Source organism: Artibeus jamaicensis, unplaced genomic scaffold (assembly GCF_021234435.1).
Source record: "Artibeus jamaicensis isolate MK-2021 breed Jamaican fruit bat unplaced genomic scaffold, CSHL_Jam_final contig_444, whole genome shotgun sequence".
Lineage (NCBI taxonomy): Eukaryota > Metazoa > Chordata > Mammalia > Chiroptera > Phyllostomidae > Artibeus > Artibeus jamaicensis.
This window is the reverse complement of record NW_026521831.1, coordinates 7,569,499-8,089,791: the sequence shown is the minus strand read 5'-3', so window position 1 is coordinate 8,089,791 and position 520,293 is coordinate 7,569,499. Positions and strand designations below refer to the sequence as shown.

General features: G+C 48.5%; 10 protein-coding genes, 1 long non-coding RNA gene and 1 pseudogene across 19 annotated transcripts; 7 read left to right on the top strand and 5 right to left on the bottom strand.

Annotated features, from left to right (window-relative positions):
- Positions 1 to 55,062: 55,062 nt before the first annotated feature.
- On the bottom strand, positions 55,063 to 55,951 carry LOC119037923 (glucosamine-6-phosphate isomerase 1-like; annotated as a pseudogene).
- Positions 55,952 to 77,487: 21,536 nt separating this feature from the next.
- On the top strand, positions 77,488 to 239,779 carry UNC79 (unc-79 homolog, NALCN channel complex subunit). 3 transcript variants are annotated; one of them, XM_053665978.1, is made up of 50 exons: positions 77,488 to 77,560; positions 80,955 to 81,125; positions 89,985 to 90,077; positions 94,866 to 94,921; positions 95,591 to 95,720; positions 114,790 to 114,854; positions 117,868 to 117,956; positions 118,579 to 118,619; positions 120,006 to 120,034; positions 125,070 to 125,299; positions 126,937 to 127,108; positions 128,483 to 128,713; positions 135,919 to 136,109; positions 136,688 to 136,811; positions 138,999 to 139,139; positions 141,612 to 141,833; positions 143,716 to 143,943; positions 147,793 to 147,934; positions 150,862 to 150,941; positions 151,025 to 151,173; positions 154,864 to 155,021; positions 157,969 to 158,150; positions 159,892 to 160,093; positions 160,731 to 160,910; positions 162,536 to 162,601; positions 169,623 to 169,909; positions 172,191 to 172,373; positions 173,179 to 173,341; positions 175,806 to 175,955; positions 176,536 to 177,744; positions 181,316 to 181,423; positions 185,875 to 185,991; positions 188,742 to 188,825; positions 192,155 to 192,257; positions 195,089 to 195,229; positions 198,031 to 198,069; positions 203,235 to 203,347; positions 203,435 to 203,520; positions 204,356 to 204,529; positions 207,836 to 207,904; positions 210,836 to 210,946; positions 214,973 to 215,077; positions 221,247 to 221,324; positions 224,706 to 224,795; positions 226,767 to 226,942; positions 227,880 to 228,066; positions 229,510 to 229,707; positions 231,479 to 231,556; positions 237,710 to 237,751; positions 239,288 to 239,779. In XM_053665978.1, the coding sequence occupies exons 2-50, from the start codon at positions 81,038 to 81,040 to the stop codon at positions 239,486 to 239,488; spliced, it is 7,581 nt and encodes a 2,526-aa protein (XP_053521953.1). In that variant the 5' UTR covers positions 77,488 to 77,560; positions 80,955 to 81,037; the 3' UTR covers positions 239,489 to 239,779. The 3 variants fall into 3 exon arrangements, with proteins under 3 accessions (XP_053521953.1, XP_053521954.1, XP_053521955.1); XM_053665979.1 differs by lacking the exon at positions 162,536 to 162,601; XM_053665980.1 differs by lacking the exons at positions 77,488 to 77,560; positions 162,536 to 162,601; positions 175,806 to 175,955 and having other exon boundaries at positions 81,038 to 81,125.
- Positions 239,780 to 248,777: 8,998 nt separating this feature from the next.
- Positions 248,778 to 296,694, bottom strand: PRIMA1 (proline rich membrane anchor 1). The gene is made up of 5 exons (XM_037130414.2): positions 296,641 to 296,694; positions 295,852 to 295,975; positions 289,552 to 289,687; positions 259,355 to 259,484; positions 248,778 to 251,703 (listed from the first exon to the last, which is right to left on the bottom strand). The coding sequence occupies exons 2-5, from the start codon at positions 295,942 to 295,944 to the stop codon at positions 251,601 to 251,603; spliced, it is 462 nt and encodes a 153-aa protein (XP_036986309.2). The 5' UTR covers positions 295,945 to 295,975; positions 296,641 to 296,694; the 3' UTR covers positions 248,778 to 251,600.
- A 69,866-nt stretch (positions 296,695 to 366,560) lies between these two features.
- FAM181A (family with sequence similarity 181 member A) lies at positions 366,561 to 367,522 on the top strand. The gene has a single exon (XM_037130155.2). It carries the CDS (start codon positions 366,644 to 366,646, stop codon positions 367,520 to 367,522), a length of 879 nt encoding a protein of 292 aa, XP_036986050.2. The 5' UTR covers positions 366,561 to 366,643.
- Positions 367,523 to 371,089: 3,567 nt separating this feature from the next.
- On the bottom strand, positions 371,090 to 409,403 carry ASB2 (ankyrin repeat and SOCS box containing 2). Its single transcript, XM_053666026.1, has 10 exons — positions 409,313 to 409,403; positions 399,896 to 400,173; positions 392,420 to 392,518; positions 389,186 to 389,352; positions 388,209 to 388,364; positions 385,933 to 386,178; positions 382,889 to 383,060; positions 375,612 to 376,176; positions 374,336 to 374,489; positions 371,090 to 371,707 (listed from the first exon to the last, which is right to left on the bottom strand). The coding sequence occupies exons 2-10, from the start codon at positions 400,099 to 400,101 to the stop codon at positions 371,571 to 371,573; spliced, it is 1,902 nt and encodes a 633-aa protein (XP_053522001.1). The 5' UTR covers positions 400,102 to 400,173; positions 409,313 to 409,403; the 3' UTR covers positions 371,090 to 371,570.
- On the top strand, positions 391,079 to 417,727 carry LOC128627554 (uncharacterized). The gene is made up of 5 exons (XR_008391789.1): positions 391,079 to 391,310; positions 409,086 to 409,697; positions 411,352 to 411,515; positions 416,547 to 416,679; positions 417,377 to 417,727. It is a non-coding gene; the product is annotated as an uncharacterized LOC128627554 (long non-coding RNA).
- A 9,095-nt stretch (positions 417,728 to 426,822) lies between these two features.
- On the top strand, positions 426,823 to 435,945 carry CCDC197 (coiled-coil domain containing 197). The gene is made up of 7 exons (XM_053666091.1): positions 426,823 to 427,070; positions 428,286 to 428,368; positions 429,897 to 430,087; positions 431,498 to 431,608; positions 432,399 to 432,518; positions 432,739 to 432,855; positions 435,730 to 435,945. The coding sequence occupies exons 1-7, from the start codon at positions 426,883 to 426,885 to the stop codon at positions 435,874 to 435,876; spliced, it is 957 nt and encodes a 318-aa protein (XP_053522066.1). The 5' UTR covers positions 426,823 to 426,882; the 3' UTR covers positions 435,877 to 435,945.
- An 8,256-nt stretch (positions 435,946 to 444,201) lies between these two features.
- Positions 444,202 to 459,240, top strand: OTUB2 (OTU deubiquitinase, ubiquitin aldehyde binding 2). Its single transcript, XM_037130380.2, has 6 exons — positions 444,202 to 444,286; positions 450,641 to 450,736; positions 452,025 to 452,143; positions 454,781 to 454,865; positions 455,393 to 455,587; positions 456,103 to 459,240. The coding sequence occupies exons 1-6, from the start codon at positions 444,284 to 444,286 to the stop codon at positions 456,310 to 456,312; spliced, it is 708 nt and encodes a 235-aa protein (XP_036986275.2). The 5' UTR covers positions 444,202 to 444,283; the 3' UTR covers positions 456,313 to 459,240.
- A 1,899-nt stretch (positions 459,241 to 461,139) lies between these two features.
- Positions 461,140 to 477,562, bottom strand: DDX24 (DEAD-box helicase 24). Of its 4 annotated transcripts, none has more exons than XM_037130173.2 (9): positions 477,274 to 477,562; positions 475,320 to 476,036; positions 471,278 to 471,811; positions 470,101 to 470,254; positions 469,060 to 469,575; positions 467,091 to 467,166; positions 465,662 to 465,850; positions 463,340 to 463,469; positions 461,140 to 461,677 (listed from the first exon to the last, which is right to left on the bottom strand). In XM_037130173.2, exons 2-9 carry the CDS (start codon positions 476,029 to 476,031, stop codon positions 461,409 to 461,411), a joined length of 2,580 nt encoding a protein of 859 aa, XP_036986068.2. In that variant the 5' UTR covers positions 476,032 to 476,036; positions 477,274 to 477,562; the 3' UTR covers positions 461,140 to 461,408. The 4 variants fall into 4 exon arrangements, with proteins under 4 accessions (XP_036986068.2, XP_036986069.2, XP_036986071.2 ...); XM_037130174.2 differs by having other exon boundaries at positions 475,320 to 476,033; XM_037130176.2 differs by having other exon boundaries at positions 477,458 to 477,561.
- A 52-nt stretch (positions 477,563 to 477,614) lies between these two features.
- LOC119037868 (interferon alpha-inducible protein 27-like protein 2) lies at positions 477,615 to 492,210 on the top strand. 4 transcript variants are annotated; one of them, XM_053665976.1, is made up of 7 exons: positions 477,615 to 477,701; positions 480,433 to 481,119; positions 482,977 to 483,086; positions 483,916 to 484,059; positions 490,467 to 490,496; positions 491,365 to 491,526; positions 491,990 to 492,210. In XM_053665976.1, the coding sequence occupies exons 2-7, from the start codon at positions 481,091 to 481,093 to the stop codon at positions 492,187 to 492,189; spliced, it is 675 nt and encodes a 224-aa protein (XP_053521951.1). In that variant the 5' UTR covers positions 477,615 to 477,701; positions 480,433 to 481,090; the 3' UTR covers positions 492,190 to 492,210. The 4 variants fall into 4 exon arrangements, with proteins under 4 accessions (XP_053521951.1, XP_053521952.1, XP_053521949.1 ...); XM_053665977.1 differs by lacking the exon at positions 480,433 to 481,119 and adding an exon at positions 483,413 to 483,500 and having other exon boundaries at positions 477,621 to 477,701; XM_053665974.1 differs by lacking the exons at positions 477,615 to 477,701; positions 480,433 to 481,119 and adding an exon at positions 477,708 to 477,818.
- A 6,405-nt stretch (positions 492,211 to 498,615) lies between these two features.
- On the top strand, positions 498,616 to 506,129 carry LOC119037952 (interferon alpha-inducible protein 27-like protein 2B). Its single transcript, XM_037130343.2, has 7 exons — positions 498,616 to 498,671; positions 500,153 to 500,245; positions 501,039 to 501,183; positions 502,073 to 502,411; positions 504,364 to 504,393; positions 505,246 to 505,407; positions 505,909 to 506,129. The coding sequence occupies exons 1-7, from the start codon at positions 498,651 to 498,653 to the stop codon at positions 505,983 to 505,985; spliced, it is 867 nt and encodes a 288-aa protein (XP_036986238.2). The 5' UTR covers positions 498,616 to 498,650; the 3' UTR covers positions 505,986 to 506,129.
- Positions 506,130 to 511,219: 5,090 nt separating this feature from the next.
- Positions 511,220 to 513,095, bottom strand: LOC119037975 (interferon alpha-inducible protein 27-like protein 2). The gene is made up of 4 exons (XM_037130383.2): positions 512,910 to 513,095; positions 512,714 to 512,743; positions 512,010 to 512,171; positions 511,220 to 511,438 (listed from the first exon to the last, which is right to left on the bottom strand). The coding sequence occupies exons 1-4, from the start codon at positions 512,914 to 512,916 to the stop codon at positions 511,239 to 511,241; spliced, it is 399 nt and encodes a 132-aa protein (XP_036986278.2). The 5' UTR covers positions 512,917 to 513,095; the 3' UTR covers positions 511,220 to 511,238.
- Between the last annotated feature and the right edge of the window lie 7,198 nt (positions 513,096 to 520,293).

Sequence of the window (520,293 nt, the reverse complement as noted above, 5' to 3'; positions counted from 1 at the left end):
TGGAAACAGCACCACCATTGGTGGGGGGGGGGGGGGGGGAGGGGATCCGCATATAAATGGACTCTTGCAGTTCAATCCTGTATTGTGCCCTGGCTGGTGTGGCTCAGTGGATTGAGCAAAGGCTGAGAACCAAAGGGTCACTGGTTCAATTCCCAGTGAGGGCATAAGCCTGTGTTGCAGGCCAGGTCCCTGGTGGAGGCTGCATGAGAGGCAACCACACATTAATGTTTCTCTCCTCCTTTCTCTCTAAAAATAAATAAATAAAATCTTAAAAAAGAAAACCCTGTATTGTTCCAGGGTCAGTGTATTCAGCAGTAGTGAAGAGTATGGGTTCTAGAGAAAGTCTTCTGAAAATTTCAGAGAAGACCAATCCATCCCTGGTCTTTTAGTTTTTGGGACCCATGATAATTTCCCCACTTTTTTTCTTTAAATCTTAAATGAATTGGAAGTGAGTAAAAACAGTGGGTGGGGTTCTGTCCCTTGTAATAAAGAGTCCTGACTCAGTGTGGTGTTCCTCTCCCTGCTCCCTCCACCAGTGAGTGGCATTCCATCACTCGGTCACCTGAACTGGGAACCTGAGGCATTTTCTGCATTAACTGTGTATTCCACTTTCCATTACTCCAATCTGCTCCTTCCTTTTTATAACCACCCACCAAAGACCCTTCCCAGGCTCATCATTCTGGAAATATAATATGGAAGCTGGGTTTTTAAAATCACGAAGAAAAGGGAAATTTTAATTCTGCATATGCTTTGCATATGTGATACTGTTTTCAAGCATTTTTCTGAATCTCCTAGAGTTTAAAATGTGAAGAGGAATGAAAACATATGGTCAGCCCCAGGTGGTGTGTCTCAGTGGATTGAGTGCCAGCCTGGGAATCAAAGGGTCTCCAGTTTGATTCCCAGTCAGGGCACATGCTTGGGTTATGGTCCAGGTCCCCAGTAGGGGTGCATGAGAGGCAACCACACACTGATGTTTCTCTCCCTCTCTTTTTCCCTCCCTTCCCCTCTCTAAAAATAAATAAAATCTTTTAAAAACAACAACTCATGGTCAAAGTGCCCAGAGCAGTGACTGGTACTTGAAAAACATGAAAGACTTCCTCTGTGTACCAGGAGGAAAGAGACATTCTTATCACCAGAGACAGGAATCAGGGACAAAGGAAATCTATGTATACCATGAGATCTTGTTAAACTGACTCTTATTTTCCTATTCACTTCTCTGGCTCAAGCCCCTTTGTCTTGATACATTTTCACAATTTATTACTCTTTGTCCAGTTTAGAATATATGGATTTAACTCTAACTGCTTCTTTGGGTCTTCACTTTCCTGGGGTGGGGGGCAGGGTGGGCTCCCATTCCCAAGTAAAAGTCTGTATGCCTTTCTCTTGTTAATCTGTTTATGCTCATTTAATTTTCAGTCCCAGCCAGAAAACCTAAGAAGGTAAAGTTTTGCCTCCCCTACACATGGATTTAACTACATTTAAAATGTGTACTTCAGTTCATCAAAATACACGACGAGGAGCATGAAAAGACAAGCCATACAATAGACAAACATGCCTGAAATACATAAGACCAAGAAAAGGCTTAGATCCCAAATACATAAAGAATTCCTATAATTCAAGAAGAAAAAGAAAACCAGATGGAAAATGGTCGATACACTTGAACAAATGAGGGTATCCAAATAAGACAAATTCAAAGGTGCTCAACCATGTTAGGGTAAGAGCAATATAAATTAGAGCTGCAATAAGATAACATCACTGATTAATCAGATTGGGAAAAAAAGGAACTCCATCAATAAGGACATGGATTAACAGGAACTCTACGCTGCCGATGTGAGTTAAAAATAGGAAGAACCATGTGGAGCAGTAGTTTGGCATGACCTAGGAAAGATGAAAATTGTCTTGTCCTATGGCCCAGCAAATTTTACACACACACACACACACACACACACACACACACACCTATGTCCATATGCACCAGGTGACATGCATAAGAATGTTCATAGCAGCATTGATTCAAAGCTAATAACACACCAAAATATCCATCTACTGTAGCATGGACAAAAAATGTGGTATATTCATGCATTAAATGAACTTCAGCTATATAAAAAACATGGATGAATCTTACAAACATGATGTTAAGCCAAAGAAGCAAAACACAAAAGTAAGTATACAAGACAATTCCATGTATATTGTATTTTATCCTTTGGAAGATGTACTACTTTTTTACATTTTTCATAATGCTAAAATTTGTTGTTACAACTGATGACCTATTAGTACTGGGTCACAATTTAGTTAATAGTTTTTTTTCTTTCATAGTGAGACATCAAATAATGGCATCTTGAATTCTATAAAATACGAAACAAACAAAGGTAAACCACCTGGTCTATAGATATGTAAACCCTAAACTATGTAGAAAAGCAAGGATGAGTAATGGTGATACAATACCAAGTATTTAAAATGCTATGGAACTCCCTGGAAATCTGATCTGTGAAGGCACCAGCCAATCCTTAATCCTTTGAAAACTAGAGATGGAATATACCTCAATTTACTCAGCATCCTACTTCAAGGCACATTCTCATGGGTTGTCTTGGTCCCTCATCCATTTCCACCTTCCTCCTTTGTCATAATTCCTCACCTCTCCAATCAAGTGGTTTGGGTGGGATTGAGCCTGTGTTTCCTACTGTAGCTAGTTTTCTGATTTGATTGAGATTTTCAGCAAATGCTACTCACCTGGCTTTAGAGATGGGTTCAGGGGAGAAAAGCCCCATCAAGAACCAGGATGTGATGAAATGTTGGCTAGGACTTCTGGAAAAAGGACGTCTATCCCTGTACAGAAGATGCTGGAAGATTCTCCTCCTCCTCCACTGAATATGATTGAAAAAGAATTTAGCCTCAGGAGCTCTTGGCCACCACGTTGCTACCTAAGGGGGGCCTACCTTAGGTATAGGTAACTTGTACCCTAAGAAAAACCATGTCCCTGATGACGCCATTAGAAACACTGTTAGGCACAAAATTTTTAACTTCCAAAGTTGAAAGTCTTTTTGTAAGTAAGGTTTTATGGAGCCAAAAAGGAGAATGGTCTTGGGGCATGGAGTTAAATCACCAGCAACATGGCTAGGTGGAAAACACAGCAGGGCTGTCATCCCAGAGTTTCATAAGCATTTTTATACATCAAGTAGGGAGAAGCGGGAAGAAAGAGGTAGTCTCCAAAGAATTTACATGAGCTATGGGCAATGGGGATGGGGCAGGAGAAGCAGGGGCGGCTCTGGGATAGCAGAGCCCACCTTGAGAAATGTCCACTCCCATGGGGTGGATGGGGCAGCAGCCTGGAAACCTCACGGGTGAACAAGCAGAGGCTACTGGAGTTAGAATGCACCTGGCTAAAACAATCTGCAGAAATAGCCACCTGGAAATTAATCTGAAATTCCAACAGGCAAAACGGCAATGTGAGAAGTCTTTTGTTAGTTGGTCAGCATCTGTTAACAGACTAACAGTTCTGTCTCTTTTTCTCATTCTTTGGCCACTGTAATCTGGTATAGAACATTTCAGAATTTTAAAAATCAACACTTAATTAAGTGTCACTTGAAACCGGTCCTACCTCTGGCCTTTCCAATGACATGAGGTGATAAATTTCATTTGTCATTAGGTTTTCCTTAACACCCAACCAACTAATCTTAATTGACACATGTACTATCTCATTTAATCTTCATTTCAGAATTTGAAGAGAAATATTATTATACTTCATTTATCTGAGCCTCTACAACCAGTAAATGACAGTGCTGAGGTCTGATCTTTGATCTTTTTTGCTCTGACTGCCTATCCCTTTTCACTCCAGCATCAGAGAAATCCATTGAAGAATTTCTGTATATATAATAGTTCAAGAGAGGAACAGAAATGTCAACTTAGAAAAGGAAAGAATGGTGTAAGAAAATGAAAACCGTTCTCAGTTTTAATAATGAAGGGACCGAAATTCTACTACCCTGAGCTTTTTGGGATATTGATTTCAAGCTGTTGACTAAGAAACAAAAGATTCAGAAAGAAACTCTGACCCCTTTCCTGCCCAACAGATTCAGAGAGAGAAACCTGCTTCTGGAAGATCTTAGGGATACTGCCTTAGCCTAATTTGTATGAAGTGTGGTAAGCAAGAGCTTCAGGTAGGTGCCTGTTAGCTAGATACCCACTATGACCCATTTTTCTGAGTCACTAGCAAGGACATTCCTGCCTGGTGTGTTCCCCTTTTCCTCAACTACCTGTCAATTGCCCATTCTCACTTCTGAAATCTAAGACCCCATCGCGTTAGCCCCTCCTCCTTTTCTCCTTTGTCCAAAATGTCTATGTGCCCAGTATTGTCTCAATGTCTTGGGAATTTTCGCAGGTTTATCATATCTATGTGAATTCCCATGCGCCTGTAGTAAAAACTTTGATCTTCCCCTGTTAATCTATCTCTGTTAGTTTGGTTATTGGCCCAGCCAGAAGAATTGAAAAGGTGGGAGAAAAAGTATTATTTCTTAATCCCCACTATAATGTTTTGGTTTCAAATGACATAATTTTTTGATGGAAGAATCAAAAGAAAGTTTTGCACAAGAGTCAATTTAGAACACCAAGATTATATTTTAAACTGCCCAAAGACAATTCTTTCTCAGGATTCATTGTGAAAGTGGACGGCCGCTTTTCTTGGAGCTTATATCACTCTTGTGCATCCAATTAAAAAGTGTGTTACTGATGTTACCAGTCACATGACTCTGAATAAAACATTTCCCCACCCTGGCATCCCTTCTGCTCTTGCTTCTAGCTCATCTGAATTTCTATCTTTGAGGTCCTGAAGTTGTAAAGAGAGCCACAAACAGACCCAGAGAAAAGCACTGCTTTTCTCCAAGATCTTTGGTCCTTGAACAGCAATTAGAGTATGTTTTAGCAGAGGAGAGAATTCAAGGTGCTTGAGCCTGGGATAGTACAGTCTTAATACATTATATAATTGTTCAGAGCTCTAACACCAGTTCATTTAGAACACGAGCATTTGTAAGAACCAGATTAAAAATACTAAGTAGGCGAGTGTGCCTTTCTTTTTCATTGTATACAGAGAGCTCAGAAAACTTGATCTCCAGGCTGTAGCTCTAATTATGTCCTTTTACATAACTGCAGCAGGAAGGTTCCACATTGTAGGTCACTGAGAATATATTCAATGCAGGCCCACTAAGCCCTTTATTGAAAATTGCAGAGGTGTGAGTTAACAGAGCTAGTCTTTTGTGACTTGGAAAAGAAGGTTGTACCTGTAATTTGAGCAGTAAAAGTGCCACCTCCTCGGGTAGGGGTGGGCAGCTGGGAGCTTAATTGTGTTGTGGCTGAATTTGGAGTCAGATTTACCGACACTGTCAAAAGCAATTTAAAGGTTTTGTCACAGAGAAAGACCTAAATCACTTGACTCACATCAATGCCCTCCAGTAGAAACTTTTCCGAATAAGGATTAGTGTAGCTGGGCTTGTCTCTTATTGAGCTCTTTGTTAGTCTACGTCAGCATTTTTTTTTTAATTTAAAAAGTGGAGACCCTGGTCAGGTAACTCGGTTGGAGTATTGTCCTGATACGCCAAGGTTGCGGGTTCCGTCTCTGGTCAGGGCACATACAAGGATCAACCAACGAAGGCATAAATAAGTGGAACAACAAATCTCTCTCTCTCTGCAAAATCAATAAGTTAAAAATAAATAAATGAATAAACAAATAAACAAAAAATGAGGAAAAACCTGAGGGGGGGGGAAGGATCACTGATACAGTCTTTGTTCAGATTCTTTTAGTTTTAGGTGATAGGAATCCAGTCCCATTAGTTTAAGGCAAAAGTGTGATTTACATGATAAAGGAAATGGAGAGGCCCAGAGCCGAAGAGCAGGGTTTCAGGAACAGTGAGAGTCAGGAATTTGAACTTGGTCAGGATGTTACCTTTGCTGTTTATCTCTGCTTCTTCCGGTAGCTTGGCTTCAGTACTAACACGGTGGAAGGTCTTTCTCCATGGTAGGGAAAAAAAACCCACCATGCTTTCCAAGGTAGACCATCCATCGCATAAGAGTCTGAATTCCAGCCTGCTGGTGCCAAGCATAACAATGATGGCAAAGAGTTCTTTAGTTTGAAGGGGACCACCTGAAGCTGCCTTTGGTGGAATATTGGTTTTAAGCAGTTTGCTGAGATGAGATTCAGAAGGAACCTTCACCCCTCCCCCGCATTTACCTGCCTAAGGGATTCAGATGAAAAAAACCTGCTTCAGGAAGACAATCTTAGGACGCTGGTTTTAGCCTAATTTTAATTAAGTATAGTAAATAGGAGGGCTTCAGGAAGGGGCCTGGTAGCTAGATACTGTGTGTCCCATTGTTTCTGGGTTGCTTAGCAATCATTTTCCTGCCTTGTGTATTTCCGGATTTTCACTCTTCCTCAATACCAGTAAATCACCCATTCTCACTTCTGGAATCTAATATCCCAACCCACCCTTCTTTATCCCTAAGGATGCCTACTTTTAAATTTTTTATGCACATGCATTAAATTCCCCATGCACATGTGGATTTCTTCCTGTTAATCTGTGTCTGTTAATTTGATTATTAGCCCAGTAAGAAGAATTTAGAGGGTGGAGAAAAAGAATTAAATTTTTCTTTGGACACAATACCTTTCTGGTTTTCATTTCTAATTTAATACTGTTTAAATGCAATCCTTTCCAATTCTTGTGACTTGCTTGGTGACACAGGATATATTCTATTTTGGTAAATACTGTATTTGCACTTGGAAAAATGTATACTTTTTAAAAAATAATGTGTATTGAGTAGTGTTAAAAGTATTCTAGAAATTGTTAAAAGAGTGTTCTATAAATTACTTCAGTATGATGGTGGCGTTCAAGTGTTCCGTATTCTTATTGATTTTCTGTCTACTTGTTTATTAATTATTGAAGGAGGAGTTTTGATTTCTCCAACTATAATTTTACATTTGTCTATTTTCCTTCTTACTTTTCTCAGCTTTTCCTTCAATTAATTTGGAACTTTGTTATTAAGTCCAGGGACATTTAGGAATTGTTTGTCTTTTTATAAATCGATCCCTTAGTCATGCAATGTTTCTCTTTATCTGTGCTGATAACCCTTGCTCTGATGTTTGCTTTGCCTGATGGTAGAGCCACTCCTGCATTCTGTAATTGGTATTTGCACGGTATATCTTTTGCCTTCTTTCTTACTTTTAGTCTACCTATATTTTCATCTTTAAAGTGGGTTTCTTTTAGACAGTATATAGTTGGATATTTTTTAAAAACTCTAATATGATAACCTCTGCCTTTTATTACTTACAGTTCATGTAAATGATACAAATATACAATCATCAGCCATGTGGTCCAGGCTCAGATATGTTGGTAGAGATATAGCATTTGTCACCTAAAAGCCATTTCAAGATAACAAATTTTTTATTTCAGTTTTTCAGATATTCTACAGGAGATTCATTGACTATAGCAGTCTTTGTAAATTTCCCTTTCCTTTCTCCTTCTACTTTCCTTACACTTAGCACTCCTTTTCAACTCTTAGCACTCCTTTTCAACTGCGCCTCCTGTCCTTCTCCCTCTCCCCATTTCCTCCCAGATTCTGCATTGCAAGAGTTCAACAGAGCATTTCTGACACCCCTCTTCTCCCATCTTGGAGAGCAAGGGGGGAGAGACTGAGTAGGCAGAACTACAGTCATCTATGGTCCATAGAAAGAGAGAAATGTCTGGAAACAATTCTACATTAATATCTTTGTCCAGTCTCCTACGTTCCATCTTATGGCCACAAAGAGATGCCCAATATTTGAATGTGCCACCATGCATTCATTCCCTCTGTTCTTAATCCGGTATCTCCCGTGCTTATTTCGTAGGCTTCTACTGCGTATAATTCCTCTCAGCATTTAATTCTCCACTCTCTCCAGACTGTGTCTTTAGGAAGGAAAGGAAAAGAGAGTGCAAAGGTGTGAGCATTCACTCATTTACTCAACCAGTATTTGTTGGGTACTTATCTTGTGTGAGATGCTCCTTGGGGTGCTCAGGGGTGATCAAGTCAGGCAAGACTCCTGCTCTTGCAGTGCTCACCTCCTAGTAAAGGAGACACACAATTAGCAAACAAAATGTGAAAGTTCAGATCGTACTTGTAGGCCACAAAGGAAATAAAGCAGAACAATCAAAAGTAGGGTGAGGGCAGGTAGGACCTGAGGGGTCATGGTAGGATTCTAGAGAATCCAAGGCAAATATAATGTAAACCGTATGTATAATTTTAAATAAAAAAAAATTATTTATTTACTTTTAGAGAGAGAGGAAGGGAAGGAGAAAGAAAAAGAGAGAAACATCAATGTGTGGCTGCCTCTCATGTGGCACCCACTGGGGACCTGGCCCACAACCCAGGCATGTGCCCCTATTGAAAATAAAACCGGTGACCCCTTGGTTTGCAGGCTGCACTCAATCCACTGAGCTACACCAGCCAGGGCATAATTTTAAAGAACTTTCTTGTTGCTATGATAAAAAAAAACTAAGAAGAGATGGTATATTGCTGTTGTGTGTGTGTATATATACACACATATATATATACATTTTCCCCCTGGGATGGTAGTAGTTGGGAAGCCTAAGTAAAACCTTACTCACTTTGGCACGGGGGTGAGGAAGGACATTTTCTTGCCTGCCAGTTGACATATTCAGGATTTTCATTTTGAAGACAGATTAGTAATAGAAAAGAATTCAAGTTATTCACCTGGCTTCTCATGTTCATATACATAAAAAGACAACCAGGGGTTGTAAAACAGGTGAGCAAAATCAACAGAGCCCAAATGAATAAATAGAATTAACCCTAGAAGAAATAGAAATAGTTCAGAGAACAGAAGAGAATTTTTTTTTAAAAAGTTGAAACTAATATTCTTGGAAAAATTTGAGGTGACAATGTATCTAAAAAATATGAATAGATGGCTCTATGAAAAACCACAAATAATCAATGGGTTGGAAATAGAATTCTAAATGAAGAACTCAACAGAAGGGCTAGAGGAAAAAGTCAATGGGATCTTTTAGAATGTAGAATAAGGGGACATGAAGAAAAGCTGAAACACATAGATGACCTACGAAGAAGTGCCAATATTTATCCACTAGGAGTTTCAGACTGGGAATAGAGAAACTAGAGAGAAAGAAATGAATAATAGAAGATATCCCAGAGCTAAAGAAGGATCCAAGTCTTCAAGTTGAAAGGTCTTGCCCACTGTCAATCCTAATGCATGAAGACCCATATTCTACCATATCTTGAACAAACTTCACAAGTCCAAAGACAAACAGAAATTCCTAAAGGATTCCAAAAAGAAAAAGAAAATAGAGACTACATCAAAGGCTGAGAATCACATTGGCATCACACTTACCAGTTACACCAGAACACAAGGGAATACTGTTTGTCAAATTCCTGAGGGATGATGATTACAAGCCAGCAAATTTAGCATGTAAGTGGGGAGTGAAACAAGGTTTTCCTGACTTGGAAGGACTGAGGAAATTTATCACCCACAGACCATTTCTGAAAGAACTGCTTAATGCTGTACTACATCAAAATGAAATAGGAACCTAAGAAGATACCAGGTTGCAAAAACAGGGCAATCAAAGGAAATCCTAGAATGTTAGTTGCACAATAGTCCTAAAAAGGAAATACTATGAAGAAACTGGATTTCTTAAAGAGTAGATAAAGGTTTATTATAGTATTACCTTTTAAAATCACCATATGTTCCAGTTCTCCTCCAAGAGTTACAAGTCTGTGACATCACCTTCTCTACCAGGACCAAACACTCTATTTGATCATGCCATGAATATTTTTTATATCATCAACAGATACCTTTGACTTGGGGTGGTAAACACACAATCCAATATACAGATGTTGTACTGTAGAATGGTATGCCGAAAATCTATATAATTTGATTAACCAATGTCACCCCAATAAATTAAAAAGTATTAAAAAAAAAGAAAGTCTTGAATAAATTTTTAAAAACCCAGATGTTTGGTCTTGATTTTCAATGTTGGTGATTAATTTATAGTCAATGTGCGGGAGATTCAATTAACATTAGAAAACAGTATAAATATAATAAACCCTGCCAATAAAAATTCATGGCATGTTGAGAGTTATATGTGGAGAAGAAAGAAAAAGAGAAGTGTAGGGATAATGAGTGCTTCATCTTACCAAGCAGAAAATCAAGAGATGTTCTGTGTGGGATTGGGGGTGGACAGTTTGGGACAGGTGGGAAGCAGTTCGAGGGCTGTGGGAGTCAGACAGGAAGGGAGGTGCATCAGGGTTGCGTGGCAGGGTTGCGTGGCAGCGTTGCGAGGAAACGCAGGAACGTGTGAGTATTGGACTAAGCAGTGGACGCTAGCCAAAGGGGCGGGGCATAGCAGAGCGGAAGGGGAGGGGCCCCTGTGTTCCACGGCGCCTGCGCAATCCCGCCGCCAGCCCAGCTCTGTAACTCGTGCCCTCGTCTCCCCTGCCTCGTGCGTGCTGTACAGTTGACCTGCTCACCTTTGCCTCGCTTTGCTCCCACCTGATTGGTCATGCCCCGCCTGCTTGTTCTCTGCCTGCGTCGCCGCCGGGGCGGGACCCCACCCGGTCGCCTGCTGGTCCGCTCGGATCCCCGTCGTCGCCAGCAGCCCGCTTCGGCTCTGGTGAGTTGGAGCCCCGTCTCCCAGGGCGACGGTACAGGATGCGGCGGACAAGAGCGCGTGGCCGAGTTTGGGGGCATTCGGACGGGTTGGGCGCACCCGGGTCCTGGCTCACGTGGGCACCTACCACCTCTGGGCCGCAGTTGCAACAGTTGGAGGCGGCTGGGATTCGGCGCGGGGGGGGGGGGGGGGGGGCGGCGCAGGTGTGGTCAGGGTCACGGTGAGCGCGCCTCGGTTGAGCCTGAGTGGCGGGAAGCGAGGGCCTTGAGTTGACCTCGGAGGGGTTTGGGGCTGCACCCGACCTCGTGGGTCTTCCAGGTTGGCGCCAAGATGGAGGACAGAGTCGTTACTATAACGCAGGCTGTCTATCACCTTTGAACACATTCTCCATTGCCAAGACGTATCTTTTCACCTAAGGCGTTAAAAAGTCCTGGTCAGCATCTAGGTTCTAGCGTTCAAAGGTTGGAAGTGGGGAGCCATTAGAAGAAAAATGAATATTTTTCAAAACTTTTAACTTAGGTCATTAAGGAATGAGAATGGTGCTTTTTAGTTTTCATCAGGCCCCAGTTTCTAGGGCAACAGCCAGATTCCTCAAAACTAAAGCAGTTTTCCATTGGCAGTGAGTGATGGTCGAGGAAGACATACTCAATACTCAGTTCACAGCGCTTTTCATTTCTCCTCCAGGACGTGGCTGTTGGGCTCGTGGTCATCTTTATGACTTTCTTAACTCCTTATGGGTATGTGCTGGGCAACCTGAACCAGCTCAGAAGAGAGTAGATGGAAGACGATGAAGAGCAGCCGTTAACGCCCAACAAGATTTCAGAAAAGCTGCGGCTTCTTTGCATGAGTGAAAGTGTTAAGTTGGGTTGATGCAACCATCGTGGGTATTGACCATATGTTTATGGTAAATACTTCGCACTTTTTTATACTGGGCGTTATAATATAAAGTTGAGTTGTATAGGCATTTAAAAATGTTAAATAAAACATTTAACACCCATTCGTGCTTGGTATTGTGTGATCATAGTTTACTAAACATTGTAAAAGCTGATGAAAATTTATTGATGAAAAATATAATGAGAACTGCTGTGAAGGTCAGACTTATTGTGGGTAGTGCCATTGAGTATCATATTCTGGGAGTGAATGCGTGTGTCTGGTGACGTCCACTTGAAAAGATTAGATGAGTAGTAGTAAGGTAATACAAGTTTAGCTCAGTGATTCTAACTACCATTTGTGCATTCCATTGCTACTGCTGCTTAGAGGAATGAGATCCAGACTTCCCCTTGCACTGTGAGAAACAGTAACTTTTCATTAAATTTGCCCCTGTCCATTCCTGCATTTTAGGATTTAGTAAGTACCAGTATAATTTATTTGTGCCTAAGTCATATTTGAGGTTTGAAGAATCATACACATCTTCGTTTGAATTTTAGCTTACTATTCCAATTACGGTGTGACTGGGGACAGCACAGTTCAACTCTTGAGCCTTGTAGTCCTTAACTGTGTGCTGGGAACTTAAAATTACAGTCTTGAAGGGGTGTTCTGGGGGAGTAAAACATTGAACAAAGGTAAAACACCTCCCAGCATAGTGCCTGAACCAGAATAATCAGTAAGTAGAAGTTATTGTTCAGAGAATACATGTTTACTAATATTCATTCAACAGGCATTAGTATATTCCTGTGATGTGTCAGGTATTGTTCGAGGTCAGCAAACCAAAAATAGATTGCCGCTTCTGTAGTGCTTGCAGGATTTGCATTCGAATTACTTTAATATTCTTGTATTCAATTTCAAAATTTTTTACTGGTGTATTAGGGCTCTCCAGAGAAACTGAACCAGTGTAACCAGTGTAATGCACTCATGTATGTGTGCATGTGTGTGTGTAGAGAGGGAGGATGAGATAGATTGATCAATTTTAAGGAATTGGCTTAAAATTACGGAGGCTGGCAAGGCCAGAATCAGCAGGGTAGGCAGACAGGCTGGAGACTCAGGAAGGAAGTGCAGTTCGAGTCAGAAGTCAGTCTGCTGGCAGAACTGAACTCTCAGGGGAAGTCAGTATTTTTCTTAAGGCCTTCAACTGACTGGATGTGGCACACCCACATGATAGAGAGTAACCTGCATTACTCAGAGTCAATTGATTTCAATGTTAACCCTATACAAAAAAATCACAGATACATCTATGGTAGAACTGTATTTGACCAAATATCTGACTACCGAGACCTAGACAAGTAGGCCACAGAATTGACTATTACAATTGGGTAAAATAATTCTTCAGAAGGAAACGATGAAAAGGGTTTGTGATCCTCCTGAAATTTAAAGGTATGAGTACAACGGCTATTTGAAATCTTACTATTTTGTTAAGATCCACCTTCTCTGTTCACTGGTGACAGACCCACTCTTATGCCCTGTAAAGAACTCTGGCCCCTCAAGACACAGATTCTTACCTTCTGGTTTCATCAAGACCATGTTCTTGTTGCTGATTTTGAACATTTTTCTTCTCTGACTTTGAGGACTTTGTGCTTAAACTTCTGGTGCCTGCCTCTGCCTGCTCCAACTAATGACAAAAGACTGGTTTACCTTTGTCCTGGCTGGGGAAGAGTATTGAATTATGAGAGTGTCTTCCCTAGAACTTAAGCACTTGATTTTCTGAATCATTCATTAGGCACTCTATTGAATATTCTTATGGAAAAATGCTATGTGTCAGGAAGCAGTAGCTCAGTGTGGTAAATGAGCTGTGTTTCCCTATCTGTTAACTTAATTTTACGTACATAAAAGTGTCACATTCAAAGTAAAGTTGATTCTTGTTACATGGGGTAGTTCTGTTCTATAAAGTCACTGTGACTACTGAATTAGCGAATACTGAACCATCTTTCCTAGGAGAAATACAGGGTTAGCTTCCTGTGAGCTGCTGCTCACAAAATTTTTGTCAAGTTAGCAATACATAATCTTGTTTTATGTGTGTTTCTGTTTAAAGACACTTTAATATTTACTATTGAGTCATGATTGGTAAGCATTGTACTCATTGTCAAGAGTGCTGTAACTTGTGCTTAAACAAAGCTTAGTTAATATTCATATTTTCCATATAAGACACAGTCTCCTTGTGCTTAGGAACTCTAGACAGCACTTCAGCACTATGCATAGTAGTCAAATCACCAAGAAAAAGTACAGAAGTATATGTGACACTAAATAGGCCATGGAAGAGGAGACCATGTGTTTACAGAACGATGGCTGAAACAAGAAGGCAGAGCACCACCTTTCTGAACTCACCATTGGGGGATTTAAACTTTACCCCATGGTATGTCTGTCTTTAAATGATGTGAAAGTATTGTGTTGATTTTGGGATTGCAAATCAATTTTAGTGAGTAGGAGGTTTTGCAAATACGGGATCTGCAAATAATGAGGATCAAGTAGTGTTCTTAGAGGAGGTTTGCTCTCATTTGTGAAGGATTTTTGGAATTATTAGTGTGAAAATTTAAGAATATGCAGGGTATTCTTTTGGGAAGAGCTAAGTGTGGGGAAACCATTATCCCACAAGGATGAATTTTTGTGGAATAGAGTTTTACTTTGGGGAGTAAATGAAGTATACCTCATGGTTTAAAAATGAGATTGAAAGCTCTGGCTGGTGTGGCTCAGTTGGAGTGTTGTCCCTTACACTGAAAGGTCTTAGGTTCGATTCCTGGTGAGAGCACATACCTAGGTTGCTGGTTTGGTCCGCAGTTGGCATACCTACGAGAGGCAACTGATCAATTTTTCTCTCACGTAGATGTCTGTCTGTCTCTCCCCCCACTTCCCCACTGTCCCCTTATTCTCTCTCTGGAACAAATAAAGAGGATTAAAAAAAAAAGGAAGAATGAGATTGATAGGCCCTGGCCAGATAGATCAGTTGGTTAGAGCATCCTCCCCACATACCAAGGTTGTGGGTTTGATTCCCGGTCAGGGCACTTTGGAGCAACCAATGAATGGATAAACAAGTGGAGCAACAAATTGATGTCCTTCCCTCCCTCCTTCTCTAAAATCAATAATTAAAAAAATAAAATAAAAAACGAGGTTAATGAAGTCCTGGCCAGGTAGCTCAGTTGGTTAGAGTGTCAGCACAATTGCACCAAGGTTTGTGGCCTTGACCCCAATCAGGGTTCCTATAAGCAGGAATTTATGCAATGAATGCATAAATAAGTGGGATAACAAATTGACATTTTTATTGCTCCCTAAAACCAATGAATAAAGTGATATTGATTAATGATTTTCTTGGTAAAACTGATGAGGGAAATGGAAAGAAGAGATGCTAAAAAGGTATTTTGATAGTGATATCATTGGTAGATTAGAGCTTCCACTATTAATTTTTCAGATAAGTGTTAGACACCTCCCAGTTCAATACAAAATTCTGGCATCTGATAAACAGTTAACTCATTGGCATATAGATACACTGCTTGCCTTATCTCCACAGCCAACTTAAAATTCCTTGAGGAAAAATGAGGTAATAATTTTTTTAATCCTTAGGTGTAGCATATTAGATAAATTGAAATATTTACTTTTTGCCCTGGCCGGGCAGCTAAGTTGGGTAAAGCACTGTCCCAATACACCAAGGTTGCAGGTTTGACCCTGGTCTGGGCACATACAAGGATTGACCAATGAATGCATGAATAAGTGGGACGACAAATCAGTTTCTCTGTCTCAAAAATCAGTAAAATTGCCCTGACTGGCATGGCTCAGTTGGCTGGGTGTTGCACTGCGAGCGAAGGGCCACCGGTTTTGTTACCGGTCAGGACACATGCCTGGGTTGCCCATTTGGTCCTGGTCAAGGCGTCTACAGGCAGAAACTAACCGATGTTTGTCTCATATTGTTTTTCACTCTTTCTTTCTCCCTCCCTTCGCCTCTCTTTAAAAATGAATAATGTTTTAGAAAAAAATCAGTAACATTGAAAATGTTGAACAATACTTATTGATCAAAAGACTGAAATTGCTTCTTCATGTAAGCAAGTCTTTACTGATTGTATATTCTGTAGATGGGAGTCCAGATAGTTTTCTAATTTTCTCCTTATCTACAGGGGCAGGCAAATGTAGGTTTATAGTTGTGAGTATGGAAGACGGTTTATTCTTGTATCAATATTAATGATTAATTTTATTGTTACATGAACAACTGTACATCTGTTTCCCACCGCTGTATTGCCATTCTTTTCTCAGTGCACATATTCTGAGCTCTCCTGTTGAAATATATTAATTGAGTGATTAAACTGATGTGAAGACAAATAGGAGGTTGATCTCATGCCACTTTCCATCTTTTCTAGTAGTGGATTAAGTGCTGTGTTGGGGAAGATATTAGAAGAAATGGAATAATTTTAATCAGCAGTGTAAATGTAGAATTTATACTCAGCATGTCAATTTTTCCTTCATAACTTTGGCAAAGAAATTTATAAAAATTACAAATTCAGGTCTTTAGTCAAGGAGTTATAAATCACATGCAATATAGTTACAAGCATGATGAATGCAGTATTTAACTTGTAAGCATGATAAAAGCAATATCTGTGGCAAATATTCTTAAATTTTTTATAAGAAACATTTATAATTATGAAATATTCCACTCAAGAAGGATAAGGAGTGAGTTATTTTTTCAGTACAGGAAATGCATTTTTTTTTGTAAAGTTCCATTTATTTTTACAGTTCTGTTGCTACAGCAAGTTGCTGAATTTGGGTAAATCACAATTTTTGGAAGTCTGTTTCCTTTTCTGTAAAATGAACAGATTGACCTAGAGCAATGATTTTTAACTCTTTGCTTTATTCAAGTCAATATGTCATTGTTGAAAGATTTTGTGGCTTACCATGAAAGCAGGACATTTTGAAATTTTAATAGTAATCTGAGGGTAGTAAGAATGAAACTGTAAATCAAGTACTATTTAAATTGATGTGTAAACATTTACACACAATGTGATATGAGTGTAGGCCCATCAATGGGAAAATCACTTCTCAAATGTCACATGAGGTCCATCCAGAAAAAGTCCAGCTGTTGTTAATATAACAAGAATGGTTTGTGCAACATCAATAGAACCTGGCAGCCGAGGAGAGTGGACTGGCATGCACATGCGTGAACAATGACGACTTCACTGTACTAGTCGGTGGGGGCAGTAGACACCATTGAGTGAATATTTGTGTACATGTGTACATTCAAATGACTGAGCAAGTAGAGTAATAGATCTGCATCATATTTTGCATTAAGCTTGAATATTCCTCTGTGGAAAATATTCGGATGATTCAGGAGGCTTTTGGGGATGATGCAATGAGCGCAGCACAAACAAAGCTGTGGCACAAACCTTCAAAGATGGTCGAGAATCTGTTGACAGTGATCCACATTCTGGAAGGCCTGCAACAAGCAGAGCACTTGAGAATGTTGAACGTGTATGGGCTGCAGTCAACAAAGATTAGCTACTGGCAGTGCAAGAACTAGAAGCTGATCTGGGGATTCCAAAAAGTACTGTGTCTGAGATTTTTAAAAAAGATTTTATTTACTTATTTTTAGAGAGAGGGAAAGGGAGAGAGAAAGGGAGAGAAACATCAATGTATGGTTGCCTCTCATGCACCCCCCAACAAGGACATGGCTTGTGACCCAGGCATGTGCGCTGACTGGGAATCAAACCATCAACCCTTTGGTTTGTAGGCTGGTGCTCAATCCACTGAACCACACCAGCCAGTGCTGTATCTGAGATGTTGATGCAGGATCTTGGCATGAAACGTGTTGTGACAAAATTTGTTTCGCAGCTTCTGCTGCCAGAGCAGAAGGAACATTGAGCTGCTGTTGCTAATGACTTGATTCAAATTGCTACCAGTGAACCAGACTTCCTCAAGAAGGTCATAACCAGAGATGAATCATGGATCTATGGCTGTGATCTGAAAACGAAGGCCCAGTCATCCCAATGGAAGTCCGCTGGTTCTCCACACTTGAAGAAGTCATGGCAAAGTCGCAGCAAGCTCAAGACCATGTTAACTGTGTTTTTTGATTGGGAAGGTGGTGTCCATCCCAACAACGAGTATGCCTCTCCAGACCAAACAATGCATAAGAACTACCACCTCAATGCTCTTCACTGGTTGAGAGATGTGATATGACGAAAACGGGCACAGCTATGGGCAACTGGTGACTGGCAATTTCATGACATTGCGCCCGCTCATAAATTACATCTCATGCAGAGTTTTTTTTGTGTGTGAAATATCAAATCACCCAGGTGACTCATCCCCCCTTATGCCCAGATTTGGCATCTTGTGACTTCTGGCTTTTGCCAAAATTAAAATCAGGTTTGAAAGGGAAGAGATTTCAGACCGTCAATAAAATTCAGGAAGATATGACAGGGTAGCTGATGGTGATTCCAACAAAGGATTTTGCTCAGTGTTTTGAACAGTGGAAGAGATGTTGGGAGAACTGTGAGGTCCCAAGCTGCCTACTTTGAAGGGGACTGAGTCGTCATTATCCTGCCCACAATGTTTCTTGTATGTTCTTCAAGAAATACCTGTTTTTCATATTGCATGGCTTGATACTTTCTGGATGGACCTCATCATATACATGATGTCAGTCTTCACTCCTCTTAACTTATTACTCCATTGTTCTCACTGCACCTTTACCTAGAATCACTTAAACATCCACTCCATTCTCCTCCATCAGAACCCTGATTTTTCCCCCCTTTTCCCCCATTATATAGTCTTTTCACTTTATTCTCTTTCACTGTGTTCTATTGCCAATACCTTTAACTTCTTTGCCCTTTTATTTATCTTTCTGTTCACGTGCCCTACAAGATACAAACCCTGGGGCAGCCTTAGTCCCTTGATTTTGGCTCAGGCCAAGTGTTGGAGAGGGAGCCACAGAATCACTATTAGTCCTGTTAGACATTTACCTCCCAACTCCTAAGCCTGCAGTGCTTCTGGAAACTCCTTTCTCTTTCTCCTTTGCTTTTCATGGTAATGGCTATTTTAAATCTCATCCTGACTTATTCTGTTAGCCCTCTACTCAGCCTTAGCAGACTACCTCTCCTCCTACTTCATAGAAAAAGTTGAAACTAAACCTTAATTATTTCTCCAAATGTAACTGAATCCTACACATCTTTCTCCCAATTGCAGCGGGAAAAGAATTGCCATTCTAAGGCTGATTCCTGTGCCTGTGCTCTGGGTCCTACATCCTTCCTATCTATCCTTTGGGGCACAAAGCTGTAGCAATTGTCTAACTTTGATTTCTCTGTATTGATTCTATCTCATAATTTAAATATTCTCAGCCTCCATTCTTTAAAAATGAAAAAAAAAAAAAAGGAGCTCTTTCATCATCCTGTAACATAAGTATCCACACTTTCGGTAGCCTTCTCAACATTCTCTTCTATTTAGTTTCAACTAACTGAAAATTTATTTCTGCATTTATCGTTCTACTGATACTGCTATCCAAGGTCATCAGTGGCTTTGTCACTAAATCTAGTAGTTTTTACTCCTTACCATTTTGTGCTATTTGGCACTATTTACAGCAGACCCCCTTATCCATGGTTTTTCTTTCTGTGGTTTCAATGACCGTAGTCAACTGCTGTCTGAAAATATTAAATGGATAATTCTGGAAATAAACTATTCATAAGTTTCAAATTGCATGCTGTTGTGAGTGGAGTGATGAAATCTCTCTACTCTGTCCTTCCTGGGATATGAATCATCCCATTGTCCAGTAAATCCTCGCTGTCTATGCTGCCTGCTCTTAGTCATTAGTAGCCGTCTCTGTTACTAGATTAACTGTTGTATCACAGTGCTTGTACTCAGGTAACCCTTGCTCACAGAGGCATTTTTATCATCTTGCATTATCCCAAGAAAAAGGATGAGTACGGTGCAGTAAGATATTCTGAGAGAGCACATTCACATAAATTTTTTATAGTATACTATAATGGTTTTATTATATTGGTTATTGTCAATCTCTTGCTGTGCCTAATTAATAAATGAAACTTTATCATAGGTGTATATTTATATAAAAAAATATAGTGTATGTAGGGTTTGGTACTGTTGCTGGTTTCAAGCATCTACTGGGAGTCTTTGAACATGTTCTCTGTGGAGAAGCAAGGGCTCCTATACTCTCTTTTTAAAATGATCTATTCAGCCCTGGCTGAATAGTTCAGTTGGTTAGAACATTGTCCTATGTTGGGGGGCTCTGCCCACAGAGCCCCTCTGTCCACCACAGATGAGAGTTAAGTCCACCAAGACATAATCTGCTTGGGGAGGAAACATGGCCAATCTCTCAAAGGAGAAGGGCCTTGAGCCTGTTCCTCAGTGGGCTTTTATTGGGTTCAGTTTGCACAGGAACACAGGTAAAGCTCATCAGTCATTGTCAGGCAGTAAGGATCAAACAATATATAACATTCAAAGAACTGTGAGGGCTTATTCTTAGTCAGGGTCAGTCAGCTAAAGGGCCAGAAAACTTTGGGAAACAAACTCATTTTATGCTTGGACCCTTATCAGAAAATTAAGGGTAGCAGGTTTCACAGGATTTTACGCATTCTTTCTTAGGCCTGATGGCCCTGGGGGAACCGCCTGTTCCTGCCCAGGGCTGTACTGACATTGTTTCAGGCTTAAGTCAGGTGGGGGAAGTAAGGTAGCCAAGAGATTAAGAGACTTCTTGCAGACAGCATGAGGACTCAGGCTATGTCAAAGCTGAGGGGTGAGGGCCCATCACCCCCTCTTTCTATAGCCCCCCAAGTCCTTCCCTGATGTCCCCATTGTGACCATGGCTGTCTTAGATCATCCTTCCCCTGGCTAACCAGTCATCTGCCTGGGGCCAAGTAGGGTGAAATAATGGGAGCAGAGGTGGCGCCCCAGCTGGGAGGATAAACTTTGTCTCCTTAGTGGCTTATAGTCCCAAGATCCTTTACTCAGCTTTAGCCATGCCTAGTTACAGCTTCTGAAACCAGGCAGGACAGTTCCCAGCAGTCTCCAGATGCCAAGGTTGCAGGTTTGACCCCTGGTTAGGGCGCATACAAGAATCAACCAATGAATGCCTAGATCGGTTTCTCTCTCTTTTTCTGCATCCCTCCCATCCTCTCTTAAAATAAATAGATAGATAGATAGATAGATAGATAGATAGATAGATAAATGAATAATCTATTCGGGGGGGGGGTATCACACACTTCTGGTTCACCTCTGGCCAATTTGATTGTTCTTTCTTAATCTTACCTCTACCTTTTTGTTTAAAACTCTTCCTCTATTTTCATTCTTTTGGATGATTTCATTTACCATCTACTTGATTGCTCTCAAATCAGTCTTTGTGGCCTAGACCTCTCTCCTAAAATCCGGAAAGTTATGTGTTTTCCTACCATTTCCTTTTGATATTGCATCGATAGCTCAGATTAAAAGTATTCCAACCTAAAATCTTCTCCCCCTCGAATCTCTTCTTTGTCTTGTACACATTCATTTATTCAATATTTGAGTGCTTTCCTATATACTGCTGTTCTGTGCTAGATTACTAGATATACACATACACTGAGGAGTCAGATAAAATCATTGTCTTAGTGTAGAGAGTGACAGACGAGAAACTGAAATACATAATGGCAAATAGAATATGAAGAATAATCAGGGGACTTAAGTTAGGGGAGGAGAAGTCACTGAGGATATGTCTACTAGAATGATATTTAAGTTGAGACCTGAAAGGTAAATAGGTGAAAAATTGGGGAAGAAATGAAAATTTTAGACAGAAGGAGCATGTATGAGCCCCAGGGGTGGCCAAGATCTTCACGTTTTATAGAACTGGAGAAAGCTGAGACCATGACAATGGGGGTAGATGAGAGGCTATGATGAGAGGCCATCATAGATGGCCTTATAAACTATGTTGGACAGTTTTAAAATTTATTTATGTTTGTGTATTGATGAGAGAGAGAGTCAGAGAGTCAGAGAGACAGAGAGACAGAGACATGGATCTGCTGCCCCACCCATCTGTGCATTGATTGGTTGATTCTTATATGCACCTCTTACCTCTTAACTGTCCTCCTGCCCTGTAGTTATATTTTTATGTCTCCCACTGATACATGAATTTTCTGATTGCTTCCATCCTTTACATAGATATCTACTACTTCATTTATCCTTTACCTCTCCAGTTTTCATTTTGGCTTGGGAAATTTTTACTCCTTCCTATTCCTCTCTCAAGTCTCAGCTTTAATGTGTCCTTCTGGAAACTTGTCCAGTTTCCATGTTCCTACAGCATCCTCAGCTCACTGTTAAAATCGATGTAGTCTCTTCAAGAACCTGTATGTTTCTGGTTTACCTTTCTAGGTTGCAATTCTTCGAGGCCCCAACCCAAACCAAGGGAAGTCCACCCATCTTCCTGATTCCGCAGGCACCCCTTTGACTCTGGACCCCAATACCTATACCCCTAGCCCTGTGAGGCTGTCAAAAGCACTCCTCAGTCACTTCTTTCAAAATGGGCGAATGTAGGGCTTACTTCTTGTAATCACTGTATTCTGCCAATTTCTGACATGGTAAGGAAGTCTTCAGTGTACTATGAGTTCTTCAATACCTTTAAGCAGGTGTTTTTTTAATAATTTGTTGCACTTGTCTAGTTGCTCAACACACATATATGTCTGACCTACCTGTTCTGCTATTTCCAGAAGTGAGAGTTCCGGGAATGTTCTTTGCAGTCTGTAACTACGTGATCTAATTTTCCAGGTCTTGACATATTTATTAATCTGTTTTTAAAAACTATGGTTAAAATGAGAAGTTCTCTCTATATAAACACAATGGAGACTTCTAAAGAATCTAAATTCAGGTTTTTAAGAAACTTAATTGAATTATAACATACATAAAAAGATACAAGTCGTAAGTGTATGGCTCAGTGAATTTCACAGAGTTAGCACAGATATGTAACAGCACTCAGACCGAGAATCAGAGCACATCAAGATCCAAGAAGCCCTTCTGATGTCCCCTTCCGGTCATGCTCCCCCCAAAGGTACACCCTCTCCCAACTTCTAACAGCACAGGTTAGTTTTGCCTGTTTGAACTTTTTATTAATGGAATAGTACAGAATGTACTCTTACTTCTGTCTTCTTTAGCTCAATGTTATGTAGATGAAATCCATATTATAATTTAGATTTTACTTTAAGAGATTTACTGTAGCTTGGGGGAGATTAAATAAAGAAGGAGGACTTGGCACATATGTTCCACCTCCAGATAAATTTAGAGAAAAATCTATTGTTCCACAGCTCAGTGGATACAGTAGATGGGTGTTTTGGATGTAGGGAATTCCAGGATCACTTTCAATGTATACAAAGAATGGGAAAAGGGTCTGAGATAATCTTCAGTTGACTTTTGGGGGGAACTAAGCTGCTTAGCATGTCAACCCCTTTCCCTCATCCATTTCTGGCACTGACAAAAATATAGCTTTATTGAGATATAGTTCACATATCATACAATTTGCTGGGTTGGTTTTTGACTGAAGTTCTAAATGTGGTCACTGGGATTAAAGAGGCTGGGGTTTTCTCCAGGTAGACACTTGACTTCTAAAAGGGATGAAGGGCTTCTACAATATACCATTAAACCCTGCATGGAACATGTCCTGTCTCTCTTCTTCCTATACCAGAGTCAGGTCACAGTGGAAATTAAAAGCTTCAAGATTCTCAAGTACAAAAGTGATTGGACTACCAAGTTTCACCAAATACATGAGGAAAATCAGTATCATGAAAAAAAGTACCAAATTCAAGAGATAGAATTAATACTGATAAATCAGTTAATATAGCAAGATGGTTTTAAAACAAATATATTATCATAGATTTGAGAATGTTGTATACTTTACTATGAGATAGATCTTGGCCATTACAAGTATTATTAAAATGAACTTAATATCTGGGCTACATGACAATGATACCAAAGCACAAATTAGATGCAAGAACAAACTGACATTCTTTGAGAACATAGAGGGAAGGTCAAGGGATTAGAAATAGTGAGAGCAAGGGCACCTGGTTAAAGATTCATGAGTTCATTATTTGTCTAATAGGAACCTGAGATAGGACAGAGAAAATGGAATGGAGGAAATAAAGAAATGGAGAAAAGTTTCCCAGAACTTAAAAAGACAAAAGTCTTAACATTGGAACGATCCAGTAAGTGCAAGTAGAATAAATTATAAGAGCCTGCACCTAAATACATTATGGTGAAATCTGAGACGACAAACAATAAAGAAAAAAATTTTAAAAGCTTTCAGACAGACAAAAAAGGCTATAAAAATACCGTAATCATATTTCTTAATGTAACACAATCTTGAAGGCAAGAAAACAACACATTAGAAGATAGGAGGGGAAATTATTATTTTTTATTTTAGCAGACTAGAATACTATACTTAGATAACAAAACATTTAAGTGGGAGGGGAAAAATACAGATTTTTACTACACTTGATCTTAGCCAAAAGACAAAAAAAATACAGATTTTAGATGTGCAAGGAAGGCCTCAACCAGTTTTTCCTAATGTTAGCACCTTATGTAATCATGGGACACTCGTCAAAACTAACAAATGAACCATATGGGAAAACATAAATACACAATGATATCTTGCCAATGATATCTCAGACATGGGTATAATCTCCAAAAGATAAAAAGAACTTACACAACTCCACTCTAAGAAGACAAGCAACCTGATTAAAAAATGAGTAAAGGCCTTGAACAGACACTTCTCCAAGGAGGACATACAGAGGATCCAGAGACACATGAAAAGATGCTCAATATCGCTAGTTATCAGAGAGATGCAAATTAATACCACAATGAGATACCACTTTACACTGGTCAGAATGGCCATCATAAACACAGCAACAAACAACAAGTGTTGGAGAGGTTGTGGAGAGGTTGTGGAGAAAAGGGGACCCTAGTTCATTGTTGATGGGATTGCAGACTGGTACAACCACTATGGAAAACACTATGGAATTTTCTCAGAAAACTAAAAATGGATTTGCCTTTTGACCCAGCAATTCCACTGCTAGGATTATACCCTAAGAGCCCTGAAACACCAATCCAAAAGAATCTATGCACCCCAATGTTCATAGCAGCACAATTTACAATAGTCAGGTGCTGGAAGAAACCTAGGTGCCCACTGGTAAATGAATGATCAAAAAACTATGATACATTTACAGAATGGAATTCTACGCAGCAGAAAGAAAGAAGGAGCTCTTACCCTTTGTGACAGCATGGATGGAACTGGAAAGCATTATGCTGAGTGAAATAAGCCAGGTGGTGAAAGACAAATACCACATGATCTCACCTTTAACAGGAACCTAAATAACAAAACAATCAAACAAGCAAAATATAACCAAATACACTGAAATAGAGAACAGGCTGACAGTGTCCAGAGAGGAGAGGGGAGGGAATTTCAGGGGAAAAGGGGAAGAAGAGTTTACAGGACACATGTATAAAAGACACATGGACAAAAACTGGGGGGGAGGTGGAAATGAGAGGAAGGGGGAGGGCTGGGTGGGTGGGCTGGGATGGAATGGGAGTAAAAGACAGAAAACTGTACTTGAACAACAATTAAAATAAAAAAAACTAACAAATGAAAATTGGTACATTATTATTAACTAGACTCCAGACTTACTTGAGTTTCATCAGTGTGTTTTACTAGATTCTTTTCTGGTCTAGGATCCAGTCCAAGATACCACATTACATTTAGTTATATTTGTGTTTGATTCTTCATGGTAAACCCAAGATGCAGCAGCCCTGAGAGTGGAGACAGTTGGAAGAGATCTCTCTTGCTCTCACACTTCGTTCTCTCTCATTTTCTCTGGCTTTTTTCATGCACTCGCACCCATACACATATGGCCATACAAACGGTGATGAGAGTTTTCCCTTTCCAACTGTGGGGTCCCTAGAGGCCTGACGAGACAGAAAGTCCATTGACACTCAGCTGCAGCTGAGGCAGTAGAGTTTGTAAGATTCAAGAAAGGAGCAGGGTCAGCCTGGTTGTTTGCTGAGGATAGAGTAGGTATAGTGAGAGATGAGGTCTTACAAAGAACAAATGCAAGGGGAAGAGGGAAAATACTGGAGAGAAGACAAGAGTTGAGAATAAGAGTGATTACATAGGACACATTCTGAAGGTTCAATCAGTCAGGTGTTTCTTTATACTGTGTAATGTAAAGGGGAGAATTAACTCCAATGGGACATAATTTTCTATGCGTAGCATTCACACTTGCCTGCTTTGCATCTGAAATGTGGTTTCTGTTTCCTTATCGGAGTAGGAGCTGGGGTTGTGAGTGGGTAGGAGAGTAGGATAGAAATAATCTCTAATATAATTAATTTTTGATTCAATATAAAAAGAGCAGAACTTCAGGGTTCTTGTCTCCCAGCTCCAAATTGTCTTTTTCTCCTGTAACACTAGCCAACTTTATGCATTTGCTTTCTTACAGATTCCCCCTTCTGCCTTTCCCAGCTCTGACTTCTTTTGCCACATGTGAAAAGTCTGAATTTTTAGGAAGTTTATGAGGAATTTTTGGAAGCTGAAGAGAAGAAAGCAGGGAGAACTTTGGGGATATCTGTGAGATGGGGGATGATTGGTAGGGAGGAAGCTCCGCCTTTGGACAGAGTCCACTTTTTTGTATTTATTTTAAAATCAAAAGGTAAATCAATTAATTTATGATAAATACAGCTGTCAAAGTGACTGAGCAATGACATCCCTTGGCCACAGCATTCTCTACAGGCAAGTTATAAAAACATAAGCATGAAAATAAAAACAAGGGACATAATTATATGATTAGAATGCTTGCTGCCACCAAGCTAAGGCAATCTATATACTTACATAAAGGGATTCACTAAGACCACTTTAGGGTAGTTAACCTGGGAAGAACATGAAGAACAGATTAGAATGGAGTGAGATTAACAATGGGGAAACTAATAAGAAAAGAGTTTTAATGATTCAGATGTAAAATCAAGGAGAAATGAATTAGTGTTAATGACAAAAAATATAGAAAGGAAGAATTGAACTCAAGGACAACTCTGAAAGAGAAATGAGAGGACTTTCAGCCTGTGTTAGTCTGCTAATACTATAGAATACCATAGAATGGATGGCTTAAACAACAGAAATTTATTTCTCACAGTCCTGGAGCATGGGAAGTCCAAGATCAAGGTATGGACCAACTCAGTTCTCTGGTGATGGCTGTCTTTGTGGGGTGAAGATGGCCCCCTTCTCACTGTGTTCTCACATAGGTGCAGGGCAGGAGGACTCAAAGAAAGAGAGCTCTGGTCTCTCCTCCTGTTTTTGTAGGGACACTAATCTCATGAGATCCCCACCTTCATCGCCTCATCTGAAACTAGTTACCACCCAAAGGCCCCACCTGCCAATACCATCACACCAAGAGTGAGGGTTTTGTCTGACACAGGGCCTTTGGGGGGATACCGTTTGGTCCATAGCACAGCCTGAGTAGGTTTTATGGATGAGGCATAGTGGAGAAAAAGACAACAATGAGATTTCTGGGCAACAGTGAGAATGATGGCCTCATTATGAGAAAAACAATGAGGAAAAAGTGTTGGTTAGGGTAGGAAAATAGTGCATCATTTCTGAATGTTGGGTTTAAGGTGATTATGGGACATCCGGTTGTAAACATCTATCACACAGTTAAAAATATGAGCTGGAATCTTGGCAGACTCAGAGAAAAAATGAAAGAGTTCAGAACCTTCAACATGTACATTGTACTTGAAGCATGGGAATAAATCATATATCTGAAAGAGGGAGATTTAGAAAAAAGATAAAATTTCCAAGGCTGAATCTTTGAGAAACAACTCACATTTCGTGGAGTGGAATGCAGAAGATGAAGGAGGGGTCAAATGGAGGATTCATCGGATATTACCTGCCCGAGAGTGTATGTTCATGCATTGGGCCTCAACTCATAGTAATGACATGGCTGAGTTCAAAACAAGATACATATTAATCTGCAAGAGAAACGAACAGAAATGCACGTTTATGAGTAGGGTTGACGTCAGCCTGCTAGGCTCCGGGCTGGAAGCAGGCAATGATGTTTTGGATTTCTAGCTCCTGTAGGAGGTTAGAAATGGTGGTTAAAGCGTTCCAGGTACGACAGGAACCAGAACCACATTTTCTGTTAGAAGTCCGCTGCTTTCCTCCGCCTCGCACCCCCTCAGGACAAGCGTCTGAAGAAAACTGTTGGCTCCTGCCTGGGGCATACACAGAGCACACGAAGACTGGAGAGGAAGGAAGATAGTGGATACAGTCTTGAGACTTGGAGTGAATCAAATTGTCCAGTGACTTTGGGACTGGATTGGTGTTACCTCTGTTTAATAATCTTGCCCTGGCCAGATGACTCAGTTGGTTGGGATGTTGTGCTAAACACCAAAAGGTTGCGGGTTTGATCCCCAGTCAGGGCGCATACAGGAGGCAACCGATCCATGTTTCTCTCTCCCATTGATGTTTCTCTCTCTCTCTCCTCCCCACCTTCCTCTCTCTCTAAAATCAATAAACATATTCTTGGGTGAGGATATTTTTTAAAACTTATATTTAAAAACTTACATTATATTTAAAAGTTACATTATATTAAAAAAACTCCAACAATCTTACCTGCTAGTATATCTGCTAGTAAGTAGTTCAGGATTGGCTGTCCAAGGAATTAGACAGAAGCAAACCAATGAACCACAAATTGTTAAATAGGGAGAGTTGAACACAAGGGAAAAGAAGAGAGAAGAATAAGAACAAAAGTCTCATACAAGATACATCCAAACGAAGATTACACAAACGAATCTAGTGGCCAGAAACATGACCAAGGAAAAAGTTATGATTATGTGAATTCAATATAAATAAAATTATTTTTTCATGGAATAAGATGTCGAAGACCTTAAAAAAGTATGTTTAGGATTGAATGAAGGAATAAAATTCATAATGGAAAATATCCACTAAAATCAAGCATGTATGGAATGAGAACAGGTAGATATGAATAATGTTTTTAGCTATATGAAGGATTAAATATTTACATCATTAAAATGGGAAATTTAATAGTTGGGACACACACCTGGTTGGGACCAAAGAGAATTAGTGAATGTAAAGGTCATTCTGAGGAATTCACTCAGAATGCACCACGAGAGGACTATGAATAGGTAGTCAAGAGAGATGGATAGAGTGAGAGGTTATGAAACTTCCAATAGAAGTTCCAGGACAAGAAAAGGGAAGGGATAGCAGCAAAGAAATATTTAAGAGAAAATGGAAGACAGTTTTCCAGAATTAAAGTGCCACAACTACTTAATCCCAGACAAGATAAAATAAATCTAACGCAGACATATCATGGTGGGTCTTCAGACCCACGGGTCTGGGAAAAACAGATTATTTAATAAGAGCAATTAGAGTGAGAGCAAATTCTCTTTGTCAACAAAGGATTCCAGGAAACAATACAGGAGACAATGAAATGATATCTTCAAATGTTGAGGGGAAAATGAGTTTGAACTAGCATCTTCTACCCAGCTAAATTTACATGAGAGTGTGGGGCAAAGAAACACAGCAGCACATGAAAGTAAAGGAAATAACGAGTGATGTGGTTCAGTAAGAAAGAAAAGTGAAACCAGGAGAAAGTGATGGGAGAAAGAGATACGAGAAATGATTGTGAGCACAGAAAATGACAAAATATGCTGGTAAATTTACTTACCTATCGATCAAATGACTGAAGTTTTATTTTTAAAGGCAAACCAAAGCTTAAGACAATAACAAAATGGGGAATTCTGTTCAATTGCCAGGAGGATAGAAATACGGAATAGTTTGAGATTGTTAGAAAAATTTATAGTTAAGCAATTTATTTTCAAGTCTGTAAAAGTAATCTGCAAAACACTAGAAACACGATCTATAGCTTTCAACTGAGCAGTGGGAAAAAGGATTACAGAAATTTTTTTAATTGAAGTTAAGATGGGAGAAAGGGAGAAAAGTGTTGGCAAACAGCCTCATGTATATATAAAAAATTGATTCATGACAAAGTTGGCATGGGACTAGAAATTGTCAGGGAAGAATTTAATAACTGGCTTATTATGACATGTATCCACATAGGGAAAAATAGACCCTAACTCACAGTATACACAAAATTAATTTGTAGTAAACACTTAAATATGAAATGTTTAGAATGAAATAGAAGATAATCTTTACGACTTGGGGATAGGAAGAGTTTATTGAACAATACAAAGCATAAATTATAAAGAAAAACATTAAAAAATCTGGCTACATTTACATTATAAAACTTCTATTTAGTAAAGACTATAAACGAAGAGAAAAAAACGACGTTCTGGGATCAGATACCAGTTTTCGTCTGGGATAATTTTTCTTCAGCCTGAAGAATTTCATTTAGCATTTCTCACAGTGCAAATCTGCAAGTGTCAAAATCTCTTAGTTTTTTTTTTTGCCTGAAACTTTTTTATTTTGTCTTCATTCTGAAGGACGTTTTTGCTGGATGTAGCTACTGCACTGACAGCTTTTTCATTTTGGCACTTTAAAGATGTTGATTCACTATCTTCTCATCTCCATCATTTCTGATTAGAAGTCAGTGGAAAACAGAACCGGTATTTCTTTGTCTGGAATGTGTCATTTTTCTCTGGTTGTTTCCAAGGTTTCCTTTTCGTCTTTGGTTTTTGGCAGTTGGAACCTGATGTGCTCGGATGTGATTTTCATTGTATTTCTCCCGCTTAGAGGATTTTAGGGCCTCTTGAATCTGTAAATTTTATTTCGACAAGTTTGGAGTTTTTCAGCCATTATTTCTTTTTTGAATAGTTTTTAATATTTCAATTAGAGTTGACATACAATACTATATTAGCTTCAGGTGTACAGCATGGTGATTGGACATTTTTCTTCTATCTTTTTCTTCTGTCACTAATGTCGAACATATATGAGACCTTTTGCTCTTGACCCACAGTTATCAAGGCTCTTTTCATCTCATTCCAGTTTTCCCCTTCCGCTTTTCATATTGGATAATTTCCATGGATTTAAAATTAAGTTGACTATTTGATCTCTTTTCTGCCATTAGGCCCATGCAATGAATTTTTATTTTAAAACACTGTATTTTTATGTTCTAAGACTTCCACTTGGCTCCTTTAAAAAATACTCCCTATTTCTTCTGCTGGCATTCTTATCTTTTCACTCATTATGAACATATTTTATTTTATCTCAGTAGCAGAATTAAACTTAAAAATCCTTGTCTGCTTATTTCAACTTCTGGATCATCTCAAGGGCTTTTGTTTTGTTTTGTTTTTCTGTTGGTTGTCTTTTTCGTTAAGAATAGATCACGACTTTTTAAAATTGTGAATTGAATTCGAATTGCATTCTGGACATTGTGAATGAAATGCTGTGGAGACTGCAAATTTTATTTTCCTCTGAAAGGTGTAGGTATTTATGCTCCAACAGATAACTAATCTAATTCATCTTAAACTATAAGCTAGCTCTTGGGTGGCAGCTGACATCTGACTTAGCCCTATCATCCCTACCTGGGTTATGTGTACACAGCCCTGGGCATGTACGTTCAGTGGTCAGCTAGAGATTGGGACAGAGACACGTAACTTACATGTCCTTCTCTCTGGTCCTATCTGGTGATTTTCTTTCTCTTTCCAACGCATGATTATTCTCAACCATATGCTTTGCTACTTCAGACCACAAAGGCTGTAAATACATTAGTGGAGTTTTAGCCACCCTGTATTGCACTGACTAAACCCAGCCCTCAAGCTGAGAACCATAGAGAATGGAAAGTCATATTCTTGTGACGTTTGCTTCTTCCAAGCGTTTTCAGAATCTACCTGCTTTTCATTAGTCTCCAATTCCTTCAGGGTTTCTTCTTTTTTTTTTTTTTTTTTTTTTTTTGTATTTTATCCAGCGTTTGTAGTTTTTAATCTTTGAGCGGGTCTGTCCAGCTGTCATTTATTTGGCCATGCTGAACGTGGGTCCTGGAAAGGGTATAAGTTTGGAGATTTTCCAGAACATCATAGCATAGAACTTAAGAGAAGGGGGAGTTTCAAAAATGAATAGGGAGGTATTTGAAATGCTGGAATTAGTCACCAAGAGATAAGATAATTGTAACTGACTCTTAGGAAATTATCAGTGACTATAGAAAGAACAGGCTTCAGCAAGGAGTTGATAATAGGTGGGATGCTGAGGAAATGGAGGCAGGAGGTGGAGTCATGGAGACCAGTATGATCTCAGTATGAAGACAGGGCCAGCTTTTCCAGGTTGGAAAGTTGATTCATGGTTGTGAGCAGAGTGGAACAATGCATGGAAGGTGGATATTTAAAATGTTGGAAAGAGAGAAGATGGTTAATGGGAGCATCTATAGTTAAAGACATATATTAAGAAGAAAAGGGCATTTTGCTCGGCAGTGAGAATGGGCACTACTTTTGCAACAGAAGACGAGAAAGAAAGGTTCACACAGATAGGTGGAGACAAAGAAAAGAAAGGTGACTGAGTTCACATTTGTTTCTTTGAAGTAGAAATTAGGTCATGTGTTGCAACGCAGAAAACAGTCCGGGTTAGTGAATTAGTCCAATGGACATGTTAGAAGACTGAAGTTGTAAGAGCCTAAATTGCTAGTTAGGCTATCAAGTAAATGGATGATTTCAGACTTTGAAACAGTCAGGACTAACTGCAGTGGAATGGGTGCATTTGAGTGGCTGAACAGTAATGCCAACAGCACCAAACACCCATACGTCCAGAGACTGTTCTAAATTCTCATTTGTCATTTGAAGTGTACCAGCGATTGCTCAAGATTATTTATGTATACTCACTTAATCCTGACTTTGAGGTAGCTGTGCTATTACAGGCATTTTGCAGGTGAGGAAACAAAGACATAGAGAGTTACTTGCTCAAGGTCACACCAAGGCAGGGGTGGAATTCAAACCTAGGCCACCTAACTCCTGAGTCTATACCCCTGACAAAATACACTGTCACTGGGGCACTGGAGGTTGAATCGATAACAAATAGCAGCGTTAGTAAGCAGAACAAGGGAGAGTAGTTTTCCAACACACACTTTGTTACTTTGTTGCTGGGTTATTTAAGACATCACTTTTGGAAAAAATTAAGTTTAATTATTGTTTTCTTTATCAAAGCCTTAATTCTCCCAGAAATTTCTGCATCAATCATTGAGTTGCCTTTCCTTTTCTTTCTTTCTTTTTTAAATCCTCACCGGAGGATATATTTATTTTAGAGAGAGAGGAAGGGAGCAGGAGAGAAATACTCCAACCAACTGAGCCTCCTGGCCAGGGTGTTTTCTCTTAATCACACAAAATATTTGTCAGAAATTTCTATTATATTCCTATTCTCTCTCATAATGATTCTAACTTATTTGGCTCAAAATGAACTCTTCATCATCATTTTTTTACAAGTGTTTATCTTTGAAGAACGGCACTTCTTTGTGGGAATGAACAATGGTATAGAATGATCGATCAGCGATCAGCGAGACGGATCTGTCGAGAAGTGAGGTGACATTGTCCAGTCAAATTTTATGAGCAAATTTTATGATCTGGTATTTTATGAACATTTCGCCAACACCATGACGCTTAGCAACTGTGTGTACGGAAATGGGCGGAGCCATCCGTACACTTTTTGTGCTGTGCAGAAATGTGTCTTGTTTGTAGCTCACATAGGTTTTTCTTAATTGGCAAACACTTGTTTTGACTATTTTGTGCATATCACAAACAATTCAACATTCTTTCCCCTAAAATAAGGATGATTCTTTTTTTGTTGAGAGGAAAAAATATTGATCTAGTCACCAGCTGTCAGCGTTGAAAATAATTGGTTAACTTACAAGTTCTATGGCTTTTGCTAAGTCAACTTGCTTTGATCATTATTCCTCAGCTTTCACGAACTACTTAAATTGTTTCAATGAGAATGGTCATAACGACTGGCAATTGTGTGGTATTCTGATTTTAAAATCAGAAGAACTTTCGCATCCATTATACCATTTCATCTGCTCACTAACTCTTTAGGGGACAGGGCAGGTTTCATTGTTCCCATTTGACAGATGAAGGACTTAAGGCTCAGAGTGGTCCTAGAATGAGTATTTATTCATGTGGTAGAACTGAGTCTTGAATCTAGTTCTGACTCCAAGTCCAGGCTCAGGTCGTCTGCGCACTCCAGATGATTCTTTCAGTATCTTCCTATTAACGTGAAAGATACCCTTTTCCAACGCCTTCCTTTCTATCGGCTTTGTCTGCTTTCCCAACAGAGGGTCTCCCTGACATGCCAGTCTCCCTCCCGGCTGGTTGCTAGGGAGCCCATCTGGGTCCCTCCAGTCTCCAATCTTGTGTTTTCCTTTTCTGTGGCTCTTCCAGCTTTGCCATCCGAGGAAATCTCCTTTCTTAGCCCCAACTTCTGAAGTCTTCTCACAGCCCCCCGGCAGTGGGACCTCCCATCCTATCATCGGCAGGAGAGCCCATCAGCGAGGGGAGGCCGAGGGCGGGGAGCGCAGCACGCCGGGAAGCCATGCTCAGGGTTACTTCTGCATTTCCTTCCTCGCGGTCTTCAGGAGCATCCTCGCCGCCCTCCGGCCCCGGTTCCCTCCTGCCCGCCCCGGATCCACCCCCCCTCCTTCCTCCCGGAGGTGGAGACGAAGCGTGGGACGCACCTGTGCCCCTCTCCGGTCACCTCGTTGAGGCATCAGGGGCTGTTCGCGGAGCAGGATTTACAGGCCCGGAGAACGCCAATGGGAGATCCAAATGGTCGGGGACTCCGGCACTTTAAGAGGCTTTTCTCTGGGAAACACCCGTCCCCTCCGTGCGCCTTATGAATGGAAATACTCCTCCCCCGGTCGAGCCCATTTTCCCATTTCACCAGGAGCCGCAGCTTGCTCTCTCCTTTCGGTCTCCCCGCCCACAGCAACGCGGGCAGCTCCAGGAGGGGACGGACAGGAAGCCTTTGGCCGCCTATTAAATCCCACCCATTTCTCCGGGGGCGATTTCCTAACCTTCCGGGACCGAATTCTGCAATTTGATGTGCGTTTTGTCCGAATGGTAGCGACACGGGCCTAAGGGAGGGGGAAAGCGAGGGGGTGGGGGGTGGGGGGATGCGCTCTTTTCCTCGCAACATCGCTGGCGGAGCGAGGGAGCTCACACGACACAGATTTTGGGGCAAAGCCTTTCCATCTGGACAGCACCATGTCCACCAAAGCGGAGCAGTGTAAGTAGCAGCCGGCCCGGCGTTCCGGCCCGGCCTCCGGCTGGGAGCTATTGCAGTTGCGGCGTTTGCGGCTGCCGGGAGACCTTGGCAGCGTGCTGGTGCGGGGGTGGGGGCTGAGGTTGGGGCGGGTCGGGGGTGAGGGGTGGAAGAGAAGGTGGGGGAGGGTGGACGTTAATGGCAACGCGGCGCTGTCCCCGGTGCTGAAAAATACTGCGGTCTCCCTGGCGCTTGTGGTGGGGTTTTGCAAGACTTAAAGACCCTGCGAAATGAAATGAAAATAGGGTCACTGTGGGGGGAAAATAGAGGCCTCGTATGTTTCTGATAAACATTTCAGTGTCTCTTGTTGGAGTGGGGGAAGGGGGGGCAGCGGCAAATCAGGGGCGGGGAGCTGTCAGTGCAACCAAAGCCGGCCTGGCCTTCTGAGCATGCCCAGTGCTGGGTGCCGGAGCCATCGGGGAGTTTGTCTGCAGTTCCCACTTCGGGTTGGAGAAGCTGAAAGGGAGAGAAGGGGGCGGAGGGGGGCGGGGAGCCGGCATCCAGGCAGAATTCAGGATCCAGCGTGCGGATAATCAGTTGAGGAATATCAACAGTAACGCCAAAACTAAGCACAGCCATAGGTCGAAGCAGGAGTTGGTGCTTGCAAGAAAGTGAAAGGGACTCTGGGAAAATGATCTAACCCTTTGTAGGGCAGCTCCCGCAAACTATAACAGATAGCAGGAGGGTTTTGGTTGTCCCAATGATGACTGACTGTGGTTGGTTGGAAAGAACCTGCTAAGTAACTCCTTGGGGACAGAGGAAGTTTCCAACACGAGCCCCGAAGTCTCTTATTGCAGTGCGCATTAATAGGCCTTGGCTATGCAATTGGTAGGCTGATAAGTGTGAAACCTTTTCCTGAGTGCATTTGAGGGATTCAGAAACTTAAACTTCTGATTGTAAATAAAGGATGTTTTTTATTAAGCAATGTGTTTGAATTTTTAACGAATATGCCATCTCATTGATTCTTGTTTCTTTCAAAGTAGTACACAGTTATATGTTGATGATGTTGTCACTACTTCAAAGTCGTTATAATTCTTCTTTGGAATGGCTATTATAGGCATTCTGTGAGGCACCCAAAACAGCAGTCTCATGATTTGGGGGCAGTAGCTTGTATGTGATAAAATGTAGCCTGCCACGTACTCACCAGCTGGGTTAAACGAACTGAAGACTCGTGGAATCCCCAGACTGACGGTTCCATAGAGATCGACTCTGCACCCCTGCCCTCCAGTGTTGGTACCTCTTTTCAATGCTTTACTTCCTCATCTGTAAAACTGGAGTAATACTGCCGATGGGGTTCTTGTGATTATAAATGAGAGAATACACAAGAAAAGCTGAGTAGTGAGCCTACTACATACAAAGTCCCCAATGAATGATGGTTATGATACTGACAGTTATTTCCCGCTTAATAGTCCCTCTCTTCTAAGTAGTAGCTAGGAAGTTCTTCTGTAACTTTTTTTTTTCTTGTCTCCAAAAGTGAAATCTACACCTCAAAAGATAAAATTTGCTTCTGCAGAGCCTTTAAAAAAAATGGATGTGTTATGTTTTGAGTAATAACATACTTAGAATGAGTGTGGATCTTCCCACTTGAGAATATCACATCCTTGAAGGTTTTATTATAGTACAGTTGTTAAAAAAGCTATCACCTGTCATTTGCTTTTATAGTTATACATTATGTAAGTAATTTCAGGTTAAAGTCAGAGAGTATTACTGTCCTCTTGTATTTTCTCTTCCTTGTTAAGTTTTGAGATGCACTGGATGCTTTTTCTTGTCTCTTTCCTGGACAGTTAATGCCAAGAGAAGTAAAATCTACCTGTGGACTTGATTGTGTGATGCAAAGAGTTTGCAATTAAGTAGCTATTTTAGAATTGTTTGTAAGACAGATTTGCATCTGTAGGTGATAGGAAGGATACCATAAGAAGCTAGGCATGTAGATTGGAGTTTTGCATGTACTTCTGATTAACTGTGAGACATTGGGTGATTAATTTAACAATTTTGTGTCTCAGGGTTTTCATCTATGAAGTAAGGAATAGTAGAAGCATCTTTGTTCAGTCCTAAGGGTTTGGAGGGCAAAGATGGTAAATGGGAGTGGGCTGTAAAAAGGATAAGGATGCTTTGAGTATTACTAGGTGCCTTTATTTAGACAGAAGGGAAGTTAAAAATTTCTTTTTTTTTTCTTACATGTATGAACATGACTAGGTCAAGATTTCAGAGCACATTATAAACCTGAAAATAGAGAAAACACATAAAAGGCTACATACTTGATATTTATGAAGGGGAAACACTTTTTAATAAAGAAAAGTTGCAGATCTGCCTTGGACTCAGAAGAATATGGCTAAGGGGGAAGAAAAAGGGAAGGGAAGGCCATGAGATTTTTTTTTTTTTTCTACTGGATGTGAAGACCCTCAGGATGGGAGAGAATGAGAGAGTTCATTTCTCATCTGCATTCAGGAACATGCATAGTACCACTTGCCTGTGGACCAAAAGGGGAGAATTAGATTTAATATAATGTCAAAATATAATTTCTGTTACTCTTTTTCTTGAGGTCTCTTGAGGTAGGTTAAGGTTTCACTGGTGCAGGAAGTGGACATAGTTTGGTTGAAGTACTTGCATTTCAGCTCAAGCAGATTACGTGACTTGTGACTTATCTTTGAAATACAATGTATCACAGATATGTGAAAAATGATTTTATTCTTATGTAGTGGTATTTTCTTTTATGAAATAAGTAATAATAATGAAAGAGAGGCAGGCTTTAGCTAAGATATAGTTTGGAGACTGCTTTTACACACTTGGTGTGTTTCTTATGCTGTGTGCAGAACTGTGACAACAGATGGTGAACACTTCCTAGCAGTTTCTTACAAGAGTTAAATTTTTTTCCCCTCCAAGTGCTTCTTTTTCTTACAAAGTTCACTGTAGTGAAAATGTTTGTGTACCTGATATAGAATCTGGAATGATAAAAATAAAAATTTATTGTGCTTTTATTTGGAATTCTAAAGACGAGTCCGAGTCTCCTGCACCCCCTACCTCCAGCTTTCTCTGTTTTCTAAGAGTTAACATTGACTGAGCTGGAGTACTTTGGGTGTTCACTTTTAAAAGAAGCTTGCTTTTGATAACAGCAGAAGTTAAGAGCTGGATTTCCAGAATCAGACTGCTGCCTGGTTATGAATCCTGGTCCTGCTTTCTTACGATCTGCGTGAACTTGGACAAATTTACTCAACCTCTCTAAGCCTCAACTGCATTAATCTATAAAATGGGGATACTTACAATTGTGGGGATTAAATGAGGTGATCTATGAAAGTGCTTAGCACAGAACTCTGGCACATGAGGAGTTCATAAATGTTAACCATTATTATTATCATCATAACTCTTGTACTTGCTGCTACATTATAAATTATAAATGTGGATCTAGCCACCCCCCCAAAAAAGTATTATTTAAATGGGACTTTTGGACTATTTTTTATCTTTCCTCCTCAGCCATTAGCCCAGCCTATTCTGAGTGGGAGGGAATCGCTCTGCATGGCAAATCCTTGACTTGTTTTATCTAAACAAAACATTTCTAAGGCATGAACTGCCTATCCATCACCTTTTGTATTACAATGACAGTGGAACAGCCAGTAAACATAAATCAGTTATATAAGTATCCATCAAAATGTCAAATTTGTGTATTAGCCTGCTGATAATTTGTGCATAAGCTCAGAATAGCTAATGATAGAAATGTGAAATTATGCTATTTTAATGTATTTATCCTATTCAACATCTTTATCTCAGTACCTAGAAGCCTTTTTGATTACATCAAAAACAAACATTTTAAAGAGTACAGCTAATTAGCAATATGATTTGAAGTTGAACTGGCCCTTCTATATGTATTTAAGAACATGCTTGGAGAAATTGATAGAATGCTTACAATTTAAAAAAATGTGTTTTGTACATTTTATGGTGATACTACTAAAATAGAAAAGTACTTCTTTGATTAGCACTGCAACCTGTACTTGTTTAGAAATCTGCACAGCATTGCTAATTTCTTGTAGATGAAACTCTAGTTTTTTTCAAATATGCAAAAATTTGAGTATGGGTTATTACCGTGTTTGTGGTAGCGAAAAGAGCATGTGATTTTTCGCTCTTGTCTCACATGATTTCTCTGCATCATTGGACATGACTTGCTTTATTCCTCATTTAAACTCTATTTTCTTTCTCTTTTGGCTGTTTCTACTTAGAACTTTTTTAGGGCTACTTTCTCTTTGCCCTTTCTAAGCATGATTCTGTCATTGGACCTTTCTCTCTCTTTAAAAATCCCACAGAATTTTGTTCTCATTCACTCTCATGTCAGTTATGCTGTCCATGTGGATGACATCCAAATACAGTTTTCTACTCTGAGCGTGTTTGTTGAACTGTAAGCCACTATCTCTATTCAGGCATCCTCTAGGCAGCTCAAACCCAAACTCCTCGTGTTCCGCCCCAAATTTGTACTTCTTTTTACATCACTCATTTCAGCGAATGGCACTACCATCTGCCCATTAATCCTAGTAAGAAAACTGGGCGTCTTCTTAACTTCTACTCTCTATGATTAGTATTGAGCAAATCATCAAACCCTGTTGATTCCAGCTGATTTAACCTCTTGATCTTGTTACATCGTTGGACATTTTTTTTACAAATTCAATGTGTCATGTTCTTTTTTCCTGAAATGCTTTCTTTCTCCCGATAGCCTGCTTCTTTGCCTTTTTATTGTTCAATATTTAGCTTGAAAACTCTGTCTGATTGATTGCCCTGTGTGCCCCACTTGTGTGCTCACGCTGTATTGCAATGATTAGCTTTCTTGTTAGGTGCCCACATGTACTTTGTGTGTAGACTATATTATATTTGTGTTCCTCCAGTGTGCAAACGCTATTGACCAGTGTACAGTGTTTGCACAAGAACTGTTTTGTGAATACATACAAATGTTACTGGGTGAGGCAAAAGCCTTTTGTAAAGAAAGATTGCATAATCCAGCTTTTGGATATCATTAATTTGAAGATTACACATTTTCATCAGTGTGAAGTCCTGCATTCTGTACAATGTTTTATCCTTTCTTTTCTAGCTAATTCTTATATCTGTAATTGCTTTCTTTTTCTAATTGGATTGGCAGATATTTCCAACACAATGTTAAATATAGCATAGAGAGTGAGTATTCTTGTTTTTAATTTTAGTTGGGGAGGTTCTGGTATTTCACTATTAAGTAAGATATTCTTTTGGGCTGAGGTGTATACTGAGGAAATAACCATCAATTCTTATTTTATGGACTTAAAAAAAAAAAACCCTGAACGGTGTTGAACTTTGTCAAATTCATTTTCTGTATCTATGGAGAACATGTGATTTTCTTAACTTTATTTGTATTCTGGATTGATTGAATTATGTCATATTTTATTTAATAACTTTTGCATTGATATTATATGTTAGATTTGTTTTTTTCTTTGCAGGGGTGGTGTGGGGAGTAATTCTAGCCAGGATCTGGGACCAGTGCTGTATTTACTATGTAAGATGAGTCTGGAAGTTTTCTTACTTTTTCTGTGCTCTGGATTGACTAAAGTAACATGGAGGTTACCTGAGTTTTAAGAGTTTGTTAGGGTCCCCTTGGAAAACCCTCTGGCCTGGTGCTCTTTTGTAGTGGAACTCTTTAACTTCTTTCTCTATTTCCTCTATGATGAGCCTTGTTCTATTTAAACTTTGTGTTTCTACTGGGGTCAATTTTGGTAAGTTTGATTTCTCTGAAAAAATTACTCAGTTCATCTAAGTTTTGCACAGAATTATGCAAAAGTGTCTTTTAGAAATGAAGCATTTTCCTTTAATTTGATGTAACTCATCATATCTAATGTTGTGTATTTAGGACAGTTTATGCCCTTGCCCTCCTTTTTTCTTGCCTGAGTTAGCTAGTGGTTTGTCTGTTCTTGAGCTCTTTTCTAAGGAACTTGTTTTTGGATGTATTTATTAATTGTACTTTTTTTGCTTCAAAATTAATTTATGCATTTATTAGTATTTCTCCTTTTTTCCTGATTTCTTTGTTTTATTTTGGCGGTTATTTTCTAGCTTTTTGAGTTTGGTGTTAATTTATTTATTTTAATATTTTTGATATAGACATTTCATGCAATAGATTTAGCTGTAGCCTACAGATTCCTCATAATATTAGGCTTTTGTTATTGTTTTAAAGAAATTCTACGACTTAATTTGGTATTTTGCCTTTGACCAAAGACTTATTTACAAGTGTGTTCATAAAATTCATGTGGAAAAAATTTTGTTCTTTTCAAATTTGCTATTGATTTCTATTTTTATTGAATTATAGTCTGAGAATGATATTTGCATTATTCCTATTCTTTGGAACTTGGTGAAATTATCTTTGTGGACTGACATTTGGTCAGTTTTTGTGAATGTTCCATGTGCACTTGAAAAGAAGTTGTAATCTCCACTTTTGGGATTTGGGGTTTGATTGAGATCTATGAGATCTATAATTACGCTGTCTAGATCTTCTATACCTTCATTAACTTTTTGTCTGCTTGATTTTGGATTGTGAGGTATGTTAAAGTTTTTCTGTTATTGTGTTTCCGTCTGTGTATCCTTGTATTTTTTGTAGGTTGCTGTTTAATGAAAATTATTGCTATTATTGGTAGCAATAATACTAGTAGCTATAATGTCTTCATCGTGAATTGTAGCCTTAAGCATTATAAAGTGTTCTTTATATATTTTAATGCTTTTTGGTTTCAATTCCACCTTGTCAGATATCAAGTTCATGACTCCCTGTTTTCTTTTTGTGTTTGCCTTATATCCCTTCTCCATCCTTTTATTTTTAACTCTTTTGAATCTCTTTGTTTTAGGTGTGTCTTGTATTCTGCATAGTGTTGGATTTTGCTTTATTAGCCAATCTGAAAATCCTTTTCTTTCAATAGGTGAGTTAAGCACATTTACATCTATTGATATGATTAATATGTTTGGCCTCAATTTTATCATATTATTTCATTTTTGTGTCTACACTTTTTTTATTATGCAGTGGGTTTTATTTGCTTGTTTGTTCCGTTGGTTAACTTGATAGTTAATACCTTTATATACCATTAGTCTGTATTTTTGGACTTAACTGGTTTCTTATATTGAACAATATTGAAATTAGCTTATAACGTTTTCTCCCCTGCTCCTTCTATCTTAGTATCTGATCTAAAATACTATCCTTTTCTTCCCAATTAATATTTATTGGGCAATCATAGGCAATCATATTGATATGCACACCTATTTCCCCACCCCAATTTCTGACTATTATCCTATATTACAGTCTCTTCTTTGTAACTGTGGTATAGCTTTGTTCTGTAGGCATATTTACATTTAATGCTCACCACTAATTCCTGTATTACTGTCTCTCAGTTTCTTCAGGTGTTCGAATGTCCTTTTCTAGTAGATTCTTTAGGAAGGGCGCACAGGATCATTGTGCCCTGAGTTTGGCAAGTTTATATAATAGTTTTTTTGCAGCTTTGTACTTGGAGGTCAGTTGGGGTAGATATGAAGTGTGGAACTCATATTCCCCTTACTTGGGTGTTTTAAATTTGTTATACCCTTTTTCTGGGGGGTATTAAGAATTGTTGAGAATTGTTGAAAAGTGTAGTGACAATCTTGTTTTCTTTTCCTTATTAGTGACAGCCTTTTTGCCTGGTTGCCCAAATGATTTTTTATTTTCTTTCAAAGTAGTTTTAACTATAATATGACTCGGTGTTGGCCATGTTGAAATGATTATGGTATATCCTTTCAATATGTGATTTCAGGTTGTTTTTTTTTTTAAATTTTAAAAGAGTGTCCTAGGCCCTGACTGGTATAGCTCAGTGGATTGAGCACAGGCCTGTGAACCAAAGGGTCGCTAGTTTGATTCCCAGTCAGGGCACATGCCCGGGTTGTAGTAGGGGGCATGTGAGAGGCAACCACACATTGATGTTTCTCTTCCTCTTTCTCCCTCCCTTCCACTCTCTCTAAAAATAAATTAAAAAATCTTAAAAAAAATAAAATGAAACTTAAAAAAAAGTGTCCTAGAATTATAATTTTCATATCTATTTTGTTCAATTGTTTGGCATTCTCTGCAATCCCTATCATATATGTGATGTTTTCTTTTTTTGCTAATCATCTATGTTAGATAAGTTTCTACTGAATGTTTTTAAAATTCCTTTCTTCATTCCTTTTCAGTTTTTTTAGAGTCAACTGTACAATATACTTTTATTAGTCTATATGTAAGCTAGCTTTTCATGGTGATTTTGCATGTAAATAGAATATATTTAGCTCTTAATTTGAACTGTCAAATATAAATTAAAAATTGAAACTCTTCAGTTGAATATTCTCTCTCATAAATCCAAAGTTATTTATTTTTTATTTTATTATTTTTTAAGATTTTATTTATTTATCTTTAGAGGGGAAGGGAGGGAGAGACATATCAATGTATGGTTGCCTCTTGTGTGTCCCCTGCTGGGAACTGGCCTGCAACCCAGGCATGTGCCCTGACTGGGATTCGAAGCGTGGTTGTTTGGTTCCCAGGCGCGCACTCAATCCACTGAGCTACACCAGCCAGGGCTCAAAGTTATTTATTATAAGCAAGTACAAGCATCTGACTATGTCACTGTGTCTTTTAGTGTAGATATACCCAAGAACCTATGTATTGAAATACTCGTTATTTTGTCCTCTTTTTGTTTATGGTGGAAATGGTTATACATAAAAATATTCACCCACTTTGAAGGCACAGTTGAATGGATTTTGCTAAGTATATACAGGGGTGAGCAAAAGTAGGTTTACAGTTGTAATACAAATAAATAATATAGTAATTAATAAATAATACAAGAAAACACTGTTTCATGTACTCACAACTCCCTGTACCAATTGTGTAATGACCCTGCTTAATCAGTATAAAGAATAGTCCATGTACCCTAAAAAGATTCCCGTGTCCCTTTGCTCTTGATCCCCTTCTACTCCTGGTTCGAGTAGTTCATATCTGTGGAATCATTCAGTGCATAATCTTTCCAGTGTGACTTATTTTATTTAGCATAAAGTTTTTGAGATTCATTGATAGTGACTGTAATATTTTGTTCCTTTTTATTACTCTTTAGTATTTCATGGTATGTATATATTATTTGGATTGTTTCCAGGTTTTGGCCGTATAAATAATACTGCTAAAAGTATTTGCATACATGTTTTTATTTCTCTAGGAAGGATACCTAGGAGTAGAATTGCTTGACAGTATGTCAAATGAACATTTAATGTTACAAGATAATTGCCATGTTGTTTTTCATAGTGGCTGTAACGTTTTTTTATTCTGACCAGCATTGCAGGAGAGAGTTCTTGTTGCCCCAACTCCTCATCACAATTGGTGTCGACAGTCTTTTTAACTTTAGTCATTCTCATGGGTGTGTGGAGTGGTGTTTCATTGTGGTTTTAATTAGCATTTCTCTGAGGGCTAGTGATGTTGAGCATCATTTCACATGCCTATTGGCCATTTGTGTGTTTTCTTATGGGAAATGTCTGTTACAATATTTTGTTCATTTTTATTAGATTTTTTGGTCTTTTTATTGAGTTTTACTTAAGAGTTCTTTATATATTCTGAATACAAGTTCTTTGTATTGAAAAATTTTGCTTTTATTCTTTGGCTTACCTTTGGGTTTCCTTAGCTATGACTTTGAGAAGTAAAACTTTTAAGTTTTGAAATTAATTTTATCAATTTTTTTTATCATTTGTATTTTTGTTCTGTTTAAGCAGTCTTTGCCTAACATAATGATACAAAGATTTTCTCCAGCGTTTAATATCTAACATTTAGGGCTTTTAACATTTTTGAGCCAGTCTTTACGTGCTATGAGGTAAGGTTTGAAGTTCATTACCCCATATGCAATATGCAGGTGTTCCAGCATCATTTGTTGCAAAAACGATCTTACCTCCATTGAATTATGTTGATAGCTTTGTTAAAAATCAACAAACCATATATTTTTTGGTCTATTTCCAGATGTTATTTTGTTTGTTCATTTATGTATCTATCCTTATGTCAGTCTGTATTGCTCTAAGTTTATAGTAAGCCTTGAAATTAGGTGGTATAAATCCCCCAACATTTAAAAGTTGTTTTTAGCTGTTTTAGGTCTAGTGCTTTCTGTGCAGAGTTAAAAACCAACCTGTCTCTCTCTTTTAAAGAAGGTTATTTGGGTTTTGGCCTATAGGTTAGTTGAGGAGGATTATTATTTTAACAACATTGAATTTTCCAATCATTGGAATGATATATATGTCCACTTGTTTAGGTCTTGTTCAATTTCCATTGTAATTCTGTGTCACATTGTTCATTAAATTTATTCCTAAGCTTTTTTTTTAGAGTGGAGCTGTTTTCTAAATTTCATTTTTGTAATTATATGGTGTATAGAGAAATATGATTGATTTTTATGTGTCGATCTAATATTCTGTGCCCCTGCAATGTTTACCTAGTTAGCAGCTTTTGGGGGGAATTACTTAAGGTTTTCAACACGTACCATCATGCCATCTGTGAACATGGTTTTACATCTACCTTTCCAATCTTTTTATTTCTGTTTATTGCTATTGCACTGGCTACAACCTGTAGCCCTACACAAATGCAAGTTGTGTGAGCACACAGCCTTGCCTTGTTCTTAGTCTTGGGTAGGAAGCGTTGAGCCTGCCATAATATTAAATCAACCTTGCGTTCCTGAAATAAACCACATTTGGTCATAATATACATCCTTTTAAAATACTGCATTCCATGTTTGCTACTATTGTGTTAAGAAGTTTTGAATCTATGTTCATGATCGACATAGGTCTATAGTTTTTTTTCCCCCTTGGTATATCTTTGTCTGGTTTTGTAATTAGTCGAGTTGGTTGATACTATGAGTTTGGAAGTGTTATATTTGCTGAAAGTTTATAGAGGCAGAATTTTTTTTCCTTAAATTTTTGGTAAAATTCAACACTGAAGCTGTTGGGGTCTAAAGATGGTTGTTTGTGTGTGTGTAGTGGGGGAAGGTTTTAAATTTTAAATTAAACTTAGTTGCTACAGAACTATTCAAGTAATTTTTGTTGTTGTTGTTTTCATTTCTCTTGGTCAACTTTGTTATTTATATCTTTCAAGGAATTTGTCCATTTTGTCCATTTGACAAATTGGTCCATTGGTCCATTTATTGACGTAAAGTTGTTTGCAGTAATCCCTTATTCTTTTCTCTACACGTATGTAGAAACTTGTGATGTCCTTTTATTTCTGGTATTGGCAATTTACGAATCTCTTTTTTTCTTGACCTGTCTCTTTAGAGGTTTATCAGTTTTATTGATCTTCTCAAAGAACCAACATGTGGTTTTGATTATTTTTTCTATTGTTTTTTGCCCCCAGTTTCTCCCATCTAAGTACTAACCAGGCCCAACCCTGCTTAGCTTCCGAGATCAGACGAGATCGGGTGCATTCAGGGTGGTATGGCTGTAGGCTCCCCCACTTTCTATTTTATTGATTTCTACACTTATCTGCTGTACTGTTTCTTTTAGTTTGCTTTGGATTTAATTTGCTCTCTCTTCCTTTTTTTAAGATTCTTAGAGTGAAAGCTTACTTTATTGGTTTGAGATTTCTCTGCTTTGCTAATATAGGCACATAAAACTATAAATGCCCTTGTAAGCCCTACTGTGGCTGCACTCCACAAATTTTGACAGGTTGTATTTTCATTATTGCTTAGTCCAAAACATTTTGTAATTTATACTATGATTTTTTCTCTGATGCAAATTTTCTTTAGAACTGTGTTATTTAATGTACAAATATTGGGATTTTTCCTGGTTCTTATTTATTGTTATTGATTTCTAACAATACCATTTTTGTCAGAAAAAGTAATCTATAAGATTTCAGTTTTGTGACATGAAATGAGACTTGTTTTATGGATCAAAACATGGCCTATACCAGTAAACATTCCGTGTGCACTTGAAAAAAATGTGTATTCTGCAGTCGTTGGTCACATATTCAAATTTGCTGGGTCTTTGCTGCTTTTTGTCTAGTTTTCCTATCAATTGCTGATAAAAGCATCCTGCAGTCTCTACCATGATTATGGACTTGTCTTTTTTGCCTTTAAATCAGTCAGTTTTTGCTTTACATATTCTGAAGTTCTGTAATTGGATTCCTACTCATTTATGATTGTTTTCCAGTTGAAACATCTATTTTATCACTACGGGGTATCTTCTTTATCCTTGTTAGTAAGTTTTGTTTTGAAATCTACTTATCGGATACTACACAATGCTACTCCAGCCGACTTTTGCTTACTGTTTGAGTGGCATTTACAGGGGTGGGGAAAATGTAGGTTTACAGTTGTGAGTACATGAAACAAAGTTTATTCTTTATTATTCTGTATTAATTATTGTATTGTTTTCCATATGAACAATTGTAAACCTACTTTTGCCCCATCTTGTATTTGACATTCATTTCTTTCCAAACTTCTAAAATATCCTATTGGCTTCTTAGGTGTTGTCTTTTACATTTTTAAGTAAAGGTTATCCTAGCAATTACAATGTATACTCCTAATTTTTCATAGTTAACATATAACTAATTACATCCTTTTATTTAAAATACACAAATCTTGTAGTCTTATAGGCCTATATCTCTCTTCCTTTTATTGCTACATGCAATACATATAATATATATGCTATATGAGAATGCAATCCATGAAACAATGTTATGATTCTAATTTTAAAGTTATATGATTTTTTAAATTTTATTTATCTTTAGAGGGGAAGGGAAGGAGAGAAGAGGAGAAATATCAATGTATGGTTGCCTCTTGTGAGTCCCCTGCTGGGAACTGGCCTGCAACCCAGGCATGTGCCCTGACTGGGAATCGAACTGTGATCATGTGGTTCGCAGGCCCGCGCTCAATCCACTGAGCTACACCAGCCAGGGCAAAAGTTATATGATTTTAATTTTAAAGTTAATTTAAAAATTAAGAGGAAAAAGAAAACATAGTCTTTTGTATTTACAAAGAGATTTGCCCTTTTTGCTGCTCTTCATTCCTTCCTGAAAACCTGTGTTTCTGTCTTTAGCCTGAAAACTTCCTTTGGCTTTTATTGTAGTGCAGCTCTGTTTGTGACCAAATTTCTTGGATTTCTTTGTCTGAAAATGCCTTTACTTTTATTATTGGAGGATATTTTTGGTAAATACAGAATTCTGCTTTGACAGTTTTTTTTAGTACGTTAAAGATATTATTCTATCTGGCCTTCATGGTTTCAGAGGGGATTACAGCCATCAAACTGTACCATGTTTATAATATGTATGTAATATCTCTTTATGTAATATCTGTAATTTTTCTCTTTATGCTTTCAAGATACACTGTTTGTCTTTGGCTTTTATCCGTTGGAGTTTCACATGGGCTTCTATCCACATAGGTTGCTAGATGTCTGTTCTGTTAGGTGTTTGCTTATTTTGTGTGTGAAAATTTCTATTTTTATATATATCAAATCTGGGAAATCTTTGGTTACTTTTTTTTCACATACCTTTTTCTGCCCCATTTTTTTTTCCCTCTCCTTTTGGTTTTCCATTTACACATCCTGAATTTTACTGTTCGATGTTATGTAACAGGTCTCTGAGGCTCTGCTCGTTTTTCCCCCAATCCTTTTATTCCCTGTGTATTTTTCAACCTTGAATACCTTCTATTGATCTATTTTCAAGTTTATGTACTCTTTTCTCAGTCATATCCATTTGGCTAAGTCCATCCAGTGAACTTTTTTAATTCAGAAATTCATATTTTTCAGTTCTAGAATTTTCGTTCTGTTCTTTTAAAATCACTTTTATTTTTCTATTGGGACTTCTTATTTCTCTGATGAGAGTTTCATGCATCGAAAGCGTGTTTTGTCTTACTTCGCTGAGGAGAGTTGCACTGGTTGTATATACCTTACTGTTAGTTCCGACATCTGTTTCACTTCACGATCAAACTGGACTGATGTTCTCTTCTTCGGAGAATGTGTTTCATTTTCTTGGTTCTTTGTCGAATAATTTTGGATTGTATCCTGTATGTTATAAATATTAAGTTGTGGAGATTTTGGATTCTATTATTTCCCACTGATGAATAGTGTTTCCTTTTTTTTTCTAGGTCATTTTCTTGGCTTGACTTGAAGTGTGAACTCTCTTCCTGATGCAGTAACTCTGTACTCTGTTCAGATCCTTTGCCTTTAGCTGGGCTGCTTTGGGTCTGTTTTACATCCGTGTGGTTCAGGGACCAGCTGGGGAGCTGGGTACTCAGAGGCTGCAGGTCCCTTTCCCCCTTGTCCGGTTCCCCCATTTGCTTCAACATTCACTGTTTGCCAGTTTTCCTTTTCTGGTTCCCAGGCCAGAAAGACTGGGTTGTTCTGTCTGCCTTCACCACTATGTTTGCTGCGTGGACTGCCCCGGGCTGAACGCCCCTCCTCCATGGCAGCTGGAATTCCCTCTCAGAGTCTGTCGCTTCAGTCCATTCTCCTGTGCTCTCAGGCCTCCATTTTTTTCATCATATCCAAGCTTTGTAGTTATTTTCCGTGAAAGGAAGAGAAGCTGTCAGTGCAGGTTTCGTTTATCATAACCAGAAGCCTCTTTATTTCTTTTTAATTTTTAAGAATCCTTCCTTCCTCTCTTTCTCTAGAAAGAGGGAGAAGGAGGAGAGAAACACCAGTGTGCGAGAGAAACATCCATCAGCTCCCTCTCGAATGCCCCTCGATGGGGATCTAGCCCTTGCAACCCAGGCATGTGCCCTGACCAAGAATCGAACCTGTGACGCCTTGGTTTGCAGGAGGCTGCACAATCCACTGAGCCACACCAGGGCAGAATTCCTTCTTTCTGTGTTTTATTTTTCTTAAGCATTGTCCATTGTGTTTATTTATTCCTCTTTCTAGTGCTTGAGTCTTCATTTAAAAATATTTTCCTTATTTCTGATTCTCTAGAGTTCTTTCACCTTCCTTTTCAGAATCTCTCCTCTCTATTCACCTAATTTCAGTGTGCTTAATAACCTAGTTTCAGTCATTTTCTTAATTTCTTTTAGCTTATTTTAAAACAGGTTACAGTTTTTATCTGTGTAGTGCATGTCTCTGCTTCTTATTTTCTTATATATTCTTGTACTTTTAAAATTCTTGTTTATTCTATTACAGTTGTACCAATTTTCCCCCCTTTTCCCTCCTTTGTCCAGCTCGCTCCCTCCTTCCACAGTCATTACCCACACTGTTGTTCATTTCCATGGGCCATTCGTTCAGGTTCTTCGACTAATCCCTGCTCTTGTACTTTCTATGACTTCACTTTTATTTGGACTTTCTTTGTGTTTTGCATCTAATACCCTTACACTGTTCAATGGGAACTCTCTTCTCAGCAGTTGCGTCTGAACACAGGGCTTTCTCTCTCGAAGGAAGCCTTGGTTTGTTAGTGTTTAGAGGTGAGCATCTACTCCCTCACCTGCAGATCTTATCACATGAAGAACCTGCCCTGCTTTGACTTGTTTTCGGGTTGGGCCACCACAGTTTCCTGTGCTTACCTGTGGACCACATGAGAGTTCCCCTCTGCCGAGGGCCAGGATGCCCAAAGGCCCTCTTTTTGTTTCTTCCGGCAGGGATGCTGATATCACATGGGTGTGGAGCTGTCAGACCTTTGTCCCATCCTCTGGTAATTGGTTCATTGGGCTACTTTGTCACCTAGTTCTGTTGTAGATATTATCCGCCAGTCTTTGGGTTGTCATCTTCCTTGATTTATCTGTTTTTAGTCAAAAGGGTTTGGGTTGATTAAAAAACTAAGCTGCTGCCACTACCCTCTTCCAAGATCCCTCCTCTTTCAGCATCTTTAACCAGACTCTTTTTAAAACCCTGTTCTCTGGTAGTTAAGATTCATTTCTTGAATCAAATGGCTGCTGCCTGTGTAGCCAGCCTTGTGACTGTTCGCCCACTCTGTGTCTGTGTCCAGATGAAGTCACAGCAGCCCCTTTAGTCCTTTCTCTGTTTTCTGTTGCCACTAAGAGGAGATGGCCAACATTTGTAAGTACAGGGGAACGTTCAAATCGATGGCAGTTGTGTTTGTTTTCTTACAACACTGAGTGTGGGCTTGCTCTTCAATGTTTTGAAATTAAATCATACAGTGTTTACAGTCACTATTTATACATGCTCATTGGATGAAACGATAAAGAAAAGCATGAGAATGCTTAACAGAAAAGTTGGAAAATCTCTCTGGTGAGTGAGGGGGATGAACGGAGATAAGACACAGGAAATATTCTTTTTGTCTTGGTCGTGGGTGTAAGAGTATATACTTAATATTATTTTTGAAATGGCATATGTAATTTATGCCCTCTTTCATTTCATGAAGATAAGTAGATTCCCTGGAACTCAATTTGGATTCAGTCTCCTTGAGGGCTCCTTCTGGGACGTCATTGAGCAAGGTCAGGAGTGAGTCTAAGAAAAGCAGGGTTCACCACGGTCAGGGTTCTGGTGGATGTGGAGATTGAGGGCCAAGGACTGGGGTTACTCTGTATTTCCTGCTTAAGCTCAACATGGCCTACCCCTAGTTCTTAGAAATAGGTCAAAGTAGAGTTCTTTGGAAGTAAAATGAGCATCCTTAGCTGTTTCAAGAAACTGTGAAAGAAAGGAGGAACTTCATTGGCTTAGGAATGAATAAGAATGGGGGCACACTCACCCAGGCACTCTGCCTCCGGTAAAATCCCAGGATATCCAGTGTGGGCCCTTGGTGACAACAGCTTCCAACAGCTCTGATCTTGACTGATTGCCTTCTATACCTGACGCACAGTGGGGTCTTTCCTAGGAGAAACTGTTACAGAACAGAGGTCCAAGGGGGGGGCAATATTTGGCCCACCCAGGGATGCCAAAAACTGCTACAGAACAACGGGGGCCCCTCCCAAGGATGATATACTAATACCTACTGAGCTTGTGTGTCCACCGCCAGAGGAAAGACATCTCTCAATGCCAGAGGTTTGTGAAAAGGAAAGGAAAGGTTTATTTAAAGCTATACAGACTTAAAGTAGTGACCCAATGTCCCCATTAAAATATCGAAGTCCTTTAGGATAACCACAGATGCCCACAGCGCTTCCTTCCCCCCTGCCCTAATTCGGGGTACCGTATCTCAGGAAAAGAAGCACCCGTCTGTGTTTCAGGCTGCTGGCACTGTCAGCTGTGTCACCATCCAGGCAGGATCTCTAATTACTCCAAAGCCATGTGGCACCTTCTCATGGTCTACTGGCAAAGAGTTCTGTTACCCTTCTTCCAGGCAAAGTCTCTTCTGCTTCCCAGGCCACGCAGCCAAAGGGATTATCCCAAAGCCAAGTGGGCCTCTTTTACCAGAGCTGCAGGGGTCTGCACTCTGGCCAAAACTGCATGGTTCTTTCCTTTACATGGCTGCGAAGAGGGTAGGATCACCACTCTGGCAAAGCCGAGTGGCAGTTCTCTGCTAAAGCCGCATGGTGATTCTCTCTCACATGGCTGCGGGAGTCTCCATTCTGGCTGAAAGCATGTGGTTCTCTCTCCTCACATGGCTAAGAAGAGGTTCTCACTCTGCCAAAACCGCACGGCTCTCTCTTCACATGGCTGCGGGGGCCCCACTCTGCCAAAACTGCATGGTTCTCCCTTACTTGGGCAAGAGGATGTCTGCACTCCACCAAAACCATGTAGCTCTCTCTCCAATGGCTGCCGTGTCTGCGTTTAAATCCCTGCGCCAATCTTTCTCTGCAGTCTCATTTCTGACTCCTCCCACAATCGGTTACACCTGCCAGGACTCCCGTGTCCTCTCAGCTTTACTGGGCTGCCATAGTGAGTTTGGGCAGGTGTGGCCCCGTGGCGTGGAGCCAATCAACTCCAAACCCTCATGCAGGTGCTGTAACTCAGGAGACCTGCCCCCAGTTAATCCTGGGTAGAAGCCACTCCCTTCTCCCTGGCTCAAAGCATGGCCACAGCTATTTAACATATCTATGAAACCAGTTAGAGGTTATGGATATGTTAAATGACCATTCCAGAGGTTAGCTGCGAAACTGTTGCTATGCAAAACAGCTCTCAGTGGCCCTCCTCCATTTGTCCCTTCCCCAACTGACACCTGAGGGGGGGGCGGTGAGGACATCTTAATATTTCCTGGACATCTTGAGTTCTGGACCCCATTCCAAATCTTTTTTAGGGCCCGCCTCCTGACTACGCCCTGTTACAAAAGGATGCATGGGAAATAACTTTTTTGGAACCATGATTGTCTAAACACGTCCTTATATTTTATTTAGAGCTTGCCTGATTATAGATTTCTACTTTGAGGGTAATATTTTCCAGGGTTTTAAAGACATTGCTCCATTATTATCTTGCTTCCTCTGTTGCTTTTGAGAAGTCCAAAGCCGTTCTGATTCCTGGTCTTTCCTAAGTGATATAAATTGTTAAAAATCTGTAGTGCCCTGGCTGGGTGCCTCAGTTGGTTAGAGCATCACCCCATACAACAAAAGGTTGCAGGTTCGATTCCCAGTCAGAGCACATACCTAGTTGCAGGTTTGATCTTCATTTGGGGCATGTAAATGGGAGGCAACCAGTTGATATTTCTCTCTCTCCCTTCCTTTCTCTCTGAAGTCAATAAATATATCTCAGGTGAGGATAAAAAAAAACCTCTAGAAACATACAGAATCTTTTGTCTGTCATCCTTTTCTGACGTTTCACGATAATTGTGCCCTGTGGTGTGTCAATTTTTATTCCTTGTGGGAGACATGAAAAGTCTGCCATATTCTAAAATTTTCTTAACGACTTTGTTAATGATTTTAAACCCTTTGGTTCTGCTGTTGCCTTTTTCCGGAACTCCTTTTATTCTGAACCTGGACCTTCTAGATGGATCGTTTCTCTCTTATTTTGTTCCTTTGTTTTTTTGCTATACTTTGGGAAGAATTTAATCAACTGTATCTTGTAGCCCTTCTATTGATTATTTACCTCTAAGGTCGTATTTTTAATTTGCAAGGATTGTTTGTTTTATGCATTAAAAAAATCAGATTGAATAGAAAATATCACATTGTACAGAAGCCCACTGCTCTATTAGCTTAAAACAGAATGAAAGCACAGTCATGCGTACAAAAGTAAAGGCAAAATGCTGGTACCAAACATAGCAGTTAAGAGGCCTGAGCCAGGCCCTGAAAACCCTTCACCAGAATTGGAGGCAGCAGCAGCTTGAAATCGGCACAAACATAGGGAGGAGGAGGCTTAAAAGAGCAAAAGGAAGACAGAGCAGTAGATTCATTTCGCGAAGGATAAAGGGACAAAGGGTTATATTTCCTGATGTTCTGGAAACATCAGAGCGTGCCACATGAAACTGAGAAGGTTAGCAGGGCAGGGTATTTTAGGTGGGAAAGGCAACTGTAGAAGCATTTATATGTTGTCTTGGCACTTAGCTGCTAGGGACGCAGGAGACCGTGTCGCTCATGCGTTGTGACTAAACTCATAATTGAGCCGCTTGCTCCAGTCTCCTTGGCTGAACACCACCCTGAAATCGTGCCAGTGTCCACTGCCCCAGGGGTCCTTGTCCTCACTGATGAGTCTGTGATGGGGGAGCCACCGTGAGACCTGGGGACAAAAACACAGGGCTCTGGTGGGAAAAGGGCTTCCGCCTGCCTCTCAGTGCTGCAGGGTTCCTGAGGGAGAGGCGTTGGGGTTGCTTGGCCACTCCCGGCTCCCAGTTTATCAGAAAAGCCTTCTTTTGAGCCCCACTCTCCCAGATCCTCCCCTAAGGGGTCCTCTGAGTTCAACAAAAGGCCAACTGAGAGAAAGAAAAAAAAAGAAACTGAGGAAAGAAAGTAAGGGGCCATCTTCTCTCCATGCCACTTGTTACTGACCAGAGGGACTGCCCCCCTTATGCCAATTTTAGACATTGGGAGTTTGTTCATTAACCTGGATCAGTGACTCTCAGATAAGGGGCGGGCCTGCTCAAGAGGGGCTCCCAGGCCCCCCAACAAGGTTTTGTCCAGTGCAACATGCCCCTGTTCCCCCGAACTGAGAATCTGCACACAATGGTGGAAATTCCCGACGGGAGTGTGTTGTACATCATGTGAACAGTGTCAGAGGCAGAACAAGAAACTGAAAACCCCTAATCTGTGTGGAGCAGACCTCAAAATTACGGAGTGGGTTTTTTTTCCTGATTCAGAGTAAGTTACAAGTTATTTCTCCTGTAGCTAAATTCCATGACTAGGCTCCATGCTGCATAGACGAGAACAGTAAATTCACCCATTTATCTGGACTCATCATCAGGATTAAAGAAATATAATTCTGTCCTCCCAAAGACAATTTCCAGAAAGACCTGCCTGTCTCCTGAGGTACCTGAGACTAGCGTTAGCCAGGTAAAGCATGGCGCGCTTTCTTAGAAGACTGGCTTTGCTCTGCTTCTTTCTCTTTGATACTGTACCAGTGGTCCACTGACTTGTTATGAGCAAGCATTGAACCTTTGAAATACTCGATGGTCTTCACTTTCAGCTGCAGGGTGGCATCCTCATTGCCCGCCGACACGGCACACGGGGATGCTGCTGGAAGTCAGACGTGGTCCACACGTGGTTCACTCGCTTCTCGATGGCTTTGTACAGAGCAAACACCTTGTGAGCACCTGTGATGACAATCACCTCCTCTCCAGCATCCGTGATGGTGCCCACGCCCTCCCTGCTCCTGCCTAGGGCCGTGATGGGCACCTGGGCGAGGTCTCCATCAAAGCACCTAGCATTGGCCAGGATGGAGACCATGACCGGTAGCTTCACACGGATCCTGCACGCCAGGCTGGATGCTGGCTTGTTGAAGGCAGTGTGTCCGCTGGAGCCAAGGCCTCCAACAAATGCCTCAGTCCCATCTGCAGCCTTGATATTCTCCTCAAAGGCACCACACTCAGCCTGTAGGCCGGTTGCATTGCCATGCAGAACGGGGGTGTTTTTTGGTGCTTGTCAGTGTGCTGGAAGAACTTGTTTCACATAAAGGAGTGGTAACTCTCTGGGTGGTCCCTAGGAAGACCCATGTATTTGTCCATGTTGAAGGTTTTCATGTATTTGAAGGACAGGTCTCCATTCTTATAGCACTCAAGTTAGCTTCCTGTAGCAGTCAAGTGGGGTGCTCCTGGTGGGGAGCCCCAGAGCGATGTACTTGTCTGGTCTTAGGTTAAACTGGATCTCTCAGTTGCCGATGCCTTTGGCACCCGTGTGCTGGCCTGGGAACAGTGGTCCAGGATGATGAGCTTCATCTTGTCTCAGATGCCTCCCTCCAGCAGCGGCAGCAGCAATGGTGCTGGGTTTCTGGTTTTTTTTTTTTTTTTTTTTAAGTAGGACCTCAACATTCTTTCTTGGGTAGAGTATCTCATCTTTCTGTTATTAATAATGGTTTTTTAAAAAAGATTTCCTTTTCTATGTAGATTATTTTTCTCCAAGTTGATTTTCTGTTCCTTCTGGTCTGTCTTGCATGTCGGAGGCTTTCTCTCAATGGCTGGCCATTCTTTGCTATCTTTATGGTTAAGGGTTGGGACTAAGGAGCTGACCTGTGCACATTGGTGGCCATTGATTGGGAAGCCCCTGATATCGCTGTCTGTCTTCAGGTTTTTCATTTTTGACTAGTCAGGTTCACAGAAGGAGGGAGAAGGAAAGAGGCTTCCAGTCTCCGGGATGAAGGATAAGGGTCCGTCTGCGAGGCATTGGGTGAGCCAGGCACAGGTTGGCACAGCTCTGTATTCAGTATTCAGACTTTACGTACCCAGTAAATCCCATTGGTTCAGGTAGGTTACCCGGTCTGCACCTGTTTGGTTTCTTTCATTCCAGAGACCCTCTAGTGTGTGTTCTCTTTAGGCAACTCCAGACCCCCTGAGGTACAGAGAGGGGCTTTCTCAGGGATGTGAAGCAGTGAAGAGAATTTAGAAATCCATTTGCTGCTTAAACAGCTTTCAGTCAATCTCTCCTTTTTTTTTTTTTGGTTTCTTTCCTGCTCCACACATCTAGTCCACGCCTTTTGAGAATTCTGAGACACACATTGTTTTTTCTCCGCTTTCCTTACTGCTGGCCTGGGACTGACTCTCTCTGGTCTGCTCCTTTTCTATTGGCTTCCGAGCTTCCCAAATTATGTTGCCGTGTGTCTTCTTGCCTATTGTTCCTTTCTTATCTTTAATGATTCTTTTACCGCTAGTAGGTGGCATTTCAGGTGTGTATGATTTAGATGGTACCGTTTACTCTGTGGTCTTAACCCAGAAACTTTCTCCCTAGCATCTTCGCACTCTTTCTCTCTTAACTTGAATATGACCTTTTCTGAGGGGCCTTCCCAAACCACCCTATGTAAAGAGGGTATTCCCAATCCCCCTTTTCTAATTCTTTATTTTAGCTCCCTGCAATGTTCTTCATAGACCTTTAGAACAACTCTTTGGGCCTAGTGTTCATCTCTGGCACTTTGCCATTAGCATCATGAGATCAGGAGCCGTCACTGTGTCCCACAGGGTTGTATCCCCCGTACTGGGCACATAGTTGACCCTCCGTGAATATTTGTTGACTGAGTGAGGGAACAATTTATACGCAGACTGCATAGATTTTTGAAATTGGTAACAGTTTCCTTAACTTTTTCGTGCCTAAAAAAAGAAGGGTAGTGGAATAAAATAGCAACTACTCATAAGATTATTGTGAGTCTTACAAGAGTTACTTGGCTAAGTGCTGAGAATAGTGCCTGGTACATAGTCAATGCAAAAGAAATGTTATGATTTTAAAAAGAGTCTTGAAGAGTTATAATTTTATATGTCATCATTGTTTAGTTTGATCAAGTTAGAGAAAATGTTGTATGGTGGACTGAATTATTCTCGGGAATTGTGCAGAATGTTCTGAGTCACAGCACATCTGAATTTTAACTCTAGGTTGATCATGGATCTCTAGTTGGACTTTAGTGCCGTCATGGAATAGAATGTACTTCACCAGGAAAGTAGGATCCCAAGTATTTCCCAGAGTTTGTCCATGGAGCCAGACATTTAAATTTCAGGACCATGCTCTTTATCATTTATCTCCTTATTTAAGCACTACTGGGATATCTCCATCTTCTTAGGGAGTATAATTTATTCTCTATGCCATCATTTTCTTTTGAAATGAAGCCACATTGATTGAACAGATACTTGGTAATTTCTGTATGTCTTGTGTTTTGCAGTTAGATATGGAAACTTAAAGAATGATTCAGAGTCATCAACTTCTGTGTATCTCTGAAATGATTTAATTTCTACCAAAGAGCTCTTTCATTCCTCAAAAATCTGCAGTTATAGAGAGCTTAATAGAGTTTAGCAATGAGAGATTAAAACATTCTCTAGTTTTCATCTGTTAAATCCATATGTCTTGATTTATAAGTCCTTGACCCCCAACTTGGTTCTTGCAGTTTCAAATACTTTCTTGTCACATCAGGAAGAAAGAACAAACTTGTGAGTCTCTCTTCAAAAGGGACAGGAGGTACTGAGAATTTGGCCACTTAAACTCTTCAGTTTAAAAATCTTGAAGTGAGGAAGCTGTCCTGGATAATTTTAAAAACAAACTTATATCACCTAGCTTGATTGTATGAAAATAAAATACAGCTCCATATTCCATTTCAAATTATTACTAATACTCAACAAGCTCTCATGAAGAAAACTCACCGCTTTATCACTTCCTCCATCACACCATGAAATGAATCTGACTTTCACAGTTCCCAGTACAAGCTCTCCTGACCACTAATGCAATAGAAATAGGAACAGCAGTCTTCTCTTTTGACTTAAATAAATTGTTTCCCCTTTCATTATTGCAAGTGCTCCATCTCTGGCAAATGAAGTGTTTCCATGTTAAAGCTTTCTCCATCTGGCAAGTGATTAGGGATCACTATTCATGCATGAAAACAATGGGTGGTTTTAGGTATCTGTGTGTTTTTCAGTGTGTTAAAAATGTGTGGTGGGTTACAACTAGTTCAATTGTTTCTCTTTATAGGTGACATGTCAGAAGGTGGCTCTATTATTTGCCTCTTACGTGACGTTGGGCAAGTTACTTAACTTCCCTAACTAAGCCTTGGTTTTCTCATTGGTAATATGCGATTAGTACTAATGATACAACTATTATTTTTATGTTTACCGGCACAACATAAACACTCAGAATTTAGAATTATTACTGTTATTGGGACCCAGAGAATAAGGATTATGTCTTTTGTTATTGATTTTATTTGTATTTCAAAGTGCCTAGCGCATTAATGAGAGTTTGATCGACATCTGATAAACAAATGAGATCACTGATAAATTTCCCTTCACCTTTGTTGCTTAATTTTTGCTTTACGCGTAAAATTCCTTTAATTCCTGACACATTTCTGACAAGTTCACTACTCAAAAATGTAACTGAGCCCTGGCTGGTGTGGCTCAGTGGATTGAGCGCTGGCCTTCGAACCAAAAGGTCTCCAGTTCAATTCCTCATCAGGGCACGTGCCTGGTGGGCCAGGTCTGCACTTGGGGTTGCGCGAAAGGCATCTGATTGAGGTTTCTCTCACATCGATGTTTCTCTCCCTTTCTCCTTCCCTTCTCCTCTCTCTAAAAATAAATAAATAAAATCTTTTAAAAATGTAATTGAATAATGTATATGGAAGTGCTTTGAAAAATGTAAAGGCTAGACGATTGTAATTGATGATGGTGATGGTGATGATGGCAGCAGTGGAGTCACTTGCTGAAGAACCGGAATGTTCTTTGCTGACCTCTCCTATCTGCTGAAAATGTCAGGTAAAGTTTGCCACCTGGAACTAAAACCGACTAAAGAATATATGTGTAAGTATGTGAGTATTTAGAAGAAATAACAATGAAAATTTGTGATATCTGATGTTTTTCGCTTTTGAGGGGAGATTTGACTGGTTTGGCTCTCTAAATATGTGTATCCTTTCCCCTCACCCTTCATTTGGATCTTTATGAGGTTTTGCTTTCAGTGAAAGAGGATGACCGTCCTCAAAGAAGGGGGCTCCTCTTCGATCAAGGATTCCCCAAGAACTCTGGTTCCTCACCAGAACTCCCAAACAATGCGTGGTGGTGCTCATTGTTCTCCCTTCATCTCCAGTTCTGAATATCTTTATTATTAGCTGTATTTACTTTTGTATTTGTTAAAGTAGAACGGGATTTCAGTACCAAATGCGCTAGTAGATTGTGTGTGTGTAAGGGATTATCATTGATTTGGTTGATGCCAGATCTTTGCTGTGTTTATCTTACTCCACAGGTTATTCCATTTTCAGGGACAGAGTATTGGACTGGGGAAGGGAAAAGAGAAGGCTCTCACATGTAACTGCTAATAATAGTAGCAGTTACTATCTACTATCTGCCAGTCATTGTGCTGGGTAGTTTACACACGTAATATTTTAAACCCCCCATTTTATAGGTTAGGAAGTTGAGGCTCAGAGAAGTTCATTACTCAAGTTCTCATAGCTAGTATGTAGAAGAGCCTGAATTCCAATGACACTGGTCTCTTTTTCCATATGCTTTGAACTCTTGGTTCCTCCATCTTTCCATCTGTAAACTAGAATATATTTATGTGTGTGTGTGTGTGTGTGTGTGTGTGTGTGAAAAACTCCAGTTATTGGGGTTGGGGAGGAGTAGGGTGAGAAGACTCTTGTAGTAACTACAGAAAATTACAGATGTATAAGGAAATAAACGAGGAAAGTTAGGAGAATCTGGAACATGGGGGCAGACGTGAAACTGAAGATGCTACAGGCCCATGTTGCCTGTGCCCTTGTGGAAGAGCAAGTTGTAGTTGCGGCAGCAGGAGGGAATGAGGAAGGGGAGGGGCTCACGTGGAATTGGTGAAATGCCCCTCGCAAATCTTGTTTGGCTCCTGACATATAAAGGGATTTATTTGTTAATGTTATTGGGTGTGTAGCACTGTTGCAACTATGTTATAAATGTCTTTATTAGTCAGAGATTAAAGTAAAATATTTATAAGTGGAATGACCTGAATAACAGCATTTGCTGTAAATACTCAAGTAAAAAAATATTGTGGACAGGAATCGACAGTGACCAGTAAGGTTGAGTGTTGGGTACATGGGCTTCATTTTGCTTTTCTCTCTACTTCTATGTGTTTAAAATTCTCATAGTGAGAAGTTAATAAATAAAAAAAGCCGAACTCCTCTTCCCAGAAAAGCTCCATGTGAAAATAAAGGATAAACCAATGAGTACTTTTAAAAAAGCATCGGGCTGAAAGAATACAAGTAATTGAATATTAGGCTCAGTGGGTATTAGACAGGACTCCGAATTCTGGGCTTTTTCTGTAACATCTTCCAACCAGAGTTCCCTCAGCTTGAGCTCTTTAACCGTACTAGGAGTTCAAGATGTGTCCTCAAATGATGCAGTTAGTCTGGGCGCCTTCTGCCCACAGTGTTCTTTTCTGTGGTTCTCACCCAACAGAGGACGGCACAGCCTAACTTGTTCTGAGTAGAACAGGGCCAATTTTAACCGTGCTATGACCTGTATATTTTCTGCTTCTCCTAAAATTGTTTCCCAAAATATTCTTCTTGGGAGTGTGCCTTTCTGAATGGTGCTTCACTTTCCTTCTTCACCTAGAGGGACACAGCTCTAATCCTCAGTTGAGACTGACTCAGAGACTGAGGACTGTTTATATTCCTCTGTTCTGACTGTTCTCTAAGCTGGTCAGGGGCAACTGGGGCGCATAGCACCCTCTGACTACAAGGCCATGCCTGGTTCTTCATGCAGTTAGTCACTCAGAGGGGGGCTTTCTGTCTGCCCCTCTGACTCTTGGAATAGGTCTTCTTTGCTCTTTCTCCATCGTTTGGACACAGCCCATCCTCAGCCCCTCAGCTGGCTTTCAGCCAGACCAGCCCCACACCCCAGTGGAACTGGGGACTTTGGAAGAAAGTGATACATTAGTTCTTGTGATACAAATTGTTTTTCCTGTAAGTGATAGAAAAAGGAAGTACATAGTGTCATATCCAAGATCCAAAACTAATCCATGAAAGGAATATAAATTCTAAACTGCTTTGTTGTACGATAGATCATGTGACATGTGCATTCATTCATTCATCAAACATTTATTTATGATAAGGCACTCAGTAAATGCTGGATATACAAAAATAAAAGAGATAGTTTCTGACCTCGAGGATCTGATGGCCCAGTTGAGGAGACAGTGACTGAGTTAATAATTATAACCTATAGTGATAAGTGCCACACTAGAGGGAAGCCCTGTGGACTGTGAAAGTGCCAAGGAGATGCATCAATAGCAGAAGTGGTTACAGCCGAGCTTCGAAGGATTCTTAGGAGGTGGCCGGGCAGAGAGGTACAGATTGCATTCTTGTCAGGAGAATGCTGTGTGCACAACCACAGTAGGAGCATCGTAAGCTGGCGTTTCTGCAAGTCAGTGTGGTTCGAGTGTGGTACGTGTGGATAAGACAGACGATGAAGTTTGACAGATGAGCAGGGATCTGTTCATGCTGGACTGGATATGCTGAGGTAATTATTTGGATTTCAACCAGCAGGACATGAGGAAGATTTGTATTTTAGAAAGATCACTTTGGATGTCATGTTAAAAAAGTGTCAGAAGGGAATCAGTCCAGATATGACTGCAATAATCTAGGAAAAGGATTGTGCAGGCTTGAGTTAAGGTATAGATAAAGGAGAGAGTAGATTTTAGATATGATTTTCTAGATAGAACTACCTGGACCAAGAATTAGGATGTAAGAGACACTTTGAGAGACACGAAAATAGTGAATTAAGACAGATATGCTGGACTATTAAGAAGGATGTCTAATTCCTTATTGATCGTCTAATTAAGAGAAGAAATGAAAAAGGTACTGTGTGTAATTTTTACTTTAACCATTATGGTGAATATTTACAGCAGTCCAAGTTTATGAACTGCTCTTTACTTATGTCGGTCATTTCTCAGTGAAAGGTTAGGCTGAAGAGAGATGGGTGGTTTAAAATGGGCAATGACAGCAAATCCATAAAGCCGTGGGCTTTATGTAGTGGAAGAACATGCCTAAAAAATAGGATGAAATTAGAGTACATGCCTCAAATCTACTTGTAGTGACCAGCATTTAGTTACCAGCACTTGCAAAGAGTGCGGGGGGAAATATTATTTTAATTTCTCGTTTGGCCAAAATGAGAATGAGACAAATAAACAACAACCCCTGAAGTGCAGAAATATTAAATGACTTGCTCAAGGTCACACATGGCTGTAGGTGGGAACTCAGGCTGCATCCCAGGGCTCTCTGCAGGACATTGTGATAAACTCCAGGACATTGACCCAGCATTTGAGGGCCCTGGACATGAAAAGTAAAGTGAGTGATATATTTGAAGAAAAGAAACCAAGTAACTACTACAAATGATAATGAAGAAGCTGTACAAACATTTGGAATACATATGAAGCAAAATGATTATTTGGAGCTCTGTTGGAATGAGACATGGGAGAAAAGCAAGTCATGAAAGAGTTCTGCGTTATTTCCATGCGAAACAAGTTTTATTTGGAAATTACTTACTTGTGTAAATTATATTAGAATTTTAAATAATTTACTTAGAGAACATTGATAGGATAAAGGGTAGCTGACATTTAAATTTTCAATTCATTTTGACCATTGTGCATAGGTTGACCATCTGTTTTGCACCTAGCATTGTGACAAGTTCTAAGGGAGGTACAAATATTATACAAGACAATTCTGTCCTCAAAGACTTTACACAGTTGTTACAGATACTAGATCAGCAGACACAGGACTAATTTGGAGCCACACAGAACAGTTTATTATCAGGGATACATTTATGTCATGAAGTTGTCGAAGTTTTGGGGCAGATGATAAGTAGTCAGAAGGACAATAGTGATGGCGATTGGAGTCAATTAGTAGCTTTGTGGACGGCGTGATTCTTAAGATGGGCTTCGGGGATTAAAGGGAATTGGTCTTTCAAGAAAAAAATGTGGGACTACTGAGGCAAACAAGTTTCAGTTTGTGTTTTCTAAAGAAATAAACTGATTTAGTCCAATATTTCATCTATTTGCCACAGTGTTCATTAATGAAATATTGGAAACAACCTAAATGTCGAATAACAGAATAAGGGAAGAATTAATATTGCATGCTATATCATACAGTTAAATACTTTAACGCTAATAAAGATAATGCAAGAGCAACAAGCCTGGTGGAGAAGCCTGTCACAGAGCTAGACTGTCACTGGTTCTGCCACTTAGTAGCTTGTGTCATTGGGTAAGTCACTTGCTCTTTTTGAGTTTTGGTTTATTTATCTTTAAGTGGAAATTAAAATAACTACTTTGAAAAATTATTGTGAGGATTAAAAATGTCTATAGAGCACCTGATAAATAGTGGACATTTAACAAACATTATTATTCCTACATATTAGGAGTATGTGAAAGATGAAAGATTTCTACCATCCGAAGAGAAACCAGAGTATTATTAGTAGAATGTAAAGAGATACTGTCTTTCTGAAGGGAACTGTCTCAGTTCTTATCAAAACCTTTAAAATGAGTATTTCCTGTCTGACTCAGGAATTCCACAATTAAAATTTTATCCTAAGGAGATCACTAAAGATATATGCACATATTTAAAAGGATATTCTTTGCAACTTTGAATGGAATAGTGAAAAATAACCCCAGATTTCACAGATAGGTGATTGATGAAGTAAATTATGATTCATGCGCATAAAGGAAAATTATAAAACCATTACAATGACAATGTGCAAGTGTATTTCTGATATGGAAAGGGAGGAAAGCAGATTCTAATATATACAGTGAAATCCTATTTTTATAAATGTATATTTATGCAGAGAAAGTTTTCTAGAGAGCTAATACACCAGAATGTTAATTGTGATTGTCTCTGAAGAGCGGGCCTTTAGGTTTTTATTTTTCTTTGTGCTTATGTGAATTTTTTACTTTTATAGCAGTGAGCATAAATAATTAAATATTAAAATTAGGAATAATGTTGCTCTTAAAAATATTTACTGACATAGGAAAATGCTTAAGATTGAGAGAAAAAACGATTTTAAATTTCTGTATTATATGATACCAATTTTGTTAAAGTATTTTTGTATATGGCTCAAACGAATGACTAAATTTTGTGGCTTTTTCTCGCAAAATGTAGCAAAGCTTCGCTGCATGGTGGGGACAGGCTGCGCAGTGAACTAGCAGTGTGGAGAGGTCAGACTCGTCTGTGCCTGGACAAGAACTACCCCTTTCGCTGACGCCTCTTGTGTTTTCCTCATTATCATCACGGCTTTCACAATTGGTTTTCCTGGCTTTTTCTTGAAGAAACAAAGTTCAGCCGTGGCCTAAATCCAGTCTTCGCATCTCTCCTTCTTTTCCTTCACCCTTGCGAGGACCCAGTAAACTCAGCACCTGCTGGTCACTGGGCTGATGTCATGATGAACAAGACTTAGTTTTTGAGGACTACTGTCCATTTGGGAGAGAGAGTCAACAGTCACGTCAAGAAGTATATACTTAAAAAGTGTGCTAACTACTGTGACCAAAATAGAATAGGATATTTTAAACCAGAAAAGTGTGGGTGGAGGTCAGGGCATTGAGTTGGACAAGAAAGTGAGCAAAGGCCTCTGTGGGGAAGTGACATTTGAAGCCAGCCTTGAAGGATCAGTAGGAGTTACCCAGATACAGTGTGATGGGAAAAGCATTCTAGGAAGAAGGGCAAGTACATAGAGAGGTTTTCAGGTAAAAGAAAAAAACCCTGCCTTTTTTGTGTTTAAAAAAACTGGGGCAAGAGCCCCCGTGTCTGGCTCTGGTGGTATGACATGAGGTTTGAAGGTAGGGAGGAACGATGTTACAGATTTTGGATTTTATTGAGGGCAGTGAGCAACCACTGAAGGATTTACATGAAAATATATTTGTGTGTGCATGTGTGTATCTATGTATATATATATGATTTTATTGATTTAATTTTAGAGAGAGGGGAAGGGAGGGAGAAGAGAGAAACATTGATGTGTAAGAGAAACATCGATTGGTTGCCTCTCGCATGTACCCTGACCAGGGACCTGGCCCACAACCCAGGCATGTGCCTTGACTGTGAATTGAACCGGTGACCTCTTGTGTTGTGGGACAGTGCTCAACCCACTGAGCTACACCAGGCAGGGTGAAACTGTTAATATTTTTAAAAGATCCATTTGGCTTTTCTGAGGGGAAAGAACTGGAGAAAGGCAAGAGAGAACCAGGAAGATGAGCTCAGAGGCTTTGGCAGTCCATCAGGAGATGGCGGTGCCCGGGCACGACAGTGGAGGCGAAGCCTAGAAGGTGGTTTGGAGGTAGACTTCGTTGGGAGCATTGACAGGATTTAGCGACAGATTGGATTACCGGAGCAAGGGAGGAGGGCCAGGTACTGTCAAGGATGATTTTTAGAACGCTTGTCGGAGTGACTTGCTGAATTATATAGATGGTGGAGTAAGTTTTTTGGGGAGTGAGGGAAGGGATAGAAGTTCAGTGTCGAACGTGTTTCCTTGTGATATCTCTGAGATTTCCAGAGGAGAAACCGAACGGACGAGGCCTGTTACTCCTAGGTGCTGCACACCTGGGGCGGAGATGCATGTGTAAGAGCCGTTGGCACAGATGGCGCGAGGACCTGGTGGGTGGGTGGGATCGACTGTGGAGAGGATACGGAGACAAATGCAGAGTCCAGGGCGGAACCCGAAGAATCCCAACATTTAAATATCAAGTAATAGAGGAGATGGCAAAGCACGTGGAGAGGGATCGTCTAGGGATGTGGGAGGAAGATGAGGAGGGTGTGGTGTCTGGGATGCCAACGGGAGAGAGTTTCCAGGATCCTGGAAAAGTGTCCGTCGGGCTCAGCAACAAGGAGGCTCTAGAGCAGGGGCGTCACACTCATTTTCACCGGGGGCCCCATCAGCCTCACGGTTGCCTTCAAAGGGCCGAGTGGAATTTCAACTCCTTAACAGTTAAGGAGTAGTGACATTGATACAGCCCTAAAATTATTTTGGCCCTTCGAAGGCAACCTCGAGGCTGATGTGGCCCCTGCTCTAGGCGATGGTGGAAAGAGCAGATTTAGCGCAGGGGTGGAGGTGGAGGCCAGACTGGACCAGGTGGATGGCAGAGTTGGAAGTGAGGGAGAGAAGAGAGAGTACACTTAACGCTTGTAATCGTGCCTCTGAGTGCAGAGACCGATAGCTGGGGGGCACTTCAGGTTACACAGTAGGTTGTTTTGCTCTCCCTTTCACAAGCATCATTTGAATGCTTATCGAAATGTGTAGGAGAGACACCTGATGGATGTTTGGTAGGAAAAGGAGGGAAGGCAGTGCAGCAGGCTTTTGGTATTTAATATGTGTCGAGCATGTACTAGGTAGTATGCTAAGTGGTTGGTACAGTAAGTGACTTATTCATCATAACAGCCCCATGAAGTTGGTATGATTGTCCTGATTTTACAGATGAGGAAACTGGGGTTCAGGGGAGATGGAGCTGGAGTCTTAATCCAGAACTGTTTGATTTCAGAGCTCAGACTCTTAGCTCTTACTTGCAGTCTTACAGGATCTCTTCTGTGTACTTGCCACTTTGCTAGAGCTGCCATAACGAAGTACCACTGCCCGGGTGGCATAAACAGCAGAAATTAATTTTCTCACCGTCCTGGAGGCCAGAAGTCCAAGATCAAGGTGTTGGCAGGTTTGGCTCCTCCTGAAGCCTGTCTCCTTGGCTTGTTCATGGCCTTTTCTCTCTTCACATGCTTCCTTCCCTGGCATCTCCTCTGTGTCCAAATATCTTTTTTTGAAAAAACCAAGGACACCAGTCAGACTGTATTAGAGCGTCTCTAAGGGCCTCATTTTAACTTATTCCCTCCTTTAAAGGCCTCGTCTCCAATATAGTCACATTTTTGAGCTTGGAACTTCAATATGTGAATTTTGGGTGGGGGGCATTCAGTGCACAACAGACGGCTTCTGTTTTCTTCAAGCATCAGGAAAAGCGGTTTTGAAGAGTGTGCAGAGGGATGAGACGGGGACCACCTAAAGGTCAGCTGACAGGGGAGATGTCTTGTTTATGTCCATGCAGCCCAACTATCTGAGTTTCCGCAGCAATATTCAGGTGTAGGGTTGGAGTCAAACTGAGAACTCTGCCCTGTGACGAGGCTGCTCACATGGACTTAGTGACCAAGTGACCCTCTCTTCTGTGCGAAGCGGAAATGTCACTGAGTTTTAGTCACAGCCTCAGCACAGCTGCACATCACTGTGTGTCAGGGACCTTTCTGGCTGTTCTCAAATAGTTGCGTGGAAGTGAAATAAATCTATGATTTCGTTGCATCCGCCAGTGCAGAAATTAGCTCGATCCGTTTTCCAACTGGTTCTACAAATTGTCTTTCATGATTCTCACCACTATCTTTGTTCTCCTTTCTCACCCCCCTTCTTTCTTCTTTTTTCCTCATCTTCTCACATCAATTATTTACTGAGCACCTACTGGATGTCTGGCACTAGGAATAGAAAGAGTGGACAGTCTAGTGTGAGAGACAGAGATGTATGTACACAAAAAAACCTCCCAGTGATAAGTATTATTGTTAAAGTGATAATTCATTCGTTCACTTATCCCACAAATACATCGAGTGCCCACTAAGTACCAGGCATGGGATAGAGATATGAGTAAGAGATGTAGTTTTTACCTTCAATAAATGTATAACCTGGTATAGGACAATAAACAGGTAAGTAAACAGAAACAATACAATGTGACATTTGTGAAATATTAAAAGATCTCAAAGAAGGAGATGACTCTTATTTCGGTTTTCCCTTGCATGTCTGGGTACCCACTGAAAATAGATACCGCCGCATGTTAACCAACAGAACTATGAAAAGAACATTCATTTGTGTCACAGACATGCTCCGACTGCTTGCTCTCAGGGCGTAGGGACAGTTTTGTAGCTCTGGAATGACGAGCAAGCATCGAGTTGGAGGATCTACAGCTCTTCTCTTCCTCTGAGCTTATTGTCCACAACCCACCAACACCCTTTCTTAGGTGGTGGAATGATGAACGGTTTTCCTGGAATACTTGCGAGAAACCCACTGGATAGTAAAGGAAAAGTCCCAGTGACAGAACATGACTGTGATGCCGGGGAAGGCATATGCTGGCCTAGTGCGTTCTCTCAAATATCTGGGGCTTGAAACTGGGTGTTATTGTGGGGCTTCCCTATAATGTGATTTTATAAAAGGGGATGAGCAGCAGATCAGAAATGCTGAGAAGAAAATGGATTTTTGTAGAGTATGCAATTGAAACACTTTTAAGTATCCCTTATTTTTACCTTATCTCAGGAAAAAATTATTTCCAACCAGATACTTATGAGGCTAATTGAGATAGTAGATATAAACTTGTTGTCTTCTTCAGGGGTGATGTGCCATACACACTCCAGGTATTATTATCTGCAATCTAGACTTATTTCTGTGGAAAATACTAGTTATATTGCGGAAATGCGTAGGGAGTCAGAGAGAGAAAGGACACCTGATAAATGGTGTACGTGGGATTTAGAATCCGTGAACAACCTAATAACAGCGGCAAGTTGCCCATGTCATGCCACGGGCACCCACTCCCACATTTTGACTGCATGGCAGAGTCTTACTGTTGAGTGTGTCACAGTGTGAAGAGGACTGGATGGGCGTCAGGGCTTGTAAGCACTAATCTAGCTCTGCCACCGACCTAACGTGCCTCCTTTCCCCATCTTTAAAGTGAAATGGAAAAGGGCTCTAAGGTCCTCCCAGTTCTGATAGTCCATCGTTCTGTGATTCTATGTCCTTGCCTATCGAAAGCATCTTTGACGTTCTTTAAGTTGCTTAAGCCAGAATTTCAGTTAGAACGCGTCCAGTAGCCTGTTTCCGTGGGCTGTTGGGAACAGCACGGCCTTGCTTCTCCAGGACTTGACGTGTCTTCTGTTAACTGCTAACAGTGAGCCATTCCACCTGAAAGGCTCCTTGGGTAGCCTCAAAGATTGAAAGGACAAATGGACAGTGTTGAGAGCTCTATGGAAGAGGAGACCCGAGACACGTTGATCATCATGGCCCCTTGGGATTTGCCAAGAGGAATGACTAGAACTGGGCCATTCACTGCAGCCAGGTCAAGGGTCAGGTCAGGAATATGGACGATGCTGGTGACTCCAGGTAGGTCTAGGAGGGTGAATAAGCCCATTTGGTCCCTCCTGAATTTTAAAAAGATCTGGGCAGCCAAGATCAGAAAGCTTAGGAAGTCTCCTAATTTCTGAAATGTCTTGGAAGAAGAATGTCACATTCATTTTTTAATATTTTTATTACCGCCCAATCATTGTGTTCTCTTTTAATACTAAGTCAATCTATTCTTAATATTCTCTTAGTTGACACATTTGCTGAGCACGCTTTCATGATTGTTTACTAAGTTAAAAGCCTGGTTTCAACGGATGCCATTGTGCAATGGACTGCCTTTATCTTAGGGTTTGTAGAGTGTTATTGAAAGACCTTTGAGTTTTCTCCTTCAGCTTTAGTTATGTAATATTAAATATAATTCTCTCATGGCAGAGATTTATACCTATTATTTTGCTAAAAAGAAGCTAACGTGGGGGTGATTATAAAATGATTTGTGTACTGCCTTTCTTAGTGGTTAAAAAAGTAATTGGTGATTTGGGAAAAGGATATTAAACCAGATAACTAAAATAATCTTGTGTACTTAATACAGTTATAAAAAATCAAAGCTCTTTTGTAACTGTTTCTGTCATAGAATGCTAGTAAAAATTTACATATTTTCCTTAAAATACCGATTAAATTTCTGTATCTGATCATTAAAAAAATACTGTATACTTACTACATAGTACAAGATGATTCTCCTTTTTCTTCTCGTTCTTTTTTTTTTTTTTTTTTTTTTTTTTTTTGCTTCTATCTAGTTGCTTCCAAGATCCGGTACTTACAGGAATATCATAACCGGGTTCTCCACAACATTTACCCTGTACCTTCTGGAACAGATATTGCAAACACCCTGAAATACTTTTCTCAGACCTTGTTAAGGTAAGCTTTAAACTATCCTCTACTTTGAAAGAATTGTTAGGTAGGACTGTTGAATTGATTGGGATCTAAATTTTTATTGAACTGAAAGTTTTGAAGGGCCTCATGTTTCCTAGTGCTCTGCCGGAAGAGTCTGGACTCAGGTTCTCTGGGTGTATATAGCAGATCAGATCACAGGCCTAAGTGAAAAGAAAGATTAGGCTGCCTGGCTACTGCCTGCTTTCCTCAGTTGGATGTCTTATCAAGAGCTTTATACAGCGATAAAAGTTTTATGTCTGGCAGAAGCATAGAGTGGGGTTAAAAGGGGAACCTATATTGCTAAATAAGAATAGGAAGCACTTAGAGTCTTAAATAAAATCAGAATTATATAGCATTTTAGGTTTATCAGTAGTATTTTGTATTTCTTGAAGTAGACTGTATGCTACTAAGAATTATTTTTAATCCGTGAAACACTTCAAGTGTTCAACATGCTGTACAATTAATATGGAAATTCTCTGGAGGGCCAGGCAACAAAAACAAGTATCATCCGCCTTTGCTAGAAGGCACAGAACAGAGGGGCCTGTGGGCCTTCCGGCTCTCATTAGGAAAGCTGAGCAAAGGCGAACTTATTGTTTGGGAGGGAGCATCCAACAGTGAGAGGAACAGTTTCCGTTAAATTCTCAGGCTTAGCCTCTGCCATTGCCTTGGTTTTCTCACTCCAAATCCGATTTAGGAAACACATAAATTTGACTTGCTACTGTTGGTTTTTTTTTTTTTTTTTTTTTTAGTTTTATAAAAACAAAAGTTTTGTAAGACAGGAGTTAGGTGGGGAAAGAACACCAGTTCGGATGAGTGCATTTGCTCTGGGGCTCCCCGTGGTCTGAGGCTTTGCGAGGACGGACCGAACACTGCAGAAAGGAGCTTCCGGCAGTCAGGGCAGTCACGAGTCTGCTGCAGTCCTGCCGTCTCTTTGTTCTCATTCTTCAGAGTATCTTTTCTTCACAGAACCCTTCGTGTCCCTGTTCTGTATTACAGGGACTCTGTTTGTCAGGTTCACAGATTTCATACTTGAAGAGTGAGTTTAGGACCTTGTTGAGGGTATTTCCCTTCTTTTCAAATTGCAGTGGAATAATTAGCTCAGTTTTCATAGTAACAATCAGATAAGTTTATACACCAAGGCATCTAATTCTGTTCTCTTGAATTCTCCTTTTGTCTTTGAGGTCACTTTCCTCAAAGGCAAACACTTTCCCTTTATCGCAAATCCCATAAGTTGTGCAGTTGAGAGGCACTTTTCCGTAGGGAGCAAATTCTGAATTCTGTTTGCAAAGAAACTGACATCCTAGTTGGCACTTGGAAGCTTACTGCTTAGGTCATAGTCATTGTGCCAGAAAGTTCAGAAATTTAGGGTACTAGTGTTACGTTTACAAGACATGGAGCTCCCTTTTGCTTGAGCAGTGGGTCATTAGAATATGATCACAGGATAGTGTTTTGATGGTGAAACTGGTGTTAAGGTAGTTTTGTTCAGGTGGCTCTTGGAGAAGATCATGTGCAATTGAGCTGAGTCCATTTTAAAGGGATACATCCAGGGCTGCTACAAATGGTAATGCTAATATTGCATAATAACAGTAATTATATGTGTCAGACACTGTTTTAACCACTTTACATGTGTCATCGCATTTAATCCTTTATGATAATTCTACTAAGTAAGTGTGCTATTGTACCCATTTTACAAATAGTGAAACTAAAGTATAGGGTAGTTAAATTACTCAGAGGTAGTATCTAGTGAGTGCCAGAACCAGGATTTGACGCTAGTGCTCCTAATCCACCCCGCACCCTCTTAGCAATTATGCTGCTTCTCCTTAGTACTACTAGTTATCATAACGCGGGGACACTTCTGTTAGTGACAACTTGGTTTGGCTTTTGGGGATGCTGGCATCCATTATGTGTTCGTAGGGTAGTCTGGGTTGTCTTTGGGATTAAGGTAAGAAAGGAAGTGTTTAGTGCAGAGATTTACCATCTTTTTGGATGTTACATTGAGCTGTACTGGAGGTGATGTGGACAGTATTTCAGCTGCCAGATGTTTTAGCTGTATCTCCCTATGAAGCACTTCATTGTGGATAGCAAGTCAGAGCAGAGTTAACAGTGTGCTACACACACGCACACACACCCACACACGTGAAGTCTGAGAAAGGAAAGGACACGGGGGATGTCACCCGTGAGGTGTTGGGCTTCAGTACTTCCAGATTCAACTCTTGGGCCGAACCCAATGCGTTTTCTTTCTTCTTTTTTCCTACCTCTACTTAACAAACAAACAAACAAACAAACAAACTCATTTCTTGTTTACTGGAAACACAGAACTGACAGCTATTGTCCTATATAATGGACTAAGTTATGATCACTTTCAATGTTGGTATATACATCCGTAGCTATCATATTTATATTTCTTTATTTTATTCATGCTATTAGAAAGTTCAAGACAGTAAGATGGTATAGGTATTTGGTGTCCAAGATTATTGACAGTAAGATTTTTTACTTACAAACCAGATGGTTCTGTTTTGCATTTTATGTAATAAAAAAGTTTTTTAATTACAGTTTACACTTAATATTATTTTGTATTAGTTTCAGGTGTCCAGCATAGTGGTTAGACAGCCATAGCATTTTACATAATTTTTACATTCAGAAGCACTTCTTGCTTTCAAAATTGAGATTCTGGGAAGGAAAGGAGAACACAGAATAGAGGTTAATTTTCACGGAGTGACCCTCTGTCTTTCTATTTGGGTATTCTCAAAGATGTTAAAATTATATTATTTTGGTTAAAATATGCAACCTGAAGTACCAGTAGCTTCATCTGAGTAAGAATTGCAGGGTTAGTGTAACAGTCCTCTGGCATCCATGTGTGCATATAACTCTCACTGATTTCAGTAGAGTTGGGTATACATTTCCAAAGTAAGAGATTATCCTAGCAGTTTAACTTCAATTAATTAAATGCACAGGAGACGAGAGATTATATTTAGCATAATTGACTAGATCAGAAGATGCTTAGTGCAAGTGTGCCCACTTAGCTCATAATTAATAATTAGACTCATGTTAGAGTTCAGGGAGCTTCCCTAACAAAACTCTGGGTTAGTGGAAGGTGAGTCCTGTGAGTTCGCTAGCCCTTGTTGAATTGAACTGACTTTAGGTCAGATTTCATCTATTGCGGGAACCCTTCCAGAGCATTTACTTTATCCAGCAGTGACCTGGGGGTCTGGCTAAAATTTCATCTGAAGGCTGAGTTGTACTCATTTTAATTTAGGAGGAACCTCAGTGTAGGAATGGATACACAGTTTGCATACAGACGGTTCAGTTTTTTGTTTTTGCTTTTAGTATTAGAAGCAATTATGAAGATCATCTAGTCCGAGTCCCCCCTCACTGCTTCCAGAGGTGTCTGTCCATTTGTATTGGAAGCACTCTGGGCTGTGTTTTAAACATCTACGTTCTTCTTTAAGGATCTTGCCTTTTACCTGGCAGAACATTTAGAGGATTTCCAGTCTTTCTATGGCGAACATTCTTTGAGAACCTTCCCCCATGTCTCTCTTCTGCCACTCAGGCTGCTAGCATATGACATCTTTTTAAGAATCAAGTTTGGGGAAAGCTACTTGCTGCTAACTCCTTAGAGAAGTTTAATATGTTTTTATAAGGGGCTCTAGCCTCAATTCAGTCCTCTTAATTAATTATAATTTTAGGCCTTCAGGTTATTGATTTGAGGTACACAGAGTAGCTTCAGAGCATAGCATGATCAAGGACATTTGGTTTAGTGCGTAATAGCAAGTTCATTTAACGTATTAATTTTCTGTGCTATAAATACCTTGGGGCAACGTCTCATCTTCACCAGCACCCACAGAGATCTTCTCTCAATTTCTCCTGGTGTCGGAAGCAAACGCTTGATAAAGAGGATCTCAGGAGGGAGAAGGAAAGGTGAAAGGTTGCCCGCTGGGTCAAACTCTTCTGAGCAAGGCATTGTTAATTTTCGGTTTGGTTGGATGTACAGACTTCTGGGAATGAATTGCAAATGGGGAAGATGGTTTTATGGTTCCCAAGCTAGGCAGTTTGGTTGGGGAAATAAGTTGTTTTTTTTTCTAAATAAAATTCACACAACATCATAAAATCACAATACATTATACATTTATTCATGAGCCCTTCTTAAGTTTTTCCACAAATGAAAACATTGCCTTACATTGAAACATGAATGGTGATTTACAGCTGGTTTCATGGGTGACTCATCTTCAGCCATTTTTTTTCTCAGCCTTACCACTTGTTAAATCAAAAGGCAGTGAGGGAGAAGTCCTGTCATTTCAGTGCTGGCATTATTCCCTCCCTGCATGTGAAGAAGCTGTTGTGGCTGCCATCGGGGAACCCCCACGTGCAGGAAGGGAGACAATATCAAAGCAGAGTCTCCAAAGTTGGCCTACTAGTGTTTGTCAAATTGTATCATACTTTGGAGAAATGCTAGTGTATATTTGAAAATACAATATGCTATATTTCCCCTACCAAGGAAAAGTCGGACGAGAGCGCTGTACTTAAAGAATAGCATTGATATAAGATAAACAGAAAATTTGATTCTCAGTGCAAAATGTCTTTTCATATCGCTCCTTGAAGATCCACATCTTGTAAATTTGAGAAGATGCTGGTAGTAGGCTAATTCGGGGCTGACATTTGGGAAATAGTGTTTCTGATTTATATCCATCCAAAGACATTGTCAGTGGGATAGAATCCTACAGGATTAAAATAGTTTTTTGGTGATTGGGCTTCTCATCAACAATAACACTCAGAGGTGGTACTTTTAGGAGTAATTGAATTATATGAGCAGAGTATAAAGTTTGATGGAATATCTGATGGTATTTATGTTACAAGTGGGCAGGCAGGGGTCATTGGAATGTTGATATTATCCCATTGTAAAGTATAAGCTTACAAAGTTAAACACATCACACACAAAAAAGGTAAATTAAATCCCTTTCAAAGTTAAAAAAAACTTACACTAAATCTTAAGTTATTTATTACTAAGAAGTATTACATAACTATTCTGAAATTATTTTTATTATTATTAATTGTTTTTCCCTGGACTTTGGGTAACAGAAGACAAAGGAAATCGAGGTAAATTAGGCACATAGAAAATAAAAAGCATGTAGCCACTTTTCTTACATTGTAACATATTTTGCACTAAGAGTATAGAAAAGTAAATGTAAATTTGGAATAGTAAGCATGCTTGACACTAACCAATTCTTCACCCCACTGTAAAATTGTAAATGTAGTATCATTAACTAAGAACTTAGTAATGTTTGATACACATAGAATAAGTGTAAAACCAAGTTACTTTTATGTAATGAAACATTTATAAATTGTTATCTATTTTGATTAACATATAAAAGCACGTTGTAAGTGTAGCAGATATTATCATTATAATGTATAGCTGTTGTTTTTAATGATAAATAGTATAACCTCCTTTAAAAAACCTAAACATTTAGCTACAGAGTCATTTCTTCTGTTTTTAAAATAACAGCTTTTCTGCTTTATTGCTTTTACTAAAAGGTTTTTATTTAAAGAATGAAGGCTAAAAGAAAGCCAGTTTCTTTTAGAATTTATTTTTACTCCCATCAAACTTTTTTTAACTTTCTAAATTATCTTTCCTCTAGTTTTTAGTGAGTTTTGTTGAATAATAACGTAAGTAGCAGCAGTAATATATGAGATCTTATTGTATGATATGCAGCTACATGACAGATACTGCTTGCTTAGTCTTTAGAATTTTGAAGGTAACTATTTAATAAACCACTGTTTGTATTCATAAAATAAAACTTTTCCTCCCCAATATGCCAAATTAAAAAAAAAACACACATAAATAACCATTATCATTAGTTCACAAACATATGCTACGGCCATCTAATATATATTATTTTACAGCTTTTCCAATGTAGTTTAGCTAACATTTTAGAAATATGTATTATTTCTAAATTCATATGCCTGTTTAAACTTCATTATCTCAAATGATACTGACAGAATGTCATGAAACAGTATCATAATATACATATAGACATTATTTTGATGCAATAAACATGTGATTTTTAAGACTTTCTTAATAAACACACATGTTTATTCTTTGCTAAAACATGTTTCTGCAAGTGCCATACCTATATTTTGCAAGTTTTTATTTACCTGATTAAGACTCTGTTCCTGAAAACTTCCTTTGCTTTGAAAGCTCCTTTTAAATTAAAAATAAAAGCCCCAACTTGTTAGACAAACCTGTTGTTTTTCCTCCTGGGAAACTTCTCCTTCACCAGACTGATAAACTGTAAAACATGGGTTTGGCACTGAAACATGCATTTTTATATTTTTGCTCCTTACTAACCAGATAACACATGAGATGCAATGCAACTTCCACAAAAGAAACCTCACGTTACTGGTATCTGAGCACTTGGACTAGATTCGTAGATGCTCTCGGTGTGGCCATTGCATCTTATGTGGGGTGTATCTGGTGTTTTATTATTTGTTTTAGAGTGTCATTTCAATGTAATGTGCTGTTCTTTGTGTCTTTGTTGTCTCTTTTTTTTCTTTGTCCCCCCAACAGCATTTTGTCCCGCACAGGGAAGAAGGAAAACCAAGATGCCTCCAATTTGACAGTGCCCATGACCATGTGTCTTTTTCCTGTGCCATTCCCACTCACCCCATCTCTAAGACCGCAGGTCAGTTCCATCAACCCTACTGTTACTCGCTCCCTCCTTTACAGCGTCCTGCGAGATGCTCCCTCTGAACGCGGCCTGCAAAGTCGTGATGCTCACTTGTCAGACTACCCTTCTTTGGACTATCAAGGCCTCTACGTGACTTTGGTGACTCTCCTGGATCTAGTTCCTTTACTACAGCATGGCCAACACGGTGAGCATTTGATTGAAAACTTTGAAAATGTACACGTGTGTTTATGGAAGCCGGAGGCTATTGTTATTGGAATAAATTGCTTGAAAGGTCTTTGTGTGGCTAAAGCCTTTCTTACACTGACATTTAATTATGGTGTTTTCCATCCTAACATTGCGCTGTACTAGGGCCAGAGGGATGTTATCCAAGTGGGCCTGAATTAAGTGGAATGGGCTGGGGAGAGGAGGAGGATTATAAGAGATTTATCTCTTCTCCCCTGAACTGCGTATCATGCAGACTCTTGTTGAAATGATGTGGGAGCTAAGACTTCAAAAATTTCTCCGCTGACAGTGTAAGGGGTGGAGCTTGAAGAGCAATGTCAAATGCACTGACTCAATTTTGTGATTTTTGAGAGACAAATCACAAATTCTCTCTGGGATTCTTTTTTCCTGTTTTTAAACCCAGGAGATTAGATAAGAAGAAATCTCAAAAAAAAAAAAAAAAAAAGGAAAATGAGAAAGAAATCTCTAAGAATTGGTCCAAATTTAAGTAACAATCAATATTTAATCACAAAATGTTGGCCAAGTGGTACAGTGTCTGTCTGTGTGTTTGGTGTGCAGCGCAGGGTGTCAGTGGTGCTTTGGGACAGAAGCCTGAGAGCACGCTCCTGACCTCTTCCCCTTTCAATTGGGTGTCCTTGGTCAAGTTCATTACCTTATTTGCTTACCAAATTCTTCTGACCCATAAAAAGGAGTACAGTAGTATCTACTGCTTAACCATTCAATATTATATTTGGGTGAATCAAATGGAAAACCATACAGTACAAAAAGTAAATAAACTTTTTTTTTAAGAATCAGATGTACTTATGATAGTGAGTGCATATTTCAAATTTAATGACAAAACTTGTTAAACAATCAAGCTTTATAATTTCTAGTTAATAAGCTTTTTTAAGGAAGAAAAATGAGAGAATTGTAATGGAATTATATTGCCACAGTAGTAACAAGTGACAAAATGAACTTTTGAAATATCAGTTGTTTTGACGTGAAAACACGGAGAATGTGGTTGCTGGAAGGGTGATAACCAGACTTTCACTGTAGAGAAAGATTGGAATTTGGGAAATGGGTGGGTGATGGGAGTTTATTTTGCCTTTCGGTTATGATTAACTCTCCTGTGAGAATGCTTAATGGCTTATTTAGTAAGATGTGTTCTTAATGTAGAAAAAGAATATTTTAAATCTACTTTCATAAAAGTGATAAGATAATGGTTATTGAATTTGTTTTTGCTTACATTTACAATTCTATAGTATAGTGAATATAAAAAATGTAGAAATTTGTAAACTTGCTTATCATATAATTTTGTAGCTGTTGTAAGGACTAGTCATTTTTATTGTGATCCTACCCCAACTCAGAAGGTAAAGGAGATGACTCTGAACACAAGGCCACCAGCGTGGCGAGCTCGCTGGGTGGCTAACGTGTCAGAGCTTTTCCTTGGTGACTACGTGGCTGTTGTGTCCGTGGCGCCCAGTCCCGGGTGGGGCTGCTGTGGTGAGGCAGCTGTTCTTTATCTTCAAATCTCCTTGATTAAGAGAAAAGCATTCAGTGTGGTAACTCGCAACTCATTTCATTGCAATTACTGTGTAAATCATGACAATTTGGGGGGAACGATTTGTATTTTTGCCTTTATGCTACAGCTATTTTGTGACTTTTCACTGTTACCTGTATAGTGTGCTCTCGTTCAGTATAACAGAGCTTGGAAGATGGGGGGAAACTCCCTACCCATCCCTTAGAGGCTAAAGATAGTACTGCGTTCATTCCCTAAGGTGATCTGATTGCCGGAAGCCCTGAGGGAGCTTGGGCCGAGGAATTCTGGGTCCCAAGCCGGAACTTCTAAGTAAGAGTCACCGAATTTTTGACTAGCTATCTGGGTGACTTTTGTACACCAAGTTTGGGAGCCACCGCACTAGGGCTGGAGGCTGTGTCTGCTCAAGGGGCGGTGCCCTGTACCTGGAAGAGTCACATTTTTGTCTCAGTTCAGATAGTAACTCTTAGGAAATCTTAGACAATCAGTTCCTTTCTCCAGGCCTCAGGCCTTTTTCCATTCTTCTCAAATGAATAATGTTTCTAATGGGCTCTGGGCCTTTTTCTGTGCTAATGTAAGTAGGCTCAACTTCAGCCCAGCTGTCTTTTCATGCACAGCTTCAGTTAATTCTTAGTGAACCACCTGTGGATGTTTCGTTTCTTCATTTGGAATCGGAGATTGACGGTCCCTGGATCCCCAGTGTGCGATGTGGCTGCGTCCTCACTGTTGACAGCTGATTGCTTGTGAAATGGCATTTTAATTCTAATGAAAATCAGAAATAACATTAGGCAACAAAATAGCACTGGGAAGGTACCTCTGAGAAAGGAGGAAGTCTAATAATTTCCTTTACAATGAATATGAAAATGACCGAAGTCCCCATTGTTTAGTCTCCGCTGATGACCTATATATCGGGAGGTCCAGAAAATATCGAAAATGTACGTTCATGGCAATGGGTTTGGTCTACATGCATTCTAAAGTGAAAAGTTATGTTTTTTCAAATGTCCTCTATTTTTACTCACTGTGCAGGTAATAATAATAGTAACAATGTTAGTATTAATAAAATGGCTAATATTTGTGGAGCACACCTTATGTGCTATGTCAAACACTTTATATTTATCTAATTTAAACCTAACAATCCTTCTAATGAAGTGAGGTAGGTACTCTTTCTATCCCCATTTGAAAATGCTGATAGATTATTATTAGGCGGCATGTTCTTATGTGATAATTGATAACTAAATGCACAAGGTCGTGCGGCATCGGTTTACAGCTTCGTTCCTTTGGTGCGTGCCGAATCTGCCGTTGGTCTGGAAGATGCAGATTACCACGTTGCCCAAGACTCCAGATGTAGGAAGATTGTGGTTTGGTTGATGGAGCAGAAATAGCCTGGTTTTATTTCCAGTCCTGCCTGTGACTTTCTAAAACTTCCAGTGAGAAAATAACTTAACGTTCCTGTGCCACAGTTGTCTTGTGTAAAATGTAACGGAGGTAAGAACGCTGGAGGGATCTCAGGATTCTCAGTTATCATATGGAAAGTGCTTCTAATTTATGAAACTGAGGAGCAATATGAGTACCAAGTATTGTGAAAGGCTGATCTGTATTGAGGAAAAGCTCATATAATAATGGACATGTATATTTCCTAATGCAATCATTCACTGGCCATTTATTGAGCAAATGTTGTATATACTCAGTGTACTGAGCAGTAGGTTTCAGAATTCTTAATAGGAAGGAAGCAGTAGTTGCTTGCAACTTACATCGGTTCATAAAACTTAGAATGTACACTTAGTGTATTTTGTTAAATGGCAAAATATTCAGTGACTGATTCCTCAATTCTTTTTTGTAGATCTTGGACAGTCGATATTTTATACAACCACATGTTTGCTGCCCTTTCTCAGTGACGATATTCTGAGTACTTTGCCCTACACGATGATATCAACGTTAGCTACCTTCCCTCCATTTCTGCACAAGGATATTATTGAATATCTTAGCACATCTTTTCTACCAATGGCTATATGTAAGTTCAATCTTACCTAATAGATTATTTTGATATATTATACACACGGAAATTGCTTTTGCTCTTTGAGGCTGTAGATTTTCAGGATTGTAATGAGATCGCTTGCTTTGGATATATGCTATGATTTAAATTCAGTCATTTCAGCGTGAATATTAGGGTGAAAACCAAAAACATGGGAGATGATTAAACCTGAGAATTGTTTTATTCACATAGTTTGATCTCATGCAATAGGAAGAAAGAACATGCCGAGGCATGATCTACATTTCTTGTGTATGAATGATGGTATTTTTTGCCTCTTGAGGAAGAAAAGGTGGAGAGGGTGTTGCCTCAAAAGCAGAAATTGTTATGGCTTGCATTTGGAGGCAGTGAGGTGTGCTGAGAAGGGCAGTGGGTAGAATCAGGACATGCAGATTCTAGGCTCACCTCCAGCTGCAATCCATTGTGTGATGTTGCTCAACGGATCCTTCTGGGGAAACGGCCTGTCCAGAAGGATAGCAGCATCAGCTTCTCTCACCAGGGTGTCCTGACAATAAAGTGAATCAAAACTTACCAAACTACTTTGACAAAAGCTAAGGCTTGAGACTCAGGTGCAAGGTGCTGTTAGACATATGGCGCTGTTTTCAATTCTGTTTCACTTTTTTAGACTTAATTCTTCAGACTTTCTAGACATGAGAGCAAAGAGAAAAATCACCGAGATGTGGCTTTTCTGATCAAAATCTTCCAAACACATATTTTTATAGAAATGGATTATGAATGAGTATATGTTTCAGTGAATAATCTCAAAAGATTATGGGTTGAGGACTCCAGTAAATCTTGATTCAAACCATAGCTCTGCCACCAACTAACTGTGTGACCATAGGCAAGTTGACGAACCTTTCCTTTCTTACCTGTAAAAGATCAATAGAATAATGACAATAGTTGCTTCTTGGGATTGTGGTGGGAATTGAGATGATGGTTGCCCCAGAACACTGGTGAGGTTCTAGCACAATGCCTAGTGTTCAGTAAGTGTGAGTTCACTTCTCTGCGTCCCTCAACTCTTGTTCTGTAAAAATGCCTTTATTGGTCGCACCCCATTACTAGTGATTGTTTTTCACCATTTTAATGTTATGTACTTATGATCTTATTCAAATTGTTGCTCTATGAAGATATGTATCTTGAGCCACATTTATGTATTTTACAAACAAGTTTAGTTTTAGCTATGGAATTGTAGTTTTCATGTCTTTTAAGCAATGGGTCTGACTTCTGCCTAAATTATATAGTCTGACTTCTGCCAAATGCAATTCAAAAAAGTTAGCAGACCGATCATACCATTCAAGTGATAGAATATTTAACCATTGTCTTTTTTTGTTCTGTGTAACTTCACTGACAAGTTCTTGTTTATGGCTACCGCCATGGAATTGGATAACTATTTAAAAAAATGAATGTGTTAACTGTTAGACTTAAAAAAAAGAATAGCAGGTGAGTCTGCATCTTTGTAATAATTGATCCAATTCACTGTATTTCTAATTTTTAGAAATAAGTTAATAGTTTGGGGAGAGGCATTGAATATATCAGGCCTCCGAAGTTATACTGATCACACATTGTGACAGTTGCCAGTTTGTTTCTTCACTCTTGATTAACTTCTACTTAATTAGAAATGAGGACCCCCAACATGCCTTGTAGTCACATTGAAATTCTAACTTATTTGAATGTGTGAACTGTGGCAACTAAGGACAAAAGAGTAAATTGAGTTTACAACACAGGTGTGAATTTTGGTGTTTATTTGGGAGTAACTTGTTGTTCATTTACGGTATGAACAAGTCGTTAATGTCTCCGAGACTCCAATTTTATTGACTTTAAAGGAGGGGTTTGGAAGAAATCTTCCATCTCTAAGGTTATTTTCTGGCATTAATAATCTAGGTTAAATAACACTGACATTATTTCGTGTAAGAGACATATATCTCCTGCTAACCCAGTCGTTAATCTGGTTCATTTATTTTGTTGCTCTGGTTTTAGTCACTTGTTCTGACTGGTTTCTCTTCACCAATCCTGTGGTTCAATCGTAGCCAGCATTTGTCATCCTTAAATCTTATAAAAATAAAAATAAATTGTAGTACTGACCTTAAAGCCAAATATTATTAAAGGAATCAGGTGTTTCTTTTGTACTTGTTCCTTCACAAAGTAGGTACAAAGACACAGACCCAAAGATAGAGGGGTCAGCTTCTAGATTCATCCATCGTGTTAAAACGAATTGATGCGAGAATGTGTGTCTGTTGCTTGCATCCTTGTTGTTTTTACTTTTTGGAAGTTGTTTTAGTGTCAGAAAATTCTGACTGAAACGAGAGAGGAGCATCTAATTCCTTCCAGACTATTTTTATTTCGGAACAGAGATGTTAGGATGAAGGGTGTTGCAATTTTCTGAGTACTTGATAGAGTCTTTAAAACCAAACAGCTTTCATCTCTTTGGTATGGCGTTCACAAGGTCAAATGTAAAGCATGGACAGTTTTCCAGGTATTAAATGAGGGTGTCATTAAGGGCCTAGAAGATGATGCTCTGAGCTCTGAGTGGGTCTAATGAGCTATCACAGCTCTTTCAGTTTAAGAGCCGTGAATGTTATCAGTTGTGTCCTTCATGTCATTTTTCTCAATAAACCTAATGCCGTGCCTTTATTTTAAATAAGTCCTTTGGGGTGGCATGGAGCAAACTGCCAGTGATTTATAAAAATTTCCTTTGACATAACCTTTTCTTTTTAAATTCTTCCATAAATAAGATATACTTCTTTTTATCCCAACTTTGTGCAATAGGCTTTGTTTATAAAAAAATATATTAAGGAGTTACTAAGAATTGAAAAAGTCATTTGCATTTCACCATGGAAACCTCTCTTTTTCTGATAAAAAAATCTGTGGCTTCTGGACTGAGTTGAAATATGGATGTTGGAAAGATGGTACTTTGGCAGAGAAGAGAAGAAGCTGCTCCTAAATGAACATTAATTGGTGAAGGCTATGTTATTTCAAAGATAACAATAATGCTGCACAATTTTATCAGTGAAAGATGCTGCTAGTGTATCTTGTAGCCAGGACTGTGCAGCCTTATCCAGTTTCCTTTCCAAGTTAAATTTCTCCCAAGTCATTTAACCTCTGGAAAAGCAAAAGTTCATTCAGATCTTTGCGTTGACTTAAAAACAGTTGTCTGACTTGACTCACTGTTTGATTTCAGACCATTGGCCCTGGATCATTGTATGTTTTACTACCACGACAAAGGATGTGTAGTGTGTTATGTGATCTTCCAAAATCTAATAAACATATACCAAAAGAGACAGTCAAAAACCAGCACAAAAGCCCTGGCTGGGTAGCTTAGTTGGTGGGGTTGTCGTCCCAACACACCAAGGTTGCGGTTTGATTCTTGGTCACGGCTCATACAAAAAGCAACCAATGAATGTATAAATAAGTGGAACAAAAAATTGATGTTTCTCTTTCTGTCTCCCCTTCTCTTTCCCTCGTTCTCTAAAATTAATAAATTGAAAAAAACATACAAGCTACTGATGGTATTTAAACAGTCTTTTATATATAAAATCTGTTTTATTGGCAGATGATTGTTTCTTATAAAGTAGGCCTTAGTATACTCTCAGGGTTTATTGTTGGATCAGGGGGAATTGTTCTTTTTTTTAAAAAAGCAGTATTTTATTGATTATGTTATTACAGTTGTCCCATTTCCCCCCTTCATGCCCCTCCACCCTGTACACCCTCTCCCTCCCACATTCCCCCTCTTTAGTTCATGTCTGTGTGTCTTAAGTTCTTTGGCTTCTACATTTCTCACACTACTCTTGCCCTCCCCCTGTCTATTTTCTGCCTGCCATCTATGCTACTTATTCTCTGTACCATCTCCCCCCCTCCCCTGTTGCTAACTCTCCATGTGATCTCTATTTCTGTGGTTCTGTTCCTGTTCTAGTTATTTCCTTAGGTTTTTTTTTTTAGGCGTGGTTGTTAGTAATTGTGAGTTTGCTGTTGGGAATTGTTTTGAAATGAGATTCCAGAAGAGCCAAATTGTTGTCCTTTGAGTCCTGACAAATCTCCTAACCTCATCAAACTTCCGTTTCCTTGGCTGTAAAATTGTGAATAATCATAACCTCCCCTGTCTGCATCCCCTGTTTGTTGTCAAGACCATGAGACAATGTGTAGGAATGGCTTTTGAATATTGTATGTTACTCTAGCACATGAACGGACCAAATCCATAGTCAAAGGACAGACGTGTCAAGTTCCATGGTAACCAGTGTCAGTACCTGCTCAAATTCACATGCTGTTCTGAAATGTCGTCTTAAATACTGCTTGAGATAAGGGGCCATCCTCTGATGCTTGGGATTTTCTCCCCTAGAGTTTGTTCTACCATAACAGCAGTTGTGATAACAAGTTTTGATCTCATAGAGCCTCCAGCATGTTGGTGGGCTGTGCCGTGTCTGTGATTTTTATTAACCTACTAGTCTGTAAATATTTTAAAGCTGCATAGACTTCAGGGTCCTGGTGTCTTAGTCTTCCCATTATGTCGAACCGATACGCCCTTCTGAAGGCATCGCTATCTTACGCGCACTCCCTGTCTCAGGAAACACGGAGGCCACTCATCAAAACATGCCGGGCAGCCTGGCCACACCCAGGCAGTGGTTCCGCTGTACGGCAGAACTGGCACCGGAATGTGTTTCTTCTTCCCAGACGACTCTGTTACCTTCACCCCTTAAACAAGTGTAAGGCGAGTGGGGTTTATTTAAGTATTCCACTGCAGACCACTTCTTACCACTATCTCTCGTCTCTGTCAGTCCAGCAGCTTCTGAACTGGTCCCCCTGCTTCTATTCTTAGCCCTGTTAAGGCTGATCTCCACCAAAGTGAGAGCTGATCTCCAGACATGTAAATAGATCACATCACTTCCTGCATCAAAATTGTCTAGTATTTTGAGGAACAAGTATGAAAGACACAGGGATGAGGACTGGGGGGGGGGGATTGGAGGGAGGGGGGAGACGGGGCGGGGGGGGTGGGATGGGAGAAATAGATAAAAAAGTGTACTTGAAAAGTAACTAAATAAAATTTATTATAAAAAAAAACTGTCTAGTAGCTTATGGGTCACTCCTATAATCACATTCAGTGGCCGTCTGTGATCTGGCCCTGCCTCCCCTCCTGCTTCGTCACCAGCTCTTCTGCATTCAGTCTGCATGCATTGGCCTCTGTCCACTTTCATCAGGATGCCGGCTTTTGCTCTTGCTCCAGGCTCTTCCCTCTGTCTCAGAAGCCTTTCTCACAAGTGGTCGCATGGTTTGCTTCCTCACTGTCTTTAGTGACAGGTCAAGCAGCACATCTTCAAGATGCCCTTCCTTACCCTCTAGCTGAAATAAGTGCTTCCCTCACTTTCTGTCTGTTTCCATGCCTTGCTTTATATTTGTTCTTCGGTATTTGCGTAGAACATCGCGGTCCATAGAACTTTCTGCAATGATGGAAATGTTCTGTAAAATTCTCTGTTGCCCAATTCAGTGGCCACTAGCTGGCTACTGGTGGTAGTTGAGCACTTGAAATGTATCCAGTGAGACTGGTGAACTGAGTTTAATATAATATAATATAATATAATTTAATTTAAATTTAAATAGCTGTATGTGGCCATGACTTCCATATTGGATAGCATTTGAGCTCTATGAGGACAAAGCCCTGCCTGTCTGGTGTGGAGCTGTGTCTGCAGGGCCTTGAGCAATGCCTGGAGTAGGAAGTGCTGAAAAATCATCACTTTTTGAATAAGTGACTCGTGCCCAGGCTACCAAGGCAGGTGGCTTGGGCTTATGTCCTAATAATTAAATTGGTGTTCTCATGAAAATAATTTGATTTCTCTTTTGTAAAATGGCTTTTCCTATATACTTTTTTTTTTTTTGGTGAGACTCATATAAGAGCATATATGATCGTACACTAGGAACCATGAAACGCAGGACCAGGCGGAGGAATTGCTGTTCGCAGAGGGAGGGGTGGCGGTAATGGTTACTCCAGTGGTGCTGAGAGGGTCAGGGACTAGGTCTGAAAACGATTGCATTTCCTGAGCACAGTATTAAGTGTAAAATTAAAAATTTTTTATTAATATTTTTCTTCCTACCATCGTATGTAGCTGTGGCCTTTTGCACCCTCATGGGGACGAGCAGCATGTCTGTTCACATCATGCTTTTTAATGAGATTCGATAAACGATGTGTGCCTGTGTGCACTTATTAAATTAGAATTGTGATGAGTTTACGCAGTCTGTTAGAAGGCTAAGAAATTGCAAGGCACTGTCTGTTTATATAATAAGCACTGGAGCCAATTTCCTAGGGCTTGAGCCAAGGGAGTGCTTTTGGCTTCACGGTGGACCATACTTGAGGGAGAACATGGATTTGTAGGGTAGGAGGGACATCCAAAGGTCGCTGAACCACTTGGGCTGTTCTATAAATAGACTTCACCTAAATCATCTGAGGTGCTTGGGCATCTCTCCCACTTACAGAGGCCTCCAGGCGCCACGCTTCTCAGTCTCCCGTCGCAGTGGTTTTCATTTTTCCAAAATGCTTATTATTAAAAAGTTTGAGATGAATTTAAACAAAGGTGAAATCCAAAAAGAATCTATATACATACATATATACACATAGGAATATATACACACACATATAGGAACATATATGTGTGTATACACATACAGATATATATGAAATTATTTTGTTTTGAGACTTTCTTTTTCTTCCTTAAACAGAGGGCACAAAGGAGCATGCAGTTAGTCCTCCCACACCTGGACACGCTACACTCCATGTTTTCTGTCTCACGTCTCATCTCTCCAGTGGAGGTCCAGGGTCCACTGGCATTAGAATCGCTTGGTGTGCTCATTGAGTATGAATCGCTCCTGCTTCCACACTGAGTTAGGTCCTGTAGGTCCCCAGGGCTGGACCTGGACAACCCCCCTGTCTCAACTCTGAGAACAACTGCATCTTCGTCTTTAGAGTTTGGTTCAGCGTCCTTTTTCCTTGATCAATCATATTCACTTAACCAACTCTACCATCTACGAGCAATGAATTGATCTCCACGTCTTTATATAATTATTAGAACTTATTTATCTTGTATAGCCAAACTAATTATCTATCCGAATATCACCTACTTGGTGGGTTAACAGCAGCCCAGCTGCAAGTGATGAATAAAAGCAGGCTCAGGTAAATGCAACTTCATTATAGACCTGTTTTGTTGGTTTGTTTATTTCTGTAAAGCTATTGTGATGGTCGTCGCCATCTGTTGTGGTGCTCAAGTCTTCTATGTGAAAAAGGAAAAGCATCATGGTAAATTTCCTTCATCTACTTTATGACAAGTCTTTTTTTTAAAAATATTTTATTTATTTATTTTTCGAGAGAGGGGAAGGGAAGGAGAAAGAGTGGGAGAGAAATATCAATGTATGGTTGCCTCTCATGTGTCCCCTGCTGGGAAGTGGCCTGCAACCCAGGCATGTGCCCTGACTGGGAATTGAACCGCAATACTATGACAAATTTTTTATTAGTGTTTTCATGGTACTTTTATACATGTGTTTTATTATAAGTTGCCTCATTCTTTTGGGGGTGTAGGTGAGATATTATTCCCACATATTACACTTCAATATAGAATAAAGTAAGATAAAATAAAATAAAGCAGATTTTAGGATTATCGGCTTTTGGCTGTCCATGTTCATGGTCTTGTCCATGGTTTGCAGGAAATTGAGAACTGACATTACACTCCCTGTATGCTGTTCTGGTCATGCTTCTTGACAAGTTGCCATACAAGCCTACCTATAAGGAGAGGTTTCTTCTACTTCTACAGTTATCCCTGAAAAAAATTTATTTTATATTTGAGTCTTTTTAAAGCTTCTTTTATTGTGTCATTACTGTTTTAGAATAATTAAGTGCTCTTTGGAGACAATGTATTACCTTGAATGACTTCAGTCAGTGCTGGTTTTGAATGTTTATTATTGGGGTTACCTGATACATTCCATTAAAAAAGACAAAGAAATTTAATGTAGAGTTGGATGTCATTGTAAACAAGCCGCTTAAAGATGTCTTAAGTGGTTCTCACCTGGAGAACACAGTTATTCAGCTATATGAAGAATTTTGGAGAAACCAGCTCGCTTTGCGATTAATGCTTGTGAACAGGATAAAATACTGAGCCACAGTTACTCACGGAGTCAAAAAGTGCTCTATGCAAGACAACTCAGACGGATGAGGAGATGGGAAGCTTCAGAAAACTATTATGAACAGTGGTTCTCATGGTGATGAAGATGGTAATGGTTAAGGTACATGTAAAGGTTTGAAGAAAATGTTTTACTGACATTGACAGTTGAAATAATTTTTAAATTAACATACAACTTTTCATAATACACGATTTAAAATTTGTGTCACTACATCAATAAGGTACCCATTATAAATAGACCATTATTTTGTTTGTATCTCAAAATGCAATATATTCAAGTCGGGTTCAGAAACTTTTTATTTTTACTTTCTTAAGGGGATATTCTTCAACATGCCCCTATACCTGGGACGTTGAGGACTCTGTTTTTCTTTCTTTTCCACCCAGAGACAACCTCTTAGGAGCAGAGATCGCATCTAAATACAGCTCTTTTAAAGCCATTTTAGCACATTCTGGCACTGTCCCTGCTCCTTGTAGATTCTCACTAAATGCTGGCTCATCGCTGACAATGGTGGTAGCATTTATATGCGAGAACAAATTTTGTAGTTTTATTTGTGCAAAATTTTCATGGATTTGGATGGGACTTTCAAAAAAAGTTTCTGCTTAGCTCTCACACTCTAGGCAAGGTAGCAAGTAACAGTTAACATACACATATATTAATTGAGTCTAATCCAAAATACTTTGGTTTCAGTGGGTTCCTCAAGGAGAGAAGGAGTTCCTGCCCATGTGAATCTCTCCGCATCCTCCATGCTCATGATTGCGATGCAGTACACGTCGAACCCAGGTAGGGAGATTTGGGCAGCTTGACTCATTGCAAAACCAAGAATTAAGCAAGATATCAGAGGAGCAGGCTGGAAATTCTTACATGGGAAGAGCTTGCTTGGTGGGTAGACAAGTGACGATGTGTTATAAAACAGAGTTTTGAGTTGGAACAAATTTCCCTTGTCTGTTGCTATTAGCAGTCCTCTTGCAAGCTAGTGATGTTTTCAGAATGTTTGAGGACACAGTTTTAGAATAGTGCCTGGAAACTGATTGACTATGAGTGTACTGGAACAGTTGAACTAGAAATATAAAAATCACCTGCAATTCTAATAGTGAAAGAAAACCATTTTTAATAATTTGTGAGTTTGCTCCTCTCATGCCATACAAGTATCCCTGAACATAAATTCTTTACTACATTTCTGATTATTTCCTTAGAATAAATTAATAAAAGAGGGATTAATTGATTAAAGAACTTGAAAAAATTTCAATAGTCTCATTAATTATATATGAAAGTACATTTAACCCATCACTAAGTATTATCACAAAACTCATATAGAATTGGACAGGTGAAAAATAATATCTCATTTTGATTTTCACTTCTTTGATTACTAGTGATGTTGGACAGGTTTCACACCATTTGCTTTGTTTGGTTTTTACCCATCAGTTTAATTCAGATGAACTTCAAGAAACTGACCTAAAGAGGGGCAGCCTGCTGGTCACATGCTGAGATATGACAATTTTTACTTTTATTTAATGTTTATTTGGAAGGTGAACAAATTTGATGGCACTGTTTTCAGCTTTATACTTAATTACATAGTCAATAATAATTGTATTTTGACTCAGGATGAGGAAAAAAGTATTTTTCATTTTAAAATGAAATGCTTCCAGTGTGGAGTATAATCCTTTAAATATGAAATCCTTTATGATTATTATATGTGTTTAATTAAAGTGTATATATATTAGAAGTTATATCTCGTATCTTACTCTTTTTGGCTTAAAGTACTCTCAAAATGTCATTTATATTATATAGTTTGTTCTGGAAAAAGTCCTTCATTTGGAATCTAGTTAATTGGAGTCCCTTCATGAGGCTTTGGTCCTAACTAACTTCTAAGTTGCGAGGCAATAAAGCAATGCAGGTAAAACATGTGCTTTGAGGTCACGCATGTGGGCTCACCTCTGAGCTCATCTGCAAATTGCCAGTTAGCATGACCTCGAGCAAATTTTAACCTCCCTAAGACCAAGTTCCCTTATAAAACTCCTACAAAATGGGAATAATTCTTCCTGCAGTGCCTTACGGTGTTGCTACGATTAATGAATTGAGCATATGTAAAGTGCTTACTTAGTGACAGGCACATTGTAAGTGCTCAGTAAATAGCAGTGGGATTGCTACAGTATGCCATGTTCTTCTTGGAGTTGAACGTTTCACAGGGAGACCACCGTGATCAGATAGAATTACTTCTGTTATTTCTAAGTCTGTGTCTCCCTCTGTTCATGGGGGCATGTTGATAGCCAGAAATGAATCCTATAGTAAGGATTACATTTGGAACCCCAAACCCGTCTTGTGATGTGGAAAACTTTTAAGAAGTGAGGTGATATCCACCAGGAGACACTCTGGGACCAAGTGGTAGGTCATCACCTTTTGTTTGATTTTTTTTCTTGGGGGAGACAGCAGGAGGCAGCTGGGTGTGTGCCGTCTTTGTGTGTCAGGGACGGAGTGCAGACCTTGTTCAACGAACAAGTGTGTTGAGCAAATGCTCTGTACACGAGGCCTGTGCTGGGCATCGGGAAAACCATCGGAAATGTAAGATACGGTGCTTGCCATGTGGAGCTCATGTCTAATTGGGAAGATTAGGCATATTCACAATGAATCATTAGTTTACAGTGTAAAGAAGTGTGTAAAACTTGCAAAATAAACACTATAGATAGGGTTAATGCATCAGAAAGTGAGAAGTCCTAATTAAAAGGATTAGGGAAGGTTTCATGTCACTTGACCAAAGTATGGTTCTTAAAATATAGGTAGAGTTTGACCAGTGTGACCAGTGTGGTAAGTGGGGCCTCCTGGAAGGGGAACAGTGAAAACAGAGGGACTCTGTTCACGGGGCTGTCAGTGAACTACTCTGAACAGGGCCATGGAGCAGACATGTGGAGAACAGCGGATGGTATGTATAAGAGAAAGTGGCCCGAAACTCCTGCACTTGAGAATTCGCTGATGGCTTAAGAATGAAATTCCAGTTCTAGAGGGTGATCTACATAATCAACAAATAGTCAATGACTATGTACTATGTGCCAAAACCAGGGACATCAGTGTTAGCAAAACAGAACTGCTCCTTGCCCTCACCTTGTGAAGCTTATCATACGGTGCATGGTGATGGCGAGAGAGAAGACACTGAAGACATTCATTGAACAATTAGAAAAGCAAATATGAAGTTTCAGCTGTGACAAGAGCTTTGGAAGATGTCCATTGTGCTATAAGACCCTGTAAAGGGAGATTTCCCTTTCACTGAAGAGGAGGGCTTCCCCGGGGGAAGTGACTGAGGGATGAGTAGGCAGCATTAACAAGGCCCACAGGGGCAGGGAGGGCTTTAGGCAGCAGAGCCCTGTGTCTGAAGGGAGTCTGATAAGCCAGTGGGACTGAAGATCAGCATAGTAGGGCTGCCTCATGGGAGATGAGACTGGAGACTTCTGTGGGCCAGAACACGTGGGATGTTGTGGAGTCTGTTTGGGAATCCTGTGTTTATCCCAAGTCTAATAATAGAATGGCACTGAAGGACTTTGAGTGGTTATGGATGCATCACCCAGGCTGCAGTTGAGACAGGATTCAAAGGAGCCAGCGTGGATACAGATTGACCCATGAGGAGGCCATTGCATTCGCTGAGGCATGTGAAAGACAGAGTTGAATGAGGCCGAGAAAATTGGGTACATCTGAGAGCTGCCTAGGTCTGGTCAGCTTTTGGTCCTGTAACTGAATGCATGGCTGGTCTGTTCACTGAGAAAGGGGGCACTGGGAGAGGAGGCCCACGCTTCTGAGGGAAGCTCATGAGGTCTGTTTTGCACATGCCATGTCCAAGGTGTCTTTGAGATATTTCAGAGGAGATGGTACATTTGGACTAACATATTCTGTCAATTATATCTCAGTAAAATTGGGGGAAAAGCTCTATATGTGACCTCAGTAATAATTCTATACATCCAGAACACAAAAATGTGAATAAATCAGCTTACTTAAAAAATAGACAGTGATAATCAGGAAGTTGTATTATGAGCCTGGAATTCAAAATAGAACTGTGTTAGAAGTAATGAACTTTGAGCCTACATGTAAGTGTCCAGTGGCAGTCATTGAATTTCCATGTAGATGGTGTACATTGAATTATATATGAGTGTGACATTGATTACTAGAGAGTGCAGAATGAAAAGTGGAGCGGATTTATGACCAAGCCTTCAGGAACTCAGAAGAGAAGGGTCCAGTAGAAGAATAGGCTTGCCAAGGAGACAGAGAGGTTGTATCTGTCAGGATGTGTTTGGCTGACTAACAGAGGCCTCAAACGACAAGAAGATTTGTTGTTTACTTAGTGGGAAGTCGTGGAGATAGCTCCATAGTATCAGGGGCTGAGATGGCATCTTTGTGTTTTTCTTGAACTTCTCAGGTTTGCAAGATGGCTGCCACTGTGAAGGTTATTATATTCTTACACAGCCACATCCACAAGCAGGTAATAGGATCAATCAGTCAGGGCAATTGAGCAATGTGTCCTGGTGTGCCTATTTCCTTTGATCAAAGAGCAAAAAAGTGTTTCACAAGTTCTCCAACAGATTCTCTTGGATCCTGCTGGCCAGAACTGAGTCACATGGCCATCCCTAGTGGCAGGCTGTGCTGGGAGTTGGACAAGGTGAAAGGGGTCATTAGCAGCTGAGTAGCAATGATAGTGTCTGCAAAGGGTAGTAGGAGAGAGGCACTCATGAAGTCAAGGGAAGAGAAAGTTTTCAAGAGAAGGCAGTGACCAGTCTGTATGCCAGTGAAGGTCAAGTAAAAGGCAGACTGAAAAATGCCTATTGAATCGAACAACAAGGAGGTCATCGGTGACTACAGTGAGCTATGCTTCAGCGTCACAATAGGGTTGGAAGATGGATTCGGGAAGGTAAAAAAAAAACAACCAGAAAAACAAATACAAACACCCCAAACAGCTCCCTTAGGTCTTGAGAAAGTATCTTTGTTCTCCAAGTAAGCATAGGCAAATCAAAGAAGCCTGCTGTTGCACAGCTTTTAAGAATTCCTCAGCAGATGGAACTGGCAATCAAATGATAAGACACCCACTCTAATCCATCATTCTGATCCATCCTTCTGTCACTTGCTATCTGTCCAAACTTGGGAAGATAGGAAACTGAGTCTCAGTTTCCTACCTGCAACACTGCAGCTGTGAGATTATATACAGGAAGCTCTTAGCGCAACACCCAGCATAATGGATGCTCAATAAATGTGGCCTTTTATTACAATCCTTTTAGGCTATTTTTTTCCCTATGTAGATCTTGATTACCTTGATATAAGTTTCTGTTGTAAAGGTATGATAACTAGGGAATTTTCTTAATATTTCCTTTGTTGATAAGATGAATGAAATACACTTCTCAAGGATCTTGGAATAAAAGCTTGGTAAAGTCAAGGGCTTATAGGATGTTTTGAAAAGCTTGATAATATGGAAATAAGTGATTTCCAATTTAATGATTAGAGTGAAAGTCATACTAATATAGTTTATTATATCTCAAAGGATGTTTTTATCTGGTATTTACACTTCATGTTCAAATTACATTTTCTTCCTTACAGTGTATCATTGTCAATTATTGGAATGCCTCATGAAATATAAACAAGAAGTCTGGAAAGTAAGTTTTCAGCCACATTTAACTCCTAGCCACAAACTTAACTTATGTAATATATCAATAGTAAAAGTTGTTTGCATGTTAAAAGTATTTTTAGGTCAAATGTATTGATGTCTTATCATTTTGGTGTGTAGAACCTATAATTTCTTACCAGTTAATTATTTATCATTTAGAGCAGGGATGATCTTAAACACAGTGGCTTGCCAGCAGAAGTCATTGATTATCACTTAATCTGGGAATTAGTGCATACTGTATTATATGACAGTTTTATTTAATTTAAAAGGTTGGTTAAGAATCTGTCTTTTTTAAAAATAGGAAATGTGAATTGTTAAGACATGTGTTTTAGGAAATTAAAAAATGCAGTGTTTAGCAAACTGGTTTGTGCTGTTTGAAAATCGATTATTTAACATTATTCTGAGTGGAGAAGGAGAATTTGTTAAAAGATAGTGTACTTAGGAACTTATTAAGTAAAGGAGCTAGTAATAAGTAAGGCATAAAAACTAATGTTTTAATATGATCACATCTGAGAAGCATGTCGGGATGATGAGATTCCAGGGGAATTAACCACCTCAAACCCTCTATTGAAATTTTCACTGCTTTGGTACTATTGAACGAGCTCCCTTTATTTTTATTTGATCATGCTAAGTCAAAATATTCCTCCCATTCCTTTAGGATCTCTTGTACGTGATAGCCTATGGGCCCTCCCAAGTGAAACCGCCAGCTGTGCAGATGCTGTTCCATTACTGGCCCAATTTAAAACCTCCCGGGGCAATAAGTGAATACAGGGGCTTGCAGTACACAGGTAAGAAGAGGGCAGGCCCGTGGTACCCCCGCTTCATTTCTTCTGTGTCTTGTTTGCCTTACCTGCTTATCTACATTTTTCTCTTGCTGGATTTATGTATGTGCCTCTAGACATTGCCATAAATCCATTCTGAAACTGGGTGGTATAAAATGAATTAATGAAAATTAATTTCAGAAGCGTTTATGACACTGCAGTGTAAGTCTCAGTTTCCTGTTGCTCAGTTTGCTACACGTTGCTCTGTGGTCTTAACTACCGCTGATGTTAATCCCTGCAGAGGTGTGAGTGCAGTGTAGTGCCACGTTCGCTCACCATGAGCAAAACTTCAGGTGGCCAGTTCTGTTCTGATGAGAAGATTTGGAGCATGTTCAGCGTTACCAGTTTATACGCTCAGTGAACATTAAATGACCCTGCTAACCTCGTTGGCCAGAATAACAGTTGGTGACTATTGGTGTCATTAATAACTGAGAAGTAAACATTGAATGTAATGACATTTAAATGTAATGACATATGTTTATCAAAAACAAACCAACCCCAGGTCCTCTGTTGTGGTTATGTTTATATATCATAAAATCAAAGAAGCAACCCGTGGCTAATGGAGTTTTGGATGCCCCCGACTACCTTCTCCCCTGTGCCCTTAATGGTATACATAATATTCTGAAAATGGAAGAAGTGGTTGTTTTGCCACAATTAGCTTTTATTCAAGTTATTGTGGGATTGTGTACTGATATTCTAGATCCTACTTCTTTCTTGGCATCGCTCGTATTTCCAAGGTGATTTGACGTGGTTCAGAGGGGAATTAACTTAATTCTGTTTCTTATGTTCCTGATTAAAGCCAAGTGTTAGAGTTATTAACACCTGTTTTTGGGGGGGCTTTGATGGTCCTTGGTGGCCTTATTCTAAACTCAGAACAAATAATATTGGCTATAGTGGCAGCAATACTGTTAATTATGACAGTGAAGGTAGATAGGAAGTCATTTTTAAAAAATAGAAATTGGTATCTCTGGGGTTTTATATCCATGGTAGTAGAGAATGTTGAAGTGTTGCTAAATAGATAATTGAATATAAAAGCAAAAGTAGCTTGGAAGCATTAATAAAATAAAAGGTGAAATAACTGAAATATTTGATACCAACCCCTCTCAACAGATCCCTGAAATAAGCATTTATAGGATGTATGAATGGGTAACCAGTATTAAATGAAATGTATTTATTTAGTAAATATTTGAAGAGTAATTTAACATTCCAGGCCCTGTCATTTTTGACACAATCAGACATCGTGGAGCTTAGTACAATCTAGATATGAAAACTAATCCAGTTATTCAATCAATATTCATGGGGTATCTGCTATTAGCTAGGCATTATTGTAGGTCCTGGTGGTAACACAATGAAAAACCACACTACAATCACTAATATCTCAGTGTGTACATTTCGATCGTGGGGGAAAGACCAGGAAAGCACCTGACAGTGTGGTGAGTGATAAGGCAGAACAAGTACAGTTGACCCTTGAACAACACAGGAATGAGGGGCGCTGATGCCCCACCCCCCTGCACAGTTGGAAATCTCTGTATAACTTTAGACTTTCCCAGAATGTAACTACTGGTCACCTCCTGTTGATGGGTAGCCTTACCGATTATAGGTGAATAACATGTATTTTGTGTGTTATTTGTATGATATACTGTATTATTGAAGTAAACTTGAGAAAAGAAAATGTTATGATGGAAATCATAAGGAAGAGAAAGTCCATTTATAGTATTATTGAAAAAAAATCCGTGCATAAGTGCAATTTAAATTCGGGCTGTTCGGGGGTCAACTGTTCATAGTGCTGTGGAAACATACAGAAAGGACCTCTGACCTCACCTCCAGGGTAGGCAAGTTGAGGAGGGCTGAGGTGTCAAGAAATGTTCTTCAGTGAGTGACGTGTAAGCTGATTCCTGAATGAGATGCACCCACTAGATGTTACGAGGGGAGTGAATCATTAGTGGGTAAAATGTGAGACTGAGGCCGAAGGAACTGTGTGGATTTGGACTGGAACCTAAAGATAGCGTGATCATACTTTAGTTATTCCAAAAAGTTGAATGCATCCGGACAGTGGAGGGAGAGGGGGAGAGCAGCCCGGGAGAGGCAGAAGGCCGGTGAAGGAGATTGGATTTCATCCTAAAGGCAAAGGGAAACTGCAGACTGGTTGTAAAGGGAGAAGCCACATGATGAGATTAGTCTGTTTAGAGCATCCCACAGGCCCCCGGGGAAATTGAGAGCTGCTTCCAGTTCCCTCTGTGACCACACTCTCTTGAAGGGCCAGACAAACCTGTCTTCCCAGGATATAGTTCAGCCTGTGCTGACTAAGAGCAGAGCGGCTCTTTCTTCTTAGCTTGGCCTCTCTGCCTACGGGCATTCGTTCTTCAGTCCATCCTTGTAATCACGTCTCCACACACTTCCGTTCTTTTGACAGCATCATAATGTGCCTGCTACCCGCCACGCACTGTCCAAGTCGCTAGGGAAGCAGCTTTCTTGGGACTCCCATCGAGTGAGTGGGTCACGGCATTCTCTGCAGAAAATGGGAGATCACGGAAACAGTGAACCGTTCTGGTCTGTGTGTTACTATTTATCCAGCACTGTCTGCTTGTCGGACATTGTTCTTGCTGCTTATTGTCTCATTTAATACTCGACCTTTCTCCTAATTGAACAGAATTTATAGACTAAGCACCAGATTAGGTTTTATAGACATTTTCCTTTTTTTAAAATTTTATTTATTTATCTTTAGAAGGGAAGGGAAGGAGAGAAAAATCAATGTATGGTTGCTTCTGGTGCATCCCCTGCTGGGAACTGGCCTGCAACCCAGGCATGTGCCCTGACAGGGAATCGAACTGTGATCTTTTGGTTTGCAGGCCCGTGCTCAGTCCACTGAGCTACACCAGCCAGGGCCATGTAGACATTTTCTTAATTAGCTTTCACAAAAATCTTGAGAGGTAAGGATGAGGAGTGGGACATAGTTTAAGTCACATCACTAAATTCAGATGTATGATAAGGAAACTCTGCCTGAATTTGAACCTAGATTATTTTCATGGAAAACCCACATTTTTCTGGTTTAACATTTGTTATATTTGTTAACGTTTTGATATATTTCCTTTCAGTTTTTTGCTGCACATTTAAAATAAAGTTGAGATCACATTGTATATAATTATACAAGGTTACCTCCCCAACCTTTTAGTATGATAGTTTTCAAATACAGAATTTTAAAGAATAACACTATGAAACATACATAGCCACATAGATTTAATAATTGTTAGTAATTCACTGTAATTTTAACTCTATATATGTATATAAATTATTTATTGCTTTTAAGTATAATAACATAGGAATATTTGCAACTGGCATGAATATGACCGAATAGTGAGGTCATCTACAGAGTTTGCCTCTTCTGAGTTTATTAGTATTTATCAACAACCAAAACTACCCCAAGTATTTTGGGCATTAAATACGAGTTTTAAAGCTGAAAAAAATTATAGTTTTCTTGGCAATGACGGCCCCCTCCCACCCATTGTGTTGTTCTATGAAGCTCTGCTTCTGTGGGGAAGAAAGAAATTATTTAGCAATTCCCTTCAGCAGTGTCCAACAGGTAAATAACAGCCTTCGTGAGCAAAGGTCAGCACCAGTTGTGCTATAGTTTCTACTCAAACTATGAGACAAAAGGTGTGGGAAGATATATTATTTCCAGGGCAGAGAATGTTGAAAACACAGAGAGGGCTTAGCTAACTACAGACAGCACTGCAAGATTAAACCAAATTAGTAGTTAGATTTCTGAGTTGTATTCCCAGCAAGTACAAGAAGCTCTACCATCTTTTTATGTCGAAATTTCCCCATCAGTGAGTTGCTTATCTTTTTATTATCTTAGTTTTTTCTCCATCCACAAAATTAAAAAATGTTTTGAACCTTTTTACTGTGCATTGTACACATGTAGAAAAACACACAAATTTTGAGTTTCTGTGGACACCTCCCGCCATGTTCACTGCCATGATTACCGCCTTCTGCTATCCTGAAGGAAACCCATTGACCTGCCTTCCAACAGCAGAGATTGGTTTCGCCTGAGTTTGAATGTTATGTAAATGGAATCATACATTACTTATTTGTGTTTGTGTGCAAGGTATCCTTGGGTTGAGCATAACTGTGTGCTTTGTTCATGTTTATTGCTATATATAAGCTACCAAATGAATGTACCACAGTGTACGTGTCTGCTTTACTATTAATGGATATTTGGGTTGTTGCCACTTTTGGTTATTATAAGTAATGCTGCTGTGAACATCCACATATCTTTTGGTACACATATGTACGCATTTCCGTTAGCTGCATTACCAAGGTAGGATTCCTCGGTTAGAGGATATGCATATGTCCAATTTTAATGGATAATGGCAAACGGTTTTCCAAAAGGGTTGTACTAATTTATACCTACATTAAAAAAGCGTGAGAGTTCTTTTTGCCTATATTCTACATTTTGGGCAGTTCTTTATTTTGTTTTTAAAATTTTAACCATTTTTGAGGGTATGTAGAAGTATCTAATCGTGTGATAATTTGCGTTTCCCTTATCACTAATGCACACTTTTTGATCTATTTATTGGCTAGTTAGATATTTATATAATCTTTGTCAGTTATGTATGTTGCAAATATCTCCTTTTTTAATTCTCTAAATGATAATTTTGATTAACTCAAGGTTTAAAAAAAAGATTTTATTTATTTATTTATTTTTAGAGAGAGGGAAAGGGAAGGAGAAAGAGAGTTAGAGAAACATCAGTGTGTGGTTGCCTCTCACGTGGCCCCCACTGGGGACCTGGCCTGCAACCCAGGCGTGTGTCCTGACTGGGAATCGAACTGGCGACCCTCTGGTTCACCTCCTACACTCATTCCACTGAGCTGCACCAGCCAGGGCTCAAGGTTTTTTTTAATGCAATCAAATTAGCAACCTTTTTTTTCCTTTTATGTGCAATAAATGCATTATTGGGGTGACACTGGTTAACAAAAACATACAGGTTGCAGGTGCACAATCCTACAACACCTCATCTGTGCACTGTACTGTGTCCACAACCCCAAGTCAAGTCTCCTTCCGTCACCATTTGTCCCCCTGTACACTCCTCTACCTCCCCACTGGCAGTGACCACACTGTTGTCCATTTCCATGAAGTTTTTCTTTTCTATCAATTCCTCCCCAGTCCAGCTCCCCAACCCCTCCCTAGCACCTGTCAGTGTACTCTCTGAGTCTGTCTCTGTTTTGTTTCGTTCTTTTTGTTCATTAGATCTACATGTGAGCAAAATCATAGGGTATTTGTTTTTCTCTGACTGGCTTATTTCACTTAGCATAATGCACTTCAGGTCCATCTATACTGTTGCAAATGGTAAGACATCCTTCTTTTAACACAGCTGAGTAGTATTCCATTGTGTGAATGTACCACAGCCTTTTTATCCTCTCATCTACTGATGGACATTTGGGCTGCTTCCAAATCTTGGTGATTATAAATAACGCTGCAGCGGACATAGGGTGCCCATATTCTTTTGAATTCGTGTTTTGGATTTCCTCAGATAAATTTCTAGAAGTAGAATCTTTTTCTTTAAAGGACTTTTTATATCCTGTCTAAGAAAGTCTTTCCCTACTCCAAAATTATGACAATATTCTTCGTAGTCATCAGAATATTTGTATTTTACCTTTTACATTTAAATTGTATCTAGAATTAATTTTTCTGTGTGGTGTGAGGTGCACAAGTCAAAAATTTTTCTTGTGGATAGCCAGTTGACTCAACATCATTTATTGAAAACGCCCTTTCCTTCTGGTCTGTGGTACCTTTTTTAAGGATGGTTTTGCCTCTGGATCCTTTGTTTAGTTCAGTTTATGTATTTTTTCTCAACACCATAGTGTCTGAATTAATGTAGCTTAATAAAATTTTATATCCTTCAGTGCAAGTCTTTCCACCTTGTTACAATTGTTTTTCTCTTTCTCATCTCCCCTGTTTTCTCTTCTTACTGTTCTTTTTCCTCTTTTTTTTTTTTTTCTTCCTGGTTATTTTCAACTATTTGCTGAGTTAAAGAGTTTATCCAGTTAAACACATATAAACATACATATAAACAAACACATATAAACACACATATAAACATACATATTAAGATTTGTATTGATTGAGAATGCCTTGAATCTATAGATCCATCTAGGGAACTGATGTTTTTATAATATTGAGTCTTCCAACCTATGCACCTAGTATATCTCCACTTATTTAGACTTTCTTCAGTTTTTCTCAGTGCTGTTTTCTGTGTAGATGTCTTGCCTATCTCACATGTAGTATGTCCTTAGGTTTTTATTTTCTGATGTTATCATCAGCGATATATCTTTTTAAAATTACACTTCTTATCTCCTTGTTGCTAATATGTAGATATGCAGTTAACTCTGGTATATTGTTCTTATATCCAGCAACCTTGCTAGATCAATTTTAATATCTAATAATTTATTGTAGTTTTGTTTCAAAGATACTTTTCATGTATGCAATTATATTATGTTGAGTGACGGTTTAATGTCTCCTTTTCAATTCTTGTGCTTTATATTTCTCTTGCATTGTTGAACTGGCTACCACCTCCTGTGCCATGCTGAGTTCGAAGTTCCTTCGTGGTTTTATTTTTGACTCATTGGGCCATTTAGGAGAATGATTATTAATTTAGAAATATATGGGGATTTTCCTAGTGGGGTTTTGTACTGATTTATAGCTCGATTCTTCTGTGGTCAGACAATATACTTTGTATTTTTAATTCCTTTGACACTTTTATACTTTCTTCAGAGTTCCTGTGTACTTTAAGAGAATTTGTATTTTGCAGTTGTTGGATACTGGGTTTTATATATGTCAGTTAAATAAAATTTGTTAATTGTGTAGTTCAAATCTTCTGCATCCTTATTGGGGGTTTGTCTTTCTTTTATCAGTTACCAGAAATAGAATGTTAAAATCTCCTACTATGATTGTAGATTTGTGTATTCCTCCTTGTAGTTCTATTAATATTTGCTTGTATACATTTGGAGGCTGTATTACGAGGTATATACAAATTGAGAATGCAGTAGCTTCCTGGAGAATTGAAACTTTTACCGTGATGAAATGCATGTCTTTATCTCTAGCAATGCTTTTTTTTGGTGTTAAAATCCACTTTGCCTTATATTAATAGCTACACTAGATTTCACGAATGCCTAGCATAACTTTTCCTCTGTTTTTGACTTTGTAATCATATATTTCACATGTCTTATGAACAGCATATTATTCTGTTTCTTAAACTCAATTTTCATGACACTTGGCTTTTAATTGGGGTATTTAATCCATGTATGTAATGTAATTACTGATATATTTGATTAAAAATCCATTTTCTATATGCTTTCTATTTCTCCTGACTTTTTCTCTCTGTTTTGCATCTTTTGCACTGATTAAGTGTTCTACCTTTTTCTTAGTGAGCTGTTTTGTGTTTTGTATTCTTTTAGTTACTAGCCTAGAGGTTATACCATACATCTTGACTTATCGGCGTCTAGCACAAAATAGTAGTTTACCTTTTCAGGTAAAAGACCGAAGATTTTAACTTCTTTTACCCTCTCCTGACTTCCACGCTATGCTTAATTTTCATAATTTCACAAAACATAATTATTATTATTCTTTGCAGTTAATATTCATTAGATTTTCTGTTCATTAGATAGGAAAGATTCATTAGCGTGGCACCACTTACTGAAAAGACTGTCTTTTCTCCAATGAATATTTTCTGCTCCATTGTCAAATATTCATTGATTAGGTATGCTTGGGTTTACTTCTGGGCTCTTGATTCTGTTTCATTGGTCTATTTGTCTCTTTTTGTGCCAGTAGCTTTACACTATAACTTGACTTAAGGAGAGTGATGCCTCCTGCTTTGTTCTTCTTTCTCAGGATTTCTTTGGCTAAATGGGTTCTTTTGTCATTCCATACAATTTTTAGGAGTGTTTTTTCTACTTCTGTAAAATTGTTGAACTCTTGATAAGGACTGTATTGAATCTGTAGATGGCTTTTGGTAGTACTGGCATTTTAACTATTAATTTTGCTAATCCATGAACATGGGATGTCTTTTCATTTATTTGTGTTTTCTTTGATTTCTTTCATCAGTGTCTTGTAGTTTTCAGAGTAGATATCCTTCATCTCCTTCATTAAATTTATTTCTAGGTATTTTATTATTTTTGTAGCTATTACAAATGGGATTAATTTCTTTATTTTGTTTTTAGAAAATTTACTGTTAGTGTATAGAAATGTTACTGATATTTTTGTGTTGATTTTGTATCTTGCAACTTGACTACATTCATTGATTAGATCTAACAGTGTTTTAGTTGAGTTTTTAGGATGTTCTCTGCATAAAACTGTGTCATCTGCACATAGAGACAATTTTACTTCTTTTTTCTGATTCTGATAACATTTGTTTCTTTTTCTTGCTTGATTGTTCTAGCTAGGACTTTGTATTATGTGGACTAGGAGTGGTGAGGGTGAGCGTTCTTGTCTTGTTCCTGATCTCAGAGAATAGCTCTCAGCCTTTCACCATTGAGTGTGAGGTTACCTGTGGGCTTGTCATATGAAGCCTTTATTATATGGAGATATGTTTCTTCTATGATTAATTTGTTGAGCATTTTGAGCATGAATGGCTGTTAAATTTTGTCAAGAACTTTTCCTGGGTCTATTGAGATGATTGCATGAGTCTTCCATTCTCTGGTATTAATATGATGTATCACATGGATCAATTTGTGTGTGTCGAACCATCCTTGGATCTCAGGGATGAATCTTACTGATCGTGGTGAATGATCCATTTCATGTGCTGCTGAATTTGGTTTGCTAGTGTTTGACCAAGATTTTTTGCATCTATATTCATTAGGAATATTGACCTGTAGTTTTCTTTACTAGTAGTATCCTGTTCTGGTTTTGATAACTGGATAACGCTGGGCCAGTAACCTGAGTTTGGGAGTGTTAACTCCTGTTCAGTTTTTTCGAACAGTTTGAGAAGATTGTTATTAGTTCTTTAAATATTTGGTAAAATTCACCAGTGAAATGTTCTGGTCCTGGGCTTTTCTTTGCTGGGAGATTTTTGAGTTCTGATTTAATCTCTTTACTATAGATGGTCTATTCAGATTTTCTATTTATTTCTGGTTCAGTTTTGGTAAGTTGTATTCAATATGTTTCTAAGAGTTTTTCCATTTCTTTTAGGTTGTCTAGCTTGTTGGCATATCATTGTTCATAGCAGCCTCTTATAAGCCTTTCTATTTCTGTGGTATCAGGTGTGATGTCCCTGTTTTCATTTACAAATTTGTTGATTTGGGGCCCTCTCTCTTTTTCCCTTGGTTAGTCTAACTAAGGGCTTGTCAGTTATAGGAATCCCTTTTGTTTTTTAATTTAGAGACTTATTTATAAAAAAGAATTTTTCTTAAATGTTTTATATATAAATATCTTTTCATCAACTTTTGCCTGTAATGTAAAGAGTGCTTTTAATTAGAAAATATAGGTCCTTTTTCAGGAAATTTCTCATTAATGAAATTTTAAATTATTGCTTTTCTCAAATTGTCTTGGCATTTTTCTTGAGGGATACCTATAATTTATAGGTCAGATTTTTATTTTATGTGCTGTGTAGCTATTATAACCACTATTTTCCACATTTTATTTTATTTTATTATCTTATGTTTTATTCCACATAAATTTTCCATTTATCTTTTCCTCTACAGTCTTAGCTTTTTGGTTAATTTATTCTATAACTTAACTTTTCTTCCAAATCAACTCTATTTATTGTTTCGAGGGAGGGTTTCTAATTCTGCTGTTGTAGTTGAAGTGTACTCACACTCACATTTCTTATCCAAATCCATTTTTAGCTCATTCTCTTGGCTTCCTGTCTCACCCTGAATTTTTATGACTTTCTGCTCCTGCTTTTATAGAGGCCATGTGTTCCTGCATCATGTTGCAGATGCCACACATTTCCCTGGAATGTTTTGATTCATAGACTAGGTAATTTTCAGACACATGTTTTTTTTCTCAGTCTTTACGATGACATTTCTCTTTCTTTGAAGTATCTATTTGGATCATCCTTAATTTTTTTCCTTTTTAAGATCAACTTTATTGAGGTATCATTTTCATGCAATAAAATGACCCATTTTTTGCAAAGTTTGATAACTTGTTAACAAACTTAGACACTAATGTGACCAATGTGGTAATCGACATGTAGAGTACTTCCATCGCCCCACAAAGATTTCATGTTTCTCTTTCAGTCAATCCATACCCGTACCCTACTTCCTCTATGGGCAACCGCTGATCTGCTTTTTGTCATTATAGATTGGTTATCAGCCTCTCCTACGATTTTATATGAATGGAGTCATATGGTACATACCATTTTTATGTCTGCTTATTTCACTCAGCATAACATTTCCGAGATTTATCCATGTTAATGTAGAAGTAGTTCATTTCTTTTTAATGCTGAATAGCTTTTTGTTGTATGGATATATCACAGTTAGTTTATGCCCCTGTGTCCTTCCTATTTGTTCCTCCAAATCCCTCTCTCTTTTTCCCCTTAAATTTCCTTCTCTCTCCTCTCTGGTCATTGTCCCCTTGTTCTCTATTTCAGTGTCTTTTGTTTTTTTTTCTGCTTGCTTGTTTGTTTTGTTGTTTAGCTTCCTGTTAAAGGTGAGATCATATGCTATTTGTCTTTCAACACCTGGCCTATTTCACTCAGCATAATGCTTTCCAGTTCCATTCATGTTGTTGCAAAGGGTAGTAGCTCCTTCTTTCTCTCTGCTATGCACTCACTTCTTGATGAACATTTTGACTTATTATGAGTAAAGCTATAAACATCCATACAATTTTTTTGTAAAGATACACATTTATTTCTCTTGATAAATACCTCATTGTGAAAGTGCTGGATCCTATGCTAAGTGCATGCTTAATTTAAAAGAAATGTCCAGGCAGTTCTTCAAGAGTGGTTGTATCCTGTTACACACTCTTAGGCAATGTGTGAGAGTTCGGTTGTTCTACATTATTAGCAACACTTTGGATGTTGGTTGTTTTTTTAGTGTTCGATATTCTGATCACCACGTATTAGAATCATGTTTAATTTGCATTTCTCTGATAACAAATGATAGCAACTCTCCAGGTGCTTATTGGCCATTTGTATATCTTTTTGGGGAAGTTCTCAATGAAATCGTTTAGTCATTTTTCAAATTAGGTTGCTTGTCTATTGTTATATGTACAAAATAGAAGACTTTTTGCCAGATGAATGTATTGTGAATATGTTCTGTCAGTCAGGGGCTTTGTAAAGCATTTCAAAGAGCAGGAATTTTACATTTTGATAAATTTCAAGTTACCCATTTTTTTGTCTTTCCTAAGTTTATAAAGAAATCTCCTGTGTTTTATTCTAAAAGTTTTATAGTTTTTACATTTAATTATATGATTCATTTGTAATTAATTTTTTAAAAAGATTTTATTTATTTATTTATCTTTAGAGGGGAAGGGAAGGAGACAGGAGAGAAATATCAATGTATGGTTTCCTCTCATGCATCCCCTGCTGGGAACTGGCCTGCAACCCAGGCATGTGCCCTGACTGGGAATTGAACTGTGACCCTTTGGTTCTCAGGCCTGCATTCAATCCACTGAACTACACCAGCCAGGTGTAATTAATTTTTCATAATGGTGAGAGGTAAGGGTTGACTTTTTCCCTTTAGGATAGCCAATTGTTCCAGTTCAATTTGTGGAAAAAATTACTTTTTCCACATTGAATAACCTTGACTATTTTGTTGAAAACCAATTGACCTCATATGCACGGGTCTATTTCTAGACCCAATATTTTACTCCAGTGTCTATTCTTACACGAGTATCACATTGTTTTGAATACTGCAGCTTTACAGTGAAGCTGCAGTCACAAAGTATATATCAGGACCAGTTCTTTTTAAAAATTATTTTGACCCTTTTAGGACCTTTGCATTTTCATGTAAATTTTTCTATCAGCCAGTTAGTTTCTACAAAACAGTGTGCTTGGATTTGGATTAGGATTACATTGAATATGTAGTTTAGTTTGGGGGATACTTGATATCTTTAGAAAAAACTTACTATTGAGCCTTCTGATCCACCACAATCATGGCATATTTGGTCATTTATTTGTTTTAATTTCTCTCAGTAATGTTCACTAGCTTTTAGTGGACAAGTCTTGCAGATATTTTGTTAAACATATTTGTAAATATCTTACAGTTTTAGGTGCTGTTGTAAATAATGTTTAAAATATAGTCAACTTCTTTATTGCCATTATATAGAAACATAATTGATTTTTGTATATTAATTTTATTTTGCAACCTTGCTAAATTTACTTAGTTTTTGTAGCTTATTTGTAAATTTCTTAAAATTTTCTGTATACATGACTATGCCCTCTTGCAAATAAAAGTAATTAAAACATTTTCTTCTTTCTAACTTGTATGCCTGTTTGCCAGCCTGCTGTCTACCCTGCCCCCACCCTCCCTTCCTTCCCTCTTACCCCTCTTTTCCCTTTTTTTCCTTCTTCCTTCCCCTTTTCCTCTCTCTGTTTCTTTTTCTCATTGCATTGGCTCATATCTCCAGTTCAGTGTTGAACAGAAGTACCGAGAGTGGATATCTTTGTTTTTCACCCCATCCTGATGGGAGGAAGTATTAAGGCTTTCACCATTAAATAAACAGATTGAGGGAGTCCCTGTCTATTCTTAGTTGGTGAGAGTTTTCATCATGAGTGAATGTAAATTTTGGTCAAATTCATTTTCTTCTATTTTGGTTAAATACATTTTGAGATCATATGACTTTCTTTATTTATTCCATTAATATGATACATTACACTGACTTACTGTGCAATATTAAACTAACCTTGTATTCCTGAGATAAATTCTATACTGTCAACTGTGTTATAGTGTCAAATTTAATTTGCTAATTTTTTATTGTGTCCTTGCTTCTATGTTTATGAGGGATATTGATCTAGTTTTCTTTTTTTTAAAGATTTTATTGATCTAGTTTTCTTTTTTTAAAAGATTTTATTGATCTAGTTTTCTTTTTTTAAGATTTTATTTATTTTTAGAAAGAAGGGAAGGGAAGGTGACAGAGAGGGAAAGAAATATTATTGTGTGAGAGATAAACGGTTGCCTCTCATAAGTCCCCAGTCAGAGACCTGGCCCACCACCTAGACATGCTCCGTGACTGGGAATCAAACACTTTGGTTCCCAGGCTGGCGCTCCATCCACTGAGCTGCACCACCCAGGACTGGTTTGGTTTTCTTTGATCATAATGCCTTCATCTAGTTTAGTTTACAGAGTAATGCTGACTTCATAAAGTAAAATGGTGTTTCCTTCTCTTCTATTTTCTGAAAGCATTTATGTAGGATTTGTATTATTTATTCTCTTAGTTAATAGAATCACTGGTGGATCCATCCAGACTTGGGGTTTTCTTCATGGGAATGTTTTACATTGTGTATTAAATGTAATAGTTATGGGACATTTACATTTCCTTTTTATGGAATCAGATTTTGTAATGTGTGATTTTTGAGGAATGTGGGCATTTTCATCTGACTTATCAAACTTATCAGCATGTCTGTAGGATCTTCCATGATATCCTATTTTTCATTTCTGATATTGGTAATTTTTCTTCTCTATATTTTTACTCATTAGGCTAGCTAGAGGACTTATCAATTTTATTAAACTTTCCAAAGAACCAATATTTGGTTTTATAATTTTCTCTATTGGGTTTCTGTTTTCAATTTTGTTGATTTATGTTTTTATCTTTATTTTATTTTTTCAGGTAACACTGAGTTTTATTTGTTTTTTCTATCCTATTAAAGTAGAAGCATAAGTTATTTTTTGCTTATTTTGTATTTTCTAATATAAAAATTTTAAGTTATAAATTTTCCTTTAAATATTGCTTTAGTTGCATCCCACAAATTTGATATGCTGTGATTTTATTGTGCTTTGGTACAGGATATTTTAAAATGTTCTTTGTGATTTCTTCTTTAATTTGGGGATTATTTAGAAGTGTATTTTTTGAAATACACAAATATTTGGTGACTTTCCAGATATGCTTTTGTTACTTCCAGCTTAATTTCATTATGGTCAGGAAACATACTCTTTGCAAATGATCTATATAAATTTTTAAGGCTTATTATTTTATGGGCCAGAATATTATTTCTGTTAGTAAACTTTGCATATACCTTTGAAAATAATGTCTATTCCACAGTGGTTGAGTCATTAGGTCAAGTTGTTGAGAATGTTGTTCAGGTCTTATATTTTTACTGATTTTCTGTCTGCTTGCTTTATAAATTACTAAAAGAGGATTGGTGAAATGTACACTAATTATGGACTCACTTCTTTTAGTTTTGTCAGTTTTGTTTCACATAATTTGAAACTCTACCATTAGATGCACAGATATTTATGGTTGTTATGTCATCTCTGTGAATAGACTATTACCACTGTGAAATATTCCTATTCATTACTGGTTATATGCTTTGTCCTGGAGTACTTGTCTGATATTTACATAGACACTCCAGTATTCTTATTATTACTGTTTGCTAATGCTATGCTATTCATATATTATATAATGGCACAACTTCTTCTATCTGTTTACTTTTAACATATCTATATTTATATTTCACATGTTTCTCACAGGCAGCATATATTTGAATCATGTGTTTTGAAAAACTTAAGTCCTATTTGACAACCTCTGCCTTTTAGAACATTTACATGTAATAGGATTTTTTAGGCCATTTACATTTAATGTAACTACAGATATAGTTGGGGTTAAGCTCATCACTTTGTACTTGTTTTCTATTTATTTCATCTGTTCTTAGTTCCTTTTCTTTTTTTAATATCTTGCCTTCTTTGGGGGTAATTATTTTTTAGGATTTCATTTTAATTCTGCATTGAGTTGTTAGCTATACATGTTTTTAAAAAAAGAATTGCTTTAAAGTTTACAATATATACCTTCAATTTTACAGTCTGCCTTAAAATAATACTATACTAGCTTGCATGTAAATAGTTGATAGAATTCACTGGTGAATCCATTCCATTCTCTTTGTCTCACAACATATAGCTGTTATTTTTGTTTTAAACAATAAATCATCATTTAAAAACAAGTTAATATGAATAGAAAGTCTTTTATTAATTATATTTACCATTTCCAGGACTCTTTTTGCTTTTGTGTAGGTCTGAGCTTTCATCTAGTATCGTTTTCCTTCAGCCTCAAGACCTTTCTTTAACATTTCTAGTAGTGGAGCTCAGCTGGCAATAAATTCTCTTTTCTTGTGTTTGTCTTCAAATAGTCTTTATTTCATATTCATTTTTGAAGGATATTTTCACTGGGTATAGAATTCTAGGTTGACAGTTTTTTTCTTTCAGCCTATTAAAGATGTCGTTCCATTGTCTTCTGGCTTGCATTGTTTCTGACGAGAAATCAGCGATCATTCTTATCTTTGTTCCCTTGTAAGTAATGTGTCTTTTTTTCCTGGCTGCTTTTAAGATTTCCTCTTTATCACTGGTTTTCATCAACTTAATTTTAATGAGTTTTGGTGTGATTTTCTTTGTTTTTATTTTGCCTAAGATTCATTGAGCTTCTTGGATCTGTGGGTTTATAGTTTTCACTAAAACTGAAACATTTTGGCCACTTTTCTTTTCAAATAATTGCCATTCCCTGCTCCGTTTTCTTCTTTTTGGCTTTTAAACATACATGCTTATTCTTCTTCCTATTTTCCCACAGCTCATTGAAGCTCTCTTTATTTTTCTTCCAGTATTTCAGTTTGGGTTGTTTCTGTTGTTATGTCTCCTAATTCACTGATCTATTCTTCTGTATTATCTAACCTGCCATTACTTCGGTTCTGTGAATTTTTCATTTTTGATATTGTATTTTTAATTTTTAGAAATTTCATTTGAATCTTTATTATATCATTAATTTCTGTCTTCATTGTGTTCATGTTTTCCTTTAAATATATTTATAATAGCTGTTTCAAAGTCCTTGTTTGCTAAAACTACCTCAGTTCTGTAATTTCTGGGTTTGTTCCTAAGGACCAGTTTTTTCCCAGTTATGGATTACATTTTCCTCCTTTTAAATATTCAGTGATTTTTGACTGGATGCTGGACTTTGTGAAGATCACATTATTGAGTGTTTAGATTTTGTTGTCTTTGATTACAATCTGTTGAAGTTTGTTTTGGCTGTCCAAGTACTGGTGGATCAGCTTGATCCTTCCAAGTCTTGTTCTTATGTTTTGTTAGGGTGAAACTTGGGTAGCTTTTTCACTAATGGTATTTCAGCCCTCCTAGTATGGTATGACTTGCTAGAGTCTGTATTGAATATTCCAGGTTTTCACAGAGTTTCTTCTACTCTGGCTGGTTGGAACTTGAATATCTTCCAGCCCTGTATGAGATGTAGGAATTATTTAGGTTACAGATTCCCTATAGTTGTTCTCTATGCAGCCTAATGAAGTTTTGCCTTATACATGTTCAGATTAATATAAAGTCAACACTTCAAAAGGACTCCTCCTCAGATTTCTGGAGCCCCTCTTCTTTGGTACTCTACACAGCAAATTTATGTCATCTTGCCTGTCTACACTCCATTATTTGTCCCCTCAACTCAGTAGAACCAATCTACTGTGCTAATATTTTTCCCTTCTAGGGTCCAGGTCTAGAAAGCCTTCAAGAAGAAAGCCAGGGTGATTGTAGGAGTCACTTCATTGTTTCTTTTCTCTCACGGCTCATTGTTCTGTACTACCTGTAGACCAGTTTCAGAAAATAGTTGTTTTATATACATTTTTCATTTTTAGTTGTTTATGGTAGGAAGGCAAGTCTACTACCACTTACTCTGTCATTTGGAAGCAGAATTCTTCTGCTATATTTTATGCTATATTTTTGTTTTTATTTTCAAATGAAGGGAGATATGATTATATTTGTCATGTGGTAAGGAATGTAGGGTGTCATATATTAGAATCAGTTGTAATGTTTTCCAATTACAAATACCTGTGTTCTATGTTCACAGATTTTGATTCAGCAGATCTCACATGAGTTTTAGGCATCACTCTTTTGGAACCTTGACAAGTGATTTTTTATACACAACCGAAATGAAGAGTCGCTGTTCTAGTAAGCTTAAATCTGGTATGAATTCAGTGAGCTTAAATGAAAAGTCTTACTACCTGTTCTTAACTCAGTTTCAGTCTGTAAAAATGAAATAAAAGTTTAGAGGAGTAGGACTTTCTGGGTATCCCCACCATCCACATATAAAGCATTAGTCTGTGGCAGAGCAGGAGTCTTTGTATTCTAGCTTTATTCAAGTGCTCTGGCTGTTGCACATTCCGATTTGTTTGTGCCTGTCCCATAGCAGTTTTTATATACTTTGAATATTACTTTTATCCAAAAGTGTCAAGGAAATCTCTTTGATATTTATAAAGTGATAGGCACTTGTTCTTATAATATACAGATTTGGAGATGATTTTATCTTGGGTGTGCCAACTCTTTTTGATTAATGGTGCCTTCCTGGAGCACAGTTTTGAGAAGTATTCTAGAGTCAGTTCTGGACTCAGCAGGAAGGAATGCTGTTATGGATTAGTGATATCTGTCATGAATTTGGGATTAAAGGAATAGGGCAACATGTCCTATGTATCTGCAACTGCTGTACTGGTTAAAGACACTCTTTTTTCTCTAGTTTTCATTAATTACATAAGAAAATTTGTTGCTACTCTCTGTATTTATCTTGACTTTTCCACATGTGGGAAATAAATCTTATAGTTATGGAATGCTTATATTCAAATAATTTCTTCATTTATCCATTCCTTAATCATTTCCTCTTTCTCTCTAAAGATATAATCAATGTGATACTGTTACTACGGTAGTGATTTCTGGTCTGTACTTTTTGTCTTTTTTGTATATATTTTTGAGGTCAATGTCTCTGTTGACCATATTTTCTTGAATTCCAAATTAAACATGGAATCTTATTCTTCATCTAACAATAGGGTAGTATATTTGAAGTTAGAATACTTCTAGATAGGAAATTTTATAAAATATTTGGAGCATAAATTAGTCCTGGGTCATTAACAGTAAATATTTTTGAATTATAATTTGATATATAACCAAGTAGCAATATCCTCTCACCTGAAAATTCTTCTATATTAGGTCCATCATGGTCCTATAACATTAGAATATGGCAGTTTAGAAACATTTCTTGCTTTCAAACATATAATTCTATTACTTTTTTATGATGGAGTATTATTATCTAAGGGCTTTGGGCTGCAGAGTCATCTGGATGTTAATTATTACTTGTTGTGGTTCTTGTTCTGATCTGTTCCAGATCACTTGGTTCTTGTCCTCATTCTCTGTGTTAAGGAGAACATGTTACACTGTGTTGAGGAGTTGCATATTAGCTAATACCAGAGATTTAGTTTGTGGGTCACATGCGAGAGAGAGCTACCCTTTATTTGGGCAAGAAAGTCATCTTTTCAGTCTCCACATTTGATGGGAATAGGGTGGGAAGTGGAAGTTGTTTTACCATCATTAGTTGTTATCCATTTGAAACACTTCCTTGTGCCAAAAATCTAGGGTGTTTAGCATAGCGTACGATACTGAGAAGAGCACAGCGTTAAGAGCTAAGAGATACAGGTACTCATCCCTGCTTGTCATTTACTAATGCTGTGATCATAGCAAGCCACTTAACCTTTTTAGCTTTAACTTACTCATTTGTTTAATGAGGTTAATCATCTGCTGTGCCTGTCCCACAGAGTTGATGGGAGGAACCAGTGAAACCATAGATGTGAAAACCTTTGAGAACGTACTTATGGTATATCACTGAGGTAACATTATGCTACTGTCTATGCCTCCTTATACTGGATTGTTTCCCTTCATAGGAGAATGGATGATGGATTTGTGATATCTTTGCACGATTTTAAAGTTTTTCATAGATTTAAAAATGACTTTAAGAAGCCTTCAGATGACGGTTCTATTTAGGAAAAAGGAAACTAATGAAGCATCTGCTGTGTTTTTCACGAGGACCCAAGTATTTTTGATGAGAGGAACTCATCCACTGTGCTTTGCTTTGCAGCTTGGAACCCCATCCACTGCCAGCACGTTGAATGCCACAATGCGATCAACAAACCAGCCGTGAAGGTACCGTGTCTTTGGACCTGGCCTCGTATTGTATTGTCAGTGGTCGATTACCAGGAGCAAATTGTTCAATGACATGTTAGTTCATTTATTATTTGGGGAGTTCAGCTTAATTCTCCACAGTGGTAGGACTTTCACTATTCCCATAATTTAGTTTCTGTATCTGTTCTTCCTGCCTAAATCACAACGCCCTCTTTTTCAACAATGCCCACATGTCAGCAGGAAGGAGGTAACTTGTGTCTGATTTTTTCAGTTATTCTTTCCCTCACTTTTTGTTTTACTGCATTCACAGGAGTCCTCTGACCTCCCGATGGTTTCTGGCCTCCTACTCACAGGTCAGATTCTCCCCCCGTCTTACAGGTCCACCACCAGTGTACTTCCTTGGGCCGGCTTCACACTTCTCGTAGGCTGCTTCCTGTAGCCAGTCCTCCGGGATTGGCCAAGCCATCTCACTTCCCATCACATTTCTGTGGAGGTGGAATTCACATGACATCATTTAATCACTTTACAATGAAAAGTTCAGTGGCATTTGGCGCTTTCATAATGTTGTATCACCACCTCTTCTACTTCCAAAACATTTTCATCGTCCCCCCAAATTTTACTTTCTGAGCCCCAGTTTTCCTAAGGAGCTACATTAAAAAAAATTTTCACTTTGTTCTTCCCAAAAGGTAACATGCTTGTAAGTGTGACATGTTTTTGCACGGCAACCGGTCTGTGCGGTTTCTTTATGGCAGGAGCTCACACGGGTGTGACCTCGTGACATGTGGATTGAGGGTTTCCACCTTCTAGGGGCTTATAGATGAACATTAAATGAAAAAGGAAGGATGAAACTGCAGCGTGATGCCAGTTTATTTTAAAGATTGCACATATGTATATTTATCTTCACATTCATAGTGAAAAACCATTAGTAGTGCTCATCAGAACACTACCAGTGTTTGCATTGAGAGGGAGGGTTATTTTTAAATTTCTCTTTTTTCTTTTTCTCCAATTTTCTAAGCCTGTACATTGGGTGTAAATTATACTTATAAACAGAAAGTAATTGTTTTTTTAATGCAAGAGGCAGATATGAACATATCAGTATGAGTATGAACTGACCTGTTCACAGTAGAACAGAATTCACACTATATTAGTCACAAATCAGGTGGGTCCTGTTAGTGAATTCATTTGACACGTTCAAGGTCAACCACCTAAATTCTGTTGAGTCTTTATAGTTCTAACATCCTAGGAGTTTTTCCTTTTGAGTGGAATGGACAAATATCTTTACCCAACACAGTTATCAGTGGCTCATTAGAAATGAAAGTAAAGGTGAAGAAGAGGTCTTCATGGGGCGGAAGGGAAAGACTCAGGGCGAATGGATTTATCCTCACAAAAAGCCTAATATTTCCATAATAATGAGCTATACCACGAAGCACTATGGATTTTCCAAATAGAAAAGTATTATTTATTTTTGTTGCACTAGTTGCAAAAAAGTACTTTTGGGGCAAGAGCCAAGAGTTGTGATGGGATTCACAATGAAAACACGTTGGAATTTATAGTTTGTTATATCACATTCTGCTTCTGGTTTTACTTGATTCTACTTGAAAAGCACTTTACAAAATACTATGGAGCCCAGATAATTTTCTAACGTGAGAATCGGCAAACTATGGCATTTGGGGGACAGCCACATCTGGCCTGCTGCTCATTTTGGTAAATGAAGTTTTATTTAGTTGCTCATGTATTGTTTATGCTGCTTCTATGCTACAAGAGCAGAGTTGAGTAGTTGTGATCAAGAATGCGTGGCCCGTGAAACCTGAAATATTTATTCTCTGAACGTTTACAGAAACTTTGCCAATCCCTGATATAACATACCAAAAGGTAGTTGTTACCCATTGCATCAAAGGAAGCATGAAGTCTACTGAAGGAAAGTTTCACACGGGGTGTTTAGCATTCAGGAAATAATTTACAGATTTTGATGATGCAATTATTTAAACTTAGGAATTCTAACTTTTGTGTCCCTAATCATTGAAACTCCTCAGGGTTTTAACTTTAATGACAGGCTGTTTGGTTTATAAATTTGGTTCATTTTTCCCTTTTAAATTGGTAAAAACAACAAAAGACTGGTCAGAGGAATGTTCCAGAAGAATCTATGGTATATTAGCTGCATAACTGGCTAGAGCATGGGTTGATCATTTCTTGAAAAGCAGGAACAGAATTCAAAATGACTCTGGCAAGTCATAGAAACTTAAACTAATGCAAAGTACAAAATTCAGCCAGTCATCTGACTGTTTTGTTCACTTGATTTAAAACATCCAGAAACCGAAATATCCTGAAGATCAACTAAGAAGAGATGAACACTCTTCATTCCCGAGCTTAGGCTAATGAAAACTCAGCCCTAAATAATCCGAAACTGAACAGAGCACAGCAGGGGTAACCAAACTGGTTACCAAAAGGGGTAACCTTCTCCTTATGTATGGAAGGAAAAAAAAAAAAAAAAACACCTGGAAATGCAACATTGGAGGATGAATATAGAACTTAGATTCCAGAGTGAATCATTCAATGGTAGACTGAAAGCTGCATTTTCTGAATGAGGTTTCTCTTAAGCAGAAGAGAACCTCTACTGCCAGCATTTTGGTAACAGTTATGATTTTTCTTTTTATTAATGTACTTACCTTTTCTTAAAGAGATATATCGTGTTTACCACTTTAGAGAGTAACATAGAGGCAGTTGGAGCTGCTATTGAACAAGATGATTTTTTTAATCTTTGTGGAATCAGGGTAGATTCCTTGATAGTATTTGTTACTTGAATTGCAAATAACAGGAAAAATGGAAAACTATAGTAGCCACGTTTCAAATCAACCGTATGGACTCATGTGTCAGTCAGGGCAGGAAAAACAGTTACAGGTTGAATGGGTTTAACTAAAAGTATTTACTCACTTTGCTTTGGAAAATCTGTCATTATTGAAACATTTGTGCTCACGATGTCAGGAATGTGATGAATGGGACAGGAGAGTTTATTCTGGCTTTCCATGTGTTTCAGATGTGCATAGACCCTTCCCTGTCAGTAGCTTTGGGTGATAAACCGCCCCCATTGTATCTCTGTGAAGAATGCAGCCAGAGGATTGCAGGGTAGGTATAAGGGTCCTCAATGAACGGGAAATAGGGCAAGAACAGGAGGATAAGAACAATCACTTGGACTTAAATTGGTTACATTACCCATTTTCCCATTCTGCTCTGTTTCTTAAAGAGTGCTTTGTCTGATATTTAATGTATAGCAAACTTTCATTGGAAAGATTTCAGCTTTGAAAAGTTGCAATATTTTTCTCCGCGCGACAGGAGAAAGCAATTCCTTTCACTTGCCAGCGGCTCCAGTTCTCAAGTGACCCTGTTAAAAAGGCCACAGAGAAAAATAAAACTGGCTTTTCAAACATGACATGTAATTCACAGGGGTCCTCTTTGTGTGTTAGTTTCACAGACTCCCACTCAGCTTTGTACAGATCACGCTGTATTTTGGTTGGCTTAATTAGCATCTGGAAATTATCAGTCAAAGATAACTGAATATGATAAAATGCCTATAATTTATAATTCAGCTGGAATGCACTAGACATTTTAAAAGTTTATTATGATAGTGCTCTTAATTACACTTCCTTTCTATTAAAAGCCTTTTAGCAAGAGCATGCAGCTAATTAGCATTCATGTGGAAGGGCACCATTGCTGGAAGTTCAAAAATGAATTTTGTTTTTCTTCCTAGGGACCACAGTGAGTGGTTGATTGATGTTCTTCTGCCACAAGGTACGGTTTACTTCAGAATGAATCATGAGTAATCATGACTAATGGTATGGTTGATCTGTCTCCTTTTGTACTATTTTATTTAACAAAGATAGTAACAGAAGTATGAAACTATTCTATTCTATGAATATTCATTGATACAAAGCATTATATCAATGCTTACTTATAATCTGCCCACACTTTTAAAAATGAGGGAAGAGGTATCATTTCTACCCCAGTCAAGGGGAGATGTTAGCATTAGGATTCTGTAGGATTAAGGCCCTGTTGATTATGTCGAGGGTTTTCTGTGTATGTAACAGGTATTGCCAATGATACGTTTGCTGTGCCAGGTCAGAAAGGGAATAAGGAACATGAGCGGGAAGAATGCTGAATAATGGGACTTTCTTCTGCTGCTATTACTAGTCTCCTCATCAGTAAAATGGGGATACATGACCCATCTCCACGAGGAGACGAGATCGTAATGTGTGTCATTTGTCAGAGGTCTAAGAGCTACACCAGTAAGTTGAAGATCAGATAGATAAGCTAGTACTCTTCTCCCCACGGGGAGGCGGATGTTCTAGCCCCCTAACTGGGGACTGAAATGACCCGGAAAAATCCTGGAAAGCACAGGGTAGATGGCAGGTGGTCAGAGCTGGGAGCATACTGAGTGCAGACCAGGCCCATGGGAGAAACTTGGTGTAGACTTCAGAGGCAGGTGCTAAAGGACTGCGTAAGACCTCATTTAAAAAATAGATCTGAAGACCTTAATTAACTAAATTCTGTGACTTTTAAAAAAATGTAAGGCCTTTGCTTGATGATAATTATACTATATCATTGTAGTCTAACTTTTAGTATTAGGTCATCTGAACCTAGTTAAGTCAGAACTAATAGAAATGGATAGCTCAGGTCTAAGTAGTTGAAATTAGTAATCAGATGATGTTCTGATCCATCATCCTCATGGTGAAGCTCTGAATGCGGCCCTGCAACTCAGAGTCATAGTGTAATGGGGCAGCTGTACAGAGGGAATCACAGGGGTGTTGGTAGGTCTGCCTCCTCCTAGGCAGCCTTGTGACCCTGAAGGAGTCATGCCACCACTGTGGCCCTCAATTTTGTCTTCTGTCCAATGAGGAGGTGAGATTACAGTTATTTGGCTTTAACATGATCTGAATTCTAAGTCCTGTCTGAGACGTTTGAATTACTTACAGGAATAAGTGGAGCATTTGCAGCGTGGAAGGGTTTTTAATGCCATTAAAACCATAAGTAGATGATGATTCATGAGATGATTGAGAAGTTGTTTTGGCTGAGTCTAGAGGTTGAATTATAAAACTTGTTTTACTCCTCTTCACGGCTGCCCTTATGGGAAATGGGCTCTGTTTCTTTGTTGATATTTTGTGTACCTTCTTCTTACAGCTGAAATATCTGCTATATGTCAGAAGAAGGTAAGAACACACCATCTGTGTGGCAGGGCATGATTTGCTGTGTTCGTATGTAAATTCACTCATTGACACCTGCCTCATCTCTGCACCGTGGTTTCCCAGTGTGTCCATGTCACTGTTTCTGTGAAGGGGGAAGAGCGATCATTTAGCTTGCGAGACCGCTGTGCCCTAATGCTCTCTATTTCCATTTCTGCTTTGCTCACCCGTCTTACGCACCAATGTTTTTGATAACTAATCTGAAATAGAAGCTATGTGCTTCTCTGGAATAGAAGTCTAATCACAAAAACATTTGAATGACAGTGTAATACGTGCAACTTAACTTGGCTAAATGGTGCATCTCGTATGCTAAACATCCTTATTTTTTGAAGTGGGGTGCAAATGGTTCACTGTATGTGTTAAAACAGACTCAGACCAACTACATATGGGAAGTAGTTATTTATGTGTAAGTTGAATATTAATCTGTAGTTAAAGATTCCAGCTTCAAATTTCCTTTGACCACCTTCATGACAGTTTCCCTAAACCATATCGTTTTTTCGTTTTTGGTTCTAGTTGTGGAAAAGTACAAGAGAAAGTAGTATGGTGTCATATAAAGAACTTTGGGTTAATTGGCTGAGACACCAGCTTCTGCTCCCACTTACCTATGAGACTATGTACAGGCCATTTAAACTTTTTAGGAGTCTCCCATCCAAGTACTAACCAGGCCCGACCCTGCTTAGCTTCCGAGATCAGATGACATCGGGCACGTTCAGGGTGGTATGGCCATAGACTAAACTTTTTAGGAGTTAGTCATGAATGTGTACCTTTGGAGGGCCGTTCCAGTTATCTGCTGCCATATAATAAGCCATCCTAAAACGTAGTGGTTTACAACAACGAACATTTGTTCGATTGAAATTCTGTGGATTGGCAGTTCGGCTTACGCTCAGCCGGGCTTCTTTTGATAAACTTCTGTAGGTTCACTTGTGTGTTTGCATCAGTTGGTGAGTAGGCGGGGGATTCGCTGGTCCCAGATGGCCTCACTGCTCTGTCCGGGGCTTCTGTGGGGGTGCCTGCTCTGGCTGGGATGACTGGGGGGTCCAGCTCACCCTCTTTCTGTGAGGCGTCACATCCTCCAGGAGGCTAGGCTAGGTTCGTTCAGGTGGGGGAAGTGGTCTGAGAGAATGAGAGAGGAGATCGAAAGGCCTTTTGAGACTAGAGCTCAGCTGTCACGGAGCATTGGTTCTGCTGCATTCCCTTCTTCAGAGAATGTCCCCGGGCCTGCCCAGCTTCAAGGACTCGGGGGAAATAGACTCCTCCCCTTTATATAGCAGCAAGAATTTTGTGGACATTTTTAACTTACCACCATCTACCCTCTGAACATTAATTAGTACCTACATTCTCTCCACATGCAAAGTACTCTTACCACCTTATAAGACCTTAAAAATTCTTTTCCACTTGTGGCTTCAGGCTTAAAAATCCTTATCTTGTGATCTGCGTTTGGTCCGGTCACTGATGTAATACTTGGGGTGCAAATTCTCTTGATCCAGAGACCTGTGAACTAGAACAGCAAGTTATCTGCTCTCTGCACACCCAACCCACAATGGTGAGCTAGGCACATGACGACAGCAATAGATTTCTGTTCAAAAAGAGGAGGAGGAAACAGTTCTCAGTCACTGATCTGCAGGAGCTCCAGCCACGGACACACCGGGCATTCTTCTGTTTCCTGGGGTAGTGAATGTGCGTTAAATTGGATCTGCTTTTGCTCTCAGAGCAGTTCCCGCATCCGTTATTGTCTTTATGGGCATGTTGCTGCACTTTCTGAGACGTTTCTCATTTTTGATGAGAAATGTCCCATGTTGTAGCTGAGAAACTCTCTCAGTGTGCCGCTCCCTGCGTGTAGAAGGTGGGGTCTCACAGACCTCCTTTTATGTTGAGCCGTGCCTGTCCCCTTTTGTCTAAGTCGTTGGTGTTTTTGCTAGTGCAAGTTTAAAACTCGGCGGACTTTCAGTAAGTCTCCTGGGGGTTCTGTGCCTCCAAAGCCATCTATAATTCTTTTTGAGAGAGTCCTTTCTGTGCTCCGGGCACTTCAGTCTGCCCTTAAAATGATTAGGAGCCCTGGTCTCGCTGAGAGGCTCAACTGGGCAGTACCCTATGTCTTCTGAAGTTTTAATGGAGGATTGCACCATCATTCAGCCAACTTTTGGTTTGATTTTTATCCCGAGGCTGTTTCCTACTTTGAGAATCTTTTAGAAGCCAGAGACACTAAGATGAGAAACAGTTTTATTTTCTAAGTCAGCATGTTCTGGCTCTGGTGGTATACCTAACATATTTGACATCTAGATTAATGTTTTTACATTCCTTTCCTTTATATGATACAATTATTTTTACTAACAATCTTCAAATTAGCACATTTTTATGACTTACTCTTTAATGAACATTGTATTTTATATAAATGTTACTTTGGAGACCTTCCTTGAAGTTCAAGTTAAGTAGCTCAGAATCCTTTGAGCTGGCCTCAGGCACAGTTTGTACTTCTGGTATTTTGTGTTCCTGCATTTGAACAGTAGGTTTGGAATGAGCATCGAGATTGTAAAGACAAGAGATAGACCTTGTCTTATTTCACTTCTGTTGTTATTTGAGGCCAATTGGAGCTATTTATTTAGATTTAAATTTTAAAGCAGTGAAGGGAACAGAGTGTCTGGAGTGAACATTTGAACGCCACGCCCAGCTGAATCTAAACCTAAGGGAAATCTCTCCAGTTTGCTTTTGAAATGAATGCAAAGAAATGGCTTCAAATGGGTTGAGGACCAACTGTGGCTTGTAAATATATTATTAAAACTTATGAGGAGCCATAGTAGTTGTCCGAAACTTTGGTGAGCCAAATGTTATTTTGGGGTTGTTTTATCGCTGATAATTCTTTTAGAATTGATGGCACATGGTGTTAGTTGGTATTCCTGATACTAATATAGGTAATATGCCCAGGTACTGTGTAAGAAACCATTCACAATATAGCAACCCGAAACAACAATCATTTAATTACACTCAGAGTGTCTGTGGACCAGGGATGTGGACGTGGCACCATCCACAGCCTGTCTCTGATGATTTTGAGGCCTTACCTGGGAAGACTTTCACAGCTGGAGGCTGCAATGATCGAAAGGCCTGTAGGTGGTATGTTCGGACCCTGGGATGGGGTGGCTTGAAGGCTCGGTTTAGCCAGAATTGTTGACTAGAGATGTACACAGGGGCCAAGCCCCTGTCCATGGGGCTTGGCCATGGCAGGGTTCTGAGAACAGCGTCCTGATGAGGAAGCTTAGGAAGAGAGAAGGTTCACGACATTCATTCAGATGGAAGCTGCGTATCTTGCTATAGCCAGGCCGTGGGAGTCATAATAGTATCACTTATGCTTTCCTCTTTTGGGGGAAGTCGCCACCAGCCCATCTTGATTCAGGGCCCAGGTTCAAGGAGGCATATCTGAGGAACCAAACCCCAAGAGCCTCCTCCACAGCTGGACTTCATTTAGACGAGAAGACCTTGGACCTCCAGTTAGGAATTTGCATGTGGGAAGAATGTGAACAGTGTGTGACGAGAAGACAGGCTGGGAAATTGCAGACCTTCAACTCCAGGACTTCATTACAGCAAAGAACTACCCACCCAACCCGTATCCACATCCCCCCGTTTACGTAACAGTAGGATTCCCGGAGGAGCAAAGACGAAGTATAAGCAGAAGGAAGAAGTGAACTCTGAGATTACACTCCGATCCATCCCACACTGCTGGTGGTGTGGCACTGGTGTGTGCTTAAGCAGGAGAAGCCTCAAACCAATGAAAATTCCTGAGCTTCCAGCATGGAATTTACTGCACAAAAGAGAAACAAAGGGCAGAGCAGGACGAGTGGCCGGCTTGGACACATCAGGGCAGCCTGGAGTGCTGGAGGGGGTGTGGGCTTCACATGCCGCAGAAACACACCATTTTAATAAATAATTTTCAAAAATGATAACTAAAAATATTATACAAATTTTAACTCCTTCTATGACTTGTTGGCCCGAATCCTTTTCAGAAAATGAGATTTGCTAACACTAGTACCTAGAGCCTCGTGCTAAAATCAAAGTGGAACAAGCCTTACTCTGAAATGGCCTTACTCAGATCCACAGCTCGATACCAGCTATGGGTTTGGTGTGCATCTCCTTCCTTGTTCAGTCTCTCCAAGGTAGCTGTCATGGAGGGTTCTCAAATCTTCACCAAGCTCTGAGTTCGTAATGGCTTAGAATATATATCCCCTAGAGGTGTTCACATCTTATTAAGCTCCACTGAAAGACAGAAAAGCTCTCTGGACCCAAGACACTGAGTGTGCAGTGGCATGTCTAACAGGCTCAGGGCACACTTTTGGGTGGAGGTCAGGGATGTTTCCTGACAGTTACTCCAGTTGTTTTGTGTGGATGCTCCTGGCTCCCCTGCCTCTGGCCAGTGCGGCTCTGACAGTCGCCCCCTGACCTTCGGGGTCTCCTGACCTTCGGGGTCTCATGCTGCTCCACTTTTCTCGTTTCTGTTGCTTCATCTTTTGATTCCTTCCGGTGGGTGATGTCAGTGCCCGATGACCGGTGAGCTGCTGTGACTGCTTGCTCTTTTCGTGGTGGATAAAATAACTTCAACAGTTTAAAGGTTAAAACTATTCCTTTTCTATGTTGATGTGCTGTGATGTGCTCTTTCTGACTGTAGTTTTATTTTGTTTTCTTCGCATTTCTCTTGAAAACTTGAAACACCAACACAAAATAATCCCCAAAGCTGCCCAGCGCCCTCACTGAGGGGACTTTGCAAGGGCTTTTCAACTCGGTCCCACTCATATGTGGGCTGTTTCTACCACTTGCACGGATGGAAACCATTTCTCACCTTTATTTTTAACTGTGGCTGAATTCTAACTGACCTGCATTTTGGACACTAGTGAGTGGTACTTCAGAAACACGCAGCCCTTTTTAGCGGGCCCCTTAAATTTCCATTCTTTCCCATTCTTAGGCATACTTATGTCAAGTGATTAATTCTAACTGATTTCCCCTTTTTTGCCTCTAGAACTGCAGTTCCCACGTTAGAAGAGCCGTTGTCACCTGCTTTTCAGCAGGGTGCTGCGGTCGTCACGGGAACAGGCCTGTCCGGTACTGCAAAAGATGTCACTCAAACCATCACAGCAGTGAAGTGGGGGCCACCTCGGAGACCCACCTCTACCAGACCTCCCCTCCGCCCATCAACACCCGCGAGTGCGGTGCCGAGGAGCTGGTCTGCGCCGTGGAGGCCGTGATTAGGTAACAGGCTGCTATGAGTCGCTCACTCGGAAAACACCGCCTTGGCTTTGAGCCACCCTTCTCCCTTTGAGCTGTGTAAATTTAATTCAACTTCAAGTGCCCTCAGCCCAGCACAGTGTTGCAGTGATAATGTTTTAATTTATTCAACAAATATTTTTATCAAATGCCAGTTATGTGCCAGGCGTGTGTTAGGCACTTGAGAGGCAGAAGAGGGTAAAGTATAGTCCCAGCCCTCAGGTTGCCTGTGTGGGGACTGTAAAAACAGAAGCACGTAATTGTGATCCAGGGTGGTGAGCGCAGAGATGGCACAGCCAGGGGTCTTGGGGGGGATGAAGTGGGAGCACAGTCAGAGTGAGAGGTGGAGGGGGGGCCTGAGGCTTGACTGACAGCGGCCAAGTTGGGGAGAACTCTGGGTGATTCAGTACTGGGGTCGACCAGAAGGCCACGGAATAAGACAAGGGCTGAACATGCAGGTTCCTGGCTTTTTCTTCTTCTGTCTCACGACAAAGAAAGGAGCTTAAAAAATGGTAATATCGAGACTTGTTCTCTTTTTGTATAATATTAATTGAGGCAAGATTTTAAAAGAACTAAAGAATAATAATAGAATATAAGTTTTAAGGCTAGGGACTAAGTCTTTTCTGTTTTTCTCATCCCAGTATCTGACACATGCAGAAATGTGATGTTTGTCAAATAAAACATGACAGAAATTTGAAAATAGAAAAAACCCAATCATACTGCTGTCATCATCGTCTGTTTTGCACATGTTCTTCTACTTTTATTCAAATGCACGTTTTATTTATATAACTGTAATCACAGTGTATTTATAATTTTTTTTATATAATACACCATTAGGTAGGTATTTTCCATGTTGTGATTTCCATATTTATCATTCTTAGTGGATACATAATATTTATCTAGATTATTTTCCACTCTTAAGTATTTAGAATGCTTCTAAGTTTTTACTATTATAACTAAGTGATAAATATTTTTGCATACAGTGCTGTTTCTGTATTTTTTATTTACTTAGAGTAGATGCCCAAATGCGTTTGACTAGGTCAAAGGGTGTGAATATTTTAGTGGCTTTGGTGCGTCACCACACTGATTTTTAAACTGCGTATGTGAATTTACAGTGCCAACAGCACTGTCTGTTATTGCTGGGTTTTGCTGCACCCAATATTGGGTATTATTTTTAAAGACTATCATTCATTTAGCAGTTGAAAAGGTCATCTTCATCGCTCGTTTTCAGGTTTTTGAGTACTGGATAGTGAATATTTTTCCATCGGGTACAAGCCCCTCAATCTCTCCTTGTGTCATATATTTGATGTCCACATGGCTTCACATTAGATGCGGGGGAAGCACTGGCTTCTAGTGGGTTGGGTGGTGAACCGGAAGCCAGAAGGCATCAGCTCTGCTTGAGTCTAATTGATTGGAGGAAGAAGCCTCTTTGTGCCTCGCTTTGTTCATCTTTAAAATGGGGGTGGATTAGCAAATTAGGAAGGAAATGGAATTAGGCTTCTTGGACTGACTCCTACCAATTTCAAAGATGCTTGAATACTCATGAGGTAATTGCTCCGAACAGGCCATCCTCTAGAATGTGTTTTCTGATAGTCTGTCTTCACATCTCTGCTATTGGGCAGCTTGTTGAAAGAAGCCGAGTTCCACGCTGAGCAGCGGGAGCATGAGCTGAGCCGCCGGCGGCAGCTGGGCCTTTCCTCCTCCCACCACTCCCTGGAGAACGCCGACTTCGATAACAAGGACGACGACAAACACGACCAGCGGCTGCTCAGCCAGTTTGGAATCTGGTTCTTAGTAAGAAAACAAGTTGACCCTTCTCTACTTCCTTATTTCTAATGCCAGCCTTACATCCATGAAGGATTTCTCCTTTCTCTTTAAAGACCTTAAAGAGTAAACAGTGAAAAATTAACCTTAGCAGCATGACCCCACACTCAAGGACAGTGGATTCGACCCTGGGCTGCACATTAGATTTACCTGGGGCAACTTTTTAAAAAATGGCAACGCCCAGATTTCATGCTGGATTCTTGGGAACTTCTAGAAAGCTTTCTGGTTTATCCTCTTGAATAGCCAGGTGTTGAAACTTACTGTGCCAGGCTCTAGATTGTTTAAAATGCACCTTTTGCCAGAATAGCTAGGGTATATTGTGAAATATTGGACTCAATATGATTTACAGATAATTGACATTCCTGTTTCACATTCCATTGCCTATGTACATGGAATTTTTCTTGAAAATTCAGTCTCTGTGGACCCGTTTTTTTAAAAAAAAAATTATTGCAAGTCTACCTATAGCCAAAAAATTATAACCAAAAGTAACACAAGAAATTTGATTGATATCGAATGATTCAGCTGGAATGTTCATTCAGTAAAGATCAAACGTACAGACCCAAAGTTTTGAGCGAGCTAGATTCGTCAGTTCTGCAAAAACCAGACTGGTTTCTGCCTATTGGAGACATGAGTTAAGTCTCCATGGTGATACATCTTTTTCATGCTTTCATATGGTTACCCGAAAAGGCCCTTTTAAAAATCACATTGGAATTTAATTGTTGATTTTACACATCTTGTTCCAAAAACTTATTATCTAATGGTACGATGACTACTATTGTGAACTCTTTGAAGGCAAGGATAGGGTTTTATGAATTCTTATGATTCTGAATCCTATTGCAGTGCTCAATGAAAGGTTATTTCAGGATGAATGAATGAATGAATGAATGAATGATTAGTTGTTTTAAAATGTCTGTGTGTAATGTGGTGAATGGAGGGGTGCTCTTACATCCCAGAATTATTACTGATAGAAATTCTTGGCTAAATCTGATCATGTTAGAATTAAAGTGTATATAGCTATTTTTCTCACTGAAGGTGTTTATGAAATTTCCCTTGGTAGATTTAACTTTCTAAAAGCATCTATCCAGTGTAGATTGTGTAATGGATTTCTTATAGGAGAAAAGGCCTGTGGGAAGGTTCAGTCTTAAAGGGAGACGATTGTTGCAAAGTGCCTCTTCTTGGAAAGGAGCACGGTTTCTCAGATAAGTGATCCCCATCATTTAGAAAACTGCCTGTTTCAGATGGATGATCCGGGGCATCTTTTTTTTTTTTAACTGTTATACGAGCCTGTAATAATTGCGTGACTCTGGCTGGGGGCTGAAGCTGGCCTGGTCTGCCTGTTTCCAGGTGAGCCTCTGCACACCCAGTGAGAACACACCGACAGAGAGCTTGGCACGGCTGGTGGCCATGGTGTTCCAGTGGTTTCACTCCACCGCCTACATGATGGATGATGAAGTTGGAAGTTTGGTGGAAAAACTGAAGCCTCAGTTTGTCACCAAGTGGTTGAAGACGGTGTGCGATGTTCGCTTTGATGTCATGGTCATGTGCCTTCTTCCCAAACCAATGGAATTCGCCAGGGTAAGTGGAGGCCTACTGCTTGGGCCTGGCTGGAGAGGAGACTTGGGGGGAAGCATGGCCTTCGCCGTGAGGGTGGTGTCAGTGCCTGGAGAAGAGCAACGTGTCTTGTGTGTTAGTGCAGCTGAAGGAGCGTAGTTTAGTTTAGTGCATGTATTTGGGTGATGTCCTGCTTTGGTGCTGGTTTGGGATGGGGAGGAGTGGAAGAAGAATGTGTGAAGTGTCTGTAAGGATTTAAGGGAATATTCTTTGTGGACACTGCTGAATATTTTTATTAAGAAACAGGAAAAAAGAAAGCCTCTCTTTGTGGTTGCTAGAGCTCAGTCTCTTTCTTGTCTGCGGAAAGGCTAACATTTGGCTACAGGCAATTCTGCGCTTCCGCAAGCCTTTCTGGAGTGAACAGCAGCATTTCTGCCCTCCTGTTTGGAATGCCGAGAAGGGCGAGGAGCCACCCAACCTGTCTTGGCTTTTCCTCTGGCTCACAGGACACATTTCTGTGTGCTTTTGCTTCTGCTCTGTCTTGGGCTGCCAGGCTTCAGCTGTACGGCCGGGAAGATCTCACATTTCCTGACTTCAGCGTAATGTGTGTCTAACCCAGAATCCATTTTTGGCAGCAACAGATGAAATGTTTTCAGTGCCTTTTCTAAGGTTTTGTGCATGTGTGTGTGTGTGTGTGATTTTTTTGGGTTTCTTTCAATGAGGTCTTGAGGCAGGATTCGGTGTAAATAAGACATTTAAGAATAAAACAGAACACAGACCATCTAAAGGTGCAGCTTTTATTAAGTTTTCAGAACTCGAGCATTCTTGCATTTATCAAAATACACTTCTTTCTGCTTTGGTGCCACTGACTCACATACCAAACTGGACTTTTGCATACTGGAAATTCCCAATTTCCTGGCATTCTCTGACTGGGTTGATATGTTTTCTATTATTATTTTTTCCGAATGGTGAAGGGCTGGTGTGATCTGACTCTGGAAGATAAGCAGACATCATTGCATTGGGAGGAAAACTTGTCTGACTTGAGTTCAGTGGTTGAGAGAAGACATGTTAGCAAGAAAAAAGACAAAGTTTGTTTGTCTTATATGCAGGCTTACTCAGACCCACGGATAAGGGTTTTCCTACTTGAATGGGAAGATAAGGAAAATTATTTTGGGCTTTTTGGTGCTAATGCTGATGGGACTGGGTTGTGTGTCCCCAAGGGCGGCTGAGTTCACAGGAAAGCTCCCTTTGGGGGGCTCAGTGGCAGCTCTGTTTCCCCTGAGGGCTCTGCTTTAGTCAGATAAGGGCAGTTTGTGCACTGTTTTCTTTCTGCATCTTCTTCTGTGGCTCAAATGTTTCCCACTTTAAGATAATCTTTATAACAACTCAGGGGTGTGAGTGGGCCACCCACCTTTCTCCCATCTGAAACTTCTCTAGAAGTTTCACATAGAAAAGAGGCTTGGTTGATTGCTATGAAGCCACGTTCAGGGTAGGAACTTTGAGCTAAGAGATCAGCAGGGGAGGAAAAGAGCAGAGATTAGAACAAGGAAACAAAAAGAAAATGACAGCTTAATGGTGTGAGCAGACTATAAACCTAGTCCTGGATCCAGAGCTCAAAGCATCTTTAGATGACAGAGGGAGCGTATCAGTGTCGCGGTCACGGTTATTTCCTGGAGCAGAGCGGGGAGGATGTGGGCATGGGGTGATCTTCCTGAGCAGCCTGAACTCTTGCAGTAATAGGTCCATGGAGGTTCTTATCAAGTTGTCTTTCAGCTCATAGGGCTTTGGGTTGAGACAGCCTAGTTTCAATAAGTATCAGGTTTTAGGTCTTAGTGGCACCAAGTCAGTAAGGTGGGAGAAAAATTGGAAAGATCAATTATTGATAAAATGTAAAGGACAGCAGCAGCCACTTTCCAAAGAGGTGACAAATAGCCGAAGGACAATGAACGGGACTGGAATCTGATAATCCACAAGGGTAATAGTTTTCCACTGAAACACAAAATTTCTCTCTCTAATCACCCACATTTTGATGGAAGATAATCAAAGTAAGATTACTCTTGTTCACAAAATAAGTGTAGTCTCATTAAATTGGGGCTGATTATTTTCCTAAGTGCAGCAGGAATGGTAATTGACCACGAAGGCATTTTTAAGTTTGTTTTGCTGGAACTTTTATAAAGAATCTCAGATTGCACTTTCAAAAGCTTCTCAAAGTTAAGATGCCAAACCAGGATGAAGTCATCATACTTCATCTGCATTGTCTATAGATTTGAGTGAATTGCTTTTTTCTTGAGGTCCCCAAAATATTTTAAGTTTTCTGGGCCTGCCAGGAAGTGACCTTCTTTACTTGTCTATGGGATGGGAGTCCCATGAGCCAGGTACCAGGCTGATTTTTCCGAAAGGGCTTTGTGACACTAGCATAATGTTCAAACTTTGTTCTAAAATTGAGTGAAAGCCCGAACTCCTTGCTGTATGACAGCCAATAACTCAAGTGGCAAGGAGTTGGGGCAAGAAAAGCGACTATGTTCAGCTAGCTGAGAAGATGGAGGACTAGCGTGCTAAAGGACCATCTTGAGAAAGTACAGAATTCAGGCTTCTTTTATGTCAGGGGAAGGAGAAATGGGAGTGGTTTGAGGTCAGGAAGTAACTGATGACTGCAGACATCACCTGGACGCAGCAAGGGTCTGAGGGGGATGATGAAACTTCTTGGCTTTTGTTCAACAAACTAGGTGGCGGTGGTCCCAGTCACAAGGTTCCTATAAATACTTTGATAAACAATCATTTTTTTAAATCGTCACCCAAGGACACGCTTATCGATTTTAGAGAGAGGGGAAAGGAGGAAGAGTGAGAGGGAGAGAAACGATGATGTGAGAAACCTTGATCAGCTGCCTCTCGCATGTGCCCTGACTACAGACTGAACCCACAATCTAGGTATGTGCCTTGATCAGGAACTGCACCCATGACCTTTTGGCTTATGGACAACACTTCAACCAACTGAGCCACACCAGCCAGGGAAAACAGTCATTTTTTAGTAACCTTCCTTAACCCCTTAGGGCAGTAGTTTCAAGCAGCCAGGTTGCTTCAGTAGTTCCTAGGCTACAGGTTAGGTTCCTTTATTGATTAGGATATCTATGTGCAAGACTAAGCAGAAATTGTTAACTGACAGGTTATGGGGATTGAGTGGGCTTGAGCAAGATGGATTCAGAAAGATTAAGTACTTTATTCTATTACAGTTCCTTAAAACTTTCAACCTTAATTATAATGTCAACCTTAGTTCTTTAAAACTGTCTGGTCGTTATCTGCTTCTAGCCACATTACTCTCAATATGACATTCTAGTCAAAGCCTTGGTAATACAACCGATTTTTTTTTCAACTATGCCCTATTACAAAGAGCACAGATTCTTATTGAACTTGTGCAAATAACTATGTTGCCATGAAGATAAGAATATTCAATGAGAGTTTCTGAATTATGGAGGGGTCAGGTAGGGAGAAAAAGATGTACTTCATTTTTGCTTACAAAAAGGTACAATCTACCAAATTGCTGTTATAGATAGCCTAAGAGAAGTCTTATGTCTAGAAAATGGAACATTAAAGAACCAGCTTTGTTCCAAACCAAAAACCAATAAAAATGATCATCTTTCTTCATCAGTACATTTAGTCCCCTGTAATTAATTTTTGTTCTGCTTGATTTGGGGTTCGCAGTTTTATGGACCTGTTAACTGCTTCCTTAAAGTTGTGGAATCCTTACTCAGTACAGCAGAGCCGTCTTGTTGAGGAGAAATCGTCTAGCCCATAGAACACATTTTTAAAAAGATTTTATTTATTTTTAGAGAGAGGAGAAGGAGAGAGAAAGAGATGGAGGGGAAACATCAATGTGTGGTTGCCTCTTGTATGCCCCCCCAACTGCGACTCAGGCATGTGCCCTGACTGGGAATGGAACCAGTGACCCCTTGGTTCACAGGCCGCCACTCAATCCACTGAGCCACACCAGCCAGGGCTAGCCGGTAGAAGAAATTTATAAGAGTTTATTTGAGGCAAAATGTTGAGGACATGCCTAGAAGCCAAATCTCAAGGACCGAGAAAATGCCTGTGAGAAGGGCAGTTTTGCGGTTCATTTTATACAGTAGAATCAAAGGAGGAGGTAGAGAGAGGGTTACATGAAATCCATTGGTGTTAGATTAAGGGGGCAGGAGAAGGTAAAGCAGGAACATCTCTGGGGTTGGATAAAAAGCAAAATGGAGAGGCGCATGCTTACATTGGTGGGCGCAGGAGAGTTAACATTCACAGCACATAGAGAAGGTATGTGGTCAGGAAGACACTGATGTGGGCTTATGTCATCTCCTGCTCCAGGAGTTGTGTGCTCCGGTGCTGGCGGTCTTGCCTTCAACAGGTCTGGAAAAGAACATTGCTCTGACATTTCAAAAGTATGCTGTCTTAGACGCACAAAGACGTAGACGATTTCAAAGGTGAAAACTGACGTTTGTCAAGCCCTATGCCTTGACTCCCCACCGTGACGCACTTTTAGTCAGGAGTTTTTGTGCTCAGGCCGTCTGTCCTTCCCCGTGGTGACTTTTGGTCTCTGAGTTTGCAGGGCCCATGTGGGCTTGTCAGGGTCAGTATGTGGCCTCTTGTCTGGTCCATGGTTAGAAGACAGCTGTTTTTATTAAACCAACAATATTAGACTAGTCTTATTTATCAAAGATTTACCCAAGTCATAGGTACTTCAAAAAATTGGGGGTACTTCCTATACTTCTTCACATTTTGGGAATACTTAATTTATATACGCTGTTATTTTTTAAAAACCTCATTTAGATTGAGAACTTTTGAGGGATTTTATAACTTTTTTTTCTGCAATACCATGTGGAGGTAAGAAAATATCATATATGCATAACATACATATGTGAACATATAAGCAAATATAAATAAAGGAACCTTATAGGAGAGGCTGTCATAGTAATACAAGACTCACTAGTTTATGTGAGAATTGTTTTTCCTCTTCTCTTCATTTTTATTTGAACTGTGTTTGTAGCAGGTGGAACATGTTGTTACCTGTTCATTGTAAGGTCTCAAGCCTATCAGTATTTGTGGGAGAGACTCTATTTATTTGCCCTGATATGTAATCTCATGGAAGTTGTAGTTCAACCTCGGGCAGTGGTGTGGGTTGACTGAGAAGTTACTTTTTAAAGGCTAAGGAAAAAGGCATTGGAGGGGGTGTTCATTGGAGCTTCTCGGGAGAGGAAATAAATTTTCTCCTAGTTTATAACAGGAGGCACTAGTAAAAAGCAAGGCACCCCTTAGGCTGACAGCCAGAGTTATTTCTTTGGATGTTTGCATTCTTTTTACACTAACATTTTTTAGTTGAATTTATTGGGGTGATGTTGGTTAATAGAATTTATATGTTTCAAGTATATAATTTTGTAATGCATCCTCTGTGTGTTGTATTACATGTTTACAACCCAAAGTCAAGTCTCCTTCCATCACCATTTAACCCCCTTTACCCTCTTTTACCTTCCCCACTCCCCTTTCCCTTCGGTAATCACCATACGGTTGTCTGTGTTTATGAGGTTTTTTTGTTTACTTCCTTTACCTTTTTCATTCAGCCCTTCAACCCCTCCCCCCACTGCACTCTGACAGCTGTCAGTCTGTTCTCTATCTGTGAGTCTGTTTCTATCATGTTTGTTGGTTTATTTTGTTCATTCATTCCACCTATAAGTGAAATCATAGACAACTTGTCTTTCTCTGACCGGCTTATTTCACTGAGCATAATGTTCTCCAGGTCCATCCATGCTGTCTCCAAAGGTAAGACTTCCTTCTTTTTGAGGGCTGAGTAGTATTCCATTGTGTAAATGTATCACAGCTTTTTTACCTACTTATCTACTGATGGACATTTGGGCTGCTTCCAAGTCTTGGCAATTGTAATAATGCTGCAATGAACTTAGGGTTTCATGTATTTAGTCTCGATGTGGCTTCTTCTACAAATCCTTGGTTATGAGACTTCTCTTCAGCACGTCTTTAGTTGATTATTCAGATCGATTGCTCTACATTTAAGTTGTAATTGCAGTTTGGTCCTTGGGAGAAGTGAGTGTAATATCCACCTTACTCTGCCACCAGCTCAGATCTGAAAATCCCTTTAAATATAAAAAATTTTCCCGAATAAAAGGATCCATTGTCTAGCCATTGGCATTTTAGGATCTCCACAGGGATATCTCTTCCAAAATGTGACTCAAAACCAATAGGCCTTTGTGTGGCTTAACCATAAATTGTAGAGTCAAAGGAACCTCAACAGTGATACCTACTTCGGTCTCATCATTATCAGTCTATGAAGCAGCGACAATCCCAGAAATACAGTTACTTCCTCCAAATATCTAGTCAGTCACCTAGGATTTTCACCAATATGATACCAAAAAAATATATGAGCTTTAAATAAAATTGGTTCAGTTGTTTTGAACGATCTGGAATTCTATATATAATAATTAAACATCTAAAATTAGATTCATTTAAAATAAGACAGGGTTCCACAAATTTTGTTACATAGTAAAGGTTCAGGACTAATTAACCCGGTGTTACTTTGATATGTATAATGAGAATATAGCAATTTATCTAAAATTGGAATTGGAACCTAGATTTGTGATTTTAATTTTTTCTGCACTAGAATATTTATATACTATCTTAATTAATAAAAAATACCAGCATTTTAAATTCATGAATCCAACCAGCCTTTGAGCACTTTTAGGAAAAATACCGTGGCAGCACACGCAGCAGAGGGGAAGCAGCCCTCCGTGCCTCTCTGTTGCATAGTGAACAATCTCGAATACAGAGTTTATCGTAGTAGGAATCTGTGTTTCTCTGAAGTACCGCATGACTGCGCATATTTGTAATGGGTTTGTCAAACTTCAGAAATAAGAATGCTTGCACAGTATCCCCGTTAGGAATACATCTTTGGAATGTTAATTCATGTGCCATTTAGGAAGCCTGTAGAGGAACAGTTCACATTCAGTGGTGATTAATATTTGAATGTATTTGTAACCATGGTTTCTTTCTGTTATGTAACTTATGGGTCCTGATGGTTTGTAGGTTCTTGCAGATGTCGCTCTGAGGATACTGGGCCCAGGATTCAGATACAGCGGATCATCGCCTTCTCTGTGCCCACCTCCTGGAGGAAACCCTAGTGTGCAATTGTAACACAGAGTGTGTTCTGTTCTTTTCTCCTGCGGCTGTGGAACTGCCATCAGGTTGGCGGATACTGGGACAAGTCCTGCAGCACAGTGACTCAGCTGAAGGAAGGTCTCAACCGCATCCTCTGCCTGATCCCCTACAACGTGGTCAGCCAGTCTGTGTGGGAGTGCATCATGCCGGAGTGGCTGGAAGCCGTCCGAACCGAAGTCCCTGACAACCAGTTAAAAGAATTCAGGGAAGTACTAAGGTGGGTAAGTAGTTCAACGGAGTCACCGTAATCATAATGATATCCACCGTTTACTGAGCACCTACTGTGTGCCTGGCACTGTGCTAAGCATTTTATGTGAATCTCATTTACTTTTTTACAAAACCCTACAGAGAAATTTGGAGGCCCAAAATGAAGTAGTTGCTATAAATCGTGCTAAGGTGATTTGGAATTGTTCAGAAAAGATTTTGCTCTTGTGGAATAAGAGAGGCACCGTGTTGTTTACTTATTTTCAAACATAATTATGGTTTGGATAAAGTGAGAAAAGTCCAAAGGGAAAATGTTTTTAGATGCTGGGAAGCCACTCTCATTTTTTAGAGATGCAGTTCCTTCCATTAAGCCTCATGTAGGAACCGTAATGTTATTACAGCCATATGAATTATTTGTAAGGTATCATTCCAATGACATAAGCTATTACTGTAAAATGAAACATACTAATCACAGTTCAGAACACAGACTGACCTAGAGCATTTAGCTTCCCACAGAGCATGCTGGGAGTGCATAGGAGACCCTCCTGCAGCCGCCCGTTAGTCATTTACTTCTGTTGCTTTGCTTTCCAGCAAAATGTTTGACATTGAGCTCTGTCCTCTACCTTTTTCAATGGAAGAGATGTTTGGCTTTATCAGCTGTCGGTTCACAGGATACCCTTCCTCTGTGCAGGAACAAGCTTTACTGTGGCTTCATGTAAGTGAATGATACTTTCGGTCTTTTGGGCACCAGTTCTTAGCCTTTGAACTTCGAATCCCCAGCAGAGGGCAGGGAGCTACCACAGAGTCCATGATCTGTGTGTTTCCTGGGGACCGCCTGCAGACCGATGATCAGATTCATATGCGCAGATGACTACATTTTGAATACTTGTAGCTATAGTTGTGACTTATTAAGAAAACACAAATTTATGCCCTGCTATTACTGAATTGTAGTAGCTTTTGACCCATATGGATAGCTTTCCATCAATAGATACTAAGAGTATAATAGCTGTTTTGTGAGATTCGAATAAATATTTTGATGGGAATTGGGCATTTACTTGGAAAGGTTGAGAGCCACTGACCTAAGGAGTAGTTCATTCCGTTCGCTGAGCCTGGAGTGACCTTCTGTCCCGTTCTCATGCAAACCCCAGCTTATCTTTTAAAATCCAACTCAGCAGTAATCTCATCTGTGAAGCTTTCTGTTACTTTACCCCCCATATTCCCATCAGCATTCATTATTCTTCCCCCAGTATTCAGACAGGTTCACTGTGTGAATTCTAGTTCTGTCTAACATTTTAGTTTACTTTTGTCTCTTCTCATGATTATAAAGTGCTTTGAGGGCGGGGACCATGTCCTTTTTTTTTTTTTTTTTTGAATTTATAACTCCCTTCATGCTTTCTTCACAGCATCTGGCACGTGTCTTGAATTTAGTGGGTGTTCTTAAAAGTTTATTACGTTGAGTTGAATACCTGATAGAAAGTTTAGGGAGTTTCAAAAAAGAAGAGAGAACCAAAGTTTATTTATTTTTTAAAATGTTTTATTTATTTATTTTTAGCGAGACGAGAAGGGAGGGAGAAATTGAGGGAGAGAAACATTGGTGGGCAAGAGATACATTGATTGGTTGCCTCTTGCATGCCCCCCAACTGAGGACCTGGCCCACAACCCAGGCATGGGCCCTGACTGGGAATTGAACTGGCAACCTTTCTGTTCACAAGTTGGCACTCAATCCACTGAGCCACTGCAACAAGAGCAGAACCAATGTTTAGGTTAGCTATTGCTGCAGATACTTGTTTCACCGAAGGCTGTGATCCTTAAGGCTTTTCAGGTTCTGAAGGTTCCTTTCTAGTAGGAGCTAAACTAAGGAATGCTATTTTTCACAACTGACAAAGAGTAAAGGGGATGATACATATTTGTTTTAAAGCCACCTTTGTGACCTAGAATTTTAAGTTTTTATCCCCAGGTAGGTTTCAATAAGATAGTTTCTCGCTTTAGGAAAAGCCAGTTCTTCTGCAGGCAGCTACTTGTTGTTACTTGGTTACACACCCTTCGAGCTGTGCCAGGTGGGGACAGGGCGGTAACCTCTGTCCCCACCACAGCTGGAACAGTTCACATGTTTTGTGGACTGAGCTTTGCCATAGTTTTGGTGGGAAAGATGGAGCTCCAGTTGCAGGAGGATTGAAGCCACTGGCGTTAACCATTTGGGGAACAGTGATTCGAGTCAACTCTGTGATTAACTGATCGTGGAAACATTTATAGAGCACCCATATGCCTGTCACCGCAACATGCACTGGGGTACAGATGGGATAAGAAATGGTCCTTTTCTCATACTTACTTTCTTTGAAGAGCTCACAGTGGGAGAGACAGTATCAAATAATCAAATAAAATATAAAGTGACCATGGGTCTAAAAAGGAAGGTAGAAATTTCTGAGAAAGCTGAGTAGAAGATGGATTAATTCTGTCTGAAGGAAGGCGGCGTCTGTTTCTAGAAAATTCACTACAGATAAGATAACCTGATGTTGTTAGAATACCTGAGCTTGCTCCAGGTAACAGGGACAAAGGGGATGTCCACGTGGGAGGGGGAAGGGACTGATCTGAAGCTCACTAGCGCTCCCTAGTGCTCGCTGACTAGACTCATCCTGGGGGAAGGTGATGGCTGAGGCCTTAGCCCGCGGCACAGATGGAAGGAAGGGGCAGCACCAGGAGGTACTTTCGAGTTTTACTGGGAAGATACGTCAGATGCAGGGAGGGAGGGAGGAAGGGGAAGGTTCAGCGGTAATGTCGACTTTCTTAGTACAAGAACCTGAGGATGTTCAGTGGCTCACCTTGGAAAAAATGCCAAACACAGTTTTCTTTTGAATTCTAAAGTTTGTATTTTGGGGGGGATATATATTTGCTTTTTTCTTAGGTATTGTCGGAGTTAGACATCATGGTTCCACTTCAACTGTTAATAAGTATGTTTTCTGACGGAGTTAATTCAGTCAAAGAACTGGCAAGTCAGAGGAAATCAAGAGTCAATGAACTGGCAGGGAACCTCGCAGCTCGAAGGGTAATTATTGCCACTGCCGTTCTGTCTCCCTTACTAAGTTTCGCTTGATCGCACCGGGCCTAAAAGTAGCGTCAGGTAGTTCTCTGGAGGTGCTTTTTCATCTCCGCTCACCCTAAAGCCCTTTAAGCACATTAAATAACAAGAAACATTAATCTACGATAGGTTTGGTGTAGTCCGTAATCAAAATGTTATCAAGTTTCCATTTTCTCTTATACACGCCTATTAGTTATCTCTCAACCTTGATGAAGTCAAAAAAAGAGGAGCTTTTTAGGCACTTGTTTTTGGTCTCCTGGCAAATAAGAATTCTTTATCAGTTACCGAGCAGATCACTTCTTTCATTTGAGGATGAAGAGTTCGGATTTTTTTCAAACTATGTTTTGGATTTATTTATATGTATGTTTGTTTATTTGTTGTTGTTGTTCAAGTACAATTGTCTCCATTTTCACCCTACCTTGGCCCCCCCATCCCCGACTCCCACCCTCGAACCTACCCCCTTAACCTTTGTCCATGTTCCTTGAGGGCCCTTCCGCTGTTTTCCCCCATTATCCATCTCCCCCTCCTCTCTGGGTACAGTCAGATTGTTCTTTAGTTCAATGTTTCTGGTTATATTTTGCTCGCTTGTTTGTTTTGTTGATTGGGTCCCACTTATAGGTGAGACCATATGGTGACTAGGAGTGACGCTGTCACTATGAGGCCATTTTATTGACCCTTTGTACCTTTTTGGGTGAGAAAAGTCAATATAGTCTGATTCCAAGTCTATGAAAAACGTTGCACACTATTGATACTTTTTCTGTGGAGGACCTGGTAGAGTTTTGGTTGATGGAGTGACGTTCCCAGACCATGATTGGTCTGGGGGAGGTTGACCAGCATCCCGCGGTGGGCAAGGACTGTTCTCAGCTCTCTCCTTGTCAAGCCTCCCCCTTACGTTTTCCCTGGGGTCTACCACAGGCCCCCTGTCATTCCACCTGATGCCTGGGGATTAGAGAATATAACACGATCACGGGATCTTAGTTTGTATTCAGTACTTTTGAAATAAAAAAAAAAATCTGCCTCACAGGAACCAGCTGCCATTTATATTTTGGTTTTTACTTCTGCAACCTTTAATATTATATTACTTCATTAGCACTCTATACTGTGCAATGTAGTCACAATTAATAACATCACAGAACTGTGTGAAGCAGTTGGGGAAGAATTCATTGTCCGCATTTTACAACTACTTAACCTGAGGTTGAGTGAACTGAAGTTATGTCCATAGGTAACACTATCAATATCCAGGTATTCTGATTCTTAATGGGGTATTTTTCTGCTCTATTTTGAATTTGGTCATGGAGCTTGCTGGTTATCAGAGATCTTTAAGAAAGGAAAGATGATCGAGAGTGATGTACAGGTATGTCAGTCAGGGTCCTGCTGCAGAATTTATCCCAGATGGTTCAAGTGATGGTTCAAACTCTGACTGTAGAGTTATGGGAAAGGTTAAGGGAGCAATAAGGATTGGTGAACTGTTGGTGAACCAGTAGTTCCATGGGAAACCATTATACTCCTAGGGTTGAAGAACAAGGTAAATACTTCCTTAAGCCCATTGGGAGCTGAAGTTATAAGGAAGGGCTGGCTAGAGGAGCTATAGGGTGATGGAGAGACTGCCAGAGATGTAGCATCAGAGCAGGCAAGGAGTGGGAAGAAATAGTCTTATCTCTCCTTCAGCTTCAGGCCTCCTGTTGGTTCCTTTCATTGACTTACCACCCCTGGGAGCCAGTCAGCAAGAGAGCCAGGAGCAGCTCAGTCCTTGGCACCCTTGGGTATAGGTGCAGGGAAGAGCAGGGCAGTGAGGGCCGGGATGTGTGTAGGGGGGTTGGGTTGGCACATGGAGAACAATTAGTCAACAGATTTGACATATATTGTTTTCCCATGACAGTTTAATAATGGTAATACCCAGAGTCTATTCTTTAACCAGTCATGACAATCTGACCTTCTATGCTTATAATTCTAAACTTGATCTTGCAATGTTTTACTTTCCTTGAGTTCTCATTTTTTCAGGTTATAGTTTTAGGTAGTGCAGGCAATTTAGTTTCATGGGAAATTTTTGATGGGATATACATGGCAGAGGGGGAAAAGGGGAGAAAAAATGGGTCAACTGTAATAGCATAATCAATAAAGTATATTTTCAAAAGAAGGTAGGTTTTTATAGACCATCAAAAAAACATAATAGCAAAGACAGCTGCCTTTATTCTTCAGAGTGCTGAAGTTTTACTTTTCTGTTAGAAAAGTAAGGGTAGACAGTTAGAAAGTTTGGGTAATTCTATTTCTTATTTTTATATTTTGAAAAGATTTATAGTATTTTGAGGTACTGATGCTATTGGCTAAGAAAGGACATCAGTGTGGCAGCTGGAAACACCTTTCACAGCCTCCAGTAGTTTATAGAGCCTCTGGAGCCTCTGCAAGTTCACTTATGTGCATTGATGTTCTTTCTTCTAGGTGAGTGTTGCCTCTGATCCTGGTCGACGAGTTCAGCACAATATGCTGAGTCCATTTCACAGTCCTTTTCAGAGTCCATTTCGGAGTCCTATGCGTAGCCCCTTTCGTAGCCCTTTCAAGAATTTTGGACACCCAGGAGGAAGGACTATTGACTTTGACTGTGAAGATGATGAAATGAATCTAAATTGTTTCATCCTCATGTTTGATCTTCTCCTGAAGCAGGTAGCTGAAGCATGAGCTTCCTTTAGTTCAGAAATGAAGCATGAGGAAAACATTGTATAGTGATTTTTTTTCTGTGTTGGACATCTTCACACCTACTGAAATGATGCAGCGTTACTCAAGACATTTCTCAAACTCCTTTGGGAATTTCCTAAAGAGCCTGCAATGATATTGCCATATGAGAATGGATATGAATTTTAGAAACGTCCTAGCATCATTAGAATTGATTCTGTTGAACAAATTTGGTGAACAAACTGGGTAATGCTATTGGTGGGAATACCAAGGTACAACTCTATAGTGATTGGCTGATTTTAATATATTTTATAAATTGATTTTTTGAAGGTAATTTAAAAAGTTTTGGTCAGGGGAACATTTTTTTAAAACTTTTAATTTTGAAATAATTTTAGACTTGCAGAAAAGTTGCAAGAATAATAAAAAGAATTCCCAAGTACTTCTCCCCTAAATTCTTCAGATATTAACATTTAGCACATTTATTTATTTCTCTCTCTTAATCTGTTTATGTATGTCTGAATGTTTTAATGAACCTGTTGAGAGGAAGTTGCAAGCGTATGTCCCTTTAACCTTAAAATTCAGACTATATTTTTGTAAAACATAAGTATGTTTTCTTACATAACCAAGTAAAGTTATCAAAATTAGAAAATTAATATTGTTTAATACTATTATCTAACTTATGGAAATTATTCATTTTCAAAATTGATATAGCAATCACCTTTATAACAAAAGAAAAAATTGTTTTTGTTTGAGGACACAATCCAGCATCAGTTATTGCAATTATTTCTCCTACCTCATTAGTTTTTATCCAGGATAGTTCTTCAGTTTTTATTTAGTTTGGTGTTCTTGATATTTTAAAAGAGTCCAGTTATTTTGTAGAACACCCCTGAATTTGAGTTTCATGATTTTTTATGAATTGACTTGGGTTGAGCATTTTTTGGCATTAGTACCACAGGTGTGATGTATTCTTTGAGACACATGACACCATAACGTCCCCTTATCAGTGGCAATAACTTGGTAATTTCTGCAAACGTCGCTTCTACAAAGTGATCATTTTTCTTTGTAATTAGTAAGTAACTTGGAGAGAGATACTGTAAGACCATGAGATTTCCCATTTCTCATCAGACTTTTACCTACTAGTTTAGCATCCATGGATGATTCATGCCTGAATTAATTAGTTCTATGATGGGTATCAAATGATAATTTTCTGATTCCATAATTTAAAAAAATGTATTAGTTGGTATTCTATTGAAGGAACAATTTTTCCTTCTCTCTCATTTATGTATTTATTTATTTATCTATTTATACACTCAGGTACTCAATGCTTATATTGGCCCATAGTTGGTCAGTGAGAGTCCCTTTAAGCTGGCTCCTGTGTTCTTTTGACATGCTCATATCATCCTTGAACTTTTTAAATTTTTGACCTGACAAGATACTCTGGGTTCATTTCACATTTTCCTTGCCCCAAACCTGAAGTCAGCCATTTCTCCAAAGATCCCTGGTTCCTTTTAATGGATAAGGGTATTTAGAAATCAATATCTGAACACTGGGTGAGGAGCAGCATTTTTTAAATATGTAAAACCTCACAGAGTGATAAGTTTAAAGAACAACTCTCTTTAAATGTCCTACATGATTTTAGAAATAATTCTCATTACTTTGGCTTGTGTTTATATTCTTTTTAGAAGAATCCATGGAAATTGATGTGTATTCATGGTCTATAAACGCTACCATCTTTAAATAACTTAACATTGTCAGTTAATGAAATTTATCCCCAATTAGTGTGCTAATGGAATAGTGGACAAAAGGACCAAACTCCTTCTTCTTCTTCTTCTTCTTTTTTTTTTTTTTTGGACTTTTTTTGGGTGTCTTTCAGATGGAGTTACAGGATGATGGAATCACGATGGGCTTAGAGCACTCCTTGTCCAAGGACATCATGTCCATCATAAACAACGTCTTCCAAGCCCCCTGGGGGGGCTCGCACACCTGCCGGAAGGACGAAAAAGCCACTGAGTGCAGCTTATGTCAGTCTAGTATTCTCTGCTATCAGCTCGCTTGCGAACTCCTGGAGAGACTGGCTCCTAAAGAGGAAAGCCGGCTGGTGGTAAGAGATGAGGGAGCCCTGCCCAACAGTAATGAGGACTGAGCACCCAGTGAAAGGTAGTCTCTGCCCAGTGTTAGCCTGTGTTCCACGCTGGGTTCTGTGTGAAACTGTGTTCGAAGGCAGTTTTCCTGCTCCTTCTACCAGCTCAGGCTCCTGGAAAACAATATGTGATGGAGCTACATTATATGCAGTTTTTTTCTTGTAACTCTTAAGTTTTATATTCATGGCGGCTAATCTTTTTTAAATAGCTATTATTTATTTATTTATGTATATATTTTTCTATATACAATTCTTGGGTTAGGTCTTGAGTGAGTGGGTTTTTAGCATATCCATCCATATAATTTTCATAAACACAAAGCATTCCCGGTATTCTTAAAATAACTTTTATCAGAAGGTCCTACTACAGAGTTTGGGTAACAGTGAATACCACAAAATGTACATATCGAATACTGAGTGAGTAAATCGGCAAAGGACACTGGGAATTCCTAGGAAACCTCAGTTTGTAAGACCCACTGATTTTGTCAGCAGCCAACAAAATCTTTATTTCATTTTCTGCTTCCCAAGAAAATTATTTAAATCAGGGACCGCTAACATTACATATTGGCTGCCCCATGCATTGGTTACTCCCTGTTTAGCTGATTTTCCATCTAAATCATGCATATCACCAAAACACCCTCATGCCATCACAGCTAGAATTATTTGAGTCATTGTTCACCATCTTTTTCTTTTCTTCCTTTCTCCTCATGTTTGTTTAGGTATGATATGACTTAAAACTATTTTTTTTGAGGTATAGCATACAAACAAAGTGTTTCTTCAGTTTTTAAGTACCTTTCTGCCCAACTAACTCATTAGTTTTGCCTGTCGCAACATAACACCCCTGTAGTATTGTCTTTTAACATTGTCATTAGGTACATGCTATAAAACAGTCACAGTAATACATGATATGGAAACACATTGAAATCAAGTAGCTTCGAGTCTGCTCGGGAAGATGTGTAAGTCAGTGAACACCCGGAGATGGAGTGATGAGGGTGTTGAGAGAAGTGCGGACAAGGTGGCAACAGGAGTGCAGAGACAGGACGACACCTCGGCCTCAGAGGTGCAATAGGGGTCCCAAAGGTCTTCCCGGAGGAGATGGCTCCTGAGCTTATTTTGCAGGATGAGTGGAGTTAATGAAATGAAGGCAGTGGGAGAGCAGGACTTCGGAGACCCAGGGAACTCTCCGTTTAAGTGGTGTAGACACAGGGGTGTCCAACCTTGTGGCATCTCTGGGCCACCGTGGAAAAAGAAGAGGTGTCTTGGGCCACACCTTAACTACACAAACACTAATGAAAACTAATGAGCCAAAAAAAAAGGTTTTAAGTAAATTTATGATTTGGGGCTGGGCCCTACTCATAGCCCTCCTTGGCCGCATGCAGCTCATGGGCCATGCATGGGATGGGTTGAGGAAAGGAGGGGGCAACACACTCAGGAAACTGCCAGTAGTTCAGTGTCACTGGAGCAAACAAGGAGGATGGCAAAGTAGTGACAACTGAGACAAGGAAGAGTCACTTTTATACTCAGATTTATTAAGGGCTTTGTTTGCTAAACTAAGTTGGGCTTTTGTCTTGGTGACAATGGGAATCTGCTGCAGAATTTTAATCAGGAGGGGATGGAATTCGATGCATTGGAGAAATTCATCCTGTCAGGGGAGGGCGGAGTGGAGGATTTGGACACTGGGGCCAGGGCTCTATCAGAAGGTCACTGTGGTCACTCTGGGAAGAAAATAGGGGCGCCTGGGCCAAAGCAGTGGTGGGGATGAAGGGAAGGGGCAGGTCTGGCTGACTTTTGAGGAAAGAGGATCAATATAGCACTTGTTAATTTGGCATTTAGGGATGGAAGAATTGAGAAACATTCTAGCTTTGCCGTTTATAGACGTTGCCATTGACAGAAAAGTTGTCACTCTAGCAGGAGAGGTGACTTTGGGGCAGGAGTGGGCTACGGTGTAGTCACATTTAGACACCGAGCACAGAAATGCCTTGTAGATGTCCGTGCCGGGCTGGCACGCACCATCAGGGGTGTGGATCTGGACCTTCAGAGAGAGATTGGCAGTAATACAAGTTTGCAGTCACCAGCATATTTGGTAGGATGTGCGGATTAAGAATCGAAAAGAGCTAAGGCTAGAATCCTGCAAGGGACCGACTCTTGAGACAGTAAACAGGGGAAGTAAAGACCAGAGGTAAAGACGAAGAGCTCAGAGACCCAGAGGAAAACTGAGGGAGAGTGATAACTCCAAAACCAAGATGCGAGGTAGTCCAAAAAAGGAGGGAATAAGTGAATCATGTCAAGACAAGGGAGGAAAAAATAAAAGCCTGAAATGTGTTCAGGGGATTCTGAAACTAGGGGTCCCTTGTGACCTTGGGGGTGGTTGTGGCCATGGATTACAGTGGTTTGCAGTTTATGAACAGGATCAACAGAGTAGAGGGCTCCTTGAAGTGCAGACTTCTCCTCGAGGAAGGGAACGAGAGTATAAAGGGGATGCTGGGGGTGTCCCAAGCCCCTCTGCCGTTCCTGGCAGGCTTTCTGTGTTGTGTCAGTTTGCACACCACCATCCCACGAAACATGAAGGAATAAGCATACGGGTAGGGAAACTGAGCCATCGAAACAACGCCCCATCTGCACAATGCTCTTGACATTTATCACAGGCTTAAAATACCAGAGGCGGAGGTGAAGCTGAAGGAGTTTGTTTTCCTCTATCAAAGTCTTATGGGGGAGACGCTCGTCAGTAAAGAGGGCTCTGTCTTAGAGCACCTGGTCCCCACTGTGCATATCAGACAGCTTAGCTCTTCAGTTCTCATCTGGGGACAGGTGGAGGACATGAGGGTGAGGACACGGAGGATGGGCTAGCAGGAGGCCTAGGCCAGTATGCTTGACAGGTGACAGCAGCCCCTGTGTCTTGGAGGATGACACCGGAAACGGGTTACTGGGTGTGCGTGGGGGAGTCCCAGCGGCAGGGAACTGCAGCAGGTCGAACGTTATGAAATGCAGTTTATAATGTGATGGTTGTGCAGTCAATCTCTGGAACTTTTTCATCATGTAAAACTGAAACTCTGAACTCATTAAGCAATTACTCCCTGCTCCCCTTTCCCTTACCCCTGGAAACCACTATTCTATTTTCTCTTATTATGAGTTTGACTACTGTAGACACCTCATATAAGTGGAATCATACAGTTTTTGTCCATTTTGTAACAGGCGTAGTTCATGTACCATAACATCTAAAAGGTTCATCCACGTTGTAGCTTGTGTCAGAGGCCCTTCCTTTTTCATGGCCGAATAATATTCCATTGTATGTACATACCACATTTTGTCTGCCTATAAATCTGTGTATGGATGCCTAGTCCTCTTTAACTCATATGTTATAGCAACTTCTTATTCCTAAAATTTTGACTTCTCCAGACAGTTGATATTTATATTTTAAGTACTTATGTATTCAAAATATAATAATAACAACCTAATTATTCCCTGCTAAGTAAGTAGTTATTGAACAAAACATTCATGGGTTGGAATCGCTTGATGAGTAAGGCATGATCACAGGGATTAGAGCAGAGAGGGAGAAGCAGGCCTAAGAAGATTTAACAATGTTTTTGATATTTTCCCATATTTATTTCAAGGGGATGAAAATGTTTCATTAACAGCTGATCCAAATTCCCACTAACCATTACAGAAATAAGCTCAAGTCTCTTCTGAGGCTCAGAAGAGCCCCCCCACCGGGCTCAGAACAAGACTGGGGCCCAGTAGGCACTCACTCGATCTAGAACATTCTTTATATTTCCAAAGGGCTGCTCATTGGGCCACTTGTCATTTTTGTTTCAGGAGCCCACAGACAGCCTTGAGGATAGCCTCCTTTCTTCCAGGGCAGAGTTTATCATAGGCCCTGAAGGTGAAGAGGAGGAGAACCCAGCCACCAGGCACGGGGAGAACCCAGGCAACCGCATGGAGCCCTCAGAACCTGCTGGTAGGTGAACTCTGGCTGATGGGAGACAGCTGTGTGCACATCCCAGTTCGTGCTGGCCCAACGTTCAGAACCCTGGTTTCTCAGATCACCATTGACTTGCACCAGTGCAGACCTGGCTTCCTTAGTACTGACCTGTGCAAATGAATCCTTCCCCCCCGATCATGACCTTAACAGATCCAGGATGTGTTTCTAGTGGAACGGAGGCCACTGGGCATCTTTCTGGCAGCAGGAGTTTATCAACAAACCCTGCTGTGCTGGTGTATCGTTTCTCTGTGCAGAAGTAGTTGTGAACCAAGGTGAGTGGCAGGAGTGGAGGGTGCTGACGCTCTTGACAGCCACTCGGGGCATTTGGCCAGAGCAGAGTGTGCTGGGACAGAGGTGATGGAACCGAGCTCTTGCGGCTTCTGCACCCCAGGGGCGTGACCAGGACTCAGGACAGGCTCACTGCGTGACAGCTGTGCAGTTTGTGCTCAGAGGCTGATAGGCTCAGCAGGCTGATAGGCTCAGCTCAGAGGGAGGGTGGCCTCTTTCTAGTTGCTTAAAAGCTCTGTGTGGGCTAGCTGGGGACAGCACGATGACAGGCAGGCCCAGAATCACACTCGAGCTTTTCAGACACTGAAGGAGTTTTGGGAAGTGAGGACGTGACCCTGTGTGCCTCTGGGAGAGCCCGCTCTCTGCATCTGCACTGCAGCACTCTGGGAACCTAAAAGGACCTGGAACAAATCGGAGGGGCTGTTAGTCTCCCTGCTTCCACTGTCCTGAAGTATTAAAATAGCTGGCTGGTCCCCGGAAGGCCCGCCCCCAGAACCAAAGTTTGGGGAGCATGAGCTTTCTGTCATGCCCTCAGTGAACAGCAAATACTGTTACATTTGTGTGGGGTTCATTGCAGGTCCTGGGGTGTCGTATTCAGACCAAGGTAACTGTATCATCACTACAAAATGCTTGGCTGGGACGAACTGCTTCCGCGTGGATTGTGTAAATGGTCAGTGGAGTGTGACTAACCACCGGGCTCACACTCAAACAATTGAAACTGAGACTTTGAAGGAGCACCTGAGATGACCCACTTCGTTGGGTTTCAGCGTGCACTTGGAGTTGTACAAGCTCTCTGTTGTTGCCTTCGGACCTTCCTTATTTGGGGTGGCAGTTGGTAGGAAGACGTGGGTAAATAATGGTAAAAACTCCGGCTGCCCAGCTTGCTTCGGCCAGACGGCTCTGACTTGCTCTGTTCCATACATTGGAGCTCTGGGTAAGATTTCCTTTGAACAAAGTGTTCCGTAGAAAAGAAGTTTGAAGCCTGCTGATTCAGTTCGGCCCTCTCATTTCACAGGTGAAGACTACACGTTTCAGATGAGTGAAATGGTTTGCCTCTTTTCACGCAGCTCGTATTGTTCATTCCTAGTTTAGGATTTGTGCTTATCATGCGGCCAAACTGTGCTGGAGCATCTGGGTCGCCTTGTTGAAACAAAAGGAAATGAATGAGTGTTGCCCACCTACCCCCAACTCTGGGTGTCTCTGGGGTGGCGGGGGAGGGGGCGTCTGTGAGCTGGATGTCCAAATATTGTAAAATAGTGGCAGAGATGAGACTAGAACTTAAGTCTCCTGGTTTACTTAGAATTAAGTTTACTTGCAGAGGCCTGGGTTGCATTTATGGCTTAAAGAAGCGAGGATTTCACTTATGACCCAGTAACCTGTTCTCTTCATATGCCAACATACATTTAAACCCAAGATAGCACACAGGTCAATGAACTGCCACTTTAATTTATTGTAGGTAACATTTTATTTGAACAACGCTTATTTTTATAAGTGACTCTTTTCCTTGCCCACTTGTTTAAACCTCTGATCTAGTCATCTCCCCCAAACCTGTATTTAGGCTCCCGGCATAGCTTCTGGTCTATTTCCCTTCTTTTAGTTTCTGCTGTCTGGCAGGGTACAGTTACAAATGCTTCCTCAGGGAGGTCTCCATCAATTTTCTGTCAAAGCCAGCCCTCCCTGCAGCTCGGTCCCCAGTCCTGCTGCCGGCAGTGGTCTGCAGCTCCTCTGTCACAGAACAGACGGGTGCTCTGTCCCCGTGTTCAGGGATGTCTCGTTCCTTGTAGAGGATTTCCTGATTCTGCATTTTGTGGCCTGGTGCCTATGTTTTCTAGCAGTCAGATATCTCCTCCAGTGAAAACACTACCAAAACATTCACACTAGACAAAAGAGCCAAGTGCCGATTATAAGGATTTAAAATACGCTAGTGTGGGAGAACTCCAACATACTATCTAGGACAGATGCCAAGAGGGTTCGACTTGCATTCTTTCTGATCCTAGGAATGACCAAAACTTGTAACGGTGATTTGGAAACATTTTACACTAGTTTCTAATTAACTTGTGAACACACTGCCATCATTTACTATACAAGCAAGGATTTTAGAGATCCTCCTAAGAAAGCCATGTTCTGATTTGAATATACTCAACTTCTTTAAAGTGTTCCCTTTTCCAGCGAGTCCAGGGGGCAGATCCCTCCTTAGGTGCTAACACAACTTGAACACCTCTCTTCAGTGCCTGCTTATCTCCCAGTTAGGAAAGCAGATCTAGCCAGGTCCCAGACCCCTCCAGGCAGCAGCAGAACTAGCGGCCCACAGGGGCATAGGGCGGGGCTGAGGTCACTTTAGGGAGCCAAAGGGGTGTGAGTACCTGGTGGACTGCACAGTGGACAGTGGAGGCTGAGAATCCCAAATCTAGAAGGTTTCCTTCACTTGCATCATAGAAGGGAAAGATGCTAACTTGGAGGGCAAAACAAAACAAAACAAAACAAAAACCATTACGCACTTTTAAAATGTATGTATTCCACACCCATTTTTACTCGGCTTTCTGATTTGGTCAGGTCAGGTCACGCACTGCAGGAAAGGAGGAGGCGGGCTAACCTTTGTGTGGTTATTTCCTCAGTGGTCAAGAACGATACGGAAAGAAAGCTCTGCTACCAACAGCTTCCAGTAACTCTGAGACTAATATACACCATTTTTCAGGTATGTTTTTTGAATATTTAAATTTTTGGTTTGGCAGCATTGCTATTTTAGATAATTCAGTAACCGGGTGGTTCTTTGCATAGGAAATGGCGAAGTTTGAGGAGCCAGACATTCTTTTTAACATGCTCAATTGCCTGAAGATCCTCTGTCTACACGGACAGTGTCTATACAGTGCGAGGAAAGACCACCCTCAATTTTTAGCCTACATTCAGGATCATATGTTGATTGCAAGGTAGGTCTTCCTTTTTTGTTTATGTGTCGGGCTTTAGCCATAAAAATTGAAGTTAGAATAAGACTTACCTATTCCTTTGGGTTATTTTCTTAACCAGGACAGGCTAATCACCTATGGGTACTACTTTAATTTCTTTTATGTTTAATTATTATGTCAATATTAATAATAGTAATTTTTTGGTTTAGATACTATGTAAATAGAAAAGGCAAAATAAAGATTATTTTATACCTCTCAGTTGTTAGATGGCTGAAGAATATAGGTTGGGACCCACGTGTGAAGGGCCTTGATGGTAGAGACTTTATATACACATTTAATAATGTGTGGGGATCTGTGGAAGGTCTTAGAACAAGAAATGGGGTCAGAGTTGTACTTTAACGGTATGAGTACGGAGGAAAGCGAGATCCTTGGGAAGCGCCCTTATGGGAATGAGTGCAGAGACCTGGTACAAGGGCACAAGAGATGTGAACATAGAACCTAGAACTTTCCTCTCAAGGGTTTGTTACGAAAGGATGGGAAAGATCATGTATTGGGTTGGCCAAAAAAGTTTGTTCTGATTTTTTCCCGTACGATGTCCTCTACTAGAGCTTACTTGTCTTTAACTTCATTTGAAACAATTTTGTTAGACTGTATTGTGACAGCTGTCCTATCGGTGTGCATTTTTTTTCAAAACCTTACCAAATGGATGTTTGTGTAGCCATTTTAATATTGAAGATGGAAGAAAATACACAACATTTTTGGCATATTATGCTTTCTTATTTCAACAAAAGTAAAAATGCAACTGAAACACAAAAATAGATTTGTACAGTTTATGGAGAGGGTGCTGTGATGGATCAAACATGTCAAAACAGGTTTGGGAAGTTTCATGCTGGAGATTTCTCTCTGGACGATGCTCCACAGTTGGGTAGACAAGTTGCAGTTGATAGCGATCAAATCGAGACATAAATTGAGAACGATCAACGTTCTACCAAGCGGAAGATAGCCGACGTACTCAAAATATCCAAATCAATAAAGTTATTGTTGAAAGTGGAAAATGTGTCTTTTATGTTACGGAAAAAACTAAATGGACTTTTGGGCCAATACTTAGAGGGAGAAGGGAGTGGATATCAGGGATTTTTAGGAGAATGATCTGAACCATATTTGTGGTCAGTGGGAAAGAACCCGAGGAAAGGGGCTGTTGCTGGAGCGAGGTCCTGGAAGGTGAGAGTATTCATTCAAGAGCAAGGGGTGGGTGGAAAAGAGGAGGGGTGCTCTTTCCTTTGACAGGAGATATGTTTTGAGGAAAAGAGAAAGCAAGTGTTAAGAAGAGTTCATGACAGATGCTGAGACCTTAAGAACAGTAGGTACAGCTGCCTTCTCCCGAGAAGGAGGGGACAGGGACTGGGCTGGAAGCTTGAGGAACATGGACAAAAAGAAGGGAACAGCCTACAGGAGGAAAGCAGTTGGGAGTCAACAAGAAATAACCGAAGAATTGCCAGCCGCAGGCCCAGCTGAAGGTAGCTCGTACAAGTTTGTGGTGGACCAAGTTAGGAGGACTTTGGGATTCTTCCTCACTGGGGCTCCAGGGAAATGGGAGTGGTTGCAGGGACCCTGTGTCCAGTAAGGCCACATTCTGAGGTCTAGGTGGATATGATTTTTTAGGGAGTGGGGACAGAAACATACTGTGGGAAAGATAGAGGATCTAAAGTTTTCTTAGAGTGACATTGGGCTTCTACAGGTGCAAGGGGAGGAGCTGTCAGAGGGGGAACGTGGATGTAGTGAAGAGTCACAGTGTAATGGACCAGACAAGCAGCAAATCCAGGCAAAGGCAACCAAGGAAAGGGTGGGGTGTTAGGCAGAAGCTCTGTTCATTCCAGGAGAGCGGGGGGACTGAGTGGGCTGGCTCTGCTTGTTCAAGCCACCTGTGTCGCATAGGTACTTGGGACAAATGGATCATTGGTTTCATGGACTCTCTGCCGCAGGCTTTGGGCTACATCGCCCAGGTTTTTCCCTCAAATACCGTGACGGACAAAGAAGGGATCTAGTGAAAGGGCACTCTTCTGCTTTTCAAACGAAGCTGCTTTAGGGAACTGAGAAAGCCTTATAGGATTGGCCAAGTCCAGGGATTTTTGTCATTGAGAGGAGTTCCTAGCAGTGCCATATACGGTTTGCCTCCTTTTACTAGATTGGAAGTTCCGTGAGGGCAGCAATTATGTCTTTTTTTCCTTTGCAGTCTCTGTAGGGCCTGTTGCTGTCTGGAAGCATCGTCATCCTTAGCCTCGCAATGGCGAAGGCAGGCAGTGTCAGGTCTTCGAATGCCTGCTAGGCATCAAGCACTATGCTTTTAATGCAACCGGCATTGGGAGGAAGTGGAAGTTCAGACAAGTTTCCTTTATACTCGGTTACACAGCTAATGAACAGCAGGGTTGGGGGTAGATCTGTGTGTGTCTGATTTCCACCGCTCAGGCGAAGCTTACGTTGTTTGAAAATTACCCCTTTTCCTGCTGTAGGTCTAGTACGTTTTCTGAGACACCAGCAACTTTACTGATTTGTGCCTCTGCGTATTCTCTATAAAATGGGGATACTACGTCACTCCTCCCATCTTTTCGTGGTGCGTTACGAGGTTTTTAAACTCGCAAAGACTTTTGCTTCTGGACTAACTCTAGAGCCAAACAGAAAACAAATTAAAGCAACAAAAAGAAACAAATGGCCTACTTTAAATAATTGAATCAAAAAATTTGAAGCCAATAATATATTATTACTAAAAATATATCTCGAGAGTTATTCTGGTAGAAATTGATAGACACTTAGCTAAACTTGGTAGGGTACTTTTTTGATTATCAGTGGTCTGGCTGGGGTTAGGCATGGCATGGTACTCACAAGATGTTAAGAGGGATATGTCTGTCTGTCTGTCTGTCTGTCTCTTTCTTTTTCCTCTCCCCTTTCTTCCTCCCTCCCCATTGCTTAGTCTCATTCCTTAGTCAGTCTGCACTGACTTCTTCTCAGCAGGCTGTTCCTGTGAGAAGCAAGATCTTCTCTGTCCAAGAGCCCATATCAGTATTTGCGAAAAGGACTCCAGCATTTTTTTGCTTATGTCGTATGCCCGCCCTAGACAAGTCACTCTTCATGGAATTGAAGTACTTTAGTCAGCATGGGTTTTGTGTTCACTGGTACAGTAGGAAGAGAGGAGGGGGGTACAGGTTGATTGACAGCCCTGCCAATTGAAGAGGCTGTTCTTAATAGAAACAGAGTTGTTTCTTGCTAGGATACTAAGAGGGCAAAGCCTCTGGGCAGGCAAAGCCAACAGAACTCCCCTGATGTTGAGTGTAAGAAAAAAAGTCCTTAATATCACTATCACTTCATTATTTTAACATAACTAATATCAATTTTATATATTATTTAACAGCTATTGTTCACTTATATACCTGAATTTAAAATATAAAACGAAAAATTTTTAGGTTAAGAAATGCAATGTTAAATGGTGTTTTTCTGTGTTGTTGCATGAAGGTAATTACTTTTTAAAAACATGAATGGAACAGAGCACAGGGAAAGTTTATCCGAGGGTCATAGTCTTGCGGATGAATGAATGCTATTTCACTAGGACCATTTCTACCAGCTCCCTGCTCACTACACTTCTGATAAGTGGAGATCATAGTAGCTTCTTTCCGGGACGGTCACCTCACTGCCACCCCTCTGTTTCTCCCTGCCTTCCAGCCTGTGGAGAGTCATCAAATCCGAGTTCTCCCAGTTGTCTTCCCTGGCGGTCCCTCTCCTCCTCCACGCTCTCTCTCTTCCTCATGGTGCTGACATTTTCTGGACGATCATCAACGGCAACTTCAACAGCAAAGACTGGAAGATGAGGTTTGAAGCAGGTACCTCGGTATTAACAGTCCTCCCTGTGTCACTTGGGCAACTGCCTGTCCGGTTGGGAGATCTCCTTTGGGCCCTCTGTTCCCTCCCTCTTTGAAGGGCACTGTCCTGCTGCTGGTGTTCTTTGTACTTAGCTGAGCGTCCTCGATAGCAGAATTTGGAAGGTCGGTCCTTAGGTAGGGTGGCTCTGTCTAGTTTGCCTCAGATAGTCCCAGTTAATGCCTGTCGCCCAGGTGTATTTACTACCTGCACCCTTGTTTACTTGCAAATGAGTCCTGGAGCAAATGATCAGGCATGTAGTCAAGTCTAATAGGTTATCTGCGTCAAAATAACTGAGGGTGTTGGTTGCAAATGCTGCTATTGGGCCCCACCCTAGACCTGCTGAACGAGGACCTCAGAAGGTAAGGCCAGGAATCAACATTGTGAACATGTTCTCCAGGTAATTCAATGGAGTTTGAGAAGCTCTGCTGCTATACCCTGGCCTTCGAAGCACCAGGGACCAAGTCTGGGGCAGTGATGAGTACAGTACCCTCGTGCTTAGAACGGCAGTTTCTCAGAGGAACACGGGAAAGAGAGATGTGTTCTCTTAGCCTCACATCTGCTGCCTCACTGTGCCAGTAGAAGACCTCCCTTCTCTGGGGCAGCGTGTAGGGCTGGTGTACCATACTGTGCTTTACTGGGGTGGTTGTATGTATTCTAGTGTCTCAAAACTTTAGGGAAAAGAAATGGAAGTTCCATCAGGTGACTTAATGATTATACTTTAGAGTTCAGTTTCTTAATCTCTGGGTTTTTTAATGCCCGTGAATCCAGGGGCTGGTGTATTTATAGAGTCGTCCATAATGTAAGAAGTTAGATCAGAATAAAATTTCCTAACAAATACAACATGGTAATGGCAACATTTTATAGGCATTAAATACAAATAAAGCAGATAAATAATTAACTGTGCTCTTTTATTCCGATGGAAGGCGTAGATTGTTGCCCAATGAATCTTTTGCATTTCAGTTCTGGTTCTATTGCTTCTCTGTTCAAAACAATTGAATGGATTTCCGGTGCCTGGAGGATAAAGTTCATACCCTCACACAGACACTACGGGCCGCCTTCCATCTGACTGTGCACGGTCACAGCCTCATTTCCCGCTCCCCTCCTTCACGTTGCCAGTGCCCCATCCCCATCACTTCCCGCTCCCCCTCGGCCATGTCTTGACCGTTCTCTTTTCTCAGTCCGAAATCCTCATTCATGGAAGATGCCACCCCATTCAGAAGCCACCTTCATCTGCACCAACTCTGAATGCCCCCACTAAGTTCCCCTTTCTCAGTTACTTTGGTGCAAAGTCATCTCTTCATTCCCCCACACTTTATTAATACCCCAGCAGTAGCATTTATGGCTCATTATACTGCAGTTCGGTTATGGTTGCACCATCTTACCTCTTTTGGTCGATTTGACTTTGAAGTCAGGACCTGTGAATGAGTCACATGTTAGTTGGCACTGGCTGCCATGACTGACAACCATGGATGGGGGGCTTACACAACAGGAACATACTCCTCCCAGGTCTGGAGGCTGGGAGTCCAAGGTCAGGGTGCCAGCCAGTTGGGTTCCTTGCCGAGGGCTCTCCTCCTGGCTCACGGATGGTCACCTTCTCTCTGTGTTCTCACGTGGCAGGGAAAGGGGGAGAGAGAGAGAGAGAACGAGGGAGATCGAGCTCTGGTTTCCCCTCCATTTTTTATAAATACATAAATCCCATCATGGGGCCCCATACTCATGACCTCATCTAAACCTAATGACCTCTCGAGGTCCCGACCCCAAATGCTGTCACGTTGGGGGTTAGGGCTTCAACATGTAAACTGGGGGAGGGGCACAAACATTCAGTCCCTAACAGTTCAGTTTTCCATGTACTTCCGTGTCCCTACAAGTACTTAGGATGGTCTCTTCGTTATATAGATATTTCAAATAAACGAGTCAGTGGATTTATTGAACCAATACTATGTCTGTGGGAGCAACAGAGAATAAAAGAACAGACCCCTGCTCTCAGCAGCTCCCAGTTCCATTGACGAGGCCAAAAACGAACATGTACGAGGTTAAGGAATATAATGGTGTGAATATAATTCGAGATCACCAAAGAAGAAACGTCACACAGCAATGCACACGTGCCATGTCTGAATAGGCAGCACTTCTGCAGGAGGAAGGGCCATGGGATGGAAAGGCCACTCCAGGAACTCGGGGTGGACTTCACAGAATATGCAGAATTTTAACAGCAGATTCTTTTGAGGATGGTAGAATGTCCATTTGCAGAAAAGAATAGAAAGAACATCCTAGGCTGCTTAAACAAAGCGCTGAAATGTCTTCATTTGCATGAAACTATATTGCTTCACTGTCTACTATAACTTTTTATCAAGCTATTTTTAAGAGTGGCTGAAACCACTTAACACAGATTTGCAGAATGATTAGAAATTAATCAAGTAAGGGTGCATCTATTTCATGGAAGAAATATGCTCCATAGCCCCAGGAAGACTGATTATCATTTCACATCATGTCATACAAAGAGTGGAGTCCGGGGTCCAGAATCTAGAGCCCAGGCTGGTGGGCACCTTGCACCCCCCTGCATGGTCTGCGGAACCTCCTGGGATGGGCAAAGTCATGAGCACTGAGGCATTTTGGATAGTTTGAAATACAACTGGAAGTTAAACAGAGGGAAAGTCCACTTAAAAAAAAAAAGAAAAAGAGAGACAACCCAGAGCTAAATCTAGGCTGCCCGGCAGAAAAATACTGCACTGGGTAGAAACAGTCTCTGTTGCACAGATAGAAGAGCTTGAGCAGGTGGCATTAGAACCTCCTTTGTTTGGTATTGGAAATCGGTGGATGGGGGGCCCAGGGTTACCCTTATTTTTGTGGGCTCATTTACTGTCTAAGTAAATGTCTTTCTGTTTTCACTCTGTGCCTTTCACACTGCAGTGGAGAAAGTGGCTGTGATTTGCAGATTCCTGGATATTCACTCCGTGACCAAGAACCACCTGCTGAAGTACTCTCTGGCACACGCCTTCTGCTGCTTCCTGACGGCTGTGGAAGACGTCAACCCAGCGGTGGCTACCAGGGCCGGCCTCCTGCTTGACACCATAAAGAGGCCGGCACTGCAGGTGACGTCTCTCGGCCTGTGCTGTCTGCTCTGCTAAGTCGCTGAGTTAATTTGTCACATACACACATCTCATACTGATGATGATGATAGCAGTGAAAAATTTTAAATTGGGGGAAACATCCCAGAAGCATATCTTATGAACAGACATCTCGTTTTTATTTGCTGATGCTTTCTTTTCAGCCTTCATACATGTACTGAATCACTCTTGACGGATGTAATTATCTATCGCGTGCTTATTTTTGGTGGTAGGTTATTAAATTAGGCTTGTTTACTTTATATCATTTAGCTGGCTTCTGGGTGAAAAGCCCTTTTGTGAGAGGCTACATACTAAGAGAAATGAGATAAGTTATAATATAAATAAAGCAAACCTTGGGAAGGTAAATATGCCACCAAAAAATGAAATGCTACAAATTAAAGCCAAAGTAACATGAAATATGAGACCTGGAGAGGGTTGTATATTTATCTCTGGCACCTGTATTTTATAGTTGAAGGAACCAAGTCTCAGAGAGAGAATGTCACTTATCAAAGGAGGCAGGGTGAATTAATGGGAGAACCAAAACCAGAACCTCCAAACTCCTGATCTTGTCTTTCCCACACTACCACCTGATTTATTATTATACCATTGTTATTAAAACTAATAATGGCAAGAGCTAGCATTTATCAAATAGGTAGTGTGTTTCCAGGGCGGTGGATCTGATGTAATTCCTATGTTAACCTTTTGTGTGTTCCCATTTTACAGATAGAAAAGCTGAGGCTTAGAAAGGTTAAGAAATTTCAGGGTCACACAGCTAGTAAGGGGCGGAGCAGACTCGGGTCCGACTCATAATAAAGCCATGCTCCTAAGTGTGTGTGCCTGCACCCTGCCTCCCAGTCAGTTTAAGGGCTCTTCTCGTAAAAAAGACTACAAAGCAAAGGCAGACGGTGCGGGCTCTGAAACATTTAGGGTTATGCTGCCTGTGGACACACACCCTCCCCTGTAAAAACTCCCGGTTGTTTTCTGGGTCGTCCTTCTGTGTTGATTTTAATAAGACAGGCTGGTTGTCTGGCTTGCCCCTGTTCTGGACCCAGAACTCAGGAGGCACTCATTAGAGGAGAGTTGAATGAATTAATAAGATGGTTGAATAAATTACAGTTTTGAAATTTTATTGAGTTAAAAAAAGGGAATGACAGATGGTCTATTCATTCCACCTTTGATTTGTAAAGATTCTGTTTCACTCACATTCTAAGGAGATTATTCTGTTTTCTTATAGAATCACTGAAAGAATTCTAAAATCTAAATTTCTTTTAGAGATTTTAATTCCATCACTTCTAGGCTGTTTGGCTAAGATCAAGCATAGAAGTTTTAATTCTCAATTTTAGAATTCAGCACTGAAAGGGAATTTAGAAATGATCCCGTGTGTGCTAAAAACATAGCTTTGAGTGTAAGCTTCTGTTGTGGAAACTACAGACATTATGAAAAGAAACATTGGTTTGAAGGTATTTGGATAAAAAATTGTAACATACATTTTGTTCATATTTCCGAGTCAAAATTCAAGGGATAGTCTACAGTTAGGAGAAGCTGCTCTTTTGTATTTTCCTATCAACATTTGCGATAAAAAAAGATTTCAGTTGGATCCTCCCACATTATAAATTAACAGATTGAGGCACTCACCTTGTTTCTCTGACTTTGCTTAGCGCGTTTGCTTTGAAGCGACATAGAGCTTCCCATCTGACCTCTCCCTCCCTTCCTTCCTCATCTGCAGGGGCTGTGTCTCTGTCTGGACTTCCAGTTTGACACCGTGGTGAAGGATCGACCCACAATACTGAGCAAGCTTTTGCTCTTGCATTTTCTCAAGCAAGATATTCCTGCCTTGAGCTGGGAGTTCTTTGTCAATAGATTTGAGACACTTTCTTTGGAAGCTCAGCTGCATTTGGATTGTAATAAAGAATTTCCTTTTCCTACAAGTAAGCAAAACTAAGAACTTGCTTTAAAGAGTTGTGGTTCCCAGGCTTGTGCTTGACAGACAGGCAGAGGATGTTCTGCACGCAGTTTCAGTTCCGATGACAGGGGATGCCTTGACTTCCGTGCTCAGTTTATCGAATGCTTGTTGAGTATCTGCTGCAGTTATCTGCAGGTTAACTACATGCTGGCATTCTGAAACCATAATCCTTCTCATTTCTCCGAGGACTTGTGAGAACCATCTGTGACACACACATATGCCCTGTAACTATTATTCAGTCTTCATGTTTGTAATGTTTGTGAGCAGGCTTGTGAGATAGATTTGTACCCTGCAAATCCATGCTCGCTTGCTGGCTTATTCCTCGGGTATCGACAGCCCTAAGTAGATTGGGGAAAGGCTTTGGTCACTCAACTAGTTATCCAGCGACAACAAAATTAGATCATTTAATCTTATTTAGATGATAGTCATGATGGGCGATCGTCATGATTTTTAATACAAAACTTACTAAGAGAGGAAGGTGAATGAGTTGTGTATCCACGAAAGATGGTTTTTAATCCTGAAAATACTCGCAGGCGGGTGGTTTCAAGCCAGCTGCCTGCCATAGCCAGTTAAGGCAAATAACCCCAGTCCCTCCCGCGCAGCCATCACCGCAGTGAGGACCAACGTGGCCAACCTCAGCGATGCCGCGCTGTGGAAGATCAAGCGGGCGCGCTTCGCCAGGAACCGACAGAAGAGCGTGCGCTCCCTGAGAGACAGCGTGAAGGGGCCCGCGGAGTCCAAGAGGGCGCTCTCCCTCCCCGAGACCCTAACCTCCAAAATTCGTTGAGTATCTTTTTTCATCTCTCCTTTAAGCCTGTTTAATGTCTTTCCGTTGACTGTTCACAGAGTAGCATATTTAGCAAATAGCTCAGCCATCAGGTTTGGCCTTCGAATCCCCCAGAGGGTCACCCCAGGGGTGTTAGTGCCCTGGGTGGCTTTTTCTAGTTTTGGGGAGAAGCAAAGCCCAGATCCAGCAGTAGATGGTTTTAAAGTGTGTAGGGGAGCAAATTCATTGGTGCCTGGCATGAAAGTGCAGCATTCGCTCCTAAGTCCTCAGAGGGGAAGGTTTGCTCCAGCCGGGTAACCTGAGAGCTTTCTGGAAGACACTTGGACAATTGTCACGCAAACCACAATAGAGGCAGCCACACAAGCGCCCAGACAAACTGACAGGAATGTTTGCTTTTGAGAAAGACAAATCAGACCAAGAAGTTGAATTCTGCCCAACTTTACCATTAAATTAAGACAATCCTCATTGCCAACTTAATAAAAAGACCATATATACTTAGTTTTTAAAGGTCTTTCTTTGTATTTCACTTTTAAAAAGAACAGAATCTTCTACGAATTTTTTTTTACATTACCAACTCACTGATGAACTCTAATGATTAGCAATGGCTCATGAATGAGAAATAACTAAAAATTCATAACTAAATCACCATATTAGTGAATGGATATAAATATATTAATTAGCTTGTATAATTTATTAAATGATTTATTTAATTTTTAACTGCTGTAAAGTTAATAAAATAACACCATAAAACATACTTCTTGTGCCCTGGCTGGGGTGGCTCAGGGAGTGAGTGCTGGCCTGTGAACCAAAGGGTCGCTGGTTCGATTCCCAGTCAGGGCACTTGCCTGGGTTACAGCCAAGGCCCCATTTGGGAGCTTGTGAGAGGCAGACGATGGACGTTTCTCCCACATTGTTGTTTCCCTCCCTCACTTCCTCCCTCCCTTCCTGTCTCTAAAAATAAATAAATAAAACCTTAAAAAAACATATTTCTTGTCCTATCAGAAGCTGAGAACTTGGCTTTTCCATTGGCATTCATCAGAAAACAGCCTTATGTAACATAACCATTTTTAATCATAAACATGATTCGATTTAATTTATCGCATTTTCTCTATTTTTCGACAAGCCAAAGAAATGTGGTACGTTGAACTTTGAAAGAACCAATACAAGCCCGTTAAGCAATCAATAATGCAGTTTTCAGAGTGCACAGGTAACCACAGGTGCCCATTGAACAAAGTCTCCTGTAGTCACGTGAGGCTCCAGCCGGAGCCGAATCGGGTCCTAGAGCCCAACCCCTGGACCCAGTACATCACAGCAACTAGAAGAATTCCCCAGCTCTTTTAGTACCTAACCGATCACTTTGGGGCATAAGGGTTTATTTCTTGTTCATTGAGTCACGTGACAATTTTGAAGATTAAGAATTAAAGTAACATGGAAGGGTGTTCTTGAGATTCAGGTGGAACCCCCGAACTTTGGTGATGCAAGCATCTTGTATGTGACATTAATGACAAATAGGAAAACGACTCTTGCCCCTGCTGTCCCATGCAGTTAGCACTGAGTGTATTTTCTAGGCTCAAGTTGTTTTTAATGCTTATTTAAATAGAGTTGTTGTTGATTTTTAAGCCATGAGGCTGACCAGGCATGAGCAGTCTGCTCCAGCTCTCGGTGGGACACCCGAACAGACACCAGGTGGGTACCTCTGACCTGAAGGGCTGTGTGCAACTGTCTGTCCCAGGCAGACAAGGCACAGACCAGAGTGACGTGTCCAGGACTCGCAGGCTCCAAGGGTCTTTCCCTAGACGCTCACGCATTTGAGCCCCTGAGATAGCAATTCTTTATATTTCACTGTTGGCAGATAACTTCGATCCTGTTAACTTTCGGTCCAGTAAGAAGCTTCATGTCATCTGAGTATGTGCTTCTCCCCAGAGAACCAGTATGATTAGAACCTGACCTAGTGCTTATATTTGTATGTGTATTTACACATAGAAATATTATGTTCATACGCATCTGCTCTAGGGAAAACACACATGTCATTTGCATTTTCAAAGGTTATGCATTTGACCCGCCATCATTCACCATCCCCTTAGCCATTCCTGATTCTTTGCAGTTCTGCATGTATTTCTGTCTCTCAGGGAAGGAGGATCTTATATTCAGCGTGGTATGGTGTATCTGTCATTTGATGTTCCATGAGAGGTTACATTTTATCCTGAAGGATCCTGAGGGTGGAAGGGACTCTGGCAAGACTATTACAGACCCCATCTTTTCTTTCTGTCTCAAGACTCAGTTGAAAAGCTAGTCTGTAGTATTATTGCTCAGTACGACAGTCCAGCCTCTCACATCTCTGGGAAAATGTGAGCATGTGTTTCTTAACATTAAGAAAAGCCTTCAGTCATCTGGTTGTCCCATCAAAGTGACCAGATGGAACGGGGACAAATAACAGTATTGTTCATATTACATATAAAGATAATTTACATGACACCACCATAAACAAAACTTGCTTGGATTTGGAAACTTATAAATTGCTTGTAAGACAATTTCAAGCTAGTTTCCTATTTTTGTGTTATTATTTGCTGGGCACTGAATGTTTTAACTTGGAAGCAAAGACGTGCCAGGGTATTTAGAAGACTGCAGGCTGGTTTAAAATAGTAATTGAATGGAAATTCAAGAACTCACTACTTGAATATACTGCTGTTCACGCAGGTCATGAGCTCCTCTGCGAAGACCTCCCATTGACTAGGCCAGAAGTAAAGCAGATGCTCTTTCATTGTTGCTTAAGGCTGGACTTTTGGGCACTGGATTTACAGTTTAGGCTCTGATCTTAGCACGCGCAGCTGACTTTGCAATGGAGATTCACTTGCGTAGAAGGTGTACCGTGCAAGACTTGGGATGAGCTGCATTCCTCTGTGACACCTACGAGTCAAACCAAACGCCTTGTGCACATATGTAAAATTCATAGAATGTTACAGTGGAAACATTATAAGTATGTCAATACTCTCAATTTACAGAAGAGGGAACAGAAGTTCCCAGAAAGGAGCAAGTGTCATGGGTTAGTTGATAGCACACAGATCTGGGTCTCAGGCCCAGAAGTCTGGGTCTCTCTGGCAAGGCACCTGTGGTCACTGCTAGCAGGGGAGCCACACCTTTGTTTAATCCCACCTGATGAAATACTCACACTTTCACCTGCTAATCTGAAATCGGCATAATAATGATTAGATATAAAGTGTACTTTCACTAACGCTGTGAGAACCAGGAATTCTTTGTCTTTGGTGATTCAGAACATTGTTGAATATTAACTGAATATAATGGAGTGGTCATGGGGTTTTATAATGGCATAATACTGAACAAACAGTATTCACTCCATGTGATCACAGGGAGCTCAATTGTATCTTGTTCTTCATCTCCTGAAATGAATCATTAAGCAGTAGTAGCTAGATAATAATAATAATACTTCATATATGTATAGTATTTCTATCTATAAAGAGTGTTTCTACACAAATCATCCAAGTTCAATTTTTACAATTGTGGATAACTGTAAAGTATTACTTTTTTCCACTTTACATACAGACAGGAGCACTGAGGTCCTGGGGAATTAAGAAATTCTTCTTAGATGATTTGCTGAAGCTCACATGTTACTAACTAGTTAGGAGTAGAACTGATGCTTGAATCCAGGAGACTTGATTTGCTTTTTTCCCCACTATAGCAACCCCTTGATGAATTGGCTTTAGGGTGTTCCTACCCTTGGGGACATGAGCACACTGGTCTCGTTATGGAGCTGACCTGGGCATTCAGGTCCGTCACAGTGAGCAGCCAGTAAGCCCGTGGGCATCCAGACCAACGCACCTTTCCAGTCATAACCCAGCGACTGCTCTAGGCAAGGGTGTCCGACCTTTTGGCATCTCTGCACCACACTGGGTTGGTGCAGAGATGCCAACCCAGAAAAGAAGAAGAGTTTTCTTGGGTCACACATTAAACATGTTGTGACACATAATGTCTTAAGTAAATTTATGGTTTTGTGTTGGGCTGAATTCACAGCCCCCGTGGGTCACAGGTTAGACACCCCAGATCTAGGCTGTCCCAGTCCCTAAGGAGACATGGATGCTCTACTGCAGCCTTTGGAGAAATCTGGAGAAATCTTCTGATCGCTTGGTCTGAGTTTGTACAATATCAAAAGGAGAAGGTGTCCTGTGCTGGGTGCCTGATGCCAGGTAGCATCGGCAAAACTTGTCCTAATCTTTCCTGCCTCCCTCTTGGTGTCCCAGCCCAGAGACTCCAGATTGCTTCTCTTTGCTCTCTCTCTTTCTTTCTAGAAAGATGGTTTGCAATTCATATTTTCACTAACATCAAAATACCTATTGATCATCGTGATCCAGTAAGTCAAAGAGTAAAGTTTTTTTTAAAATTTTTTGTAGGAATGCTCTTGTTTGAAATGGTAGTTTTGGGAAATGACAGCGTCTGTCGAAGCACCTGCTGTACTAGCAGATATGAAGAATGCAAAGATTCATTAAACATTTTTATACTCCCAAGTTGTTTATAGTCAAGTAAGAGAGATCAAGTATGAACATAAGAACTCTCATCCAGAGTGGAAGTGTCAGTACTACAGTTCTGTTCCTGTTAAATGCAATGGGAGGACAGCTGTGAAATGGGAAGCAAGGTGTGAAAAGTCACGCCTGGACTGGTGGGTGGGATGTAGACTCACAGTGATGGGGTTTGGGGTAGGAAGAGGCAAAGGCAGGGGTGGGGAGCATATGGAGGTAGTCACCAGCCCCAGCTTCATGGCCCTACTGTGGCTGTGTGCACGCGTGACAACTGCTGTGAATGAAGCTTTAGGCTGAGTTAATGAGCTGGGGAGACCAACGAGTCAGTGAAGCTAGAACTATGAAAATAACGCAGCCTCGTCTGTAGTGCTTGATCATTTGGCTTCTCTCGGGCAAATGCAGAGTGAGCTCATGGGAGGGGTCCTTTCTTCCTCTACGTAATCGTAATCGTCACTTGTTGGTTTGGTGTGGGGTCAGTGAGTTGACTTAAACAGAGGAATTGTTTTTTGTTTCCCTAGCAACTTCCTTATTGTTTCAGGACTTCATCAGTTTTTCTCCTGTAGAGAAGACAAGATCTGAAATACTTACTTGAATTCAGTGTGTCAGACACCGCCCCAGTTTCTGTGAAGGATATAAGAACCCATCAAACATAGCACTTGCCTTCAAGGGGCCTTGGCTCTTCCAGGGGAAATTAGGCAGCTAGTGAATAAACAGTTCTGCCTTGGTAACAGTTCTTTGTCACATGAAAGTTAGGAAGTGCTAAAGGAAACTTCCCTTCATCCTTCCCTCCCTTCCTCCCTCCCATCTTCCCTCCTTCTTTGACTTTGGGGGTTTACAGAGTATGGGGATCACATCCAGTTGCTGCAGGGTGGGTGGGCACATGGAATAAGAATGGCTTCTGGGGACCAGACCCCTAGGGTTAAGTTGGGGGTGAGGGTGGAGGGCCACTTTCCAAGGCGAAGAGAGCACCGCAAGCAAAGACCTAAAGGCAGGAAAATGCTGGCGACATCCTGAGACCCAGGAGCATCCTGGCTCGTGAGGAGGATGTTGAGCATTTGGGGTGGACTGGGAAGAAATAAGTCTGGAAGAGCAGATCCTGATCCGCCTGGTTTCAAATCATCTGAGTAAATAAGATCGTATCATACCATGGGGGGTGAATTCGTTGTTGCCACTCTGTGGGCAGATCACGATGGGCCCCGCCCATGTTAAAGGTGTAGCGGAAATAGCTCTCTGCCTCACCACGATGAAGATGCTTACCTTTCTCTCCATAGAAATGATACAACCAAATGTCTTAACACGTTAAATCTCTATAGTTAAAACATATTCAGGAATTTCATGGAATAGAACTCAAAAATGCTTTAATTGTCCACCTTAGAGAAAATATTGTAGGTATTTAGTTTTAAAGTGGAAATTTTGTACCCTTTATTGATAGTGAAATAGTATTTTTATCAACAAAGAATATCCCAACTTTTCTAAGCTCATTTTTCTCACGGATTTGATGAAGGTAACTTTTCTTAATGAAGAGTGTACCGGTCACAAGCCTATGGTATTGTGAAGAAAGACCATATATGAAACACAGATTTGCAAAAGCCCACCCTGGAGTGGTAATTATTGGGAAGAAAAGAGATCTCCCTCCCCCATACTTTATGCAATTGGCCCCATTTACTAGTCCTTTTTCAGTCAGTTTAAAGGTTTGTTAAAGAGCATTCTGTCTCAGTTATTCAGAGAAAGCAGCAAACTTAATGCGAAAGCATTGAAGACCAGTGAAGAATTTAATATGGGGACAGGGTGTTAGTGAGATGATAGTCATTGAGAAAATGTGATTTGATGGCAAAAAGCTAAGGTTACAGACTCTTAAAATGAATGTTTTCTTACAATGAGAAGAATTTGGACACATTTAAAGGGGAAAAGCCTGGTGGTTTATTTTCTAGACCTGAACTGGGATAGAATAAAACAGGGAGCTTAGCCTGGAGTTCCCTCTCCTCCCTACTGAGGTTCCTTGTTTCCAGGGCTAAAAATCAGAGGGGCTGCTCCTTCTCCCGCCCTCCTTGATTCTACTTTTAACTTTGGGGCTTTGGCGTCAAGCCGATCTGGACTTGGAGGTGACTTGGCAGGACTCAGTGGTTCGCGCTGTCTGAAACCTGCCCCAGAGCTGAGATGGACTGAGGAGTGAAGCTGTATTGTAACAGCCGTCACTTGTCGCTGTGGGATCAGTGATTCCTGCAGGAAGCCCAGCTCTTCACACTTGCCGCAGTCTTGGCCTGGGTTTGCCCAAAGCAGTAACTTACCTTCTTCCACTTGGAAAAAGTATTTTTTCCCTCATAGTCTGGAGGAAAAAAAATCAAAATGAAATGTTTCAAGGTGGAAAGAGAGTTTTCTACACTGTTTCTATTTTGTTTTGTGAGGATTTACACAGGTACAGCTTTGGTCTGATCTATTTGGAACATTTAATTTTATTATACAGCAGTGCTTCACATTATTGGGTTCTCAGTGAAATAGGGTGATTTTTTTGTATGAAGGCTGATGCATGGCTAATAAGTAATGATAATATTAACAATTAATTCATTAACTACTCTTCCTGTGAGACACCATCATAAATAAATTCTTAGGTTTTATTTGAATAATTTTTGGAAAAAAACTTCTCTGAAGTACATTACACATATTTTTTCCATACAGAACAGACTCTGGGACAGAAAAGGTTCGAGTCCTGGGGTCACGGTGAAGTTGGTCAGGTGCTTTTCCCTCTGTTCGAGGCTCTCTGCCTTACTTGGTTTTGCTGTTCTTTCACACATTGCAAACCTTCCCTTCTCAGTATGTCCCTTTTGAACAGACCAGCATTCTTCTGATCATCTGGGGAAACTGGACAACTCAGCCCTTATGTGTTGTTCTAACTTAGTCACTTCTGAACTTGACATTACCTTCATGCCACTGCTAACGAGAAAAGTGTTTGGGCTCGAGGCAGCTGTTTCCACAGTCTCCAGAAACATTTCGTCTCTGGCCTCTCTTGGCTGTGTGCTGGAAGATTGGGATTTTGCCGAATCGGTTGACGAGCTGGTGGATATAAATTATGACCTAGCTCTTTGTTATATCCTTTATACCATCATTAAATAAATGTGATCAAGCTCTGGTTTGTAACAGTTTGTAACCAAGGCTTGTCAGCATTTAGCCAAACTTTTCCCTGCGGGATGAAAGGTGAGGATGCTGCAAAAACGGTCTTCAGTTTAGAAGACGCAGCTTGTCAAAGGAAGGACAAGAATAAGCCCCCAAACAGCAGTAAAGAATAACAACTCTCACTCTTCCTTCCCCCAAAGCCCTAAGCTAAACCAGATCAGAAGAGGCAGAAAAACAAGAGAGACAGGGTGTAATTTCTGACTCTGAAAAATAACAGAGAAAGTCAGTGTCCGGGAGCTGCTTGGATGTAATTGTCTGTTCGGCTAAGAATAAGTGAAGGGCTAAGATATTTTTTTCTTTCCATGTGAACTTTCAGCTCACCTTCATGTGGCATTTTTTTCTTTTTTCTGTTTTTAAAAGTTCATGCTTCCTCCTTTCTGTCTGTGGTCTCCCCTCCCTGTATGATTCTCATTACACTCAACAGGGCTTATAATTTGCTATTTATAATTCGGACTGTGTCATGCAAAGACTACACATGGCTCATGTCTCAGGATTTGAAACAGAAAACTTATTCTTCACCAGCTGATTTGTGAACATAACTGAATCGAGATAATAGTTTAAACAAAATAACCCAGTGAATGTTTTTGTGCCCAGTGGGTTTTAGATTTTCTTTTTGTGGTTATTCTCACATGTTCATTTCACAAAGCTGGAAGGAAAACCTGTCTTTGTTGCTGAGAATAAACCTCTGCCACGTTCTTTAAAGCCCTAAATGCAAAGTTTCTTTAGGTATTTATCTCGCTGCTCGAAGATAAACCAGCTGTGTAGTGCCCCCGTTTTTATTTCTATTTCCTTATTACTCCCCATTACTTAGTAGTGGATGGATTCAATAACTTTCTTGGACTAATGCTTTGCTTAGTAGGCTATATCGTGCCTTTAAGTTTTTCTAGAAAGAACCTTTAAATATTTATGGCAGAGGAATGGTGATTGATCAGAAATGAGTTTTTAGTGTCAGTTTGCTTCTGGAGGGACCGCCCACCCAATGATGGCCTTCCTTGTACCCACAGGGCAACAGTCCCCCGAGAATGACAACACCATCAAGGACCTGCTCCCAGAGGATGCTGGAATCGACCACCAGACAGTCCACCAGCTGATCACAGTGCTCATGAAGTTCATGGCCAAGGATGAGAGCAGTGCCGAGTCAGACATCAGCAGTGCGAAGGCCTTCAACACGGTCAAGCGGCACCTGTACGTCTTACTTGGCTATGACCAGCAGGAAGGTTGCTTCATGATTGCGCCTCAAAAAATGCGCCTGTCAACTTGCTTTAATGCATTTATTGCAGGAATTGCCCAAGTAAGTGTAATACAGCTTTCGGAAGTCATACCATTAGACTGTCAGTAGAAGCAAGTAATTGAATTCCATTTAGCCAACACTGGTTGAGTGGAAAGGTTTGTACAAGTTCCTTTATTTAAGGCAGGAGCATGTGGAGGTGAATATAAAGATGAGTAACACTCAGTAACCTGATGTCATAAAGGGAGTTTGGGATTTATTTGGGGGGGGTAAAACATACAGAACATAAAATGGACTATTTTAGCCATTTTTAAGTGTATAATTCAGCAGCATTAAGTACATACACATCACTGTCATCACCACCACCATCCATCCCAGAACTTTTTTTCCATCCTAAACTGAAACTCTACCCATTGAACGATAAGCCATGTGGGATTTTTGTTTGTGGGTGTTTTTTCTTTTCCTTTGTAAATTTTTACTGAATTTACCGGGGTGGCATTGGTTAATAAAATGATATAGGTTTAAGGCGTCCAGTTCTATGGCACATCATCTGATTATTGTGTTGTGTGTTCACCACTGAAAGTCATGTCTCCCTCCATCACCATTTGTCCCTCTTTTGTCCTGTTCTACCTCCCCATTCCCCTTTTGCCTCTGGTCATCACCGTACTGCTTTTGTTATTTTTAATCCTGTTCCTTTCCAGCTTCAAGTAAAGGGTTGAATTAATCATACAATTTACTCCGTGTTGCATTATCATTATTGGCTATTCCATGTTTGTTTGCTACTTCTAACTGCTGGGTCATATGCCAGCTGTACAACTACCTGCATTAACTATCCACCCCCCTGCCCAGGGTTGGGCACTCATGTGGCTCCCAACTGCGCATGACCCCACGCAGCTCAGCAGTGGGCATCCTTGTATGGGCACCTTATCCACAAACCTGGGAACTCCTTTGAGATATGGATCCAAGAGCAGCATTAAGGGATTACAGGGTATATTGTGGGCCTACTTTGACCAGTGCTGCAAATCTGATTCTCCAGAATGGCTGCATAGTCTGCAAAGGTTATAGGACTTGGGGCTAGAGAGACATGCATACTAATTTCAGCTCTGCCACTGTTACTAACTGCTATGGCCTTAAGCGTCCTCTGTTTGCTCATTGGTTACAGACTTTTTTTCAAAGATTAGAGACAACATATTGCAAGGCTCCTGGCTTAGTGCCTGTCTCATGGTAGGAACTCAGTGATGGTAGCTGTTATCAATGAGCACAAATAGATTGTAAAATAATGAAAACAGACAAGCAAAGCGGGAGCGATACGAGTGTAGTTGTCTCTTGCTGATGCCGGTAACTAGATGGAGTGGCATGAGCGCTCAGCTGTCTGTGACGAAGAGAGGACACTCGGTTTCAGACACCCAGCACTCCCTCTCCTCCCCCTCCCTTCCTCCTTCCTTCCTTACATCTCCCTCTCTAAACCCATGCTACGTTTATTCATTTTAGAAATGTAACCAATGAATTAAAATACAGATCTCCAAAAAATCCTTGACAAAGCACCAACATTTTGGTGTATAGCACTGGCTCCAAATTTACACACACGCATGCAGATATCATATATGCACATGTATGCACGCATATACATGTCCATTTTAATAAGATCGTGTTGTACATATTGACATATGTATGTTTAATTTTTTAAATTGCAAAATATATTACCAAGTTCATATTATGTAAATAAGTTTGTTTCACATCCTATTTGATGGCTACATACTAGTCTATTGTGATTAAAAACACTCTTTTTATTAACTAATCCCGTATTGTTGAGTGTGTAGGTTGCTTTCAGTTTAGGGTGGCTGTGATGCTGAGCATCTTTATGCATGCATCCTGGCGCACTTGTCCAATTATTTCCTTAGGAGTATTTAACTGCTGTGTTGGAGGCGGTATGCTTTTTCCTACTCCGAATGTGATGCTAAATCGCTCTCCCGAAAGGTTGTATTGAGTAATACGGTGGTGTCTGATGTCCCCTTCTCCAAGTGATTTTCAATACTAGGTGTTTTGCTTGATTCCAGATTTTACTCTAGTTAATAGTGTAATAGGTCACTTTAATAGATAATTAAATAGGTAAGTTAAATAATTAGATGATTAAGTAGATTGCAACTTTTAATATACAAATTTTTAAAACATTTCTTATAAGGTTGGACTTTCCTCCTTTATGTCTATTGGCCATTACTTATTAATATTTTGCAAGATGCCTGTTAAATATTTTGCCTGTGTTTTGATAGTTCAAATTTTTCCTTTTGGCTTATAGGTATTCTTTATAGTTTTCCTTCAGTTATTAATTTCTTTCCTCTTTCAGGTAATGGACTATAACATTAACTTGGGAAAACACCTTCTCCCCTTGGTGGTTCAGGTGCTCAAATACTGCTCTTGTCCTCAACTACGGCATTATTTCCAACAGCCACCTCGTTGTTCCCTCTGGTCCCTAAAACCGCACATCCGGCAGATGTGGTTGAAGGCCTTGCTCGTCATCCTTTACAAGGTAAGCTGCCATAGCCCCGCCAAGAGACCTATACGGAGAATTCTGTAGGACAGTAATTTGACCTTCAGGAGAATTGTCATGTACAGTTAGTGCCGAGGAGCAAAGAACTGTTGGAATGAAAATAGAAATGGAGGCCCTATCAGTGTATTGTCTTGAAAACGTGTAGAACAAAAACAGGTGAATTGTAGGACATTGATCAACCACTTCTATTTACGATCAGAATCTGTTTTATCTACGTATTAATTCTTATGTCAGAAAACAAAGAAAAACACAGCAGAACCAGAGACGTGGAAACGTGGCACAGACTGACAGTTGCCAGAGGGCAGAGGGAGGAATGAATGGTGGAAAGAAGGGGAAGGGACTAGTCAAAGAACATGAACGACCATGGGCTTGAACAACAGTATGACGACTGACTGTGGGAGCAGGGGAGTGGGCTGGGCAAAGGAGGGCAAAGGGGTGGGGTGGGGAGTTGGAACTGTAATAGAATAAACAAGAATTAAAAGAGAAAATTAATTATTGTGCAAAAAAGGAAACTATTGAAAATTGTACTCATACAGCAAATGTTTTTAATATGCCAAATAATTTTCCTGAAAGGGATTGTAACTACGAACTGGCATGTGTGCAAGAGGAGGAGAATATGGTCTCTTTTCAGAATAAGGCCATGTTAAGAATTTATGTTTTGGTTTTTTTGTATTTTTCTTTTTATCCCAAAGGAACCCCGAGAAAAATACCTAGCAAGCTCAAGTACAAAACTTCCCCTTCAAAATAACCGTCTGTGTTTTTCTGCCTTCATTTTCTCGTGCAGTATCCATATCGAGACTGTGACATCAGCAAGGTCCTGCTGCATCTGATTCACATAACAGTCAACACACTCAATGCGCAGTACCATAGCTGCAAGCCCCACGCCACGGCGGGCCCTTTGTACAGCGACAACAGTAACATAAGCAGATACAGCGAAAAGGAGAAAGGTACTTTGCGTGTCTTGAGTCTATGCTGACCTGAGCTTGACTGCGTGCTACATTCCTAGGCAGGGTTTCTCTCAGGAGCTAGAAGAGTACCCCTGGGTATCATTCTGGAGTCAAAAAATCACTTCCTGCTTCACTGGTTTTCCAACTTCCCCGTGAACGTTGCTGCCTTCATTTTTGAAAAAGGAGCATTCCAGAGAAATAATTAACATGCTTCTAAAGTCCATTTTATAAGAGATGGTGTTTGGCCCAGCGTGTCTGCTTTTGGTTAAGGAGCCTCTGTAAGCCTTTTCCTACGTGATGGAAATGCCTTGCTTTGGGCTGTGAGGTGCATCTCGGTCGGCACCTAGTGGAGCCACGGGACCTTGTCAGTCTCTCGTTGGCTCCTGAACTCTGCACTCGCAGGTTTGAGTGGAGTGTAAATTTGCTGAAGTGCATTTTCCTAGCTGCCTTATTCAATACAGATTGATTTAAGGCAATGGCAATGAAATATTTTTGCTGCATAAGTTTACATTATTTCTAATATCGATGTTTTTTATATTGCTAGCTTTTCCATAAAGGAGGCAATAGAATAAAACTTTAGAGTAAAACTGTAGCCTGAAGGTTTTTAGGTGAGAGCTGAAGAGCCAAGTGTATATCTTGAGTGCATGTCACAGGGTGACTAGACTTGTGAAAAAGGACATCAAGTTCAATCCAAGGAGAAAGCCAGGTGTCCCGAGACCCTTTGGGCTGTTAGATAGAGTTGTGTAGTGGTTTGACTGACTGCTCTGGAAATACCTCAATGGGATGGATCGGAGCCAGTGTTCCGTTGTTGGTTTATTGCTGCAAGGTCCAAGGGTCTTGGCTGGTCATGGACGCAACTCCGAGTACTAAGTTTTTTTAGTTCTGGTACCAGTCAGATCCTTTCTGAAGAACGTCCTGTTTACCAGTTTAGGGCCTGGTTCTGGGACGTTAGGTAGATTCAGTTACACTGTGGATGTCCTCAGTGTGAGCTCAGTGTTTGGGCCGGTCCCAGATGAACCTTTCTTTCTGGGGCAGGGTGCCGTCTTGGGGCCCTTCTGTCTCTGCACATCAGCACAGTTGAGAATTATGTCAAAGTCATGTAATGGAAATCACACAACTCTGTCTTCAAAACCTCTGTGTTTTAAAGGAGCATGTTTCTATAAAGGCAATAAAAAAATAAACCAAATCACCGTGTTGCATTGCTCCCAGAAACACAGGCATTTGATTGGCTTTCCCATCTTTGTGGAAATTCACTGAGAGTTTTATATCCATTTTGATTAACATTTTTTTAATTTGATGAAAAGATTAATCTTCTCAGTTCATCTAGCATCCGCTTCAAATGTCACTGCCTTGGAGGCTCTTGTGTGTTAGGACAGGATCTAGCTGAATCCTGTCTATACGCCCCCTGTAGTCAGGGAGTGTAAAATAATCATAATGGCACCTAAGCCTCACTTTGGTGTGTAGGTAGGTAGGTCAATTCCATTTATTGAGATATTTATAAAGTGCATTTTAGTAGCCTTTTCTCATGCTGCTTTGTACATACGTGACTTTGGCCTTTCCAAAGCATGAAAGAAGAACGTTTGAAATTAAGTGAACTTTATGGGTGGCCGTGTAGCAACCCCTTCCTTACTGATACGGTTTTGGGTTTATCTTTGATTCAGAAGTGGCCAGATGGGGACAGAAGAGGGCAGAGAGACAGGCTTGACAGGTGCTCTAGTGACTAGTGTGTTTATGGAGCCTCAGGAAGACGAGTCAAAGATTCCTTCTGGAATTCATAATAGTTACACCCGGCAAACTCCTCGGAGAAGAGTCTTCACAAGGGGGAAATGTTATTTTCTGTTTTCTTTTTCCTTTGTTTACTCTTTCAGTCCATAATCATTTGTGGAGCTTCTGAGATGACCAGTGGCTTTTCTAAGCTTTTTCTGTGTGTTGTGTGTTTCATTACCAAATGTAGAGTACAGTATTTTGCATTCACAAAGTATAAAGTGCATGTACTGTTAGGCTGTGTCTATGCCAGTTCTCAAATCCCAGGAAGGCATATAGTTTTGGAAAGAGTGAGAGCCACTCATCGTGTGTAATTTTCTTTTGCCAAAGTAGCCTGAAAATTCACCCAAAGCAGGGATGTTGGGCAGTACTGCGAGTCCCCGACATGCATGTCTTATCTGGTTTTAAGTGCACCGGAAAGCTTCTGCCTGAAGGCTCTGGCGGAGCACTGAGGTGCCTCTCTTGCAAATGCTGCCAATTGTCATATGGACAATGAGGGACAGCCTTGTAACAGGTTGCTCTGTCCGACACATGGATGATTGGATCTGGGTGAAATGCCCAGCCACGGCTGGACTTGGGCTGGCGTGGAAACCACCCCAGACGTGGTTCCGTGTGATGCTTCCATTGAAATGCTTGTGTAGACACAGCCTAAGAGAGAGTAACCTCTCAAGTGTAATTTTGACTTTCTCTCCCCAATTAGAAGAAGATAGTGTTTTTGATGAATCTGATATTCATGACACACCTACTGGACCCTGCAGTAAAGAGTCTCAAACTTTTTTTGCAAGATTGAAAAGGATAGGCGGCAGCAAAATGGTGAAATATCAGCCGGTTGAGATGAATGTGCAGAGAAGTATGAATTTTTTCCTCTTAGTCATTTTATGCAGAAATGTTGTACTCTACCGTTTGTTTGGGGTGAAATCTTAATTTTATTGCGTTACTACACATTTTAATACCGTTGATTTTATCTATATGTATGCACAAACAGTATATATATACATCCACATTTATATATATACGTGAACTGACAGATACATCATTAATGTCATGACTGTCCTAGAGGGCCATTGCTTGATTTGATTTGTTGCAAAATGTTTGCTTCTCTTCCACACAATTTGAATTACATTTTGCTAGCTCTGCCCCGGCCCAAAGCGATCTCCTCTCCCGTGTACAAATGAACAGAGCTGAGGAATTATCCCGAAGCCTGATTTTGGAAATACGATCTTAGACTGCCATTGTGGGTTCTGGCATTCCAAAGGTTTCTGGGTTCTGAAATTACAATGAACCTTACAAAAACTTGGCCGGAAGGTCAGCGTGGCCTTCTGGTGGAGCTGGGGTAGCGATTTATGCCAACTGTGTGCCCAAGTGCGAGGGGGAGAAAGCATGGTGACATCTCCAAGTGAAATAGTACTAGCTTTTTCTGTTTTAATCAGGTGAAATAGAGCTGGCTGAATATAGAGAGACGGGTGCATTACAAGACAGCATTCTCCACTGTGTGAGAGAAGAAAGCATTCAGAAAAAAAAGCTGCGCTCTTTAAAACAAAAATCTCTTGATATAGGGAACGCAGACTCCCTGTTGTTTACATTAGACGAGCACCGTAGGAAGTCCTGCATAGACCGGTGTGACCTAGATAAGCCCCCCGCCCAGGCGGCTTACATCACGCCCCGAACGCACGACCCCGGACGTCCCCGCCAGAATTCTGCTGCCAGGCCTGAGGGCGCTGAGAACTCTGCCTCGGAAGGTTTTCAGGAATCGCGGAGGCCCGTGATTCCAGAAGTTAGGTTGAACTGCATGGAGACCTTTGAGGTCAAAGTTGATTCCCCCATGAAGACTGCTCCTAAAGAGGATTTAGATCTGATTGATTTGTCCTCTGATTCTGCGTCGGGGCCCGAGAAACACTCTGTGCTCTCGACGTCTGACAGCGACTCCCTGGTGTTCGAACCTCTTCCCCCTCTCCGAATAGTAGAGAGTGACGAAGAGGAGACCATGGACCAAGGAAACGATGGTGCCTCTGGTAAAAATGCTGCCTCCTCACCCTCCCTCCCCAGCCCCCTGTCTGTCCTCAGCCTGAGCACAACCCCCCTGGTGCACGTAAGTGTGGAGGACTGTTCCAAAGACTTTTCCCCAAAGGACTCAGGAAACAATCAGTTGGCAGGCGACAAGGACTCCAGTCTCATAGCTCTGGAAGACCCCCCAGACTCTGCAGAATTATCAAAGCTGGGGGCACTGCAGGAGTTTCCTTGTGGCAGCCCGCTGACACTCAAACAAAAACGGGACCTCCTTCAGAAGTCATGTGCTCTCTCTGAGATATCACTGGATGATAATCTTGAGGCTGATGTCGAGGAAGAGACGCTGGGTGGGCTGGTGCCAAGTTCAGGGGCAAAAACCGTCCTCCTCAAAGTCCCTAAGGATGCCGAGAATCCAATGGAAAGTGAGAAGCCCGACACCAGTGCTGAGTCGGACACAGAACAGAATCCCGAGAGGAAGGCTGAAGAAGAGGGAGCCGAGGAATCCGAATTTAAGATTCAGATCGTCCCCAGGCAGCGGAAGCAGAGGAAGATCGCTGTCAGCGCCATCCAGAGAGAGTACCTCGACATCTCCTTCCACATCCCAGACAAACTGGGGGAACAGAAAGAGCCAGGTAAGCCAGCTCCCACCTCTCCTTCCTCCCAGACTTACACGCGAGTTTGTGCATCTTACTTGTTGGGACCTTGGCGCTGACTGTGCATAAATTCTCAGTCTTATAATGTCAGGGAGTGACATTATAATTGCTCCATAATCACCCCAAATCCTTCCTGCCTCGTTGCACGCATTGGATTCAGATGCAGTTCTGGTGGCTCCATAAATGTTCCTGTAGCTATTGTTTTTAAATTCTTGACCATCCTTGGCAGCAAAGAGGCAATGGTTAATTCATATCAAGATATTCCAAATATCATTTTAAACTTCTTCTATCAGCAAAAGTCATTCATTTGAACTCTGTTTGCTTTCTTTTTTCCCCTATTCTCTACTTTAGTGAGCCATGACAGAGTCTGACAGAGGAACAATCTTGACGAGCTAAAATGAAGCAGAGCGCTTAGAATACTTAAGAACTGACTGTGTAATCATTGAGGGCCACAGCTGATTGTGTATTTTAACCAGTGTTAGCAATCTGGTGGACATGTGTGCCCTCAGGAACCACCACGACAGAAAAGCCTAGTTGCCCAGTTACAGCTGAGACCCCAGTCCGTGGACACCACTTGATGGTGAACTTGTCCCCCAGCACATGGATTTTCTGCCTCAAAGTACCATTGCTTTTGTTTCCTTAGAGGCACCATTTCTAAGAAGGAGGACTTGCAAACCTGGCAACCCAGACATCCACCTCACCCCCAAACACGGTCTTTGGCAGTATTCCATAGTAGTGATCACGTACTTCTTCATCTCTCAGCTCAGATCTAAAAAAAAAAGAATGGGCCCTGGCTGGTGTAGCTCAGTGGGTTGAGTGCGGGCCTGCGAACCAGACAATCGAGGTTCGATTCCCAGTCAGGGCACATGCCTGGGTTGCAGGCCGGTTCCCTGCAGGCCATTTCCCAGCAGGGGACTCATGAAAGGCAACCATACATTGATGTTTCTCTCCCTCTCTCCTTCCCTTCCCCTCTAAAGATAAATAAATAAAATCTTTTAAAAAATAATTAAATAATAATTTAAAAAAAGAATGGGACCTCAAAACTATGCAATTGGTTAGGGATGATGATTTTATTAGCTTCAGAGACGATGGCATTGAGAACTGGCAAAGAGCTAGGAGACCCCGTTGTCTAGAAGAGGGCACTGGCGCCAAGGAGGTGATGTGCCTGCCCCGGGTCCCACGGCCAGGCAGTGGCAGCGTCAGGACTGTCTCTCGATTCTAGCCCCACTTCTCCCACTGCCCCCCACAAAAGCCCCTCCCAAGAGAAAGGGCTCAGCTCCTTCATTCGCATGGGTATTTCCCAAGGTTTCTAGCTGTTCTCTACCTCGGGGGACAGAGCCATGCACTCAAAGGGGCTCTGTAAAAATCTGTGGAATGGACATTAGTGTGTTTGTAAGAGGTCATGCTCCGGCCAGGCAGTGGGAGGAAAAAGATCCCGGTAATAACAAGAAAGTTTAAGAGGGTTTCTAGGGAACCTGGGATACCTTTTCATTGTTTGGAGCCAGGAAAACTTCTGTATGTAGATAGAGGAAGGAAACCAGGGAGGAAATTGGTTTTATATTAATTACGCTTGTTGCTAGAACAAGAGGAAGGTATCTGACAATTATAATAACACGTCCTTAAAGATTTTATGATATATATTGTACAGCCCTAAGAAGTTTGTATAGCACCGCACCTCTCGCAGGCGTACAGATCTCCTACCCGTCCTTGCTGGGTGTGGGCAGGAGCCCCGGGTGCCCAGAGTAAGACTCACTCCCCCAGACCTTCTCCCCTCTGTCAGCTGGAGTCCAGGGAGGCCCAGACACCTACCGCTTCGGGCCCCTCCAGGGGCACAGCCTGGCCGCCACTGACCCCCTGGAGTCCACCAGGTCCAGTCTCGTTGTCCCTGAAGGAAGCCCTAGGCCACCCTTTATCTCCCTCGCTCTAATTTCCGTGAGGCCTTGACCATCTCCTCTTCTGGATCTTTCTCCTACTGTATTCTGATTTCTGAAACCCTCCCTTGGTCAGAAGAAATTCATGGTCCCTCATGAGCAAAATCCTGTACGTACCCTCTCCCCTGTTTCCTTCACCCCTCATGGAAGGTCTAATGGAAACCCAGCTGTCCCCGAGGACATGGCTTTCCCCACAGCCCTGTGCCCTTGGGTGGGGTTGGGGGTAGGCATCTTCCTGCTCCTCACTGTCCCCCTCAGCACCCCCCACCCCGGAATATGATCCAGGTGATGCAAGAGGCACAGGAGCACAAGCCCTATTTCGTGGGTGCTTTGCAGGCCTTTGGTCGCGTTATGCCTGCAAACGTTCGGTTGGCTGAGAAATTCATGTGGCTCCAATCACATGGCTGGAGCCACAGTCAGGAGGGGAAATACACTACCTTTTTAGTGGGAGGAACTTCAGAGCTGCATGGCAGGTGGTGTGGATTCAGGGAAGAGTAAGGCATTGGGGCCAAATCTCCGCAATATTGCATGGTACATGCTCATACTAAAAAATTATCGGTGGTTCATCTGAAATAAATTTTAACTGGGCATCTTCTGTTGTGTCTGGCCACCTAAATCTGCCTTCGTGTTATATCCAGAATCTGGCCCCTTCTGACTGCCTCCCCTGCCTCTACCCTGGTCGGAGCCACGATCATCTCTACCTGGGTCACTGCCATAGCCAACTAACTAGACCTCTGTCTTCTGCTCTTACCGACTTTGTGTCTTCCCAGCATGGCAGCCAGACTGATCCTTTAAAACATGAGATCATATCGTTCCTCTGCTTCAGACCCTCCACGGGCTCCCCGTATCTTTCACAGTGAAAGCTCAAGTCCTAAAATTCCTGGAACACTGCGCGTGGTCCGATTCTCATTAGCTCTCTGGCTTTATTTTGCACTGCTCTCTTCATGTCTTCTGCTCCGCCACAGTGGCCTCTCCCATTTCTTGAATAGTATTTATTTCACATTCGATACAGTCCCCGTTCTTAAATTGCTTATGCTTTAGCGAAGTTATAGACAAATAAATAGGAGATTACGTTAGAGTGTGTTCAGCTAGGGAGACATTAAGGACAGGGTGCTCTGGAATTCCATAAAGCGTCACCTGGCCCAGTGTTTTTTGTTTGTATTTTGAGGGGAGGGCCCCTAAACACCTTCCTGGAGGAGGAATTTTCTGTGTAAATTGAAGTGTAAATGATGAGAGGGTAGAATGATATGGGTGGAATGAAGCATAAGTGTTCTTTAGGTATTAGATGAAAAGGAATTCAGGGGGAGGCTCGGGGACCTGCTCATGGGCAGACAGTGTGAGCTCGAGAGCCTTAGTCTCATCATTGTGCTGTTGTGAGTCTCCGAGGGGCGTGTCCACAGATGCAGAGCGGTCTTGCGTAAAACCCCGAGACCGCTTTGCATGTAATTCCATCTGAGTAATTAGCCGGGTCAGAAAGCATACAATGGAAGATAATGGGTATAAAAGCAGAATGGGTGTGTTAGGCAAGAGGGGAAAAGGCATAGAAAAGGTTCTAGAGTTTTAAATAATGTCTATTTTAAAGGAATGTCCTGAGTGTTAAGTAATGTGTGTGTTTGTAGATCCCTCCGCTAAAGGACTCTCCACCCTGGAAATGCCTCGAGAATCTTCCTCCGCCCCCACTTTGGAAGCAGGGGTGCCAGAGACGAGCAGCCACTCTTCCATATCAAGTAAGACTTCTCGTACATTGATTGTGGAACATTATCTGCTGCATTATTTTCACTTTTCATACTCCCGGTATTTTTTCTTTTTTTAATGTGTTAGCTTCCTAGGTAACACTGTGTTGTATGGTCTCAGAGACCCTGGGGCATAGGCTGGCCTTTGTCAACATCTCAAGTGTTCGATGAATCACTATGGTTACCAATGGGCCAAGAACCCTAATTTGTTAAGGAATAATCACTGCAGTGCATCACTCAATAAAATAATAACTATATATTGCAGGCCTAACCATGGAACATAGAGCTGGTTTGGGACAAGTGGAAACATTGCCCATGGCAGAATTTTACATGGATCCCTTTAATTTGAGTCACTTTCCTCACTGACAAAATTTTATCTCCGTTATCATAGAATAAATGCATCTGGCATCTCATGATTCCAACATCCTGGTTGAATGAAGCCCTTTTGGATCAGAAAATATAAATGGCCTGAAATTTTGTAGGGTCTCTAAGAGGCGACTGTTTGGAAACTGCCTTCTGTGGTTGGGTCCTAGATTTTGTCATGAGGAGCATGCGTCCCACTGAGGTGAAGATGAGGGTTTCCCCAAGGCTCAGTGGGGGCAGTGAGGACACTTTAGGAAATTGTCTGCAGGAATCAGATGCAAAGAGGGGCAAGTTCTGCAAACCCTTGTCACAGGTCCCGTGGAGACGCTGCCCGCGGAGCTGGTTAATTTCATTCGACTCTCTTGAAATGAGGAAAATTCTGAAAAAAATCAGATAAAGATCTCAAATGCTGGACTGGTAGTATGGAATGACTTTCTCATCTTCATTGTTCATTCATTCATGCATTCATTCATTCAGCAGCTATGTATTAAGTGCTGAGTGCCAGGCACTGTACTTGGCACTGGGGATCTAATGTGAATAAGTAAGACACCCCTTTTTCTCAAGGAGTTTACACTCATAATAGTAGAAAGAGCCACCATTGATTTGACATCCGTCACGTGCCAGGCACCACGCTAAGCAGTTGACACACATTGTTACCTTGTTCAGTCCTTACATTGTGTGGCAGGTGTTACCGGCCTCATTTATAGGTGAGGAAGCAGAGTTGCAGAGAGACTGAGTGGCTTGTCTGAGATCACACGGCCACTACTACTAAGTGGTAGAGACAGGAATTGATACCAGGTCTGTTTGACTTTTTAAGCCCATGGTCTTTTTAGCATACCACACGGCCTGGGAATAATTCAAACTCAGTTATAATAGAGATCATCAACATTCTAAGAGTTTCCAGATGACTGTTACTTGCCCCTTTGGTTGCAACGAATGGTTAGTTCTGAATCTAGTTGTTCTTTTTTTATCACAAAAAATCTGTTTGATAACCTGATATAATACCCATTTTTAAGTCCACACAAAAATCACGAAAAAGCATATTTTCTCCTCCTAATTTGCATGAGTCATCTTTTTTTTAAAGCAGTTGTATTTTATTTTTCAAAAGATTTTATTTACTTATCTTTAGAGGTGAAGGGAAGAAAAATGTCACTGTATGGTTGCCTCTGGTGTGTCCCCTCCCGGGAACTGGCCTGCAACCCAAGCATGTGCCCTGACTGGGAATTGAACCTTTGGTTCCCAGCCCGGTGCTCAATCCACTGAGCTGCACCAGCCAGGGCTGCATGAGTCATCTTAAAAAAGTGAATTCCAGTTAGAATCCCAAGTTGGATATAAAAGTGAATTCTAGTTAGAATCTCAAGTTGGATATAATGGGGGAGAGGATGACTAAGTCAGTTTGAGTTCAGTGCCAGTTAAAAATATCATAAAATAAAAGCATCAAATGTGTCATAACCCTCGAAACATGACTGAGGGAATCCATAAGTCTTCCCTTATGGGTGTATGCATTTATTTATGCTTGTTAGCTGGATGCATTTCACCTTTTTGTTTGTTCATTTTTGTCACGGAGTGCTGTCTGCAGCAGAGGGTCCGGGGCATCGCAGTCTGGTGGTTAAACGGCCTGTTCAAAGTGGGCAGCGACCAGAGGGGAGAGGGAAGGGAACTTAAGGGGAAAAAGGGGGAGGGATTTTGAGGAACAAGTATGAAAGACACAGAGATGAGGACTGGGGGGGGGGAATGGGAGGGAGGGGGGAGACTGGGCGGGGGGGGGGGAAGAGAAAAAAATGTACAAAAAAAAAAAAAGAAATTGCATTAAATCTGTAGATTGCTTTGGGTAGTATGGGCATTTTAATGATGCTAATTCTTCCTATCCGTGAACATAGTATATGCTTCCACTTATTTGTATCTTTTTCAGTTTCTTTTTTCAATGTCATAATTTTTTGAGTACAGGTCTTTTAGCACCCTTGGTTAAATTTATTCCTAGGTACTTTATTATTTTTGATGCAATTGTAAATAGGATTGTTTTCTTAGTTTCCCTTTCTGATAATTAATTATTGGTATATTAAAAAAGGAAAAAAAAAACGGCCTGTTCACATAAACCGGTGCATGTTCATCCTTGAGCGCAGAAAGCCCCAATGGCGTGCACCCTGTGGAAGTCCAGGACATCTCCAACATCTTCTCTCTGTTTACCTTCGCCATCTTTGTTTTTTTATAAACATTTTCAAGGTTTGTCCAAAAGAAGGCATGTGGGCTCTTGGCTGGTGGAAGACAGACAAAACAGCTCCAACACTGGTGGACTGTCACCTTCTCTGGGCTGGCAGCTGGTGTCTTATCTTTTTCTCCAACTCATTTTTATTAAAAAAATGCTCCAACTATCAGTTTTACAAACTCTCTAAGGGAGACACAAGAGCAAGGTGCTGAGGTGACAGACACCCGAAGCAGCTTCTTTTGGTGTGTTTTTCCCCGTTGAAAGCCTGCGTGGATTTAGCGAGACGCATCGTTGGGTTTCCAGCTCCCTCCTCCTCTTCACGGGAATCGCGAGTTGGCCGGTTCTCGGGGACCTGTTCTTGGGGGCCCAGTGCCAGGCGTCTTATACCCTGAGCTAAACATTAAGGGGTCTTGTTCTCAGGGAACGCTATTGGCTTTAAAAACAACAGAGAATTAGAGAAATTATTCAATCACTAGAGGTTTTAAATCTTTTTTCTTTTTGCTGCTAATTTTTAAATTTGTTAAATCTTCTAAAAGATTTCTACTTTTGCATTTTAAAGAACCTATACTTTTAAACTGAGTCATAAAATTACCCATCAGCCAGAGGAATCAGATATTTCTCATATTAGTTTGCACGGTCATTTCCATGAATTTGGTTAACATGGATCCCAAGACACAAGAATTCCTATCTGTCCCTCTCTTTTTGTCAGCTTATTAGCTGATTATTTTGTAACTAAGCATGCCATGACCACCATGAATCCAGCAGCATGCTAATTACATTAAAAATGATGTTATAATTGGTTTCACATCACACCAAGTTGCTGCCTTGGTACCATGATTGCAAAACCTGTGTGTAACCTCAAGGCTTCCTGGGGGCCATCCAGTCACCCCAGTTGCTGCCTCCGCCTTCTAGGTGATGTAGTGCAGAGCTTCCGTTGCCGAAATTGGCCTGATGAGAGAGTGAATGACCACCAGTTCTCAAATGTCCTGGTGTTTGGGATCATGTAGAAAAAGCACATGAGTGATGCTCTGCCTTTCTCCCGGGGCTGGTGGCAGGGACTGGGGGCACCGCTCGCAGGGGAGAAGGGGGGCAGGAGGCAGGCGGCTTCCGCTCAGCAGTCTACTGGCAGAAGTGCTTTTCATTGTTTTTCTGGTTTGGAAATGCGTCTAACTTGACCTTTCATTGGTGGGATATTTGTCAATGCCTGACAGCAGTATGAAAACATTGCTGCTGTTTTCGGAAACAAAGATGTGTACTAGACTATGCGTGTGGAATGCTCTTTGATTCACAGTTTGGGAACCGTAGGCGGATGCTCATCCAGAGATTGAAAACAGCATGTTTTTGTCTTACGACCACATCATTTGCTGGTTGGTTCCAAGTAGCCTATTTTCATTTGCCTCAACTTCTCTCTAAAAATTGGGGTTGATCTCTGTCATCCTACTTCAAAATATACATGAGCACACACACGCACTCACAGGACCCCCGGAGATGCAACGGAGGCGGGAACTGTGCACAAGCTCCTTGAAAAGCGAGTTGAGCTATAAATTCACAGTGTAATGATCTGTCTTAAAATCCTTTTTTGGAAGGTGGCAGAGTTAATAAATAAAAAGTTAAGGACAGTAATCATGGTGTGGGGTAAACTTTTAGAGTCCACAGCTAAATGCGTGTAGGCACCGTTACCCCCTTTACCAAGTGAAGGAAGGCAGTGGAATAGCGAAGCGCCTCAGTCTTTCATTTGGACAGGAGCGCACGCGTTACCAAACAACTGCGAACAGCCGCTGAAGATTCCATTAAGATTCTGTATAGATGTGTAGAGGCTTTTTGTGCCGGCGGATTGATTCTCCCTAGTAATCATCTCCTCGTTTCCTCCATATAGCTCAGTATAGGCAGATGAAAAGGGGATCTCTGGGAACTGTGACAATGAGCCAGTTAATGAAGCGACAGCTGGAGCATCAGTCTAGCGCCCCCCGTAACATCAGCAACTGGGACACTGGTGGGTCAAGCTTTTTCTTCTTGTTCTACCTTTCAGATTAGCTAACACCACTTTCTCTGGGTCCCCCATGCTCGCTTGCTAAGGAATAGATTTTCTCTTGTGCTTTGTGGTTCAAACAGTTGTTTAAAAAAGAAACCCTGGGATAATGAATAAGTGTTTTTAAGCTTTCCAAATGTCCAGAGCCACCACCTAGGCTGGTCCAACCCTTTCCCCCCCCGCCCCCCTAAGACCCAGATTGCATATATTAATTAGGTTATCTACCTGGGAGTTCAATGATGCAAATGCATAAGGGAGGGAATGGATCTATGATTGATGTGAATTAAACATATAAACCAAAACACCAGGTCATCAATAGTCTCTGTTTTATAAGTCATAAAGTACCCCAAATAAGGGACTTAACAATAATAATAATAACCAATGGCAGCTTAGTGGTGGTGCGATCTGCTGGTAGGTTTGGGAATGTGAGCCCAGTGTGTCGGTCAGCAGGGTCACTGTGCTGCAGCAGCGCATCCTCTTGCCCATTCGGTGGAAGTGCACCCAGCCTCCGGCTCCGCTGTGTCTGTGTCTATGACTACCCTGCCTTTTCCGCACTTTGTCACCATGTTCTCTCTGCACCTTTACCACTCTCTGAAGCCAGGAGTTCCTTCCCCGATCCTGCTCTTTTGAGTGCCTGCGTTTTGTTTTTTTTTAATTAAATGGGTCATTTGGGTTACAAGATCATACATATGAAAGTACTTCGCAACATGCATGCACCAGGAAAATATCAGGGTTTATCACTCTGGTCTGGGGGCCAATACTTGGATTGAGCTAATTTAGTATCTTGATTAGTACTTTCTGGCTACAGTTATATGAGATTATTTTACTATCCTTCCTTATGATCAGGAATTAGAATGCTCACCAAACCAAAATCTTTAGATACTGATATTTTTTCAAAACCATAATAGTTATGTACATTTCAACTTATTCCCACCCTTCACTTTCTTACTAAAAAAAAAAAAAAGCTGGTCTAGATAACTAAACCCCACACACTATACACAATCCTACATTTAACAAATAGTTCAGCTCTCCTGACCTTTATCAGGGTTGTTAATGTGTTAAAGGGTTAGCGTTTTATCTTTCTTTTAGTGGCAGGTGGTAGTGAGTAATGACATAGCCAAAAGCCAATAAGCAAGAGAGACAAGAAGAAAGACACCAGGTAACCAGTCTTGAGAGTTTGGATGAAAAGCCTTTCTGTCCACACCAAGGACTTTGCTTCTCCCTTTACTGAGATGAAGTTGTGTAAGGAACTGAGAGTGAAAGCCACTGTTCAGTTGGCTCTTTAATCATTAAACGCCTGGCTTTTATTAGGTTGACCTGGGCTCTCTACAGAGTAATTGATCATCACTATTTTCTATAGCGAGTAGCTCAGCCTAAGCCAACCAACCAGATTCTGACTATAGTTGCAGCCTGGTATGATGGACCCAGAAGAGATAAAAAGGCAGAGAGGTCAATTTCCTATCTAAATTTCAATCTTAAAAAATCTGCCCTGGCTGATGTGGCTTAGTGGATTGAACCCCAGCCTTCGAACCAAAGGATCACAGGTTCAATTCCCGGTCAGGGCACATGCTTGGGTTAAAGGCCAGGTCCCCAGTAGTGGGTATGTGAGAGGCAACCACACATGGATGTTTCCCTTTCTCTTTCTCCCTCTATTTCCCTCTTTCTAAAAATAAATTAAGTTGTTAAAAAAATCTACATGATGCCAAATAACCCATTTGACTGAATTTTTCACTTTTCAGCCAATTTAAGCCTTGTTCATGTCACTCTGGTTTCTTATTTCATACCCGCCACTGACATGCTGTTTGAATTTCTTTCACCTGAGTTTTCCTGTTCTTGTTTTCCATCCTCCGGGTTGGTTTTCTAGTCCCCTGGTCCAACTAGAGCGTCCTCTCAACCTTCTTGTTTTTGTGAGTGCCATAAAAAGTTCCCCCCAAATCTGAGACCAGAGGAGAGTCGATGAGGGTGCAGTTCAGCGTTAGGTCACATGTCACTTCACACCACGTGTGCTGATGCAGCGACTCCCTAGTCTCCAAGAGAACAAATCTGGTCGTGTGTGTAGACACACTGAGGCGAGAAGCCTACAGCAAGGGTCGTGACCAAGGCACCTGCTCGCTCACGTCGTGCCTGCCTCTCCTCCGTCCGTCCGTCCCTGCAATCTGATGGCTCGTGTCTTTGCTTCGTTTTTCCTGTGAAACAAGCGTGTCGGAAGCACCGCTCCCCCGTTTCTGCCTCTGCCCCCTTATTCCCGCTCCTCAGCCCTCAGCCAGCCGCCTGTCATTTCCTTACTACCAGTTCCACATCTACCATCATCATACCAGCTCCACCATCTCGGCCAGTGCCCCAAATGATCACTTACGTATTTATTGATTTGCATAAAACATTTGTTTTATGGCTGTGCCATTGGCCTTCTATATTTTTCATTTCATATGAGGAGATGCAGGATTTGAGTTTTTGTGGGGGGGGAATCTGGACTAATTTTGGATGATTTTAGATGCTCTTCTGCCTTTAATTGCATTTTGTATCCCTGAAGGGCAGGTTTGTAGTGAAACCCCAACCAGCCCTACCCTGAAAAGTAGGATGTTTCTTAGAAATGTTAATAGTCAACGATAACGATGGCTGAACAATGGCCCCCAGAGATTATGGTTGAATTCTTTGTATTGTGAACTGTGCTAAGCTGACCACGTTGAACACTGAGGTGCCCTATTTATCCACAGAGCAGATACAGCCCGGGAAGCGCCAGGGCAACGTGCCAATGTGCCTCAACCCGGACCTGGAGGGACAGCCCCTGAGAACGAGAGGTGAGTGGAGCCACCGAATCGGAGACTGTGAGATGCTGAGAGACACTCAGCGTGTGAACCGTTGAGCCGTGCAGCAGGTGCTGAGACCTCTTGTTGAGCAGCCGTGAGAAGTGGCCCCAGCCTCTGCTCCAACACCTCCATGGAGTGGGAATGCAGGACATCCCCTCTCTGAACGTGACCGACAGCAAGTTCCCCCTAATGCTGACTTTCTCGACCTCGGGACCACATGAAACAACTCTAGTCTCTCTTCATGGCCAACCACTGCTTACTCCCTCAGCCTTTTCTGGACCACACACCCCTGGGTCCTTCAGTATTCCTCCCAATATGTATTAGTTTCCATGTCATCTTGTGTCTGCTTCTCTGAGCCTGGTCCAGCTCATCTGTGCTCCTTCTAGAACGTTGAGGTCACTGATGAATAGCTTCTTTTTAGCCATCTGAAGTTGCACAGAATATACACTTGACTTTGTGTTGTTTGTAGGAGCAAGCTGAGAATAAGTCTGTGCTAAGATCATCAGGATATGTATTTTCAAAATTTGTCTCATGGCTAAGTTAATCATTATGTTAGTTCCTTTCTAATTCAGAAAGTGGGTTAACGTATTTGTAAAAAGCAAAATAATAAAAATGAATTGTGATTGCATCTCTTAGCTAGTCCCTTAGATCAAGCAGGCTTACTAGTCTGGAACACAACACTCTCCAAATTTTCCGGAGGAATGAGGGGATATTTGTCTCTAGATTTTGCTAACATTTCTGTGGCACTGAGTAGCACTTTTTGTCCCTGTAGCTAATGGGAAGAGACTCATCTCATTTATGGACCCTACAGGAAAAGCTTTCATAAGCAGAAATCAGGGGGGTCGGACAAACTCTGGTGCCTATCTGTGATCTAGTGATGCAGTTGGTAATGCACACGTGGAAGGAGGTGTTGAGAACAAAGACAGACAGGGAGCGTCTTTTGGGGTAAAACGAAGAGCCTGTTGACGCAGCCGGGGCTGATGTGTGCGGGCTTTGAGACAACCAGTGCCTTCGTACTTTCTTTTGCCTGCGAGGTTCCCAAAGTGGCTTTTGTCAAAAATTCTAGCTTTGAAGCTGGGCTTTGGGGGAGGTACCCTCTTTATTCTGCAGTTTCTAAGAATCTTCTATTTCTGTTCCTAGTTCCATAGAGCACGCACGTTGGGTATTTATGTAGGGGAACCAGAGGTCGTGGGGCACCAGAAGCATTGCCTGTAACAGGGGGATCACGGGATGCCCTTGAATACTGCAGACTCAGCTGTGACCCAGCTATGACAAAAGGCCACGGGGGTCTGTGGCTTCCTTTCTGAATTGCCCACCTTCTCCTGGTACATTGCTCATGGCTCTCACATCATTAGCAGTGGTCAGGAATCCACTGGGTTGGCTACTGTTGCCCAATAACTTAACCTGTCTGCTCTTAGAGATGAGATGTTCACTGCCGTGAACACTGCATCGCACATGCCGTGTTGTCATTTGAAAAAACAACTGCACAACGCCAACAGCTCTGTCATTAAAAATACCCACTCGTTGGCATTCGTGTTGGATGGTAATTGGCATGAAACCACCCAAATGACCTTGAGTCCCTCCCTTTTCTTGACTTGAATTGTGATTTCTGTATTATGTAATAATAGGCAGTGATCTGAAAGTTTTGACTCAGAGGCCTTAAAAAATCAATTTCTTATGTTTCTAGTAAGACTGCGTATATATCAACATACATCCAGTGGGCGGAGCTTTGCCACTTTCAGGACTGGCATTTCAGGGTCTGGGACACATGGTCTGCCAGTGGTCAAGGAATGTGGAGTTTGGCTTTGAACTTTCTGTGTTCACCATACTGCTTACCCATCAATTATGATTTTTTTTTTAATCCTGGCCCAGGTCTTGCTTTTTCTGCTATTAATCAGTTTACACTTGTGCTTATAACAAACACTGTTGCTTCCACTCCAAGCTGCCTCGATAGGAAAACAACTGGAGAGCTTCATTAAGGATATACTTGGGCCCACTTAGGAAAGAGGAGTATCAGAAAGGGCCGACAAATACAGTTAAATTTGCACTCCTGTTCGGGATCTTTAGATGTAACCTGAAGGTATTTTCAGGTACCTACCTTTGCCTCTGGGTCTGCAGGCCCCAGGCCTCTCACAAACCCAAGCTGTGGCTGCCGATTGGGGAGGGAGCCCAGACGTGGCCGGGCAGCATTCTGACTCTTTGAAGGCTCCTTGCCATTTCTCCTCCTGCAGATTGACACATGTCCCCCACTCGGCTGGGTTCCTAAAACGTGTATGTGGACGCCGTTAGAGACCCCTTCTCTGAATCGTTCCTTTCACCTGTTTAAGGAAGGGTCCACCAGTTTTATTTCCAGCCCCAAGTTCACAGTTCCCTGATGGGAAATGGGTGCTTCAGTGACCATCAGGTTAATCTGCCTTCTTTCCTGTTTGAAGAACTCTGAGTCTCGGGGCTTCCCTTGTTTGTTGGTAGAACAGGGTGTCGTTCTGGACCGGCGCTTTGGGGGTCTTCTTGGAGTGCCTCTGTCCATACCCCCCGGGGGTACCCGCCCGGCGCCGCTGGTTCTCCTGGCGGAGAGCAGTCTCTGGACTCCCCACATGCACTGGTCTCCACGGCACGTTGCAGGGACTCCTGCCTCGGGTTTCTGTGACGGTGTCAGAACCCCACGTTTATAAAACCCCACATTTAGACTGTGTGGTACAGATCGGCTGAAGACCCTGGATGGCTCCTTCAAAACACTTGATATTTTATTCTTAAATATTTCAGTTTAAAAAATGAAGTTTTGGGCTTTGGGGCTTATGATGCTAATTTCCAAAGTAGAAAACAGTCCTGATATTTCTTAGCTCAGCCACCTCCCCTACTGAGAAGTGCGGAGTTCTGGGCTCTAATTCCTTTCCTGAATTTGCAACATTTCAGTGTTGGTGTAGATTTGTGATTCTAGAAACAGTACCATATGGGCAGTTTCCACGCATGCCTTGTAGGTAAGGGTCCTAATCTGTTTCAGGTACCCTTGAGTAAATTTCCCCCTTTCCCATCTTTGTCCTAGTACCCCGTGGGCACCTGAACTCTTTCTGATTATGTTCAAGGTCAAGAAGCCAAGAGAGAGACAGGAGTCTAGCTCTCACAGCCATTTAAGCTGAAACAAATCACAGTCTCTGTTGAATTCATTTTGCTCTTGAAGGTTTTTCACAGCGCTGTGGGCCTGTCCGCGTGACCTGCCAGTGAGTGTGATCTTTGGAGGAGTCGTCAGAGGACAGCGGGGCTGTTCCTGGCCCCCAGAAGCAGCTCTCCACTCACCAGTTGTCTCTCTGCTGCTTGCCTAGGGGCCACCAAGTCCAGCCTGCTGTCAGCACCCAGCGTCGTCAGCATGTTTGTGCCGGCACCTGAAGAGTTCACGGACGAGCAGCCGACGGTGATGGCTGACAAGTAAGCTCGCATCCCTCCTTCCTTGACGCCTTTGCAGAGTTCGAGAGTGGGCTCCCTAAGCTGTGTGATGGCATCGAGGGGGCGTGCCGTCATCCGTCCTTCAAATGACGGTAGCCACAGGTGTTGGCATGCATTTGTTATTCTAGAAATACAGTCTTGTATGGGCAGCTTCCAGTTAGGCCAAGGCACTTTTAAAAATCTGGACAAATGCAAATAATATCCACTTACTGGTTATCCCTGGCAATAATTTCATGCAGATAAAACCCCACAGTCAAAAGCTTCCTACTGTTAGCACGGACTGAGCTGGAGACTTGGTCCCTATCCCTGTTCTACCAGCAGAGTCCGGTCTCCGATTCTCAAACTGCCTGCGTTGCTGCTTGGTCTGTCAGCCTCCAGTGTCCTTTGCTGCCTGCAGGATAAAATCCAGACGCCTTAGCTTATGAAAGGCCCGTCTGGTTGTGAGAGGGTGGCCTTGCCATTTGTCACCAGGAACTCTTGGCCAAGCCCCCTCATCTTCTGCTGTGTTCTGTCCTCCGTGACTTCAAGGATGCCCTTCTCTTGGCCCTGTCTCTGTGTGGCGAACCCCTGTTCACGCTCTAGCACTTAGTTTCGGGCAGATTCCCAGGTTCCGTAAGGCAGAATTAGTCGTGCTGTTCCCCAAGCTTCCCCACGATTTGACGCATCTATCTGTTCCACCACTTACCCCAGAGTAGTTTAATTGTTTAGGCGTTAGCACATGCGCATTCTGCAGCAGACTGTGCGTTCCTTAGAGTCTGGGACACTTTCTTCTGTATTTTGTGCTCTAAGCTCCCTCCACAGTGCCTGGCCCATAAATGCTTGTTCAGTGCCTATGGGGAAGAATAAGATTTATAGGATTTCAGGTTTGGAGAGGTCCCCATGGGCCGGGGAGGCTTCCTGGCAAAGGTGTTCCAAGTGACATGGGGCAGGCTTGCGACAGAGGGTGGGGTGGAAGGGGCTGGTGTGGAGACTCACATAGCTGACAGTCGTCGCGGAGACGTGATGGTGCCTGTGTCAAACAGCAGCCTGGGCGTGTCCTCGTGGGGAGCGCCTGGTCGCTTCGGGAGGACTCCTGTTGCCTCCCGCTTTGGTGTGATGTTCCCATTGTGTTTTCCTGGTTTCTCCCAGTCGCCTTCCTGGTTGCCTTATATACATCCTATTCCTCTTCATTTTTAGTTACAAATGTGACTCCTATATTTTTAAACAGTCAAGTCGTAAGGAATTTTATCTATATATTGAGTTGGTGAAAAAGTTTGTTTTTTCCTGTAAGATGGCTCAGTAGTGCTTAGTTGTCTTTAACTTCATTCGGAACAATGTTGTTAGATAGTATTGTGAGAGCTGTTATACGAGCATGTGTTTTTAAAAAACTTATCAAAATTGGTGAATTTTTTAAAAGATTTTATTTATTTATCTTTAGAGAGGAAGGGAAGGAGAGATGGAGAGAAACATCAATGTGTGGTTGCCTCTCGTGAGTTCCCTACCGGGAACTGGCCTGCAACCCAGGCATGTGCTTTGACTGGGAATCGAACGGCGATCGTGTGGTTCGCAGGCCCGCACTCAATCCACTGAGCTATGCCAGCCAGGGCAAAATTGGTGAATTTTTATGTAGCCATTTTAATATTGAAGATGGAAGAAGATATGCAATGGTTTTGGCATATTATGCTCTGTTATTTCGGGGAAGGTAAAACACAACTGAATACAAAAAAAGATGCGTGCAGTGTATGGAGAAGGTGCTGTGACTGATCAAATGTGTCAAAAGTCGTTTGGGAAGTTCGTGCTGGAGATTTCTCTCTGGATGATGCTGCACAGTTGGGTAGACAAGTTGTAGTCAGTAGCCATGAAATCGAGATGCTCATTGAGAACAATCAATGATCTACCAAGTGGGAGTCAGCCAGGCAGCCAACATGCTCAAAACATCCACATCAATGAAGTTATTGGTGAAGATGAAAAACAGTTCTTTTATTTTACGGAAAAAACTAAACGGACTTTTTGGCCAACCCAGTATGATACTATTTAGGAAGTTTTCAGATGGAAGGGTCACGACAGCCATCACAGCTCGGGCTCCCTGGCCCTCCCCAGTGCACTTCCCCTTCACCTTGCACAGCTGCCCAGCCGTGGCTGCACAGATGAGCCTCGGCTTTGACTGAGATGAATTAAATTGAGCCTCCGTTAGATACTACAAAGAGCAGTGAGTTGTGAGTTACTTAACAGCAGGTGCCATTGTGTTTTACATATTATCCTCTGTAGGTGTAGTGAGTTTATAAGACTGACCTAACTGAGTGGTGGAGAAGAGATGGCAATTCAGGCTCCCCGGGTGCTTTCTAGAGAGTTCTATTGGCTTGCTGTCTCTCACCCACAAATAGGACATTTTTAAATTTGAAAACTTAGGAAAGCTTCCATTTGTGTCAAGGCATTTTTGATTTTTAATTTCAACAAATGAACACATATCTAGTTTCTGACTATCCCTAGTAGTAATTTCACAGGCCTAAACTCCCTCAGCTAGAAGCCTGGATCTGTTAGTCCAAATGGCACTCATTGTGAAAAGGAGCAAGTTCTTGGACAGGCCAGATGTTTGTGAGCAGAGAGAGTGCTTTCAGTGCTCAAGGGAGCCTTCCCGGTCTCTGCCACGTGTGCCGCTGTTTCTGCATCTCCGCTGAGGGTGGCGTTGAGGTCTCCTCTTTGTGGTCCACATGAGACCACTGACTAACTTGGGGGACCATTTCAAGACCCACCAGAAATGACTGTATGTGGTTTGTTACCTACTCAAGGCATGGTTGGCTTTCATGAAAAGCGTTCCTCTGCTTTCTTTGCAGGTGCCATGACTGTGGGGCCATTCTTGAAGAATACGATGAGGAAACCCTTGGGCTGGCCATTGTTGTCCTCTCCACGTTCATCCACTTAAGCCCGGACTTGGCGGCCCCGCTGCTGCTGGACATCATGCAGTCCGTGGGAAGGTGAGCCTCAGCTGCTGTTTCGTTTGCTAGGAAGGAGCCTTACTCAATTTATAGATTGAAATAAAAACTACCAGTTTAAAAGGGAAACACTCAGTAACCTTATCGATGCTTGCTATGTGTGAGATCTACTCAAACTGATTCTAAAAACCCACTGGACCAGACTTTTGGTTGAACTGCCCAGCTGTGTAGGGTCATGAGTCTCAATGACACTGGAGGGAAATGCGCTGAGAAAACTCTGTCCTTTGCTGCGCATCGCTCTGCGCGTGAATGTATGTAACGGTGCTCGGAACCGTGTGCAGGTCAGAGTAAAGACTTTATATGGTTTGCATGTTATGATCATTCATCTCTCTCTGCCCATTTTAAGATGGCTCTCCAAGCATTTTGTAATCTTCAGGTGGCTCCCTGCATTGTGCAGTTGAAGTGCTGGAAGATGGGGGTATAGGCAGAGGTGTAGCAGTTCCACAATTCTGACTCAAAAAGGGAGGATGCACACTTTGAGAACAGGGCCTTCAGCCTAAGGGGAGGAAGATTAAACTTAGCTGCTTCGAAAGTTTTCATGTTAAGAAACTTCCATTTAGTAGACAAGACCCAGGAAGAAAAGTGAAGTATTTCATGAATATAAGTGGCATTCAAATTCAGTGACCATGAACAGCGTATGGAAGAGGGTTGAATGCATTAAGTTTCCAGTCTGTGTGGGCACAGAGCTTAGGTGCTTTATGGTCTGTGGGCGCTGGCCAAGCTCTGGTACTTTATTTGTGGCGTAGCTGTTGAGGACAGTGATGTGTGGAGTCACTGGGTGGCCATGCCAGATGGGACGTGATGCTGTAACGTGTGGTATGAGGGGTAGGTGCTGTACAAGTTTAGGATGGAAGTGATGTTTCAGGGAAGTTCTCTATGGAGCGGGTCATGGAAAAACAGCATTCCACAAATTCCTGGTATTTGAGGAAAGAGAGTGAATCTTCATGGAGCTAAACCTCAATCTTTTTTTTAAATGAAGAAATGCTAATCGCAAGTTAAAGACAAATAGGAAAGCATTAAAAAACCCTTGACCTTAAAAATACATGACCCCTTTATGACCCCTTTATCTCTCTTCCCCCAATTATTCTGTGGGAACCACAGGAGTATATAGTTAGAGATGGTATAACTGTTCTACTTTACAAACAGCCAATGCAAAACTGAGCGATAAACATGGGGAGATGGAGAGATAAGATGAATTGTTTCACTTAAGCCCTTGATTTTAACCTAATCATTATGATTGTGGTGTAAGTTTTGTACCAACTCTCAACAATGCAGTGCATGGAGAGTTTTTGTTCATGCAGAGTCACAGTTTCTACCATCAGTACTTTTCAGTTTTAATAGTTCATTGTTCTGGATCTACTAGAACAATAATTTGAAGTAGGTTATCTAAGTTGTAATCATTATATAGAGGGGGTTTATTTACATATTTTTGTTTTAACATTAAGAGAGAATAAACTATGTTCAAGCATGGCCAACTGTTAGGATTGAAACACATGTGCTCTGAAGAAAAGCAAAGTAGCAGATACATGTTTACATACACACATGTGTGTATATGCATGTAAGTTTACATATATATGCGAGTGCATGTACGTGTGTGTGTGTATAAATCTCTGCCTCTTTTTGGAAGACTAGCAAGAGACAGGGAGAGAACATTTAAAGCAAGCTTCCAGAATTCTTAACAACCTGAGCCCAATCACCAAACCTGCCAGGAAAACAGATTCAGCCGTCGCCTGATTGAGGGCTTCCTGGCACGCCCCAGCTCCACCTGAGGTCATGTGGATGTGCAAACACTTGGTTTGTTTGTGCCGGGCCCACAGGAACTGTGTTCTAAGAGTAAGGACGTCCCTTTCATGTATCCCCCAAGCCTTTCTACATGATTTTGTATTTTGCTCTCTATTTACACCCCTCTTAAGACTCACCTACTCCTCTTTCTAGGTATAGCCTTCAAGATCACGTTTCCTGTGCCCTTAACTACCGTTGATTTCATTGCCAGTGTTAATCTTTTCCCTGCAGTCTCATTAGCACGAGAGGGCCTGGGCCCATGGCACCCGGGAATGGTGCGTGGCCTTAGTGGTTGCCGGACCCGCTGCTCCTCTGCACACGTGCTCGTGGCTCCCCTCACTCTCTCGTGGTCTCAAGCAAATAAATCTGTAGCCTTCTTTTTATTTGTTTCTTCAGTATCTTGCCGATCAAGGCAGGTTTTTCTAAACCCACCAGTTTAGTATATTCTTTCCTTCTATATCTATAGATTATTTCCATGTGTGCAGAACCATCTAATTATACTTTTCAAAAATTACGTTTCATACGGTATTTTGATTACTTAACACATTTCTTAATATGTCCTCTCGTCCCACAAATAGCTGACAAGTACCCGTGACGTCCCGTGTTACTCTCTCAGAGAGGCCTTTGCAGTCGGCCGTTTGTCTGTGGTTGGGTTTCAGAGGTTGCGTACGCAAAGAAGTGAATGTTGAGTTGAGCTGATGTGGGGATGGATCGGGTCGGACGCTGTTCGGATGCCTGTCTGACCTGCCTGCAGAGGCCATTCTGTAGATGGGCCGGGTAGGAGGAAACCAACCTCACTGCATGCATTTCCGTGGAAATCAGGTCGCGGGAACTAGGTTAAGTTGAACCCTGGAGACTGACCACCATGTGGGCCCTTCTGTCCCTGGTCAGAGGTCTCCCACCTGGCCCTGTAACTCAGAGCCACAGCGGGTCCCACCGCAGGGCTCACGCATGTCGTCATGAAGACCTAGTCATGTGACTCCGTCTGCTTTATTTCCCAGGTTGGCGTCCAGCACTACTTTTTCCAGCCAAGCGGAAAGGTAAGGCCCTACAGTGAGCCCAGATCTCACTTCCTCCTTGTCTCTCCCGCTTGGTTATCCCGTTTCCAAAACACCAGAGTGTACAACATGGAAGCAGTATCATCAGCTTCAGTTGCAGCTCCAGAGAGCACTTGTTCATTTTCTGTTCACACCCTCACTCATCCATGCGTGCATGCATTCAGTCACTCGTTCGTGTTGGTCAGTATTTTTAAGCCCACTCTGTACCGGCATTGTGCCAGTTGCTTAGGTTTCAACCAGGTCATAACTGGCATGATCCCTGCCCTTGTAGGGCTTACAATCTACCTGGGAGACAAAGAGGAATAAAATATTTACACATACTTATAACTGTAGACCGTGCTAAGTGCAATGTGTTCAAAGCGTAGTGAGTCATTTATTTATTCAACAAGTACTTTTGGAGTGACCACTAGGAACTGAGGGTACAGTAGTTAACAAAACAGCCTGTTCTGGCTCTCACAGAACTTAGCTGAGAAGGCAGACAACTGATAATGTAATTCTGCATCATTTAGTGCTAAATGCTATGAAAAATAATCAAGTCAGTCCAGGAGAAAGGGAGCTCCTGGAGGTAGTACTCTAGAGCTAATGGTCAAGGCAGCCTCTCTGAGGAAGTGGCATTGAACAAAACCCGAAAAGGGGAGACGCACCTAGGCAGCGATTTATAGAAAGAATATTCCAGACAGAGAAAGCAGCAAATGCCAAGACCGTAAGTCCGGAAAATACCTAGTGCAGTTGGGGAAGAAGAGTCATGGGGCTGGAGCGCGTGGGTCTGGAAGGAGGGGTAGGGACGGGATGGAAGAGGTGAGGGGAGGCCAGGCCGGGGAGAGCCCGGGAGGCCGTTGTACGCAGTGTGACTTGCACCAAGCGAAGCCGGGAGTGAGGAGGGATGTGACTCCTCTTGTGTTTTGAAAGGACCACTCTGGCTCCTGGGCTGAAAACAGGTCGCGGAGGAAAGCAGGTCAAGAGTAGACGCAGGGGAGCCAGGTTGGAGGCCATTTCGGTGTTGCAGGTGTGAGTCAATAAAGGTTAGGTTTAAGGTAGTGGAAGTAAGGTTATAGTCAGGAAATATTTTGAGAGGAGAAGCAACAAGATTTATTGATAGATTGGATGTCAGGTGAGAGAGAAAGAAAGTAGGGCAGAATGACTTGCAGGTTTTGGTCTGAAAAACTGGGTGGCTGAGTGTGCCATTCACTAAGATGGATGAGCCTGTCTCCATGAGAGCTGAGTGAATATATGATAGGCAGACCCGGCGTGAAGCAGGGGTGAAGGAGAGGAGGGCTTCCCTTAAAGTGTGGTGTTTAAAATAGGATCTGAAAAAAATGAGCTGGGTTTAACTGTGCATGTAGTTATGGGGAGAGCGTGTGCAAAGGTCCTGAGGTGGAAAAGGACGTGGCATGTTGGGGAGACTATGGAAAGGCCAGTGCGGCTGCGGCCTGGTAATGCAGGCCCTTGCTGAGATGGGTTTGTCACACAGGACAGTGCTTGCAAACCACGTGAAATGTTCTGGGCTTTCTTTTAGCAGCAGGGGAAGGCCACTGAAGGATCTTTAAGGAGCGGGGTATATGTGTGTGTGTGTGTGTGTGTGTGTGTGTGTGTGTGTGTGTGTGTGTGTGTGTGTAGCATATAGGAAGGTTACTTTGGCTGTGGTGGGGAGAAAGGACCAGAGGACAGCAGCAGCGGCTGCTGTGTATGACTTCAGACACACCGATCTCTCTGCTTTGGCTGCTCATCTATAAGAGAGGCAGACCAACAGATGACCTCCTTGTGCCTTTGGGCACTGTCGTGAGGTCCGAGTGACAGGGCATCTGTAACGGCGTAACTGCGGCAGGCCCTGCAAATGTAAGATAGTGTGGTTGTCACGCTTCCGTAATGTAAGGTTTTAGGAATGTTTGCTCTTCTTTTTTATGCTCTATTTAGTCATAGAATTACTTGTTTTGTCCTTACTTTTCCCCCTAACATTTTATTATGAAAAATGTTAAACATACTACAAAACTGAGAGAACTTTTTGATGAATGCTCATCTACCCATCACCTAGATTCTACAGTGAGCATTTCACTTTATCACACGGCCAGCCATCAAGCCATCCTTCTGCCCATCCATCAATCCATTTTATTTTTGGATGTATTTCAAAGTAATTTTCAGGCATTAAGATACTTCCCCCTTATATTCTTTTTTTAAATCCTCACCAAGGACATATTTATTGACTTTGAAGAGAAGGAAAGGGAGGGAGAGAGAGGGGAACATCGATGTGAGAGAGAAACATTGGTTGGTTTCCTCTTGTATGCGCCCAGACCAGGGGCTGAACCTGCAACCTAGGCATGTGCCCCTACCAGAAATCGAACCTGTGACCTTTCGGCTTATGGGACTACCCTCCAACCCACTGAGCCACACTGGCCAGGGACCCCCTATATTCTCTAGCAAATTTATTAACTAAATCAAAGTTTAATTTTTGTTTATGTTTTTTCTTCTGATGCAAAATTCATATTAAAAAGTGCACATATCTTATCTGTACATTAGCTGAGTTTTGACAAATGCATACGCCTGCATAACCCAAACACCTGTCCAAATACAGAGTGTCACCATCACCCCAGCAAGTCTCCGTGCTCACAGGGACAGACGCTGTCCTGGTGTTTCCCGCTACGGCACTTCATGTAAACGGAATCACGCTGTACGTGCTCTTCTGCGTCTGACTCCTTTTACTTAGCGTGATGCCTTTCAGTCCTTCCATGTTGTCCCACGTATCCGCAGTTAGTTTCTTTTTCAGGGCTGAGTAGTAGCCCGTAGTTTGTTCATTCATTTTTCTATTGAGGGACATTTGCATTGCTTCCAATTTGGAGCCTTATGAAACTGTTACAGCATTCTTACAAAAGCCTACTTTTGAACAAATGTTTTTATTTCTCTTAGGTGAATGCTTAGGAATGAAATTGTTGGCTTATAAGATAGGTGTATGTTTTAGTTCATGAGATACTACCAGAATTTCCCTTTAAAGTGATTTTGTATTCCCACCAACAGTGTATGGGACTTTGATTGTTCTGCATCCTTGCCAAAAATTGGTGGTCTTGGTCGTTTTAATTTTAGCCATTATAGTTTTAATTCGCATTTCCCTGGTGACTAAATGCTATTGAGTATATTTTCAAGTACTCTTCATAACTCTTTGTAAATCTTTTCAAACTTTTTGCACATTTTTAACTGGGCTCTTGTCTTTTTATTATTGAGTTGCAGGGTTGCTTTATGTATCCTGAATACCAGGCCTTCATTAAATATGTTTTGAGAATATTTTCACTCATTTTGGGGCTTGCCTATTTCTTTTCTTAATAGTGTATTTTAGTAAGAAGTCTTTAATTTAGATGCAGTCTAATGTTTTACAAATTTAAAACAATTTATAATTATTTCTTCCTGTTCTTTGTCTAAGGAATCTTTGCCTACCCTCAAGTCAAGAAGATATTCTCCAAAGTTTTACTTTGGAAGTTTTATGGTTTTAGCATTTATATGATCCATCTCAAATTAAATTCTGTTGGGTGGTGTGAGGTAGGGGTTGCTGTTCCTTCTCATCCATGTAGACATCTAGTTATTTCTTCACCATTAAAAAAACGACTTTCCCTTTACTCATTGGATCACTTTGGTGTCCGTTAAAAATCAGATACCACATTAGGGTCGAGCTATTTCAAGGCTCTCTGTCCCGTTTCACGGGTCTGAGTGCTGAGCCTTAAGCTGGCACCGCACTGTCTCGGCGACAGGAGCCGGTCGGTCAGTTTTGAAGTCAGAGAGTGTGTATCACCTGACTTTCGTCATCTCTTCCAAGAAGATTGGTTTGGATATTCTAGGTTCTTCACATTTCCATATACATTTTAGAGTAAGCTTCTCAATTTGGTGTGAGGCAGGGAAGGCTGCTGAGATCGTATTGAAGCTATAATCAGCGTGGGGCTTACTGACATCATAAAAACACTGAGCCTTTCGGTTCACGAACATAGTACACATTCCCATTTCCGCGTCTTTCCTGTTCCTCTCTGCAATGCTTTGTGGTTGTCACTTGTTAAATTTATTCCCCTAAATTTTGTTTTAATAATTACAGTGTAAATGGAATTTTAAAAATTTAATTTTCCAACTTTTTTGCTGCTGGTATGTGAATATACAATTGATTTTTTTGTATTAACATTGCATTATAATAAGCTAAGTTCACGTAGTTGATTGGTTTTTGAGAATTCAGTCATTCTGACATTCCTGGGGTAAATTCTGTTTGGTCATGGTCCATTACCCTTTTTATTTATAGTTGGATTAAATGTCCATGAGAGCTGTTGGTCTTTTTTTATGTTTGTTTGTTTCCTTCTTGTTTGTTTTATAATGACTTTATCTGATTTTAATTTTAGACCTATGTTTGCCTCATAAAACAAGTTGGGAAGGGCTCCCTAAATATTGAAAGAGTTTGTTAAGTTTGGTGTTATTTCTTCCTGAAGAACATGTTGGACCTACAAGTTCGAACCCACGTTTCAGGGTAGACATGACATAATGAAACAGTGTAGCCAAGAGGGACTTCTACCCAGTTCTCGGTTTGGATTTATATCCCATCTAATGCTTTAATCTGAGGGGCCACTCATCTCTCAGCTCCCTCCTGACACTCAGAGGTGGTACAGAGGATGAAGGGGACACTGCACACATCAAAGTCCCGTCCATTTTACCTAAGTACCAACTCAGAGCCCCGCCCCTCTTCCCCCAAATCCTTCCCTGTGGGAACGAACATTTCCCTCCCTGTGTTTTGCCTCAGGGCCACTCTCTCTTAGCCAGTGACACTTTCTGGGAGCATCTTATTGATCATCCTCATCCTAGTTTTGAGTCCCGACTCTGCCATCCTCTGGACTGGCGGGCTTTGCAGGTCACCTTTTGTCCCTGGGCCTTGGAACCCTCATTCATATATGGGGGTGGCTGGATAGCCTAGGATCACCTGGCATTTCCTGGTTCTCTCTTTCTAAAAACTGATTAACAGGGTTCTGTGTGATTAGAATATTTTATCTCACTGGTGAAAATGACAGTGAGATATTCCGTAAGAGGACTGGTTTAAATGCCTGAACTCTAAGTAAATAAGTAAACCAGCCCCTAAGCTCACGCTGTCTGTCCCACGATTCCTCGTCTTTCTTCTCCCTGCTCCGCCCCAGCATGATGGTTCCGGGCAACGCAGCGGGGGTGGCCAAGCAGTTCCTGCGCTGCATCTTCCATCAGCTGGCCCCCAACGGCATCTTCCCGCAGCTGTTCCAGAGCACCATCAAAGGTAATTCCTCCGTGGGCCGTGCCAAGACCGCAGACGCGGCCGGCTGCTGGAGCCGACCCCTGCTAACCCTGACTGTTCCCTTTCCAGATGGGACTTTTTTGCGGACCTTGGCCACGTCTCTGATGGACTTCAACGAGCTGAGTTCCATTGCTGCCCTCAGTCAGCTCTTGGAGGTGGGTTTGCTGGACACTCGCAGCCCCCGTGGAATCCCTGCTGAGGAAGCAAGCTGTTTGATTTTAAAATGAAATTAAAAAATTTTTATTAAAGATTTGACTATAAATTTAAAATAATTTAAAATTAAAAAATCTGTTTAAAAATTGCCAGCGCCTAGGCAGGTGTCAGATATTGCTGTTTCTGTTTCTATTTATTTAAAGCGTCTGGACATTCTCAACTAAGGGGTGGTTGCCACCCACTGGGCGCTCACCCCCAGGCACTCCCTGCCTTTCGAAGTGTGTGATGGGTAAAGCAGCTTGCCCTGGGTAGTGAGACTCGGATTCAAGTCTCTGTTTCACTTATTCATGTATCACGAGATTCGGATTCAAGTCCTGCCTAATCGATGTATCGCTTATTGTACTGCAGGATGGCATCCATGTCTCACGTCCTCCACTTGCCCTCCCTCCCTGGTAGCTTGGGGTGTTGGCCGAGTGCCATTCGGACTTTGCTGCTGGTCATCCGTCTTAGTGTTGGGCCAGTAGAGTTTCCCGCAAGCATCACTCCTTGTGTCTGTTAAGCGCCTAGCCAGGCCGGTGGTAGATGTTTGAAAGATGTTTTTCTTGCTCACAGTTCACCTTTTGTCACTGAGTCAAAGATCACAATTTCTTCTCCCATTTGTCTGAATGTGTCGGTTGTTCTCTGTACCCCTGCCTGTTGGTGAGGATGACCCTGTATAGTGGGCATACAACACAACTCCTGTCTGAATGTGTGGTTTTATAAAACTGACCTTGACCAAGTAGCTACACAAATGACCGCTCTGTTTTAGCCCTTGATTCCCTCTGCTTTTGTTTTCAGGGTCTCAATAACAAAAAGAATTTACCAGCAGGGGGTGCTATGATACACTGTTTGGAAAACATCGCTACCTTCATGGAAGCTTTGCCCATGGATTCTCCCAGTAGCCTCTGGACCACAATCAGCAACCAGTTTCAGACGTTTTTTGCCAAGCTGCCTTGTGTTTTGCCTCTGAAGGTAAGCTGAGACCAGGATTTCACTGTAAATTGCTTTCTTCTGTTTGTCTTTTTTTTAATTTATTTTTTATTGAGAGAGGGGAAGGGAAGGAGGGGGGGTTTTTTGTCTGGTGACCATCCGCCTTGGGTGACTTGATGCTTCGTAAGGAGCTATACAGTATCTCTGTTAGCCACGGAGTAGAGGATATTGTTCAGGTTGTTCTCTACAAATGTCACAAAATGACATTTGGACTTAGTGATTCCATGTTTCCTGTTTGTTTAAAAAATAGGGGTCAGAAAGACGTTAGATTGTGTTTATCTAAAATTTTTCTCAAATGAGTATTTTTTAAAGAACTTTTAAAAAAGATTTTATTTTTATTTATATTTAGAGAGAGAGGAGGGGAAGGGGAGAAACATTAATGTGTTGTTGCCTCTTGTGTGCCCCCAAGTGGCGACTTGGCCTGCAACCCAGGCATGTGCCCGCGTTCAAGCTACTGAGCTATGGCAGCCAGGGCTCAAATGAATATTTTTAAAGAAATACATAGGTGAATAAATATGTAGTTTTGTCTAAAAGGAGACCAGACATATAATGTAAAGCTTCAGTTTCAGAGAATGATCTAAACGGATGTGACTGCTGTGTGTTTGTGAATAAGGTGCCTGCAAGGCCAGGGGGAGGCCCCTGATGGCTTTACACCCTCCTCTCTGCAGCCTGCCTCCCCCCAAGGACACACACACCCCTTCCTGGCTGCAACTCTGATAGCCTGAGGAATGTTTCCAACATGCACTCATTCAATGTGAAAACGAATCCCGTGCTGTTAAAGCTGAAGAGACCTCTAAAAACCGTCCTCTCCGAGGTCCCCGTGTTGCAGTTGGGGGCTACAGATTCGGGGAGGCGGTGGCAGTGTGGGGATTGGAACTCGAGTCTCCCGACTCCCAGCCCAGGGCCGTTTCCACTGAGGGACTTCTCGAGTCCTTCTGAAGTGCGGGCGAACTGAGGGCATTCCGTCTCTGCAGCAGGGAGAGGGAGCTGGCTGGCAGTGGCCATTGCCGTGTCCATGGGCCTCGTTTGTCCCACAAGCTTTTTGTGCCCTATGCAGATCCCAGGTAGAAGTATGCAGCGTGTTATGAATCATTTGTTAGTCTGACAGGTGCAGTTACATGTTAGCAGCACCGCTTCTAAAACGAGTATCACGTGTATATGAAATGGTTCATAAAGACCGCCCGCCCCTGATTGAGACCTTTACCCAAACTGGCCGATTGGGAACATATGACCCCCACGTAGGTTCTGTAAGGATTATAATTCAGGGACTCGTAGCTTGGCGTGTGCCGCTTTCCTTGAGATGGAAGTGACTGTGAGAAGCAGGAACACCAAGATCTTTACTATCGCTCATCTTCTTTTAAAATTTTATTAAAGAGAGTATTTATTTTTAGAGAGAGGGGAAGGGAAGGAGAAAGTGGGAGAAAAACATCAGTGTGTGGTTGCCTCTCGTGCGCCCCCTACTGGGGAACTGGCCTGCAACCCAGGCACGCACCCTGACTGGGAATTGAACCAGTAACCCTTTGGTTTGCAGACTGGCACTCAGTCCACTGAGCCATGCCAGCCAGTGCTGTCTCTCACATCTTTTGATTCTCGTCCATTCACAAGTATGGAGTAGTGGAATAAGTCCAAGCGAGAGGTTTAGTACTTTGAAATCACATATGTACATGGCTACTATACATAAACACATGGGAAGTCAAGGGTATGCACTTGGCCACATGGAACTTCCCTAGCATCCGAGAGCCATTTAGGGTCACTTGTTCCTTAAGAGAAGTTGGGGGGAAGGGCAGGCAGGCAAATTCAAATGCCTATTGGCTGATGCTATAGTCAAAATATTAAACTTGAAGACTGACCAGTTGGAAGTATTGCCAGCTGCAAACAACTGGTAAACCTAATTTGTGACATCCAGCCCTGCCCACAGGAGCCCTCACTGCCCACAGGAGCGGAGTGAGGTAAGATGATGAGGAGACTGGAGACCCTGGCCAACTGGAAAGCGCTTCCCACAGGGTCGGCCATTCGTTATGTGGGGGTGCAGGTCTCGTGCTGATGATCTTCCCGCATCTTCCAAAATGCTATTTCCTGATCTTTAAAATGCCATAGGGACCCTCTGGGCTGCCAGTTTTCAGCCCCAGGCTCAAAGTAATGCATACGTCACGTCAGCTCTGATGGGTATTGAGGAAATTAAATTGACCAGTGGTTCCCTTAGGGAACCACTTGCCAAGTACTTTCAGAATGCGTGTGAAAATTTCTCCTGCTAGGTCAGACTGGGCACTGCCTCTGGTCATCTGCTGCTTCGTTTTTAATCTCTGGGGGAAATATTAAGCCATTGAAAAACCTTCTGTAGTTTGTTCTCGTCAGTTTAGAGAAGTGGATTACAAACTTCGGTATGCGCCCATGTCCCTGGAGGACTTGCTAAAAACAAAACAAAACAAAACAGATATCTGGGCCTTATCCTGAGAGTTTCTGATTCAGTGGGGGTGTGGCCTGAGGATTTTCATTCTTGTAAGTTTCTGGGTCATAGAGGGGCTGCTTGTCCAGGGGTTATCCCTGGAGAAGCGTTGGCCTCCTTCGTACTATCTTAAAGAAGTTACTATGGTACCCAGCTGCAGAAATTTAACTGTAGCCTGCTACTGTGATATATTTACAATGTTAAATGATATTATTGTTTATTCTTGCTGTAACATTTTCCCCAGTCCCAGTAAACTCGATTTAAAAAGTACATTGTGATGTGGAATCTTGCCAAATACAAATCTAATAAATTTGTGTGATATGATTTTCTCTTGTGGAAATTTTACTGCTTTTCCCCAGGTTTTTGTCATGTCTTTTAGTAGCAGAGAAAGGGCAGACAAAACTGGTTTTTATTTGAATTAATAAGCCTCATGGTTTTAAATCACTCTTTTTTTTTTCCAACATGGCCTTTTCCAAATCAGTGTTACCTCTTTAGAGTTGGGCATGTGCCTACCTATCCGTATGTCCATTCAACTATCCATCCAGCCATCCATCCATCTGTCCAATTCTTCATCCAACTCTGTCTGATTTAATTTTAGGGCTGTATCTTTGACAAATAGTTTAAGAACTATGTTTAATTATTTAATTGTTCAAGATGGTTTAATACATTTCTTTAAAGCCTGAGAATGACTTTTTTCAGCATGAATATATGTTACGGAAAACTATAAGGAAGCAGCTGTATCTCAGATTTCATTTCCCAAAGTGAGTGCTCATAGGAAATATATGAAGCAAAGATACAATAAGAAGGGTGCTGACTTCTATTTTTTTCATATTTGTTCACAGTGTTCTTTAGATTCCAGTTTGAGGATTATGATTTGCCTCTTGAAGATACCCTCTACCAATGCCACAAGGGTATGTATGTTTCAGGCAGACATAACCAGTTGGTATCCCGTTATTTTTTAACTTAAAAAGAAAGGCGTGTAGCAGTATTGAAGAAATGGTTATTGCATCCTGAACGCTTCACGTTCAATCTCCACGAAAGCGTCTAATGTGAAGAGCTCTAATAGATCACAATGTCATTATGCTATAATTGGTCCTCTTAGTTCTGGGCCAAGTTCACCAGTCTGTCCTCCATACTGCAAACTGAATGATGACCCTTCTAAACACAGATCTCATTGCATTAATTCCTTGCTTTAAAAATCTGTGATAAGTTCTCGTTTCTTTGAGGACAATGTCCAAAATTCCTTTGTGTGGCGCACAAGAAGGCACCCCGATAACTTTCCAGTTTACCCTTCGGCCCCCTACCCATCCTCCACGCCTCCTGGGAGCCTTCAGATCCCCATCATCATCAAAACAACCCCCACTGTTTTTGAGCACTTACCATTCAGCAGGCATTGTGCTAACTGCTTGACATTTATAATCTTATTTCATTTCATACTGCCTTGCCTTTGCTAAGGTCATTTCCTTTACCTGAAATGCTTAATACTCTTGTCAGTGAGGTGAACTTCTCATTCTTCAAAATAAGACTGAATTTCAATTTTTAAAATGCTGATATTCTCTGTAGCAACTTCCTCGTCTGTCAGATGCCATAATACTTGATGGAGCTCTCTGAATTAGCACTCACACGGTATCAAAGTCTCCCAGTGAGAACGAGCTGCGTGAGGTCCAGCGTCGTGCCTCGCTCACCTTTGTGGTCCTGGCTTCATTTCTGGTCTGCGTTATAGGAAATGGTACCACAGTTTGTACTGCAATGGCTTGTAACTACTAGTTAATATACCAAGAAGGCACAGTTTCCATCACTTTTTACCTTGAATGTGCTTTCAGAGACTCATGGTTTATGTTGGAAAGTTGCAAAGAGATCATTTGGTCTAAATCTGTGCATTTACAGATAAGGAAAGAGGCTCAGAGAGATGGCATGTCTTGGCCAAGGTTTTGTAGCTGGTTAGTGGGAGACTTGAGACTTGCACCTACGTCCTCTGATTCCAAGCTCCTTGGTTTTTCTGTTGTATCGTGTTGCCCCATCACCATGCTGTTCCGCTAGATAAAAGGTCAAGTTTCTATGTAGGTTTGAATTCAGGTTTCTTTTTCTCTTGACAAGTAAGGATGCATTTTATGTCAACAGAGCCACATTGCTGTCCCCATTCATTCACAGGGCAACAGCATTTATACAGAGTGAAGGATGCTGGATCAGCAGTACTATTTCAAAGAGTTCATCTAAGGTTTTGTTTTTTTTTTTTTTTAATGTGGAAAGTACTACATGAGTTTATGTGGGGAATACAGAAAAATGAAAGATATAATTTCTGTCCTCAGGGGGAACTAACATGTAATGATTCATTTATTCTATCAATAAGGAAAAAGGATCTTGAAATGCGTATAACCATTGAATCTGTCATTTATTTTCCGGGAACGTATTATGAAAATGCAAATATTATGCAAAGACCTATTTATTGGAATGTTATAATAAAATATGACTTTTGTGGCCATTAAAATGGAGGATAATGAAGAATCCCATAGCACTGGAAATTACTTTTGTTATATTAACAAAATGTAGGGTTGTCTATGTGTAAGATTTCACCTTATGAACTGTGTACAGGGAAGAAGGGAAATATAACAAAACGTTATCGCTAAGTGGTAGGATCAAGGATGACTTCTGTTTCCTTGTCTGCACTGCCTACAGCCCCGCGTGTGTGAACACCATGTACTGCTTCTACCATCCAGGCAGTTAGGACTATAGAGGTTGAGAAGTAGCGGAGATAACGACATGGAAGTCTCGCAGCCTAATTAAAATGATCCTGTCTTCCCTACAGAGCAATTCTGCCTCTGGAAATTGCTCTGGAATAAGGTTTTCAATTCCATTCAGTAGCTGTGTAGGCATTAAGCAAGTTACTTGCCTACTATCATCTTGGGTAGAACGGGAACACTGAAGCTTCAGTGTTATGATGCAGATCGTATCTCATGGTGGTGGAGGGCTAACTGTTGCCAAGTGGCTTGTGTACATTATCTCCTTTAACTCTTACAACAACCCAGTGAGCTGGAGGCCATTACCATCCTCATGTTACAGAGGAAAGAACCAAGTCCAGAGAGGTTACGTCACCCATTCAAGGTCACAGAGAGCTGGAGCTTAAAAACGTGTGTGAGAACTCTAGAACTTGTATCGTTAATTACTGTAACATACTATCCCCTCAGGTTTGTTACAAGAAATTTGAATAAGATAAACTACATAAAAGTGTCTACCTCTGCTTGATACTTAGTATGTGCTCAATAAATGTTTCTAAATGGCTTCAGAAAGTATATGGACTAAAACTGACCCTCTGTGTATGAATTCAGATGGGGAAACCAAAAATGACAGTGCCTTTCTGAGGATGGACATTGGCAGGAAGCTGGATCAAGACGAGTTTGATCCCAGTTCGGAGTGCTTTGGCGCTCACGTGCAAGGGGTGGTTTGTGCTTTAATTTAACTGAGACTACAGACTTCCAAAGGGGCTGGGTTTGACAGACCCTGAGACGTCTAGACGTTCTAAGAAACAGAGTGGGAGATTGGATGCAGACCTCACAGTCTTGATTGCTGGGGGTGGACGTGAGGGCAGGATTTGCGTTAGGTGGGTTTGGAAATGATGCATCTGGGAAAATGAATGTCTTCTTTTAGTGATAACATGGTTAAATCATGATCTTCAATCCATTGAAGACCATGGCCTTGTTAGACCCATAAGGTTGCTACAGTAGCCACCTGGCAACGGATTTGAATTGAAAAGAATGATCCTATGAAAGTATTGTTAAGACTTTAACACTTTTTGAAAGGAAAGAATCAGCCATTGATTGTACTTGGCCTCAATCTCATTGCAGAGTCTGTTGGAACCATTTTCGAAACTGCTCAGCTTTGTAATTCAGAATGCGGTCTTCACATTGGCCTACCTGGTGGAGGTGTGTGGCTTGTGTTACCGGGCTTTCACCAAGGTAAGTCTGCACGTGGCGGTAAGATCCCTCTTAGGTTCATCGCTTCAGTGCACTTTTCAAGTGAGTAATTCTACTAAGGTCTAATAAATATCATTGGAAAGAAACAATTTAGATATGTACATAAGATAAATACGCAAATTTGGAGGATCGAAGGGCCCGTGGTTTTCATAGAGAAGAGGTATTTTGAATGAAATGAGATCATTATCTAAATGACCTCTGAATGTCCTTCTCAAGTTCACCCACGATGAGTGGGCAAGCCGTCCCTACATAGTATTTTTATCCCCAAAGTAGAAAAATACTGGGTTGTCATTTGCGAAAGCCTGTGGAGAGCACCTTAATTCTCATCATTTGTCTGTCTCCCCAGTCCTGGGTTCTTGGCCTCTGAGATTGTAATCTCATTTTTTGACATCTTGCCTTCATAATGCTTTCTCTATTGCATTATCTTTAGTATCCCCTGCCCCACCTCTGAGGGATGGAAAACTACTGCTAGCCCGGTGCACATCGCAGCCTCGTGGGAGCTGGTAGATGCTAATGGAAAAGCAGGAGGCCCTCTGTCCTTACGAACAATGTGCAGATCTTCCTTTTTCAGTTTCCAAGTTTTCCAAGTTCATTTTCAATGGGAGTCTCTGTGTCTGTTGTTCTCTTGAGTATTCACAATATTCCGTTAGTCACGTTGTTCACTTCTGTAGGACCTTTATTTTCCTCAGAATAATCTAATTTTGTATCAAGGCTTTTATTCTGTTTAAAACACTCTTGTCTCCTTTCTTTGCACCTCATGTTCGTTCTGCCATGTTAAGTGTCCCCGATAACCTCCTCTTTAGTCCTTCTGATTATAAACTATTACTCTGCTGGAACGATATGTTTTCCAGCTACCAAAATAATCAGCATTTTTCCTTTTTCCAAATTCTTCCCAAAAAAGGACTTTTGTCTTGTTTTCACTTAAAAAAAAATCAGTCTGTAAGACATAGCACCGGATGGAACGAAAAGATGCTCTGTACTTAGAATTCATCTTCTTTCTGTTTGATTTGTTTAAATTGATGCATTTTGCTAGAGGAAAAACCATAATGAGTGTGTATTTTCCATGTTGTCCATGATAGGTACTGATTACAGGGCACTTTCAGCCACTCTGAATTCAAGATGTCCTTGGCCTTGACTATTCATTAATACATTATATCTCCTCACCATGTGTCCTAACTTCAGGGGCCTGTCACTTGGTGTTGTCATCTGCCCTTTCTCACTTCTTCAACCTGAACTGAGTGTTTCTACAGAAAGCTTCAGTTAGGGTGTTCCCACCTACCTCCTAGATTATGAGACACTCTAAGAGAGGGTTAAAGTGCAGTATGTAACCAAGCCTTCTCCCTACCTAATCTAAAGAAAAGGCTTGGAAAGGTAAGGACTTGAAGACTTCTCTTTATGCCAGCTTGGCATCCTAGAAAACTTGAAAACTATCCCATTGAAACATTCAACATGCTGGATGAAATCAACATGATTTTAAAAGTGGAGCTAATTTTATTAAAATGAAAAGAGACAGAAATGAAGAGGGAATTGAGAACTAGAGTGGTAAGCATAAAAGTGGCCATTGTAGAAATCTTGGGGTGGGTGGGGAGTTGCTCATCTTGGTAACTCAGTGGCTTGAGTTTGAAAGCCCACACAGAGAAAGGAGATGAGGTTTTGGGAGTATTTCAGGCCAGGAGTTGGAGCAGAGCTGACCCCAGCAGAAAGTCAGAACCCTTGAGAGGCTGTATACATTTGGTAAAAGGGTAATTGGGGAAGAATATATTCTTGGGTGGAGGTGACAGAGAAAGGGATCTGAGTGTGGGAACTGGGAACGATTTATAGTCTCCCTTGGGAACTAGTAAATGTATATCCATCTTTGAACATGTTTAGAGTTTGATTTATAATGCCTGCATGCGAACTAAAACGTCAAGTAACATTGGTGCTGAGCAAGCAATAGTATCAGAGTGTCTGGCAGAAATAAACTTGAAGTCCATTCTCAGACCTCTCTGGAGGGATATGCCTTTGACCTAGGCCCAACTAGGGTCTAGGACTTCCATAATTAAAATCCTGATGAACATGAGCTCACAATCTGACATTATAAATCATGTGAAGAAATAATCCACCATGAGCTAGTTTAGTTTAATCAACAAGCAGCAAGATTATTCCCCCTAGAGATTTCCAATATTAGAACTGTGTGATAGAGACTATAAAAACATACTTTAAATGATAAGCATAAGACGGAAAGATTAAAAGCATGAGAAGAGAGCTAGGCACTTTAAAAAACCAGATAGATTTGAACAAAGTAGAAATTCTAGAAATGAAATAGTAACAGAGACAGCTTGATGGACAGGTTAAAGAGCAAATTAGACATAGCTGAAGGGGGGATTGGTGAAATGGAAAAAAGAACTGGAGAAATTACATAGTGTGCAGCCAAGAGAGATGAAGAGATGAAGACTCTAAAAAGAAGATCTAACCTGTATCAAGAGAGTGTTTTAGAGGGGGAAATAAGCTTTTTATCAATTCTAGAATTGATGAAAATCAGTAATGCCTTGATTCGGGAAGCACAGTGAGCACCAAAAGTATTATAAATAAACTCAAGTTTGACCTGCTCATGTCACAGTCTACATGAGTAAGGTACAACCTGCCAGACCAGCCAAGAAAAAAATGTGTAAAAAAAGATGAAAAGATGCTCCATAGACTTCTTAACAGCACAGTGGAAGCCAGAAAAAATGGGAAAGAAAAGACAGTGGATACAAACCCACAGGGGTCTCTCCAGGTACTTGATTATGGTCAAGAATGGATACAGGGGGCTTCTGAGACATTTACAGTATGCTGTTGTTTGCTCTGGGTGCTGATGACCTGAGGGTTCAATCTCTACTAATGCATTTATCTTTACAGTTATGTTTTATGTGCTTTTCTGCATGTGTGTTACAGTTGACTATAAAAATGGCTTACAGAATTGAAAGCAGTCTAGAGTTCCATTAATAGGAGGACAGGTTGATGAATTTAGGTATGTCCATACATAACATATTGAGTATTAATAATATGTTTAATTGAAAGAAATAGACCTACATGTATCAATAGGGGCTAATACAAAAATATAATGTAGTGAAAACTTACAAGTTGCAGAAAGATATGCACAGTATGATGCCATTATAGAAGGTTTAAAATGTACAATATACATATAATATTATACACTATAAGAGGAAGTTAAAAACATGCAAAAGTAATATCACACATTATAGTGGAGACAAGTTGTGCATTGTATGATACATTATAATAGTGTTTTATAATTAAATATTATATTAGAAATTTTACACATATGGAAAAATAATATTATATATTTTGTGTATAATACATGTGTAGTGAAAGCATTAAAAAGCATACATGAAATAATAGGCACCATTCAAAATAGTGGCTACTTCGAGGGAGAAAGAATAGGTAGCTTCAGCTGTTTCTTTGGTATCTGATTTATAATTAAAAAATGTAAAATCAAAGCAAAATGTTACAATTTGACAAGGGCATGTGTAGCACCTAATATCTTTGTTAGGTATTTTTGTTAGCATCTCTTTGTTTTTATAGATGCTTAAAATTGCCCATTTAAAAAGTAAGTTCCTTAGGGAGGGTAGCAGATCCTTGAAGCTGTCGTACATGTTTCTCTCTAAATGATTTTCTATTGAAAAAAATACTTTTAGATTTGTTTAATTTCTGCAGTTCTGGGAACCTATATCATTCCCTGGGAATAACGGCCAAATCCTGTGGTTTCAGTATTTAAGAGCTAGCCTATCTTTTTCTTATCCATCAAATTATGTGGTCTCAGTGCTTCAATAAACTCATCACACACACACACAAATGCCTTTTTAATTTTTCCTGTTAGTTTTAATTTATTTATGAAGAACAGTACACTGTGCATTTTTTAAATACTGCTTTTTGCTTCTGATCTGTGCATCATTTAGAAGCCCCTGTAACATGGATGTATTCTAACTGAGATTTTAGAGACGCTCACCTTCTTCTGTTTGCTTTATTCAGGAGCGGGATAAGCTGTACTTGTCCCGTAGTGTCATTCTAGAACTGCTGCAAGCCCTGAAGCTGAAATCTCCATTGCCAGATACAAACCTCCTTCTGCTTGTCCAGGTAGGCTTGTGCCTCCTTTGTAATACTTTCAGGAGACCCAGTTATGTTTGGGAAAATTCAGGAAGGTGTGGGGCATATGCATGAGTCAAATATTTCTGTGCCTGCTCTGTGCCGGGCAATATGGTGGGCACTTTAGAAGTTCCCCTCACTTTGTCCTTACAGCCACAGGAGGCATTGGCTCTGTATTGTGGATGAGGAACCTGGGGTTCGGAGCCGTTCAGCGGCTCGCCCACCCGAGGTCACACAGCTGGCACAAGCAGAGTCTGCATCTGAGCACAGGGTCTGTTCACGGCGGAGCACGGCCTGGCCAGCCTTTCCTGTCACGTGCCCGGATCACCGTAACAGCCCTGAGCTTTGGTGCTGCCTTCCCCTCTCTCTACACCAATCCAGGCTTCTGGCTGCCTAGAGGAATTTTGCTAAAACTCTGCTTTTTATCAAATCACACTGTGCCTTGTAAACCTACAGTGACTTTGCCGTGCCTGAACTACTGAGATCTTTCATTCTCTGGCCACATTTGACTGTTCAGTGGTACTTCCCATGACAGATGCTTACTGACCCCTGTTTCGGGCTAGTTTCTGGGAATGCAGGGAGGTAACAGACATGGGCCCCATCTCGACAATGTGCTAAATAAGCATCATGTAGCATGTAAAGTACCAGGGCAGAGGGACTGGTGAGCCAGCCTGGGAGATGGAGGCAGGAAGGGGTTGGGGAAGCAGGTGATGAAGCCACAGCCCCTTCTCTCTGGGATTTATTATCTGGTAGGTGAAGCTGACATGTAAACAAAAACTCCCACCACAGAGTGATGGGTGCGGTGGCAGAGGGGTGCTGATCAGGGAGGGGGCAGAGAAAAGGGACTGTGGACCTTGGAGGGTGCACGGAGACTGAGGTGTTTACTCAGGAGAAGAGGAGGAAGGAGACCTGTCATTTACCATTTCATGTCCACTCCCTGGTCCCCTTCTTTCACTACTATCCACTGTATGACTACTCCTTAGGGTCAGAATTGAGTATTCCTCAGAGCTTTGAGGTTTCATAAAAAGTTGGTGTACTTTCAATGAAGAATGAGTTTCTGATGTCTTTGAAGAGCTTTTGGAGCACATTGAAGCTTTTGGAGAGCAGTGAGCACTAGAAAATGACAGTATTTGATGTCGGGCATGATGCAGTCAGAATGAGGTGGCTTCTGCTGTTCCAAGTCAGTGAACAGCCCGAGGGGAAGGTGGAAGCAAAGCGCACGGCCTGGACATGACTGTTCCAAGGTCAGGCAGACTTTGAAGCCCTGCCAGTGGGTTGCCTGGGGCCAGCCCCTCCTACGCACACGTCAGCAGCTATGCCGCTTTCGAGTACGAGCAACTTTGACACAAGTGAGCATAAAGATGAATGGGACCCACACCGATCCGGAGGGGAGGGCAGGTGAACTGGGCTTAGTGAAACAGCCCAGGGCAGATTCAAGGCCAGCAGGATGACAGTGTGTAGAAGCCACTGGCTTCTGGTAGTGTTTTGGTTGGTGACCTGCCACCTGAAAACAGCCTAGGTTTTAGGCTCTGAAGGTGCTTTCCCATGGGCACCGGGGAGCATTCCATCAATTGCCCCCGTCTCAAGCAGAGCAGATCTACAAGGCTGAATCCTCTTGGGGTCGGGCCCCCGACGCTGTGACTGTGACTGGGGGCGGGGGCGCTGGTTTGCTATGAAATTCGTTTGTCAACCATAATAAGCACTTGTCATGAAAGAGCAAAACAACACTGACAGCTTCAATCGCCCGGTGCTTAAGGAAACCACGAAAACAGTGATTACTGCATCACAGCCTGGCAAGCGAATAACAAAAACAAATCAACTTTAGGGGAAAAAAAGGCAAAAAGTTGATTCTTCCGAATGTGGTTTTTAGATTCTTGTATACCGTGTTACTGGATTCCATTTTCATCTTTTTAAAACCAATGGGTATATGTTATTGAATCATTGAGCTAAAAAGTCAAGTTATAAGTTACGTAGGCCGGAGAGGCATTGTGAAGACATTCTGAGATCGTGCCTGTGAAAAACACCTTTAGGAATGTTTCCACCTCCAACGAAATATGTAAAGCTTCGTGCTACTTCGAAGTGATGTATCTTGGTTCTACAAACTTTTAGCATAAATAATTTTCATCACTGAGGGGAGTGAAAAGGAGGCATACTTAAAAGTTCCAGTATCTGCCCTGTGGTTTCTGGCTAAGTGATGGAGAGGAGTCCTCTGTGGAGCCATGCACGGGAGGAAGGACCTCGTCCCTTCATGAACAGTACGTCCCTCTGTAGGGGTTTGTCCTTGACCGCTTGGGAACAGTTCCCTGGAGGACAGCGCCATGTGTAACCTGCTCTCTGGCAGCTTCTCTTGGGCAAGAGAACCTAACCTGGAGTCCGAAGGAGCTGTTCCCCTTACTGATGGGGCGGGTCAGGCTGTGGCACCCTCAGTATGAACAGATGTGTCTGAGACAGGCAGTGACTTCCTTATGGATCCCATGTGAGGGCTGTTGTGTGGCTTCGTTTAACCCGGAAACTGAAAAGAAAGCCCCATTTGGAAGGAGAAGCCCCCCTGGTGAGCCACCACGAAGGACAGCTGGCCCCATTAGTGAGAAGAGAGTCAGTTTCTCACACTTGGATTTACCCGTTGATCTTTCACCCCCCAGGAAAGCACGAGGGTATTTTGTCTGCCTCCTGAACTAATAATTTAGTAGATAGATAAGTTCTCTGAGAACTTAGTTCACAGAGAGGGAGCTGTTTCGTTCTTCTCATAGATAGGCTGTGCCCTTGTTGTTTACCAGATGCTCTGCTGGTGAGAGTCCCCTTAAGGAACAGTGAAACCCCTGCCCAAGGAATGTGGGGTCATTCCAAGGCAGTGAATTAAAGAACCAGTCTGTTCTTTAATTCCCAGGATTTCTTCCTGGGGGCCGGGTCGTGGGAGGCCTCCCAGCCTGCGAGGGTGGGCTGTCCAGCCTCGACTCCTGTTGCGTTTACTCAGGTATGAAGGCAGGCAGCCTTCAGTGTTCAAGTGGACATTTCTAAAAGACAAAGATGCATGGAGGCCGTGAAGAATCTGCAGAATAGAAACAATGCAGGCATTCTTCAGAACCTACACTGCAGACGAGCAGGGCCTGGTTCTTCTGCGCTGTGGACCGAGCTCTGCCTCGTATCAGTGCAGATCTGTCGACATTGTTGCTTTCGCTCACGACCTTTTCCCTTCTGCTGGTCTGCTGTAGCTACTTGCTGTAGCTACTTGCTGTAGCGAGATGTTCTTATAAGTGTTCTCAAGGTGGATTACAGCAGAGTTTTCATAAGAGGGTGACAACCCATTAACAGCCACTGTAAAGGCCCCATAAGCTCAAATCCAAAAGAACGCCCTCAGCTCCTATTATGTGTCAGGAGTAGGTAGACATCCCGCTAATTTGCATGTGGCACTCCCGCTGTGTGGGATATACCTGCATATTCAAGTGTGAGAAATCATGTGGGTGAAAGGTCTTCTTTTAAAGATAGGCTGGTTGTGGGCTGGAGGACAAAGAGCCGGCAGGCAGGGGGACTGCGATTGTTTTTACCTTCACAGTCACCGTTGGCGTGGGGTTATGAAAATCAGTTGAGTTACTAACAATCGGACCCCTCTTTGGGATGAGAGGTGGGGATACTATTTTGAGCCTCATTTTGATCATGAATAATGGGTATTATTCTTCTGTATTCTTTCGTGTCTGTGAGGGAGGGCCTGTTTCTCTCTGAAAGTAGGGAATTCTTGTGTGGCAGTCACCCTGCCCCTCCTGATTGTAGTTATGTCTTTCTCTTTTGAGCAGTTCTGGAAAGTCTAATGGAGTCTTTTGGTTTCCAGTCAGCAGCCATATAAAATGAAGACAGAAGAGCTGACTTAGTTGTCCATATTATATTAAAATGCACTGGATTACAGTGCATTGATAACAAATAAACAGTAGGTGGTTTTAGGCTTATGCACTTTTAGACCCTTCAGGACCCCAGACTCTCTGCAGCACCTCCATAACGGTTAGGGTGATGTTTGATTAACTTTGATTTCTAAGGGCTATCACAGATCAAACATGTGAGTTTGGCCTCGTATCTTGGCACGACATGGCTGACAACCTACTTGCTTTGTGTTTCTCTTTGCACTTGGCCGCAGATGCCGGGTTAGAGAGGCTTGTGCTGATGGGAGACAGAGATGTTCAACATTGTGCTTCTTCACAAATCTTATCCTGCCCTCAAGGGCGCAGCCCGGCCGTGTTGGCTTCAGGGTGAGGGCGTTAGCCCACCTCGGAGCACTCCCCCTGCACACACACTTCTGTGCAGTTCTGTCTTGCCCTTGGTCTCTCTCAGCTGTGTAGTCTCTTGCTTCCATTTTAAAGAAATTAATTAAAATGATGGTGTCCTGACAGAGGTGTTGGAACTTAGTTATAAGTAGTTTGTCTTAGATGGCAGACACAGATAGCTTTTGCAAATACATTTTATGGGGAAAACTATCTGCCAGGGTGTTGGGAGTTCATGCTTTTCACCATGTACCTCTATCAGATTTTTCTTTTTTTTACTTATAGATTTTGGCCAAAGTTATAGGCTTTCCTTTTTTTTTTTAAGTCCTGATTTATTTACCTTTCCTTGTATTAGAAATAAGCCCCAGTGAAAAGAGCAGACATAAGCATTCCTGAATACAATAATGGAAAATTTTTGGTATTCCTGGGATGTTACAAACTGGCACTTTCTCTGCCAGATTTGGAGTTATCAGCCAGATGGGTTCTTCAGCCTCTGTCACTGTATTTGAGGCCAGTGGAAACCATAGGCTGTGAACGCGGAGATGTGTGTCCACCCCTCCAAGTGGCTTTCAGAGACAGCTCTCCTTGCTGTGCTCTCCCTGCTGCTCAGTCACCTGTACTGAAACACCGTTCTTGGAGGAACACACGTGAAGACCAGCTCGTGGCCTTGAACAAGATGTCTAAGGGCTTCTTGACCTTGGAAGGCCTGTGGCTTATAGCTCTTCCTTGTTAGCCAAGACCCGACGCTAACACTTGGATGCTGACCCCTGATTAGTCAGCAGCACACTGGTTCCTGCTCCTCTTCAGGCCCCCTCGAGGTTTTCTCTACCACCCTAGCGCGTGCGGCTTCTCCTAGTCTGACAGGATCCGAGCCTGCGTCGCTGAACTCCCAACTTCTCTGTGCTCTTCCAGCATGAGATCAAAATGAATTAGAGGGGAGAGCTGTCCGAGCTCTGAACTCCGCAGGGTGTCAGCTTTGGGTCCCCAAGTGCCTGGGGCCACCAGGCAGGCCCAGGGGAGGGAAATCAACCAGGAGGTAATTGCTGGTAGCAAACTCTACAGACTTAACTTCTCCCCTGAAACCCTAGCTTAGGGTGTTGCATTAAGCGGGAAACATCTATAAGGATCTGTAAAGAAGGAGGTTGCATTGTAATCTGGCAGATCCACCCTCGTCATGATCTCGAGTCACAACCGACCGGTGGATTCAGTTCACAAACTCTGGCCGAGCCCCTCTGAGGGGTTAGGCCCGCAGCTAGTGCTGGGGTGAGCTGCACAGAGTCTGTGCTCGCGAAGAGCGCCTGGCAGGTGAAGAAATAGACTCGCGGGCCGTTGCACTTCAGTGTCATGACTGTGGCAGTGGAGTGTGTGAGGTCCTGGGGGCCCACAGAGCAGGAGCGCGGTCCTTGTCACACAGAGGATGGGCGTGAGTGAAGCGGGAGAAGGAAGGCCAGGCGCGGAGGGGCCTCGGGGGGGGAAGAAACAGCTAGAACGCTCACGGGGGGGGGGGTGATGGTTTTTCTTCTCTCCTTCTAAATGTACGATATATAATGATGTAAGTGTGGAAGGATCTGTGAAAACTCAGTAACTGTCGAGAAGCGCCGTGGGACACATGGGATAACTTCAGAATTCATCTGACAGCACTGACACCTCCTCTGGCCTGCCTGACCCGGCCCCTGCTCCCCGCACCGTTGCACTGTCGGGGTGAAGTGAGGGTCGGCACGCTCATCTCTGGACCGTGACCCCGGGTTTCTGCTGGGCATCCATTGTCGTGATGATCCGGTGCCACGAACCCAAGGCAGATCGTCACGGAAGTCCACACGAATGCATTTAAGCCAAGTCAATAACATTGTGAGCTACTTATTACTGTGCCCATGCTCTTAACAATACTTACCCTCTCCATTTCTTATTAGTTTATTTGTGCAGATGCTGGGACCAAACTAGCTGAGTCCACAATCCTGAGCAAGCAGATGATCGCTTCTGTACCTGGAGTAAGTCCTGACTGGATTCATTGTCCACGTTTTACTTGTTTCCTCTTTTCCTCATGTAGCAGAGAGGAGTTTCTGGCCTCTGTCCGGTTCATGTTGTTAGAACAAACACTGTAGAATTGAAAACATATTAGCATCTTTTTAATGAGAGTACTAGTGAAAATTTAAAATAATCCCCACCCTTGGAAACTTCTAATCCCAGGAAACAGGAGTAAAATTGAAGCAGCGAGTTAAGGACAGGGAAAAAAATGACCAGACGTAAAGAGCACATTTGTCATGGACCCGATTAACTTTGGGTTAATTGTGGGGAGGAGGGGGGTGTGGAGGTGAAAGGGGTGGGGGTGGGGGAGAAATGGTGATGGGAAAAAAAGAATAGATTTAATTAAAGTTCCATTTTTTTCCAGAATCATTTTTTTTATATTGGCTCCCTTTGCCCAATTTGATTAAATTGCTTCCAGAAAGAAATAAGCACTGTAATACCTTTTTTCCTTGATCACATTTCCTCTGAAAATGAGGAAGTTTCCATTGTTATCAGCTAGTGAACTATTTGGTGAAGTGTGAAGGTGATCACTGACAGGTTAGAAGAGGAGAAACTACAGTTATTGACAGCAAGTTCACCGCAACAAACTTGGGAACTGTAGAGATACTGTTAATTTAAGACAATTATTTAAATTTTCAGGAGAGAAAAATTAATAAAGAAAAAGGATCGCCTATAAACTCCTCTTCCTCAAAATGAGAACTCTGTCGTTTTGTTTTTCCATGTTTTGATCTATTCATTATCCCAATTTGCTTATTCCCATATTGTTAGAAATATATGTATTTTCCAGTTTCTTATCTTCACCTTTATTTTGAATTATGCCCCTGGGATTAATTCTTTAGATAAAATTCCTGAAAGAGTAGGAAAATCTTAATGGTACCATTGGTACATATTGGAAAACAATATAAAATATTGTTTTCCAAAAAGATTTTATTAATTTACATTTACTTTTTTTTAAATTTAAAGATTTTATTTATTTATATTTAGAGAGAGGGGAAGGGAGGGAGAAAGAGAGGGAGAGAAACATCGATGTGTGGTTGCCTCTCATGTGGCCCTCACTGGGGACCTGGCCCGCAACCCAGGCATGTGCCCTGACTGGGAATTGAACTGGAGACTCTTTGGTTTGCAGGCTGGCACTCAATCCCCTGAGCCACATCAGCCCGGGCAAATTTACATTTATAAGTATACCAGTTTTATCCACAACACTAAATAGTTTTTAAAACTACTCTTTATTTAATTTTTTGGCATGTTGAACTTTTATGAGAGAGGAAAAGTGATCATTAAACACAGAGAAAGTTTTATTGCTAACATACTAATGTATTTCCTTTCTCTTTTTCTGAGTATTTGTTTAAACCCACTTGAAACCATAATACAAGTGCCACTCAGGTTCTTGTGTTGTAAGCCTTCTCCCCAGAGCTCAGTGTCTGCAGAGCACCTGCACGTGAATGTGCCACAGAAGAGTGGGTATGAGTGGAGGGGCTAGAGTCGCAGTGGCAGGAATTCGGGCCGTGGCGATTTCTCTTTCTTTTTATTAATTTGTATTTTTCAAGTGTTCCATGTTGCACAGGTTACCTTTACCATCTAGGCCGTGTAACTTCAAAATCAGACCTAAGTTTTGAGGGAGACTTGGATGCGATTCACTTTAATTCGTGTTTTGGGATTAGAGTATGTTTTCAACATCTTTAGCATCAGCTTTCCTATTGAGATGAACACAGGCCTTCTAAACCAGGTGGAGCGTGACTCTTCGGGGGTTTTTCGGTGACACATCTGAGGTTAATGCTGATGGTTTGCAGAGTAGAAAAGGGGGACAGGGAAATTGCTCTCTGTTTTATAAGGGAAGATGGCTCGCTGAGGTTATCCTGACTGTGAAGGGTATTTTAAGGCTTTTCTCAGATAGAGCTGCTGCCTCTAGAGCAAATGTAACTGGGGAATAGTAAATTCTTTGCTCTCATTTTCTTTTTTTTGCAGTTTAAACTTACAGGACAAATATTAAAAAGTGCTGTTAGTAATTATTTTCTGTGACATTTGCCTACTTGAAATGGTACAAAATATTGCCTGTGAAAGACAGAAATCCCTTTTAAGAAATGCAAGAACAGAGCGTATGCTTCTGTTCGCACGGCATGTGAAAGGTCAGAGAAAATGGAATAAATTGGGGGGAAATCCTTTCTTGCATTAAAGGATTAATATTCCAAGAGCGGGAACACAATAACCTTTTATGATTCCCTCACTTGATTTAAATTAAAAGAAGAGAGGCTCAGGACTTACAAAATGCTTGGAAAACACTCTGACAGAACTGCCAGGGACCTTATTTTCCTGTTTGTCAGCCCGTCGGCAGCCTGACAAGCGTGACAATTCTGGAAGAGAGAGAAGGTGATGCAGTTCAGTGCGGTGCCCATGGACATGAATATGGGAAAGTGATTTCTGACTGGGGGAGCTGGTTAAGTATATAACGTCCCAGGTTTTCCTACAGGAAGCTAAGAAAGGCCTTCCCCTACTATGCAGAGGGCTTCAAAGACGGCCTGCTTTTGATCCACGTTACACCCAGCCCGGCGTGCGGGGCTCTTTGATGCAGTAGCCCAGCCATTCATTTTCCCTTTTGCTTATAACCCTACACAGTCTGCACCTCCCCGAGAGCGCAGGCTTGTGCCATTTAATCACCTGAAACACAAGGTTGCTGTCTTTTCCTTTAAAACTTCCCAGACATGCTGCCAGTGTCTGGGGAAGATGACCGTTTTGCTTATTTATTTGTCTCCAACAAGGAGACCGGTAGTACATCTGTCTCCTTAATAGTGTACCTACCGTGTATGACGTACGTTGTAAGTGACTTGACTTACAAAAAATTTCCGACTCTTCTTGCAGACACAATACTGGTTTACATACTTTTTTTAAATAGAGAAAGTCGAGATTCTGGTGGTGGAATTTGGTGTCACATATTTTATGTGTCTAAGACTCCACAGAGTGATAAAGTGTCCCTGTAGTTTAAATGTGACTCACGTCACAAAGGCTAATACTAATGGCTTTACACGGGTTAAACCTTCGTATACTGACCGATGGAAAAACAGCCGAACAAAAGCCAGTTAAATCACCCCGTGGAAAAAAGCGTGTCTCCCCTGTCTCCCATAGGCTGTTTCTTTGCCTTCCGCCACAAACCTTTGATCAATGTCTGTCCCAGCTCTGGGCAGACGAGCTCAGACTGTGTGCTGAGTTTAATGGGGTGAGTCAGAATCCCAGAAACAACTCATCAGCAAACAGCATGAAGCCAGAGCAAGACAGTCATGGCAGTCAGGGCGGAGATGAAGGTCGTGAGTGGCTCACAGTGCACACCCAGCCCTGTCCTTGTGTTTCAGTGCGGGACGGCGGCCATGGAGTGCATGCGGCAGTCCATCGGCGAGGTGCTGGACTTCATGGCTGACATGCACACACTGACCAAGCTGAAGGTGAGAGCGCGTACATGGGTCCATCCCTTGGGTTGGCAGAACAGAGATGTGTTTCGAGAATTCGGCAGACCAGATAGGAACTGACTGTTCCCTGGATGAGCCTGCATCTGGGGAGCTGTGCCTCCGCAAAGAGGGGAAGGACATTTATTTACACAGCACTGGCCACCTGTGTCACTTTACATTTGCCATTTATTCAGTCCTTCCCATGGCCCTATTGAGGTCTTATTCCCATTTTACAAACATGGAAACTGAGGCCTGTTCAAGGTCACGCTGCTGGTAAGTGGTGGAGTCAGGCTGGACCTAAGACCGGAGTGACTCCCACGGCAGCAGCATTCCGCAGAGCCTCACTCAACTGCCTAGAGGCTCCATGTCCTCGTCTGCAGAGCACGTCTGAGCACACCCACCTTTGCTGATGGTTACAAGGTTCGATGTGAAATAGTGCATGTGAAGAGACTTTTGTAAACTAACGCATTATGCAAACGTAAGCTCTTTATGGTGTTTGTCTGCATTGAAGCTCTCTTTGAGAAAATAATTAAAGACAAGCGAATAGAACACACTTTAATTTGCAAATGGGCAAAATCCCAGTGCATTTGTTGAGTTTGTGGATGGTTTTTTAGGGTGGAATGAATTGCTGATGCAAGTCAACTTCCCTGCCACGAGTCTACTAAAAGATTGATGGTCTGAGAGGTTTGAGGAAGGCCCTAGACAGAGGGCAGAAGAGAACCTCAACACAGCCCAGAGAGCAGCCAGATTGCCATCTGGCATGAAGTGGTTCCTTTCTGACAAACAGGGTATAGCTGTGCCAGAAGTCCCTCAGCTAACATCACGGCCCCTTCAGCACCCAGATCAGCACCAGACTCTGCTCAGAGGAGCGAGCATTTCTTGGGACAGCAGTAGGTTTGCACATCCCAGTGGAAAGTAGAATCAAAACTTAAAATGGTGATTTCTCACACTATCCAAACCCAGTCACTTCCAAGGAAACTCCCCTAGCGCTTGACCGTATACTAGTTACTGATCGCTGAATCTGGTTGCCTATACCTAAATGACTTTAATGTACCAAGAAGAGAGAATAATTATTACCTATACATTTTTAGCTTGTTTTATGTAGCCACTTTCAAACTGAAGACAAAAATAAAAAGACAAATCCCTGATGATCAAAAGGTTGGGGAGTACAGATGCCATCCACCCCTCTGATTTTACATAGTATTAGCAAACACGTGGGGAAAAGGCGACATGGCAGATGGCCCGTCTATGGCCATGAGACTAATTAACGTAGGTCTCGACTCCCAGTTCAGTCCTCTTTCCACTCGATAAGTCACACCAAGCAAAGAACTTTTAAAAAAACAATTCAACAAATTTGTGTTGAGTACCCATAATGTACCTGGCATTGTTCTAAGCATTTAGGATGCAACGACCAACAGAATGAATACAGTAGCTGCCCTCATGTAACTTACAGTCTGGCAGTGGAGGGCAAGTGTCATGAAAATTTTATACAGACTGAAGTAAAACTGTGACTTTCACAATTGCTGTGAAGAAGGGGTAGACAGAGGTAGGAGTGCTTCTAATAGGCTGATAGGACCTGGCCAGGGAGGAGGCTTCCTGGAGGAAGTGACACCTGAGCTGAAGTCCAAACGATGAATAGCAGTGAATGAGGTGAAGAAACACAGGTGTGGTAGTTGAGGCAGCATGAGCAGCATGAGCAAAGGCCAGCGATGGGAGGGAACCGCTGAGGTGGGACCGAGGGAGGGTGGGTACAGTGCAGAGCCCCGCTGCAGTTAGATCGTTCCAGGCCTCTGAGGTTATGCAGAGGAGTTTTGTTGTCTTCACCCTAAGGACAGTGGGAAGCTATTGAAGTTTCGTATGTTGGGAGGGGTGACAGTGGGTGCACAAATGACAACCTGGTTTTAATGAGCAGGCTGAAATACCTCCAGGTACTCTGCCAAAGTCACAAAACACCATTTGGTTTTGTAGAACCACATGAAGACATGCTCTCAGCCTCTGCATGAAGATACCTTTGGTGGACACCTCAAAGTTGGGCTGGCACAGATCGCAGCCATGGAAATCTCCCGGGGCAACCACAGAGACAACAAAGCTGTGATTCGCTATCTGCCTTGGCTCTATCATCCCCCTTCAGCGATGCAACAAGGGTAAGGCCCTTCACATTGGCCCAAACAAGGGCCAATGAGGCAGGAAGCTCCCTGTGCTTCCTGGGGCTCAGCCAGAGCGAATGACTGTGCTGAAGATTTATGGGAGTGGAATGTGATTGGTTGGGAAGATGGGAACCGAGACCCATCTCCATCCTTGCTCGCTGACCTGAGCACCTCAGGACATGCTGCCAGTAAAAGAAACTTGCCCTCACACATAAACCTCGGTCGACCTGAGGGATGATGAAAACTTGGAGCTTTGCCACTTTAACTCTCAATTTGAACTCACAAAATAAATCCAGAGGCATTTATTGAGCACGTACATAGCTTCTGTCTTCAATGAGCTTAGGTTGCAGCTGGAACGAATTCTATGGCAGAGATGAAATGGAGTGCGGGGAGGTGTGAGCCCCTGATCCTGCCTCTGTGGGAGGCTAAGGAGGCAGGTAGTTTATTTGGAACTCGGAGCAGGGGCGAGCCTGCCATTCTGCATGGTTCACTTCCTGGCTGGAGGACAGGTGTAGGGTGGGGCGTGTGGAGGGCAGGAGGAGGACAGTATTGGAGAGCAGGGAGACGGGTGGCTGTGTGTCATGTCTTCTCCTCCATTCCCTCCCCTCTGGCGGGGACATCAGACTTCCTAATGAGAGGGAAGGAAAGAGATTAGAAAGAGAAGGTCCTCAGGAAGGTAGCCAGGTCCGTGGGAGAAAGGCTTGTAATCCTGTGTCACTGAAGGCTGCTCTTTGCTCAGGAAGCTCAGATCCAGGATTAGAGTGAGGACCGCGCTGACCAGACACATCATTTGTGAGCACTGTGTCGCCTTGGTGTTTTATTGTATGCAGTGTCTACAAGTCCGCACTTCCCAGTCTGCCCATCCACAAGCATTCGTTGAGCACCCAGTGAAACAGAGCGTAAAATCATCTTTACCCTCCTTCCTGTTTGACAGACCTAAAGAATTCATTGAGTGTGTCTCCCACATCCGGCTGCTGTCCTGGCTGCTTCTGGGGTCCCTCACTCACAACGCGGTGTGTCCAAACTCCTCTTCTCCCTGCCTGCCCATACCTCTGGACGCAGGCTCCCACATCGCAGACCACCTTATTGTTATCCTGATTGGATTTCCAGAGCAATCAAAGGTAAGCGATTTTGGCAAGATCGAGACCATGTGCATCGAAATTGCTAATGGAAACCCTTATCAGCCAATTGCGCTTTTTTTTCTGAGAAGAAAATGCATCTTATCACTGGGCCTCCTGTGGATATTAGGAAAGCAACTTGGTGCTAATGCCTTATTTAAAGTTGTTTAAATTCTCCAACTCTCTTTTCTTTCCCCTAAATTGTTTTTTGCTTCACTTTTATGAAGATAAATTACAGAGGCAAGCAAGAGTTAGCTTCCTGGGCATTTCTGTCTCAAAATAATGAAGAGGAATAAGAGGCTAGAAATATAATAAAAATTCCGTGATCAGTTTTTAGAACCAGATGTGAAGTGGAGGAAAATTTATGCTCTATCTACCCATATACTTCATGCACTGCCTTTGCAACTCAAATCTCTAGCGGCGTGTGAAGATACAAAATGAAAATAAGAAGGCCAGCTGGGGACTCACGAAAGTACACATTAGAATCACCTGTGGAGAGGAACTTTGTAAATTGTAGAGACAAATGACCTGCTTCAGGGGATAAGTAAACCCAAGGCAGCCATGAATCGTGAGCCAGTACAAGCACACTGGACACATTGGTACTAAGTAGCTCTGAGGAGCCAAGGCCCCTTCGCAGAGCTTAGGCAAATTCTGGGAGGACACGGGGGATTGGGGCCAGGTCAAGCTGACTCTGATAAAATAGAGCATCCCCCTCAGTGATGTTTGCAGGAGAAATTAGGCCGTCAGTTTCTAGTGTGTTCAACCCAGACCTGTGTTGGATTCTTAACAACGGTGCTTCGTAATTTTGTGACTTTGAAAAAGTGAACCTCTCTGAGCTCTGGCTTTTGTTCTGTAAAGTAGATGAAGGGATGGTTTGAGAATTATGGAGGCGATCTGTGAAAAGCGTGCCTGGGACATTGTAGGAGCCCACTCGGTCAGTCTTCTCCACCAGCAGGAATACTGTCTTCGCTGCTGCTGCTGCTGCTACTACTCGTAGTATGATTATTAAGTGCCGGGCAGTGCGTTTGCATATGTATATATCGCCTCATTGACTCCTAACTATAACTCTTTGAGGAAGGCACTATTATCCCCATGTTGTAGGTGGGGAAACACCCTAAAATGGCAGAATGATATTCTTCCTAATCTAGTTAAGGACTGAGAACGTCAGTTCCATTAAAGGGCCAGGGCATGGGTACATTTATTCTACAAACTAAGGTGTCTCCTCTTTGAAAAGGTGCTTTGTTCTCCAAGCACATTCCCACTGACCGAGTGGAGGGCAGCTTGCTGTCAGGTGGTGAATCAGGAGGTGTGACCCGGAGCTAACTCCCTCAGCCTCTGGCCGCTGGAGTGGGCTGTGCTTCAGCTATGCTGAGCCGTGCGGGGAGGGCTCTGCGGAATGGCCCAGCCCCCCAGAAGGTAACGGCTCTTCCTTTTGTTCCCCCTCAGACCTCCGTGCTGCACATGTGTTCCCTCTTCCATGCGTTTATCTTTGCTCAGCTCTGGACCGTATACTGCGAACAAAGTGCCGTAGCCACCAGTGTCCAAAGTCAGAACGAGTTCAGCTTCACGGCGATCCTGACGGCGCTGGAGTTTTGGAGCAGGGTGACGCCCAGCATCCTCCAGCTCATGGCCCACAACAAAGTGGTGAGTTCACGAACGAACGCGTTTTCCCTCTCGGGTGGACTCTCCGGCTGCGTAGACCACTCCCCGCCCTCCCACTGTCTTTCTTCAAGATCGCAGATGGAATGTTATAGAAACGGATTGGTGAATGTTTGCATTATAAACCGGATGTTCTGCTCGCATAAGAATTTGATGAAAAACAAAGTAGACAAGTCAATCAAGCAAAAACAATTTTTGTTCTCTCTGCCTTGTGCTAAAGGAATATATATGAAACTTCTACCTTTAGGAGCTGTTTTGGGGGCTACAAATTCCCAGAGTTAGGAGGGAGATTCATATTAGTTTTGGAAAAAACCTAGCCAGTTAGGCCAACTTTCTGTGGGATTTTAAGAGCAGACCAAGCACATGCGTTCATCATACTTGGGGCTCAGAACCGGAGAAGAGCCTCACCTTCTCCAGTTACCCGAGGGCACCCAGCTTTCAAACCTGGTTTTCTTTTCATGGAGGTGGCTGCATTGCGAGTGAGGGGCTCCTCCAGACCTCATTGGGAAACACCTGGGATGTGGCTGGCACGAGCACGCTTTGTTGAACCTGCCCGGACCAGTTCGCCTGGGGCCAGGGTTGAAGGGTGTAGGGAAGAGATTTACAAGGGAGTCCTTTAGTTCAGTTCACTGCTTTGGGACAGGATTCTGAGCTGGGAAAGCAGCTGATTTCACGTCTGCAGGGGGCAAGGAAGGGATGGAAGAACATTGTGATCGTGACCCCAGTGTACTTGGAAACTCAACGCTGTACCACCCACAGAAGGCGTTCCAGAGAGTGGAAATGGGGTTCCGTATTTCCTCTAGTGAAGCACTTCTTTTGTTTAGAGAAGCAGGTGTTATAGGGCAATTCTGTACGGGGAGAGATGTTTTAGTTCAATTTAAAGGACATTTATATGAAAATTTGGGGGTGCACAAACAGCTCCGACTGCTGTGGAGATAATTACATTCACTGGATCATAGCGTCTGGGACTGAAGAAGAATGTGGAGCTGAAACTATTCTGTCATTTCACAGACGATGAAATGGAGACCTCACCTTCACTCTGACTTAAGCTAGAGATTCAAAGTTTCCTTCCACTGTCATCCATTTTTTGATGCCATTAATACTGCTCTTTCAAAGCTCTTTTGATATTCCAGTGTTACAGATGAATTTTGGATAAATGATGTTATAAGTGAATTTGAATTAATTTTATTCTGAAAATTTCCTCCAACCAAGTAAGCCAGGCTGGTAAGGTCCCCCTGGAGTGTTTAAAGTCCCGCCTTAGAATTTTCCACCAGGGGTAGCACTGCCTCCGCACCTTTGAACTGATGTGAGCATAGCTGCCTTTTTCACGGAGACCAGAGACTCAAAGACAGGAGTGCAGTAAATTAAACGACCACTCCAGATAATGGCATGGAGTCAGGATTGAGATGGAGAACAGGGCCGAAGCTTCAAGTTCTGTGGCTAGAAACGAAGGAATCGGGAGCCATGGATCCCGGGTTGTAAATCAGTGGAGGGCAGATTAGCGAGATCCATTCTGCAATTCCCTGGGCAGCCCCGAGGGAGGGGGGGAGGTGTGGCAATTGGAAAAGCTCTTTTGCTTTGAAACTTCAGCTTTCCACAGAACCCGCAGAGGTGAATAAACGGGAGCCCCTGCGGTCCGCTCTGGTCACTGTGCAGGCAGAACTCACCGGCCCGGGTACGGGATCTCCGTGGCTGCAGCTAGTCCACGAGGTTTCTGTTATTGGAAGTGGACTTGACTTCATGTTTCTTCTTTCAGATGGTAGAGATGGTGTGTCTCCATGTGATTAGCTTAATGGAGGCATTGCAAGAATGCAATTCAACAATTTTTGTCAAGGTAGGAAAATCTCATGATTTTTATAAACTGTTTCTTGCTGCTAAAACAAATGTGGATTTATTCAAAGGTATCTCCTGAAGAGGAAAATAAAAGTGATTTAATTTTAACACTCAGTGCTGGGGCTGGAGGCATCAGGCTCATATAATAACCTTCTACTAAATGGTTATGCTTTTATTTTTTTCTCTTGCTTCTCCGCTCTGACCAACTCTAACTGGGCCAAGTGTGTCGGACCATGATTGCTTGCAACACAAGCAGTCGGTCTGAGCGCGGCTCTGAAAATGACCCTATAGTCATATGAACTGGTTGGAGGTGCCTCTCCTCACCCATCACCAGGATACCCAGAAACCAAAGAAAATAATCTGTGACTGTTTGACTTGTTAGCTGGTACTTTTCTCTAAGATAAATCAATTTAGTTTCTAATGTTGCTGTTCTAAACCACTGGACAGTGTATGAAGGTAATCTAAGCATTCTTTTGTCTATCCAGGGGCACGACAAACTATTAGTATAAAAAAGTAAGAGTAAAGGAGAACTTGGTTTCTCACTTTATTTATTTTTTTTAAGATTTTAAAGGGAAGGAGAAAGAGAGGGACAGAAATATCAATGTGTGGTTGTCTTTCACACACCCCCTACTGGGGGACCTGGTGCGCAACCCAGGCATGTGCCCTGACTAGGAATCAAACCAGAGACCTTTTGCTTCACAGGCTGGCACACAGTCCACTGAGCCACACCAGCCAGGGCTCACTTCGTCTTTTTATTTCCCCTTTTTCCTTTCCTTCCTTGCATTACACCACTTAGTGTCACTGATTCTTTGTGTTTCCTCTTCTTGTAGGACTTCCTTCTTTACCTCTGACTTCCATACGCCATTACCCTGGCTGGACACCTTACATCCACCCCACCCACTCCCCGCCTTCCCAGAGTGCATCAGTTTGGAATCTTAAAACTTTCCGTTTTACCCCTTGGCTGACTCCCTTCTTTGTCCCTTATTCTCTCTTTTTCTTACTTCTTTTGGATGGAACTTTTAATGATTAAATTTGGATGTAATTTCCTCTTTTTCTTCTGTTTTCCTAAGTAGGGACTGAGATCGTTAATTGGAGAACCATTCATTGGAGAGCCTCTTTGCGTCAGTCATCAGTGTCTAGTGCCCTAAATTCCTAACACTGCGGGAGCTGCCTTCCTCCACATCCTGATGCGTTCTCATCCCCATTCAGTCCAAAATACTTCCTGCTTTCCCTTAGGGTTTCATTCTTGATTCATAGGTTATTTAAAAGTGTGTTTTTAGTTATCTTATTAGTTAGATGTCTTACTTGTTACTGTTATAATGGTTGATTTTGAGTTTACGATATGCATTTTTTACTCATCACAATCTACCTTCAAGTAAGATGCTGCATTTTGCTGTGTGTGATGTGCTCCCGTGTGTACTCGCACCCACATTTTTGACCCAGACTTTCAGGGAAAACAATCTTTTGTTTAAATTTTTTAATGTAGTTATTTATTTACTTATGTATTATTTAGATACTTGTTTTTCATATTATGAAGGAATTTTAGCATTTATCTTGAACATATTATGGATACAAGAAATTTTATGTAACAAATAATTATAAAACACAAGAACAGATGCGAGGTATTTCGGGTCCTACCCATGTATAATGTGCATCCTTATTTTCCCCTCAAAAATGTGGGCAAAAAAAAAAAGTGCACATTATACACAGCAAAATACGGTACTGCTTCGTGTGTAGTATAAGCACACTTTCTTTTCCCACCTTCTGGCTTTGTGATATTACTGCCATATGCTTTACTTTTACATGTTTTACATACCAAACCATACATTATTACGGAATTTAAACAGTCGTCTCCTAAAGAGATTAAAAATTTTTAAGACATTTATTTATACTTGTTATTGTTGCCATGTTTGCATGGCTGTTATCAGTGTCCTTCCCTCCTTAGACAGGGCTGAGCTTTGGGCTCCTCCTGCCCAGACGACCTCCTTCTCTAGTTCTTGTTGGGGTCTCCTCTCGATGAATTCCTCAGTCCTGTCTTTGTCTTCATTTTGAAAGACATTTTTGCTGGGTATTGAATTCTACATTTGCATTTTCCCCCTCATACCTTAAAGATGTTGTTTCTTCACTGTCTTCTTCCTTATATTGTTTCTGACTAAAAATATGTATTATTCTTTTTTCCCCCCCATGGCTGCTTTTAAGACTTTTCTCTTTACCATTGTTGTTAAGTCATTCGATGGTGAAACACCTTGGTGTAGTTCTATTTATGGTTCTTGTGCTTGTGTTCATGGAGCTTCTTAAATATGCGAATTTACAGTTTTCCTTTTACTTAATATCAGCCCTGTTTCTTTAACTACTTCTTCTATGCCTCTACTCAATGTATTTAGTATTTCCTTTACTTTCTTGACTGTATTGAGTATAGTTATAACTGTTTTACTGTCCTTGGGTACAAATTATTATGTGTCATTTGGGGGTCTTTGCTAATTACTTGACTTTTCTTACTATGGGTCACCTTTTTTTCCTGCTTCTTTGTATGTCCGGTAATTTTTTATTGAGTTCTTGACATTCTGAATTTGATTTTCTTGACATGGTTAAATTCCTTAGAAACAGTTTTATTCCTCGGAGACTTGTTTGAAGCTTTGTTAGGCCAGATCAACGCAGCATTTTGTCTAGAGTTAGTATTTCTTCGCTGCTGAGGGAATATCCCAACATTCTGTGACTCACAAGGTTTTCCACCCCAACTCCTGGAAACACAAACTATTGCCAGCCCCATGTGATCTGCAGGGATTTTTTCCCTCCAATAATTTGGGGTGTTTTTTTCCTTCAGCGTTGGGTACTGTGGCACTGGTCAGTACTCAGCTGAAGACATGAGGGAGACCTTTGATGGATCTCCAGGGTCCCCTCTCTGTGTGCAGCTAGCTCTCTGCTCTCCAGCACTCTGCTTCACGGACTCGTGCCACAGTGGCCTCCCGTGACACCTGGCTCCTGAACTCAGGAGGACGGCCGGCTCTGCCTGGGTTCCTCCTCCCCGTGCAGCTGCCTGAAAACCCTCCCTAGGCGGGGAGCTGGGCCACTTGTAGGGCTCCCCCTGTTTGTTGCCTCTCCTTCGGTCGGCCTTGCCCAGCAGTGCTGATGTTCAGCGTCTGAAAACCATTGTTTCACCTACTCCATCTGGAATGCATTTGTTTTGGGCAGAAGGGTAAATCTGCCCTTTGGTAGGCCATCTTTACTGAAAGGGAGCGTTCCACAGCTGATTTTTATTTTGAGGGCTAGAAAAAGCATGCAGTTCAATGAATACATCGAATCAAGCAGGGTGTCTTCCATTTATCCTGTAGCATAAATCAAGGTCAGAGAAAAGAGATTACTTTTGTTTTGATAAAAAAACAACCTCTTTTTTTAAACTGTCCTTTAGTTTTTCAGATATTGTTTCTGGAACAACAACAAAAAAGCCAACCAACTTCATTATAACATTACAGAGCCTAAAATAAACCACATCTGATTCTCGCCGACAGCTTTGTAGGTGCCACTATCAAAGGGGAACTGAAATGAATGTTATTCAGTCAGTCAAACTAGCATTCCTGAAATAGGGTGACTGCTGGATTATATAATGCTCCCAGTAGTAATGAGATTTAACCTGAAGCCTTTACTCATGTGATTTGTGAGTCGCAAACCTGAAGGTCCCTCATATGTATGTTTTGGTATCTTATGGTTGCCTGTTACATGAACAGGGAAATGATGAAACCCTTTCTAAACCAGCCTTACCGTTCCCCTCGGTTGCCTCCTACAGGACAGCAGTGGGAAGGGTGTCTGCCAGGGTCTGATCTCTGAGTGCTCCCGGGCCCCTACCCTTTCTGGTCCCTCAGGATTCTTGACAAGAGCTTAGTTCAGGTATTTTCCAGATATAAAGAAGCATATGGACCTGCTTTCATATCAGATAGGTCAAGAGTTAATTACAGTCTGCAGACATTCAGACCCACGGGGTTTGTTTCTTGCTGTGCAGACATCAGGGAGGAAGTGGTTAGACTTGTTTATATTTTTCCAATTCAGGATGTCAGGGAGCACAGCCTTATCTGGCACCAACCTTGGTGACCCTACAGTTTGTTGTGAGTGTTGGTGGCAGGGGGAGGTTGGGAGAGGGTGCCATTTTCTGGTATTTTGAATTTTAATCCGCTCGTGTCCTTTGGGACACAGCATACTCCATTTCTAAACACAATATTTATGTTAGAAACTAAATGTCAACTGGCTGCAACCTAAACACTGTGTTTAGGAGCAAACATTGCTGGAAGTCAAGTTAGCAAATCATACACATCGCAGAATGTTGAAAGCAGAACCACAGTTGACTTTAGCTTTGGGAACAAAAGCAGAGAGTAATGTGATTTGTCACTTTGCTAGTTTATTATTATTATTTTTTTGATGAATTAAATGAGACTGGCAGTCTATGGCTCTAACTAGTGAAGAGAAGGGTCATTTATACACTATTCCACGTCCCCAAATCTCTCTTCTTTTCCTTGTCCCAAAGAGCAAACCACCCTTGGACCCCACAGTCATCCCTGCAGACAGCATCCTTCTCCACCCCCAACGCCGTCCCTGTCTTGCTTGGAACTGCCCCCCATCTCCTGCCCTCCCACCCCCCAGGCTGCAGACTGACGCCACAGTTGTCTTCCTGGAGCGCTTCTGCTCACGAGTGGCCCCTTTCTTCAGAAGCGTGTTGAATTTGGAATAAAATCCGGTCTCTGCATCTGTGTGGATGACGAGAGTCCTCACCTCTGCTCTTCCCAACTGTTTATCTCGGGGCCCCTCCCGGGGACCACCTCTCCGTTGTCACTGAAGCCCCACTGCCTGCCCCTCTCAGGCGCTCCCGGCTCTGGCTTTGCTGCCCGGGGAGCTCTTGTCTGACTTGGCTAGTGCTGCTGTAACAGAGTATGACAAATTGGATGGCTTCAGTGACAGAAACTTGTTGTCTCACAGTCCCGGAGGCCACAAGTACAAGGTCACGGCATTGGCAGGGCTGTCCGTTCTGAGGTGGAGGGAGGACCCCCCCAGGACCCACCCAGAGCTCCTGGCTGTTCACTGGGCTCTTTGGCTTGTAGATACCTGCCTTCATCTGACATGGCATTCTCCTGACTGTGTGTCTGTCCTCGTGTCCCCCTTTGATAAGGACACCGGTTCTATTGGATCAGGGCCCGCCCTACTGTAAATGACTTCATCTTAACTAATTCCATCTGCAGCCACCCATTTCCAAATGAGGGCGCACCGCAGCTGTGTGGGTAGGGGTTACAGCATCTGTTTGAGGGGGCACAGTTCGAGCCGTGGGAAGTAGCATTGGGGGAATGATAGGATGCATATGAACATATTAAAGATCTGAGCAGTACTAAACTAAAGGAACTAGCATCCCCAGACTCAATGGACCCTAATCCCACCCCCACCTTTTAAATGCCAGCCGACTTCTAAATCCCAAGGGAGCCAAGCAGACAGGAGAGCCTGGGCTGAGGGCATCAGGTGGGGCCCCCTGCACCCTCCCAGGCGGGGGGTCCACACCGAGTGGGGGGCAAGGCTGAATCAGGGGCTGTAGAGGTCCCAGGCCCCCCTGCCTTCTGTGCTGTGAAAGTCTTCCTCTCCCCCGACCCCCCCACATCTCCCGCCACTGTGAGCACCTGAGCTGCTCAAACCCCGAGCCGACTCACTCTTGCCGGGTCTCACCTTCCACATCACAGCCAGGCTTGTCTTCTTCTGTCACTGAACCATTTCGGACACTTCCCAGTGACATTTTCCTAATGACTACAGACAGAGTTGCCACGCTACTCAGAGGCTCGGGTCTAAAGATCCTTGGAGGAAATTCTATTTCAAGAAAGCGAGGATTTAATTAAATAAATACACATTTAATTTCCTGTGCTTGGTAGCTTTTCAAGAGACAATCAGTCATGTACTCTAAAGTGTGTGTTTCAGGCACTCAGGGGGCACTTACTAACCTCCAAATGCCACCAGCTCAGCAGGGTCTGGCAACAGAAAGACGCTTTGCTGATCACGGGAAACTCTGCAGCGGGGGCCTGCATCCTTTTGTGACCTCCAAGGGATTCGGTGTGTCCCCTGAGTCACCGAAGCTTACCTGGGGGAAGGGCGAACCGTGGTAACGAGGCTTCTGTGTTTCTCCATACAGCTGATACCTATGTGGCTGCCAATGATTCAGTCGAATGTCAAGGTGAGTCGCCCCCGCAGACAAGGCTCAGTTCCCTCCAGAGAACATCACGACATTCATAGGGCTCGTGTGTGCTCGAGAAAGGTGGGGAAAGGCGGGTTCTGCCTGCTCTTGGTCTCAGGGCGCTGACAGTGCGGCAGACCCTGTGGGCCAGCAGCAGACTTGTCGCTGAGGATGAAGGGGGGGGTGGTGGGGGGCGTGGAATCCCAGAGTCCGCCGAGGCTCCGGTAGGGACCAGAACGCAGGCGGAACGGCCGCTCTGCCTTCGGAGGGCACGTCTGGCGGCCTGTCCTGGTCGCTGACATGGACGTTTTGTGATGGGAAGAATGCTGTTCGGAAAGGAGAGCCTTGAAGGAAGGGCATTTTCGTAGGAGGAAAGCGGGGCCAGAAGGAAGAGGAGCCAGCACAGCGCCCACAGCGGGAGGGGAAGACCCCGACTGCATGCGTTTCCCATGGCCAGGCTCTGCCTGGAGGGACGCGCTGTCATTGCAGGGACAAATGCGCCCCCTGACCAGGAAATGTAGTTACCGGGGCTGGACGCAAAGACGACAAAGCTGGCCACCTGCGCCACCCAGCACTGAGCCCTGTCATGGCCCTGGCAGCAGGGGGCAGGCAGTGGGGAAGGCGGGAGCCTTCTTGCTGGTTTTCTTCCCAGAGCTGGGGAGGGACACTAGCGCAAGGGAGAGGGGTGACACCAATGTGCCCAGACAGCAAGCTGTCGACGGCGGCTGCAGGCTCAGAGTCCTAGTCACAGTGTGGGTGCTGGTTTTGGCCACTGGTGGATAAAGCTCATCCCAGGGCTGGAAAGTGCTTTTGTTTCCACCTTGAGGCCTTGAGGGGTTGTCTGCACTGCCTCCCCTCCCCCCCCCATACCTAATGATGATCCGTGGCCACTGGACGTTGGATGGGCTGCTAAGAGCAGGCCAGTGGCCATGATGAAAAGCTCGGAAAAATATGGAAAACTTCCAACCTTGTTTCTTCATGTGTGTTAACATGAGGACAGAGAGATTGTAATCGTGACAAAAATGAAGTGAGCACTTAGTATGTGCCACCTTCTGCTCCAAACTCTCTATTAACTCATTTATCCTGATAAAAACCCCATCAAATGAGTGAGGTGCCATCCCCACTTTGCCCATGAGGAAATTCAAACACAGGCTGAAAAAGTTTGTTCCCAGAGTAGTCCTCGGAGGAGCCAGGATTTGAACCCTGGGAGGCTGGCAGCCTCGTGGGGTGAACAGCTCCTGGGGGCACGTCTACTGTCAGCATTAAGTCCTGGTTGCAGTGAATGAGTCAGGATAGGCATGGTGTGATTTGGATGGATCTGGGCCAGGCCGACTCTAGAACATGGTACGTGCCCACGCATGTGCCTTGGCCGTGCTGAGCACCGCCAAGTTCGAGAGCTGGCCTTCTTCAAGCCAGACAGCCCTTGAGCCACGTGGCAGTTCTGCCTGTGGAAGTCCAGGCCAGCACTCCCTGAGTTGACCGTGAACTTTGGGAAGGAGGAAACTAAAAAAGAAATGTCTCGCCCTTTCTTAACAGCACTTATCAGGCGGACTGCAGCTTCGCCTCCAGACCATTCAGAACAACGTCAACCACCACAGCCTAAGGACGCTGCCGGGCTCGGCCCAGAGCAGCGCCGGCCTGGCCGCCCTCCGCAAGTGGCTGCAGTGCACCCAGTTCAAAATGGCCCAGGTGGAGATCCAGTCCTCAGACGCAGCCTCTCAGTTCTATCCTCTCTGAGCGGACTCCTCGGCTCTCAGCGTCAACACTCTGGTTTAGCAATAATGGGTTTAAAAAACAAAACACTTTGATCCAAGCAGGTTGGGGAACATACTGGTACTGTACATCCTCTTTCTAGTTTAGTACGAGACGTGCGAAGGCCGGAGAGGGCCAACGACGAAGCTTTCTTGCTACACACATTTCTGATGACTCCTTGGGCTATCTGATTAAGTGTTTCCTTACATTATTTTTTAAAAACCAAATCATTTTTCTTTAACTAACTTCTATTTTTTTTAAGAAAAAAAAAATAGACTGGTGGGTACTCACAGAAAAGTTGTATAAGTCCCCCTGTTGCTATTTTTGATGATAGAGAATAAATAGGGTTTTTGAAACCTTTGTAGTGTTTTTTCTTAAAATCCACTCTTGGCAATGCAATAAAAAAAACAAAACAAAACAAAAAACGTCACCATAAGCCAGTGACACTTGACTGAAGCTTTTTGTCATTACCCTGGGAAAAGTGGCAGCTTGCAAGGACCACTACAAAGTGCACTTAGAAATTAGGTGGTTAATCTGTGCCAATGGTTTCCTTTGTTTTATAATATCATTTTCCAAAACCATCCAGTAGCTGTTATCATTTTTAAAACTAGTTTTTCCAACTCATTAGTTCTGGGCTGTACTTTCTTGTAAGCTTTCTGATAACCACTTTAGTTTTGTGAATAATAAATTTTATTCTTTTGTTAACACTTGTATACAATTCAATTTAAAACTGTAGACTGCATACTGGACCGGGCGACTCCCCACGCAGGTGCAGAGCGCCCGGGGCCACGGTTTCCTAAAATGGAATTTTAATAGTGCGAGGACCCCAGGACTCAGCAGCACTTACCCTTTGCGTTTGACTGTGCAAACCCCCCATGATACTTCCCTTCTCTGTCCCTGTAACGCACTGACTCAGACAAGACTTACTATACCTTTGAGCTGTATGCTGACCTGCTATTAAATGCGTTTTTTATGATCTTTGTGAGCCTGGGGTTTTTTGAAATCAGTTTGTAGAGCTAGAGTTTAGTTCCTGATAAGCATTTCTTCTCCGTTTTTACAACTTCTGACTTCCCTTAGGACGAAAGTGCCGTTTATTCAGAGGACAGGGCTTCCTTGCAGCCCGTTTGGTAAGAGAAGTGCACCTTTGTTTGGAGCCTGTTCTCCTGGAAGGACGTTTAGGGCACCAGACGATTCCTTTTTTTTTTTTTCATCTTGGTTAATCAGAGGCTTCTCTTGTCTTTGGGGAAGTCTGATACCTTCGTGTTTCTTGGGGGAGAACAAGTCCTTGAAGGTGTGGGTGTTTCACAAGTTCTGGAAAGACAAGGCAGATCTCCATTCTTATGAAAAATTGCAGGGGACCAGGGGATCTCTGTAATAAGAGTATAGAAATGCTTGTTCTTATTTACTAACAAACTCTTCTGAAAGGCCTTCCCACAGTCATAATTCTCTGTCCAGTTGGGCTTGGTTATGCTTCTATGAACATTTTCTCTTGTATTATAGAAACTTACACATATATTTATCTCATGTGTAAACTGTGACAGCTTCCAGGCTATGCCCCATCTCTGTATCCTGGGGTTTGGCGTGTAGTGTGTGTTTAGTTAATGTCTGTTGCATTGAATGGATTTGATTAAGCAATAGGTCTCTCGAGCTCTCCAGTGGACTCGCCAGGGCTGCCTTGTAACATTCTCCTTTTGTGCGGGGACCTTAGAGAGTGTTACAGAAACAGCCAGTGGAGGAGGCCCTGGCTGCTTTCCCAGTGAGGGGTCTGATGGACTTCCCGCTCTGGGCTCGACGGTGGGCCTGGTTCTTCGCTAGTCCTCGCCCGCCCCACTGCAGCAGCCAGCAGCCCCATCGTGGCCCCATCCTACCAGTAGACCAGGTCCAAAGTCATCCACAGCTCGTTCCCCCACCCCACCTTCTTCCCCTAGTTCTTTGGATGGACTTCTGCTTCAGTTTCCTTCTGTATTTGCACCCTTACCCCTGAGGGCTGGAGGTGAGCCCTTTACTTAGCCCCTGTGTCCAGGCCCCTGTCCAGTGCTTCCTGCTGTCCTGCTTCTGAAAACCGTGACCCTTTTTCCTGCTGACCTGACCCAAATGCTCTTTGCTCTGGGATGTTGCCACTTTGCTGGCTGACAAAGACCAGCTAGGTTCCCTGGCCTGTGCCGCCCGCCACGTCACCCCCAACTCCCTGTGTCTTCATCTTCTTTGTTATCTCGTTATGTCAGTCTCTCCAGCAAGTGGGGCTCAGGCACTTAGCAGAAAAAAGTCAGGAAAAGAGGGGACAGATAGACATTGAGTAGGATTGCCCCCAAGAAGTAGGAGAGACCATTCACCTAGGCCAGGGGTCAGTATGCTACAGCCCACAGGCAGCCAAGCCTACTGCCTGGTTCTGTAAAGTGATTCTGGAGCACAGCTGACCCGCCACCTCCATGTCACGTGTGGCTGCATCCGTGCTGCTGCGGCGAGGTTGAAGACCTGTGACGGAGGCTCTGTGGCCCCCAAAGCCTAAAATATTTACCATCTGGCCCTTTCCAGGGAAAGTCTACTGACCCCTGGCCTGGCTAATGGCCCCCGAGGAGCCCCGAGTCGAACCTTTGCGTGGATATATTTTTCCTACCGCCTCAGGGTGTTTTCAAATTTTATTATTACTGTTTCCTCATCTGTAAAATGGGGACAATGACACATTCTACCTCTTACGGTTGTTGAGATGATGAAATAAAAGGATGCGAGGAAAGAGCTTCGAGCACTGCCCGCCACATGCAGGCACTTGATAAAAGTTATCGCTGTCAGAGAGTGGAGAAATAAAGCCACTTGCCCAAGGTCACGCAGCTAGTCCGAGGCAGAGCTGGCACGTGATGGCAGGCTGGCTGACCCAGGGTGGTGCCCTTAGCCACTGCCCATCTGACACCTGCCACACCATGCCCATGCCCAGGGACCGCCCGACCGCAGTGAGGGCAGAGATTCGGCAAAGGGCACCCGATCAGATTGGCTGGTACTAATCACAGGCTTGGAGAAGGGCCAAGGAACAGTCTCAGTTTTCCTTCCCTCATGGAGTCCTATTGGTTTCGGCATGTGAATAGAATGTTCTGAGATGCCCAAGGGCACAATGAGCCACGATCTGCGAATGCATAGATTCAGCCATGATTCACAGTGGGCATGCTTCTTACTAGCAGGGTGACCTTGGACAAGCTATTAAACTCTCTGGACCTCTTTTTCCCTTACCTGTGAAATGGAGCTGCCTGCCCATCTCGGGGCCGGTGGAGAGCTCCAACGGGACTGTGATGGTGCTCGGGAGACTGTGCTGGAATCCACGGACCTCCGGGGGGAAGGATGCCACCGTCTCAAGAAGCCCGCACGAGGGGACAGCTCACAGCTGCAGGCTCATCTGGCTTTCCCTTTCAGCCATTCTCTCCGAAGCTCGTCCTGCAAGGTGCATGGCAGCCAGACTTGGGCCTGAGCCAAGGGCGTCCGGTCTCCACGGTTGTACCATCTCTTTGCAAGCCCGTTGTTCTGCCTGACGTCCCAGTGTTTTCAGCAAATCTCTTTCCAGAGAGTCTCATTTGGGGCTGAGAGGTTGCAGAACCTTACCTCCATTTCGAAGCTGAGATTGGATTGGATCCGAGAAGAAGGTTATCCACCAAGACTCTTTTGAGAGCCGGGACTGAAGGGTTTCTGATGTTAATTGGACAATGCAAATCATTTAATATAACTTCAGTGGAATTAATTTGCAAACATGTACATTGGGCAAGCTCAGTGTTTTGAGAGTAGTGGTCTCAAGAAGAATGAAGGGAGGGGTTGGCACTCGGTGGAATAGTACCAAACTGTGTTTTTGAACGTTGAACCCTTTGGGAGACAGCCGAGATGCTGTTGGTAAGAAGCTAGCTAGTACCTTCTACCGACAGCGGCAGTGAGCCCTTGTGAATGGTATTCAAGAGAAACCACAAGAGTCATCATTAATCAAGCATCTACGGGGTACTAGGCACTTTGTATACATTATGTTGACTCCTCTTAACTCTTCTCCACACAAGATAGGTGGTGTTATTATTCCCATTTTGCAGGCGAGAAAACTGAGGCCCAGAGGTTAAGTGACTTATCTAAGGTCATGGAGCTGTAAGGGTGAGCGTTAGGACCAGAAGCCTCTTTGGCTGAAATGTACCAGGAATGTGGGGAAGAAATTTGAGGGCTTTTTTTTGAGGCAGCCCCGATTCGTTGGCATCTCTATTTATTGATGTCCTCTCATAAAATTTCCATCGAGCCAGAGTCATTGCATCTGACAAAGGCATTTTCCGCTTGGCTTTGGGGATTCATTTATTTGAAAAATATCAGAGCTCACCAATTAAATCTCATTTGGTTTCCCACTTAATATAATAGTTATATGAGAAAGAATAAAATTTTATGAATTAAAGATTGTGATGAACTCTACTAGATTGAGAGCCTATTGGGAATTCCCTCAGCTGTATGGAGACTTGCCCTGATTAATTTTAACCATGGCTACCATATCTGAGGGTAGGCTGTGTGTCAGGCGTGTTAGATACACGGATCTCACCCAGTCACAACAGTGATGCGAGGTGGGCACTTCCGTCGTTAACCCCATACTACAGATGAGGAAACTGAGGCGCTGAGACACTGAGTATGCTCAGGAGTCACTCAGTAAGAGGCAGAGCCAAATCTGAATCCAGTTATGTCTGCCTTCAAAGCCCTGGTCATTTCTAGTACACAATTCTCTGCTACTCACCTGAGCAGAATGGTCACCTAGAATCGAGTAGACCCGAAGTCGGCAACCAGCAGCAGCCTGCTGGCTGAACTTGGCCCACAGCGTCTTCTACTTGGTGAGCTTGGAGTTTTAATTTCAGCTTTTGTTTTGAACACCTTCGATGGGGTGGGCGGGCTCCAGTTTTGTACAGTTCCCAGGGCTAACCTTTCTGCGGTGCCCAACAGCCTCTTGGCAGAAATCCTGTTGCCTTCGGGTCAGTTTGCAAGGCCTGGTGTGCCACCCGTTTGGACTGACCCTCTCATTTTATGGGCCCAAGAGAGGGTGGGATTTACCCAGTGTCAGTCAGCAAGACAGTGGCACAGGGAACTTGGGACCATGCTCTTTGCCCCCAGTGGCCCTTGTCTCCCTGGCACAACTACCCTACCCCCACCTGCAGGGCTCCGGGCTGAGGGCCTGCCCCTGCACGCCCACACCCACCAGCTTGACTGCATTTCAGGTCGGGGCTGGTCTCTCCAGCCCACCACCATCCTGGTTTCCTACAGCTCAGGGAAGCTGAGGCTGGGTGCGGGGAACTCCGGGTGAGCCCCTGGCACCAGTGCTTTCCTGCAGGTGCACAGGACATTGGCAAAAGTCACAGGTTTGGTTGAACAAAGAGCTGGCTTTTTAATCACGCAGTCCGACAAGCCTCCGCCTGCAGGCCAGTGGAGAGGTGAGCCTCCTGGGGCTGCCTGGCAGACGCCCTGATTTCTGCTCCTTCAAGTGGCCTCTTGGAAAAGAAAGGAACCAGCAAGTAATCAAGCCTGAAGGACAGAAACACTCCAGGTGAGGACAATCACCCTGGGCTGGGGCAGGGGTGGGGTGGGGTGGGGGCAGATGGGGGCCTAAGACAGGTTCTGCAGCCAGGTCGGTTCTGGACTTGCTACGGATCTGCTCTCTGACCACCGACAAGTCACTCCCTTAATCTTGCTAGGCCTCTGTGTCATCGACTACAAAACGAAGGTGGCGTTTTTTGTGAGGAGTGAAAGAAACGAAGCCTGCTAGGAACTCAGCACAGAGGGCGAATTGCAACATGCGCCAGGGCTCCCCTTGCAGGAGCACTCAGCGCTCCCAGGTGCTGGCTCCGTGCAGAGCACCTGACACGCAGCCGTTTCCTCCTCCGACTGGAGTGTTGTGGGCAGCGGGTGGGTGCCAAAGTGAAGTCACAGCTTGAGACGGGAATCTGGCTCACGTTCTTTCCAGACTGGCCTCCCCGCACTGCCGTGCTTGGGTGCCGACTCCAGGCTCCCCGACTTCCTCTCTGAATGAGTGTGGGGAGGCCCTCCTCCTCCGTACGTGTGTCCTGTGGTTGCTGGGACTTCACCTAGTGTGAACACACCCTTGTGTTTGTAACATTTTGAAAATAGTAAGTGGATATGTTCTTTATTCTTCAGGGAAACCCTGTTCCCCGCCTAGCTCCTCGGATGGCCTGGGGCAGGAGGAGGTTCAGATGGAGGGAGAGGCCTGATCAGACAGGAGGTGGGAGCTCAGAGCCCGTGTCGGCTGGGGGTTGTCGGCAAAGGCAAAAGGGGGGCACGTGCAGGGCAGGGCTGAGAGGCCAGCTAGGCCTGCACCTTTCCTCTTGGTGAGGACATTGCAGAAATGCCCAGGTGAGCCCCAGAGCACAGTGACACGCGGACATCCAGGGGAGGTGCCTGCAGCTGGGAGCCTGTGCCCGGCTGCCCTTCCCGGCCTGCGTGAGTGTGCAGACTCCAGAGTCCCCACTGCTGGTGCTGAGAGAACAAGAAGACGGGCAGAGCCCGTGGTCACAAGTAAGAGACCGCTGCAGCTAGAACATGTGCAACTGGACCTGGGCACCGGCTGGTCGCCCTCAGAGGCTAGAAGGCCCTGGCATGGCCTTCAGTCACCTGGCTGGGAAGTAGCCTCGCCCTGCCAGGACCCTGATGACACCATGAGGTCCGAGCCTTGCTTCTGCCCTGACCAGGCGCCCTGCTCAGGAGCACATCCGGGTGCCCGCTAGTGGGGACCCAGGAAGATGGCTCACAGACTGAGAATCTATCCAAAAGAGACTTGTTAAATCAGAAGAGACCTAAATGCCATCAATTTGCAAATTCAAGTTTTTCTACTCTCCCACCCCCCACACACCCGATGAGGTGGGGATTCTGAACAGTTACATGAAATAAAGTGCTTTATTCTCTTCCTTATGCTGCATGTAGTGTTGAATGTGTAACCCACAGTGAATGAATGAATCCTACAAATAGGTCTTGTGCCGGCCATGGGAGGAGAAAGTAAATGCACACACTGGTCACAAACAGGGAGGGGTGATGGGCTGGGGTGAGGGAGAAGCAGGGAGGACAGGAAGGCACCGGAGAGCCCGCCTCTGCCGAATAAGGGTGGATACTGTGGGGCCTGGAGCCCCGCTCAGGGGCACCACTTGTTTCAGGCTTGGAGACAGGGTGTCAAGACCGCAACAGGGACTTTGTCAGGCGCTTTCCTGAGCTGATTTTGGAGAGGGAGGAGAGAGCATAAAGGCGCTTAGTGCCTGCGTGGGGGTGGGGTGGCTGAGAGGAGGGGAAGTGGGTGGTGCAGTGTGTGAGTCGCCAGTCTGGCTGGGTGGGGGAGCCGTGTCCAAAGGTGAGGACAGTGGGGTCACCACTTGGAACTAAGCACACAGAAGAGCCTTTCTGCTACAGCCGTCCAGTCAGAGGCGGTCATTCCGCCACACGTCCGGAGGCCATGTGGGGACGCCAGTGCATTGCATTGTGTCCTATGCCTCAGTGGTGGCAGTGGTGGGGCAGCTGGTGAGCCAGTCAGGGAGCAGGCAGGAGTCCGACAGGTGGTCAGGCACGCACTGTCGTTGGCTGTGTCAGTCGCCCAGAGCTGGAACAGGTGGCCGAAGCCCCAGAGGTTCCAAGTGGGGATGGGATGCGCTGCCTAGGAGGGCCCGCCACTCTGTTCCGTGCCAACAGCTCCTCCGCACCAGCAGGCCCTTCCCCGCCCTGCCCCAGGCTGGGCCAGGTGCTCGTCTTGCAGAGCCTTGCACGCAGGGCCATTGGCCTTGGCATTTGCTGTGTGAGTTCGGCCAGGCTGGGGTGCACCGGAGTATGGACAAGGCCGGAGGTGTTTGCCGAGTCCTCCCCGACCTCTAAGGGGGCACCCGTGCAGGCGGCCAGTGGGCAGAGGAGAGGAGCTCTCCGCAGGGCCAGGATGGCAGGCAGCCTTTTATTAATGACAGCGGTGGTGATGACATCAATGACGGCTGACACCCACTGCGTGCCTGTTGCATGCCAGGGCATGTGTCAGGTTTGGCACACAGCAGCTCGTAGAACCCCAGGTGGTGGGGGCGCTCCTGGCTCAGACGTTCACAGCTCCTTTCCATGTGCCTGGGACATGGGCCCTCCCCCAAAGTCCCTGTACTGAGCCAACCATCCCCTGGGCTGGGGCCAGGGTGGGAAGACACCCAGACCCCAGCTCGAGGCACACAGGGTCCTTCCAGTAGCCTCCGCCAGTCTACTCCGAAGCCACGTGGGATGTGGGTGGGGCAACAGAGCCCAGCAGCACCCTTACCATGTGGAGACAGCCTGGGTTTGGGTGCCCCTCAGGTGTGTCCAGTGGCCAGGTGCTGAAGATAACCAAGTGTGGGTTCAAACCCCGGTGCCACCCGTCTCCTGACACCATGTGACCCTGGCCACCACACTCCACCCCCCACCAGTCTCTCCACTCCTCAGTGGTAGCGATGATGCTGCAGGGGCCAGTTTTCTCCCTCCCCTGGGCCCGCTGGTCGGGAAGCTTTTCCCTCTAGGCGCTGGGAAGGGGCGTTGCTTCTGGTGAGGCTGGAAGGAGATGGAGGCCCGGGAGGTGGCTCACGTTCCCCGCCTTCCAGGCAGCAGGCGGCCTTTGCGTGTGCTCTGCCGAGGGCGCAGGGCGGGCCCCACACTGGGATGCTCCGAGCGGCTGGTTGGAGGGGTGTCACAGACTGACTGGGGGTGTGACGAGGTCTGGACACAGACACGGGCATAGCAGGAGGCCTAATGTCTCCCCTCCAGCGTGGGCGGCTTGACCCCCATGATTCTTAGCAGCACTTGTCAAATTCAAGTGACTTGCTTATCCCTTTTGTCCGGTACTTTCCCCATTTTAACCCCAAAAGTCCCACTTTTGGGAAAACTTTCCAGTACCAGGCAAACTGGGATGGCTGGTCACCATCTTCTCAGCCAAGTCCAAGGATCAAGGCGGCCAGGTGGGGGATCGGAACCTTAGAATCCACATACATGCCGGCTTTGGGGCATTAGATGAAACCAGACAGAAATGAGTGCCCAGACCAGCCCTGGTCTCCCAGCAGGTCCTTGGGGAAGGCCACACCCTCCTCCACCATGCTCCCCCTGCTGGCCCTTTCCCACCCCCTCCCCAGGGACGAGCCCCCTGCCATACACAACTACAGCCATCTTTATAAGTATATTTTAATTGAAAATAAAAAAGGCATGGTGCTTTCTCATAATCAGCATACAGCCCACCCTCCAATGCTGCCGCTCCCGCTTCATGTGCAAAGTCTCAGCACAAAATTGACACCACTGGCTTCTTGGTGGACAGGTCACCCCGGCAGGTCCACTGAGGCAACTCCCAGGACAGAAGCTGGCTTCCCGCGCACATGCGGCACCTCGTTAGGAAGGCAGAGCTCCAGTATTAACCTTCATGCAATAGGTATCGCGCGCTGCCCGGGCTGCTTAAATCAGACACTTTGCACAGGTTTAGACAGTACAGTAATGTTGTCTATGTATTGATATCTCTTTAAATATAGATAGCTATATATAATATATATGTTTATATTTTTACGGCTATTAGTCTTTCTTCCAAAACTTGCTTTGGAAGCTTCTAATTAAAACCTGAAACTCTGGGTGATGCTACAGGCCATTCTGAAGTTGGGCTCAACTAGGAGACGTGGCGGAAAAACATCTGTTTGAGAAAACGCAGAGAAGGGACGTGCCTTTCATTCTCGGCCTCCACGTGCAGACCACGCCGAGGGCGGCAGTTTCATCCTTTACATACAAGTTCTAAGCTCAAATACCAGGCTGGTCCAGTTTTACGGACGCTCCGGTTGCCTAAGCTAAAAATCCGGTGGGGCTCTCTCGCTGCACCTGTGAAAGCTGTCTTATGAGTGGGTGATTCTCGGTTTGGGGGTTCTCAAGCAAATCCTTTAAACAAACAAAAACGAAAAACCAAAGTTCTTCTCTTGGTTTTCACTGACTGGACGGGAAGAGATGCTGCAAACCCGACTTGGGGGACTTCCATGTGCTCTCAAAGGCTAGCTTTCCACAGAGCCCTGGCTGCGGCTCCGGGGAAGAGGATGCGGCCCCCAGAGCCCGATGGAAGGCTCACCGGGCGCTGGCGGGTCAGGCTAATCACAAAATCCGGGGCTCTTAGGTTTAAGCCAAGGTCGGGGAAGGTGGGACCCATGGGTTTGTATGAAGGTGGGCTGTGTTTGCCCATCCCCCTTGGATGCCCCTTCAGGGTGGCTGCCCAGCACATCTCGACCCCTTAGCCAGGTGCCTCCTCTGGCTGAAGGCGCCCCCTATTATCTGCTCAGGGAACCGGTAGGGACCTACACAGAGAGGTGCAGGCGGCTGGGGGAGGACTGCGGGGCAGGGTCTGCCCTGCAGAGGACCCACGACCTCTGGCCTGTAGCCCAGCCGTGCGTCCCTCAGGGCAGCAATGGCGTCCACCGGGAGTACTGCGGTGCTTACGAGGCTGGGGCAAGAACGGAGGCCCAGGTGGCACTGTGCTGTGCTAAGGTGTGCAGGGAAAGCAAGCCCACATCCAACCCCCAAACTGTCCTTACACACAGGGAAAACCAAGGGGCAGGGGGCCCCTTCTGGGACGCTGTGGCAGGGCCTGTCCTCAGCCTGTGCCTGCTGACCTGGGGGCAGGACCAGGGTTAGGACCATAGGAAGCCCACCTTCTCCCCTCTGCTCTGTGAAAGGCAGCAGGACCTGGAAAACTCAGGGGGCACAGGGCTCCGGGACAGTGGGTGTATCCAGGCTCAGCCCAAATGCGGACTGGTCTTCAGTCTGTCAGTCTCACCTGGATGTGAAAGTCTCACCTGTGCACCCCCCCCCTCCCGCAACCCTGAGTAGTTCGGGAAGCAGACCACATCCACCTGGCAAGGTTCCTACCTGGCCAGGGAGTGAACCATTCAATGTGTCTCATTGCTCCCTAGGAAATGTGTGGGTGGTGAGGAACCTGTGAGGTCAGGAGCCTCTCCCAATCCAGCAGGGGATGGAAAGCCCCAGGGCTGCCATCTCCATGGGCCTAGTGATGTGTCCACATGTGGGTGGGTGGCTTCCCTTCATCCACCAAGCACTGTGGAGGGTTCTGCGCTTCTAGAACACAAGACCTTGGGAAGAGTCAAAGGGCCACTGGAAGAACTTGGCCTTCTGTGGATGGGTGGAGGCCTGGGGGCTCCCAGGAGAGGGTCGGTCCCCATCAGGGTTGCAGGAGAGCATCGGGGAGACCCAGCCCAGCCCTGCACGCCCGCTGTGGGTTTGGCACAGCAGTGGCCTCTGCCAGAGGAAGGCAGGGCCTGACTCACATGGACGCATCAGTTCCTACAAGGGTCAGGTTTAGGGATGCTTCTGCGAACAGGCCTCGTGGCCTCTGTCCTTCCAAGCCCGTGGCCTAGTGCTCAGTGTGTCCTTGTGTACCCCGAAGGCCAGCCACTACCCGGGAGTATAAACGAGCCCCTTTGTGTGCTCAGGCAGGAGGGGACTTGGCAGGGTGGGCGCACAGCCCTCTGTGGCAGCGGGTCAGGAGCCAGGCAGGATCCAGGGGCCCGGGGGTCAGTGGGGACAGGAGGGAGAAGGCAGGCCCTGCAGACTGAAGACAGAGCAGATGGGGCGGCAGACATGTGTGGGAAGCACCTTAGAAAGGAGACGTCTCGCAGCCTTGTCCATGGCTTCTGTTGGGGAGGGCATGGGCACAGAGCAGCAGGCCAGCATCCCGGGGGCGGGGAGAGGTTTTCTGGCAGGGGAGCAGCCCCTGGACTGCCTTTCTTTTGGCTGAAGGGGAACGCCTCCCCGCTCAGCAGACAGACCGGCCCTGTGCATTCGACAGAGCACGTGCTTTAGACAGTAGCCGGGAGACAGCAGGTCACACACAAGACGAGAGATGCGGAGAGCGTTGGGCGCTGGCGGAGAGCCGCCCCAGGGCAGCATGCGGGTGCGCCTGGCTCAGCCTGGGGCCTGCGCCGCCCCGGCCCAGCTGCGAGGCTGGGAGGAGCGTGGTTTCTCCTTCGACAGGCTCAAAGCCGGCAAGACAATGAAGTCCTGGACAAGCCCAGTATCAGCTCATGTGCCACCAAGGTGCCCCTCTGGCCAGTAGTCCGGGGCCGCAGAGTCACACCACGGCGCTGTTCGCGGCCACGCCTTTGCTGCCCTGCGAGGACGTCATGGGATACTCAGCAGTGCTGGTGCCGTTCTCCTCCTTTCTCAGGGGTTTCCTGGGAGCGGGGGCAGGGGCAGGGGAGGCCAGGGAGGGGGAGGGACATCCGTTAATTATCAATGCCGGTGGGGGGGTATGTCCTGCCCTCCCAGGTAGCCCACCAGGCTCTGTTCTGGTTAGCATCCTTGGACCACTGGGCTCTGGGGCGGGGCGGTGGGGGCTGTGGGGGACTTGAGAAGGCTCTCGCTCCCTTGCTGAGGTTCTGGATTCGCAGCAGCAACTTGTGGTTCAATTCTCATCTCTCTCGAGTGGCTCGGGAGGGCTCTGGCCCCCAGCCTGAGGCTGAGTGGCCACGGCTTCCTGACGGAGGCCACGCAGCTGTGAGGCAGTCCCCTGCTACAGGTGGCTCTGAGGCCTGGGGGCTGCAGCTCAGATGCCCGTGTCCCCAGGAATGCTGGGGCTGAGCCTGAGCCGGCCTTTGGTGTCAGTTGTCTAAAGTGAATGTTTATGGTCATCACTGAGAGCCCAGGGAATGACAGCATCTGCCTTCTCAAGCATCCCCGGAGCTACCCCCGCACCACCCTTGCATGAGGAGGATGCTGGCCAGCTTGGTGCCGATGCGGTAAAGCCCTTCAGGAATCAGTTCAGGGGGAGGGGCCGGGAGGTGGTTATCATGGGGTGGGGTTACCAGGCCTGCTTGGACAGCACCCCGAGACTGAATCTATCAACTCTCCCTTTTCTCAGGCAGGAGAATCAGCCCCTGGAACACGTGGAGAAACCCAGGCACACTCAGACTGGGCGCCAGGCCCAGCCGCGGCGGCCCCTAGAGATGTGAGATGCAAACCAGCACTTCCCAGACCTGTTGTCCCCTCTTACAACGGTCCCCTGAAGAACCAAGGCCTGGAGTTTCATTTCATTTCATGGGGAAACTGAGGCTTAGGGAGAACTGTGACTTGCCCACGGGCCCCCAGCTGGGTTACGGTGGAGCCTGCACCACCACCCACTTCTACCGAGTCCTGGTCCGGACACCTTTCTGTTACATCACCGTTCCCAGAAGGCATCCCTCGAAATGGGCTCTGTGGTCCCATCGGCTCCGGGAGGCCTCCTTCCCCTCCTCCTGGACATTCCTGAGGTTCTAGGAGGCCTCCAAGAAGCCTGTCTCATTGTGCTTTAACCAAGCACACCCCGTGTCCTGGGGTCTGAAGACCCCAGTTGATGTGGACGATGCTCACAGACATCTTCTGGAAGCCCCAGGTTCTCAGGGCTCGGAGGAGTTGCCTTGAGGTGACCGGTTCATGGACACGACAAAGCCTGAGCCTCTGTCCCCGGAACTTCCTCCCTCTGTCCCCTTCTCCCCTTCCCCCGTCTCAACTGTGCCTGTCCGGGGGCCTCGCTCAGTCTGACGAGGCTGCTCAGGCCTGATTTCTGACTCAGTGGGTCTGTGTGGCCTGGACAATGCGGGGGCGGGGGTGCATTTTCTCACAGTGAGATCTTGTGTTGTCCCAACCACTCTACCATGAGACCCCTTAAGGGAGATTCCTAAATACATCACCCATCTACCAGGTGGGCACTGGTTATCAGAATCGGGATTTCATGAACTTCTAACAGGCAAATACCTCTGGGTCTGATAAGTCTGCCAGAGGTCTCGGTCAGGGGGCATAAGGCTTATGGGCCTGGGAGGGTGCATCCCGAGGAGACGAAGCAGGAGCCTGGCAAATAGGCTGAGCCTGGGCACGGGGTCCCTGCTTGGTTGCGGCTGAGATATCAGCAGGGTTACTTCTGCCGGAGGAGAGGGCAGATTCTAAAGCCAGGCTGAAGGCTGGATGCCCCTTTGCATTCTGGGAGCCTTGGGGGAACATGGTGGCCCAGAGGGCCTGGCAGTAGGCCAGCCTAGCTGGAGGGACACTGGGGACAGGGCAAGGAGGCAGCCCCAGGCCCTTCGCAATGGCTCAGCCAGTTTCCCAGGCCAAGAAAAGATGAAGGGGGTCTGGGCAGGGGCTCCACCCAGTGAGGAGGGAACCTGTGGCTGATGCAGGCCCCCGATGCCGGCACCCCGACCCAGGGGCGTTCCAGAACCTGAGCTTGATGAGCGGAGAGGATGGTGCCCAGGGCCCTCCTGAGAGGTGGAACTGACCTGCTCCTCTCTCCCCCGGAGCGCAGCCCCAGCCACTCTGCACCCTGGGCTGCTGCCCAACCCTCTCCCGATGTCCTTCTGGGACTCACTGGAGCCCAGTGGATGCTGGAGCTGTTCCTACAGCAGGAGCAGGCTCCACCTCAGCCCCCCACTGTGCTCTTTCACGGGCAAGCCATTCAACCTGTTAGGCCTCAGTTTCCTGCTCTACAAAACAGGTACAGCGATGGTGTCTGTTTCACAGGCTTGTTGGGAGCAGTAAACACATTAGTGTGTGGCAAGCGCTTGGAGGAGCCCAGGGCATTAGCAAGCGCTCCAGAGCGTTTGTTAGCTCCCAGGACCACAGGCAGGAAGGTGTCAGTGCGGGGGCTGTGCCCACTGGCAGGCGGTGGGAAAGGCAGCTGGCGCTCTCCCCTCTCCCGTCTGCAGGGACTTCCTACCTAAGGCGCACCCTGAGGGGACAGGCGGCAACGCTAGAGACTCCGTGGTGCTGGGAGCCAGCTGGGGCTGGTCCCAAGAAACCAAAGACAGGCATTTACCCCCTCGGGCAGGCAGAGATGGCCACACGCGGCTCCCTACATGCATGGTTCCTAAAACCAAGGGAAAGGGTGGTGAGCTTTTCCTCGGACTCAAGGCACCTGAGGGTGCGTTCTGCCACCTTCCCACGACCTGGGGCCTGGCAAGCGGCAGGCACTCCACCGGGTCTGCCTGGAGTGCTCCTCTGACAGCTCCCTCCGCAAATGCCAGCAGCCACGGGCTTGGGCAGGAGCTGCCTCCGCCAGCACGTCTGGGCTGGGCAGGGACGGCCAGGACCCCGGCGGCCCTCTCGGGCCTTGCCGACAGCGATGTGACAGGTCCCACTCTCGGTCTGCCACTCTGCGGGGGAAGCTGGACGCAAAGATCAGCTCTGAAGAGCCCGAGAAGGGAGAGCCGTGGGGCTCACTCGTTCACTGTCTCCTGTACCCCACAGAAGGTCTGTTAAAGATGGTCATGGGTGTACAAAGCGTTAAGATGCACTCTAACCAGAAAGCCCCCTCAAGAGGCATGCATAGCACTCCCTGTGGAGGGCCAACCCCCCTTCTACCCTCTCCCCCTCCCCCCTTCCCCTGAGGTTTTGTTTACCTTCTTCATGGCACTCATAGCTTTTTAAAACTTCATTTATTAGTTTGCTGGTGTGTGTCTGTGTGTGATCTGCTTCCTCCACTGGGACGTGGGGTGTGGTGGCGAGTGGACAGAGACTCAGTCTCGTTTATCTCGACATCCTGGCACCTGGTCCAGCCCCCAGCACACAGGAGGTGCTCAGTAAATGCCTGTGGCCCAGCCTGTTCTGCTAGAAGCAGCTCACACACAAAAAACTGACATCACCAGAACTCCGCAACAATTCGAGTGCTCAGGCGCACTCGGGTGCGCACACCCTCCCAGGGAGCACTGAGCGTGCTGGTTGTCTGCAGTTAATGGTCTGCAGGATCGGCCAAACCTGTGTCGATTTTATTGGTCTTTCGGCCAATACCTTGTAAAGTAGAAGAAAATGGCTCTCAAGTGGCTTAATGGCCAATGGACTGGGAAGGCGAAGGGCCTGCTCCATGGGTGGCCCTCCTGTGCCTGGGGTGACTCAAGGGACAGGGCCTGGTGCAGGTGGGACCACAACCCAGGACTCTTCTCTGCGTCAGGGGTGTGGCTGATGGCCTCGCCCTCTAGTGCCCACAGACCCGAGGGGCTTCCTCCCTCAGACCGGAGGGGCTCCCTCCCCCACCCCCCGCCCCGCCAGAGGCTGAGTCCGGCCCTCCCGCCAGGGCAGTGGGTACGCTGCACCTTGGCGCTTCATCTCAACAACTCTTGCTGGTTACTGCTTGTTTGACCGCCATATCCACCCTGCGCCTAGGGTTCTTTGGTTGTCTCTGCTCACAGAGCCTTAGTCTTCCTTCAGCTAGTCCTCTCTGGTTGTAAAACATGGTATTGGGGGGGCTGATTAACACCCACTTCTCCCCCCAGGGACGTATGCCTTGAAGCCGAGCGCAGCCCTGGCACTGGGCCCGGCCGAGCATTTCGGTCAGCATCTACATGGTTGAGCAGTAGCCTGACCTAGTGGCAAGTGGCAGGTGGTGCGCCTGCCATCTCAGGACCAGAAACAAAGACTCTGGGGGCTGGACAGAGTCGAGGAGGACCCCCATTTCACCCCCATTCCATAGATAAGGAAAATAGGCCCCCTGCTCAGGGCTGGGGCTGGGGCTGGCGCTGGGAACGAAATTCGGGGACCTAGACTCCCTGAACCCAGTCCTGGGTTCTTGAAATACCTCCTGGCTGTCCCAGGACATGACCATACCAGGCCTAGGGGTGGGGAGGGGGTTGGGTGGGGTCACAGGGGTATGGATGCCCAAGGGCTCTGGGGCCAGATCGTCCTGTGGTTATAAAGAAACCACTCTCAGGAAGCTCATGGCAATGAGGCCACTGAAATGCCCACTGCAGAGTTTGGGGTTGTTGATGGGCCTTAGGGGCCTGTCCCCATCCCACTGTGAGCACTGCGCCTCCTCAGCGCCTGGCCTGGCCAACATCCACCCTCTTCCAGAAAACCTCTCAGGGCCCCCCCGTCTGGGTGAGTTGCCCCTCCTCTGGGCTCCCCCAGCCTCAGAGTCCTCCGAGCACCCTATCACCCAGCACGGAGTTGGGACTTTGGCAACGGTTGCTGTGTAACATGTGAAAGCTTGATTCACTGGGCGTGCATGGGAAGTGCTGAGCACGGCCCCATCCGCCAAGGTCAGTGCCCACTCGGGTGCTCCTCCATCTGCTCCTCAGGCTCCTCCAGTTCCTGCAGAGGCCTGTGGCCCCTCGGCCCACACCCCACCTGCCAAGCCGAGCTGGCATGTTCGGAGTCACCTCTCTACCCAAGCTCATTCCAGAACCCTCCTCCCAGCAATCTGGCTCCCAAAGGCTGTTTCGGGGCCAGTCATAAAGATCTCTCACTTTCTCCCCAAGGACTCCAGGCTGTGAGAGTTTTTTAAAGCAGAGTTTAGGCCCTGGCCAGGAAGCCCGGTCGGTTAGAGTGCATCCCAATACCCCGAGGTTGTGGGTTAGACCCCCGGCCAGGGCACATACAAAAATCAACCAATGAATGCATCAGTAAGTAGAACAGCCAATTGATGTCTCTCTCTCCCTCTCCCCTGCTTCCTCTCTAAAATTAAAAAAAAAAAAAAAAAAAAGCAGAATTTATCACTGAATTTTCCTTTTAATGGTTTTACAGTGACATGAAATGCTTTTGCCTCCTGAGACAAGGCATGATTCAGGAGAGAAGTGTGGACAGCTGGCTTGCACACCAGACAGCGGCCAGCAGAGGTCAGCGGGAGAGCAGGGAGGGTCACTGGCCTCCTGCACTGGGTTTGACTTGCCTCCTTCTCCCTCCCCCAGGGGATTCCGCCTCCCTCCCGGTGGCTCTGGGCTTGCCGGTCTCTTTTTCTGCCTCCTTCTGACCGGGGGGCAGAGCCTCCAGTGACTGAATGTCTGTCCTCCGGCGCTGGGACACCTTTCTGGGTAGTGAGGATCTTGGGCAGGGACCAGCTCTCACTCCCCTGCTCCCGGGTCTTGCCCAGAGGAGGACGCAGATCATGGTGTTGGGGCAGAGAACGGACTGAGGTGCAGTCTCCATTTACCACCCCGTCCAACCTGTGCCCCTGGATGCTGATGCTGATGCTGACGACTGCGCACCTGGGGTCCCCTGGGTTTGCAGAAGGGAGTCGCTGTGAGGTGACCGGAGTGCCTGGAGAGAGGTCGGGGCATTGCCTCCGCATACATTCCCATGTGGGGGCTGCATCCCTGGCAGTTCCAACCTCGGCTCATGCGGACGGGCCTCTCTCAGGGGTCTCTTGGCTGTCCAGGTTCCCCGTGGCACCTCCCCTTACCCTTGTCCCAGGCATGCTCACAGCTCCCACGGTGGCCCTATATTCTCGAGTCCCGCCCACACCCCAGGGAGCCCCGCCCACAGCCCCTGGAAGGGATCCACTGAGCCACCTGGGGTGAGTTCTGTCTTTCCAGGGCAGGACAGGCCGACCAGCTCTGGAACCAAGAGCTTAGAGCCTGTCGAAGAAGCCAGGGCAGACAGGAGTCCTCTGGGGTTGTTCAGGGCGGAGGGGAGGGTGGCGCCCCCACACCCCCCCGAAGTCTAGTCCAGCATGCCTCAGCAGGCTGGCACTGCCCGCCAGAGACTGATGTTTGTTCCCCATCCCCTCCTCCCGTTGAAGCAGCAAGTAACTTCAGAGGTTTGGGGCAGAGAGGGAGGCAGAAGTGACTTTTGGAAGAACCCGGGCAGGGCCCTTGACAGGACTTATGCCCCACGCCCTGGCGGTGCCCCAGGTGGGTCTTGCACACTCTTTCTCAAAACCCTTCCCTGGCCCCCAGGACCCACTGAGTCCCCAGCCAGCTGCTCTGCCTGGTGGGGCCAACACCGCCCTGTCTGGCACACGGCTCCCTCCGGCCCCACCCCAGGCGCCTGGAGCACCTCCCTGGCTGTGTGTCCTAAAATCCTCGTCCCACCCCAGCAGCCTCTCAGACAGATGAGGTGACATCCCGATCAGAGTGAACTGACCCCAGACCCCAAGAACTGCCTCACTGTGCAGCAAAGCCCAAGGCAACTAGGGGAGGGTGCCTCAGACCGCCTTTTGAAAGGTAACCGAGATGGCAGTTACAGAAATGACAGTGTTTCTGGAAGACACTTTGCTGTTTGGGTCACTCATGACCCCTCTAGAACGCTCCTATTCATCCTTCAAAACCCAATTTGAGTGTCACGCTCACTGCAAACCTCCGAGGCATCTCAACCTCTCTCTTCTCCCCAGACGCACCTTTCTCTCCTCTGTCATCCATCTTCCTCTGTCTGCACCTCTTGAAATAAACAGAAGCTGCTGCACTTGCTAAGTGCTTACTGTATACCAGGCAGGAACACACATTTTGTGCATACTATTTGCAGCAGGCAGCTCACCACCCCCCAGAACAGTATGAAGTCATTAGTCTTTCCACCCATTTCACAGATAAGGACCCTGAGGGCCAGAGAGGTCAATGGGTTTCCTCCTGGCAACACAGCTGGAAGTAGAGTCTGAATTTAGGTCTGACTGTAGAGCCCAGTCTCTAGTCCAAACCAGCACGGTGCCTCCCCCTAGTGGCTCCACTACCAGCCCTGCAAGCAATGCTTCCCGCCTCTGAGGCTTTGAGTGAGCCCCCGATGGTGGGGCCTGCAGTGATGGGGGCTGGGGGGGTCATTTTCTGCATCACTGGCCCTGCCTTGTAATTGGTGCTCATCACATGCTCCCTGAACTGAACACCCTAGAAATGATGGGGGTGTAAGGTCTGAGATGGGCTTGAAAATATTTCAGCCAACAAAAAGCTAAAAGGAAAAGGAAAGCAATACAGCAAATAGTAGCCAAACCTTGATAACTGTTGAATCAGGGTGAAGGTAGATGCGAGTTCATGGTATAGTCTTCCTACTTCTTAAATGCTTAACACTTTTCATAATGAGAAAAATACAGTGGGGGTGGGTGAAGGAGGCCAAGCCCAGCTGGGGCCCCCTCAGGGCTCAAAGCCAGTAGACACTCACCTTTTTATGGCTTTGTAACAAATGATGACAAGCACAGTGAGAAACAGCAGGGAGGCACAACATACCGCGATGATGGTCACCAGCCCCGACCACCAGCTCTCCTCCGGGGGGCACGAGGTAGAGTTGGGAGCTGCAAGAGACAAGAGCAGCCTGAGTCTCCCCTGCGTGAGCTGGTCCTGGCTGCATCGGAGGTGGACCATCGTGGGGACATCCAGGGTGGCCTCACTGCCATCCATGGCCCAGGCCCTCTGACCTGTGCTACCGTCCCCACCCCCACTCCAGCAGGCAGCAGGTGACATCATCAGGCTGGCCTGGGGCCAGGGCAGCATGCTCCCAGCAGGGGTTAAGCACCGCGCCTGCCCGGGGCCATCTATCCTCCCTTGGCATGAGCTAACTGACAGCAGGGTCAGGTTTAATTTCCCATGAAAAATAACAGAACATCTCATTCTCTCAGCTGAGGCATTAAACCCGCTCCCTCTGAAGGTGGGGGTGGGAAGCAGGGCTCGTGGGGGACCCTGGGGAGGAAGGAGAGAAAGGGAAGTTCATCAACATCAGTTCTTAAGCTAATTTCTTGTGAGGGGCAAGCTGTCTCCTTTCTGGGATTTGCCCATGTGGAGGGGTCTGCAGCTGTCTCAGCTTGTATGTGGTGCCCGGAATTTGGAAAGGTCTGTCATTAACAAAACATCTGGTACTGGCTACAGAGCCCCCTTGTCATTACTCAGTCCATGAGGTCCTTGGGGTGAGCTGTCCTCCCCCTCGGCACAGGCTGTGTGGGGTGGACCCTCAGCTCAGGCATGGACGGGCTTGAAAGGAAGCTGGTTCACTCTCCTCTGAGAAAGGCCCTGGAAGACCCTGGCACACCTGGGAAGAAGCACCAGGAGTTGCAAAAAAAAAAAAATGATGGCGGGGGGAGAAGGAGAAGGAGGGGGAGGAGAGGAGGAAAAGAAGAAGAAGAAGAATGAGGGAGAGGTGAGAGTGAAGGAGGGAAGAGGGGTTAAGGAAGGGAGGGAAGGGGCATGGTGGATGGACCAACATGCAGACATTATTAGCGACTATGGGCAGGTCTTCAGGACGTGACTACATGCAAAAGTATCAACCATGCCCCAGACTCTGCGTCCACTTAATAATAATAGGCACTGTGAGGAGCACACTGGTACGTGGGGGCTAAGTGACTGATTTCCCAAAGGCCACCGTGGAGGGCTTTGTTATCGTCATTGTGATCAAGGTCATTCAGTGCGGTGAATCGCACCCATCTGAAGCATGTGGTCCGATCAGCTGTGACAAGTGGGAACCCCGGGGTCAGCAGCACTTCCCTCATGACACACAACATCTCCACCAGCCCCAGCAAGGTTCCCGGGGCCTCTTCCTAGTCCATCCCCACCCTGGGGCAACTGGCCACTCTTCTGCTTTCTGTGGAAATGAAACTGTGTGGTGTGTATTTCTTCTTTCTTGATTTAGCAGAGTGGGTTTGAGATTTGTCCACGTTGTTGCATTTTTCAGTGGCTCTTCCTTTTCTGTCGCCAAATAGTACTTCGTTACGGGAGTAAACCACAATTTATGGATCCGCTCACCTCTTGATGGGCACCTAGGCTGTTTCCGGGTTTGGGCTTCTATGAACAGAGTTGCTATGGACATCCACATATCAGTTTTGGCACACACATTTTCATATTTTCTTCAATAAACATCTAGGGCTTCTCTCACGGGGTTTGCGTGATTACTTCTCTAGGGAACTGCCACGCTGTTTCTCCCAATCACTTGCCCTCTTGTACTCCCATCCGGAGTAAGACAAAATGGAAAGAAGGGAGTGGTTACGGGTCCCAGAACTGCTATCGTGTTGGCACCCTCGCAGCTGGGTGGGGAGATCCAGGGAGCCATTGTAGGCTCCCCAGGAAACCAGGGTTAAAACCCTGTTAGCAAATGCAAGGTGCGGGGGGGGGGGGGTTGGCCTTCAGCTCCTCAGAGAGACCATGCACACTCAGAAATGCTTCCCGATAAATGGCTGGGACAAGGATGTCACCAAACAACATGGATGTTCTCAGCCAGGGTGATATCCTTCAGAAAACCCAGCACTGAAATGACTGCAGGGTACAGAATTCGAAATAGGAATAAACTCTAAAATAAGGGAAAGGGTATTCAGAAAGATTCTCATTTCCCCCCGATTAACTTCTTCAGGGCGTTCTATGGCTAAAAAAAAAATCCTTTCCTCGATTCCTCACATTGGGGTGTCCCTGGCTTGGCTGAGCCCACACAGGGTACATTATAGCAGATCCCAGAAAGGAGGTCGCTGTGGAGAGCCAGAGGTACGACCAGGCACGTGGGCCGAACCCCAACGGGTCTGCCTCCTTATTTTCACTGCAAAGGTTAAAAATCTTGGTTCCTGTCCATGCTACCCCAGGCTGGGGCAGCTCAGGGCTGCAGCCCACAGGGACCCTCCCACCAGCCTGCCCATGGTCCACCTGTCACCCAACACTCCCATGGTCGGGAAAACATCTACTGTGTGGTCTCAGCCAGGGGCATACCCGCTCCACTGGGCCCCCGGAAATATGGGGTGGGGGCTGTGTTCGTGGCTACAATGAGGCTGGCAAAACTACGAGTATGAATGACCACCACAGCCTGGAAAGTCCCACATGAGGCAGAATTACCCCTTGAAAAACGCCCCCAGGGTGCCCAGTGAGAAATTCCAACTCCACAAAGAAAGGCTGGTTCTACACCTCACCTGGAACTTGACACTGAACTTCTGAGAGCCTCTTTTCTTTACAGTTGCTCTCAGGGAGGTGGGACTCTCCTTTTGGCTTACTTTTCTCAAATACAGTTAGTATCGAAAGAGGGGACTTGTCTGAGAGGGTCTTTCTGCACAGGGCCCCCTCGAGTGCTCAGCAGTGCACACTCACCGCCGTGTGGGGCAGTCACCCGAGGTGAAAATGCTAACAGATAGGAAAAGAGGGAGATATCTGGTGAAACTTAGTCCTACTCACACCTCTTAGATTTTGCCAAGAAAGCAGCTGTTGGGTTCAAAGAAGGCATCCTTACCTACCCTTGCGTGAGTCACTGGTTGGCAAGGACCAGAGGATGTTGGAGCTGAAAGAAGCCTGGGAGGTGTCATTTCCAAAAGGGAACACAAACTTGAGTTTAGGATCAAGTAGCTGTCCCGGGGGCAGGGTGGGACCCAGATCTTCAGGCAGCAGGCTAAGTCTGCCCGGGTCTAGAAGTCCTTCCCACTGGGCGTGGCCAGCACTTCTTTCCAGATACAGTAAGACAGCTTATCCTATGGGGACAGACTGATGGGTCATATTCTAGAAGACAGCTTCGTGAAGGAGCTCATTGACGTATTCATTCATCCACCAAAAATGCACTGAGCATCCTCTGGGCCTGGCACTGTGCCGGGAGCTGAGGCTGCAAAGATGGATTCCACGTAAACTGCTCTTACCAGGTGTGCTGCCAGCTGCCCACGGGACACTGCAGAGCTGGCTGCGACCCGATGGCCTTGCTCAAGGAGCCATCAGTCTCCAAGAGGAGAAGAGATGTGCTCATGGGCAAGGTGAAGGTCATTCGTGGCTGAGGAGAGGAAGCCACAAAGTGCTAAGGTTCCCAGGGGAGGGAGGAGCCTGTGAGAGGCAGGTGGTCAGCAGAATGGGGGGGCAGCCAGAGTGTGAGGTCCCACACCTGAGGCCACCCAAGCTTGGTCCCCTCCACCAATGTCACTCTCCCTCGCCCCCTGCCAAGATTTTGCAAACACAACAGAGGCTGGAGCTGCCATGATGTGTCAGGGTTCGCCGCACTCCCTCTCCTGGGACCCAGCGAGGCTTTGTCTGCTGTATTCATTAACCACTCCTGTCACCTGTAAAGACTCTGGACCAGCAACCCCAGGCTGATTTAGAACTACCTGGGCTCAGTTTCAATTTATCAAAGGAACTGCTTTCTTTTCAACAGAAAGATGCATCAGTAAGAGCTTCCTGCAGAGATGAAGTAACCGAGGATACATTTGACGCCCCCCCTCAAAACATGCAAAAAATATACCAAGTATATAAAACAATGGCTTACAAAACGGTGGACGTCAAGGCAACAAAGGCAGAGATCCCTCAGGGACAAAGAACAAAGAGGCGAGCTCTTGGGGTGTCTAGCTACCGCCTGGAGAGTTCCCAGATGGGCTGGGCCGCCACTGGGGAAGTCTGGGAGATGGGGCCGAGAGTCCAGGCGGTGAAGAGGACAGCCGAGGACAGCCACACTTGAGTCCATCAACGGATGTATCATTACTGCCCCTGGCAAGTGCTGGGGGAGAAGATGTCAGGGCCCCGACACTTTGTGGAAGTCTCTAGAAAGAAAGCATTGGGGGTGGGTGGAGGGGGTGCAGCTTCAGATGTACCCCTCTGAGTGGTCATCAAGAAGGCTGAGCTAACCAAGGAGATTTCTGGGGGGCCTCGTGGACTCACCAGCCGTCTAGTGTCATGAAGGAGCCGTGTGGGTCAGGCAGGTCCCCCAGCCACTTTTGGCGAGAAAATCTTCCCTACATTCCTCGTGGGCTTGTTGTGACTATCAAACAAGAAGACGGGAGGTGCCGGGAGTGGCGGCCACCGTGAGCTGGGACCTCCATGGAACAGCCTGTTTTTATCCCCTTTGGGAAGTGGGGAGGGGGAGGCCGAGGGGCCAAGTGCCTGTCGGGATTGGAACGCAGGTCTGCTTTGAGACAGTACGCACAGCCAACTCAGCGCATATTCGTGGGTGGCCCGGGAACCTGCCACTTCCTCCTCCCCATCAGGGCCGGCTGTGCACACGGAGGTCTGACTAACAGGAGGGGACAATGAATGGATCAAAGGAACAATGAATGAGGTGAAAACAACCTCAGTTTTGCAGGATTTCTTTCAACGGTTCCTACAAGAGGGGAGTGACGGCCAGGTTCTTTGTTTTACTATCACGTGCCACTGTGGGATGGAAGCCATAGCTTTATCCAAGGCTCGGCCCCGTGACCCCGTGCCCGGCCACCTTCAGGGGCCAGCGCCTGCATGCACGGTTCCCCGTTTCTTGAGCATAGCCCCAGGGCCAGATACGGCAGGCGCCACCTCGGCCATGTCAAGGGTCTCTGGGGCATCATCACACCTCTCTCCTACCTTTCAGAGTCTTTGGTGACCCGTGCCCAGGACATCTGGCCAGTTTCCTGACTGATGCCCCGGAGCCGAGTGGGCAGTGGATGGGGCACTTAATCAGTGGGGCTTGAAGGCACCACTTGGCTTCCTGCCTCTCGAAGCCCAGTGCCCAGCCCACCAGACGGGTCACAGGCACTGACAGTTTGGCCCAGGGGGCTCCTCGAGGGCCCCAGAGCTGTACAGACCAGTCTCCTTCAAGGGGATGATGTCGGGACACACTTCCCAAATGGCAGAGGACACATCCACCCTTCACTGTGGGAAACTGAAGTCAGAAGTCCCCTGGGGGCCTCACGACCCTGCCTGGTCCCCACCACGACAGTGTCCCAGGCACTGCGCTGGCCACTGGCAGCAGAAGTGGAGGGGGTTGCATAGCCCCTGTCCAGGGGACAGCCTCAGGGCTCAGTTGGCCCTCATGGTGTGTGAGGTCCCTTTTGGTACCACACTCTGCAGCCCACGTGAAGGGTCGTGAGGAAACTGCCACACGCCTGGGAGCCCGAGCCCTGGGGCACTCAGCCTTGGGGCGCTCAGCCTTGGGGCGCTCAGCCTTGGGGCACGCCGGAGAGCATGGGGGCATTTCCGAGCCTGAGAGCGCTCGCCCTGCCTCGGCCAGTTCGCCTGAAGCACCTGTCGGTTTTATCGGGCCCACGAGAACAGTGAGGGGTCCAGGACCTCTGCTGGACCAGTCGTTGGTGGCAGAAGCTGTCTCACTGACTCTGGACTAAAAAGGATGCTGAGGCTCCCAGGAGGGGAGGAGAGACCAGGGGCCTCCCATCTCAGCCCTGCTTCCCGCACCGCCTCCAAGTACCCCGCAGACAGGCGTCCTCAGAGGCTCCTTCTGGGCTGAGTACCCCCTTTCACTGCCTTGGGGTCCCCAGCCCCGGGGTCCACTGAGGAGGAGGTGGTGTTTGGAGCAGGGCCCACAGCCTCCTCCCCCAAGCCCCACCCCCACACAGAGCCCATTGTCTCCACACAAGGGCTGACTCAGGCCCACTGCTGTCCATTCGCGGGCACAGGGCCCCCTCGAGGAGGCCTGTGCCAGGGCGTCCACCCTCCCATGCGGGCCAGCTCCGGTGTGGGGCCACTCACGCCTTTCCTACCCTGAAGGTGCCAGAGTGTGTGGCAGAGTCAGACGTGGAGCTTCATGCAAGCCTCCAGAACGAGCCTTTTTTCTAGAGAGAAAGAAGTCCTTGCCTTTGGAACCAAACAGGTGAAAACAGTGAGCTTCTGTGTATCAGCCTGGGGGAGGGGCTCCACCCCTTTGCCTATGGGAATTGGCTCAGGCTTCCGGTATGGCACAGAGACCCCCCCACCCCCCTTTCAAAAGTCTTCCCAATGCCTCCCCTTGACCAGAGTTCCCATAGCAGGACATTCCTGGTGGCCCAATCACAGCAGGCAGAAGGCTCGGATTCCCAGCCCACAGTGAACAGAAAGACAAGGGGCTGAGCTCCAGAGGGTGTAGGGAGATGGGGAGGGGTGCCTGCCTTTTCCAAAGTTAAGGGGCACCCCTCTCTGCTCTGCAGGAGGGATGCAGGTTGAGGTCTAAATGGGGTTTCCTGGCCTTCCACCAGGGCTGGGGTTAAGCAGTGCGCTGGGAAGGCAGGGCCGTGCTTGGTACGCTCTGGGGACGCCTGTGTCCTGCCCAGCCCTGTCCTGCCATCTTCCTAGAGGTCTCACGCCACCTCCCCAGCCTGGCTGGAGCCCCCGCTGCATGCCAGCGGGACTGCGGGGGTTGCTGTGGCTGGGCGTCCGATCCACTGGGGAAGGAAACTGTTGGACCATGGAAGTGCACAGGCCTTGGCCAATCTCTGGCAACAGGTTGGTTGTCTCAGGGATCCAGAGGGGCCCGACCCACAAGGCCAACCAGGCTGGACACCTTGCTGGCTTCACAGGGACAGCTGTCCGGGGCCCCTGGTCCCCCCCTCACTGCCGGCCCCCTAACATAACTCCTGCCCTTGGCCTCTTCTCAGCAACTACCCTGCATGTGAAGCATCCCTCACACACCCAGACCCTGTGCTGTGCATCCATCAGGAAGCTGCGGCCTCCGAGACCCGCCCTCCCCTTCCCAGACTCAGGCCCCAGCCGGGAGTTGGCACACCCCCCGCTCCACAGCTAGGCCACCAGAGGCAGATACTGTGGCTGCGCCCTCCGAGCCAGCTCCACCTGCCCTTCCTCTCCTCTCTCCCACTTCTCCCAATGCCAGGCCTGCGCTGGTTCCTCCCAGGTGTCACTGTCACCAGGCCCCTCCTCCCTGGGGCTCTGCCCCCAGTTCTGCACATGGGTCATCCTCTCAGGCTTTGAGTCAGGACCTGGAGTTAAATTCCAGATTCTGACCCTGGGAAAACCATTTAATCATTCAGATTTAACCTCGGCTCCTTCCACTGTGAGGGGGGAAAAAGCCATGGAACCTCCTCCAGTGGCTGGCGCAGGACCGAACGAGATGCCCAATCACAGAGCACACGCAGCAAGCAGTCGCCACGAGCCCCTGGGAGGCCGGTGCAGGAAGCCGTGTTTAGGTTGAGCTGGACAGGATTGGGGAGGGCGGGAGCCCACCTGCGGGAAGGCCCCACCTGGGTTTGCCTGGGCTCGCAAGGGAAGGGACGAAGGCAGAGGCAGCCTCTCTGTCCCTCTGGCTGGTGCCTGGGACCTCCCTGCTGCAGGGGCTCCGGGCCCTTCCATCTGTGACTCCCAGTCTGGTGCCCGAGCTCCACGGGACACTCAACCCTCTGGTTTATTTATTTCTGCCTGGTGTCCTGGGCATGGAGCCCAGTGTGGTGGCAGCATGGATGCTTATCATCAAGGACGCTGTTCTCGGGCTCGGCTCCTAAAGGGGGCATTAAAGAAGCTATCCATTATTAATAATCATCTCCATTATTCCTGTGCCTAATTAGGAAAGAAAATTTATGAATTGGGTTTAAGTCTCCAGGGTGGGGGCAGCCACGGCTCTTCCCGATACGGGGGAGAGGTCTGGGTGGAGGTCGGGGCAGAAGGCGAGCCCAGCAGGCTGCTGCCTGTCGTCACTGATTCTGCTTCTGGTGGCGACTGCAGAACACATCTCCCCTTGTTCGCCACGGAGCAGCTGTCTTTGTGAGGCTCCTTCAGGCCAGGACATGCTGCACTCCGCCTGGTCTCTGTTCCTTGCCCTGGGGACCCGCCCCAGCTCTGCTGAGCCTTCTGCTCCCACCCAGGATGCCCTGCTGCCCAGAGGTCCCAGCTTGCCCGCTTTGGAACGGTGCAGAGCTGTCGAGAAGTGGCGAGAGGGTGCCACTTCGGGAAAGCTCTGGGTGACCACATGAGCCCGCCCCATTGCCCTGACTCCTCACCCACCATTCAAGTGCTAATCCATCCACTCACTCAACACATATCTGTTAAGAGTCCACCCTATGCCAGGTGCTGTGCCAGGCTCTGGAGACATGACGATTAGCAAAAGGGACAAGGCCCCTGCCCTCGGGGGGCCCCCCAGCTGCTGGGAATGCACACGGGTTCAGCGATCACTACGTAAATGCCTGCTGTGACGCCTGCCTCACCGAGCCATGGAACTGGGCCCCTGCTTTCGGTGCAGAGCAGAGAGCTGTGACACAAACACAGGAGCCGACGTGACTGGCCTGAGACTGGTGGGCTCATCCTTGCTTGTGATAGGCTTGAGGCTGGGGGACAGGAACATGGCCCTCGTGTTACAGGGCCAGCAGAGCCCTCGCACCTGCCCGACACTCGGCAGAGAAGGGCGCTCTCTGCCCTTCAGCGGGTACCTCACAGACGATGGGCCGGGACCCGTGAACACCCTGTCAGGTAGAACCCGCTCCGTCCAAACAGCTGTGATCATTTTGAGAAGGGGTTCAGGATCCACTCAGCCTCGTGGTTGACAAACTCTGGCCCGAAGGCCAAATTCAGCCCACCACCTCTCTTTGTAAATAAAGTTTTATTGGAACGCATGGAATGCAGACACACCTCAGTGTTTACATAGGGTCACGGATGCTTTCTGACTACGTTAGCCAGGTTCAATGCCCACAGTGGAGACTGTATGACCCACAAAACCTGAAGTATTTATTTACTTTCTGGCCTCTTCCAGAAAAACGAGGGTGGTCTTCAGCTGAGATTCTTAGATGGATTTAAGTGAGTAGTCTGAGGTACCTGCCACTATATCCCAAGTTTTTACTTTGCAGTGAACATTCTACTGTTTCCATTTTATTTTTAGAATGGCCCTTTACTCCAAAAGTCACACCGACGCCCCGGTGGGAGGTCTCTAGGCGAGGGGCACAGGACGCTGTCCCCCGGGGTCTTTAACAGTGACCATGTGGTGAGACAGCAGAAGCACAGAGGACAGGTGGACTGAGCATGGACCCCACCTGAGCCACACCGCACTGGCCCAGTGACCCCCACATAGTTGCCGACATGACAAGCCCCTCACGTGCCGATGGGTGACGACACTGACGGGGAGGTTGTAGGGGAGCTCTGGTCCTGTGGCCCTGCTTCGGGGACAGCCAGTGCAGGATGGGGTTGTGGCAGTAACAGTCATTCGAAGGCAGGTCTAGGGCCCTCGATTAGGCTACAGGATTTGGGTCGACTTAGGACCGACATCCACAGGAACTGCCCCCACTCTCTAAGTGTCCCTTAAATGCAGTGGGCTGACTTAAAGGCAGGGACAGCCACCACTTTGAAGCCACGTTCCAAGGCTCTGGCTCCTCATGTGGCGAAAGGCTCACCCTCAGGGTCGGCAGCTCAGTCCCTTTCCTCCTCCGGTGGTTTCAAGCCCACAAGAGAGCCACTGGCCCTCCTCCCTTCCCCAGGCCCCTCTGGGCATATCCTGGGGTCCTTTTGCTTGTCGGGTATTCAGACCTCAGTTGCTATAGCCACCTACCCCGGGGTGGCTATGAAGGTGCAGGTGACAGGTGGAAGCTGCTCCCCACCTGCGCCGGGGCGCAGGGACGCGCAGCTCCATCTGACTCTCCAGGGCACCCACAGCCTTTCTTTGCAAGAGCATCCTAGGGGTGCCAGGGCACCCAAGCCCCAAGAGGAGAGAATTCACTCCCCTACAACCTGGAGCATTGTCAACCAGGGACGACAGGTACCAGGCGAGAGAGCCAGCCCCTGCCGCCTGCTGGGGACACTGTGCAGCGAGACTAACCTGGAGTCCCCTCCGGAGCACATTGAGGTCGGGTCTTCGCAGGATTGGGCCTGAGGTTACTACACTCTCACTAGCTTCCTCTCCTTTCTTGTCCCCCCCAGGAACACGTCCTTGAAAAATCCCGTCTCCAGCTCTGAGGCCGGGTTCCACGCCAGGCACCTCAGACAGGAGGTCACCCAGGTGCTGGAGGACCCTGGGCTGCCTTCTAAGGAGGCGGAGTTACACCCCCACGAGATGCGTGTGGCCTTCCACGTTCCGACACTGCCGTCCTGGGCTGCCCCGTGCTGGCTCTCTGGCCCGAGCCCGAGTCCCGGGTACAGGGTCCCTGTTGAGTTAGGCTAAGAATGGCTGTCGCCCAGGTTGTGACCACAAAGGGATGGTGACACAGCTGAGAAAGATCACAGCTGCTCGGTTTGTTAAAAACAAAAAAGGAAAACACCTGAAATGTGTGTGGCTCTAGGGCCAAACCACGGTGCCGAGAAGAAAACCCACCAACCTGCCCACCCCACACTGATGGCCCGAGACGGCCTCTGACACCGAGCCGCCAGCCATGTGGGACCACTTACGTTTAAAATACTCAAATGAAAACCGAATGAACAATTCAGTTCCTCAGTGGCACCGGCCGTATTTTCAGGGCTCCGCAGCCTACGCAGCTGACAGCTCCCGTGCTGGACAGCACGTATCCCTCCCCAACCCCAAGAGACACAGGGCAAGAATTATCTGCACCATTTTACGGGTAGGGAAGCCAAGGGCTCCCGAGGGCCACAGAGGCCAATCCCAGAGGCACTCGAAGGGAGGAGGAGCTTCTGAGCTACAAGCTGCTGTCGGGCCGTCCAGGACAGGGAGGGCAGCGGGGGGACCAACCATTCGGGTCTCTGCGGAGCCGGGGCATTTCTAAGGCCCATCCCTGGTGTGCATACTCGCTCTTTTAATAGCCACACGGCTTTCTTAGTTGATACTTGTGACCTAAAAAGTGGCCACTTTGCCTTCGAGATAATAACAGTGCAGAAGGCTGCTCTGTGGCTCCACCCTCCGTGATGGGCCGTGGAGCCACAGCCGTGAAATGGCCCACGAGAGCCCCGCGGCTACTATCCATGGACAACTTCTGTCTGAAGAATGGGCATGCTGAGCCGTGGCAACCAGCTCCTGCCTGGGAACTCCATTCTGTCTCTGGACAAGCAGCTCAGTCTAAAGGTCAAGGCCATACACCCTGGCTGCTGCCACTGCATTGGAAACCCTCTGAACATGTGCAAGCACTTCATCAATCCGGACCTCAAATGCCCACCTGCCAATGGGAGTCGTGACCTTGGCCTAGAGCAGGGCTCCTCAGCCTTGGCACTGTTGATGTTTTGGGCTGGATCATCCTTTGCTGTGGGGGGCTGTCCTGTGCCTCCTCAGCCTCTACCCACTAGATGCCAGGAGCACCCCTCTCCCAGCTGTGATGACCAAATGTCCGCTGGGGAACAAAATCTCCCGGCTGAAAGCCGGGGGCTGGAAGATCTCCAAGCCCTTCCCTGGCTCCTACACGAGGTACAGAGACAGAGGCCTCCTGCACTGGTGCGGCTAACGGCACAGACCTGCCTTGGCCTCCCCTGGCGCACCACACCAATCCCAGCCAATGGAAGGAGCTAAGCTTGATGGCCTTCCAGCTGGAACCTAAGATTCCAAGCCAGTTGCCTCCACGGTGACCCCTGGCTACTCAGAGGCCACCCAGCGGAATTGGCCGTAACCATGTCTGAGAGGCGAATGCATTATCTTCCAAGGCATCCACGATTCTCTCTGCCAATGCAGGAGACAATGCGCCTTTGCCTCCCACAGCCCAGTTCATTCTCCATCTGACAACAAGGAACCCATTCACTCTCCGGAGGGGCAGGGGACAGGCCAACATCTTTTCCAGGAAACGGTGGCCTTTGGCCTTCTCTGACTGCTGGCAAGGGTGACACAGAGACTTGGGAGCTAGGAGCAGGCGCTGCTCATGGCTGCCTTGTTTTTCTCTGGTGGAGAAAGGGACACAAACCAAGGGACATCCCTCCCCGACCCGCCTGGCAGAACTTCGTCATCTTTCCCAGGCGGAAGGCCCGACAATAGAGACTCTTCTCAAGGCCACCGGACACAGACACTTGCGTGACTACAGTGTGCCGGTACCCCCACCCCCGCACCCCCCCGAATAGGACTTCCCGGATAAATGGAAGGCACCACGGGGCGGGGCTTCAGTGACCTGTTCTGGGCAGAGCAGCTCCGAGTCTCAGTACGGGATGCCAAACCCCACTGTACAAAGATTCTACAACTACCATCTACGCAAAGTCTTCGCCACGAATGCCTACGTTCACGCGAAATGCCAAAAGTCTTGTCTGGCCTGCCAGGCTGTTTCTGAGCTTTCTCTAGCAGTTCTGATTTGTCATCCTCTGGCAGATGAGTCAGTGTCCAAGGTTTCCAAAAATTTTATGGAGAAATAGCTTTACATTAAAAATGTAATACATTTACTAAAAAACAATGATAATAACATTAGTCTCCTTTGCTGAGCATTTGTTAAGCCCCATGGGATGTGTGCTCGTTGAAATCATCTGATTTAAGTCTCCTGATCCATTAGGAGACATGGGTGTCACTGTCCCCACTGACAGGAGTGAGGACAAGCTCAGGTAGGAGCAGGCCATGGCAGGGTCAGGGTTCCAGGACATTCTTTCCTCCACGTTCTATTATAAATCAGGCAAAGAGCAGAGTCAGTGGGTTTTAGCAGCAGGAGGCCGTGGTCCAGCTGGAAGAACAGATTTAACACCGCCTGAGGATGCCATTGATCTTGACCAGTGGTTTCCATGCAGACCGTCTCCAGCAACATGCCCTGCCTTCTCCAGCCCTTTATTTATTCCTCTTGAGGGTAGAGGATGAGACTTACTCAGTGGAAGAGTTTGTGATACAGGGGCAGGACCTGGGGGTTTGGGGTCTGCTTCATGCCCACCCCGGATGCCAGGAGGGATGGAAAAGGGAATAAAATTCTCAGCAAGAAAGACAGCAGGGACATATCACATTTGTATATCACATTCAGGATAAATTCTCCCCTTTTAACTCTTACAGCCACGAGCTCCCCTGGACACACCGTTCCAAAATCCGGGGGACATGGAGCATGTCGGGGACCCAGCCACTGCCACCTGTTCTTTATTGTTCGTGACAGCTGGCCACAAAGGTCACCATTATCAACTGTCCCATCACCTTCCTTTGACAGGGACATTAATGAAGCCTGGGAGGCGAGGACTGCCTCATACAGACAGGGTGACTTCGGGGACCAGCCGTATGCAGCTGCTTTGGAGAGCGGAGTTGCCAGAAACAAACGCCATGTAGCCGAGGCCTGGGGCCAGGCCCTGCACACTCTGCCTCAGCCCCTCACCTGGGGAGGAGGTGAACTCCTAAAAGCTCTTGTGACATTGACCTTCCCCAGCTGTAGGGAATCTCCTGATACCAAATATAATCGCTAACCCTGAAGGTCCTTGAGACATCCAGGAGCTGGTCAGGAAGAGCAAAAGGAGGCCTGAGGGTTAGGCCAGGTACTCGGCTCCTCTCTCCAGAGGCAGCCGGTTCTCAATGTTTCCTCTGAGACAGAAGGGCCGTGGGCATTTACATACAATCCAAGTGAGCGCACCTGTTACGGACCAAGTGTTCGTAGGCTGGATCCTGAACCCCAACGTGATGGTCTAGGAGGTGGTGTCTTTGGGGTCATTAGGTCAGGTGGGTGAAGCCCTTGAGAAAGGGATTGGTGCCCCCATAAAAGGGACTTCAGAGAGACCTGTCGCTGCCTCCGCCATGTGAGGACACAGCAAGAAGGCACTTTCTATGAGCCGGGAAAGGGGACCTCGCCAGACACCAAATCTGCCAGAGCCTTGCTCTTGAACTTCCAGGCCCCAGAACTTGGAGAAATAAATGTCTGCTGTTTATAAGCCACCTGGTCCAGTCCACGACAGCAGCCCAGACAGATCGGGACGGCATTGCACACACACACCGCAGCTGCTGTCATTTCTGAGATACAACGTGTGTTCCACTTTGCATGTCTCGGCCCTGCCCTCACACCGGTGTGGACGGAGCTGCTTTTCTTTCTTCTCCCTCCTCCCCCTCCGCCCCGCCCCCTCTCAGCTGAACCTAGTGCCTCTGTGTGGATGCACCACAGTCTACCTAACCAGTTCGGGAGAAGCTGTTTTTCAAGTGCAGGATCTCCACTCTTTGCCTGTCATTTCCAAATCCAAAACATAAGTTTGGTGCCAAAACCAATCTGGTACTAAAACCTGAGCTTCCGGGAAGTGGGTTCTCTATGGTCTGGATCCATTGCTTCAGGGGACAGCCACATTTTTCACGGCAGAAACTGTATCAGGTGCTGAAGTGCCCGGCAGGCAGGGCGACATCATGCACGGCACACACCTAAGCGCTTCTCTGAAGTCCAAAGCACCCGACTTCTTAGGCGCAGCTGGCCCAAGTTCCCGGGAAGGGACCTGGGCTTTCCTTGCATGCCTTTTGGAAGGAGCTGTGGCGAACTGGGCGTGAGGGGCGCCTGCCCCAAACCCACCTGGATGCCAGCTCAGTATCTTTCCACCTGCCCTCGTTCCCCAGCCGGCCCGCAGCAGGGATGAGGAGCGGGCACGTACTGAGGACGTCCGGGAGAGGTGTGCACCCCAGAGAACAGGCGCTCACCCCAGTGCCTCCAGGTCACTCTGCCCTTTCCCCACCCAGGTCCTTTCAGACACCCACAGTCACCTTCTGTCCCCTTTCCTCTCCTCCCCAGCCTCATACTGCCTCACAGTCCCCTCGTCATTGTGAGGGGCTTCACTCTGAGGACACTTTCCCTTAATAGCAGAACAAGATGCTGATTTTAAAAAAGAGAATAAACAGATCAGAATTTTTTAAAATGTGAAGTGTCTTTCTTAAGCATTTATTGTTTCTTTCTTTGTCTTTTTAAATTTATTTATTTATTTATTTTTTAGAGAGCAGGGAAGGGAAGGACCCAGAGAGGGAGAGAAACATCAATGTGTGGTTGCCTCTCATGTGGCTCCCATTGGGGACCTGGCTTGCAACCTAGGCATGTGCCCTGGCTGGCATTGAACCAGCGACCCTTTAATTTGAAGCCCACACTCAATCCACTGAGCCACACCAGCCAGGGCACTTTCTTTTGTCTCTTCAAACACTGGGTGTCACCTGGGAGACCATGGCCCATTTGCGTAGCATCTAATCCAACTGCCCTCCCTGAACTTCTACAGGACAGGCAGTGACCCAGGCAGTGGTGCCAGTCAGGGATCAGTTTTAATCCCTGACAAAAAAGGAAAGGAAGTTGTCATGGAAAAGTACAGGGTCCGTAGGTCCTGGGCTGCAGGTGGCCTCTCCTGCCTGCCGTGGCCTCTCACCCCGGGGTGGGCGGAGGTGGGGGAAGGTCCTGCAGCCTCGCTTCCTGGCCCCCATCTCTATCCATACTCTTTCCCAAAGAGATATATCTGGTCCCACGCCAGATGGATCCGGCTTCATACGCCAGCCGGATGCCAACAGCCGGATGCTGTAGCGCCAGCACCCCCTCAAGCTCCAGACCCATTCATTCGGTGGTGACTCAGTGTCTCCGCACAGCTGGTCTGCAGGCCAGCTCAGACTTTTTGTGCCCAAATCTGAACTCTTCCTCTTCCCCTCTTGGACTCCTCCCCTCCTGTCTTCCGTTCGCCCAGCTGTGCAATTTAGAAATGTGGGGGTCTTTTCTGAGAACCCCCTCCCTCATCCCTCCCTCCATGCAATCCTACAGCACATCCTTGGACCGGCCATCCTGGCCCCTTCTGCCCTCACCTGCGTCCTCCAAAACAGGCTCCGAACTGCTCGATCCCTCCCCCACCCGCTCTCTGCACTGCCGCCGGAGGTGCCTCGTAAAATGCCAACCGCGTCATGTTACACTCCTGTTCAGTTCCCTTCAAAGGCTTCTTACCAACTGTAGACTGAAACCCAATTTCTTTTTTACTATGCTGTCCACTCCCCATGTTGGCCATGCAGGTTCAAATCCTTGTAGGGAAGAATCTAGAACCTTTCTGGCAGCGACCGGACTTCCAGAACCAGTGGGTAACTTCCAAGGGCAAAGCAGGCAAGTTGTGGGAAGTGCATTAAAAAAGGAAGCAAAAGAGGAATTAGTGGTCTTGCTAATGGCTGTACCTCAGAGACAGCAGCGTTTAAGAACGTCTGGCCACTGCCGTCTCCTGCTCGCACGCCTGTAGTCTCCCCGGGAATTTGGTGGAAACATCAGAGCCATTAATCCCACGGGGCTTTAAGTGGCCCACAGAAAGCTCCTGGAGTTGAATAAGGAGATAGACTGCTTTGCTGGTTACAGAGCCCAGAATGTTCTCAGAGATGAAAGCCCTTTGTGTATTTCTGCCCATGAAAAAAATGCAGGGTTCCAGACTGGGGTGAAGCTTTGTTCCCAGGCTGAGGTTTAGGGTTCTGGGGCCCGAGCCTCCTCTGTGTAGAGTCTCTTGGAGGAGAGCTGGGTGCTTCGGCCACTGGGCTTGGTTTTGCTGGGTGCACATGGTCAGTGGAAATGGGGAAAAGGGAAAATGGAAGGAACAAAATGGGGAGAGACTGCGAGAAACATTTAAAAATCTCAAAAGCAATGAGATAAAATTTGGTAGGTCTTTAGAGCAATGGATTCTGCCATGTCTGGGCCAAGAAATTTGGAGCACTCTGTGCAGTATCTAGCTTGGTGGAGCGGGTCCCCCAGGTCACCGGGACAGCCAGTGCCTGATGGCTCACTGATATGGCTGTAGAAGGCTGCCCCCCTGCCTCAAGGCTTCCTCTCGGAGCCGCCCACTCTCTGCATCTGCCAGTGGGCTCCGCTGAAGCTACATCCCAGCCCACACCACACCCTGCCCGTTCCCTGGGCCTCCTCCTGAGACCGCCCCTCCAGCAATAGTGGGCACCTGAACCCCTGCCCCACGCTTTGCCTTGAGGGCACCAGGTCTAAGACTGGGTGACAAATGAAAAATTTAAAAGAAAATGAAGTCTGTAAAGACACAGCCTAACACAAGCACCTGGCTACAGGAGTCTGAGTAAAAGTTCAAAGCACATATCAGCATTCAAAGGATAGAGTAGAACAACAGCCCTGGTGATGGGCGCAGAGCTCTGTCCTCTGGCCAATGGGAAAGTCCACACAGGCATGACTGACATCCTGGGGTCCAATCAGCATGTGCAAATTTAATGACCAGGAGCCACTCCACAGGCTGTGTGTAGGGAAAAGCGGATGCACAGTGTGCCTTCCAGGGCCTGCCAGGTAGTCCTTGGTGCCCATCAGGGACCACGGCAGTCATTCCGTGATACAACCACTGACCCCCCGAGGACCTGGACCAGGTCTCGCATGTTTGTGCCTCTCGGCGGCAGGCCAGGTGTTCAGTGAGTGGCTGATGAAAGAATGTGAATTGGCTCCACACTTCCTAACAAGAGTGACACAGGATCATCTACAGAGACAGCAACTGTCACCCATGGTAGTCTACGGCCGCCGAGGCCCCCCAAAACGGAAGCAATCAACTCTCCTTGGGACTCCAGGCCAGAACGTGAAACAAGGCTTGGTGGCTGAGCAGTTTCTTAGTGGGTTCTCTGTTGTGCTATGGGGAGGGACTTCTCTGTGGAGAACTGTCCTTTGTATGACGTTTGTTGTCCCTGCCCCTGTCTGCTAAATGCCAGGAGCACTCACCCGCCCTGCCCCCCAGTCACTGTGCCAATGACCTAAAATGTGACCCCCCCACATTTCCAAATGTCCACTGGGGGTGTCTCCACTCGTGACTGAGAACCCCAGGTAAGGCAAAAGTCGGAGTGAAGAAGGGCGGGACACTGCCTCCGCATGGTGTGTGTGGGGGCGCCATCTGAACTTGGAGAAGTATGAACTTGGAGTAGGAGGAAGAGGGCTTGAAAGGGAGGGGAGGGGAAGGAGAAAGAGAGCCAGTTTGAAGGGATTTACTGGGTGCTCAGGGAAACTTTGCATTTCTAGAATAATTGGAATTTAAAAGTTCTTAAGCCCAGCAATTCTCCTGGTGGAGGGGAGTTGCAGCCCCAAGAAGCCCCTAGAACAACCTGTTTGTGACCCTACCCTCCGGGCCTTGAGGACGGAGGCCTTCCTGGAGGAGGAGGACTGCCCCAGAAGGAGGATGTGGTGTCACCAGCAGAGAGCCTCGTGTGAACGCCACGGTGTGGAAACTTCCCACCCAGGCTGGTCCAAGACACTGAACCTTTACTGGGTTTCTTCTCTAGCAGCCAAAGGTCAAAGGGCAACCTGGATGGGATGTACAGGTCGAGGCCAGTCTTGCTAAAGGGAAGGAGGGCCCATGCTGCAGGACTAGCAGTCACTGTCCCCATTTGCAACCTAACTGTACTTAGAGGGACGGGATGAGAGGCAGCATAAATCAGGTCCCCATAACCTGATGGGGAACAAACCGGGCCAACATCGCGGCACTGTCCTAGAAAGAGATGTTCCTTAGAAAGGAACCCTAGCCCTAACCCTTGCCCACAGCCACGGCCTGGCCCAGGCCACTGTCTCTCCCCGAGACCACCACCTTCTTCCTGCTGCCTTTGGTCTCCTGCTGCTTCCCCTCCCCCAGTCAGGGCCATCTGAAGGCAGCTTAGATGGGAGCTCCACAGCCAGCTCCCCACTGTCCCCCCAAGATCCCCTGTGCGCCGTCAGGCAGGCTGCACCCTACTCCCCACCCCGACCCTGCCCTCAGCCCCCACGCCTCCCACGCACTTGAACCCTGGCATGGACAGGCTGTCCATGGCTTCCAACCCTGAGCCCCTGCCGCCCCTTCTGCCGGATCACAGTCCCTTCCCCAACTCCATGCCCAGCCTTCCCCTGAGAACCGTCCCCCCCAACTCAGCTGTGACTCTGGCAGGACACCTGTCCTGGGCCCAACACAGTCCTCCCGGCCGCTGCCTGGCCTCTTGGTGCCCTTCCTGTGCGTGCTGCCTCCCCCATCACCTGCAGGCCTCCCAGACTCCACGTGAGAAAAGGCAGAACCCCAATCTTCCCCAAGAACCTTCCCTGCAGGCTCACCCTGTCTCACCCATGGCCTCATCCTCCGTCTGTGGCCACGGTGGAGAGCCCTAGCCAGATCTGTCGAATGAGTCAACGACCGTGAGTGACTTACTGCTCCTGAGACGGATGAATGAGACATCCCTCCAACAGGGAAACACTCGCTGGACCACTGATCTGCATCCTGAGTGGGAGGGAGGCGGGGGCTCCTGGCTAGAGGGAGCAGGCCCGCCCGGGTCTGAGCAGGGGTGAGAGCACCTGTGGCCAACCCCGTGGAGGAAGGTGACTGCCTGTAGCCAATGGCACCAGTGTCCTTTCCGGGCTCGCCGGCTCAGCTTCTAGCTGCCAGTGTTGCATCTCTGCCTGGGGAAGTCGACTGCACCCCCCGCCCTCAGCCCCTTCGGTCCTCAGGTGAGTCACTCTCAGGTGCTGTGACATTTCCCAGAGCTCCCCATGGACACCAGGCTCCCTCCAGCGCCCACAGTGGTAACTGGCTTGATACCTCACCCTCTGCTGCCCACCACCCTTTGCCATCTCCGAGCAGCCACCTGCGCAGGGACCCTTGTCTGCGTGCCCATTTCTGGAGGAGCCTACTCTCAGGTATGGTCCCAGGTGCTCCCCGGCAAATGGCAGCCTCTTAAAAAACGTCGGCCTCCTCCCTCCCCGTTGATCCCGGAAAGTGTCTCTCTGTCTGCCTCGTCTGATCACACGCACCCATTTCTTCAAACACTAGTGAGCACCTTCCACATGTCAAGCTGTGAGCTGTCTCTGGAGACACAGATGAATCCACAGTCCCCGTCCTTAGGGATCGGATCAGACACTTAACAGGTCAGGCGGACGGCTTTGTCCTGGACCCGGGGGGACGTCCTAGATGGATTCTATAACATCATGAAGTAGCTGACTCTGGCAGGTGATCGCCCGGGGCCGGAACTGTTCTGTCACCTGTGAACCAATCTGACCCTCCCAACGGCCCTGCGAGGTCCACGTAAAGTTACTGGTGCCGGAACCAGCCCTCAGTCCCAGTGCAACAGGCTAGTCCTTTCAGCAAGGACCTCGCCGCCACCTCCCACCATCCTGCAGGGTCCCCTTCCTTTATGGGGGCCACACCCCCTGAGCACCTGCCTGTGCTGGGCAGTGGTCCACTCTGCACACTCCGTCTGAGTTCCGCCTCTCACTACTGAGGAAGGAGGCCCTGTCCCCACTAGGGACGAGGGAACTGAGGCTCAGACTGCCAAAGAACACCCAGGTATATGTTACACGTCCAGAGGAGCGAATCCGCAGAGGCAGGTTGGGAGGGATAGGGCTCCTTTTGGGGAGATGACGAAAATGATCTGGAATTGGGTCGTAGTGATGGTCAGATAACACTGTGAATATGGTAAACTGCTGCACTTATACTAAAAATGGTTAAGACGGTGACTTTTACCTCAGTTAAAATCAGTACAAGAAAGCGAGCGCCCAGGAAGCACAGGGTGGGCGTGGATGTGTGCGTGTTTGCTTGGTTCCAGCTCAGCGTTGAGTCCAGACGCCTCACACCACCCCAGAGTCCGGGAGGGCAGGACCCAAGCCCAGGGACTTCCCAGCACCCCTGGCGACATGGGCGGTTCCTCAGTCACTCATAAGTCTCACAGGCCCTGTGGCCCCAAGTCCTGCTGCATCTCACCTGTTCCTCTTTTTTGACACCAATCCCTTCCCACCCCATGTCTCAGGTTGCAGCCGAGTCCCAACCTCGATCTCCACAAGGATCACCTCCCTCTGGGGCAACCTGGGGCATCTGTCGTTTTTAAGGCTCTCAGGCGAGGCCACTGGCGTCCGAGGCTCAGATTCCCCAAGGGCAGGGCTGTGGACAGCTCATCTCTAACCCAGGACCTGTCACGGCACAAACTCTTGGCCAAAGTTTGGTCAATAAATCAACGGATAAAGGTTTATTGAGCAAATTAAAGTCCACATAAATCTGTAATCCTTCATTTGCTGAATTCAGGCAAATAAATGGAAGACAAACAATTCTACTTACTGAATTGGGAAAGGGAGAGTCAGTACTTGAAAAATAAATAAAATCACTTTTTAAAAGAAAGCCAGAAACTATTAAAATTCTTACAAGGCCAGACACTCAAGCCCAGGGACAAGAGCTGTGCTCACAGGGCGAGGTGCTCAGTCTGGAGCGGAACTCAGGGAAGAACCAGCCCATTTTAGGGAAGGGGAGCTGAGACCAGCTTGGGTAAGAGACGTACTCAAGAAAATGGTGTTGCCGAGAGAGAGCAGGAGGCACCAGGCACTGGGCGAGGCCAGCACCAGCAGTGTCTGTGCTCACGACCACCTTCGGGGGACGGAATCCCAGCTGCATTTGCAGACAAGAACATGGTGCTTGGAGAGGTTGAGTGACCAGCACCTGGCCTGTGGGGGAGCCAGAGCCAGCCGCAACCCCCAGGTCCCCCGGCTCGCAGACCAGGCCAGTGTCTCAAAGACAACAGGACAGAAACCCTGCCTCCCACGAATAATGAGCATCCGATACCCCAGGGCCCAAATCAGTGGTGACAGTGAGGACCAGCGTGGCACCAACACAGCCCATGCAGCAAGGGATGCTCAGTGACGTGGCCCATGTTTGAGGCCCGCAGCCCCTCATCAAGGGCTTGCTCCGGGCAGGATGGCGCTGTGGGGCTCACACTCTGTCATAAGGAGCCTGGCGCCCTGCGGAGAAGGTGGGTCCCCAGGGCTGGCCGGACCTGCTGTTCCCATGCTCAGCTCTCGAGGCTTCCAAAGGCCTTCTCTTCCGTTTGCCCCAGGGATCATGTCCTTATAAAATGGCAGCCGCTAAAACACACAGGGGCACGATTGAGCCACTCACCCATTTCGGGCCCCACCGGGTCTGCATTAGCCCCTTAGTGAGCTCACAAATGTCCCGAGAGGGCCGAGGAGGGGGAATGTGAGTGACATTTGCTTGTTCATTGCACAAAACCTGGGGACATTGCTGTCCCTCAGTCCACAACCACTGCCACTCCGGAGTCCCATTATCCAGCCTCCAAACCCTCTTAAACCAGACCAGGGCTCGACAGGTCTGCCCCCCCTCCCCCTGCCCAGGCCACAGCCAGGCTCCTTCATCATTGCCTCTCACCTGGACCCTCCTCAGCGGGGAGCCAGTCTCTGTGAAGTGTGAGTGAGGCTCACCACTCCCCTGTTCAAAGCCGTCTGGAGGCTTCTAGCTGCGCAGAAGAGAAAAGCCCTGCCCCTTCCCTAGCCTCCAGGGCCCTGCCCCCGAGTGGTCCGAGCACCGTCTCCTCTGGGACACGCTGCCTCCGGTCTCCTTCACCCATCACGCACCCCAAGGCCTTCCTGCATGGTGGACTCGTACTTGCTGTTCCCACCACTGAGAACCACCTCCCCTGAGACTACATCCCTCCGCTATCAGCTGAAATGTCATCTGTCCCCAGACCATGAAATCTAGGTGAGCACCCAGTTGCCACCATCAGATCGTATCCTTTTCATTACCCCCGTGACATATGTTGTTTTCTATTTTCCCTGTGACATTTGTGTTTATCTTCTGTCCCAGCTCCCACCCGCCCTGCCTGCCCACACTTGTATAGCGAGCTATGATCTTCACGACTGCATTCCCAGGACCTGGCCAGTGTCTGGCAAGAGTCGACAGTAGAAAACCTTTGCAAAAGAAATGAATCAGTAGCCCCAACCAGTGTGGCTCAGTCCCGCAAAGCAAAAGGTCACCAGTTAGATTCCGGGTCAGGGCATGTGCCTAGGTGGCACATTTGGTCCCTGGGTGGGGTGGGTACAGGAGGCAACCGATCAATGTTTCTCTCCCTCTTCGTCTCTCTCCCTTCCCCCCTCTAAGAGAAAAAGAGAAATGAATGAGTAGCTCCTGAGGTCCCATGGTAAGCAGACATGTGCTGAGGAGCCAGGGCTCTCAGTGGACCCACCAGCCACGTGATGACCGTCTGTCTGTATCTAGCACAGAGTCCAGGCGTAAGTCAAGGAATTAAGTAGACATGTTAATTAGATATGTAATGGGTGGGGCAACTTCTAGGAAGGCAAAGAAAAGTTCAAAGCGTGTGCTTGGATGTGTGCGTGTTGATGGAGGTGTGGTTTAAAATATATGCAAATTCTCTACCTGGGGGTGGAGTCAAAGCCCCCACTCCTCCAAGGGAGCTGCCTTGGTCACTTGATTCCAAGGAATGAAGTGCCGCAGCAGAGGTGATGCTGCATGAGCTTCTCAGCTGCATCGTCCAGGGGGCACGGCCTCCAACGGCTTCTCAAGCTTGGAACTCGGCCGCCATGCTGTGAGGAAGCCGTGGCCACACAGAGGCAGGGTGTGTGGGTGTTCCGGAGTTTAGGCCAAGCAACAGCTGCACCACCCACGAGACACAAACAAGGAAGCCTTCAGCATGGCTCCAGCCCCAAGCACCAGACTGCAGTCGCAGGAAAGACCCCCAGCAAGGTCCTGCTAGTGGAGCCTTGGAAGCCCCGTGGCCGTGAGAGGAGAGGGTGACTCACTGGTGGTGTTTTTGCAAGTGTTCCGTTTCAGGGTGATTTGTTCCACACCCACAGAAAGTCTGAACAGGGAACAGCATGGCCCCCGTGGAAGGTGAGAGAGGTTTTCCTGGAGGGTATTTGAGCTCGGCATGCGGCAGGTTAACCACTTCCAGGGAGGCCTTGCAGACGTGAGAACTTATAGGTACAAAGGTGCCGAGACAGGAAAGGAAGGGGGACCCTCACAGCGGGCTCCAGTGATGCAGGGAGGGGCAGGCAGAGGAGGCAACAGGAGGTCATTGGGGGCCTCGAATTACAGCCCCTCCTTAGCCAGTCAGCCAGGTATAGATAACTCACCGTCTTTGAGGCCTAGAGCCCTCACAGACTTTGGGGTGAGTATCCCTACTACAAAGGAGTGTGTGAGGCCGGAGCTGAGGAAAGCAGAACTTCCCCTTCAGTGCTGGGAACTAAGTATCAATTTCCTTCTAGTATTCTGAGTGGACCAAAACAAAAAGAACATTCTAGAACTTCCACAATCCCATTTTTTTTCTCTGTTGTAACTTGGCCTCGGCACATAGAGATGAATCAGGTGACCCATTCCTAGCTCCACCACTGCTGGGTGACCTCTGGGGAGTCACTTAACCTCTTTTTAAATTTTTCTAAGAATAAAATAAATGCAAAAAATGAAATAGCGGTGCTTCGAACTTCTTAAAGACAGGCACTAAGGAAATGCATGCTCATGCCTCTGCTCTGCCGCTGCCATTTTGGGACCAGCCAGCCTCAGGGGCAGGTCTCAGAGAGGGCTGTGCTGCCTTTCCCTGCTCCGCCCTCCTGCCCCAGCCTCAGCCCTCTGAGTCATGGGCAGGGACCACTGGGCCACTGCTGGCACTGACAAAGGAAGCCCAGAGCTCAGGGCAAGTTCTGAGCTCTGGAGGCTGCGGTGGACTCTTTGGTCAGGCCCTGGGGCCGGTGTTTTGCCTCGCCTCCCTTGGGGTTCAGCCCTGCCCACACCTTCCAGAAATACCTGTGCTTGGGGGACTATGGTTGACTCTGAGAATCACAGGCCTGGTGAGGGTGACCCTGGGAGACACTCTCTGACAACAGTTTCCTTTCTATTGAGTTCCTGGAGGAGTCTACACACCCTTAGAGAGCCCACTTCATCCCTGAGTTTCTACTCAGACCTTTCGCTCTCAGTAGACAGGTGCCAGAACCATGTTTAAGCAACTCCAAACCTGGAGGTCACTGAACTATTATTTCACCTGTTACCATTAGTATTACTTATTAGCTGCCATGTATGGAGTATGACATGGGTTCCAGGTTTTGTGCTATGCCAACTTTGTGGCCTTGAATCCTCATGACCACCCCCATCTGTGGCGGGCATTGTCATTAGTCCCATTTTACAGATGTGGAAATGGAGTCCCCAAGCAGTTCAGGACAGCTTGCCCAAACGCCTTAGCTAAGGAACAAGGCTTGAGCCCAGGTTGGGGGGCAGGAGAGCCAGGTGGTGAGCCACCGCATTGCAGCAACCCTTCTCAAGCACGTGGTGTCTGCCGAGAACAGCCCGCAGAACCAGCAGTCTCACAGAAATCCCTTCTCGGGTAGGGATCACCAGCCCCACTTTATAGATGAGGAGACTGAGGCTCTGACGGGGATGCACTGTGCCCAGGGTCGCAGGGCTGGGACTGGAAGGGTTGGGACCACTGCTGAAGCTCCCTGACCTGAGGCCATCCCCTAGGACGCTGGTTCTCGCACTGTGCACCGCAGGCCAGCGGCCTCCGCATCTCCAGATGACATATCAGAAATGCAAACCCTCGGCCCCAGCCAGACCAACGAAATCAGGAATCCTGGCAACCTGTGTTTACAACAAGCCTTCCAGGGGGTTCTGACCACACTCATGCCGGAGAACTACTGGTCTAGTGACTCCCGAAGGCCCACAGCTGGCAAAAGTTCACCAAGTGCATCCACCACCTCGGCTGAAGTGCATCGGGTCATGGGCAGAGTTTGGGAAAGGAGGGCAGCAAGCAGAGATGCTGCCCAAGACTCCCCCGCCTCACTGGAGCCTTCTCCCTGCCACTTCCTGATGGCAGGCGGGACTCAGGGCAGGGCTGCTGGGAGAGGGCACAGAGCTGGGCCCACTCAGAGGGATGCGGGGCTGAGTGACCCCCCAGAGCAATGAGCTCCAGATGGCATTGGGGGCTAGTGCTTTAGAAAGTTTCATGGTAAAACAAAACAACAAACACACCAAAACACAGAGCAAAACACAAAACCCACTCTGCCTTTGCCAGAAGGGTGACCAGCAGGAGGATGACCAACTGAGCAGGTTTACCCAGGACCGAATGGTTTCTGGGATGCAGGACTTCCCAGAGTGGACACACCAGGCTAAGCCGGTCCCCCTGAGCAGCAGTGTGCTGTCTGGCCCCGTGGAGGACACCCACCAATTCGTTTGGGCAAGTGCTTCTGCCAGGTACTTCCATGGGAGACTTGATAGGTCTGCTTGAAGTCACTCAGAGGTTCCTCCCTTCCTTCTCTCTCCCTCTGCCCAGGCTTCTGCCAATCAACATGGTGTCAGCGGGGAGTCTCCGGTTGGCTCCTTCGGCCCCTAACTCTGGGCCTTTGCATCAGTCCTCCACGGCCTGTCTGGCCTCTCTCTGCTCCGGGGTCTGCCAGGGAATTCTTTCACGCCTTCTCACCCCTTCCGGAATGAGCCTGTCCTCAGCAGTGCCTGTATTCCCCTGTCTGGCGCTCACAGGCCACTGTGCATCCGAAGGATTTCCATAGGATGATTGGCAGCCATGTCAAAAGCACTTTTCACTTATGGAAATCCTCAAGTCAGCCCCTTGGGTGGGTGGAACCTGCAAACCTGGTTTGTAGAAGGTGGGGCCGAGGCTCAGGTGGCCCAGTCCTCCTACACACACACACACACACACACACACACACACACACACACACACACAGAAGTGGCCGAGCCGGTGCACCAGCTGAGGCTCGGGGACTCAGACTCTCATGCTGGTTCCCAGCCTTTTCATCACCCGGCCCCTGCCAGTGAGGACAAGTCCCTGGGTGTCTCTGTGTGCCTCCAGTGGCCCCAGCATGGGGCTGGGCACACAGCAGGTGCTTGGCTACTGTTCCCCCACCTGAAAGAGAGGCCCTTGGGAGCAGGGGGCGGAAATTCAAGGCCCATCCGATGAACAAGTGAGCAAAGGCTGGCATGAGCCTGGAGGCCAGGTATCCAGAAAGACAGCAGGAAAGGACACTACTACAAAAGACAGTCCACGGGACTGTGAGCTCCATGAGAGCCGGAGCTGCCCCTCTCTCGCTCACGGCTGAGTCCCTAGCCCAGCACCTGGCGCGTTCCATGCACACCTGCTAAATGACAGCAGAGCTTCCGCAGCTTTGGAGCCCTGTGCCCTCTGGGAGAGTGGACGATTCCTTTCCATTGTAGGACAGGCAGAGGTTGTGGCTGTGGCCATAGCTCGGTTGGACATTTTACTGGGCACCACTTGTGCGCAGGGTCCGGGTTGAGCTCAAGAAGGACTAAGAGAATGTACAAAACATTCTCTGCCACTGGTCTAATCTGCCAGGCACTTCATGGCTGTGGGGTGCATCCACTGACCTCTCTGCCCAGCGTTCATGTCCATGACCTTGGGAGGCCTCTACTCCCTTAACCTCTGTCTCTGCACTCCAATCCCCAGGGTGGTCACATGGCCCACGCCTGGCCAATCAGTATATTTCATCCATAGCCCACTATGATTGGTCCAAGGATAGACATGTGACCCAAGATGATCCAATGAAAGTCAGCCCCAGATGTTTGGGGAAAGAGAAGCTCTCTTCCTAGGAAGATTACTAACTGCAAGGTTGATAGAATCCTGGTGCCTGGAGTCCCAGGTACTGGTCCATCCCGAGAGAAGAGGCAACCCAGGAGAAACCAGGAGAGAGAGAAGAGGGCCGAGACAGAAATCCAATACTGTCATCATGGAAGACCTGCTGCTGGAATATCCTGGCACATGAGGTGAAAACTAGCATCTCCCTCCCTGGTCTTGTGTTGCTTAAGCCACTTCAAGGTGGCTGTCTGCTGTGTGTGACTAGAAAGTCCCGCCTTAGGACCAAACTGTACCTGCTCCCCGCTCACCCAGGAGGCCCTCAGCCCCAAAGCTCAACCCAAGGCGGCTGTCCCCAACCTTGGGGCACTCTGCCCACCTCCCCTTCCCTGCAGCCCCAGCCTAGCTTCAGCCTCGTGGCTGGTCTGGGGACCGAATTATCCCCAGAGTCTCGCCCTTGACTCCAGTCTGGTAGCTCATCCCCAACTGCACCTCGGCGTCGTCAAGAAAGCTAATCTCTCTATAGCACATATACAGAATCACGACATTTCCCTGCTTAACCCCTTTGTGGGCTGGTCACAGCCCACAGCAGACTCGTAAAGGGCGGGGCGCGTGTCCCTGCAGCTACGTGAGCTGGCTGCCCACGGCACAGGGACCCGGCACTCAACACGGTGAAACCCAGGACCAGGAATGAGGCCCCTCTGATTCTCTCACAACCCTTCTGCTGTCTTCGCAGAGAAGAGCCCCCACAGAGAGCTACCAGGGCCCCCACACCTCGCTAACATGGGCTTCATTTTCATTACATTTATTTTTACGGTCACTTGATGTTTGTGCTGTCTTTTCATTGACAGTGGTTGTGTCAAGTTTTCTTTGGAAATTAATTTGCATAAACACAAAAGTGAGTCTATTTAAGGAAAAGGGGGCAAAGAACAGGAGGCATTTGGGTACGATGAATGACATCTGGCAGACTGCGATTCACAGGAGAAAATGGGATCTCATCGGCCACACGCCCGCCCGAGGCCCTGCCCGGCCTGCCCCTGGCCCACCTGCTGAAGGGATTGTGACCCCAGGGATGGTCCCACAGAGGCAGACCTCCACACCTTTGCCCATGCTGGTCCTTCTGCCCAGGGCCCGTTCCCACCACCTCCTTATCAACTGGGAACAATGTCATTGACTCTTAAGACCCAGGTCACAGTTAGTATGCCGTGGCCGAGCTACTCAGGGGTCTCCCGGGCACCGGATGGCAATGTCTGCACTGTCTCTGGCCACCTCTTGTAGGTTGCTCACAGGAGGGTCGGTCTTCCCTTTGAGGCTGAGAGATCCCAGGAGATCAGAACGGCCTCTCATCTCTGTGTTGGGCACAGCTCAGTCAGCACCAGGTGAGCTGAAGGGGCTCTAACTGGGTCCATCAGATACAAGTGCAGCTGGGGACAGCACAGGCCTGGGGTCCACACCCAGGGAGGAGGAGACACCCTCAGGGAAGGGGTATGATCTCTCTGGGCAGATGCCTGAGGCCAGGCCCCCCAGGACAGCTCAGGGATTCCTTCCGGAGAGAGGAGGAGGTGAGCATCCTAGGATGGGGGCGTCCTGCAGAAGCCCAGAGACAGCAGGGGCCCTGGTAGGCCAAGTTTCTCCACTTCAACTTGCATTTGAATAGCTTCAGAACTGCTACTTCCTAAGCCCCACTGGAGTGTCTCTGAGTGGGTGGGTCTGAAGTGGGTCCCTGAAGCTGCCCTTTTAAAAAAAATGCTTCAGGCAATGTTGATGACCCCACTCTGAGAAGCACCAGGGACAGGTGTCAGATAGGAATGGAGACAGGTAGGGGCCCAGCAGACAAAATGCAGAAATGCACGGGAACTGCGAAGATGCCCCAGGACATTGTGTTGCTGTCTGGACACACAGCTGACCAGAGAGCAAGTGCCATCGAGGTTCTTTAAATACGCCCCAATAACTCAACGTCGGCGCATTTAACGAGGGAGACCCAGCCAGCATCAGGGGCATTCTACAAGCTGAACCACAGATGATCGACCCCAAGTACAGAATCTCTTCTCAGAGACCTTGTCAAGTAGCAATTGTGTGCAGGGCCCTTAACCCTTGGGGGGTCAGGACTCGGCTGTTTCTGGCTAAGAAACCCTCCTTTGTTTGAATGACCAGGAGGTCGAATTGTTCATAGATGAAATCAAGGCAAACGAGCGAGGGGGTGGGGAGCCAAGTTCATTGCAAACGGCTGAGAGGCATCCAGGCCACTGTGCTCCCAGAGCCTCCTTAAACCAGAATTACAGTGGAAAAATGAAACTGTGCGTGGGTGGCTATATAAGCCTGGTGCCCAGGGCCTGTCCTTTAAGGTCTGGCCTTTAGAGCAATCTGGGCCCCGCCACTCATCCAGTGGAGGTTGACTCTTATCTGATTAACGGGAGCAGAAACATCCTTCTCCGTCCCGCAGGAGCGTTCTGTGGGGAAGGCGTTTTGCAGACTGCAGGCGAAAGTTGGGCCTTGGCTTTCCTCCTGCTCGGCCAGTGGAAAATTACAGAGGAGGCAAGGCTGCCCTCTGCTATGCCCAAGGTTCTCCCGGGGCCCGGAGGACACCAAGAGAAATCGGAAACAGGCAAGGCTTTACTCACCTGGGGCGGAGAGGAGTCTGGGAGGCGGCGGGGGCGGGGGTGGTGGTGGCAGCGGAGGAGGGGGCCGGCACTGGCAGATATGTTGACAGCTGTCAGTCACCTTGGAGCAGGACTTCTGGGGCTCACCGTGTGTCACCTGCAGAAATGGACCCACGTGACCAAGAGATGACAGTGAGGCAACTGGGAGCCAAAACAGGCCCGCCCCACCTGCTCCCTGCCAGGCCAGGACTTGGGCTTCTTCTCCCAAACCACGGCAGGAAGAATAGACAGAGGCCAGGTTCAAAGAGAACAAAGTTGTAGGAGGCGAGCTTGGCAGGTTTGGAGATTAAGATTTTATTTCCAGCTCTGCCGGGGACCAGCTATGGGACTGTGGCAAGTGGCTGCAATATTACAGAGAGGCAGAAACAGCTGGAAGATGAGCTCCTAGAAGCTCCCCAGCAGACCGACGAGGACGCTGAAGTCCAGAAGTGGCTACCCCTGGTTCCCCCACGTGGGTGGGCGCAAGACTCCGATTTACGCCACCAGCAGGCAGACCCAGCCACTCCTCCAGTCTGTCCTGCTCCAGTACACGGCCCAGCCTTCCCCTTCCCTCGGTCCCAGCTCCTGATAGCCTTCCTGGGACGGCCAAGGCTCTCCGTCTTCAGGGAGGAAATGCCTTACTGAGCCAGGCGTCTGCTCTGGTGATCCACACAACCAAGGACAGCCCCAGCGGTCTAGCGTGAAACACACCCAACCAGGCCACCTGCATCCCTCAAAACCCCCTGAAAGCCTGTCCATAGGTCAGGGGATCACATGGCCACAGGAACCTGCATGGGAGACCACCTGCCCCCCCCCTCAGCGTCTCCAACCCCAGTTCCCCTGAGCTCTCACCCGCAGCTCTGCCCTCAGGTCCTTCTTCTGATCTCTGGCCCCGACCCCACTCCCACCCTTTTCGTGGGCTGCTCCAGTGAGCCGGAGTGTCCCCACCCCCACCTTTCCCCACTGGCCCCTCGCCCAGCGCTGCTCTCACCTGCTCAGGGAAGCAGCCCTGACCCCCGGGACCTGGTCAAATTCCCTTTTCATAGACTCCTCCTGCCTAGGTCCCACTCTACAGGGCCGAAGTCTGCCGTGGGGTGACTACCTGGTTTCTGCCCATCTGCAGTGCTGGGCCATAGATCTACGGGGGCAGGGGCCAGGCCTGTGATCATTTCTCTCACTATCATAACCTGGCACTCAAGGGGATGCCTGGCATTCAATGAACATTTGGCAAATGAATGAGTGAATGAACAAATGAAGAAATATTAAAAGCTGGACCAGAAACCACGCCTCTGGAATGTGGGTCTGATGTTTTTGGACATCAGTGTCATTTCCTGACCTGTAAGCTAGGAAGAGCAGTGAGAGCTGGTTGTGTTCACCGAGTGGTCCCCAACACCGACTGCACATCAGAATCTCCAGGCAGCCCCCCCCCAAATACTCCCATCTGAGCCTTAGCCACAGTTACATCAGAGTTTCTGCAGGTGCAGCTGGGCATGGGTATTTTAAGCGTCCCAGGCTAAGCTTCTAATGAAGCCATAGACTGACTGTCCGTGCCCACGCCCACGTCCCTCCCTGAGGCGGTGCCGTAAATCCGAGGGGCTGGTGCTTTGTGTCGGTCCCGGGGAACAAGCTGATTTAAAGGAACGAAGGAAAAAGTTGGTGGTCACCCCCAACCCCAATAATGCCCACACTTAATTTCTCTGGCTGTCATCTTGAGTGAGTAGAAACCTGGAACCCTGATCTCCCTGCAAAACCAAAACCAACCATGTGCGGCTGCCTTTAAAGGCCAGTGTGACCCTTGGCTGCCCATGTCCTGGACCAGCAGAGAGCCCACAGGGCTCGGATTCCCACTGCCTTTGGCAGACGTGAGCAGGCTAGGTAAGGGCCATGGGGACGGCAGCAGGAGGGGAACCGGTTTCCGGCTCTGACGGCACCAACAAGGCCAAGAAGCTCCTGCTTACCACCTCTGAACGTTTCCAAGGGATTGTTGACTATGGTTCAAGCTCCGAGAGGCAATCTGTGTCCCGCTAGAAAGAGCGCATCCTTGGAGAGTGAGCCTTTTCTCTGTTATGTTACCGACATGATTAGCTCTTTGCCCCTCAGTGACCGGGCCACTGGCTTCTCCACTGCACAGCAGTCAGTTCTCCCGCCGGCGCGGAGCCTGCCCTCCACATTCTGACCTTCTAGGACTGCGGGGGGTTGCTCGGGAGCTCCGTCTGCACAGCCGCTGGCCCCAGAGATCGCCTCTGCCCTGAACTCTACCAAGTGTGTGAACGTCAAGCTGTGAAGGCCACTGCCAAAGCAATTACTTTCCCACTCTCCACAGTGCAATTTACGCGAGAGCAGCACGTTTGTTTAACCTGGCCCAACCCAATGACCTATTTTTGTGAGAGGCTATACGGGCGCAGATGTATAAGAGAGTTTAATGCAGTGAAATTATAGGCAGGGAACCCAGGGCCAAGCTTCGAGGCTGATGGGAGAGGAAAAATTTCAGGAAGCTGTGGTGTCTCAGGATGGCCCCACTGGAAAGGAGGCCGGCACAACCGCTTAACCCCATTGCGAGAGTATCTGCTCTGGGCTGGCTGTCCCCCCTGAGGGGCGGGCCCCACCTGGGCCCCTTCCTGGAGTTTGGTCCAGCGTAAACCTGAGGCCACTGAGCCTGTCCCCACTGACAGCTGGTTACGAAAACCCTTGATCCACTTGCCAACCTCTGTTCGGCTTGCAAACCCAGCCTTTGCACAGCCTCCTCAAGCAAGCCATCCTGAGCCCTGCGACCGCCCCAGTGAGACCCGCCTGCCCAGGGCAGCTTCCTCACCTTGTACGCCCTTGTCTTTGGGGGCATCTTCCCCATTGTTTTGTAATGTTCACTCCCCCCACTTAAGCTGGCAGGTAGATGAGCCTGTGCTTCATTAATCCTGACTGAGTGTGACTTCCTGAGCTCTACTGTGCGCTGGCCATGGGAGACGGGCTGTCACTTCACCAAGAGGATAACCGGGAGGTGTGGTTGTTACCATCCATACGTAGCGGGAGGGACAGCAGGCTCAGTGAGGGTGAGTGATCGGCCGGAGCTGCCCAGGGCCCGCGTTCCGTGGGAGCTCAGGGAAAAGATGTGAGGGGAGGTGATCTGCCGCCCAGTGCCGACACACGGGGTCTAGCCCGTCCCCCACAACCCAGGCCCATTTTGGGGTCCTGTGGGGTCATGGTATGGCATTAGGCAAGTAGAGAGGAGATCTTAGTACCGGGAGCTTGCATCCATACCTGGCTTGATTGGTTTACATCTTAGGGAGTCCCACAAGGACAACAAACTTGCCCTTGAGGTCACCTACTCTTAGCTAGACTTGACTAAGAAGGAGCAGAGGCCCAGAGAGGCCAACGACTTGCCTACAGCCCACAGAGCAAAAGCTGGCATCGCGACTTCCTAGGATGAATTTTCACTCCAGCTTTGCCACCCTCTGCCTTCCCTCCCCTGCTCAGCAGTGTTTTCCTGGGGCCAGAAGTCACCTGGATTGGGTACCTGTCGCTGTGGTCTGGGGCACAAGGGGCTCCATGGCTGCCAGTTCCCACTCCTGGCCACTCAGTTCAGCTCTCTGGTCCAGGGGATGCTGCCTCGTAAACAGGACTTGTATCCATTCATGCTCTCCATCCCCCTCGAAACTGGGACCCCACCCTCTCTCTGCTGGGCAGCCCCCACCTCTCCCGTGGGGTTGCCAGGTGAAATGCGGATGCCCTGTTAATTTCAGATAAACAACCAAATTTTTAGTATAAGTATGTCCCAAATATTGTAATGGGACATATTTATTATGCTAAAGAACAATCTGTGGTTTATCTGAAATTCAAATTTAACTATACATCCTGTATTTTTATTTGCTCAATCTGGCAACGGTACCATCACCAGCCTCCTTGACCCTTTGCCTCCTCGCTCCCCACCCCGAATCCATCTTTCTGGCTGGAGCTGGACTGAGATGTCTAAAATGCCCATTTGAGGTCATGTCATCTGTTGCATAAGCCTTTGACAGTCCCATTGCCCCTAGGAGGAAGTCCAAACTGCAAGATACGATGTTAGTGGCTCACGACAGTGGCCTCACCCTCCTGCTTCCAGCCCCGGGGCTGTTCCCTCCACCTGCACGCTTCAGTCACGCCCCCCGCGGCTCCTGACTTCTCCTGGTTTCTGCCTCAGCTGAAGCACCGCCCCTGTGATACCGCTCAGTCTCTTTTGCTGGGTCCCATCTCCTGTGGAGCCATCTGCCTGTAAGTGCTCGTTTAATTATCTCTCTCCAGTAGCAGGCAGTCGCTGCCCCGAGGGCAGGGACCACTAGGTCCCTTGCACTTAACACAGGGCCTGGCAAGCAGTAGGTGCCCAGTAAATACTGCTGAATTCTTAAGTGAAGCCGTAGCGGCTGGCCGGAGGGGGAGGTCGGCATCACTTGGGTCTGGGGGTGGCACCTTGTCCGCACACAGAAACCCATAGGCTCGGCCCGGAGCCTGTCTCCCCACCCGTGGCTTTAGGAGGACGCCCACAAAGATGATGGCTTCTGGCATCTTTTATGGAGACAGGCCAGCACCACAGTGACTTGATGAGACACACTCCTGTCACACCTAATAAATCTGCCAGCCTGTCATCCTCTCCGCTTGCAAAAAAAAAAAAAAAAAAAAAAAAAGGAATCATCCGGAAGTGAACTTAGAGGAACCCGACATCACAAAAGCTCAAAATCTCAATTCCAGACACATTAAAGAGAAAAGGGGGGGGGCTAATGGATGCCCCCACACCAACCTTGCGGCAGTTTAAATGTCATCTGACTTGAACGATTGAGTTTCTCATCATCTCGGCAGCCTCCAGAGGCTTCGGGCTGATTTCAAGGTAGGAACCCAGTGCACTGGGGACCACAGGTCTCTCACTTCACCAATTATCCTATTAATTAGAAGACTTCATCACATCAGTCTCCCCCTTCCAAATGCTTAAGACTTCAGGGGGCTCTTCTGACATAACTTTCGTGGAAACTCTGAGTCCTTTCTCTATGTTAGAGACACTCCCATGACATGACAGGGTTTAAGCACCTCCACTGACAGGGAAATACTCGGCTTCATGCCCTTCCACTTTTCCTCTTCTTCCCTCTGTTCCCCTCGATTCAGCTCTCTTGCTTAAAACCGGATCCATCCTCCCCCAAGCCCCTTTCCCTTGGCTTCCCAGTCCTTATCATTTGTAGATTAATTTTTCCAGAGCCTGCAGCCAAGATTTTATCCATTCTACTTGTCTAGTGGGTTCCTTTTCTAATTGGTTTGCACGCAAATTGATTTGTATTGAGTAACAGCATCTGAAACACACACACACACACACACACACACACACACTTGTGTAAGTACTGCCTGGCTGAAAGACACTGATAAAAAAAAATGGGCTACTTTTGCACAATTATTTCTTTTGGTGGTGGTAGTGGTGAGTCTCCAGTTTCTATCTGGGAGAATTCTAGTCATGGAGAAAGATAACATCACTGGGCTGCTCTCTACACTGGCTGAAAAGTCCTATGGAAAACTGGAAGCAAATGAAAATAAAAATGAAGAGAACATCATATCTCAGGCTCGACTCCAAGTTGAACAAGGGAAGCTGGTCCTTAACCGCCTGAGTATTTAAAAGTGACAAAACCCTGCATCCTGACGAGGCACAGCTGAGTTTAATAACTGCTGTTTCGCACGTTAAAGGAAGCCGGCAGTTTTGAAAGGAAAACAACTGAGAGTGAGGCAGAGGCCAGCCAGGGAACAGGGCAGAAGGGCCTGGTGCCGGGCTGAGGGGCGGGGGACGCTGATGGACCCACCCACTCAACCAGCATGTCCGGTCCAGCTTTAGAGCTCCTGGTCCTCGCCCAGTGGTCACTCGGCCACCACCCAAGCAAGGCTGGCTGAGCAGTTCCCAGCAGGGCCCCATAGCCTGAGACGGCTCGTGGGCCACGGCAGACTGGCAAGCAGTCCCGCCCATATCTTCTTCTTTGGACTGTTCAACTCACATAGGCACGGGAATAATCCCCAACCCCCCAAATGCCACCAAGCATTTCCTAACCCTTCCAGTTCTGAGGCCCTGTCTTGTGGGCCTCAGGCCACAACTGAAGCCTTTCTCTAGAGTCTCTCATCTCTTCCTGGCCAGACTTTGGGGAGGCTAAATTCTCTCCAGGACTAATCAGAGGGGGGCTGCAGGAAGCTGGGGTCGGAGGAGTGAAGTGGCACCCCGCCCCCACCCGGTCCTGCCCAGGTCACCAAGCCCCTGCAGTCCGCGCAACTGGCGCCAGCGCTCACCTGCACGAAGCCCCAGAGCGGGTGGAGCGCGCAGTGCAGCAGCAGCGAGGGCCAACAGCAGCCGCGGCGCAGGACCAGATCCCGGAGGAGCATCTCGGCCCGTGGCACCCGCTCTCGGGGCGAACTGTCAGGGGAGCAAAGCTTGGGTCAGGCGGGCGCCGAGCGGGTACTGTCGTGGTAGCGCACCCAAACACTGAACAAGCAGCTAGACAGGCACGCCCCGCACTCTGGGGCACCGTCGTAAATCAAGCCTGTCCCCTCACTCCAGTTTGCACATTCGGTGACTTCTCGTGCACACTCTCAGGAACCGACTTCCCAGAACTCACACTCTATCTTGGTGCATGCCCTCAGAACCCTGCGTGAATATCTTGGCCCAGGTGCACGTCCCCAGAATCCTGCACGCACACCTTGGCCCCATGCGCTTCTTCAGAAACAGTCAAGCACACATAGAGTGTCCTGTGTGTCACCCCAGAAACAGCCATACACAACTCACTCCCACAGTTAGCACACTCCGAACCCAGAGGAATCACTCACCCTGCGTGCACACCCACCGACTCCTGCCTGCACACTCGCTGACCCTGCATGCACAACACCACGAAATCACACGCTGCGGGCACCCTCCCTGCCTCCTTGCCCTGCCCGCCCTCACTGCGCACCTGAAACATATGCGCCTCCGTGCGCGCCCCATTTACCCTGGCACGCACCCCCGAGCCCCGGCCTCCCGCCCCAGAGCGTGAGCTTCCCCCAGGTCTCCATCTCCGCCCGCACCCCTCCAGTGCTTCACGCCACCTTGCCTGGGGGCCGCCCCAGCCGCTTCTCGGCGCGGTGAAGGGAGGTCTTACTCCCCCCCGCAACAGACTGTCCCCGAGCCGCCGGACGGCCCCCATTTAAAGCCAGCCGCCTCCCCAGTCCCCCGCCTTCTAGGCGGGGCCTCGGTGCTCACCCGAGCGACTGCGCGGGCGCTTGGGGGCTTCACGTGCCTGGGAGGAGCACCGGGCACCGGAGCAAAAGTTTGCGTGCGGCTTGGGCCTCCAGGGCCGCTGAGCTGGGGTCCCAGGCGGTGCGCGCTCGCACTGGGTGCAGGGCGCGGTGGCTCCAGGCTGCGCCTGGCCGCGCGCGGGGCGGGAGGGGCGGCACCCGATGCCCGGGGCCAGGGCAGGCTGCCGAGGCGGAGGCGGGGGCGGGGAAAGTCTCTCCCAAGCCCCGGGTCCCCGCCCTTGGCGGTGGCGCCGCGCGGCTGCCCAGGGTGCGGGGGTGCAGGAGCTCTCCTCGTCCGTCACGCCGGCCCGCGAGAGGCAGCGGCGAGAGACGCTGGCTGAGAGCGCCCGCTCGGGCAGCAGGGCCGCAGGCGGAGGCGAAATAAATAATGCACGAAAAAGGAAAACAGACGTGAGCCTCGCCAGAGCCTCGCCCGCCTCCCGCGCGGGCAGCGCTCCCGCCCGCGCTCCCCGCCGCCGCCAGCGCTGCTGCAGTGATTCCTGGTCTCCATCTAGCGAGGTTGTTGTGAATTGGGCGCTCAATCATTTATTAATTCGCCCGCGAGGAAGGGGACTCAGCTCCAGGGGGACTTGCTCCTTGCTTGCCCTCCTCCCAAGTTTCTCCGAGGCGGCCGGAAGGGGGTAAGGACTGATTCGTGGAGACCCCTGTTGGCGCTGTGTCCTTGAAGACCCTTTCGGAGGGGACGGAAGCTCCCGCAGGTGCCGGGGCTCAGGCGCAGGGGCCAAGGGCTCGCTCTCCCTCCCACACAGGCCCCTCTCCAACCACAGGGTTGCGTCTGGGCAGGAGCTGCTGATGGCCCTGGGGAAGGTCTTCCCACTGCTCTGTTTCCTCAGCCACCTCCAGCTCCTCTGTTTGCAGCGAGACCATCAACAAGTAGTCGCCAAGCAGCCCCGGACCTTTCTTTCAAACAAGTCGCCCCCAGCTCCCAGGCCACACCTCAGGCATTCGAAGCTGCTCTGTTCATCTGGTGCAAGCGAGTGGCAAGCGCTTTGACTGATGGCGTGGCCTTGCAGAAGGGTCCCCAAGGCATGGCCAATCCTAGTTTCCGTTTGGACGGTGGTACCAGGGGCTCTGGACAGAGAGTGGGGCATCGGACACTGTAGTTCATTCACTGAAACAATATTTTCTTCCTTCATTTCCCCAGTCTCTAAGGGCACCCTTAAGTCACCTCTATAAACACATACTCTAAGTACAGACTGTTCGCCCTGCAAATCGGCTTTCAGACCAGTTTCCTAGGGACCACCTTTATGTGGAGTGCTGACCTAGGCTCTTCCCCGCAGGAGCTCTGCGGAGACACGTGAACCAGGGAGATGCTGGGGACAAACAGGAATGAGGCCGTGTCCCCTTCCTCCAGGAACTTGGGGTCTGACCTGGGAGACAGTCGAGTCGGCCATTCCACTGTCGGCCGTGGCTGGGAGAGGGACCTGCGCTGTAAGGGGACAGAAGAGTGAAGGCTGGAGGGAGGGTCCGTGAAACAGGATGAGGTGACCTGCTGGGAGTCGAGGGGTCTTTCACGTGTTAGGAGCCCCTTGGACAAAGATGTGGAGATTCTGGTTCATTTGTTCATTCGTTCATCGTTCACTCTTTCATTTCGTACATAGTGCTTGTGAGCATCTACTAAGGGCCAGGCAGCGCATTGGATGCTGGGTACACAACAATGGACGAATCAGGTCTTGTTGGTGCCCTGGGGGGCCCACGGTTGCGGGAGGAGAGACGGGAATAAAATACTGGTGTGCGTGGAGGCTTCCTACACGCCTGTGTCTCACCGATGGTGTGAAACCAGGGAATGGGGCACAACACGGAGCCCTGGTGGTCAGCTGAGGTCCAAGTAACCCTGCATTTTGACGCCTTTCCACTCCATTATCCCAGGCAGGATATTTTGGTCAGTGATGTTTATTCATGGAGCTCTTTGCCACTTAAAAATGTTCTTTATGCTATGTTTTAATCCAGTTCTCACAGTTCTGCGAGGTAAATATAATTGCCCTGTCTGACAAGTTCAGAGAAGTGACTTACCCAGGACCATATAGCTGCTCAGCTGGGCTTCCAAAGTACTGACCCCCCCCCCCACTAGAGGTCCAATACTTTGGAAGGACCTGCGCAGGTTCTGCACGTTGGAAAGCCTGTGTTGTCCATTCTGGCCTTCAGGAGCCCTGGTCTGGACCCAGTGTAGACTACTCTTCAGTGTGACCTGGCCCTCCTACCACTGTGGAATATCACAGCCTTTCTAGGGTGAGGGCTGGGCTCTGTCACGGTCCCCTCCTGTCACGGCAGGACGCAGGCAGGCTCTGGCTCTTCTCACCCCTGCTGGACTCACGTGGCAGCCCACACCACAGTACCCGGGATCTGCCTCCGGGGGCCAGGAAACTCCACTCAAAAGGCAGGGAAACCTCGGGGCAAATTTGTGACCAGGGAAAAATTAAGGAGGCGGGCCTGGCATAGGTTGGCAATGGTTTCGTTTGGCCCTCCAGGGATGTTCCGTAGGCATGAAGGAGCAACTGACAATGCTTTTTTCAGAAGATGTTGCCAGCTTGGCAACACACAACCTTGTGTTTGCTTTCTTCCTTGCTTCACTTCCTCTCCCCGCCCTTTATTTTTGTGGCCCTAGGGTTGTATCCCTCAACAAAGTGTTAGCAAGCAAGCAATGCTTCAAGCTCTGCCTCCTAAGGGACCTGGGACAATTTGGCACTGCCAGACGCTCTAGAGAGAGAATGTTCTGGATGAACATTGCAGCTGGCTCCCCCATCTATCTGGCAGCAATAGGGGCCTCATTACTGAGGGTAAGCAGGGTCCTATGTGGCATATAGGGACGTAATTTCTGCAGCTTCACCTGCAGCTACTTGGAATGAGATGCGTGTAGAAAGCAAGGCTTTGGGAGGTCCAGCACCTGCTGCCTGGGATCGTTCTGGGAAGTTATAACCGTGAGGATTGGGAGCTTAGATGGCTTCTTTTGACAGTACTCAAGTTCTGCCAAAACGGGGGTAGATTCAGGAAAGCTGCTTGCCGACCTAAGGCATTCTCTGTGGCAAGCTGAAAAGAACACTGAGCACGCAGCCACCCAGGTGTCCTACATCCAAGTCAGGGGTCTGGAATAGGGACATTTGGGTGCACAAGCCTGAGACTCTTGGACCCCAAATCTCCCTAAATCCTCTGGCTGGTAGAAGCACCCCTTTTCTCCTTTGTCACAGTAGAGCAGCTCCTCTCAGCCTGGCGACCGAGCAGTGACCCTGTTGCCGCAGGTGCCTTGCCAAGATGGTGCTCGTACCTATGACAGTAGTCTACATGAGATGCTAGAAGTTTCCTGGCACACTACTGAGAAAAGGGACAGAAGGCTGGGAGACATGCACATATTAGCATCATGAGACCACCACCCGACTGTCTCCTGGGATGGCCCAGAGGACATTCCCTTCACTGGTGAGTGGGGGGAGTGCCAGCTTTTGTGTGAGAGGTTTGATGGTAGCGATCCTCTGAAGGCTGAGTTCAAGGGTGGGAAATGGTAGGGAAACTGACTCCTTAGCATCAGTGGGAATCAATGTCTTAGCAAAGGCCAGCTGGGCTCCCGAGTCATGAGAGACCCAGGGGACGTAATTACCATAAGGACAGCAAGGCTAGAGTGGCAATCGGGCTGACCTTGAGCCATAGGTGTCTATTTCAGTGGGTGACAGATCATGGTGTCACTAGGGACAAGACCAATGGAGACAAGGATATTGCTCAGTTTGTATAATTATTTCTTAAAGAAAACCAAGAGTGCAAGAGCAGGAAGATAACAGGGTTTATTACAATGGAAAATGAGCTGTTTGTTCACAACCCAGTGCCCAGTGATTGAAGCGCCTTAGAAGACAGGCTGGGTAAAGCTGCTGAGTGAGAAGGTTGGTCAGGAACAGCAGCCACCCGATGTGGGACAGAGGTGGCACGCTTTGGGCCACGCTCGAGCAAGTCCACGAGGAACAGGTAAGTTACATCAGCAGGTGGCCTAGATCCTGAGCTCCGCAGAAGTTCTTCCTCAATTGTACCTAGAGCCTCAAAGAGGAGGCTACCTGTGACTCCCTGACAGAGGATGAAAGGACCGAGGCCTCGTCTACAGTATATTGGTCCTAGTTGGGAACAGATCACCGTTGCATTACATCCCCGCTTAAGGGTGGAAGGAGCGCTGGCCCGAGGTGCAGACAGGCACTGGCTCCTGGGGCAATGCAGGGGTACCCTCCTGGGGGTCAGGTGCACAGGAAATCGGTGAGTTCGTGGAGTGGGAACAAAGGGTTTTTCTGCCTCCTGCTTACACACCAGAGAGCTTCCACTGCCAAGGAAGCTCTCAGAATCCAGTTGGATGGGAGGAGCCACCCTGTAGAAGTCAGCGGCCTCTCTCTGGCCATCTTAGTACCCCCCCAAACCATGGCGTGGTCTGCCGAAGGCTCAGCTCCAGATCATCTTAGAGACGACAGCTTGTGGGCTTGAGACGTTTTCCTTCTGGATGTAATGTGAGTCGGTAAGTGTGTCTCCAGTCGCTAGAATACACAAGTCTGGGAACCAAGGTGTGGATGTAGGCTTGGGCCCTCTGAGCCCAATGGCCAGTGAGATGCCTGAAGACTGTATTCCTTGTTCCTGCAAACTTAGACTGTCCGGCGTGAGAGGCCCTGGCTCCTATGGCCCCTCTCTCCCCCGAGCTCAGAAGAAAGGCCATGTGAGGACAACGCAGCTGTCCGTGATCCAGGAAGAGAACTCTCACCAGAAGCTGACCCTGCTGGACTGTTATGGGGCTTCCAGCCTCCAGAACTGAGAAAAAATGAATTTCTGTTGCTTAAGCCCTGCCCCCACTCCCACCTATAGTATTCTGTTACGGCAGGCCCAGCTGATACACTGGGTTTCACTGGGGCTTTTATGCTCAGAGGAAACCATACATGGGCCAAGTAACCCACGGACCCTCCAGTGAAGAACCCAGGCCAGCTGACAAGCTGGCTGGAGAAATCTAGAAAGAGCGGCGTGGGCGGAGGGAAGATGAGCAGTACCAGTTGTGGCCCTGGGACCGGCTGCAGCAGTGGGACCACTGCCTGGTTCACTAATGCTCTTATGTCTTCTTAGGAAGTTATGATTGACCACCTCAAAAATGGGACTTGTACCTTCACTCTCAAATCGATTCTAGCTTGTTCTTAAGTTAGATCCAAATATCGTAAGTGGGTGTGAGCAACTCTGAATAACTCTAGGGGTGGACTGTATTGGAGCCCATTTTGCACTTCCTCAGATTTGCTCAGTTAGCTTTGCACTTCGTGTGGTTCAGTGGAGAGGACGGCCATCGTCGTCATCGTCATTGTCATTGTCCCCTCTCCTCATACCACTGTCTCTTGCCACTTCCCCCAGGGTGAGAGCTGCGTTCCAGTGAGGCCGCCATCATGCCCACCTTGGGAGGGACCCCAGCTGCAGTGGGCCCACGCCCAGCCTGACCATCTTCATGGAGGTTTTGGCTTCTGCTCAACTGAAGTCCCGCGCTCCAGAGACTGGGTGGGATCTGATCCCCCCCGCAGCTGTGCGTAGGGGGCAACCTGAAAGATCCGGGGAGTTGACTCCCTGTGGCATGAATGTTGATCAATGAGAGAAAAGGTGTCTGGCAGGTCATCCACCCCCTTTCCCCACCCGCGGTTCCAGATGGCTTATTCAAATCTGTCTTGTGGGGCTGACCAATGAGCTGTGTCCCTCACAAAGCTGGGGCCTGCTCAGTAAGTGTTTTCCTCAGCTTTCCTTCCTTCCCTGCCTGTTTTTCCTTACTCCTGACCTGGGGTTGCACCCCCAAAATGTGTTAGCACATACACTTTGCTTCAGGTTCCCTTTTCGAGGGAACCTAGATTTAGAGAGGTTCATAGGAGTGTCATGGGCTGGAGAGGTTGTGGCCACTTGCCTAAAATGCAGTGGGACACCATGGCAACCAGGGGACCTCGTATCTGAGACATCCGTAGGACCATAGCAAACTGAGAGCGGCGGTTCTCGCTCCGCTGGACTCTAATTATTAGGATGTGTGCAGTCCGGGGTGGCAGGACGAGGGCTTGCGGGAAAGAACTCTGATGTTGGTGGTGCTTGAATCCAAGTCGAGCCTGGGACATCCCCTTAACCTCTCTGGGCCTCAGTTTCCCCAACCACAAAGCCAGGATGCTGGGTGCCCCTTACTGGGCTGCAGTGGGGAGCACTGGAGATGGTACCCATGAAGCTTTGAGCCTGTTGCCCTTGCAGCCAGGACTGTAGGAAATCCCATCCATTAAACCGAAGGGCACATTGGCCTCCCTTCCACTGGGCAAGCACCGGGCCAGGGGCTCTGTTTGATCCTTTGAGTTCAGGTGCCTGGCAGCACCCGGCAAGGAACAGGAGCCCTGTGAATACCTGAGAGTGACTTTGTGGACTTCGGGCCCCCGCTCCTGTGGGGAAGGGCCCCTCACTTATGAACCTTTCCCTCTTGGTGTCTCCTCTTACCCCTGCTGCCTCCTTGGGATTTTGCAAACCCTCAGGCCTACGCCTGCCTCGGGGGGCCTCAGCCTGGCTGTTCCCTCGACCTGAATGCCTTTCCCACAGTGTCAGCAGGGCCCATCCCCCCACCCACTTCTTGTCCTCATTCACATACCACAACTATTTAAAATGTTAGCCGCTGGCTGCGGCTCTCCCATCCTCCTTACTTTGTTTTATTTTTCACCCTAGGATTTACTGCTTTCTAATATACACTTTATTCTATGTGTTTCCTTTGGTTGGTGAGTGTCTCCTATCCCTAGAATGTAAGTTCCGTGAGGGCTGGAGACCCCTCCCCCTGAGGTCCCAGCAGGCCCCTCATGCATCCCCACCGACCAGCTGTGGTTTCAGCACAGCTGTGATGGACAGTTCTTCAGGCCCCGGGTCCTCCCCCTTCGCCTTCCTACCTGGTAGTGTAGCATCTCTTTGTGTACAGGAGTGTCCTCCTTGGAGGACAGCCTGAGGCCAAATCTTTACAGTTCCTTGGGGGTCCCCAGGGGGGTGAGCCCGCTGGTCCACAGCAGGAACTGGCTCCTCTGCCCAGCCTTAAGTGGCCCTTCCCTCTTCCTCCAGGCTCACCTCCCAAATAGATCACCTACATGAGTTTTTGTCCCGTCTCTGCTTTCAGGAGCACCCGGACTAAGAGAGCCTCCATATTCCAGAGCCTAGAATGGCCTTTGACCTATGCTGGCCAGCTACATATTTGCTGAATGAAGGAAGAAAAGAGAGACAGTTTGCAAAGTTTTATATTTTGCATCTTGCCTCATGATGAAATGTTTGGGTAACTTTTTATCATAGGGAGAACTTGTTGAACTACATTTTTTTCTTGTTTACACTAGGATTTTCACAGAATGACTTCTGCCTGGAAACCTGTCTTGTCTTTGAACTTTGTAGTTTTTTCAGGGAATGAGAATTTTGCCATTTACTTAGTCAGAAATGTCAGAAGCATCAGGGAGCATGGAGATCTCTAGTGAACACCCCCGTTGGCCAGTCCATCTCTTGGCTGTTTGTTATAACTTTCCCACAAGCGCTCTAGGCACTTAACAAACATGTATAGAATGCAGGCTGTGTCCCAAACGTGAGCACTAGGGACCAGGATTCCCTGCCTCCCTCCGGAAGCTCCGGGGCTGGTGGGGGAGACAGAGAGAGGAAGAGGTGATTATAAGTGTGCTGGCAGGGGCTGTGACGGAAGTGAGCACAGGCTGCAAACCTGCAGGGAGAACCCGGTGTTTTTAGCATCTTGGCACAATTGTACTTTATGCTTTAGATGGACCAAATTGTGCTCTTCTGCACTCATGGACTTCACACATGCAGTTTCCTCTACCTGGAATGTTTCCCTCTCTCTTCTTGGCTAAGTCCTCATCATCCTTCAAACCCCGGCTCTCATCACTGTGCCCAGGAAACGTCTCCTCCATTATCCCACATCCCACCAAGCTCACCCTGTCATCCGTGCTGTCTGTCTTACAGGCACTTGTACAGCTGCCCCGTCTACCCTCCTGTATGAGTAATGAGTAATGGTGATTTAAGCAAAAAAATCTATCAACTCTGGTACCAAACCAAGCTGGGGTTGAATCTCAGTACTGCTATTTCCTGGCTAGGTGTTCTCGGGCATGGCTGGAGGGGAGCATGGAGGAGTACGAGGGACCAGGCTGTGGGAGGGAAGGCCCCACCATGGTGGGCTTTGGAAGCCATGCTGAGACATTGGCATTCATTCTGGGGGCAGTGGGGAAGACCTGAATGGTTTTAAGCAAGACTGTTTTGGGCATTGCACGTTTGCAATTTATAAAGACGAGGCTGGCAGCGCTGGGGAGGAGGGATGTGTAGGGGAGTGAGCAGTGGCTCAGAACCTAGGCTTGGAGTCACACAGTCGAAGTCTGGTTAGTAGCCTTTACCTAGTTGTGCCATCTTGGGCAATCATGTATACTTCTCAAGCCTCAGTTTCCTTACCAGTAAAATAGGAATAATCATATTACTTTCTTTGCCTGTGAAAATCAACAGGAGAATGTAAATGGAAATGAGTTTTGTCAGCTCTAAAATACCACGCAAATACCAGATATAATCAGCAATCGGGAGAGGTTTAAACATGATAATAATCTATTTCCGGTAAAAGGAAGTTGCGGTTAGTGTGGTATTCCACAGAGCAGGGTCCAGGCTCTTTCTGGCTTATTGATCTGCCCTCCTCAGCATACAGGTTTCTGTTTACCTCATGGTCCAAAATGGCTGCTCAAACTCCAGCTGTCACATCTACATTCCATGCAGCAGGAAAAAGGAAGAGAGAAAGGTATGATCCTCCTTTTAGCTGTGCTTTGCACAAATATCCAGTGACACTTCTGCTTACATCCTATTGATCTGGGCTTAATCGTGTGACCACACCTAGTTGCAAGGGAGGCTATGAAACCAATTTCTTATTCAGGGCAGCCATGTGCCCAGCTTGAATCAGTTTTTATTACTAAGGAATAAGAGAAATGTCAATATTGGAAGACAGCTAGCCATTTCTCTCACGTCTTTCAACGATCTGCACTGTGGAGTCTCCTGCGTTGGATTCTTCAATGAGGAGAGCACGCAGCCCACCAGACACTGCTCCCCAGAGGCGGTGCTGCAGAAAGGAGGCTCAGTTACATTTCATAAGAGGATCGAGGTCATCCTTCCTCCCCAGTGATGGGAGCCCTTTCAGGGGTCACAGTCCAAACAGAAAGACATTTTTACCTCACTCTGTGGCACAGGTGTGATGAACAGGCCAGAGACCAGCCTCTGGGAGCTCAGGTCAGAGGGGCAGGGGTTGGAGCGCCTCACCGCAGCAGCTGGCCTGGCGGACTGCGGGGGCGAAGCAAAGCCTTTATACCATCAACCGACAAAGACACTGGGATTCAAGAGGGTGGGAAAGAGGGATCTGAACACGAATCAGCCGGCCACGCAGATGGCGTGGGACCAGATAACCTGGAACACACAGGCACATCTCCCCGGAGGACCAGATCCTTCCTCTCAGCCTCTCTGCCCTTGTTAGTGGGTGGAGCAGGAGGCTGGAACCAGACACCATGGGCCCGCTCTAGCATCCGTGGTCCGCACCTAACCGAGCATGCAGAAAGCTTTAAAAGAGCCCCAGAGGAGCTCATTCTTTCCAGGTACTTCTATCTTTAGATCCTCAGGATGCACAGATTCTTCCAGGCTATTGGAATTGAGATGCTGGTACCCAGAGTGGGCAAACCAGGCAGTAAGAATGAGTAATATTCGTTGGCTGTTTACAGAATGGGGCCAGGCTCTGTTCTGAAGCTATTGTGGTATTAACACCTTAAATCCTCACGGCAGCCTTGTAAGGTGGCTGCTACTCCAGACATCGTTCTATGGAGAAGGAAAGAGGCAAAGAGCAGGGTATCTGCATCCATGGTTCCAGTGTGTGCCTCTTACCACCCCCATCCTCTTTGCCACATGACTTGGTCCTGCTTTCCCACTATGACTCAGCCACTTGGGCCCTGCTTTGAACCCATGGGGTATTTGAAAGAATGATGAAAGCGGAAGTTTGGAGGGTGCTTTGTAACTGGGTTTGCCTGCTTTTGTTTCTCTGCACCTGTCCACATGAGGAACATGTCCTGGCCAACCTTCCAGAAGGCAAAAGACTTGGAAAGGAATCAAGATGATGGAGTCATCCCAGCTGAAGCCACCGTAGATCAGCCAACAGCCAGCCAAATCTCACACCTGTGGGTAAGCCCAGCCAAGACCCGAAAAGCTGCTTAGCCAATCTGCAACTGCCTATAGGGGCATGAGCAAGCTCATGCAGACCAGCAGAGCCTGGCCTGGGTCGAGGGGTCCTGCAGATTCACAAGTTAAGCAAATAGTTCTCGTCGTACCCCACTGAAGTTGTGTGGCATTGTTATGACAATAAGGAGCTGATACAAGAGGTTACCTGACTTCCCAGCTAGTCATTGGTACAGCCAGGGTTTGCATCTGGGCACTTTTCCTGCCGAGCCCACACTCTCAGATACTATTCTCTGCCACCTGCTGGCAAACTGTAGCCTGCAGGCCAGATCCAGTTCACCACCTGTTTCTGTACAGCTCATGAGCTAAGAATGGTTATTACAGGTGAATATTTGCAATGAGTGTTATGACAGGGAATACTAACTTTGAACCCCAGTTAAATAAAATGCTGCTATCCCATAAAGAGAATTCCGTTCTCCTTATTAGTAGACCTATGTTACAAGATATTGTTCTTTATTATATTTTGAATTTCACCAATCATCATTTGTGGGAATTTGTTCTTTCTTATTAGGTAAGTATCTGTATAATATCCTTGATGTTGACTCTTGGCCAAGAAAGCCTAAAACAGAGTTTCCAGCAGAAGTTAACACCTGCTCAAGTATGGTTGGTTGGGTAATAATATGCGTCTAATAATTTATAGTTTTAAATATTCCACTTCAAATATCATATGGCGTGCTTGAGTGTGATATTGTTGTGTTACAGAATTACATGCTTATGATTTCCTAATAAAGAAGGGGCATTGTTTGGGCCGGACCCTGTGTTTGCCAGCTGGCTCTTTTCAGAACTTGTTTACTGACTCCCGTTCTATATGATGGTTTGATTGAGATGTTTGGTCTTTGAATTTGGTCCTTCGGCCAAGAAATGGAGAGGGCCAGACTGCAAAGAGCTTGAAAAGCCCTCGGAGATCTTCTGATCAACCTCGGAAGCAGAGTGAGAGCCCAGGTTTCTGGTCTCCTAGCCCAGAGCTCTGCTACTGCTCCCTGGAGGGGCCAATAAAGAACAGTGGATTTGTCTAAAGGCCTCCAAATCTCCACCTAGAATGTTCTTGGTACCGAGGGCCTTTCCAGAGCCCCTCCTCGTGTCCTCCCTTCTGAGGGACCGTACTTACTCCTGTGAGCACGGATGAGTCACTGTTTCTTAATGCAGCCCTGCCCCGAGCTATCTAACATGAACTTGTGCTGTGTGCCTCTGTGGTAATTAACAATTCTGAGTGTCTAAGATGATTTTTACTGGAGACGATGGAGAAATTCTCTTCTGAAGAGTTTCACAAGCTGGCCGCGTTCGAAAGGAGAAATGAAATGGGAGAATTAAAGGGAAAACTCATTTCTTTCCCGAGTGTGTTAATGAGCTAAGCCACAGGAGGCCATGTGTAAGTCGGGCTGCAAGTGGCTGTAAATTAAATTTATTACGCGCCAAGGGATTCTAATAAACATTATTTAAAAATAGCAACCATACGAATGGCCTGTCTTGACTCCTGCTTCAGACTTTCCTAAAATCTCTCAAACAAGCAGCATCTGGCCTCAGCGAGCCCCATACCTCTCACTAAGTGGCCCCAGGCCCAGCACTAATAGCAGCAAGCTTTGGTTTGCAGCTTGGCCTCCCCCGGGCACCTCCAAGCCCAGAACAAGTAGCAGCCACCTGAAGATCGCTTTGCGGCTCCTGCTGGGCGGCCCTGGGCAAAGACAGGTGGCAGCTGACCTTGGCGTGCAGCTCCCAGGAGGCCCCAGAGCCAGCGCACCCAGTGGACATCTTCATACCACATCAAAGCACAACCCAACCCCCTCCACAAGCTACACATTCCAGGTGTGGTCTCGGGGAGCACCAGAGCCCCACTGAAGTAAGTACTGCTCTGTGAGGTGGGCCCCTGCACAGCTGATCCTCAATGGCGGTCAATCAGCCAGTTCTTGCAGCTGATCCGCCTGCGGGTATATCCCTCTCATTGATGTTCCAATAGCAATCAAGACTCAACTGCAACAGGAGGTTATACAGCCCATGGTTGGGACTGGCGGTGGTAGGAGATGGCAGCTCACCTGGAGTACCCAGCTTGGGTGATAAGGGAGGCTGTGCCACTGAACCCTACAGAATACCTACTACACAAGGCCACTCGACCAAGCCAGGGAGATGTAGCAGCTTTGCCTAAAACATAGACACAAACACAGGGAGGCTGCCAAAATGAGGAGACAAAGAAACATGTCCCAAATGAAACACCAGAACAAAACTCCAGGAAAAAAAAAAAAAGGAGACAAGCAATCTACTAGATGCGGAGTTGAAAATACTGGTTATAAGGATGCTCAATGAACTTAGTGATAATTTCAACAGCATAAAAAAGGACATGGAAACCATAAAAAATAACCAGTCAGAAATGAAGGATATACTAACTGAAATAAAGAATGGTTTATAGGAAATCAACAGTACAACAGATGAAGACGAGAATCGAATCAATGATTTGGAAGATAAAGAAACAAAAATCCCAATCAAACAGCAAAAAGAAAAAAGAATAAAAAAATGAGGATAGTGTAAGGAGTCTATGAGACAACTTCAAGTGTACCAATGTTAGTATCATAGGGGGTGCTAAAAGAGGAAGAGAAAGAGCAAAAAATTGAAAATCTACTTTAAAAAATTGCAGCAGAAAACTTCCCTAACCTGGTGAAGGAAAAAGACATACAAGACCAGGAAGCACAGAGAGTCCCAAACAAGATGAACCCAAAGAGGGCCCCTCCAAGACACATCATAAATAAAATGTCAAAGGTTAAAAACAAAGAGAGAATCTTAAAAGCAGCAAGAGAAAAGCAGTTTGTTATCTACAAGGGAGCCCCCATAACACGGTCAGCTGATTTCTCAAAAGAAAATTTGTAGGCCAGGAAGGACTGTCAAGAAATATTCAAAGTGATAAAAATCAAGGACCTACATCCAAGGATACTCTGTTCAGTGAAGCTATTATTTAGAGTAAAAGCATGTATAAAAAGCTTCACCACTGAATCAGTATTATATGAAATGTTAAAGGGTCATTGTTATGAAGAAGAAAAAGAAAAAAAAAGAATAATAAAATGGCACTAAATACATATCTATCAACCATCGAATCTGAAAAACAAAATGAACGAACAATTAGAACAAAAACAGACTCACAGACATAGAACATTTTGATAGTTGCCAGTTTGGAGGGGGTGAGGAGGTGGGGGAAAAGCTGAAGGTATTAAAAAGCTACAAATGGGTAGTTACAGACCAGTCACGGGAATGTCAAGTACAGCATAGGGAATACAGTCGATAATAGTCTGCTAACTACGTGTGGGATCAGATGGGCATGAGACTCACAGGCATAATCATGTAGTAGGTCATGCTATGTCTAATCACTGGGGTGTGCCCCCGAAACTAATATAACATCTCACGTCAACTTGTAATTTAAAAAGAAAAAATGATTTAAACAAACGTTTTGTTAAAAAACAAAGTCTATATTACTTTAAACTCACACTTTCTATTTTTCTCCGTAATTTACGCTTTCGGAATATAGAGACCGGATGCTACTTTAAATAGGTGGCCTGGACGATGTTCCCTGCGTGTGGTGGAGAAGCCGTCCCAAACTTGTGGGCTGTCTGTCTGTCCGAATTGTACCCTTGCCATTTGTTAGCTGGGTGACCACAGCAAACATGACTTACGTCTACCTCCCTGTTCTCACTGTGCAAAGTCGCTCTGAGGATCCCAAGAAAGCATCCGGCAAGGGCTCACCCTTGGCAGAGCTCTCGGCGAGGGCCGAAGAGCAGCAATGCGCTGTAGCCGCAGCTCCTCGACAGGTTGTTCCCGTTTATTTCTCCCACGCACTTCCCTGAACCAAGCTTACCCCTTGGTTTGTCTCAACTCCCCCCTCCCCCGGGGTTTTAATGACTTTTTGTCCTTTGTTCCTCTTGGCTGCGGCATCAATTGTCTGACCAGACTTCCTAGTGCCCCGTCACATCCTGGAACACGGGTCCCTGCCCTCATCAATGTGCTCCGTCATCAGTGCCTCTGTCTCGGATTGGCGTGAATGAGACTGAGTTCCTTCAGGGCTGAGATCATGTCTGGTTTTCTTTGCAACCCAGTGCCCGGTGCAGACCAAGTGCTCCGAGAGGGTCTGCCAACTCAAAGGACCAGCAGAAGATAGCATGAACCTAGAACGTGGGGTCTCCATAGGATACAGGTAGAGCTGACTGCCTTAGCATAGAGTCTGAGGCAAGAAGTTGGGTGCAAGGAGTCTATTCTGCAGGGAAGACAACGGGGAAGGGGAGACAGGCAAGGAGGAAAATGGCAATAATGAGTACTTTATCGAGCTGCTGTGGGCAGCTGGGTCCCGTATCCACTGGGCACCCCCAAGAAGCTGCATAGAATGAGACTCAGAACTGTTTCGGGGAAGGGACGGGGGCCAAGGCTTGTACCCACTGACTCCCACCCCCTGTTCTAGGGACTGTTAACCCTCCTGCAAGCTGCACTTCCCTGTGCGTGTGCCAAGCCGGCACTGGGCAGGGAAGCGCAACGCAGCCGCACTGTAGGTCGGGTTCCGTGGGGGACCCCAGAACTGCACCACAGCTGCAGCCAGCATCAGACCTCGGTCTTATTTCACGTGGTGGGCACTGCTGTGGCACCCAGTTTGGGAGAGAGCAGCTGGCCTCTTAACACCTCTGACTCTGGGACCTAGGGAGGGATGCCCAGGGTCTCTTTGGTCCCCAATTCTACTCTCACCTATAGGACCTGCTTCCTCCTTGGGAGAGTCTCTGTGGAAGCCAGACCCCGGGATGACCTCAGTGATCACTGCCTCCTGACATTCATGCACCATGTAGGCTCCTCCTTCCCTGAGTCACAGTTAGACTGTGTCACCCGCAGCATGTGGTGGAGGTGACAGCGAGTGACTTCTAAGACTAGGTCACAAAACGTATGGGAGCTTCCATCTCAGCCTTTTGGATATCGCTCTCTGGAAGGAGCCGGCTGCCACATCATCAAGCAGCTCCATAGACAGGCCCATTAGGAGAGACCGAGGCACCTGGCCGACAGCCCGTGTCAGCTTGCCAGCCCTAAAAGTGACTTACCTTAGAAGTGGGGCCTCCAGCCCCAGTCGAGCCGTCAGATGACGAAAGCCTGCCCCACCGAACCCTTCCTGAATTCCTGACCCCAGCATCCATGAGCATCACGAAGGGCTGAACACCACCCTCTCTGCGGGGGGACTTCAGCCTCGGTCTAAACTCCTGTCTCAGGATGGACTCGCCCAACCACAGCAAGAGCCGCAGTCATGCCATTTCCGTATGATCCTGCTTTTTATAAAGGCTGAGAGGCCAATGGCAGGGAAAGAACAGGGGAGGCAGCCCAGGGTAGGGGCCGCCACCAAGTGGATTAAAGTAGGTAATGAATCAGTCATTGGGTGGACTTGGTCACTCTGGGTCGTCAAATGGAGAATTCACGTCCTAACCAGGTAGACTTGGCCATGAGGTGGGCTGGGCGCCCAGCCATGGGCTTGGGAAAGGGGAGGAAACCAAAGCTGCACTGGCCTGTCTCGGGCTGGTCCCGGGGGCAGATCTCACAACCCATGTCCAGCATCCAGGTGTTAGAATGAACCTGGATTTGGTTTGGGCCTGTGTCAATGCCCCAAGGAATTCAGTTTGGTGGGTGGACCCAACAAATCAGCAGCTTCAGTTCTGGAAGGCAGGTTGGATGAGATCCCAGGCGTTTTGTCCATGACGGATGCAGTGTCTAGTTACCTGAGCCGGGGGATCTCAGGGCCTCCATGAAGAGGACCTGTTTCCTAAGAGCAGGTTCTAGTCCTTGAAACTAGTGTGGGAATTTAGTCATATGAAATGATGTTCATGCATGTAGCCTATTCTAAACAGTGCCTGATACACTGTAAACCCTTAGTGAGAGTGAGCAATGATGGTGATGATCATGATGAGGAAGAGGAAGAGGAGGGACAGGAGATCTGGCCGACTCAGTGGGGTTGAGGTAGAAGACTTGCTGGAACCCCCAGGTGCCAGGCTATAAGCCAGTGGTACACAATTCCTAGCGTGGGTACCAAGAGCAGTCATGGCCCCCCACCTTCTGGTGTGTCTGTTTTGGTCAGGACTGACTGAGGTTCTGGGAGGTGTAGCCCCCTTTTCTGCAAAGGTGAGTGCTTAAGCGAGGTGAGCGCCCGGCTGCACTACGGGGAGGTGGGGCGTGCATCATTAGCAGATGCACAGGAGCAAGGAGACTAGAATTTGCAAGGAGGGGCTGCTTCGGGATGCAAGCGATGGTGGTAGTTGTGGGAGAGGGGATGGCAGGTGGTAGAGGAGGGCCAGGGAGAAAGGCCTGGACCAAAATGAAGGTTTCCCAGGGGAGACCTCGAGAGGAGGGAGCCAGCCGAGATGACTCATGAAGGTCGATGGGCAAGTCTGGCCTTAAGTCCCTGCTCTTTTCAGCATTTTATGTTGGAGAGTTCCCAGAACAATGCAGAGGGTTCCCTAACCGTCCACTAGCCCTGCAGAGGGCAAATCTCGGGCCTCCTTTGCCAGGGTGCTTTACCGAACTCTCTGGAAGGCAGTGGACTCCTGCTGGAGCCAGAAGCAGCTGCTCGACCGAGGCCTCTGACGGCTTCGTGGCGGCCTCTGCCCCCAGTGTGCCTCCAATGAGGGGGTGTGGGTGGAGGGTGCTCTCTGGAAGTCTAGGCATGCGAGCTACGGGTGGGTGGAAGGGTCCCACAGGCCCAGCCTGGCCGAGGAAGCGATGCGTGGGTCTGGGACGGGAGGCACTTATCCCTGGCTCTGTGAAAGCATAGCTGTGTGATAACCATTAATTTCTTAATTGAACAAATGTCTCTTGACCTGACATTGTGGTAAGCAATAGGGACAATAAAAGTAACAGGATTTATTTAGTTTCTGTGTGCCAGAGACTGCTCCGGGTGTTTTTCTTTAACTATGTTTTTTAACCACACGGAGCCAAGTAAGATGTGAGTTGCTCACGGCCCAGACAGACCCCCCGGTCTGACCCTCCGGTCAGGACAGCAAAGGGGCAGGGACAGTGCAGCGTGTAGAGCTCCACGGCAAGGTGAAGGGCAAGGCTGCCAGAAGGTGGGGCCAGAAGGGCCTCGACCCAGCCTTGGGGATGCTGCAGGCCAGGGAGGTAATGTCTGAGTTTGACCAAATGGTGGCCTGGAGTGAGCCAGCCAGAGGAGGAGCAGAGGGTGGAACAGGCCGGGGACAGGGAGAGAAGGCCCCTCTAGAAGCTCCAAGTTACCAAATCCCTCCGGGTCTCGGTTCCCTCACCTGTGAAATGGGAATAGTAGCCACCCCACAGGATTGCCATGAGAACAGAGGAGAGATAACATATGCTCATTTCTAATGTGTGCTCTGGCTCCGGCTGCCCCTTAACAAGTGACGTATGTCATTATGAGTGTGTGGGGACCCGTCCTCACCCCCACCAGATCTCCCAGGTGACCCCACACACCTTCCCCACCCAGCACAAGTTACAACCAATCTACCACAGATAGTCATGTCCCTTTGAAAAATCCCCATGCCCTGGTGATTTAGGATCCATGAGAACTTGACCTGACCGGGTGGGGGTGTCAGGGGTCAGGCCTGCACACCTGTCCACAGAGCCGGGGGTTGCTGAGTGCCACAGAGTCAGCTGCGCAGGGCCCTGGGCTCTCTCTTACCATTCGCCCAACCGCGGGCAGTGCCGTCATCTTTCTGAGCCTCCAGAGAACGCTTCTGTCAGGTGAGGAGGAGGACACCCACCTCAGGGTCCAGAAGGACTAAACCCAAGAACCTGCATGGTGCCCGGAGCATAGGTCCGCCTCTGCGCCTAAGCTTTAGCCTTCATCCTCATGCTTATCCTCCTCCTCACTGTCATCGACACCTGCCTCGCAAGTTGGTTGGATAGAGGAGCGACCTGGGAGTCAGGTGCCCGAGTCAGAGGGTCGGGGGAGGACTGGGGACATTTCAGACGTGAGAGGGCTGCATGGGAGGAAAGCCTAACGTATGCATTAGGTATCTGCAGTAGTGGCAGAGCTGTGAGTGATCACGAGACACTGGAGCTCTGCAAAGGACACGTCAGGAGCTTCCGTGAGGCCCGACACAAGCCTCGCTTTGTGCAGCGTGAGCTTCAGTTAGAGCTCAACAGGGCTGGAGGTACGGGGCCCCTGAGGGGGAGTTCCCGGACCCCGCAGCTCTCGGCCATGTTACTGATCGTCACATGCTGCCCTGCCTGCGAAACTGCACCTGGCCTCTCAGAGACAGGCTGCTTCACTGTGTGTCACAAGTGCGCATTGTGGACCCACTGTGAGTCAGGGACACAGAGCTCAATGCATCTGTCCTCACTTTGGGGGACTCGGAGTCTGGCTGGAGAGACTGGGGCTAGCAAATAATACAACAACAAGTGGGAGTTGAGAGGTAAGCTCACAATGTTCAGGGGCAAAGAGAAAGGGCAGTTAATTCCGGATGGGGCTATTGAACGAGCGTCCGGTGGGAGTGATGTCTCATGAGCCGAATTTCGAAGGCCAACAGCGGCCACCTCTCACTAAACACCTGCTCTGTGGAGGAGCCTTGAACACATTCTCTCGTTTGATTCATACACTATTGCTGAGGAGTGGCTGCTTCCATTCCTGTTGTTTAGAGGAGAAAAAACTCCATGAGATGTTCATCCACCTAAGGTGACACAGGTAAAGAGTGGGGAAGAGGGGTTTTGAACCCCTGTTTAATGATTAAGGGGAACAAATGGTACGGACAGATCCAGAGGTGACCCAGATCGCTGGACTTAGGTGACAGGAACATTGAAGAAGTGATTATAAATATTCAAGGACTTCAGGAAACGATGGGCTGATTGAGTAAACAGATGAGGAATCCTTGCCAAGAAATGGAAACAAACCATATGAATGTTTTAGAACAGAAAATTTCAATAGGACATAAAATAAAACAATGGCTGGATGGGCTTAACATCAGACTGGAGAGCTGGTGAACTTGAAGACAGCCGCACAGAATTACCCTATCTAAAGAAGAGAGAAAACACAATGATTTAAAAAATGAACAGTACCTTAGTAACCCCCAACCCAATGTTAATTAAGCAGGGTGACACGCATGTATTCTAGCATCCCAGAAGGCACAGAGAAAAAAATAGTTTAGAAAAGTATTTGAAGAGATAATGGTTGAAAACTGGCAAATTTGATGCAAAATGGGTGTTTTTCATTGTCCATCAGTTGGTTAATGAACATTGCATGTCTTCACCCAATTTCATCTGGAAGCTCAGCAAACCTTGGGAAACCACAGCGAGAAACATCATAGTCAAACTCGTGAGAACCGAAGGTAAAGCCAAAAATCTTCAAAGCAGACAGATTAGAAAAATGACACATCCCATACAGGAAACAATAAAAATCAAGGCTGATTTCTCATCAGAAACAATGGTGACCCAAAGGAAAATGGAATAAGAACTTTAAACAAAGAAAGAAACAAACTGTCAACACAGATTCTGTATCTTTCAAAAATAAAGATGAGCTCAAAGGAATTGACAGTGGGGATGTAGGTATTTGTAACCCGAAGTCCATAGCAGAACGATGTACGTACAGTATCCAGAACGTGGAAACAACCCCATGGCCATGGTGAACGAACAGGTAAACAAAACGTGTTATATGAGTACAGGAGCGCATACAGTGGAATATCGTCCGACCCTAAAAAGGAATAAAGTGCGGGCACATGTTACAACATGGAGGAATGTTGAAAACACAGGGTAAGTGACACAGGGCATACACAAAAAGCCAAATCCAGATGACTCCGCTCACATGAGGGATCTTGAGCAGGGGAATTTATAGAGACTCAGAGTAGGTTGGGGGGCTGGTGGTGGGAGGGGCCGTGGGAAGTTACTGCTGAATGGCTTCAGAAATAGTGGTGCTGTTCATACAACATTAATGCCACCGAATTGTACACTAAAACGGTTAAAATGGCAACATTTACCACAATTTAAAAAATGATTTAAGAAAATGAATGGCGTAATAATGAATGATGTAATATACCAGAAACTATTGACATGTACATTTTAAATGGATGAATTGTTGATATGTGAATCATATCTCAGTAAGGCTGTTTAATAATGAGGGGAAAATAAAGATATTCTCAGACAAACAGAGGCTGGGAAAGCTTGTCCCTCCCAGGCTGGCACTGCAAGAAATACTGGAGGAAGTTCTTCAGGCTGAATGGAGGTGAATGTAGAGGGCAGTGCAGACCTTACAAAGGTGAATACCCAAAATGACAGATGTGGGTAAGGAGAAAGTATAAGCTTTCACTTTTTTCTCTTAATTTCTTTAAATGGCAGATCACAGTCTAAAGTAAAAGTAATAGCACTGTAATATCAGGTTTATCATGTACATAAAAATAAAATATATGACCTTACAAGTACAACAGATAAAAAAAATCAACGTAATTGTACTTTTGTAATGTTCTTGAATTTGAGCACTGCAAAGCGGTACAATATTGAGCCTAAGTGGGATTTTTTTTCCACCATCCCTGCCCTGCTCCTCATTGCTCCGCAGTGCACACCTACTTTTTTAAATTTCGGTGTTTTCTATCTGAAGTCTGGATGCTCTTTCTTAGGAGGGATCTACACAGATAAGTGGGCTGTGCTGAGTTTTATATTAGTTATATACATGAGGGGATATATTAGAATCCCCAGAACAACCAGTAAAAGTAATGAAAAGTAGGCTATGAAAAACAACGTAGCTAAAAATGCAAAAGAGGACATAAAATGAAACACTAAACAATAAATTGATGCAAAAGAAAACATTCCACAGAACTAGAAACGCAAAAAACGCCGAGACAAATTAAAAAATGGCAAGATGGTAAACTCGCCCCCGACCATAACAGTCATTGTACTAAATGTAAACGGGTTGAGCAGTTCAGTTAGGAAGCAGAGGTTGTCAGACTGGATGAATCCGCAGGACTCCACCACACGGTGCCTGCACAGGACACTCTGTAGCTCTAAAGACACAGGGAGGTTGGAAGTCATGGGGATGGGAAAAGATGACCATGTGTGTGCAAACGAAAGAGAAGCCAGCACGTCTCTGTCTTCGTATTAGACAAAGTGGACTGCAGAACAAAGCCTTTGTTCGGGACAGACGGTTGCATTCAACAGAAAGGCATAATCATAAATGTCTCAGCACAAAACAGCTTCAAAACGCACGGAGCAAGATGTGACGGGAGTAAATGGCGACGCGGACACTCCATGTGTCCGAGTTGGTGCTGCTGAGGCTTCTTTCTCGGTAACGGAGTTACTCCCCTCTGCAGAGCCAGTGGGCGGTAGAGACAGACCAGGCAGCGGAACAGAGAATGGCTTTTTGCCTCATGTCCTTTCACGGATGCTCCAGGGACCCTGGACCCATGGCACTCATTTCTCTTCAAAGCTCCAACAGTAGCTCCCAGTGCTCATTGAGCAGAGGTTTATTATGAAGAGTTTATAGGCAGAAGCCCAGAAACACTAAGTAACTAACAACCACAGGACACAGGGTATACAAATTGCACCCACCCCCATGAAGTCATCTCCCTCCCACGCTCAGGTCCCTCCCCCAAAGGGGCGGGACTAGAAACCCTGCTGCCTCTGGCAAGGTGCATTGTCTGGTCGGTTTGTCTCTTTTATCAAAGGAGCGTCTCCTCGATTCTCTCTTGTATTTTTTAATGGTTCAGCTTGGCAATGTTATGCATCAAGCCCTAAGGAGCCCAGCTTGAGGAATAAGAGAAAAATCAGGTGGAAGTGAATGTTCCTTAGTTTTTTTCCACCGTCCCTGCCCTGCTCCTCACTGCTCTGCAATGCACACCTACTTTTTTAATTTCAGTGTACTCTATCTGAAGTCTGGATGCTTTTTATTCAGAGGGATCTACACAGATAATGAAGAAAGAACTATTGCTCCCACCTCCAGAGACAAAGAAATCACAACAACGTGTAGAATATGGAGTAGAAACTCCTTGGCCGCTCACCCTTACCCAGGTGCATCCCTTCACTCATACGTTGGGTCACACAAGCTGCTCGACATACACGCATAGTGCAATCACTTGCAGACTTGCTCACACATGGGTTTGCATGCTCAGGCACTTACACAAACAACAGGCATGTGCACACACACATAGAAAGACAATCAGGGTTTATTCCAGCTTCAGGAATATTGTGGGGTGGCCTGACTTGAGCTCACGAGTTTTTGATGAGGGCTTCACCAGCAGGAACATCATGAATTATTCATCGAATTATTCAATAATTAATAAAAGTCATCGCAAAGAGCTTGGCTGAGATAGAACTCTGTAAATAATTCCTCACTGTTGCTGGAGTATGTTTGTGTATGCGTGTGTGTACGTAAGGAAGACAGAGACTGAAGCGACAGATTAAACAAAGACGTCTATTTTAAATTAACGTCAGAACAGGCTGCTGATGGCCTGGTCTCAGTTTACTGGCTTTTGTTTCTTTACTCCTACGTCAGGAAAAGAAATAGCCCCAGACCCCCTCTTTGCAGGCCTGCTTTCTGCTTTTTTCTTGATGGGCTGTGTGGCCACATTATATCACCGAGATTGGCCTCAGGGACTCTGTGAGGATGTCCCAAAGGGCCAGTCTACAAGAAAAGGAAAGACAAATGGCTATGAGCTTATGAAAAATGTTTCATCCAAAGTGGATGAAAGAGATACAAATGCGGTAAGCACAATAATGAAGCACCGCTCTTTGCTGTCAAATGAGGAGGCATTTTTTAAAAAACGTACCCTGAGCACTGGCTGGTGTGGTTCAGGAGATTGAGTGCCAGCCTGTGAACTGAAAGGCTGCTAGTTCGATTCCCAGTGAGGGTACATGCCTGGGTTGCAGGCCAGGTCCATGGCTGGGGGCATGCGAGAGGCAACCAGTCAATGTATTTCTCACACTGATGTTTCTCTCCCTCTCTTTTCCCTCTCTCTAACAGTAAATAAATCAAATCTTTAAAAAAAAATCATACCATGGCAGTGTCCCGAGGGTGCTGCAGGGAGGGGAGACCCCTCTTTCTCAGGCTGCTGGGGCAATAAAAACCAACAGTTTTGGGAGCACAGCCTGACGGTACAATTCCAATACCTGTCACGAGTCTTTAAAATGTTCAAATGCCTTAACCCACATCCACTTCTCGATGTGAGGGCTCGATTCTGAGAAAGCAGGATGTGATACAGGCTCACCGCAGTGCTGTTTGTAAGTGGGGTACCCTGACGACATGGGGGGCCTGGGGTCTGCAGCCCGATCCCAAAATCCCCCACATTTCTCATTGCTCTCCAGGTTCACAATGTCACACTTTTCTCCCTGCTTCCCTCTCTCGCTGGTGGCCTTACCTCTCTCTGCCAGGAGGCAAGTGGGCTGGGATTCCTGCCCGCAGGAATGTCCCCAGGTTCTGTGCCCTGCGTCCTGTACAACGAAGAAAGGGCCCCTGTCCCATGCTGGATCCCCACCCCTCTCTTAAGGACAATCGGTGATCCCTCCCTCCCTGCGGGGTCATTCCCAGAAGCACACAAATGTATTCTAGAATCTCCAAGCTTTAAAATGTCCTGCCCTGACCCCAGGGACCATCCCATTTCTATGCTAGTCTTCGCACTAAAAAATGTTGAGATGCTCAGCGGAACTTTCGTAACATTCAGACTCTCCATCTTTGGCACTTGACCTCAGTCCCTCCTTCCCCACAGCTCCCTCCAGCTGAGGGTCATCAAGTGCCCAGCTGGTCATGTTCTTCTTGCAGCCCTTTCTATTTCTCAGGTGGCTCAAGTCCCTTTTCTGCCCTTGCCAGCCGTGTGACCTTGGGCAAGTAACTTAGCTTCCCTGGGCCTCAGTCTCTTCATCTGTAAGTTAAACCCCACACTAGCCTTGGCTTTCAGTGGTTGTTACAAAGACTGAAAGACATCATCTCGTAACCCCTTTAGCACAGAACCCACCACATGTCGGGGCTCCATCAACACTAGCTTTTGTATTCATCGTGAATTTAGGTAACTCTTCAAAGCAGCTGACACATGGCCGGGAGCGCTCTTTCAGTTAACTAAACCCCTAGGCCCCTCAGCTGTGTGTTACAGAAAAGTCAGAAGACACTCAGAGGGGTCAGACCTAGAGTGACTCCAGCCCTGTCTCCCAAGGCCCAGACCCCAGAGCCCTGCCCTGACCCCGCCAATCGGCGCTCCTTCTCCATGTGCTGCTCGATTTAAACCTGCTTCTCTTTCACGGCATCACACAGTGTGGGTGTGTCTGAGCTCCCCGGAGACTGGAGACTGGAGACTGCCCGAGGCTGGAGTCCCACCTCACTCCTATTCATAGCTTCAGCGCAGCAGCGGCAGCTGGTGAGAACCTGCCCACAGTAGGTGCTCAGTCGATACTAGAATGACGCGTGGGGAGCAGAAAAGCCATGACCTGCCTCGGAGCAGAGGAAGGGACCCCCGCCCCGAACGAAGTTTGAGGGTTAGCTGAGCAGAGTCTGGGCCCCCCAGAGGGGAGAAGGGATGATGAGAGGCCTGGGCTTGGTGTCAGGATTTCTTGGGTTCTGGTGCAGGCCCTGCCACTTGCCAGCTGTGTGACCACAATTAAGTGGCTCTGCCTCTCTGAGCTTCGATTTCCTCACTTGTTGGAGCAAAGCCACTTCTGTCATCTTGTGGGAGAAACTCCCAGAAACTTGCTTCTTCTCACCAACACAGTAAAGAATTGTAGATCGGCGAGTCTATTGTCCTGTGAGAAGTGTCCATTAGTGATACATTCTGGTGGAAGAGAACGGGCCTTGCTGAGGTGAGGGACACAGGTGAGAGCGGGAGGAGGGGGCAAGAGCGAGACAGAGAGCCATTGTTCCAAGGACTTACATAGTTGGCGGGATGGGGGAGGGGAAAGAAGTTACACACGGGCCGTGCCAGCTCCCCAGGATGGGGGCTGAACATTCACAGGTGTGAGTGGGGCACTGTGGGCCCTTTCTGGGCCTTCAGGCCCCGGGAGGGAAGCAGTCTCATAGGCTTTCTTTCCCAGATAGCAGACGATCCACAGAATTTCGATGACTCCTGAGTCAGTGGGTGGGACATGCATCTCTCCTCCTCCCTGCCTTTGTTTCCCCTCTGGCCACTCATTCTACCAGAACAACCCCCCAGGCTGTTGGGGGGCCTGAGTGGGGCTATTGTAACCATTGTGGTATGTGCCGGTCACCCTTCGGAGACCTTTATGATGAGCCGGGGTCATGACTGTGATCCCCTCAATCTTGGTCACAGGGAAACTGAGGCGTGGGGTGGGTGTGGGGCGGACCAGACACGCACTGTTGGACTCCAAGGCCAGCTTCCGGGGCCCTGTCGGGTTTGCTCCAGGCATGCTGGCCCCGTGGAGGCAGATGGCAGTCCTGGGGCAGAGTGTGCAATGGTGGCACCTGACGCAGGCTGGACATCAGTCACCCCAGCCCCACCCTGCCCCTCACACCTGCTGCGGTTGGAGCTGCTCCTGACTCGGCCATCGCAGGCCGGCATGGGACTCCCCGAGGGCCTGTCCACCCACCGATTGGAGTGTCCCTGGGGGTGGGGCTGTCACGTAGCTGCGCCCTGAGCCCTGTGGATCTCACAGCGCTGTCATCACAGCCGGTTTGTGAGCGTGCGTCTGGGCAGGGGCAGGGGGGTGGCATACCTCCTGTGGGGTCTGAAAAATAGCTCTTTTGGCTTCAGACGCAGGAGACAGCTGACCCTGCGGTCATCCCCACTGAGCAGTTTCTGCTTCTTCTTGCTTACCTCCTGGGACCCGGGTCTCGTTTCTTGTTCCACTTACCGGGCCAGTCCTGGCTTTTAGTTCTTTCTCAGATTCAGACAGAGGCTTCCCCGCTGTGACGCTCCTGCTCAGACCCAGTCCTGCCCCGGACAGCCACGAGCCTTTTGTTTTATTTTATCACTGTCAAAGCGTTTCAACCGCAGGGAAATGGAATAGGCACGGAGGTGGGGCAGGCCCACGCTGACTCCCAGCGCCTTCCCTATCAGTGCCGACCTCGGGCCAAGGGCCTCTCTCGGGAGCCCCGCTTTGTCATCTCCAGAGTGGGTTCAGCAGGAATCTGCTGGGAGGATTGAATGAGGAGAGGAAAACCTCCAGTGCAGGGCTCGGCACATAGTAGGTGCTCAATGAGCAGCAACTTCTGTTCAAGTTAATTTGAATTTCTTTCCCACAGGACAATCCCCTAGTATTTACTGTTAGGTTAGCCAGCCTCCCTTGGCACCCAGGTTCCCCAAGCCCCCATAGCGTGTGTGAGCACACGTGTGCACCCGTGTGGGCGTCTCAGTCACGACTCCCGGAGCTCCGCCCCCACGGGAGGTGTCCTGGCATTTCCCTTGCCGCCTCGCCTGAGCCTGAGTTTGCTTAATTTTGTCATTAGCAGGGCCTCGGGCTGTGACAGTGATTTTCATTATAGAAATGACAGCTGGCAGCCCTCACGCTCGCCTTTCTGCTTTGAAATGGGTGGTACAGAGCTCTGACTAAGGACTCTCTCAGCCGCTCGAGGCAGTCCCGGCTCAGGGAACATCCGCCCCCATCCTGGGCTTGGACACCGATGCACGGAACTCATGCTGGGGGGCTTCGTTCTAAGTCCTAGTTTGGCTCCTCACTTCCCAGCACTGGACAGCACTGGACAGCAGGCACTCTTGGTATGCACTGGAAGATGCCTTTTAGGAGTTTAATCATGCCCTGATACTGAGCCATGTCTCCCAAAGGCCTTGTCAGGGGGTCAGTTGGTCAGGGAACTGGGTTTGTCGTCCTGCCGACGGTTGCCAACCTCATCACCCTGTCAAGTGGGTTCGCCCTCCTGAGAAAGGGGGGGCCTGTTGTTACTTCTCGCTCAGGATCTTCAAAGGGCTCAGAGAGAACAACGCGGTGACCTGTCCTGCTGCTGCAGATGATATGCAGCTCCCGGCAGCCCCGTCGCCTTGGTCGGGTCCACTGGAGGCGGAGGGTCTGCGGCAGGAAGGGCCCACGTGGCAGGCCGGCTGGAGTCAGGCTGCAGCCCAGGGCTTCCCACAAGGAGGATTTGTCATGCCATTATCTGAGACCCGTTGTCACTGCCTGCAGCAGAGCCTCAGGAGCGGGCGACACTGTGCTCATTGTCGGGAGCCCCAGTGCAGGGATTGCTGAGAACAGCAAGGTCCCCGGAGGTTTCAGCACCCCCCACCCCCCACAGGTGCCCATCAGATATTACACTGAGGTTCCCAGCCCCGACCCCACCCCACCCCGCTTCCGTCTTCTGTCAGTCATTTACCAGGATGGATTTCAGGGACCAGGAAGTATTGATTTAATCACATCTCTAAACTACTCGACTGTCTTTTCCAAAACGTTGATGGTGGTTTTCTGAAAAGGCTCCTGACAGCTGAGAGCTTTTCACTTCAGAGACCAGTCTCCATTCCCCGTTGTTAACCCAGGGGCCGAGCTGTCATGGTGCAGACAGATGGATGCGGGAGGGAGGGACCGATGGCCGGAGGAGGGAGAGATGGTCAGGCGGTGGACGGGCGCTGGATGCGTGCGTGGACAGGGGCTCAGCTCGCAGAAGAGGCCACACTTTCTTTTTCTTTGCCTTAGTCTTCAGAGAGAAGTGTTACTCCTTTATGTGCAAGGTCATTCACTTAGCAAATGCTTATCGAGCGCCTGTTATATGCCGGCTCTTCGGGACACAGCGATAAAGGAGACGCTGTGCTTGCCGTCAAGAAGCTTGCAGCCCCTCAAAGAAGTCTAGTAAGCTCGAGAGGTCTCATGAGTGTGAGTGAGGTTACACGGTGCACCACACTGGGGCAGCGGGGTCGGCAGTCAGGGGAGGCATCCCGGTGGAGGCGATTCAGCAGAACCTCACGCTGCGCTTAGTCTCAGCTCAGCTCCTACCCTCTACCTCTTCCTGCTTATGTTCCTTACCAGCCTCTCACTCTTTCTTTTTAGGTTCTGTGTGTCTTACGAAAACGTTCTTGTGATGTAATACGATAACCTCTGGCTTCCATGGTGAATGAGCTCTGCTTTCTTCGGAGACCCCCAGAGGCGCACAAATTTAAGTCACCAGATCAGGGATGTGTTGAGAAGCCTGTTTGGAGTCCCAGCTCTGCTGTTGACGGACTGGGTAGCCTTGAGCGGGAGGCTCTCAGCTCCTCATTTGTGAAAGGGCCCGGGGAACCCTGACATCTTTGCCGCTCCGCAAGTCCGTGCTGACCACTTAACACAAGGTCAGCCCCGGGGTGGCCGCGGCCTCTCTTCCTGGCACAGCCTTTGCCCAAGTCGCACGGAGCCTTTCTGATCACATCATTGTTGTAGTGCCTCGGCCGGCCTCGGGCTTATGGTCTGTGGTTTCTGGGCCATGCCGGGGTGACTGAGGGCGCATTTCTTCCAGCCCCCTTCAGGTGGCACTGAGATGTTAAAATCCTGCAGTGCAGGGCAGGGCACCGAGCCGGGAGTCCACGTGCAGAGGTCCCGCTGCTAACTCTGCTAGACCCCCCACAGCACTCCTGTTCCTTCCTACACAACCACCCCGAACTTCACCTCCTCCAGGAAGCCCTTTGGGATCACTTCGTGTCCACCCACCTCACCACCGCCTGCAGGGCCTCCCCTCCCTCCCCTGCCTCCCCTCACCCCAGGCCTGGCACTCGCAGCCCCCCAGCCACTCTCCGCCTCGTGGGGCAGGGCCATCTCTCCCCCATCTGGCACGAGGTCTGGAATCTACACGGGCTTCGGGAGGCTGCTGAATGATTGACAGAACAAATGACCGAATGATTGGACGAGTTAAATAATGACTCTCATGGCCTGTAACTGGCACTTCACTCTGTAACCCATCTCTGAGCCTCCTGCTGTGTAAAGGTTTGGACTAGATGGTCTGAAGTTTCTTTTAGTTCAAACACGCTATACTTTGATTTAAATTTGTCAACCCAAGCCCTCCCTGGCCCCTGGGCTGCCCTTACACAAGCACGGACAGACACCAGCCACACCAGCTGCCCAGCACCAGGCTCCTGGCCTCTTAGGTTGGGTGGGTGACTGACTCTCTGTGTGACTACGTGTGACAGAGGGCAGGACAGCTGTGGGCTCCTTGGGAAGTCATCCACTCTCCCTGGGGAGGGAGTGCCTTTTCTCTTTCTTGGCTCTGTGTCTCACGCCCCAGGCCTTGGGGGTTGGCTCTGGTATAAGTGAAGACAGAGGAGGGTTGTGAAGGAAGCAGTCACACACAATTCAAGAAAATAAACCAAGAGAGACATCCTGGAAGAGGCAACATTTGAGATTGGGCTGGAGGCAGGGAGTCCTTAAATGCAAGGGTGAGGAGCTAGCCACTGCAGACAACTTGCCCAGGGCTGCAGTCGGAAAGATGAACCAGGCGGTGTGTTCGCGGTCATACTGAGAAGGAAGGTGGAGGATACAGTAGCTCAGGGCCGGTGCAGGGGGTCCAAGTGAGAAGTCGTGAGTGATGAGTGAGGCTTTTTTCCCCTCATGGTGTTTTTTGAGTAGTCACTCTCTTGCTCCAGAACCTCCACTAGCTCCCCGGGGCCTTGATGATGAAGTGTGAAATGCTCAGCCTGGTGTTTGGGATCCTCCTCAGAAATGTAAAAAAAAAAATTAATGTTAGAATTGTAGAAGCCATGAAGAATAGGGAAAATATACCTACATATATAATCTTGGCCTGAGAAAGACCTTTCTAATCATGAGACCAAAGGTAAAGGTGCAAAAGGAGGTGAATAGGTAGGTCTGAGATGAACGGGGAGGTCGGCTCCTTGAGCTGTGGCATTGTTGCAAATAAACAACCTGGCGATGGCTGACAGGTAAGCAAATCTGGAGCGGCATGAAAAGATGCTCCCAATGTGTTTTGTTACAAAATGAAACTTTACATAATATGAATCTGCTTTTGTAAATTAAAAATGTGTATGTTGTATGTAAACAACATCCTTTGAGTAATAATATATTAAAGCAATAACAGTTACATCTGAGGGAGGTAGGGTGGTATAGGGCTTCTGTTTTCTGTTTTGATTATCCTTGTTTCCAAATATTCTTCAATGAGCACGTCTCACGTCTGAGCAAGAAAAAAGAAAAAGGCTTTAACAGAAGAGCATTTTCAGCCTCAGCATTTCTTTCGATCCTTGCAAGGACATTAGGGAACCAAAACAGGTAATACCAGAATTAATGTGCTTTGGGGAGACTGAGGCTCACAGCGAAGGGGCAGGAAAAGGCACTTCCGTCCGATGCCGTGATTGGAAGTTGAAAGAATGCTGATTCAAATGGAGGCGGGGACCACTTCTTTCTCCCCTGACACCCAGCCCCGCCCAGGACACCAGGAGAGCACTTGGAGTAAACATGAGCAAAGATGACCAAAAGTGTCGGGTGGGGACACCAAATAGATCTCGGCCACTTTTAGCACAGCCCATTCCCATTAACTCTGCTGAAACACACATCACCTTCCTAGGATGCTATTTGTTATTTGGAAATTCATTTTAAATTTTTATTATGAAATGTCCAGATATTCAAAAGCAGAGAGAACAGCGACCTGCCGTGTGCCCAGCACCCAGCTTCAGCACCCACCCACCCTTTGCCACGCTGGTTTCATCCCCAGTGGTTCACTTCCACCGGCATCTCAAAAAAGAGGAGTGTGTGGGGACGCTTCCTTATGTGACCTCAGTGTTATTCTGTCACCTGATAATAGGAATATCCTGATAATTCATGGATGTGGCCTGCCACCCAGACTCGAATTCCTGCTGGGGCCTTCTGAGGGCTCCCTACGTTCTCAGACACAGAGGAGACGGCAGTGTCGCCAGCGTCAGGACTCCTGCGCGCCAGTGACCTCATGTCTAGAAGAAGCTGAGCCCAGCCTCAGAGCCGGGCGCTGGACTCTGCAGCCCAGCCGCAGCTCCTTCCAGCTCTCGGCAGCCGCAGGGCTGGGGCTCGGCCCTGGCAGTCACATGGCATGCCTCGGTGTGCAGTCTGGGACTGACAATTACTTGTGCATCCATCCATCCACCTGTCCATCCGTCTGTCCATCCACCCGTCCATGCATTCACTCCACAAATGTTTATAGAACTGGGCTCCTCGCTGATGGAAGGGAAACACAAAAATAAATGACACTATCATATGGTTAGTGCGAACACAGAGGTACAGACACAGTTAGAGGTGGGCGGGGGGCCTCCAGGTGAGGGAACACCATGTGCAACAGCCTGACGGTGAGAAGGGGCCTGGAAGTCTGAGAAATGGAGGAAGTAGAGTGGGGAAGTGATGGGAGGTGAATCTAGGATAGAACTGGGGTCAAGTTCAGGGCTATAGAGTCCATTAGCCAGGGAGACTTGCAAGCAAGGCAATGACATGGTAAGCTGTACAGAGGCAGGAATGTGGTGGAACGAGGGACATTGGAGGCAGGCAGATGAGGCAGGAGCTTTTGGAACAAGCCAAGTGCAAGATGGTAGGCCTGAGCTCAGGCGCTGGCCAGTGGCGGAGGGAGGAGGAGACCGGACAAGAGGGGAGCAGGTAGCACAGACTGGAACCGCTGCCCCACGGGCATGAGAGTGAGCGAGAAGGGTCGCCAGGGCACCTCTGTCTTCACTGGAAACTGGGAACCTGGTAGCATTAATCCAGACGGGCAACGTGGGGCCCAAACGTGGAAAGGGAGGGGATAACGGACAAGTTTGACTTGGAGCCTACAGCAGGCCCCTGTAGCATTGCCATGGTGGGCTTGTTGGACAGGGAGCTGCCTCCATGGGCTGGGGCTTTGGGGATCAGCCATGTGCTGGAGTGTTCTTTCCTCAAAGACAGAAGAAACTCCAGCAGGATGCAACAGACGCTTCCCAGATGCGCCTCTCCCCACCGACCACACGGGCGTGGGGGCTGCAGCGGGTCATGTCCAGAGGCTGCTGGGTAAGATGCTGGGCATGAGCAGGTCGAGGGGTGAGGTGCAGAAGGGGGTGCGACCCCGCTGTGGGTCAGAGGTCAGAGCTGGCTGGGCAGCGTGAGTTAGTTTTCTACAGCTGCTGTGATGAAGACCCGCAGACTGGCTTTAACAACAGAAATGTACTGACTCGCAGTCCTGGAGGCCAGAAGTCCAAGATCAAGGCGTTGGCAGGGTAGGTGCCTTCTGAGGGCTGTGTGGCGGGGTCTGTTTCAGCCTCTCTCTGCGGCTCGTAGACGCTGCCTTCCGCCCCTGTCTCCTCACACCACCCCCCTCTGTGCCTGCCTCTGGGCCCAAATTTTCCCTTTTTATGAGGACACCAGTTGTATTGGGTTAGGGTCCCCCCAAGGACCTCATGTTAACTTGATTATGTCTGTGAAGACTTTTTCCAAATTAGGCTACATCCTGAGGTGCTGGGATTTAAGACCCTAACATGTGAACGGGTGCCAAAGAAAGACCCGGAGTGGATGAGAACAGGGGAGACACTGGCCTCAGAGCACGCTAGGAAACCAGAGAAGAACTCTGCTTACACATTTCCCCCCAGGCCTGAGGGATGACCAGGTGGCCAGTGGGCAAGTGGGAGCCATGGGAGGTGTCTGAGCAGGGGAGAAGCCCACCCATACGTGTGCCTTGGGAAGAGCTGGTGAGGAGAAGGATCTGCTGTGTGACCCCCACAAACCCTCATGCCGGGGGCCTGACAAAGGCCTCTGAACCTTCTGTCACGTCTTGACTGGAACAGAAACTGAGACAGGCGGGGCTGCAAGGGGCAGAGGTACAAATAGAGCTGCCACAGCGGGGACACGAGTGCTTCCAGGGAGGTCCCCCAGGACAGCCATTCATCAGAATAGGCTCAGATCCGAGGGATCAGAAGGAGGAGGCGGCCTGTTGGCTGGAGTCAACATGAAATACCGCCTCCGAAGTCGCCCGGGTGACCTTTCGTCTGGAAAGCTCTTGCAAAGCCATAAAATTAATGGCAGATCATTTAAAAGCAGTTCAGTTAACTCTCGGAGCTTAATCTCTGCTGCGCCCTCCGGAAGCCGAGCCGAGCTCTGACCTGCCGTCTGCGTGTTCCAGGAGCCAGAACACTCGAGCCGGTGCTCCCTGGGGCCCTGGGCCCTCGAGTCCCGGCCCTGGCTCTGCTCCGAGGAAGTCCCCCTCGGGCCTTGCACGGGGGGACTGAATTTGTTTTGTTGCAGGCCAGACCCTTTCCCCCCAGAGTCTGTCTCGGGGTGCTTCGGCCTCTGAGTTGTCCCTGGGAGGGCGGCTGTGTGGGGGCTGCAGGAGGAGCTGCATTTGCAGTTCTCTCCATTGCATGACGAGCAAGAGCTTCCCAGGGTTGAAGTTCGGGGGGCACCGCCAGGCCCTTCCCTCTCCTGGGGTGTCTGTCTCTCCACCGTCGTCCCCCTGTCTCTGCGGTTCTGCCCGTCTTTCTGCCTTTGCCTTCGTGTTTGTTTCTGCCCGGCCTCTCTATGCTGAGTCTCTCTCTCTCTCTTGCCCTCTTTCCCCTGCCCGCCCCCCGCCCCCCAGCTCTCATGGCTCTCTCTCCATGTCCGGCCTGCCTCTCCCTTTATCTCTAAGCCTCTCTCTGTGTCCATGTTTTTCTCTGAATCTTTTTGTCAGCATCTTGTCCTTGTCCCTGGCGGTGGCGGAGCTGACACTGGCTGGGAAACCCTGGGGCCCCTCCTGGCGAAATGCCCCTGCAGCAGCCAGAAGAAAGTACAGCACCGGGCGGCAGAAAACCCGCCGTCCTCGCTCCCGTGTTGCCCTGCACTCTCCCCTGCCGTGGCTGACAGCAGGACGTGGCCCTGCTCCCACCCAAACACTTGTGGCACCGACCTCCTGCGGAGTAACCCGGAAAACCGCGCTCTGCGCCTCGGCCCTGCTCTCTCTCTCTCTCTGCACCTCTGTGTCTCCATCTCTTTCTCTCTCGAGTCCTTTTCCCTTCCCCTCAGTGTGGCTCTTTCGCCCCCCACGTCGCTCATTGCAGGTCTCTGTCCCCGCCTCCCCCCGCCCCACTCCCTCCCTCTCTGCCTCCCTGGTTCCCAGCTCTCTGCAGGTCTGCGGGTCTACGTCTTTCTCCCTCTCTCACAGGTTCAGTCTCTCTCTGCATGGTCTCTTTCTTGCTTCCATTCTCTGTCTTTCTGATTCTTTCTCTTGTTTCCTCAGCACAGCCTTTGGCCTGAGGCCCAGGGTGGGGGTGGGGGGGGACCTTGATCTCTCCTGGGAGCCGGGATGCCGGGAGGGCGCGGTGGGGAGCTATGTGGGTCAGTGCCACTCGGGGTGGAGGAAACGTTTCCCCTGGAGAAAAGGCTAAGAGAGCCAGTGGCTATGACGCCGCAGCCTCTGAGTGTTCGTCCAAGTCCTGGTGGCAGGTGCAGCTGGAGGGACGCGGGGCCAGCCTGCCCAGGACGGGGACAGTGCTGAGCCCCGCTGGTGTCCACAGACACTGCCAGAGATCAGCCAGGGCCACATCCGCCAAGAGGACTAACAGGGACATAAACAAGAGAGGGAGAGGGTGGACAGGCCTTTGGAAAGCACATTGCTCTCCTCCCTTCGCGAGAATCTTTTCCTTCTTTCCTGTTGGTTGACCCTGTGGCTCCTCTCCTTATCTTCTTCTGCCTGAGGCCTGCCTCCTTCACCTCAGTCTTTTGAGCAAGCTGTAAACCTAATTCTGCCCTCTGAGAGTGTCCTGAGAGGAAGACTGGCATCTGTCGGATGCATTAGACCTCAGACGTCACCAAGAACTTGTCCATGAGCTGTTGCAGCCGCCCAGTGGGAAGTCAGCCCCGTGCCAGTTTTACGGATGAGCAAACCACGGCCCAGGGAGGGGGAGGGACTTGCTCACCATCACGCGGTGAACAAAGCCAACGCTGACCACCTTTCCACCACCCATGATGCCCATGGGCTCATCCGGGAGGGGCTTTCTTAGGAACGTGCCATCTCTCCAACCCCCCTCCCGGCTCCTCGCGAGGAGCTGCACCTTGGCGCTGGCTGGCCCTTGGCTGAGGTGTCACCTTTTCCTCCAGGCTTGGCAGCTCCATCCTGCCCAGAGGAACTGGAGGGAGGGCGCTGGCCCCGACACAAATCTGTTTGGATCCTAGAACACTGACCGTCAGCGACTCCGGCGGGAGGTGAATTTCCAGTCCTGTGTTACATAAGGAAATGCGAAGTTTGTATTTCCAACTGCACCAGGATCCCGCTCCTTGGCTGCGACCTCCCATCAGCAGGGGCAGCGTGAGGACGAGCGGTGGATCAGGGTGGACTGGGGCGGGGCTGAGCTGGCCCTCAAACAGGGCAGCCTCAGAACACTGCCGTGGACTTGGGCAGCTCGGGGCGGATGGACTCAGGTAGCCAGTGGTGTGAGCTCCTGTGAGGAGCTGGGCCTGGGCCAGGCACAGTGGCCATTTTGCCTCACACAGACCCTCCCAGCCTTCCTGGGGCCAGAGGGTGTGCTGTCCCTAATCTGTAGAAGAAGAACCCAAGACTTAGACCCCACACCCCCACACCCCCAAGCCAGGAGTGTCTGTTCAACCTACTATGAGTAGCTGTCCCCGGAGGAGGTGATGAGTGAGTGCTTCGTTCCCGGGACTGTTGAGGCTGCAAGTCGATGAGAACGGGTGGGGTGTTGTACACCTTAGAACGAACCTCACACGGGGTGGGACTAAATGACTTGGGTCTCAGGCACTTGATGATTCTTACCGTCCTGAGACCACCGGTGTGGCCAGAGCCCTGGCCTCCAATGCTCCAGCAAGAATCTTGCCTAGGAAGGGAGATGATATGAGTCAAGTTGGTCCTGTGGCCTCATTGTCCGTGGGGGAATTGGGGAAAGCCTGTATGCCCATCAAGAAGAGTCTAGATGAGTAAACAATAAGCCAGCAACTAAAACGGCCTGGGGAGCTCTCCAAGACTGGCGAGGAGGGAAACCCAAGACGCGTCGTTGCGATGAGAGCGAGCTGCGCAATGAGGTGTACACTGGGAGATCGTTCACGGTCAGAGATACACGCGGAGCCCAGAGCCTTAAGCAGTCGTACGTGGTGACAAGGGTGTGTCAATGCAGATCTGGAGGGCTGGCGGGGGACACCCCAAACCCACGGTGGGGTTCCCTCCAGGGGAAGCACTGAAATGAAGGGGGACGAGGACAAGGGGGGATTGGGATTTCTCTGTAGTGTTTGAATAGTTTACAGTGGAAATGTAATCATGTGCTCCTCTAGCAATTAAAATAAACGTATGAGAAAAGAAAAAGAAAAGGGCAAATCTGTTTTGTGGGTAATAAATGCATGAGGTGGCAGCTCGATTGGACTGATTGATTGACACTCATTCAGCCAATAGAAAATAAAGAGCGTGTTTCCTCTGGGACAGGCCCGGTGGTGAGGGCTGGAGACAAGACAGAGATCTGTCCCCAAGGGGCTTAGGACTCAGAGAGGAAGGTAGGTGGTGGACGCAGAATGACAGCCCAGGTGGTGTCATCCCGGCCCTGACCACGCAGGAATCCCACAACTGGGTGGCCCACGATGTCCTGGAATCTCTTGTCATGAAGGTGACATTTAGGTGGGGCTCTGCAGGATGAGTAGGAGCCCGATTAGCAGATGGGGAGGGGCTCCTGGCAGAGGGGACGGCAGAGCCCAGGCCAGGCTTCCCACCGGCGCCCGTCCTACTGGAGCCCGTGCCGCCGACGGTGCTCGCCGTAGCCCTGGCCTGGTCCTCTCAGCCACATAATCTCTCTGACTTTACGCGCTGTCTGCGAGAGGCTGCAGGGGGAGTGGGGGTGGGTTCCTGCCCTGCCAAGTTTCTGGGATCAGTATGAAGGTCAAGTGAGGTCATGGCTGGAAAAGGGTTTTATAAACCAAACAACCACCAAACAAATAGTATTTAGAATCTAGTCTGGTTTCTAGAAGCTGAGTGTGTTGTCTAAAGAGAAAGATCACATCTAAAAAGAGGACCTAACTATGCCCCTCTCGCAGCCCCAGCCTGTTAACCGGGGGCAGGCGAAACCTGTGAGGGCCAGGCGCCCCACTTCCCGAGAGGTTAGAGGCCCAGCGGGGAGAGGGAGGGCAGGAGGAGGTGGCCTCATCACAGCCCCGGGTCATGAGGACGGTGTCTTTTCCAGCCAGACCGTGGGGCCAGGCCAGGCGCAGGCCCAGCTATGAAATAACCAAATAGGATTTTCTTTGCTCTCAGACTTGGCTGTTTTTCATTTACTTTACATCTTGCCGAGGAAGGCAGCTCTTTGGAGATTACACCTCCAGTCCGCCCAGGGAGCTTCTGGTCTGGCTATTGGGGGTCCCCAGGGGCCCTCATGCTGACGTGGTCACCTCTGGCCCCCCATGGCCTGGGATGTGGGCAGAAGTGCCACTCAGAACTCTCGGGGCCTTTAACTTTCTCGGGGACCAGCGTTGCGAGGTCCAGGGAGGTGGCTCAACCAGGGACGAGCAGGCTGGAGTGGTGTTTAGGGGGGAGGGCCACAGGGGGTCCAGAGGTGCTACTGAGGTGCACAGCTTAACTGTGACTTTCCTTCCAGAGCCTGAGACCCAGGTGTGTCCTGCAGAAGCTGTGTGATGCTGCTGTCCCCACAGAAATCCACAGTGGCCTGTGAGGGGGACTGTCCTGCCTAAGTGGGCCTGCTCCTACGTACAAGTGCAGCCCGAGACAGTCAGGCTTATGTTTGCAAGCAGGATTCAGAAGGCAGGTCAGGCGAAATCTCTGGAGAGCTGAGGCCTCGGCCGTCGTCTGCAGCTCGCGGTCTAGGGAGCCATGTGGAGAGAGAGCAGTGAACCAGGGTGGAGGCTGGACGGCCTGGGACCCAGCTTGAGCTCTGGGCCTGAGGGCAGGGGCGGACCTGGGGTAAAACGGGATGGGCGCCGTGACTGCTGCGGGGTTCAGACCGCACCGAAGTCTGACGACTGGCTAGAGAGAGAGCTGTTTTACTGGCGGTTACAGTGTAAACAGCAAATGGCTGCCGATTAAAATCAGCACGGAGTCAAGGTGCAGAGGGCAGAGTCCCCGGAGACCAGTGCGCCTCTCCGGGCACAGTCTTGTAGACGGAGCAGCTCAGTGTGGGACAGACAACAGGAGCTGACCTTACTCAGTCTCCGGCCCCTCCAGAGGTCAGACGGATCCCACGTGGCCCAAGGCCCCCACTGTCCATCGCCCGGAGTAGACAGCTGGGTGAGGTACAAGGACGTGCCTGTCGGCGGGGTAGCCCAAGGGCTCAGAGGCTGTCCCCGGAGCCGGCCCTGGGCCAGACCTGTCTTTGGAACCTGCAGGTAAGTGTACACAACCCAGGCCTGCTGAGTCAACCGGTCACTGCTCCACAGAACTCCCAGACAACTCTGGGAGCCTGATGTTGTCCCCGGCTGGGTGAGGCTGGGTGCAGGGCAGGGCCAAGTGAGAACCCCGCCTGGCTGGCAGGAAAAAGGGCTCACCCAGAGCCCAGACGGTGCTCATCTGAAGAAAGACAGAGAACAGAAAAGCAACAGGAGGCCAAAGCACTTCTGTTCCAGGAGGAAGGCTCAGCTGCGTGAAATCTCATCGTAAAGAGGCCGTGGTGGACAGCAGCCCCGGCCACCAGGGACCCCGACATGGCTGCTGGTTGCCCATGAGCTGATCCTCTGTGCAGGCAGCAACCCAGAGACAAAACAAGCCAGGTAGTGCCTCAGGCAACTAAGAGGGGCTGAAGGAACTGGGGGTGTTTAGTACTTTACAGGACAGGGACATCTCTTACATCTAAGCATCTGCTCATTTTCTCATCCCTCAGGTCACAACTCCACAATTAAAATGAGTTGTTTTCCAGAAGAAAGAACCAGAACAAAGGATTAAAATCGGGAGGGAGGCTTGAGTCCACCTACAAAAGGACATACTAACAGAAACTTCCAAAGGCAGGAAGGACTGCCTTGAGTGGTAGTGAGTTCCTTGTCACTTGGAGCATGCAAGTAGGAGATGAGTGGCCACCTGTCAATGAAGCTGTGGAAGAAGTCCTTACTCTGAGAGGGAGGATGAACTAAACAACCCCCCCCCCCATGACTCCTCTGTTTGGGTGTCCTTGTGGGGCCTGGGCACTAACTGCCTTTTACACGTTCCAACTCGCCAGGTTTAGATTCCATGCTAGATCACTGCCCTTAGCTCCAGCACCACGTTGGTCTTCTCCGGTGAGCGTCCCGTATTCAGAATGTGTCCGGCCCAATGCTGATGTTCAGCGGATGCTTTTCAACACCCGGATGAACCCCAACCCCCTCGCCTCCCTCCCCCGTTGGTTTTGTACAGCTCTTCCCCTGCGAACCATGGCCCATGGACCTCGCTGCACCCGCTGCACCGGTGGCACCCCCACACACTCCTTACTCCCACCCAACCCCGGGACTCCCCGTGGCACAGGTGAGACATTCTGTGCTGCTCGGCCTTGTCCAGCACGCTGCCACTGTGCACATCCCGTCCCCTTGCCTGTCTGCCTCCCCCTGAGACTAGGAGTTCCTGCAGGCGGGGGTTCTGTCCAGGTCATTGTCGTGTGCCCAACGCCCGGCCCGGGCACCGGCACGAGGCAGTTGCTCAGAACCCGAGTGTGGCACCAACGTGGGGCGTTTGTAGGTGGGCTGCAGATGGCGGGTCCTCTCCACGCCTCCTGCCAGCAGAGGGTGTGTTAACTTAATGAACGAGCTCTTGCAGTGCTAGGAAGTCTATGTCACTTTAATGAAATCCAATTAGTGCCTTCACCGTGCAGCCCTGGGCCCTTTTAGACTAAAGAAGTTAAATGAGGTGACGCCTCTTCCCGTAGCGCGGAGGTGTCTTCCCTGCCCCCATCTCCCTTCCAGGAACAGCACTGCCAACAACTGATTCGCAGCTTCTTTGATCTCCAAACGCACGCACGTCTGTTTGCCACGTGTCCGCATCTCAGGGTTCTTTGATTGTCACTCTGCAGCATAACACAGGGGCGTGTTCTTTCCCTGGGCATCTACTCACCCCCCTTCCTGTTCTCCTGTCTTCCCACTCACCCATCCACCCATCTGAGCCCTCGCTCGTTCACCCACCTGCTCACCCAAGGACACATCGGCCCAATCGTTCCCCCACCCATCTATCCACCCACCAAACCACCCAGCTCCCCACCCATTCACCCATTTACCCGTCGACTTATCCATCCACCCGTGAAAACACACCCTATACACATTTTTCAAACGCCCACTTGATGTGAAGTCCTTCGCCTGGTACTGCGGAAACACAGATGTGCAAGACGCAGCTTCTCTCCCGGAGCAACCTCCAGTCCAGCAGGACGCGTCTGGCAGCAGACGATGTCGTGGTGAAGGGCATGAGCTCTTGCAGCAGGAAACCTGGGGTAAAACCCCACCACCCAGTAGCTCAAGAACATGGACAAACTGCTTCACTTCTCTGTGCCTCAGTTTCCTCACTGCGAGTCGTGCCTCCTGAGCAACCGGGATGAAGTAATGAGACATTCATATCAACTGTGTAGTCTGAATCCTGATATATGCTAATCGATCAACAAGTGATCAATAATATTACTTACGGTAGTATTGTTTCCAGGATCATTCTCCATGCCCTCATCTATTATTATGAGATTTGATTATCCATGCGTGTAATGATTACTTTATACGCCCAATGAATATTGAGTAGCTACTACGTATCTGAGCCAGGGCTAAGCTCTGTGTCTCCAGGGTTTAGAATCTTATCGTGTAGACAAGACAGACACACTTGAAATTGCTCCATAGTTATAATGACCACAAGAATGGCTGTAATAATAATACCTAATGTTTATTTACAGCTTATGATGTGCTAGGCGTCGTTCTGGCATTTTCTGTACGTCAGCTCCTATCATCCTGAGACAGGTTTTAGTATTTTGCCCATTTTACTGGTGAGAAAATCAAGACAAGGTTAGATGTCTCACCCAATGTCACCGAGTTGGTAAGCAGAGGAGCTGGGATTTGAACCACTTTCAACAAGAAAGGGGCTCAGCCACCACGCACGTAGGCGTGTGCAGAGGGACACATTCCTGCTGGCAACCTGCTGGGAGAAGTGAGACAGGGCAGGAGACAACTTCCTTGTGGAGAGCAGGGGTCAGCACACCCTGCCCCCGTGTCGGCCCTGGGCCCGCCGCAGCAGCCATGCCTTCCCGAGTCTCACCAGAGCCGGCGAATCAAAACCATGGGCTGGGGTCTGCATTTTCAGCGTGCACGTCCACTCCGTAAAGCCGTCACCCTAATGTTGAAAGCGGGGGCTCGTCCCGGCTTCCCTGCCTACTCCCTGTGTGTTGGCGGGCATATCATAGCTCCTCTGGGACTCAGTTTCCCTTCTAGAAAGTGGGGATGATAATGTTCGCCTCTTGGCCCACGGCCAGACAAGGTGATTACGGAGCCGAGTGCGGGGGTGTGGAGGCAGGTGGGCACAGCACGCTGGGGTCCCAGCTGCTGCGGGCGGCTGCAGGTGGAGGGAAGTGCCCCTCGGGGAGATAAGGCAGGTCAACCAAGGGCACGTGCAGGCATTTTCAGAGTCTGAGAATGCCTCGTGGCCTCAGCGTCAGGTTCATCAGACCCCTTCTGGGTTTCCAGGCCTTGGTGGAATCTGCTGAAACTTGAGCCCCGATCCTTCCTTACCAGGAGACGTGCCCAAGGCTGGTTCTCCTGGGAACCTTCCTCCAGGGCAACTAGCTCAGGCATGTGGCAGAGTGTGGTTGGGACCTGCTGGGAGCTGGTTGCAAACGCCACCCAGGATCCCATGTGGCAGCTGTGGCCAGAGGTCCCCTGCGACCTGGAAAGCCTTCTGGCCCTCTGTGGCTTTGTAAGTAGCAGGCAGGGCTATTTTGGATTTAGTACTCACTTCTGTGAGTGAAGAGGTCGCCCTGGAAAGAGGGCTTTCTCGGCGGGGGCATGACTGGGGTCAGTGTGACAGTGGAGGATGGAATCTCACTGTCAGTGTGCCTGTCACCGTGACTGTCACTGTGAGCGAACAGCTCAGAGCGCTGCTGGCCCCTCCTGGTGGCCTGTTCACTGAAGTCTGTGTAGCCTTATAGGGCAGGGGCAGCGCTTGACAGGGCTTTGGCTCAGCAGGAGCACCCAGCCATGGCCGTGGCGTTCTGAAGCCTGGCCAGGGAGACAGAGCCCCTGCGAGGGACGCAGGAATAAGGCTGCCTTAGAGGAGGGAGGCCTGCCCAGTATGGCAGCAGCTGGGGCCGTGGAGGGTGGGAAAAACAGTCGCCGTGTCCGAGCCCCAGGCCCAGCACCACAGAAGTGATGAGAAGCCCCGGACCCCAGGGCAGCTGGCACTACCTGTGAGGACAGAGTCGATCTGAACACTCCCGGTCCCTGCAGAGTGACAGGCCCCCTGCAATACCACAGGATGTCTGGCCTGGCAATGCTGAGCAGGGAGGTACATCGGTTCCCCGAGCTGGTATAACAATGTGAAGACAGGGCGGCTCCCACAACAGAAGTGTGTTCTCTTGAGATTCCGGAGGCCGGCAGTCCGAAATCCGCATGTGGGCGGGGTTGGTCCCTTTGGAGGCTGCGAGGGAGGGTCTGGCTGCTCCCAAGCCCCTAGGGATGTGCAGAGATCTTTGGTTTCCTCGGATGTAGAAGCATCCCACTCAGCTCTTCCTTTGTTTATGTGTTCTCAGTGTGCATGTCTGTGCCAAATGTCCCCTTTTTATAAGAACATCGGTCACATGGATTAGGGTCCAACCCTATTTTATCTTAACTAATTACCCCTGCCAGGACCCTGTTCCCAAATACGGTAACATTCTGAGGTCCTGGGGGCTAGGACTTCCACATCTGAATTTTGGAGGGGCTTGATTTGACACATAACAGTAGGGGATTTTAGCAAGGAAGGTTTTCGGCTTTAGACAGATGTGCTGGTGCCAGTGTGGCAACAGGCAACTAGCCCAGAGCTGATGATGACGCTTCTTCATTCATTCACTCATTCATTCACCTACCCACTCATCCATCCTTCTACCCACTCGTCCATTCATTCATCTGCCCATCCATCCACCCATCCATCCATCCATCCATCCATCCATCCATCCATCCATGAAATGCTTACTGAGTGACTGCCAGGTTCTGTGTTTGGTGTTGGAAATACAAAGGTGAGTTAGGTCTTTTTCCTGCATTTGTCCTGAGTGTGAACTGACAAATAAACCAATAAATTATACTTCATAACAGAGGAGAAATGACTTGCTCCAAGAGAAGCAATGGCTTCCCTGAGTAGGGACCTTGCAAAGGAGGCAGTGGAGCCCGGGGGCAGTAAAGGAAAGGAGGGCGTTCCAGACGGGCCACTATCCAGTCCCAGCAGGTGAGGAGAGGAGTGGGGGGGGGGAGCCGGGGGCTCCAGACAACAAAGCCCTGCATCCCGTTGGGTTGGTGGTTCTGGGCAGAGGACTGGCGTGGGGGCAATGGGGACATGTAGGGACACATGTGCCACAGCCCCTCTTCTGGATTGTCCTCCGCCATCCCCTTGTTTTAAATACCAGGCAGCTTCAGCTCAGATGGAAGTGACTTAAAGGAGGTGGCCGACAATGCAGATGGCTGAGATGAGTAATTGGTGACCCTTCGGGGCCTCAATCACGCAGAGGCGTCGTCCCTCCCATTTGGTGGATGCATTTAGATTTGCCACTCTCGCCTCCGTGTCTGGAGGCTCTGTCTACCCTCCATGACAGAGTCCCGCTGCCCTTAGAGGTCCCAGGAGAGAGTGGGACTTTGCCTTCCTTGCTGTGGGTCCCCAGCACCTGGCCCAGCAAACAGGCTCAGATATGTCAACAACAGCAGAGCAGTTTAGTTGGTGGTGGCCACCGCCTGGCTGCCGTCGGAGAGTTTCCCGGAACACGCCGGCGTCCAGTCGCCTCCTCCGTGCCGCTGGGCCCTCACCCTTTCTGTTTGTGCAACTGAAACAGACAAGCTTGTAACCATCACCTGTGTCCCGTCTTGACAAAAGGCAGGGCCCTCTCCTGTCCGTGAGGGGATGAGTCGAGAGAGGAAGGCCCTCACTTGAGGGCAGGGGGCAGGACTCCGGGGGAGGAAGCCGGGTGTCCAGTGCCTGGAAGCAGCGGTCAGTGCTGGGGGACAGGCAGGTGGGGGTCAGGCTCCATGAGGCGGGTGGGGCTGGGGAAGAAGCCGGGTGGCTGGACTGGGCTTCTGGATGGTGGGTGCATTCATAACAGAACCTCAGCCGGGGACAGGAAAGGAAAAGGAGGAAACGCAGCCGGGGCAGACTGGAGGAGGCACTGGGGACCGACGGCAGCGGCCACCGTGGAGGTTACAGGAACGGAGCTCGGAGAGGTGGCTACTGACGTGCATTCGATGAAGGGACTCACGAACGTGCACCTGTGCCTGGGCCCTGGGCGAACTTTTCACAGCTGGAAGGAGGTGGGCGTCAGGGGAACCTTGACGGTGTTAATTGGGATTCAAACGGTGCTAAATCACTTGGCTTGGGGGAGGCAGCTGAGAAGTCTTCTTATTTAAAGTGAGTCATAATCCCCCAATTGGCCCTTTCCCTCTCTGTGTTCTGACCCCCAGCCTCAGTTTCCCCAAGTGCGGCTTGAGAGGGTGGAACAGGCCAAGCCCAACTCGAGCCTTTAAGAAAAGTGTTTCTGGAACCAGGGACACTGTTTGCCTCTTCCAGGCCCCTCAGGGGTTCATTTGCATTCTTGGAATAAAAATGTTGACTGTACTTCATGCTCAGCCACACATTTAAATGCTTATTTGAGGTTTATTTTGGAGAAGCCACACCCAGGAATGCTGGCAGGGCAGGCAGGGCCACCTCCCCGGCCCCCCAGGAGAAGCAATCAGCCCCCCGTGGAGCAGAGCTTGGAGCCCACAGGGGCTGAGCCTCGCTTGGACAGGGGGAGGCTCCATCCAATGAGAACCTCACCCCAGGGGCTGTCGCGAGGCTGTTGGAAAATGTCTCATTTTTATGTGTAAATAAGTCATTTCTGGAGAGTGCTCTGATCTCAGCAGGCTGCTGCTAAAACGTTTTAAGTGGGTCCTTTGACGCCGTAAACTTTGTGAAGCATTGTCATCGAGTTTGGTTCTATTTTCCTCCACTGATTTCATAGAATTGTCTACTTCTGTCATTGTCCTAGCCTGTCCCACCCCTGTACTCTACTTGCATACTTCTGGGGACAGAGAGCTCACCACCTACAGGCCACCCATTTTGTCTTTGGATGTCACTGACCGTCAGAAAAGCGTTCTCAGGTGCGCGGGTATCGAAACTCTGCCCACAGCGGGCACCGAGCCGCACCGGGCTCTGACTGCAGGAACCCGCTCCCTTCACCTCCCATAGCCTCCCTCTGTGTATTGGTCCTGGGTCCCCACCCCCTTGCCCAGGCCTGTGAGTCCCGCAGCCCCTGGCCCTGTCCCCTTCCTCACCTCATCTGCTCCAAAGCCGTGGGCCATTCTGTCCCCCGGGGACGCACAGCATAGTCCCACCTCGGGGCTGTTGCTCATGCTGTTGCCCCGGCAGGTTCCCTTCCCAAGGACCCCAGCCCAAATGCCACGCCCTCCTTGGCCCTCCCAGGCAAGGCGGCCCCACCCCCTCTCTCCTCACTGTATTTTCCCATGTCATTTCCTCCAGACATTGCCTTCACGTATGTGACTATTGTTAAAAAACAAAACAAAATTCCGCAGAGCACATTTTGAAGATCTCATTGGCCTTCTTCAGTGATTCACCAATGGGGCAGCAGCGTCCATTGTAGCAGGTAGAAAGGAGCTCCAGGAAGCTGCACAAAGCGAAGGAGTTTCGTGGAGCAGAACGAGAAGTTGTGCCAGGAGGTGGGAGGGCCACTTTCCCTTAGGGGACAGCAGGAGACTATCGGGCAGGTGACCTACTGGTGCTGGCCAGGCAATTCCTGATTGGTCGAAGCCTGCATTTCTGGAAGAGCCAAAACCAGAGCTAAGTCTCGGTTCAGTGAGGTAGGGCTTGGCACAAGCGACTCCATGTGGGGCCTGTGGACTTGGCTTCAACTCTGTGATACGGGGCAGTGCAGTACTTACTCACGCACATAGTGGCATCCGCTCGACCAGACCTCGAGCGCCCAAGCACAGGTCTTTGTCCTGCTCCGCCGCAGGCCAGGTCTAGCGCCAGACACCCAATAAATGCCCGTCCTGGGTGCACGGCACGCAGGTTTTCAGAGTCTCCTTGCTGCTGGTTCCTCCATGGCCACTTGCAAAAAGTGGGTTCAGGGTCCTTCAGGCTGATCTTCCCCTTGTTCACAGCACGAATGTCCCAGCTCACTCCACAGCACAACCCTTCCCACAAACTCACGTGACTGTTCCCCAGACAAATCCTAGCAGCAGACCCGAGAAATAAAACAGATAAACAGGAAGGTGACCTGGCTGAAGTGGGGGAAGGAGAACAGAGCCCCTCAGCCTCTGGCCCCCTGGCTCCCAGTGTGGTCCCTTGGACACCTGTGGAGGGCAGTGCTTGGCCTGCCCATATTTATGCCCCTTTGTCTGGTACAGGACCCGATTTTCCTCTGCTCCCACCACCCCTCATCCATTCTCAGGCAGGGATTTCATCCACCGGCCCTGGCCAATCAGCCAGGGCCATACCCCGGCCAAAGTGGCTGGCTCAGGAAGAATGTGTGACCGAACTGGTCCGGAGCATTGCCTTGGCACTTTTCCTAGAAGCACTGAATAAGAAGTCTGCTCTTCGTGCTGGGGGTGCTGGGATGCTGAGTGTAAGCCAGGAGCTGCAGGCATTTGCAGGAAGGAGCCGGACAGGACAGCTGACGCAGGAGACAGCAAGAATGCAAGCAAGTCCTGGGGACCTTATTTGGACCCCTGGATCTGACCATACCTGCAACCCTGTATGTATTTCACAGTTACCTGAACCAAAGGCTTTTTCACTTTGCTTAGGCTTGTTTGAGCTGAGCTTTCTGTCACTTATAACTGAAAGAAGCCTGACTGCTGCGTTAGGGTCCATGCAACATGATTTAAGGACCACTGGCCTACAGCATCCCAAAGTCAGGCAGAATGCATTGGACGCTTCAATGTCTGCTGGCTGTTTGTATGGGTGATTAAAAGTAATAATAATAATAATAGGTGACAAAAATGCCTCTGCAAGAGTTCGTCAGTACTTGTGACAAATATGACAGAAATGGATTAATATTCTGATTACATAAAGAACTTCCGTAAATGGATAAACAAAGCAACCCTCCAGGACATCAGTGAGCAATAGAGAAATGGCAAAATAAACGGTTCAGGAAGTAAACAATGGAAAAGATAGGCTCACTGGTAACCTGAGAAATCCGCATTGAAACTAGAAGATACGATGTTTCTCATCTTTAATACGTGCAAAGATTGAAACAAAAACAAACAGCAAGGGCTGCTGGGATGTAGAAAGACTGACATTCTTCTGTGACAAACCTTTTGAAAAGGATTTGTCAAAAGCATGTCTAAAACGGGTTGGCAAATGTTTTCTGCAAAGGGACAGAGAGTAAATATTCTCAGCTTTATTGAACCACGTGGCCTCTGTTGAAACTGCTCAATCTGCCACTGTAGTTTGAAAGCAGCCATAGACTACGTGCAAATTCATGGACATGGCCATGTTCCAATAAAACTTTATTTATAAAAACAGGAGATGGGCTGCATTTGCCCTGCAGACCATGGTTTGCCAACCTGTAGTTTTAAACGTTTATTATTAGATTATTAGTAACATGATTGTTATAAAAACATGTACTTACATAGAAACATACTTAGGATATAAAGTTAAGTGGAATACCTGGTTATTCAAGTTTATATAATCATAGCTATGCAAATGAGAGGCAGCAGATACACCGAGAGCATGTTCAGTTCTGTAAGAAACCGCCGAGGCAGTGTGTGGGTGCTCCTGTCACTCCACATCCTTGCCTGCACTTGGTGCTGTCAGGGCTCTGGATTTAGCCCTTCAGTGTCTGTGCAGTGGTCTCTTGCTGTTACTTTAGTTTGCATCTCCCTAATGATATGTGATGTTGAACATCTTCCACATGCATATTTGCTATCTTTTCCTAGTCTTTGCGGAGATGTCTGTTCAGATCTTTTGCCCATTTTTAAATGAGGGAGTGTATTTTCTTGTTGAGTTTTAAGAGTTATCTGTATGTTGTATATATATGGGCACTTTGTCGGATATGTGTTTTGTAATTATTTTCTCCCAGTCTCTAGATTGTCTTTTCATTCTCTTAACAGTGTTTTTTTCCCCACACGGAGCAGAAGTTTACAATTTCACTGATGTCCAATTTATCAATTTATTCTTTCATGAATCATGCCTTTGGTGTTCTATCTAAAAAGTTATTACCAAACCCAAGTTCATCTTTGTTATCGCTAGCAGTTTTATACTTTGTACATTACATTAGGTTTATGATTCTTCTTTTTTTTTAATGTGGATATCTAGTCATAGTACCATTTGTTGTAAAAAAAAAAACCAAACCTACTTTTCCCCACTGTATTGCCTTTGCTCCTTTGTTGCAAAGCAGCGAGACTATATGGGTCTATTTCTTGGCCCTCCCCTTTGTTCCTTTGACCTATTTATCTATTTTCTCACCAGTAAAAACCTGTCTTGATTCGTGTAGCTCTACAGAAAGTCTTGAAGCTGGGCAATGCCGGTCCTCTGCCCACGTTTTTCTTCTTCAAAAGTTGTATTGACTCTCGTGGAACTTTTATCTTCCCAAATACACGTTAGAGCCAGTTTCTCCTTATCCACAAAATAACTCGCTGGAATTTTGATCGAAATTGCCTCAAACCTACAGATCATGGTGAGCAAATGCACCTTTTCACCAATGAAACCATGAAGGCCCCGAGAGGCAAACCGAATTGTCTGACATCAGTGTAATTAAAACTCATATTTTGTCGATTCTGACAGACACGCGTTTTATCACCTGTGAAATAGAGGCGCTCCGTACAGTTGACGCTGACAGGTGACGGTCATAATAGAGTGGTCCTTGCCCACACAGGTACATAAACATTTGCAGACATGACCAGTGGCTTGGAAAATAATCTTAGAGGTGACACTGGAGCGCACCTATAAGAACTGGTGCCTGTGGTGGCGCGCGGTGACGCCACAGAGGTACACCCAAGTGATTCGGAGGCAAGGGCGGCTCTGAGTGTGCAAAAGTGCGTGGATACCTCTGCCGACGTATTTTGCTTGTATTTTTCTTTTGACGTGTGCACAAGGGTGACACATGATTTAAAAAGACTCTAGGTCTAAATCAGTCTGAAACAGTTTTCTCCATAAACGTGAAACTTAAAAATTTAAAATGGAAGAGAAGTGTCCTCCTTTCTCAGTCTCGTCCGTGTCATCATTGCGGCACAGGTTTCTTCTTCCTTAGTAGGACAGAGGAAAAATGGAGCATCTCAAAGCTGACGTCGCTGGAGTCTGTGGTGTGCAGTGATGTTTGCATCCGTCACGTGAAGGAGTTTCATAAAGGGGGTATTTACGAAGTGTGGGCAGGGCTGGGGGAGTCAGCTAGGGACGGTGCGGTGCCTCGGGGGTGGCCACCCTGGGAGCTGGAGTCACCGCCAGGCCTGACAGGCAAGGACAGGAGGCAGTTCCCTTCCCAGAGGCAGGGGACAGGCGGTAGGAGAGGGCAGTCGAGTGGAGCTGCCGCTGTTGGAAGGAAAAGAGCCCGAGGAATGAACCTGTAACTTCACGGCCCCCGATCCTGTGCCATGCCCGCCACTGTGGGAAACCACTGAGAGGCAGAGGTCAGGGCGTCACGGAAGTCACCCAGCGATCGCCCTCCTGGGACACCAGAGAAGGTGGAGTGTGGGGCTGGCTCTGGAGGGGCACAGGAGGGGCACAGGAGGGGACGACAGAAACCGTCTCGGTGACAACAAGGCCTGCATCCCGCTGTGCTTCTGGTGGCCCCACCACCTGTGATCCCAGGCTCTGCACTTGGGCCCGTGGGCAGTGACGGTGACCAGCTGGACGGGGCACCTTGAGCTCCCTTGCTGTCGGGGAGGACAACGTTTTACTACACAACCTATGGGCTGTTGCTGCCCCACCCCTGCTGACTGCTGTGTGGCCGGGTCAGGTGCAGCCAGCTCCCTCTTCCACCCCCACCCAGCCTCCGATTTACAGAATGGGGTTCTGTGGGGAGACACGAATATCTGCTTCAAGTCTGAAACTTGGCTTGGGGATGGCAGACGTCAGCTTGCTGGCCTGGTGATGGGCAGCAGGAACTTGGATTGCGGTGTGTTTATAGTTTCTAAGGCTGAGACGTGCGTGTTTCCAGCTCTGCCCTAACGTCTGCTTGCCCAGTTGGCTTGTCAGGCTGGGTCTTCTCTGATTTAAAGCTTCGGGTCTGCCAACTTGATATCTGGAGGCAACTTGTTTGCCAAATCCCCCGCCGACATGGGACCAAAGGACCTGCGCCCATCATAGCTGGGTCCCCACTCCCCTCTTTGTCATGTGCAGATGAGCCACCTGAGGTCCAGAAGGAGGGTGCTGGCCGCAGGCCACAGCACGTGCGGTGGAGCAGAGGCCTGGGGGCCGGGGGCAGGCCTGCATTCAGGGCTTAGCTAGCCCTTAGCTGTGGATCCGTCACCTGATCTTCCTGTCCTCAGTTTCCCACTCTGCAGCATGGGGGAAAGAATGAAGACCACATCACGGGGTGGCTGTGAGACTCCAGTGGGCTGTGGGCCGGAGGGGCTCTGAGCACTTTTGAGCAACACTTGGAGCTGGTTCATGTCCACGGCCTCTGAGAGCTAGCCCAGAGTGGGCCTTTAGTGTCCACCGAATGACTTAAGGAGCACAGAAAGGGATTCGTCGACTGTGGAGTGTGGAGGACGTGCTACTCAATAAGTTCCTTAGTGCTCTCTAGTGGGGCTGGCTGGAAAGTGATGGATCTCACCAGCCTTGTCCCTGGGCCGGAGAGTCCCCCAGACGATGCCCTGTCTGCTTTCCTCAGCGGCAAACCCCGATGTTTTACTTGTGGGGCTTAAAGGGATAACAAGGGTTTGAACAGGAACCACCCCACTATCAGGTGCTGCGGTGGGCAGGCCCTTCAACCTGGACATTCACAGCCGGCCCGACAGCAGAGAGCATCGGCCCTGGGTTACGGCCACGGCCAGGAGGGAGCAGCTGACGCAGGAGATGAGCCCCAGGACCCCCAGCGGCACGTGGGTTGGACCGAGCCCCGCAGGCTCTGCTCTGCTCTGCAGCAGGTAGGCTCAGGGGAAGGTGCTGGCTCCTGGAATGGGCATAGAAGGGCGGGGAGAGGCCAAGACGCCGGAGTCTGTTGAGGACCCCAGCAGTGATCATGACCCCTACCAGCCACATGGGTGCTGCTGCCAGTCCACAGAGGTGAGTGGTTCTGGCAGTGGGTGCACAGAGGCTGGACTGGTCTCAGACACAAGCTTGTCCTGGCTACTTGCAGATAAAGGGACAGAGGCCCAGAGAAGGGGGACGCTGGCCATGTAACACACAGCAGGTCGGCCTGGAACTCAGCTCCTTGGTTTCCCGATTCAGGGTTCTTCCTTTTCTCTCCAGTCACATTTAGGGGACAGTCCACAGGCCCCGGGAAGGTGACACTTCCGGGCTCTGCCCATGGCATGTCCATGGAACAGAAAGATGCTCTCAGCCGAGCGGCTGCTTTGCATGGCTCCATCGTACCCGAAAGAGACAGCAGCGTCTGCCGTGGTGCAGGGCGGAGCCTGTGCAATGTATACGGCTGCTCCGGCTGCAATGTGCACGACATAGGCTCTCCTGTTGAGAGCGTGCCCAGAAGAGGCTCGCAGACCGGGTGGTGCCCCCATCATTCCTGGTAGCTGGTGCTTCCTTAAGGAAAGGGGCTATGCCCTGGTTAGACGACTCGGGAAGGTCAGCACTGGGAGACTTTGAAGGCTAGCTCAGCCACCCTTTTTTTACTACATAAATAAGGAAACTGAGGCCGAGAGAAGAGGAGGGACTTGTCTGCCAGCACCCAGTGGTCGGTCCCAGCTGCTGTGCAGCCCCTGCTGTGGCCTTGGAGGTTTCTGTGGACCCACCTGTGGTTCTAGTCACCCCAGAGCCCACCTGTCGCCCTGCGCCACTAGACACGTGCCCGCCCCCCCTTCCACCCATTCTGTTGAGGGAGTTTCCCCAGACCCCGACAGCCCACCCTTGCTCCAGCTCCTCCTGCCAGTCCCTTCTCCTCCCAGCGTCTCCAAAGTCACCTCCTCAGGGCCTTTCTGGAGCTCCAATCACCAAGGCACACACCTTGGGGCTCCGCACACCCACATGCCTTCAGCTGCCTGCCGGCTCCCGCTCCCCGCCCGGACACTCCTGCCGCACCCGCACTTCCTTCCTGCCGGTCTGGTGCTCTGTGGTCCTTGGTCCGTTTGCTCCTGCTGTGGCCTGTGTCCCAAAAAGGGGACACAAAAAGAAATCCAAAAAGTCCGTGAGGTGTTTTCCTTGAAATAAAAGACACATTTTTTATTTTCACCAATAACTTTATTGATTGGAATGTTTTGAGTATGTCGGCTATCTCCCACTTGGTGTAATGTTGATTGTCCTCAATCAATGTCTCAGTTTGGTCACTATCAACTTCACCTGGTCCACCCAACCACAGAGCGTCATCCAGTGAGAAATCTCTGGCACGAGACTTCACAAACCATTTTTGATACGTTCAGTCAGTCACAGCGCCTTCTCCATACACTGCACAAATTTTTTTTGCTTTTAAGTTGCATTTTTACCTTTGTTGAAATAATAAAGGTAATATGCTGAAAATGTCTTCAATATTAAAATAACTAGACAAAAATTCACCAATGTTGGTGTTTTTTAAAAAATAAATGCTGATACAACCGCTGTCACAATACAATCTAACACAATTGCTTCGAATGAAGTTCAAGACAACTAAGCGCTACTGAAGCCAGCTGACAGAAAAAAGGCAAACGAACCTTTTGGCCAACCCAGTACCTCAGGCCTCAGGTGTTGCCTCCCATCTCTGCTTCCGCTTCTTCTCTTTGGCCCCGGCTTCTCGCCAGCTGATAGCAATGGCCAGGACCTGGCCTCCTTGTCCCCTAATCCCCGCAGGTGCGGTGCTGAAAAGCCTTCCAAGGTCCTTGTGGATTTCCGTGTAAAATCTGAACAGCTCAGCATGGCTTAGGAGGCCCCTCCAAACGGGCCCCCGCAGGACTCTCCGCCCCTGTCACCTGTCGCCTGCCCCCTGCTCTCCAGCTGTAGCCAAATATCTGCGGCTCTCACCAGGCTTGTGCTGATCTCGGTTCCTTGTCACACACACTCTCACTTCCTGGAGCGCCCTCTCATCTCCTTCCTCCGCACCCTTAACAAATGCCCCTGGTCTGAGAGTCAGTCCTTAACTCCCTGCTGTGGCTGAAGTGCCCCAGACACAAGGAATCTGTCCTTTCCACGCTCCCCGGGGCAATTTCAACAGAACACATGCCCAAGGGCTGCACCCGGTTCTCTGTGTGGTTGTGATAACTCTATCCCAGAATATTCTAGAAAGCCTGCCATGTCAGTGATGATGTTCATGTAGGAATACCTTGAAATCTGCTTTCATTTGTAGTGTCAGTCACCGACAGGCCCTGGGCTCTGGGCAGTGGTTGGTGCCAGTAGCCTCGCCCTGTGCTCACAGCAGACTGTAGTAGCCCGCGTTTGCTGTGTCCCACTGTGCGGTCGCCACTTTCCGGGTGTCCGAGGTGTCTCGGAGGGAAGACAGCTGTGGGGTTGGGGTTGAGAGAGCTCTGGGCCGGGCTGAGGGCCGGGATGACCCCTTCCTCTGTTGTGAGTGATTCTGTGCTCAGACGGGGACCCTCTACACCCCCTTCTTGCCTGAGCACAGGAAGGGCCCTTACCAAGGGTCTGCCTGCATTAGACCTTCTACCGCTGCCCCTCGGGGGTTTGTGCCCTGACTGTGCCCCTGGCCTTGATCCTGGGAGTCTGATTGGGGTTTGAGCTTGGGGCAACGTTTCCTCTGGGCTCCTCATTCTTTATCGCCATAAGGACTCTGAAGCAGGTGGTCACTGACACCCCTGCTCACAGGTGAGTGAGGGAGGCTCAGAGATAGGGAGTGGGGTGTTCGGGACACAGGCAGGCCTCCCCCTCCAGCCCCTGTGCTCCTGCACCTTCCAAAAACGGAGGACCTGAGGTGCCGGTGTTGGGTTGGGAGTGGAGCCAGGCTGTGTGAACCGTGAAGCTGAGACTGGCAATGGCTGGGACCACCTGGTGGCGGCCCTGGGAACTGCAGGCAGGTTCCCAGGAAACCGGGGTGCCACTGAGTGGTAACGGCTCCTCCATTTATTATGGTGGTGGGATGGATACACTGAGGCACCAATGCCTACCTGATGGGTTCGCTCCTTTTCATTCAGGTTTAGAATTCTAGAGTCTGAGTGGGGTCCGGCCGGGCTCCGAGCCAGGGAGGACTTTTTTGGGCCTCAGTTTCCTCACTTGTCAGCAAAGAGACTGAGTTGGATCTCTCGGGCATCCTCTCAGCCATGAACATCTTCTGTGTTATGATGGGGGACAACTGGAGATGCACCGATAGGACTAAAATAACCCCTTTCCAAGACTGAGTGTCAGGATTTGGGGAGAGAGGGGCCAGGCACCCTGAGTTTGGAAATGTGTTTACCCACTTGGTGCAGAAGGAAAAGATGGGCTGAATGCACTTGGTCACCCTCCTGGATTCATGTGCCTGCCAGGCAGTTTTTGAAGATGTTCATATTGAAGCCTAAGTGAAAAATGAGGCTGTAACTCCAGGACAAGAGGCGGCAGGGCCCAGGGCTGCCGACTGAATCAGGTGGCCTGAGGCCATCCCAGCTGTGTTAATACCAGGCACCAGAGCTGAGGGAAAGATCTGTCCCCTGAGATTCAGGCACCGTCCGGCTGACAGGGCTTGTCTTCTGCTGCTGCTTCTCCCTGCAACAAATGCCACTTGGGTCCTTGCCCCGTTCCAGAGAATTCCCTGGGACAAGGCAAACTTATGGGCAAAGATGGACTGTGTCCTCTTCCTTCTAAAAGCCACGAGCAGGAAAAAGCTGCACTGATCTGCAACCTGGGAAGAAGGCATGGTTCATCCCCAGCAAGGCTCTGCCTGAGGGGTCTGAGCCAGGCCCCGCACTCTGCACCCTGGAGAGGGGACTGCTGTGCGGGAGTTGCCCCTTTCCTTCTCGCCCACCTTCCTGAACCTCTCCCATCCCCTCCCCCCCTTCCCCAGTGGTTGCTTTGGGCCCTGCCCTCCCCCAAATGCTGGGATTGGAGCCCTTCACCTCGTTTTAATCTGGAGAAATTTGACAAACAGAACAACCCTGATAGGAAAAGGACAACTTCACTTGTCAGTCTGTGACATTTTGGCATTTTTGCTTCTAGATATTTTTAGAAGAAAAATCCCCCCACCTCTTTCTCTTTCTCTCTCTCTTTTTTTCTCTCTCTCTCATTAAAAATGATACCTGCTCTTTTAAAAGAGTAAAAGTTAAACAACACCACCCGGAATTGCCTCCTGCTGCTGTTTCGGGGTATTCACTCCCAGCCGTGTTGTTCTGTGTGCATTCAAGAAGCAAAACAAATAGCATTTAAGTATTCTCTCCTTCAAAAACAGGAACACAGCGGGTACAGTTAGAACCCCCATTGTCTACCCTGCTCTATTCCGGTGACCCCCCCTTCCCCCTGCTGATGAAACCGCTGTTTTCAGTTTGAGGTGGCCCTTTGAATCCAGGTAAAATGTATTTACACACAGTGATGAATGCACGGAGAATACACAGCATTTTGCGCTTTGTTCATGACGTTGTACTTGCTTTGGTCTCTCAGTCTGGCCTGGACTCTGTTCTCGTGGGCCTGTCTTTAGATAATTCTCTACCTTCCCTCTTCTTCCTCTTCTCTCCCTCCCTCCCTCCCTCCCACCCCCCTTTTCCTCCCCTGCCATCCTGCCCTCCCTCCCTCCCTCCCTCCCTCTCCCTCCCTCCCTCATGGTCCATCCACTCCCTGGGCTTTGGTTTCTTGTCCATGGGTGTGGGCTGATCCAGCCCCACCTTGTACCCCCGGCCCTGCATGTTCACTCTACCAACCCAGAAAGCCTCCTCAGCCACCCCCTGTTCTCTACCTCTGCCTTTGTGTTAGCCTTTCATGCTTATCCACTCCTATTTTTGCGCTTACCACATTATGAGGCAATTACCTTTGTTCATCTCCCCTCAGGGCACGATCACCTCTCTGTTCTTGACATTTAACCCAGTAGTACTTAGAAAATATGTGCTGATAAGTATGAATTAAGCTTTAACTGAGCCACTTCCCAACCCAATTTGGCTTGCACACCTCCAGGGACGGGGTGCTCACTCCCTAGAATAAAGTTCGAGCAGGGACTCCTCCACCGAGACCCACAGTAGCTCCTGCGGCAGTCAGGGGTCTCCAGCAAGGGTGTGCTGCCAGCCTAGCACACGTGGTGTGAGACGGTGGAAAGGGTGGGTGTTCTGGAGAAGACTGGGTGTCTGTGTGATGGGTTAAATTGTCTCTCAAAAGGAGATGCTGAAGTTCTAACCTTTGTACCTGTGAATGTGACTTTATTTGAGGAGCGGGTCTTTGAGGATGTAAGCAAATTAAGATGAGCTTATAGTGGTTAGGGTGGCCCTAAATCCAGGGATTGGTGTCCTTATAAGAGAAAGGAGAAGGAGAGTGGGGGACAGAGATCCGGAAGAGGCACACAGCGAGAGGGCCACGTGACAGCAGAGGCAGGGACTGGAGTGATGCAGCCACGAGCCAAGGACACCAAGGATGGCAAAAACCACCAGAGGCCAGGAAAAGGTGAGGAAGGACTCTCTCCCTAGAACTTCCAGAGGGCACGGGACCCTGCTGACACCTTTGTTTCAGACATCTGGGCTCCGGAACAGTGAAGGCAAGAAGTTCTGTTGTTTTAAGCCACCCAGTTAGTGGTCCTTTGCTATGGTGGCCCTAGGAAACTAAGACAGCTTGTTATGCAGCAAACGCTAACTATTGCACTCATAGGTTCATTAAATGATAGTCATGTGATCTATAAGAGCCAATGAGATTGTGCAGAGATTGCTGTTGCTCAGCAGAAATCCGTTTCTTCTTCTTGGCAGACAGCCAAGCTCGGAATGCCCGTGTTGTTACTGAACCCAACCAGTGGGGGGTGGGGGGTCCTACTCCTCACCACCTACCCCGCAAAGCTCCAAAGATGGAGGTCGGTGGAACAGGAAGGAATTTTTTATTTAATGGCAAGTTTCTGCCTGACATATCAAAAGTCAGGGAAAGAAAAAGTCAGAGTATGGCACCAAAAATAGTCTCATCACAACTGCTGCATAGGTTCAGGAACTGAAAGTAACACAAAAACAAAAATCTGTTCGCAGTGCTGACAATTATCACCAAGGTCTCTAGAAATAATGGCTAGTTTCTGCCTCAAAGCCCATTCCACCTCGGCCCAGGAGCCTCTTGGCAGGATGGGGCTGCTGCTCTCTCCCCCCTGCTCTCCATGCTGTGTCTTGTCATCTGGCCCATGATGGAGTCTCACTCACGCCCCCATGACCTGAGTCCTCCCAGCACGGGGCCCCCGAGAGCCGGGCTTCCCCCATCCAGGCCACAGAAAGCTTTTCGACCAACTCTTCCAGCAGCTCCATTCTGCAGTTCAACGAGGTTCAAGTGCCCTCTGCTGGCAGTCAGCTGAGTCCCTGCTGCCTGAGCAACGACTAGGAACGGAGAGGTGAGCCGCAGGTCCCTCCTGCCCCTTCCCAAGTCCCATCTCCCATTGCTTCCCACTGTGGACCCTCAGGTGCACTAGATGTCCACATCTGCCCTCTCGGAATGCTTCTCCTCCACTGGTCCCTCTGATACACTTGTGACCATCTCTAAGACTACTAAGCACCACTTCCTCCAGGAAGCCTCCCCTTATTTCACCCAGGGAAACTGTCTCTGTGAAAACCCCATCACTCCCTTGCCATGCTATAAGGTCCTTACCTGTTCACTCACCTTTCCCCGTGGAGAGCATGTCTCCCCTGTCCCCAGCACCCAGCACAGGGTCTCGGTGGGAAGTGTTTGTTGAATGAATGATTTTCCCCTCCACCTGTGTCAGGGGTTCTGAGCAGGACTGCTCTGAGGTCGGGGTGCTCTGGAGTGAAATGGTATGTGTATGTTGTACGTGGGACAAAAACATTATTCATGCCTATGTGCTTGCTGAGAAAAGATTCAAAGAATGCATGGAAAATTTATAAACTGAAAAATGACCCCCTGCAATCCTCCCTCCTCCTGCTTCCTTTCACGAACCACCACTTATCACTCTGGGGTGCGTCCCCCCAGGATTTTTCCAAGCAATTCCCTCTTAGTTCATTTACCTTTCCTTCTTTTTCTTGTTTTTGACATGAATGGGGTCCTACTATACACATCATTCTGTACTTTACTTTTTCATGAGACGATCCATCCTAAGTCCCGTCTCTGTCAGCACCTGTAGGTCTCCGTCACACGCCAGCACTACCGCCTGAGTGTGTAAACTCCAAGTCCGGTTTTCGTCTTTGCTTTTGTTTGTTTGCTTGCTTTTTTGCGGTTGCAAACAGCATTGCTGCAAACATCCTCACGCCTGGATCTCTGCTCCGAGTCTAAGGGCAGACTCGTTTCATATTGTAACAGAAACTGACAAAATGCCCCCAAAGCATCACTACCAACTTCCGCTCACATGAACACGGCTTCGGTGTGTCTCCTCTTCCACATCCTTGGTAGCACTGGGCCTTGTTAGACTTCTAAAACATTCTGGCACACCTGACCATCTCAGCCTTCACATCCGGTGAAATCTGGTTCAGATGGGCATGCGGGAGAGCCACCAGGGACAGCGGTCCGGAAATGGGACATGGTAGGTACAGCACATGGGCCTCCAGCCTCTCATTGCCATTGCCGTCGGCCCCATTCCTCCTTGGCCAGGGAGGGAAAGTCCTTCCCCAACCCCTGCTGAGCACTCGATCCTGGACCCAGAGCCCAGGTCCCTCAGCAGGTGCCCACCCCCAGGGAGGGGAGGGGGTCCCTCGCAGGGCTGACCAGAGTCCCCAGAGAGGCCGTGGACTCCTGGCAGCATTCCCCATTGGCCTGGCTGAGATCCCAGTCAGTGTAAAGGAAGCAGCTCCAGCCTGGAGAATGCTCAGGGGACCAGGGAATGACACCCGGGGCCAGGCACAGCCAGGAGAGGATGTTTACAGTGGCCCACTGGGCCCTCGGAGGGGAGGCTGGAGCGTCCAGGGGGCTCACCTCTTAGTCCGCCCCACCCCGGACCAGGAGGACTCTGTGTGGAGATGAAATTTGGAAACAGCCTGTCATTTGTGTCATCTGAAAAGGTGGGAAGAGGGGAGGCCGGCCTTGGAGGTCCGCAGCAGGGCCCCATGGGGACTCTCATTGGTACCCTGGGGAGCCCTGGTGGTCTGAACAGCCAGGTGCAAGCAGGTCAGGGGAGGAAGCTCTCGGACTGGAGAACTCGGCTGGGAGCTCCCCGGGTAGAGCCCAAGACCGACCCATGCTCGACGCCTTGGGAAAGACGAGGATAAGGAGCTCCTGACCTCATGTTGGTGTGGCGTTGCAGAGTTCCCACCTCATCCCCGTTGGAATTCACCGTATGCTCTTTTGTTGTTCAGGTGGTATTCCCATTCCCAAACCCTGCCCGCACAGCGAGGTCCTTGCCCACAGGCGTGGGTCTCCCCTCATGGCTGCTTTGGAGCACCAGGCCTTCTGTGCTTGGTCAACTCCTTTGCTTCCTTTAGGACTCAGGTCCAGGCTCCTACCCTCTGACCTTTTGCTTTCCAGCAAACATACTTGATGAAGTGTGCCCTGTCATTGAGTGTGAAAGCCAGGTCCGTCCCCACTGGACGGCGCCCTCCATGAGGCAGGGCTCTGGGCATGGATCACCTCCCCTCTGTCCTCCTGTGTCTCCCCATCCAGGTGTTGTGAATAGAAGGATGGGCTGTGGGTGGTGCTAAGAGGTGACCAAACGACCTATTTGCCATCCTGAAGCCGGCTGTGAAATTCCTGCTCGGCAAAACCAACGTGTGGCCTCAGGGGGTCCCGGGTCTACGCAGGAAAAGGGGGGTAGAGGGTGGAGACAGGGGAGGGGACAGCACAGGGGTTGTGCAATACCTTCAGGGAGCTGGGCGTGGGGGGTGGTGTGTTGTCAGAACTCAGAAAGGGCAGGAGCGTGGGCTGCTCGCCGAGGTGTTGGGGCCAGAGACTGAAGGGCTGATTGGTCCAGAAACTCCGCGTACCTGGAGCAATTTCAAGGGCGCCCTCTTGTGGTCATTGGAGGCCAAGGCTGAGGGCTCAGGGGAGAATCCTGCGTTTTCTCTTGGCCAAGGGTGTGAAAGATGGCCCCTGAAGAGGGGGAAGGAGCGCTGGTTGGAGTCAGGCTGCTAGTGCTGACCATGCCGCTAATTCGCCAGGTTGCGTTGAGCGAGTCGTTCACCTGCCGGCCTCAGTTTCCCCATCTGATTAATAAAGGGATTAGATGACGCACGCAGCTCTCACAGGTGGAAACTCGGACCACAGGCCAGCCCTGAGCTAAGCACTGGCAGGTGTTACCTTGACCCCCTTTGAGGACATGGCAGGCAGGTGCTGCCTGAGAGGAGGAAACCGAGGCTTGGAGAGGTTAGAAGACCTACTGCTGGTCACCCAGCTGGTGAGTGACAGAAGTGGGGCTTGAAGCCTGGTCTGTGACTCGGACGCGCCCCCTCTCCTGGGGTTTCTCATGGTCTCCGGGGTCCCTGCCATCTTCACCTGATGTTCCAGGTGTCCTCTGGAGAGAAGGAATTCACGGGAGCCACTGGGGTCCTGGCCGGCAGGGAGACAGGAAGTAAGACTCAGACAGAACATTCAGGCCCAGCGACCTCGCGCACAAAGTGTGTGGCCTTCGCAGGGAAGGAGTCGTGGCCACTGCCCCACCAGTTTCTAGTGGCGTGAACCTGGGTAAAATCATCTGTGCCTCAGTTTCCCTTCAGAGGATCTCTATGGTATAGGTAGAGGATTTGGTGAATGAGCTGGAGCTCCTGCATGTCAGCGCACAGTGAACATAAAGCTCTGACTAGTGCTTGCTGGTCTTGGAGAACCTCACTCCTGATGGGCCGGGGATGGGGCTGGGAGGGAATAGGGGTGAAGCAGATGCCATGGCAGACCCTCGCCAGCACGCCTGGGGGTGTCCTCAGGCAGTGGGAGTTAGAAGCCCGCCCAAGGCTGAGGTTTTAGACTCCCTTTTTTGGTGTTCGGGGTGGGGGGTCAGGTTCTGGATGTGGTTTGTGAGTGAAGCTGTGCGTGGGCGAACCTGAGAGCCAGGCTGGCTTCAAGGTCAGGGTCCAGGCACCTGCAAGGGCAGGACTGCCGTCGTTCGAGATGAAGGCACTGTGGGAGGAGCAGGCTGGGTGGGTTGGGAGCCAGGAGCTCAGGTGAGGGTGTGCGGAGCTGGGGAATCGTGGGCCTCCCAGGGAGACGGTGGGGAGCTGCTGGATGTGACTCTGGGGTTCATGGGAGAGGGCCAGGCTGGAGACTGGAACGGGGGGGTCATCGGCCCACAGGTGGTCCTTCAGGCCTGAGAGACCCACACAGGGTCTGAACGCAGAGGAGGCAAGACGAGGCCCGGGGCTCATTCCGGCCTCACTGGACACAGACCTAGCCCCTCTGCTGCCCTGGCCCGGGAGTGGACTGCATCGCACAGCCTACGGCTGGTGTCTACCCACCTCCCTCCTTTCCCCCCTAGGACTTCTCCCTTCCTCAACAGAGCTAAAGCCACCTCGACTCATCCTTTGTCCCTAGGGAAGGGGTCTGTGGCAGCTTGGGGACTGTTGCCACCACCCCTGTCATCCAAAAGCCTTGGTCCTCATTCAGGGTCTAATGGGAACTATCACTGCCAGCCCCTCAAAGATGTCTTTGAACTTGGAACTGGTTGTGGTCCAGCCCTTGGCACTACCTGGTCAGCCCCAAGTCATCCTTGAGCCCATCTTTCTCTATGGTGGTGGCAAGCCAGAAGGTTGAGTAGAATTGCCCCACTTTACAGATGAGAAAAGTGAGGCCCAGGGAGGTGAAATTACCTGCCCAGAACAGCAGAGGCAGGACTGCATTGTAGTTGTCTGACTTTGAAGGTACTTTACGTCTATTTCCAAGAAGCAAACCTGCTCCCAGGAGTACCTGCCACATGCCAAGCCCTGAAAGGCCACCCACGGGGGCCAGGCTGGCAGGAGAGCTCAGCCTTGGCCCAGGGGCAAAGGTGAGGGGCTACTGGCTTCACCATAGTAACTCTCCCTACTCCCCCACTACCTGATCAGGACCCAGGGAACAGAGCGAGCTAGCAGGCCTGAACGGTCGGCTGTTGGCTGATGATGCAAATGTCCGTCTCTTGGGGAAAAATGTTACTCAGAGAATTTTCCGAAAGTGTGTTTGGTGCTGGATCTGGGCTACAGACAGAGCTGTGATCAGAGGTCAGGAAATGAAAGTCAGATGTCAAAAAAAAAAAGGATTCCCTTGCATAGTACCAAAGCAGGCTGGGTACTCCAAGCGGGAGGGGCCGGGTGGGGAATCTGTGAGGCAGGAGACAGGCAAGAGGGCACGACGGCCTGTCCCCCCTACTCTGAGGGGCGCTGTGGAGTGGACGCAGACAGAGTTCGAACCTAACCCCCTCTGCCACCCAGCTCAGCAACCAGGAGCACGTTCTTCTACACCCTCGCCTGCCGGGCAGGAAGGCAGAGCCCCCCGCAGACAGGTTTTGTTCGTTCATTCGTTCATTCGCTCACGTGTGCATGCGTTCATCCAGGGTTAAATGAAAGGGTGGACGTAAAACTCTTGGCACACGGTGGCGTTCGAGGGGAGTTGGGCCCTTGCCCCTCATCACGTGTCCTTTAGGAAATCCGTTCCTGGGGGCCAGGGCTCCTCTCTGAGGTCAGAGGGCGCCGTCGGTGCAAAGCAGTCGAGGGAGAGCTGCAGCCGGGAGCCCGAGCACAGAGGTGGCACCTGCTGTTTGCAGTTGTCTTGACACTGGCTATTGGAGTCCCCAAGGCGGCTCAGAAGCCGACCAGTCCTTTTACTTTACATTTCATTCACTCAGTGGGCCTTTATTATGTGCCTACTGCATGCAAATCAACGTGGAGGACAGCCTTCCCCCTCACTTTACCTCTCCCACTCCCTGCAGCCACTCCCCGCCTCCAACGTGGCAACCGCTCGCGGTCCCCACTCTCCACAATGCCTGCACCCCTGGCCTCTGTTGAATTGAACCGATGAACTCTGGCGGGGAAAGTGGGGGCACTTGTGTCCTTGGGAGAGTCACTGCCCTTCCCTGGGACACTGTTTCCTTGATTAAAATCATGGGGTGGGTTTCCAGAATGCCACGCTTCACACCCCCGGCTTTGCTTCCCACGATTTCTACCTGGACTCAGGGACACCTGGCATATATAGCCAGCCCCTCTCTCTCCACACCCAACAAGACAGCACTAGCCGATCAGGCCTTCTAACTGCTGAGCCCTGCAGGGCCCTCGGAACCTTGCCACGGGGCACCCGCCAGCCATCACTAATCAAATCCGAACTGGCAGTTGAGATTAAACGGACATTTCATTCCTGGCCAGCGCCCTAGGTCAGGTGGAGAGACGCATCTGAGAGGCACCAGAGGAAACAGTCAAGGTGATGAACACGTGGTGGGGGGCAGGGACCAGGGCAGGGGCCAGAATGGGGGGCAGCGGCCCACTGTGGACACCCATCAGGGACACAGAGACATTATTCCTGTCCCATGAGCCCCTATTTACAGGTGAGATGTGCCCAAGACACATCTCAGAGGGGAGCCAGAGGGGAAGAGAAGGGCGACATTGACCATGACATCTCTGTGACTACAGCTGCGCTGCAGACCAAGGGCACAGGGACCAGCGGGGCTGGGCTGGGACACCTCCGGGTCGTCACATGGCCTCCAGCAGCTCTGAGGGCACGGCCACACCAGCATGAAGCCTCCGTTCTGAGGCAAGGTCACCAGGGCAGGGCACGCCGGGCTGGACAGCAGCCAGGTTCACTTCGGCCCTGAGCCTCCCACCCCAAGGAAGCCTGTCCGCTCTGATCACAGCTGATGGCACGCCTCGGGCTGGTCTGGGACCGAAATACCAGTTATGTAAGGGGTCAGTTACATAAATCCTCTTGTGACATCTGTGTCCCACGTCCACGGAGGCTCTGGTCAAGCCGCTGTGTCCCCCGGGCACGTCTTCTGAGTCCGGGGGTGGGACCGCACTTGGCAGGGCTGGGCACGTCCGCATCTCTGGGCTGGCAAAGCCCCTGCGAGGGAGTCAGGGCCCGTGTGCTGGGGACAGGTGTCAGTAGGGGCAGCACCACGCGGTGGTCCTGACCTGGGGTCTGGCTCTGGCTGCCAGCACCCTGTCCCCAGCCCTGTCACTTACTGCCCAGGGGACCTGGGGCAGGTTCTCTAGCTTTGTGCCTCAGTTTCCACATCTACAGAAGACAGTGGTCACGTGACTGGGAAGGACACAGGACTTCACACGCCTCACTGACTTTGACCGGATGGTGAGCTCTGGGCAGGCATCTGACGGCCGTCCCGAGATCGCGAGATAGACTTCAAAAGATTAGCGCTTCAGCTGTTCTCCATCAAGGTTTCCTAAATATTCTGCAACCAAAACAAAGGAGGGCTGACGCCAGACCACAGTCCATGGCCTCTGATTTCGAAGTTCTCTGTCATCAGAACAGCTTCCTCGTTTTAATCCGTAGTTTGCAAATACGTGGCAGTGTGCCTTGGTTCGTGTTAAGTGGATCAGCCCTTGAGGCTCTCGGCCCTGACCGGTTTTCATACTGCGCTGTGCACCGCATTTTTAAGGGACTTCTCTGCATAAAAGGGGCTTGCAGGCCCGCCACCCCGATGCCTCCCCAGCCCCACTGGCTGGACCAGGACATGTCATTTGTCCACTGCCCCCTCTCGCCTCCAGTTTCCACCTGCATCTGTGCCAGCTAAGCCCTAGAAGTCAAGTGCGTCCGGTGCCACCCAGAGATGCTAGATGGGTGGCTCCTTGTAGTTTAGGAAGCCAAGGACAGTCAGGGCCTGTCGCTCTGTCTCACTGGTGGGCGGGTGGCAGAAGGTGGCTCTTGAGTCATCCAGACAAAGTCAATCTCCCCTCCAACACACAAGCTGCCTCCGGGACAGTGGGGCAAGCCAAGCAAGCCCACCCTGTGCCCCGGGTCCCTGGAATGAAGGAGGTGCTGAATGGACTCACTGGGAGCTGGGAGCCACTGGCGCCGAGTAGCGTGAATACCTCTGAGGCTGGGCCGACGCAGCCAGAAAGTTGGAGACCCACGGAATGACAGGGAAGGGAGACCTGTCGGGAAGGGAGCCTCAGGTTCAAGTGAGCACCACTTCCTTGCCATTAATGGAGCTTTCTAGAACTCCTGCTGTGGCACAGGGGATGCAGTTGTGAAACAGCGTTTCCTGCTTTCAAAGCCTCCACGGTCCCAAAGAAACACAAGCAACTGGACATCAAGTATAACCACAGCAGCCGCAGAGGTCGATGAAGACCCGCTCTGTGCCGAGGCCGCTCTGGTCACTGGAGATGGAGGGATGAACCAGCAGACACACTCCCCACTGTCGCTCTCCGGGGGGTGCACACGGGCAGGGTTGGCTGGGTGGGGCAAACAGTAAGTGAGAAGGACCTCAGGGAAGAGCAGTTTCCGGTCCACAAGAAAAAAATCAACTCAGCGGAGTGGGCCCAGTACTCAACTCATGAACCGTTTAGTGACAAGCTACTCTGCGCAAGACCCCAGTAGGGGTCAGATTACGAAGGGCTGTCCGTGTTAAGCTAAGGAGGTTAGACTTCTTTGCATCTATAAACACAGGGCTGGGAGAGCGAGTCGTGGGTAATGCTGGAGCCGGGAGCCTTCAGAGCTGCTTGAGCTGGACTTTGAAGATGGTTGAGAGACAGGGTTGGCTGAACAGCCCTGAGTTGGGCCCAAGGATGAGAGATTTAGGGCTTGTCTTTGGGCATGTCACTACCTGTAAATAAGGAGAACCCTCCCTCCCTGACCACACACAGGACCATAACTGGGGAGGGACTGCCGAACGGCTCGAGATGGAGGCATAGTGTTACTGCCATTTCCCTCCCTACCCTGGTCCGTGTGGCCTCTCAGAAAGACACAGAGCACCTTTCCCTGCAGGGGTCAAAGGCAGCTCCCAGAGGGCTGTCCTGAGGCCAGGGGTGTCACCAGGCCAGGACACGACCCTGGATCAGGTTCTCAGGTCGCAGCTCCCTCCTGTCCCCCGGGACCCACCACCCACAGCTGCAGCTCCCAATCGCACTCCTGAGTCAGAAGTGGACGGTCACACCCCGAAGGAGGGGAAGCAGAGCCGAACCCGGGGCTTACATATAAACTGTGAGCTCTGAAGCCTTCGAATCTGGCAGCACGTCCTCATGCCTGGCGCTCGGGAGGAACTCGGGGAAGCAACATGGCATGTGGGGGGCCTCCACAGGCTTTGCATGCAGACAGGCCTGCTTCAAGTGCAAGTTCAAGTTCTGCCAGTGATTAGCTGTGATCCTTGGGAAAGCGACTTCCACCTGCTGTCTCTCCCTGTAAAAGGCCACGAGAGCACCCCTGTGAGGTCAGGTGAGGGCTTCCACGCACCGATGTGGGTTATGGGTTTGGTGCATATCAGGTGTCCAGAAAGTATCAGTTACTTGGTCCCATTTTCTCTGCCCTTTCTTCCTCTTTCCATCTCTTCTTTTCTTCTTTCTTTCTTTCCCCAAGAAGTGGGAAGAACACAAGGGAAGAAAGGCGCGTGTTAAGAGACAGGAGAAGGTTTTTGAAGCTGCAGACTTGACTCCCACAGAGCTCACCAGTGTCACGGGTTGTGGGTGTCAGTGTGGGCTGAGAAGCAGGGGGGGCGATGTCACCAGCAGGCAATGTCAGGATGGGCTGAAGCGACTGCAGGTGCGACTGAGTCTCAGGGAAGCTGAGACCACACGGAGTGGCGCGAGGAAGTCCCGAGAGAGGGACCAGCAGGAGCAGACACGGGACGTGGGGAAGGCCAGCGTGGGAATGCGGCCGGGATGGTTTGCGGCCGGTCTCCCAGCAGAGAAGGATGAAGCAGGGGGCCGAGCAGCCTGGCACAGGGTTATGGGGGGATGGGCACCAATGCCAGCCTGTGCCCTGGCCCCCTCGCATCAGGCAGCTGGAGCTGGGGGGAGACATCCAAGCCCGACCCGGTGATCTGGGGCGTTTCCTCCAGCTGTGTGCGCTATGCGGTTTGGGGAGGAAAGAATGTCTTCTGCCCATCCCAGTCGGGGCGGGGGGCTGGGTTATGCCACAGAAACAAGTAACCCCCAAAATTCAAGGGCTGATTTCATCCATGCAGAGGCTGCTGCCAGTCTCTAGGCCATGCGATGGCCACTGACCCAGAATGCTCCAGTCCAAGGTCACCTCCATCTCGGTCCACACTTCCCCAATCCCCACAGCAGGGGAAGGGGGTGTGGAGAATACCTCTCCCCACCCCACCACCCACGATGGGCTATCTCTGCCAAGCCCTTCATTTTGCCTGTGGGGACCCTCAGGCCGGAGAGGGCGGGGCGTTGGAGCAGCTGTCCATTGGCCAGCAGGATGGGTGGGGCCAGCACTCCTGGGGAAGGTTCGGCCCCACCCTGTCACTGCTCCCAGTCTGGGAGGGAGGACTTCAGAGAGGACTCCCTGGCATTGTAGGTTGTGGTGCGAAGGTGTGGGTTGGTGTGTAGACCACTAGCCATTCTTCCAACCAGGGGTCAGGAGGAGGTAGCAGAGGAAAGAGAAGGCAAGGAAGAGAAAGGAGAGAACCAGGAGACAGTCGGGGGCTGCAGGGGCCCACCAGGCTGGCTGGCCTGGGGGCCTCGACCGGCTGCATTCTCCCTGCAGCCTCCCTCCACCGCCGGCCTCACCTTCCTTCTGGCCAGCTGGTGGGCAGGGCCCGCCGCAGCCGGCTCGAGCTCCCTTGCTTGCTCAGAGCGGCCCTGCTTGCGGCCCTGCCGGCGTTGGCACGGTGACAGTAGCCAAGTGTGCAAACTTGTGCCATTGTCCCCAGGCCAGGGGGAGCCATGGAGACTGGCTAATATGACACAGGAAAATGTTTGCTGATGGCAATTCTATGGGCTTTGTCCACCTCTTTCTCCATCATGACGACTCGATTTAAGTCCCTAACTGTTTGACTACAAATGCAAGGGGACCGTGCAACGCCAACCTTTTGTCCGGCCGCGCTGAATGGGCAATTCAGGCTTTGTGCAGCTCAATTGAGGAAGCAAACATAAAGACAAGATTCCTGAGAGCTCCGGCCGCCTTCCCATGGATATCCCAGCCCCTCGTTAGCGCGTCCTTCCCGGCTACCTTTGCCCGCGCCAGTGTGCCTCTGGCCCGCACAGGCCTGCCTGGGCCCATGCCTCGGGGAGCGGGGTGGGGAGAGGAGAGAGCCACTCAACACTCAAGGACAGCAGCTTACCGTCTGATTGTCTGTCTGCACTGGAGCATGGCAGCTGCAGGCCCGGGGCCCTGGAGGAGGATGGCAAGCCCATCTCTTCTGGGCCCGGCCCCTCCTCCGTCCTGGACTTTTTAAATGCACACATGCACACACGCTCACACACGCGCACACACGCTGCCCCCTCGAGAAACCAGGGAACTGAGGTCAAGGGGAGGAGGGTGTGGAGGCCGAGAGGGAGAGTGGAGCTGAGGGGCAGAAATTTACCGGGAAATGATTGCATTTGGGAGCTGTCTTTTTTGTGATGGTCCCCATGGTGACAATTTGTGACGGCAAAGAATGTGGGAACGGGGCGCTGCCGCCTGATTGGGATGCTTTGTATCTGGAGAGGCGCTCCTGATTGGCCTGAGGGGCCCCCCAGCTCTGGGGACTTGCCCTCCATTCAGCCCACTCGAGGGCGGCACAACTGCTTCCAGCCTGACGCTTGGAGCTTGCGGCCGCAGGGCCTGGCCCAGGTCTGCAGCGGGAACCAGCGGGGCCACGTTGGTGCCCGGGGCCCAGGCCCGCACCCTTGGTCAGTGTGGAGGCTGGGAGGTTGGGCTCGGCCGGAACTTGGGGGTGGGGCAGGCAGGGGCCTGGGGGAGGGGCGAGGGGCTGTGGGAGGTGGCCAAGGAGGCATGAAATTGCGGCAGATGCTTCTGCGGGGGAGTTCTCGCTGCCACAGCCTGAGCTCAGCCCGCCAGGCAGGCCTGGGCTTGAGTGCCAGACAGGGGTCCTGCCTGTCCTGCGTGAGAGCTGGGGGTGGAGCGTGGCGACCTAGGAGGGGGGCTGATGCTGGTGGGGCTGGGGGTGGGGGTGGGAGGAGGAGGGCACCACCGGGGAGAGATGGGGCTTGGCTTTGCTTGAAAGTGAAGCAGTCACCTCTGCTCAGAAAAGAGAAACTCTGCTGGCAGGTCGAACACGTTGGCAGCCTGCTGTGTGGGAGGCACAGTGCGCTGGGAGCCAGCGGCTCGTGCTCCAGCCCCAGCAATGCCACCTGTAGCTGGGTCACCTTGGGCAAGTCACCTGACCTCTCTGAGCCTCAGCTGCAAGTGGAGGGCAGCAGACTCCAGAAGACTGTGTTTGAGCCTGTTCCACCGCAGCTGCTCAGGAGGAAATCCTTAGTGGTTTTCATGGGTGTCCCTCTGCCCAGGACTCTGCTCGCAGCTGAGGAGTACTGGGGCTGGGGCCACCGTTACAGCCAGGGAGCCTTTGGGGAGGGCTGAGTTGGCTGCTCAGAGAGACTCCAATGGCCTCTGTGTCCCCCAGGTCAGCTCTGTGCCCTTCCCTGGAGCGGCCACCTGCTAGCAGAGCCGCCCTCTTCATGGAAAGCCCCGTGAAGTGGCCCCCTGGTGATGGCATCCGACAGTGACGTGAAGATGCTGCTGAACTTCGTGAACCTGGCGTCCAGTGACATCAAGGCGGCCCTGGACAAGTCCGCGCCTTGCCGCCGCTCCGTGGACCACCGCAAGTACCTGCAGAAGCAGCTCAAGCGCTTCTCCCAGAAGTATTCCCGGCTTCCGCGGGGCCTCCCTGGCCGAGGGCCCGAGCCCCACCTGAAACGGGGGCCTGAGGACCGGCCCGGGAGGCTGCCCCTCAATCCTGGCCCTGACGCCAGTCCTGCTGGTGGAGGGGACTGCAAGGAGAAGGCTCTGGGGAACCCCTACGGGGTGGAGTGTCTCTCTAAGGAGCAGACCCTACAGGGGCAGAATCCAGAAGCTGCCAGGCCTGGCCAGGTGCCCATGAGGAAAAGACAGCTGCCCGCTTCCTTCTGGGAGGAGCCGCGGCCCACCCACAGCTACCCCATGGGGCTGGAGGGGGTCCTGGGCCCCAGAGAGGGACTTCCCTATGAGGGTAAGAAACACTGCAAGGGCTTGGAGCTTTTAGGGCCTGAGATGGCCCTGGTGCCCATGTCCCCAAGGGCACCGGGTGAAAAAGAGCCACCCAAGATGCCCGGAGTCTCCCTGGTGGGCCGTGTCAATGCCTGGAGCTGCTGCCCCTTCCAGTACCATGGACAGCCCGTCTACCCTGGCCCTCCAGGGGCCTTGCCTCAGGGCCCTGTCCCCGGCCTAGGCCTGTGGAGGAAAAGCCCAGCTTCCCCCGGGGAGCTGGCCCATTTCTGCAAAGATCTGGATGGCCCGGGGCAGAAAGTATACAGACCCGTGGTTCTGAAGCCTATCCCCACCAAGCCGGCCATGCCCCCACCCATCTTCAATGTCTTTGGCTACCTCTAGCTGGGCTAGGAGGGCCTTGGCTCCCACTCCTGCCTTGCAGGAGCATTGGGGGCCCCGGGAGCTCTCCTTGAGAGGAGTGGGCTGGGCGGTGGCGTGGCCTCTTGAGAACCTTCCCTTTATGTGTGTGCAAACTGGGGGGGGGGGGGTGGCAGGCATAGGGCCGCCTTGGGAGCGGTGGGGCTGGGCTCGCTGGTCCCTCTCCAGCCAGGCCAGGGCCTGGCAGATCACTGTGCCATCACCGCGCAGACCTCTGGCAGGCAGCAAGCTTTGCCCAGGTCTGCCAGCCACCCCAGAAGCCTGGGTTACTCCTCTGTTCATCTCACCCACTGTAAGCCAGTATCGGTTCTGTTCTTGTTGTTCTTTGTACATATTAAGGTTAAAAGAATAAAGATGTTTCTTTTGCAGTTTCTACATCTCGGCTGTCATCGTGATGCTGAAGGGTCCCCAGGCCTAGGAAGTGCTGCCTGTGCTCGGGAGGAGGGCTGCTCATGGCAGTGATTAGCGGCGGGGGCGGGGGCAAGGGGGCCAAGGGCCTGTGCGAAGTGTGGGAATGGGTGCTGGTCAGGCCACTAGGGAAGGGCGTTGTGGTTCTCCGTGTCAGGGGACAGAGGCTGCGGGGAGCCTGGGTCCTCGGAAGGTCAGACAGCGCTGGAGAACAGGGAGGATGGCGCTGGGTGGCAGAGCAGTGGCCCTGGCTCTGCTGTGGCATGTGGGGCTGGACCTTTCCTCAGGGCCTCCTTGGGCCACCCGCAGAATGAGGGGTGGGGTGACACTGGTCCCCTCTGTGGTGCCTGCCACTTCAATTAGGCCTCAGAATCCTTCCCAATATAGGGCTCTGGGGTTGGGGGGGGCTGAGGGATTTCCCACTCTGCCTGCTCGCACTCCGGCTTCCCCCAGGGGCCTGTCCACGAGGATGGGCGGCACACCCACTGGGAAGTGGCTCCCGTCCGACATTCTGGGGCTTGGGAGGCACAGAGGCCATGCAGCAGGGGCAGAGGGGTTCTGAGTGATTATCCAGCACACAGGACAGGGAGTCCTCAGCCAGGACCTCCCCCTCAGGCGGCTCCAGTCCCAAAGAGCAGGGAGGGACCAGGAGCAGGTATGTGCGCATGTCCTCTCCCCCTGCACATCATCACAAAGGCCCCCGAACACACATAGCACAGCAGCATTAAAAATGCTAATCCAGGCTCTGCCACCTACTAGGCTGTGTGACCTTGGACATGTTACTCAACCTCTCTGTGCTGAAATGTCCTCATCAGAAAAATGTGATTAACACAGACCTGCTTCCTGGCTTGTTGCGGGATGATGTGAGCGCCTGGGTCTCTGAGGACTGCTGCCCAGGTGATGAAGACCCGCACCTACCAAGGCCCCCTCTCCTGAAGGAAGTGTGATTTCTCAGGGTGGGTGCCGCCCAAACCCACTGCACCTGGGCCCCCACAGCCCGGCTCCCCTCAGCCTTTCCCAGGGGGAAGCTGCAGGTGCGTAAATTCAGATGCCAGGGGCCTTTGTCTGCAAGCAGAAACCTTTACTACACGTTCCACCTGCCACCGTGAGTCCCCAAAAGGGAGCAACCCAGGGGAAACGCACATCTAGGAAGGCTTTGGTGCTGATGCTCCTCTGACCAAAAAGGGCATCGAGCTGGTTCAAGGTGAAGCCCCAGAACTCACCTCCTACGCAAGCCTCAGTCCTGGCACCAGGCCCAACATGCTCCTGCTCACAGGGTGGAACCGCGATCCGGATTTGAAGCGTTTGGTGATGCCGCAGAGACATCTCTGAGGCTGAAGTCCCCCCGGGGCTGGGAGACTCTGGGGGTGGGGTGGGGGTCTCTGCAGAGGGTGATAGCTGTAGAATCTACAAGCAGTGGTCAAAAGATGTGCCAATCACACAGTCTAGGCACCAACCATTCAGAAGAACCTTTGGGAGCAGGCCGGAGGCCAGGCATTCACCCTCCAGCTGCTGGGTTGTGGGAGGTGGGGGCGGGGACCCGAGAAGCTCACAGCTGGGGAAGGCACTTTGGGGGAAAGGGGGCCTGAGCAGTGGCCGTGACCGACTGACATAGACACACATGAATAATCCAAGAACCCAAATGCGGCACCAGCGCCTGCCAGGAGCATGGGGCCCACCTCCTGCAAGTAAATGGGGTCCCTGGGCAGTGGCTGAGCCCTCCTTCCCCACCTCTCCCACCGCCTCCTCAACCCTACCTCCTCCAGGGGGCGTCTCGCTCAGGCCGCCCCGGGGTGCCTGGGGCCTCAGCCTGTTAGGACCCTTTAGGCCCTATTGCGGCCTGAAACATCCCGTGGATTAAGAGTTTACCGGACACCCAGCCCCGCCCCCAAGTGCACCTGAACACCTTTCTGCTCTGTCTCGTCACCGACGGCCTTGCCCTGACCCTTTCGGGGTTGAACACCCTCAGTCTGGGAGGGCTCAGGTTTCCATCCGGATCTCTCCAGGGCCACCATTGTGAGGCCAAGTGGGACCATGACCATGCACAGGCTGAAACCCCAGCGACAGCTGTGTGTGCTCGGGCAAGCACTCTCCCTCTCTGGGCCTGTTTTCCCGTCTGTACTATGAGCGAGTGGGCAAGGCTCTGCTGATTCCCCTCTGGCCCGTGGCTTTGGAGTGTTGCTAGGAAGGCTCTTCCTTTTTAGGCAGACACTGGGGCTTGCCAGCTCTATGGGAAGCCAGAGTAGGGGCCACCAAGGCCGTCAGGGGCCACAGCGATGACGAGCCCGAGGCCCCGGAGGAAAGAGCCAAAGGCAGAGCTGAGCCTACAACCAGAGCCCCCAGCCCTGCCCAGCTGCTCACTTTCCAGGAGCCAGAAACACAGTTTGACCTGGCTTAGGACTCTTCCAGACCCTGCGGCAGCCCGCACAGGCTCGCATCAGGGTGGCCTGCCACGGCTTCAGTGGCACTTGGTGAGTCACGGTCACTTCCATGGAAACCGGCATGTGGGCCTCAGCGCAGGGGATTCTGATGAGAAGGTGCTTTCTCCCCTGCCCCACCGAAGGTGGTTGGGCAGCCCCAGCCTGGCTCACCCCACAGAGCCACGAGGGGCTGGAGGAGGTGACGGAGGGGACAGGGCTTCCTGTCTCTCAAGTTGGCGACTTTGCAAGGGCTGAATCAGCGACGACCACCACCCCAGCGCCTGGGCTCATAGGGGCCAGCACACAGACAGTTTTTCCCCTCAGTATCTCAGCTTTTGTGGCAGAACAGGATTGAGCGGGACCCAGAGTGCCAGGGAACATGTTCGCCGGGGACAACTGTCAAGAGGTCTGTGGGCACCGAGACCCCGTTTGTATGAAGCTCCTGTCTCCCTGGTGATTGATCGAGGACAGAAGACCACCCTTGATGGCTCTGGCCACAGTGCAGGGAGCTGCCCCTCTCCTCGGGCTGTGGGTCTCTTCTGATGGATGACGGACACACCCTCTGGGGTCCTTCAGAAGCCCAAACCCAGGTGACGCATTCAGGGGTCTGTGTGTCTTGTCTCCACCCCCACTCCTGCCCTGAGCAGCGCTGAGGATCCAGGCCCTGGGGGGACTGATGAGAGGGACTGCGCTGGACAAAAAGGCACCTGTGCAACATTTATTGCACCCAAAGAAGCCCTCTGGGACCCACGGTCCCCCCGCCCCCCATCTGAAGTCAAGTGGAGAGTTTTACAGAACAGGGGCAGGGCCAGCTCCGCAGCAGGGCTGTCCGGGAAAGGCAGGCTCACCCCCGGAAATGCCAGACCACAGCCTGCTGCGAGTTCTGCCCGCCAGCCTCTCCCGCCCCAGGAATGAAGGTCCCTGCCATTCCAAATGGCACAGCAGATCCGGGATCTACTCATCCATTGGGAAATAACATGGTTTTCTTCCCACTTGACACAGTCCGTTCTCTGCTCAGGGCACAGCTCTGGCCAAGAGACCTGGCGAGGTCCTGGTGGCGGCCCCAGCTCAGTGGGAGCAGCCCACAGCCTTGTCCATCAGCAGGTCCCCTTGGATTTGGGGACACCCCCGTCCTGAGATTCAGCGAAACAGTCTGAGGAACACTCCGTCTCTGTGTGCCCCGGTTACTGGGTGTTCTCGTACTTCAGGTACCTAATCAGCCTGCCTGGGAGGGGCAGCGTGTCCAGGAGTTTTATACGGTATTTCCCAATGGCCTTTCGAACTTGCAGCCGGCACAGATGAGCCAGAGGTCTTGGGGGCTCTGGATAAAGGAAAGAGAGAAGAGGGTTTGTCATTTGCAATCTGCAAAGGGTTCGCTCCTTCCTCTACATACACAGGCTGACCTCAGCTCAGACCTTAGCAACAGGCAGGGAGTCAGGCCTGGGCTCTGGGTGGTTCCGAGAGGCCAGGGCGGGGTGCGGGGACTGGGCAGCTCCCAGCAGGTTCCAGAATCCCAACGGGGATGCTGCCTCATACACTGGAGTTGCCTCCGCTGGTGGGGGATGGCGGGGTGAGGTGGGGACAGGGACTGCTGCAACTAATAATGGGGTCATTGATTTCAACCCTGGGCACAGGGTCTGGCATAGGGAAGGTGCTTGCTGAATCAGAGAATGCCATTCATTTATTCATTCAACAAACACGGACCAACCCCTTCACTCTGCATGGCTCTGTGTTCAGGTCTAAGACCCAGAGGTGCCAGCCCAGGGCCTTTTCTGAAGGCTCCACACCAGACTCTGCTACCTGAGTGGGGTCCGGACAGGTGGGCAGGAAGTTGACAGGTGAACGGAGACAGGGGCATTCCAAACAGGGGAGACAGCAGTGCCAGGTCGAGGAGGCCAGGGCCACCAGGGAAGACTGGGACCCAGAGGGAGTGTGGGGGGAGGACAGAGAGGCCAGGCAGCTGCCTCACTAGGTGACAATGTGCCATCCTGCATTTCTGACACTTCCGCTGCCTGTCCATCTCCCGCAGGACAGCTCCTGCCCTCTGGGAAGTGCAGCCCCTTCCTCGGCTGAGCAGAGACTGAACTTGGAGGAAGGCAAAGGGCCACTGGTGGGCAGAGGACCCAGGGCCACTGGGGCCGAGCTTGTGACTGGATAACTTAGACGACTCTGGGCTCATCATGCCACCTTTCAGAGCCTCTTCTGTCCTTCCTGCAGGAATAATGATGCCCACATCACAAAACTGGATGACAAACCGTGTGGAGTGTTTTGCAGTTGGAGGGTGGGCTTTCAGGTAACCAAAATAGGTACTGCCTAAGAACAATTTGTTCTGCTTGTTCCTAAATGTTTAGTGCTGCTCCTTTTCCCTGGGACCTGGCCTAGTTGTAAGGGATTATTAGCCTTCTCTAGGGAGGACAGGAGGTGCAGACAGAGAGGGGCAAGGCTGACATCCAAGTGTGGACTGCTCCGCCCTCTAGTGGCTGTGGAGGATCATGGTGCCTGTAACCGATTATTCCTGAGCTCCATGTTGACTGGGCATCCAGAGCTGTGCTGAAATCAATGCCTCCCTCCCCTGTCACCGGCCCAGGAACTTCACCAAGGGTCTCAGTTCAAGTGCTTCCCAGGTGTTTGTATGAATGCAAACTCCTGCAGTAGGTTTAGTTCAAAGGGGTGTGGGGACCAAGAAGGAACGTGGCAGGTAAGAGTCAGGGCACTGGGACAAGAGGTATCTGCACAGGCAATAACCCACCGAGTGATGGACTGTAGCAGCAGCAGGGTGACAGCTTGTCGCAGGTCACTCTCTGCCCCTTTGAGCCAGAGGCAGCCCAGGGCAGCTGGGACACCTCTGGGCAGATGCTCGATTCTCAGTGTCAGCGTCAGCACCCAGTTCCACTGCTTCTACCTCACCTGCCCAGGTGAGCTCCACAAGGCCCAGGTGAGAAGCCCAGAGGGATTCTCAGCCTGGCTTAGCCAGGCTGCCCCATCAACACCACACACAGCAGCTGGACTGTAGCCACAACCCCCAGCACCCCTCCCAGCGCCACTGCAGGCACCTCAGGCTCCTCTGTTCAGGTGGGGACTCTGAGGCCAACGGTCACCGAGCAAGCTCCCAGCTCTGGAGCTCAGGGGCCTGCCTCCTAGACCAGAGCTGCTCCAGGTGGACTGTGGGCCAGCAGCACTGGTGCCCCCTGGGGGGCATGCGGAAGCGCAGACCCTCAGGCCCTGCTCCAGACCTGCTGGCTCAGCACCTGCACTTCTGACAAGACGCCTGCGTGCTTTGTATGCGCTTTGCAGCATGAGATGCTCCAGACGTCATCATTCTTCCCTGGACCGCCCCATGCTGCCTCTCAGGTGGCCCACAGGTATGGGCAACTCCCTCCAAACTCCCAGGATACAGTCATACCACGGTACTCATCGGCTTCAAAACTTGCCAAAACCCTGTACTCATTGCATTTTGACGAGAAAAAAATGTGTCAGCACTCGGCGCTTGCTCGGGACTTGTTGCACTTGCTAGAACTTGTATGAGTCAGGACACCTTCCCGCAAGAGAAAATGCTTCCTCACTGACCGCATTCAGTATTCATAGGTTTTGGCACTCGTCATGCATTCCAGAGCGAATTAACGACGAGTACCGAGGTACCACCATACCTTAGGGAGCTGAAATTCTTTAAAATATCCTGGAAAGACTTAGTGGAGGGACTCAGGTTGCTCAAACCTGGGTTTGAATCCCAGTTCTGCCACTAACTAGTGGTGAGACCTTGGCCCCGGTGACATGGCCTCTCTGAGGGTCAGCCTCCTCATTTACAAAACAAAGAGTCACGGGGACACTGTATGTGACACTCAGCACAGAGCCTGGCATGGAGCAGGCACTCATCAAATGTCAGTACCGGTCACATGCCCCAAGCCCGAGGGCGGGGCCTAAACCGGCCAGCATCTGTGACAGCCCCTACCTGCCTTCTCCTTGATCACGGCCCAGTCCTCGAAGCTGTCGATGTGCTCCTTCAGCCGAGAGCAGAGCTGCACGTTGCCCACATAATCCAGAAGGATGTCGATGATGGGCCCCGCCCAGCGGCTCACCTCGGGGGTGGACAAGACCTCGCAGAACTGAAAGAGAGCGCACACCCACACTGGGGCACCAACGTCCAAGGGCACTAATGTCCAAGGGCACCACCCCCGCAAGCTCATCCCACAGGTGGCAGCCTAAGGCTGCCTGAGGGCAGGGGGCATGGGCGAGGGCAGATGCTGGGTACAGCCGGGCTGGGATCCCGTCCCTCCTCCTACCCACACAGGCCTCTGCTGCCAAAGTGGGAGCTGGGCGATGTGGGCCAGTCCATCGCCTCTCTAGCCTTAATTTCCTTGTCTAGGAAATGGGTTTGTAATACCAGCCGCAAGGGTTTATGAGAATTAAGGTGATATGAACATAAGCTTTATACATAGTAGGGCCCCCAAAAGGTGGCCATTGGCATTATAATTATCCCCAAGTGAAGGGTATTTCTAACTTCCTTGTCATTTTAGGTTCTGACTTTTTATTTTTAAAGAATTTTGCATTTATTTTTAAAGAGGGGAAAGGAGAGACCAAGAGAGGGAGAGAAACATCAGTTGGTTGCTTCTTGCACGCCCCCAACTGGGGACCTGGCCCACAACCCAGCCCTGTGCGGGAGACCTCTCAGTTGGCAGGCGGGAGCTCAATCCACTGAGTCACACCAGCTGGGACAAGTTCTGACTTCTGCAGTCACCACTGTGGACAGGTGCTCTGATTTTTTGCATCTCACCCGAGACCAGCCTGCTCTCACCTCCATCCCAATCTTGGTCATTCAGTCTTCCATCCCAGGCACAGGTTTGCCAGGAGGAGCACGGGGCGGGGGCCAGGGGCAGTGATAAATCCCTTGCGTTTGCAGAGTTCCCTACTGGTACCCTGCTCCACTGTTCCTTCCTTAAATTCTCCAAGACAGCAAACCAAGAAAAAGGATTTCATGTTCTTGTGAACCCTACGTTTTGCTACCTCTAATGCATGCTAACCCCCAGGCTCCGCTGCCACCAAAGTGTGCCAACTTCTAGTCTATACGCGCTCCAAAGCACACAAACGACTAGACCGCACTCCCTCCAAGGCATATGAACTGCCATGCCTCAGAAGTTCAGCCCACGTAGTCTACACAGCCTCCGAAGCAAGCTGCCCTGGCCAAACTCCCTAGGCGCCCACACCCCCTAGGCACTCACGCCCCCTACCTGGACCACACTGGGCGCCTTGTCTCCCGCAAGCGCATCCCTGAACCTGTTGGAGGGTGGAGGGGCGGGCGGGTGCGGGCCGTTGCCATACAGGCAGGAGAAGCAGGGCTCGCCGTTGCAGCCGAGGTCCATGAGGAACTTGAGCAGCGACAGATACTTCATGGCGAACATGATGGTAGCGGGGAAGGAGGTAGGGTGCGTGGCGATGTAGGCGTCGATGTTGGCTCCGTGGTCCAACAGCAGCTGCATGATGCGCAGGGAGCCGTGGCGGATGGCCACGAGCAGGGGGCTGATGAGGTCGCGGTTGGGGTCGGCGCCGGCCAGCAGCAGCAGTTCGGTGGCGTATGCGTTGTTGTTGACCACCGCGAAGTAGAGCACGGAGCTGCGACGGTCCTCGTAGAGGCGCGCGCGCTCGGGCGCCAGCGGCGCGTTCACGTCGAAGCGCGCGCCCAGCAGCATCTCCAGCACCTCGTCGTTATTGCGCTCGGCGGCCAGGTGCAGCGGGCTGATGCCGCTCCTGCGCACGCGCGTGCGGCTGGTCACTGGCAGCAGCATCTGCACGATCCTGCGAGGTGGGGCGGGCAGGCACAAGTCACTGAGCGGCTGGCACAGCGGGGCCAGCCCTCCAGCAGGGGGTGCTGAGGAGCCAGGCTCGACCACTCACAGCTACTGTATAGGGAGGTACGGGCTCACAGACAGGGGGCGCGGAGGACCCGGCCATTCTTCACAGTTACTACCTTGGGGAGGGTGGGAATGCGGCTATACCTACTTCACAGATAAGGAAACTGAGGCTCAGAGAGCTTCAAACCTTCCCAAAGTCTCACAGCTAGGTAGCGGTGGAGCTGGGTAACCATGAAGTCGCCTCCCCTGTCCTGTCTCAATGCCTCTTATGCTGAAGCCTGTGTAGAGCCTCTCCCAGGCTCTCGGTGCTGCCTGTGGCCTGCAGTGGGCTGGTCAGGCCCCGCTGAGGCTGCAGGTCCCTGGCTCTACTCTCCTGTTGAAGCAGGCACTGCTCTCGGTGTGCAACCTGCATTAACCTGTTATGCCTAAGAACCCTGTGAGGTGGGTACGAGTACTATCCTCCTTTACAGATGAGGAAACAAGCCCAGAGAGGGTATGGGACTTGCCCAGGGACACACAGCCAGTAAGTGATGGAGTCAGGATTTGCACCCAGGTGGTCTGATTCCCCCTGGAGGCAGGGCCCGACTCTTAAGCCCCGCCTTACGTCTTGCGTAGCAGTCAGGGTGGCAGCAGATTTGTCACAGGGCTTTGTTTTCTTCCCAATGCCTCAACTGGCCTGGCCCCACCTGACCTTCTCTGCAGCCCTGTGGAGTGGCCAGAGCAGGTCCATGGCGCTCTTCTAACTGACGTGGCTCAGGGGAATGAAGTGACTGATCGAAGATTTTTAAGCAGTTCTGGGGTCTTGACCCCAGGACTCTTGACCCCTTCTTTGTTGTCTTCCCCTGGGCCCCAGCCACCTGCAGGAACAAGCTCCTGTCACGATTCCATACCCTAATCCACCTAATCCCTGATGACAGGTGACCTCATGGCTCCATGTGGTCTCCAAGGAGGTGGCCGTGGCCCTGGCCAGCTGGTGCCACCAGGCCTGTTCCCACGCCCCTCTGCCTCCTGGCACGCTGACGTCCCGCTTCCTGGAGATCTAGTGCCAGCAACCTCCCGCTAGGATCTCAGTGGAAAATGTTGTTATTGTTAGTAACGCCGTGTTTGCCTAAAATCTGCATCTAAAACCTCAAAAGGAAATTCTCACACAGGGGGGCTAATTGCCTACTAATTTCTATTTGTGCAGGCACAGGGGGCCTGACCTTGCTCTGTAGAGGTGCTGGTCAAAGGCAGGGCTGGGGGCTCACCCTGGACTGAGGCCATTGGCAACAAATGCTCGCTAACAGCCGTAACCTGCGCAAGCTCAGGGGGAAAACAGCAGGAGGGTCTGCCCGGGGCCGCCAGCCAGATGGGGCTGGTATCTTGGCAGGTCACAGCTGGTCTCAGATGCCCCCCTGCCGAAGGGAGGGGGAGTGGCAGAAATGTGGGGACGTGACTGGACACAGCCTAGGTTCCCGGAAGCACTTTCTTAGCCTCGCAGCCACACCATCTCACTGCTGCTCACTCCTGCAGGACTTTGCCCATCAGCAGATAAATGTGTAATGCTGGCCAGGGTCGGGAGGTCAGTGTGTCCAGCCACCCATTTCACAGAGGGCGGCTCCGAGACCCGGGTGTGGGGTGGGAATGAGAGTGAGGTCGGACAGGAGGTGATGGCAGAGCCAGGCCAGAATGTAGGCGTCCAGCACGCCCAGGGCCAGGCCTTTCCATGATGCCCCTGACACCAGGAATGCCCAATGCTGGTGGCCTTGCTAATACCCATCCACGCCATCACCTCCCTCCCCTGGCCCACCTGCTGGCTGGAGGACAGGCTGGGGCCTTCCCACGTCTCCCGCGGGCAGGACCTGGGACCACAGAGTGCTTACTGCTCAAAGTGCTCCTTACAAAGAGGAACAAAGGGCCGTTGCCTGATAGAACCCTCAGTGTCTAAGAGGCTCCGTTCCCTGCCCTTCCTCCTTTGCCCAGCTGGCGGGGGGGTGTGGCAGGGGGCACACCTACCAGCTCAGGCCCAAGACCAGAGCAGACCCAGTGCAGGGCTGTTTCAAGGGGTCCCTGAGCAGCTGCTTAGCCGGTGACCTTGGACCCCCGTCCCGATAACTAGGCCCCTGACCTGTTCTTGGGACCTGCCAGTAACCGAACCCCACTTTCTTTGCTCCAGGTGCTGACTCCCACCAGGATTCTTGTGGCACCAAGGCTGCTGCCCAGCCACGCTGCCCATCTGGCCTGAAGCCCAGGCCAGCAGCAGGGGACAGAGCAGAGAGCTTTGAGCCCAAGAACATTGTCGTTAGCATGTGGGGGATCCACCTGGGGCAGTGGCCCCAGGTAACCCCACCAGCTCTGCTCCTCAGCGCTGGGCCATCCCATGTCACTGAACCTCTGTAAGTTACACCTACAACAGAGGGGTAACACAATAACAGTGAGGATGAGGATGAGGATGATAGCTGCTCTTCCTGGGCCCCCTTCCTGTTGTTGTGAGTACCTTCCCCTCCTCAGCGATCATCACCATAGTAACTCTGAGTGTTCACTGCATTCCGGGCACCGTCCAAGTGCTTTACTCGTTTACCGTGTTTAATCCTGGAGCAGACTCTCTGGGCTAAGCACTTTATCTCATCTACTGTTCACAACAACCCAGCAGGGTGGGATGGTCCTGCCCAGGTTACAAAATGCAATTTAATGACACTTTCACTGAGGCTGCTTTTGAAGACAAAAATGAGATCTTACGCGTTAAGCTGAGCTGCACATAGTAGGCACTCAATAAATGGCGGCCGTTGGTCTCTTGGCCACCAGGGTGAATGTAGCACCCTGCCTGCTACTCCAGATGTGGAGGCGTTCTGTGTCACAGACCGGGTCACGGCAGTGTGACCTTTGTCAGCATTCAGTGTAAATCTGACTGTGAGCTAGACTTTCACAAGGGAACCGGCCGCCCACAGACAGCTCTGCTGCCAATACCACTGAGCTGCACTGTGTCAGCCTGCTGTGTGTGTGTGAGTGTGTGTGAGTGTGTGTGTTTGCTGGGGGAGGATTATCTCTTCTCTGAGTCCGTGTGACGCTCACGCCGGAGCCAGCAGAGCCGCCCCGCTGGTGCAGCATCTGCCCCAGGGTGATCCCAAGGACACACAGGGACTCCCGCAGGGTCTGCGGCTTCTCTGGGAGAGGCCGGGAACTGGATTTGGGGCGGGTCCCCCTTGAAGGAGGAGGGGCACTCAGCGTGGAGCCTGCTGAGGGTTCAAACTGCTGGTTCTCCTACCAGGTGACTCGGAATCGCTCAGGGAGTCACTAAAAATGCAGAGGCCTGGGCCCTGCTGTCTGGGGCCCTGATGGCTGTGCAGGCAACCCACGTGCCTCCTCATTTCCCCCAGAAGACACAGGCAGCCCAGAAACTTCCTGCAGGGGACCGGGCTGGGGAAAGTGGCCCAGGCTCCAAGCCTCAGTGTCCCTTTCAGTTAAAGGGGACACTAACTTGCCTGTCAATGTGCTTTGTAAATTGCATTTTAATTAAATGGGCTACACGTTCTCTATTCTGCCATTTTCCAGAAAGAGTTGTAAGAGGCTTGCAAGGATAGTATACATTAGAAGTAAAAGAGAAAGAATATTTAAGAACGACTGGGTCGAAAGAGAGGCCCAACATTTGTGCCTGTGTTATGCGTCAGCTGTGAAATAGACTCGAAGAGACTGCCTCTCTCCTGAGTGGCACGAATTGTGTGTGTGGACGCCTTTTAGGAATGATGCCGCCCCGCCCACAGCCCCGGCTGCAGCCCCCTCTGCTTGCACTGGAAGCTCAGCGGGCACGCAAGGCCGGAGCTGCTGGTATTGCAGAGACGCCAGGGGTGCCCAGGTGTAGTAGCCATGGCTGAGAACCCTGGTTTGATGACATTCTACATTCAAGGGAAACTTGGGGCATCTGTCCTTGTCTAACACAGTTTCTTCATAAATCTGTCTTTGGTTCTAAGCTTTAGTTTCTCAAGGTGCCTTTGCTGAGCTGTAAATTTAAAAAGGCAAACCTGTGCTTCGGAGGTGACCGAGACTTTGATGTCTGCGGGGCTTCTTTCTCAGCCACACCTGAATGTCACACACTCCAGTTAAGTGTGCCAAAGAGATGGTACCAACAGGTGAACGTGGAGACCAGCTGCTGAGCGTCACTTTCCAGGCTGTGGGATGTCCCGTCCAACCCCTGAGCAGCCTGTGGGAGGTTGGCGTAGACAGAGCCTGTAATGCCACAGGCGAGGGAGTGGGTGAAGGGCTCACCTGGCCATGGGCCCTGCCCGGTGGCAGAAGCTGCTGGGAGCCCGACTGGAACCCTTTGTTGGACAGGCCTCAAAAAGTGGCCTGGTCCCTGTCAGCCTTGGGGGACAACGGAAAGCGGGGCCTGGGGCTGGAGGGTAAAGAATAAGCAGGGAAATGTCTCTGGGAGGCAGCATGAACCCACAGGAGACTCTGGGGGAACTCAGACCAGTCCCAGCAGTGGATCCTGCAAGGGCCGGCCTTGCTCCCTCATCCTCAGGAGCACCACCCAGTGCTCCTTCAAACTCCCACTGACCTGCTGGGGCCAGGCATCTGGGTGTGACTGAAGGGGGCCCAGCGACAGGCCCAGCTCTCTGGCAAAGCCACTTCTCTTCTCTGGCCTCAGTTCCCTCCTCTGCAAAGTCAGAGGTTGGAGTAATCCCCCTGAAAGCATGAGTGAGCTGAATCTGGTTGGCTCAGGGTTTTTTTTTTTCCGAAGGTAGAGATTGGTTCCCTTCTTCTCTGGAGATGCTGGCTCAGGGGCTCTGGGACATGTCATTCAAGGCATAGCCCAGAGTGACGGGGCTGGACAGGCAAATATGGGGAGATGGGGAGCCAGCGGGTTTCCAAGGGCCAGCCCCTTTTCTCTTTTTCACTCTCTGGATCTCTCTGGGGTCAGGCTCAAGATAAACCCTGTTTGCTGACTGATGCTGGATCTTTCTGGAACTGAAGACAAAGATGCCTGACTCACTTTTTCCCTGGCTTCACTGGGAAAGGATGAGGTGTACTCTCCCTGCGTAAGAGAGGCAGAATGCAGACCCTCTGAGCCCCTCCTCTCTGGTGGGCACTCTGCTGGGTGCTGACTTCCCCTTCATATCTCACCAGTCCCCACGACAGCCCCTGCAGCCCCAGGTGTGACTACCTCCCATTTTACAGAAGAGGATGCTGAGGCTCAGAAAGGTTAAGCAACATGCCGAGTGGCCTCAGCAGGAATTCAAGTCCAGATCTGTCTGCCTTGCAGCCTGCTGTGTGGTCCAAAGACAAGCGGGGTTTCCTTCCTGTACCCATTGGGTGTGGGGTGTGGAGGGGCATCTTTGCTTGGCCACTTGTGCCGCCGGCCTGCAGAGCAGGGCGGGGGGCTGCTTGCGTCACCCCTGCACTCTCTGGGACGCTGCTCTCACCCCCAGAGCCCCCTGCCTTAGCAAAGAGAGCCGGCAGCCCCACCACGCAGCCGCCTGCGTCCCCCTCTTCTCCCTGCCGAGGGCAGGGCTGTGCCTCCCGAAGTGTGCCGTTTGGGGTACACAAGAAGGGATTTTAGGTGAAGAGGTTTTTATTCATTGTAAATTGGTAACTTGAACAATTTAATAGTGTGACAAATGTTTCCTTTTGAGAATAAATTCATTCTAGTTTTTTTTAAAAGTCTTTAAAGGAAAATACTAAGCAATGAGACTATAGCTGTCTCAAATCAGGGGGGGAGCCTATGAATGGTCAAAGCTGGGGAAACACTGGTCACGTGGAAATTCCTGGGCCCTGTGCATTCTTGATGAGCAGCCGGAGCTCCCCTGGACGAGTGCTCCCCGGCCCCTCCAGCTAGTGGCGGTGAGGGTGGAAGTTTAACAAGTGGCAGGGCGGGAGGGGGTGGTGAGGGAGGGGCATGATCTGTAGCCTGCACCAATTTCTGTGGTGTAAATTCTCCCACCACGGCCAACTGCAGGCTGTCCGTGAGAACAATCAGCTTAGAAGAGCTGCTACGGACTAGCTCTGCCTCTGCTTCCAGCCAGGACCACTGCGGAACGCCCGCCTGTCCGGTTGTGAATTTGTGCGCATGCGTACATGTGCACAAAGGAACGCTCACCCGTCAGGTCGTGAATTTGTACACGTGCGCATGTGTCTCCCCTCCCATAGGAACACTCCTTTCCCTCAATTTGCTCAGGGGACCTGCACTTAGTAAGCGCTCAGTAAGGGCTAGCAATTATCCCTCGTGCTGTTTTTATCATCGCAGGCCTCCCTGCATGCTTGCTAATTGCCTGAGAGGTTACCTTTGCATCCCCATCAGAAATGCCCACTAGTCCAGATTCCTGCCGTCTGCAAGCTGTGTGACTTTGAGCAAGTCACTTGACCTCTCTGTGTTTGACCCTCTTCATTTGAAAAACGGAGATAACAGTGACTACCTCAGTAGGTTTGTTTAAAAAGTCATTAAAAATGGAGCCATCAAAATGATCGAATCAGTTAACAACAGAAGGTGGCGGTCGGTGCCATGCGTTTGCTTGGTCATTATTGTTCTTGTCACTGCAGGCATCGGCGCTGGCTTGCTAATGGCTGGGTTTCCACTGCGGGTGCCCTCCTCTCTGACCTGAGCCTCCCTCGTCCTATGGGAGGGACATTCGCCGCCCCACCCCCACCCCAGGGTGGGCGGGCAGTGGTGGCCCCCGGCTGACCTGTAGTTGCCCTTCTTGGAGGCAATGTGCAGCGGCAGCAGGCCGTCCTTGTTGGCCTTGTTGGCGTCGGCGCCCTGCGACAGCAGGAACTCCACCACCGACTCGTGCTCGTTCTTGCAGGCCTCGTAGAGGGCCGACGCGCTGTCGCTGGCCTGCGTGTTGATCTCTGCGCCTGGAGAAGAAGAGACGGTGATCAGGGTGGTCCCCGTCCCTGAAGAAATGTCCGTGCTGGGCTGCTGTAACTGCTGTGCCGTGACACTCTGGATCCTGAGAAAGGAGGGCCCACCTGGAGGACCCCCCCCCTTCCATGACACCGAGACCCTGGGGCCTGCCAGCCTGGGCAGAGGCCTTTGGGTTGCACAAAGCTGCCCCGATGATGCTGCACTTTCTGCGCACTTACTATTTGCCAGACTATGTTTTACTCGTGTTGTTTCTTTGAGCCCACGATGTAAGCCCATGGGACCAGCACTGCTCTGGTCTCTGTGTCACAGAGCACAGGAAACCTGCGCCACTTGCCCACGGCCACCCAGCTCATAAGTGAAGGGCCTGAATGTGAATCCAGACAGTCTGACGGCGGAGGCCTCGCTCCTCACCCTCAGTCCAGGTGGAAAGACCCAGGCCCTGCCACGCATAAGGCCCTCACAGCTCTTCGAGTGCAGAGCCCTGCCACCATTTCCAAGACTAAGAGAGGGATGGCTTCCTGCCCCCTCTGAACACAATGCTGCACTAGACAGACAGGCAAGGTGGCCGGGCCCAGGACGGTCGTCTCCCACATCTCCTCCGTCTCCAGGCAGCAAGGCAGAGGACCAGCCTGCACTCGCTGCCCCTGACTGCCCGCCCGTCGCCCCTGGCTCTGGGAGGAAGCAGGGCTGAGACAGCAGTGGAAGGTCAGGAAGGGCTGCCATCGAAAGCGTGTCTTAGTCATGGCCTGTCACTCTTGGGGCACTCTGCCTATCTCAGGCATTCTGGTCATTTTTGATTCCTGATGACTGATTTCTGGTCTAGTGGGCTGGGCACAGACTTTGGTGACTGACAAGGACCTGCTGAAGCTGCTGTTTCCTGGCTCACAACCCCCGGTGGCCGTGCGCAGCCTGTAGGGGCCCCATTTCCTCCCCTGATGACTGGGAACAATCATACCTACTATGTGGGGTAACTGCAAGAGCTAAGTAAATACCTGCTACAGACCGGATGTGGCCATCCCCCAGCCACGTGCATGTGCTGAAACCTAACCCTCAGTGTGGCCTTGTCAGGAGCTGGGGCCTCTGGGAGCTGATTTGGTCATGAGGCTGGAGTCCCCATGAGTGGGACTTGTATCCTAACCAAAGGGACAATAGAGAGTCTCTTCCTTACCCAACATGTGAGGACACGGCAAGATGACGCTTGTCTAGGAGCTAGGAAGTAGGCCCTCAGCAGACACTGAATCTGCCAGCACCTTGACCTTGGACTTCCAGCCTCTGGAACCGTGAGGAATAAGCTCCTGCTCTCTACAAGCCAGCCAGTCTGTGGTGTCCCGTTAGAGCAGCCCAGACTGCACCAATGTCCTGCACAGGGCCGTACTTGAGGATGGAGGGGTCTGGGCACAGGGTCAGGTCCAGGCCCCCCGACCTCTGAGGGAGAGTCGGCTCTGACCGACCACAGCCGCCCTCGCAGCCAGGCTTCCTGGAAGCCTGGAATCCGCTAGCACAGCCGATTGCTCACACGGGAAAAATATTTGGGTTTGAAAGTGGACTCAGCCCATAAAGGGAGCAGACCTGGACCCCGAGTGCCAGCAGGAGAGCCCGGCAGATGTGCGGAGTTCGCCTGGTCCCCAGCCATCAAGCACCCGGCCCTTTGCCCGGGCGCCTTGCCGGGCTCCCAGGACCCTGCCTGTGCCCCTTGGCTCTCGAGCTGGTCCATCCAGCTTCAGGCCTGGCTGTAAGGAAGTGCCTCGGGCCTATTCCCCTCACCGCTCAGGCCCAGGCTAAGTGGACACTGATCTGACCAAAGTCCCACAAAGGCCATTCTTGAGGTCCGGGTGGTGGCAGAGTGCACAGAACATGCAGTTCAGGGTCAGATGGACCTGGTGAGAATCCAGGCTCTGACTGTGACCCATCGTTTAACCTCTGAACCTCAGTCTTCTCGTCTACTAGAGGGGATGCGGTCACTGTCTACCCCATACGGCTGTGGAGAAAACCATGTCGGCCTAGTCTGTGTTCATCCGTAGCATAGTGTCTGGCACATAGTAGGTCTTCAGCAAATTATTCCAACTCTGTCCCTGGGTCTGCCTTACCTCTGGCCTGTCTGTTACTAGAGAGAGAGAGGGTCCTCTCCCACAGAGAGAGAAAAGAAATCAAAGGTGTTCTTGGGGGGAGATTAGAATATAATGTTCTTTACCCCGAAGAACATCTGCCATTCTCAGGGGCTTCCGCTCCTGGGACACCATAAGGCAATATTGTTTTACTTCCTCTGTTAAGTGGATACAAATTTTTTTTACAGGCAAAGAGTACAAAGGCCTGAGTTCAAATCCCAGCTCTGCCATTAATTTGCTGTGTGTCTTGGAACAAATCACTTTCCCATCCTGGTCCTTGGTTTCATCGATGATAAAGTGAGGAAGTGATCTGGATGTTGTCTGAGGTCCCTGCTGGCCCTGAAGTAGGACGCGGTGGAAAGGATAGTTGGGGTGTCAGGAGACCGGGAGTCTGGCTGGTTCTACCACTAATTTCCTGTGTGACTATAGAAAACTCGCTCTCCCTTTCTGGGCCTCAGACTCCTCATTTCTAAAACAAGGATGGCAGGTTAGATTAGAGATTGCAAATGTGTGGCAGATGTTCCACTCCCCACCCCCAAGTCTGTGCCCAATTTCAGGCAGCACCGCTGGATCTCAAGTGTCTCCCGCTGAGCCTGGACACAGCCCCAGAATCCTCCTCACCACTCCAGGAAGCTACTCAGTCACAGTGCGGCCATGCGGGGTCACCTAAACTTGCCTTCCCTGAGAGCTGATTGCTGAGGTCCTTCCCAGCTGTACCCCTAGGGGACTGCATGACTCAGGGACCCTTGGCACTCACCGTGCTTGGCCAGGAACCTCAGGGCCTCCATCTGCCCACTCTGGGCGGCCACAAAGAAGGGGGTGATGCCGTAGGTGTTCTTGGATTCCACCTTGGCGCCTCCACCCACCAGGATCTCCATGACCTCCAGGTCATTGCGGGCAACAGACTCATGCAGAGCCGTCCAGCCACGGTTGCAGCGATGGTTGGTGTCTGCCTTGTATTGCACCAGGATCCTTACCGCCTCCACATTCTTGCGCTCACAGGCTGTGCCAGGGAGAAGCAGGATGGTCAGCAGGGCCCCTGGCAGGACCTGGCCAGCCAAGCCTTCACTCATTTGTCCATCCACTCATTCACTCATTGGCTCATTGGCCATTCATTCGGGAACTGTCCACCGACTCTGCACTAAGTTTCTGTCCCTGCACAGGATATACAACTAAAAGTAACAGCAACACTAACAAGCAATGACGTTTGTTGACATGCGCATAGTATTGGTTATGTGCTGGGCACTCTGTTCTAAACACTTCACATGATTAACTAATTTAATTCTCCCATCCTTAAAATATGCTGCTATTACCTCTTTTCACAGATGAGGAAAATGAAGCACAGAGAGGTTAAGTGACTTGTCTGAGTCATGCAGACAGTAAGTGGCAGAACTGGGATTCAAACCCAGGTTGTTGGATCTAGAAAGATCTCTGTCCTGGAACATTCCAGGATGCCCTGAACTCATATCCCCTTCCAGTGTCACCTGCTTCAGTCCTCTGTCACAGACAGAAGAGGAGGAGGACAGTGTCATATTCCTGCTCGAAACCCCTCCTCAAAGGCGGCTCACTTAATCCGGGCTAAACTTTACCTTCTGCAGACAGTTTAAGTCTCCCTCAACCTGCCTGAACCTCCCTTTGGAGCCTCCTCTCTCTCTAGACCCCAAATGTACTCTTGGCTCCGGTCGGAGTTATCACCAGGGAGCCTGCGCACTTGTCCAAATCCACTACCCCTGGAAGCTTCTCCAGGTCAGCCAGGGGGCTGCTGAGAAGAAGTGGGGGCTGCCTGCATCGTGTTCCAAACAGGACCCCGGGCAAACTCCCCGAATCTCCAAGCCTTGGTTCCCTCGCCTGTAAAGCAGAGATAACAAGACCTTCCCAAGAAGATGCTGTGGGAAGAACAAGTGAGGTAGGGCATGGAAAGTTCCAGCATGGTGCTTAGCATACAGCTGGAGCTCGTCCAGGACCAAGGCCCAGGCTTCTGCTGTGAATCACCCAACATCCTAGGAGCTCTCTCTGGGACAGCTGAGGCTCCAGAGGATGGCTCTGGTGGCTGGGCGGACTGGGGTCCCGGGGGAGACACTTCCACCACAGGTCTGCAGCGGACCCGGCCACCATTTCCCCAGGGTGGGCTGCCTACTGAGTGCTCCAGGTGCTGGATACCAGACCCGTGGGAAGTCAGGGATTTCTGCAGTCTTTCCCAGTGTGGAGGCCGTCTCCCTTGTGCAAGACCCGCGGCTGACTGTTTAAGCATGGCGGCACGGATCGGATGCTTTGTCGGGTAGGAGTTCAGAGCATGGGGCTGGCGCCCTGCTCCCTGAATTTAAACCCCAGTCTGCCCAGTCTGGGTGTGCTCCTGGGAACCTCACTGCAGGTCGCCGCGCCTTTGGCCCGCATCTGTGACGTGGGCATGTTAGCAGTGCCCACCTCCTACAAGGATGAATGAAAGGATAGTGCCCGGCATATAGTGAGCACTCCGTCCATGCCAGCTGCTGTGATTATTCAGGTTTCCACTCTGGGCACTTGTTAGAGTACCCGACGTCCTTGGGTGATGTGTTGGTTCAGCCAGGAGTGTGTGGTTTTCTTAAACGTCCTGGATGAACAAATTCTCTCTCATACCTCTTTGTCTTTGCTTAGGCTCTTCCCCTGCTTGTCCAGGGTCAGCTCAGGCACACCCTCCTGTGGCGCCCTTCCCCCATGTCAGGGCCCCCGCCTGCGCTCCCAGGTGCTTCGAGGCATGCTCTGCCCTGCCCTTAGGTGCCCCCTGGACTGGGGGAGCAACGGGTGTGGACGATTCCTTTCCACCAGGAGCCCTCAGCACACCCACCGATCATTCCCAGCCCACGGAGGACTTGGGAACTGTTGGCTGAATATGTGCCCGAAGGAAAGATTCAGTTACCTGGATTGTACATCCGAAAGAGGCTGCCCCTTCGAAGAAGCCCCAGGGGTAGGGGGTTATTCACCTCAGGAGTAATGCTCCCAAGGGCCCACCTAGTTTGCAGACGCCTCCTCAGGGAAGCCTCCCAGGAAACTCACCTTTGTAGAGTGGTGTTTCTCGGGACTTATTGGCGATGTCGGGCTCGGCCCCCGCCTGGAGCAGGAACTGGAGGCAGTCCAGGTGTCCCCTGCAGGTTGCCAGGTAAAGAGCCGTCTCCTCCTGCAGGGTGCGCTGGTCGATTGTCGCTGGGTATGCTGGGGAGGGCGGCCCACTGCGTTAGTGAAGGAGGGAGGTACCTGCCTCTCCCCGATCCACCCTGCACCCCACACCAGGTGTTCCTAATTTCCTCCCAATGCCAAGGACAAACTTGGGTGGCATCTGCCTAAATTTACTACCCAGACTGCCTATGTCATCTTGGCCCTGGACTCAGTAGCTTTCACAGGGCTGTTTCAGCTTCCTGGTCATATGCATCCAGCTCAGAGGCCACCTCCCCTGGGAAGCCTTCCCTGGTTGGGCCTCCTCCTTCTGGGAGTTCCCCTGTCTTTCCCTCACATTCCCACCAGCCACTGCTGGGAGCTCAGTCTCATGCAGCTGTTTCTGCCCTGGAGTGTGGCGGGCTGTCCGAGGTCTGTGCCGCTGCAGGCAGGACCCACCCACATCTGGCTTATGGGGGGAAGCGAGGCTCAGAGAGGAGGCATGATTTGCCCAGGGTCCCGCAGCTGTGGGGGATGGTCTTGGCTAGCACAGGTACAGCTGCATTTTTTCCACACCGATTCAGTCCCTGGAACATTCTAGAACAAGCTGGCAGGTGCTCTCCCCAAAGTCAACCTTCCTTCAGTGCTTTTCTGGGAATTAGGCCTGCAGAGATTGGGTGGGTTGTGGAAGGTTTTGCAGTGGGGCCACAAGTCATTTTCCCTCTGCCGGCCTGGTGACTTCAGCTCTGCTACAGAAGCAGAACCATGCATTGGCCCCTCACCCAGGTTGGGGGCCAAAGAGCATGAATCTCTAGGAGGGAGGAGCCTGGGCCCTTGAGTCCTGCTCCCACCTCTGGCTGCACCCAGAGCGGCTGCCTCACCTCGATGCAGGGCCTTCAGGCAGCTCAGCTGGCCATAGTAGGCCGCCTCGTGCAGGGGCAGCCAGCCCTCCTTGTTGGGCTCGGAGAGATTCTTCCCCACCTTGATCAGAGCCTTCAAGGCCTCTTCATCATCTTCTTTGATGGCCTTTAGCACAGGGTCCACGGGCCTGTGGAAACAACGGTGGCCAGTCCTCAGGACCCGGCAGGGCAGGGGCTGGGCCAGGCAGCCTCCCTCCCAGTGGGAACACAGGGCCTGCTGGTGGGCAGGAGTGGAGTTAGCTGCAGAGTTCACTCTGTCCTGCTTGTCCCTGCTGGTCTGGGCCAGGTGCCCAGCCCCCAGTGGCCAGTATCCTCAGCAATACAGAGAATAATCCTTACTAACCCATTGCGTGTGCCCTGGGAACTGGGCCCTGACCTTGGCCCTCTCCTTGGCTCCTCCAGGTCTCAGCTCCATCATGGCTTTCTTGGCCTGCCTGCCCAGGTCTGTCTGCCCCTGTCTCCAGTCACGAGTCCTCATGTAACCGCTGGCCTTCACAGCTTTGACCACGGTCTGTCTCCCCCACTGGACTAGGAGCCCCAAGAAGACAGAGACAGCATCTTTCTTACCTCCCATGACTTAATCCCCAGGGCTCAGCCCCGGGGCTGGTTCATAGTAGGTGCTCAATAAATATTTTGTGCAGGGAAAGAAAGAAAGAGAGGGAGGGAGGAAGAAAGGAAGGAGCGGAGAGGAGGGCGAAAGGAAGAATTCAGAACCTAGGAACCCCAACAGTTATTTCACATCTTCATCCCTTCTATTTCCTAAAAGATAGCCTCTCTCTCTCATCAGAGTTGTGCTTGTTTCTCTGGGAACTGTATTTATATCTTGTTCAAAACGCCATTGCGATGGCGCCCCTGGAGCCTTGACAGACACACCGGCCCACAAAAGGAAAGGTGGGGGGTCTGGGTCAAGCCTTGCTGCTGTCCAATCCCCCCGGGAGCGCCCTGGGGTGGTCCCACAGCTCTCATCTCCAAGCTGGCCATGAGGGGGACTCTGCTGGAAACGAGTGGGAAGGTGGCAAGTTCCTCCACTTCCACAGACGGAAACCGAGGGTCCCTTTTAGACGAAGCTCACTGGTGGCAGAAAGAGAATTCGGAGCCCCCTCTGCCCCTGTGGTTTTCAGTGGCCGCCTCTGATGTTACACCACGACCACTTCCACGGAGAGGATTCAGGCATATGCTGCCAGCCCACAAAGGGATGGACAGCTGATCTTGAGGGAGGTGGTAGCAATAATTAAACCCCTTCCCTGAGTGTAGCTCGCAGACCGAGCACCTTTACCTGGGGGCCCGTTTGTGCTTGGAGCAGCTCTGAGTGAGCTCTGAGCAGCACAGACCCCTCAGGGGGTCTAGGAGCCTCTGCTGTGAGCCTCTCTCTAAGGTCTTTCCAGCTCCCTCCCCTCCTTGCTCCCAGCCTTTATCCTAACCTGAGCACTTTCAGCAGCTGAAAGACTGAAATACTTGAAGGATTAATAAATCTGAAGGCTTCACAGTTTAAACTCTGAATGCCAAAAAGAGGGTTGATACAAATGATAACTCCTTTGCTTGGCTCATTAACACCACTTCATTTGTTCATTCATTCATTCATTCATTCATTCATTCATTGGTCCATGTATGCCTGCACTCCCTGAGCTCCCTGCCCCCCATCCTTGGAGAGTCAGTGAGGACCAGGGCTGTGATCCACTCCTGGGGCACGTTCTGCATCCACGGTCCCATTTCCCAGCTGGAGAAGTGAGACAGGGCCCCACCCCTGTCGGGGGCCGGGATAGGCCCAGATGGTCCCCAGAGCCGGCCCCTCTACCCTCCCACCGCTTCCTCCAGCGTGAGCGGACTTCCTCCTGACTCTCAGCCTCTCCGGTTATTAATAGCTTCAGAGCATTGATGCTGGTTAAGTTACAGACCCAGCAAGGACCATGGGTAACTGACCAGATAAGCCCTGAAGTCCCCATCATCGCCATCACTGCCACCCTGATGCGTTCCTCTTGCAAGCGGCCAGAGCAGCCCTTGTCGGTTGCAGGAAAAGCCCCAGTGGGGGGTGTGTCCCGTCTGCCTGGAAGGTGTCCAGTGGGACCCCAGCTGAAGTGGAATGGAGGTAGGCTGGCCGTTCCTGTGGCCTCGGGGGTGTGCAGCATCATGAGAAAGCTAGCAGGACCCGCCACCCAGCCTAGGTCTCCACCAGCTGTGGTCTGAGGGTCCCAGGGCTCTCAGGCGCCCCCTCCGATGGCTTCTCCAGTTGCTCAGCCTCTGAAGTGCCCTCCCTGAGAGTGGGAGTGGCTGCTGGGATCTAGGGTGGGCGGGGACAGACAGTCAGAGGCTAAGGAGCTGAATGGGACCCTGGAGCCCACTCTGTCCTTACCAACCTCTCTCACGGAAGGGAGACTCAGTCAGGCACAGAGACTCCCAGGCAGTCACACAGCAAACCTCAGCATTGTGGAGACCAGAACCTGGGTCTCCCTTCTCTGCTCAGTGAACGTCCCACCTGCAGCACCAAGGAAGTGGGGGCTTGAAAAAGGCTGGGAAGGGGAGACCAGACATTGGCCAGTTGCCTCCTCCCCTCCCTGAAACAGAACTGGACAAGGAAATAGTGGTTCCAGAGGTGGGGCCTTTCTTTTGCTTTCAGCTGCCTCTGGGGTCAGCACGGGAGCAGAGAAGCGAACGGTACAGAGCTATTTCCCATGGACACACCTTGTCCAGCGCACCCTGGTGCCAGCAAACAGAACTCCTCCTGTAGCTGAAATTATGTCTGGATTTTAGCACCTGGCACAAACAAAGGCAACAAACCAAAAAACCCCACAGTGATGGCCAGAGGTGGGGGGGAACCGAGACAGAGCTGGAGCTCTGAGCTTCTCTGGGCCTCTGCAGTTCCAGGGCCATCTCCCCAAATCTCCCTCTTGCCGGGTCCCCCGATTCAGAGCCCCCTGGGGCCACTCCTGCACACCTCATTTGGGAGCACTGAGGGCTCGTTACAATCACAGCATGGCTAGCGATTCCTTGAGGACAGTGTCTGTGACCACCAAACCCAGCTCAGCAGGAGCAGCTGGGCCTCGAGTGGACATACTGGAGAGAGCTGTGCCTGGCAGGTCCCTTCGGAGTGACCCCCTGTCTGGGGACTGTTGGCCTGCTTCCCAGCCCCACCCCCACCAACCCCAGTTGGGAGATCGAGCTGAGATGGTCTCAGAGGCAGGCTGAGGGGTCACTTACGCCAGCTGGGAGGTCTTGTTGCGGTTGTATTTCTGCATGACCCCTTGGAACAGGCCCAAGTGGCCCAAGGCCGGCGGGTTCTCGGGAGGCACCGTAGACCTGGAGGGTGCAGGGCAGGAGTGAAAGAGGGAAAAGTACTGTGCATATGAGAAGCGGGTCATGGCCAGAGGCAGGACCGAGGATGGAGGGAGAGCGAGGGAGAGAGAGACTGACTGACAGACCAACGCAGGGCTCTGAACCAAAGCAGATGGCCCAGTCCTCTCTGTGTGCTGGACACAGCTGCTGTGTCTCAGATTATTTTTGGCCCTTGGAGGAAGCCCTGGGAGATTTAAATGACCATATAAGACAACAATGAGGTTAACCTCAACCCCACTCCTACGGTCCCCTTCCCCAGCCAACCACACGGGAGGCAGATATGAAGCAAGGTGACATTCTTCACCCAGGAGGATGTGAGAAGTGTCAGCGGCAGGTCCCAGGATGAAAGGGGCTCAGCCTCAGCGACAGGCAAGAGCTTCATGGGGGTGGGGACAAGGGGACAAAGCTGGAAGGCCAAGCCGGTCTGTGTCCCTGCCCCCACTGTGCTGGCTCCAGGGTTGGAAACAAACAGTGTAAAGGTCCCAGCACATGATGCCCGAGGAAGGTCACTGGGGCCAGGGCTTGGAGTCAGACCGACATGGGTTCAAATCTAGGCCCTGGTATTTCCCGGCCGTGTGACCTTGGGCAGGTTGAGCTTCTCTGGGTTTTGGTGTCTGGAACGGCCTGGTCTCAGACAGCTGGTGAGGTCTGACCGAGTGAATGGTGCGAAGTGAGTGGCAGAGGGCCACGCATAGGGGTGTTGTGTTTGACCCTGTCCACCAATTTCAGCGAGATTTTGCCTTTCCGAGCTGCAGTACCCTCGCCCCCTGGGGCTGCTGTGAAGGTGGAAGGGGCAAAAGGAGGTGCAGCGGCCACTGCAGGATCTGGGTTAGCTGGGGTTGTATTGAGAACGGGACCTGTGGCCCATGCTGGTCCCACATCCCACGGGTCAGGCTGTGGCACTGTGGGCCCCCCTGCAGGCCCGGCCTGGTCTCCTGTGCCCCTCCAGAGCAGAGCCCCTGACACCACGCTCCCTCCCCCAGGGTGCTGGTCTCCTCCCACCCTCTGTGCTCTCTGCAGGTCTGAGGCTGCCACACCCATAGGCCCTTTGGCTTTGAGCAAGCCTTGGCCCAGTTTGTGCCTCAGTTTCCTCCTTCGCAACAGGAGGCTGTGGGACCACACCGGGGACTTCCTCTCTGCTGGTGTAGCCGGTGAGCCTTTGCTGCAGCGACCTCATGTGAAAAGCCAGCGTGTTGGGCAGTTCTAAGAGACCACGTCCCCTGGCCCTGAAAGCCCTCGGGTTCGGTGTTATTTTCTATGCTTGCTTGTGGTCCCGGCAAGGGCAGCGTGCGGGCAGGCTTCTGTCCCCATGATATCCTGGGGGCCTGGTGCCCATCATCATCGGTCCATGTGTGGCCTCCCATTTTGTAAAACGTCAGTTAAAGTTTACGACACTTACTCGGCTCCAAGGCACATTACCCTGTGCTGCTAATGATGGAAGGATACACGGGACAGAGTGGATTCTCTGTGTCCGGCGTTTCGCCCTGCTGCAGAGAAGCACCGGTGCAGCCGGAAAGCAAGAACAGAGCACCACGTGAGGGTCTAACACATGCAGGTGGGTAGAAAAAACCCGGAGTCAGAGGGATTCGGGCAGGGTGGTGAGCACTGGGAGAGAGCAGACCCCAGCCTGGCGCGGGGCCCTCTCTCTGATGGCACGATAATAACAGCGGCAGCGAGACAGGGAAGAGAGGGGGTGGGCAGTGAATGACCACCATGCCAGCCCCAGGGATCGTGCCTCATGTCCGGTGGTGCACTGTTCCCACTTTGCAGAGGAGGAAACAGACAAACTGAATTCTATTCAACAAGAGTTTCCCAGCTCTGTGCTCCAGCCTGGGGGTACAGACAAATGGGAAGCTTCTTTTCATTGACCCCCGAGGGGTGGGATGGGAGATAAAGACACACACACACACACACACACACACAGCCCCAGGGCAGAGGCCGAGGGGCGGGAGCACCCATTCTGGGAGCCCTGAAATTGGAGTTAGCCCAGTGTCAGGGGCAGGCTGGCGGGTGCTCCCCGCCTCTGAGCAGAGAGTCGAAAGTGGAGCGGACCAGGCTCCAGCTGAGCTCTGTGCTCTCTGCTCACCGATGCAGCCCCACTTCCTTCTCAGGCCCCCAGGGGGGAAAACCACCCCGCTGACTCATCAGAGGTGAGAGGAGCCTGGCGGGATGTGGGCACAGGTCATGCCCTCGAAGAGGCCCAGGTAGGGTCTGTCCTCCGCGTGGGCGGGCAGGTTGCGGGTCAGGAGTGCAGCACCATCACCGGCTCCCAGCAGCCCCTGCTTCAGAGTCCAGCTGGCCCTGGCTTCACACTCGGGGAGAGCAGGGAGTGGGGATCTGATGACAATTCCCACCAACCTCTCCTGGAGCCGGGTCTGAGTTAATGAGAAGTTTAGGCCCAGCCCCAGGAAGGCGTTAAACTGGGCCAGACCTTGCTAAACACAGGTGGTGTTCAGGCAACTTAATAGGGGAGGAAGCTGACAAACATGAGAGTGTACCCGTGCCTGCCACTGTGCCCAGGTCCTGTGTTCTCTCCTCTGGTCCTGGTACCAGCCCCCTGTGTGTCAGGAATACAGTGTCCGGTACACATTAGGCACTTGATACATTTAAATGAATGAAGCAAAACAAACAAAGCAAAGCCTTTGGCAGGGTGATGTCCCATATGGTAATATCAGTGCCTTGCAGCTGCATGCCAGGACCTGTTCTTGGAGAACCAGCCCCCTGCCCTCCTGGGCAGGGAGAGGAGGAGCTCCCCTGGCATAGCCACCTCCACCCCTTTCCCGAAGGTCTTTGGAATCAGCCCACCACCGGTGAAAATTGCTTCTCGATCTGCCACTGGCCAACCTATCTTTGCTGGGATGGCCAGAGAGGACTCATGGAGGAGAGCAGGCATTCCGGCTGTGATTTCTGCCTTCCACACATAGCTGAGATTCATCGAGCACTTCCTACGGCCAAGTTTTGTCATAGGCACATGGCACAAAGTATCTCATTTCATCCTGTAGTCTATTTTGTAAAGGAGATGTAGTTGGTCCCCTTTTGCAGGTGGGGAAACCGAGTCTCGAAGAAGTCTGCTTCCTCTAGCTTGCTCAGTGAACTCCTATTCATCCTGCAAAGCCCACCCATTGGACTAAATGAAGAGACCCTTTCTGCGTCCTTCTGAAATGGAGACAAGCCCCTTTGCTGCACCCTTCCTTTACCTCTGTGCCTTCATCCTCATTAGCCTTCGAGCTCGGGAGACGGCAGGACCAGGCCTGATTCACAACCAGATGCCAGGCAGGCATGTGCCACATTAGAAGTGTGCAGCGAATTGTTTACCAGGTGCACACAGCAGCCCAACCAAGTTCCTGCTTCCCGCTTTCTTCCTTTGTCTTCTCAGAAATGCAACTTTAAATAAAATGCAGAAGTTCAAAGACTGAAGTCCCAGCTTCCTGGACCCGCTCTGGCTGGTCCATCACAATAACCTTGGGCTCCCTGGTCACTCCTCTCTGGCCAGTGGCGCATGAACCCTGCTTCTCCGTGGGACAGGAAGTTGGGTCTGCCTTTCAGGAAGCCCTCAGTGGGCCAAGGCTCGGAAGATGATCCTCACGCACACTTCAGACTTCGCTTCTTCCACTGCTTGGGAGAGAAGCCAGTTGGGAAATAGCTGTAAAAGGGAACCTTATACTTTTTCCTGGGCTGTGACCTGGCTTTCATTTCTAGGATCCCAAAGACTCAGGTGACCTTTATGTCCACAGTTGTCATTTTGCTCATGAGACAATAACAGTAACTTACATTCCTAAAGGACTTTGTTGGTTTCAAAGTGCACTCATTGACCTGGAAACATTCACTAGGCGTCTGCAACGACCCAGGCTCTTTGCTGAGGAATAGCTGCTCCCTGACCCCAAGGAGGTCACACAGTGTAGCTGGGGACACTTTTGGGAGGCAGGTTATGCTTTGTTAGGGTGACAAAAATGTTTTTCCATGGAACAGAGGTACATGTGCGGTGGGCACTCGGGGAAGAGGCGGGAGAGGCCAATTCAGGCAGCAGGATTCGGGGCTTCCCCACCTTCCTCCATCTTTCATAGGAGCCCTGTGAGCTGGGCTCAGCAAGCTTTTATTATTGCCATTTTGAAGATAACGCTGTTGGGGCTCAGAAAGGTTAATAACTGGCCCAAGGTCACACAGCCAGTAAGTGATATGGGCAGGATTCGAACCTCCACACCCACTTCTCTTTCCACCCTGCTGCCTCTTTGTTCAGCCCTTTATTCTCCCATTCATTTATTACCAATTCACTGGGTCGGGCACCACACTGGGCACGAGGCTTCACAGGAAGGAAGACTGGGAAGGCCCCGCCCTCCCAGAGTTCACAGGTTAACAGCCGAAACATGGAAACTGTGAGTCGGAGGCAGGGAGGAAACAGCCAAGCGAGGAATCAGTGAGGGGGTGACCTCCGAGGCCCTGGCCGGGTGGCCAGGCAGGATTTGCTGAGGAGGTGACATTTAATCTGAGACCTGAAGGATGAGGAGGAGCTGGCCATGTGGGGGCCCTGGGGACATGTGTGATGTCCTGCTTTGGGTCCGGTAGGGTGGAAACCATGATATTTGGGGATAAAAGCGAACAAGGACTCTCCCAGCTCCCAAGAGTAATGCTGTGTCTTGCTTGTGAGCACAGTCCATGTGTCTCTTGTCCTTGGGGCCCCTGAATTTCTGTGGGTGGGAGGTGCAGACCCAAACCCCACTCTGAGGCAGAGCTGGTTCAGGGTCAGGACTTCAGAGTGGGGCAGGCTCCGGCCCTTCCTGGCCCTGCCGTGCTAATGTTTTCTCCCGTGGACAATGGGCACAGAAATACCGGCTTGTGGGGCGTAGTTTGGGCTCAGAGGATGGCTGTGTGCTGGGCACGTGAGGAGGCCCAGAGAGTACTGGGGGGGAGAGTGACCTGAAAATCACCAGTGGGATTTGCTCCCCCAGCAGGGCCCACGCCCAGCTTCCTTTCAGAGACGAGGGGGCAGACAGAACTGAACCTAGAAGGTTTCAGGTCGCATCTGGAGTGAAGCAAGCCCGTCAGAGAAAGACAAGTCCCATACGACCTTCCTCCTGGATGGAATCTAATGAACAAACTGAACTAACAAGCAAAAGAGAAACAGACTCGTAGAGATGGAGAACAGACCAGCAGCTGTTGGGCGGCGGAGATGGGGGGCGGGGTGAGAAAGGTGAAGGGATTAAGCAAAGAAAAAGACTCATACAGACAACAGTGTGGTGACCAGAGGGAAGCGGGTTGGGGAGGTAGAAGAGGGTGAAGGGGGACAAATGGTGGTGGGAGGAGACTTGACTTGGGGTGCTGAACACACAATGCAATGTATAGATGATGTGTTATAGAACTGTATACCTGAAACCTATATAATTATATTAACCAATGTCGCCCCCAATACATTCAATAAAATGTTTGTTAAGAAGGGACAGGAGGCAGGGCTGGATTTGCCCCCCTATGTTACTTGTACCTGGGTCTTCGGTGAGGACCGAACAACCTTGGGCAAGTCATTTTACTCCTCTCTGAAGGCTTTTTTCCCCAGGAGGCTGGACAACTGTTTGCACCTGCCCCCTGTGGTTCTCAACTTCCTTATTTACTAGAGGAAGGAAGAGACCAGGGTCCAGCCTTCAGGGTGCCATTCCGTCCTAAGATTTTAAGTGTGCGCAGGACTCCCAGGTGGGGCTCCCACGCTGGGGGAGGGCTGCAGAGGCCCAGGAAGTGGGAACCTGCGCTGAAGTCTGGGAGGCTGCCTTCTCTCGGATGCCCTCCTGAGAAAGAGGAAACTGTGGTTGACTTAGGCTGAACTGGCCCAAACAGGAACCAGGGCCTCCTGGGGCCCAGGTCGCCAGGAGTCCCTGGCTCTGGGCTTCTGTTTTTCAGGTTGGGTCCCAACAGGGGACGTCCTCAGGGGCAGCTCAGTAACCTGGAGCCTTCCAGCTGCCCAAGGCTGCCTGCTTTCCCCTTTAGAACGTTCCTTGGTGCCAGACATTCTAGGCCTCTGCCCAGCCTGCCCGTCAGAGGTGGCCCAGCCTCAGCAATGGCCTGAGTCACTGGGGGAGCGCCCTGGTAGGTTTCATTAGAGGACAGGCTGAGACGCACCATCACCCACCTTCATCCTGGTCAACTGGGGTTGGACATTGGGAAGGGCCAGTTTATTGTTATTGCCACTGATGATTCCCTGTTATGATTAGGGAAGGAAAGTGTGGTTCAGAGAGGTGAAGTGACTTGTCTGAGGTCACACAGGAAGTCAGCTGGCTGCTGGAGACAGGGATACTTGAGGTCCATGCCTCAAGATAGCACTGCACAATTGTCACAGCCGTGCCCATCCCCCTGTCCCCACTTCCCAGTACACACTCGACTGGGACTCGCTGATGGGCAAAAGCATTTTTAAATGTTTGCATTTCTTTTTTAAAAGCATTTAAAGTCCAATGCTTAATTACATTTCTGGTTCCCGTCTCCTACAAAGAAGGTGGCCCCTCGATCTGCACTGTCCCATAGCCACGGGTGGCACGAGGCCAGTGAGCCCTTGAGAAGTGGGCGTCTGGGTTGGATGTGCTGTGAGCGCAGATACACACTGTACTCCCAAGACTCGCTATGAAAAAACAAAAGAATGCAAGCATCTCTTTCGTCATTTTTATATCCATGATGTGGAAATGATAATATTCCAGGCACAAATGAATCTCACCCGTTTCTCTTCACTTGTCAGTGTGGCTATTAGGACGTGCAGCATGGCATATACGTGGAGCTGCAATTGTGGCCCGTGTCCTAATTCTACTGGTGTGACTGATGCTGCTCGGGGTGGTCCTGCTGCTGGGAGCACGGGGTCACGCTGAGACAGGGGAGCGAGAGCAAGGGGGCAGGATGGCTGTGCCGAGTGGATGCCATTCGCTTCTCAGACATGTTTCCCAGGGAGGCTGCACAGTTGGGCTTGGGAGGTCTGGCCAGACTCAGATGTCTGTTCTGCTGCATTCAAACCTACAGCCAGCCGTGCAAAGCTAGGCCTTGGACTTTGGAACCAGACAGTTCCAATCTCTGCCATTTATTCAGTGTGTGACCTTGGACCAGCTGCTCAACCCTGAGCTTCAGTTTCTTCATCTGTAAAGTGGGGATCCAGCCCAGAACCTCCAGAAAGTCCTTAAGGGGATCAAATAAGGTGAAGTACATGTAGCACCTGACCCAGTATTTGGCACTGTTGGAGTGCAGTAAGTTTAGATGATAAATGTAAGTCATCAAGGCTGTACAATGCATCCCAGAGACCAGGACAGTTTGGTTTTGGGCTAACAGTGTTTGGGATCTGCCCCTTGCCGAGGCCCAAGGTGGTCTCTCCTTGCTTACCTGGTCCTTGGATACACATGGGCAGGTTGGCGGTTGGCTCGTGTGGGCGCGGCGGCCTCGGCAGTGGCTGGGCCCCGCGTCTTGTCAGCCAGGCTCTGCTCGATGGCCATCTGGACCAGCTCATCCTCGCTCAGGCTGCTGTACAGGCTGTACTCCTCGTTCCCGATGGCGCGCTGTTCGCCCGGAGTGCTCACCTCTGTGGCCATCCTCCGAGCCTCTGGCTCTGGCCTCGGGGGGAGACCCTCAGTGGGGAGGAGGAGGCAGCCAATCAGAAAGCCCTGTGAGGAGACCCAAACCATCCTGGTCACCAACAACACCGCAAGATAGCTACGTTTACCTGCTGAGAAGGCTGCACTATCTTCTGGCAACTGCACACTTTTTACCCATTTGTTGTATTACGGGATCACCTAATCATTTGTTTGTCTGCCCATGCCCCCACTCATCTACTCGCCAGTCCACCCACCTATCAACCACCCATCCCACCATTCACCCATCTGACCAGCTATTCATCCCCCCATGCATCCATCTGTCCACTTATCCATCCACTTATCCAACCATTTGATCACCTATCTGCACAATCATGCATGCCCCTATTCATCTGCTTACCTATCTGTCTAATCACCCAACATCCGCCCATCCCTCTGTTATTCACCCTTTGATCGTTCCATCTGTCCACCCACCCATCTGTTCTCCATCCGTCCTCCCATCCATCCCACTCTGCGTCTGGCCAACCATCTGCTCATCCGCCATTCTCTCTCCCATTCCAGACAGCCTCTGCATACGTGTGCCCAAACTTCATTAATGGAGAGGGCACTCACTGAGCACCCACTCTCTGTCGGGCACCCTTCCAAGCACTGGTGATACAGCAACGGCCCCTGACAGATAAAAATCCCTGCCCTCGTGGCGCTTACACAACAGCGCTCACACTCCTTCCCTCCGATTGGCCAACAGCACCCCATCCTGGCACTTTGCTGTTCCTCTGCCCCGTGCTGGGGCTGAGAGTGCCAGGGACAAGTCGGACACAGGCCTGTTACTTAAAACCCCAGGGTCTAGTTAAAATCAATTGTTAAAATAATTTGCCATGTTAATTCCAGGGAAGAAAGAAAGAAAGAAAGAAAGAAAGAAAGAAAGAAAGAAAGAAAGAAAGAAAGAAAGAAAGGAGGGAGAGAGAGAAAGAAAGGGAAGAGAAAGAAAGAAAAAAACAAACAAACATAAAAACTGCCTCAAGGAGATATGGACTCTGGTTGAGTCAAGTGCTTTTAGGAAGTAAAGTAAAATCGGCTCAGCCTGATTTTCTCTTTGACTGGCTGACATGCAGCGTGACTCTGGGTCAGTGGTTCTTAGCCCTGGCTGAACATTAGCATCACATGAGGTTTTTTGAAAATACCAGTGCTATAATATGGTTTGCTTGACAAATATTCACCCCTCTCCCTGGAGGCAGAGTTTCCTTCCCTCCCCATTGAAATTTGGCTTGACCGTGGACTTGCTCTGGCCAGGGAATGTGGTGGACACGATAAAGCAGCCTCTTGCTTGACTTGTGCTTGCGCCGTGGGGCTTGCTCTTCTGCCATCGCTAAGAGAAGAGCGCCCCCTGGAGGCACTGCCCTGTCCTGGGCCCCAGAGTGAACCCACCTCTGGCAGCCTGAGCCCCACCTGCACAGAGGAGCCCCGCCCAGCAGGGCCTGCACTGGAAGCTGAGCAGCCTAGGTCAGCCTGCCTGCAGCAAACCTGCAGCCCCAGAGCATGGGAATAAATGTTCACTGGGGTGTTTTGCATGCAGTGTCTTCACAAAGAGGACAGCCCCATGGCTGATAACCAGACGTGAGGGTGATTAACTTACTAACACTTTGGGGGAAATTCGAATTAAGACCCCAGTGCGGCACCACTGCACACCCACCAGAATGGCCCAGGCGGAAAGATGGGAAGCAGCAAGTGTTGTGAAGGACGTGGAGCAACCAGGGTGCCCTCTCCGTTGGCAGGGGTGTCGAAAGGTGAAACCAGCCGGAAAACCAATGGGATTTGCTAACACTGAACATCCCATGTGCGGTGACTCCCCAGTTCCACTCCTAGCTCTGTGCCCAAGGGAATTATGTACATATGTCCACCGAGAGACAAGTTCAAGAATACTGGTAGTAGCACTGTGTTATTCATAATAAAACCTATTGAATGCTCCCCAGATGTCTATGAACATCTGGGTAGATTGCTACATTGTGTGTATTCATGTAAAGGGTAGTACACACTGATGAAATAGACACACTGCCACTACACAGGAGATGATGAGTGTCACCGGCCACAGTGAGCAAAAGAAATCAAATAACAATGAACATAGACACAGGATTCAATTTACATGAGGTTCAAGGGCAGGCAAACCTGGACTGTGGTGCTGGAAGTCAGACTAGTAGCTACATTTGGCAGCACTACAGTGCTGGGTGACCTCGGCGAGTCCCTGTCATTGCCTGGGCCTCGGTTTTCTTATTGCAAAAGGAGGATTTGGACTCACAGGTTTCCAAGAGCTCTTCCAGGTCTAGCTTCTGCATCTCACTAAGATCCCTGGTTTAACACTGTGCTATCCGAACCCCAAATTACTGTCCCTGGGGGTCCCCAGTGGCAACCTCAACAGGTTCGCTGTATGTGCAGAGCTGAGCATTGTCCCTGAGGGAAGAGGGAACCGGGCAGGAGTGGAAGGATCTTAGATATGGATGTCGGGAACTCTCAGGTCTAGTTTCAATTCTGCAACTTCCTAGCTGTGTGACCTTGGTCAAGTCACTTCCCCTTTCTGGACCTCATTCCTTTATCAGTAAAAATAGGAATGAGACAACCCACTTCCCCATGGTGTCAGAACAATTCATGAGCTGTGACATGTGTGGGCAGCTTATAGGGCTAAAGCAAGCAGTTGATGGGGACACCTCCATCCCCTCACCCTGTGGCTGCTGTTGGCCCTGCTATGGGCTGGTCAGAGGCTTATGGACAGCACTCCACTGCTGTGCCCTCCCCTGACCAGATGCTAAGGGAAGTAAAGGTGGCCAGCTAATGGTCGCCTGGAGCAGCCAGTCTCCAGCAGCCAACCGCAGACTTGCCAGGCCTTCCCTCACGTCCAGGATGGTGTTCAGAGCCTTTTCCATTTATCAATAATTTCGTGGCATTGCCCTGACAACAGCCCTAGAAGGGAAGAACATTTTTTATCGAATTAACTTATTGATTCTTCAACCCCACCACTCCTCCCACGAGGAATCGATGCTCCCATTTTACAGATGAGGCATTTAAGGTCTGGGGAGGGAAGGGAAGGGTTTGCACGAAGACCGACGGCTGGAAAGATGGGATCTGGGGCCCGGACTTCCTAACTCAAATCCAGCACTCCTTCTGGGAATTCCAGGAACATGGATCCAAGTACCTGGCACACGCAGCATGTGCAGACAGGCTGCATACACATGGGGTCTGAGCAGATGGGCATCCTGGTCCCGCCAGGCCACCTGGCCTACACCTGTGCCGTGGGCACCAACCACATCACGGTCTCAGCCCATACAGGTGAACAAGGTGAGGGCTGACCTTGAAGAGACCTTGAGGGAGAGGGCCTACCCCACAGTGAGCTCAGCCATTTCTTTTTTTCCCCACGAGATCCTCCGTTTTTGAGGGTCCCTGGGTAAGTTGCCCATCTCTGGAATCCTTATGCGCAGAATGGAGACACTAGTAGTAAGTGCTATTATTTTAGGGTTGGCGGTAGAACCAAGAGGGCTCAGTGTGCACAGGCTTAGTGCTGGGACTCACGTGACACCAGGCTGCTTCGGGGGGGGGGGACTCCCACCACTGAGTCTACGCAGTTGATGGCTGGGGTCTCTGCCAGGGACTGGGGGCCTCTCTCCAGGGGCAGATGGGGCAGTTCAGCCTTAGCACAAGTGGACAGTTATGAAGTCACCTGTGGGGTCAGCTTGACCAGGTTCAAATCACAGCATTACCGTTTATTAGCTGTGTGACCTCTCAGAATCTCAACTTCTCCACCTGTCAAATGGGTATAATAACGAGTCCTATGTCATGGTGAGGTAAGGGTGGGGCAGGAAATAGAGACCCTGGGTGATGCCTTCCCCCTCTTTTGACCTCAGTTTCCCCTCATCTTCATTCTGCCCAGCTTGATTTCTGAAGCCTCTGCTTAGGGGCTGGGCCAGGTTCCAGGCCTGAGTCCTGGAGAGAGGCCAGCACTCTCAAGGGCCCTCTGGCAGGCTGATGGGGACAAAAAATAGCCTTTCCCAGGGAAAGGAGAAAGCAGCAGGCTTTGACCGCAAAGGGGGCGGTGCTCAAGAGTGGCCAGCTCGGGGTGCAAGAGCAGGGTGGGGCCGCTCATGGAGCCTCAGGGACTCCTCTTTTGCCTCCTTCGTAGCATCCCAAATGTTGGTTCCAGGGGAGTCCCCACCTCTCCCAGGTGGCATCTGTAAAATGAGGACAGCAGTGGCTGTGACCGGCTTCCCTGAGTTAACACATGAAAGCAATCAGAACAGCGTTCTTTGAAGTTGAGCCTCAGTTTCTTTATCTGTGAAATGGGCGTAGATACATGGGCCCCCGCTGAGCTGCGGTGAAGGTTAAATAACAGTGTTCGAAAAAGCAACCCTTCCTCCCCACCAGTTTCTTCCCTTCCCCTCTCAAATCTGGACCCACCCACAGCCAGGGTAGTGGGTTCTGGCCTCAGCAGGTGGGGTCTCTGAGGCTCTTTAGGGGGCTTCAATGGAAGAAGTGGCTTGCTGGGTGTCTCATAAAAAAATTGAGAGTAGGGAACAGGGCTGAGAGGTGGGGAACAAGAATGGACTGGCAGCCATGCTCCAAGACACCAAATGCCCCCTCAGCCAGGGACTTGGGTCAGGAGTGTGAGCCTGGACAAGCCCCTTCCTGTCCTCAGACCGTTTGTAGGTGGAGGCTGCTGGTCCCCCTTTCCATCCTTCTCCTTTCTCCCCTCCTCTCGCCTCCCCTTCACTCTCCTTCCCTTCCCTGCCGGGTCACCTGGCCAGCCATCTTTCCAGATTCAGTTCATGCATCTCCTCCACCAGGAAGCCCCCCTGATTTGATGGCTGAGGCATCTTGAGCTGTGTCCAAGGGCACCACTTGCATTCTGTTGCTATTAACTGGTCTCCCTACAGAGTCGGAAAACTTCTGAACAGTTTATATATACTTACCTATCTGCCTATCTATCTATCTATCTATCTATCTATCTATCTATCTATCTGTCTAAGGCAGTCCTAACAACTGGCGGCTTAGCCTCGCCTGGGCTACGTGAAGAAACAGGGAACTGACCTGGGCTGTTCCTCCACCCCGTGGTCCTTGACCCTATTCCCTGGAATGCCCGAGAAGTTTATGTTGAAGCTTATCTTTCGGGCCTGCCATTCCCCAGGATCCATGGGGTCCTGAGGAGGCTGAGGAGACGCTGTTCGCTGGAGGGCGAACCAAAGACGTGCTCTTGTCCCTTCCTGGACTTACTGCTTTAAAACCTAAGCCGTAAACATAGCTGGTGCCCATGGCCCCTGCACTATTTCTGGCTGCTTTCCTGTACTGTACCATTTGACCTTTTTAATCCCCAGCAGGTAGGAGAATAAGATTCTTCCCATTGGCCAGGTGGGAAGACTGAGGCCCAGATTGTAAGTGGCAGAGTGGGTGGAGACCAGGCCTACCTGCTTCTCTTGGCATCAGACCCTCTGACAACGAATATATGAGCCGTGGCCAGGGGTCAGTTACTCTGGAAGTTTCTGCTCTGGCTAATGGGTGAGCCGACCTTGGGGGAAGGGAGAGTGGAATCCAGTCCACCTCACTTGACCACCACCCCTGGACCCCACAGAATGGCCCACGTCAAAGTCCCAGGCAGGCTTCTGCCGGGGGCAGTCCTGGCTGGGCCTCTGCTGCTGAGGTCCAGGGCCTCACAGCTGCTGGGCATTTAAGCCTTTTGTAAGGCCTCTAAAGATGCTAAAAAGCTCCTCCCAGCATCACTAATCCCAGACTTTGATGCTGGTTACAAGCTCTTAACTTCTCTCAGGCGCCAGGACCTTAGGCTCCTGAGCTTGGGCCAGGGTTGCTGGATGTTCTGGGTGGGGGAGGTGAGGGGGTCTGCTCAGGGCTGCAAGCCTCAGCTGACCCCACAATGCAGGTTCATCTCCCTGTTGGCTGGAGGGGAAGCTGAGGCCCAAAGAAGAATCATGACTGGCCCAAGGTCACCCAGGAAGGAGGTGATGGCCAGGGGTTTGAACCTGTCCAAAGCTGGCTCTGCTCCTTCTCCCACTCTGTGCCTATTGTAGCTGGGAGACGAGGTAAAGATGGGGGGAGGGGGGCAGGTCGGGGGAAAGGGCATCGACCCAAGACTCCATCCAAAATGGAGTTGCTGTGAGTACCAGCTGAGAAAAACGCCCATGAATGTCAAGTTTCCATTTTATTTCTCTGGGCCCCAAGCTGTCGAATCTCCTGGCCCATGGGTCACCTTAACCTTAGCCCCAAGTGGAGGACACCTCTCTCCCCTCCTGGCCCCAGGGATCTGGGCCAGCACAGCTACCCCTCCCACGCCTCTCCTGGTCCATCTCCCCGTCTTTCTCCTTCTGCAGCCAGACCCATTCATGGGCTCCGGCCACATGCAGGTCTCGACACAGGATTTAGACCCCTGACCCAGCTTGTGCCCAGGGCCCGGGGAATGCCAGGCCCCACCACCTGTGCCAACAGCCTGGGATGGGAGTGAGGAGGGACCGGGCTTGCTGGTCCAGGGTGAGCTTCCAGCAGCGCTGCCCCTTTCTCCTGCCCTCATAGCCCCAGTGCAGTGCCCCCAGCCCTGTTCTGGGCAGGAGGACAGTAGGGACCCTCGCCTTGGCCCCTGGACAGCAGAAGGTTCTGGAAGCTCTAGCTCCAGACTGCAGTGTGGGAGGGCCTGGGTGGGGTAGGCAGGGGTGCCCTCCCCAGACCCCTCCTCACCCGGGCCCAACCGCGGGGCTGGCTGTAAATCTTTAAATTGAGATCACACGAAAATCATCTAAGATCTTTCTCCTTTCTGTCCCCACCTTATCCGCCCTTAGTTAAATCTTTTCTTCTCTTCTTCCTTATCTCCTCTCTCTTTCCACCCCTCCCTTCTGTGTCCTCTTCTTTATAAAGTTCAGGGAGGTTCAGACTCACTTATTTTTATATCACCACTGCCTTCCCCAACATTTCTCTCAACCACAGAGCTCTGAATGGCTTCATTCATTCTCCTAGGCATTAACTGGTCCAAGAGATGGTGCTAAGGATGAGAAGTAAAGATACCAACCAGTCCTGTGACAGCTGCCTCCTCCAGGCAGCCTGACCCTCAGCAGCTTGGACACAGGAGGGTGTTGATCAGGTCCAGAGATATTTTTGGGTCTCCTTTGGGAAGGTGCTCCTGGATCTAGCCTGGACCTGATCTGTAGGCATGTTAGGACACCCGGACAGTGCCAGGGACGGGTCTTTTTACTGCTGTGTCGGTCCCCTGAGAGGCTGCCGGGGGCCTTGGCTTTGAATGTGGGCACTGGTGGCTAATAGACCAAGAGGCCAAGGTTTCATTTCCAGCCTCAACACCTCCTAGCTGTCTGGCTTTAGGAAATACCCTTGATCTCTCAGACCCTCAGTTTCCACGTCTGGAAAATGGGAGTGACACCCCTCTCTAACCCACAACACCGGCGGGAAGAGTCGCTGAGAGACACCGCCACAAGGTCGGGGCCCTGTGCCGGGCTGGTAGCAAGGGCTTGGTGAACGGTCATGGATGCCGATCGTGTTAGGATCCATTGTATGGTCACCAGGGGCGGGTTACATGGGGCCCCTACCCCAGAGTGGAGAAAGAGGACCCCCTCCCCCACAGGGCACTCACAGCCTGGCCTATTTGTGCAAGAACGAGTGATGCAACCAGCCCGGTGGAGGCCCCTGCCAGCCCCCGAGGCGGGTGTGCCATAAACAGGCCTGCCGCCAGCTGTTGGGACCCATCTAACTGTTGTGACAGTGGCTGGAGCATCTGCCCCTGGCTGCCTCCCTGCGCTTTGCTCCAGGCCTCCGAGGGCAGACGTCGGGGCTGGGGCCGGTGTGCTGGGGTCGGTGTGCTGGCCCCGCTGGCTCAGCCGGGACCCCTGTGAGCTCCCTCCAGGGCCAGCCTCGTGTGCCAGCTTTCCCTTCATTGAGGTGGCTCTTCTGTCCCATGCAGCAGTTGGGACGGGCTCGGCCCCACCCAGCCTCAGGTCTCCATCATTTACCTGTTTGCCCTAACAGCCACACCTTACTGCCTCCTCATTCCAGTCTATTACCTTGGCTTCCTGAAGTCAGATCCCGCCTGCCCTTCCTCTGCTCAAGAACAATCAGATTATGTCCTGACCGGTGTGGCTCAGTTGGTTGGAATATCACCTTATAAACCAAAAGGTCGTGGGCTTGGTTCCCAGTCAGGGCCCACACCTGGGTCATGGGGTTTGAACCCCGGTTGGGAACTGCATGCGAGAGGCGACAGACCAATGTTTCTCTCTCACATAGATGTTTCTCTCCCTCCCTTCCCCTCTCTCTAAAATCAATAACCGTGTCCTTGGGTGGGGATAAAAAAAAACCCAATCAGATGTGTTCCATCTTCTTGACTGGCCTGGAGGGGTCTGCCTCTGCCTCCAGCTCCCCCTCCCAGATTCACCCCCACTTCTGACCTCCGAGGGCTTTTGCTAGAGCCACACGGCACTATCAACAAACACCCAGGCCCGCCCGACTGTCTGCCTTGGCCGAGCTGTCCCTCCACCTGTAAGTCCCTCTCCCTGCCCTTCTGCCTGGTGACATCCCTTCCATCCTTTCAAAAGCCCTCTCCTGGTTGAACGTGCCCTCGTATTTACACACACACACACACACACACACACACACACACGCACACACACTGTATCCTTGCACCTCTGCATTCCCATGTAGCATTTCCCCTTGCTTACACTGAGCTATGGTGTTTGTTTCCAAATTCTGTTTCCTCTCCCAAACCCCAAGCCATTGCAGGCACAGCCCATGGCAACTTGGTGGCTCTTGTCCCCAGGATACTGGGCACACACAGGCGCTCCATAAATGTCACATGAAATGGATGCACCCATGCGTGACAGTATCTATTCACCCAAAACAAAAGCGTTTCCGAAAGTCATTTGTCTGATACATATTGCCCAAGGCCTGCCAACCAACAATGGCATCATTGAAAACTCCCTCTGCATTTCCATTTTTAGACGTGCACAGCAGAGTGATTTCTGAACAAGAGTCGTCCCCGAGAACGGATAAGCACATGCAAACGGCTGTCCCCCAGATCCGAGAGGACAGTCACTGGCACGGTTTCTAACTCCAAAGGACAGGAGAGGGAGACGCAAGAAAGTAGCTCGACGAGAAGCGGCTCTGAATACGCCGGCCCAGCAGCCTCGCTCCAGGTTTGCACAAGGAAGTTGAAAGCATGCGTTACCTGCTAGGCTCGGAAACAAGGGCACCGTTCGGGGGGAAAGACAGGATTTTCCCGAGAGTGTCTTAATTCAGCACATGCTCCCCGAGCGCTCCTTCCGCCCGGGCCCTGAGCGCCTGGCTGCTCTGCCTGGCAGCTCGGAAACGCTCTCCCTTGAAGCAGGGAGTTTATTTCGGGCCCACCGCATGACCAATGATAGCAAGCCAAAGTATAAGATGTTATGAATCTCAGATTTCCTGTTTGGAGACTGCAGAGGCAGCGGCTGTGGTCCTGCCTTCAGCCCCTCCAGGGTGCACCGGCCCCGCACTTTGCTTCAGCGAGCACCTCGGAGCGTTGGCCCTCACGTGACGTCACCATTTGGGATCCTTGACATGGAGGCCATATATGGGTATGTTTCTGGAAGTACCCAGGGGGGAGCGAGAGGGGAGAGAGCAGCAGAGGGTGAGAGACAGAGTGACAGGGAAACAGACTGGAGGGACAGAATGGAGGTGAAGAGACAAGAGTGAGGGTGGGAGAGGTGATGAGAGGAAAGAAAAGAGGAAAAATGAAGACGATGGAGAGAAAAAAGGGAAAGGAAGAGGCAGAAAGCAAGGATTAGGAATAAATGGGGAGAAGAAAGAAGAAAAGACAATTAGGAAAACCAGGGAAGACAAAGAAAGAAAGAAATTTTGACCAGTTAAGAGATGAAAAGGGGATACCCTGACTGGGGTAGCTCAATGGATGGAGCGCAGGCTGCGAACCAAGGGGTCACCAGTTCGATTCCCAGTCAGGGCACGTGCCTGGGTTGCAAGCCACGTCCCCAGTGGGGGCCACGTGAGAGGCAACCACACACTGATGTTTCTCTAACTCTCTTTCTCCTTCCCTTCCCCTCTCCCTAAAATAAATAAATAAATAAATAAATGAAAAGGGGGGGAAAATACAGTAAAAGAGAAGAAGGAATAAGATAAAGACAGCATGGATGGGAGAGGAGAGAGGGACGGAAGAGAAATCAAAGGAAGGAGGGGAGACGGGTGGGTGGGAGAGAGAAAGAAGGGGGACTGAGAGACAGTGTTGGGGGGAAGGAGAGAAGGCAGGAAGGAAGCTGGACTAAGGGAGAGAGAGGGAAAGAGAGGGGAGCAGGGAGGAAAGCATTCAGGGTAAATGGCCTTTACAGAAATCTCTGGGAGTGTAGCAGGTGGCAGAGCCGACAGCTGGAGGTACCAGGGACCCAGCTGCTGGATGCTGTGAAATGGGGCTGGAGGCACAGAGGGTGGGGGAACAAACAAACAGGCAAACAGGCATGGGGGGCAAGCCCTGGGCAGAGGCATGCAGCGGGGGGTGGGGGGAGCTCTTCCCCCAGGGATGGGGGAGAATATCCCCTGTTTCTGCAAGAGAGCAAATGGCATGTGACGTCAGTGCCAAAGGGCAAAGGCAACACACACAGGCACATGCTGAGCAATCTAGGGGCTTACCTGCCCACACGTGCGTCTCGGGTCACAGAGTCCATTCCTCTCAACGGGAAGGAATTCAGTTTCAAAGGTCCATTCCCCTCGGAGGATTTATGATTTCCTGCCCATTCAAATGACTTCTTACCAACTCAAACTCAGTAGAATTCAGGATGCCTTTAAACTCACATGGAATATTCCACTGGAAAATAAATCTCAGTGAATACAGGGTTCCCTGGGGTCAGGCCAAGGTTCTGGAAGTCGGACCTGGTACTGAGGACAGGAGGACAGCATCTGTCCCTGGCTGTCCCCCAGCCACTCTGGCACCTGCTGAACTGTGCATCTTTCCAGCTGGGATAGTCCCCTCAAGGTTAGCTCAAGCTCAGCCCCTCCCGGACCATGTGCCATGGTAAGGATATGAAAGAAGGGTGGAGAGGGGCCGTCGGATGCTCTGTGCTGTTTGGGGATTTTCCCTGGCAATAGAAGTTCTAGTGGAGTGTGTCCCTGGGGTCCTGCTGCTTCAGCGGCTCCCTGCTGGGGGTGGGCTTGGGCCCCCTGCTCTCTCTGTCGCCGGCCCCTCTCTCTCAGGTGGCCCTCTGCCTTTTCTCTCCCTCCCAGGCCAGACAAACCTCTGAAAGTCAACAGAACTGAAGAAACTCACTCTCTGAACCTTGTTGACATATCCCTGGACTCAGCTCTTGCAAATCAAGAGCCCAAATTGTGGGTGAAGAGTCACAGGGAACGCAGACGACAAAGGGGGGACTGGCCAGGCACACTGACTGGTAGGTGACAACGTCATTCCTGCTGTGCTCACACGGCCTCCCCAGCAAGTGCCATCATCACTTCACGGATGAGTGAAGTGGCGAGGCTCAGAGAGGTTGGGGAGCGTGTCCATAGCCCCACAAGGGCTGGTTTACACCTGAACCAGGTCTGCCTGCCACAAGGCCAATGCTTTATCCACAGCTCTGCCCCCCGTGTCACAGGGGATCCTGATGTGGGGGCAGAACTAGGGGTCTCACCAGCCTACGAATACAAATTGGTGACTATGTGCTTTTCCCCTGGCCCTTAGCTCAGCCCACCTGGGAGGCCTGGTGCTGAGGGTGCAGAGCCTGACAAAGGCAGGCTGGCCCAGCGGCTGGCATCCCAGGTGACTCGCCTCCACCAGGAACAGGTGGGGCTAATTCGGGGCCAATTCTGACTGTGTGTTGCCACATCCACTTCTGCCTCCGAGATTCTGATTTCACTTGTGAGAGTCAAGGCCTGAACAACAGTGACCTCCAGCACCTGGTATTCAAGTGTAACACACCCCCGCCCACAGGAAAGCGTGCACAGTGCGCGGTTCTATCAGTTTTCACAAACCGAACAGATCCAGCATCCAAATCTACTGAAGAGGGAATATTACCAGCTCCCTAGTGCCTCCCTTTCACTCCTGTCCCCATCTCCACTCCATCACCCACCAGCTCCTGCCGAGGGGGACCACGCTCCTGACCTCTGGGCACACAGGTTTTTCCAAAGTTCGTGCCTTCTTCCATTCAACAGCGCACTGCGCTCATCCTTGCTGCTCCAAGTAGCTGAGGACTGGCCCTTCTCACTGCCGCATCGTGTTCCGGGCTACGCACATGTCACAACCTACTATTCCACTGCTGGTGCACATTTGGCTAGCTCCCAGTTTGGGGCAATTAGGCATGCTCAAGTATGCTTCTTCTGGTGAACACGTGTACCGATTTCTGGTGGAAGACACCTGAGAGGGGCCTTGCTGGGTCACAGGACAGGCAGCAAGGTGTGCTCAGCTTCAGTTTAACTGCCAGGCGGTTTTCCTAAGTGGCTGTAAACTGCCGTCCCCACCAGCTATGAGTAAGAGTTCCAGGCGCTCACATCCTCCCCTTGGTGTTTTCCATCTTTCTTCATGGAGTCCGCTCTGGTGGGCATTCGTGGCATCTCGTTGCAGTTTTACTTCACATGTCCCCGATGGCAAATTATGTCAGGCATCTGAGAAGCCCTGGCCTCAGTGATCTCTGGAGACCTTCCAGGGTCCCCAAGTTGGTGCAGGCCCCAGAGGTGGTCCTGTGGTCCAGGTGTCCAGGGAAGGCGTTCATGGGGACAGAGAAAGGTAAATGAGGGACAGGTGCAGAGGCAGAAACCCAACCACTGGTTGGCCTGCATGGGACCACACATGGGCCCTGAAGGGCTCTGCTCCCCGAATCCTAACTAGAACCCCCCTCCCTCACTCTCTAGCCCGCTTTACCTATTACGTGTTTGTTTGTCATGAGCTTATTGCCTGTCCGTCCCATGTAGAATAGTCGTTCTGGTCACTGCTGTCTGTCAGTACCTACAACAGTGCCTGGCACATAGCAGGTGCTCAGTAAACAACTGTTGCATGGGTGCGCTCACACTTGGGCCACACAGCTCCTGGGTGTGATTTCGGGAGGGCTGTGGCGCTGTCTGCCAGCCTTTGCTTGGCCGTTGGCCATACAATCCTGCACGCACACACCAGGCTTTTCCTTCTTGCTTACTTTCATCTGAATTCCCATGAATAAAAGGGGGAGTGTGTGTGTGGGTGTGTGTGTGCTGGGGGAGCTGTTCACTGAGCCCCACAACCAGTAAGGCCCAGAAAGGGAGCCACACCCTGCACATTTTCCTTATGAGGTGACACCTCTTCCAAGGAAGGGGGTTGGGGGTGGAGCTGGGGTTGGGGGGTGGAGCTGGGATTGGGGTCCATGCCAAGAGCTGGGACTGCTTCAACCAAGTAAAAAAAAATATCACTGGCTAAAATAAGCACCCCTCCAGTCCTGGGCCCTGGCCCCCAGCCCTGGCCGCCTCTTGTATCAGTTTATTTTGGTTTTAATAGATGAAGGGGAACAGACAAGACAGCGGCAGTGCACTGGAGGGGAAGGACGGCCAGCAGACCTCGGGGGAGGGGGGAGAGGACGCACAAAGGCCCCAAGTCCTGGGAGGGAGGGAGGGAGGGAGGGAGGGAGGGAGGGAGGGAGGGAGGGAGGGAGGGAGGCAGAGAGAAGTCCCCATTTCTCTCCTTTCTTTAAAATGAGCCCTGTGCTCTCTGGGGTGTGGTGGACGGACAGTGTCTTTCTTCTGGGACTTTTAGAACCCTGCCCATCCCCCTCCCCCACCTCCCAGCCTAGAGGTCCGAGGCAAACTCCAGGGAGAGAAGAGTGTTTTCATTGAAGGTGAGGAGAGTTCGGGCATAACTTTTGCCCCTCTGGCAGGAGAGAAGGCCAGGCCAGCTGCATGCCCCATGGCCCCCCAGGTGTGGGGGTCACACCACTGGGATGACTCATCACCAACAGCAGGGCCCCCTGGGACCAGAGCACTGCTGGATCCTGGCCCCATTCTCTCCAACACCCTGCATGCGTGCAGAGGGCGGAACAGTGGGGCCTTGATCGGGGTTTTCACCACCATTAGCAGATCCCAGGTGCAAATTCCTTCGTGGGACACTGGGCTCTTGCAGCCCTGGGTCACATCTGACTGTCCAGACTAGAGTGGCCAGGACAGAAGGAAAGGGCCACGCCTCAGTCAACATCACTGTCTCGTGAGCTAAATGCCACTTTCTCTGGTGGGAATCTACAACCATCCCCGCCTGCGCACTGAGTTATCCTGCCCCAGGGGCAGAGTGGGAGCCTCGAGGTCCCTGCTGGGGCTGCAGCCTGCGGTCGGAGCCATCTGCAGGGGAAGCCCTGGCCCCAGAGCTGTCTGTCTGTGAGCCCTGACTTTCTCCGAGCGTCTCGCCCCTGGAGGTGCCCTGGGCCTCGTGGCGACACGCTAGGCCATGCCTGCCAGCCCTGTGCAGACATCTTCCTTGCTGGGAGGTGCCGCCCACGTGCAGGCACAATTGGCCCCGCCTTGTCCTGTTCCCAGCATGGGCACCGGTGTCAGATAACCCGGTTCATTCCACGCTTGCTGCAGCCCATGCGACAGCTGGGGACCTTCCTGAATCTCAGTTTCATCTTCGAAGGTGCGGGGGTGGGGGGACAGTGACAACCCCCTCCCTCATGGCTGTTACAGGGGTTCAATGAGATCCTGGGGCTCACACGGCCCACCAGGGGCCTAGAACTCAGGAGACACAGACCCGTGGGACGTCCTCCACCCCGCCTGTGGGGGCCTGAGTGGAGGAGGCAGTGCCTGTGGGTCAGGTGGGTCTGGATCTGACCTGGAGACCCCAACCCCTGTGGGCCAGCTGGTTCACTTGGCTTCTCTGTGGCTTGATCTCACTGCGCCGAAGTCACCCACTGGAATTTGGGAACAAAGTTAGACCCAGCGTGGCCCACATGCCCGAGTGGGAGACATCCCACATCCCTGCTGCTGGGAGCAGGTTTTGCATGAACGTAGACATGCTTAGAGTGGACCTGGAGGGAAAGACAGGGTTGCAGCAGTCCCACCCTCCTTCCCGGGGAGCAGCCCCTGGCCATGGGGACACCGCATGTCCTGCTGGGTGCCGGGGCTCCTGGCTGGCCCTTGGTCCTCCGGGCAATGCTGGGGGGGGCCACATCGCAGTCCGTTGCCTCCATAACTGTGGCAGAGGAGAGAAGGCAGAGGCCCTGGAACGCAGTCCCTGGCCCGGCCACTGTGGAGACACAGCTCACAGAGAGCGAAGTTGCTGCTCCAGATAGGCAGCTGTCACCCATTTGGCACCTGTACAGTGGCACCCAGCTGAAGGGAGGCTGACTGCTCTCAGGCCTCAGCTTTCACCTTGGCCTTGCTCCTTGGGGAATCCAAAGCAGGCCGTGTTGTGACAGTGCAGAGGTGTCAGCCAGACCTGGCAGTCTGGGCAAGGCCCTACACTAGCTGTGGTGGGGAGGGCCAGGGTTTGGGTGTGCAGCCACGCTGGGCATGCAGCGGGCAGATTGGGGTGCTGGCATCAGGGGGTGGGTGGGATGGGCAGATGCCCAGATTTGCCAGCCGACTGGGGACCCAGGCCATACGTGGCCATCATGTGAGGGAAGCCCTTCTGGGACTTGCCAGAACTCTGTGATGGTGACACCCCCGTCCACAAAACCTCTGACCCCACTGGGCTGGAAGGGAAGAGAACAAAGATGGTCAGAGCACGCAGGGGCTCGGGGTCCATCTGCTGCAGCGTGCTTCTTCTGAGGAAAGGGAAACTGGGCCTGGAGACAGAGAAGACCTTGGCCTGGCTTCGTAGAAGCCACGGATTCCAGAAATTCACTACGGTTTTTCCGTATCCCCCGCCCAAGCCTACAGGGTGATCCCAGTGGCTGACAACCCCTTCACGCCGTACACTCTAGAGCCCAAGGTGTTGGAGCAATTTGCCGGAACCCCACCACACCGGAGGTGGGCGGGCCCGGAAGACAGGCAGCACTTCCTCCTGGGCACATTTAAGATGCCTGCTGCCCCTGGAGACTCCCAGAAATGCTTGGCAGTGCGGGGTTACAGTGGACCACAAGCCCTAGTGCTCAGCTTGAGACTGCAAGCAGGAGCAATTGGGGTGTCAATGTCATTGTGTCTGCTTGTTCCCCTTCCCAGAAGTCAAGCTAGGGTCACTCCCAGCAAAGGCTCGCTGGTAAGGTGCTTGACTGCTCCAGATGTCCCTGTGGAGCCCAGTGGCCAAGAGCCCAGACTGGAGTCACCCGCCAGCTCTGCCATTTGAAAGCTGTGTGACTTTGGAAAACTTACTTAACCTCTCTGAGCCTTGGCTTCCTAATCTATAAAATGAGGGGAAGTGACAGTACCCATGTCTCATAGGAAGGTTGCAACGATTAATATATATTATATAAACATATATCTTAGACTAAAGACTTACAGAATGGTAAGGGTTGTTACTACCTTAAATATCCTGATAGAAATGAAGAGGATGGTGGTCAGTCAGAAACAACGGTTCTTAACTGAGGACACTTCCCCCCAGAGTCAGTGGACAATTCTTGGAGACATTTTTTGGTAGCTATAACTGAGGACGGGGTTTGCTACTGGCATCAAGTGAGTCCAGGCCAGCGATGCTTCTACTCTATCATGTACAGGGTCCCCCTCCCCCTGCCCTACAACGGGGAGTTAATGGCCCAATTGTCCACGGTGCCACCGGGGAGAAAGCCCAGCTGGAGGTGGGGCGGGTAGTGGGAGGAGGCCTTGTAAGCAGAACAGAGTCTGCACTGAGTGGGGCAGGGGGTGGGGCGCTGGTGCTCTCTTTCTATCACTGAAGACACCTGTGGATTTCAGGGCCAGCTGCTGTTGGGGGGGGGGTGGTGGTGCGGGTCTAGGTGTTTGGATTTCAAATGCTTGTGACTGCTACAGGGATGGCTTGTTGAACAGGGCTTGTCACCAGTCCCGAAGGTCACGAGCAAAGGGAAATGCAGCCGGGGTTTGAACAGAGCAGAGTGGATAGGCTCAGCGGTCACCATGAAGGTTGGAGTTTCTCCATTAAGCAGAAAAAAGGGGGGGCCCTGGCGGGTCTCTGCCCCGAGAGGGACAGGCCCCCTGCTGGAGCTGGTGCGTGCACATGCACAAGTGTGCACAGGCACAAGCACCCACATGGGCACGGAGGATGCTTATATCCCTGGAATAGCTTACATTCTTGTCAGGAAATGAGATGAATGTGATATACCAGTTGGTGAGATAGTTGGCAAATGAAGAACTCTTACAAAAATAAGAACTGTTGAAGTCTTTTGTTTTCTAAAAGGTCTCCATTTCTTTTTTGGTGCACATGTGGGGCGAGAGGCGCCTGACACATTAAAAGAGCTGGGGCCTAGCCACCAAGGTGCCAGTCTTGGTCCTTCCGGAAAGTTCTATGGAAATTGTTTTCCTGCCTGGAGCCCCAAGAAAAGGAGGAAGGGGCTGCATCGTGTGGCTGCCAAGAACACAGGCCCCAACAAACTCAGAGTGCCCTCACCCCCGACTGAGCGGCTACACGCTGCTGCCCCCACCCATCTCTCCTCTGAGATGAAAAACTCTAATTGTGAATCAACTGGAATTCAAGTCAAACCCACCTGAATATGTGCAACACCAGAAATAAAAAATGGGGTAACAATGACTTGGGAAGAGTCTCTGAGTCCTGGTATTTGACCCCCCCATCCTAGGTCATTTCAAAATAGCGCGGGCTGTCGGGCAGAATTCCATCAAGTATGTGTTTGCTGCTGATCTTTGTGTGCGTGGACGCTGCCTCACGCACATGCACGCACATGGCCTTGCGTATGCCCAGCGAGGCGGACCTTCTGGGAGGCTGCTGGGGGCACCTGGCACAAGACGATCCAGGGGGGAGGAACGTGAAGGTACCTGCCGTCCCACATCCCCTGAGGGGCAGATGTGGCCACCCCTGGGTCACAGCCCAGGAGACCGAGGCTCAAAGATCATAAGAACCATTTCCAAGTTCACTGTTAAAACAGGGCTTGGATTTAAGGGTTTTTTTTCCTCTCTCTCTCTGTCCTTTCTTTTCCTTCCTTCCTTCCCAATGTTTTTGGTGCCATTGACGCTGACCAGCTCCAAACTGCACTGTCATCGCCGCTGGCCTGGCCAGGCAGAGCTTGTGACCTAGACACACACTGGGCCTGTGCCCCGCCAGCCCCTGGCTCCTGGGAGGAGAGCTGACTCTTCATGTTGATACAGGGCCTCTTTTGTGGTCCTTCTCGGCTGGCCGACTGGCCCCAGGCCCCCTGGGCCTATAAATAGCCATAGTGCAGGGCCCGGGGATCAGGTGTCTGCTGGTCCGCACGTCTGGGAGAAGGAGTGCTGGGGCCTGAGGATAATCTCCACACTGCCGTGCCCGGTAGTGGCCCGGTTTCCCACCCAGGCGGACCGGTGTCTATTGGGCGAGCGCATCTGTGTCTCCCTGAGGGTCCTGCATTTTTCGTTCTGAATCTGGTAATCCCATCTGCAGGCCCCTGAATGGTGCCCCAGTGTGTGTCCCTCAGGTCATGGGGCACTCCCAGCCGCCTCTGGTTCAAGGCCTCCATGGGTTGTAGGTGCGGCAGTGTGCTATGCAGAAATGGAGCTCGGGGCTGCTTCTTGCTCCTGTGGGGGCAGCAGGCAGCTTCCCAGGGGTCGGGAACATAGCCATCACCTAGAGATAAGGTGAGAGCAACTGAAGTTTCGCCCCAGCTGCCTGGCATCAACCTCTGCTGGGGTCAGGGGCAGAGGCATTCAGGGTCACAGCAGAGTCCTGAGGGCTGACAACCAGGACAAGGGCAATTGGAGAGAGAGGGCTTAGAGAGACCTGCAGCTCCTCTGCAAACTGTGAACTGGGTTTGGGGGTCAGACTGAATTCCCCTTCTCTCACCTCCCAGACATGTGACTCTGGGCCCCAGTTTCCCATCCGTGAAACAGGGACAGCCCTTGCTCCAAGGTGGCCTGTTCCTGGCCCTCGGACACTGAGCAGCAGGGTCAGCACCGGGCTGAGGTCTGCCCGCCTCCGTAGCACGGCCTCCCACCCTCTGAATTACTGAAGATTTGCTGCTGTAACAAATCACCACCACCACTGGCTCAAACACAGTTGTTTATGTTTCTTGGAAATTAACACACAGCCGGTATTCTTTGTTGGCAATTGGCTCTCCCTGTGGTGATGACCCAGGGACCCGCTCTGCCATCTTATCACCATGAGACTTCCAAGGTCACCATGCCCAGTGTATTTCAGCAGGAGAGGAAGCAGCATGGACCATTGCCACCAGCCAGGCGTGGCAAAAGTAGACATTGCTCTCCTATCAGCCTGGCCAGCACGTGGTCCCCTGGCCACTTCTAACTGCGCGCAGGCCGAGTGAGGTCTTCCAGCCCTGATCTCAGGAAGAAGTCCTTCTAGCCCAGGGAACAATGGCCCTGGAGAGTTTGGGAGGAGGGCCCGAGGGAAGGGGACCCCTGGTAGCCTCAAAGAAATGAGGCCGCAAGCCTTGGTTTGTGCTCTGGCCCAGGAGCAGACCTGGGTCTGTGAGCAGACAAGCATCTGTGTGCACACAGCAGGTTGGGAAGAGACCCCACCGTCCGTGGCAGAGGAGGAGGCACATGAGACGGAAGCAGGGAGTCAGCTAAGACAGGGCATGTTCTTAGGCCGCTACCTCCATGGGCAGCTGCAAGGAACTCTGGGAGCCAGTGTGGAGCAAAGCCTCAGAGTAGTCCCCTTAAAGGAGGGGGGAGAAAACTGGGGTATTTATACACCCCCACATCAGCTGGTGTTTGAAGGCTGCTCCTGGGATGGCATTATCCCCTGGCCCTGGTGGCCTCTTCTGTGGCAAAAGGGCCCTGGGCGAGATGAGCAGGCACGGGTGGGTGGAAACCTGGGGGTGTGTGTTGAGTGGTCAGGGTGGGGGACCTGAGCAGGGCACTCACAGTGTCTGCTACACTCCGAGAAGGTGCAGGGCTCACTCTCTTGACTGGTCCCCTGAAGGGAGAAGGCAGGGGTCAACCCCAACCTGCGGCCATGTATGTCGTCTGAGCTTGAGCCCACGGCCCCCAGATGCAGGGTCAGGGAGCCTGGAGGCAGCTGCGTGGCTGGCTGATTACCTGGCTCAGTGTCCGCTGACCTGATGGGAGCCCAGGTCTGGAGCTTCTTAGTGCGAGGCCTTGAGCAAGAGAGTCACCTCCTGTTTCCTTGCGGGCTATTGTAGGGGAGACCCTTCTCAGAGGTCGCCTGGGTCTTTGCCTCGTGAGTGCTGCAGCAGGGCCTCCCTCACCCAACCCCCCACACACTCCAGTCACTCGGATGTGTCGCTCTGCCACCAGCCCCAGAAGGTGCTCTGCCTTTCCCAGTGTCCGTGTCGTGGGATTAGATCAGCCCCCCCTGGGGAGTCTCCCTGTCTCACGGCCCACCATCCGAAACCCCAATGACATCTGCAGAATCCCTTTGCCGTGAAAGGTGACACAATCACAGGTGTGGGTATTGCCCACAATCACAGGCCTGGCTGGGGACTTGCGGCAGGGTTACGAATCTCTCCACCCTCTTCCAGGCTTTTAGGACACCACGCCCTCCTGGGTCTCTCCTTTCCTCACTGCTGGTGTCCTTGACTGCATTCATACCCCACCGCCAACATTTTTAAGAACATCAGGACTCTCTAAAAAATTATGAGAGGGCTTGGCCCAGGCCACCCAGGGAGCTGGCGGAAGTCACCCCAGCTGAGCACCATCAACCCCTACTTGGCAGCTCATGTCCTAGGGGCCGGAGTGACCACCCCAGGTCAGGTAATTCCCGGGAGACTTTGGAAAGTGCTAAATCACCCTCTGACGGCTGGGAGTGAAGGCGGGGTGGGTGACCCAGGCAGAACTGGCCCTTTTTCTAGCTTGGCTAGACAGTGTTCAAGATAGGACCTGGCCTTAAGTACAACAGAAACAACTGGGGGCCTGAAAAAGGCCCAAGGGTTGGATCTGGGAGTGGAACAGCACCAGGCAGAATACTAGTAATAATAGCAGCTTTTCTGGAGCACTTACTGTGTGCCGGGTGCTCAATGGATGTGTATATCAGCTTATTTAACTCCACAACTACTTATGAGGAAGGTCCTAAGGTTAACTCCGTTTCCCAGAGGAAGAAACTGAGGCTCGGTGAGGCTAAGGGACTCCCCGAGGCCAGACAACTCCTGACTAGAGAGGAGTTGACAAGCAGGGGTCCCACCTGTAACCCCTTAGTATTTCTGCCATGCGCAATATGGCTCCTTCAATGTAACACTAATAAGTAGTTATACTAGCAAGAGACTCCATGTGGGGAAGCAGTCAAACTAGGACTACAGAAGAGGCATTACAAGGAGACATGTTTGGACATGGCGTAAGGAAGGATAGAGGTCCTATTCTAGCTGTCAAATTGGCCCAGCAGGGAACATGGCCACCCTGGGAGGGAGGGAGCTGCCTGTCGATGAACATATGCAAGTGAAGAGGCCGCTCTCATTTTCTGAGACCCTAGTAATAACAGACGCGGTACCAAACACCTCACCTATGTCATCTTTAGGTCCTCACCACTCTATCACATGAGCACTACTGTCCCCACCTTACAGATGAGGAAACTGAGCGCAAAGAGAGGGACCCGCAGATGGTTATGCAGGTGGTGAGTGAGTGAGCAGGACTCACACCCAGAGCTGTGCCTCTCCAAAGCTCTGCTTGGACCCTACACCTACTGAGCGCCTGCTGCGTGTCCGGCAGAGACCACTGAGTCCTGGTTCTCACACTTGGGGAGAACACATTCCAGGAGCAGTGAGACAGTTTGGAGCAGTGGGTGTTAAACTAGAACCAGACGAGGATGAGGTGAAAGCAAGAGTAAGCCGGGGTCAGGGAGATCCGGGACGGTCAGGGATGGCCACTCTGAGCTGGTGGCATCTGAGCTGAGACCCGAAGAGCAAGGAAGCGTAGAGAGCACTATAAAGAGCTGTGTGAGTTGAGCTCTGGTCAGAGGGAACCACAGGTGCAAAAGCCTGGGGTGGGCGGGGCAGGGGGAGCCCAGTGGGAGAGGAATGGCCAAGGGGGGGGCCAGATCGTTCAGGGCCCGGTCAGCTGGGATTCAACCTCATTTGCCAAGATTGGTGGATTTTAAACCGGCGATGCACCACAGACAACTCCTACCAACTCCTGAAACCACCTCTTAAATCTCCAAGACTTTTGAGTTAGCAACTGTTAGCAAGCAGTTGTTAACAATTAGTAGCTTGAAATCAGTCCCGGTGGGAGCATTTACACCATGGAAAGTGGCAAACACCACACATCATGCTCTGTCCTCAGAGGCTGAACTATTTACCTGCACAGCACCAGTTTAAGGCAGGGAAATGGGAGATTGGGTTTGCCCTTTAAGGGGCACTCTCTCTGGCTGCTGGGTGGGGAGTGAGCTGCAGGGGACAGAGAAGCTGGGTGACCAGCAGGGAAGAAGTCGCACTGGTCCACACTGGAGAGATGGGGGTTGGGACCAGGGTGGGCCAGTGGATGGATCTGAGTGATTTTGGAAGTGGAACCAGTGGGCCTTGCTGAGACCTTCCCTGATACAGAGTGAAGACGAGAATGGAGGAGCCAAGCTGGGGGGTCTCCCAGGAGGAGAGTCCCCCTGGGCCCTGGGACTCACCTCCCAGGGTAGGAAGAAGGGAAGGGACAGATCTTGAGAGTCTATCTCAGTGGAGGGTCGCGGGTATCTAGGCAGTGTCAGGTCTTAGCGCGTCTCCAGCCGAATAAATGGGCCAGCGCCCAGCCCCTACACCCCCACCCTCGAAACTGCCTTTGGGGGCTGACCCCAGCAACTGGGCTCCCTGGCTTCAGCCCCTCCTTCATCAAAACTCTCTCATGAAAGGGCCCTGAGATTGTAGATATTTCCCTTCAACCCCTGTCTCTAAGATAAGGCCTGCAAATTGTCTTCATACCCTTGTAGACTTTCTTCTGCACAGACACACACACATTAATTTTTAAAAATGAGATGCTGTTACATGTAGATTATCTCATTTCATCCTAGGTGCTACTATCTCCACGCTGTATTTCAGGAAGCTCAGACTCAGAGAGGTTACCTACTTTCCCCAAGGTTACACAGCGGTTTGTCCTGCCTGGCTCTGCAGACTCACTCTGCACCCTCGCCCTCGCTGACTGCTAGAAAAGGCCCGCCAGGACCTCGGTGGGGGCACTGGGGGCTGCAGGGCCAGGGGGGTTGGAATTCTGGGCCGGAGGCCTGGTCTGGCCCATCCTTCTGCTGTGTGGTGAGACTCAAGCTCTGGGGTCAAATTCTAGCCCCAGGAGTCCTCGTTAAGATGGCTTTTTTAAAAGGGAGGCGGGTTCTGTTGCCATTTAATTGTGGCTGTGCCCTTGAAGCAGGCTCCCAGCTGCCAAGGTTCCCAGCTGCCTGGAATGGACAGGCCCAGGGGATGGAGGAGGCTTGGGAGGCCTGAGACCTGGGCCCTCACCAGCTCTGCAACCTTGGCAGTCCCTGCCTCTCTCGGCCTTGGTCTTCTCTCTGCTAAAGTTTCTCTCAGCCCCAAAGTAAGCCCCTGGTTCCCCACCTAAACAGGGAGGGCGGGGTCTGCAGCTGACTGGGGAAGGAGTGGGGGGCGGAGGAGGAGGAGGAGGAAGAGGAAGAACTAGAGCAGAGACCAGGGCTCTGAGGCAGGAAGTAGGTGAGGACAGGAGCAGGGTGGAGCTAAAGTGCAGGTTCTGGAGTCTGCAGATCTGGGCTCAAATCCCAGCCCAGGACCTGGCGGGTGCAGGGCCCTGTGGCAGGAGAAGCCACACTTGGCTCTGCCTTTGCTGACTTGAAATTCTTAATTCTCTGAACAGGGAGCCCAGCGATTTCTCCTTTGCCTTCCGGGCCCTCAGTTTCCTCATCTGCAAAATGAAACAACACTTCCACCAGCTTGAAGATTGTTTTGAGACGGAAAAGGGGAGGCTTCAGGCAAAGGGCCAGGCAGGGCGAGTCTGTGATGGGGTCAATCCCTGGCAATTAGGACAGTCATTCTTTAGGTCTCGCCCCCAATGCTCCCTGCACGCTGTATGGGACACTTCAGGTCAAAAACAACATCCTCACTGGGAAGCAAACTGCCCCCCACCCTCCCCACAAGCCCCTCCCTGCAGCTGTACTGGGTCAGGTGGGTTAGGGCCCTGAGCACTGGGCGGCTCCCCAACAGCTGCCCCTCCCCTGCTCTAAGTCCCGCCCTGGAGGACCCCCACTGGATTGGTTCCCAAGCCCTGGTAACTCAACCTGCCAGGCATTTCTGGAGTTCCGACTTCCTGGATTAACACCTCAGCTACGGAGCCTCTGCGGGCTCAGTTTCCCCATCTGGGAAGTAGCAGTGTTACCCCGTGGGTGTGCCCTATGAGGTGAGCCTGAGCAGGGAAGGAGGTTAGAACTGTGCTGACAAAGGTTGGCCAGCGCTGCTGCCTCCTAAACGCTGAGCACGCGCTCTGAAATGCCAGTGCGACTGTGCGCCCCCCACCCCCACGGAGACCCTCCCGCTGCTGCTGCTGCTGCTGCTGCTGCTGCCTTCGGGGTAAAGCCCGCACTCCTTGGCCGAGCTGATCTGAGCCCCTCCGTGGTGAGCTCAGCATCCATTTCTCTTTCTCCTTCTGCAGGGGATTTGCTCTGGGGACCCTCCAGCCCCAAGGTGATGTGACAGCCTCCTCTGCTGAGACTGTCGTTCAAACTAAGGGGTGGGCATGTGACCCAGGCTCAGCCAACCGGGTGACCTCTCCAAGGGCCTCCATTCTTGAGGATAGGGACCCCGATGAAAGGCTGCTGGGGAGAGTTTATCTGCAGGGTATCCCTTGAATTCCTGCTGCCTGAATCTGCAGGGGTGCCCTGGGCCCTGTCCTCCGTAAGTCTGGGTCTTTAGCTTTTCTTCTCATTCCATGCCCTCCCTGGTAGCCTTCCACGGTGCCTTCTTGGCCCAGAGAAACCCGGTGGGTTTCTGTTGCAGGCAACCAGACAGCCTGGCCCATAGGCCCCGCCTCCTGCTGACAGCTTCTCCAGGCGGTCCCGAACCACACCTGCTCTGGCCTTCACCTTCTCTTTCTAGGGATCTGCCTGCACACACTTCTCACAGGCCATGCGTGCCACTTGGTGCCTCTGAACCTTTGTCCCTGCCACTCCTCTGCCAGGAATGCTCTTCCCGCCTCCTTTACTCATTCTTGTCCTCAAGAACCACCTCGGACATGGTCAACTCCAGCCCTCCTCCCCACCCCCAGGCCAGCTCTGACCTTCCAGGCAGCCCTGGGCCCCAGGCCTCTCTCCTCTGCCCCTGCATTCCCCGCCCTGCCTGATCCCAAGGCCAGAAGCAGGCTCCACTCGCCTTCCTTTCTCAGTTGGTGCTCAACACATGTTTGATGGGCTCCAGAACGGGGGGGGGGGTTAGACAGAGAAGACCCCCCGGGGCCCACTCAGGGCCTCCTGGGCCAGCGGGGACTGGATCCATTGCCCCCTGCCATGTGGGGAGTGTCAGATGGAGAAGCAGTGCCATCCCAGAGTCCCAATGAGCCCCACCCCTCTCACCTTGCCCTCACCCCAGCCCCACGAGGCATGGCTGGGGCCCAGGCTTAGGTCCCAAAGGCTACATTGCTTGCCCACTCCCCTGCCCTGGCATGGTCTTGAGCCGTGGGCAGAGCTGAGCCTTCGTGGGTTGCTGAGTGCCCAGGCTGGAGAAATGCCCCAGCTGCAGCCACCTGAAATCTGGTAGAACGAGGTAAGAGGGCAAGTGCCAGCAAGGCCAGGGAATTTGGGCAGCCCACAGAGTGGGGCATCAAGAATGACCCCACTTTGCCTACCCGTGACTAAGCTTGAGAGAAAGGACAAAAATAGCCCAATTTCCCCTAAAGCCACCAATGCTTCTCCACCCTTTCTCCTTGGAGCGGAACCCGGGAGGCAGGAGTGGGGAGGGGCGGCACAGAGCCACGGAGATTCCAGCCCTTGCCCACAGGTGCATACTGCAGCAGACGTGTCATGAGGACAGCATTGTGATGTCATGGCCCGTGGTGGCTCTGTGCTCCTGGAGTTGTGAGTGAGTCAGCTGGGCCCCTTCCTCCTTCCTGTGTTCATGTAGGTACGTTTGATGCTCTGATGCTTGGGGGAGGGGGGGCTGGAAGAGCTGAGCCTGTGGCCCCTCCCCTTCTCTCCTTGCTTCTCCCATGGGCTGGGGCTGGTCCAGGAGATGGCCAGTGGGTGGCACCCTTGGGGAGACTTCCTTTTGTTCATAACTGGGAGTCAGACTTGGGCGAGTGGCCCAGGAACTCTTTGCAAGCCTGGGTCAAAACTGCCTGTTCACTAGGCCACCTTCCCGGCTTGACCATGAGCCTATTCAAAGTGTCCATCTCGGCCTCCAGTCTAGCTTGCTCTGTGATGTGGGTTAAATGCTTAAACGGGTAGAGGGGAGGGTGTGGGGATAGGTAACAAAGGTGCCTTCTCCCTGTGGGGGCAGCTTTCTGGACTCTATCTTGGGTGCCATTGGAAACCTACACCTGTTGGAAGTCCCAGGCATCTTGGTGCCCTTGAGATTTGGTGGTGGCAGGGCGCTCCCACTATGGGCAGCAGGGCCATAATGCTGCTAGGGACTGGCACGTTTGGCCCCTCTCTAGCTGGGATGCAGCTCAAAGACCCCAGATTTCAGAATCACTGAATCCCAAGTCCAAGTTCAGTCCTGCTGTATGTATGTCCTTGAGCTGGTCACTGGATCGCCTCTGAGCCTGTTTCCTTTTCTGTGAAGGGGGAGTGTCATCTGGCTTCCACGGACTATCAGGAGCATCAGAAGGACAAAGCTGCTGCCCCGAATGTCACTGTTGCCTTTCACCTTCTTCCTGCCTGGCCCCCATGGCCCTTATCCTCCAGAGCAGCCCGGCATAGTGAGAGCAATGCCAGTGACCATGGACACAAGCCAGGGGACTGACCTGAGTGACGCTGGTGACAAGGACACATGCCTGCAGGTGCTGTCACAGGAACTCTGCCAGCTCCAGGCCAAGTACGAGTTTTTCCAGGGCCCCCCCGCCCCCCCATCCCAGTGCCACTTGCAGTGAGCTGAGTGGCTGGGACTGAGCCAAAATGCCAGGCATGTGGTGCCTGGAAACAAAGGGGGAGGGGCAGCTATGGTGAGGGGGCAGGGCTTGCTCCTGTCCCGTGACCTCAGACCCCGGGCCAGTATCAGCCCTCCTCAGGCACCATCTCCCATCACGAAGGGATGGGAGGGCTGTGGGCAGCCACTGCTGAGCCCCTGTCAGCCCAGACCCTCTGAAATCAACCTGCAAGATTGTCACCTGGGTCTGAGTGGAGACCTGTGTCCTTCCAACGGCCTCCACCTTTGGCGGCTCCACAATTTCAGGTTGCCCACAGATGCCTGAATTAGATGTGAATGGATGTGTCTGAGCAATTTGTACGGAACATGGTCCAACCCTTCCATCAGATTCTGTAAGGGCCTCCCAGCCCCAGTAAGGCTTGGCTTGTGGCTCACAGGGCCCCACAAGGTATTTGTAGGAAAAGACTATTTTTTCCTGCCTTTTCCAGGGCTGTGTGGGTAAGAAAATGGGGCCTGAGAGGAACAGCCGCTTGCCCTGGGTCACTCTGCTGTCACTCAGAGACACCTCTGTGTTGGCTCCGCCCACCGGCCCTGGCAGCCTGCTCCGCCTGCTGCCCTTGACTGCTGGTTTGGACTAGGCCCAGAGCGGCTCCGACTCTAGCCTAGGGGGTCCCCTAAGAGTCAGGTGGCTGGGCAGCAGCATGCAGCCTTTTCCCCGCCAAGGGCTGCTGGGACCTCTGACCCCAGCCTGAGTGCTCACGGTGTGCTCAGTTCCCCAGACAGAGCCCTGGTCAGCCTGGGAGGGAGGGCTTCTCATTACCCCCATTCCAGAGGGGCGCAGAGAGATGAGACACCTGCCAGGTCTCCAGCCAGTAGGGGCTCTGGCCACCCACCACCTGCTCAGCCTCCAGGAGAGGCACCGCAGACCCCCGTAGCAGAATGACCCGGCTTCACTCTCCCCGGGCCCCTATTCTTTGTGGCTCGGTCTGCTCAGCAGTAAACTGTGGATGGAGAGACTGAAGCCGGCGGCCCACCGATGGCGGTAGCGGCCAGCATGGTTCTGAGCAGGAGACCGCAGAGGGTGGCCTTGTCAGGGGTCCCCATCCGGAAGCCTCCCAGCCCCATTCCCATCCTGGCTCACGCCTCACCCCAATGTCTCCACAGGCAGAGGAAACTGAAGAGAGAGGTCGAGAAGCACAAGCTTTTTGAAGACTATCTGATTCAGGTCCTGGAGAAAATCCCCCAGGGTATGTCCGAAGCTTCCTCAGAAAGCCCGTCCTTCTGTGTCCACTTCCTAGACTCGGGACCGGAGCACCAAGCGTGGTCTTCTCGAGCCTCAAGCTCCAGTCGGAATAGGGCTCCACGGAGGCCAGTGCCACCGTGTTTAGAAGGGTACAGGTGCTGAGCCAGCCTGCTCAGGGAACCCCGGGCCAGCCAGCGCCGGCCACGTGGCCCGTGGCAGGTTCTCAGGGATTTGGTTTCTGTGGCTGTACAGTGGGAACAGCAACAGCGAGGTGCGCTAGGTGAGCTCACCCTTCATATGCTTGCAGCGCGGACCCGGCATTTAGGCAGCGCCCAGGAAGTGCGCGCTGTTATTCCTCGTGCTTCGTTTGTCTTTGGATTTGGTTTGTGTTTTGCTCTTGTCGACTAAAATTACACAGCCATCTGAATGCGTTTATGTATTTTGCATTGCATTATCCTGATTTATACCAGAGTCCACTATTACACATGCTGGAAACTTGTTGAGGGAGGGAAGGGAACATACACATTTTTATTGTCATCATATTATCAGTTCAACATCATCAATAATCATAAAAATAACTATTACCATTTACTAAATATTTAATCTGTGCTGAGCTCTGTAGTAAATCTTTTCTACTCTGAGTTTCTGGGAACTGTGTCTCCGGGCTCAGGGAGGTTAAGGTCGTTGCCCAAGGTCTGCCAGCCGGGAGGTGATGGGGCTGGGTCTCAGGCTCTGGTCTGACTTCATAGCCGCTGCACTCGGTGCTGTGGCGCTGTGGGAGCCCCAAGAACTCAGCCCCGGAGGTCAGGGAAGGCTTCACAGAGGAGGTGGCTTCTCGGGGTCACCAAGGAGTTCTGCAAAGGAGAGTGGCATCGCAGGCAGAGGGAAGAGCACAAATTTAGGCTGGAGATGCGCCCTGCAGGGTGGGTTTGGAAGTGGTGAGCTCCAGTGTGCTGGAGCGCTGGAACCTGGCAGGGGCTGCTGGGAGCTGTGCTGGGAGGGTGGACCAGCACCAAAGAGCCTTGAGCACCAGGCCAAGCATGGGGCTTGAGGCAGACCCAGCCCCCAGTGCTTCTTCTAGCAGCTTCCTGGTTTGGGGTCTTCCTAACTCAGCACCTCAACCCTGTTCAACCCATCCAGAATGGGTGACCATCAGAGCTGGAGACTGCACCATGCAGGGTGGCAACAGTTCCTGTCCCCTTCTTTGAGGCTCCCCCAATGGGCAGTTTCTCCTCAGAGGCAGTCTCCTGCCTCCCTGGGCAGCCCAGATGCAGAATCTGAGACCCCACTAGGCAGCCTTTCAAACGTTGTTGTGTCTTTTGAAGAGGCGGGAGGTAGCTGCTGGACCAGCCCTTCTGTGTTAGTGTCCGCCCTGCACGGGTTGTCTGGCATCCCTCCACTCTGGGGCTCTGGCTGGAATTCTGGGGCAACAGCAGAAGTCCCATCTACCTTATTAGCATCAGTCGCTGCAGGGAACAGGTGGGGACCCCCGTTCTCCTGCCCACCCATCCCCCATGATGCTGTCTCCTTAGACTACAGTGATGGGGAGGAGCTGGAGGAGATCCAGAAGGAGGGCCTGGTGGACGCCCTGGTGGAGCGCTACGAGAAGCTCTTCACAGTCAGCCAGGACATCCAGAAGCACCTCGAGGCCTTCTCCAAGATGAACGAGGCCATCCACCAGAGCTTGGAGGCCATTGAGAAGAGCCATAAAGCTCTTATCCCGGTAACAGCTGCCTGCAGCTGGCCCATTTTCCTTGGCCCAGAGAAATGGGGTGATAGGAACCCCTGCCCCCCAGCACTCTCCGGAAGGCCTGGAGCAGTGGTGGTCTGTTGGGTAGCTCCAGTGGGGCTGCCACTCCAGAGACTTGCTCCGTAGCCTTTCCTCTCCCCCTCTGCTGGCTGGGGGTTTCCCCTGAGGCTCAGCTTATGTTTAAAAGGTGTTCTTCACGGTAGAAAAGCCACAAGTTCTGGATTCAGACAGACTGGGGTTCAAATTCCAGCTGAGCCTCCGACTAGATGCATGGCTCTGGGCAAGCCCCCACTCTCTGGGCCTCAGTTTCTTCCTGTCAAATGGAGGCAATGCAACCTAGCTGCTGGGCTGTTGAGAGATAGCGAAGTCAAACTGCCTCAAAGTTTTAAGTGCCCCCAGAAGTTCTCTCTCTCTCTCTCTCTCTGGTTAATCTTATAATAAATAGAACTTTCACAAAAAGGATGGGCGCGGTAGGCAGAAGAGACTGCCCCGTCAAAGGCATGGCATGAAAAATGTGTGTGCTGTAGGTGGGGCCTGGGGATGGAGGTGAAGGGGACACCGGATGGAGAGGAAGAATGACAGGTTGGCTGCTTCTTGCCAAGCACCAGGGCATGACATCTCCAGCGAGCCTCTTCCCCCTGGTGGCAGCACTGAAACCTACACCCTTCTGTACCTTTTTTTTTTTGAGAACCTGCCCCTTTGTGGGCAGGGCCTGCGTAAGCACTAGACATGCTTTACCTGTTTCGGCCTCACCCTGGCACCTCCTCCGGGCAGGTGCTCCTACCCCAAGGGCTGAGACAAGGGAAGTGTGTTAGTGCAGAGTTAAGTTACATCTTTATTTAAAATTTTGCTATTTTGTTCATCACAGAATTTTTTTGCATTAACTTTGTTTTTAAAAAACACTGCATTAAAATATTCTTTATCTTAATTGCTGAGGTTTTTCTGACGCCCCCTTACATTTTGCCCCTTAGGCCCAGCCAAACTGTTCTTGCCACTTTCAAGGAGAGGAAACTAAGGGCCAGAGAAGTTAGGACACTTGTGTCTGTCCTGTGTCTTCAGAAGACACTCCATGGGGCCTGGAGGTGGCACTGTGCTTAGCACAGCCTTGTTCCCGGTGCCCTCCCAGTGACCCCTGAGGCTGGGAGGGCACAGACCATGTCCCTGGTGACGATGGGGCACAAGATACTCTGGGGCTGAGTTGGGATTCCAACCCCATCGGCCTGGACGTGCCCCCTGCTGCATTTCCTGTGCCCTGAAGGGCTCTGACCTCCCAGAATTTTTTCTGCATCCCACCCCCATCATCACGCAGACCACCCTGGGCGGTGCCTCTTGGGGCCTAGGCAGGCTTGCTGCACTGAAGTGACCTGGCCATTCTCCCCACAGAGCCTCAAGGTCCAGCTGTGTCAGCTGCAGAAGAGGTATGACCCCGGGCAGCAGCAGCAGTGCCAGTCAGAACAAGATGTCACCTACCAGAAAGACACGGACAGCTGTAATGTGAGTCCACTGAGCTGGCCCCGGGGTACGGTCAGGGGCTGGGGGCGGCTGTCTCCTCACCCCCCCAATACCACCCCTCCCCACTTACCAACTTGCTCTCCACAGTGACCATTAGTTTTGAAAGGGCTTCTTTAAGATGGGAAAACTGAGGCCACGGATAGTTATGGGCCCAGCTCTACCAAGAACCAGAGCTGGACCCCCTGTCCCTGGGCCTGGCCTGTGCTGAGCACTTACTCAGTCCTGCTATCCTGCTTGTGATTAATAATAAAATGATAACATTTAGGTGAGTGGCTCTTGTGCACTATCTTCAGTAATTCTTGTATTTCTTTGACCAGGGAGTGCTTAGGCCTGCCCCAAAATAGATACTCCTAACTGGTCTTGATTCTAACCCATTCCTGTTGCACAGATGAGAGAAGCAATGCTCAGATGTATGAGCCATGGCTGAAGTTCATGACCAAGGGCCAGGATCTCTGAGCTCAAGCTCTCAAGCTGTTTCTTCCTGGCCTTGGAAATGTGAACCAGTTACCCTCCCAACCCCTAGGCCCCACCTAGTTCTCCAGCCTCAGGGGCTGCTGGGAGGACACAGAGGGAGGCCCAGGCACAGAGCTGCTCTGGGCATGCTCCACCTGGGCGGGTCAGCACATGTAAATGTAAGGCCTCCTCAGTCCTGTGGGATCCTAATTTGGAAGCCGTGAGAGTTGGGGTCTGTAGGCTGCTGACCTCCGGCCACGGAGCTTAGACAGGGAGCAGATTTGCCACAGTTTCTGGAGCCCCTTCTGGTCTTTTTAAGGTGGGAAGCAAGGCTGCCGCAGCTGAGTGCCACCCTGGAGGCCTGGAGGCCAGCCCTCTGGTGCCACCTGGAGTGAAGAGCGCTGGGTTCCCCCAATCTCCTGCCCAGCCCCTGCCCCAGGTAGGGACCTCGGACCCTGGGGGGAGGGGGGCTGATTCAAGCCCCTTTGGGGGTGGAACACAGACCGGGGTGAGAAGGTGCTCCTGGCTCCAGGACGCCCAACCTGAGTGAGCTGGGGCCAGAGGCCAGGGGCTGCTGGGAGAGGGCTTGAGCCACTGCCTCTATCCTCCTCTTCCTCCTCCTCCCCTTCCTCCTCCTCCTCTTCCTCTTCCTTCTGCAGAACCAGCTGCTCAACTACGTGGGAACTGCCATCAACAACATGGCCCAGCACTGCTGTTCCTCTGCCCATGTCGTACCCAGGAGCATGGGCCTCTTCTCCAAGCTGGACCTGATTCAGGTGATGGCTCCCTACCTCCCAGGCTGGCTCCAACCTCAGCCTGTCCTGAGCAGTGGCTCCTAGTGCTCTTGTGTTTAGCCCTTATCAACCCCTCCCTCCACAGCCTCATGGGCACGGTACAGTGGGTCTCCAGGTCTCTATTAGTCTCTCAACAAACTTGTGATGAGCACCCATTAGGTGCAGGGTCAGAGGTGGATGTCAAGGAATTCCTGTCCTGCCTGGTCTTTATGCGTGACCCCACCCTGGCACCCCACACTCATACACACACAGTGTACACACTCTTAAAGACAGTCCCCTGTGCTCTCTGCACACCTAACAACACACACCATACGCTGACACACCTGCAAACTCACCCACTAAAATGCACACAGACGACATCACGCATTCGCACATGCACATGCTGGGAGGGGGCACTTCAGTGACCGAGAGAACCTGCGTGCAGGGCGCTCAGTTTAAGCTGAAGTCCGCGGAACTTTCCCTCCTCGCTGCCCCCGCTGAGACCGAAGCCCCAGCATTCATAATGCTGATGCCGCCATGACAGAGAACACGTGACCTCTGATCGGCGTCCTCTGACCACAGAGCATACCTTTTAAAATTTTTAGTAGTTTTATTGTGATATAATTCAGATACCATCACATTTCTCACTTCAGTGTTTTCAGTACAGAATGGCACAACCATGCTTAGTATCTAATTTCTGGATATTTCATCACCCGCCAATGCACTTTGCATCTGGCCTCCTTCACTTCCTAGAATGTCTTCCAGTTCCGTCCATGTGGCAGCGTGAACAACACTCCACCCCTGTAAGTGACTGAATTATAGCCCATTGTTTTGGACAGCCCACATTGCTTTTATCCGTCCGTCAGGTGACGGCCGTTTGGGTTGTTTCTGCTTTCTGACTATTATGAATAATGCTGCCATGAACACTCAGGAACACATTTTTGTACGGACACATCTTTTCATTTGTTTTGGGTACATACTTAGGAGTGGAATTTGAGTTATGTGGTAACTCTGTATTTACCATAATATGGAGGAGCTGCCATGCTGTTTTCCAGAGTGGCTACATAATTTTACAAGCTTATGGTCAATATATGAGGCTTCTAATTTTCCACTTCCTTGTCAACACTTGGTGTTGTCTGTGTTTTGTAATTTAGCCAGCCCGAAGGGTGTGAAGTGCTGTCTCATGGTGGTTTTGATTTGCATTTTCCTGATGACTAAATGTTGAGCATTTTTTCATAAAGTTTTATTGACTATTTGTATATCTTCTTTGAAGAAATATATATTCAGATCCCTTGCTCAGTTTTTAATTGGATCATTTGTCTTTATTGTTGAGTTATAAGAATTCTTTGTCTATTCCGGATACAAGTCCCTCATACAATACATGATTTGAAAATATTTTCTCTCATTCTGTGGATTGTCTTCTCATATTGATGGTGTCCTTTGAAGCAGAAAGCTGTCAATTTTGTTGAAATCCGATGTTTTTATTTGGTTGCATGTGCTTTAGGCCTCAAACCTGAAAACCTACCTAATTCAGGGTCGTGAAGATTTATACCTAAGTTTTTTTGTAACAAGTTTATAGTTTTACCCTAATATTTAGGTTTATGATCCATTTTTAGTTAATTTTTGTGTATTTTACAAGGTAGGAATCCAATTTAATTCTTTTGCTTAAGGATATTTAGTTCTCATACCATGTGTTGAAAAAAAACTGTTCTTTCTCCATGGAATTGTCTCCTCGCCTTTGCCAAAATCAGTTGGCCACCCATGCAGAGTTTGTTTCCACACTGTCTAGTCTGTGCCCCCGGTCTAGCTGTCTGTCCCCCCAGCCTAGTTGTCTGTCCCCACGCCAGTACCACACTGTCTTTGACTGCTGGAGCCCTGTCGTAAGTTTTGAAATCAGGAGTGAGTCTGATGACCTTGTTCTTCTTTTCTGAGGTGGTTTGACTCTTCTAACAGGCCTGCATGTCTTGCACCATGCTTGGATGTTTGGTGGCTGGGTTTCAGGTGTGGCATGACCCGAGGTCAGTGGCACCCTCGAGGACCTGGCCTCGCCACGCTCCCCGTCTGCTGTCTTCGGCCTTGGCGTCCTCCCAGGTCATAACTTGCTTCCCTGCTTGAGGCGGGCTCAGTGGAGACATTCAAACAGCACCCCTGGCTCCTCTGGACCCAACATTGCCCAGTGGCAGCAGTAAGCAGGGAGCAAGCCTGCAGCCCACCCAGTCGAGAAGGACTTGTCACAAGAGCATCGCAGGCCGTATCAGGGCCACTGTGTGGCAGAGCTCATCGGTGGCATCTGCGGGGGGGTTTCACTCCTTCAGGTTGCAGCATGCATGACACAATTTTGAAAGAGGCCATATTTGTATAAATAGTCACAGTGTATCAATTTCATCTCCTTCCCAAGAAAAAGGAAGAAATGTCCGGGGGTCCCAATGGCCTCCTGTAATTATCACTCATCCTGGGTTTAGAGTCACCTGCATGAGCTCAGCACCGTGCCAGGCAGAGTTGGAGGTGGGGGCGATAAAGGGTCACCTGTCCTCAAGAAATGAACACGGCTCAGAGAGGGAGGTGAGGGCAGTCAGGGTGTGCTCCATGGAGGGAGCAGTGGTCAGAGGCAACCACACTCAAAAGCCACACAAGAATCTAGACTCTGGGTCCTCCAGCTCTGCCACCACTGGGCTGCGCAGCTTCAGGCAAGTCACTTCACCTCTCTGACCTAGCTTTGCTTATTTGCCAATTGTCACCGATACCATGTCCATTTCAGGGCCCTTGTGAAAGCTAAAGGGGATGTAAGCAGATTTTGATGGTGCCTTGGTCCCTGGGAAGTGGTGTCAGGATATAAAGAATGGTCAGGTGAGAGATTTATTCCCCCTCCCCCCTCAGGCATTTATGTTGGACAAAAAGGAGACCGTGAAATTTATCTTACTGCCACGGAACCCAGAGTGTGCTGATCCCGTGACAGCCTCGACGGCCAGGGATTCGGAAGGTACCCCAGGCCCTTCTGGAAATGTCCGAGGAGCCAAGATTTAATCCCAAGGACACCCTTTCCCGGCACCCAGATTTCAGAGTGCTCCACCGGGTGCTGACCTGGCCGGCGGCATGCAGGCCTTCCAACATCATGACCATGTACTGACCTGCGGGGCCTCCTTTTCTCACTGTCCTTGCCTCGCCGGTGGGTGGGAGCCAGCCTGGGGGCAGTGAGAGGGCAGTGGTGGGGGGTGCCACTCCCCACACTGGGGGATTGGTGGGGATTCAGGGGAGCTCTGCCTGGGACCACAGGTAGGAAAGAGGGGCTCCTGAGCTGGAGGCAGGTGCCCGGTGGGGAGTCCTAGTTGGAGACCTGCCACCAGGAGCCAGGCCTCCCTTTCCATCATTGGTGGGTCCGTCTGAGACCCAGGCGCTTCGGATGGATGCCTGGCTGTAGGGAACGTCCGAGGCACAGGAGCTCGTGCAATGAGCCGCCTGGAGCCACAGGAGGCACGGGAGCTCGCCTTGCCCACGGCAGGCGGGGAGCACTGAATCTGCAGGGGCATTTCGTCACCGGTCCCGGAAGCAGACTACCAAGCCGATGCCTTCTGCCCACACCTCTGAGGGTCCCAGAGTGCCCAAATAAAATGCCATTCTTAGGGAAGCCTTGGCAAGGCGAAGCCCCTCTGCAGGCTGGTTTTCCCACCTGTAACATCAGGTGAGAGGACCTGTAAGGGAGTCGCCTCTCCAGACAGATGTTCTAGGTCAAGGCTGGAAAAGCGTAGTCTGCGTGGAAGGCACTGGTCTGGGTTTATTGTCAGGGGGGCAGAATCATCCTAGTAATCACCGCAGTTGTGAAAAGCGCTCACCACTGGAGGTCGGCTGATGCTAGTTAGTATGGGTAAAAGTTCAAAGTTAAGGGCAACATTTGAACTGCAAACTGTGTTGAGTCAGCAAATTAACTTTCAAAGAAATGTTTTGGAAAAGATGCTGCTACTCAGTGAGCTAACCCCGAGGGTCCACGGTACCCGGGTGCCAGTGGGAGAGGGGAATGGGAGGTTCGGAGGGTGAGCAGGACTTGGCCACCGAGTTAATTAGGAACTAAATATATTAAAGGTGGCTGAGTGTGGTCACATCTGTTTTTTAAAGAGGGGAAGGGAGGGAGAAAGGCAGGGTGCATACCCACAACCCAGGCATGCACCCTGACTGAGAATCAAACTGGAAGCTTTTGGTTGTCAGACCAACGCTCAGTCCACTGAGCCACCCCAGCCAGGGTGTGGCCAGGTCTTAAGCAGTTGAAACAAAGGGGATCTGAGGAGGCAACATCCTGTTGAGTTTCTGGTCTCACAGGCCTTTGTGGCAATGAGGACTTCTCAGCTGGGGCTTGAGTCTGATTTTGAAAGGAGGAAGTTGGGGAGGGGAAGAAAGGGAAGGAGACACAGGAGGAAGGACTTCCGGTTTGGCCGGGGGTCGAAGAAGGTGGGCTGGGAGACCACCATGGGGTCCCAAAGGCCAGGCCGTGAGGTCGGGCCGCCAGTCACACATGAGGATGTCGCAGTGCATTCGTGCCGCTCTGACAAAAGACCATGGATGGGGAGGCTCACACGACAGACACGTATTTCTCACAGTTCTGGAGGCCGGGAGTCCAAGATCAAGACACCAGCAGGTCCAGTGTCTGGTGAGAGCTCGCTTCCTCATTCACAGATGACTGTCCTCTTGCTGTGTCCTCTCATGGTGGAAGGGGTAAGGGGGCTCTCTCAGGTCCCTTTTGTAAGGGCACTGGTCCCACTCCTAAGAGCAGAGCCCTCAGGGCCAATCAGCTCCCAACGACCCCACAGGCACATCGGGGGTAAGGATTCCAACATATGAGCTGGGGGTGGGGGGCATGAACATTCAGTCCATTGCAGAGACCCTCTCACGTTAGTTCATACTCCCTCAGTTCTCTTTTCCCACAACATCCACTTTCCAGTGAGATCTAAGCATCCCATTAACCTCCCCTAATGTGAGTATCCGTAAGGCCAGTGATTCTTTGATGTGAACTTCCATCAGGAAGGCTTGTCACAGCACAGAGTGTGGCCCCGCCCCAAGGGCTCCGGACCCAGCAAGATCCCAGGTGATGCTGATGTTGCGGGTCCCAGGACCGCACTTCAAGAGCTGCTACTTCAGAGTCACAGCCAATCCTAAACACCTAAACCGGGAGTCTGAGCCACCTGGAGCACATCTCCCCTGCCTGGGCTCCAGGCCCCCATCCACACCATGGATGAACTGCCATTCCCGGAGGGCCACCCCCACTCCATCTAACTTGTCTAACGCCCTGCAAGGTGTTGGATGCAATGGCCCCTTATGGTCCCAGGGCCTGGATCGAGGCTTTGTAGCTTTGCCTGCCAGGGCTCTGTGGAGAGCAGGTTGTCGTCCTGCCTCCTGCCATCCGCCTGCTGTGTAGCTGTTGTGCATTTGTAGGTCAAGTTTAGATGTGTTGTCACACTCCTTGGGAAGCAAGATGATCAGAACAGACAGCCGGTGTGGCAGTGGCCTGGCGGGCTGTCAACCTAAATCGAACAAGGTCCCAGGTGGTTCTGATGCAGACGGGTCTCCAAGCACGGGGTGAGAAGTGGTGCGTGTCTAAACGTCAAGAAGAAGAAAGCCTGGCCCACGTTTGCGGGGTCTTCAGTCGGGAAGGACTTTGGAAGCATGAAAGCACCAGAAGTGACACCTGAAAATATGACCACAAAAAAGTTAAAAGTACATCCACCTCAGAACACACAAAAATATTTAAAGACAATAAACTGGGCAGACACATTGAGAAATTCAAAAAAGGAATAAGTTTTGACACGAATTCTTCATATTCAGCAAATCAACATAAGTAAAAATAGCCTATAAACATGAGAGATAGTTCAGCCCACTAAAAATAAAACTAAACCATATAATTTCTGCCCATCTCAAATGTTTAAGCAAAAATACTACTCATAATTTAGGGTCTCCGACCCTGTGGTACCCTTTTTGAATAAACTCTCTGGGTAGCAGTTTGATAAGAGGTCTCTAGAGGGTTCAACAGTGTTTCTGTCTTTGGCTCAGTAATTCTACATCAAGAAATTTAATAAAATCAGAGCTGGTTGGTTCTGAATGGCAGAAAGCCCAACTCAACTGGGGCTTTCTGCCAAAAAGAGAAGGCACTGGATTTTTAAAAAGATTTTATTTATTTTTAGAGAAGGGAAGGGAGGAAGAAAGAGAGGGAGAGAAACCTTCACATCCCTGGTTTGCCTCACATCTACCCCAACCCTCAACCCAGACCTCCGCTAAATCCACTGAGCCACACCAGCCAGGGCTGCTTTGTGTTTTTTAATTGAAAGGCCAGGATTCTAGCTTCAGGTGCAGCTTAACTCAGGAGCTCAATGTCAACAGAATCCAATCTGTCTTTGTCTTTGGGCTCTGCTCTCCACACATTGGCTTTATTCTCAGGCTCAGTGTAAACAATGGCAACTCTAACAATGAAGTCAGAGGAAAAGATGGTGTCTTTTCCCAGTAAGTCCCGAGAAAGTCCCAGAGTTAATTCTGATTGGATCACCTTGGGTCATGTGCCTCCCTTCAAAGAAATTCCTGATTGGCCAGGCCTAGGCTACCACATTCATTCTAACCAATCTCTGTAACTAGGGGGGATTCTTTGCTCTGACTGGCCAGACCGGGCTTAAATTTTTGTTTTAGTGAGGAAGAATATTTTTCCTGGTTGGAGGCCAGTTCCGTGGGGCCAGTGGTATGTGCCGCATGAACTTCATGGACTGAAAGAAAGGGGTAGACGTAGGTCCCCCAAAGGGACATCAAACTCCTGTCATCACAGGAAGGTGGGGCCTGGAGCTCACGAGCAAAAGCAAGAGACCATTGTTGCAGATGCAACAAGGTGGCTGTATAAACATGCCTACCACAGTGTTATTTATAGTAGCCTAAATAACTGGAAATAGCCTAAATATCTCCGAGGATATGATAATTGATAATTAATAAATGATAATTTATTAATGATTTATTGATAATAAATGATAATTCTGCAACCATAAATTAGAAGCCCCAAAATATTTAATGTAAGGAAAAATAGGATGTAAACTAAGTGAAAAAAGGGGGAATTTTTTTAAAGTAGACTACGAAAAAGTACAAATTGGTAATTACAAAATAGACCTGTGGGGGGATCATTTTGAAATTATATAAATGTTGTACACCTGAAACTGATATAAAATAATATTGAATGTCAACTGTAATTGAAAAATAAAATTTTTAAAAAGATAGGCAGAAGTTAAAATAGCCACTTGCCTACATAGGATGGCTTAACTGAGGTAAGTCAAGTTCCACTTCTCTGCTTTACGACTTTTCTATCATGTTGATACCATTTAAATGAAGGGACGGGTAGTGCAGTGGGGCGGGGGACGTGAATCAAAGTGCGCTGAAATGATTCAAGATCATTGCAAGCTTACTCTAAAATTTTTTTAAATAAAAAAGTAGACTATATACCCAATTTGGTGAAAATTACCTGTATAAAAGAGAAGAGAGAACTACACTAAAGCAGTGCTTCCAGGTGGGAGGTGCCTGACCCCGGGGAGGGGTGGGGGAGCGTTAGACTTCCCAGGTGGGGAAGGGTGGATTGAACTGGTGGTCCCAGGTCCCCACCCCCCTGTGGTGGCATCCACATCCACATTCTTGCCAGAGGCTCAGGGTGGGCAAAGTGTTCATCACCGCCTCTTTGCATTGGCCATGTGACTTGCTTTGGCTAATAGGATGGAAGTGGCTTATGACTCAAGTGGAGGTTTAAAACATCCTTGTGTAGCCCTGGCTGGTATAGCTCAGTGGATTGAGAGTGGGCCTATGAACCAGACAATTGCGGTTTGATTCCCAGTCAGGGCACAGGCCGGTTCCCTGCAGGCCAGTTCCCAGCAGGGGATGCATGAAAAGCAACCACACATTGATGTTTCTCCTCCTCTCTCCTTCCCTTCCCCTCTAAAGATAAGTAAATAGAAATCTTTAAAAAAAAATAAGTAAAACATCCATCCTTAATAAAACATCCTTGTGTGGCTTTGGCTCTGAATCGTGAAATCCCAATTTTTTGTATTTTTCTTTATTTTCCCAAAGTTTTTGTAATGAGCACGCTTAAACTTTATAACCAAAGAAAGTGCTTTATTCAGAAATGGGGGAAATTCATTGGAAACCCACTCTTCTCGGCATCTCACTGATCCTACCTAACCTTTGGTGTCTCCAAGAACAGAACTAATGGTCAAGTCCTTCACCCACAGGAGTGTCTTCAGGTCTCTGAAGGCCAAATTCTTGGCTCTCTGAATATTGTCTTCAAGTTTGGCAACTCTGGTTTCTTGGATGTGGCCCCATCTCCGAATGGGTCTCCTCCACCCGTCTCCAGCCTTCTAACATGGCGTCCCCGTCTGAGTTCCCTTCTCCAGGTAAGGAAGTTGGCCAGACAGCAATGACGGGAAACATCTGGAAGAGGCTTCCCTGCCTTGGCCCCAGCTGGGAAGGTGCTGGGCATTCCAGCCCCTCATCCGGGGGCTATGTCCTGCCCAGCCCTGCTCTTGTAGCCAGGAATGGCCAGGCTACTTTGGGGCTTGTGCTCTGGGGCTGGAAATGTGGCCAGCCCACAGACACGTCTTGAACACCTTCAAACCTGAACTGCCTGGCCCTGGTATATCCCCTGCTGTTCCTACTAGGTGTCTCTAGAAGATGCTGCAAGGTTCCCATGCCCTTTGGTGCCAAAGCTCACTTATCCCTGGCTGCCAGCTGCTCAGGCTCTCTGCACCATTCAGTACTAGGATGCTGTGTTCAGAGCCCAGAGACAGGGAGGCCTGGCTCCCCAGGTGCACTGTGGAAGAGGAAGTGTGAAGGCTGGAGCTCCGTCTCCTTGGCCCCAAACTCTCCGTGCTTCAGTCTCCGGGGCCTCCCTGGCACATGGCAGGTGTTCGGTAGTGGACGAATGGGTGCATGCGAGTGAATCAAGAGTTAGGCTCCCCACAGGGTGGTTCAGAATGCTGCCTGCAGACCACTGTACTCACCGCGTCCTCCCTGCAACCATCAGCTAGAAAGTGGCATTTCCCTAGCTCCACACTACATACAGATGGGGAAGCTGTAGCTCAGCAGTTCTGTGGCTCAGCCAAGGTGCCAGGGGTTGAGCAGGGACATTAACTCAAGTCCATGACACCCAGTGGAACAACTGGAACCGGAAATGGTTTGGTGTAAAAAGAACTAAGAACAAGAGGCAACGTGCCCTGGATACTTACTGGCTGTGTGCCAGGGACCTTGCTGAGCCCGTTGCCACTGAGGCAGCCTTCATACCAGCCCTGCGAGAGCGACTACCCCCATGGCACCCAAGAGGAAGTGGAGGCTCAGAGAGGTTGAAGGCTTGCCTGAAGCTGCACAGCCCAGGAGCCAAGCCCCATACCTGTCTCCCTTGAGCTGGTGCCACTGGCTGAAGGTAGCATAGCCGTGCTGTGAATCACGAACCGCAGGCAGGAGTCATGGCTCAGTGTCAAATCTGCGTAACATTTCCCAGAGATGACAACTTCCCCCTGCTTTTTCGAGTTGTAGTTGAGGAAAGATTCCATTACACATATACTGAGATTCTGGGTAAGACTGTTTTGTTTAAAAGCATCACTACTAAAAAGTTTTTTAAATATTGGGTTTTTTTTAAAAAAATCCCCCAGATTGTCCAAACCTCTCATTGAGTGAGTAATCAGAGGCCAGAGAGGGCATGGAAGTCAGTTGAGGCCACACAGCATCGAGTGGCAGAGTCAGTCCAGCCTGGGGCCCAGCGTTGCTGTAAACTAGCCCAGGGCTCCATCCACGGGGTTGTGCTAGAAGGAGAGTGGTGTGATCCTGCTTGAGGGTTCCTAGAGGCCTCGACTCACTCAGGGTCCTCCTTCTAGGGACCCTGAATGCCTTGGGTGTGGGCTTGACTAGGGCTAAGGCTGAGACCAAGCCCCAGGCAATGCTGCCATAGCACTTTCCTTCTCTCTCCAGCGGACTCCTCATCTGCACCCCAGGTGACCACACCTGACTTGGTCATTCCTCTACCAAGCGAAGCCTAGCACAGCCTGGAATGAGCACTAGATGAGGAGTCAGAAGTCCAGGATCCAGCCCAGCTGGGCCGCTTCCTAGCAGAGTGAGCAGCACGGGCTGCTTAGGTCCCCTCTCTGGCTTCCTAGGCTATAAAACACAAAGTCAGACCCTCTCCCAAAGCAAATAGGGGCGAGGGGAGTTCAGTGCCCACCCCTGCCTCTCCTGCAATCACATGCTCAGTGATTTCAAAACCAGCTCTGGAGTCAGCTGCCTGCATCAACTCCCACTGTGTGCTTGTGTGAACTGGCCCCCATAGAGCAGAGGTGAGAAAATTAAGAAAGATAATGTAGGTTGAGAGTTTAGGGCACAGTGGGTGCTCAGTAAAAATTAGCTATCAGTCTCATTGCTCCTTGAGCCTCCATTGGCCCCACCTAGCAAATAGATGCACTTGGAAGATGGTGTTGGTTTACCCTGGAGACTAGCCCGGTGCCTGGGGCCAGGCAGTGAGACTGGGGTGGGGAATTGCTCAATACCTGCTCCTGGAAGTATAAATACTTGTAAAAGGGCCCTTGTAATTCACTGTAGTCCCTCTTCCCACAAACCTCCTCCCCCCACCCCCGTCTCCCCCACCTAATAATGCACCTCAAGGGCTGGTGAGTAAATGTTTAAATGACACATATTCCTCTGTTTGATATTTAGTAATAACGACCTGGCCGCATGAGTCACAAACCTGGTTCACAGTCTGTGGCTCAGATACAGCCGCGCAATTCCAGAGGCCCGAAATCCATGAACTCCACAAACATTAATTGAGTGCCGGGCAACCTACTGGTTCATGAGTTGGAAGGGGATAAAATATTATTTAGAAACTACACAGGGCAGGCAGTCACTGTTTTGGACACGTGTTCCCTGATTGTCCATCCTCTGATCCTGAGCAAACTATACTTTATGACCTTTGTTATGAATCAGTGAGGGCCAGCTACGCTTTCAGAAGACCCCCATTTGCAGTTTTGGACAAAAGCCTTTTGGCCTTTACAAATGAAGACCTCTCTTTCTATATTGTGCTAACTCCTTCGTTAGTTAAAAGCTTTCTGTGTCTTTAAAAGGGGGCCGGACCCTGTCATATGGACCCTGAAGCATAGGCTGAAGGCTCATGAAGTCCCACCCACTTTCTGTGACGTTTGGTGCTCCGGCCTCTGATTGCTGGCTTTAGACGTCAATCGCGGGGCGTGTGTCTTACTGGGACACAGTGGAGGTCTCAGCTCTGGTTTTCAGAGCGGTCGGGTGCATTTGCCTACCCTGGCCCCCACGTCCTCGAAGCCCCTGCCGCCAGACCCAACGGCGAAGCCAGCCAGTGGCTCCTGCGGCGCCCTCCCGCACCCGGTCGCTCCTCGCTGGGGCGGGACCTAGCCCAACAGCTCCGGTCACTATGGTCAGTGGTCGTGGGGGGAGATGGGGAGAGCAGAAAGGGGAGGGGGTGGGCGAGGTAGGCGGGGTCGCCGCCGTGGCGCACGTGCACTCGCGGGACTGGGTTCGGGCGCGAGGCTCAGCTCCCACCGCCGGACCCGTGCCATTCAGACCCCCGGGAGTGCTGAGTTGTGAGGGATGCCGGAGCCCGCCCCGTTCCTCCTCGGAAGGCCCCACAGGGCCCGGTAAGCACCCTGCCGTCCCCCACGGATTCTCAGCAAAGGGACCCAGCTCGGCCCCCGTACCCCCTGCCCCCACTCCCTGCGCATTCTTCTCAGGTGTCGAAAGGGTGCCGTCGTAGGTGCCCTCAAGCAGGACCAGGATAGGGGGAGGCTCTAGGGCTAAAAATTGCCCCCTCTTTGTTAAGGAACCCCCAGTTGGCATCTCAGCCATCAGAGACCCCCATCCCAAGCATCACGAGTGGACCCTATGGGGTGCACTCGTGTCCGGATCACTAAACATTCTCTCCGTCCTGTCGTCCTCAGGTGTTCGGAGTTAGGACTCACGGGCAGAGGCCGCCTCAAGTTGTGAGGCAGGTGAATTAAGAGTTAGAACAAAGCAAAGACTAGAGGAGCCCCTGGTTCAGAGTCCTGTCTGAGCAGAAAGGGCTCCAGGGCCCCTCTGAGCTGAACCCCAAACTTAGGGCCTGAGCAGGTGGGGAAACTGAGGCGCAGACGGGGACAGGACTTGGACTGACTATGGTGGACCTGGGGCTTGAACCCAAGGCTCTGGACTCATAGTCTAGTGACTTCAGTGGGCCTTCCCCACTTGGGGGAGGGGTCGGGCAATCTGCAGGGGACTGGGTATGATGACGGCCTAAAACCCTTCACCCTGACCCCCCTCTTCCAGGAAACTTGTAGAGTGTAAGGGCTGGTGGCCCTTATGGCGGCTTGGGGTCACAGCCTGAGTTCAAATCTCATCTCAACCCCTTGAGAAGCTGAGAGGTGGTGGTTGGTCCATTCCCCTCCCTAATACTACTCTGCTCATCTGTGCCATGGGCTGCTGCGAGGGCCACCTGAGGTGACGCCGCTTTTCCTCTGACGACAGAGTCCTGGAAATAGGTGTGCAGGGTGCTTGGTTCTTTGTGCTTGGCCTCTTCCCTCCCACATCTGGGCATGGAAATGAGTCACCACTTCCCTGGTGCTGCTGGGCAGGGTCATGGGTCAAAGCCAGGTCATGGCCCGACATGTTCTGGGTGTGGCACGGGCAGGCAGGTCATCTACGCCAGAGCTGTCCTGGACAAACCAGCTTTTCGCTGGGGTATGGCTGAGGCCTCAGGGGCATCTGGAAGCACCAGCTTCCTGCTTCCAGTGCCCAAGGGTTTACCTTTCTTTGCTGCTCCTGAAGGGCCCAGGTGTTCCTGCATCATCCACGAGGGGGTGGCCTGAGATGGGGTAATAATGGGTTTAGCCACCCTGGAGCTGGACTCTGGCATGCCTTCTGCCACCATTAAACAGCAAGGACTGTGGGGGCTGGAACCCCAACTTCTGATCTTTGTGCAGACCTCTGATCACTCCCTGGTCCTGTGTGCCCTGACTCATGAGACCAGAACCTAGAATGCAGGCAGGTAATGAACTCCAAACCCTTACCTGGTCATTGGGAGGCTTGGATGCCTTGGAGAGGGATGAAGTGATCAACCCACTGAGCAAGACATCTCCAAGGCCTGAGCCTCTCAAATCATGGGGGACCCAGGTTGTACAGGGTCTGTTCTCTTGCATTCACTCAGCACTTACTGAGTACCTGCTGTTTGCCAGGCACCATGGTGACCCTGGGCTGCATGGTGTGGATGGGGTTGTGTGTGTGTTGCACAGAGGAGAATACTTTTGGAAAACACAGCATCTTCCTTCCTTTCCCCATTTCGAAGTCATGGGCTAAGCTTGAGGAAGGGTCCCAGGGAGAAGTCACAGAACCCCTGGGGAAGATGGGGGCTGGGGTGAGGACCAGGCCTGGAGCTGCCGCTGGTGGGGGCTATAGGAAGTGAAGGGTCTCAGGCTCACTCCCAGTGCATTCAGTGTTGGGGGAAGGAAGGAGTGTCTGTAGTGAACAGCACATCACAGGGCCCTGCAGTGGCTGTGTTCTTTCATTTGTCAAACAAGACCCCAGCAGGCAATCTAGGCCGCCAGGCCCTGTGCTGGGTACTGATGAAAGGACCAGGGCCTGCCCTCTCCTAGGAGCCAATGCCTGTTGGTGAAGACAGAGCTGTATACCAGCAATTCCTGAGCCTCTGGCCATGGCCTGAGGAGTCTGACCAAGGGCTTGGGGAGCACAGTGGGAAGCCGGCACCCTCTGGGGGAGTGGGAGGGTTGGCAGGGTTTCACTGAGCAGAGCTTTAGAACTGGTGTGGAAGGGTGAGTCCTTCAGGAAGGACCCCCGGAAGGGTGCATTCAGGCAGGGTGGGATAGCATGCCCAGAGGCCTGGAAATCTTGTTAAGAACGGGATGTTCTAGGTAAAGGTGGTGGCCTGTGTGAGTGTGGGGAGCTGGGGGGGACAGGAGAGTGGAGTCTAAAAAGTAGGTGGGGTCAGCCGGTGCTGAGCAGCTTCACAGGCCGCACTGTGAAGACTAATGCTTCTTCTGCTAATGTGGAGAAGCATACCGATTTTTGACAAGAGATGGTTGCCTGATGATCTCTCTGGCAAAGGAGTGAACCCAGGGATGGCGGTGGCCAGGCTGCAGACTGAGTCCAGCTCGTCCATTCGCTCAGTCGTCCGCTCAGCATGCTGCTTTGGAGCATTACTGGGTGCCAGGCATTGGGGATCGAGTCATGACAGGCAGACATGACTGGATCTCCTTATAGAGTTGACATTCTAGTGGAGGGAGACAGTACGCAAGTCAGGGAGGGAAGCTGCATGCCAGGGAATGCTCAGAAGCAGTGAGACAAGTCAAGGCAGTAGAGGTGGGGTGGTCAGGGAAGGCCTCTCCAAGGAGGTGATGTCACCTGAGTCATGTGAAGAGGCAGCAGCAAGAGAAGGTGCAGATGCCGCGAGGTGGGAATGTGTGTGTCCTGTCAAAGGAACACACAGAGGGTCATGTGGCTGGAGCCCAGGCACAGTGAGGTGAGCAAGGCCAGATGGCGCAGGACCTGGGGGGCTGCCCTCCCCAGGTCAAGGGAAGCCACTGGGGGTGTGGAGGCGGGGCATGCTGTTGGCGGGCTTACACGTTAAACACCTGCCCTGGCTGCTTAACAGTGCTGATAGGAGTAGAGACCAGAAGTCAGTTGGGGACCCTGTGGCAGCCTCTGTGGGGGGTGGAGTTGGTGGCAGCTTAGGCTGGATCCAGGAGCAGAGCTGACAGGGGAGAAAAGGAGGGGAGAGAAGACTCCTGGGCCTCTGGTATAAGCCCTGCTGGCTGGAGGGACCCTTGGGGGAGCTGGGGGCACCTGGGAGGGGAGGCAGGGGTGGAGTGAGAGAGCAGTTAGGGGCGCAGTAATTCCAGGGTGCTGGTCAGACTCGCCAGTGGCTGGTGGCTGTTTGAGGCCAGATCTCCAGGGAGAGGTCAGAGCCAGAGACAAGTTCTGAGGATCCATCAGTGAGATTCTGTGCAGGTTCAGGCATCAAATGAAAGGAGGCCAGTGTCTGATTCAGGGTCTCTGTGAGGCCAGCCAGTGACTGTGACCCAAGGCACATGGGGACCCAGGTGCAGCGTCTTCCCTATTTTCTGAACTGGACAGCAGAGAAGGGGCATTTGGATGGTGGGCTGAGTAATAGCCCCCCTAAGAGGTGCCCATCCTAATCCACAGGACCTGTGACTAGGGTACCTCACAGGCAATAGAGACTTTGCAGGTGCGATGAAGTTAAGAGTCTTGAGGTGAGGAGAGACCCTGAATCGCCCAGGTGGGCCAGTGATGCAGTCACTGGGGTCCTTAAGAGGGGGACGGCAGGAGGGTCGGGCTGAGAAGGAGCTGTGACGATGGAAGGAAGGAGGGGTCGTAAGCCAAGGAGTGCAGGCAGCCTCTGGAAAGAGTTCTCCCCTGGAGCCTCCAGAATCACAAGGTAGTAGTAAATCCATGTTGGTTCCAGTTCCTGGGCTGTACTAATTTGTTACAGCAGCAAGAGGAAACTCATTCGGGGCCCTGGGGCTTTCCTAAATCTTTGGCCTCCAAATATTTTTGATTACTCACCTCAGTAGAAATGTTTTGATCGTGCCACATATTTGTATATTATACATCATACCCTCAAGTAGACATTTGAAAGGGCATTTTTTTCAGTCCTTGAAACAGCCCACCCTGGACACCCCAGCCCCAGGCAGGCAAGGCCAGGGCCGGAGCCTCTGGAAGTGACAGGGACCTTCTGGAAGGGGACAGTAGCAAGGTTCTGGGCCCTGCCCTGCTGGTGGGTGAGGCTGGAGGCTCTGGCTTCTACCATGAAAGAGTCGGTAGCTGGAGGTCAGGCCATGCCACGAGAGTGGCTTCAGGATGGCTGGGCCTGTTTAACGAGGTGACTCACAGCCTAGGGTAGCCCTGCAGAGTAGCCTCAGAGAGAGGTTGGGCTGGCCCAGCACTGGCATTGCCTGCTGGGGCCCTGGGGGCCCGTGAGAGGCCTGCTGACACCTCAGAGCCTGGGCTGGAGGATGCTCACAGTCACCAAGGGCGTATTGGTGGTTTATAGGCAGACACGTGAGCCTGGGGTCGGGCTGTTGAGGAGCCATTGGGTAGTAACAATGGGGTATGTGCAAGGACCAGGTGGAGGCTCTTCCTGGAAGGTGAGTGGGTGCAGAAGGGAGGTGGCTTTTATTATTTCATTCAACAAACGTCTCATCCCCTGCTCTGATCCAGGCCCTGCGTTGGGCCCTGGGGAATCAGCCAGGTGAATAGGAGGTCTCAGAGGTTTGACAAGCCGTCCTGTGCCAAGGGAGGCCCCTGTGGCTTTGGACACTTGGGTGGGTAGGGGCATCTAGGCCCCCAGAAATGCCATTTCTTAGTTGTAGTCCCTCTCCTCTGTCCTGGATGCTGGGTGCAGGAATCGGGGCCACAGGAACTCGTTGTCAGGTAGCAGTTTGGAGTCTGACTGGCGTGGAGACGGGGGTAACCCTGGAAGTCACTCAGTGCTTCTGGTGGTAAGCTGTGCGGAAATCTAGTCATCCGAAATCCAGACACATTTGTCCTGATGGAAAGGGCTTTGTAACATCAAAGGGTTCACTGTGAGCCCTGGCCGGTGTGCCTCAGCTGGTTGGAGCATCGTCCTGTAACCAAAAGGTTGCGGGTTCAGTTCCCAGTCAGAGCACAAGCCTAGGTTGCAGGTTGATCCCTGGTCCTGCCTGATCCTTGTCTGGGTGAGTAGGGGAGGCAGTCAATGGGTGCTTCTCTCTGATACCGATGTTTCCCTTCCTCCCTTCCTCTCACCTTTCTTCTCTCTGTAAAACCAATGGGGGAAAATGCCCTTGGGTGAGGATAAAAAAAAGGCTCCACTGTGAGCGAGGTGGCCTTGGCTGAAGTCATATCCAGTCAGGAGCCTGAGAGGCTGCCCTGGAAGGCTCTTGTGGTCGAAGGCAGTCGTCAAAACCGATTTCCATTTGCAAAAATCTGTGAGATTGTCTCCTTGGGTCGTGTGCAGGTACCAGGGCCCCCTATTTTAAACTGTTAACTACCAATGGCTTTAACACCAATTCAATTTCGTTATTTTTGTGCTGTGATCAGAGCTGTTCCTGGGGTGGGTTGGAGCCCCGGGTGCATCTCCTACCTGTTTAAGCCCCAATTCTGGGTGGGGAAAAATCTGAGCCAGAGGCATGGGCTGCGGGGGGTTGGCTATTCAGACAGATCCATCTCCTGCACTTGTGAGGCTCTGCCAGCACCTGCTCCCAGCCAGATGACTTCCCGGCTCCCCAGAGGCCCGAACTCTGGGCCAGGAGGCTAATCCCTCTGGGGTGGACTTGACCTAGACTCGGAGCTGGGCTGCAATGCGAACTTTCACCAGTAGGTGGTGCACCTGGCCCGGTGTTACTGCTTCCGCATTTCTAGCATGGGGCTGGTGCAGGCTGGATGTTTAATTGTTGGATTTAAGAAAGAATGTACGAATAAGACGGGAAGGATAGAGGAGACAAAGGGACATGTCACACTCCAGCATGAAGGCCCACTAGGTTGGAGGCATTGTATTCTATAAAATGAATCGGTTCGGCAGTGACAGGGCGGTCCCTCCCCATGATGGGGCCGACCTGGCTCCCTGCCCAGGGAACGTGGTGTGCAGCGTCCTTCTCACGCCACGCGTGCCTTCCGTGGGGAGCTCACGGTCACTGTGTTGGGCAACCGGCACTTCAGAGGCTTCGTACGTGGTGAAGGCCCATCAGTTGCTTTTGAAATTGTCACAGCTTTGCTTGTCTTTTAGAGTGAAACATCTTTCAACCTAATATCAGAAAAATGTGACATTCTATCAATTCTCCGGGATCACCCTGAAAACAGGATTTACCAGAGGAAAATCCAGGTGAGGCCGAGGGTCAGGAGAGGCTCCTAGATTAGACAGGCTGGAGTCGGGAGCAGAAGGGACGGTGCCAGTTCGAAGGCTAACAGGCTTAGCATTTGAACCAGGTCCTGGGCAAATTAAAGGGCTCCCAGAATATTTTGGTGTTGGGCATTTGCCTTGGTGAGAAATCCTTTAGTTGCAAAAAAAGGAAAAAAAAAAAGAATTTTAAGCTAGGCACTGTCCTAAGTGCTTTATTTACTCACTGAAACCTCGCTGCAGCATTGAAGGTCAGTACTTTCATTACCCACGTTTACAGCCCAGGGAGCCGAGGCTCGGAAGTTAAATAGCAGGCCCACCGTCCCACAGCTAGTGCGTGAGCAAGCTGGGGTTTGGTCCGGGCAGCCTGGTCACTTCCCCCGCACCACTCGCTGCACCAGTCACCACCCTGGAGGGAGAGCCCGCTCCAGCGGGGCTGCCAGAGCAGAGCAGGCACAGCTCACAGAACAGGGCCCCCGGGCAGCAGGCGTCTGCTTCCCTCTGTGCCCTGGCAGGACTGTCTCTGGGGCAGGAGCAAGGACGGGGCAGCACACTGACTCTCGTGGCCCCTGGGGCGTTCTCGTCCTTCCCTGCTGGCCTGTCTCAGCGGGCTCGTCAACTCTGAGCCCTCTCATCCGTGGTGAGAAGGGGACTCCACAAGCTATTGGAAACCATCTCTGCTGCCAGAACTGGAGCCTTGTGAGGGAGGCAGTGAAGGGGACCCAGGCCATTTCAGAGGGAGACTGACAGTGGGGGGTGCAAAAAAAGGGGTGTCGTGGGGGGACCTCACCTTTTGAGGTGTATTTGAAGGACAGGTCAGACTGCTTCCTAAGTTTGAGAAGGCCCTTCTAGCTGACTCTGCAGCCCCCGCCCACCACGCAGCCACATGGAACCCGCCTCCGCTTACGCCGTCCACTCCCACCATGCCCAGCCCTCCTGCTCCTCTTCTGAAGCCTGGGGTGGAAGCCATCGCTCCTGGCCACCCCTAGGGCCTACCCCGTACTCCTGCTGTCCTCCTTTCGAGACTGTACCCCCCAGACCATAGAGAGCCTGAGGGCAGGGCTGAGGGGGACCCCAGTCACCCCCTGGGGCTGGACACAGCAACTGGCTCAGAGTTTCTATTTGCGGGATGAATGAGAGTTGGGAGGCAGTGAAGGGCCAGGCAGGCTGTGGGGGAGCTGGTGTTACCTGGGGGTGAGGGCCTGGCCCCGACAGGACACCGCGGGAGGGGTGTCGCTGCAGACATTGCCCACGTTTCCTGATCTCCCCACAGGAACTCAGCAAAATGTTCACCGCAATCCGCAAGACCAAGGGGGACGGGAACTGCTTCTACCGGGCCCTGGGCTATTCCTACCTGGAATCTCTGCTGGGGAAGAGCAGAGAGATCCTCAAGTGAGTGGGCAGAGGGTGGGCTCCCTGACTCAGGGTCCACGTTCTCTGTTCTGTCGGTGCTGAATTTCCTTAAGGGTTTTTCCTTGGCACAGACTGCTTAACCCCGGGAGCGAGCTGGAGGGCTGCCTGGCAGCGCTGCTGATGTTCGGCAGTGCCCAGCTGCCTGCTGTGTTGGAGGAGGGGGCAGCCAGGCAGCTGGGGAAGGCACTAATGACCTAACAGTCACTGAGCACTCAGGGCTGGTCGGAGGAGCCTGGCGTCAGAACTCCTTTGCTAATGCAGGTTTCTCAGTGGTGGCACTGCTGACATCTTGGGCAGATCCACTGTTGTCCTGCGGCTGTCCTCTGGCCTGTGCTTGTAGGACGGTTAGTAGCATCCCTTGCTTCCACCAACTGGCTGCTGGGAGCACTCCCCTTCCCCAAGCCATGATAATCAAAAGTGTCTCCAGACATTGCCAGGTATCTCCTTGGGGGGGTGGGTGGGGTGTGGGGGGGGGGGGGCTGTCAAGCCTGGTTGAGAACTGCTAGGTTAAGGCCATCATCTTCTGTTCCCAATATAGATGACCCGAAGGCAGACAGAAATTAAGCCACCTATTCTTTATTTCGAATGAGTCATTCATATCATTTCCTGAATGACAGACTGGCTGAGCCCCTTTTGATGGAGAGTGAGCTATCTCAAGTCACTCCCCACCCCCACCTTCTTGCAGCCGTGCAGGTGAGAGGTGGCAGAGTGAACGGGTCGCCCCACCAGCTGTGTGCCCCAGAACTGTGACATGCAGAGGCCCTGGGCTCTGAGCTCAGACCTCACTCTCTTGCTTACTTGCTGTGTGACCTCGTGCAAGTGACCTGACCTTCCTGAGCCTGTTTCCCGTCAGTGAAATGTGGATCATGTTGCATAGTTCTGGAGATTGACTTTATTCAGCATGGCAGTGCCAGCAAGGCTCACCCCTGTGTCTCTGTCCCCTTCACCCCTGCCCTCCCTGCCGTCTCACCCAGTGGGGTGCCGCACAGGGCTCCCTGCTGGAGCCCTGGGGATGCAGCGGTGAACGGCACACAGAGCACCTTCCCTGCCTAGGGCTCACATCCTGACGAGACAGACAGTTCATCAGGACAGTGTTTGAAGGGGTGAATGGTGACGCGTGTGGGGAAAAAATCGTTAGGGAAGGCAGCCAGGTTGTCCAGGGGCAGGGAGTGTTGGAGCCGTGAGGGGGGCAGGTCACGTGGGGCCTTGTGGGCCTCCATAAGGACCTTAAATGCTCATACTGGGCGGGCGCAGCCTGGAAGCAGCAGGGGTGGTGCTCAGGGAGAGATCCCCGAGGAGAGAAGCGGTCAGACTCCAAATACCTGTGGAGTTGGTGCCAGCAGGGTTCCCTCGTGGTGCGGGCCTGGTGCAGGCTGCGTGGCGGGTGGTGTGAGCGGAGGGGGGTCAGCATGACTGCCGCGGGCATTTGGCCTGAGACTTACCGGGAGAGAGAAGCCACTTGCTGCAGAGAGGCCGGAGAGGCGGGGAGCTCCAAATTGGGGGTTCCCAGTCTGAAATGTCTGTGAGCCACCAAGGCGGGTGTGCAACCCTGGCAGCGGGATGAGTGAGGCTGGCGTTACCCCCACTTTGTAGTAAACTGAGCTTCAGAAAGGTCGAATGACCTGCCCAAGGTCACACGGAGGCTGGTGTCAGCTGAGAGTCGCAGTACCACACTCCTCCTCCCTCACATCGTGGGGGCATGAGTCCTGGCCTGGGTGTTCCCCCCCCCCCCGTGTCTTGTACATCGCGGTGTCCCTGGTGCCTGGCACAGTGGGGGTGGCAGTCATTGGTGAGGAACGGTGTGGGATGCTGTGGAGGTTCAGGGGTGGGGGCAGGGGAGCTGGGCGAGGGGGAGCAGAGCTGTTCGGACCGCCACCTCGCGGGGACAGCGACCAGAAGGATCCTCACAGCACCTGCACCACCCACACAGCACAGCGGGGAGTCCATGGCCCGAGAGTGACCCAACAGACCTCAATGCCCAGCACAGCACCACCCCCACCTGCCCTGGCCAAACCACACTTCGTATAATTTCAAGCTTACGTAACTTGACTTTTAAATAATGGCTGTTTCAAACCTGGCTGGCTGATTTCTTGAGAATTTAACAACTAGTTCTTGTGAGAGCAGACAAACCCGTTCCCTGGCCGTGGGGTGGGAGGGGCTCTGTGGCTGGACGAGATGAGGCTGGCGAGCTAGGCAGGGGCCCTTCCTGGGCACCGGTGCTGAGGGAGAGGGCTGTGGCAGGTCACTCAGGGGTCCCTGTGCGGAAGGAACCAGGAGCAAGGACAGGCTAGGCACGGCCTATGCCAGAGGTGGTGATGAGCCACGGGGACAGAAAGGAGGGACAGAGCCACGAGACCTTTGTCTCAAGCAGGTGATCACCTCACTCCCTTCTCTGCGGAACTGGTAGAATACCCATGTCCTGGCATCGTGCACTGTGCGGACAGGACAGGTCCGGGTGTGGCCCATGTGGAGGTGCTGTGAGAGGCAGGGACGTCCTCCCCGTTAGTGACATCCACCTTCTCACTGTGCCGGGGACAGCTGGTGAGAGTGGCTGACCGCTGACAGTCACAGCGGCGCTCCCCGGCATTTCCCAGTAAGCACCAGTCTACCCCTCAGGTTCAAAGAGCGTGTGCTGCAGACCCCCAACGACCTCCTGGCCGCCGGCTTTGAGGAGCACAAGTTCCGAAACTTCTTCAATGCTGTGAGTTACCCTGGGCACAACGGCTGAAGACCGGGGCCCTCCACGCTGGCAGGGCGGACAGGAGTGGGCGCTGCCGGTGCTCCCTCACAGCCACGGCTCTGTGCTGCACCCCGCCCCTCCTCCCGGCCGGGGAAGGACCGAGATTGCCCCCTGCTTGTAGAAACATGGGGGCCCTGCCCTCCTCCTGGGAGGGGTGCCTCCTTAGGGGAGCTCTCAGGCTGGAAACTCCTTCCCACCATTTTCTCTCCAGCCCACCCTGACCCCATTAATGAAGGCGAGGGGGATCTCTCCGTTTTAAGTAAGCATCTCAGCCGGACAGTGCAGAGACCAACTGCAGCTCGCTGGACACGACTGGGCCACATCACTCATCACAGGGTGTTTCTAACCCCGTGACTTAGCTTTGGGGGATCTCAGATTGATTTTGGTACCTTGACTTGGAGATTTAGAGGTGAAAACTCAGTGGAGGGGCCCTGGGCGGGGCTGTGCGGCCTGGCGCGGGCCCGCCCTGGCTGACCTGCGGGGGCCAGTTTTACAGTGTGGTGGAACTGGTGGAGAAGGACGGCTCCGTGTCCGGCCTGCTGAAGGTGTTCAACGACCAGAGCGCCTCCGACAGGATCGTGCAGTTCCTGCGCCTGCTCACCTCGGCCTTCATTAGGAACCGCTCGGACTTCTTCCGACACTTCATCGACGAGGAGATGGACATCAAGGACTTCTGCACTCACGTAGGTCCTCAGGGCCTCGGGCTTTGGGGACTGGGCCCCAGCCCTGGGCTCTGCCCCACCCCCTCTCCTTGGGAGACAACAGAGCACCTGGCCAGGGGCTGTGGGCAGGGCTCTGTATTTGCAATTCAACGGGCACAGATAAGCCAGAGAAGCACCCTACTTGAACTGCCTGAACCGTGTGGCTTTGGGCAAGTCACTTCTCTCTCCCAGCCTCAGACTTCCCACCTGAGAAAAGGGGCTTCAGACTAGACCGTGACATAATTAAGGAGTCACATTTGCCTGAAGATGTGTTTTGTTTACCATGTACGGTATTAAGCCCTCATTTAAACACTGGGCACCTCTCATGAGACCCAGCTCCAGGCCTTATTCCTGCATGGCCACCATCAAGAGACGCTAAGTGGCTGACACGCTGTGACCCAGGCCCACGAAAGCCAGGGTTGGAATTCCCACTGGTCCTCTGCCAGGCCTCCTTCCTAAACCGCTTTTTGTGTTTTTTTCCATTTTGGCCTTTGCAGGAAGTGGAGCCGATGGCCACGGAGTGTGACCACATCCAGATCACGGCCCTGTCTCAGGCCCTGAACATCGCCCTGCAGGTGGAGCACGTGGACGAGACGGACACGGCCCTGAACCACCACGTGTTCCCCGAGGCCGCCACCCCTTCCGTTTACCTGCTCTATAAAACTTCCCACTACAACATCCTTTATGCAGCTGATAAACGTGATTAATTTTAGGCCACGAAGTGGAGTCTGTACCCTAACGGGGACTGCATTCTGAATGGAACATTATGGCTCTTCAATTTTTTAAGCGATTTACACTGTAGTTAGAAAACAGAACACAGACTTTGGGGCAGAGTCCCTGGGAATGAGGCCTCCCAATTATGGACTGTGGTAATTTGGCAGTATTTTTAATATTCATTTTCACAAAGGACCAAATGGTTTTTAACTCGAAGTTAGGGTCCAGGGTCCTGGCTCTGCTCCAAGTCCCTCAGGACCTTGGGTGAGTCCCTCCCCTCCCCGGGCCTGTGTCTCCAGCACTGACATTCTCCTGTTCTACACAAATAAGCCAGGGCTCTCTGGTTTCTCTTCACCGTGGGCAGCGCTTCTAAGGGAGGAGAAGCTCAAGGTCAACTGTCTTAAGCGACTTACAAGTTCTATAAAAGTGAATCCAATCTAACCAACTGTTGGGACTGGACTCTGGTGGATGGCTGGATGAGCGCCGGCCAGCTGGGGCCAGCCAGAACGCACAGGCTTCATTCAGCGCTGTTCCAAACTTCCGTGATGGGAGCGTTTTCTTACCCCTGACTTCAGAAGGAGAGACTTATGCCAAAGCCTAGAAAGCGGACTTTAGCAGGAAGTTCAAGCTGTTGGGCCCCCTCTACCTCTCTCAGGGCCAGGACTGCCTGCCTGGCCCCTCAGGGTTCTGCCGCCATCCCCACTCGGACAACTGCTCAAGAAAAATGAGAATCTGGGAGCTGGAAGCTGTGCATCCATCCCCAACGCGTACCCTGAAGTAGAAGCAGGCACTCAGGTGGAGATGCTGGCACGTGCAGCCAGACTCCAGCTGGGCAGAACAGACACGTTTCACACGGCTGCATTTTTTCTTCTTTCCCCATCCCCCGCTTCAGCTTGGTTTATGGGCTGGCGAGAGGTCAGACGGGAAAGAACACAGGCAAGCCAAAGAAACTGGGATTGAGGGAGACTTCTGGAAACTGCCTGGGAGTCGAGAGCCCTGGCTGGCAGCCTCCTCATTCGCCCACCTGGACACGCCCACCTGGACACGCCCCTTAATAACCTCACCTGCTGCCTCAGGACGTCAGAGCCCTGGCTGGGCTGGGGCACTGCTAGCCAGTTCTCTTCCTCTGCGGGAGGAGACAGAGAAGGCAAGGGTGTGGCGCCGCCCTGTGTGCCACTTCCTTCATCAAAGGCCTCCTCACCGGCTCCGATCTGCAGGGATTTGTCAGAGTCTATTAGCGCTGTGTGCAGCGCGGGTCTGCTCCGAGTCCTGGGACACAGGTCACGTCAGGGTGCTTAAATTCCAGGCAGGGGTGTAGGTTCCTGTCCTGCCATCGGCTGGAATGTGAACCCAAGGGCTCAGACTGAGTGGTATGTCACTTGTCCACAGGAATGTGAACCTGACCCTTACGTCCGAATTACTTCCGTGTCCCGCCTGCTCCGAGCAGGGTTGGGCTCCATGACAGCACACTGAGGGGGGGACGTGTTACGTAGTGTGTGAGTATTGGCGTCCCCACCCCCAAACTGAAGAGCGGGGACACACGACACAGCGGCCACTGTGAAGGTTGTGAGGTGGGTCCTGAGCCCCAGCCAGGCGCCCCGCGCAGCGTGAGCTGCACTGGCTGCCGCTTCCCTGCACGCGTGGCTTGTGCAGCTCTCACAGAAGCGGTTTTCTCTTTGGCAGACTGGCTGGAGAAATCCCCTCTGAGACTTACCTACACTGTGCTTCCAGGCCTGGGGCCCACCAGTGCTCAGCTGGGACCCTCTTCCCAGGAGAGAGCCCACCAGCTAAGAACCAGAGTGCCCGAGAGAGGCGGGCCAAGTTCCTTTCCCTGCGGGAAAGCACTGCAGAAAGAGTGGCAGGGTTCAGTGGAACTCTCAGACGGGTGGCTCTATGTCCGAATAAACCCATTAAGTTGAAAGTATTTTAAGTGGAAAATGCATTTAATACACCAAACCAACTGAATGTCAGTTTAACGTAGCCTACCTCACATGTGCTCAGAATACTTAGCCTACTGTTGGGCAATTATCTTGGGTTTCATCTCAAGAACCCTCTCTTCTCAGCAGCAGGAGACAGACGGGTGGGATGAGAAAACAAAACACAACATCTGAAAAGTGCTGGTGACGGTGTGCCCTGCAGCGCACCGGCGGCCCGGAGCCACAGCTGGCCCGGAGCCGCAGCTCGCTGCCGCCACATCACGGCAGAGCAGCTCACCACATTTGACCAGCCCCGGAAAGACCAAAACTCAGAATTCAAATACGGTTTCCACTGAATGTGTGCATTCACTTTTGTACTATCAGGAAGTAAAAAAATCTAAGTCAGGCACAGTCCGACTTGTTGAAATCAAGCCATGCTAACAATCACTGTCCTTGGATGATTCTCCTCCCCTCCCCACAAAGCCATCCCTTTCCAGACCAAAAGCTGGAAGGAACGTTGCTTTAAGAGTTTATAACTGCGTATTTATTACTTTCTTTCCCGAGGAAACTTCATAAATCGGGAAATATTTACCAACAAAAAGAACAAACTCTCCTGGCTTTTGACTGGGTCCCTATTTAAGCATAAAGTAGCTCTTGCGGCGGCTTGCGTTTGGATCTCAACTTTGTAACTTACTAGCCCTGTGACCTGGCCAAGACACTTGGCCCCTCTGAGCCCCAGGTCCCACGTCAGTGAAACAGCTGCACATCACAGGACACTGGGTAGAGTGGAACGAGACTGTGTGAAAACAACTACAAGACCCGACGTGTAGTGAGTGTTTCACATCCCAAGGGCAGCAGCGGTACTGCTCAGTAGGGGGACATGTCACCTCGCCAGTGGCACTATGGTTTCCCCAACAGTGGCCTAAGAACCACACACATCCCCTTGCTGAGCAGAAATGGGGGCGGGGTTGTGGCTCTGAGTGGCTGCGCTGGGGCCTTAGGTCCTTCAGCAGGAGTGTCAGACTCACGCTCACCCGGGGCCACATCAGCCAAGTGGTTGCCTTCAAAGGGCCGGATGTGGTTTTAGAACCATAGAAATGTAACTAACTCCTTACCTAGGGGCAAGGAGCTCGGTGCTGCCGGGGTAGAAACAAGGTGCCGGTTTGCCCTCGGACCTCATGTTTGCCACCTGTGCCCTACAGCTTCCCAGGGCAGTTGGAGAAATCATTTCCTAGCATTACAGTGGTTTCCCTGACGACTTTTGTCCTGGCTTATCACTACTTGGTACCGGTGGGGCTTGGGTGTGAGTGGACTGGGGGTGGCGCTCCGCTCCTTGCTGAGTGGAAGGTCCAGGTATTCGGGAAGCCCTGCCGTTGGGCTGCAGGCATCAAAGGAACCACACGCCTCATCAGGTCAGAGAGCAGAAGTGCCTGGGAGGCTGGCCTCATCTTCTAACACCTACCCCACCAACATGTTACTCCAGCAAAATGAATAAAGAAACAAGACTTGCCGTGAGAAGTGAGGGCAGGATGTCAGTGGACATCAGTAGATCTGTCTGGCCTGTGACAAGTGGCCCTGGGCCGCTCATGGCTCAGGCTGCTAAGGGACTCGAGCTTCCCAGACCCCCATGCATTATTTAGAGAACAGAGGACCCCCGCTATCCTCTGAGGGCTGTCGCTCAGGCGCTGACCTCAGTCTAGGGCTGTCTTCTTCCGCATCCTCCCCTCCAGGTCACTGGTGACACTGCTGTCTCTGGAGACCGAAGCCATTTTCTGAACTTGCTCTGGGCCCACAGGCGCACACCCGGGGCTCCAAACCAGCTCTGCCACAGGCCGCTGTGCGACCCCAAGAAGTTTTAGGCAGTGTCAGCCTTCTCAGCTACAAAAAAGGACACTGAGACTCATGTCTCAGGGCCCTGATGGAGACAAGACGAAATGATAGTTGAAATAGCTAACAGTGCCTCCCAGTGCCTGGGACTTGGTCTACACACAACGATACCTGAGCCTGGGTTCAGATCAACATTCTGCCGCAGTCACCTGAAGGGGCTGAGGGGACACTGCTGCCATCCTGCCAACCTTGCCAACCGCGGGGCAGAGGGATACCTGTTTAGAAGCCCAGACTCGGCTGCACAGAATCTGCGCTTCTCCTACGACTGAGGCAATCGTGGCTGCTCATCCAAACTGACCCAGAGGAAACCAGGGTGACATGGGGAGGCCACCGGTTCCCTCAGCACATTTACACCTCGCTCTGACCTAAGCTGAGGGATGTAAGGGCCATAAAGCAGCCTCTGCTCTCAACCAAGACGCTGTGGGTGCGGCAAGTGCTGTGAAGAGGGGAAGCGTGGGTGTCTTGAGAGCCCACGGCAGGTGCGCTCTCCAGAGGTCCCGGGGACCGGGGAGGCGAAGCGGTGCCCAAGGATGGGAAAGGCATCAGGCCGAGGGAAAAGCTGACGCTAAGGCTCAGGACAAGAGAAGGGGCGTATGGGCGCATGGGAAACAACCAGTTCTGTCACAGAGCGGGGAGAGAGGCAAGGCCAGAGGAATGGTCTAGGACCAGGTCCTGACAACCTCACACACAAGTGCCTCTGATGTCAGAGAAGCCTGTGCTCTCTTGGAACCTGGCGATGGTGACCTCTTCCCTGCCCGCCTCCCCAAGTGGCTCAGACAAAACAACAGCTGCCAGCGAGTGGTAGGGAGCCCAGGAGCTAAGGGTTCTGCTGTGGGGAAAGCAGGGACGTATGCTGAGGACCCAGGCAGGATGATTTCACAGTGATCCACAAAACTCGCTGGCCTGCTGCTCCATCCGCACTGCCCAGCGGGGTGGGGCACCGCCATGCACATCCTGCAGCCAGGGGACTATGACACAGTACCCCCCACGTCCTGGCTGAAAACACAGGAGGGCATGCTAGTTCAACTGTTTTTAATTAAGGAAATCAAGTGGTTTACATAACAATAACAGCCTGTAAACACTGACACACAGATATACATGAGCTGCTGCAAAGAATTCTTACTCCAAAAAGCAACGCAAATCTGTACGAGGTCCCCCCACTACGGGGCTGGTGTGGAAAAGAGGGAGACTTTCGTAATCAGGCTGACAGTGGAATGAAAGGAAAGATGGAAATTTCCCATAGAGACACAACATGTGGTCACTAGCAGACTCTGACACGGGGGCAGTTAGTGAGCACTGGTACTTGGCTGTGGCTCTCCCTGCTGCCCTTTTGTTTTTGGCTCCGGCTTCTTCTTCTGCTGGGAGAGGCGGCTCAAGGCGGACTCACCGTTTCTCGGGGCAGGCCTGAGCGCAGGCGGCTTGCCAAACTGAGTTGGATACTTGGTTTTCAGCTCATCTTTAAACAGTGGTTGGGAGAGCAAATGGCGCAGCTCCCTCTTCAGCACCTTCATCTGCTTCTGTCTCCGGCGCTCTTCTTGCTGGTCGGCTCTACCTCCTTGAAACACGATACAAAAAAAATCATTTACTAGAAGACGGTTTCTCCTGATGGAAAATACTTGCGATGAAGAATGTTTTGGAACTCCTGGACAGGAAGAGGTCAGAAGTCCTCTGCAGAAACTAGTGTCGACTGTCCCAACACAGTTCAGGAGGGACAGGTACTGGGGGCCGCTCCGTCCTCTACCTCTCACGAAAACCCTCTAAGGTAGGAATTACCTTCCCCTTACAGTCCAGGAAACTCAGAGGTCATCTGCCGAAGGTCACAGAGCTAGCTGTCCAACAGATTGGAACCCAAGTCTCTGGACTTGAATATCAGTTTTCTTCCTATGACCCACCCCCTCGCAGCCTGGAGTTGGACAACTCAATAGCAGCAAACTCCTCAGGAGACAGGAAACGCCGTCTCTGCCACCCAGCTCTTCCGCACCTCCCCACCAGCACTGTGACGGCCCCTGCGAAGGCGGGCACAGCCAAGGGGCTCCACGCCAGCCTGTCCTCAGGAGGGAAAGCCAGAGCCTCGTGCGCCTGCAGCCCTGGCCCCAGGCCCGAGCTACCTCACTGTCATCAAGCCCAGTGGTCTGGTTTCTGGCTTCCACGCTGAGCAGACAGGAGCATATCTGCCTCTGAGTCTGTTGGGTTTGGCACTGAGATGCCAGCATCCCAGCTGGGCTCACCTAGGGGCTGGAAAGAGCACTGGACCTAACTGGTGTTGTCAGTTCCAGATGCGCTTCTGCCACTTAGACTCGGGAGCTTCCTAAGGCAGGGACTACACAGATTCAGCCCTGAATCCTTAGCCTTGGGCCCAGGAAATGCCGGGTAGGGGGGCTGTTCTCCTACACAAACTGCTTCTCCTCTGTGAGCCCTGGTTCCCCTACTAACCAGGGGTAAAAGGGTAATTATTCTTGCTATTTGTCATGAGAGTGTGGACATCAGATGAGAAAATGACCAAAGTGCTTCATTACTTGGAAGACATGTGTAGTAGTAACAATGACAACAAATAACTTAAGCCCTGGTTGGTGAGGCTCAGTGGACTGAGGCCAGCCTGTGAACCAGAGGGTCACTTGCTGGTCCGATCCCCAGTCAGGGCACGGGTCTAGGCTGCAGGCCAGTTAAGAGGCATGTGAGAGGCAACCACACATTGATGTTTCTCTCCCTCTGTAAAAATAAAGTCTTTTTATAAACAAGTAAATAAGTAACTTGAAATGTACCAAATACTTTCTACTTGCCAATCGCTGTTACAAGCACTTCAAAACCATTGAGTCAGGCCCTCTTCACAACAGCCCCATGAGACAGGTACTTTGTAATCTGCATTTTATCCATGAGGACGGCCTAGGGACAAGAAATTAAGAACCCTGACCGGCTAACAGAGCCAGCTGGGGGAGCAAGCTGGCACTCAGACACGGGCAGCCTGGCCACGAACCCTGCTCCCAAAGTCACTGTCTCCTCCACATGTGGGTTGTGGCCGAAGGCTCCAGACAGGACAGAGGGAACAAGAGTTTTAGGTTCATCTGGGAGGAGGGCCTGCTGCAGAGAAGGGAACGGCATCTTGCCGACTTTGACAGCACCCCTGGTGGTGGGGAGGTTCCAACAAGACAGAGGTTGACAGGAAAACAGAATAAACAAACTGAATGCACCTGCACTCCTGTCCCGCCAGCCCACTCACCCTTATACATCTCCTCGTCCAGCTCAATCTCAAGGGCAGCTGCCGCCTGCTCGATCCACGAGTTGTGCAGACACGCCTGGAAGTTCCGGTACTCCGCTTTCTCGATCTGCCGGGCCAACTGGATTCGCCCCTGGGCCAAAGGAACAAAAAGTGTTCCTCTGATGATGGGTTCAGGCTGCTGGGAACCAAAGTCTATCCGGGTTGCGGGTTTTTGTTTTGTTTTTTTTTAGAAATGCTCTTGGGCCCTGGCGGGTGTAGCTCAGTGGATTAAGTGGGGGCCTGCGAACCAAAGGATCACAGTTCGATCCCCAATCAGGGCACATGCCTGGGTTGCAGGCCAGAGGATGCAGGAGAGGCAACCATACATTGATATTTCTCTCCTTCTCTCCTTCCCTTCCCCTCAAAAAATAAATATAATAATTTTTAAAAAGCCTTAAAGAGAAAGGCTCTTGGGACCAGTGGTCCCTGGTAAAAAAGCAGAGGGCAATCGTTACACGTGAGTACACACAGGAAACCAGAGTGGCCGGCTTCCCACACAAACCCAAGGAGCCCCCCCTTGGAAGCCCACTTGGCTCGGACCGCCAACCTGCAGGTGTCCGAAGGAACGCCTTCCCAGGCACCATGGCTGGCCTCCACGGGCCAGCCGGGACCCCGAAGCACCTCCAGCCCTCAAGCGCAGGGACCACAGACTCGCGGTGCTGCCTTCCCTCTCTTCCACGCCGTGCTTTCGGAGAAACATTTCAACCCTCCCTCTCGTGGGTGCTGGGGCCAGACAGCGGTCACAGGACACACCAAAAAAAGGGGAGCGACCTTGCCATGTGAGGGAAAGGAGCCATGAAAAGCCAGGGTGGCCCCTGATCTCCTTACTAACGGTGTCCTTTGTACCCGCTCTCCATCCTCATCTCCCCATGTTCTCCCGAAGTCTGTGAAACGTCCCGTGCTTTTGCTCCCTTAGTTCCTGGAACTTCACCTCCTCTTCACATCTCCATGTCTCTGCCTAGAGGAGGCTCAGAGAAACCCTCATCGCCCACCAACTCGACCTTGGCCCACTAGTCCCACAGGCCTCCGTTTGTGCCTGAACACCAGCGTGGGCTCAGCCTGCCTCACAAGCCAGTGGACCTCCACGGAGAACGCAGCCCACTTGCCATCTGACGCACTCTGGCCCACAGGGAGTGGCACCCGCTCAGCGAGTGCCGAGGAAGATAAAACAAAACCCCAAAGGTAGAATTACTGGCACCTGCTTCAGGACCGCGACAGACCTCGAGTACCTGGCTCACAAGACACTGCCCTCACTTCCCTGCACCCACCGCAGGGCATGGCCAGACTGCCCTTGTCCGGAGGAGGAGGGGGAGGAGGGCGAGGCTTTAGGGGAAGGTGGTTCAGGGAGGAATCCCTCCCTTTCGGCCGCTCACCCTTCCTCCTTAGACCAGGGACAGCGCGCCACCCCACGTTGCTATGCACCCCCGTTTTGCTCCTGGCATCCTTAGTTTCTCAGGTGTGGGAGCGACTTTCCACACAAGTCCCGTGTGTCACGGATGAGAGTAAACATGACTGAGACATGATGTGATCTGCTTGGGGAGGAGAAGTGGCCCATTTCTCAGGGGAAAAAGGCCTCAAATCCCCTCCTCCAGGGCTTTTATTGGGTTGTAATACACAGGAATACAGGGGGCAAGGATCAAACAGTAGATGACATTTCAAAGAAATCTGAGGGCTTACTATGAGTCAGTGTCTGTCAGGAACAGAGTTTTAGGGTTTCCTACTGGAACCCTTAACATATGAATGAAAGCACTCTTAGCAGAGATTTCACAAGTCTTTGTGGTACCAGATTTTTTCCCCAGGGCACGATCTAGCAAGGCAAGGAGCTGCACCCTCCCCAACAGGTATTCAGGCTTAAGGGGATTAGAGCCAGGAAGCGCTTCTCCCAGAGGACACTGGAACTCGGGCTTTGTCAAAGCCGGGGGTGGGGGCAAGAGTCCATCGCTCTCTGTTGCAGCCCCCCCGAGTCCTTCCATGAAGGCCTCCCAAGTGATCGAGTCTGGCTTAGGTTGCCCCCCGCTGTGAGGGGGTCTTACCTGTCATTGACTTCTGACAGAGCTTTGGGGGCAGGGAGAGGAAACTGAGGCAGCGTTTGCTACCTGAGACAAGCTTTGTCTCCTGCAGCTGGCATTCCAGAGGTCGTCCCTCGCCCTTAGCCACAAGGGGTAAAGTTACGATTCCCAGAACCAAGCACAGCTGTCTACAACACTCAGGGTTATACTTCCGAGGTGAGGGAGCAGCACGACCCCTCCCCTCATTAGCAGTGGGCTTTCACCTTCTTCTTACCTTGACTGCGTCCATGTACTTTGTCTGCACGGGGAAGAATGGGATGTCCTCATCTTTCTTGAGGGTTTTGTAAATCTTCTTAAAGTTGATCATGTCCTCAGGCCCAATCAGCATCAGGCTGAGACCCTCACTGGCGGCCCGAGCAGTCCGACCACTTCGGTGCACGTAAATCTCCGAGGTGCGGGGGACCTGCCGAGGGAGGACGGGGAGTTTGTATGTGGCCACCCCGGCTCTTCCCCTCAGGGCCAGCTGCCCTCTCAGCCCAGCAGCCAAGACCCTCTCCGGCACCATGGGCTGAGCCAGCTCTCCTCCCCCTCCCACAGGCAAACTGTCCCCAGGTTTACCTCCAGTTCACCATGCGGGCCCTGGTTCAGCCCCTCACGGCTACTCCAGTGGAAAACGGCAGGCACTTCCTACGTGGTCTCTAGTCCTCCCCACTCTCCCTGACCCAGCCCAAAGCTGCCAGCGTCACCTTCCTGAGTCAAAGCTCTGACCTTTATACCCAACCCCCTAAACCCACTGGCTCTTCATTAATTCTACACACACAGCTGATGACAGTAAGCATAGCCAACATTTACTGAGTTATTACAATGTGCCTGGCAGTTCTAAACACTGCATGTACTGTCCCACTTACTCCTCAGAAACAAATGCTAAGCAAGCAATTCCTTCTAGGTCATCCAACTAAGTGGTGAAGCCAGGACTTGAACTGAAGCAGTCCAGCTCCCCACTCCCGCGGCACACACTGCTGCTCAGTCTCGGTCTTCTCCCTGGAGCCCAAACTAAGGCACAAAGAGACTAAATAACCTGCTTCAGGCTACACCGTTGGGATTTAAGCTCAGGCAGGTCGTCACTAGACCCCTTTCTACTTCTCTACGCCAAGATAACCCTTTCCATGCTAAACTAATTACCGCCATTTCGTGGAAGAAACTAAGATTCTAAACTGCCCATGTCATGTAGCTTGCAGAAATCAGAGAGGCTGGTGTCAGACAATGCCAAAAAGCTCTGAAAATAAATCTCACCCGAGCGTTTCAACAATGGCAGCAGCTGGCCCGGACACCAGATGCCAGTGGTGTTGTCTGTTGCACGAGGCCTCAGGACCAACAACTCCGCCTCCCCCCCCAACCTCTGCATTAAAAATTCCCCATTTGGCCCCGGCTGGCGTGGCTCAGTGGCCTGAGTACCAGCCAGTGAACTGAAAGGTCGCTGGTTTGATTCCCAGTCATGGCTAGGAATGCCTAGGTTGCAGGCAGGGTCCCCAGTGGGGTGCGTGTGTGAGGAACTGACGGATGTTATCTCTAGCAAATCAATGTTTCACTCTCCTTCTCCCTCCCTCCCCCTCTCTCTAAAAATAAATAAAACCTTTAAAAAATAAATAAATAATTTCCCCATTTGATGCTGGGAGATGCCCACAAGCTCCCTGAGCCCCTACCTGGTAATGGATGACATGCTGGACTTTAGGAATATCCAAGCCCCGAGCCGCCACATCTGTTGCCAGAAGGACACAACTGTGGTAGAGAAAGAAAGCTCATTAATGACACCTAAGGGCTGCTAATTAAATTCTTAACACCTGCTAAGCACTCCCAACACTATAATGCTTACAAACACTGAGTTGATACTATGTGTCTCCCTTCTATGGCTTTAGAAACAGGCTCAGAGAGGTCCCTTCCCAAGGCACACACACGGCCGCAACCAACAAGCCACAACCAACAAGCCGCGCTCTGCGGGCCTAAAGACCACCTCCGGTGAACTAAGTGACGCCACACACATTCCAGGTCGGTGACCGCTTACCTCCCTCCAGCCACACAGATGTCTTCGCTCTTCTTCACACACGCCAAACATGCCCTTTGCCTTTAAGCCTTTGAACTTGCTACACCTTAGGTCTTAAAAGGTCTTCCTCAGATAGTCACAACTTACTTTCTTCCACTCTCTGCTCAGATCTCACTTTATCGGAGAAGCCTCCCTGGCCACACACACAGCCTGCACTCCCCACACAACTTTACTACTCAACACTGGTATCTTACTTCTCAATTACTGTTTCCCTCCCCTGGAATGTGAACACCACGGACTTTGTGATGTCCACTGTGCTATTACCACCCCCTAGAACAGTGCCTGGCTGCCAAGTACGCACTTGATAAAACGTGTGGGGTGAGTTTCTCAATGTGTGTATGTATGTACAGTTCAAGAGAAGTTGAATACATATGAGGTCCGTTTTAAAAACTTAAGATCCCGGGCCCTTCAAGAATCAAACTCCTTGTATCTCTGAAAAAGGAATGAAGAATATGATGCAAACTTAAGTTTATAAAATACTAGACCACTGTTCGAGGTCAAGGTCAGCAGACGTTTTCTGCAAACAGCCAGACTGTAAATTACTTTTGCCTTTGTGGGTGGTAAGTCTCTGCTGGAACGACTCAGCTCTGCTACTACAGTGCAAAAGCAGGCCCAGACAATACATTAAGGAACCTGGTTATGCTCCAGTCAAACTTTACTTATAGGAACAGGTGGTGAGCCAGATCCGGCCCATGGGCCAGTTGGCCAACCCCCGATCCTGTAAACCACGAAATCTACCTACCAACATTCAGAGGGAGGTACACCGGACACTTGTTCTAAAACTAATCACCCAGTAACCAGACAAAAACCACTGTGGGCAAACGCCAGTTCAGAATCAGCCTCGACGTCCCAGGCCCTCATCTTGCCAACGTGCCCCCTGCTGCCTGAGCACCAGTCTGGCTCTGAAGCAGACAGGACAATGACAGCACGCAGGGCACAGCATGGGCTCTGGGCTCTGCCAGGCTGAGAAACCCGGGGCAGGCTGATTGGCTTCTCTAGAGCTTACTCCTTTCACCTATAAAATGAGAATGATAGTGATATCAAAGCTAACGTTCAGCAAGTCCATACTACGTGCCAGGCATTGTTCTATACATGCACAGATTCACTAATCTTCGTAACAGCCCTCCGAGGTGGCTTCTGTTAATTACACTAATTATAAGACTGAAACAGAAAATTTGACCAGCTCACAGTGGCACAGCCAGAATTTCATCTCAGGCAGTCTGGTTCCAGTCTGTACTTGTAACCATCCATCTATCCTGCTGCTTCTCAAGAACGTCAGAAGTGAATGCCGTAATGGATCTAAATTGCTAGCACAGTATTTAACCTACTGGTAAGTGTTCATTATGCTGGGTATTACTGTCATCACTGCTCATTATTGAAGTTTCTGTTGGGCATCACCTGCAACCAACTGCTTTAGACGAGGGCGAGCCTGCCTCGCTCTGTGCAAACAAAGGGCTCCTTCTACCGATGAGGCCCCCCCGACAGAAGGGAGCTTCCCACCATCTCCCCATCACCCTGTCAACCTGGACCCAATGGCTAGAGAAGGGGCTCTCGGGACAGGCCTGACTTACTCTTCCAGGCGGGCAAACTGCTCCAGGTTTCTGAGCCTCTGCTTCTGATGCATACAAGCGTGTAGGGTCAGCGGCATGATGTCTAAGACTTTGAGGAGCCCAGAGAGGCGTTTGATGCAGGAGATACTGTTGGCAAACACTAGGGTGCGGCCTGGGTGCTGCATCAGGAAGTAGTACAGATATAAGTCCTTCTCATCATTCTCACAATGGATCTTGGTCTCTGTCAGCGTCTCCACTGTAGCTTCATTTCTTGTGAGGTCAACGACCTTGGGCTTGCCCCTCATGCCAATCTTCTGCATGAGAAGGTCAAGTTTGGCAGTTTTGTCAATTTTCTTGGTGTGCTTCTTGTGAAGGATTCGAGCAGGAGCTTGATGTACCAGGGTCAGTGTAGCAGAAAAAACAAGTGTCTGTCGCTTTGGGTTGTACTGGGAGTCGTTGAGCATCTCTAGCAGCTGTGAGAGCTCAGCAAAGTGGCCTTTCTCAACCATCCGGTCAGCCTCGTCAATCACCAGGCACCTGCAGACCCAGACACCCGAGCTGGTTAACAGCCCGTAAGAAGAACCACCTAGAGCAGGAGTCCCCATCCCCCGGCCCGCAGACCAGTACTGGTTTGTGACCTGTTAGGAACCGGCTGCAGAGCAGGGTGAGGGAGCGGAGCCTCAATCACATTACCATCTAAACTCCACCTCCCGTCCTCCCGTCTCCCCCCAGCCCCCTGCCGTGGAAAAATTATCTTCTACAAAACCGGTCCCCAGGGCCAAGAATGTTGGGGGCTGCTGATCTACATAGCAATCTACTACGGCCCCCACCCGAGAGAGAGAGAGACAGAGACAGACAGACAGACAGACACACACACCCCACCATGCCGGGGCCTCGACTAATGCCCCCCATGCATGCTCGGTTTTCTAAAGGCCAAGGTCTGGCCGTACAGTACCACACCATGGCACTTCGTGACAGGGAGACGGCACTGCCCACTACCGTGTCACCTCAGGCCCACTTCAGAACAGAAGGGGACGGGGCAGGGCAGTCACTGCCTCTCACCTGAGCTGCCGAAGGTTGCTCAAATGAGGGTGCTTCTCCTTAACCAGCTCCCACAGCCGGCCTGGAGTGGCGATCACAATCTCAGGCTGGCGGTTCAGCATCCTCTGCTGTTTCTGCGTGGACATTCCACCAACCAAAATAGCAGTTTTAATTCCTATACACACAAAACATAAGGGACAGTGTTACTCCGTCTGGCCGCTCTTCTTCCACAGCTGACACAGGACCCCCGGGTCAGCAGAGGCAGTCAGTGACCAGCACAGCTCCCCTCTCCGGGTGGGGCTGTTGGTACCACCCAGAGGACTTACCAGGTCTTCTACGAGCTGGGCCTTGCCTATGTCCCCCACCTCATCGCTTTCTACTCCCTCCTCTGCAACCACAAGGAAGGGATGCATTTGAACCCAGGCGTGCTTACACCCAAAGCTCCAGAACAACTGAGCAGCGCTCCACCGTGACACTGGAGTGAGGTTCCTTGTAGTGTGTCACGCCTCCCCCAGGAAGCCCTGCCCCCCCCCAACCAGAGTTAACTTGAATCTCCTCTGACGCCCAGCACTCTTCTCTCCTCTCTCGTGGAGGACTCCTCCAGGTATCCGGAGTGAGAGCAACACACGGTCGCGTGGGCAGAGCGCTCAGCAGAGTACCTTGCACATAGTAAGAGCTTGGTAACTGCTGCTTTTATCATAAAATTCAAATTCCCACTGAGCAGTGGGTTCTTCCCAAATGGAGTTCTACGGGGGAATTGGGTCCTGATGCTCTAAAAGCAGAGGTCAGCAAAGTTTTTCCTAAAGAGTCAACAATAAACATCTTTGGCTTTGTGGTCTAAATGGCTCTGTCCCAACCACTCTCCACTCCACCCTGCCCTGCTGGTACAGAAGCCACCAGACAGTGTATAAACGAATGGGTGTGGCTGCAGGTTACTTACAAAAACAGGTAGTCTGCCAAACCCTGCCCTAAGCATACACTGTACCCCATAAACTAATTTCCTGCGCATCTACAATGGCATTAGCTGTGTCGTTCTTAGGACAACTGAGGAAGTGTCACTCAGTTTTCTGCAGGGCTTAGTTCTCTGACAGATGAAGGAGGTTTCCCTGGAGGGCAGCAGCCACAGCCCACTCACCTCTGCCAGCCCAGCACCTAGGATCCTCTCAGGAGATGTTTATTAAGTAGAACTGAAGCTCACCTGTAAACCTGGCCACAGCATCCATGTGCTGTTTGACCTGGACGGCCAGCTCCCGAGTGGGGGTCAGAACCAGTCCAAGCAGAGGACGCTTTGGATGTGTTTCACAGGTTACAGGTTCACCACCCAACTCTCGTTCCAGCTTTCCAGGCTGCTCTTCATCAGACTGTTCCTGTCTGTCCCTGTCCTGTTTGGGAACAGGTGCCTCCCTGATCAGGGAAGAAGGTCCCTCCCCAGCATCGTCATCACAGAAGGGCAGCACCTGGTCTGAGGTGGCAGCTCCAGCCTCGGCTCTTGCCTTGCTGGGTGGTGCTCTAGGCCTTGTCCCGGCCTCACTGGGCAGTGCCGCACCGTCAGTTCCAGTGTCAGCAGACGACGCTCCAGACTCAGCGTCAGCCTGGCCTGGTGGTCCTGCCTCGGCTCCAGTCTCTCCGGGTGCTGCTGCTGTGTTACTCGGAGGTGGGGCAGGCTTCTTCACCTGCCACTGCAGCACTGAATGGATCATCGGAATGGCAAAGGCAAGAGTTTTCCCACTTCCTTTGAAGTAAAACGAGTGGACAAAAACAGGATGAACCAACAGGTGCACATACTTCTGTCTGGGGTTCTTTCTTTTACCCAGAATAAAGCATCCTTGAAATAGCAAAGTGCCACCCAACCAACCCAAAGCCCCTCCACCCTATGTAAGTTTCCTTACAGCTCTGAACCTCTAATTTAGGAGCCTGAGGAAAACCTGGCAAACTGGCATTGAATGTCCAAGCAATGAAAACCCCAAAGACATGGGAAAGCTGTGCATGTGTGCGTCTTGTTGCTGTTGCTAAGGAACACAAAGGAAATCTACATTCTACTCTCCCCAAGACCTTTCTTTGGTGCAGAAGGAGGGATTAAAAAAAAAATTCTGCCCTGGCTGGTGTGGCTCGGTGGACTGAATGCCAGCCTACAAACCAACAGGTCACCAGATCAATTCCTGGCCAGGGGACATGCCTAAAGTTGTAGGTCAAGTCCCCAGTTAGGGGCGTGTGGGAGGCAACCAATCAATGTATCTCTCACACACCAATGTTTCTCTTTCTCCCTCCCTTCCCCTCTCTAAAAGTAACTAAAATCTTTTTTTAAAAAGTCTTAGTTTATGAGAAAATTTTAACCACCTGCATGAGAAGGTGGTCTATGCTTGAACATTACCAACCCGGCCTTTAAGTATACATGGAATCCAAATTCTTGGAATCCAAATTCTTATCACCTGGGTGGTCAAAACAAACAGTCCTGGCTGGTGTGGCTCAGCACAGTGAGTACAGGACGTGAACTGAAAGGTCACTGGTTTGATCCGCAGTCAGAGCACATGCCAGGGTTACAGGCCAGGTCCCCTGTTGGGGAAGTGTGAGAGGCAGCCAGCTGATGTATCTCTCACACATCAATATTTTCTCTCCCTCTCTTTCTACCTCCCTTGCCCTCTCTCAAAAAATAAAGAAAATCTTTAAAAAATATTAAAAAACAAACAAAACACCTCGAGGTGAGAATTTAAAGTGCCATAGTTCCAAAGTTATAAAGCCTAAGCAGAAACAAATAAATGAGCTCTGGAAGAAAAACCCTTTATCACAGGTCTCAAAAAAATTATCAAACATAATTTTCGAAGGAAAAGAGCAGTTCTCAGGATTAAAAAATCCACAAGGAAATGAGTTACTGTAAGCAAGAACTAGAAGGGAAAAAAGAGCAAAAACAGACCCACAACACTCAGGTAAGAAAAACAGCACTTTCCACCAGAAACAATGAAACTGGAAGACTGTGGAATGATCCTTGTACTTGAAGACTTGAAAAAGGAACTGACAGTCTAGACCTCGACACTCAGAAAAATCTCTTGCAAAATTTTTTAGGCATACAAAACCTGAAACAATCCATCACCAGTAGACCTGAACTATAAAAAATGTTAAAGGAAGTCTTTCATGCAGAAGAAAATCTGGACCAACAAAAAAATGAAGAGCACCAGAAATGGTAACGTGAAAAAATATAAAAGATGTCATTTTCTTTTTTCAACTTCTCATTAAAATAGTTGACCAGTTAAAGCAAAAATAGTAAAAATGTATTTTGAGATTTCTAACATACATAAAGTATAAAACAAAAAGCACAAAGGACAAGAAAAACAGAAATATCAGAGTCTGCCTGTGGATAAAAAGGAGGGAGGCGAGGGAAGGAGGGATTATGAGGGGGGTCCACAGCACCTGGTGGGGCTGGTGCGCATATGCATTGTCTATATGGCCACAGCCCCCGTTTTTCTGAATCTCCGACCTGCAGGTTCCCACCATGCCACGCGGGGGGCCTGGTAAGAGCTGCGGTATGAATCCACTGTCAGGCTCTAGCCACAGGGGCTCACGACAACCTTGCCTCTCTGCCTCCGGAAACCCACTTCCAGGCCCCTGAAGCCAAATGTGTGACAGCATGAAGACCCGGGCTAGAGTCTGGGCAGTGCCACCGCCAGCTATGTGGCTTTGGAGACAATGTCCATCCTCTGTCATACCCAGTTACCGCACCTGCAGGAGGTGCAAATTATAACAGAATTTATGCTCAGGGTGGTTGTGAGAACTTAATACAGGGCTTGATGCATTTTAAATGCCAAGTCGGTATCTAAGTCGTTATCACCCCCGTTCCCCTTTAGTAGGCTTTCCTTGCTCCTCCGTCTGTGTGATTCTAACACAGGACATCACCCTGTGTCTCCTGAGCCCTCTTCCAGAAGGCACTAGTCCAGTCCTATGCCGTATGATGTAGTGGTCACTAGTCCCATATGGCTATCGAGCACTGAGGATGTGGCTACTCTAATTTGAGATGTGCTGCAAGTTCAAAATATATATTGGATATTGAAAACTTAGTATAGCGCTGGCTGGTGTAGCTCAGTGCATTGAGTGCGGCCTTCAAACCAAAGGGTCGCCGGTTTGATTCCCAGTCAGGGCACATGCCTGGGTTGTGGGCCAGCACTCCAGTAGAGGGCGCACGACAGGCAACCGCACACTGATGTTTCTCTCCCTCTCTTTCTCCTTCCCTTCCCCTCTGTCTAAAAATAAATAAATAAAACCTTTAAGAAGAGAAAAGAAAACTTAGTATAAAAAGGAATGTGGGCTGTTCTCTGGAGTACTTGAGACCTTAGTTCCCTATATGTGGTCAGTTTGGCTCAAATAAACTCTTACAAAAAATAATTAAAAAATAAATGTAAAAAAGATCATTAATAATGCTACATACACACTGAGAATTTTTTAATATTATTGGTTAAACATATCATTAAAATTAATTTCACCTCTTCTTCTACACCTTTTTAACACGGCTCCTAGGAAATTTCAAATTACGCATGTAGCTCACATTTACATATATTACTGCTGGTCTAGTTGGAGGACCAGTTCCAGGCAGTAAAAGCTCCTTCCCCCCAACCCCTCGTTTAGCCCACCTGTCGCTCTTCAAAGTCTGCGATGGCTTGGAGAATGAGGCACTGCTTTCCCTGAAAGCCTAGTCCCAGCAGTGGCCCCATGCCCAATCTGCCTATGTGGCTATCTACCACACATTCAGATCCTTCCAATGACATAAACTCACCAACTCCCAAAGCCGTCCTGTGCATCTTCCTGTGCATCTTCGCAAGAATTCCGCACATCTTCCATATGCCAATGAAAATCTACCTCTCCAGAGGGCTGATCTCACCCCTACTTTAACCCTGAGCTGTTCAGAAAAGGCTGGAGAACAGGAATAACTACCTCGTGCAGCTCAGCCACAATGACTGTCCGTTTTCATTTACTGCAGCATTCACATTTAACCCAGAGCGAAAGAAACGGGTATTGCTGTCATTCCCGCTTCATAACGGGGCCTACACTGCTCAGAGAAATGAAGTGACTTGCCGAGGTTACCAATCAGAACTGCCAGACTGCAACCCAGAGCTGGCTGACTTCTATATACCTCCATTCAACATTGTTTTCGTGGTTCTGCTCCCAGCAGCCCCCTCCCAGCTGCCAAGCTGTTAGCAGCTATAGGCGAAACCCAGAAGCAATCTTGCCCTGACCAGAGAAGGGTGCCTCACCTGTCTCGGCAGCCCCAAGGATGTCCAGCTTGTCACGGATGGCAGGTGCCAGGGTCAGAGCTTGGATGGGTGTGGGTGCAGAAAAGCCTAGAAAGCTGAGCGCGCGGAGAACTGGCTTGGGTACAAACAGATCCTTCCAGGCTGACACATCCACCTTCTGGTCATGCACTTCAGGCACCCACGTCTTTGCTCTTTTGGGCACCTTTGCAGTAGGAGCCTGGGAAGCCTCTGGGGTTTTTTTCCCTTTCTTTTTCTTCTTTTTCGGAGCAGTCAGGGCCAGGCTTCCTGACGCCGCCTCCCCCACCTCTGGATCTGGACACCTGGTGCCATCTCCCTGGGGCTCTGGCTCGGCATCTTTGACCTCAAACTCTTTCTGGGCACTGGGTCCTTCAGTGTCTACGTCTTTCTTCTTCTTCAACTTCATTTTTTTCTTTGAGGAGCTACACTCTCCTTCCTGTCCTTCTGAAACAGCTTGGGCCTTTCTCTTCTTGGGCTCCTCCTTGGAGAAGAGACTGGAGGGATTCTTGGCAGGGGAGACCAACCGGTAATCTGTCAGTTCCTCAAAACACACCAGGTCATCCATCTGTCCATCTGCAAATACACTTGGGTCAATCTTCACCTGCTTCCATTTTCCCACAACTTTGATTCCCTTCATCTGAAACTTGCCACAGCTTCGGGACTTTGGCCCTGACTTTTTCTCCTTCAACTTCATGGCTGCTGAAAAGGAGAAATGTTCCATTAGGTTGCCAGCCGAGAAGCATGGGGTCAGAGGCAGCAAATATTTTCTATGCGGCCCAGAGACTATCACGCCCTGCAAAGAAGTGAGGACAGTGCGACCCACTCTACCATTGAGGCTCATGCAGGTACTAGAGAAAATCAAAGGAGGAAAGAAATACACCCCAAGCGGCAAACACAAGGCCCTCAGGCCAAATCCAGCCCTCTCTACCTTGTTTTATCTGGCCAAGCACCTTGTTTCTACCCAGTGGCAGCACCGGGCTCTCACTTAACTGTTAAGGAGTAGTTACATTTATGCATTCGGCCCTTTGAAGGCAATCCCGAGGCTGACGTGGCCCCTAGTGAAAATGAGTTTGACACCCCCGAAATACACCCTCAAAGTAAACAGCATGGCCTGGAACAAGGGGGACACAGAAGGTGGAGCAAAGACACATGAGACAGATCCGCTTTGGATTCCAGATCCAATTTCACTAGTGCACCTTGGAAAGCCCTGCTGAATTCTCCCTGAACCTCAGTGTTCTCCTCTTTTTAAAAGGAGGAAGGGCCTAATAAGAAGTCACAAAATGTGTGATGAAAAGCATGAAGGATCAATTCTACCCCACCCAAGCCATTCTGAAGGCAGAATAAAAATCTGGGGTTTTTTTTTTCCGGGGGGAGGTAGGTAATTGAGGGGAAACCACTTTATTGAAAGTGAACAGAACTTTCTTCCTTCCCAAGTCTTGCCTCAAGACGGCAAATAAATGTCTGTCCCACCATTCCGGCCTTTGCCAAACAGCTTAAAAACATCCAACTTTTTCATTACATGTGAACTGATTAAGAAAAATAGCGTCCTGCAGAAAATGCAAAGGTGAGGCCCGGTTCAAAGCAGGACCCACTCGCCAGCTCTGAGGCTGTGCTGGCCCTATGGATGATCTCTGGGCCTCAGCTTTCCCATCTGTAAAATGAGGGTGAAGAGGCTATTGGCTTCATTGGATCCTCACGCATATACAAAAAGGTGACGCACGTCAAAAGCGCACGGCGTGGCGCCTCGCGAGGCGAGAGCTGCGGCCCGCAGGAGGGCTCGCCCACCGAACCAGCGCACAAGGAGCGCAAACAATCCGAGCTCAACCACGAGAGGTGTGCGCGATGCTCACGCACGTGGGGGCGCTGAGCCCTGCCTGCAGATCAAGCCGGGTCCCTCTTTGCGGCGCCTGGTCGCCGGACCGCCGTTGCGACTCACCTTAAGCACGGGCCGCAGCACAAAGCGAAGAAGATGAGGCCGCAACCTCGAGGCCCACCGAATGGCCACGCGCAGGGTCAGCAGTCGGCCGACCTCGCTCCACCCGAGAATCCAGGGAACGGGGGAGGCCCGCGATGGGATCCCGGGAGCCTGCCCCCAGCTTCTCTCCAGCCCCGGCACGCACCGTATGGAGACGTCGCCGCGGACCCCTCCGATGTCGGGGGACGGAACTCAAAAGACGACACAGTCCTCTCCCAGCTGCAGCGCCATCCGCAGTTCCGGGGCGGAGCTTCTCCGGGCGCACGCACGCTCTCTGCGGCAGGAAGTCCAGCCCCCATTCTAGACGCAGCCATTTGATTCGCTACTGGGTGTTATCAAGTATTTCTGCAGTGTGGGAGTGAAGAGGGCGGAAATTCTACGCTTTGAAGGTTCGTTCTTCCTGTGATTAGTGGGCAGGGGATGGTCTCTATGCTCCAAGGGCCAGCTCCAGCGCTGGGACGCAAGCTTGGTTGTTTTTTTGCTTGCAGTGCAGCAGCTGCTTACCTGTGAGTGTCGCCTTGCAAATGTTTTAGCAATTAATTTGCAACCCAACCAGCCTGCATTGGAAGTGTTGTTTTCCGCAGTTTTTTCATTGTTCGCTGATGGTTGAGGGCAGGTCCTCGTCCAGGCTTGAACCGCAAAGTTAAACTGGTTCCTTTCTTATATGCAGAGAAATCAGCTTCACAGTCTGGGGAACTTTGGGAAGCCCTAAAGCAGCGGTCCCCAACTTCTTTGGCCCCAGGAATTGATTTTGTGGAAGACAACTTTTCTTGGGGAGGGGGGCAGAGATGGTATCCAGATGATTCAAGTGAGTTACATTTATTGTGAACTTTATTTCTATTATTATTACATTGTAATATAAAATGAAATAATTATGCAGCTCACCATAATGAGAATCGATGCAAGCCCCCAGCCTGTTTTTCTACAACTAGACTGTTCCACCTGGCAGTGATGGAACCACAGTGACACCTGAAGTGTGTTGCTCATGTCCAGTCTACTCTGTCTTCTTGTTTGGGTTCTTGTCACTGCAGAAAACCCTGCTTCACAAAGATTGTTAGCGATGGAAGCAGGCTTTTCAGTGCTTTCGTGGCAATCTGCCTTGAATTTAATCCGGAATGTATGGAGATTTTAAGTGGTCTTAAATATACTTTTTAAAATTGATTATGCTGTTACAGTTGTTCCCATTTTACCCCTTTGCCCTCCTCTGCCCTGTACCTCCCTTCCCTCCAGCATTCCTCCCCTTAGTTCACATCCATGGGTTGTGTAAGTTCTTTGACTTGTCCAGTTCCTGTACTATTTTTAACATCCACCAGTCTATTTTGTACCTACAAATTATGCTTCTTATTTCCCTCTACCTTCTCCCCCATTCTCCCCCCGTCCCCCTCCCAGCTGATGATGGCATCTCCATGTCAGCTCCATGTTGTGATTCTGTTCTTGTTCTGGGTTGTTTGCTTAGTTTTTTTTTTTAGATCTGGTTGTTAATAGTTGTGAACTTGTTGCCTTTTTAATGTGCATGGTTTTGATCAAGTCTCTAACATTTCCTGTAATAAGGGCTTGGTGATGATAAACTTATTTAACTTTACTTTGTCTGGGAAGCTCTTTTATTTGCTCTTCCATTCTAAATGATAGCTTTTCTGGATAGAGTAATCTAGGCTGTGGGTCCTTGCTTTTTGTCACTTTGAATACTTGCCAGTCCTTTCTTGCCTCCAGTTTCTTTTGAGAAATCAGCTGATAGTCTTATGGGAATTCCTTTACCCATAACTCTCTGTTTTTCTCTTGCTGCTTTTGAGATTTTCTTTTTATCTTTAACCTTTGGGATTTTAATTATGATGCGTTTTGGTGTGGTCCTCTTTGGGTCCACCTTTTTGGGACTCTGTGCTTCCTGGATTTGTATGTCTATTTCCTTCACCAAATTAGGGAAGTTTTCTTTCATTATTTTTTGAAATGAGTTTTCAATTTCTTGCTCTTCCTTTTCTCCTTCTGGCATCCCTACAATTAAGATGCTGGCATGTTTGGAGATGTTCCAGAGGTTCCTAAGCCTAACCTTATTGTTTTGAGTTCTTGTTTCTTCTTTTAGTTTTGGTTGAAAGTTTATCTCTTCCTTATGTTCCAAATTGTGACTTTGAATCCCAGCTTCCTTCCCTCCACTTTTGGTTTCCTGTGGATTTTTCTTTATTTCATGCAGTGTATCCTTCACTTTCTTTATTTTTCTGCTGTACTCAAGGAGTTCTCTGAGTATCTTGATAACCAGTGTTTTGAACTTTGCCTCTGATAGGTTGGTTATCTCCATTTCATTTAGTTCTTTTTCTGGGGTTTTGTTCTGTTCTTTCATTTGGGCCACATTTCTTTGTGTCCTCAATGTAGCAGCCTCCCTGTGTTTGTTCCTGTGTATCAGGTAAAACTGCTTTTACCCCCTATCTTAGTAGTGTGACCTATGCTGAAAGGCACCTGTAAAGTCGATTCACCTGGTTTGTTCACAAATGGGTCGTGGATCCACTCCTTCCCAGTTCGGGGGTCTTTTGTGGTTGGGGAGTAAATGCTCCAACTCCTCTGAAAGCTGAGACAGGTGCTCAGACACCAGCTGGGAGAAAGAAGGTCCTGGCTCGGTCTCTTTCAAAATCTGCAAATGTTTGAAACGTGTCAAAAATCCCAGTGTCCACTCGTCGCCCTCATAATTCCAGTTTGGCTTTGAATGCAGCTCTTTCATCTGATGACTTGGATACAGTTGTCATTCTCCCCTGAAGTGACAGAGTGAGTTTCTTGAGCAGGTTGAATATGTCACACTGTGTCACACAAGTAAGCAAGTTTTGTGACCCATTCTGTGTCACTGAAATGTTTTCCCAGTGGTGACTGTTTCTCTAAAAGAAATCTGTGAAGCGGCTCTCGTAACTCAGAAAGTCAGGCCAGTGATTTCCCTGTAGAAATCCGTCTCACCTGTGTGTGTAAGAGAAGACGTGTGTGTAAGAGAAGACGTGTGTGCTCTGCATCCATCTCCTCACAGAGCTGCGTGCACAGATGTGAGTTAAGGGCATGCACTTTAACGTAGTTGATCATTTTAATCACATCCTACAAAGCATTAAGTTCAAGTGACATTTTTGGCTAGCCAGCATTTCTCTGTAGGTGACACAGTGCACAGACTTGCATTCAGAAGTGACCTCTTTGGCCAGAGTAGTGAAACCAGAAAGCCGTCCAGTCCCGGCAGCTGCTCCGTCTGTGCACACACTGACACGGAATGACCAGTGCAGTTTTCCTGCTGCGGAATCACTCAGAGACGTGACTAGTTCTGGAGCGGAGGCATTGGTGGGCAACAAAAGCACTCATGACACATCCTCCTGAAAAATATACCGCATGAAAACAAGACGCGTCAACCTGGATTGTGGACCACAGTGCCTCATTAACCCTCTCCAACGGTTGTACCTGAGCACCCTCCGCTGTTTCATCGACTCGTCTAGTGATGGCGTCGGAGCACGTGCCACCTTCTGAACTGAAGCTTCTCCTAAGAGTTCACGACAAACGTCCTTAGCAGCGGCAGCATCAGGTCTTCACCAACAGTGAAGGGCTTCTTAGCTTCAGCAGCGCGGTCAGCCACTAAGAACAGTGCTCTCAGTGCAGATACATTCGAGGAGGGGGACTCCAACAGTTGCTTCTGTTCTTCAAGGGCATGTTTTTTTTCTTTTGAAAAGCTCCAAAGGCTTGTTTTTTAATGCAAGGTGCTTGGTGTCCCTGTGGTGAATCAGTTGTGAAGGTTTTGTGACTTAATTGGATAGCCAGTCAGCACATGTTATATACAAAGCAGGCTTGGAGAAGGTGAGTCACCTGTTGCAATGAACCCATAATTTAGGTAAAACTCTTGGTATTTTCTTTTAAATGCAGCTTTCTTTGTGTTGGCAGTCTCAGAGTCTTCTGCTGTCTCATCCTTGGGTCTTTCCCCCTTTTCAGAGAAGCTCTCCAGCGATGTTTGTTTTTACTCATTTGGGTTGGGCTTAGCTTGCGGGCTCACCAAAACCGTGACTGAGACAAGTGCATAGTGCAGGAAGGAGGAGCGGGTGGAAATGGTAAGTAATATAATGGGTGGGCCACTCGCGGACTGGAACAAGTGTCGGATTCCGACTTAAAGCCTGCCACCAGATGCAGCCTAACTGTTACTTGCCGCTCCCGACGGGGCTTCCGTGAGTCTGCAAGCAGCTGACTTACCGCGGTCTCTGTGCGGTCAGACGTCTCTGCTGCTGATGGTCTGCACGATCAGCCGCCCCCGGCACTGGCATCGCTGCCTCGGCTGCACCTCAGAGCACCAGGTGTTGGAGTCTCGGAAGGAGCGCAGAGCCTAGATCCCTCGCATGCGCAGTTCACAGTAGGATTTGCGTTCCTACGGGAAATGAATGGTGCTGCTGATCTGACGGGAGGGGGGGCTCAGGCGGTACCGTGAGAGATGGGGAGCAGCTGTAAATACAGATAAAGCTTCTTCACTGACTTGCCCACCACTCACCTCCTGCTGTGCGGCCCAGTTTCTAACAGGCCACAGACTGCTGTTGGCTGTTGGTCCATGGCCCGGGGTTTGGGGATCCCTGCCCTAAAGGAAATGGGGGAGATCACCAAGCTTAGGTCAAGTGAGCCTCCCTATCCCCTTGCAGCCACCATGAGACAGAACTTGACTCATTTCTTGGGGGACTTGACCAGTGTGTCCCCAAGTGTCCGGGTGGCACAGAGCCTGTGTCCTGGTGGTTCCTGAAGGAGTCGGATGACAAAGACGAGCTGTCCCTGGTGGCAGAGGAACAAGGAGGGACTTCATGTCTCTCCATGGCAGGACAAAGATGCCCGTCTTCCCTGGGCAGTTATACACCTCGGAGGGTGAGCTCCGGCTATCAACCTTTTGCACTGGCAGTTGGACCATTGGAAAGGGATTGAACCCAGTGGCTTGGAAAATGGGAACCAGAGGCGTCAGTGACCATGAGTAAGCCCTTGTGGGATCAGGATATATTGATAGACATTTGGGTCCACCTGTAAGAGCTCGAGGCAGTCTTGTTTCTCACATTCTGACCCATAAGGCACTGACGCCCTCTGGCAATCAGGAAGCTGATGCCCTAGCTCCAGTACCAGCCCTACTGGCTGGTCAGTGGATACGGCTGATTGGATGTGTGAAGGAGTGGCCACTGCATTATCCGGGTGGGATGGCCAATTGCCCTTGAAATGCAGTGACTCGGTTAACGCAGTAGCAGCCTGTCCTGTGTGCACCAGACAACACTGAACGCAGCTACCAAAGGAGTCTGGAACTGTCCACCAGTGCTCCCAGCCAGTGAGAGACTAGTAAATTGATCCCTTCCTGTGAATGAGAGTTCCAGGTATGCCTTGGTTTATTTGGACGTTGCATCTGACTTAACCCCAGCTTTACCATATTGGTATGCAATCCTGGTGGCCACCATTTAAGGGGGCTTCAAGAAGCTGAGTGTCATCTATGGGGCATTGTGTTGCATTGAAATCACCCCATCTTTGCATTAGCAAGGCAAAGGTGAGGTCTCCCTGGCTCTGAGCCCAGAGTGATCGTGACTCATCTGGTTCATCCAGCTCTTGGAGTTGCACGTCATCCAGGACGGGACTATTTAGCCTGCTAGAGGCCTCAGCAGCCTCACTACACACAGGACTTTTGACACTGCTCTGCCTTCTCAGGCAATTACTTCCCAAAGTAGGCAGAGGCGTGGGAGGTGGAAAAGGGGAAAGACTGCACTCACACCATCCCTCTTTGCTGCCATCCAGGGCTGCTGTCACCGTGATCAGAGGTGAGTGTGCTGGGAAGGGGTTTGAGTCCACTTTTGCCCTAAGACTTAGGCTGGGGTGGGGCCGGTGGTTAGGGGACAGATGAATAGAACCCTGGAGATCAGGGAGCCAGGCAAAGTCGTTAAGTTATGAAGCTGGCTGGGGTCTGTGCCGATTTGGGGGATGTGCCTGGAGGGGCCCACTGACTGCTATAGAACAGAGGGCAGGGATCTGGGCTCCAGAGAGGTGCCCCCCCTCACCCCAAGTCCATCACAAATCGGGCACAGCCCTTCGGTGTTCAGACTCTGTTTCTGGGAAACATAGTGGTGACCATATGCTGTGTACCTAGTGTTCCAGCACCTCCAGCAAGATGTCAGCTAAAGCCATAGAGAACGGGGAAGGGTTTGCCCCTGATGCCCTCCTGCAGGAGTCGGATGGTGAGTGCCCTCAGGTGGCTCTGGAGGGCCAGGTGGCCCGGGGCTTGGGGTGCATGGCCCAGAGCACAGGGGGTCTCCCAGAGCCACCACTAAGGTACATCATATGGGTGAATCTCTTCCCTCCTGGGCCTCTGCCTGCTCCTCTGTGAAGTGAAGGACCTGCCCGCTCTCGGTGGCCATGTCTCCCTCTCTCTGTCTTCTCCTCGGTTTCATCTCCAGTTCCATCACCATTCAGTGTGGCTGTCGCCGAGGTCCCCTCCCTGTACCAAAGTTCTTGAGAGCATCCAGAAATGGCAGAGGTGCCATCTGGGGCCCCTGGCTCTCATGCCCCCTCAGGGGCCTGGGGCAGGCCCCACAGCTTTGGTCCCACAGCTGCCTACCCACTGTGGGCTTCCCCCCCCTGCTTCTTTTCCAGAGGAGGAAGAAACATCCCAGCTATCCCCAGCTGGTTCTGCTATTGGGGGGCCTCCGCAGGGGCCCCCATCAGGGCCCGATGGACCTGGCTCAGACTCCACTGACCCGCCCTCACATGGAAGAGAGAAGTTCTTCCACCATGCAAGTAATTGCTCCCTGGGTGTTAGTCTACCAGACCTCCCTCTCCCTCACCGCTCAGCTCAGCCCTCTGACTTGTCCGCATTAAGGCACATGTCCCTGGAGGACACGCTGGTGCACCAACGTTGCCAGAAAAGGGGCCTGGTGTGTATGGGCGAGGAAGTGGGTGATGCGCTGAAGTCAGAGGGACTGCCCTTCAGGTTCTGGCTTTGTGGCCAACTTACTGAGTGACCCTGAGCCAGACACATGCCGTCTCTTAGCGTCGATCCGTTTGTGCCTGAGTGCAGAGGCCTATGCTCCTCACAGAGGTCTGCTGCTCAGGCTCTGGTCCCCCAGGGGGCACAGCTCAGGCCTGGCTCTTTGCCAGCTGAAGTCCAAGGCCAGTGCCCTGACCTGCGGGCCCCACAGCAGCCAGGCCAGGCTCAGTTTCGTTTCTCCCACTGCTCCTCCGGATGCACCAGGGCGTGATTGGCAAGCCACTCCCAGGACACATTCCTGGAGCAGTCTCATCTCTGAGATTCAGCCAGCCCGGGGATAGGCCAGCAAAAGGTCCTCTCTGCTTTTTTTTTACTGTGGCAGAATACATGTGACATGAAATTTGCCGACTGAGCTGTTCTTAACTGCACAGTCCCGTGGTATTGAGGGTATTTGCACTGTTGCATGGCTGGTCTTCAGAACTTGTCATCTCCCAACACTGACACCCTGTCCCCACTCAGCGCGAACTCCCCGCTCCCTCTTCCCCTCAGCCCCTGGCACCCACCGTTCTACTTTCTGTCCCTACGCATTTGACGACTCCAGGGATTTTATGTGAGTGGTGTTGATGCCCGACATGTCCAAACCTGAAGAGGATTTCACAAGAATTTATAAGTCAAACTGATGACTTGTGCCCAGAAGCAAGATCTCAAATGTTGCTGGGAATAACAGTTTTTTAACCGTCTTTTGAAGTTTTGAAATTAAGGAGGGGACATAAGGAAGACTGTAGAAAGCCGAGTGGGGGCTGGATTTCAGGATCGTTAACAAGATCATGTGCTCTCTTGAGGGTTAGCACTCCCTTCCGGGGTGTCACTTCTGGTATTTCGAAGGTGTGTTAGCCTAGATAAAGGAGCAGAATAAAGGACCCGGCGGGCTTCACACCTTTCACTACAGAAGTTATAGGCCTGGGGCTTGACTCCCCACCACGACCTGCCCGGTTAGGGATCTGTGATCGGCTTGCCCTGTGAGGTTGCTTTCCATGGCAGATCCCCTTTTATTGCCCACAGTGGAACCATACAGCATTTGTCTTTCTGTGATTGGCCTATTTCACTTAGCATAACGTCCCACCGTTCAGCCATGTGTCAAAATTGCCTTCCACCTAAAGGCTGAACAGTATGCTGTGGTATGTAGACACCACAGTTGTTTATCCATTCATCCGCCTGTGGACACTTGGATGGCTTACCCCTCTCGGCTGTCCTGGGTAATGCTGCTGTGAACATGGGGAGCAGGTATCTCTTTAAGACGCTGCTTTCGGTTCCTTTGGGTACGTAGGCACAAGTGGGATTGCTGGGGCACAGGGCATTCTACTTCCATTGTTGGAGGAACCACCTCCCTGTTTTCTGCAGCTCCTGCACCATTTTACGTTCCCAGCAGCAGTGCGTAGGGTTCCGAGTGCTCACATCCTAGCCCACGCTGGTCATTTTCCAGTTTTTTGTTTGTTTTTTTTTAGGTAGAAGCCATACTAATGGGTATGAAATAATATCGTGGTTTTGATTTATATTTCTCCAATGACTGGGGATGCCAGCATCTTCTCCTGTGTTTACTGGCCATTTGTAACCTTTGGAGAAATGTCTGTCCACAGTCCTTGCCCATTTTTATTGGGTTATTTGGGCATGTTACTGTTGGAGGGATTCGTTATATGTTCTGAGCACTGACTCCTTATCAGCTACGTGACTTGCAGGTTGCTTTTCCCCTCTGTTGGTTGTGTCCTGTCTTCGTCGGCGCTGCTGTGGCAAAATGCCATAGCCTGGTGGACTGTAAACAGAAGTTTAGTTGTCACAGTGCTGGGGACAGGGTGGGGGAGTCCAAGGTCAAGGTACCAGCAGACTAGTGTCTGGTGGGAGTGCACTTCCTGGTCGGCCATCTGTTCGCGGTGACCTCACATGGTGGAAGGAGCAAAGGGGCTTCTCCGAGGTCTTTTCTAAGGGAACTAATCCCCATTGTGAGGGCTCTATCCTCCAGAGCCGGCTACTTCCCAAAGGTCCCCTACCTCGTAATCCCATCCCATTGGGCATTGGGTTTTGCTCTATGAATTGGGAACACAACGTGCAGACCACCGTGAGTCCTTCAATGCACAAAGGTTCCCTCTTGGTCTGTATTTCTTTGAAGTTCTCACCTCGCTCCTTCTTGCTCACAGACCTGTGCCTGGCGCTGGGGAAGGATGCCAACAGCACGGCTCTTCCCTGTACCCCAGCAGCGAGCATACGTTTTATTCTGTGTAATGTCCATGTCGCTGATCGTGGACAGTGGGGGGTGATGCCAACCAGGGTGGCAGTGGTGGAGGTAATAGGGGTGGTCCGATTCTTGACCTGTATTAAAGGGGAAGTCAACGGGAGTTGCTAACAGACTAGAGGTGGAGTGAGATAAAAAGAGGGGAATCTAGGATGGCCCCGCGATTCTGGTTGCTGAGAGAACGGTGCTGCGCTGTGTGGAAACTCAGGGGCCAGTGAGGAAGCTACTGCAGGAATCCCGTTGGTGGCCTGGTCCGTGATGGGAGAGGCAGAGGATGGTCGGGCTGGGTACTTCTGAAGGTTAGTCAGCAGGATTTGTGGGTAGGTTGGAGTGCAGAGAGGGAAACTGGAGAACACCGACCCCACATGTGCAGGGCTGCCGAGAACCTGGGGCTGAACGGCCGTCAGAGGGACAGCTGTGGCAGGGGACCTGTGTCCAGCTCATGGCGCGTCTGTCTGAGGTGCTTCTCAGACACCCAGGCAGACCTGCTGAGTAGGTCTGGGCTGGCTGTGTCCGAGTGCAGGTGGCCCGAGAGTCAGGGTGCTGGGTGAGGGCAGCCGAGTGGTGGAACGGAAGTGGAGTGGGGATCCGAGGACGGAGCCCTGGACATGCCGTCGCAGAGGTCAGACGGACAAGAGGAGAGGGGCCTGAGAAGGCGAGGCAAGGGTGGCAGAAGAGACGTGGGGAAGGATGAGCCCTGAAGGCCAGGTGAGGAAAATGTTTCCTAGGACGGCCATAAACAAACATGGTGTCTTAAAACCACAGAGATGTACTCTCCCACGGTTCTGGAGGCTGGAAATCCCAAGTCAGGGTGTCCACAGGGTCGTGCTTCTTCTGAAAGCTTGAGGGGAGAATCTACTCCACGCCTCCTCTGGCTTCCAGTGACTGCCAGAAGTCCTGGATGTCCCTTGGTTTGTGGCTGTATCACTCCAGGCTCTCTTGGTCTTCACACGTCAAGGTGCCTAACCACTGTGCAATACCGCCTCTCCCTCCACGTAGAAAACTATTCTGTGGATCTTTGCCATAGGGAATGGGTCCAAGCGAGGTGGCAACTGCAGGAAGATGTGGTGCAGAGGGAGAGGCTGCCTTTGTTTTTCAGCTGGGGGGTGGTAGAGCCTGGGTGGGTGCTCTTGGAAATGGTCCAGGGCGGAGGGAGACTGATGGTGAACAAGCAAGGGAGGAACACTACAGGAGCTCTTCCTGGAGTTGAAAAGAGCGGGCCAGCTCAGCACGCAGGTGGCCGGGAGCAGGCAGGCAAGAGGAGTGAGGGGGCAGAGACATGGCGACAGAAGGGGGTGCGCAGAAGCTCTCTTCTGGTTGCCTTGGTTTTCTCGGTGAAGTAGGAAGCTGGGGGATGCAAGGAGGTGGAGGTGCAGTAGGCTGGGAGATGAGGGGGAGAGAGGCTGTGAGTGCTGGGTGTTCCCAGGGAGTAGGGGAATGAAGAGAACAGGAAAGCCTGGAGGGCTTGAGCACAAGAGAGGGAGAGGCGGGGAGAGCGCCAAGGGTCTGCGGGCGGCACTTATGGTGAGTGGGGATGGAATCTACATGGATGAAGAAGACGTGGAGGACGTGGGGTGAATGAGGGACGGTGTTGTGGGTTATATTGGGTCCCCTCAAAGAGATACATGCAATCCTAACCCCCAGTACTTGTGCATGTGACTGTAGTTGTAATAAAGATGTCAGTTGAGGTCCTGGTGGGGTAGCACCGTTGGTTAGATCGTGGTCCTGATACGCCAAGGTTGCGGTTTCGATCCCGGTCAGGGCACATACAGGCCACAACCAGTGAATGCATAAGTGAGTGAAACAACAAATTGATGTCTCTCTCTCCCTCCCTCTATCCTTCCCTCCCTCTTTCTATCTTACCCATAAGTAAAAAGCAGTAGTTAGCATTGAAATGGCATTAAAATACTTTTTAATTGATGTAAGTTGAGAGGAGGTCATATTGGAGTAGGGTGTGACATGTGTCCTTCTGGGAAGAGAACAGACACGGGGAGAAGGCCATGTGAAGACGGAGACAGAGGTGGGAGTGATGCAGCCATAAGCCAAGGGTTGCCGGCAGCCACTGCGAGCTAAGAAGAGGCAGAGAAGGAACCCCTCCTAGAGCCTTCAGAGAGTGCACAGCCCTGCCGATGGCTTGGACTCAGGTGCCTGGCCTCCACAGCTAGAATAGGAGAGAATCGTGGTACCTGGTTACAGCAGCCCCAGAAAACTAATACAGATATTGGAAATGCCAGTGTGAAGACTTGTTCCAGGCTGTGCTAGAATCAGAGACTGCAAAGGGAAGAGGTGAGGGACTCTGGGGGGCTGCGGGATGCAGACAATGGGAGGAGGCAGTTGTTAACGACAGGGTCAAGGCAACTTTCTGCAATAATGAGCATGTTCTCTGCGCCATCCAATGTGGTGACCACTAGCCACGGGTGACATGTTAAGAACTGCACTGCCTGGTTTCAGAAGCTGTATCCACCCCTTCTCCCCTCCTCTGCCCTGCCCATGGCTAAAAAGACCTTGGGGCCCTAAGCCACTAAGGAGACAAAGCTTATCTTCCTGGAAGGGGCACCACCTCTGCTCCCTTTACTTCACCCTGCTTGGCCCCAGGCAGATGACTGGTTAGCCGATGATGCATTAAAGTTCTCAAGGGAGGGATGGCCTAAGACAGGCACGGTCATGATGGGGCCGTCAGGGAAGGACTTGGGGAACTATAGAAAAAGGGGGTGATGGACCCTCACCCCTCAGCTTTGACATAGCCCGAGTCTTCATTCTGTCTCTAAGAAGTCTCCTAATCTCTTGGCTGCCTTACTTCCCCCACCTGACTTAAACCTGAAACAGTTTTGGAGGTGGGTGCGGCCCTGGGCAGGAACAGGCAGTTCCCTAGGGCCATCAGGCCTAGGAAAGAATGCATAAAATCCTGTGAAACCTGCTTTGCTAGGAATGCCCTTAATTTTCTGATAAGGGTCCAAACATAAAATAAGTTTGTTTCCCAAAGTTTTATGGCCCTTTAGCTGACTGACCCTGACTCAGAATAAGCCCTCATAGTTCTTTGAATGTTATGTATTGTTTGATCCTTACTGCCTGACGATGACTGATGAGCTTGCCTGTGTTCCTGTGCAAACTGAACCCAGTAAAAGCCCACTGAGGAACAGGCTCAAGCCCTTCTCCTTTGACAGATCGGCCATGTTTCCTCCCCAAACAGATCGTGTCTTGGTAAACGTATTCCCATCCATGGAGAATGGGAAGGGGCTCTGTGGTGGAGCACCCCCGCCCAGTGATGTTTGAACACTGGAGGTGTGGCTAGTACAACTGGGTTTTTAATTTTCTTTCTTTTCAGTTGCTTAAGATTTAAGTGGCTACATGTGTCTAGTGCTTACCTTAGGGACAACATGGACCTAGGATATGTCTGTGTGGGCTATAGAGACAAAGACTCTTTGGAAGTGAATTTGTTGGAAATATCACCTGTGCTGAAATGTGGCAGGTGGGCTGAGCCCCAGAGGATGGAGGGATTTCACTCCACCTGGACCTGGGACCCTGGGACCCTGGGACCCTGGGACCCTGGGACCCTGGGATGGGCACAGGGTTTGTGGAAGAGGGAGAGGACAGACAGGTTGATTTATCCCACAACAAATAATAAAGAGTGTGTTTTTCTTGCTTCTTCATTTTGTTTTTGGTTTTTTTTGGACAATGATGCCCATCGTAGGGGCTGCAAAGAGCAGGGTGGAGCCTTTTGAAGGCTGTGCACTGCCCGACCTGGAGCTTCTCAGAGCTTTGGACACCGGCACCCACCTCTGCCTGCTCAGTGCATCAGACTTCCCAGGGAGGCGGCGGGGGCTGTTCTGTCCTCCGACCCAGCCACAGGGCACCTGCCTTGGGAAACGGGGGGGGGGGGGTGGGGGGAGACCAGCGAGGTGCGCTCATGCGTGTTCTTTGTGTCCCCAGAAATGGCTGGTCTGGCTGTGACCGGAGGAGGTGAGTCTCTCTGGGGAGGAGCCCCAGCCCCCGCCTGCCCCTGGTCCTAGGCCTCTGGGAGGAACCTACCTTGACCAAGCCCAGGATTCCCTCAGCCCCACGTGTAAACCCTGGGAGAGCCATGACATCTGTCCCCAGGAAGCAGGGCCCTGCAGGTGCGTGGTTCCCAAACTCACAAGCTGAGCTGCGTCTGGTTCCCGCAACTGCTCTGCAAACCTGGTAGCTCATCTGGTGAGCCCTAGAGCAGCGTCCACCAGTACGGTGGCCGGAATGAAAGAAAAGAAAAACGTTTCAGTCACACTAGCCAAATCTCAGTGCTCGACAGCCGCATACGGCTGCAGTATCAGACAGAGCAGGTGCAGAGATTTTCGTCATTGAAGAGTGTTCCGTGACTGCTGTGCTCTGGAGATAGAAGAGAGGAGGGAAAAAGCGCCCCCTCTGCTCCCCCTGCCTTCTCCCCATGCCTGCAGGGCCCTGAGGGGCAGCAGGCAGAAGCCCCCACCCATCACTCCTTCAAAACAGCAGCTCTGGTGTGCCCTTTGTGCTTGGGGGAAGGACCCTGTGTTCCCTTCCGGAGGGAGAGGGCCGAAGACCGCTGCTCCTTCAGCGTAGTTCATGGTCCACGAGCGCATCTGAGGCTGGGGCTTCGAGTCCCAGGCTGCGAGAACAGCACAGGTGCCAGAACAGTCCTGGGAGCCTGTTGGCTCCTTGGACCTCATCTGCAGCCTTCCCTTGTGTGGGTCCCTGTCTTTGCTCTGGGACTCTCTCAAGGACAAAGCAGACCCCAATTTATCCACCAGGAAGATGTCAGGGAGATCAAGGGGCATCTGTCCCATGGCCAGCCTCAAACCCCCCCTCCTCCCCACAGTGGTGGCTGTGGGCGCGGTGCCCGTGGTGCTGGGCGCCGTGGGTTTCACCGGGGCAGGCATCGCAGCCTCCTCCCTAGCGGCCAAGATGATGTCAGCAGCCGCCGTTGCCAACGGGGGAGGGGTTGCCGCTGGTAGCCTGGTGGCCACTCTGCAGTCTGTGGGTAAGTGTCCTGAGCGGGAGGGGGAGGAGGGGAGGGTGGGGGGTGCCCCTGGTCCTTTGTCTCTCCCTCCCCGCTCCCTCTTTTGGTTGGGGGTTGGAGGGTGGGTCTGGGGTACAGCCTGGCCGGTCTGCATTCCCAGTCAACCCTACCAAATCTGGGCAGCCACCCCCCTGGCCCGCTCTCGAGGCCCCAGCCTAGTCCTGTGGAACGGGAGTGCCTGCCATTTCTCAGAGGGTCTGCCCTCTGTCACTGGTGGACTCACCACCAGGATTCAAGTGTACTCTCTGGGCAGCCCCCTCCCAATGCAGTTGTCCTGGGGGTTTAGGAAATAGGGGCGGGAACAGGCTTGGGATGTTGGGGCCTCTGGCCTTCGGAGGGTCCCTGGGATCTCTGACCCCACATCCTTGCCTGGAGCCACTGGGGCCACCTCTTCCATATGCTGTCAAATTCTCTTCTTCCCCAGGGGCGGCTGGACTCTCCCTGTCATCCAAAGCCCTGCTGGGTGTGGCTGGGTCATCTTTTGGGGCCTGGATGGGGCGTTCAAAGCAGACAGACCCTTCCTCTCCACCAGATGGACCCAGTGGAGGTGACTGTCAGGATGGCAACCCCCCCACTGACAAGCCCCCTGCCTCCCCAAACTGCTCAAAGAAGGATGAGAAATAAAGATGAGATGCCGTGACCTCCCCCAGATGTCTGCACTGCGTTGTGTCGGACAGGGCAGGGTGGGCCAGCGGGAACTCTGTAAGCACACGCGCCGGCGTCCTCAGTGACTGGAAGCTACGGGTGGTCCCCGTTCGGCCGCTTACTTGTGACCCTGAGAATGTCGTGTGTCCCCTTTATGCCTCAGTTTACTGCCCTTCAGGTGGGGCCTCAGACCAAGTGTCTTTGAAGATCTCAGCCAGGGCAACGTGATAGGACAGCTTGGCTCTGGGGTGGTGGTGGACCCTGTTTGAGCCCTGGACCCTCAGCTGGAAGGCGCTACTGACCTCAGGCATTATCACCCCCCCCCCCCCACTGGAGACTCAGAGTCTGACTGGTGACTCTAGGGCAGCGGTTTCCAACCTTTTCCAGGGCACACAGAAACTAATTACTAAAATGCTGCAGCGCACCAAAACGTGTATTTTTTTTTGTCGATCTAACAAAAAAGAATTACGTGTAATTTTGATTCATTCACGCCAGATGGCCATTGTTGTGTTGGCTGCTGTCAGTTTGTCAGTCTAAAGGAAAAGTGGTCAGTGCCCCCGACTAAGTGGTCAGGCCCTGGTGTTTTAAAGATTCTGGAAGGAGACTTGCCTTGGGGTAGAGAACACACAGTATAATGTACAGGTGATGCATTACAGAACTGTACACTTGACACCTATGTAATTTTATTACCCATGTGTTGCCCCAGTAAATTCACTTGGAAATAAAACAAAATGCCTTGCAGCACACTGGTCGAAGATTGCTGCTCTGAAGTTCAGGGGCATTGTGTCTGCCTGGCCTGATGGCCCCTGGGGCTCTCCAGGGAAGTGAAGGTGTTGCATTTCTCTGGGGAGCTCTGTCCCTGTCGGTCCAGAACCCAGGGTTATTGGCTCCCAGAAGGCACTGACCAGTGCCTGGACAGACAGGACTCCCTCTTCTGGTGGGGCTCCCAAGAGGTGGGCCGGCGCAGATCACTTATTTCCCGGGGCCCACTGCGTGCCCAGCCCCGGCTCCTGAACCAGGCGTTCTGTGCCCACTGCCCTGGCGTCTGCCCCTGCCTGCCATGCAGATAACCCACACCCAGCTGCTGGAAGGCCCTTTTCACCTTCGGCCTGAGTATCAGATCTCAGCCTACTGGCTCCGGGGCCTCAGCATGGGTCCCACTGCTGACCTCCACACTCCTTCCTGTACTGGAATCGGCCCCTGTGTTGTGTTGGCTGTTGTCAATTTGCCAGTGTAAGGCAAGACCCCAAAGACGTGAATGAGCTCTGCTAGGATCTTAAAAGTCAGCCCAAAGCTGACTCTTCATATACAGGGGAGTCCAGCTGTGACCAGAAGAACCACCTGTCTAAAGTGCTGGCCCCCTGAAAGCATGCAGTCAATATTTTTAAGTCACCAAGTTTTGTGACCCATTGTTCCTCATGGAGGGCTAATTGATAACAATGTGTGCAATATATTCAGAAGATTGAGCTAGATGGCATGGAGGACAGAAAGTAGAGATTCTAATTGCAGCTATTTGGGAAGGCTTCCTGGAGGAGGTGCCATTTCATTTAAGATTATGTAGTTATAAGTCATAGAAACTTGACTACAAATGGCTTGAGTTCAAGGGACTTTGTTGGCTTCCTGAAGCGAAAGACAAAAAAGTACGTAGGCTTCAGTCAAGGTGGATTTAGCAACTCAACCCTGATGCCAAGGACCTGTTTGTTTTGGTCCCTCCTCTGCTTCTGAGTTACCAGCTTCATCCCGTGGCTGCCGAGTCTCGTGGCTCCAAGCTGGCTGTCAGCAGGCTCTGGCGGCTGGCTGCTTCTTCATTCATGTCTCTCCCAAAAGCGCTTGTCCATGAACCTTCTGCTGCAGAGCAAGAAAGGGTCTTTCCCAAAAGCCTCTGGTAAAGCCTCCTGTTCTATTCACCCCCAAACCAATCGCTTTGGCCCAAAGATGTGAAGTGAGTATTGGTTTCAGTCATTCTGGGCTCAATTTTGGAGGCTGCAGAGAGAGCACAAGGCCTGGACAAGCCCAAGGTCAAGACAGGGGCCCCCAGTACCTAAGAAGTAGGTTCCTGCTTCAAGGGGACCAGAAGTAGACAAAGACAGGGACTGTCCTCAGAGGGGAGACTGGGCCTCCAGGGGCCCCGCGGGAACCTGAGCGGTGCCCTAGCCAGGCAGCCTGCATTGCGTCTCTCTCTCTTCCTCAACTCTGCCTGCTGCGGCAGCGATTCGGAGAGCCCGGTGGGTCTGCAGGCGGGCCGTCGGCAGCCTCCTCTCTCTTTATTTTTTAATTTTACAAAATGGGATTGTAATATTTTTAAATAAAAACCAACATTTCATTGCATTTAAATGACCTGAAGTGGGAGGTATTGACAGTGGGGGGGGGGGGCTTTACATGTTGGTGGAGCAGGGAGCATAGGGGAAAACCACTGTGAACCTAACACAGCTCTGAAAAAGTTCTTTTTAAAATATTGTCTAAGAAATATTTTGCCCTCAGAAATGTAAATTGCTACAGATAAGGTTGAAGTCTCTTCGATCTGATAACTGTCTTGACCCATTGTCAGTCTCTCACTCCCAGAAGTAAAGGCTGCTACAATTTGGTAAGTACTTACTACACCCTTTTAAAGTGATTTCTGTTGATAGCTGATAGAGCGGCAGGTAGGTAGGCCAGAGACAGAGTAGATATCTCTGTAGAAAACATTGTACATAGTGCTGTTCTATACCTTTTTTAAAAAAGATTTGTAGAGGGGAAGGAAAGGAGAGAGGGAAAGAAATATCAATGTATGGTTGCCTCCCATGCGTCCCCTGCTGGGAACTGGCCTGCAACCCAGGCATGTGCCCTGACTGGGAATCGAACTCCAATCCTTTGGTTCGCAAGCCCGCGCTCAATCCACTGAGCTACACCGGCCAGGGCTATGCCTTTTTATTGTATAGTTTTGTTGAGGCACCTCATACATAGTGTTCGGCAGCTGGCCTTTTTTTCTGTTCTGTAGGTCTTTTTTATTATTTTAATCACTATGTAATATTCCAGGGTAACAACATACCACATTTTATTCTGCCTTTTTCCTATTTTACTAATGCTTGCGTAGCCGGATGTTTAAAAGTTCTGTGTTTTGGAGAAATATTGGCTTAAACTTCAAAGCTGAGAACAGAAGGGGACAAGGACCCCAATTCCAAACAGAGCTGCTGGTCGTGCCCCTCGGGTTTGGTGAGTGTAGCTCTTGACGCCCTGGGACTCCCGGCACCTAACACCCACACCCGGCCTTGGTAGGGGGGCTCAGGATCCACCGGGAAACACACTGCAGAAGGGGTTTGCTCAACAAGCACTTGTTGGGTGTCCACTCCAGCGCTGAGGGGTGTGGTGCAGTGGTCAGTACGACAGGGACCTCTGTCCTCCTGGACTTCTCAGGGGGGCTGACAGGCGTTTGGGTTCTTCTTGGTTCCCCTTGATGCACAGGGGCAGGGTGTGAGCTCCTTGACACCCGAGTCCCTTGCCTGCCTGGTGGAGTTTGTCCAGGACTGTGGGTCCACAATGAGCTGGTGGAGGAGGGACTATTGGAGCTGGGCGGCCTCCGGAAGCTGCACTTCTAGGGGCTGCATGGAAGCTTAGAAACACAATGGGGCTTGCCCAGGTGTGGAGACCCTGGAAAGAAAGAGGCAGTGGATGCAGGGGTGGAGGGTGGGGGTGTCAGGGAAAGAGAAAGGGTCCAGAGAACCTTCCACATGACTCGTTAGCGCATCTGTAGAATGGGTATAGTTGTGCCTCTTCCTGTGGTTGTGAGGATTAAAATACTGTAAGAAACCCCCAGAGCAAGTGCCTGTGCCAGACACCCTGCTGATGTTGCTGTCTGTGGTGCCCTCTGCTGGGGAAGGTTTGAACTGCTCACTTTCTTTGCAGGCTATTGTGTCCTCACAGCAGGGGTCACTCACCTGCAGGGTCCTGACAAGGTAGAGCCTTCCCCAGCTGATACCTCCAATTCTGTCCTGGCTGCTGCTCCCCAACAGTCCACCCCTCCTGGGTTCCTTCATCCTCTAGAAGGCACAGTCTTCCGTCTTTAGACTTTATAGGCCCAGCTCAGACACCTGCCTGGCTTCCCTCAGGTTCCAAGGGATTCATGTCAACCTTTCCAAGTGGTCCTGCTGAGAGCCAGGTAGGGGCCAGGTGGGTAGACCGCTTTCCCTCTTTTCCCTGCAGAGTTTGGGAAAGAACAGCCCACCAGTTTGCTCTTGTTCTTTCTCCCTCTCTCTTCCCTTCCTCTACAATCTCAACTCAATAATTAATTCCTCTACTTTTTATTTTTTAGAGATTTTATTTATTTATTTTTAGAGAGAGGGTAAGGGAGGGAGAAAGAGAGGAAGAGAAACAGTGATGTGCGAGAGAATCATCAATCGGCTTGTTACCTCTCACACATCATCTACCTGCAACCCAAGCCTGTGACCTGATCAGGAATCGAACTGGTGACTCTTTGGTTCGCAGACCAGTGCTCAATCCACTGAGCCACACCAGCCAGGGCCTAATTCCTGTACATTTAAAAAATAATGAATGGTATAGTTTCTTAGCATACCCTCTTGGCAAAGGTTGGGAAGTGGAGGTTCTTGGCACATGCCTTTGAACCTCAGCTGAAACCCTGATGAACCTTCAAGGGTTCCCAGGGAAGTTCTGCATTTAGCATTTATCCATGGTAAAAGTATAAAACCATCCATGGGAATAATTAACTGTAAATTCTGGAGAGGGGTTACCTGTGGGGCGGGAGGCAGAGAGAGGAGATTGGAAGGGATTCTCAGGTCATGTTCGTTCTATCTGTAGCATCTGAGTCCTTGAGTGGAGTGGGAGGGGAATAAGTGTTTGCTGCATTATTATCTGTAGCTTTTTGGATGTATGGACAGCAGGACCAATAAAATGGCATTGGCCCAGTCAAGACAGGGTCAAGTGTGCAAACCAAAGTGGAGTCTGTCGTGTCAATCAAGATGGCTTCCAGTCAGCCATGGCACTTTGGTTCAAGAGGGAAACTACCTAAGTGAATGCAGACACATCTGGGAAGGAGACACACCTAAGGCATCTGCACATGTGATCAGAACAGCTGAGTCAGCAGAGTGGGACCGCCCAGAGATAGGCTCCTGGGGAAACTGCACTTGCTGTCACGGATGCCAAGAGACCCAGAAGGGTGGAGTCCACTACTTTAAGGGTATAACTGAGGCAGGCTCCGGGCCACTGCCGAGACACCAGAGGGCTGCTCCACGCCATGCTATCTCCCCTAGCACCGGCCACCAGAGGCTCTGCCCTGCTGGACTGAGGACTTCGCCTGCCCAGCTGCCCTTCCAGCTTTGGAGACCCTTCCTTATTACAAGACGCTGACGACTCCCTTGTCCCCTGTGCTGACTCCCAGACCTGCAGACAGAGTCTCTGGGACTGGGGTTCGTGAGCCCCCATTGATGGCTGTGTGTGTGTGTGTGTGTGTGTGTGTGTGTGTGTGTGTGTGTGTGATATTTCTCCTGGATTGTCAGTGTGGGTATGATATTAATGTGTGTTGATGTTCTACTTTGAGTGAACCTGCCTTCAATAAAAGCTGACTGAATGGCATAGTTACCGTGTGTGACTCTGGTCTATTCCTCAGTGCCCAGCTGCTCAGCAGAAAGCTAGCCGAGCAGTTGCCAACTGATGAATAGGAAAGACTGTATTGTGAACATACACTCAAGACAGGATGCCTGAAAACATTTCCTATTATAAACGGGGCAGATTTTAAGAGCACCTGTAAGGTAAGAGGGAGGAGAACAGGTGTAGACATCTCCTTCAGCAATGTGCTGGATGGCAGCAGAGAAATTTAGTGGCAGTTGGTGAGAGTTTGGGGGTCAGAAAGTGATTAGAAAGTTGATCTCAATAATCTGTAATAACAAGGGTTTTCCCTTGATGGAAAAAGAGGAGACAAATGTCTGTGGTTTCGGTGTCTTAGAAAAACAAAATCTGTGTCATCTGCTGCTGTTTACCTTGGGCCCTGCTTCCTGCTGGTGGAGCTGCTTTGAGCACCCGAGCCAGACCCCCCAGGAACACTGCCAAGCCCAGTTCTCGTTCTCAGGAGTTCAGGACAGAGGGTGGAGAGTTACAAGGTCAAAGTCTTTGAGCAGGAGGACAGTGTGAAATCATGGGAGTGGGGCTAGTTCCCGCACAGAGGTGGACGGAAGGCAGTCTATGGAAGCAGATGCTGGGTGTCTGTGGGGCTGACGTGGCACAGAGAAATCTTTTCTGATTGTATCTAAATAACCTCTTGATAAAATAAGAAATGATCACCTGAGTGTGAGCTGGGAAGAGATGGTGGTAGAAGCTTTAAAAGTTGAACTTACTCTTGACACTTTGGGGAATTGCTGGGTAAAAGCCATACCCATGTGCTGGTCATTTGCCCTCCCGTCCAGAAGCGACTGAAGCCTCGGCCCCCATGTGAACTCCCCCGCAGAATCAGGATGGACTCTCCACCCCCAAATGTAGGTGCTGAGACTGATGATCACACACACACACACATACGTTTACCGTGTCAATTAGCAATATCTCTGGTGTTGAATGTAGCTGGTGGGAGGTGTGTGGATTCCTGAGCAAGGCTACAGATCTCCATCTGAGTGTAGCGGAAACGAATGAAAAGAACAGGTTGCACTACTCATGCTGAGTATTTAAATTAAGTTACAGGGATTTCTTTTCTGTCTGCTCTCAGCGTGGCAGTGGTGGTGAACCTGACCTTGTCATCTGTCTGCATCAGGCCTGCACTAGCTTCCCGTCTCGCTCAGAGTGCAGGGTCCAGTCCTGGAGTGGCCTGTGAGGCCAGGCACAGCCTGGCTCCCTGTTAACCTCTGACATCACTTCCTGCCCCCTCCCTCTTCCTCTCACGCCATCTTGTTCCTTCTTGCACCTGGACCTACGTTCCTTCTCTGCCTCCGTTTGCTTGCGTCTTCAAACCACACACTGTATACCAGCTTATCTTATCTAATGTCCTCTTACAGTGTGTAAAGTCCATGAGGGCACGTATTTTGGTCTAGTTTTGTTAGAGAAAATTGGCAGTTATTTTAAAACATAGCACAGCACCCAGGGAATGACTTGTTTATGGCTTGTTTTTTTCTTTTGCTTCTTGCTTGTCCCAGCGCACCAGAGATAAGGATTGCCCCTGTGTGCTGGAGATAACATTCCGCTTCTTGCTTCTGTAAGCGGCTTCTTGCTTTCGCACCAGAAGTAATGGTCTAAGTGACAGACCACCCCTCACCCTATATAAGCAATTGCTCCCTGATGATCGGGGCCCAGAATTTGGAGACTGCCTCCTATGGGTCTGCACCCGTAAATAAAGGATCCACTTCGCTTCTTCCAGTGTTCTGCCTGAGTTCTTCCCATAATAGTTTGGTCCTTGATCTAAGGCAGTGCCTAGATCCCTGTCTAGCATGGCGGGCCTTTAGTACAGATTTTTGGGATAACTGAACACTGTCCACTGGACATAGGGGTGTCCAACCCTCGGCCCAACATGAAATCGTAAATTCACTTAAACCTTTTTTTTTTTGACTCATCAGTTTTTATTAGTGTTTGTGTATTTAACGTGTGACCCAAGGCAGCTCTTCTTCCAGGGGGGCCCAGAGATGCAGAAAGGTTGGACATCCCTGGACTAAGGCTGTTCTGAAAACCACCTGCTTGTCTCCATGAGAAGTTAATGTTTATCCCTTTACAATATAACTTGGATCAGATTTCACATGATCTTTATCATGCAGAGAGAGGACACTCCACCCCCATTTAAACAACAAAGTGTCTCCCATTAACCGACAGTGGTGGCCTGGGTACAGTGACCAGGTTCCATCCCTATAACTAGAATTTTCCGTCAACCGGGAAAGGAGGACCATATGGCTGTAGTTTCAGTTTCGTGTGAAACAAATGTAGTTTCGGTTTCCTATGAAATGAAACCTATCATCACATTTGCGGCTTGTATCCCTAGGGGGCGGAGCTGCTCCAGAGCCACACCTCCAGGGTGCTGTCCAGACTCAAGCCTGGCGCTCAGTTCCACATTCCAGAAAATCCTTCCCTCTGGGTAAGACACCGGGGTGGAGGTGGGGGGCTGGCAGGGGCTGCTCTTTCCTGGCCTCCAGCTTGGGGTGGTGGTGGGCTCAAGGCATGGAGGGGGACCCCTGTGGATCCCCTCACAGAACGATGCTGTTTCTCATCAGGATGTCAGCTGTCAGAGAAAGTGGGTCTCTGGAGGGAAGTCCCTCCAGACGCCACTGGCCCCTGGGCTCTGGGACTCTGGGGACAAAGAGCCTGGTCTATTCCTGGTTTGGGGGTGAGATAGGCAGGGGGAAGAGACCATTGAGGTTTTGGGGAACTGGATCGGAGCCATTCCAAGCCCGGGCTTTGGAAGCAGCTGGCCCTTGGGTGAATCACTCACTCTCTCTGTCCAGACCCTGTTCTCTCATTTGTGAAAGGAAGAGAGTACGCTCTTCTTCATCGCTGTGTTAGTGAGGAGCTTGCATCAGGGCAGGGACCCAGAGTAACCTGGAAAAGGGAATCGGTACTTACTCGGGGACATTCTAAGTTGCAGTGCGGAGATTTAGGGAGTTCCAGGAGTGTCTAAGGAGTTGACGCTGGCGTTTTTAGGAGGAAGGAAGCAGCCCTCCTTGGGAAATAAAATCCACCTCCCACAATGAGGTCTTTTCATAACCCCAGTTCCCACACCTGGACCCTTTCCAGACCTGCTGCCCCACAAGCTCTGAGAGAAGCTTCTCTATGCTCCACCAGGACGCCTTTGGGGATGGCCAGGGGTGGGGGAGGGGCAGGGGAACAGGTGCAGCTTCCCCACCCCGGTCAGAGCTCCACCCTTTATGCAGGTTTGCCTCCGCTGGGTGTTCATTGTTCTGTGCGCTATGGAAGCCATCCTAGCCTCCTCCCTTGCCAAGGTAATGTCCGCAGCGAGCCTGGCCAAAGCCGGTGGAGCAGTCTCGGGCAGTGTCCTGGCTGGACTCAAGTCAGTGGGTGAGTGCTCCTGGGAGGGCTGGTGGGGGTTTGAGGAGGCGGCTGGAGACAGGGGGCACAGGGAAGGCCCTGCTCAGTGACCTGCAGGGACAGAGAGGGTGGCTTCCTCACCTGCGGCCTCTCTCCCCTGCCCTGGGCATCTGTCCTGGCTCTTTCTAAGAGGAGAGCCAGAGGGAGGCAGGACCCAGCGGGGTGGGAGCTCAGGAGGTCTACTCCCTACCCTACCCTCCAGACTGCAGGGACCTTGCCTGGCCCCTGCTCCCTGGCCCTCCTTGCCCCTGGATTCACTACCAGAGAGAGTTCACTGCTTTTAGCGTTTTGCCTATGTGCCCAGATTGGCCCTTGGCAGCGGTTTATAATGTTGGACTCGGATCCAGAGCCTTGATTGTAACAAACTCTTCAGTTTGGTCCTGTTTTCTCTGTTAGTTCATGGGAGCACCCTCCTGGGTGTCGTTTCTTTAATTTGCTGTTTATCTTCTCTTTTGTCCCCACCTCCACCCCCAAAGTCAGCCTTTCTAATAGGTTAATGTGTATCTGTTTTTCATACATATTCTTGCAAAATGGGTATCTTCTGTTTGCATGTCTTTGTTTACTTACAGAATAGTGTGTTATCTATCTCATTCTGTTGCTTTTCTTTGCACGAAAAACTAAGATTTTGACATCTGTCCATGTGCTGGGTGAGCCTCCGACCCTCCCTCCCATTGCTGCAAAGTGATCGAATGTGGACTCACCACCAGTGACTTCTTTCTCTCCTCTGGGTGGACACCCAGGGGTCCTCCTCCCCCACCAGCACAAACAGCATCGTATGGAATGGGGGGAGGGAACAGGGCTCTGGCCACAGCCTGATGTCAGGCCCCAGTGCACCCACTCTGTGACCCTCTTGGCCCAGGGCTCGTCCTGCCATCCAGTGCTGCCCTGGGCTCGGCTGCTTCGTCCGGTGCTGTCCTGGGCTCTGCTGCTTTGGCCGGTGCTGTCCTGGACTCGGCTGCTTCGGCCGGTGCTGTCCTGGACTCGGCTGCTTCGGCCAGTGCTGTCCTGGACTCGGCTGCTTCGGCCGGTGCTGTCCTGGACTCGGCTGCTTCGGCCGGTGCTGTCCTGGACTCGGCTGCTTCGGCCGGTGCTGTCCTGGACTCGGCTGCTTCGGCCGTGGAATCCTTGTTGGAGACACTGCATGTCTCCTCCCTACTGCAATCCCCTGCCGAGGCCCTGACTGCTTACCCACTTGGAGGTAACTGGCCTTGGGTAGCAGACACCCTCCGTGGGCCCCCACTGAGTGCACAGAAGTGTGACTGGAAAGTTAGGGCCTGGGCCAGATCCAACAGTCCCTCCTGTTTGTCAGAAACACAGATCCCTCCTTAGCAGATGATAGATAAGAAAACATCTAGATTTTTCTCAAAATGCTGTGAAGTCCTGATCAGTAGGCTTAGCAGTGGACATTTATCAGTTGGTTTAGTTCTCATAACAACTCCAGAGGAGGATAATGTCCCTTATTTACACTTGCAGACACGGTTGTGCAGGGGCCTTGGCCGGGAAGGGAGGGTCAGGCAGCTGGGAACTGCAGTAGCAAGGAAATGTGGCCAGGCCTTGAGAGGAGGGCCTCCGGGCACAGCAGGTTTGGAACAGCCCAGAGGAGCAGGCCCCCCTCCCCATCCCTGGGTGACCTCGGGGGCCGGCCAGCAGGCAGGTTGTCAAATCTGGCCTGCTGACGTCAGAACCTCTGAACGCCAAGCCGCCAGCCAGCCTGGCATTGCTCGCTTGTCAAGCGATAATGTGAAGCAGCAAGTACATTCTGAGCAGACTTTTGATTCTGGAGTCTCTGGTTCATAGCCCACCCAGGGGGCCCCTCTGACCATTCAGTTTTGGTTTATGTACCCCTCTCTTGTTATTTCTTTGTTACCTCAAGGCTGTCTCCCTGGGGGGCTGGCTGAGCTCACTGCTGCACATCTTGCTAGAACTCCCGGCCCCCCACAAGCCCCAAAGATTGCAGCCTTGGCCACTAGATGGCAGCAGACCAAGACCTCTGCCTGCTCCCCAGGGACCATAGTGTTAGGGAGTCAGGCCCATGCACAGCTCAGTATGATTCAGTGTTTTGTTTTGTTTTGTTTTTAAACATTTAAAAAATATTTTATTTATTTATTTTTAGAGAGAGGAGACAGGAAAGAGAAAGAGTGGGAGAGAAACATCAATGTGTGGTTGCCACTCATGTGTCCCCTACTGGGGACCTGGCCTGCAACCCAGGCATGTGCCCTGACTGGGAATCAAACCAGTAACCCTTTGCTTCACAGGCCCGTGCTCAGTCCACCGAGCTACATACACCAGCCAGAGCTGTATGATTCAGTGTTTTGAGTGGCTCCAGCCACAGGGCAGCAAGGATGAATTCTGATTGGGAGGATCTGGGAAGCTTCCTGGAGGAGCGGGCAACAAGTCAGGTCCTGAAGAATCAGCAGCATTCATTTGACTCATTCAGGCGTGACTGTCAAGTAGATTCAAGCATTGGACAGTGCTTGCCTGACTTTAGCCCAACAGAACATATGAAGCACATTCTCTATGGAGAGGGACTGCTGTCTTAAGGAGCTTTTATAATTCCCCACTAAGCAAACAGTGACCCAATTTTAGATGAACTGACATGCTGGCCCGGCAAGCATGACCCCCGTCCCCTTCGTCTCACCTGGCCCCTTTCAAAGGACCACGCCCTAAATTACTTGGCGAAGAAGTCCCCCTTGTCCGGGAAGGAATGAGGCAGCGGTTCGCTTGGGTTTCGTTTGCTTTCATTCCGTGTTTGGTTTTAACCAACCAAACATGGCTTGGGAGGTAGAGAGCAAGAAAAGGATAACTTCTGGTCTTCCCACAAGCCCCCAACCAATCAGCAGACAGATCAAGCCAGACCAAAATTGTAACTGATGACTGTTTTTGGGCACAAGGACCTCAGACCCCGTCAACAGGTAACTTCAGGCCAGGGGCGCACACTTGTTGAGGACCAGCCTTTTGCCCTGGCAGTCAGACTCCCCAGCAATGCCCACCAAGCCCAGGGCAGTGAAGCCCCCTTTCTTGGAAATCCCAGGTCTCAGTGAAGCAGGGGGAGTGTGGGGTCAGCCTCCTCCCTGTAGGTGGGTCATGAACTTGGGGAGTGAAAGGGAGGCCAGCGTGGCTCCACTCACACAACATTCTTTTGGTTTCCAGCCAAGACTGCTGCAGCAGTGATTGGAGGAGGTAAGCCTCTTTAGGGAAGGGACTCGAGTCGCTGTCACTGGGATTTGGGGAGTAACTGGCCTTGTGTGTGGCCACATTTGCCCCAGGCCTCACGTAGATGGTAGGGAAGGAGATGGAAGGATGGAGATGAGCAAGGAGCAAGGGACTGGAAATGAGAAATGGGTTTTGAAACAAGGAGGGTGATAGCAACTCTGGTGTGGAAGCAGCCGCGGCAGGAGACCCATTTCCTCTTCGCAGAGCACTGGCTGTGTGACCTTGGACATGTCTTTGAATTCCTCTGAGCTCCCATTTTCTCCTCTGACATATGGGCCAATATTGCCCACCAAGGATTATCTTGAGGCCAGTACAGAATCAGGACAGGCAGGGCATTAAAGAGAGGCCACATCAGCTCAGTGACCTGTCCAGTGCCTTCCTATAGCCCTGTGGTGATGCCATGGAGCCCCTGAGTTGGGATTCACTGGGATTCACGCAGAGCTCGGGGTGTGCTCCTTGCTCACGCTAGGCCCCTTGGAGGGTGAGATCGATTGTATCACAGATTTCCTCAGCAAAGATGAGGAGCTTGTGAGCCATGCCCTGCCTGCGGCATCTTCCTAGTGTAGAAACTGAGACCCAGAGGGCAAATGGCTTTGCCAGGGAAGGTCCTGCTGCAGACCAAAGCTGGGCCCAGAGCCCTGTCCCCAGTGACCGCACAGCCTCGCCTGCTGGCCAGGCCCATAGTCTCTCCCAAGTTCCGAGTACACCCTCTTCTCCACCCTCTTGAGGTCCTCCAAGCTTGAGCAACAGTGTGGAGCGTGGGGGAGGGGAATCTGTTCCTTTGAGTGTTGCCTTGACCTGGCTCCTCTCCCTGGACAGCCGTGGCTGTGGGCGCTGTGCCGGTGGTGCTGGGCACTGTAGGCTTCACGGGGGCAGGAATCACAGCCTCATCTTTGGCAGCCAAGATGATGTCAGCAGCTGCCATCGCCAATGGAGGTGGGGTTGCCGCCGGTAGCCTCGTGGCTACTTTGCAGTCTGTGGGTGAGTGTCCTTGGGGGAACAAGAAGAGCAGAAGCCTCAGAGGGGCCAGCCCAGACCCTCGCCCCAGTGATCTTTCATCTGTCTGTGCCTCAGTCCTGCCCTCCATGCCCTGTCTCTGGGTTTCTCTGCGGGAGATGTAGGAGGCAGGGGAGGAGCCCCAGCCTGGGGTATGTGTGGGTTCAGGTGGACTCCGCCCAAAGTGGGTTGCTGGGTTACTTGGAGCATCTCCACCTACCTGGGGCTCAACCTCTTTCCCTAGGGAATGAGACAGCTTCCAGCTCATGGTTTAACCCCTGGAATTCATGCCACTGGGTAGTTGCCTGTAGCAACCCTCCCAAAACAGAGATCCAAGGGTTTGGGGAAACCAAGGCGGGTAATGGGTAGGGTTTCTGGGCTTCGGGCCCCCTTAAAAGGTGCTGGAATCTGCAACCCCATTGTCCTGTCCCACAGAGCTGTCCCTGCCTGCTGGTCCCTCTCCGCTCACCCTCTGCTTTTTCCCAGGAGCAGCTGGACTGTCCTTGTCATCCAAAGTCATCCTGGGCTCTGCTGGGTCAGCCCTGGGGTCCCTCATGGTATAGGTCCTCATCGCGCCCAGTGCAGAGAAGAGGACCAGGTAGGGCCCTGCCCACCAGCCTTATGCAGTGGGGACCAGACCCAGGGTGACAATGTGCCTCATGCTGTACCCCCAGAGGAAAATAAGGAATAAAAATGAGTTGCTGTGACTTCTCTTTCCTAACCGAGTGGTCACAGCCACACAGTGTCGAGGTGCAGTGAACGGAAAGGAACGTGAACGAGAAGACCGGAAGTCGCCCCTGCCCAGCTTCTGACTCCGAATATGACCCTGGGCCTGTGTTTGCTCCTCTCTAAGTGGGGAGTTGATCTGCGTGACCTCAAAGATCCCAGCCGGGGTGGGTGTTGGCTCAGTTCCTGTGCAGAGTCAGGAGAAGGGGGACAGGAGGGCGTCCGGTTTGGAGCCGCTCACCAGACAGCCTGAGTGGTAGCCTGGGGCCCTGCTACCTGCCAGTGTGCACAAACAAAGCACAAAGACTCGCGGGGGAGGAAAGAAGCTTTTATTAACAGGGCACCCAATCGGAGGGGGCTGCGAGTATCCCTGCTCCAAGGCAACCTCCACAAAGCCCAGAAATTCCATTGTTTTCAGAAAGACCAATCCAAACCCATGCCCAGAAGTTCCCTGTTATTACTTACCTGTCCTTTTGGAGCCCAGGACAACCACACAGATGGGTCTCCATCCTCAGTCCATCTCTCTGTGGTCTGCACTTGTGAGTTCCAGAGTCGCCATGGCCTAGCAGCAGCTTCCTCCCTTTCCTAGGGCTGGGACACGCTGCCAGACCACTGCAGCTGGTCGTGCTAGGGGCTCCATCTGTGGGGCCTGCCCGTGCATTTGTGTGCTGCTCTCAAAGCGAGAATGGGAGTGGTCCAAGACCTGTGTGCCGTGCGGCCATGTGTCTCAGGGTTGCAGCATCCTGTGGGCTGCTGCTGGGGAGTCATGCTCCCGACCCTGCAAGCAGGGCAAGGCAAGAGCCCCGGGAGGAGCCGGGTGCCCTCTGGGTCCTGCAAATGCAGCAGTTTTCTCCAATCAGGCAGAGTGAGGGGAACGCAGAAAGGGCCAAGTCTCTGCACACCCTCTGTTTTAAATCTTTTGCCCCCAAATCCCACACGAGGTGGAAGTGTCCAAATTCCCAGCCAGTCTTGGCTGGTGTCTACCACACACAGTGTCTCTCTGCCTGGGGCAGAGCGTCGCCATGTTCACCCTCACGATACACGTGTACTGTGACCTTCTCAGGCCACGTGGGCTCTGCGCAAACTGTGTCACAAGCCACGTTAGTCGTTTAGCCGTCTCTGGGTTATGGAAGCCTGCCTGCCACGCAGTTTGGGTTGCAATTCGATCACCACCTTGGTGTTTTCTCTTTTCTGGCCCTTCTCTGGGAAGTGCAGCCTCATGCTCCAGATCGGGGATCCCCTGCTCCCCAGAAATCTGGTCAGACCCCTGCCCCTGGGGGGGGGCCCTGCCCCTGCCCCCTTACAATCACAGAAGAGGAAGTCAGAGTTTGAAGCAAGAGGAGGATTTGAAGATTCTTACCACAGCCTCCAAATGAGAGCCTAGTCTGGATGAAAAACCTTGATTTTGACCCTAAACAGAGAACTCAGTCAAGCCCACTTGAACTTCTGACCGACAGCTATAAAGCAATCAACCAATGGGTATTATTTTAAGCCCCTAAACTTTTTTAAAGATGTCATTTTATTTATTTTTGGACAAAGGGAAAGGGAGGGAGAAAGAAAGGGAGAGAAACGTCAATGTGTGGTTGCCTCTCCTGCGCCACCAACTGGGGACCCGGACCACAACCCAGGCATGTGCCTAAATGGGAATCGAACCAGTGACCCTTTGGTTGGCAGGCTGGTACTCAAGCCACTGAGCCACACCAGCCAGGGCTAAGCTCCTAAATGTTTAATAATTTGTTAGACAGAATAGGAAACAGCCTTGATACCCCCTCTCTCTTTATCAGGCTGAAGGTCGTTCACTTGGGAGCTGGCTGAACGTACCAGGATTATGGAAATTCCTGGCTCCCACCGACCCCTGGGACTCGGTGTCCCCACCCACCTACAGGAGCCCCCAGTGTCAGGGAATCCAGGTCCCTTTGCCACTAACCAGTCCTGGGTATCCGCCCTCCGAGAGGGGCCCACGGTGGGAGCCACGGAGCTGGCTCGTGGTTGGGGAAAACAGCGGGCACAGAAAGGGGCCCTGAGACAGGTGGACATGCAGCGGCTCCCACAGCTCCTGGACTGGGGCGGGCGGGGAGGGACAGAAGGGCTTCTGTTCCCCCGGAGCCCCGCCCCCATCTGCCTGGGTCCCACGGTGACTTCTGGGGCCCCTAGATGGTGGCTTTTAGAGTGACTCTAAAAGACGGAAACAAGAGGATAAAAATGACACTAAAGGGTTATTTACTGCTGCCCGTGGCTCCTCACAGAAAATCCGCACACCATTCCGAGAAAGGGGGCGCTGCCTGTTTGATAGATGTTAAAAAAAACCTGTAAGAAGCAACCCTAAGCCCCCAACTCCCACCACCCCTGAAGATGGCCATTCTTCGGCAGGCGGGGAACGGTCCGCAACACGAGTTCTTCCCAGGTTTGGAGCCTTGAACTGGCCTGTACCTCCCGGCTCCCTCCCAGCTGCCTCCTGGAGCGACCACTCCCGTTCAGGGAGACAAGAGTATTTTCCTCGTGAATCAAACAGCGTCCAGCTTAGGACAACCAGGGTGTGGGGTGGGCGGAGTGGGTCATGGGGGTTGACCACCTGAGGGCCAGCCCCAGCCAGTGGGGTGCTCTCAGCACCTTGGGGAACAGGGGCCATGGCCACTGAGAAGGAACATTGTTCACACTGGAATTGTGCAGTCCTTTCCCTGACAAATTGCAAAGACTCAAGGACAGTTCTCTGGTGTGAGTGATTTACCCCATGGCCTTTGGCACGTGGCATTCGTCCAGAGTCGCCTGGCTTGGGGGCCAGACCCTAAGTTGGGCTGTGTTCTCTGCCGGGATTCCGACAGCCCTGGGGTCTGGGCCCGAGGCAGGCCGTCCCTGTCTGAGCCTCCTCCTGCCAGAAGGGGGAGGGCGAGGCCCGAACCGCCGATGTCAGGCACAATCGGATAGAGTGCTGTGGCGAGAGCGGTTCTGGGCTGTGCCCCCCAAAACAAGGACCTGAGTGCAGCAGTTTATTGGGAGGTGACTCCAGGGAGCACGAATGAGGGAATAGGGGATGAGACAGACAGACAGCCAGCCAGCCAAGAAAAAGCCCATAAATGAGTGAGTTTGCACTGTGGGCAACTGAGGCTCAACCCTCCTGACCTCTCGGAGACACTGTGGAACTGGCCTTGGAGCTGTGTCCCACCCAAGGATGGTTATCTCCTGCCTAAAACCCATCACTGGCTCAGGGCCACCCCGCAGGGACCAACACCGGACACTCCAGCCAGCCTTGTGGGCCTCGTAGGCTGAGCTCTGGGACAGAGTCACAGGTGGGGGCGGTGGGGGCAGCAGGCAGGAACTGGAAGTGTCAGGGGTACATGGGGGGAGAGCTCCACCAGTGTCTGCGGCACAAGGCAGGGACAGAGGAGAGCAGTATTTATGGCGGAAGTAGGCATGCCTTGCCCGCTGGCCCTGTGCGTGGCAGGCCCGGCCAGTCTCATCAGGGTCGATCGGGCTGGGTTTGGGTGTTGGTGTCGCTGTGGTCACTGCCCCCACACTGCCTGCTTCAGATCAGTGTGCCTCCTGCTTCCTGCTTCTTCTCCAGCCTGAGCTTTAGGCTTCCGTTTTCTGTGTGCATCTTGGACCGGGCCTCTCCGCACACGTGCAGGGCCCTGGGGTTCTCAGTGGGCCAGTCAGTCTGGGCAGGGGCAGTGGGCCTGGGCCGGGGTGGAGGGTACGGGGGCACTTTCTCCGTAGCCCTGCAGCTCTCTCGGTGGTGGGCGGGTTCTGTCTGGTCCAAGAAGGTTCTGCACCCCAACTTCAGGGGTGATTTTTTTCCTTGTTTTCTTTCCCATCTGCCATGATCTTCACCTGTGCTTTGTGGGGTGTGGGGTGGGTTTCAGGGTTTACTGCCCTTCCCTCAGCAGTGAAAGGCTTATTCCCTGGGAGAAGGAAAGTGGGGGCCTCAGGCCTTGCCTCAGTGTGGGAAGGTTTCCCTGGGTTTCTGCCTGCCCTTAATCCTTCTTGGGAGCACCCAGCAGGTCCTCCGAGAAGAACCTGAAGGTTGGTCTGTAGCTCCTGAGGGACGCATAGCCTCACACTAGCTCATACGTGGCCTTGAGCAGTCAGTTAAGACCGTCAGCTGAATCCTCACCTGCTTGCACTGGGGCGCCCCCTTTTTCCTGTGTTCGGCCCCAGGCGGCTCAGTGCTCTCCTGCAGGCACCTGACTTCCTGAGAGTTCAGGCCATTGGGGGCCCTGCCATGTCTGCTCTCTCAGGGGTTCGAGAACAGTTATGAGTGTGTTGTGGACTTTTCCTGTTGCAGCTTTCTACACTCTGGACAGTCCTGTTCTCCAAGAGGCCATGGAGCGGGCTACAAAATGCAGCGGGTGCACCGGAGCCTTCTCAAAACCATCTCCTGGGTGTAAGAAGTCTTGGAACTATTCTTATTTATTTTACATCTCATCCTTAAAAAAAAACCCACAACAGAATGACACCTCTCTAGCAGGAAAAAAGACCTCATCCTGGAGACGAATAGAGACTCAGAGCCACCCAAAGGCCCTTGTCGCCAGGGTAGGAGCTGGTGAGGGTCAGTTCCTGTTTGATTTCCCAGGCATGGTGTGATGGTGAGTGATTGGGTCCCCTCCCCGTGAAGTGCCGGAGCCCGTGCAGCATCTGGCGAACCGCACTGTCCTGGCGGTGTGCCCGCCAGCTCCCCCACAGGAGTTTTGAGGTCTCACAGGGGAGGCCAGTGTCTCTCATCTCTGGACGTCTAATGCCCATTCAGGAGGAAGGGCCAAGGGCTCCCAGGCCGGTGGCTCAGTGTGCATCCTGGCTACCCCTCAGCCCAGCTTCCCAACAGAAAGCTTATCAACCCCACCATTGAATGAAGGGTACACTGAGGCCCACAGAAGGGCTGTGAATGGCCCTGGCTATATAGCCCATCCCTTGTGAGACTAGGACCAGCCAAAGCCTCCTGCTGACCGATTCTGCGCCTGATCAGCCTGCCAACCCCGCAGCCCCTCTGCGACAAGGCAGGCTGGGAGGATGGGGAGAACCAGAGCCCTCTAACTCACAGTGTCCCAGCCAGGCTGCAAGGAGCGGAGACAGGGGGGCGTGTTTGCAGGTGCTCTTTATTTCTCATGGCTCTCTGACCTGAGTGAGGGTTTCAGAGGTTTGACTTGGGATGCATTTTCTCCAGGCCCATCCCCTTCTGCTCTGGGTGTAGCCGGAGAAGAAGGGGGTGACTTTTTTGAACCTCCCAGCAAGGCTCCAAAAACAGATCCAGTGGAGGCCAGGAGGATGTTGGATGCCGTGGACAGCCCAGCCGCCCCTGCAGGAGAGAGAGGGTGAGCACAGGGAACATGCAGTGGCCAGTGGGTTGGGGACCCTCAGGAGGTCTGAGGCTGGGAGATCCCAGCCGCATCCCTCCTCTAGGTCCTGAAACCTGCAGGGCTCTGCTGCTCTGGGGAGAGGAGGCTGAAGGTGGCAGAGAGAAGAGACAGAGCGAATTCATGCGAAGTGGGAGGCAGAGGAGAGTCGCCACAGGCTTTGAGATACAGGTCCCCTCACTTTACACTAGTGGTCACAGAGGCCTGAGAGCGAGGGGGCCCACTGAGGCTCCCCAGGTGTCAGATTTGGGTAGATCTGGACCCACAGCCTGGATATCACTCACCTGGGCTCCTGTCCTTCCCCTCCCTCCCAGAACCCCTTGCCCCTCCACGCCACCCCATACCTCACTTAGAAGGAGCCAGAAAGAGAGCTTGGGAAAGACGAAGGACCAGGGGCCCAGAGGACACAGAACTGCAGGGAGAGGGCAGACCCTCCCCTCAGGCTCAGTCTCTGGGCTGAATCCTGTCCTGGCCCCACCCTCCCCTCCTCCCCCTCCCGCTCAGGACACTTACCCACAGACTGCAGAGTGGCCACCAGGCTACCAGCGGCAACCCCTCCCCCGTTGGCAATGGCGGCCGCTGACATCATCTTGGCCGCTAGGGAGGAGGCTGCGATGCCTGCCCCGGTGAAACCCACGGCGCCCAGCACCACGGGCACCGCGCCCACGGCCACCACTGCGGGAGGAGGGGCTGAGTCGACATGTGCACTCAGGGGAGTGCACTCACTTAGGAATTTCTTGACAGTGTCTACTCTGAGCCCACCGGGGGCTGCAGCTTGGAGACGGGTACCAAGGTGAAGAAGGTGGGGGGTGGGGGGTGTGGGGTGGGAGGAGGAGGGGGATGGGCAGAGACATCAGAGGAGGCCCTGGCTGGATCTCTAACTTGCTGTGTGACTCTGGGGAAGTCACGACCTCTCCCTGGGCTCAAGTTTGTGTGTGTGTGTGTGTGTGTGTGTGTGTGTGTGTGTGTGTGTGTGTGTGGTGAATTAAACCACTGCAGCTTTAGCGGCCACCCCCCTTTCCGATGAAGTCTCGTCTGCATGCTCATTATCTGTAAGCACTAGAAGAGCAGCTGCGGCAGGGATCCGTGCGAGCACTGCTCTCTCCCCTACAACTCACGCAAGCAGCTCCGGGAGTGGAAGGAGTGCTTTGTGGCCCGCAGCGCCAGGCCTGCGAAGTCCCCCACCCACCCCAGGAGGAGGGCTCCAGGTAACTCACCTCCTCCAACTGCAGCAGCAGCTGCTCTCTCTAGGGAGACAAAGTGGGGTGGGAAATAGTGGGAGGACAACAGTTAGTTGTTTGAGGTGGTGAAGGAAGGTGGCCAGCCAGTCCTCTGGCCCTTCATGAGTTGGATTGGAGCCCGGAGGCCAGCCCCCTGCCCAGGCCACCACCCCTGGGGCAAAGTAAGACTCACTTATCATGGCGAGGCCTTCCTGGTCCAGCCTCCGCTCAGGAAACGACTCTGCTCCTTGGGATGTAACTTCCGGGGCAAACCAATGGGGACACCGCTCATCCCTCGCCGCTCCTCATCCCTGGCAAAGTGCAGGAATAAATGTGCCTTCTGTCAGCCTGCGGGTCCGACCCCTCTGGCAGGTCCACCCACTCCTGCCCGCCTGCCCCCTGGCGGTTTCCCTTGGGTGGCTTTCTTGCTTGATGGCTCTACTGAAGAGTTTAAAGTACCTGGAACTCAAAGCCAGTGGGCTGTGGTTCCAAATGGTAGTATCCACCGCCCCACCCAATCCCCATCCCCTTCGCCCCTATTAAAAAGAAGCAAAAAACGCCCCCAAAATCTAAAGAGAAAAACATTATTTGATTTCACTTGAGTTCATTCCCTTTCAGCCTGCTTCTCCAAAGCCACCCCATCCCTGTCAACGTCTGAATGTGTAACCCCACCACCACCAAATTCCAATCTCTCTGTTCACACTCCTTTGCAAAGCCCTGACTTTATTCCATTTATTCCTCAGGCTGTTTAATATTCTTCAACAGGATTTTTTTTTTAAGTTGCGTTTATTGAGGTATAATTCACACAAAGTAAAACTCCGCCTTTCAGTGCCCGCTTCTGTGAGTCTGGATGTACTTACAGTCCTGCACCGATCTGCTCCAACGGAGAGCATTTATTCAAATTCTCACCACCCATCCCTCAGCTCCCAGCTTTCTCCTGCTTCTTTGAGTCCGCACCTCACAGGGGCACCCCAGACCCCGGGACACCCCAGGTCCTGGGACCATTGATCTGGATCTGTTGTTTTCCTTCCCTCCCTGCACATTTGCCTGTTCCAGGATTTCAACACGATTGTCACTTATCAAACACTCCGTCCTGTGGATGCCCTATACTTCAGTGTACCGGTCCTCTTTTTGAATTTACATTCTTTCTAATATTTGCTTTTATGAGTTATCTTGGCATGAAGTGCTTCTGGCGTGGTGCACAGTGTTTTCTGATTGTATATTCCCAGAGGTGGAATTGCTGAGTCAGAAATTCTGCATTTCTTAGGGCAATTTTTACTTACTGTTAGGTTGCCCTCCAAAAATATTGTATCAGTTTGCATTCCCCCTAAAAGTATGTGAGAGAATCTATGTTTTGAGGTTTTTTTACTCCTAACTATGAGCTTTGTAAAAACAAAACAAATACAACCCCCCCCCCCCAGAAACGTCTGCTGCCCTGACCGATGTAGCTCAGTTGGTTGGGCTTTTTCCTGCAAAGCTAAGGGACATCCACTTGGTTCCTGGCCAGGGCACACACCTGCAGGGACACGCCTGGGTTCTGGGTTTGGTCCCTGGTCGGGCGCATATGAGAGGAAGCTGGGATAACGGATCAAGTGTTTCTTTGGTTCTCCTTCACCCTCCCTTCCTCTCTCTGTAAACATTCAGTCCTTATTTTATGAATTGTCTTTTTATGTTCTTGGACCTTTTTCCATTGAATTATTTCTTTCACTTATAGGTGTATCAAAACTTGTTGTATATTAACTATATTAATCCATTCTCTCAGATGTTGCAAAGTTCCCAGTTCATCACTGTCTTGTTTCTTTGGGGGGAAAGTTGTTTTCTTTAAAACACAGAAAAGTATTGCCATGTATGCAAATTTGCTGACATTTTAGCTTATTGTTTTTGTCCTTTTGTGTGTACAAAGGCTCTTGCTGCCGGTTGTGAGACTCGTCACCGCCTGTTTGTTCTTCAGGTTCTTCTGGGGCTTCACTTTTTAACATGAACTTTTAATCCACCTGGAATTTCATGTGGTACATACAGGACACTTGCCCTGTATGTCTTAGCAAGCTGTTCCAACACCACTTACTAAATTATTTTTCAATTCCTCTTTGCTTTGAGATTCCAACTTTATATTCAAAATGTGTATACTGGTACCAGTATACTTACTTTGAAAGTTTCTATTCTGTTCTAATGAGCTCTGTCTTCTTACAACAATAATTGACTGTTTTAATATTTATTAATTTAGTATTTGATTTATGATCTGACTGTGCCAATTTTGATTAAGGTTCAAAAAAATCCTGCTCTTCCTACCTAATAATGCCTAAGATAAACTTTAAAAATATTTTTTAAACTTCCCCCAAAATTCTTTGCTATTTTGATTGAAATTGAGCTAAATTTTGAAATTGAGTGAAATATTTAGGGAGCATTATCTTTACAAAGCCTATTCTTTACGTGGAGGAACATGATAACTTATTCAAATTTTCCTTTGTATCTCTTGGTCAAATTTTGTAGTTGTCTGCCTATAAGAACTACATATTTTTAAACAAACTTGATTATTTAAGCAAAATTTTAAAAAGATCTTTAAATTTTATTTTTAGAGCGAGGGGAAATCGGGGGAAAGAGAGGGAGAGAAACATCAATGTGTGGTTGCTTCTCATGTGCCCCCAACTGGCGACCTGGCCCACAACCCAGGCATGGGCCCTAGACTGGGAATCGAACCAGCAAACCTTTGGTTCACAGGCTGGTGCTCAATCCACTGAACCACAGCAGCTAGGGCTAAAAAAGTTTTATATTTACAGAAAAATGGCAAAGATAGTAGAGTTCAACTGTACCCCACACCCAGTTTCTTTTTGTTAACATCTTTTATGAGTACATATGTTTGTTACAATTAATGAACCACTATTGGTATGTCATTATTAAGTAAAGTCTATACTTTACGCAGATTTCCTCAGTTTTAACCTAATGTCCTTGTGTTCCAGGACCCCATCCAGGATGTCACATTACACTTGGCCATCTGGCTAGTTAGGCTTCTCAAGGCTGTGACAGTTTCTCAGACTTTCCTTGATTTTGATGACCTTGACGGTTTTGAGGATGACGGGTCAGGTGTTTTGGAGGATGTTTTTTCACTGGGATCTGTCTGAATTTCTCCTTATGATTAGATCCATGTTATGGGTTCTGGGGAGGAAGACCACAGAGGTAAAGTGCCATTCTTATCACATCATGTCCAAGTTGCCGACTGTCCGCATGACTTACTACTGCTGATGTTGAACTTGATCACCCACCTGAGGCCGCGTGTGTCCACTGTCAAGTGATTGCCCTGCATTTCTTTCCACACTGTCCTCTTGTTACAGGAAAATGAAGCAACCAGATACCGAGAGATTCTGGAGTACGAGGTTTATTAACATGCACGAGCCCAGAGAAGTCAGTCTCCAAATTCTGAGCCCCGAACAAAGGATTCTTGGGGGTTATATAGCCTACAGGCTCTTCCTGTCTACGTAGCAAAGTGGGATACAGAAGCGGAATGCGGTAATTAGTTCTGTCTACCGGGCAGAAGCAGAGTACAAAGGCTAAATGTGAAAATTAGTTCTATCAGCGGGGGTGCTAGCCCCAGTCCTTGTGACTATCCTGCTGTTTGCTTTTCCCAGACGGCCTTATCATTCTCCCAGGGCGCCCTGGGTCTGGGTGAACAAAGGTTTTCCAAAGCTTCCCACATCATTCTTTGGAAGGAGGCTACTGCGTACAGCCCACACGTGAGGAGTGGGCAGTTTATACTCTTTGAGGGTGGAGAACCGTCAAAATTATCTGGAATTCTTCTGCATGGGAGATTTCTCTCCTCTCATTTATTTAATCATTTGTTTAAATTAGTATGGACTCACTGATACTTATTTTGTACTTTGGTGTCTAATCTGATAGTACTTTAATTATTTCGTTGCTCGAGTCTTTTCGCCTTTGGCCATAGTGAATCTTTCCATTGGTTCCTGTGTCTCTCTGGGACACTCTCATCATGATGTGTGTGTGTGTGTGTCTGTCTGTCTGTCTAGGATTTCCCCACCTTCTTGCACTATATGATGCTGCAGGCTTACTTAGTTCTATGTCTTGTCCCCGTCCTGAAGCTGAGGGCCCGGTCCCTTTTATTAGAGCACAGTATTCGAGATCAACGTCTGTGTGCCAGGTGTGCTCACTATTAATGAGGTGTTGTTGCTTCTAGGCCCTTTCACCTGTATATGTACATGCACGCATTTCCTCTCACCAAGGAAACACGCGGATGTGTGCTCACCCGTGTACATACACAGATCTGTAAATATTTCTATTTGTAACCACTTGTATTGATGTTATGCTAAACATGAGTTCATGCTGATGTCTCTAACTCTAACTCATCACCACAGGTCATTCTAACTCTCTCCCCTTTCTTACCTGTTAATTTCCACTCAAGGAAACACATGCTCCCTTTACCTAAGGGAGCTTATTTGCTTAATTATTCAATACTGGTATACAGCACAGCAGTATCATAACTATTAACCCAGGGCTACGTATTTCTTAAGCTTTAAAAACTCTTTGTAATAATCTCTCCTATCCTGAAATAGAATTCATTGTAACATTATCCAGTTATACACAATATACCGCTCACACTATAGTGTAAAAGAGAAATAAAAGGAAGTTATAATAAAAGGAATGACTTTCAATACAGATATGCTCAAGTGTTCTTTTAGCAGAAGATATAACAAGTTGCCTATTAAGTTTAGATTTAAGATAATACAATATCCAGATGAAAATGGTGAGGTTATAAAATATTTGATCATTCAGAACAAGGGATTAAGAAATATATCTATATATCCCTATCCACAGATCCATATCTAATCACCACGAATGTGACCGCCGCACCAACAGGCCTGTTCAGACACTGAGACAGTGCTCCTCACAACACGATTTTCTGAAACCGTCAGTAACTTTCAGTGAAGTTCAGAACATGTCAAGGTACAGTGTCTACATGATTTGCAAGATAACTGCAGTTCTTGCAAAATTCAATCCATATCAAAACTGTGGAAAACATACATGTAAAACATGGTAAAATTCTAGGCTCAGGTAATTATGAATTCTTCACTTACATGAAGGGACATTGGAAATTTGTATGGAATAAATTTTAGTTGTGTGGAATTGTTCTGTGCATTTCAGGACGTCGGGGACCGTTGGCCCCTATGGGCTAAATACTAGAGCATCGCTCCCATCACTACTATAAAATGTACCATCTAATTTCAAAAATGTCCCCTAGGGGGCAGTACCATCCCTGTTAAAAACTACCATCTTAGAAGGTGACTTAAAAACCTAGGCATGTTTATAATTATTTGAAGAGAAAATATATAAAATAAATGGTGTTATTATTTTTGAATGCTTTAGAATAATTTGTGTATCCTGAATATTTTATTTGTGCATAAGAATTTGGTACATGTAACAGGTTATTCTAATTTTAATGGTGTGCTTCAGTAAAAGATTTAATCTTGTGATTATAAAGATGAAACATTCAAAATTATATAAGCTTATTGTTTTTTAGATTTATAAAACTCACCATTTCATGAGGTTGCTTCTCATGAAACATGCAGTTGTTAGAAACAACTGCAGGGTTTAAGAATAAAATTAACTGTAGATACAAAGTTATAAAGAAAATGGGCTATGTTAATATACATTCTGCCTATAATATTTAAAGGATTTGATTAACTAGGTTGTAAAGGCTCTTTCAGATTTATACATAGCATATTAAGGATTTAATTAAACTTAAAAACTTCAGAATATTAGCTTTTAATTTTGATTTCAATAAATTCAATGTTAACAACAAAAACCCAAGCCTCAAATAGACCTTGCTGTTTACAAAAGCTGCTTTTGGGATAACCTCAAAATCAATGCCCACCGCCCACCCTGCCGATTGGGTCGGTTCTGGTTTTCTGGAATTTGCAAATGAAGACCACAAGTTTAAACACTCAAGCATAAGAGAAAAGGATGTTAATTTGAATACATTAGAATTAAGAGGCTCTATTCAATGTGGTCACCATGAGAAGAATGAAAAGTCAAGTCACACCATGGGAGATAATATTTGTCCCAAACATAACTAACAAAGGACTGATATCCAAAATATATAAATCTCTTCTACAAATCAAAAAAGTCAAACTGTCTAGTAGGACAACATGCAAGAGACTTAAACAAATGAAACATGAAGCTATTCAGATAAGCAAATACATATATTAAAAGATGCACAGTCTCACTGAATCAGGAAATAGAAGTGAAAACCACAACATGAGTTTTGCTTCTGGCTAAGATGTGGAAGGATGTGAAAGACCTTTGTTACTTGCTGAAAAGAAGCAATCAATGGATAAACAAAGTATTTTTTCTTTAAATCCACTGTTGACAAATATTCTGTATGAATCAGAGTAAACACTTGAAATTTACACATGGTCTTTGTTGCTTCCTTTCTCCTCCTCCTCCTTCTTCCGGGTCCTTCAAAAATCTAAAAGTCATTCTTACTTCATGATCTATGCAAGGCAGGTTGTGAGCTGAATTTGAACTGTGGGCTGTCATTGGCCACCCCCTGTTTTAAAGTCAACAAAGAGCTACGAACAAAGAAATATAAAATAACTAAACTCCAGAGATAAAGCCTTCCCAGACACAATGTCAGGTATAAAAGAAAATGACAAGACACGCAGTGAAGCAGGAAAGTGTAACCAGTAGTCCAGAAATAAAAAATCAGCCCCGGCTGGTGTGGCTCGGTGGATTGAGTGCCGGCCTGCAAACTGAAAGGTTTCCAGTTCGTTCCTAGTCAGGGCACATGCCCGGGTTACAGGCCAGGTCTCTAGTTGGGGTGGGCAGGAGGCAACCACACACTTGATGTTCTTCTTCCTCTCTTTCTCCCTCCTTTCCCCTCTCTCTAACAAAGGACTGATATCCCCAATATATAAATCACTTCTACAAATCAAAAAAGTCAGACAGTCTAAAAATAAATAAAATATTTTTTTTAAAAAAGGAAAAAAAATTAGTTAATAGACACAGTTCCACAATGACCCCTATGCTGAAATTGTCAGAAATATACTTTAAAATTGTTTTGATAATATGTAAGAATCTAGAATATGTAAGAAATTAAAGAATTGGAAAGTCAGGGAGAATTGGGTGCTAAAAACTGAACTAAGTGGAAATCATAGAACTGAAAAATATAATATATAAAATTATAAATTTATGGAATGGGATTAACAGAATACTGGATACAACAAGAGAATTGAATTCTCCCTGGCTGGTATAGCTCAGTGGATTGAGCGCAGGCCTGTGAACCAGCGGGTCAATTCCCAGTCAGGGCACATGCCTGGGTTGCAGGCCAGGTCCCCAGTATGGGGTGTGCTAGAGGCAACCACACACTGATGTTTCACTCCCTCTCTTTCTCCCTCCCTTCCCTGTCTCTCTAAAATAAATAAATAAAATCTTTGAAAAAGAATAGTTAAAAAACCAGATATTAAAAAATAATAAAAATTTAAAAAAGGATTTTGAAGAAAGGTCAGTAAACATAATCCAGCTGAAGCAGAAGAAGTAAAAAATGTTTGACATTTCAGTAACCTGTGCGA

Bases quoted from the DNA above. Each gene is read 5' to 3' on its own strand.
- UNC79 (XM_053665978.1), top strand. From the start codon at position 81,038: ATGATATCAACGTTAGCTACCTTCCCTCCATTTCTGCACAAGGATATT. The intron at 94,922-95,590 runs GTAAGTTTTCAG...CCATTCCTTTAG, and splicing joins ATAAACAAGAAGTCTGGAAA to GATCTCTTGTACGTGATAGC. The intron at 204,530-207,835 runs GTAAGCTGAGAC...ATTTGTTCACAG, and splicing joins CTTGTGTTTTGCCTCTGAAG to TGTTCTTTAGATTCCAGTTT.
- PRIMA1 (XM_037130414.2), bottom strand. From the start codon at position 295,944: ATGCTCCTCCGGGATCTGGTCCTGCGCCGCGGCTGCTGTTGGCCCTCG. The intron at 289,688-295,851 runs GTGAGCGCTGGC...CCATTTCTGCAG, and splicing joins CGCTCTGGGGCTTCGTGCAG to GTGACACACGGTGAGCCCCA. The intron at 259,485-289,551 runs GTGAGTAAAGCC...TGTCTCTTGCAG, and splicing joins CAGACTCCTCTCCGCCCCAG to CTCCCAACTCTACCTCGTGC.
- FAM181A (XM_037130155.2), top strand. From the start codon at position 366,644: ATGGCATCCGACAGTGACGTGAAGATGCTGCTGAACTTCGTGAACCTG.
- ASB2 (XM_053666026.1), bottom strand. From the start codon at position 400,101: ATGGCCACAGAGGTGAGCACTCCGGGCGAACAGCGCGCCATCGGGAAC. The intron at 383,061-385,932 runs GTGAGTGCCAAG...CTTCTTCTCCAG, and splicing joins GAGGTTCCTGGCCAAGCACG to GCGCAGAGATCAACACGCAG. The intron at 376,177-382,888 runs GTCAGCCGGGGG...CCCACCTCGCAG, and splicing joins TCCAAGAAGGGCAACTACAG to GATCGTGCAGATGCTGCTGC.
- CCDC197 (XM_053666091.1), top strand. From the start codon at position 426,883: ATGTCACTGTTGCCTTTCACCTTCTTCCTGCCTGGCCCCCATGGCCCT. The intron at 430,088-431,497 runs GTAACAGCTGCC...TTCTCCCCACAG, and splicing joins GCCATAAAGCTCTTATCCCG to AGCCTCAAGGTCCAGCTGTG. The intron at 432,519-432,738 runs GTAGGGACCTCG...TTCCTTCTGCAG, and splicing joins CTGCCCAGCCCCTGCCCCAG to AACCAGCTGCTCAACTACGT.
- OTUB2 (XM_037130380.2), top strand. The intron at 452,144-454,780 runs GTGAGTGGGCAG...TCTACCCCTCAG, and splicing joins AAGAGCAGAGAGATCCTCAA to GTTCAAAGAGCGTGTGCTGC. The intron at 454,866-455,392 runs GTGAGTTACCCT...TGCGGGGGCCAG, and splicing joins TCCGAAACTTCTTCAATGCT to TTTTACAGTGTGGTGGAACT.
- DDX24 (XM_037130173.2), bottom strand. From the start codon at position 476,031: ATGAAGTTGAAGGAGAAAAAGTCAGGGCCAAAGTCCCGAAGCTGTGGC. The intron at 470,255-471,277 runs GTGAGCTTCAGT...TTGTGTGTATAG, and splicing joins TGCTGTGGCCAGGTTTACAG to GAATTAAAACTGCTATTTTG. The intron at 463,470-465,661 runs GTAAGAAGAAGG...CCTTTGGCCCAG, and splicing joins AGTACATGGACGCAGTCAAG to GGGCGAATCCAGTTGGCCCG.
- LOC119037868 (XM_053665974.1), top strand. From the start codon at position 477,733: ATGGTCTCTATGCTCCAAGGGCCAGCTCCAGCGCTGGGACGCAAGCTT. The intron at 477,819-482,976 runs GTGAGTGTCGCC...CTGCCTTCTCAG, and splicing joins AGTGCAGCAGCTGCTTACCT to GCAATTACTTCCCAAAGTAG. The intron at 484,060-490,466 runs GTAATTGCTCCC...TTGTGTCCCCAG, and splicing joins GAAGTTCTTCCACCATGCAA to AAATGGCTGGTCTGGCTGTG.
- LOC119037952 (XM_037130343.2), top strand. From the start codon at position 498,651: ATGGACTCTCCACCCCCAAAT. The intron at 500,246-501,038 runs GTAAGACACCGG...CCCTTTATGCAG, and splicing joins CAGAAAATCCTTCCCTCTGG to GTTTGCCTCCGCTGGGTGTT. The intron at 502,412-504,363 runs GTAACTGGCCTT...TTTGGTTTCCAG, and splicing joins GACTGCTTACCCACTTGGAG to CCAAGACTGCTGCAGCAGTG.
- LOC119037975 (XM_037130383.2), bottom strand. The intron at 512,172-512,713 runs GTGAGTTACCTG...CTCCTCCCGCAG, and splicing joins TGCTGCTGCAGTTGGAGGAG to TGGTGGCCGTGGGCGCGGTG. The intron at 511,439-512,009 runs GTAAGTGTCCTG...TCTCTCCTGCAG, and splicing joins GGCCACTCTGCAGTCTGTGG to GGGCGGCTGGGCTGTCCACG.